The sequence below is a fragment of the Lemur catta genome, chromosome 9 (assembly GCF_020740605.2).
Source record: "Lemur catta isolate mLemCat1 chromosome 9, mLemCat1.pri, whole genome shotgun sequence".
Taxonomy (NCBI): Eukaryota; Metazoa; Chordata; class Mammalia; order Primates; family Lemuridae; genus Lemur; species Lemur catta.
In genome coordinates, this window is record NC_059136.1 from 91664299 (window position 1) to 92147018 (window position 482720).

The following is a 482720-nucleotide window of genomic DNA, read 5'->3' on the forward strand; positions in this document are numbered from 1 at the left end:
CCCCAGGCCGTGGACTGGTACCGGTCTGTGGCCTGTTAGGAACCGGGCTACACAGCAGGAGGTGAGCAGCTGGCCAGGGAGCAAAGCTTCATCTGTATTTGCAGCCGCTCCCCATGACTCCCATCACCACCAGAGCTCTGCCTCCTCTCAGATCAGTCATTGTCTCCCATCACCCCCAGATGGTACCGTCCAGTTGCAGGAAAACAAGTTCAGGGCTCCCACTGATTCTGCACTATGGTGAGTTGTATAATTATTTCTTTATATATTACAATGTAATAACAATAGAAATAAAGTGCACAATAAATGTACTGTGCTGAAACCACCACCAGCACCCCCCAGTCTGCCGAAAAATTGTTTTCCATGAAACCGGTCCCTGGTGCCAAAAAGGTTGGGAACCACTGATAGATAGCAAAGATTTGGGATTGCTATGAAGGGAGAACCGAGACAGATGAAAAGTGAGAACAAAGGAGGTTATTCATGAGAAAAACATGAGACAAATTCCAAAAGAAGGGCATTCTACAAAACCTGCTCAGGACACATCTATACCGTCAAGGTCATCAAAAGCAAGGAGTCTGAGAAACTCTCACAGCCAAGAAGAGACTAAGGGGACACAGTGACTCAGTATCATGTGGGATCCTGTGTGTTGGAATAGAAAAAGGACAGTAAGTAAAGACTGAGTAAATCTGTATGAATGATGGATTTTGATTATTAACATTGGCTTATTAACAGTAACAAATGTGCCATATCAGGGTAATATGAAAAAATGGGTGAAGGGTATGTGGTAACTCTTGGCACTATCTTCTCAATGCCAGGCGCACTGTCTGGAGAACGGACATGCTCTGACTGAGGCTCTGACTCAGGGGGATGGGCAGGACACGGACAATGTATATAACCTGAGCTTTTGTATCCCCATGAAGAGCTGAAATAAAAAAATAAATAAATAAATAAATAAATAAATAAATAAAATAAATAAAATAAAAAAGCACACCAATTTGGGAAAAAAATGCTTTTATATATATATATATATATATCAGAAACTTTCTATTTGTTATGTTAAATATTTAAATTGTTTAAGAGATTTCATCTTTTTTAAATTCAAAATGTTAAGGGGGTACAAATATTTTAGGATACATGGATCATTTTTGTAATGCTTGAGTCCTGGCTGTAGGTGTGCCTGTTGTATAAATATTGTTCATAGGAAAAAAAATAAATAAATAAAAATAAAATTGAAGAGAATTTAAAAAAAAAAAGATTAAAGTTTATTTTTTTAGAGATTATTGGTACTGAACTTTTATACTGAGGTGAGATCAAAAGCATGGAAATTCTTCCATAAATCCAAAAATTAGATGATTGTTAAAATTAATTTGTTTAGGAATATTAAAAATCAGGTAAGAAAAAGATACCTAGAGATATCAGGAAAAGATGCTTTGGTTTACCCATAGACCCGAAGATGATAATTTGATTGAGAGTTACTCCTAAAAATCATAACTAATTGAAGAGTAAAATACAGACTTGTTGAGGAAAAAGAGTTATTTACTATTTAGGACTGTATTTGCACCATTACTCTATTCCATTTATAGGAAAATCAGAAGTATTAAAAACAAAGCCCTTTTCCACCAGTCAATTGCTTTCTAAATTACATGAGTTATTATTTAAAACAGACTTAATCTTTTATCATCCATTTGAGATATTACCATTCATTTGAGACTGCAGGAGTTATCACATATCTAAAGTGACATTTTTATCTTCAATAAATTCTAATTCAGTTCATACATTAACTGGGGAAACACAATTTTAGTGTGCTTAATCAAAATGCTTTATGGATTCTTCATTCCATACCAGTAATAGCATGATCCTTTAACAAAAATAATAATTAAAGTATTCATTTGAATAACCATAAGGAGGCTTTCTCTTCAGTCCATTTAAGGGGAATGTGTCAAATGGACCAAGCTTGTGTGGCAATTCATACTCCCCACAGGTGCCATCATAATTCAATGATTTAATTATTTTCCTAATTTCCTATTTACTTCAGGATTTCTGTACAGATATCATTTGGCAATTTGACTTTAAATGACTCATAAAGAACTCAGTCTTTTAACTCATAAGCATACTTTTATTGTCACCCCCATAAAAATAATTTTTCTAACCTAATGTTCATTTGGTTTTAACATAACTGATAAACTTGTGAGTAATTCTAGTTAGTGTGTTATTTTATACCATGAAATGTTGAAAAGGAGAGGGTACACCTTTCCATAATTATAATGCCATTTGCACAATGGCATATTCTAAACTTTTTGTGAAATAAAATACCACATTTGATTTATTCATATAAGCCTTTATATGCTGCATTGGTGCATAAGATTTATTTCCATATTATGCTGTATTTTTGGCTTAAAGTCTTATAAGTGATATTCCTGAATCCAAGATGTATAGCCTTCCTAATGTCATTGACAGTGAGTTTAATGGACTTAACATTGCTGGGTATATTTTTAATCTAATCTTCTGTCTAATATTTTAATATTTTTCCTCCAAGACCATATGGTCATTAAGAGGTTTTTTGGTCTCTAAATTATTAATAACATGCCCCTTTGATCAAATTTTTAAAGATTTATTTCAAGGCAAACCTTTGTCTACAGTGGTATGCTTACATTTCTCTCAAAATTCCATACGCACACGCACACACACATGCACACGCACACGCACACACAGAGTTTACCTAAACCTCTTCAAAAGTTTGTTTTACTATTTCTACATTCTTTGCTTGAAAACAGTTTTACTGAGTGAATGGAAACCACATGTTGAACTCTTATTCTAGCTCCAATAGAGAAGAGGATGACTATCATGTTCTCTCCTTCAACAACCCAAGTCCTTGAAGTAATTTTTGAGCCATCTCTTAGCCAGAATAAATCATTACAATACTGAGCTTATAAAAACATTCTTTAATTTTTCTCAATTTAGTCTTTTGGCATCAACCAAAGTTGATTTTCACGTTAGTATAATACATGAACATACTGCTAGCTTTGTTTTTTATGACATTACTGATGTACTTCCATTTTTGACTATTAATATCATCGAGGGGTACAAATTAGACTTCAAAAGGAATAAGGCTTAAATAATTTAGTCATACCTTAAGGCAATTCTTTCTAGAGTTTTCACAGAGGATTTTATGTTACACAGATGGAATATTTACTTTTAAAACACATTTTGAATGTCCCTGTCCAGAGCTATGAGCTTGATTTTGACAAATTCTAGTTCTTAAGTAATTTCAGTGTTCCTGTCTAGCCACTTTCCTTCAAATTTTTAATACTCTCAGGATGTCTGGGTCCAATAATCTTTTAAACCTTAAATACAGGTTTTAGCTACTCTCCATTGCATTAATCAATCATTTGAAGTATTTTAACAAGTAAGAAGAAAATCAGCATAAGATGGGATAAGCTAAAATCATGCCACAGTCAATAGAAAGCTGAATGCAGTTTGGGGAAAATCTATACAGAACCAAATTTGTTAATTATAGGAGAAATTGTAACATAGATTAAAAGCACATTAGTAAGGGAGGGAAAAGACTATACAATCAAAATATGTTTTTAAATTTCTTTTCCACTTAGTTTTATAACATTTTATGAAACACTAATTGAGCTAAATGTGATATTCTAACAAAGACCGTACTATACCCCATCTATCTCAAGCAACAATGTTATTTTTGTATGAGATATAATGTAAGTGGTATAATGGTATATTTACCTACATGTAGTTAGAATGGAAGCCATCTATTCCTTGTGAGTTTGACCATAATAATCATTGTGACTACTGTTGTGCTATTAGCATTTCTATCGTTCTATGACCTTGAGAGGAACTAAAAATACAACAAACCAATTTCAATCTTAAAAAAGATTTGTTACATTTTAGAATGAGCATCCTTTCCCTCAGCACTCAGTACATAACAATACTGTAATAAATTCTATTCTCATTAAAGAGGGTTTGGAGATGAAATTCACATTTTTATACTGATGAGAAATCATAGTAGAATGTTAATGGAATTATCTCTAAATCTGCATCTGATTTGGAGTGATGATTTATAAGCTAAATAAATTTTTCTGGCTCAATTACTTTTGTATGCAGTAAAAATAAAATTCTAGCCAATGACAAAAGTTGAAACTAAGGAATGAGAAAAAGCAAGAAACTCTATGTATGATTAGTTGCCTACTTGGGGATTTCTGAAAGAACAAATTTATGGAGTTAATGTAATGAGCTAGTCTGAGATCTCTTCCAAGAACATCAGCTTGTCTAATTAGGTTTTTGGACAATTTGCCAACCATAAATAAGTTACAGGAAAAGTTCATAGTTTCTATGAGTAATATATTTTCCTAATCACTCCATTTCACTATATTTGGCCTTTTCTCAAATCCCTCATTTATTCTGGAATATTTGTAACTGGTGGATACTTTATATTGATGATAGAATTATCCTCTTATTTTTGAAATAAATTGCCAGTTGACTGACACCTTCAGTGGAATTGTCTCCTTTAAATGGCTCTGGGTTCAGCATATATTTTCCTTTTTAGCTTTCTAATAGCCTGTAAAATCTAATCATGTGGGTCATTTTAATGACTCAAATTTTCATAAACCCTAAGAACCTGTGTTTGCATTAATGGTCCACAATTAATCAAAAATGTAGCAGAAAATGAGTGAATATTATGTAATGCACCTTATTTAACTCAGCTTATAACATTCTTACGGTTTAATTATACACTGTATAGTTCCAATATGCTTCCCAAATGGCCAAGAAGCAGTAAGCATATGGTGAACTACAAACCCAAATTTGTCACTTTATTTTGACGTTAAGGATATAAAATATGTCATGACGGAAATGAGCGCTGAGTATTCATGCTGAGTAGCCTTGGTAGAGATTTGGCTTTTATAGCCCTGCTTGTGTTTCTGTGGTCATTTTAGTCTGCCCACATTTGGGGAAAAAAAGAGTCTTTTAATTTATCTTAATCATAACTGATGTGTGGCATCCAGCTCAATGCTGCTCAGAAGGGCTGCTGGTCTTGTATATCCAGATAATAGACAAAACCGTTGTGAAGCAATGTTACTTTTGACTTCATGAGGTGATACAAGGGTGGTGGTATAGTCTTTGTTACGTGGCAGTTAACCAACACCACAGCCTTTTCCACCTGCCACACACGGCCCAGCAGATGTGGGCGCAGGACAGGCAAGTGTGGGGCTTCCCACACTAATCCTACCGATGGAGAAGGCGAGAACCGCCGCGCCACCGCACACTCCGGGATGCCCAGCTCAGCTCCAGCCAGCTCCAGAGAAAACTGGGACTACTCACCTAATATCGCTATGTGTTGTTTTTAGAAATAACCTTCATGCCAGGGCTGTGCAGATTACAATCGACAAGTGGCAGCTCCTGCTTGACTGTTGGTCATCACCATACGAGACAAGGACACTTCCAGGGTAGAAGCGTAGAAGGTAATAAAGTCTTGTTTTGTTTAGTTCTTTTTTTAATAATGTGGAAGATGGGGTAGCTTGTGCAAATACCAAAATTCATTCTCTCTCTCTCTCATTTTTTTCTCCCTCACCTATTTATCTGTTTTCTTTGAATTAGGCTTCTGCTGATAAATATAAGTGGACAATGTACTTATTTTGCAGAAAGAAAACTAAAAGAAGAGGCTGATTTGCTGGACCTAAAACCCTGTTTCTCAAGCACCCACCCTGAAGGCCTTCCCATGTGTGGCTTTGTTGTCTTCTCAGTGTTGTTAAATGGTACAAGTCAAAGCTGCTCATCAATTCACCCACTTCCCTAACCCGGCCTCTCGCTCACTCTCTTGCCACATTAATAGTTCCCCTCAAATCCTATCACTTTGCTGGAGGATTGATGTAAGTCTCCAGCAATTAACATAATTACAAGCCTGATTATCTTCTAATTGCATTATGAGTATTTGGTTATTCACTACACAAATTAGAGAAAATTAAAGAGGAGCAAGATCCTGCAGTGTGGGCGTCAAGCTTTCTAAAACAGTTATGAGCATTTGAATGCAAAGTGATAACCGGAAGGAGAAGACCATTTTAGATCTCCCTTGGCTAACAGCTGATACGTTCCATTTGGAGAAAGGTACTTCTTTTTTACTTTTTTTTTTTTCTTTTTGGTTAATGGCACACAAAATTCTCTCTGAATGGTTTATAAATTGTCTCTAAAATACCCAGAGCATAAAATCAGCTGTAGCAATTCCATGTGGGTCTGTGTCGGTTTATGTGAGAAGATCTATGGTTAAAAATAAATAAATAAAAATTAAATGGCAGGAGAAAATATTCTAAGTCAGACATAGAAGTTGGAACCAAAAACATCAATAATTTGTAAAATAATAATTCCAGGTTAAAATTCACTGTAGTTAAAAAAATGAGCCATTAAACTCTGAAGTGTGGGGTCTTTACAGACTATGCTGCAATATCAGATCCAAGTGGTTCCATTTCTTTTTAAATACAAGGCAGAATTATCTCAGATGGACATAATTAGCATCAACACTTCTATTCCCATCCCACGGTGCCATGGAGCCTCTCACTTTAATCCCTGTGACCAGCCCTACGCCGCACCCTCGAGGGGCCACACACCCCTCCGAATATCATAACTGCACTTGATAACACACCAAAAAACACAAACAAACAAAACAAAAGACAAAAAAACGTTTCCCTGAGTCTTCATTGCACATTTGGGACCAGTTGACATTTTCAAAGGGAACTTCATTAAATGCTCAGGGAGAGCAAAATGAAAATAATTAGGGAAAAAACAAACAACATAAAAATAGCCAAGTTTCCAAAAAGGACAGGTTCCCAATTCTATAGGAAGTCCCCAAGCACTGTTCGGGGTTTCCTTCACCCGTGGCCCCTTGCCAACACCTACAAGGTGCGTGCCAGGTTATTTCTCGCCTCAGGAGCACATTACTTGAGGTACCTCAGTCTTTTTCACGTCAAAAATCACATTGAGTTTTCCAAACCCTACTCAGACTCCACTGGTGAGAAAGACAAGCTGCCTCCACAGCCATTCTGCAGCACGGGGTAACTGACACAATGGCCTCCATCGGCACATGCAGGAAAATCTTTGCTACCTTCCTTGGTCCAAATGGCATGTGACGCCATGTGATCAGAAATGGTATCACCAAACACTCCGTCTTTAAGTAGCCTTTACTCAGGAGTCCCCAGCTTTTTCTAACACCCAGCCGGGAAGGGTGGTGACAGGGCTGTCCTGGAAAGGATGTTTGCTGTGGCAGGTCCTTGCTGACAGCTACAATCTCGTTGCCAACAGTAACTCTGGCCAGTGGCAGAAAGCAGGGCACGGCAGAAGTCAACTCAGGGTGGGAACGCACAGTGATGGCTGGAGTGGGAGAAAGCAAACGCTGGTAATTCTAAATGTGGTTTTGACTTTCTCCTGGTGAAGTAAGGCATCTTAACTACTGCATAACTTGTTCCTCATTTGTAAAATAATAACATTCCTCTACTCTGAATTCCTGTAACACTTTGATCAAGAATATTTACTGAGCACTTATTATGTGTTTGGCACAATGACCAAGCCGGATACAGGCCTGCCCTCCCCGGAGCACGTGGGCAAGTAAGAGGCACTCACAGGCTTCAGTGCTAAGCCAGGAAGTACACGGTGCTACGGGAATCCACAGGTTGGGGCAAGACTGTGAAGATTTTCAATAGGCAAAGTTGGGCAGGGGTGGGGCAAGGTCAAGAAAGGAGACAGGTGTGCCTGTAGAGGGAAGACAAGGGACAGCACATGCAAAGACCAAAAGATAAGTGACTATGGTGCCCTTAGGAACTAAAATAATTTGCTCTGGCTGGCTGGAGCAAAGGAGTGCAAAGGAGATGGTGTTTTTATAATTTATGTAACACTTGGTTCATCAATATTTCCAGTGTTGTTTAAAGCCTGCCTGAGACTCTAAGCTCCGTAAGTGTAAGCACTGTGTCTCACATTGGTCGTCACGAAATCCTCAGCACAAAGCACCACCTGGCACATACTAGGCACCCAGTAAATGCTGGCACAATGACACTGAATTGAGAGGAGGTCAGGGACAGAACAGGAGCCAGAGCGTGAGGTGAATTACAAGCCACATAAGGGGCTTGAACATTATCCTAAGCACAACAAAAAGCTTTTTAAAGGAGTTAAATATGAGAAGAATGTGATCCCATTTGAATTTTGGGAATGCCATTTATTTATACTGTTAGTAGCTAGTGGTTGAATTCCAGGTGATGTGGTAATGTCCAGACCTCAGCTTTTGCGTGGCTTAGAGCCTACTGGGAGAATAAATACGATCAACACTGTGAAGAAACGGATAATGTCTTCTCAGATCATAGAGCAAAGGAACCTGACCTAGACTGCTGGGTCAAGAGGGCTTTTTGAGGGAATGACATTTGAGATGTGGAGTGCAATCAGAATGCGTGGGCAAGGTTGGTGGGGGAGCGTGTGGAGAAGAACATTTCAGACTGAGGGAGTGTGGCTGCAAGAACGTGGAGCACGAGGGGAACAGAAGGAAGGTTGGGAGGGTGGGAGTGCAGAGTAAGGAAGAGAGGGTGAGAATGTAGGAAGGGCGAGAGTAGAGCCAGACCATTCATGGCCTCGAAGCCATGATAAGGATTTTGTTTTGTAACCTTAGAGCAACGGGGCAACATAATCAGAATTTTTGAAAACAGCATGAACTGCAGTGTGAATACCAAGATTGGGGTGGAGGAACAGGAGTGGGTGTGGAGAGGCTAGTTACAGATTTCTAGAGTTTCCAGGTCAATTAGGGTTATACTCTGGACTAGGATGGTGGCAACAGAGATAGAGGGACGTGAACATTCAAGTGCTATTTAGCAGGTGGCATCTGCAGGGCTTGGTGGTGGACTCAACATAGAGAAGAAAATCAGGGGGTAAGAAGTGACAGAGATGATTCCCAAGTTCCTGGTTGGTAACTTGAAAAGCGGGGGAAATAAGAGCTCGTGGTCCAGCCTCCCATATGCTGACCATGGGAAGCTCTGAGACGGAGATAGCCAAGCAGAAATATTTAGAAAGTGGGGAAATAGATGGGTCTGGATCATAAAGGAGAAGATTACAGGATCACACAGGAGAAGGAAGTGGTTGAATAGATGGGTCTGATTCACATAGTCTAGATCACAGATAAAAATCTGAGAATGATTGGCTTATAAATCCTGAACTAAAGAAAGGGCATGAATGTGATTCACTTGGAAGAGAATGAAGTGAGAATGGAATTAAAGAACTCCAATATTTAATGGTCAGTGGAGGAAGAAGAGCATGCGAAAGGGACAAAGGAGAGTGGCCAGAAGAAATGGCCGATGGATTAGAGTAGAGGAAATTCTGTGGATGGAGCGGGGAGAAGTGACAGCAGGAGCAGGCGAGGTCTCAGTTCAGGGAACCAGGCGAGGTACAAGGATGGCTTGAACTAAGCTGAGGAACACGGGGATGAAGGAAAGTGCATGGTGCCAGGTTTCTCAGTAAGTAGAGGTGTCCAGGTTTGGTGAGGGAGATGACAGAAAGGTGAGAGTTAAGATCTACTGAAATCTGTGCCTGGGTACCTGGGTACATTCATCAAAATAGGGAAGAGGAATAGGAGGGGGGGGTGGTGGCAGGGAAGCAAAATATGAATTCACTTTAGAATTCAGCAAAAAAAGTTCCTCAAAATTCTGTCAAGAATTGTTTCATTGAGGTGGTAGAATTATTATTCAGAGTAAAGAGGGTTAATGCTTTAACTTACATTACAGTTATCTGAGTACATTCCCTTATTGTTCCTATTAGATTTTAAGGCATACAAAGCAGGAAACATATGGGGCCAGATAGCAGAATGGAAAGAGGAAGGAAGAGAACATGAGCTAGTAATTCACACCCCAGGGGAAATAATTAATAATAATGAAAATGAAATCTAATAGCAAAGAGATGCAAGTTCAACCAGTGATGTACACATTGTTAGCAGAAATTTAAAACAAAAGCAAAGCTACTGAAGCTTGTACACTCATAGTCTATGTTACAGTTTCTATTTCAAACTCTACTTTTCATGCAATAATACAGAATAAAGATGTTCACAGCATCAATATGTATGATATAAATTATAAAATATAAATTAGATGTCTCCTAAGTGCCCAGAAATAGTAAAATGCACAACAATGCCTTCTATAATATGGTGCAGTCATTTGAAATAATAATTGTAAAATTATTCACAACTTTAAATCTAGTTATTATCTAAAGTGAAGCAAAATAAAAGCAAAGAAAACTGACTTTTATTCTATGGTTCTAAAAATTATGCACACAGTTGAGTCCTTCTACTTAGAGTTTCTACTTTTGAGTTCTACGTTGGGCACTGTGGGCAGGCCTAACTTTCCTGGCTGCTAGTAAGGAACAAGAAGATCCACATAATAAACAGACTTTTATAGTTTCTCCAATACCAGTCGCCAACATTTCCTGTTCCAAGTTTCTTCCCAGACAGCCATGCTGGCAGAATAGGGGAGACATCATAGATGTGCAACCCATGACTTGAAAGCAACAGTGACTGCCAACAAAATCAGTGGAAGAAACAACTTCTAAGTCCTCAGAAGTTTTTTATACCCTTACCTCGAAGCCCATTCTTCATCAGTAGTATCAGCTCTGCTCACAGCTTTCTTCTGACTTCTTCCAAGACAAAACTAAGTAGACACGAGCTACTCCTCCTCCTTTTCCTATTTATGTCTTTTGTAAGGTAGAGTTTACAACGGGGGACCTTAATAAGGGGAAAGGACTTCTATCCAGGACCGCCAAAGTGGGGCACCCAGAGTCCAACCTTTCAAAGCCTGTAACTCTCCCTGGTTATTTCGACAACTGTGTTCTCAACTCCCCTTATTCTTGCATCAAAAAAATAAAATAACATCTCTCAGTTCTGCCAGGTCCGTTCCTGTGGTCTGTCTGTTACTTGATGGGGTCTTACTGATCCTACATCTTTTCCTGAATTTACTAGTAGCATGTTTTCCTCTGACTACCTAACTTTGCTAACTTTTTCTACCTCTATAAATGAATAACTTCTCTGAATAAACCCTCTGACCCAACAGTCATTAGTATTCAAAGATGAACAATTAAAAAGCTTTAAAAATTTTTAAATTAAATTTATTTTTTAAGATTGTTGGGTAAAAGGTGATTTTTAAAAATTCTTATTTGTTTTAATTGTATTGTTGTACAAAAATATAATTTTTTGATTAACAAAAATATCTCAATTGGGAGTTTTGAGACTTTCCCTGCCAACTGCCCAGAGTTGTGAGAAACAATGAAAAACTTTATGTGTAAATGCTCTGAAAATGGCAAGTCACCTCATAAATTAAGCAGATTACTATTTTTAAAAATCTCTACATTTGTTAGAATACTTGACATGGTACCTTGGGCAATCTAGACTCTAAGTTATTGTTTATGGGAAAAACTAATTGTATAATTACTAGCTGGATTTATGCAACCAAAAAGTCCTATACTTTCATGCACCATTTTATGCATTTATTATAAAATGAAACATAATTTCTGGGAAAACAAAAGTAACAGATTTTTCCATTGTAGTCGAAATGACTAAGCCCCGAAACCAAGGATGCAAAGCAAAAAATACCTTGTTTATTAATTTTCCAGAGGAAGTGGTTTTATTTTATAATGTTTAGTGGAAGACCTATCATGAGGTTACCATTTAGCCTGTTTTATGATAGACTTTACTTTTTACAGCAGTTTTAAGTTCACAGCAAAATTTTGTAAAAGGTATAAAGATTTTCCATGTGTCCCCTGCCCCCACTCAGGCACAACCTCCCCCCGTATCCACATCCCAAACTACAGTGGTACATTTGTTAACCACAGTGGTACGTTAGTTACAATTCATGAACCTACACTGACACATCGTTATCACCTGAAGTTCCCAGTTACATTAGCATTCCCTCTTGGTGTTGTACATTCTCTGGGTTTTGACAAATGTATAATGACATGTACCCGCAATCATAGCATCCTACAGAGTAGTTTCATGGCCCCCAAAATCCTCTGTACTCTACCTATTCATCCCTCCCTGCCTGCTAACCTTTGGCAACCACTGCCATCCAGCCCAACATTTATGATCGTAACACAAGTTCTTCAGATCTTTTAACCCCCTTTTTATACTTTCTCTATTGGTTACACAGACTTCTTTTTGGCTACCTCTCTCACACCATCACGCCCCCTCCTCCCCACATTTTTTTTTTAACATTATTTGTTGCACAGTGCTGTTGTCTGAAATGAAAACCTACAGCATTAGAGCAGGAAAGTTCATTCACAATTAAAATTTAAACACTGGTGATGTGACCATTCATTGGAAATAAATGAATTAAAGATCTACTATGGAGGAACCTTTAGGAATCCAGTAATGAATAAAACAAATAAAGTCTGCTGTGCTGCTCTTATGTTGCTTGTGTTCTCCCAACAATATCTCATACACCAAGGTTCTGGATGTTGAGTGGGCTGGTGCCTATTTCTGGCTTTTGATCCTGTTTCTTTACCTATTGAGAACATAGCAAGATAGGGTGATAAATATAAGATCCAAAAACATTACCTTGGAACTGGTGTCCCAAACAGATTAGGGCTAATCTTGAATTATTTATCTATAGGTCCCAAGTAGAAATTTCAAAGTTAGATGACTGTTAACGGAGAGATAAGAGCACTTTTTCTGTTTCAGTCACCATGGCAGCAGTTGTAATAAAAATAACAGTTATGATATGTAGAATATAGGCTAACTGCTTCATATACATATATATACACACACATACAGAACAGCTTATCACAGCCTTATAAAATATGTATTATTGCCCAAATTTCACCCAAAAATAATTGCCATGCTCAAAGGATAGTTAGCATCAACATTGGCTAGAAATGTGGTAAATTCTGTAAGAGATATCAAAAAATTATGAGATGCTGCAATTTTCAAATCTAACAATGATCGAGATGTCAGCAGTAGATATACAAACACAAAATAAAAGCAAATTTAGTAGTCCCTCCCTCACTTCTTTATTCTATTCTTTCAGCAAAGACATATCCAATGCCCACTATACACCAAGCCCACTGCTAATCTTAAAAGATGTCATGGTTAGTAAGACATAATCCTTGCCTTCCAAGAGTACTGTCTAGTGCTCAAAGGCAGCAAGTAAACATGCAAGTAAAATAATATTTACTAATTGCTAAGCTATGGGTATTTACAGGGTGGCCAGAGAGCGATATATATACTAAGTGGGTGTTTTTTATATATTCCCCTCCAATCTCCATACAAATTGTTAAACAAATTGTCCCTCTGAATATAATGTTGGAAGTCATTATGACAATCTGATAGCAATTTTTAATACTTCCACTATTGCTGTCTGGATCTAAAGCAAACATACATTATCAACGTTATTGATTTAGTAACTGCAAGTCTCAACATGAAAGATGTGTAAAACAGTATGGGGAAAGTCAAGTTTTGGGTGGAGAATGAAACAGAACACAAGACTACTTTTAATAGGCACTTTGTGGCCACATTCATGGTTTTCAAACAAATGTCTGCCAAATACCCAAGTTTGAAAAAATAATTTATCCATCAGTTGTTATTTCAAGCAAAAATTGGTGTTACATGCAAAGAGTGCTTAGTTCCACTTGGAACTAAAATAATCACTAAAGTGCTTTTTCCTGGAGGCAACCATGAATACCTCAGTATGCCTCAGAAGGGCTTTATGTCTACTTGCCATTTTATCATACAGAATATAAAAAGGTGTGTACTCAACGACTGAGATTTAATAAAAATAATTATTTAATCAAGAATATTCTTAAGTGAAACTGGCTTTTTTTTCTTCTGCAAGTGGCTGGTGGTAAAGAATATAATGACATCTAATACAGTGTGGGGCCGCTGTTTTGATTCATACTAAAGTTCCAGCAATTTTAACCACAACTGATTTTGCACCAGCTACTGCTATTACACCCACTACTGGTGCAAATGTCAAGGAAGTGCAAAACGCAAATGACACCTTGAGCCTCCCAGGAGTCCACAGGCTTTGCTTTACAAACGGCTGCATTAGGGCATTTTACCCCATTCCTCTCCTACTCGTTCTTGTTCCTTCACATTCTCCACTTTTTCTAACTCTTCTTTATTCTCTAGTTCCTGCCCCGCCAACACAGTAAGCATTCTCTCATATGCTCCTATATCATGTTGTACAATGTGAGAGACATCAAAAAATTAACAGACCCTAGTATTTTCAGTTCTAACAATGATCAAGATATCAACAGTAGATACCACAAAATTAGAAGTAAATTTACTAGTTTCTTTATCACTTATTTCATTCTATTCTTTTAGCAAAGAAATATCAACTGCCCAGTATGTGCCAAGTCCAGTGCTAATTTTAGGAGATATCATGGATAGTTGGACTTCATTTTAAAAACTAATACATTTTATTCTATAAAGGACCCTGTAAAGAAACTGAAAAAAATTAGCCATAGACTGGGAAAAAATATTTGCAAATCACATATATAAAAAAGGACTAGTATCTAGAATATGCAAAGAATTTTCAAAATTCAATAGTTAAAAACAAACAAAAAAGGAATATAAATCAAAATGAGCCAAAAATATGAACAGACATTTCACCAAAGAATATGTACAGCTGGCAAATCAGCACATGAAAAGATGTCAATTTCATTAGCCGTAAAAAATGCAAATTAAAACCACAATGAAATATCACTATACCCTTATTAGAATGACTAAAATAAAAAGTAGTGAAGATACCAAATGATAGTGAGGATACAAAGAAACTGAATCATTCACACATTGCTGGTAATAATGTAAAATTGTGCAATTATACTAGAACCAAGTTTGGCAGTTTCTTACAAATCCAAAGACGCAAATACCCTATAATCCACAGAAATTAAAATTTATGTTCACAGAAAAGGTTTACATAAAGGTCCATAGAAACTTATTCATAATAGCCTAAAACTTATTCATTATAATAACCAATGGGTGGATGGTTAAACAAACTTTAGTGCATCCATATCATGGAATATTGCTCAGCAATAAAAAAGAATGAACTGTTAATATACATAAGAACTTGAATAAATCTCTAAGGGATTATGCTAATTTTAAAAAGTCCATCTCAAAAGGTTACATCTGTGAGTCCAGTTACACAACATTATTGAAATGACAAAATTACAAAGATGGAGGACACATGGGTGGTTGCCAAGAGTTAGGAGAGGAGGAAGGAGATGAGTATGGTTATAGAAGGAAAATACAAGGAATCCTTATACTGAAGGAACGTTTCTTTACTATCATGGTGAATACATGATCCTATGTGTGTGACAAAACTGCATAAATCAAACAAACACACGTGCAGAACAGATGAAATCTGAATAAGGATTTTATCAAAGTCAATTTTCTGGTTGTGATATTGTACTCTGGTTTCACAAGTTGCTACTACTGGGTAAATGGTACATGAGATCTCTATTACTAATATTTCTTATAACAACATGTGAATGCACAACTATCTCAAAAAGTTCAATTAAATACAAGTTAAGCAAAGTTTTAAGATATAAAATTAACATGAAAAATCAGTTTTATTTCTATACACTAACAACAAATAATCCAAAAAGGAAATGAAGAAAACAATTTCCTTCACAACAATGTTAAAAAGAATAAAACACTTAGGAATAAACTTAACAAAGAAGTAAAAAACTTATACACCATAAACTATAAAACACTGCTGAAACAAAGTAAGATTGGAAGACTTAATATTGCTTCAAATGTCAATTCTAACCAAAGCAATTTAGAACTTTGATGTAATCTCTATCAAAATCCCAATGCCATTTTTTGCATAAATAGAAAAACTTATTCTAAAATTCATATGAAATCTCAAGGGATCCCAAATAGCCAAAACAATCTGGACAAAAAAAAAAAGAGACAAAGTTGGAGCATTCACACTCTCTGATTTCAAAACTGACTACAAAGGTGCACTAATCAAAACAGTGTGGTACTGGCCTAAAGACAGACATATAAAGCAATGGAATAAAATAGACAGCCAAGAAATAAACCATCATATGTATAGTCAAATGATTTTTGACAAGGATGCCAAAACCATTTAAAGGGGAAAAGACAGTTTTTCAACAAATGGTACTGGAAAAGTAGATATCCACATGCAGAAGAATAAAGTTGGACTCTTACCTTAGACTAGATACAAAAATTAACTCAAATTGGACCGAAAAATCAAAACGTAAAAGCTAAAACTATAAAATCTTACAGAAGAAAACATAGAGGAAAAGCTTCATGACATTGGATCTGGCAATGATTTCTTGAATGTGACATAGAAAGTACAGGCAACAAAAGAAAAACATAGATAAATTGAACTTTATCAAAATTAAAAACATTTGTGCATGTGTAAAAAAGTTTTGGAACACTTTTACATTGCTGATGGGAATATAAAATGGTGCAGTTGTTGTAGAAAACGGAATGGCAATTCTTCCAAAATTTAAACATAGAATTACCATATGATCTAGCAATTCCACTTCTGGGTATATACCCAAAAGTATTGAAAGCAGGGACTCAAACAGGTATTTGTACACCCATGTTCACAGTATCATTGTTCATGTGGCTGGAAGCAACCCAAGTATCATCAATAAAGGAAGGAATAAACAAAATGTGGTGTGTATAAGCAATAGAATATTACATAGTCTTAAAAAGAAAAGAAATGCTGACACGTGCTACAACACGCATGCAACTTGACATTACGCTAAGTGAAATAAGCCAGTCACAAAAAAAAATATTATATGATTCCACTTACATAAGGTACCTAGCACTGTCAGATTCACAGAGACAGACAGAAGAATGAAGGTTTCCAGGGAGTAGGGGCGGGAGAGAATGGGGATTTGTTGTTGAATGTACAGAGTTTCAGTTTGAGAAGATGAAAAAGTTCTGAAGAAGGATGGTGATGACAGCTACACAACAATATGAATATATACTTAATGCTACTAAACTGTACCTTAAAAATAGTTTTCATGGTAAATTTTATTTATGTATATTTTACCACAATAGAAAATATACTTTAAAAAAACATATTAAATAACAACAAAAAACCACAAGGAGGTGTAATAATGTGGAAAAAAATAAAGGAAAAAATTTTTAAACTGTGCCTTTGGTTAGCCTTGCACAGACATGCATAAGGTGAATGTTTTGTGGCTTTAAAAAGTAACTTATGTTTATATTCTTACAATATGATATAAAGCCTTATAATTCTGTCCTAATGCATCTTTCAAGATTTAGAACATTTCAGTAGGAACTAAAGAAATAATTGTGAAGTGAATAGATGAATTAAAACACAGGCAACAATATTGCTATGTTTTCTGAAGTTCTGGAGTTGAAGCCGCCTTCCCTGGAGATGTGATCCTTCCATACCAAAGGTGAAAAGCAAATAAAGTATTGCTCTGTTGCTCCATTACCTTATTAAAGAAGGTTGACTCTGTGCTTAGCTAGCAGGAAAAATAATTTATTTCACTGTCACTTTATTTATTCACCTGCATCAAGGTAAATATAAGGTGTTACTTGTTATTTATTTAGCTTTTATAGGACACCTACCCTATCACTGGAAACATATCCTATTAGGAAAGCAATTCTCTTCTCTTGTTTGGGTAGTAAGTATATCCGAATTATTTATAATAAAAGTTTTCATCAAATAAAATGGTAACGATTCTAAGGAAATGTATGAAAAACTTTAAAGAAAATCAATCAATTTGCAGTATTACATCATTTTAGTCAGCTAAGTACAATAAAATCAAAATCAAAAGTCTTCTTGATACTTATAATAACATTTGGCTGTGTATCTCAATTCCACACAGTTTTATTTATGTTTTTAGAAGGAAGGAAGAAAGGAAGAGGAAGGAAAAGGAAGGAAAAGGAAGGAAGGAAGAATCTTCCTAAAAATTAGGTCTGCCCTCCACACAGTTTTAAAAGTGACATTAATTATGGTGAGTCAAACAGACTCTTACATGGATAAATAACAGAATCTTTCAAAGACTGTTAATTTTAACAATTAAGTTGTAGTTATAACCAAAATAGAATGACATTTAGAGCAGGAAAAAAAAAAAGAAAACAGTGCATATTTTTACAACTGATAGGGTGTCTGTAAACTCAGGCAACCTGGAAGCTAGCAGGTACCTAATCCTAACAACCCTGCGAAGGAGTCTTCCAAATCCTAGAAAACTTCTTTGTCTCATGGGAAGGAAGGCTCCACCACATGTGCCTTTGGTCCTACTTATTATAGAATCAGACAAAAGTGAAAAGCGTTCCCGAAATTAATTGTCAGGCCTCCTTTGAACTTTCTCTTGAGAAATCATGATTGTCTAAATGTCCCCATAATATAAACTGAAAATGTTGCAGTTGGGGACTGTTTTGGGGCAAGACACCTCCCACCAGCTTCATCCTCCTGTTTCACTTCAGTCTCTTCACAGAGTTTGATTGTGGTCAGTTTCAGGTAACAGAGGCCAAGAATTCCAAATAATGTATATTTTTCCATGAAGGAAATGGCTATGTCCATACACAAATACAATATTCTTCTATTGCTCAAACTGAACTGGACTTGCTATGACCTTGGAGAGTGGAAGGAGCATTTTTCTCTGTGGCTTTTCTGAATTAGATGCCCAGTGGTCCTGTGAGCCTTCACTACATGGCTGTTTTCAAAATATTTAAGTTTGTCTAAAACATATGTAAGACTCACAGCATTCTGGAATGGAGAGAAAAACAGAAATATTAATAACCTAAGAAGAGGCCAAATTTAGAGTGATTAACTCAGTTGTTCAGCAGGCTCCCCCCAAATTTAACCAGTAACAAAAGCACAATGGCCAAAGAAGCATGGCTATACTCAAACATATTAATTATAAAAGGTCTGACCCATAAGGGGTGGGAGTCAGCTGTTCATGGTAAAACTGCCAGTCTGAAGACTGTTGAAGTAACTGTGCTGAGAGGCTCTGCCAACTTAGAACTGGGAGGACAAAGACACACATCAGACCTCAAGGAGAAGTTAGCAAGAAAAAAAGCAGGTGACTGTGGTCATAGCCAAGTAGTCTGGGATACGGCATTAAGGCCAGTTCTACAGATAAACAGAAACATATATTTCAAGAACTGGAGTGGAAGCCAAGCCCTAGATATTCAGCATACAGGAAGGCTACAAGGTGATGCCAAACTTTCAGAGGTGCACAGCTTCCTAAGTCCAACTCAGGTTATAGATACAATTCGCTCTGTATGTCTGATAGAACTCTTAACATGTTTCCCAGCCCATAAATACACAGGCCTGAGCAAAAAGAATAGGAACTGAAGTTACCCTTGAAGGAAGACTTACAACTTTTCTTGGTTAGGAAAAATAATATCTCTCATTAGGGTGGTTATGTCTGATATTTATTTATTCTATGTGTAGAAGTAGAGTTAATAGCTAATTAAAATATTTTTGAAAATCAAGAAATATAACAGAAAATCATATGATTGCATCATTAGTTGTATAAAGAGCATTTGAATAAATTTAATACTCAATTCATTATTTTAAAAGAAAACCCTGTCAACAACTAGAAAGTGAAAACTATAATATGGCAAAGAATTATCTAAAAAAAATAGCCCACAGCAAGCATTATATTCAATGATACGATCTTGAAAGCTTTCTCTGAGATTGGGATGAAAACAATGACCACTATAAATACTACTGTTTGACAAATTACCAGAGATCTTAGTGTAATGAGGAAAATAAAATAAATACAAGGTATCATGAAACTATCATTAAGACAACATGGTTTTGTATGTAGAAAATATACATGAATCTACAGACACACTATTAGAATTAATAAATTTAGCAAGATTTCTGGATACAAAGTCAATAAAAAATAATCAATTGTATTTCTGTATATCATCAAAAAAGAGAAAATGAAATTTTAAAAACAATGTTATTTACAATAGCATCAAAATCAAACACTTTAGAGCGAAGGTAAGTAAAGAGGTACAAGATGTCTACACTAATAAGTATAAAATATCATTGAAAGGAATTATAGATTTTTAAAAACTTCAGGCTGTACCACTTTCACAGATTAGAAAACCCAATATTGTAAAGATGACATATCTCCCTAAATTAACATATGGAGTCAAAGAAATCCTAATTAAATATCAGCTGGTTTTCTGTGTTGTGGGAAATAGTGACAAAATTATTAACATTCATATGGAAATGATAAGAGCCAAAAATAGCCGAGGCAATCTTGAAGAAGACGAACAAAACTGGTAGATTACACCACAAAATATTGAAAACTATTATAAATTTGTAGTAATTAAGACAGTATAACATTGGCTCAAGTGTAGACACACTGGTCAATAGAATGAAATAGAATGCAGAAGCCGACCCACACATACACAATCAGCTAATTAATGACCAAGGTGATTATATTATAGGGAGAGGAGATACTAGGTGAATTAGTTAATATATAAGGACAAACACAACATATAGATACTCTGACACCTACATAACACCGTAACTGAAAGTTCATTCCAAATAGATTCAAGATCTAAATGTTAAAGGTAAAGAATAATAAAATAAAACAAATTAAATTTTTAGAAGAAAATCTAATCAAACATCTTTAAAATCTTGGAGTATCAAAGATGTCTTTTAAAAGACATGAAAAGGGTGATATAGACATTTTAACAATATTGATCTTGCCAATCCATGAGCATGGTATGGTTTTCCATCTGATTATATCCTCTGCTATTTCCTTCCTCAGTGTTTCATAGTTCTCCTTGAAAAGGCCAACAGTCATATGAAAAAGTGCTCACCATAGTCAATCATCGAAGAAATGCAAATTACAACAATGAAATATTACCTCATACCCATTAGAATGCTACTGTCCAAAACAAAAAACACCATAGAAAATAACAAAAACAAATGGTGAGGATGTGGAGAAATTGTAACTCTTGGACACTGTTGGTGGGACTGTAAAATAGAGTAACCCCTATGACAACAATATGGAGGCTCCTCAAAAAATTAAAAATAGAACTACCTTATAATCCAGCAATCCCACTTCTGGATATATGTCCAAAATTATTGAAAGCAGAGTCTTGAAGAGATATTTGCAAACCCATGTTCATAGCAGCAGTATTCGCAATAGCCAGGAGGTGGAAGCAACACAAATGTCCATCTGTGGATGAATGGGCAAATTGTAACATACACACAATGGAATATTTTTCAGCCTTAAAAAAGGGAAAGAAATCCTGTCACATACTACAACATGGATGAACCTTGAGGACATTATGTTGAGTGAAATAAGGCAGCCACAAAAAGACAAATACTATATGATGTCATTTATATTAGGTATCTAAAGGAGTCAAATTCATAGGAACAAAGAATGGTGGTTATCAGGATTGGGGTGGGGGGAGGGGAGTTGTTTAATGAGTATAGACAGTTTCAGATTTGTGAGATTAAAAAGTTCTGGAGATCTGTTTCACAACAATGTGAATGTACTTAACAGTAGTGAACTGTACATTTAAAAGTGGTTAAGACGGTGTGTATATATATATGTGTGTGTGTATTTATATATATAAATATATAAAGACATGAAAGTACTAAGTCAGACTATATTAAAGATTTTTATCGTGTCACTTAAGAAACTGGAAGGCAATCAATAGAACAAGAGGAAACATTCACAATACATGTACTAGCAAAGGCATATATAACTGAAATGTACTTTTATTATTAGAGATGGTCTCTCTGTGCACTGCAGCCTCAAACACCTAAGCCCCAAGGATCCTCCCACCCCATCCTTCTGAGTAGGTGAGAATACAGGTGCCACCATGCTCAGCAAATTTTTTAAATTTTTTTGTAGAGATGAGGTCTTGCTATGTTGCCCAGGTTGGTCTCAAACTCCCAGCCTCCCGCAATCCTCCTGCCTGGGCCTCCCAAAGTGCTGGGATTACAGGCATCAGCCACCATGCCCAACCTAGAATGTATTTTTTAAATTGTAGGAATCAATAAGAAAAAGACATATAACTTAGTAGAAAAATGGATAAAAGTTTCAACAGACACTTGAAATAGAAGATATTCAATTAGCAAATAAGTGAACATCATTAGTCTCAGGGAAATACTAAAACATAAAACAGCAATTAAAATAAAATACCTACAAGAATGTCTAGATGAAAAAGATAGATAATACCAAGAGTTAGTGAGGGTGTGTAGCAACTAGGAACTCTCCACACTCCTGGTAAGAGAGTAAATTGGTACAGCTACATTGGAAAACTCTGTCAGTATCTACTAAAGCTCAATACATAAATTTCCTGTGATCCAGCAATTCAACTCCAAGGAATATACCCAGTATGAATATCTACATTTGTTCATCAACAGACTACTAGAAATTCATAACAGATGTACTAGACCACTACTAGCAGTACTACTTGAAATTAACCAAATGACCAGGAGAAGTAGAATGATAAATACATTGTGATTCATTCGTAGCACATGGAAGACAATTCCTCAGGAAGAACCAATGGTATTCAACATTAAATATCAATGAATACAACTGCTCCATAAAAGAGGTTTCATTTATATAATTGATTCCATTAATATAGCTAATCTGTACTTCATTTTTATTTATTTATTTATTTTTTAGAGACAAGGTCTCCCTCTGTCACCCAGGCCGAAGTGCAATGGTGAAATGACAGTCCACTGGTAACCTCAAACTCCTGGGCTCAAGGGATCCTCCCACCTCAGCCTCCCGAGTAGCTAGGACTGTAGGTACACACCACCATATCTGGCTAATTTTCTTATTTTCTGTACAAATGAGATCTTGAAATATTGCCTAGGCCCATCTGGAACTCCTGGCCTCAAGCAAACTTCCTTCCTGGGCCTCCCAAAGTGCTGGGATTACAGGCATGAGCCACCACACCCAGCCAGTCTCAACTTTAGAAGTGAGTTGATTAGACGTCATCTATTCCTGATCTGAGTGTTGGTTACATGGCCGTCTTCAGTTTGTGAAAATCTGTCTTAATGTATACTCACATATGTACTTTTCTGTATGTCAATTATATTTAATTTAATAAGTTGAATAAATCAATAGATGCATAACTAATCATAAAGAAGGTGTTCAGAGTTTTCCTCTGTACCTCCCTTTTCCTTACTTTCTTCAGCCAACTGGTAAAAGTGTCCATGAATATTACCTTCTAAACATTTTCGTATTTTCCCCAACATCTCTGTCCCCACTTTCTGCCTTGCCATTCCATTGCTCTTTATGCATTCATTCAGTAACATGCACGAAACATACATAATGTGTGCTTGGCACTGTCCTTGAACTGGGGATACATGGTGAGCAAGGGTGACCTGGTGGATGTTAGTCCCCCAGACACCATCTGGCACAGTCACAGGTTCCCGATGCTAGCCTGACCCAAGTCAAGCCAACTGGGATAGTCCGTAGGATTTTGATGGTGAAGGTGTGAGTTGTTGCAAACTTTTGGGGAAGCATTTGTTGAAATAAACTACACCTGTGCTCTTCGACCCTTCCATCCACTTTTATGAATCCGTTCTGCAGAAACAGTGGCACAAATAAATGTGCCTATGTTTATTGCAGCAATTTTTTGTAGGGGCAAACTTTACATGTGAGAATAGGAAACCTGAAAAATCCCCATAAAGTTCACTAATGCAATAATCTGTCTTTCCATTTACATTTTTCCTCCCTCTTCTCTGGGCTGTTTGCCTTCTTTTCCTCCTTTTGATAACGCTCCTTTCCCAGAATCCCCCTCTTCCCGATTGACACATCCCCTCATCTAGAAAGTTCCTAGTCCCTGAAGCACTATGGAACATGCTGCTCCCTTGTTTCAATTATATATATACTCTCTATGATGCTTACTTTGTGTCCCCTAGAAATACTAGAAAGGACAAATTACGACCTACACAGTTCAGTTCCAAAGTGGTACAGTAGTTAAAAGAACACGTGCACACAACACCCACCCCACCCCCAGAAAAATTCAAAATAAATCAACATTTTTGTTTCCTCAAACACCTTGAGGGGACTCATAGTTCCCCAGCAACATTTATAAAAATCTTCTTTCTCCCTATCCCTAATGTATTGCCCTCATAAACCATAGGTATTTTCCTCAAAATTCCCCCCCGCAAACCACACCCTTGGTCCCTCTCCCTGTGTTTTCTCGTCCTCCTCCCTCTTCTTTTCCTCACAATATTTCATCTCAAAAACCCAAGAGCTCATTGGGCAAGCAGCCTCCTCCTCAGAGAGGGGAGAGAGATGGAGGCTGGAACAGGGCAGAATCCACATAAGCACACAGGGACTGGGAACCGCTGGGGCTATTCGTGCATTGATCGCCATTGGCCCAACACCCATCTGTTCTGACCATCAGGACTACCCTGTACAATTGGTATTTATTAACCAGAATGTAAGCTCCTCGAGGACAGGGATTTTTCTCTTATTTACCATTCTTTAGAAGACTAGTACACTTAACAAATGTGTTGAGTGACTCATAGACTGAGTTCTTTAAAGATACTGTGAATCTAACTTCATATTTTAAAAATACTTTATCAATGCCATGGTATTTTTAGACTGAATAACGGTCTTTGGATTTTTAGATTTCTGAGACTGGATAACATATACTTTGATCAAAATACACTATTTCATTCAGAGCGTATATATGGAGAAAATGTCTGTGAGGCTCTTTTTATTTATTGAAAGTATAATATCTCGGACTGTGCTTATTTTCTTGAGCAGTCAAGAGTGTTATAAAATTCACTCTTTATCCAGAGAGCACAAACCATGACTCAACAAACCAGAGAGCTTATGTACAAGGGAGTGCATTGCTTTGATCTTAGGACCCAGCACGATGCTGTGTGATACTAACTCTGTGTTCCAAATTAGGAATTCTAGGAAAGAAAAATTCTATATGTCAATGAGTTCAGCAGGGGCGTGGGACATTTCCTCAGGGCTTGGCTAAGATGCTGGGTAACAGATGCTCTACTGAGCAATCTTTCAGCTTTGTGATCCACTGCAGATCGCTTCCAGAGGAATCTCAGAATAGGAACATGAACTGAAAAATATAAACATCAAATCATATTTCTACAGCTGAAGTAATCTTTAATGAAATACTTAAGAGGAAATAATTTCTGAACATACAGAACTTTCATGATTTATTCTCTTTGTTCCCAACCATCCTCAATACTTTTGTTAACCACTGTCTTACTATTTGAATAGTGTGGGGTTTTTGTTTGTTAGTTTTGATTAGTTTCATTTGGTTTCTGGAAAAAATTTAAGGATCACATACTAATGTAGCTTAATTATCTCAACAGCTTCAATTGCTTTCCTGGAATTGTGCTCAATTACTTTTTTGAGTTTGTTTACTCTGATTTTAGACCATCACAGACTTTAAGCAAAAAAGGTTGTTCAGTTTGATGGTGTATTTAGTGTTACTAATTATTAGTTTCTTCTTAATGATAAAAATTTTTAGAAAAGAAAATAACTAGTATTTTATCACGCTGTTCTGCCTCATAATTCTAGCATCCCCATTTTAAACTAGTGTAAAATGGGGTTTAAAAGATTATGGCAATTTCTAGCTGGGAGTGGTGGTGTGCACCTGTAGTCCCAGCTACTCAGGAGGCTGAGGCAAGAGGATGGCTTTGAGCCAATGAGTTTGAGGCTGCCATGAACTATGATCACACCAGTGAACTCCAGCCTAGGCAACAGAGTGAGACCCTGTCTCTAAAATAAAATAATAATATTAATAACAATAAAAGATTATGTCAATTTCTGAGTTTACGCAAGGATGTCTAGACTGAAACTCAGGTTACCAAATGCCTAACAAAATCATAAACACTACTGCTGGAAGGAATCGAGAATATCTATTCACGACTTTGAGTGTGACCTTGGATGAGGCATTTAATTTCTCTACTTCAGTGTCCCCATGTGAAAAATACAGATGCTAACAAAAGAACCATAAGGTTAGATAACTTTGTCTCCTGTTTTAGGTAATATAGGTTTAGAACAGCCCACAGGAAAAAAGATTAAAGAAGCAAACAAACTTGTGGAGTTTGCTTGAAACTTTGAGCCTACCAGAAAGTTACAAAAATATCTGAACTATAGAAATTCAGAGGAAAATATACTATCCCACAGAGACCCTCTAAAACATGGCTTTGGAGGGATCTGGAATCCAAGGGGAAACATACACATATAGTAAAGTAGGAAATGATTTGACTTTACTGAGAAAAAATGCAAGAGTTAGACAAGGCAAAAGTGTTAACAGTCCATCTCAAACACTGCAATTATTATGTAGAATTGTATTATCTGTGTCCTTTGCAATGCTCTAAATATATATATACATATATACCCAATCTCTTTTGGCATCACCTCTGAGGACGCAACATTTTGTGGAATGCTTCCTTTGCAAAAGATTTTGCTCTTGTCAATTCACTGGATTTTGTCATTCTCTAAATCTGGTGTATATTGAGTCTAAGTAGCTAAGCCCAGCACATTAAATAAATTTTTTTTGCTTTGTCCCTCATGCTGCCAACATCATGAACCCAACAATAAAGACTTTGTGTATGAATCCAGCAGCCATTTGTAAAGGAGACATCACCAACAGATTTAAGAGCTTGAGTGGATCTTATTTTATTAAACAGTAAAACTTCAGTCAAAGTGAAAAGGCCCTCTTTATTATTTTAATTTTCAGAATTTATTAACTTTAATGAGATTTAGAAATGCAGAATGGCCATAGGATTGGGCCATTAATTCTTCTGAAATACGAATTTTCAAAATTAACATTTGAGTCGGAAACAATCAATATCACACCAAAACCCTTATTGTGAGCTCTTTATGGTGCTGAAGCAAAATCTGACTTATTTTTACAGTATTGTAAAGAGCTATGGGAAAGTTATCCCTATAAGGATTCATGGCTAATTAAAATTTTCAAATTGTGTAATCTGAAAATTAGTGCTTGCAACAAAATCAGCCACTCAACCTTGAACATGGCATTCTGTGTGCTCAGCTATAATGAGCTGCTTTTGTGCAGTACGTGGTCCTTGACATTTGTCATAATCCTCAGACCACCCAAATATAGCAATCTGCTATTTGGAAAAGACACCCTACAAGTTTCTGTCTCTTCTTAAGGCCATATTTTTAAAGAGCCATCAGTTATCCATAGAATTCACTCATCATGCTAATGGCTTCTATATATACCCTGACAGATCATCCTTCTCAAAATTGTCTAGCAAAGAAAGGATAAGAAATGTGTCCTCACAGGCTGTGGCTAGGGCCGTGGTCCAACTTTCCGCCTCTGGTGAACGTCATGAGCAAGCCATTGAAGGCCCCACCTCCCAGAGTATTCTGTGTGGCACAAGGCACACAGGGAGGCCCAGGTAAAATGTGTGTTGAAATACGAGACCACAATAATTCTATGGAATATTTTTTAACTTCTCACATCTTAATGTTTAAAGGGTAGGTTACATTTTACTTATCTTAAGGTTTTTGTCAAGAACTCTGTATGGGGAAGCAAGGTATCTATTGAATCATGCCGTCTTAGCTCAGATTGCTACACCAAGATACCATAGACAAGGCACCTTAAAAAATAGACATTTATTTCTCACAGCCTCTTAGCTCTGAAGGCTAGAAGGTGCCAGCATGATCAGTTTCACTCACTGGCAAGGGTCCTCTTCCTGGCTTGTAGACAGCCACCTTCTTGCTATGTGTTCACATGGCCTTTTCTCTCTTCCTCTTCTTATAAGGCCACTAATCCCATCATGAAGGTGCCACTCAAACAACCTCATCTAAATCTAATTACCTCCCAAAGGCCCCATCTCCAAATACCATCACATTAGGGATTAGGGCTTCAACATGTGAACTTGAGAGGGCACAGATGTTCAATTCATAACATCCCCTTGAATAAAGCCAACTCCTGGAGTGGATTAATCAATTTACACTTCCATCATTGGACAGATTTCAACCCCTATGCTCATTTTGATTCACCATAAAACCAGGAGTTGCAGTCACCAACTGAAGTTCACAGGACAGAGGTGGCACTACTGAGTTCCGCGTTACGGAAATCTTCTCAACCATGAGCAACAAGAAAGTGGAGAATGCAAACTAATATTTGATGATGATTAGAGTAAACATGTAATTTGTCATCCACGCTTCTGAGATTGAAAAGAAGTGCAATTAATAATTAGTGTAATCACTAATATAGTTATAAGCACTAATTAGTCTAATTATGAATAATTATTCCAAGATAACAAGAACAAACCAGGACTGTTCCTCTTAATGACCAGCCAGTCACTAACTGAGTCTATGACATGCTTTGCCTTATTGAATTATTTCACACTCAAACACAGATGGATTGCTCAGGTATCATTATTCCTATTTGACAGATGAGAAAACTAAGCCTCAGAAAAATTAAGTAATTTAGTAAAGCGAGGAACTGGGATTTGAACACATTTGCCTATCTGGCTCAAAGCCTGGGCTTTTTCTGCCATGTTGCTGCTGCTATGAATTAGAGAAATAATGGCAATCTTTCTCTTAAAAATTGATTAAAAGAGAGCATACTCACTTATTTCTCTCTCTCTCTCTCTCTCTCTCTCTCTCTCTGTCTCTCTCTCTCTCTCTCTCTCACTCTCTCTGTATGTGAGTATAATTACAGATGGCAAAATATGTTGGTTAGAAGTCAAAGAGATGGAACACAATTCTGCATTCGGGAAAGAAAATAAATTTGGAATTTCATAAATCCTTCTAAATCAGATGGTAGTGTTGACTTTCAGTTCAATAGAATCATTGTTGTATACCCTGGGGAAGCATTCCTCTTTGGAACTAAGACCTCTAGTTCCTCTGTTACTTAAGCAGAGCCTTAAGTGGCAAGCACGCAAAGCAAAACTTTTGCTAGTGGATACCAAGGGTTACAGTGAGTGAAGTCACTGTCATTCCCACCCCTTAATTCCTCAACCCATGAATCTTGGCTATGGGAGAAACAGCACCATATATTGGGTGCTTATTTAGAGTACATGTAGTCTTCTGGATGACACTGCCTTAGCCCCTCAAGGCATTGCTAGCTAACTGATGTCATAACGGGGTCTTCAAAAGGCCACTCCATCATTCATTCAAGCCAGGGGCTTCAGGATGGTGAGGAATATGGTAAGACCAATGAATTCCATGAGCACAGGCCCATGGCCACACTTCATTTGCTATGAATAAATTTCTTTCAGGAAAAGCAAATCCACATCCATAGTAGAATCTATTCCACTAAAAACAAAATGCCTCCCCTTCCATAATGAAAGTAGTCCAGTGTAATCAACCTGCCACCAGGTAGCTGGCTGATCACCCCAGGGAATGATGCCATATCAGAGGCTCAGTGTTGGTGTCTGCTGCTGGCAGATGGGTCACTCAGCAGTGGCTGTGGCCAGGTTGGCCTTGATGAGTGGACGTCTATATCACTGAGCCTGTGCACAACCTCCATTCTTGCCACCATGGTCACTTTGTTCATGAGCCCATAGGGGTGGCTGGGGAAAGAGGCTGACTGGTATCAACAAAACAAGTCATCATACTATCCTTCTCATTTTAAATTCCTCCTTTGCTGAGGACATCCATTAGTGACCATTCACATGGGCCACAGATCTCTTCACATTCTGCAGCCATTTGGAGAGACACAGCCACATACCTCTTTCCCAGACCTCCATGTCACCAATTTTCCCAACATGTTTCTTCCAAATCCCTAGTTCTGAGCGAGGGCAAGGGGGCCAGGCCCTTATACACAGACATCGATCAGGCATCAGAAGGCGGTATGTTCTCCGGGGAGGCAATTGCCTTCATTGAACACAACCCCAAAGAGGAGCTACAGCTGAGAGCTCCCTTCCAGCAGCCCTCCCAGCAGCCAAGGGATAAATCCTTAATTGATAAGGAGGTTCTGGGCAGCGCATAACAGGTCACCCCAAGACCTACCGTGTAGGTCCTTAACTTCTGTTCTCCACTTGCTAAGCAATTTGACATCAAAATTTGAATCAGAATAAATAGTTTTAAAGGAAACTTGAAGTATTAGGTTACTACCGATATCAGCAATGTTGACATTAGTGATTTGAATTACAATAAATGTTAAAAACATCAAGTATGAATTTATTACTGAGTCCTTAGTATTTGATTATTCTCAGTTTCAGGGAGGCAGTTCCCTAACGCAGATCATCCTTGCATTGCTGGACAAAGGTTCTCATTGTCCTATCTGCTCTCGGGCAATTTCTGCTGAATGAAAAGACCTGCATGCTCCATTCTCCATAACCTGGGTTCCTCTAGATATCAGTGATGTGTTTTCATTATGAAAACCACTCCTCAGTTTCTTAAAAAGTCTACAAATTTCCCAACTCCCTTGATATTTTAAAAAATATTGCATATAATAAATTGTTCTGCAGTTTCTCTGCAGCATGTACTAAATCTGTATGGTAGAATGATTTGTAATGCTATTCTCATCTTGAAATGATATACACATCCAAAAGATGCCTTTATTAACTAGATTAAATCTTAGTATGAAATTGAAGGCTTCTGAGATTCTCTGCCGGCTCAGTCGTACTCTCCTGCGCTCTGTGACCAAGAGCAATTTGCTTCCTGTTCTCAATTCTTCACTGGAAAAAAGGTAGGACTGTCCTTGTGCACAATGCAATGGAGCATCCACCTGCCTGAGCTTGTTTTGAGGTAAACTTAGCGTGACTGACTGCTACCAAGTCAATCCAATGTAGCTTACTTAAATGCTTTCTAAGACATAATTTTGAAAATTAATTGGGCTTTACAATATTTGTTATTTTACAAAGCAATTTCTAAATGGTTGTACAAAAAGAAATCAATTATTTAAAGTCATTGTTTTTATAGAGTGGAGTTTACAAAATCAGCTGAAATGTCACTGTGACAGTATTTCCTTCTATTCAAATTTAATTATTGACTCTCTACAAATCATTAAACAATGACTATCCTGGGCATTTATATGGCTGTACCTGCGATTTATTTGTTTTTTCAAACATTATTTTATTTGGTTTTGATTCTTAAACCAGGAAGGAAATGTAGACGTGTAATATCAACAGTAGGTACATTAGGTGACAGAGAAAACCCAGGTCACTGTCTCAGTCCCAGCATTTTCTCAGGCAGAGGCACAATTTCCACAGGGTCACTGGGTCTCTACAAGCAGCATTCTTTCTGCCAGGCACTTTGTAATGTGCAATGAACGGTGTCATTTATTTTCATTTCCTCACACTTAATTGCATGCTTCTTGCTTCCAACATTAAGCCAGAAGGCAGGTGGCAGAAGCAATGAACTAAGCTGAGACTGTCGTGTCATAGGCTATGCTCCCTCTCTTAAATACAAGCTGACTTTTTACAACCCAGCAGAAGCCACTGGGCTGGAAAAACGTTCCTTCCCATTGCAAGTTCTGACGCTGCAGAAGCTCATACGAAAACTAGCACCCAATGAGGAAAAGGCACCCAATTGACTATACTCTTGAGTAATATTGACCTAAAAGTGCTGAAGATACTAATTCAGTAATAGATATCAAGACTGAGTATGCTGACAAACTATACAAATTAACTGCCACATGATATCATGAGAGAAACGATTGGCCAGAGTAAAGCTCTTGTTCAAACTATAGGCCTATAAATTTCAAGCAAGCCTATTTAAAATTGTGCATCCAAAGGAACAAGATAGATTTGTTGAACAAATAAATATCAAATGTGTGTATATATAATTTTTATATACCTATATAATTATTTATAGGCCACTTAATGGCATATTCACAGATAAATGATCATTTTTATACTCTCAGAAATATCTCAACATAATGCAGTTTTTGGCCCAAAATAAAATTATTTACTGCTGAGACAAAACAAAATTAGTAAAAGTTTGCCCTTTTTTCCTCCAATCAATGCAACTAATAACTGATTGAGATTTGTTGGCTCCTTTCCCTCAAATGACAAACCCTCTTTTTCCTATTACTGTCATTAGGAAACATTTCATAACACATAAATTAGGCTTACGCAGTTATGTTACACGTGTTGCTAATTGGACGTCCTTTGGAATTGTAGAATAAACACTACTGTATAGCAATGGCAAAGAGGAACAAATGTCCAAACAACCTAATTTCCTGAGGCGATTTGTTCTTTTCTTAGGAAAAAAAAATCATAATGTATGAAATGTGTATTCTACTTACTCTTGATAATTTTAATACAATTGTAGCTTGAAGAATTGGAAGTGAGGGATAAAACAGGAGCCCCTCTCTTTTTCACGTTCAACACAACATAAGCTCTGAGGCATCCCCAAGATTTTCTTCTTTTGCCCAAATCTGGATTCTGGCTGCATATTAGGTGTTAACAGAATTAATTATGTCATTGCTCAACCCTTTCTCCATCCTTTCTGCAGCCTCTCTCTCTTTGCTGCTTACCATTTTCCCTTCGAATTTCAGCTCTTGTATGACCCAGACCCTCTACATTAGTGCAATATAAATGTTTATCATCCACATAGTTTTTGTATGTCTTCTACCCAGGCATCTGCAAACCTTCCAACTCAAATATCTGATGTCCTACAAAAAGCTATTACTGAGTAGTCATTTGTGAAGAAGTGAATAATACAATCATAAATCTGACCACAAATCTGATACTGGATCATAATTTCACTGGTGCACAGTATCGTTTCCCCAAATTTAAAATGGATCTTGATTAAAAGGTCCTGTGATCAAAATAAATTTGGGAAATGTTGTCCACCATATTTCTTTGATGGAAATTCAAATCCATATGCAGTTCTGCAGTGGAGAAATCTGTGTAACTTGATGTTTTCTAAATTTACCTGAGCTTGAACCCCCCTTGTTCATAAAATTCTGGTTAACATTTCTTAAAACACATTTTGAGGAACATTGGCTTAGAAGCTACATGGATACAAAGTGTTCAGATAATTTGAAAGCAATCAATAGTTACATTTATGAAATCACAGGGCTAATAAAGCAAATCAAGAATACATTCCCAAGTATGATTTGTGATATTAGTATGAATAATGTATTTTAATAACAGTTTAATAACAAAGACTTGATTCATTCATATTCTGCATTGTAAAATCTAATTAGGCTGGAGTGTTGGCTTCCATTCATGCCCCAGAATCAAAGACCTGCTGTTGGTGGTAAAGTTCCTATGATGCTGGTTGCAAAAATCATGCTGTTTGCTAATTTATTGTCAGTCTACATGTTTCGATGTTTTTGTGAATCCTTCCATGATCTGTTGGATGATCTTTTTAATACAAACAAACCAAAGTCACTAATTTGTAGCAATTAGAAATTATCATTTCTTGTATCTTTGCTGATGATTTTGACTTTCTTGGGTGAAAGATTTATTCACTCATTCAATAAATATATATTGATCATGTGTTATGTGCTAGGCATTGTCCTTGGGTCTTGAATTCATCAGTGAACAGAAAGACTAAGATTTCTTTCCCTGTGGAACTTATATTTTAGTAGGGATAGAAGTGGTCCCTGTCAATAAATACTAACATAATAAATGGGTTGGATATATAATGTATTATAAATTATAAGTGTGAGGCAAAAAAAAAATGTAGAGCAAGGTAAGGAATTAGGAGAGCTAGAACAGGGTAAGGCGTGGCTTAATTTTAAATAGGGTGGTCAGCATAGGCCTCTTTGGAAAGTTGACATTTAAATTGAAACTTGAGGTTAAGGAAATTTGAAATGGGGAGAAGTGTTCTTCTCTCACAGGGAGCAGGTAGGGCCCAGGTTAGGAGAGTACCTGGCATGGCCAAGCAGAAGCAAGGAAGGCAAAGTTGCTGGAACAGAGGATGCAAGAGAAAGAAACATGGGAAATAAGGCCAGATAAGTAGGCAGGGACTTGAAAATATAAGGCCTCATAGGTCATTATAAGGACTTTGGTCTCTCATAAAACGAGCAGCCGCTTTCAAGATTTTAAGAGAGAAGTGACAAGATTAACTCACATTTTATAAAAAATAATTTGTCTAGTATTGATAAGACACTACAGAGACACAAGCATAGAATTAGAGAGGCCAGTTAAGTGATATAGAAGGAAAATCTAAACAGGTCTATGTCCTCAAAGCCACATGAAGAAAGTGTACCGGTAAGAAGGGTGAAATCAAAGGAAATAGAACTGACCATTGAATTTAGCAACATAGAGGCCTTTGATACTGTTGACAAGAGTGGCTCAGTGGGGTGCCTAGCGCACAATGCATAAGACTTTCCTAAAGGATTCAAAATGTCACGTGAACATTGGTTTTCAGTTATTTCTTTCAGGTGCTAAAAGACCCAAAATAACCAATACAATATTGAAGGAGAAGAACAAAGTTGGAGGACTTCTTACGGTGCTACAGTAATCAGGACTGTGTGGTATTGGCAAAAGAATAGACAAATAGATGAATGGGACAGAATAGAAAGCCCAGAAATAGACCCACATACATATAGTCAATTGATCGTGACAAGAAGCAAGAGCAATACAAGGGAGAAAAGATAGTCTTTCAACGAATGGTGCTGGCACAATTTATCCACGTGTAAAAAAATGAATCTAGACTGGCACAGTAGCTCATGCCTGTAATCCTAGCATTTTTGAAAGGCTGACGCAGGAGGATCACTTGAGCCCAGGAGTTCAAGGTTGCTGTGAGCCATGATGATGCCACCGCACTCCAGCTAGGGCAACAAAGTAAGACCCTGTCTCAAAAAAAAAAAAAGAATCTAGACACAGATCTTACACCCTTCACAAAAATTAACTTAAAATAGATCACAGATCTAAAGTTTAAATGCAAAACTAATAAAACTCCTAAAAGATAACAAAGGAGAAGATCTAAATGACCTTGGGTTGGTGATGACTTTTTAGATACAACACTAAAGGCACAACCCATGAAAGAAAGAATTGATACATTGGACTTCGTTAAAAATCTATGCTGGTTGGAAAAAATCAGCATAGACTTGATGAAGTTTTCTGCTCTGCAAAAGACACTGTCAAGAGAATAAAAAGACAAGCCACAAACTGGGAAAATGCATTTGCAAAAGGCATATCTGATAAAAGACTATTATCCAAAATAAACAAAGAACGTTGAAAATTCAAACATAGGAAAACAAACAACCCAATCAAAAAATGGGCACAGACCTTAACAGACATCTCACCAAAGAAGAAGTACAGATGGCAAATAAGCATAAAAAGATGCTCCACATCATATGTCATCAGAGAAATGCGAATTAAAACAACGACAAGATACCATTCACTACACATTTATTAAAATGCCCAAAATCCAGAACACTGACAACACCAAATGCTGGTGAGGATGCGGAGCAACAGGAACTCTCATTCATTGCTGGTGGGAATGCAAAATGGTACAGCCACATTGGAAGACACACTCTTACCATACAATCCAGCAATTGTGCTCCTTGGTATTTACTCGAAGGAGCTGAAACTTATGTCCACACAAAAACCTGCACATGAATGTTTATGGTGGCTGTATTCATAAATGTCCAGACTTGGGAGAAAACAAGATATCCTTCAGTGGGCAAATAGATAAATAAACTGTGGTACATTCAAGTAATGGAATATTATTCAGCACCAAAAAGTGAGCTATCAAGACAGGAAAAGACATGGAGGAACCATACATGCATATTAATAAGTGAAAGAAGCCAATCTGAAAAAGCTATAAACTGCGTGATTCCAACTATATGACACTCTGAAAAAGGCAGAACTATAAAAAGACCATTGATTTTCAGAGGTAGAGAGAAGAGAGGGATGAATAGACGAAGCATAGAAAATTTTCAGGGCAGTGAAAACTTTGTTTGTATAATACTATCATGGGAGATACATATTATTTTTTCAAACCCATAGCATGTACAACACCAAGAGTGACCCCTAATATAAACTATGGATTTTGGGTAATGACGTGTCAATATAGTATCCTTAATGTTAACAAATGTGCTTCTCTGGTGGGAGTGTTGTGAATGGCGGGGGCTATGCATGTGTCGTGATGGGGTCTATGGAAAATCTCTGTACTTTCCTCTCAATTTTCTTATAAACCCAAAAGTGCTCTTAAAAAATAAACAACATCAAAGAAAGAAAGAAAGACAGAAATTGAGTCAGTTGCACAAAACTTTCCTAAAAGATTCAAAATGTCCTGTGAACATTGGTTTCCAGGCATCTTTTGACATCTACAAAGAAGTCAGTGTAAAATTAATGAACACAAACAGATTTTTATGACTATTTAGAAGATAAGTACCACTTAAGAAATGCATCTCTCCTGTATGGAATTTGGGAGTTAATCCCACATAGGATTAAGAATAAATAAATATTTATGAATTTAATTCATGTAGACTTTATAGAAAGTATGAGAGAACTGAAGGTCATTCAACATTCCTCAAGAACATAGATTATATGACCAGAGAGATAATAATTATGGGAATATTTGGGTAAATAATAAAACATGTATTTGTCAGTCCACTAATGGCTGAAAATAGGCTCAGTGTATTCAATGTGGGTCTGTGACAGGCGGAGGCCAGGTGCCCCAGTCCACTCTAATTTGTGCCATGCTGTCTCCACCACCTTCACCACAGTTTAAAGATGGCTCTCTTGGTCAGCTAGAAGGTAGCTAGTGGGGAGGAGGCATGTGGCATGTAGAAAAGACACAAGTGCTTTTATCTGTCTAAAAGTGACATTATTCTGCTCAAACTCCATCGGTTAAAACTATTCACATGGCACCACCTAAATGCTAGGAGGCTAGGAAATGTAGTTTAACAGTTTAACTATGCCCTCAAAAAGAAGTAATGGATTTGGTGAGCATGTCTTCTGTCTATCACAAAACATGTATAATTTTATGCCGTCATATAAATTACTAGACCTAAATATCTCCATTTAATTCATACACTGGAATTCAGAGAACTAACCATTCACGATTATACCAGTATTTGATAGTTTGCTTTGGCCATTGCCCAAAGATGACTCCATAGCATAATATAATGTCCTAGTATTAATTAAATTGGTGATTCAGATTCTAAAAGTCATCCAAGAAAAACCTTCACTGAAAACATTTTGAATTTTTATAGTCATGTAGTGATTATTAAGGAAATTAAATAAAAAGTTATGAGGATCTTTTTGGAGACTGACTAAAGGTGTAGGGATGGATATTTCAGAGAAATCAAGTAGGATGTAAGAAAATTTCAGGCCAAAGAAGAATGTGGGAAATACAAATAGTTACTGAAAGTAAGTTAGTTGTGTATGAGGAAGTGGAAGCAGAGTCTGGAGAGAGATGGTCAAGCTACATTACAAAAGGCTTTCTATACTATTCTAAGGAATAAATGATCTATCTTTTACTGGAACATCACTTTCAAAACAAAGCATAAGACCAAGGTAGCCCACAATGTCTACTTTGAAAACAATGCTGATCCTCAGGTAAGACAAAGCAAAAATAATGTTTTTATATGCAGAGCATCCCCATCTCATTCTTCTCAGTCAAATCACTTCAAAATTTCAGCTAATGAATTCTCTAAATAGCTTTCTTTCTTGGAATCAATACACTGACTGGGAAAGTGTGAGATGCTGGCAGTTATAACTGGGATATCCGAGAAGAGCTGCAACAGTTAGTAAACCCTAACCCTTACTCTAAAGTGCTGGTCACTGTTTTCCCTTTCTCCCTCTCCTGACAAAGCAATGATTGATGACACTTCCCTTTATAAAAGAAATTTAACTGGAGTGAAAATTAGAGATGAGAGGCTCCCTGATGACTCCGCACAATCCCCATTTATGACCTGAGATAAAGCCCATTAAGCAGAAGGTGAATGGAATGGATTGAGTCCCAAAGAATGCTGCTAAGACAGAGAAACCACAACGACCCAGCCCAGGCTGCTCGAGTGGGAAAACTCAAAGACTGAATGGGCTACTCTGGATCACTTTAAAAGTACTTATTAGGTAGAACTTCCTGTCTGGACAAGATGGAATTGCACTAGCAGGTTTTCCTTTGCTCCTCCCTCCTAAACACAGCTTTAAACCTTTGAAATGGTACCAAAGGCAACCAAAGGAGAACTCCAAAAGGCAGTAAGAAAAAGACTTGCTAACTCCACAGTCATGAAGGTTTACCCTATGTTTTCTTCTAAGAGTTTTCTAGCTTTAGCTCTTACATTAGACCTTTGATCCATTTTAAGTGGCATAGTGTCAAGTAGCATGCCCAAGTGTATTTTTTATAAGTAGATATTCATTTTACCTCAGCACTAAAATCACAAGCAACAAAAGACAAAAGTAGATAAACTCGACTTGATAAAAACAAAAAGTTTGTGTTTCAATGGACACTATCAAGAAAGTGAAAAGATAAACCACTTAATGGGAGAAAATATTTGCAAATTATATATCTGATAAGGGATTTGTATCTAGAAGACACAAAGAACACTTACAACTCAATGACAGAGAGACAAATAACCCAATATAAAAAGGAGAAAAGGGTTGCAATAGACAATTCTGCAAAATATAAAAATGGTCAATAAACACATGATAAAAATTATCAAAATCATTAGACATAAGGGAAATAAAAATCAAAACCACAGTGAGATATCACTTTATACTCACTAGAATGGCTAGAATCAAAAAGTCAGACAACAGCAAGTGTTGGTGAGGATGTGAAGAAATCAGAACCTGTACACAATGCTCATTTGAATGTAAAATGTTGCAAGTACTTTGAAAAATATTCTGCAAGTTCCTCAAAGCATTAAACATAGCATTACCCTTTGACACAGCAATCCTGGTCCTAGATATATACCCAATAAAAACATGTTCACACAAAATCTTGTGCATGAACACTCATAGGTACATTACTCCTAATAGTCAAATGGTGGAAACCACCCAATGTCTATCAACTGATGAATGGATTAAACAAAGTATGGTATATCCACACAATGGAATATTATTCAGCTATAAAAGTGAATGAAGTACTGATAACATGCTACAATGTGAATAAACTTAGAAAACATTATGCTAAGTGAAGGAAATTAGTCACAAAAGACAATATAGCCTATTATTCCATTTATATGAAATGTCCAGAAGGCAAATCCATAGAGACAGAAAATAGATTAATGGTTGGCCTGGACTGAGGTGAACTGGGGAGGGAAATGAAGGGATTGGGGGAACATAGCTATTAATAAAAGGCATGAGATTTCTTTTGGCAGCAATAAGAATGTTCTGAAATTGTGATGATGGTCGCACAACACTATGAATGTACTAAAAACTATTGAATTGTCATTTTAAGTGAGTGAATTGTATGGCATATGAATTATATCTCAATGAGACTGTTACCAAAAAAAAGCAAAAATGACTATATTAATATCTAATAAAGTGGACTTCAGAGCAAAGGAAATTATCAGAAATAGAGGAACATTACCCAATGATAAAAGTATCAGCCTACCAGGAAAACATAATGTGTACACACCAAACAATAGAACCTCAAAATACATGAAGTAAAAACAGATAAAGCTGAAAAGAGAAATAAACAAATCCACAATTATACCTGGGGACTGCTTATCTCACTGAGCTACTGGTAGAACTATTAGACAGAAAATCAGCATGGATATAGAAAACATGAACAACACAATCAACTAGCAGCATATAATTGAAATATATGGAAAATAAAATATATAAAAATGCATACAATATATAGAACACTCCAGCTAACAACAGCAGAATATACATTTTTTTTCCAAGAGCCCATGGAACATTCACCAAAGTAATATATCCTGGGCCATACAATGAACCTAAATAAATCTAAGTTAAATTGAAATTACACAGAGTATGTACTCTGATCATGGCAGGATGATATTAGAAATCAGTAACTACAAAGAGAACAGGAAGACTTCTAAACACATAGAAATTAAAGACACACTTGCAAGTATTCCATGCCTAAAAAAGAATTTTAAAAAGAAATTTAAAATGAACAGAATGGAATGAAAATGAGAACAAAATTTATCAAAATATGTGGGATGCAACTTAGGCAGTGCTGAGAGGCAAATGTATAGCAGCAAATGTTTATGTCAGAAAAGAAGAAAAGTGCCTAAGTTCCTATTGAGAAACTGGAAACATGGAGCAAAATAAATGCAAAGCAAGCAGAAGGAAATATGGATCACAGAGATAAGAGCAGAAATCAACAAAATTGAAAAGAGGAACATGATAGAGAAAGTCAATGAAACAATAAGCTGGACTTCAGAAAAAAATCAATCAAAATCAAAATATCTAGCAAGATGAACAAATCTAGAAATGGAGAAGACACAAATACCAGTGTCAGGAATGAAGTAGAGGATATCACTACAGATGCTGCAGCCATCTAAAGATCAGTAAGGAATACTGTGTCTCTGTACTGATGCACGTGTATCACACAGTAAACAAGAAAACAAGTTAGTGGAAATAAATCAGTTAGCAATAAGGCTATAATGGAAATATCTCAGGGTGGGGTGGTACAATGGTGGTCAGAGAGAACCTCTGCAGTGTTGGTATTTAAACTGAGAATAAAGATGAGACAGAAGCAGCCCTGAGATCTAGGTAGGGAACTGTGTGGGCGGCGATGACAGCCAGTGCAAAGGCCCTGAGGCGTGGAAAAGTTTGGTTTGTTTGAGGATTAGAAGAAGGTAAATGTGACTGCAGTCTAATGAGCAGGAAAGACAGTGGCAAGAAATAAAAAAGGACACCAAGAGCCAGATCAGGTGAAGCCAGGGGCAGAGATTTGGGTTTGTCTTTCCTGTAAAAGGGATATTCTGGGGAGTTTTAAGCAGGAGCATGATTTGTTCTGAACGATGGTTTTAAGAGATTGCTATGGTTGCCCTTCGAGAAAGGATGGTAGAGAGACAGGGGTGGGGAAGAGACGAGTTGAAGGCTGTTTCCATACATGTAGTAGTGGCTTGGTGAGGCTTTTAACCTTGGAAATAGAATTAGACAGATTCAAATACATTTTGACAGGTGATAAACTTTTCCCCCCAGCATTAAAATTTAGAATAAGGAATTCCACCACTAAAATTTTTCTCAGTATAGACTTGCTAACAATGTAGTGAGTGCTTTCATTTTTTTCCCATCTGCAATTATTATGCATTTTCCTGACTTCATCGTGATTCATATTGGTACCATGATTCATGTGGGTGCCAAAAGAAAAACCATGTAATAGGTACCACATTTATTATTAGAAAAGAAAAAATGCTAAAACACTTGAAAGAACATTTCACTTCTATGCCAATTTCAGCACCCAATCTAACTTAACATTTTTGTTTTTACTAAGTTTATACATTTTTCAAAACATCTGCTTTTTCACAATTGGTTTGATTTTCATTTTATTTCTCAGCCAGCCCTTTATATAATAAGATTGGCATCACAATCATGAAAGTGTTTTTCATGTCTAAGAGTTTGTTTTACTATTACCATTTTCAGCTAAGATTTATTTGATGTTCACTTATATGACATGGCCATCAGTATATATTAAAAGAATAAATAAAAGTCACTTGAAATGTACCAAAAGTATATGGTTTTCTGAGCAGATTCACAGTTAATATTAGTTGTGCTGAAAATAACACTACAAACTTTTTGAATGGCACTTATTAATTTAATGGAATATTTTTGGTTTTGACAGCATATGATTTTGTAAGTGATCTGGCTGAAGACAGAAATGCTAAGAATGTACAAGTATTATCTTCCTGAGCAATAATGTAAGTGTTTCTCGGTGGTTCAGACATGTAACTCTCCTGTCATTTAGATCAAGAGTGGAGGTCTTACTTATCCTTATCGTGACTTCCTTTGATGTCACATGCAGGCATATACTAAGACAACCAGAGGGCTCAGTATTTATAGCTACTCTTAAAAACGATCATCTCCTACCTCCTAAAGATACTAGAAATTGGATTCAGTTACTGGCCTTCCCCAAAGCATGACACAGACTTTTTCATGCATCACGAATTCTGTCAGTTTCAGTCCATGAAGACAGAGAATGTCTTCTCTGGGCTGCATATCAGTGCTAAAAGCTTAATAAACTACCAAATGACATTCTTATTACGTTTTAAGTGCTTTCCTTACATTTCCTAATTCAATCATGCTTAGCAGGGGAAAAATTACTTCCTCAGTTGGAAGTTTTAATTAATAATTACACTGAGCCAAAACTTAGACTATGATACATTTAAACATACACATGCACAGGTCTTGAGGTTGAAAAAATTCCTTTTTTTTCAGATTTTCACTATCACTAAAAGAAATTCTCTTGAAAAATATTTCAACAATGAGGCTTTGTGTTCAACTGACGCTGGTAAGATACGACTGGATAGAAAGAAACATTTGGCTATGTTTTATATACATATTGGCAATCTGGAACCACGTAGCTAAATTAAAGAAGGATCTCCATTTCAAAAATGATATTAACTCTTGTATTCCCAGTGCACATTAGTAATACAAATAATCAGAGATCCTTGCTATTATCATTCTTTTATTCATTAACTTGTAGCAGATTTATTGGTATTTATTTATCAAAATATCACGTCAGGTACTATTCTAGCCACTGAGCACACAGCTATGAATGAAGCAAAGTCCTACCTTAAAAGGTGTGTATTCTGGAGTGGGAAGTCCACCAATACACAAGAGAAAAATCATACTCTGTATTAGGTGATGAAGCTCACAGAAGACTTTCACTCCAATCTGACCCTGGCTGGGCTCTCCTGAGATTCTGCTTGGAGCTCCTCTTTCCTGGCACACATACACACTCAGGAGGGTGGAAGCTGCTGGTGTCCCCTTCCCCATGTGTACCTGATGACTGTATGCTGCCATTCCCTTGTCTCAGTTGCCACTGTAGCTACCCTCAGAGCTGCCCTCAGACCCATTTGCCTGGGCCACTGCAGACACCTGCTCCACGCCCAGTTGCTGCTGATGGAGCAGCGCCCATGTTGCTGTAGCCAGATCTGCTCCTTGCCATGGAAGACAAAGTTCTAGGAGTTTCAGCCCCTGCTCATCTAACCAACCTAACCTCCCAATGCTCTCTCACCTGCACAGCCAGCTCCAGGGCACGGCTTCCTTGCTTTCCTTTAAACTTCCTTAGCTCATTCTCAAAGCACACTCCCTCTCTCTCATCCTCACCTGGCTGGCTCCTTTTCATTACCCAAATCTCAGCTCTAACACCACCTCTTCATAGAGGGCTTCTTTGACCATGTGTGTGTCCCCTTGCACATCACATTATCAAGTTCTGTTTTCTTTACTTATCATGATCTAGAACCACTGTGCACCACCATTACTTGATTACTGTATGCCTCCCTGTCTATAATGCAGGTGCTGTAGCAGAAGGGATCCTGTCTGTCTTGCTCACTGTTGCATCCCTGGCATCTGGAGCAGGTCTGGACATAGTAGGCCCTCAGCACCTGTTTGCTAAATGAGTGAAATGAATAGTACTGCTCTTGCACATTTTTTCCTCTTTCTAGGCTGGCCCCTAAGACCACTCATTCTCATTCAAGTTGAGTATGAATCTTGTATCATTCCAGAAGAATAAGGTTGGAAAGAATCATACACATTGAAGAGGAAAAGCTTCCATAGCTTGGAACAAGTCTGCACTCAAATAAGATAAAGACTTTCTCCAACTCTCCTTACAAACTTTTTCTGCACTGCCAAATATTTTTTACCTTAAAATTTTAATTCAATTATTATGCTACATGGAAGTCTTCATTTTTCTAGGCAGAATAATGCGTTTCCTCTTTGATACCACATAGAACATTGTATATATGTCTGCAGATTAAAGCATATGTGATATTGACAATGAAGGGAGAAAAGAATAATTTTTAACTAACTGCTTCCAGGGGAGTGCATAATATGTTAACTAGAAAGAGTAATTCAACTGTACAGTGGAACATCTGTTTTCAGGTTTGTCACCAAAAGGAAGTGACTGTTTCCATCAAAGGGAATCAGAAATTCCATTACCTTTAACTCAATATACAGATAGCTTATCCCAAATAAAAGGTACTGCCACTAGAGTATTTTAAGTTCAAAAGACAGAGTAATAGCATCATTCATAGGGTTTAAAAATGAGTTTATCTAGAAATGACACAAGCACAGCAAAAAAAAAAAAAAGAAAGAAAGAATAGAAAAAGAAAGTGGATTTCATTAAAATTTAAAACTATTGCATGTCAAAGGATCTCATCAAGAAGGTGAAAAGTCACCCTATAGAATAAGGGAAAATATTTGTAAATTTTATGTCTGACAAGGGTCTATTATCCAGAATATATAAAGAACTCTTACAACTCAACAACAAATAAGAAAACAATCCAATTTAAAAATTGAGCAATAGACTCAGATACACACTTCTCCAAAGAAGATATACAAATTGCTAATAAGCACATGAAAACATACTCATCATTAGTCTTTAGGGAAATGCAAATCAAAGCCACGATGAGGTACCACTTCACACTCACTAAGTTTTTTTTTTTTTAAATGGAAAATAACAAGTGTTGATAAGGAGGTAGAGAAATTGGAACCCTTGCTGCTGAAAATGTAAAATGGGTCTGCCACTGTGGAAAACATTTTGGCAGTTCCTCAAAAAGTTAAACATAGACTTGCCATATGACTCCCAATTTCACTCCTAAGTATAGACCCAAAAGAATTGAAAACAAGGTCTCAAACTAGTACATGTACACACATGTTCATAGCAGCACTAGTCACGATAGCCAACAAGTGGAAACAGCCCAGTTTCCATCAATGGATGAATGAATAAACAAATGTTGATATATACCTAACATGGAATATTATTAATCTGTAAAATAAATGAAGTTCTGATACATGCTAAAATACGAATGAACCTCCAAAACCGTGAAAGAAGCCAGGCACAAAAGGTCACATCTTGTATGATTATGGTTCCATGTATGTGAAATATCCAAACTATTAATGAATAAATACATAGAGAGAGAATGCAGATTGGTGGTTGCCACATCTCTGAGCCTGTTTGTGTGGCTGTGAAGGAATACCTGAGGCTGGGAAATTTATAAAGAAAAGAAGTTTATTTGGCTCACAGTTCTGAAGGCTATACAAGAAGCATGGCACCATCACCTGCTCAGCTTCTGGTGAGGGCCCCCCACTGCTCCCACTGTGGCAGATGGTGAAAGGGAGCCGGCTTGTGCAGAGATCACATGGCAAGAGAGAAAGCAAGAGAGAGAGAAAGAGGGGAGGTGCCAGGCTCTTTTAAGAATCAACTTTCATGGGGACTAATAGAGAGCTCACTCTCTACCATAAGGACAGCACCAGGCCATTCATGACGGATCCACTCCCATAACCCAGACCTCCCATTACACCCCACCTCCAACATTGGGGATCAAATTTCAACATGAGATTTGTAGGGGTCAAGTATCCAAACTATAGCACTGGGAGATTGGAGAAAGGAAGGATAAGAAAATTGCTTAGTAGGTAAAGTGTTTTGCTTTGGAATGATGCAAATATTTTGAAATTTTATTATATTATATTGTATTATATTATTTTTATGTGAATATACTAAATGCTACTGAATTGCTCACTTTAAAGTGGTTAATTTTATGTTGTATGAATCTCGTGTTAATTTTTCTTTTTCAAAAATGAGACAGAAAACCAGAAATGACTAGGTGGAAAGCAGTTGGCTCAAGCTCATTATTTAAGACCTGTACATTAAACCCTCGTGTTGAAATGATTCCTCTCTGGCTGGTCAGAGACCAGTATCTGAATCAAACCCCAGTTGGGCAAAGAGAGTATTGTTCTTACATTCCTTACCAGGATTACCACTCCCCCCATACCAGCTTTCTGATTAACTCAGAGACCACAGGGAAGAGGAAGCATTTCAGAAACATTGAGGCAGGGAGAACCTGGACTGAAGGTATTGCTCCACCCCACAGTGGGTACCTTCTCAAGAGAAGAGCTACGGGCAGAGTCAGGGGAAGAAAGAGCCCTGGGGTTGAGCATCTCATTCTTCACAAGGTCAGTAGGTCAGGAGCCAGACAGGGAGGGACCGAGGAGGAGTTTCTTTTACGGTGTGTACATATAAAGCTTATATATGGTATACAGAAAACTTTCTTTATAGAATAGGTAGCTGAGAATCAGGCTTGAAGCTGTTCATACCACCCAAGTGAGTACAAATCCTGGAGCTGCCTCTGTAGTCTTGTTAGTCACCTTTCTCAGTGTGGGCAGGTGAACTTTTGAATCTTTCCAAGAATCCAGGTCAGGGAGTAGGGGAGATGAGAAGAAGTGACAATGAAGAAAATGAAAGTGACAACATAAAATATATATAGTTGTATTTTAAAAATAAATTAAAATAGCAAAAAGTAAATTCTAACAGCAGATATAGAAGCTATAATCAAAGATCCAATTGACGTAAATATTCTAAACAAAAATATGGAGACTACACTGGCAAATTTTCAAGCAAATTTTATTTAAGACTCTCTTCATGTGCCCCCAAGCACGTTACTTTTTTTATTTCCAAGGATTAAAAAAAGATAATTTAGCATTCATTTAAAAAATAAAGATTTAAAAAGGGAGAACAAAATCATCCTTATATTTTTTAGTGCAAGTGTCATGAGAACATAGAACAGTGCTCACAGAATTTTCAGCAAACAGGTTAGCAACTAATAATTTTAAATAACCAATTAATTTTTTATGAATTAAGCAAAAAAATTTCAGACAAGCAAAAACTCAAAATATGTGCCATCTACAGGACATTTTTGAAAAAAAAACCTTGAATACAGATACTATATGTTAATCAGAATGAAAATCTCAAGGCAGAAGTTTTGGTATAATAGACTAGTAGTGAACATCAGAATATGTTAAACAAAATTAAATCTAAATACTTTTATATAAGTGGCTATAAAATCAAAAGTAAATATCTAAACTATTTTCAGAAGAAAATCTATGTACTGGAAAACAACCAAATTGAATAACAATTATATGGTCCTAAATCCCCTGAGGCAAAATGATAAAAGATCCCATAATGGTTATAATTTTTGTTAAAAGACAAAAAAAATAGTTTACAATGCTTATCAGAGACACCTTAGACAAATGATGTAAAGAAGATAAGACATTTGTAAACATAAAAGAGAGGTAATGACATTAGTAGTTTCAGACACATTGTAATTAATTCCCAGCTAAAAGTATTAAGGCAAAGAGAGGTGTATAAACATCAAAGGACGTATAACAGTCATCCAAAAGATATGCTATCATAATATCACAGTATCTAAGACTCTTGTCTTGGAAAAACAAACTGAAAACCAAATTCTGTGAGGGACTTTAATATGCTTCTCTTGTCCTGCGTCAAATGAAAAAGGCAAACAGTACAGATATAGAATTTCATCTTGTAATATATGTCTGTATTGAATTTTGTACCGTGCACACATTATACAGTCATATAACACTTAACGACAAGGATACATTCTGAGAAATGCATCATTAGGCCATTTCATCATCGTGTGAGCATCAGAGTGCACTCACACAAACCTAGATGGCACAGCCTGCTACACACTTAGGCTATATGGTGCGGCCTGTTGCTCCTTGACTGCAGACCTGTATACCTGTTACTATACCAAATACTTTAGGCAATTGCAACACAATGGTAAGTATTTGCATATCTAAACATAGAAAAGATGCAGTAAAAATACAGTATTATAATCTTATGGGACCACCATTCTACATGTTATCTGTTGTTGACCAAAATCATTATGGAGCACATCATTGTGTTTTGTTTTCAAAGGTCCCTGGAACATTTACAAAAATTTAGGTAACAAACAAAATTTTAAAATTTCAATTTATTCCAAAATGATGTAAATGAACAGTGTTAATTTTATGTGTCGACTAGACTGGGCTAAGAGAGCTGGTAAAACATTATTTCTGGGAGGGTTTCTGAGGATGTCTCCAGAAAAGATTAGCATTTGAATTGGTAGACTCAGTACAGAAGATACATACACCCTCACCAACATTGGCAGTCATCAGCCAATCCATTGAGAGCCAGAATAGAACAAAAAGGTGGAAGTAGGTCAATTCTTTCTCTCTTCTTGAACTGGAACACCCATTGTCTCCTGCCCTGGAACATCAAAGGTCCTTTTTCTCAGACCTTTAGATCCTGGGACTTAAACCTGTGGCCCATCACCACCCCTCCAAACAATCTCAGGCCTTCAGCCTCCAAATGAATTACACCATGGACTTCCCTGTTTCTCCAGTTTACAGAAGGCTTGATGATGGGACTTCTTGGCCTCCATAATCCAATTCCCATGAGCCAATTCCCATAATAATCTATGTGACAAACAGCAGAGCAGGGAAAAAAGTGAGGAACGTATCTGAGAGCAGACAAGCAATTTCCTGGCATTCTTAGATATCCCTGCTGTCTATTTTTCCATCCATTCATCTTTCTGTGTCCTTATATTTTGGATGCTGCAATTTATCACAGTTTACGTTAGTTATCACCTATCATTTTGCTTTTGTTTAAAGTCTGATAACTTACGGAGGAATATTTGTATTTTTAAAAAATATTTTCATAGGGTTATTTTGGATTTATTGAGTATTTTGTAGCTTCTTCCCTCATCCCGTATTTTTGCTCTGCTAATTCAGAACAATACCTCCCTATATCTCATCGTCCATCTGAGATCATTTTCCTGTTATCTGAAGTATGTGATTTTTCTTTTGGTGTATTCTTCTTAGCAATAAGCCCTTTTTATTTTTATTGGCCTGAAATATATTTTTTAATCATCATCTGGAAAGATAATTCAGGATTGACAGTTACTCTTACCAAGTACTTTTATTCTGGTTTCTGTTGCAGCTGAGAAGCCAGCTGTCTAATTGCCTGTCCTTTATAGGTGATCTGTCTTTTTCTCTCTGGCTACTTTTAAGATCTCATTGCCTTTGGTGTTTCACCATTTCATTAAGATGTGCCTACATATCTTTAGCCTGTCTTCTAAAGCCAGTATTATAAGCAGTTAAGAGCATGAACTCTGGAGCCAGAATACGCCTATAATTTCCTAGCTGGGAACCTTGGGCATATTATTTAAGTTTTCTGTTTCTCAATGAACCTCACATGTGAGGATTAAAAGAGTTAATATACACAAATTGCTCCCAAGTCGGTCTGGCTTGCGTTAAACACTTCCTGTTTATTTTTTTAAACCTTTACTTTTCATCTTTTTTTGCTTGCTTGTATAGTAATTCATTGGGCTTCCCAAATCTAAGGTTTATTGTCTAGCAACATTTATATATTTAAATATTTCTTCTCCCTCATTCTTTCTGTTTTATCCTAAAACACTAATTAAACATTTATTGGAGAGTCTCATTCTAGCAAACAAGTCTCTTAATCACTCATGTTTTCAGATAGCTCTTCTAGTTTGCTGATTCTTTTTACAACTGCTTAACCAGTCCATTCAGTCTCTGATTTAATTTCTAGGATCTCTATGTTTTTAATCAAAAATCTCACTGATCAGTCTTGGTCGTCTCATTTTCTTTTGCCAAACTTTTAATACTATCTTTTTTAAAAGTTATGTTAAACATATCATTTGATATTTTTATCAGATAATTCTAACAACCAGTTATTAAAGATCTGATTCTATATATTTTTTTGCTTAGTGTGACCCTCAGGTAGCTTGGTAGCTAATATGTCCAGAGATGTGTCTTAGCATGTCAACTGTGAGAATTCCTTGAGGCTAGTTTTTAAATGCATTTCTTCAGAGAGGATTTGCTTTTGCTTCTTCTGGATATTGATATAAGGCCTGAAATTAAGATTCAATATTATGTGCTGCCTTGATATCTGAAAGTTGGAGGATGCAAATGGCCAAACTGTAATCCTCCTTCCCAACTCTACTCCCTTGGGTAAGGTCCCCTAGCCAAAAAGCTCTACTTATCCTAGAGTCCAAGTACAGTGCCTGCCTACCCCCGGGTGGGCTTTAGTTTCCTGCCACTCTGCAGAATTATTCAAACAAACCAACTATAACCTCTTACAGGAACCAGGATTCACCTCACCCTTTCAATGTTACAGGGACTGCCTCCTACAGTCCCTGCTTATTCACTCTGTTTGCAAACACAACCTCCATGTGACCCTGTGTGGCACAATACTCTCCTTCCCCAGGCCGTGAGTGTACGCGATTAACAAACCGCTGTCGATCTCCTGTGTCCAGGGCTGAGTGTGGTATGTTCAGCCATCTTCATATCCCAAGGCGAGGAGGCTCTCCCTCATCACCAGAGTGAAGAGAATGAAATAAAACTATAAGCTTTGAGGACATTACCATCCTATAACACTTCAACTAAATTTCTATCTTGGGAGTTTTGGAGACTCGTTTACATGTAACATCAAGACAAGCCTCAGCTCCAGGTAAGCGTAAGCAAAGTTTATGCCTTCACTCAGGTATAGAGTTTTTTTCTTCTTTTTTCTCAGAGTCAAAAATATACATCCCACCATCTCTCTAGGGAGCGTTTCCCCTATCTGCTACTGAGGGTGAGTGTCGCCCTGTAGCAGTTCACCTTGTAAGTGAGGGTCTACGATCTGACTTTTAGCCTTGTCAGCACCATGGTTTATTTCCTATCCCCTACACACAGGACTCACTAAACCCACTCAAGGTAACCCCCAAGTAAAATACTAACTCCTATACTTACTTGTGCCATAATTTCTCCAATCTTTCCTTTTCTTGCCCTTTCTAACTTTTAAGGAATTCTTTTTCCTTGGCAGAAGCTTTGTCGTGCATTAAAAATATTTCTGTTTATATATTTTATAAAACTGCTTTTTTTTTTTGCTATGCAAGGAGAGATTTTCTAAACATTTCTCTCTCTCTCTCTTACACACACACACACACACACACACACACACAACCAGAATACATAACTTAACTTGAAACTTTCTGCATGTGATTAAGTGTTCTCCAAGCCTGTGATTATAATTGGTTTCACAGCATTTAATCATAGAAATGCAACAATTCTATTTTCAGACAATATTTCAAAAATCTTAATACTTTTATAATTATAAATAATGCTACAACTACAAGAAGGTATACAAAAATCTTTGTATCTCTGATTATTTCTGTAGAATGGATTCTTGGATGTGTTATTACCTTGACAAAAGGTATGAACTCTTTTGAGCTCTTGATACATTTTGCCAAATTGCTTTCTAGAAAGGTTGTAGCAATTTACAATTCACTGCAGTGTGTGATAGGTGAAAAGTGATGTATCATAGATGATTTAATGTGCATTTCCTGATTACTCGTGAGGTTGAACATTAACTGAGTGTACTCTATGTTTAACCAATTCCGTTGTAAGAATATCAGGTGATTTTAATCAGCCAGTTTGGCTCTTTGTTCATTTCTTCACTCAAAATATTTGTGAATGTTACTCTAAGCATAGAACTATGTTAAAAGGTAGAATTAGCTCACCAGCTCGGCATACTTCAATACCTATGGAATAACTGGCATACAAGGGAACAATTATGTAATGATACAAGGAAATGCAGCAGCAAATGAAGGCTTCTCAGCCAACACTCTCCTCTACAAAAGAAAAGATCCTTATTTCCCTGTTTTGAGTAATCAGAAGAAGCCTTAATGAAATTTCATGCTTTCTATTGGAAAGGAAAATACCATATCGAAATCTGACTTTAAGTGATCTTTAATTTGGCTATTTTACAGTTAATATTGTTCTTCTACCCCAGGGCTTTTTTGGAACTGTTCGGCATTTATTATTTGCTGTCCCAACATCTTGCTTAACTTCGTTGCTTATTTCCATTGTCTTTGAAAGAGAATCTGCTAATTGTCACCTAAAGGAATTTGGAGATATAATTTGATCAACTATTAACAATTTAATACACTAATAGAATCATCAGCTTTTCTCCTGGTTTTATTCATCACATTCACATAAATCAATCTTTTCCTCCTAAAAAAAAATTATTTCCATATGAGGCATCCCTTGAAACATCCATTCGTCTTCCTGTTGTGCTGTCATAACTATTCATAATACTTTCTCATCGTGGCGAAGGCCACTCATGTGAAAATGTGGCCATCGCAATGAAACTGTGTGATATCTCCACCACGACGCTCCTTTAAACCCCCGATAAACAGCTTTATGCCTCCTCACTCCCTTTATATCCAGAGACAGAGGGCCGGTTGAGCCTGTATGCTGCAGGCAAGGACAGAAGCAGATGCACACATCTCATTGGTCTGAGTGACCAGCTCCAGAGGACTAATGGGGAAAAAATATATACAAATATAATATGTATTACATATTTATATTTTATATTATACATTATATATATCATTATATATTGTCCAAGTATATATGCCTATATTTTAATATTATGTACATATACTATTATTAGTTTTATATTATATATACTACATATTAGTACATATATAACGTAAAAATATAAATATCTATACACTTCCACTTAAAAAATAAAAGCAGGTAAGATCTAATGCAAGAAAAAAGTAGACTATCTGTTAAGAAACAGTTCACCTAGCGAATAATTTTGTTTTGTGATGATAATTTTTACACCACTTCCCCCCCACACCCCCCAACCCCGCCCCGCACTGTTTAGTGAAGGGTCTGTTTACTTTGTAACTTGCCAGAACTAAGAAGTGTCTTTCCCAATTTCAATCACTACAGGCCCAGTCCTGAGACTGGGCTATCAGAGTACCCTACACATTTATGGCAATTTTAACACATCGACTGCCACACTAGAAAAAAAATTTTTTCTTTGGGACTATGGCGTTTTATTACAAAGATAGAATAAAAACTTCAAAAACAAAATTATCCTTTCTAATTTAATGAAAAATTTGTTACTTTTTATTGTTTTTGTGCATGTTATATGCAATTAAATTGTCAATATTAATTGTAACAATAAGAACATCAACAAGATTTTCACAAACCAACTGCAGGGTTTTCCGGGGGGGGTGGCCACCCATCACTTGACATGTATGTTATAGCATGGTAGCCCAAGTTGCCTGCATACCACCGGCTCCCAAGATAAAGAGACATGTGAGTTACCATATAAAGAGACATGTGAGTTACCTATGCTTCACAAAGCCTCTGGCTCAAAACTAGGGTGAGTTAAATGCAATTCACAAGGCAGTTAATGTGTTAAAGAAAATTTTATATTTACTGAAAGAGAGAGAGAGAGAGGAAAAAAAAAAAAACAAGCAGGGGAGTGAGACAAGGATGGAGGGTAGCTGGGAAGGGTCCACAGGGCAGCAAGACAGCTCTCCTGGTCTCAGACTGGGTTGTCTGTACGTCTGTGGCCAGCTTTGCTAATCTGAGCTGGTCTCTTCCACCATGCTAGCCTATGCTTGCTCCCACAGTGGTAGCACAGCTAAAAAAAACAAAACAAAAGAATGAATGTGTTCTAGGCCTAGGCTTGAAATTAGCCCACCATAGTTTTCATCATTTTCTATTGTCCAAAGCAAATTCCAGTGTCAATCCAGACTCAAAGAATGGGGAAATGACTTCACCTTCTGATGGAAGAAACTGCAAAATTATATTGCAAGAGACATGGATAAAAAGAGGTGAAGACTTAGAGCTATTTTTAAAATTTATCTACCTAACATAATTATTTAAAATGAAATTATATAAATTATTTTTCCTAATTTTTCTTAAGTGTATTTACATTTATACGTGTAACTTTAATAAAAACAAATCATGCTATAGATATTTACCTACCAGTTTATTATGTAAATAACATTACATAATCAGCATCTTTCCAGATCAGTACATATAGTTAGATCATTCTTTTTTATGGCCATATAGGATTTAATAAATCATATGCCATAATCTGTTTAGTCATTTTCCTATGAATGGAAAATATAGTTGGCTGTTCTCCTATTGCAAGCATATCTTTACAAGCACATCTTTATATACTCATGGTTTTAACTGTAAATGTTTGTTTCTTAGAAGAATAATTTCTGGTTCAAAGGTTGTGTACATTTTTCATCTTAATGGACTCTATTTTCTTTACAGAAAGGAGCTAGTATTGGTGATATATTTGTCATAGTAATTAATGATTGTTTCTGGAACAAATAACACTAAAACACAGTGACTTAATACAAAGGAAGTCAGATATAGATCATGCTGTCTTGAATGCCTCTCCTCCACGTGGTGACTCAGGAATCCCAGCTCCTTCCACCGTGGGCCTCTGGCACCTCATGGAATGCCCTTGGCCTTCCTTCGCTAGATCCTCTGCATTCAATAAGCTGCCGAGGAGAGAGGAAGATAGAGTGTAAGGAAGATAATGGGAGATGTTTTAAGGCCAAAGCTTGAAGTGGCTTATTTTCTGTCTTTGGCCAAAACTCAGTCAAAAAGCTTCAATCTAACTACAAGGAAGGCTGGTTAATATAGATTCCTTGTGTGCCCAACAATGGGAATAGTATTGATGAGCATGAGCATCTGGTCAGTTCATGCCTCTGATGGTATGTTTTCTGTCTATGACATTTCTAATCTCTTTTTTGTTGTTATTATTTTAATTTAATTACTTGAAAAACTTGTTATTACCTGAAAACCTTGCAAAACTAAAAGGGAACAAATAATAATTCCAGACCTTTTATAATAGTAAAACAAAGCAAATATTTTCTATCCATTCCAGCCCAACCCTAGAGGTAAACATGACTAACAATTTGGAGTTTATCCTACTTGGTTTGTTTCTGAAACATACATTTATCTATTTATTAGGGATATATTTGTTTATTTATCTATATCTATATATATCTATACATTATGAACTGAATTGTGTCTTCTCAAAATTTACCTGTTGAAGTCTTAACCCTTAGTACCTTAGAATGCAACTGTACATAGTTAGAGACAGGGTCTTTAAAGGTATACAGTAATTAAGTTAAAATGAGGTCTTTAGAGTGGGCCCTAATCCAATATGACTGGTGTCCTCATAAGAAGAGGACATTAGGACACAGTCACAGACAGAGGGAAGACCACGTGGAAACACAGAGAGGAGGTGGTCATATCCAAGCCAAGGAGAGAGGACTCAGAAGAAACCAACCCTGCAGATGCCTTGGTATCGGACTTACAGTCTTCAGAGCTGTGAGAAAATATATCTCTGTTGTTTGAGCCACCAAGTCATTGGTACTTTGTTATGGGGCCCCTAACAGACTAAAACCCTATGCATAATTACACATAAAATATATGATTTCAATCTCTTTCACTCCTTCGCACTACCCCTTGTATGTAAACCTTCCCCCTCTCCTTTTTTTTGGTGGGGGGACTTGAAGTAAATCTTTTAAAGTTTTTGTTTGTATGTTTAAAAAAATCGAGGGGGAGTGATTTCAGTCACATTTTTCTCAATATCTAGTGAGTATTAGAATTTTTTCATGTTATTGGCTATTTGCTTATTTGCATTTCCCCTCAGTAAAATGACTGTGTCATTTATCTATTTTTTAAGTATTTTTAAAATTTTTAATTTAAAGAACTTTTGTATATTATGAATCACAAACATAAATTGCAAAGATTTCCTCACAGTCTGTCATTTGTATTTCAAGATGGTTTGATTTATGGAAGCTTTACATTTTTCTATTTTGTAATGAGCTTCTAGTTGTTAGATGCTAGATGCTGTAGGAGATACCATGATGGGCAAGTCAGAATCCCTGTCCTCAAGAAGATTATGGTCTTTTGGTTGGTTGAGAAGGGTACACGAGCATGCCTAGTCCACAGCAGCGTATGGAAGACATCATGAAGAAAAGCAAACATTCAAGCTGGGCAAGGAGGTGAGGAAAGACTCCACAGAGAGAGCAGTATTTATGGAGCATCTGGAAACATGAGATGAGCCCCCCCAAAAAAATCATGTCTAGTACACCAGACATGTTTATTAGGCCTCCCAGCCCACAGGGTCTTGAATAGCAGCCTCGGGAGTATTCATTTATTTATCGGCTGGTGATGTTTATGGATAGTATGGTGTGGGGTGAGGTGCAAATATTAGGCAAGAAAAGAAGGGAAAGAAAAATTGATCTACCCCTCAGGCTTCCAGGAAAAGCTCAGAGCATAGCAGGAGCCCTAGAGTGGCCTCTGAGCCACCCCTTCTTCCAAATGCCCCAACCCAGGACCTGCACAGGCCAGCGACAAACCTCTGCCCTCGACAATCCTTCGTGACTCCCTCGGGCCATGCCGCACAGCTCATGAATGCACACGTGTCCGTGTGTTCTGCAGGTACCCTGAGCCACTTTGGCACTGCCTGCAAAAAAATCAGCTTTGGGGAAGCAGCCTGGGCTAGAATCCTGTACTTCCCTGCTGCGGAGCTGGACCGCTTTACCTCTGTGCCCCACCCTCCTCTCCAAGGGACAGGGTTACTAATAGAGCCTACTTCATGGGGTGAGAAATTAAATGGGATAATACATATAAGGAGCTTAAATCAGTGCCTGCTATTAGCGCTCAGTAAATATCAGAATGACTGGCCTTCATGGGCCTTCCTTTAATAAGGTATGCAATGAACATTTTTTTTCTGTTTTCTGTTTTCTTTTCTTTTTTATTTTTATTTATTTTTTGACACAGGTCTCCCTCTGTCCCCCAGGGCTAGAGTGCAGTGGCACAATCTACCTCACAGCAACCTCCGTCTTCTGGGCTCAAGCGATCCTCCTGCCTCAGCCTCTTGACTAGCTGGGACTACAGGTGAGCGCCACCACGCCCAGGTAAATTTTTCTATTTTTGGTAGAGACGGGGTCTTGCTGTTGCTCAGGCTGGTCTTGAACTCCTGATCTCAAGCAATCCTCCCACCTCGGCCTCCCAGAGTGCTAGGATTACTGGCATGAGCCACCGCCCAGCTGCACTGCACTCTTAATAGCACCCTTGACTTATAGATGAGGAAACTGAGGTTTGGAAAGACGATTCACTCCCCAAAGTCTGGCCAATAGCAAAACTTGTATTTAGACCCAGGTTGGGTGGATCTCAGAGCCTGGGTCCTCAATCCCACACCGTCCTCTCCCACCCAGACAGCGCACACAATCGCCAAGAGTGTAGAAGCAGTTTTTCTACTCCCTTGGCAGAAATTATTGCTTGTGTTGGGGTAGTTTCAAGCTAAGGCGAGAAAAGCTAAACAGTGCCATCTAAAAAAAAAAAAAAAAAAAAGTTTTCCTCAGTATATTCTTACAAGTTTACTTAATGATCCAGATAAATGAAACCTTAGACCTACCTTTACTAGCAAACACTCATGAGCTTTCTTGCAGAAGCTGTCTTGGTGGGACAGGGTTGGAGCGCTTTTCCAGGCTGGAGCAGGAGGCCAACATTCTTCCAGCCAGGGGCGCAACTGTCGCTCACCGACTTTGGGGGGAGCCCTCAGAGGGGAGCTGACAAAGCGCCACAGAGCAGCGGCCAATGTGGTCGGTATTTTAGTTTCTGTACAATTATTTTTCTGTCTGATCACTTGGCAATGTGTATTACTTGATCTAATTTGTCGTCTCTGTCTCCTGCCAGAACCTCAAATACTCAAAATAATTTGGAAAAGAAACTGTACCTGGTTTGTAAAGTAAAAAAATAAAATAAAATAAAAACCTATTTAAGATATTCTTACCAGAGGCCTGCGGAGCTGAAAGGAGGTGCTCTGTCTGGAAGGTGGTGAACTGCCCGTTGACTCGAAACACCGAATGGTAATAACGGAGTAAACTCACCTGCAAGTAAGGAAAAGGCACACCTAAAAATCAGGAGAGTTTTGTCCCTGCTGTGAAAGGACTTTGTAAAAGAGACTTTCTGCTCTTTCTTTCCCCCAGAAAAAGCCAGGCCACTAATGAAAAATAGGTTCAGATCTGTTCCATGATGCAGAAGGGACATTCAACGCTACCTCATTGCTTCAGTCAGTTCCTTCTCATATTCTAAAAACGAATAAAAATAATTCTTTCAATTAGAATAAGCAGTTACTTGATGCAAGGACAAATGAAGTTGACATTAATTTTTAGACTCCCTTATTGGATTTTGGAGTGCTTGCATGACGGATGTTCTGCGGTGAACTTTCTTCTTCCTGCCTGTTGAAGCCCAAAGGCCCAGAATACGCCTTGAGCTCCAAGCCAGGCTCATTGGGGACCCCACGTCCTTGGGTGGAAATACAGTGCACCTATGCCACCTCTGAGCCTCTGTGCATTGATCAGTAGTCCAGGTCCTCAAATTGGGGACACTCAATGCGACAGTGGATAGTAAGTATGATCATATCTATATGTCTGCAGATCTCTACCTGTAGAAAGAATTAAGCTGGACAATAGATGATAAATTATTAAAATGTGTTCCTACTCCTTAAAACTAATTTCATAGAATAAAAACATTTTTTTTCCACATGCTTTCAGGGAGAAAATGTTCAGTCTCTCTAGGACAATTTTTATGTTTCTGCAGTTAGAACTGAGTTATGTAGCTGGACCAATAACTTTGTAATACATATTCTATTAGGTTATTAAATATGAAATATCTGGTGTCCTTAAGTACTAATTATGACAGTTGATATCTCTGACATTTCCCTTTGACACCTCTTGTTTTATTTTTATTGTGAAGGCACATCCTCATTCTTTCAAACATGCAATTTGGATTGTGATTATCTTTCTAAGTTTTTTATAGAGCAATTTTTGTGAAACCATGGATAAGTCAAAAATTCGTGTTATTTTCAAATATGAGTTCCATTGTGGAAGCAATGCAGCACAGACAGCTGAAAATATCAACGAAGTGTTCGAGAAGGGTGTGGCTAATGAACACATGGTATGTCGATGGTTTGAGAAGTTCCATTCTGGTGATTTTAATCTTGAAAATGAGCCACGTGGGTGACCTGAGACCAAGGTGGGTAATGATGAGCTGAAGGCTGTAGTGGAAGCAAATCCATCTCAACCTACGCCTGAGTTAGCAGCAAGGTTTGACATTACTATTGCAATAATATTGGACCATTTGAAACAAATGGGCAAGGTAAAGAAGTTGGATAGATGGGTTCTGCATGAATTAAATGAGCATCAGAAGAGAAATTGTCTCAAAGCTTGCCTTTCTTTGCTGTCACGACATAAAGGTGAATCATTTCTACACCATATTGTTATGTGTGATGAAAAATGGATTCTCTTTGACAGAGTGTTTGGCACAATGGTTGGATACAGATGAAGTGCTGAAACACAGTCCAAATCTGAATATTCATCAAAAAAAGCTAATGGTGTCTGTTTGGTGGTCCAGTGCTGCTATTATCCACTACAGCTTCATGAAACCTGGTCAATCAATTACAGCAGATGTCTACTGCACCCAGTGGGACGAAATAACGAGATGCTTGAGATTAAGCAGCTGAGATTGGTCCACAGAGACAGGCCAATCCTCTTTCAAGACAATGCTCAACCACATGTCTCACAAACAACACTACTCAAACTACAGAAGCTGGCCTTGGAAACTCTCTGTCATCCACCATATTTACTACACCTTGCACCAACTAACTACCACTTCTTTCAGGCTTTGGACCCCTTCCTGCAACGAAAAACATTCAACTCTCAACAAGCTGTGGAAAATGCCTTTTGTAAGATTTCATCACCACTTGCTCTCCAGGCTTCTTTGCTGCTGGCATAAACAAGCCACCTTTAAGATGGCAAACTGTATTGATAGTTTAGGCACATAATTTGATTAATTGTACTGATTCTTGTTTGAGATATAATAAACTACACTTTGATTCAAAATCGGACATTTCTTATTTAATGACCTATATCTGTCATTGAGGCAACAAAGTTCAGGCAGGGCTTTTTTTTTTTTTTTTCAGAGAGTTACACTTTATTAAAATGCCACAATACATATTCTAATTGTAAGCCTCAGCTTAGCAATTAATTAAAAATACAAACACTTTAGCAAAATTAAGTACTTTCCTATCTTAAACTACTATATTAATTAATTACTGATAACTTCACTTTGATTTTTCTTTTCTTTTTGCTTCCTATAACTTGTAGTCATTTGGCCTGGTTGCATCTTCTGACTCTCTTCTGATGTGGAATAAACTGGACTAATTTTATCTCTAATTACCCTACTAAGAAAACATTTGGACTGAGCTTTTTCAGCTTCAAGAAATACCTTGGATCCCTGAGGCTACCTTGTGTAACAAGTACCTACAACATCAAGGTACAAGAAAAATCTGGCTCTGAGCATCCATTCATCAGTATTGGCAAGAATTCTAATATTCTAGGATTTCCAGCTCTCTCCACTGGGTTATACGGAATTCCCAGAATCACGATGTTACCAGAGAAAGAAGAGATTTCCATTCTATCCTGGATACGTGTGGTGTGGCTCCCTCCCTTAACTCACATGGGCAGCTTGAACAGAGATGACCCCATTGTTGGGACCCACTTGCCCAGTGCCAAACTCCATCATGAGGACCCTTCAGTATGGCAATAAAAGCCTTGGTCCTCAGTATTTTATGATGCTGCCCCCTTATCTGTGACCCTGCTAGCTCATCAGTTCTTTATTTAAGAGAATTTCCAGTCTTGGCTATTCTTAGAAACGAGCAAACTGCAATCTTCATTTCCAGATAACCAACAACCTTCTAGGTGAAACTAAAACTCTAGAAAGTCACGTCGGTACCTATGGATTTAGATGCTCCTGAACTAGACACACCACAACATCTGGTATAGTTTCAAAGACTATGGATTCGTGTAAAATACTTTTCCTTTCAATTTTTTACTCAATCAGCCAGGCAGGGCTTTAAAGTGTAGTGAACTGCCAGTGTTCAGGTCCTGGCTCTACTGCTTACTGTGATTATGTATTATAATTATTTTGTCAACATATAGGGAAGAGAAAGCTGCTTGAATTTATTTTAACTTAATTCAATTAAACAAATAATTTTTGAGTATTTGTTATGTTCTAGAAATTGTGTTGGGCATTGCAGGAGCCTCAGAGATGAACTCGGCATGGTAACACTTCCCTGAAAACTTTTTGTCTAGTTGAAAAAGGAGATAAGATAAAATACATATACCTGTAGCACAAGCTGAAATAGGAGAAGTCCCATCAAAGGATCACCAACAAGTGCTGTGGGGAATGAATGGGGAGAGCTCAGGTGCCACTGTTTGGAACAGGAGAGGTTTCAGGAAGGCCTTGACAGGTAGGATGAGAACAGAGACAAGAGGGTAACATCAGGAAGCAGAAGTCAGGGCAGGGCACTGCCCATGAACAAGCACGTGGAAGTCAGACAAATTCAGAGAGTGTTAAAAGAATGAGCAGTGATCTGCTTTTGTGTTTCTACACAAAAAAATTGCAAGTAATAAGCCTAGAAATCTATGTTGGGGTCTGGAACACTGGGTGCGGAGTCCTTACCTAATTCTAAAGGAAGTAAAAATGGGCAATGTTCACTGATAAGTACCAAGTGCTCTGGAAGCTTTGAGAAAGAGATTAAATACTAGCTTAAACTATAGATGCAAAGATACTAAATCAATAGGAAGCAACTTTATGAATTTTCATATGTGAAAATAGCAGATTAAACTTTGAATGGAAATTTGTAAATTAATTTACAATTTTTAAGAATGGGTTGGACTTTATCACATTTTACCAAGCGGCAGCCTCTCTAAAAGAACTTTTTGCAGGAATTGAAATAATTAAATTGGAGATTCGGTATACCTTTTCAATCATTTTATTAAAAAACTCATTCTGGTTTTCTCTGAGGGAGAGATAAACCACTGCTAAGGAAGTGGCTAAATCTTTTTCAAAGTACTGCATTCACCATAAAGTACATGACACAATTCCCAAATAACACCTAATAGAAGCTGGTCACAAGTATTCAGAGAATACTTGCCTTTTCAGAACTAGCTTTTTGTACTTGTTTCTGTTCCAGATGTTAGGGATACAACAATGATTGAGATATAATCTAGAATGCAAGAAGTGCTTATAAACAAATCATTACAATACAGCGATGAAGGAATACACAGTGTATGCAGGAGGAGGGGAGTTAACAAGACTCTATTGAAGGAATATTTGATTGGGTATTGAAAATAATAAAAGTTGTCATATGAATATGGGGTGGTGAGGATGTTCTTTCACGGAGGGAACAGTAGGTGCAAATGCTTGAAAAGATGTCAAATACGTGTGGCTATTGTAGGACAACAAATGGTTTGGTGTGTATGGGTATCAGAAAGCTGTTGGAGGTGTTTAAACAGGGCAGTGTTGTGCTTAAATCATCTTTTAGTTGCACAGTCCTGGTGGATGCATACCTGCTGAATTGTATTCAAGAAGACCCAATAGGAGGCTATAGCAATAGTCCAGATAAGGTTTGAGAAAGGACGAGAACCATGATTAATTGTCACAGCAGAGTGTCGAGTATTACTATTAAATGAGATATGTATTCCAGGAGAAAATATGTGCTCGATTTATGAAAACTGTATGTGTCTATGCTGAGTTTGAGTGCCTTCAGAAATACAGCCAGATACAGCTGGTAGACAGTTGGAAACAGGTCCCTGGGACTCAGAAAATAGGAAAGCGACATAGAATTGAGAGGAATTGGAAACTGAGTTGCAGCTGGAGCTCTGGAAGCAGATGAGCATACAAGGGAGGGTGTAGAAAAGCTTTTGTAGACTTGGGGCCCAACCCCGTGTCTGGCGTAAAAGTAATATTCACATTGTGTTTGTTGAATGGGTGGTCAACTGAGTGAGGGAGTGGGCATATGTCTTACATTCCCTACTGGAACACGCTCCTTCTTTATGATCTATGACTCCACGTTCCCTTGATTTCTCTCATTTCTGTTTCTTGTCATGCTGCTTTCTCCACCTGTTTGTTCTCTTCATGTGGGTGCTCCTGGCTGTCTGTGCACCAAGACAAAATAGTATGATTCGATAGCTCAAAGCCTTCACAGTCTAATGGGGAATCATTTTTTAAAGCTCCAAGAAATGTCAAGTAAGGTGATGAACAGAGTGCCTGATGAAACTGACAGTTATAAATTCAACGGAAATCTTAGAACAGTTACAATAGAAAACAATTCAGGAGTAGAAGTAGACTGCTGTGTCTTGAAGAATAAAAGAGTGGGCTGAAGAAGAAGAGATAGGGCATTATTTCCAGAAGTTTAGTACTAATAGGAAGGAAGGATATAGAGCTATATCTGGAAGGGTTGTTTTGTTGAGGGAAGAGGAGTTGGGGGCGTATGGAAAAAGTGAGTGTTCTTCCGACCAAGAACCCAGGATAGCAGAAAGAGCATTGTCTACCCTCAATGAGCTAATTACTTACTATAGAAAACAGACATGCAAATTGACCAGAAATGTACAATCTAACTGAAGCTATGGACAGCCTGGAACATGAGAGTTGGAGAGTCTGGGAAGTCTTCCTTAACAAAATGGTGACCTAATTAATGTCCTAGCTGAGTTTCCAAGAGAAATAGCAGCTCTGTATGCAAAGACCTCTCTACCTTGTCAGGTAGAGGAAATAGCAGAAATAAACAGAGAAGCATTAAAAACATGAGCATCACAAGTCATTTGTCAGATGTTTTCTCTCAGCCTATGGAATGCATTTTCATTTCACTAACAGTGTATTCTGAAAGCAAGTTCTTAATTTTCCTAAAATCCAATTTAATAAATTGCATTTTGTGTACTAAGGAAAGTTTGTCTAACCCATCACAATGATTTGATCCTATGTTTTCTTGTATTAGTTTTATAGTTTTAGCTCATATGCAGATCTGTGCTCTGTTAATCTTCGTATGTGGTATGAAGCAAGGGGTTTTTCTGAAAATGAATATCCAACAGTTCCAACAGAATTTATTGAAAAAACTAACATTTTCTCATTGAATTACCTTGGTACCTTTGTTGAAAATCAGTTGACCATGTATGTGTGGGTCTAGTTCCAGATTTCTATTCTGTTTGATTGGTCTATATGTCTATCCTTATGCCACTACCATGTCATATCCATTATTGTAGCTTTAGAGTAACTCTTAAAATCAAGTAGTGCAATTCCTCCAACTTTATTCTTTTTCAAATGAATAACATTTTGGCCCTTTGTATTTCTATAAAAATTTTAAAATAAACTTCTTATTTTCAAAAATAAAGGCTGGGATTTTGATTGAGATTTCATTGACTCCACAGATCATTTTGGGCAGAATGACATATTAATTATATTGAGGCCCCCATACTATGAACATGGTATATCTCTCCTTTTATCTTGGTATTTGTTAATTTCTCTCTGCATTGTTTTGTCTTTTTTGAGTGCACACATTTTGTATATATTTTGTGGAATTTATGCCTATTTCCTATTTTGATGCTATTATAAATGGTGCTTTTTTCAATATCCAATTGTTTGTTGCCAGTATATAGAAATGTAATTATTTTTGCATACTGACCTTGTATCCTATAGTGTCTCTAAACTAACTTATTACTTCTAGTAGCCTTTTTTGAGTAGACTCTGATAAAGGTCTTACATCCAGAATATATAAAGAACTCATACAAGTCAATAATAAGTGGAAAAACATCAAAATTTTTAAAAGGCAAACACTTAATAGACACTTAATCAAGGAAGATTTACTAATGACAAACATATGAAGACATGCTCAACATCATTAGTCATGAGGGAAAAGTAAATTAATAAAAATTATAACAAATCTACTAAAATGGCTAATATTAAATGAATTGTTACTACACACCTACTAGAATGACTAACTTGAAAAAACTGGTAATGCCGAGAACTGGCAAAGATTTAGACAACCAAAATTCTCATAAATTCCTGGTAGGAATGAAAAATAATCTAGCAGTTACATTTCTAAATGTTTATCTCCCTAAAATGAAAAATATATTCACACAAGCATTTGGATTTGGATTTGGATTTTCATAGCAGCCTTATTCCCAATAGTTAAAACAGGAAAGAACCTATGTGCCCATCAACCAGTGAATGGATAAACAAAATTGTGTTATATTCATAATGGAATATTACTCAGTAATAAAAAGGAGCAAACTACTGATAGATACTATCATGACATGGATGAATTTCAAACACATTATACTAAGGGAAAGAAACCAGGCATAAAAGACCACATACTGTATGGGTCTGTATATGGGTCACACTATATATAGATTTATATGACATCTTGGGAAAAACAAAACTAGAGTGACAAAAATTGTGAGTAATTTCTGGGGACTGAGGGTTAGGAGAGAGGACTGACTGCAAAGGGCTCAGAGAAACTTTGTGAACTGTAGACTTTTTGTATTGTGATTGTGCCAGTGCTTTACAATGTAAACATTTCTCAAAACCTATGGAATTTGTACATTTAGTATCAGTGGATATTATTGTAGACAAATTATTCCTCTGCTTCAAAATAAGTCATGGTGAGTTTAGGTTACTACAACTACAGGTCCATAATCCCTTATTTGACACCCTATAGGCCAGATGTGTTTTGAAATTCATATAGATATTTTTTAATTTTGGAATGTTTTACAGTATATTACATAAACTCCATTTAATGTGAGATTTAATTAGTACCCCATAATCAAACACAGTAATATTTCTGTAGCAACACATATGAATATTCATTGAGCAGGATCAATAAATTCTATACAGAGCCTCTTGTCAGTTCAGATTAGATGAAGCCTCTAGGTTTTGCTGCCAATGTGTCACAAAGCAGCTTTAAGTTTTCAGAGCTTTTTGAATTTCAGAATTGCAATTAAGGGGCTATGATCCTGTCCAAGTAGTTTTCAATAATTGAAGATGCTGAGGTTGGGACTGAGAGGAGGGAGATTCTGAGGTTGCAAAATATGAGGTAGATCACAGAGGTTCACAATGTGCAATTAAATATTTTTCTAAGTATATTTATACTATAGTTACTATAGTAGATTAACAGATTAACAAAACCTCAGAAAAAGGTATATCTGGTCTCTCCTTCTATAATAAATACCTCCTGTAATTGCTTATGGAATCCTTACTGCAACAGAAATAGTGTGTGAAAATTCCATTTTCCATAAAATATTATAATACAAACATATCAAAGTCAGTTCCTATATTAAAGCCCTTCAATACTTCTCAGCCCCATTACAGTAAAGTTCAGCTCTTCAGTTAAGACACACAAAGTTTCAATGATCTGAACAAGCTCTTACATCTCCTCTCACTGCTGCTGTGAGACATCCATCCTTCCCCCACCTGCATCTTGGTGCATTAAAAACTACAACAAATATCCAATTATTTTGGTTGTTCCCAAACTTTTCTTTGTCTTTAAAGCCTGACTCTGTTCATGCTCTTCCCTTGGCTTACAGACTGTTTTGTCTGTTCATTCTCTGGCTAATTTCTGTTGCAGAGATTACAAGTCCACACGGAAAACATAAATGGGCAAGCTGGGCATGGTGGTACACCTGTAGTCCCAGCTATTTGGAAGGCTGAGGCGGGAGGATCACTTGAGCCTAGGGGTTTGAGACTAGCCTGGGCAACATAGCAAGACTGTCTCCAAAGGAAAAAAAAAGGAAAAGAGAGAAAACATAAATGAGTAAAACAGCCAAGAAGGAGTGGGAAGGGAAGGAAGAGGTGGAGGAACACCACCAACTAACAAGTATTGTTGTATTGTTAATTACACCACTAGACATACTTTATGATTACTTTAACTAGAAGTGATGTTAGACTACAACAACACAGATGTGGCAGCATAGAGAATATAAGATTACTGTAACTATTTCCAAGATGCCTTAAATATGTGGATGTGTTTACATATTATGACACCTTGCAAATGCTTATAAGTAGCTTCCTAAATTAACTCTTTCTGAGACCAAGGATAAATTTGCTAAGTTAAGTTGTTGTCTTAGTCAGCTTGGGCTCTTATAACAAAATACCATAGACTGGGTGGTTTAAACAATAGGAATTTATTTTTTTACAGTTCTGGATGGAGGCTGGAAGTCCAAGATCAAGATGCCAGCATAATGTGTTCCTGGTGAGGGTTCTCTTCCTGGCTTGTAGAAGGCCACCTTCTCACTGTGCCCTCACATGTCAGGGAGAGAAAGACTAAGGGCAATAATCCCATCATGGTGGCCCCATCCTCGTGACCTCATCTGTACCTAATTATCTCTCAAAGGCCCTATCTCCAAATATCATCATATCAGAGGCTGGGGCTTCAACATATGAATTGAAATGGGGCAAGGGAGGAAGGACACAATTCAGAGCAGTTGTCTTCTTGCAAAGAGTAATTTTTGAGAAACTGATGATATATGGGGGCCAGAACTCCTACTCAAAGAGATTCTGTCCCTTCCCTCTAGGAACTTAAAATCAGTGTCAGACACATTAATACAGAAAGGTATATTTAAAAGTCATTAGGAAGAAAATGGAAATGTTAAAGCAATACGTTGGTAGACAGATAATCACATTATGATTATAAGGTCAAGCATAAATGACTTTTTAGTGGAAGGAAACAGTGAGTACCTACTCTTGGGGGAGATCAGGTAGGGGAATGCAAAGTCATATTTACCTAATCAACCCTGGAAGACTGCATGGGAGGAGTGGGACTTCAGCAGCAGCTATCAACCTGAGTGGGAAGCTGGGGAATCGTTGTCTTAAAATTGTGTGAATTTCAAATTAGTGAAGGCTTCACATCAAAATATATTATATAGTAAGGCAGGAGGATGCATTTTGTTTCATCTTTGGCTCTGAGATCATCCGAAACGGCTATTATTATCATGTGAGCCTATCCTTTTACAAAAGTAAATTCTAAAAATGTATTAAATTACCTTAATTGCTAGTTTTAGGTCATATCTTAAATTTTACCTGCAAAATCAGATGTTTGCTATTTTTTATGTGTAATCAAAGTCCTTGAAAATATTCAGGAATAAGACCTAATGCAAAAGAAAGCATTTTTAGGCCTCAAAGGACTACAACAGATTCTTTGGCTCATTGTTTAGATGAACTGCATTGTATGTTATCCAAAATTTATGAGCACCGAAGTCCTTTAGATAATTTGGACTAAGTTCCAACCCTCTGCCCACTCAGTCTTATATAAAGAAGACGTATTTCAAGAAGGGTGTCAGTGGGTGCACAGGTGACTTGCCAAGCCTTCTTTGGTTGCAGAGATTTTAAAATCAGTCCTGTGGAGAGCCCACAACTCTCCTTTGGCAACACGTTCAAGATCACACTGGGGAAAATTATTTGCATGTGTGACTACAGCCTCCAGTTCCTCCTGTTGATCTTTGATGGAGGTGTTCTTCCCCTGTCGCTTGTGGAAGAACTCCGGATGTACATGATTTGAAGACATTACCTTGCCTCTCAGTATTCCCTCCCTAGACAGGTGCTTTAATCTTTCTTACAGGTATTATTTCCGATCCTTTAACCATCTCTGTAATAAGAAACTAAGTTCCCATCCTTCTTTGTCTCACTCTGGACATAGGCACTGACTAGTCTAAGTTCTATGAGTTATCTTTTGTTTTTCCACCCGAGTATTACCTTTCCTTTCTAAATTGAAATGTTGCTGTTGACTCATCGTACCCTTTCAGAAAACAATAGCAAAACATAGCTATGAATACATTTAAAAATAAGTTATAGAGTGTTCAGAGAAACCAGAATTATCTTTCCTTTGTATTACTCCCGTTCCCTTTTGGGCCCCACTTCTTGGGGAAAATATGAGCCTTGATTATCTATTTTCACCAAAATAGCATTTACTAAGGCAGGATATTAACTCAGGTAAGCAAAATGATTGTTCCTTTCATCTCAGCAATTCCACACCTACTCCCCTTCCAATTGACTTTTTATAGAGTATTAGTTTGCATTAAAAAATCCATTTAATTGCATTGGAAAAACACTTCACTGCCACGCTCCAGGCCGATACCATGTTGCAGCTGCTCCTATTTAAGGGATAATTGTAGCCTCACTCTTCTACAAGGAACTAATTCTGATTTTGAAAGGATTTGTCCTCACAGTTTATCCTGATGAGAGAGGACTGGATTATTGCCGTGTAAAATAGCTGAATAGTCCTATTACAGCTATTATGCCACAAATGTTGTGTATTGTTAAAGATCAAAGTACTGTACCACATTCAATGGTGAGATGTACAAGCATGGCACACTTCCCAAATTATGTAAAAAATACTGCATTTTATGAGTCATTTAGTACTATGTGAGCTATGTGTGGACCCTGTATCATTTCCTTCAAACTTTCCTCATCATTCTGAAATCCTTTATTTTCTGGTTCAAAGACTTACAATCTAGTCATTTCTCACTAGTCTCTCCAGGAAATAAACTTCAGTACTCTGTGTTCTTCCATTGCAGGATATTACTTATTGCATATCATTCTATTTTACATTTAAATTACTTTAGAAACATGGTAAGTAACCCTGGACAACAGTAAATTCTAACTGGTAAATTGAGAAAATGAAAACATTTCCCATCAAAACTATTAATGATGCTTTTTGAATTTTTAAAATATGTAGGACTCAGCATTGGTTAGGTTCTAAGGAAATAAGTATAGCTACTTCACCCTACAACCTCGTTGGGAAGGTAAACCTGTATACACATGCATGACAAGATGCCTTATAAGACAAGGTGGCCCATATGAGGTGCCAAATGAATGGTATTTTTAAAGAATGAGGCTTTCTTAACACTCAAAAAATTATGGCATTGGCTATCTCTGAAAAATTCACCCTTAAATAAGAAGCCAGCTAAGGACTGAATATTAATTCATTTTTACAGTATGGCATTCTTTGATTTTAGTTTTTATATTTGGCATTTCTAAAATCAATCGCTCTATATGTTGTTTCATTCTCATATTCGATCTATAGAGGGCTTCCACCCTTGAAGAAAACTAACTTCAAAATCTAACAAAAAATGCCTGTCTGGAAGTGCCATTTTTTGTTGAATGATTTTTATAAGACTCTCATAAATCACAGGTAGGATTAACTGTCTAGAGGCTGTTTTCCCAAAGTAACACATTCTGTATGTGATTTGGAGACATTATTACAAGATTTAGGACTTACCTACATAATATGAAGAATCAGTAAACATAAAATGTGATCAGTGAAAACAACTGCAAATTTGAAAACACAACAATTTGTGAAACTATAATTAAAATGAAGACGGGCCATGTTGAGGCAACAAAGTCAAATGTTCAGTGTGGTTTGTAATTACTGATTAGGCTTTCCCATGTCATCTGTAAAATTAAATGAGACAGTTAAACTAAATGTAAAGAAATCAGGACCAGGTCTAGGACATAGTAGGCATTTCATAAGTTGAAGGTATTGATGGTTTTATAACAGTACTAGCAAGGAGATGTTTTCTTTGCGGGCATACATTTTCTGATAATTACAATATAAACAGTTCCTAGTTCAGAGGAGTAAGTTGTAACCTGGACCTATACAGTTAATTCATACATGTTTACTAGGAGTAACTGGGTAGATTGCCAAACTCCTTCTCTAAAAGGGCATTGCAGAAGATGGGGTGCTGGGAATGGTGATCCTTAATGTTCTCTTGTAAGTGTCAACACAAAACAACAATCCAGCCTATTTGCTAAGATTTCATGCTTTTAACATTTTCTTTGTGCCTACCTCATCTTTTCCTCTAGACCAGTAGTTCTCAATCTTCCCTGAAAGTTAAAACCACAGGGGAGTTTATAAAAATTCCTATGCCCAGGCCCTACCCAAAATGAATTTAATCAGAATCTATGCAGGTGAGGCCCTGGCATAAGTACTTTTAAAAACTGCTAACAGACTCCACTGACCAGACAAGGTTGGAAAAGACTACTCTAGAAGACTATACACTCATCTAGAGCAGAAACTATTATCAGCAATTTGTTTTTATATTTCATACCTATATATGGTAGATAGTATTAGTGCTTTTCACTAATCTAGCTGGTGAATAATATACAAATGAATGAATGAATGGACAAATAAATGAGTATTTTATTTAGCCAGGATATGGAGCTGAATGTCCTAGAAACTGAAAAGTAATACAAGTACTGCTCTATTTTCTAAATTAATAAGATTCACTCAGAGGTTTAGATATTCAACTTTCCCAAGTTTTTTTTTTTTTTTTTGGTAGAAATGTATCCATTGAGTTTCTGACGGGCCTTGGATAGAGAGTTATAAAGAAAGTATTTTTTCAGATTACACCGAGATGACCTTCATGGTCTACTTTCTATGTACAAGTGACTGGAGTTAGGAGATTTTTTTTTCAACAGCTCATATTCCTACTCATCACACCACACCACACACAGACATGCTGCTTTGACTGCACCTACTCCACATGGGAGAAACCAGGCCCTGATTAAGCACAGGAATTGCAGGTCCCATGCATTTGGGTTTTCCCTCAGGGTAGAGAAAAGTAGTAGTCCTTGAGAGCAAATGGGGAGAAGTCATCATCTCCCAGGTGTCAAGATGCTGATAATGATACTGTTCCAGCCCTGAACCCTTTCATTTCATCTTCCTGATGTTCACAGGACCAGCACACAAATCAATTATGGATTCTAATACAATTTTTAAAAACCAAGTTTTGAAATGATGTAATATATTGGTAATAAATGTTAGATTGATGACAGAAATTTAAGTTTAGGAATATTTAATTTGAATCTAAAAGGCTTGTGATTATTATTATTGTGGAAGGAAATACATGTAGGCATATTTTAGCATCTACAATTGAATTTTGAAAGCTGATGTTATAAATCACAAAACTTCATTTAAATTTTATTATAAAGACCTTTATTAGGAGGAATAACACATTTTCTTACTTATTTTGTCCCTTGAAGGACTCCTGAATGTGGAGAGGGATTCTTTTTTCTTCATTTGCTCCTTCTTCTCACCCCCACCTCCACCATGTCATCTGGAAGGTGGGATGAGAGCTACATTTTTGCTGTGTATAAAAGTGATAACGGGAAGAAAGAAAGACAATGGCTGGAGAGAAAGAGGAAGAGCTGTAAGGAGTACAAAGCAATGCTTAACACAAGGTTCCTGACGGAAACTTGCATAGACAAGGCGCTTAGCAATGTTAATGTTACCATTTCCTATACAGTCTTAGATTCCCCCCAGGTCTCTGTTTCTTTTTGGTGCTCTCAATTGCAGGGGAAGGGACATAGCTATGGGAAGTTGCACAGACCAGTTGGCAAACAACGTGTACTAGAGGGGGTGTGGAGTAGCACTAGGTTCTCAGTATCCTCCTTGATTCCAGAAGGGTCTTGGCCCCATGGTGCCAGGCTGCTCTCTCCTGACAAGGTAAATATTGCCCACTCCTACTTGGACTTCCCACCAAGGTCACCGGTCCCAGGAATAAATGTTGGACCACAGCCAAGAGATCCTAAACTGTCCCAGCCACCAGGAGACACCAAGTTTCGAGTTTGGGGGATGAGGAGGCAAAGCGGGGAAAACACGGCTGGCGATTTCCTCATCCCACTTACGGACGGCAGAAAGGGGAGGCGGACTCCAGGTCTTCCCGGGCCCGCCAAGCGCATTATTGAGCGTCCAGCTATAAAAAGAGAAGAATCCCATGAAGGTCAACTAGCAAACCCATATGTTTTCCTCTAGCCTGATCATGTGCTGATAACTGTTTCCTTATTTATCCTTCGAATCCCCCCTACGGCTTTTTGTGAGTGCGCAAGGCAGCCTCAGCCCTCGCAAACCCTCCAGTGGGGTGCGGGTCACGGAGAGGTGCGGGCTGGAGCCGTGCGAGAGAAACAGAGCCGGGGCGACTCTCACAGCCCGCGCAGCCCCGGCGGGCGGCGCGGGTCCCTAGGACAGTGGCCCACTCACAGCGCGCGGACGGCCGCGCTCCCTGCGGGTTCTCGGCCCCCAGGAGCAGCGCTGCGCAGAAAAGTCACCTCCACTAGCGGCCGGGAGTATGGGGCGGGGGCGCAGTGACAGGGGTGGGGACGGCCGCGGAGAGGGTGCGAGGGGGCTCAGAGACAGGCGTGGGGACGGCCGCGGAGCGGGGTGGGGCCGGGGCGGCCCCGGGGGCGGGGCTGCGGGTGGGTGCGCCACAGCGCCCCCTCGCCGCGCGCTCCCCACTGTGCCCCGAGGCCGCCGGTGACTCGGGCTCGCCAGCCCCTTTGTGTGCGCCGCACTGGCCCCGAGGAGCGCGGCTTGGGCTCGGCGGAGACTCCCCGGGGTCCCGCCGCCACCACCCCGGCCGGGCCGCGCTCTCCTCCTTCTCCTCCTCCTCCGCTCCTCCCTCCTCGGGGCCCGGCCGCGAGCGGCAGCCATTGGGCCGCCAGCAGCCCGAGTCCCGCCGCGCTGCCCTCCCCGCCCGGCCCGGGGCGCTCGCCCCCCTCCTGCCCTGTCCCCTCTTGATTCCTGCCCCCACCCCCATCCCGAGCCTCCAAGGTGGAAAAAATAAACTACCATCAGAGTAACTCAGAGTCTTCAATAAAACGCCCAGTACCCAGAGCCCGAGCGCGTGTGCCGGGCGGCGAGGGGCGCGGGAGGCGGGGATGGGGGGGCGGGCGGGGGGACAATGAGCGCATGAAGTTACCTGCCCGGCGGCGGCGGCGGCGGCGGGCCCGAGAGGCGGCGGCGGAGCAGGCTGCGCGCTCGGCGCCGACGGGTGCGCGCCGCGGCTTGGGGGAGAGTTGAGCGCTTTTCCCCCCTCTTTTTTTTTTCTTTTTTTTTTTTTCTCCTCTTCTTCTTAAACAAACCACAAACGGATGTGAGGGAAGGAAGGTGTTTCTTTTACTCCTGAGCCCAGACACCTCTCTCTGTTCCGTCTAAGCTTGTTTTGCTGAACACTTTTTTAAAAAGGAAAAGAAAAGGAGTTGCTTGATGTGAGAGTGAAATGGACGTAAGATTTTATCCACCTCCAGCCCAGCCCGCCGCTGCGCCCGACGCTCCCTGTCTGGGACCTTCTCCCTGCCTGGACCCCTACTATTGCAACAAGGTGAACGCTCTGCTTTTGTTTCCACCGTGTTCTCGCTGCTTGATCCCGGGAGGGGGGCGGCGGCGGCCGGGCCGCGGCGGGGCCGCTCGGTGGACGGGGCCGGCTCGGCGGAGGCCGGTCCCGGGCGCGCTCGGCTCGTAGCCGGCGGCAGCCCTGCGTGCGCTCGGGTAGTAAATATTGTGGAGTAGCTCCGGGGGTTTGCCAAACACCGCGATTGTGCGGAAAGTGACACGATTTGCTCGGATTCTTTCCTTCCTGCTGTTTGTGACTAAGGATCCCTGCCTAGGTTTGCCGGGGGGCGTTTAAAAAAATAATAAGAGAAAACCACGGAATACTTTGGGGGTGTGTCTGGGGTCCAGGAACGGAGGCAGAGGAAGAGAATTCAGTTTATTTCCCAGTTCCCTCTTCTCCCTCCCTCCCTCTCCCGGGCAGTGGAGGCTCGTGGCACTGCTTCCCTGCCCGGGATTAGTTGCCAGGGGAGCAGCCGGGAGTTGGGGTGCAGGGACCCGGGAGGCGCCCCTACCCCGCCTCCTGGAAAACTGCTCCACAACTCTTTTGTTTTCCCAAACCGGTTCGGGCAGCCGAGCCTCGGGTCCGGAAACTGGTCCGCGGGCTAGGGGACTGTGCAGTAGCCGGGTCACCGTTTGGGGACTAGCTCCAGTTTTGGGGGTGCGTGCGGAGATTGCAAGTTTGTTGGGAGCCGAGCGAGCACGTCGCGTTCAAGTCCAAAGCGCTCTCTGTCGGCACAGGGTTGGGGCAGGGTCCGGTACCGGGTCCCGTACTACAGCGGGTCCACAGCCCGCTGACCCCGGGTGCCTGGGCCGCGGGAGACTGGGACGAGGCGGACTGTGCTGGTGACCCGGAGGTGAGGCGCCAGCTGGGGCTGCGGCAGAGTTCTGCCGGGTCCGCGGACAGGGCAGTCAGAGGATACCTAGGGAAGGGGTGACTCTCCTGGCTTCTCGAATTCTTATCTGCGAGAGGGAGGCCAGACGGGAACTGGTCCTTCAGAGAAGCTGCAGGGCTACGACTGTTCCTGCCTCGGGCTTGTTGGACGTGTCTAAGCAGTCCCGCTGGCTGAACGTTGGCGGGGAGAATTGAGTTCTCTGAAACGCTGGGCGGACCTTTTAGATGCCCGGCTCTCGCTTGGTGATAAATCCGCCTGAGAGTCACAGCCCCTGCAGGCACTTCCATGTCGACCCCAGGGTGTATTCCACGGGAAAAATCCTGGGACTCCCAGCGTTTGCCTGGTGGCCAGTCATCACCAAACAGCTTTTTTACGTGCTACAGAGGTATTTAGCGTGCTGCATTCCCAGCCCCTGCGCTGCCCACTATGAGACCGACCCGCAGCTTTGAGTCTTGGACAATCCACACACACACACACACACACACACACACACACACACACACACACACACACACACACACACTCTTCCCTGTGGAGAAGCTGCTCGACGCTGTCTGCAGTGTGAGACCTACTCACAGGGCTGTGGTGTGTGCCGGTGGTGTTTAGGCAAGTTAGAAAAGAGGGAAAGCTTGTCATGGGCAAGGCGGAAAGGCTTGCATCATACGGGGAGCCCTGTACCTAGGGGCGAGTTGAATGGTGCGGGGCAACTTCGGCAGAAGCAGAGGAGTTTGTGTGATGAAGTTTTGTTATTTCCTGGGAACGTCGTTCGTTTAGTCTAAAATCTGCTTTGCCTTTACACTCAAGTATTGTGTTACGTTTTATTTTGCTTATGACACCAATACTATTACTAAAAAAAACCAATAAAATCAAATAAAGTAGCAGTCCTTTCTTGGAGAGTGGACACATCCTGCAGTAGTCACCGGAACCAAAAGCTCAGAACCATTTGGGCAATGAAACTGGCCAAATCTTATTAAATTTATCAGTGATTTTAGGCTCCAAAAAGAAGGTAATGACTTGGATACACATTTCACTCGTCATTCTTGTGATAGTAAGGTCAGATTTAATTTAAAAGTTAAATGCTTTGGAAAATCAGGAATTACTTCAATATATTAAATCATTTTCCAATTAAGTGCTTTAAATAATTTTAGTGGGTTGTGCTGTGAATTGAATAAATTAATTTAGAAAGTCTTCAGAATTTCTTTACTAGCTCATTGAAGTTCCTTTTAAGTCACCCCATGTATAAGAAGCAAACTGTTCTTTTTAAATGCAAATTAGCCACCCTTTCTATAGACTAGTTGCAAGTCTTCTATTTAACTTATCCAGGGAATAATAGATTTTTAAAAATGCAAAGTCATAAGACATGTTTCTAGTAGGAGAAGACTTCATGGAAGTGTTTCTCCATGTACACCTTCCCTGACCCATCTCGATGAAGCAGTCCATCGAATATATTTGTCACTGATCTCTGATTATATTAAATGTACTGGGTAGTTTTCCAGGCCCCACAAAGCCCGGGCACTTGAGTTTTCTACTCCACCATGATTAGCATTGGTACACAATTTCTGTCTAGCTCCATGATTTTAGCTGCTTAGAATGTAGTCAGCTAGCATTCATTTTTGCAGTGACTCAAGTGGATTTGCAGGGAGATGGAAGAAGGACAGAAGTTTGGAAGAGGTGAAGTAAGAAATCTGTACGTACATTTAGTAAAAACAAGTTGGATCAGACATCCTCAAAAGAAACAGGACTGCAAAGTAAACCTTGTCTCCTTCCGAGGTGTAATGAATGTGTAGTTTATTACAAATAACAGTCACTTTGTCAGGTGATTTGTTTTTAATAGGGTGATAAGATCATAAATTACTAATTATCTTTATTTTAAACCTGTCAACACTTTGCTATTTAAAGTTGGTGTGCTAAATCCCAGCGGAACCAGTATCTTTGTGTGTTTTAGTGTCCTGATACTGTAACCATAGTTTCCCACTGACATTTTTTTCAAATGTCAGAAGAGATCCTAATGGAGAAAATGAATATCCTCTTCCTGAAGCTTTTCTAAACTAAAATATGATTGTTTTACTCTGCTGACACTTTCCAGCACTGCTGCTCTATAGATTGCCAAAACACTACTTACATTTTTCAGTTAATAAACTCTGTAGGAGGCATTTTTTGAAACAGTTTATCTAGCATTGCTCTATTGTAGGAGCACATTACATTATGAACATATCACTGTGCAAACTGGCCTCCATTTGTACATAGCCCATTGCAGAAACAATGCGAATGATGGTTATGGCAAGTGTGCGAGGCATCTCTTATACAAACAGCCAGAACGGATGGCATGTCGCTGTATATAGGTCAGCCTTTGAAATAGCAGTGTAGCTCATAGACTGGACAGACACATGTAAGCTAGAGGTAACAGTGTTCCCCTTTTGAAACTTACAGCATGGTTATATTTCAGACATTGAAAGATGGATACCATAGTGGAGTTTCATCTAATTAGACTATTTTAAGTAACAGTGTATCCCTTAATTGAACTGAATGCTACCAAAAGAAATTAGGTTAAATGAGCTTACAATTGGAGTTCAGTAGTAAAATATAGTCCTATTTTTTGTTCCAGTTGAAGATGTCAGATCATCAGTTTAAATCTATACCTACACAGTAATAACAGTTCCTTTCAGTTTCTTAGTGCAATGTCATTTCCAAAGATTGTTTTCACTGATTTTATGCTAAAATAGGACAAAGAAGTGGCTCTTTTTCATTTTTACAATGATATGATGTGTTCAGTTATTGCTCAGTGTCTGCCCACATAAGGAGTAGTAATACAATTATGTTATGACATGGCTAATGACAGGGATGGTGACCTCGGCCGGCAGTGGGAGGGGAAATAATGGGCTTTACTATGCTCAGTGGTTGCCTTTGCGGAATTATGTCCTGAATCTTTCTTTGGTTGATTTAGAAACAGGGAAGTCCAAAACACAGACTCATGCCTGATACTCGTGATATATGGAGTAAAGAATAATGGACATTTGGAATATTTGACTTTTATCATTGAAATGAAAGGGACAGTGTATACTTTTTCCATATAAACACCAGGGGAAGGACCCATTTGTGATGAATTCTGCTTGAAAATATCAGGGCAAACATTAGAGGTTTGATAACTTTTGAGAATAATGAGACTAATTATAGTCTCTGTAAAATCTTTCTTGAGCTTATTTTCCTATTTAGAGTGTATTATGTATTGTACTTCAATGTGGCAGTACTCATCACATCTAAAATACAGAATTTGCAAGCCCCATTAAGATGGAGTCATTATTCCTATTTTGATTAATAAATGTAAGGAAAGGGAAGAGGATGGAAGGAGGAGGGGGAGAAAGAGGTGGAGGGGGGAGGAGGCAGAGGAGGAGGGGGAGGATAATAAGCAATTTAGAGCATCATGCTTGATTAGTTCTCTATCCACCTCCATAACTTCTACTTTGGGAAATTCATAGTTGATACTTCATACATTTATTTGTATAATTAAAACTCCCCTAGGAATTTTATTGGCTGGCACCTTCTACAAGTTTTGAGGTCTTTAAATAGGTTTAAATAAATGCATAGGCAAGAAAGATCATAAACTAAACAATCATGGTTTTGGCCACTAAATCAGATATCGTACAAAAACCTCAAATGTAGTTATCTTGACTTTATGGGGTATTGCAGTATTACAAATTCCAATTTTAAATGTCTATGCCAAAAAAATTATAGTTATGAGCTCTGGAGAGATCTGATGTTATTTTTAACATAAAAAATGTGGTTTAGTATTCTCACAGTTTATCATATATTTTAAAAGTTACTAAGTGATGTATTAAGGAGAATATTGACATGTTGCTTAGTTACAAAAATGGAACTAATATTTGGATATTTAATTTTATGCTTATTGTAGATTTGTTTTTAAATGATGTGATTGCAAGGAGATTAAGAACAGCGGAAGGAAGTAAAGCACTTAAAACTGGAAAAAGTAGGGAAATTTCCAAGTTTAATGGTTTCCTGGGTACCAAGCCTAAGTTGAATGTTGATTTTGGTGTGTGGGACTATTTCTAGTGGTTATATGTTTTGTGTGATGGGCTCAATTCAAACGGGATAGCCTAAAAAACGGGGGCGGGGGCAGGGAATTTTATTTAGCTGGGAAAGAGGATTTATTCTAATGATCTCCAACCTTTTGCTAAGACACTAGAAAGTTGAAAAGACTGTGGGGATATTCCTCAAATCCTGGTGATCCTTCCTTTCTCGACTGAAGCCAGCCTTCAGCAGCAGGTCCCTCTGTGTACCCAGCGCCTCTCATCTCCCACCTGCCTGCCCCTCTGCAGCCATCCCCACTCCCAGGATGACCCTCTTCCTTGTTACTCTCCTCTCCAATCTTAGTCTGATCCTAGGAGGTCTGAACTTCTAATCTGAACTCCCCTACCTCCTCAGGCACTTAACTCATTGTTGTGGTTGCCTTGACCTTCTACTCACCATCGTCATTGTCATAATCATGTTAACATATCCATATTGCAGTAACCTAGACTCTATTTTCTGGATTGGAATCTATCAGCCCATATCCCCTTTTTAAAATCCCAAATCATGCTCTTATTTCCCCATCCCTCCCATCCAAATGAATGACTTAGAGTCATATAATAATAGACTTAGAAAACTTAAATATGATGCTGAGAGGAAAAAACCATGGGCGATATTTCTAAGCTGCCATAGACCCCCAGCAACACTCCCCCATTTTAGGCAGTGTATTTAGAGCTCAAAGATAAGCCACTTGAACATCCTTCCTCAGTGAGGAGGCTTTGTTTACACTCCAAAATGTTGTGAAGATGGGACTGTGATCTGTTAGCAGATAGTAGGTTAGGTGGGCTACACTTGCAGTAAGTACAGGGGTTAGCTAGCATGTTTATGTATTCTCATCTGAATATACATAGATAACTAAAACGGGAATAGTTGGCCATGCAGAACTTACTGAATTAATCAAATTTAGATCAGTTATCACCCTACATTTTAGTTATCTAAATGTGAATCTCAAAATTTCTGAGAAGTCATAAGGTAGGATGTTTATCTTATGTCTCAAAAATGAAATATAATTATCATGAGTTGAGTAAATGCTATTAGCAATTACACTTTAAAAATATTATTAGTTGTTTAGAATAAAACTTATATTGTATGTACCCACATCCATGAATCTAAAATTTATACTTTTAGCAGAAAATAAGATTGTAGCTCACTATAAACTATTAGATACTGTGACTGCAAGAAACTTCCATCTGAGGAATCTAGATGCTCCAATGCTCCCTTGTTTGTTTAAATTGAGTGTTTATAAAAGGTGTTAATTTTACCAATTTTAAAAATGCTTTTTTCCCTTTCATTTACTTCCACTTTGGAGTTATTGATATATTTTCAATTCATCTTACTCCTTGAATGTGCACTTTTCAGAACCAGATAGCCTGTGGTCCCCCTTGGTTGATGGTGAATTGTGTTAAATGGACTGTCCACTAGGAAACTGGAGTGCCAAGATGATGCTGCCTACATCTGCCCTAATGAATTTGAGAATTTTTTGTTTTAAACCATGCATGCCAAGTTTCTTCCCAAAGAGCAATTTCTCATTAAAAACAGTTGAGTTATAAACTGCTTAGAAATGTGGTTTATAACGGAAGTGCCAACAGACTGTTAATTATAGCAGTTCTTCCATAATACTTTGAGACATGGAATTCACATTAACCTGAATGAGCTTTTCCTAGTTATAACATGTTTCTCCCTACAGCATTCATTTTGAAAATGGGAACATTATATTGCTGTGTGCTTGGATGTTGATGGTGCAGCAGAAAAGAAGAGAAGGGAGGGTAGAGCTAGAAAGAAACACCCTGCTCTTTCCTAACAGGAGGTATCAGTATTTTCCCAGACCTCTTTAGTTTGATATATGGCACGTTTTTGCCTTACTTGATGAAAAATTATAAAGTTAACTTTTAAAAGTTATCTTCATATTTCCATTTTACTCATGAACAATTGTCACCGATCTATATTTATGGTACCAAAAATCATGAAACCAGGGTCACTATTAATGCTTTTTTCTGTTTGTCCATTTTTCACTTGGGAAATTTAAATGGTTCTGCTTTAGCCGAGTATATATTGTGCTTCATTCCTGAGTTAATGTGCTTTTATGAAACTGTCTTGAAAGGACTCCTAATTAAATGAGGGCCATGGTTGGTTGATAAGAAGCTTTTGCCAGTGGCCAAGAAAATAGAATGTATTTTGGGTTACTGTGTAGTCTTACAAGTTATTTGTATCTGATCCACAGTAGCGATGATGCCAGCTTTTGCCTGAAATGCCTTTTGATTGATGTCTTTGAGGCCACTATGAAAGGGTTGCCTAGCCAGAGAAATTGGTGTGTGTATGTGTATGGGCGTGGATTTGTGTGTATGTATGTATTTGGGTGTGAGTGTGTGTTTCCGTGTTTCTCATGGTTCTAGACATATTTCTGGCCATAAATACATGAGAATTTATCCTAAATGGCAGACTCCATCAATGTGGACAACAACAACAAAGAAAATCATGGCTACTAGGAATGCCTAATTACCACTCCCTTGTAAGAAACTTAGCCATATTTCACAGGAAAAGATGCTGTTCAGAATGTTAGGGCTTTAATTGGACATGTCATAACCTAATGAGACTAAAGAACCATGTCTTCCTGAGGAAAACCGTAGGCTTTTCTTAAGAAAAGACTCCTTTTTGTTGAAGATTTGAGATTTAAAAAAAAAAATAAAAAACAAACCCCAAACCCTGAGTGCCCTTAAATCTGTGTTGACTTATTCCCTAGGCAAAATAAATCTAACCCTGAGAGGATATGATTCCTACCCGTCTATTTTCCATTCTCTTGAGAAGGCTGACTTTGTTCTATGTCTGGTGAAAGTTCTGACACTAAAACCTTTAATTCTTCTGTGTCCCTATCTTCCATGTATCCAGTAGAGAAAATAATTTATATTTGTATCAAGGAAGCCTTATGAGAATTTAAGGAGGCAACAGAGGTAGATTATTTTGAAATCCTGTGGTGAAGGATGTTCAGAAATTCAAAGAATGGTAGACTTTAGCAAAATACTATATTCTCAGCCCATTTCTTCTATTTCTGCTACCCTAGTGGAATAAAAGTGTTTTCAAAAGTTGCAGACTAGTGATTCTTTCAGGAAGGGAGTTAAAGAGATAACCTTTCTGGAGGGTCAAAGGTGAATTTGGGAAAATGGGGTATGTGTAGGTACAGTCTGTAATCTCCCTCCCTCAGATATTGAGAAGCCCCCCAGGGGGCCCCTTTTTCCCTCTCCGCATTAAGAGTCAATGCATCTAAGGAGAGATGCAATTGATGAGGGCTGTTGCCTGTTTTGCACTGTAAGAAGATAAGATAAAAGTGGAGCGTAACTCGAAAGAGGGAAATGCCCTCTTGTAGTTCCTGACTTCAGGGAAGCAAGCTTTGCCTCTCTGTGCCTTCCTCTGATATATGGGTCAGAGATGCGAAATATAATGTGCAAGATTAATTAACGAATGAGCCAACTGGGTCTAAAGATAGTCCAATTACATTGAAAGAGTATCTGTGTGCTGCCTGATTTCCTTAAGTCTTTTAACTCAATTAAATGGTTGATTTAAAAAATGATGGGTAAAGTTTTATATGCATTGGCGTCTTCATACCATTGTAAAAACCAGTTCTTCTTTTCTATACCAATATGCCTCAGCCTAAAATGCCAGTAACAATTGTATAAAGAGAAATGTTAATAATAAAGAGACTGGATAACCTTTCAACAAAAAGTATATTTTATCATTTGGCAGATGCAGTCATGAACATTAATCATAGAAACCTGCAGATACTAGAAGCTTAATATCAAAGCTAATGATTTATTTTATGTTAATGACTTCCTGCCAGGGCATAAAAGACTATTCATAATGGACTCTCAGAGCTATGTTCAGTTACTAAGGCTAATGGGATAATCTTTCCTCTCCCAAAATTAAGCTTTTTGAAATAAATTATGCTGTTATTTTTCAAGGTAACTCTCAAAAATTTACTGCAAAACTAATCTTTTAAGAACTACTTAAAGAAATGAAAAGGAAGAAAAATCCCAAAGCAGCTTTTCTAGTTCATGAACAGTTTTACTTAATTAGGGAGAGAAAGTTTGCATGTATGCTAATATCCCTGAACTTGTAATGCTAAATAATTTTCAAGGCAGCCTTCTGTGACACAATCTGCCTTTTGAGATTCAACTCCTGTAAGTATGTCCCACAATAGACCATGTTTTTGTCGGCCATTATCAGCCAATAATGAGCTGAACCGTAGTAAAACATGTGAGTTTTTCACTGGGAAGTTTTAAAAATCATGTTTACAATTAGTTATAACCAACATTATATTTCAATAAGAGATAATTTGCCTACTAAAGTTCACATAATGTGCTAATCATGTCTAGTGGTTAATAAACCTCACTCCCCTGATGGCTATAAAAGGCTATTATATTCATGGCAGCAGTTCAGGTACAGCTGCTGTGTGTTAATAATGCATCATTGTCCCACTAATCAACATAGCAAAGGTCAGCACCCCTAAGCACCTAAACCACCTATTCTCTTTCCAAAATATTTATTAACACCTTAAAAGCATATCTGTTCATTTTCCTTAGCCTCCAGTCAGTTAATTCCACTCCAAGCTACTTGTGTGATAAAGGTTTTGTACCCTAAGCTAGGCCGTAGAAGAAATTAATATATATTCATAGTAATCTTCTCCCATAAACATGTTTCCATTTCCACCGTCATTGACTGAATTAGTGTCGGGTGGTTGTAGCCATGAGCTCCTTTATAGTTAAATAGGTGTGTACCAAAACTAGAATATTTTCAGATTTTACCTGTTATTTAAGGAGATGTTTAAAAGAAAAACAACTTTTCAATAACCAGAATCATTTGAAGTAAACAGAGCAAATCGGGAAGTGGGAAGGGATATTTAGAATCTAAACAGAAATAATCGGTGTTAGTTTATAGACCTGATGCAGTAGTGAAATATTATTTTCTTAATTGTTCTTTTGGCATAGGAAAGCAATAATAGTAAAAGCTTCTTAAGCCATATTTTCTGCACACAAAGAACATATTCATGTGGGATTTCCATTTTGCTGGAAAATCGTGCAAATCAATAAGCCAGCACTTATCTGCATTAAAATTAGGTAGACAACAATTTATAGGCACAGTGATAGTGTAGTTCTCTTCATACCCTCGGTTTGTGTTTAAGGTAATCCTTGCTTTTGTGTCCTCAGAGAGAAGCCAAAATGTTAAGTGAACAAGATCTCATTTTCTCATCTTGTATTATTGTCTTCTGTTTTCTGTTACTCATTTTGATAACCTAGTGTGTGTGTGTGTTTTTCCCATTATGATTTGGGAACCTTAAATGTTTTAAGAGAAGAGAAAGAAATGAAACTCAACTATGTTTCCATCATCAAGAGAAATGCAAAAGGCAAACGAGTGGGAGGAGCTTCTATTTGTGCAGCACATAATGTACAATGGTACATTTGTCATGCTTTAAATATATAATGCCTACAATAAAATATGTACAGGCGCAGTTGTGATCTATGAAGTCCCTGGCTCCAGTGCCATTGTTTGTAGTCTCTACGGTTGTCATACATTGTTCTTTGCACATCATACCCTTACAGCAGAATTTGACACAATTTCTAGCTTTCAGCCCTGCACCATTTTCATTGCACAATATACATGAGTTTGACAGGGTGTGTTGAGGACAACTCTGGCAAGCAATTGATATTTTGAAGTGGCAAGCGTTTCAGCAGCTGCCTGCTTGTGAAAAAGGAATGATAAGATATACTGTATTGTTAGTTTCAGGGAAAGCATTAAGGTTTAAGCTCTGTAAAAATGTACACATTATTCGTCAGTGGTGAAGCAAGTCTTTTATGTTTTTTAGAGCTTAGCTCTCTGGCTGATGTGAACTAGAATGACATTGGTCAGTAAATGAATAGGAGTACTTTGAATTTGAACTGCTGCCAATTTTGCACCAACAAAAGAACTGACAAAAGAAAGATTTTATGTGAAATGCAAAGCACACGCAATGTTTTGGGGGCGGGGAAAGGGAAGGAGAGAGAGAGAAACCCGCACCAGAGAATATTCTTTAACACATACTTGCAAGGATACCAAATAGTTAAACACATCTATTTTTCATGGTTCATCAGCTACAACCTAAGCTGTTTTATCTAATGTGCTTTAAAAACCTGTTGTATACACATAGGCTTTCAGAATATGTTCATATGGAATTTAGAGTGTTTTTCTAAACATCGCACTGTGCCCTGAAGGCCTGTTGGCAGAATATCAGAGTCACCCACTGCTGGAGTCCCCAACTCTCTCTCTATCTGGTAGTGGGAAATTGTAGTTTAATCAGTTATGGCACTTTCAGTGTGTAACGTTCATTAGCAAGGCAATTTGTCATGACTGTTAATGGTCAGGATGCATCTGCTCTCTCAGTTACAGAGCATGATAAGTAAGAAGACAAATATTTCAATATCTGATAGTATTAACTTGTTTCAAATTTGTAATCCAAGGTTAGTTGCTCAAAACAGACACAGCAGCAGATTAACAAGCATCCTGTATTCAATTTTACTGAGCCCTGTTTTTATGGATTTATGGCTTTAAAGCACACTAATACGCTATTATGAAGGGCACAGTCTTTGATTAGATGTTCAGCAGAAACTAAGTTATGAGCGGAGTACTTTCTGGGTTCATCTGGAAAGAATTTATGTGCATAATATTTTCTGTAGACCTCCATAAATTGAAAGGTTTGATGCATGCAGTATTTCTAACATGTTATATATTCTCCTCATGATTAAAAAAGTCACTTTCCCATTGGTGTATAAACTGGTCGGAGACTTTTTGAGTTGAGTTCAGAGTGCTGTTCTATTTTAAAAGTTTTAAAATTCTACTGAAAAATTTTAGAATGAATTGGAAATGTCATGTTCCTCCCCAGCAAACTGCTTTATAAGATCATTGTTCATTGTTCTAAATGGGGGGAAAAAGTTGAAAAAGATTCCCCCAGATGAAAAGGTTAGGATTTTTTACATACCTCATATTTTCTAGGTATGACATCATATAGCTTGCCATACAAAATCTTTTTGACACATTTTCATTTTTAATGAAAAGCCCGAAAATTCAGAGCATAATGATTTCTTAGAAATTGAACCCAATCTTGGTAAAAAATTCGTTCTTGCTAGTAACAAAAGCTGTTACTGTTTAAGCTCCTGTTGAGCGGTTAGTTGGTACGCTTCGCTGAATGTTGTCAAAAAGGCTTTCCTCATGATTGACAAGCCGGCAGGAATGTGAATGGAGATTTTAATTGCGTATCATGTGTGCATATCAGAGTGAGTGAATTCATGACTCTGCTTAGCTCCATATCTCTGCAGGTCAGCCGTGCCAAAAAATGCTCTTTTATGTGCAGTTTTTCCAAAAGGAGAAAGGTGTATGTGTACTGAAGTCATTGGTTACTCATTTCTGAAGTGAAACACTTGTGTTCCCTGGGCCTCGGAGTTTGAAAGTGGAACAAAAATCTATTTTCAGATTTCTTTCTTTTACTCTCTGCACTTATAATATACTTGGATGATGTAAATTCTCTTCAGTTACAAGTTGGGAAAAGTCTGCCAGAACATATTTTTCTTATGGCACTTGCTGTACGAAGTGTGTTTATCTTTTCTTTCTTTTTTTTTTCCGCCCTAAAGAGTACTTTGAAAAGAAAGAAAAAATGTAAGCCAGTGGAAAAATTTACTGAGGCCAGTTGCCTTTCTGTAACTTTTAATCTTTAGAAAAGACCTGGCCTGGGATGGGGGAGGGAAGAAAGAATGTACTTCTGAGAGGTGGAAGGTTCATAACATTGTTTCTGAATTTTGATAAAAATAGCAAGAATACAATGCTTACTGTAAAATGACGTTAATAAATATATGAATGTTCATTTCATAGAAAATGGCTTCTTGGTTTTTTGATAACTTAAAGGTCAAAGATTCATGCAATGGTGGTGATTTGCCATTTATCTTACTGAGATGTCTAAAACCCAGTACATGTGAGATTTTAAAGCGGAGTAAAACTTTTTTTTTTTGTAAGGCAACTTTGGCTATAATAACCCCAGACTTATCAAGAACTTACTTAAGTAAAAACAGAAAAAAAAAATCGTAATGAATATGCCATATATAATTTTTCATTTGATGTGAATATTTGGCACTTGGGTTGTAAATTTAGCACATAGCTACTTTTCTATGTCATTTTGAATAGGTGAGAAAAAGATTAGTGCCAGGGTCATTTTAAATATAACCATCGTAATAAGTAGGGTAATGTTGAAAGGATGGTGACTTTATAGCCTTAGGAGATCCCATAGGGACTTAACTTTGTTCTGGGCTATAATATGTTATCTCAACACATTTTAGAACATATCAAATTGCAGGCTGATGCTTCATTCAGCCTTAATGTGGTATGTAGTACAGGGTGATGGCTGTATGAAGGCACTACTGTACCTTTAAAATGCTAAAGAAGAAAATCTATTTTATTTTAAAAATTTAGCTCTATGTATGGGGTGACATTTTCTAATGTTATGGAAGACTATTTTGTACTTTATACTGAGAGCTCAGGCAAGAAAAATTCTATTTACAAAATGAAAAAAGTGCTCAGCTGAATGCATTTCACTTTTAAAGATGATATTCTAGTAATGAACTTTATCAAGCAGAGAACATTTCAGTAAAAGTATTAAAGTAGTTCCTATTTTGGTTGCCTCACTTAAGGCAGTGTCACTGTTTCCATTATAACTTCTTATTTTCAGGTAGCTCTAATGCAGTCCCCATACAAATATTTGCACAGGGATGAAATGAGAATATTTTAGCCTAAGAAGTAGACTTTGTTATTTGGAATGTGCCTGTTAAGAAGCTCTGGGCTTTGTTAATAAGGGACACAATTCATTTTTAGAAATTGAAAAGTATTTAGTGAACACCAACTGAGTGTTAAGAGGAGAGGGGGAGACACAGAGATGAGTAAGTCCTGGACCCTGCCTCCAGGCTAATCAGAGAGGCACAGGCATAACTGTAACACGGCTTAGCATAGTTGATGAGGTATGAAGTCTGTGGTCAGTGTGCTGGTGGTGGGGAATGAAAAGTAATGAATTGCAGTTGGAGGAATCCTGGTTGCTTCCTGGAGGAGATGGCATTTCAGTTGGCCTTAAAAATTCAGCAACGAGGAAGAGAAAAGTTACTCCTAATTTTTTGAATTATTTTTTGGAGTTCCCACCTCTTTTCAAAATGATGGGCGTCATTTTCAAATAAGAACCACATATGCAATAGGGCTATTAGTATTTGCTTTCATGAAATTTCTTGCTCAGTGATAAATGCACATATTATTAGTAAATTTTGGGAACATATTAATAAAGTGTGCAAACATATTCAGAAATCTTTATCAGCACTTTTGATGGTATCTCACAATATTTCAGTATCCACATAACAAGATTCTCAAATTTTTCTGCCGAATTTATACCCTGAGGGGCTGGCGGAAGACCCTGAAGTGCCTCTGTAACCTGCACAGGTCTTAGAAGGCTAAGGTTTCATCTTTAAGCCATATATGGATTTTATATTATTTTCTGTAACACACTCGTGTTTATTTTAATGTAAATATGATACTTTAAAGCACTTAGAATTGCGTCAACTCTGTGTTCTAGAAGATAGTCCATCCTATTCTATGTTCTACTGCCTTGACATATAGTTCTTTGCTCTTAGGGGTATGAGTTTGAGAAGCATGAAACAACATAATGCTCTCTTGTCCTTATTATTAAAAAGTAAATTGGCGACCTTGAAAGAGTTCCTTTTATTAGGCCATCTCTCCCACAGAGAATGGAACATTTTGTTTCCCCTCATTCTTTCCCTGACTTTCACTAATTCTCTACTTTTGATAAGAAAGCTTAACAGAGTACTTGATCTTAGTCTAAACTGGAAGACTGTTTAGCTAAGGCTCAACAATTGCTGGCGCCTTAGGTAGTGCGACGTTATGCTTTAAAGGGAGATGGTGACAAAGAGAGTGGAAGTCAAATATCCTATGTGTAGGTGGAAGAGAAAAAATGCTAATTACTGGCATAAACTGATGATGTTTAGTGATGGCAGAAGGTAGGCAGGTGTGATATTATATCATTAGGTGTTAGTAGAGGATTTAACGTGAAAATATTTGGAAAATCCAGGAAAATAAAAAGGATCACGAAGAAATTGAACAATTATGGTGATGGCTTGGGGGTGGGGCGGGGGCAGGTAGAGGACAGAGCAAGGCCTGTAATGTAACAAGTGGCCAAGACATGGATTTCTTCCTCTCTCTTTCCCGTTCCTCCCTCCCTCCCTCCCTTCCACCATAGACGGCATAGTTTGTAAGATGGTTGACATTATTTTCAAGATTCCTTTCAATTATTTTCTTAGATGACCTTTCACTAGCACTCTCCCACTTGCATCCTTGCCTAGAGCAGGCTTCTGTTTCTGGGCCGCCTTCCTGTCCTATCTTCTCCTTCATCCTTGGGACACGCCACAGTAGACCCAACTGTACCGGGACAACAGTAGCTCTCGTTAGGCTGGGTGGCGTGCATGGATTTTAGGTGTGTACATGGAGGACTTCTCAAAAAATGCGTATCTACTTGATGTCCATAACACACTGACTCAGGGGTATTTTGCTTTTTGGAGTTTCCCCCTCTTTACTTCATTTAATCCTTAATCTGTTTTGAAACAAGTTCTTTGTAAACAGGCATATGTAAATAGCGGATATTCCCCTTGTAGTGACAAGAATATGTTTCTTCTTCTAGAGACTCAGTTTAGGCAGATGAGCATTTTAGATTTTGCCTTTACCAAAATCAAGGTAATTCCTTACGTGTAACACATCATGAAGTTTCATCTGCAGTGGCAGGCTGGGGAAGGAGCACTGTGTATGTCTGCGGTTTAGGCACATTTATTCACAAGCTTCCATAAAAATGGAACAAAAAATTAATGACAAAGAGAAGCAGATTCCTTATATATGATTCCATAGCCTATTTTTCTATGGGCTTTGAGGTGTGTGTCACAGGGTTGTTACAGGCTCCGCTTCCAGGCGCATGACGTTTGTAGATATTGGTTAATTTATTCATTAGATATTTTCTGAGTGGTTCCTATGTGCCGGGAACTGTGCTAAAGTGGTGGGGATAGAGAAAGAAAAAAAAATTGTGCACTTACAGACGTAATAATGTTAGATGTGATATAAATAACCCAATTAATAGATGATGAGTCAACTGAGAATTAAATGGACAACTTTAATATTTGACCTAAACACTATTACTATTGAGCTCTACATATCCCTGTGTTCTTTCACAATTTATCTTCTCTGCTGCTTTTCCTTTCCTTGAGTCTGGATGACACGGCTGAGAGTAAAACCAGCTATTCCTTGCCCTGTCTCAAGTCCTGCTGTGAGAGCAACTGATAGCCCGTAGGATGCATAACTTGGTAACTTCAGCCAGTAGTGATTGTTTATGAAGTAGCCAAAGGAATGAATTTTTAAAAATTGAAATTCTAATCATGCAAATATTTAAATCTTTGGAAATTTGAACTAGGTATCATTCAGAAATAAACAATAGAGTTCATGCTCAACCCATTTAAAAAATGCTTTAATGGGCTGAAATCAGTTGTTTAACATCATTCAATACCATTTTTATATTTGAAGTTGTTCATAAGTTCAGGATATTTTTAGAATGGCAAAACAATCAGTGTTCATTTTGTTCAGTTTCATCATAATGGATTTAAAATGGTAAACACCATTGGGCATTTTAAAATTATTTTTCTGATGAATTCTACATATTCTGGGAGACAGTCATTGTAGAAATTACTTACAAAATAATTCTGAATCTCATATTTTGTTACCATTTCATTTTTTACCCTAATATGGTATGGAATCAGACTGCAATTACACTTTCACAATTACTTTGTTATATGGGCTGAAATATACTCCTGAAGCTCTTATTACCTTTTCCATACACCATTTGCACAGACCTGCTGATGTCTGTCAGCGGTGCTTCCTTAGGACAATCAGCCATTCTTAGCAGGCTGTGTTTAAATTCAGAACACCACAAATAGAGAGCACCTCTCTCTCCTTGCTGATGAATTTTTAATGCTCAAGCATTTATAATAATTCAAAGGACTTCATTATAATAGCTTGCAGAATTAGGCCGTGTGTTTTTAGCATGTTGGATATTTATTTGAGCTCTTTGTCAAAGAGAAAAAAATGAAAACAACACAATATTAGTCTAGTGTGTTTGTGTCTGTAGCAACCTGAGAATTATGGTGTTGACCAGTGTTAGAGCTCCTTTTCCCTGAAACAGGTTAAGATTTTCTACTTCAAATAATTCTCTCAAAAGCTCTTCTTTTCTCCATAATCACATTTTATGGGGAAAAAAGACACAACTTCACTCCATGTCTTTAAATGCAAACTGGAATGCCATATATTCAAATATGGAATACATTTACATTTAATAACAAAATCAAGAACCTTTCTTTTACATTACAAAGAGAAATATTCTTTTAAAATAGCCAGTTCTTAGGGTCTTTGAGAGTCTTCCAAAAAGAGATTTGGTTGACTTTGAGAGCCATATGGTACAGTCTGCTACCCTTTTTAATGAATTTTTTTCTTTGGGAGTGAATTTTATCTCACTCCCAAACTGTAGTTACATTAGAACAACAACATACTAAGCCATATCCTGTAAAGTAATGACATTTAAAATATAAATAATAGGAAATAGTTGAAATATAATCACCTTATGTGTTTCTTGCTGTCAAATGCCAACACAGAGTGATTGTTTCCCCTTTGAAAGATTGGAGATTTGAGTCAAGTGCTAATACCCTGAGGGTACTGTATTCCTATAAGTCTATAATGTCAAATGTTCAGAAATATTCAGATAATTGATTGCATACCTCAATTTTTTTCAGTATACTTTTTGAAACAACATGGTTACTAATTTATTTGCCATTAAACTATTTGGGGTCTGGTTTCTAGGTAATTTCTTATCTATTTCTGATGACTAGTGATGGTAGTGAAATCAATTCATTAAACGGTCTTGTTTGTAGCTCAGTGTGGTAGAAAGAAGTTGGAGATGGAATCCCAGGCCCTGGGGTTAATTATAGAACTAACCACATGATGTGGGGCAAGTTACTTTTAATTCTCATTTTTCTCTCTCTCTAAAACTAGAAGCTTAATCACCTCTAAGATTCTCTCCTGTCCAAGAAGTCGGGGGTATCCACTGTTTTGTTAAACAGTAAACTCCATAATATCAAGAGGTTCTGAGACCGACAATAACCAGAGTGTCATCTTCATCACAGACAACAAATTTAAAAATCTAATGCTGTTGTTATTTGTTACATATCAAGAGAAAAGGCACCATGGCATCCATCATAACAACTAAATAGCACAGCAAGGTAGGTTTCAGAAAAGCAAAACTTAGAGCAGACAATGAACATGGTTTTAACTAGTTTCAGCATAACATTTTATCATAAAACTTCACTCTTTTTAACTGAGGTATGCCTGAACCATTTTTGGCTTAAAGGGCAACTTGGGCTTATTATGGTGGCAATGGATAAAATGTTTCTCCTAGGTATGTATCACTGTACTAGTAGGGCAAGTCATGGATCGTACCTTAGAAAAGGAACTTGGGAATCAGATGTCAGGAAGGACAGTGCAGGAGGACAGGTGGCCAGAGGTCCTGGAGTGCTGGGAAGAGGCCAGGGATTTAGCAGGGCCTGAAACAAGCCACACAGCCACATCTAGGCGTCTTGATTAAAACAATGTCCTGCCCCACTCCCAGATTTATTATCATCACTAGTAGGATTCTTACAGCACTGTAACAAGTCCTAGCCTTTCTGACTCAGGCAACTTGAAAGGCCTATTTTAAGTGGAGAGTGTGCAGGCTTTCAAAACGGACCTGCCTTATATCACCCGGCTCTATCTTTCACAAATACAGTATCAGCAGGGTTCAAGGAGGCAGAGTTCCTGACTTTAAGAAGTTTTTGGTTTGGGTGGGGGGAGTTTATACTTGAAAAATAAAAAAATGCAGGGAGAATAGCATGAAAGAGAAAATATATTCTTAGCACTAGATTTTTCAGTCAGTTGTTCTTAACGTTTTTGGTTCACACATGGAAGCAAATATTCTAGAATTTCTGTCACTGTACTTGAAAGGAATTAATAGGTCAGTGCCTTAAAAACAAAGTTTCAGAAAATTGTAAAAAGGAATCTTGCTCAGCTCTCTTGCTGCTCCCTAGCTCACTCTCGCTGCCGTTGAGCCTGGTGCTGGCACTCCGTGGGCACCCACGGGGCCATGCTTTTGGATGTGCCAGTAGCTGCCCTTTTCCTGGACTTTGGCTCATTATGACTCTTACGTCTTTACATCTCTTACCTTAGCTGCACCAAGATCGTATTTGTGCTGGCTGCTCCACGTGATGTATTCCTTGCAATGTGCCCCCTGACCAGATAGGGCCATATGTAATTCATCTCAGTTAGGACAAAGACAAAACCTGGCTTTGATCCAAATTTAGAGGCCCACCTCAAAGAATTGAAAAACAACGATATGCTTTGACCAACTGGTTGGACAACCACTTGTTGAAGTAGTCCCAAAGATAACCTTTATATTTACAAAATCCATGGAAACAAAATATTAAAATCATGTTTGTGAAACGTAACATTTACATATTTGAAAACTTTTAAATTATTTTCAGTTCCTCAAGAGAACACTGGAGACTTTCTATACCATCCTGTACAGTTATTCAAGGTCATAGCAGAAATTTTACAATTGCTAACTGTTGATTTATTTGAGTTATACAGATAGATTTTTCCAGCAGCTCTGGTGTAGAATGTGCCATAAATAAGAAAGAATTCTAGGCCTGAAGGAAGCAGAAGAAACATGGGGTGAGTTTCTTTACTTCTCTGTGCCTTGGTTTCCCCATCTGCAAAATGGAAATAATGATAGTATTTCATTTATAGGATTTATAGTGAAGATTAAGTGATACAAATTGTATAAAGCACCCACCCAGACTGCCTGGGACAGGAGTGTTCAGTAAACATTAGCTGCTGTTACCATTGCTGCTGCTGCTTCTGCAAAACTCACTCTGGTTGCATAAACACTGCCAGAGGGACTCCTGCTGTCTGTAACCTCCAACACTTCTGAAACTCATTGGCTAATATTCCCTGGCCTCCTCAGAATGGTATGGAAGCCGGTGGCGTTGTTTGTAATATCCGACCAGTGTAGTCATGAGCTTGGTAAAGTTACTGTCTGAGACCTGTGGTCAGAACCTTCCCAGACATGGCGTCACCTCAGGGACATCCCACCTGAAAGTGCCAGCTGACTTCCGGGTTAAGTGCTTGCTCCCCCACTTATGCCTATGGGTCCTGTGGGTCCCTTCAGTCACTGATAAGTCCCAAAACAAAAGCTGGAGCACTGTCTGCAGTTGGCCCTAGTAGGATACGCATCTCATCTGGGATAGCGCTGTAGCTTTGTCCCATCAATACACTAACTCAGATTAATTCATCACATTAATAAACTGACACCTTAGACCCCAAGAGATGTCAGATACAGAAGTCTCAACCCAAGATGCCTTTAGACTTTTGTGTGTAGGACACACCCTTTGGGGCACCGGGTCAGAAAGAGCAGGAGGCCTTTCACTGAAAGATGGTGTGAGTACACAGCAGCACACTCCACCTGGGTCTTAGCTGGGTCTACCCTGCACTTGCTCCTGGAGGTACGCACGTGTCTACAAGATTCAGCAGTGAGTCTCCCCTCCTGTGAAACTGTATCTCCAGCTATCTCTAAAATTCATGGAAATGATATTACGACCATTGTCTGTGAAGCAGGAGCCAGATTAACTTTGTTGTGAATTTCTGGGTTGAGTTTTAATCTTTTAACTAAATTGTAGACTCATAATTTTTGTGTGTGTCACCAAGTTTTAAGAATTGCTTTTAAGATATTTCAGGACAATCTGGATTTCATTGAACACAGTTTTATTACCATCTAGTCTGTAGAAGAGGGGAGGAATTCACTTTCAAATTGGAGAGATGCTTTGTCTGTATTGGTTATCACTTTTAGCTTTGGTTTGAGGTTAGTAAAAAGTAAATTGCCACCGTGCAAAGACGTTAAGATGGGTTAGAGAGTCTCTGCATGATAGGGATTGAGCAAAAGCTCCTCAAATGGCCATTACTATTATTAGGAGTGCTAATGGGTGCTAGAAAATTAAACTAATTAAAGTCACTTTTGAAAGCATGTTAGTCTATTTCAGCAGGTGATAATAAGAGTGTAAAAGAGACATTATCATTCCATTTATTCTTTTATTAGTAATTTGATAAGGAGCAATTATCCTTTAACTGGTATTGCCCCTCATAGTTTCAGGCATTTGTACATATATTTGAAATGCATAACAGTGCTGTGGGGGTGAGGGGGCCAGTGGGATGTTTGGATCTCCATTTTACAGCAAAGGAAACTGAGGTCCAGCGTGTTTAAGTGAATTATTTAAAATCATGTGACTGGTAAATGTGATGGAATGGAGATGTGCTAAATGAGTGAGCTGATACAAATACATCTCCACACATCAATTATTTAGTCAGTCAGTTCTGCTGAATTCTGGAAGCCATAAGGTGACCAGCGTGCTTACCTAAACTTTCGAGTCACTGGCTCAATGAGAACATCTGTGAAAATGCTAATTTGCTTCACCTATAGGAAGTCTTATTTTTAAAGAATGTGCAAGAATCTGCTTTTTAAAAATTATTTTTAATGTGATTTTTCTTGCAGAGTATTTGTGAGAGAACTAAATGCACATAAAGTCAACACTGACAATGCAAGAAAGTTTCTGGAAGGGAATGTTTGAAATCTTAGGTGTAATTTTTTTAATGTGTTAGAATGTGGGCTGAAAGTATCTCTGAAATTTCTATGGAAAACCAAAAAAAAAAGAAGCTTTTAAAGTAAATATTATCTTTATGTATGTAGTTATAAGGTCAAATTATATCCTAAAACAAGTGACCTCAATTACTTAATTCAACAAACATTAACAACAAAATCATGGAAGATACAAATATGATCATAGTTCCTGCCCTGGGGTGCTTAGAACACAATGGGGTGCATAAGGCATTTGTATAATGAACATGTAACATAGAGATAGTGCTGTAAAAGAAATGCAAATGTTCGTGAACTTCGAATAATAGTATCCAATACTAGTCTTCTTTTTGTATCATTATTTTGAGATCCAGTGTAGCTGTAGGCTTTTTGTGCCACTACCAAGTGTAGTGACATCAGACCAAAAGGCTCTTTGAATGTCTTTTCTTTAGGAACCAGAATGGAAGGTGACTAAAATATGTGTTTCTCTTATAGAGTTGTCTGTAGAAATGTAAACCTCCTTGGGGGCTTAGATAACTTTAAAGAATCCTGCTCATTCTTCAGAAATGTCAAACCCGTTTAAAAGTACAGTCTGCGGATTTGCTTCTACACTCTACACCACTTCAGAAGTCCTTCAGCACTGTGACTCATGCCAATTATTGGTTTGCATTTTAAAAATATTTTAATTACAAAGTCTTTCAAACCCAATTGTTATCATTACTTACAATTATAATAATTAAATAAAATAATTAGCCCTCCAATTTTTATAATAAATCTTTCAAACCCAATAATTATGTAATAATTATAATAGTATAATATTATTTCAATATTATACTAGTAAGCTATACTAGTATAATAGTATATTATAATAGCATATAGTATAGTATATAGTATAATAGTATACTTTATTATTTATAATATTAAAAATATATTTCCATATGTAATATATCATGCTATTATAATATACTATATAATTAATAGTATAATTATGTAATACTTATAATTCTTAATATTATATTTATTACATTTCAAATTGTATAGAAATAAACAAAAGTTAAAACATTCCCACTCTGCCCTCTCATTCGCTTCCAGAAATAATATCTGCTAATAGTTTAGTGTGTATGTTTCCATTCTCTTTACTATTTTCATTGAAGCATATTTATGCTATTAAAGATATACTTAATATATATTGAGTATTACAAATCTGTAAAACATGTAATTTTTAAACAAATTGGAATCATGTTTTATGTCATATTCTTTTTATTTTGCTTTTCATAATTGTTCAGTAAATAATGATTGAAAATCCCCAGTTTGCCTGCTTACATTAATACTGCCATCACTCCTTTTGATATTTCAGTGTTATAAGCAAATTATTTGTCTTGTTTAGTGTGGCAGGCTGGTAGATAAATGCAAATGATGCGACAGTCTCTGCAGGAAACTTTGTTATTGGCACTTACCAAGATGTCAGGATAAGCTGATCAAGTCTTTAAGTGAGTCCTCCTGGGTCTTTTTTAAAAGGATGAATTATTAAGGAAAAAAAATAGGATTTATAGCTAAACACTAACGTTATCAAGTCACTTTACTATTTAATTAAAATCATATATGCAGAAGCAAGAATGTATTTCAAGCAAACAGGTTCTAGTTGCAGGTGAATCTGAGCAGAAAAGTTTATGCTTTACAGGAGAAAGAAAAGACTTCAGGAACATTTTCTAGACAGGTATTCCATCATTATGAAGGTACAGCAATAGCTGTAAATATTTAGTTATTTTACTGGGCTTAAGGAAAACATTTATTGAAGTAACAACATTCATAGGACTTAGTTCAGAAGCTTTGCTAGCAACTGAAATATTTCCAATAAAAGTAATGTACTCAGCACTTAGGCTACGTCTAGATATAACAAAGTACATGGTAATTATTCAGTGGTTGTTAACTAAGCACATACCACCGGTGCTTGGTTCTATTGGGAATTAAAACAAGAATAACACATAGTTTGCTCAAGGACTTCACAGTTCTGTAGATGTGTTCACCTGCATTATTTCTCCACAGCTCTTATGAGAGTGGACAGTGTAATGGAGAGATGAATCTCAGGCATAATATACAACTCACAACCAGTAAGTGATGAAGTCAAAATTGGAAGGAGGCTCTCACTACTACATAGGAAGGATGGATAGGTCTGAGCTGCAGAAGTTCTACCCTGACCTTATCCTGCGCCCATGGAGGAAGTGCTTGTAGATCTTGTGACTTTTTCTCACTGAGTTCAGATATAGCCTTAAGATTCTACTTCTAGATGATGCTTATTTGTTGGTTTTGGGATCCAAGCTGCCACCTGTTTGCCAATCCTGCCCAATCATGGGAAGTGATAAGATGGAACAATGCATAGGAAGCACAAAAAGAGGCTCTAACCCAGCCTGGATTTCAAAGACTTCCTGGATGGGGGTGGGCAGACGATGGAAATTGAAGAATCAGCCAGGATAAGGGCAGGAAGTGTTTCCCAGATCGAGAGTTCAGGATGAGCGAAGGTGTGGGGCATCAGTCTACATGAGCCTTTGGGGAGCGGCCTGCAGGTTGATTTTGCTAGAACAAGAGGGAGGAGGGTGGGGGTGGGGCAAGACTCTTCTCATGAGTTATGGTTAAAGAGCTTGGCATTTGTTTGTTGATGTTTGTAAGTTATTTAAAGGTTTTCTAGAGGAAGTGAAGTATCAGATGCAGATTTTAGAACAATTACTCTGGCTTCAGTATGATGAGTGGATTTATGATGACAGGTTGGAAAGCTGGAATACCAATTAGGAATCTGTCAGACTGATAGTTTTCCAACTTTTTTTCTTTTAAAGCAGCCCGCAAAAGCCTGTTTTTTTTAAAAAAAAAAACCCAGTTCTTATCCTGAAATTTAATAAATACAGGAGATAGAAAAAAGGGGAATCCTAGAATTTCTTAGAAGAAATTTGGAAACCATTGGATCTAGATTAAGCTGAAAGAAGAATGGAGTGGCAGTACTGATCTATCAGGGTGGAGATCGGCGGAAAGATTTGGGATGCATGTGGGAGGGAAAATAAGAGGTGGATGCTTGGTTGGTTGCTAGTCACTGTGAAACAAAATCATTTCCAATATGATAACAATGTTCATAGGCACCACGTACCAGGCATGCATGAAGTCCTGTGCCGAATAATCTATGATACCTCATTTAATTTTTATAATAACTTTATGAGAGATGTGCTGTTATGAACCCCATTTTATAGGTGAGAAAACAGTTTTGTGCTTAGGGTGTTAAGCACAAAACTGAGCTAAGACTGACACCTAGATTTCTCTGCTTGTGTATTGTGTAAGAACAGCCCATTGGGAATGAAGGAAAAGAATCACGGGATAGCCCACGTTTGGGGGGTGGTAACCAGAGGAAGAGACCTCCCAAAAGAAATAAGAAGCAGTGGTCAGAGAGCATCAGGGTACAGTGAGGAAGCCAAGAGAATAGAGAGTCCCAGGAAGTGTGTCATCAACATTGACTATTATAATAAGATAGAGGCTGAAAAAACGACCACAGACCTTTTCAATAGGGCATCCTTGGCAACTTGATGGAATTAGTTTGAACAGAGTACTGAGGTTGGAAGTCAGGCAATTGTGGACCAAGGAATGAGAGGGAATTGAGGCTGTTGAGGCTGGCAGTACAGATAGCTCTTTCAGTATTTACCTGAGATGGTGAGGGGAGAGAGAGAGCAATTGTTGGGGAAGACAGAGCCTGGATGGTTATTTTTGGACAGGAGAGACTTGAGTGTATTTGTATGTGAAGGGACAACATGGCTAGAGAAGGAGCAAGTGGGGAAATATGATGGTGTCAAAGCTGGTGGAGAGAGCTCAGGACCCACTGGGGCAGAAGTGGGGTTGCCTGCAGTAGAAGGCAGGACACCTGTGCTTTGCACCTGGCTGGAAGAAAGTAAGGACAAAGGCAGAAGGCGGTTGATTTCTATTATGGGCTTTGAAGAAGTTCTCCAAGTTAAGTCCCTGGTTACTCTGTGAACTAGGGGATGAAATCATATGCTCAGAATGAGTTATATCTCTAACTTTGCAGCATCCTGGGTCCCTCCTTCCTTTGGAGATGGTTCTGTTAATATCAGGTGCTAACAAACAGGTGGCATTCTCTGGTTTGCTTTTTCCTTCCAAATTTAATTATAAATATACAAAGGATACATGATATCCACAATGCCCACCTCTTGACATCAGATGATGTCTGGTCATGTCCTGCATTGGAAACACCTGATGAGTTCTACCAAGGAGCTCTTAGATTTAAGCAAAATTTAAAGAATCATGGACAGATAATTGTATTAGGTTCTTTAGCATGAAATATCTGATTCCTTAAGTACTAAGTTAGACGGCTGATATTTCTGACATTTCACTGTGACACCTCTTGGGTTTTTCTTTTTTTTTTTTTTTTTTGTGAAGGTACATCATCAGTCTTTCAAATGCATGGTTTGGCTTGTGATTATCTCTCAAAACTTTTTTTAGAGCAATTGTTGTTAAGCCATGGATAAGTCAAAAATTCGTGTTGCTGTGTTGCTTTCAAATATGAGTTCCATCATGGAAGCAATGCAGCACAGACAGCTCAAAATATCAATGAAGTGTTTGGGAAGGATGTGGCTAATGAACTCACAGTATGTTGATGGTTTGAGAAGTTCCATTCTGGTGATTTTAATCTTGAAAATTAGCCATGTGGGTGACCTGAGACCAAGGTGGATAATGATGCGCTGAAAGCTATAGTGGAAGCACATGCATCTCAACCTACATGTGAATTAGCAGCAAGGTTTGATGTTACTATTCCAACAATATTAGACCATTTGAAAAAAATGGGAAGGTAAAAAAGAAGCTGGATAGATGAGTTCCACATGAATTAAATGAGCGTCAGAAGAGAAATCGTCTCAAAGTTTGCCTTTCTTTGATGTCACAATATGAAGGCTAACCATTTCTACTCTGTATTGTTACATGTGATGAGAAATAAATTGTTTTTGACAATTGCAAACATTTGGCACAGTGGTTGGATAAAGATGAAGTGCTGAAACACAGTCCAAAACCAAAATATTCATCCAAAAAAGCTAACGAACGATGTCCTTTTGGTGGTCCAATGCTGATATTATCCACTACAGCTTCATGAAACTTGGTCAATCAATTACAGCAGATGTCTACTGCACGCAGTTGGATGAAATGATGAGGATGCTTGCCATTAAGCAGCCAACATTGGTCAACAGAGACAGGCCAATCCTCTTGAAAGACAACGCTCGACCACATGTCGCACAAACAACGCTGCTCAAACTACAGAGGCTGGACTTGGAAACTCTCTGTCATTCGCCGTATTCAGCAGACCTTGCACCAACTGACTACCACTTCTTCCAGGCTTTCGTCCCCTTCTTGCAAGGAAAAATATTCAATTCTCCACAAGCTGTGGAAAACACCTTTTGTGATTTCATCAGGCCTGGCTCTCCAGGCTTCTTTGCTGCTGACATAAACAAGCTACCGTTAAGATGGCAAAACTGTGTCAATGGTTTAGGCACATACTTTGATTAATTGTACTGCTTCTTGTTTGAGATATAATAAACTATATTTTTGATTCAAAATCGGACATTTCATATTTAATGACCTATTCTGTTACCTATGGCAGGATTTTTCACACTGTGTGCAGAAAATATTTATGTCTTATGGATTTTTTAATAAGTGCTCATTGAGAGAAGTGTCCAAATGAATTAAAACATAACTGCACTCAATATTCTCCTCTTAGAGACTCGTTACATCTTAGCTAATGAAAGGCTCTGAGAAGCCCTTCAGTATTGTCACTTCTTTAATTTTGTGTAATCCAGTAGAACATGTTTAAGAAAAAATGTTTTTTTTATCTTGCCATAGTACATCAAAAGCATGCGATCACATCGATAGCCAGTGTGTTGAGTCTGGTGGGGACCTCATTCTGATGGACCATCACTGGAGAATGCTGGTCATAAAGTCTTAAGTTCCCAGAGTGGTTGGCAGTATTAGCACACACAACTTCTGGCTTAATGAGTTTGGATAGAATCAGGCTGGTCTTGCCTCTCTGAGGCTCTTACATGCCACCAAAGAGTGAGTGGAATCCCATGGTGGTCACTGAATCTGAGAAGTCACTTCCAACAGGCCCTGCTATTAACCAAAATAGTGGCTATCTGAGGGACTTGCAGGAACTCTAACTGAATGTACCTTCCAGATTACTGGAGAGCCGAAAGAGATCTCTGTGGTGGTCCCACAGCCAAGTGAGCTTGAGACATGACCCTAAAGTGAGAAAATATACAACAGTACGTGACTGAAAGATAAGGCTATTTCATACAGCCCTAAAGGTATATGCTAGGTCATAAACCCTTATGCTTTGGCCTAAGTTCATCCTAGGTCATAATCATGTATGCTACGCCATAAACACATTTTCTACATCATAAGCTTGTATGCTATGTCATACACATGTATGCTACGCTCTAAAACACATATGCTAAGTGCACCATCAGCATGAAGCTTTGTTAGCAGACTTTTTGCAAAGTGAATTCAAGGGATTAGGCTTTATTAAGATCTTGATTTCCATTTTGCCATGGAATATGATTATTAATTCTTTCTAGGTCTATACTTATTTTATGTTAAATAAACTTGGATGCTGGCATGGTTTACAGTCCATTTAGGTTTGTTTAAGTATTACATTTCATTAACTGTTAATAATACTAAGATCTCAGTACTGTTTTCAGTTAAGAGAAGGCTATTAGTGTGATCTGTAACTTGTGGCTAATAAGTACCTGCTAAAAAATGTGTAGTCATGTCACTGTGCAAGGGTACCCAAATGTCATCAGTTTGTTTTGATTTGCAAGCGGTGATGCATTGTCTGTGAATGCTCCAGCTTTTCTTACACCACAGCTACCTCATTTGCCAAATATGGGAATGATCCTTTGTTCGTGTTAATTGAAAATGACATCCTTATTCATCATATGCAATTTTTTTAGTCATTAAAATTCTGTCCAAAGCCTTTCCAACTAAGGCTGAGTAATACCCGGGGCTTGTTAATCTATTGTTATCAGCCTTCTGTTTTATCCTCCTGACATGAACAGAAACAAGAACTATGATGTCCAAACTTTGCCTTGGATTCTGTACCCAGAATGAAATGCTGTACAAATTGTACCCATGATCTAGAAACATATTTTTTGGCCTAACTCATCCAGAGAATGTTTAGAGTCTTTCATTTTACTTGGAAGTTCAAGAACTGAGGTGTGATTCTATTCCCATTGGAATATAAATTCCTATGATAAATTTTCCTTCACATTGTTACCTATCCTTGCAGAAGTATACAAAGCATAATGGTGCAATTGATTAAGATAGCGAGCTGAAATGGACTTCTGAAAGAAAAAAAAAAACACCTTTGAAAATAAATCTGGGTCTAAATTATACTGCTAATCATCACTTGAATTAAGATACAGCCATAGGCTGTATCTGTTTAATGTCTTATTCTTTCTTTGTGACCTTCTGAAAAGTAGTAAAAAAAAGGCATTAAAATAATTTATATTAGCTGTCAAAAATGTGTTTATTTTTTTATAATAAAGGTTTCCATCCCTTTGATTAAATTTATGTTTATATTTGACACTTTCTTGAGGTACATAAATTCGCATGACAGTGAAAGTCCACACACTCACAGGACCCAGGGCCAGGTTGAGTTGAATTTGGACGCATGACATAAATAAAAGTGGTTTTATGTTTCACCTTCATCTGGTAGGTGAGCACTCCACCTTTTCTTGTGAAACATAATCGGTTGTGACATGGCAAAATTAGATCCTGGCTATTTATTATCTTCTGAAATCAAACCCCATAACTGGGAAGGCATGTGGTAGGTCTGCTGGGGCAGCTTGCGTGCAGAGAGGAAGGGGGGGCTTTCCAGTTTTATAAGCTCAAGGTGATTTTCTCCAACATCTCGAGCATTTTAATTAATTACCCTGAAAGATTGAGTAAATTATTATTTGAATACTTTATGGCATCACATGTTAACATTTCAAGGACAAAGTGCTGTACTTTGCTTTTCAACAATGCTTCATCTGTCAGAATATATCTTTGAAATTTATGTAGTTTGCTGCAGAGTAAAGGGGGGACAGACGTGGAGTCCTATGAATTATTAGGAGACAGCAGAGTCAAATGTGATCTATTCCACAATCAAAGGAATATTTATCGATATCTGATTTCAAGTTAGAAATTAACAGAATTAACAGCGAAATTGATTAGCTATGTTTTCTCTGAACATGTGAAACAAAATTGGCTTTCTTTGATGAAGTTCTTCTGATTTTTTTTTAACCCTTGGCAAAGCTGAAAGGCTAAGGAAATGCCTTCAAATCAGAGCAAAACACAATTCATGGTTGGGCACGCATGCCAGCTTCACCATGCTTCACAAAGTGTGTTGTGAGATGTGTACTCTTCTGTTTATGCTTACAGAGAAAAGATGTTTCAGTTTAGATATAGAAAGCTTTAAAAATATATATTTCATTTTAAAGCACTCTTTCAGCCTGCAGAAAGCCTGGCACACTGAGTTTGACAAAGTCTGTTTAAATGTAGAAAGTGCATAATATGTCATAGACTGTTTAGTTGATCTTTGTAACCAATAACAAGCTTCTCTCTGCAGATATAATCTTTCTTTCTCCATAAGGGCACTCAACCTTTTACTAACTTCATCCTACCATCAGTAGATTAGATTAAATCCCCATTTACTGCATCATATTAATATTTTCAATGGCACACTAATCCAAGAAATAAATGTGTCAGTTTCTATGGCTACATTGTAATGGGCATACCCATCAGAGAGTGCCTTAAGGCCACATAAAAGACTTAATGTACAGATTGAATAGAAACACATTATTTATTACGAAGCTATCAAGCCGCGAAATTTAGCAATCTCATTTTTTAGATTTGCTCATTTGACCCGGGCCAATTTGCCTGACTGATAATATTGAATATTTAGTATCACAATGTTGTTGCAGTTTTAAGGATAAAGTGTTTCAGACTAATTTGATTCAGAGCAGTTTGTTGAATTGAGTGATTTTATGTCCTTGAAATCTTTATTGATAACTTCTTTTTTAGTCTTAGTGACTTAAAATTTAAGTGAGGCTAAGGTATAAGCTGCTTTATAACACTGATGATGAGATTCTATTTAGCAAAAATAAATAAATAAAGAAAGAATAAAAATGACAGAAATGATAACAAACCTATTTGGCCTGATTAGACGTGGACTACAGGAGAGAAGATAAGAATGAGGGTAGGAGAATGATGTGCTCCCTACACCCCAAGAATCAAACAAGGTTTTATACTCTGTGGGCTTTGGTGGAACGGTTTGATTCACCCTGAAAATTAGTAACAGGAGACTCAGGGGAACAAAGGTTTGTAAAAAAAAACCTCTCTCATTCTCTTTCTCCTGAGCCTCACACCCTCCCTTTCCTTTTTGCAATAATAAGAAAAATGCTAGGACCATTTGGTTAAATAAAAGAGTCCCTCTATCAATACTAAGGCTACTGACTTCCTCCAGTATATTTACATTTGAACCAAAAATGAAGTTGCTAGTGACAATTTCAAATTGGTGATTTGGTATTATATAATTTTTTAAAATCAATCAAATATGTTTGACTAGATTCAACTTTTCTTAAAAGTGAATGTAGGACAGAATAGAGAACCCAGGATAAAACCATCTACCTGCAACCAACTGATCTTTGGCAAAGCAGATGACAACATACACTGGGGAAAGGCAACCCTATTCAATAAATGGTGCTGGGAACACTGGATAGCCACATGCAGAACAATGAAACAGGACCCCTGTCCCTCGCCATGTACAAAAATTAATTCAAGATGGATAAAAGACTTAAATATAAGGCATGAAACCATAAAAATTTTAGAAGAAAATATAAGAAAAACTCTTCTAGACATCAGTCTAGATGAACTAATTTAAATATTGAATGTAGCCTTTAATTGCTGGTAGCTAAAAATTGTGGTATTAGAATATGACTAATTGTTGTCCATTCATTATTGAGCTGCACGTGAGAATGGAAAGGGTTCCTTTCTTTAAAGTTTGGTGGTAGAATGCCTCTCAGATCAAAGGCTTTTTGTTCAGTGCTATAATTAGTATTCGGAGGATAATGAAAATTTCTGAGCAGATATGTGGGGCCCACTTCTATCTATTTTTTATATTTCTTTGTTTGGTTTGTTCCCTTATTATTTGGCATGATTTATCATTTAAGCAGATGTAGGTTCCGGAGTTACTACTACAGAGTATCTATTGCTATATCCAATTCCTTTATACTTAGCATTACATTGGAAAATTGTATTTTAGTTTGGGATTTGGGTAAAGCATGTTTGAAATTTGTGGCTATTTTACTGTATTCTGGAAATCTGTTGAAAGACAAAATTATTTTTCTGACATTCCTTTACAGTTTTGAAGAGAGCTACTAATAACAATGTAAACTGCACCCTTTCCATAAGCTGACATTTCTAGAATTTCACATGTCAGTAAGACAGTGTAAAGCCCTGGCAGGGGTGGGTGGGAAGACAAGGGAGACTTAGCGGAGCATTTTAGTGACTTTAAAGGAGCCCTCCCAAACTATTGAAGTCTTAAACTTTATGTTCTGGAAAAGTCTTTTTCCAGTAAGTAAAAGTAACTCTCAAGACAACATTTCATCAGCATTAATGCTAAGCAAAAGTAAAAGGTATTAATAGTAGGTAGCTTAAAGTTGAGAATGGACAGAAAGTTGCTACCTAAGAATTAGTTAGAAATAACATGATATTTGCATGAATTGGTATATTTTTATTTTACCGGAGAGTGCTACCTGTCACTCAGTTCAAAAATGACTAATTTAGACTGTGGCTATTTTCTGTACAATAGTAACACAATTGTTCCCTCATTTTTCTAAGTGAGTGAGGGACCTCTGTTCTTAAAGAGAGCTATCTCTCTTTTTCTTTATCTCTGTAGTATTTGGTTTATAGGTTGATAATAAAACAATATTTTAAGACTTCTTTCATAATTCAAGTATAAAATACCTGAAAAGCTTATTTTAAAATAAATATGCATTTTAGAAACTCAGTGAATGAAATAAGTATTTTAGTAAGAATATTCTGTGGTGTAGTCATATGGAACGTTATTTAAGCTTGTGGTAAAGACATTTAATGTTTCCTGCCATAAAATGTCTTTATAACCTGAGAAGTAAAAGGATTATGTGTATTGTGATTCGTAAAACATTGAGTATAGTATTGTGATAAAAATTAACACTCATACAGCAACAAGTGTCTTTTGTACTAACATTATTTTTAAATTAAAGTTAAATCTGTGAGAGTTTTTTTATTCTGCTTCTGAGGCTTATTCCTGAATTTAGAAAGGATAAATGCAAATATTCTTTGAGCAAAAAACGTGAAAGGAAATTTCTACGGCATTTTAGCCTCTTGGTTCCTAAAAGAGTGAGTTATCGTTTCTCTCTCCCATGGTCATTAATAATGACAGATGTACATGGTGCAGAGTTCACCTACATTATTGTCAGTAGCAGGGCTGGCAAGAGAATATTTATTACAGGAGAAGGAGGGACAGAGAGACATGATGTTGAAACAGAAGACAAGAGCAGAGTTCAATTGTTTTTTTCTATTGAAATAAAATATAATCATTCGCTAAGCTTTCTCAATAGCGTTTATTTCAAAGCACTCTTATTGCAAATGTATTTCATCTCCATAAACGTTCCTTGTAGTGTTGATTTAAAAACTGAGATGATGAGGCACTCATTTTTATTTTATTTTTCCAGTAAACCTGTCTAATAACCAAATATATTTGAATAACTCTTAAAATATTATTTGAATTGTTGATAGGAGGACAGTTTGACTGTTAAGGTCCCTTCCTACCATGATATAAGGAACTGAAGTGTATTTAGAATAGAGCAAGCTAGGATTTAGTGATCTGAAATTTTGCTTAAATAAATATTATAATAATATGTAGATTCCAAGAGGAAGAGCCCACACTGTACCTTATGCAGCCTCTCAGCTCTCTCCCTCCGTTCCTTTCCTGCTTTCCTCTGCCCTTCCCCCTTTCTAATTTTAGCTTATTGAGACAACTCGGCTTAGAATTCCTTTCCTGGGTTGGTCTGTTGATTGTCCCTGGAGGTACAAAGGAAAACCTGTGCTTGGAGTGAGGTTTTCTGCCTAGTCACACTACCCCCCTCCTCCCCGCAGACGTCCAGAAACAGAAACAGCCTCTTCAGTGGAAATACCTGACTGACCGTGAATCCTTAAAAATAAATAATTAGTGGTGGAGGGGTTGAGATGGGGAAAAATGAGACTGGATAAATGTGAGGGTCTTTTCCTCTCTAATTTCAGTATTAAAGAAAGGGAGGGAATATGTAGATGACCTCTCCCATTAATTTACAGAGAAATCACACAAATTCACAAGTGTGGAGATACACAAACGAAGATATGTTAAAAGAAAACTTAAAAGCCATTTTATCACTTAGGTGACAGAAACCACAAGAGTTTTCAACCTTATTCTTGAGCACCATTGTAACTGCAACACAGATACAATCTAGGGTATGTGATAGGGTAGGTGCCCCACTAAATATTAGCTTCCTTTTTCCTTAAGGGCAAGATTCATACATCTTCTTCCTTTTCCTATCCCCTCAACAATGAGCATCGTGTCCACATCTAGATGGCATTTAATAAATAGTTTTTATAGTGTATGCATAAAGGGTAGAGATGTAAAGGACATATGGGCATTAATTAATTAAAATTAATGCCCATATATATATGTTAAGGTAGTTACAGCTGCACAATGATACTGTTTGCAAACAAACCACCAGTTTTGGTCCTCAGTCAGTTTCATGGTGCCATTAGAGTTGAGCAAATCACTCCCCTGGTGGCCTCAAGGTCAAGGCCTCACGGACACTTTGGCCTTTGGTATCCAGACTGACCCACTGAAGAGTGACGCTTTCAATTCCCCAGTGCTCTGCGGAAGAGTCTCTTCAAAAGCAGACTTTCCCTTTAAGGCATTCGTGGGTCTCTAATTTGAGAAAAAAAAGTGAGAGAATATAAGCCGTTTCCAAATTAAAATCAAGGCAGACAAATCAAATTAAAATTATTAGGAAATAAAATTGAGCTAATATCCAAAAATCACTACTTATAGACCTACCAAATGGTATTAACAAGAGTTGGGCAAGATCAGCACTGAACTAAAATGTCACTGTTTCAGAAAGCTCTTCTCAGACAGTCAAAATAAATTAAAGCACCGCTTTAGTTGACTGGAAATACTCAGATCGGAGAACCAAATTACAACAGATCTCTTTGATTATTATGGCTCAAGGTAATGCAATTTTATCTTTTCTCTCTTTTATAAATATTTAATAATTCAATTTAAGTTGTGGGAAAATGGAGAAATATATATACATACACACATACAATTTTTGGTAAAGATATAGTATTGCAATGGCCAGGGAAGCCTGCCATGCAGTATTTGCTTTTATCCACTAAGTCCCATTGTCAGTTATCTATGGCTTTTTAAAACAGGATGGAGTTACCTGTTATTCCTTTGCCTCAATTTTATCCACTGCCTCCCTGTTGCTTTGAACATGATGCCAAAGGAAGCCAGTGCTTCATCCTGCCTGACAAGTCACAGTTATTAGAGCTTTCCCAAGTAACATGATCAATACCTTCAGAGTGTTTTATTCTGCTTTTCTTGGATGTCATGTAAAGATGCTTTTTCAAGCACTGCTTTTCAGAGATGCTGAATGATGCTCTGAGTATGCAATCAAAATGTGAAACTTAAAGCTACCATGGACACATCGAGTCCCTCTTCTGTCGCAAGGTAACAGAAATGTGAAAAACCTTAAGCAAATCAGGGCGTATTCCTTAGGGAGTTGCAAAAATCTTGTGTAGGAGCCACACCTACATTTTTACTGTCTCTCCAATTATGTGTGCTGTGATCCTGAATTAACTTGAAGTTCTCTTTCTACACTGAATCAAAGTCCTCCCATTTAAAAACCTTCCATGTGCACCGTCAGAGACAGCGTGTAAGATTTCTAGTTTCCACCAACTCACAGGTGGACTCTAACCAGTAGGAAGAGTGGTGACTGGCAGACATTTCCATTGGCCTGCAGAGATGGTGACTGCTCAGGCCACTTACTTGCCATGCCTGCTTTGTCACAGTGTTCATAAACTGGCCCCTGAGACCACCCCAAGCTCGGGATGTAGCACAAATAGAATTAAGTTTTATGACTTTTAGTGACATTACTAATAGTTTTCATAATTTAGCTCTCTGTGTAGATAATACTTTTTGCTCCATATCTTTTTTCTCTTCATATTTTTTCCCCAAAGTCGATTCATCTTGCCCCTGCAGCAGTGCATGCATTCCCTAGTGCAGCCAAGGCCTGCGCAGGAAGCAGGGAGTTGCCACTTACTGCATCCAGCATTTGTCTTACCATGATTAAGGGGCAAAAAGGATTATTCCATATATAGAGTTGCCAGGCTTTCAATTGCCTCTATTCTTTATAGTCCAATAAATAAATTTTCCTTTTTTAATAGCACATTTTCTACATCGTAGCCCTTAGCAAACAAGCATGAATCAATAAGTATTGAACTTCATTCAGTATCAGCCATGTAAATAAAATGTCAGATTGTTCAGGCTCTTAGTCTGGAAAAGTCTTCATTTTTCATCAATGTTATCTGGAACCTTCAGACTCCCACCAGGAGGGAAGTGGTGCAGGAGCTCATCTCTGTGCCTGAAGAATAGAAAGTGTCTGCGCGTATATAGCCTTTATTGTTCAGGGATCTCTATGAGAGGCATCTCAGAGGCCCAGGGATCAGAGCAGGGAGACACCTGTTCTTGGTCACCGAGCACCATGCCTCTCCCGGGCACGTCCCATTTTAGAAGTGAATGGTCTCACTCCTGCAGAGACTCTATGGTGAAAAGGAACTGAAGCAAACACTCTAAACTTACACGTGCTCTCAAGAACAGGTGAAATATTTCCCCACGTACTTAGAGGGGAAAGAGAAAGCTGGAGTCACACCATAGACATCGGGTGTCTGAAACAGGGCTAGGAAACAGTGCGAGTTCATTGGCAGAACAAAGAGCAGGTACTCCCAGGGTTAGGGACCTTAAGTTACAGGGGAAATATTTATAATGTAGAGAGAAGTGGTCATCTGTGACTGCAGCAGACTTTCTCAGAGATGTTAACTCCAGAGCAGAGCGCGGGTGCAGTCAGTGGGGGCCCGTGAGCCAGAACCCTGTCCTAACCCCAGCACAGGGAGTATGGTGCTGTGGGACCCCAGCCTGGTCTCACTCTCTCTGCCTTGAATATTCTTGGTAAAATGAGAAAATACTATTGGATCTTTGGGTTGTTGTGAGAAGCAAATTATAGTATGAGGTAAGGTCTGTGAAATTGCTTTGTAAAGTGCTATACAGATGATATTCTAGTATTGCTACTGATGGGATCATCATAGTTGTAGCTGTTAGACTAGGTTTTCCCTGAATTGAAGAGAGCTCATAGGTGATAAAACTAGAGAACATTCTAAGGCAAAATATAATCAAATAGGGGGATGGCATTTTGGATTTTACCTATGATGTCTAATGGAGAGTGTATCTTTTTGAATAGTAATATTCTTTTCACTTAAAGCACACATGAGAGGCTATTTATTTATAAACAATTAGCCACCTTATTAGCAAAAAATCACCAGCACAAAAAGTAACCATTATATTAATCCCACTGTATATATTTGTCCCTCTAAGGAATAGAGATTTCCAAGTAGGAAGAGGCCAAAAGTATGTTGAGTTGAAAATATCAAAGTTTTCTTTTCGGCATTATTGTGAATGCTTTTTAAAAAACTAAGTAATTATGTTTGATTTTTTAAAAAAAATTTTATAACAGAGTTTAATTGAGCAAAGAAAAATTCTCGAATCTAGCAGCCTCCTGAACCAGAATGGGGCCAGGGACTCCAGTTGTGTTTGATTTGACTCTAGTTTCACCATTGTGAAAAGTCATGCCCAGCATTACAGGAAAAGCCAGAGTTTAGGAAGCGTCATACAGACAAAGCCCCTCTCACATCTCTTCCTTGTGTGCGTGGTTTCTCCCAGCAGTGAGAAGCTCCCTGTGTCACTCTCTGGGTGGTTCACTTTAGTCTGCGTTGCTGGAGGACCGCTATTTTCACTTCTTCACCAGGATTTTCTAATCAACCTCTCGCAATGTGACTTTCATTTCAACCCTCCTACTCCTGTGCTTTCTCGGAGACATCTGTTGAATTCTTCCAGCTGACTCGTTTTTATTCTCACTGGCTTCTCTTTGATGTGTATTGTACAGTGGAGGTCCCTCTCCCTGAAAGATCCTTCTCACTTGGTGTGTAGCACCTTACTCTCTCGTGGCCCCCTGAATGCTACAGACTCCTCTTCCTCCCCATCGCATGGACCCTTTCTGACCTTGAGGATGGGAAAGCCCTTTGGCTGGACCCTCCGTTGCTGCCTCTCTCTCCTTACCCTCACTACTCTGTGGGCACATCTCTTGTCAAGGTCTTAGCTATGATGCTGTGCTGCTGACTGCAAACCCAGCGTCTTCAGTTTTATATCTACAGGTGTAGGGGAGGAAAAATACCTTTTTCTTCTACCCTTCTAGGTTCTTGGCTGAGGCCCTTGTAACAAAAGACAGATTAACAAGAGAAAAGCACACACATGTGTTTAATGCCATTTTTAAGTGCTATGGGAGCCTTCCTAAGGAAATGGAGACCCACAGCAACAGTTGAATCTGAGAGTCTTCATCCTAGGTTTGATGAAACAGAGTCGTGGGAAAATGTGGTAGCACAAAAGGGTATGTGCTAAGTGTAGTAAACTGGAGGGAACTAGCAAGGCCTGGTTGTTTTGTTGTTTTCCGATCCCTCTCAACGTGCCTCTGTCTTCAGATAAGGCTGCTCCTTTCCTCCTGGTACAGGGAGGGCACCTCTAACATGAGGCTCTTAAGACCTGCTCAGGGGAAGGTCAGAGAGTCCTTCCTGCACCTGCCATTTTTCAGATTCCTCCAGCTTAAAACAGACACTATGCCAAGGCGCCATATTTTGGGGGTAGCATGTTTTGATCCCCCCATCATGGTCATTTTTAGGCTGACATATTCATAGCCAAATTTATCAGCTTTCACTGTTTTTGTCATCAGCATCTTTGTTCTTCTGGTCCTTTTGGGTAAAAATCTTGGAATCTCCTTTGATGGCACCTTTTCTTCATCATGTTAGTACATCTTGTCAATTTGTCTTACTAGATTCTATCCTCTTTCCTGTTTTCACTGGTCCCATCTCATGGCTGTGTCGCCACAAGAGCCTTGCTCTGCAGTCCCTGCCTTCAGTTCTGTGAACAAGGAGCAGACTAACAGGTGGTCCGACCGTCCTTGGTTACAATTTAATTTTCCCATTCCTCTAGGGACTGCTTATTTTCTCTTGGGCAGCCTTCGGGTACTGCCTGTTTCCAGAAGCCTGGAATCTCACGCTGTCTCTGAGCCTCTCTGTCTTTGCCATGCTGCTGTCTTACCTCAAATGCTCAAACTTGACTCAGATTCTTTGCTTCCTTTGAGACACTGAATCAAGAGCCATATCTTCCTTCTAAACTTACCCTGAAATTCCAGTTCACTTTGATTTTTTCTCTAAGTTCAATTTCTATCTATAACATCCAGAATGAGTCCACTATATCTTTGTACTTAATGTTACACTATTTTACACTGTATTTCACTGTCATTTCATCATTTTTGTGAATAAATTATATCTTAACAATCAAGTTCATCCCTCAGGGGCCAGACATTCTTCATCTAGATCCATCTGGGTATCTTACAAGGTGTGTGCTAGATAAAGGTTCATTCAGTACTTACTGCTTGGCCAGTGATCAGTTTTCTTACCAGGAAGATGCTTCACTCTTCGTCTGTTTCTTTTTCTCTGTTCTACAAATAGTCAACATTTTACTGAGAAATGCAAATTTATTTCTCTTATGTAGAAAGTACATTTGCTAGTTAGCTATCAATATATTCCTTAAGCATCCATCACGTAAGTACTTGAGCAGCAATATTAGCAAGGAACACAAGTTCTTTGCCCCTCTTCAATTGAAGTTTAATTGATATTTGTTCAGAGAATGGATAGATGGCATGTTTGCAGACAAATGTGTTGTTGGAGAAATTAAAAATTGAGAGGTTAAGTGACTTGCTCAAGGTTGCTTATTCTGTGATGGTGTTTACTGCCATGGATTGAAGTGGAGGATTGAAATTATTATTTGGACAATGTAAGGTTTAAAAAAAAGCAAAATATATACTAATAAATATCAAGGACAACAGAAGAATAGAAGAATGTTTTGTGAACTTTGAAAATCAATGGTTTCTTTTTGCATAATATCTATAAGGCACACTGGGAACCAGGCTATTTTGGTGAAGGGTCTTACAAGGAGTCATAACTCCAGAGCATATTTTGGGGTCTTTTAGAGGACAGCGGGGTGAACTGAGCATATTCTGTTATGTCACTTCTAGATAGAACACTTGACATTGTTTAAGTCAGGCCTTCCAAGGCTGTCTAAGAGAAGACTCTTGATTTCCATTAGATAGATTTATGGAGACCATGAACATTCCTCTCTAGCTCAGGGATTTGTTTAATTTTCTGGGAGACTATCCAGTGATAATGTCTGAAACACTCAAATTCTGTGATAGAAAAACTAAGATAAAAAAATCTCCTACTATACCCGCTGGCCTGAAAATAAACTGGAGTCTAAATAAAATAAGCATGATCCCTACACCCCCACCAGCCCCAATAGCTGTTTGGTTTCCAGTAATGCATTTTGTGTGGTTTTGTTCAACAAAGTTTTGGGTATTTGTTGTTGCTGTTGTTGTTTTTATTCCTTTTTTTTTTTTTTTGAGGTTTTCCTGATGGTTTCTATGGCAAAAGGATATTTAATAAAATGCAGAGGTTATAATGGTTACAGAATCTTAATAAAGTTCATATAATGCTGATGCCTGAGATGTTTCTAATTCCTTCTGAGATGACAGATAGAAGGAAAGAGGTTTACTTGGTCCCAGGTATCAGTTAAATGGATTGTTTGGTAGTAGTTGGAGCCTCAATTTGGAAATTAAACTCTAATTTGTCGTCCTTTAAGTATAAAAGACCCATTACAAAGTGTGCATTTGTGGGGGCGGCGATTGGCTTTAGCTCTTCGTTTAAACTTAAATTGTTCAGCTATTCAGAAGAGAGCCAAAATGTGGGAGAATGATTTATTTAAGTGGCTGCCGTGTCACATATTTGGTGTAAATTAGCTTCATTACTTTTAGTCAGTATTAAAAATACAAGTAGTTGAATTCAACAACAATTTTAAATAATGCCAAGCAAAATAAAAAACATTTTGGAAGTTTTAATGAAAAGTGAAAAGAAAGTGAAATTACTACCATCTCTTAGGGGTTTTCAAGAATAGATTTTGCTCTATTTAAAAATATCATTAAACTTATGACACTTGAAATAGCTGCGACATAATAATGGAGAAATTAGAAATAATATAAGTGATAAGTGGCAGGTGTGCTTTGTCATGTTTCCAAATGTAAGACATTATAGCTGGAAAAGATAGTATCATGGTCCGCGAAGATCTCAGTAGTTTCAAATTTCTGTGATATGCAGCTACAGACTACGTTCAGAGCAAGATACTAAACAACCAATTCCTTAATTCATTTTTATGTAATTTGCTGATTATTAGCATAATTTGTGTATTTCCCTTAAAATATTAATTTTAATATTCCTCAGCTCTTAAGCAGGAACCCTCCCTGCATCTTTTGGTTACGACAGTATCATTGATCTATTGCTGTCTAGCAGTTGCAAAACACCAGTGCTGAGAAGAGAAAAAGAAATTCAGCACTGCTTCTACTTACAGGGCAACATATTTAGGGGTGTTATTGCAAAAGGATTTTTTCTTTATGTGTATGTCACAACGCCTTGATGATCAAGGAAGGATACAATCTAAGCTGGTATTCTTGCATTGATCAGAAATGCAAAAATCTTATTTCCTTTCTGGTTAGCATGTTGATCTATTTGTGTGTATAGTCACAAACTTAAAAAAACTATACCTTGACTACAATGGATTTCAGCTCGGTAAACGTTTACCTGAACATCTTTCATGTGTAATCTGCTGGTCCCTGGGAGATTATGGAAAAGGGGGAATGTGAGAAAATTAGAGAAAGCCCAGGCCTTTAAAGAATTTAAAAGATAATTTCATTATAATTTTAACTTTATATGTGTCCTTTATGTTGATTTTTTGATCAATTAATAAAATTATTCAAGTATTCTGTAATAATCTGTCCAAAGGGAAAACATGAGGGCTTAAGAAAATGGAAGATTTAAAACAGTTGGAATTTCTTTTAAATTTAATTTATCTAGGTTTGTCTTCTTTGGCCATAGCTCTAAGTACTTGGATCACAGCATGACAGAGCCAATAGTTTGAGCCACTCAGTGGGTGGATATAGATCGATGTCTAACTGATACCTATGCCATAAATCCCAATAGCCGCGTTCGGTCAAAACCTGCTTACTTGGATGAAGTTCACAGGTGAATTGTTTAGGCTACCTTTCAATTTTGTCTTTCTGGATAGCACCCTAATACACTAGGACATTATGGTGACCAAAAAAGGTGTATGAAAGTTTGGCTATCTCATAATTCTAAAATTAATGAGTTTTAATCTTTACACAATTGCTTCCCTAGAAATTCTATATACCTCTTATTTTCAAATGTGCTACTTTTTGAAATTAAGACTTAACTAAAGCAAGCTCCCATTGGAACTTGATAATTGAGCAATTAATTAAGAAAGGAGCACCTTTGTTTCTGAGGATTGGTATCCAAGGGGGAAAATGTATACTGAGTCGGGGTGGGGGGAGCATTCCATATGCAGCTTAATAACTTGTTCACTCCCTAAGACCCCCTTACAGGAGCAGGTGCTCTGTGGTGTGTGTGAAGGGTGGAGAGTGTGTCCACCAAGACTGTCCTGCTCCAAAGCTCTCCATCCCACTCTTTCTCATTCCCTCCCTCCTTTAAGTGGAATATCAGTGCATCAGACCCTAAACTTCCCTTACCTTTGATTCCCTCCCAGTGTCTTTGGGATTTTCACAATTATTATAGAAGAAGAAACAAAAGGGAAAAAAACATTCCCACCAAATTGCAATTTATAATGTAGCTTGCAATCATTCCCTTGTGTAGGTGTAATCTCCATCTAAAAAATAAGAAACACTGTGTTTTCTCGTTTTGAAAGATATTTCTAGCTTTATCTGTGATTCATTTCTCTATCCTACAGAATTTTTTTTAATTACTTTTGTTTAAGATACAATTATGTGATAGCACCAGCCACCTCTCCCATTCCCCTCAGAGGTAATTGCACATTTTTACCTCTTTCTCAAACGTACTATCCCACTCTCCCCATCATTTTCTGAAGATGACCTTGAAACATACTTCAGAAGAAATGGGGGTCATTAAGTGAACAAATGCTTCCTTCTAGCCACAACATTGAAAAGATCTGTCTATACCCACTATTCTTCCTTTCTTGATGCTCTTGGATCTTAGTAGAGGGGCATCCCTTCCTCCTTGGGGACAAGACTGAGACCTCAGCCTGTGTCCTCTTCTTAGTCCTCCAGGGACTTCAGTCCCTCTACCATCTTCTCCCTCCTGTGTCTTCAATCTTGTGTTTCCCTGTGTTTTTTTTCCCTTACCATAGGAGCATGTGTTTGTCTTTTCCATCTTGAAAGTGCAAGTGCTTCAACCCAAATTGCTCTTGAGCTTTCTACAGCCCTACAGAAATCTCTCCTCTCAGTATCTGACTCACTGTACAGTATATCCCAGGTTTCTCTTGTACCTTTCTGGCTGTTTCTTCCCAGGTTTCTCTTCTTTGGACCTCTTAGATCAATGAGCCAATGCTTTTTAATTCACTGAAAATCATGGTTTATTTTGGAGCTATCTCAGGTTGAATTGTGCCGAGCTTGTGAATGGCGTGGTTAAGAGCTGTTGTCACAAGTGCTGGCATCCTCCAGGGCTGACCTTTGGACCTCCTTTCTGTAATCATGTTGTTTTCCAGGGTGATTGATCCCAAACAAATGGCTTCAACCACTACCTACATACTGATGTCCCCAAAATGATATCATCAATGGACATTTCTCTTCTCATTTCAAAACCTTTACATTCAGCTGCCACTTAGACATCTGTAATTAAATATCCTGCATCTCAACATCAAGAGCTTCAAACATAACAATTTATCTCACAATCCTGCTTGTTTCCTTACTGTAATCTCTAATGGGGAGAATTGCACCATTACCTGGTAGCCCAAGCCAACATCTGAGGAGGGATCCTCATTGCTCTCTTTTCATCGCTTTCTACAGCCAATGGACTAACATTCCTCTGTTCGTGAACTACATTTCTCTCTTATTTGCCTTTGTTTTCCTTCGCTGCTTCCTCTCGCTTAGGTCAGCCCTGATCACTTCTCACTGAATCGCTTGAATATCCAGCCCTCTTGCTGCCAGCTCCTTTGCAAGGCACACAGGCCCTCCTGTCCAGACACCTGGCTTCTCAGGAGCCCCCCTGGCATGGGCCGTGCCCTTGAATCTGCATGAGCCTTGCTGTTTCCAGCCACCATGAATGCACACAGGTGACTCTTCCTGACTCCAATGCCCTCTACCTGCTTCACCTGGCTGACTCCTGCAAACTATTCCCGCAACACTCCTTCCAGAAAGCCTTTCCTGTCTCACCAGACCCGGCATCCGCTCCGTATGCTTTCCCTAGGCCCATAGCTGCCACTGTGTTCCTTACCTTACCTTAGGATGGTAGATAATCCTGTAATGCTTAGTGAAGTGGTTACACACCTAGGCTCCACGGTCAGCCTGGCTGGGTGTTTGGCTAGACACCAACATTCACATCATGGTGGTAGCAAGTTACCTCAGCTATCTGTGCCTCAGTTTCCCAATCTTTAAAATGGGGGTATTACCAAGAGTAGAGGCCAAGGGACAACTTCACCTTTGTCCTCTGAAGGTTCGCTGAAAGTCGCTGACAAGAGGCAGATTTTAAGAGAAAAGACATACAAATTTGTTAATGTCTATGCAGGAGCCTTCAGATTGAAAACCCAGAGATACAGGGGAAATTGTCCATTTTTATGCTTAGGTTCAACAAAGTTTAGACAGCCCTGTAGAAATATTAATGGACAAAAAGAATATGATCAAATTCTAATAGGCTGAGCAGGAAACCCAGCAAGGCCTGTCTGTCTAGATTCTCCTTAGTCTTTCTGAGCATGTGTTCCTTCCTTCTGGGCGTGGGGCGGGACTCTGTGGAATGGGGGTCTTAGGACCTGCAGTCAAACAAGGTAGGTCAGATAATTGCTCTATGGCCAGTTTTTACACAGAAAGGTAGAGGGCAAGTTAGAGTAATATAATATTTTTAAGTTTTATGGCTGGCTTTGGGGAAAAGAGTTTCTGGTTTCTACAGCCCACCTTGGAGAAGAGGGATTCTAGTTTCCTTGGCTAGCCTGGGGGAGAATGGGACTGAGAGATGGGAGGGCAGGGAGAGGGCAGAGCAAAGCTCTTGCTTCTGAGATCTTTGTTTTGAGGTGTTGTTTTCTGAGTCAACACAAGCATATGAAGTTGTTTTAAATATTAAATTAACAAAAACCACGACACGCTTAGAATGCCTCTTACACAGGAGTAAGTCTCAGTAAAAGTTAGTTTTCTTTTTACTCTTTTCTTATTTTTCTTCCTTTTTCTTCTGTTTCTTCTTTCTCCTTTTCTCCTCTTTTTCCTCCTTTTTTCCCCTCTCCACCCCGCTCCTCGCTCCTCATTCTCTTCTTCATCCTCCCCCTCCTCCTCGTTTGTCACCGGCTCTGCCACCAGGCCTCTGCAAAGCTCTGTGGGCGCTGACACTATGTTACATTCAACTCTCTGCCCCAGAACCGGTCATGGAGAATATTATTTCTTACTGCACATTGGGAAAAATACCATGATTTTTTTCTGCTTTTAAAAAATTATTTTCACCATTCAGAGCTAATAAGCATGTTTCATTAAATTAACGATAAAATACAGTGAATGTCAGGAAGCCTATGTGAATGTTAAACATGCAAGAATGAGGCCTTCTGTAAACATGTGATAGGCATAATAATAATGTCAGATTTTTATATAACATGATGTGTCAGGCATGGTTAAAAGAGCTTTATATAGACAAACTCCATTATTGTCCCCATTGATAAGGTCTAATATTCACAAGTTATTTGATTAATTCACATAGATTATTTATTTTTACATATAGTGATTTTGTATTTAAGATTTATTATGATTACATCTTTTCATACCAAAAATGGAATGGCAGGTATGATTTTAAATCTTGGAAAGTCAAGGAAAGGTATGCCATTTTGAACAGAGAAATAGGTATGAAAAATCTTCAGTGTGTCGAATATACAAATTAAATAGGTAAAATGAAGTCTTCCTTTTTTAAACTTGTGCCACAGTTCTCATGGAGGGTGGAGTTTTTAACAGGAGATAAGCCTGTCCATTTTTTGTAGTGGAAGGAGCTTGATCCTTGGAGTGATCTCCTCTCTCTCCATTAATGAAGAACAGCTTTGGGCCAGCCAAGTTTACCAAAGCAGTTTTCCACGATGCGTTTGGAAGGACGGAATGTGTTTGGAAACAATAACCTGCTATGTTTATTATCACTGTAGTTTGCCTTTGAAACATTTGTTAAGCTATACCTTTAAGATAGATTTTTTCCCTTTTTTTTTTCTTTTCTTTTCTGTAAATGGAGAGGGATTCTAGGAAATTTGTTTTTCTATGTTTTTAACTTATTTAAAACTTAGAAAATGATAGCATACCAGCGCTCTCCCCCTTCTAGATTTGGGATGGGATTAAGAGACACTAAAAGCAGAAGAGGCACTTTGCAACTTGGTATAAAACTCAGCATTTCTCCAAACCTTCCCCTCCTCCACCCCAATATCTATTAATATCTCCAGGCACATTAGTGTTCTGTGGAACACACTTTGCATAATATTTACGTGTTTACCAGTTTGGGTTCAATCGTATGAAATGTGGTGCATTATTTTTAACATGTTTTGTTGCATTTTAGTCATAATGAGCTTTTGGTCATAATGAGTATGACCCTCAAGCTTGTAAGTTGAGAGTAACTGACAGTGAACAAGGAAATTAATTTGCAAATTAGACTCTTGGGGAGAATTTTTGTTTGCTTCTTTCTTAACAGTAACTGGGGCCTCTGCGTTTAAATGGCCTTCATACTGTGGTCCAATTTAACATTACACAGGGCAGCAAAAGTAATAGGTTGTTACTGAAAGAATCTTGGGGATGTTTTGCAATGCAAAGAATTTACGAGATCTATTTAATTGTGCTGTAAGACATATAATTTGGGTGAGGAAGGCAATCCATAATTAATAAAGAACAGGGGCTCTTTATGGTAGTCATTATCACAGATATTCAATATTGTTGAATTTAACTTGTATTTGTTATTTGATTTTTTTTGTAAGAACAGTTAATACATTATTAATCTGTTCTGAAATAGCAACAGTTGTGTGGTTTCACTCATTTGTACTTTAATTTGACCTAATAATGGAGAAGGAAGCTAATGAAAGCTCACTGGTGTTCCTTTTGTACAAAGGCAGCAGACTTCCTACTTGTCTAAGCTTTAACCGTGGCATATTTGTTCATTAAATTATCCAGCAGCACATGTATGAAACTATTGTAAGCCCTTTCCTGAATGGCGGAAACCTTATTTGGCACAACTATGCCATATAGTGCTCTTTGCTCTCCACAAGACCGGCATTCAGCAGTATCCAAGAAGGAAGAGGGTGGTTCTGTTTTCCCTGTGGTTTGGTATACTTTCCCCCCTCATTTGAATGTTTCTCCTTTTTTTCCTGTGTACCTTCCATAATTGAGATTTGATCATTTGACCGATTTGGCAATTTTTTGTCTGTTTGGAGGAATTCTGCATTCAGAATTGTTTTGTTTTGTTTTTTTTTCCCATGGAAAATTTTGCTCTCACTCTAACTGTCATGGTAAATCATGGAAACAAGTTCTTCGTTCATTGGTTTTGTCAATATGTGAGACTTAAACTGATTATTTGACAAGTTTTGTTCCCTTCAGAACATGAACTTTGGTTCTCATGTGAGCTTTTAGGAGGTGGGAACCAGGAGTGAAAGAAACTGAACCATAGGTAGCTTGGAACAGAATTTTGTTTCTAACATAATCCACATGTATGGTGTCCTATTTTCTTTGATTTTTCTTCTGTCGTCTATGAAGTCTAGGTGTTTCCGCTCTGTGACAGAGCTGTGCAGTAGAAAGCCTCTGAGTTCCAGACCTAGTCCTCCCAGCTGAGTTAAATGATTAAGAACAAGTCATTTAACTTTTTGGGTCTCAGTTTCTTCATTTGTAAAGGGAAGGGATCTAATCTGATGATCTTGGATTCTAATATGCAAGTAATGAAATGGAAGATATGAAACTTGTCCTGTTACTTCCTCTAAAAAAGCATTAATAACAAAATTTGCTATCTACTTTATATTAACTTTACATAGCAAGGGAGGATAATAATGGCTTCTGAATCACTGAAAACCATTGAACTAATGTGCAATTGTAACCCAAATTAGTCACATTTATTTTAACCATCGTCTTACTCCTTTGCCCATTTTAAGTTACTGTGATCATTTTTTTGCTAGCTCTTTGGGAGAAATGTTTTTTTTGTTGTTGTTTAATTATGAAAATGTTATTTCAGTAAATGTAATTTAATTAAAATGAGAATTTCTGCCAACTGTTTTAAATAAATACAGTATTCTTTTACTAGTATGAAAGGAGTTACTATTTGCTGTCTCATTTCCTCACTAATATGCTGGCGTGTTTAGCTTGAACCTGAGCTTGTGGAAGTTTATTCTTAACCAAAGCAGTTCCTTTTTCATGTAAGTAGGTTAAATGTGAATTGGGCAGCCTCAGGGCGCTTTTATGTTCACTTTTAAAAAGCCCCCTCAAGTGGGCCCCTTTTAGAAATCTAGAATCATATGTTTGGAAGATCGATACAAATTAACATTAGAATGGCCCTCTTTCGTTTTTAAAAATTATACAGACTATTTAAAATATGCTAAATTGACATAGGTTAAAATAAAACTGAATAAGGAAGTAATATTTCTTCTTTTATTCAGCTTTCATGATGAAAGCCTTGAAATCAAAGAAAAAAATGTAGGGGATGTTAAGGTACAATTTTTGCCCCCCAAATACAGAAGGAAATGTATTAGTACAAAAGGTACAAATTAGTGTCATTCATTTTCTTGTGACTTTATATGCCCTAGTATGGTATAAGCAGATCAAGAGTTTATATATGTTTTGACTTCTGAGAAGCTTGTTTATTTTTAAAGAAATATTACATTCATAGATTTCTAGAATTACATGCTAAATCATTTTGTTCATAGACATGCTGGCACTTGATGAAGTATGTTAATGTGCTTTCTCATTTGCAAGTTATATAGCAATTTTGTCCAGAATTAAGACAATGCAAACATTTTAATTTGTTGAAAAGGGCTGAGCCGTTAAATACGGGTAAAATTGCTTAAAGTGATTTTTTAAAAATATGCTGGAAAACTAGAGGACTACAGTTTATGCTTTGGCTATAATTCAGGACTATACAATAACCCAGGTCCCTAAAGGTCTCCAAAGAATGACAGAGAAGCCATGATTTTCAGACATGTGCATTATATATGCTAATAGCTTTGCAGTGAGAAAGGTCTATATCCCCGTAATAGAGGAAACATTCATTTTTAGCATTTCAGACCATAGGGAACGTAGTAATTACAACAGGCACTAATATCTGGCTCCTTTCTATCGTTGCTTTCACCTCCCCCCAGCCCAAGCACTCCAATAATCCCAGTGGAATTAGTCAAAGGACTTTAAATCTATGTCATTTCCAAAGTCTTTTATTCTCTCTATAGTACATTTCGCACAACATTGGGCCTCAAGGAATGCATAGCATAGCTTATGTATATGTATATCATCACAGCGAGAAGAATTAAGAATGTTTCTCTTTACTTAGATATATCTAGAGACATTTCCATTTTTGTGATTTACAGTGATGATTTTTAGAAACAAAACTGGGATTCTCTTTTATAGTTGAGATTAAGTCCAAAGCTGTGCTCTCAGTAAAAGTCTGTATCCTTAGTCAAGTAATCCGATCGTTACCTACATATCTCTGGCCAATCTTTACTCTTTTGGAACAAAATAATCTTCCAAATTTTATTGCTGGATGAGAAATATAAAAATGAGCAGTTATTAGCACTTAACCTTTGGTAGGTTTTAGGTAGTTCTATTGAGGAATGTGTAGGGTTTCAGTAGCTAGAGCCCTGTAACTAATATCAGCTATAAGTGTACAGTTTAAGGCCAAAAAATGCCTTTTCTGGAGAATTTTTATAAGCTCATTTTGACTCAAAATGTAGGCAAAAATAAAAATATAGAATAAATTCATAAACTTTTCTTCTTTACTGTGAAGGATTTGTAGTTTTACCTCCCTGTTACAGGTGTTAAATCATTTAGAGAAGTTAATCTGTATTATCAGGAAAAAAGGTGGCTTAAAGCTTGACGATAAATGTGATTGTTTTCCTTTTATTCCATAATTTAAACTCTCTTTCTGTCTTTCTCAAACATGCATACATACACCCGTTCTCTCTTGCAAATAATTGTCATTGATCTTATGATTGTTGAGGACACAAGAAAGTGTACAGGTGGCCTTGACTTCACTAGTAAAGAGTAAAGGATTGAGGAATTTTACAGTGTTTTCAACCTCTGTCACCGGGAACAACTGTAAAACAACAACAGCTGTTCTTGAATTGTTTTTAAGAGAGGAAGATGACCCGTCTGCAATAACCCTCTAAGCTGCCTGCTTAAAACACGTAATAGTCATCAGACAGAACCATTCTGGCAAAACACACTTAGATAAAAGCTTTAAGTAAGAACTGCCTCCTCCCTTCCCCCCATGCAGCCTGCAGACTCAATTCACATTTCATTATCTGGTTAAATTTTCCATATTTATAAAATTATTATGTTTCATGAGTAATCCTCTCTCAGCCACCTCCCCCCTGCACCGCCTCTTGTTGATATTTGCTCTAAAGCTCCTTTATTTAGATGTGTTCTGCCCCGGCTACCTGGCAGGGTTAGATTCATTCTTCCCTGTCTCATTTAAGGGATTACCTCCCAAGAGGGCCTTCTCCAGTCTCTGGGGGAGGTAAGACCCCCTTTTCTACTCCTGGCTCCTCTCCTCCTCACCCCACCCCCACCCCAGCCTTCCTTAGAGCATTTACCACACTGCTTTGTAACTTTTTGTCAGTTTGCAAATTTCATCTTCTTGACTTTAATTGTTAAGGCAGAACATCTTTTTCCTATCCATTCTAAGTTCCCTGGTGCTGCCCAGGGGCTGTGTGAGTGATAATTACTCAATGAATATGGTAGCACAAAGAAAGGATTTGTGTGAGGAGAGAAAGAGAGAGAGAGAAAGAGAATGGGCCAGGAGGAGGAAGAGGCAGATTCAGAGGAAGGTGATGGGTATTAATTATATAGAAATATTTCTTAGCTCCTTTCTGCTTGACTGTTAGGTTTGGGTTTCAACAAAAAATCTGTTAAAGAAGGATCACATGGGTGCTGGGGCAGATTTTTCTGGGGTTGGAGACACATTGGAGATCCCAAAATGCTGTATTGGGGTTGGGGGGGGGTCTCTTCTTGGAGTGTTTAGTTTAGGAAAAGTAAATACTCTTAACAACATGATATTGCATTTGTAAAATTTGAATGAAAATAAATAAATAAAATAAAATCGGAGTCTGAAGAAGAGCCCAGGAGAACTGGGGACTGACATTACTTGGCTCTGCCGCTGCCTCCCTCCCACCCTGGCACAGAGGATGGACAGACGCACAATCTGCTTTTCTCTATTTCTGTCTTCCTCGTCCATGGTGGTGTCCAAGAAGCCGTAATTCCACAGCTTCTGAGTTTCTTGTCACCTAGATTTATGGAGGAAAGTGTTAAATGGTGGAATGACCAAAAGTAAAGAAACAAGCTTTATTCAAGGGGTTGCTTTCGTGTTATCAGACCACTTGGCCGCCAACCATGAGAACTGGTTATGGCTCTTAAAGGCCAGGTGGGGGTTTTGCTAGGAGTGAGGGACTATGGCGGGAGGGAGGGATTTTTACCAGATAAATGTTTTTAAAAATTTATTTAAAAACTGTGGTTGAGAGGAAATTACAGAAAAGGAGACCATCAAAGAGAGGAAATGCCCAGTAGTTACTAAACCTTGACTGAACATTGCCTTTTAGAGATGCGGATTGTTTCTCCATGTACAGGTGTGCACTGGTTCCTGGTATCGCTTTCCATCAGATCTTTTCATCCAGTGCCTTTTATCAATGGAGTCAGTACCAATTGGTTGCATTTATTGTCAGTGATCTACATTGATTATTTAGAAGCTGAAGCATTGCCAATCATAATACCTTGATTCAGTCATTTAATAACATGGTTTTATGCACAGATATACATATATACACTCAAACACAGATTTGGTTTGCAATTTAGAAAACAAATTGCTTTCATCTTTTATTTTACATTGTTTATGATCTAACATTTTTGTGGGGCAATCTCTTGGTAATCTGTAAGCTTTGCTGACTCATTTCTCAGTAAATCCAAAAGAAAAAAAGCATCTTTATGGAAGATTTTGGGTAGCGAGTGACACAAGGGAAGGACATTCAGCATGAAAAATCCTATTGCAGTTTTCAAATAGGTTTTTCCCTCAACAGTAGAGTTGTTCTCCAGCTAGCCTTGGTTGGTTATGAGTGATTTAATTTCTCATCCTTAATATAAAATATGAAAGGTGCTAAACAACAAGATACAGTTGGCAAGTTGAAGTAAATCTCCCTGAGCCTTGGTTTCCTCATTTGTAACATGGGATAATGGTATTATCTAATTTATGATGTTGCTAAGAGAATTGAATGGCCTGGCATGCAAAGATTGCTTCAAAAAAGTCGCTGGCACTCAACAAACATCTTCTATCATTTATTATGTTATTATCATCATATACCATGATAATACCAGGAACAGTAGTAGTATTGGGAGCCAGCAGGGGGGTGAAGAAGGGAAGAGTTGTAATAAGTAAGTGTGTTGAGATAGATTTGAGTAATTCATAGGCAAAGACATAGAGATCCACAGGGATACCAGATGCTACCTTGACAAAATTAAACACTGTTATCAATTATTATAAAAATAGTGGTAATGCCACCTGAGACAAAGTCAAGTGATAAGGTAATAACACCCTAATAAAATGGGAAACTGTTACACAGTTTTACAGTTTTGTCAAAGACTACACATTCATTTTTGTCTCTGTGGGAAAAAAAAAAGAACTACAGTCGATCAAGGGAAAATTATAAAAAGATAAGCATACATTGAGCCAGTGCCTATTTACTACCAAAATCTAGATGATTTCCCTTCTACAAGATTTTTTGCTACATAATATAAAGGGTGAAAACAAAAATTCAATCACTTCCTAACACTAATGTGAACTATTTTCTAGGTGTTTGCTACTCATTTCTGGCCACGATAACAAGAGATCTTTTGAAACAGTGCCACAAAGCAGCACCGAATGTGTGCCCTCCCACAAGTGCATGGAAGGGAAATCAAGTAGGGAACAATTTCACTGTTTGCCAAGGTCAACTTTTCTATTTTTCAAAGAGTAATGTGTTTTCCTTGACAAATAATGTAATCCTTTCTGCATTGAAATATGGGCCTCCTGATATGGAATTCTTTCTTGAATAATACTATAAATCCATGTTATCTAATTTGACAGTAGACCACTGTTTGGACATTTAAGAAACAACATTAGTATTAATGTTGTTCACAGGCGATATACTTATTACTAGTTTTTTCTTCCTTTTCCCCAGCCTGTATTTTTGCTAGCTAGGTGATATTTCTCAGTACAATACTTTGTAAAACAGTAAAAGTTTTCTTCTTTTTACCTTCCAATGAAATTGTTTTCTTCCTGTACCTGGAATGGGGAGTCTGTAGGAGTTCATCTGATCTGGGGTGGAACATCAAAGATAGCCCCACTTTTTCCGGCTCTTAGAAAGGAGTTAAGTTTTGTGTTATTTTTTGATATGGAGGAAGGGGAATGAGAAAATATCATGCTCTGGAAGTTCTCCTATAGTATAAATTCCCTAGGAAACAATGCCTTCCAGCAAACTGGCTGGCATGCCCCTAGTTCAGCCTATTCATCACCTATTTAAAATACCTCTACCTCCTCCCCTCTTTAAACTAATAGAAAAGCTGCCAGTGTACCTGAATTGAAATCCTCTCTGGCCAGGGTCCTCCTACTACCATGAAGAGGGCTTTACCGTTTGCCTCCTGTGCTCAAGAAAGGCCCAGCCGTCTCTGCTTGCTCAGAAGGTGGCGGTCAGTGTGCCTGACCAGCACGGCTAAACACCAGAGCTGGCCACCTCCCTGCACACCCTGAGATTGCTGTTAAATTTCTTGAGAGAAACTCTGACCTTTTTAATAGATATTTTTTTAAATGGCTTTTCTTGTTGTTGTTAATTGCAAACAGACAAAAGGCTCCTTGTTCCAGGCGGCTCTTGCTAGATAGTGGCTACTAGGGAAGGAGTTACAGGTGGGGAATCACCGTGGGGCAGGCTGAGCTGCTGCAGCCCGGGGAGTCAGGTTTCGTGACGCGGAGCCAGGGCCCACGGCGCCCGGCAAGGTGGTTGCTAACATGCGATTTAAGAACGAACAGCCACAGATTGTGCTTCGTTAGCTGGGGCCTACACACGTGATTATGAGAACGGCGCTCGTTTTCTATCCAAATTTAGTGTCTCCAAAAAGAAAAAGAGAGAAGTGAAATTATCAAGGTGTCTCCTTCCAGCAGCTGAGCATGTGGCTCCCACTCACCGTGTCCACCAGTTACAGCTGCTCCTGCTCAGTTTGAAGGTCTCACCTCGTTTCCTTCTCTCCTCCTGGGGCCCCACTTGCTTTTTCTGGGCCCTCAAAGGAACAGGCTTATGCTATTGTCACTCCCACCTCTAGGTTGTCTTGAAAATATAGTCCTGAAACCTATACCTCGTTCTTTCCCCCAAAAGCAAAGCTCTCCCCCAAACTCTGCTCTCCCAGAAAAGCACCAGAGATGGATCTAGGGAGATGAAGCTGCTCCAGCTTCCAAATGCCAGTGGTGCGTTGAGCAGCTCCGGAAAATTCTGCTCCTTCTTAGCAAGTTCTCCCGAGTAGGACTTGGCTGAAATGAGATGATAACGCTTCGTTGCTTAATCATTGTTTTCTCTTTAAGCTTCCAACTAATAAATAAACCAGTGTCTGAACAAAGAACTTTTAAAACAGGATAGGAATGTTTATCTTACATTTTAAAATATGATTTTCCCCCCTAGACCTGTGGTCCACATTCTAGAGTGTTCTCTGGATCTTCCCAAATAATATTAAAAATAATCATTCTACTGTTGACTTGTGTGGAATTAGGAGCATTTGGAGGATGCAACATGAACTCTTTGTATCCAGTACGGTGCCTGTTAGCACTTAGAAGAGTAATTTACTATAATAATTGTTGTTACTAAAAAAGAAACTTCGCTTATATTGACAGTAAATAAGAGGCACTTAAAACTTCTAAAAGTTTTCATGATTTAAGTTTTCTGAAGATCTTTATGAAACACACTATTACTAAAGGAATACATAGAAATGTAAAACACGGTAGAAAATATAGAAAATGAAGCTATAAAAATGTGTAAGCATGCATTTGGTTTCAGCATTTACATATAATATATAAATATATGACATTCATGAGCACACTGTTTTGTTTCTGCAGACTCGGTGGTGAAAGAGAGAGAGGAGAAAATGGGTTGCTTATTTATATTCACGCAGAGTGCAGTTACAAGCGTAGGCTCTAGAGTCATACAATGTCACTTTCTGCGAGTTATTTAATATCTCTAAGCCTCAGGTGTTTGTTCTGAGGATTAAATGAGATACTAGGAACCACTATTTATTGTTTCCAGTATCCCAGACATTGTTCTAAACAGTTTTTTCACATCATAACTCTTTTTAATTCTCACAACCTATGAAGTGTGTATCATGATACTTTGTCACCCTTGTATGTACATAATATTTGTAAAGGGCTTGATGTAGTGTCAGAGGCATGGTAAATGCTAGCTATTTTTATGTGATTATTTTCCCACAAGATGTGACCAGTTAGTAATAGGAAATTTTACAGCATACTTTTCATTCTATGTTGAAATATTTTCCCCAAATCATATTTTTATTTAAATTTACTAGTTAATGTCTTCATGTGTAAATCAAAGGATATCTTTCATACTCTTTTTTCTGGAAATAAAATTTAGATTCTTACATTAGTAAAGGCTAGGGCCAGCTTTTTGTATATTATCTGTTCAAATCAGTTTACAGGGTTTCTAGGCAAGTCTTGGCCTTATCAACTCTTCCCAAGTGTGGTTAGTTAAAATGGAGAGGTTTAACTTGTTGCCAACAAAGACCCACTGCTTTTGCCTTTCTGTTGTTGCTCCTCAAAAGGGACTACAGAATCACATGCAGAGTTGGTTCCTTTACCAAATACTTCCAAAATAGGTGGAATATGGCTTTCAGTTAATACAACAGGGTGGGCATTTCTGCATTGATGTGCATACTTTTCATATAATGAATGACATGGCCCACCAAATATTTTTTTCTTGGGTCTCCATGAGATCAAATTCAATCCTTCAAGCAGGAAAGAAGATAGTGTTCCCAAATTTTGTTTGTCACATCAGAGACTGGGGTGGAGGATCACAAGAACTATATGGTCCTAGCAATTTTAGTCTCAAACATTTTACTAAGGCATCCTCTTAGCAGTTGCATGGTAGTGGTATCAGTACAATTCTTGGGGTCCTTGATTTGAAAGGACTTCCAAGAAGCTTTTAAAATTATTAATTTTACTAATTTTTATAGGATGTTTAGCAAATTGTTTTGATCTCTTTGGCAAGAGAAATGTTTATGAATAATCTTTTATATCATGGTGTCGCTTTGCAGTTACTTTAAGCAAAGTTATTTTAGGACTTCTAAAGGGTAACAAAATTTTGTTTTTTGTTGCCAGTGTCTTCTTGTATCCTGAGATGTAGCTCTGTGTAGTCCGGTTAAAGTTGACAGACAGGGGATTTGATGTTCATTATAAAGGGAGCAAGTTCTAGGAGTACTGACCCAGTGGCTGGTTTGGGAAAGAAATTTAGGCGTTTAGAGAGAGTTCTGTATTATACTTAAAAAGGCTTTTTCCACTTTGAAATTAAAGTGCTTTCTACTTTGATGGTTTCGTTTTTTTCTTTAAAATATTTGACTCCTCTAATGATTTAGTTTTGGCTAAGACATGAGACAGGAATCTAACGTTTTTCCCCAGTGGCTGCCCAATGGCACCTTTATCATGTATTAAGTTTCCCATATGTAATGGCATCTGCCTCTAGCCTTTTTCTTCGGTTCAGTCCATTTAGGCTCCAGTGTATGTTCCTCCATGGTGGCTGCAGTGGAATTCTCACTTCCAAGCCAGGGCCCCCTGGCTGCAGCCTTTCTTGTTTGCTGGAACTCTGTAGTAGGCAAATGCTAACAGGCTAAACAGAAGGGACAGCATGCATGTGGGCCCTTGTTCTTTATTCACAAGCTCAAGCATGAGAAAATGTTGCCTTTGAGGGGAGCAGTAGAGAAAAGCCCTCCTCAGGTCTGCCTCATCGGGTACCTGCTTGCTAATGTTGATCCAAGGGTAGGGCTCCTATTGGTTTACAACAGTGCTTGTCCCCTGGGGCCTGTTTGCAACTGATCCTACCACAGCTCCCCCTTTGATATCACAGCAAGCTTAGCTTTGAATCAACTCAAGGAGTATACAAAGATAATACAGCAAACTGGTTGTCACATCAGCTCAGTGGCACATGGCACAGTCCTAGAAATGTCCCTGGAAAACTGTGAGCTGTTACAATGAAGCCAGTTAGATTTTCTTTCTTTCTTTCTCTTTTTCTTTCTTCTTTTTTCTCTCTCTCTCTTTCTTCTCTTTTCTCTCACTCTCTCTCCTTCCTTCCTTCCTTCCTTTCTTCCTTCCTTCCTTCCTTCCTTCCTTCCTTCCTTCCTTCCTTCCTTCCTTCCTTCCTTCCTTCCTTCCTTCCTTCCTTTCTCTCTCTCTCTCTCTCTCTCTGTGTATCTATGAGCTTGTGGTGGCTACTGGTACATGGTGGAGAACATTTCTCTAATTTATGAGAAAGTGTACATTTAGAGGAATGTATTTGGTTTGTGGCGAGGAAACTTCCGTTTTCAAAGTTGTAACGGGCTAGACTTTAATATAATTCTCAGAACTGTGTTTTTTCATTGTTGTTGTTGTTCCTGGAAATGTTGCTAAACATATTTCTGAAACAATATTTTTCTCTCAAAGTTTTAATAGCAAACACCAAACTTTTCTTCTCTTTTAATTAGTGAACTCACAACTGTAAAGACAGACTGGCAGAATAAAAGAACAACAGTGTCTGATCTCTGATATCTGGGAATACTGGACGGGGCTTGGAAATTGTAATGTAGTTTAAAAATGTTTTCTTGTTTTCTTTCTGCCAGAGGAAGGAGAGAGTACACACAGATCAGAATGATCTCTATATGCTAATGACTTTGGTACTCATGCCTATTCATTAACTGTTTTTAATAGAGCTAATTATATTGTAAATTATTTATTGGTATTATAATGTAAGCATTTAATAATTAAAATAAATTGCTATTAAGCACATATAGCTTTAAAATGCCGTAGAATTTTATTAGATCATTTTAACCACTTATTTTGACGCATTGAGCCATGAACGCTGACTAGGAGATTAACTTTCGAGTTAGTTTAAGTGGTTGAACCAACCACTCTTCCACCATTCTTTGGTATGTTTTTTGTCATATGGTTAAAATTAATTCTAGACACCAGATGCAAAGTTGGGAAACAATGTTTAATAAATGTGCACATGATTTTCTTTTTGAAAACTAGATACACTTTTTTGACTTAAGTGTTTTTACTTTATATAAATTAGGGTATTGCTTGGTCTTGAATTACTTCAATTCTAAGAAAAGTGACATTAAAACATCATTAGAGAATCCTCCTCTTATTTTCCTTTTAAATGGAAATAGATTAGGCGTTCGAATATCTCAAGGCCAACGGTAAGTCCCAAATCCTTAAACTGCACACATGTGTCCTCAATACCACTTACAGATTGATCCAAATTCCCTGGATTCCATAAGGGAAGCAGTGACTCTTGGGCAATAATTCTTACTGTAAAGCCGTTTGAAATACATGACACTTAAAGAAAAATGGTATAAAAATGTCAGTACAGAACAGAACATGTTATAAAGACTACGTTTCTGGGTATAAGACAACTGAATTATTGGTCTTATAAAAGGAATGAAACAACAGTCAAGATTATGTTTTATGTTCTTGCTAGTTGAGGCAGACCAATATATTTCCCAGACAAACCTGCTGAGATTCTCGAGGCAGTGCCGGAGAGTGAGGCTGCGGCAGAATGTGGGCAAACACAAACCATGTGTTCCGCTGGGCTTTGCACGGGGCTTGGGGGTCCTGACTGTTTTATGGGAGATAACATTTTTCTCATTGTAGCGTATTAAAAGGTAGAAAAGGAGAGGGGATTTCTGTAATTTTGGGAGTCAAAATAGTGAGTATTATGGTGTTTTTATTTTAATACTGAATGGCTTAGTCAAAGAGAGTATACGTTTGTACATTAAGCAAAACACTTTTGAACAAAATTTTTATCACTGACCTAGACAGTGGTTGGTTTGATAGTACGTATGATTTCTCTTCATCCAAGAAATGTCGAGGGCGTCCTCTGAAAGTAATAATCATCCTTCGTTTTACTGCCGTATGGATTCTAAAGAAATATTTTGACATCTAAGTCTTGAACCATTGAGAACTATTTTTTCATTATTCATCCTCTTTCATTTCTTCATTATTCATTTTTCATTATTTGGTTCTATGTAAGTGATATGAAAGTAGGGCACATTTAAATTTTTTTATTTTAAAGCTTTTATATGTCAGATGTTTTCCCAGATCTTTGCAAATATTAACAGCTTTAATCTTCATAGTGCCCCTGTGCAGTGTGCTGTTAATATGCTGAGGTATGGCATGTCAGTCCTTTGAGGCTTATACTAATATTCAATATTATCAGAAGAAACTAAGGAACAGAGATGTTACGTAACTTGCCCGGAGTCACTGAGCTGGTGAATGGCAGAACTGGGGTTGGGTCCCAGTGTACTGTGTTGCCTCTCCCAAAAACATAACAGCATGTATGGAAATTCAAGTTGAGTAAGACCATTGCTGGGGGAGAGAACCTCACAGTCTTCTGGTAAATGTAGAAATTGGGATTTTTACTTCAGGAATAGTCAACTAGCCTGGCCTGGTCACATACACCTGTAGTCCTAGCTACTTGGGAGGCTGAGGCAAGAGGATCACTTGGGCCCAGGAGTTCGAGGCTGCAGTGAGCTATGATCGTGCCACTGCACTTCAGCCTGGGCAACAGAGGGAAAGAACGAGACCCTGTCTCAAAAGGAAGAGAAAAGAAAAAGAATAGTCAACTAAAATCTACACTTGAATTCATTCACTGGTTATCATAAAATTCAGTAGAGAAGGTAAATGCTTATTCTTTAAAATAAATAAGCATAAATAATGTGATTTACCTCCACATGACATGTGACATTTGATTTCATTAAAATGATCTATATTCTAGAATCTCACTGCATGCTTTGTAAATGCACTAAATATTGATTGAAAGATGACTTTAGTAAATTGCAAGTCAATATGAAGATACACTCTTGGCATGATTGTAAGTTTGTAGGAAAACATTTATGCATATAAAGTAATTTTATAATGATACTTTGATGTGTTCCCATTACATATTTAAAATAAAGCATCCTCTTGTCTGTATGAAAGTATGTAAGAGGAAAAAAGTATTATGAGATGATTCCTTACACATTCAGATCTCCTCCAAAACAAAGTTTTCTTCGTAGGTTTAGCCTTATGTAGGTTCATATCCCTTAGCTTTACTTTTCCATCATATATAAATCGTTAGCAGGGATTTGATTCTAAAGGGAAAACAAAGTAGAGAATCAAAACTTTTGGCAAACACTCATGCTGGTTAGGAAGATGGGTTTAGGATCATTTAGATGTACTCTTTATATTGACTCACTAAATAGAACTGATCAACTTCTCCATTTAATTATGGAATAGAGACAAACCCGGAGTCAATGCTATGTTGAGAATGTAAGTATTAGTTCAACTTCTTCTATCATCTGCATCACTGTATTATTTCAATGAGAAATCAAAACATTCAGTTTCATCTAACAGGTATTTTGAAGCACATACTGGATGCCCAGATTGTTTACAAAAGTTTTTAAAATTCTAAATAGATGTTCTTTCTTTATTTGTTTTCTCAGATTTAGGTTGCATAGAGACACAATGTTTACAAGGCAATGTGGTTCAATTTTAAACTAAAATGCAAATTGCGTTTTTAAAGGTATCTGTTCTATTTGTATCCTGAAGATACTGCAACCTCTATAACTCTTTGGGGTATCTGACATAGTCTCGAAATTTTTATGGATTGTTTTAGACTTATTCATTGTCCTTTGTATTTTCTTAAACCCATCTACTGCTTTCTTACATGTTAACTAAAGGAAATTACATCCTTATCAGATAGTGGGGAATCTGTTCCTTCACAAAAGGAACTAAACCTGTCCCATTCTCTTCAGTTTAATGTCCCAGTAAATAGTATGAAGTGTTATTTTCTAGATTATAATTGCCATCTATATGCTGCTGTCAAATGTTCAGGGTATACCATTAACAGCCTTTCTTCTTGTGTTTTGGAAGTCATCTAAAATCATCCTAGTTCAATTTGGCTGATTATTTCATGCCATATACCATATGAGAATATATATATTTGTCTTAATCTTCATATGACCAGCTTCTAGTACCATGCCTCTCCTATAATAGATGCCCACAAATGTTTGATGATAAATACTGATCTTTTAAAGCAAAGAATGATTTTTCAGAATTAATGTAAGGATTTTTGTATTGGTGAAATACTACAGAATGCAATGGAAGCTTTTTCAGTTTTGTTCTTAACAGATATTTCACATCAAAAACAAAAACAATTCAACTCTGTGAAAATGAAGTTATAAAGGATGAAAAATATTTTCCATACACCAAATGTTAGGTGATGCAAATGTAGGATCCAGAAGGTCGACTTGAGCTTCTCTTAATGTTTATAGAACATATTCAGGTTTTTATATTAGTATAGGAAATTAAGATGAAGTGAAAGTATTCTTTTCATGTTAGTGCTACAAACTTTATACTGGATCTCAAACTAGTTTTGATGCTATGTTAGGGACAAGAATCCCAACTAAAGATTACATAATTTTGATTTTGCTTAAATTCATTAATCTGATGACTCCTTAAGTACTGGATCAAAGACATAAACAGGGTTGAGTATTGAGATGATGGCATATGTAGGTGTCTCACCCTCTGGTTTGTCATTTCTGATATTTGACTGGTCTTGTGTGGTTTATGCAACACTTTCACAAACGTTACCCTAACAACAATCCTGGCAGGTAGAATGAAAGTTTGCCTGGGATTCCAACTCAAGTCTAATTCCCTTGTCAACTCTGAGCTGTGGCTTCATTATATCTGCTTTCCTCATGTGCTGGCGTTAATTCTTACTGTATAATAAACTTTACAATAGGATATAAGTTACAAAAAATTGTCACAAAACATGAAATTCCAAGCTCTCCTATATTTAGTACAAGGCTTCGTTGAGTACAGTGATAGAAATGCACAAGGGGACAGGTTACTGCAAAGCAGCCTCACTTGAAAAGAATCTGGGATCGATACCAGGCTTATGAAATTGTTCATGTCAGGCATCCCCTGGATATGTTTGATTGCTTTTATTAGTGTGACTATATAATACAAGAACATATACTTCTGTGCTTTTAATTTTCAAAGCCTGCCTAGTATAGAAACCCCCACCACTCCACTCTTCTCTCTTCTTTGACTGCATTCGAAAAGAGAGGCGAACTTTCTAAATACTCATATTTCAAACAGATTCACTTTCTTTTGGGAAACTATAAAGCACTCTGTGATCCATAGAAGTGGTTTAACTCAGGAGTTCATAAAGGTATCAGTAGCCAGCAGAAATGCTCTTCTACCTGAGTGTTTGAAAACCATTGTTTAAAAATCCCATTGAAATCTTTTTACAAGGGATTTAAAATAATTTATAGATTAGAAAAACGGAGAGCTAGGCAGGTTCACCACACTGCTGTTTTCGGCTGGCTGAATAATTACTTAGCTGTTGGTCCGCTTTGGTTATCTTATTCAGTGAAGGAATTTTTTAATCTAGTTTTTAATGCTTAATACTTTGATGTATTGTAGATATGATCATTAGCAAAATGGATTTAATCTATATTAAAAAATAGAACAATTGGAGTTCTAAGTCTTTTCAGCCCAGTATGCTGATAAAAATGTATGTATTCTCTAGTTTATTTAAAAGAACAGGAGATAAAACTTCAGGGTCTTTGTTATCCATTGAAGAGGAGAGTTTATTGATCAGTTACTTAATTGCCATTGATTCTCTGGGTGACCACATAATTGCCAAGTGAAGTCTAAGTAACATTTGTTAGCAGTTGAGTGATTAATTAAGTGTTCTTTTGGTCCCTAAGTTGAAAGAGCAAACTGACTTATATTATGGATTTAAATATTGTAAAGATGCTTTAAGCATGCATGTTCTCTTACGTTACTAGCTGTTTCTTTTTAATTACCTGATCAACTAATAATGGATAGATAAATTGATTAGCTTATACTGTCATTGAAAGTGAGTCAATGGAACAGATTCCAAACTAGCTTATGACTAATTTTGCATATGCCCTTGAGTAAATTAAAACACTTTTGAAAATAAATTTTTATTTCTTTGCAATAACTCTGTTCCATATATCAATATCTCTGTTGTGCTTGCACATATTTACATAAAAGAAATGGTAGTATGTTACATGATATAAATACAAATTGCTTTTAAGAGAGGATAGCACTTAATTGTTTAACTGTCATCTCTGGGGAAAATCAGTAGTTGGTTCCCTTTTATTCTTTTTTGGCTCAGTTAATTCCTAGTTTTATAAAAAATGAACACTTCCAAGAAAAATTCTTCTGTTGCCTGCTCTTTGGGGATGGTATATTCACTTGAAATCAGAAGACCAGAAATTTTGCTCTGCTGTTTATATGTTCTATATTTTGTGGTGAATTAGCTAAGTTCCTGATGTTTTAAGGAGTTATGTCTGTAGACAGTAGAACAGGGTGGTTAGTTTAGCTGCTTCCTGGTTATTGCTACAGATAATGGTCAAGAACAGAATTTGCCAGTTACTTTTAGAACCGAAACCTGCCAGCATATGATGATGTTTTCATTGGGCTTAAACAGAAGACTTTTTACTGCAGGCTGATTTTGAGAATTTTTCCTATTTTGAGGAGTTGAGTAGCTAGGACTGAAGCCTTTAAGATCGTGATCATTTTGATCTTGAAAACAGGAGAGAATGTAACTCGTTTACTTTCAGGAAAATAGTGATTATTTTCTGTGAAGTAATTATTCTACTTCATATGATATTCTGAAGTTATATTACTCTAATAATAATTAATGGCTGTTAACAATTATACTCTAATGAATTGATTTTTATTCTGAGTATCATTCCAAATTGGGGCTGGATTTTTAAACTCCACGTAAAACTGTATGCAAGAACACAATTGTATTGCAAGCACTTTCTATGAGACATACTCTTTTTATTCATAATGCAAAGACAGAAAATTTGAGGGAAACTTTATTGGGAAATCACCACAGTTACTTTTCTGATAATTTCATTAACATTGTGATCACATTTTATGAGGTGTTGAAATTGGTTTAGATGGTGTTTTTAGGTCCCTTCTATTTTTAAAATTCTCTGAACTGACTCTAGGGGTTCTATTTGCAACATAATTCTTGGTTTTATACTGGTTGATTGTGGAATTATTCAATAAAAACTAACCTGTCGTTAAAAGACTACATGTAATTAATTTGCACAGTGAGTGCAGGTAGGTGTTGCTGCTGGCAGTGACCAGACATACATGAGACTTGGAGCTCTTGCTGCCTCTCTTTCTCCATGGACGCATTCTCCTCTAGCCTGGCCAATGCCACGGTGCAGGGCATTATTACCAATGAACAGGTAATATTTGGAATATGTGCTGCATCATATGCAGTTTTAAAAGCATGTCATTGAGTGATGGATGGTGATCCAGTTTACTTAGACCTCAGACTTAGAGTGTTATTATCCAACAGGAAGATGGTGTTTGTTCTTTCAGCGCCTCAATTGCTCCCTGTTTGTAAATTATGAACCCTTGGCAATCCTGAGTTTCATTAACACCTAGATTATTATTTAGTTCTCTGAAATTGCAGCTTGCCCAATAAGACCCCCAGGACTGAAAGTGTTGATGCAGCTTAAGCACTAGGAGAATTTGGTTGTCTTGAAATAAATAATGAATAGCAGGGTAAAAAAATCCCCATTAAATATTTAATTTATGAAAATCTTCTGCAATACCATTATTAATTCTTAGTTGAATGTTTAAAATTTTTCATATTGTATGTATATTGAATGTAAAATGGTCTGGCACATGGTAAGCTCTCCAGAAATATGGGATTTATGTTATTATAATTTGTGTTGTTATTGTCCAATGAATGATTGAATGAAATCATGCAACATAGAGGGTAAATATCATCAACTGGCAGCAGGTTTCTGTAACTGCTACAGTTTCCTAAAAGTCATTATACACAGAGGCCCTCAAGCCCAGGTGCTGGCAGTCACTGTTGGGTGCACACACAGGCGTGAGTTGTGATTGCCAGAGAAGGGCAAGATGAACCAACCTAGCCCAGGACACACTGAGTGACTTTGTTGGTACCACAGCTGGAGTCCTGTTTTACTTCTAACTTTCTGGTAAAATCACTCTGAAACCAAGGGCAAAGAAGCCCTTTAAATATTTTGGCCTCATTCCATGATAACCACACGTACTCTGCTAGTAGATTTTTTTTTTTGAATCTTATAAAAGTCAGCTTCTACTAAATTATTACTTAATTCTTTCCTAAGTTAGAAGAGATCACTAGTTTTTTTCCAGGCAGGAGGAAGGTAGAATGGAACATAAGCCCCAGAATTTTGCTTATCTGGTTTGGATGTTTTTCAAGCACTCGGGTTTTGCCTCCCAATGAATTGGGACTCATTTTAACCTGAGTGACTGATTTTGGCCCATGGAGGGACCAAAAGTGCTCTAGAATTCATGGTGACCTTGCTATATTCTACAGACTTAACTACTGTGCATCTAGACTGTGCCATTATTCAAATAACAACCATGAGCAGGAAATAGAATCCTGGATATTAAACATCAAACATGGTTCCTTTGCATCTCAATAGCAGAGTTATTTTTGCACCAGTTACAAGGCTTGCCTATGAATTATTTAAAAAATAAAATCTTGAGCTCTGAGGCATTTTTGAAAAATCTTTTATTACCACCATCACATAAACATGGAAAAGAACAGATGTGTACTATCAAAGGTGAAACTATCTTTCATATTTGAAAAGGAACAGTGCATTTGCTTCTAACTATGGCTCGTTTAAATAATAAGAAAAATATGATGTGTCTGCAGGTAATTAAGGAATTAAAAATTAAGAAAGGAGAATTGTGTGAAAGTAGCAAGGAACAGATAAAAGAGTTGAGAAAAGAATGAAATTGTGTAGGAAAAAATGAGCCTAATTTTCACCCAAAGAAGGCTGGAAAATAATGAAAACCACATCATTTTATTTAATATTACTTTAAGGCAATTCTGTACAAAAGTGAGTGTGTAGCTTAGAGAACTGATATCTATAGGGTTAAATGGACCAGTGGCCTCAGTTTCCTAGACCATTCCACAACTAATACTTCAATTTAAAATGAATTTTTGGAAGCAGCAACATATGGGGCTACCTAATTATTCATTTAAACTATTAATCTATTGGTTTTTCATTTTATGCTTTCTTGTGTTTCCTAAGGAGTTGGTGTATAATATTTTTTCCCCAAACAGGACATTTATGTAAGTGACTTCATTCATCCCTAAAATACATTGGCCAACTTTTGTCCAATCTTTACACATGTATGGGGAGGGAATGGGTTGTATTTCGAAAGTGTGCAGGAGTAGAATTTTAAAATTCTCTATTATAACAAAATAAAAAAAGAAATTTAGATTCCTTTTATCATCTATTCTAGGTGAAGGAAGAATGTATTTCTAGAGAAATAAGCTAATTTATTTTAAATCTTAAAAAATTCTTTTACGGAAAACTATCTGAAATGCTTTGAAACTATCTGAAAATATTATAAATATCCTGTTATGCTTTGAAACTATCTGAAAATATTATAAATATCCTGTTATCTCCAGGAGTTCGGAGGCTCCATCATAGCCTGAAGAAATACGGACAGGGAACCACTGTCTGCAGTCAGAGAAGGACAGGTGGGAAATCATGTTTTTGAAGAAGAGTGCACTTGTAGTAGCAAGTTACCACAGTCAACTTTCACCTCTGCCAAATGTGTGATTGGCTTAAGCTACTTATATTTTCAAATCTGTTAATTATTCACAGTTTTGGCAGAGCTGTTGCTTCACACAGTGTTGGTGGCTGTCGTCCACCTTTTTTTTTTTTTTTTTTTATGAGCGCCATGAAGGAAAAATGGATTTTTTTTTCCTTTGAACCTTTTAAAGATACTACCATTGCTTTTCTAAAATTTAACAGTTTTATTATGGAATGGGTGCTAACCTAGCATAATTCTGTGGTTTTTAAGTATTACACCAGAACTGGCTCAGGGAAATAGCTATATACAGAGAATTTGATGAGTTCCAAAAGAGAAAAGGGAACAGAAAAAAGGAAGAGTAGATTCTGTGGTTGCAAGACTTATGGTTTAGGGCACCCCTTGGGGGTCAGTGCCACTCAAAGACAGGAAGTATCCATTCATAAGTCTTGGTCCCACTCTACTGTATTTGGTATCATAATTTAAATGAATTCAGGGCTGAATGCCAGCATCAGTCAGTTCCACATGTTTGATCAAATCTCCATTCTTGCCTGCATAGTCCTTTCAAAAAGCACACAGTGCTAGAGAGACGGTAGCACTACTTAGGGACACACTTCGGTCTAGATTTCTGGCTAGTGGAGGAATTTGTAAAGTTGCCTTCATGCTCTGTAAGGAATATAATTGCAGGAATTTATAGATCCAAATAAATGATATCCCCTTTAACACTACACATTTAACCCAACGGTATTGCCATTGTTTGCAACACGTTGGGAACACCTATTCTATAATTGTCTATAGAAAAAGGATTTATGAGTCATGATATATATAAAAATTAGTTATTTACTTTACCTTATTTTATAGGGTCATCTTTCTATCCAAGAAAGTGCCTATTTTATTCATTAAAATTAGCTCTGATTATTTTCCTACAGTTTATTTTGAAAATACTCAAACATAGCAAAGTTGGAAGATTTTAAAATAAAGCTGGATTCTACCATAACATTTTCGTATACTTTAAAACATATCTAGTTGACTTTTTGGTAGTTTCTCCAGTTTAATTTATCTGAAAAATAAAGTTTAATTGTGCACACTTAATGTAATATGAAATATATAATGTATATTTCAAAATTGCTAAGAGGATACAAAATAATAAATATGTAAGGTGATGGATATGTTAATTAGCTTGATTTTATCATTCCATAATGTGATATTATTCTATATATATACAATGTAGATTATACATTATGAAATATACAATACATTATTGTTAACTATAGTCACCATGTTGTGAAATAGATCTCAAAAACCTTATTTCTCTCGTCTAGCTGAAACTTTACACCCTTGGACCAGTAATTTGTTAATTTACACTGAAAATAGAATATTCTCGGTGGGCACAGTGGCTCACACCTGTAATCCTAGCACTCTGTGAGGCTGAGGCAGGAGGATCGCTTGAGGTCAGGAGTTCAAGACCAGGCTGAGCAAGAGCCAGACCCCGTCTCTACCAAAAATAGAAAAAATTAGCCGGGCATGGTGGTGCCTGTAGTCCCAGCTACTCAAGAGGCTGAGGCAGGAGGATCCCTTGAGCCCAGGAATCTGAGATTGCAGTGAGCTATGATGATACCACTGCACTCTACCTGGGGTGACAAAGTGAGACTCTGTTTCAAAATAAATAAATAAATAAAAATAAAAACAGAATACTCTCAAGGTAACTTTAGTACTTTAGAAAGGACAAGTTTATACGTATGGTCACATTCTGGTATACAGTATTTGATTAAAAATTAGCCATATTACTTATAGTCACACCTCATTTATGGCTTCAGCCATATGATGACTTTACAAATAAGATTAGATGTGGACATCTACAAACACATGGAACTAAGTTTAAAGCTATGTAATTAGAATTAGATGTATGGACTTGACAATCAGCAAAGGTGAGTACCTGTGGGGTGATACTTTGATCCCCCATGCTTTCCCATAATAATAAAAATGCAAGTAATTCCTATAGAGATATAAATTATTCTCAGTTGTTCTTCGCTTGTTAACATTATGGATTAATATATAAAGGTGGTATCTGACAGAAACAGAAAATATTTATCTTAAAAATGCTAAAGTTTCCTCTGGCTTTAAAATTCTTTGATTCAGTAAGGTCTGAAAAGGCTTTCTGACTTTATTATCAAGTATTCATAGTTGAAGGATATAGCATGGATGAGAATGATAGGAAATATTTGGTTGACCAAATTCTGATCCTTGCCAGGTAATACTTAGGGGTCCTTGACATCTAATACAAACACCCATAAATATCAAATTCCTATAATCTTGGATTTGTTAGGCTCCTAAACCTTTACTATTTAGCTATCAGAATCCTTTAATACTTGGACACGATTTGGGTTTTATCGGAAATCCCTTTGGCTGTGGTACAAATGTTCCCAATTAAAGAAAGCACACTATGCAGAAAAGAAAACTAGGGAGAATTTTCTTTTCAGTTGCATTTGATCTGGGAATATGTTAAGGAACTCGGTGGGGCCATTAATGCAAGAAAAACTTACATAAATAACTCAAGGATTAGAAATAAACTGATTAAGAGAAAATTTTAGAATTTTAGATGTAGAAGAGACCTCAGAGACACTCTTCATTTCATTCCCCCTCAGTTTACATATAATGTAATGGTGGACCACTTAGTAAGACAGACAGTTAACGCTGATTTCATCGACTTGCCTACATTCACTCATGTAATAATGGGCAGGACCAAGACAAGAATCCAAGACTCTTAACTTCCACCCCATTACTTTCCTACAATCTGTCAAATATTCCTAACATAGTGTTTTTAACTGTAATTTATAGCTAAAGCCACTGGGCCACAAAGATTAAATAACTTACTGGAGTTGACACAGCTAGTAGTGGCCGAGCTGGGCTTTGGTTTATGCTGGCTGGTTCTAGAGTTCATGCTTCCAGTCGCAAAGTAGAATTGCTATGTGGGAATGAATGAATGAATGAATGAATGTGCTGTGAGGGAAGAAAGGAGCTGTGACTCGCTGGGTTTGGGAAGGACATAAGGGGTTGAGATTAAATAATGAGTACACGTGTTCAAAGGGAGAAATGGTAAAGGCATCCTAGGTACGGGGCGTAGACTCCTGCAGTGCCTGGTGAGTCTGGGAGCACTGATGCTTCTGAAGTGGGGCTGGGGCTGGAGCTGGGGGAGTGAAAGAAGGTACCGGAGCAGCATAATTTGGTTCAGATGGTAAGAGCTGGGTATGCCATAGCAAGAAATTTGACCTCAGTCCACCAATTGGAAAAAGGGAGGAAAACAGCGTACATTTAACACCTTTTATTAAGTGAAAATGAAAATATTTATGCAATGAAAATAAAGCACCTGGTGTCAGGTGCTTTAATACTTACACATACACACACACACACACACACACACACACACACACACACACAGGGTCCCTCTTATCAGGTGCCCTTTGCTGAGGGCTGAAGTCTCACTGCCAGTGAGTGATGGGAGCACAGGGTAGTGACAGGTTCCATCTGGTGCTAAAGCTTGTTTTGGCCTCACTTGGTTGCAAAGGGTCAATGGAGGGTTTGAAACCGGGGTGTGTCCTGCTCAGTTTCTTTGGTTTTCAGCAATCGCAGAGGAGCTAGGGGGAGTGGACGGGGAGGGGCCGGGCAAAAGCTTTTCCTAACGCAGTAGGTAGCATGGGGGCTCCAAAGGCAGTTCTGATTTGCACTCCTTTCCAAAGTACCCTTAGACTTTATAGGCAAGGTATGCTTTGTCTGTGCTGTGTAACATGGCCTTGGTGACTCAGCAGTGGTGTATAATTGGGTCTATCGCACTTCAGTAGTTGGCTGGGCATGAAGTTGATCCCTCTGTGAGCAGATTTTGGTCATGTTGACAGTTATACACTCAAATGGTTTGTTTATTTAACTAATGATTAGTGCCTTTAGCACAGAATATTAGCACTCAAATTAGTGTTTGTTGAGCTTGACAAAATGCCCATCTTTGGCAGGGCGGGAGGTTACTGCTGTATCTAACCGAGAGGCCTCACACTTCAGTTGCTGCTGATGATCTAAGGTGATGTAGCATCTCCAGATTTTCTGAGATGGAAGGAAGTTGATGTTTCTCTGAGTCCACTTTTGACTAAATTACTTTTTTTTTTTTTGAGACAGAGTCTCGCTCTGTTGCCCAGCTAGAGTGCCACGGCATCAGCCTAGCTCACAGCAACCTCAAACTCCTGGGCTCAAGCGATCCTCCTGCCTTAGCCTCCCGAGTAGCTGGGACCGCAGGCATGTGCCACCATGCCTGGCTAATTTTTTGTACATATTTTCAGTTGTCCAGATAATTTCTTTCTATTTTTAGTAGAGAGATAGGGTCTCACTCTTTCTCAGGATGGTCTCTAACTCCTGAGTTCAAACGATCCTCCCGCCTCAGCCTCCCAGAGAGCTAGGATTACAGGTGTGAGCCACCGCGCCCAGCCTAAATTACTTTTTATATTTGAAATTCTCTGTGAATTTCTGTTAAGCCAGAAAGATTATTATACTTTTATGAGCTATTTTTCATTTTCCCTTTAATGAGTCTAAAACTTTGTGCATAAATCACAATTAATTGTTAATTATAAAGTGCTAATTCAGTAAACCAATGTGTTGATTCTACTTTTGAAGACATACTTAAAAAATATATATATTTAAATTAGCTCTCCTCTGCACAAAACCAGAAGGTAACTACATAAAGTCTTTCTAAGTTTCTCTGGCCATTTTTTCCGAAGGAAAAAAACAAACCCTTTTCAGCAATTTACAGAAATGTTTTAGATTCTTTAATGTTTAGCCTAAAGGGGGAATTAGTGAGATGCCAGAATGAAGTAGTTAGAGTAATGATAAGAGAGAAAGGAGAAAAAATGGACAATGGAAAGGACATTATCCTGTTGAGAGGATAATGTGAGGGAACAAGAGATAAATAAAGAAGGGAGCATTAATGAAAATGAGCAAGGAAATGCGTTGTATATAGAGAAATAATGAGGATATAAACAAAATCCTAAAGTCCTCAGGCTTTCAGCTGCACGCTCGTTCTTGGCTGTGCTGGGAAGTCCAGCACTACTGAGTGGTCAGCAATGCCGAGCAACTGGCTGCAGAAAAAGGAAGGAAAGAAAGTAGAATGAGAGTTCTTTCGACAACATAAACAGGTTTTTAGATTCATTAGAAGACAGTTTGGAAAACATTTGATAATTGTTGCTCTCAGTCGTAACAGGTATGTGAGCAATACACTGGCGATTCACATCAAATCCATTCGATTAAGGTTGGTTGAGTTTGACATCCTTTGCTTAATCAAGCTTGCTCATACTTTTTCAGATAAGTCTGCTAATGAATGATTGATGCGAATTGACATAATGTAGGATTACCACAGTGCAGTTCTGAAGTGACCTCAGTGTATTTGGGGAATATTGTTTTAATTCTAGAGCGGGGAAGGGATGTCAGAGGTTGTGTAGCCCAACTGTCAATTCACAGATGAAGAAAACAAAATCCTAGAGATAGGCCGAAGCTGGGCTGAGCACTAGTGGCATTTCCCGCAGCCCAGTGAGAGCTCAGGGGTCCCAGGGCAGGCAGCAGGAGAAAGGCCCTTCCCTTTTTGCTGCCATTTTACCAGTCAGCTTGTTATTGGTTGCAAAATGGAACCAACCCAAGGGAAAATAAGTCAAAACACTTTTTGAAAAAAGAACAAGCCAGAACTGCCCATGAGGGCAGAGGAGGCTGGAGGGGCTGGTATCCAGGGTCCTGCTCATTAGTGAGCTTGGGGAGACAGCAAACAGCTTCCCCTTTGGGGGGAAGAGTTTCTTCAGGTTATAACAGGCATAGGCTGAATCTGCTCAAGTGAAAGATTTCTGCCAGCTTTAAAATTCTAACATCATATCATGGGTACCAATCATAACTTTAACTTTTAAGGACACTTGTGGTTTATGCCTTATCAAAATGAGGAAAAAATAAGTAGTGTAATCTCCCTGAAATGGCTACTGTTGTTGTTGAAAAAATGATACTGTTGGCTAAAAACCTCTGATGAAATGTGAGAAAAATGTTGATGACTCAGCTCTACATGAGGGAGGAGATAGCACAAGCAAGGAACAAATTTTTGATTGTAAAAAACAAAACAAAACAAAACAAAACCTAAGCTGCTTGTGGCTATTAATCGTCATATGCCTTATTGGTCTTGCGTAGATATTTGTTTGAGTCATATGAAAGTTTAGAAAACTCCCACCTCTACTTTGTGTTCAGACAGTCATAGATTGTGAAAGGAACTTAAATAGTTCTCTTTCTTTAGAGAAAAACATGTTAACTGTTATGACAGAATGAAATTTAATATTTTAAAGGCTTAAGCTAAAATAAATTGGCTGAGTTACCATTCTAACCGTGGTATATGCTTCACGGAGATACATGTAAAATTCATATTAGATGCCTGAGTCAGGATTTAATTAATGTTACCGTCAGGAAATTCTTCCACAGAGAAGTTTCAGAAGTCATGGAGACACTAGATGCTCTCCACAACTGTCCTGGAGCCCTCAGATTTTGTGATTGTCCTGTGTAATCCTACTCTTTCATGATACTTTTCAACATTAAGGCAGAATAGATGAACACACAAATTTGTTTATTCAGGATCTTAAGAAAAGTGGCAAGTTAGGATAATAGTCAAAGAAGGAATAAATTTAACAAAATTCTTAACAAAGAGCATGAAGAAATTTGTAGAGCCAAAGAGGGGAAAACAGTCTTATTTTATTTTTATTGTTTGAAGCACAGAATTATGAGAACCACAGCACAGCTATAATAATTCCTAGGAGGAAAGTGAGAGGAAGTAGACTGGCCATGAACTCTACTTTGAACCTTACCTGGACCTTAAGAAAGGGAGAAGAAGAGAATTTTGTTTTTTGAGACAAAATTTAATAAGAGATTTAAAAAATACGACACATTCGTGTCAGATAGAAAAAGGAACATGTGGATATTCGATAATTCATGAAAAACCACACAATGATGTCATTAAACAGAGACGGCCAAGATATAAAAGTCAATGGAGAGAGAATGAAAACATTGGAGCTTCTGATAGTTAGTTGGGTTTTAACATTTCAATATCAAGGTGGTCTGTGATCCCAAAACCACACGGTGGGATGATTCTGACAGGTGAGAAAATGGCTGGACAATATCTCAAAAGGCAAAGGTGCAGCCTGACTATCTGTGGGCACCTCTTGACATGCATCTCAGGTGATACGAGGAATTGCCAGGTATTATTCTTGAACGACCGTTGTTTTTAAGGCCTCATGATGAGGAGGAAAAACATATGAAGACTCAACAGGAATGCACACACAGAGACTATGCTTTGGAGAAGGGTAGAAAGGTGATCCAGGCAAAAATAAAGCAATTAGTGTAGCACAGACCTTATCAAGACAGATAACATCAAATGTCTTCAGTCACACACACACACACACACACACACACACACACACACACACACACATACAGGATTTATGAAGAATAAATTATACCAATGTTAAGACCAGTAACGAATAAAACAATCTCATCCCATAAATACTGATACCTACCATAGAAAACGAAGGGTGAATTTCCTAGTTCATTGAGATGAGACTTAGTTTTATTTATTGGTTGACTGATAGATAGTATTTTCATCCATAAATTAGGAAAGGGTCTCACTGTGACACATAGGTCAACTGTTGGGTAGAGGGTCTGGACATAGGTATGTTTAGGATTTCTAAAAGTTGTGCTCCCCGATGGGACCAACAAGGTCCTGAAATTGTTAAAAGTTCAAATAACAATTTTCTACAAAACGCAGGATGAGACACAGTAGAGATAACAAAGTCTCCCCGAAATGAGCAAGACCAGGGCCTGTGCACAGGTGAGAAGCCTCCCTCTCAGGGGCTCTCCCTCTGCTCCTCGAAACGTAACCTGCAGTCCCTCTCGTTCCCAAGGGATCAGCTGGTCTCCGTGCTTTTCAATAGTGTTATTCCCTTTCCAGGAGTGAAGAATGCGCGCCCCACCCATCCCTTTCACCTAATTGCTCTTGTTCATACTTAAAAATTCAACTCAAAGAGCACCTCCTCCTGGAAGCTTCGCTAGTACCCTCCTCCCACCAGGGCAAGTCTGAGCTGCCTTTCTTTTTCCTGAGCAGCTGGAACACCGTGAGTACGACTGCTGGGGCCACCTCACATGATGGCGAGAGGCAAACGGTGGGGTTATGCCTGGGGCAGTGTGAGCTCTTGCTAGCTGTGTGGCCACGGGGAGCTACGTGACTGGAGTTTCCCCCTCTCTGGGCCGTTTCCTCCTCTGTAAAGCGAGTATGATGTTACAGTAACTGCCTGTATCACAGTGTTGTTACAAAGTTTAAATGAGCTCACGTATGCCCAGCAACCAGAACAGTGCCCACCCATCGGCTGCCACGCCGTTAAAGTGTGCGCTGTCATCAGCACCCTCGTTTGCGTCGTCACTGTTTTGTCATCATTATTATTGTGATTACTTGTCATTCCCAGGCTGTTAGGATCTCTGATCTCAAAAGAAAAATGAGATTTCTGTCGTCAGACCAGGTTAGGCTTTGCAGCCTAAGGATCTATCACCTTTGGCACACAGTATCTCCACTGAATGTTTTGTTGAGTAAATGAATAAATGATAGAAAAGGGAATGCCTATTTATAGGCTCTGGGAGATTATAGGTCAGTGAAGTGCATGGTTTTTCTTCACTTAAGCAAACATAAAAACTAGGAGTGGAAGTTAGGCATAATTTGGGAATTACTGTTTTACTGTAGTCATCATAACTCGAATTAAGTTATTGGTTCTAATTTTCATCACACACATTTATGTTGCCTAGGAATAGAAATCTATTGTTTTATTGGATTAAGTATGTGGGCTCATATTTTTATAGATAGCATTGACCTGTTAGTTCCTACAGAGGACAGAATAAGAGGAAATGGACTGAGAGAGCAACAGGTAGAGGACATTCCAGAACATTCATTCACTCAGCAAAGCTGTAGGTTTAATGAATGTTCAGAACTGTGGCTACAGGATACATGAGAAAGTGCCCACAGTGGGTGCCTTTCCGGGGGGCTGGGGTGGGAAGAATGTGATTTTTACTGTGTATCACTCAGTACTATTTGACAGGTTTAACATACTCATTTATTATTTTTTCAACTGAAATCTAGTTGGACAAATATTGAATTGTTCAGTGCTAGAGTAGGCCAGTGAAGAGTACTGTAGCATCCTATGAAAGTGCTATGCATAGTAAGCTGGAGTCAGGGTGCTGCTGGGAGGGAAGGTGTCCTTGGCCTGCCTCTGCCCCACACGTGGGAGGATCAGAGCAGGACTCCCCCAGGCCCCTCCAGGCCTTCCTCCTTTCCCTCTTGCTTTCCGCTTCCTAACCCTGAGACTTTGAACTGGTTCTTAACTTCCATGGGTCTAAATGTGCTCATCCGTAAAATGGGGATTATAATCATTCCTACCTCGCAGAGCTGCCATGCGGATAAAATGAGCTCATGTTTGGAAGCCCTTTGAATAGTATCTGGCACACAGTGCAAGCTGTGTGGATATTTGTTCTGATTATTATTGGCTTTTCTTTCTCTAACTTGCTAAAAGTCCAAATGCAAAATGGGGTGATGATGAGCTGCTGGGGTGAAGACGGGAGCGGGGTAGGAAGGCGTCTTTGCGTTGGCTTAGGTGGAGGGTGCAGGGAGATGGCAGCCTTCCCCGCCCAACAGTGGGGCTGTGCTCTTAGACCACAGAGTCAAACAGAAAGAACCAAGCCATTCTGTTTCGTTTTTAAGGAGATAGGAGGTTGTGTAAGGTGTTGCTTTCATTGGTGATCTATTTTAAGCCCTCTATCTATACTGGTGGGGGTGGAGGGGTAGCAGGGTGGAGACTGGAGGGTCACACGCACGAGGCCACACTCCGGTTCAGTTGGATGTGGACGCCCACCCTCACCTCCTTGCTCCTGCGTCAGAGTTTGCGTTGTGGCAGCAGTTTGTGTAGTAATTATAGTAGAGATTACTTTAAAATAGGACTGGCATAGATTTCAATCTTATCTGGTAACAGTTAACTTATTAATGATCGTTTTGGCCTGTTGGCAGCCGTTCTGTCTTTAAACTGTGAGACAGATACAATGTCTCAAGCTGCGACGGGTAGGTAATTGGATGAGAGACCGGGAAGAGCGCCTGGGCACTGCGGGAAGGGTTTTCCAGAATCCGGCCTCTGTCAGTCAGACAGGAATGCAGTTGCAGCAGACGCCTGGAAGGTCCCTTTAGAGGTGGTACACGTGCGAACCAAAACCTTGGCTGCTAGCAGATTTTTATTTTGGGTGCATTTTCTTTCCGTGTGCTTCCCTGAGGATTCCAAGGACTTCAGGCTGAAAGGGCAGGAGCAGCTGAAAAATTACTCTAGGAACCTGTGTTGAAGCAGCCTAATCTGCTGAGGTCACAGCGGCAGCACCGCCTGCTCTTCTTGCTACCAGAAAATGCATCTATAGCACAGACCATTCAAGAGCTTAGACAGTGTGCTTTGAACACAATTGTTACATACATTGAAGTGCACATAGTTTTCTTCCACGGTCATGGTACAGAGATTGGATATGTAATTATGACTTGCCCCCACCTGATAAGACCACTTCTCTCTGGAATGGAGTCTCCTAACTCATAGCTTAGCTGACGTTGACCTTCCTGTCTGGAATCAATTCCAGCCAATATCCCTCTGTTCTGGCAAAAGTGGTGACTGGGCACTGATCTTTTTATTATTATTGTGGAAAATTCATGTAATAGAAAATTTATGATTTGAACCATTTTTAAGTGTACAGATTCAGTGGCATTAAGTGATTTTACATTATTGTGCAACCATCTACCACCATCCATCTCTGGAAAGTTTTCGTTATCCCAAACTGAAACTCTGTATCCCTTAAACAATAACTCCCTATTCTTCCCTCTGCCCACTGCCTTGTAACCACTGTAGGTAGTTTACTGTTGGTAAGTGATTTTTTTGTTTTGTTTTTTGTTTTTGAGTGCCTACTCTGTGCTAGGGACACCAGCCTGGTGACAGGGGAACCTGAGTTGGAATGTGATTTCTGCCTTCAAAGATCTCTGAGGAGGAGTGTCAAAGAATTTGGGGCCATGTCTTAAACCCTCTCTCACTCCTAACGGAGAGACATGCCCAGAGAACTTAGAGAGGAAGGGCCTTGCTAGGCCTTGGCCATCGAAAGTGTCTTCTTAGGAGGGACATCCAAACTGAATCTCAACTTCTTTTAGCCTTGGTTTTTTATTATATAAACTTGGGATAATATTGACCTCATAGGGTTTCCATAGAGCTTTACATGAAATAATGTCATTTAAGCAGCTGACACAGTACCTGGCACTCACAAAGCAATCACGAGTATTTGCTTCATTAGTATTAAAGAAAGCATAGACAGGAGCTAGACTAGCGGGACAGACACAGGAGAGGCACGTAGTCAGAGGTGACAGCAGGAGCCAGGGTTCCCAGGCATCGGACTGTGTGGGGTGCTGGTGGCCCTACAAGGAAGCAGCTATCGCAAAAACTGCGAAGAATATTCGTTGGTGGAGTCACTCATAATAGTAAACATGGAATAAATTGTTACATTTATGGTAAATATAATAGTTCATATGAAAACCTTAAGTAATATTGAATATTATTTTCATGATTTCATTTTACTGTGTCACAGTTCCCTTTGCAAACTTAAAGCAGCCATGAGAGAATTTTAGATCTTTCTCATCCACTGTTTCTTCCCCAGGGTTTCCGTCTCAGGAAGAGGCACTTCATTGCTTAAGGCAACACCCTTGAAGTCCCTGGGGGCCCCACACTTGCTCTCTTCGCTCCCGTCTTTGATCCGTCTCTTTCTGTCCATCCCTGGCGTCCCTGCTCTAACCAGACCATGGGCATAGCTCACTGGGATCGCTGCCCAAGCTTCGTAACCTGACTCCTTGATTTTGCTCTCACTCCCGACCATCCCTTTTCTACCTACAAAATGGAGAGAGAATACAACAGTCAGATGAAGTCACTGATTCACACATTCCTGTTGCACTTAGGGGGAAAAATCCAATTTCTTTTCATATACATAAGGCCATGCATTTTCCAGCCATGTCCATCTCTCCAACCTCATTTGATGTTCTTCTCTGGTTTATGTACTGATTTATTTTGAATGTTCCTCATGCTAGCCAAGCTTATTACTGCCTTGAGCTGCAGCCCGACCTGCTCACTCAGTCTGGCTTGGTCTTCCTCAAAGCTGGCTTGTTGTCATTCAACTCTCAGTCTAAATGTCACCTCCTGGGATAGGTCTTCCTTGACTGCCAGTCAAAAACGTCTCTACCATTCAATCTCTATCTGTACACTTTGCTTTGCATTCTTCATTGACTTGTGTGGTTGGAAGTGATTCCATTTGTTGGTTTACCTTTTGAATTATCTGTCTTTCTCCACTAGAATTTAAGCTTCTTGAGAACAGGGACATGCCTCATCTTTTTTTTTTTTTTTTTTTGCACTAATTTATAACTGTGATTAGAACAGTGCCTGGAATATGGCATCTGCTCAGTTAGGTATTTGCTGAATGAGAACATGAATCTTATTAAACTCCATAAATAGACCAGGCATGGTAGCTCACGCCTATAATCCCAGCACTTTGGCAGGCCAAGGTGGGAGGAGGCAGGAGGATTGCTTGAGGCTAGGAGCTCCAGACCACCCTGGGCAACATGGGAAGACCCCATCTCTACAAAAAATTTTAAAGAGTAGGCAGGCATGATGGTGCATGCCTGTAGTCCCAGCTACTTGGGAGGCTCAGGCAGAAGGATTGCTTGAGAGCCCAGGAGTTAGAGACTGCAGTGAGCTATGATAATGCCACTGCACTCCAGCCCGGGCAACAAAGGGAGACGGAAGGAAAGAAGGAAGGAAGGAAGGGAGGGAGGGAGGAAGGAAGGAAGGAAGGAAGGAAGGAAGGAAGGAAGGAAGGAAGGAAGGAAGGAAGGATCAATAAATGGTTGATGTATGCCCAGTCTACATGAAACACAGGCACTGCAGTGGGTTCTGGAATGAGAAACTTACAGATCTTGTCCTAGACATTTTCAAACTCAGTGAAGTAACAAACATAAATAATTTCAATGTACTACTAGTTGAGACTGATGAAATACCAGAACTTCAGCGATGGGTTTTTATTTTCCATGATGCCTCAACCTAATCCCCTTTCTCCAATCTCTTTGCTGTTCTTTTTGCGCTCCTAGTGCCTCTTTTGCTCATTTGCATACCTGTTTCCCACCCTTGGGGAGCCCAGATTGGAGAATTGCCTGTACTTCTTTGTACTCCCAATAATTTCTTCTCTGCATTTGATAAATACATCTTAGACACTTAGTTGATACTTTTATTGATTGATAATTAGTATGAATGTGATATTTTCTATCAAATACTTGGATTTGTTTTTACAATGAAATTCTGATGTGTGATGTTTCTGACATAATGACCCAGCGTGTGGAGTAGCTTTATAAAGACAATGAGGGAAGATTCTGATTCGTATTTAAAACATACACCTGTAATGCCTACTTCTTTCAAAAGATAACAGAGGAAATCCTTGTGGCTACAGTGTAAACATTGTAAATAAGCAATCTGTTATCAATCATGTTTTATTACCATTGGAACATGGTGAGTGCTTTGATAATGACCTTGGGAGCCAATAGCCTCAGTAACCTAGATGTTACCAAGGAACTCTCCAACAGCTCAAAGCCTAAAACATTGACCTTCAACCTGCCTGGAAGCAGATGGAACACTTTGTGAACAACTGGCTATGTGTAAATGTTAACCTGTTTACTTAGTGACGTTAGAATCAGCAAACGAACAGCGTATGCTTATGTTTTTCCATTTCATAGAGCTTTGGTGGCTTTTGTTAAGAAAAGTTCTTCAAATATTAAACAAAAGGCTGGGAAATATTAGATTCATTAGAAATGTACGATTTATTACTGTTGCTTTTTAGCGGCAACTGTGCAGCATGCTTAAGAAAAGTAACATTAACAAACATTACTTATTTCTGTGGTTGTCAACATTTAATTAAACAGGGCCCCTACATCTTAAGATGTCACTGTTTTGTATATGTGCAATAAAAGGTTCAAATTAAAATACTGTACAATTAGTTTGCATAGAAAAATGACTTTTGCAGACCTCTACAATAGACAGTTTAGAGAAATAAGCATTTTGTGTTTAAATTGTGCTCCTTAGTATTTTAAACAGATGGCAATGGCTTTCCTCTTGATTATAACTTTGAGGCATGCTTTACTGAATGGAATCAGCGGGGTTCATTAAGGTCCCATTTGATGTATCAGTATTATAAAAATACCATGTTAATTATCCTCAAACGTTGCAAGTTACCTCCATTTTCCTGCAATCAGAAGATGAGAGAAACCCTGTGAAGCAAATTAGTCCTAATTGAAAGAGGACTGATTAATATTTAAATAAGGCATTGTGTGAGGGATTCTGCCATGAGAAAAATAGGCTGAACATCTGAATTAATTGCATAGCAGGTTAAATTAAATTTCATATAATGGGTTGGAAGATGAGTTGGCACAGTGCTTTAGCAGTGAGCACAATGGCTGAAATTCCAGTCTTTTCTTTCACTCTTGGCTGGATTCCATCGAGGTCCTTGTAGCCATTACCTCTTTGTTGTCTCTCTTTCAATGCAAACAAAGGTACTAACAGAAAATTGCTACCACATTTTAAAAAATGTTAATCCTTTTTGGGAGACAGCACCTGTCTACATTTTCTCCATTTCTCTTCCACCTTGGCTGTAAAATTGGGAAACATTAGTATCTTTTTCCTTGCCAGGTTTAATGAGGATTGATGTCATAAAATGCTAATGGCTGGAATATAGTTAGAATTGTGCTATTAGTGGGTTATCACTGTCTGACATTTTCACTGCACAGGAGCATGCATGTGGAGCCTGTTTAAAGTGATTGGGTTACTTAAGGGTCCCTGTTAGGGATATTTAATCCAACATAAATTACTTATGCACTTTGTTAGTGTTCAAAGGAAGAGTGTCACGTTGTACATGCTGGCAGTTTTCCAGTCAAGAGCTGTTAATTACTGTACAGCAACTGAATACATTTTGCGGCACTAGAAGTCATGGTGGGAGGGGGCACTATATCTATATTCCATCTAACTAAAAATGAATAGATGAGAGTGTGTGGGAAAAGAAATAGACTGAAGTCATTTTTGCCCTTAGGAATTATAGTGCCATTTGTTTTCATTTTGAAAATAAAAACAAATGACAGTACGATTCCCTCCAGGGGGAAAAGTACTTTAGTTATAAAGCATTCCTGCCCCAAAATGAGCGATTATCTATTTGTATGCTGAAGAAAACCAAATAAATTTTCTAAAGCCTCAATTCAGAATTTTACAACTTTGAGAACCTCCAGATTTGCTAAAATATTGGTTAATCAAGCCAAGAACTACAGCAATGATAAAAACAATTTTTTAAAAAAATTTATGGCTACCATAATGTTTCTACAGTTATTTTTTTACAAGCTTTGGCAGATCAGGAACTATCTTTTCAATGTAACTTTGAAGGATCAAGCAGTCTTTGTTTATAGTAGTATTATGAAACCTGCTATTGTTTGAAACCCTAAGTGTGAAAAAGAAAAGTTCTTTCGAAAGGTCTATTTTTTTGCTTTGACTAACATTGCAGCCAAGTGAAGGAGCTGACCTAATCTACGTTCCTAGGTTGGTGTAATAATACTCTAGTGTTATTTAGAAAAGTGTTCATAGGTAGTATCTATCTATCCAGATAGATTTGTCTATATGTATATCTCTATCTCTATATATATAGTATCTCCTCAATCTATCCATTTGTCAAAATAGCCTGGAGCATATATCATGAATTCTTTTGCAAACAATTCATTTTCTCTGTCTAAGAAGATACAAAATATATAGTTTCCAAGCCTTTGTAAAATAACTCCTTTTCTGAATTATGGCTCTGAACAAAGAACATTTCATTTTTGTAGCTCTTATTACAGCCATCAGTTTTAAATTAAGAGTTGGAAATATGTGCCTAGCATATTTATAAACTTCCTTTTAAAAAGAAAAAAACTACTTATTTTCATATTGAGGAATGATAAGTTAGGCATAACTGGGTCAAACATGTGCTGCTGTTTTAATAACAGAATTAAAAATGTTTTGATTAGCAGTATTAAAAGGAATTTCTTATTAAGGGGAGCTCACTGCTATTTTATACAAATTCGTGGTAACAGATACAAATCCATACAGTTAATTCTAATGCTTAAGTATGTCATCTGTTAATGAAGTCATGCTTCGAGAGATTTCAAAGATGTTTCTGCTTTGAACACAGAGTTGTAAGACTTGATGTTAGGGAGTTGATGCCTAATAATTCACGTGGGATGGCAGTGAAACATGAAGCCCAGCTAAATTTAACTGGCTCACAACCACATGAACGAAGAGCAGCAGGTCACAGTTACGCAAGAAAGGACCTATTACCATGTTCAAATATATAGAAGTCTATATTCATCTCTTGATAAAGATCATATGTATGTAACTCCTCATAAGGCTAATGGGGGTTTGCCAGAAATATCCTTTGTGCACTTCTGGGCAATGGACCAATCTCATGAGTGTATTGTGAGTGATGAGCCTATTTCAATGAAGTCCATAAAGAATCAGATTGAGTAAAGGTAATAATTCCTTCATAATTGGCTTAATGATGAGAGGAGACATGAAAAGATATAAATCTGTGCAACAAATCAAGAATGTTTTAGAAAGGTACTTAGACTCAAACCAGTTGGTGCTGTCATACAGAAAGCCTGGGTTTTAAACGGAAAACGTTTCCATATTTTAAATCATCTTTAAGTCACTGAAAAATTAAAACAAACTTGTTCCTATTACACACAGACGCATTTCATGTGACTAGCACAAAACCAAAGATAATAAATTGGAAAAATGCCTCAAATCTCAAGTTGAAGGATGATTTCATGGTCTGTAATTCTAGCATCTCTTAGGTAGATAGTTGTTTCTGCCTACTGGAGATTGTATGTGTATATATAAATTTGGAGTCTTCTCTGTAGCCCAGTATTTTACTAACCAGGAACTGGTTAGTAACACCACTAACCAGTAGTGTCCCGCAGCCTAGAACCAGACAATCTGAACACAACTTTAACATTGGACCATAAACCAGAAGTGTTTCCTTTGTGGATTGCATCCGGTCTGTTCCTTTAGCAGGATGTAGTTTTCATGGTGGGATCACAAATACAGGGGTGCAAAGATGCACACAGGGAACTGGCCAGTGGAATTCTGTGATCATGAAAGCCTTCAGCAGTCACCTCCTACCTCCAGAGGCCCTGGGGGACCTCAGTTCTTTTTCCACTCCAGGCCTAATCACAGGAACACTGGTTTGGTGGTGGTTTGTTCTTTGGTTTTTGTTTTTTTCACGAATCTTGTAGCTGTGTTAAATTGTCTCATATCCTCATGGAAATTTCCCGTGCAAATATTTGATGCCCTTGGGAGCAAGGGAGTCAGAAAACTAACATGTATTAAATACTGGGCCTTATGTGAAGCATATTTCTTTCTGTCTGCTTGAAACTTTGAGAAGTTAACTGATAGAATCACTCTATCCGGTACATGGTACCTGAATGTCACTCAAATGGCAAGTGCTGTTAATCACATTTCTCAGTGTCCAAGGGTTACAGGCTCACGGCAGTGACAGTATTAGTGGATCTAGGTCTTGTAAGCTTTCTTATCCAAACCCAGATTGCTAAAGGAAAATAGCTCCTGTAGCAGATTGAAAAATCCTTGCAGAATCTACAGCATGATGATATGAAGTACATGCACATAGAGTGCAGAAAAGGTTCCATTTGAATCCCTCTCTCCCTTTTATGATTATTGTTTTAAAAAGTGAGATAGTTGTATTCATGGCCTGCTACATTTCCTTCTTCTATTGCTTTTCTTATGCATTCCTCTTGGGCCTTCTTATTGGTTCATGACTTTGCTGTCACTAAAACCTGCTCTGTAGGATGCCAGCAGCACTCTGAAGTAAGTCATCACAATGGCACGGCACCATGGACTGGCTTAGGAAGAGGACACATCAGAAGTATACACAGATATTGTGAAATTTCAATACGGACTCCAGGGGGGCTCATTTGGCTTGTTGAATGAATGACTGAATGAATAAATAAAATTAAGTGAAACAGATCTGGCACTCATCAGCGTCTTTGAATGAGTGAGGATAGTGTGTATGATCATTTCTTTCATTTTGTTTTCACTCTTGAAACCTACACCTTGATGACACTGTCATCCCGAGTGTCTGCAGTCCTGTGGTACATCTCCGCCAACCGATTCAGTTCTGGTCAGTCAACCTGTTTGAGTGCCCCCTCTGTGGCTGCACCTCCACGAGTCCCAGAGGTAAAACTGGAGCATCCCTGGGACTCCATCCCTGAAGAGTCCCCCCAGTGGGGACGGTAGGGCTATGAACACACAATGTTCTTCAGTGTGAGAAGTGCAGTGAGATGAGGGTGAAGTGGGGAGGGAGTGCAGAGAGGGAACAGTCCTGCCTGGGGAGAGCGAGCTGGGGAGCCACGGGGAGGATTCCGTGGGAGTCGGGCCTTGTAGGAAGGAGGTCACCAGGCCGACTGTGAGACTAGGGGAGAGGGCAGAGGGACCGCGGGGGCAGGGCAGAGACACACGGGAAGGGTACTGGACGTGCACTGGCAGGGATAATCAACTGGTGGGTTTAAAGTGTAGCATTTATAGGGTTAGAGTGGCTGTAGGGGAGGCTAAATGTAGTTTGGGACTGTACTGTATGATGAAGGTCATTCTATCAGGCCGGTCTTCACATCAGATATATTTTAGTTAGGAAATATATTATCTCATTTCCTTTTGTTGACATTCATTATGCTGAAGGCCTTGTGTGCCTGGCTGAGAGTGTACACCTTGCTGCTTTGTTTGTGTGTGGTGCTCCCTGCCCTGCCTGGCTAATGGTGAGCCTCTGGGCCTGGGCCTCGCCTCGTCCTGGGTGTGCAGCAGGTGCTTGGGGAAAGCCCGGAGAGTTAAATTAAATAAATAGCTGGTGGACTTATTGAATGAATAAACTTACCAGTTCTTCCTTTCTTTTTGTATAAACACGCCCGCACACACACACCCGTGTTATACTGCAGTCCCACTTCAGCAATAGCGTAGAGTCAGGCACTTTCATCCTGCGAGGGACCTTTGAGATCCTCTGGTGCAGAATGTAAGTCTTACACACACTGAGTGACAGGCCCAAAGCGGCCGTCCCTGGCGGGCAGTGCTGGGACCTGGGTCTTCAGACACCAAGTCAGGTGGATTTTCCTCTCTGTCACGTACCTATTACAGTTTTCTGAAATATCCCTGAAAATCATGTTGCTAAACTTTTTTCCCACAGAGTATATTTTTATATCAAAGAATATGAACATAAAATATGGTCCACTTGTTTTGCAGTTTCAGAATGGGTGAAGGACTTGATGGTGGAGATCTGATGCTAGAACTTTCTTAACCCATAAAGGGATTTCAGTGGCTACTATCGTTTTCTGCTAATAGTTGATATTTAAAGACACTTACTATTATCCTTAATAGTCTAGTTAATTAAAAACTTTGCCAAATTTGACTGACTTTGAAATTTGCATGCACTTTAGTATTTTTACTTTTAAAACAAAATGTACCTTTGGATATGCTGTTGTCACTCTAAATTGCATGGCATAATCACACTGCCACTGTTCTGGAGCTCAGACATTCCCTTTTTTGGGGGTGGGGATGGAGGGGTAAAAATCAAGCACACAGAAGTTAGTGTTTTAAAAAGTAGCAGCCAGAAGAGGGATAATCCCAGTTATCTAAAACTCATGTCCTGTATACAGTGTAGCTGGGTTGGTGAGAAGGTCTCCTAGACCGCTGCAGTTAGAAGCAGCAGATTATACTATAAAGGGAGCTGCTGGCTACTGGTGTCAGGCCTTTAGCTGACCACAAAAACGTGACCACCTGGCAGGTATGCAGGATCCTGACAAACTGTTTTTAAAATACCTACTGCTAAGAATTTAAGAAGCATGAAGGCCTGGGGCCATTCACTGCAACACCACCAAGCATATACTCAGTAGGCCTGAGAATATCAGCCTTTTATGGCAAATTAAAGTAATTAATATTCAAATGAAAAACTTTGGGTTTATGAAGAAAAGAAACTATAAGTAAGCTTTTAAATAAAATGATGATTACGTAATTCACTGTAGAAGTATTTCCATCTGAAATGGTTCAAATGCTTTAAAATTTCAGTTCTTTCTGAGCTGTAAGTGAAAGATAGCTATCCAGACCCTTTATCTCTTAATACCAACAAGCACATACTGAATGCCTCTTGGATGTCAGCTCTGTAATTTCTCTACAGGAAATTACACAGATAGAGAGGCATGAGTGTTGCCTTCAGGGAGTTCATAGTCCCATGGAAGAGACCTAATGGTCAGGTCAGCACAATCGCAGGGAGAAAGGCCTCTGCCCAGAGATGCAGAGAGGACTTTCCCCAGCAGGTTCCATACAGCTATTTCTTTTCTTTTTCGTTTCATTATATTGCTTATTCTTGTCGTTACTTCTAATGATCTCAAGTAGAGCCTTGATTATAGTGAAAACTCTAAACTCTTTTCTTCCATGTGCCCAACTTGGAATGTTTTTCGATTTTCCCGTAACTTGACTAAAGTTGGAACTTCGATGAGTTTAAGCACTGTTTCACTTATTTTTTTCAAGCTCAAGATCTGTGACCAACAGATGGCTATAATCATTTTGGGATGTGACACTTTATTGGAAGGACAGCGACCCACTTATTTGGAGCAACAAGGCTCCACACTGGAGTCAACATTATGATTCCCGTTTCGTAGATGAGAAAAGCAAGATTCAGAGAGAAATGAAATAACTGACTTGATTTCACAGAGCTAATAAGTTGGGCTGGTACTTAGCAATAGTCTCTAAGCCAAGAAAATAAATCTTAGTGACCTTCTGTGGCATTTTAACAGTCAGAACTTCTTGACTATGGAAAAATAATAGGGTCCTTTATTTGGAATATAGTGGAGAGAGCCACCGACCAAGGCTCCTAGGATGAGTTCTGTTACTAAGTGGCAGTGGAACTTTGAGCACATCACTTAACTTCCCTGAGTGGGTTTCTCCAACTGTAAAATTAAGGGATTGACTAGATGAATTATAGATTTTTTTATCTGTTACATGATTCTCAAATGTTGAAAGCTAGAATCATAGGATACCTTCAGAATGGGTTTTAATAAAAGTAGTCTGTTCAGGTATTATATTTTTGCAGTTCATGCAAGTAGGGAAGGTTCCTGCAGCACTGTTATTAAGACTATGGGCCATAGATAGAACACTGACTATGTACTAAACTGGATTCATAAATATTTTCAAAATGGTATAAAATGCATTGAACACACATAAGCTAAGCCATGGACTCAAAAATCTTCTCAAAGACCTCCGGTTTCTCAGCAGGATGGGAGCTCAAAGCAGGTTTGCCAAACATCATTAGTATGAGCTTCAAAAGTTGCATGGTGGAAGTCATACACCACTGAGATTTTCATAATTTCAATATAACTGTCAGTGAAAGGAGTTTGAGCTCATAATAGCAACTGGTTTCCAGCCATTTGAGAATAGTGTGCATGCTTTTCATAGATGCTTTTCTCCTTTCACCTCTGACTGGAGTAGTCAAGGTCCCAATTCCAAACCTCACCACAAGCTGGGCTTTGCTGTCATCCCTCAAGAGGGTGTTGGTCCAGCGGTCAAGGCCACTGTGTGTACTGTTCTCCTAGCCTTTCACACCTATCTCCTGATTGCTCACCTGTCTATTACTATTTGGTGAATCATCCTTCTTCCTCCTTGTTTGAGATCTGCTTCCACCCAGGCATCTTAGATGACCCCTTTCTTCACCATGGATTTACCAGTTGCTGTGTTTCAAGAAGCAGAAATAATTTAAGAAAAAGCAAGTCGATCACTATGCACTCTAAAAAATAAGATTATACATTTTGGAGGCAGGTATAATTGTGCATATGTTGAGGCACCATGATGTAAGGGGAAAAGCCAGAACTGTGGAGCTGGATGTGGGTGGGTTGAATCCCACTGGCTGTGCGGAATTGGAGGAGATGCACACCCTCCCTCATTGCTTCATTTGTAAATGGGGTGTAGAAAGCCAACGTCATAGAGTTGTGTGGATTAAATGACAGCGTATATAAAGCGCTAGCGCAGTGCGTGTCAGAGTGTTTGGTTGGATTTTTTACACTGACCCTCCCCCTCCATTACTGAGATACTTGTGAGTGACCAAAAGGAAAAGGAATGAGTTTAAAGGCTGGGAACATGCCAGTGAGATTTTCAAAACTCACTAAACTCATTTAACTCTATTTCACTGTATGATTAGAGTTTCTAAGTCATGGTAAAAATATCCAGTCTAATTTAGAGACTCTAAATTGATATAATGATGTCTCATAAACACCTTCTCCATTTAAACCAGGGTGCAACTTAAATTTCCTAATTAAAAATGGTGAAACTGCAAAGGGTGGTAAGTGACACATGACTTCAGTAATGATCCCTTCATAGGAAATGTGAATTATTTTGTAACAAGAAAAGAAAAAAGCGAAAACATGTTACTATTATAGACTTTTAAAATCCCTCACAATACATCCCTGAGTAGATGATGATTTGGGTGATTTTTCTCTTTTCTGTTATGTTATAGATCCACAAGGGAATACGGTGGCTTTTATCACCTAATAAAATTTAATGGAAAGTTTTAGGAAAAGTTAATAAAAAGATAGTATTAATCCATGTGTGATGGTTGGAATTTCAATCATGATATTGACTCTCTGTGCATATTTGAAGGAAAATGAAAATAGTATATACCAGCTTATGTTAATTTTTAAGCAATGCCTACAACAGAGTCACCTCATTTTAGAGAACTGTTTAACCCCTTGAGAAAACCAATCTGTTTTTGTATCTTGGATATCTTCCAAAGGTAGGCCACATAGAGACATTTCTTCCCTGGAAGATGACCTGGTCAGTTAAGAAACAGTGCCAGATATTTTTTTCTTCGCTTGTAGAAAACCTGTTGCCTGGCAAAATTTAACAAGTGACCTTTTTTTTCTGACAACAGATGGCAGTATTTCCAGGGACAATAGCCTTGTATTTATTAGCTACCAAAGAATCTTATACTACATTTCTCTCTTCAACATCCCCCTGCCACTCCCCAAAGCCCCAACCCGGAGCTGGTACACAGAGGAGAGTTTGATTAGTGTTTGGACTTTATAGCATGTTTTTTTAACAGGGTAAAAAAAAAAAAAAAAAAAAAGAAGTGGTTGGAAAGGTCCCTTTGTTAGAAAGTTTTAGATACATTTTCTGCTGTTACATTTGTTTAGGGAAATTAAATTTTACAACTCTTTTAATAAAAGGAAAAGCTTCCTTTGTATATAGAAATGATTAATATTACCTAAATTATAGTCTATAAGAAACTTTTAGTAAAATTGATAATTATCAAAATGCATGTTTATTTATTGGTGGGAGCTTTACTATATTAATAATACATTACAAAGGGTATGGTTAGCACTCTGAAATGAAACTTAAAAGAAATCTGAAGATGTCTGATGATAGAACTAGTTGATGCCTTTTCATATAGGTACTTAGCATTTTAGGACTTCGACAGGAGCTATATTTTAAATACTCCATTGTGTTCATTTAACACATGTTTATGCATTGTGGCCGTGGACATGGAGAAGCACTCACTTTGAGGTAGGCCTAGAAAGTAGAGGAAGTTCTGGACATGCAGAGAGGATGAAAAAAAGCATTCTCAGCAAGAAGGAGCCGAACAACTCCCACCAGGGAGACAGGAAGTCCTGGAAATGACAAATAGTTGAGCTTATCCCAAGCGGAATGATTGGAAAATGGGGTTGTACCAAATTGTGAAGATCCTTGAATGACTCCATGGCCCAGCATTTTCACTTTAAAAAAAAACAAAAAACAAAAAACAGAGTGTCCTTTTCTATAAATAAAATCTCGGAGTGGCTCAGGATAGTTTATGGAACAAATAAAGTAGTGCTTTTGAAGGCTGGTCATCAAAGCACTTCCACAAAATTCTTACTGCTGTACCATCTTGGGGGAAACTACCATTGTGGAAACGACTCATAAGGCAGATAAGCATTTGTTCATTTATTTGTTCATTCATTTTGCAAACTGAGTACCTACTATGTGCCACAAGTATATGTTGTTTCACATTTAAACTTGAAGAGTGAAATATGATTCATTTTAGACATACTGCCAAGTTTCATCAGGAGAAAAGCATTTTGCAGAGGGAGTCAACTTCTAAGTGTTACATAGCCAAATACACTGCCCATTGAGTAAAATAGTAATCTGTAATCCAAACCAGAAACACACATTATGCACACTCATTCCATTTTACGTAGTCAAATATTAATACAAATGTCATACATATGGCTACACACACACACACACACACACACACACACAGAGGAATATTCATCTGTTGTTCTAACTGATTATGTATCTATATGAAAAGACAAGAGTAAACCCTATGAAATTACAATTTATTTTTATTTTACTTAGAAATGTTTTCTTAATATTTTGTGAATTGAGACACAAATTGAAATTTCATTTTAGGCTAGGCAGTCATTTTTGTGTTCTCATACTCTCTTCAACTTTAGACAGTGTAAAAAGTGGAATGACTGTCCTATTTCTGTCTGTTTCCATTACGCCACTCTTTCTGTGCTACATTCTCTTTCTCTCTGTGCCTAGTGGGACATTAAAGGTTCTGTAATTATTTCGATAAGATCAGGGCTGTGGATTTTTTTTTTTTGGTTCCACTTAGTTATTTGCTAATAATCCGGCTTTAGGGCTAAAGGCTAACAAACTTCTTATTTAACGATGCATGTTTAAAACAGGATACCCTGAAGAATTCTGTGGTTATTAATCTATAGTATATCAATTTTCTAGATTATGTAATTATCTCTCAACATATAATGTTTAAATTTTGAACATTAAAGCAAATGATTGTTGAATATTAACTAAAGTAAGTGATGTTATTCTGGTGAGAAAATGAATCAGGACCTACCTAAGAAAAATTTTTACAAAATAGGGATTATCAAACAATACAAGGTCTCATATTAAGAAACTAAAACAAGATAACAGTAGTGATTAAGCAGACTACAAGGTTTAACAATGTAGGCAGAACTCTGGGAAGTCTACGAAACTGTCTTGGCAAGTTAAATCATTTATAATCAACCATGAGCCAGGCCAACCATAACAATCTGTATTTTTTTTTTTAAATATAATTATTCCATTCTCAGTTCTTGGTAGTCATAGTGGGATTGTTGTTGGCTGTGCCCTGAAATACAGTATTTTTAGTATTTTTTCCCAGCAAGCATGGCATGAATATACTATTCAAACTTTTTTGAAAAGTCAGAGCTTTCAGGTCCACAGTTGCTGAACTCATCCTGGAGGGTTCACAGTAACCTGGTTTCACTCGAGGTTCTGGGGTCCCTCAGCAGGAGTGAAGCAATTCAGGGGCACCTCAGAGAGGAAAGAGGTGGGAAAAGCACATGGAATACGTGGCTTTAGAAGTCTTCCATGTCCTCAGAACCCTTGGGAAATCTTGCAGTAAAGGCACTCATTGGCTTTTGTTTACCTGACATCTGACATGTCCCAACTTATTTAACCTATTTGAGCATAACCTACTATCATACTGTGGGACTCACTTTGGGAAATGTTATCCTACAATCTTCCTGATCCTGAAATAAAACATGAGGGCTCCTCTGTATCGCTAAGCCCAACTGCCAGGGCAAAGGGTGAGAGGCGGACAGGAGAGTAATTCCCTAGGGCCTTCCCAATTCCCCATTCCCACTGACACCAACTTCAGATATTTCCTTTCTCACCTGAGCCCGTGTCTGCAATAAGATGAAGTCTGGTCCTCTGAGAAGATGCTGTGAAATTATCACACTGTGACATCAGATGTAAAATAATGATTTCCCTAAAACTTTACCATTTTAGGTTTTTCTAGATATTAGATCATATCTGCAGCCAACAGGGATAAGCTGACTGCCTCTTTTCCCATTTGGATGCCTTTTCTTTCTTTCTCTTGCCTGATTGCTCTGGCTGGGATTTCCAGTACTGTGTTGAATGTGAGTGGTGGAAGTGGACATCCTAAGACTTCACCATTTTAATGGCTGAAAATATTTTGTTAAACAGTGTGACCTTATGAATCCATGTAGTCTTTGCTTGAAGCATATGGCCCTAAATAAAATTAAATATTAGATTACTCATAACATTTTAAAAAGTAAAGACTTTATGCCAACAGGGGGTACAAAACAGTGCTTTGTATTTATCGTCTGCCATTGTGGTTGTTGGTATAATGGAGAACGTACACTCTCTCTTTCTCTTTTTGACTTGAACACATCAAGGTAAGCAGTTGAGGGAGACGGAAACCAACTGTTTTTCCATTCACCTTATTATTGAGCTGTGGTTATAGAACTTCCGTTTTTGTTATCAAAAGATCTTAACTAAAGCTTCAGTTATGTAGGGAGAAAGAGTTAACATTTAAAAATGTAGAAAATAGCTCTAGACACCTGTTCCGAGTCTGTAATATAATATTCAGAATACTGTTACCTGGAAAATTACAGTTTAAAACTGGTATAAGAAACATGGCTATGTATTGTCTATCATGTATTTGGTGTCATTGTTTTTGTTCATTGCTTTTACTTAAGTTTTAAAGAACATGTTTCTTTCTTCTGAGAGATCTAGCACCTAACAGGTGTCTAATAACAGAATGTCTCTATAAAAATTATCTCAAAGGTATCCTCAGCAAAGGAGAAACAAGTCATTAAATAGTAGTTTAAAGCAGACCTCAAAGCTTTACAATTAACCAGCGAGGCACACTAGTTAAGCCGTTTCCCTCTGGGGGTGGTACAGTGCCTCAGGTAGTATTTTGAAGAAGACTGGAGAAAGCTGAAGAAGTTAGTGAAAATTTCTCTGACGCACAATGTCATTTAGAATGAGAGAGAGAGAAAGAAAGAAATCAAGGCAAAATTTACATAGACATTTCCTCTCTAAATTTCATTTAAATATGGAATTTCTAAACAATATGATAATACGAATGTCTAAACAGTGTGACAATATGATAAGTAGCATATGTTTATTACAGCTGACTAAGGGTTTGTTGGCAGAATGTAATAATACCAGCCTCATAATTGTTGAGTATAAGCTAGACACGCTGTTCGTGGCAGCCGGTGGAGGCATCATGCTTCCCAGAGGTGAAACATGGACTCTTCAAGGAGGAAGGACGCCTTCCATCCCTGTGGAAGTGTTCATGGCAGTGAACAGTAAAGGAGCAATATGGACATCTTCAGCCAGGAGTTATTAACCTTCATGCCGGAGGAGGTGATAGATAATACTTGGATTGAGAGAGTGACCCAAAAGCTCTACCAGACTTACACTCTACCAAGCTATGAAAGTCATAAGTGGAAATATTTTATTGAAAACTCAGTACCCCAGACAGGTAAAGCAAATGGAAAGGAAACATACAGTAAAAAATAATTTATTCATTTATACGTAAGCTTATTTTGTTACACAAGCTTAATTTGCCTTTTCCTCTGCAGCTAGTTTGGATCCAGTTGAATATAATACATGTCTTGTGACAGTGCTTGCATTTTTGCTTTGTGATTTTGAGTAAAAGCAGAAAGAGAACTGATGCATTCCTAGTATAGAAATATGATCTCCATTGATTGAGTTGACATGATAAATAGTAGTTTTACATGTTAATATTTATTTAAAGATGGTATTGCATCTATTAAGAGCATAAGTGCTTATAGAACCATTTATTGACATTCATTGTTAGTTGAGCCATAGTTATCATAAGTGGTCTTTCTGTACATAGGCATTTGACACTTGAATATGTTTAATACAATATATACTAATTGCATTTGGCCAGATTCATGAGTCACAATTTTAAGCAGGGAAAATTAGATTGATATCTTTAAGAAATGAGTCACTCCAATTTTGGGGGAAAAGTAAGTTATGTAAATAAAGATACTTCATAAAGTGAATGATTTATTTTGCCCTAGTTATTAAAAAATACCTGCCTTTATTATTTTTAACCAGCCATAATTGAACCCAGTGGTGCTTGTTTTCAAATTCTTATGTAAACCCTAGCATCAAATACTATTCTTTGCACACAGTAGGCACTGAAATATTGATTATAAAAAGCAATATATTTTAAGAAGAGAAGACTAATTTAGGGACTAAATTTCACTAAAAATTGAAGTCTTATAAATATGGATTTCTTTAAACTAATTTGTTATTTAGGTCATCAATATTAAACAGTCTGGAAATGGCCTGCTGGAGATTATCATTTAAGAGCATAAAACTGAAAGCTGGGGGGAAAAAAGATTAGTGGTACCCAAGTATTTTCTGTATTATCTTTAATGCCAACATTTAAAGAGTGGCAGCAATAGAAACATCTCAAATGACGAACTATTAAAGCTTAGCCTCACCATGACAAAATTTGCATGTTCTGGTACTTCTCTAAGCCCATAATCACTGTATGTGTTACATTAAAAGAGTTGATTTTTTATTGTCTTCCTAGCTTTCATTTCACATTTTTGCAATCATCTTTATACTGTTTGTTTTTATTTCAGGGTTAGTCAGCTATTTATTTCATTAGTATTGAGCAAAGCAAACCAATAGATAAAAAACTGTCTTTTTTATCTATGCCTTTTATAATCATTTCTTTTTTAAGTAATAAATTTACATTTTATAATCGTAATCATGAAATTGCAAATGAAATCAGTTCTAGAAAGATTAATTCAGTCGTGCTCACAGCTGTGAAGATTGTGGAAATAAATATCATTTTGCAATAATGTATTCTTGACAAAGGGCATAACAAAAGAATGATTTCTATTCAGAGATAGTGGGTATATTTATTTTGCATGTTGGGGGAGGGGAATTCAGCTCTAGCTTTTCGACCCTGACCTAGTTTTGTAGCTGCTTATTATTCAGCTATATGTTTGAGAAATCTCTGTAATTTAATTTGGCATCCTCTTCTGCATGTCTGCACCTAGCAGTAGGGGCCATGATATTAGCAGTGTCCCATGCTGAATCGTATTTATTTTAAAATATCCTAACGCACTCATAACTCAGAAAGAAAGTGTTAATTGTTACCAGGGAACTGCCTGATTACAGACTGGCTGTCCCGTCCAGGGCCCTGCCATAATTAGTAACCACTGTTGACATTTAGATTTAAATTGAATTTCCTTCTAATTAAACCCAGAGGGGGTTGATCCTCTCAGATGTACAGGTTAATAAAATTAGTCAGAAACTGTTAAACAGTAAGCTGAATTCTCCAAGAGAGCTGTCCCAATGTATTGTTAAGATTTCTGTAATTAATATTAAAGGCATTCATTAAATTTGAATTGTCTTTTTCTGCTTTGAGTTACATATGGTTTTGTAGCAGTTATTTCTTTAATTAGGCCTGTTTCCTTTGATAAGTGTAGTATTACTAATTTCTCTCATGTTTGTAAATTTAGCATTATAAATACCATTCCCCCCTTGCATTCTGCTATGCATAATTCACACCACCATTATTCTAGGAGTACCCAATGAATAATAATAAATGCTAAAAATAAATACAGTCGTGGAATGAATTTTGGTACTCCAGATGACTCTTAACTGCTCTCTATTTGTCACTGTCCTTGCAACAAAGATATTTAAGCTTTACAGCAGGTCATCAGCATTTCCCTTGGTATATTTTTCTATCTACTCCTCACAAGTTTTGACATAACAGTAGCTTGAATTTGGATTGCTTTGTCTGCCGATAGGAAGCTTTCCAGTTCTAGCTACTTTGTAGATTCTGCATATCAAGATAGGCTTTGATTCCTCCTCCCTTACAGGGGCTTGGGGAAAATAAAAAAGCTCAACACTCTGTATGAAAATAGATGACAGGAAAATTTTAAATGATCAGTCTTGAGAGATAAAGGGAATTTGGTAATTTTCCAAGGAGGTGTCCAATATGAACCTATTGATAGCATCTGGATTTCAAGGAACTTTTGTCAGGCATGGCTTTAGCTACTGTTATCGGTGCTTTACTTCTGAACTCATTTATTAATTTCTTACGTACCCCACAGAGTAACAGCATATTGTCAATTTCACCGTTGTACAAAAGTCTTGTTTTCAATATACCGGTAATAGTTTTCTATGTTAATTCTTAATAAATAGCACTCTCTAAATAGGCTGGATGGTTATACTTTCTTTTAAACTTTATTAATTCCTAAAACAATGACTGTTCCCCCCTCCCCATAATAAAAACCTCTAGTCCACAGAACCAATCACTTGAGATAATGGATTTTAGAAATAGATTCATACAGGATTTGGCGAGGTGCTTTAATATTATACTTACTCCTCAAAAGAGAGACATGATGATTCTGTAAAATGCTTCTTAATTTTCTAATCAAAATAAACAGAAGGAAACAACATGACTTCATTTTTCTTGTTAAGCCTACTTAACTAAATTGAATTAAATAAAAATGTTTCTAGTCACAATTAAGTTCAGATGGGGGAAATTTGGGGCAGAATATGCTTAGCATATGAATAGTTATGCCTCATAAGAGCCTATCTGATAGAACTTAAAGCCTACAGAGTTTTAAATTATGGGATGATTTCTTTAACACAATGTGAAACCTCATACTCTATGCCTTTATGGCTGGAGTGTATTATATTACTGATGATAGTCTGGTGCAGCCAAATCCAAAATAGGATGTCACTTAACAGTTGTATTAGATGCTAAAATCCAGGATGAGAGCAATGTCCAGGAGCAGAGTGTGTAACATCCAGATAAACAATAACAGTTTGGCTGGGTGGGATGCCTCATACCTGTACTCCTAGCACTTTGGGAGGCTGAGGCAGAAGGATTGTTTGAGACCAGGAGTTTAAGACCAGCCTGTGTAAGAGCAAACCCCTGCCTACAAAAAAAAAAAAAAAGAAAGAAAAAGAAAAATTAGCTGGGCGTGGTGGTGCTTGCCTGTAGTCCCAGTTACTCGGGAGGCTAAGACAGGAGGATCGCTTGAACCCAGGAGTTTGAGGTTGCAGTGAGCTATGATGATGCCACTGCTTCATTGCCAAGGTGACAGAGCAAGACCCTGTCTCAAAAAAACAAAACAGAACAAAAACAAAAGCAATAGCAATTCTATGGTATAGAATGGTCTTACCTAATAGCCCACTGGAAATCCTACAACTGAGAAAATATTGCCCTGCCAATAGTTATGTGAAGGAATATGTAAAAATGTGCTGATAGTCATAAGCTACAAGCACCAACAATTGTAGAATTGCTGAGTATTACCAAGAACTGTACATCGTGGCATTAACCACAGGCTTGATCTATTTGTCACCAGTGTTTCTTGACTCAGTTTATTGTAGGGTATGTTTTTTACCTATAGGAACAGATGTGGGTGGGGAAAGAGTACACTGCCTGGGAACGGGAGGTATCTGCCAGCCAGCCGAGCAAACCAGCGAGAGCATCACCGTGTCTCGGTCTCCTTCTTGGTAAAGCTGAGAGATGGTGAGTTCCCTTCTTACTGCACTGTGGGCCTCTCATTTCTGAGGTTGAAGAGAAAGTAAGGTATTTGCAAAAAGATGAGTCTTTGAAAAATGTGCTGTGATCACGATCACTATTTTATTAATGAAAGATAAAATTAGGAGGATTAATAGGAATTAATTTTCTAGCTTTTATGCTATCATATTGGTTATAAATCCAGGAACCTTTTCTAGAGAGAAAACAATATCCTGATTCTGCCTTTAAGATTAACTATTTTCTTTTTCCAAGGAAAAAATGTGATTTCTTGTGGGGTCTGGGGTTGAGGCCCAAGGCTTCTGCCAGCGTGGGTGGAGCAGGGGAGCAGGTCAGGTTCTCTGTGGCCATTCTTGTGGGGCAGCGTCTCAGATCGCGTTCCCCAGACGCCCTGCCGCCATGGGCTGCTTGCGGTCAGCTGCTCCCTCCAGCACCCAGTCCCCAGTGATCCCAGCGTGCCCCAAACTTATTGCTGAAATGTTCATCTCTGGAGTCCCCCAGCCGTTCTGCGAGGATGCCATCCCTCGTTGGTTCTACACTAATAATCAAAGATCCTCCAATTGCCTTTAGCTCCAAATATCAGGCCTTCACTATTAAATTCCTAATCCTTACAGTAGGGTTCTATGTCATTTATGCATTTTTACTAATAGTCACATCAAAGATACAAAAGGTTGGTCACTTTGTTCTGAGAAGAGGCAAGGGCGGGTGACGGGAGGTGAGGATGCCGTGACGCCAGGGTGGCCTTGCCTAATTCTATTTCAATACAAAATACCAGATCAGGCCGTGTTGGAATTGAACTTCTTTCCCCTTGAATTTGTGTGTCAAGACTCACCTAGACCTTTAATAAATTCATCTGTGCAGCATTTCTGTCCTGATGGTGTGCAGAACAGGTTCCTTTAGGGAGTCTCACTGAGCTCTCTTGTTGAGTCTTGGTTGTTTGCAGGAGGAAGCAGGTGATGGCGGCCCTTGGGAAGAGGTCGCCAGGGAGAAGCTCAGATGTGTTGGGTATCATTGTGCACCAGGCAAGAGGATAAGCACTTCTGCATCTAATCTCACCTAATCTTCAAGTAAACCTAAAAGAAAGGTGGTATTATTATGATTATTATTGCTGTTATCCTCATCTTACCAATTAGGAAACTAATGGAAAGAAACGGGAGAGGTCAAATACCTTGATCAAGGTTACAGAAAATAAGTGATAGAGATCTTTACCTTGCGACCCAAAGCTAACCCGTTGAAGAAGAGATGTGAAGAACAAATACAGATATTAGTAAGGAGATTTCATGACACTGGAAAAAGAATTTGCTGAGTTTTGTCAACCCTGACTGCCATGTGCAGAAAGCTTCGGCTCCCTTAAAAAACATGCAAGCAGAAATGCTTCCCTTCTCCCTTCCAGAGCTTTCCAGTGAGAGAGAACAAGCTGGGGTGGTAGTTTCTGCGGGGTAAAGCCAGGCTGTTTGCACCGACTTTCCTGGGTAAGGCTGCGTCTTGGGGGTCAGGGATTCTTCTACAAGGAAAAGCTGCTCATTGTGCTTAGGAGATAGAGTAGAAATAAATAGGATTTTCCTTCAAGAAAAAGAGTTTTTGATGGATTGAAATCACATTGGTGGCAGGCTAATCCCTGGGCTCTTTGTTACCTTGGCTTTTGTTAAACAATGTCCAGTTACCACCTGTATCTTTATGTTCTTTAGATAAATTATGTGTAATTGTCAGTTCTGACATGTTCCATGAGCCAAGTGAAAAGGCATCTAAAAATACAATGTATCTGAAATTAACTTCATGGTTTTTCCATGAGTTCTTCCTTTGTCCAGGCAAACTTCTTTTCCCAGAGGTGCTGGCTTTATCTCATTTCCCAAAGCAATGATGAGAAACAGCCTTTCTTACTGCCATGACTGTTACGGTTGCGATTCAGCTATGCAAATGGGCACACACACTGGGCAATCTGAACTGTATCAGAGAGGCTAATGGAGGTGACATGTACGATGATCCTTTGTCAAAAACCCTGCAGGTCCTTTCAATTAACTTCAATTTGTTTTTAATAAGAGTTGCGACTATAGGAGAAATATATTTGTGTTCTCTTGGTGCAGAGAAAGTGGATAATAGCACTTGACTCATTATAAAGCATTGTCAAATACATTATTATAGTGATCCTCACAGTAACACTATGTGGTAAGTATTATCATCCCAGTTTTGTTGAAAAGGGCTGTAAGGACTGAGACTCAGAAAGGTTAAATGGCTTTCGTAAGCTCATAGAGCGATCAGGTGAGGCAGCTGGGCAGAATCCTGTCCAAACCCCTTGCACTGGGATGGAATCCAGTATCGTTATGGTGGGCAAAAAGGTAACTGAAGAAAACTTGTGCAAATTGTACATTTCAATTTTGATTGGTCTCTTCTCTCTTAAAATTATGTGCAATATTTTAATATTATCTTGTCAGTGACTCACCACCTAAAATGCTTCAGCTATCTTCCAATTTTCAAATTCTTTCATGGAGATCTTTCTGAAATATAGTAAAAATAATAACAGTCATCATCATTTGCAAATGTTTATGGACTGCTTCCTGTTAGGTAACTTACGAAGCATTTCACTCACATTGTATCATTTAATATTTGCAATAATCTTTTGATTAAGTTCTGTTTGTAGTCTCATTTTATTCACGAGAAAGCTCAGACTTCCAGATGTTAAGTAACTGGCCCAAGATTCACATCGGTTAGGTGAGGGAACTAGGAACTGACATTCATAAATTCTACACTATATGGTATCTTAGACATAAATTTTGAAGATCATTTTAAAGTCAAGAGTGTAATTCTGGTAGAAATTCTATCCTCAATCTTCCAAATCAAACAAAAACTCCACATTTAAACAAGACATTCTATTCTCCTCCTACGTTTATTCCAAAACTAGATTATAAGTTATTTACAGCTGGTCAGATTTTTAAAAGCTCATTTTTTACTTGTATATTTCTTGCTTGTTTCACATGACTCTTGCCGGTGCAGGGCTGCGGTGAGATTAAGTGGCAGTACAAGGTGCAGAACTGGGAGTTACTAACTTTTTATTTGATTGCTTTGAGATAGTGGCCCAAGCTTGTGGTGAAAATGGAAGGGGCCTGAAAGAGAATCCGATGCTTCATAAAACAGTTAAAACAAACAAACAAATAAACAACAACAAAAAAGAACCCATAGAATGTGGAAAGGAGAAAAGGCATGGAAAGGAGAAGAGGAGATTGAAGAGCCAGGGAGATATAAGATGGAAGATGAGAGATGCCTCGCCGGGGAGGCTTGTTTGTACTCATTAAGAAAGAAAGGTTGAAAAAGAGAAAAGAAGGAAGGAAAAAATGAATAAAGAAAGGAGAAAGGAAGGAAGAAAGGAAAGAAAAATGGTAGGAAGGAAGGGAGAGAGAGGAAGGGAGGGAGGAAAGAAAAAGTGAGGGAAGGAAGAAAGGGAGGAAAAGCGCAGAGAGGAAAGAAAAGAATGAAGGAAAGGATAGAGAAAGGGCTTGATGGAGGAAGGGAAGAAAAACTAAACAAAATTTAAACCAAAAGAGAGATGTGGAGTGTAAGATCTACTGAAATCTTCTTGGACCCACAGCTCCCTTCACGCTCCCTAAGAAGAAAACATCATGTATAGCTTTAAACCAGGGTAACTGCTCATCTGTAATGTGCCAAATTCTGTTGAGAAATTAACTTATCGACGGCCATGCTGGAGGCCATCCTTATAGCCTGGCAGGGGGATTTGCCAGTGAGTTTTTTGGGTGGAAAATGTCACCAGACAGCCACCATGAGAAATTTTACACCATTGAGGAGGCCACAGTGAGAGGCTTCTCTGGGAACGTGTCACCCCCATTGAACACTGCAGGACTTATGACTGATCATTAAATCTCATGTGATTTCTGGAGCAATGAGTCAGTCAGGGAAGAAGTGAGTTTTTGTGCAGAAGGATCTTCCTTCTGGTGAAGGAGTGGCAGGCTAGGCGTGGCCTGCCACGGGGACCACCTATCCTTTCCAGGCTTGAGCTGCAGATAAGAGCAAAAAGCATCTCGACAGCCCCTCCCACAGGGCATGGTTTGAGTGAGCGCAGATTGTCCCCTTTATTGAAAGGTAAGTACATCCAGTGGAACTCCCACTGTTTCTTACCTATCCTTTGGCCATTAATAATCTTGTCACACAGACAGCAATCTAAACCTGTACAATTTCTTCAAGATATATTTCATCCTACCACCAGATTAGCCTCAATGTGACTAATTAAGATACCTTGTAAATCTAGATACAGCTTAGTCCTCTCATCCAAGCAAACACACAGATAATTCATCCAGTCTTTTACCAATTGACCTGAGGAAAATAGAAATCACTCCAATTAAAGCTGTTTTTATTTGATGAAAGAAACTGATAAGAGTAAAAAAATTATAAAAATGAAAAAGTGTGTAGCGACTTGATTTTGAGTGTCAAAACGATCATGAGCTAAAATTTAGGTTCAACAGAAGTGCAACATGTAAAAGATAAATGCACGGAAAAATGGTCATGCTGAATTTGAAGATAATTTTCTTTCTCAAGAAAGAAACTTTTTCCTCAATTAGGTTATCAGTGCCATAGCTGATAACCTTCTGACTTCTTAGACAAACTTCCCCAAAGTATATTATCCCGTGTTGACAGAAGATGTCAGAATTGTTATTACACATGTACTTTAATTTCTTTAGATAATATTTAAATAACGTTAGCATATCACATAATGTCATGGACAGAATGATTATTAAAGTTTACCAAAAAATGCCAAACATTACTCTTGTTTATTTCCTTATTTTTTGTGTGTGATATTGCCCCACCCCTACATTACTCCAGAAAGGATGGGTGGAGGTTCCATCATTCATTCAACGATGGATTTCCTTCCTACTGAAATTGGGATTTGTCAGTAAATGAGTTACTCACACATCACTATTCAAAACTTCTTTATTGATTTCTATCCCCAACATGTTGTGGGTCCCTTCATATATTTTCTGAAAATCCTTAGTTTACGCTGTTGGATGTACTGTTCTTAAACTCTAGTGCTATTGAACAGCCCCCATGTACTATATAAAAACTTAAGACACATTGTTTACCACTGAACATTTCAAAGTCCACAAAGTGCTATTTGTAACTGCCATTTCTCTTTTTTTCCTACCAATTTTAGACTTATTCCCAGTAGGTTAAATTAATTTTTCAAGAAAAAAGAATTTCATTAAACTATGTCAAATGACAGAGTATAATTTTAAAAGGTTGCATAATTTTAAAAAAATGATGGCCCCGTTATTAATATTTAATAAATGTTACTACTGTGTGAGGTATATATTAGGCCTTTTATGAGAAATATGAAGACTAGAAAAGATGAGGCACCTGTCCGTGACAGGCTTGTAGTCCAGGAGTTGGTGACCATGGTGGTAGAATTAGGGGACTTAAATGGATCAAAAACATAATAGCATATACCTAATTACAACTTTCTCTCTCCTCCCCTCCTCCTCCTCTTCCTTCTTCCAATGAAAACATCCATCACAGTAGGACAGCAGCTATTTTTCCAAAAGAGGAATTAAATCCATCAGGGCATGGAATTCCTATAAAAGCCAGTGATGGAACCTAGTGAGTTAGTCAAACAGCATCTCAGTTTTTCCGGAACTCTATTTTTGTTCTTTCTGAGGAACCTCGCAGTGTATGACCCTTGCATATGTGTGCACAGACCAGAGGCTTAGGAGTTATATGTAAAATGTTTGCTTTTACTAAATAGAAGAAGCACAGACACAATGAATCTAAAACATAGATGTTCAGAGAATATTTGTTTTCTTACAAATGAAAGTGAAATGCATTGCCACGCTTATGTGAACATTAGAAGACCTGGAACCCATACAAAATGCCTCCTTAAGCAAGAGCATATGACAGGAGTGCTTCACACAATAACTGTGTGCACATCTGGCCAACTGAGGCAGGGAGGGCTGCCAAAGGTTGTACGTATAATGGTCTGACAAGTACAGACCCTGGAGTGTGCTGCTTTACTAATAAAAAGACTTGAGGGAGAAAATGCATCAGAACTGTTAAACTAATGGCTTTCAGTCCACCCAGGACAGCAGTTCTCTTTCAGCATCAGCCAAGGGGCTGGTGGATACTGGGAGATTGGGCTTTGAGCTTCACTGCAGTAGGGTGGAGAAAAATAAAAGACCCTGTGTTTCAATTCCAAGAAGGTTTCTATCATTCCAGAAACCAACTTGATTAGCAGTTCTTTCCTCATTGTTTCATGCTCATTAAAAAAAAAAAAAAAGTTTAAAATTTGGTGATTAATGGCTATATAGTGAATTCTACTGGAAAACCATGTAGTTAATTTTTATTGTGATAATTCTTTTCCAAATTGTTAATATATTATTATTATTTTCATAAATGCAACATTGTGATAAGGAAAATCCCTGTTTGTGTGTATAGGATTCCATTTGCCAGCAATTGTTATTAATTTATAAAAAGTAAATAGACCTTCCTTTTAGATCTATATAGTAAGTTTAAACAAATGGTACCTAGGTTATAATACTTGGTGTAATCACTTTCATTGAAGAATTTTCAAAAGCACTTATGATAATGATATTTTCATGTTAAGATTACATGAAATACATTTCTCAAATATTTAAATATTGGCATTATTTGCAAAAAAATAAATCCAAATGTAATCCCACATATTCTAGGTGTAGGCTACTATGTTGCATTTCTTTCAATGCTGAAATAAGTGAACAGACATTGTTATTTACTATGGCCACAAAAGATGTTATATTTTATTATAGTAACCATGATAGTATTACTAATAGTCACTATTTAATATGTATCTGGAGCATATGTGTGCCAAGTACTGTATTAGGTAATTATATTGTCTCATTTAATTTTTATAATTGCCCCTGAGTGATAGGGATTTTTAATCTCAGTTTTCAGATGTGTTACCTGACTCTCATAGAAGTTAAATTATTTGCTGGAATTTTCATAGTTAATAAATAAGTGGTGAAACCAGGAATCTTCTACAAAGGCCATGCTCTTTCTAGTCTTATTTTAAATCTAATAAAACTTGTTTCCCAGTAGAATATAGATCTTTAATTAATGTAATGCATCATTTATTAATGTCTCTATTTTAGTAAATGTAAATTTTGTGTATGGATTAGTGCTGTATATTAGCCCTTAGAATAATAGCTAAAAGCTTGACATACTTAAGCAACCACAAAAATTGAGGTAGTGTGTTGTTACTAAAAGTCGCCTCAGTGGGGGAAAAGATAAAGCTATAGAAAATTGCAGTTGACTGGAGTCAAACTACACTAGTTGCTTACAATTGATTGTGTGTTGTTCGACCACAAAGATAAATTAGAACATGGAATACTGCAATAGAAAAGTGGTTTAGATGTCATAGAGACAATATGACTATTTTTATCTCTCAGTTGTAAACCATAGCTTACAGTGGCTGAAATGACATTGAACTGTTTTTCTCTTTGATGATTTACAGCCTGTATAGTGCATTTGTAAGAGCAGATGTCACATTTTATGTATTTGAAAGTGTCAACAGTGCTGACTTATGTCTGAAGATTCTGTTCTTGAATCAATAGAATGTAGTGATTTCCATTTCTTAAAAGTGATTTCCCCAACATCATAAAAAACACATAGTGAATATTGGTCATTATAATGCTGCAGTTAAACTCTTATTTTTGGTCTTGTATTTTACATACATCATACCATGGATCATTATTTTGTGAAATCTGGCTTGAATAAACAAGGAAGCTTCTAGAGAGCTGACCATGTTTGCACTGAAACAAATTAAAAAATGTTTGCATTTCATCCCAGACATAGCTGTCCAAAGTCTGAGATGGATTGAGCAAAGGAAAATACATCAGGGTTTTCATAATAAAAAATTATTCCCAGAAAGTCCACATATACTTTATTCATCCCATATTTCAAATTGATTTTCATTTTACCATTTAGGGTGCAGTTACTGGTAGTCCCATCTTTTAAAAAGTCAAATTTGCATTTAAATAGAAACTGTTTCAATCATTTAACATCCGAAAATCCGAACATTTTATTCATTTCTTTTTTTTTCTGCCTTTCACTGTTGAAAAAAATCTTGTGTTGTACTTTTCCATAATTGTCATGAATTTTGAACTTCCGTAAAGACTGTAGTGCCCTCTTCCTTATATCACTCATTAAAATCCCAGTGCTAATAGATCTATAGGTATAGGCCATGCTCAGGTGAAAGTGGAGGAAGTAGGGTATAATAAATCGTCACAGCTGACAAGTCATGGTAACACAATATTTTATTCCATCAGTTATGAAAAAGAAAACATTTCAGTGAATATAATGTATAAATAAATAACCAAATAGGAAAAAAAGCATGGAAAATAATAACATACAAGTTGTTATTTTTTAAAATATTGAAATAATAGAATAATCTTTTGTTACCCAGTAACTAACAGTATAATTATTTTAATGAAAAAGGGTAAATATGTAAAAATATTTTGAAGTTTGTTCTGACTTTTGTTTATTTAAAAGGAAACAAAGCCATTTATTTTTTGAAGAAGATGAAACCAAAGATCAGTTTTATCAAAATGTAATGAGCTCAGAGGCTTCAAGTTAAACATATGAAAACACAGGTTTCAATGTAAAGAAATGGAATTTTCCTCTCCAGCATAAACACCTACATAACCCTTTTCATTCATCTGAGGCACCATTTCCAACAATTTAAAAGCATCAAGAAATGGTCCTAGTAGACTTGAACTGTAGTGCATTCATTCTGCAACTAAATGGCTCAATGTTAATGACTTAATTTATTCCTGGTAAGAAAGATTTTTTTATGATATTTATGTTATTGACCATTCACTGCCTCTTTAGTTATAAAACAAAAGAAAGTCATTATAATTTTCATTTACCTGGTAATATATACATATTAAATGGTTAGAAGATATTTTAAAATGCTGGCGTTTCATTTTATTCTGGGCCTGCATTTTTAAAGAAAGTATTTCTTTCTTTTAAATTGTTCCATTGTCAAGGTGATCCTTGACAATGGAGTGACAATTTCATTGATAAAGGGAAGGTTGCCACAGCCCAATTATTTATAAAACAGGTTTCTCCTATGAGTATTTTATCACTTATTTTTCCTGATCTCTTTGGATTCAGTTGTTTGTTTTTGTTTTGCAACTAAGAGTGCAAATATATCATTTTGTCATCTGACTGATGTTAGTTATAGCTTCTATTTTCTTGAATATGATAAAAACTTTGAAAAAAGCAGACCAAAGTTAACCAAAAGAATAGTACTTTTTAATCTTTTTGTAAAAAAAAGTTTGGTTTCATTAATGAATCCTTATCATTAGAGATCGTTATTTTTATCTTCAAACTCAGGACTGTCTTTAAAACTTACAAGTGCCCCTTACTATCAACCCTTTGTGCTCATATAACTGAGTGAGGCACAAAATACCATGGCCTCAATTAAGCTCAGTCCTGTCACTTCCAGTCCCATTCACACTGATGACTGATTGCAGTGGGTTGCTGGAATCACTTTGCCCATCATTGGATATTTGTTTCTGAGTGCAGTTTTTTAGGGTGTGATTGGGAGGTAGGTGGTAGGTAAAGTAAGGGAGATTGAACCACAAATATTTCACATCACTTAAGTCAATAAAACAATGAGTGTAAAATTAGAAGAGGAAAGACAACAACAGTTGTTGGGTGGCTCTTGTTGCTTCTTTGATGTGTCAGCATCGTAGTCAACATCTGAAAGACTGTAACCTTGATAACTGGGTCTAACCCCAGGTAAGCTAGGAAAGGCCTTTTATGCCACATTGGAGGTGAATACATTGAGGCAGATAAAGAGTAATCTTAGTTCTTGCAGACTCACTTCTGCCTGAAAGACAATTATAGAGATTTCTATTGTGCAGAAGCTACTATAATTACCAATTGTACTAAGCTTGCTATCATAATTCTATTATGAGTCCATATTCTCTTTCTAGTTTAGAGACTCTACATAGATTAGTGGGAGGATGGATAATAAGGCAGAGACACAAATGAGATAAGAAAGCACCTTTAAATTTCATAACTGAATTGCCTGGTTTGAATTCAATTTCTTGAATTATTTCAGTATTTTCCTAGTGTGCTAGATTTTTACTGTGAAAGTTGTGATACGTGACAAAAGAGAATTTCCTTTGCTCTGTGTGTGTGTGTGTATTTCTGATTGCTGGTGTAGTATTGCTATACAAATATCAAACATTACAAAAATTTTCAACTCTCAGTTTCTGTGTAAGGCTGTGCTAAAGGATTCAAGGCAGTACTGACCTGGAGCAAATTATTTACTAAGTAACAATAAGGCTAAATGCTGTGTGTCAAGTTAATTATACATATTAGTAGTGGAATTAAAAGATTCTCAAGCCAAACTGAGTCTGTCTAAACAAGAAAATTCTAGTATTGGGGTGATATAAAAGATGTTTACAATGAAAATTTTAGAGTCAATTATAAATTCATCAGATGGGACAATATCTATCTGCATTTATCTGTAGCATCCGGCTCATTCTTTCCAATGAACTTTAAATAATATTTGTCTAGCCTCTGGCACCTCCTTTCTATATGCTGGGTATTCCCATTGTGTCTTCACTATAATTACTGTATTATTTCTAGAGTGTATAACCATAGACACAATTTTCCTTTCTTATCACTTTCTCTTCAATATCACTTCTCCCTTGCTGCCAATCAATTTGATTTAGCTTTATTTTATAACCCCCTCAGCTGTTATCTGTAAGAACTGAATATACACATCCATTCTTTCCATTTCCTCTGAAGGATTTCCTATTCTTTTACCCTGTACATAGTAGATCTCTTTAGATCAAATTCTTCTCCCTATAAAGACATGACATGCTTTTAAAGGGTATCTAGTTGTGTTTTTCTTCTTTTAAAGAAAACCATATTTCTACTAGCATTTTTACTAAATAGCCAGATTCCTAATTTACCTTGGTTTTCCTGTCTTGATTTCCATGTTTGCAGAATTTCAAACTTTTACATTATTTTAAATTTTAGATCTGAATTTTAAAACTAAATCCAGCCCCTCTTTTGTCCGCTGTGTAAGTTCCTCTACGGATCGTGCAAAATGGCCTGGCTGTCTCTTCTTCCACTTATGATGTGATAGAAACTCATTCCAGTTAATAAATCTAATTTTCTCTAGAAATCCCCCAGAGTCACAGGGTGAATGTGACTTGATAGCTCCCGATACCTCTTTCTAAAAAATAGATATCCACATGCCACTACATCCAGGGTACGTTTGCCTCCACTGATCTGCTCACGCACAGAGATAATCCTGCCGTAGACACCCACAGAAGGATGTGGCCTCTGTCCCAGCATACTACCTCAAAGTACTCAGAACTCTGTGTGTTTAACTCACATTTCATTCCAAAATATGCCCCAGGTATTTACTGACTCCAGCAATTCCATATCCAACTCCCCCCAACCCCTCTTTAGGGTCTACAGTATTTCCACAATGGTCTTGACAACCCTTTCAACTTCTGTTTTTCAGTTTCCAGAAACTTTGTCCACTTCACCTCTTAGTTTCTCTTCTTTTCGCTTTTGACTTGCCATGCCTTACAGGGATTTAACCTCCTTTCTTAGGCAGTAGTGCTTTAATTTCTTATTCTTTCCTGAAATTATTTACTGATGTTCCAAAGACCAAAAAATTCAGCTTTCATTGGCTTCTGGACTTCTTTCATCAGGTTCATTTTTTAAATAAACTGGCCATTTGTATTGTTTAAATCAGTTATTTTTCAATTATATCCATACTCTCAGAAGCAAAAATGTTTTGTTCTCCTTTTATGTTAGTCTGGTTACCAATGAGAAGTGCCAGAAACTCTATATAACAATTTGAATTTAGCTTCTTTTCAGTTATTGGGAAAATATTCAGCTGCTCTTGGAAACTCATGTCACGAAAACAAATGTTTTAATTTTAAAGCAAACATTTTGATTATAAATGTGATGCCAAAGAAAACATTTGGTAGCTCTAGGAAGCAACAGATTGAATTGAATTAATAAAATGAGTAACTGGTGATTTTGGAGTGTGTTCTGTTGGCAAAATTCAGAAGGTTTAGGAAACTCACCTAATACTTTACACTCATCTTATATCTATCTTATTAAGACCAGGTTCAGTCTTTGGACTTTCATATTGAAATAGGAAGACCATTTGAATTAATTATTCAGTTAACAAAATCTTTGTAGGCAGTGAATTTTTATCATACGTTCCTAATTGCTGCTAGGGGACCAGATACACCTTTTAGGCTGCTACTGGTTAATAACTAAAATGTTTTTCAAAACTTACCATATATTTTTATTGAGCCAAGGCTAATCGCTTTCTCAAATTAAATGTTTTGCACAGATTTGCCATTTATCTGATATTAACCTGGCAAAAATATTACATCTGATATTGTAGTCTGAGCATTTATGTAATTATTAATGGCCTAAGAAAAAGCAGAGTCCAGATTTATAATCTCACTATAAATAATATGTATACTTTAAATGTATTCTTTATGCAGGGTCAAAAATAAGAAGTTACTAGTAAAATATTGGTTTGATTATCTCTGTTGTTCTGACTCTGAACCTTTATTTCTAAGATACGCTACCTGCCCAGCAAGATTTAGTCACACAGTGATCTGCAAGCACGATACGTAAGTGGGACAGAGGGATAACTAACTTACTGACCTTGACATCCGTACGCGCTTGGCAGACTGATGAGTATAGTCACTCCATTGGACAGGGTAGAAATCTATGACTCTGAAGCCTAGGGGCCTAGGAAAGGCTTCAGAAGTCAAAGACTCATAAAAGTTTTAGGGCCGCAGACCCAAAATGTGCAGTCCGCAGATACAAGTGCACTTAAATTGGGTCCAGAGGTTGTTCTACTGAACTCTTGGCTTAATCCACTGGTGTCCAGCCTGGCTTTCCTCTGCTCTCTAAGCTCTCATCCTGACAGTAGCCTTCACAGCACCCTCCACTTGTTCCAGTTGTCTTCAAATCTGCTTGTGAATACCCACCTTTGTGGACTCCTACAACTTTCAGATTTCTACCTGTGCGTATTTGGAGGAAAAGGCAATGTTGCCTTTAGGTGTGTTTTGCATCGGAGATAGTCTCACCTTGGTTTTTTTGTAAGGCCTTTTTCAGAGTGTGCTGCCAGAGAAGTTAGTCAGTCTGGTCTGGTGACTAGTTTGAAGATGTGAGTTTCATATAGTTGTGCATTTCTGAGAATACTTAGGTAGGAAGTCAGCCACCACAGCTATGTGAGTCTGAAAGAAAGCTCTGAAGACAGGTTTCCATAGAGGAGGCTGAAGTGGGGGCCATGGTGGCAGTCATTGCATAAGTGGCTACACCTCCGGCTAATTCCAGACACCCCATGACCTCATCAGTGGAAACTGGAGGATAATGATCTTTTCAGAGGCAATTGGTGTGACCATTGTTGTTTTGATTAAAGGAAGAATAGTTTTCTAACGGGATAGATATGGCTGTAATTTGCCTATAAATATTTTTCATTTCATATTTTTCTGCAAGGTAGGGCTCACTGATATAATTTAGTGCAAAAAGTAACAAAACTATAAAAAAAAGGTACAGGAAAAGGTACTACTTCATTAAAGAACACAAAGAAATGGGATAGAGTAATAGGAACAGGGCATTGTCCTAATTTATTTTTACATTCATTATTAAATTACCTGATGACTTATTATATGCTTGCTCCCTTATAACCTGCCTTTTTCCAGAAAGGACTTAAAAGATAGGCAAATGTTATAATCTAATCTGTGTGCAGGATTGGAACCTTGGTGATTCTGAGACAGGGGCCTGATGCTCCTTTGAAATGTGACTGAGAGGGAAGACCCTTAAAATTGGACTTAGAAATTGTGTTTGGACCCAGCCGGACCCGGCCCAGTTACTCCACGATCTCAATCTCAACTTAGCTTCCTGGTGTGGGGAGAGCACTGTGAGGCTAATTTGTTGTAAAGACTAATTAAACAATATATATATAGAAAATTTGAACCCTGAAATACGTGTTACACATGCAAAGCATTTTCAGGGAAGAGTGCACTTCTTCACATTCTCCAGGACTAAAAGGAAGGTGGAAATATGCTTGTCAGAAAGAGTAAAACTGCTATAAAAATTACAATGTTCAAACTGGACGAGGAATAGATTTCCATATTTATTGAGTAAGGGGAGAGCAAGCCCAGTAAGGGAGGGAATACCAACTAGATGAAATGTGGCACCTGGGACAAGTAAATTAAAATGATTCCCAGCCCCAGGAAAAACCCACTAAAAACAACTGCTTTTTACTCTATCTCATTACTGAGTGAGTCACCTCGGTTTGAAATGGCACAAAGTAATCGAAATGATATTTTACCTGTTGGTAAGGATTCATTCAAGCAAGTACATCAGTCACTGAGGTACAAAGTGCTAAGGTATATTTTTCATGATTGAAAAGATGCCCAGCATAGGAAGGGATGGGCCTGATTTCTCTCCTCCAATTCACCATATTTTTACAACATAAAATGAACACATTTATTTTTCCATTTCAGAGGTAATCACTTTTGTGTGTATTTCTAGCTTTATTGTCCAAGTCATGCATTTTCAGGCATCTGTGTTATCCGAGGGGTGGGGAGATCTTGATAAACTGCATCCGTGTGCTCTGTGCATTAGCTTAATTTGATACAAATAATAAGTAACAGTCCTGGTGACATTAAACTGAAACAAGATGATTGTCATTTTGCAATCTTGATTTTGCTTTTTAGGGCATTGTAGTTCATTGAGTGTTTGCAATTTGCTCTTTTAAGAATAAAATCAGAAGAACTTTGGGATTCATAAGCAGAAATTCAGAAAACTCATTTTTGCCTTTGGGAAATTGAAACAGATTTTGTCTTTGGGAAAGAAATCTCTAACCTCTATACTATGAAGGAGCTACTTGTTGGTATTTAGCTTATGAAATATAAAAAAATCACATTAGGGGCTAAATTGGGATTTGTGATAAATGCTATACTCTTAGGCCTTTATCTCCATTATCATAGCAGTTATTCCTCAAGGTTTAAATACAGTTAGTGGCAGAGGATATTGGTGGTGATGATATTGGTGAAGAAAGATTAAAAAATTTAAGTGAGCTTTATTTATTAAGTATATAGAAATAAAGACATGTTTACTGCTATTGAGGATCTCATAGTCTACTAGGATAGACCATTGTGTAAATATTTGATGGCCTGTACTGCACTGTATACAATAATGTAAGGATATACGATTCATGTAAGGAACAGTGATTTGGAAAAGGGTAGAACATGAGAAAGAAGTTGACTGAAGTGACCAGAAAGTACTAAGGAGCCATCAACTCTTCCAGCTTCAGGGCAGGAGGTCACAGCCCACCCCTGGACAGGCTTCCTAATGTGACATCCAGAGTGCTTAGTCACCCGTGTGGGAATAGGCATGAGATGAGCAGAGGAGAGAAGCTAATAGCTCCTTCTGGAACAACTGAGTGTCAGGCTCTCTGAATATTTCAGAATCTCTGAAATTCAGAAAAATTATATTAATACAAGTTCTGTTTGATCTGTTTGATTTAATATATATTTAAAATGTTATAGCCTTACTTTACATATATACTTACATTTGTGACACAATTCTACGATAGATTAATGCCATTGGGTCTACTTAGGAGTAAGCAACAGGGGATTGCTAGTCACGCAGGACAGAAGTTCAGCATTCCAGACATAGGACCTTTCTACCACAGGGACATGGAGTTCCCAACGGGTCTGAAGAGACTGCATTCTTTTTTTTAAAATACAAACACACACACACACACACACATGAACATATGCACTTGGTATTTTGAAAGCTACTGTCTAAATATAGATATGTGGCTTTACTGATTTTTTCCCTTAATAGAAATGTGTGTGTGTTATATTCATTTGTTCATTAGGTAAGTTCAAATGGATCCATCGGTATTTCCCTCCTTACAACACTTAGTCATTATTTCTCTGAGTCCATCTCGTCTCTAGTGTTGTCATACTGCTCCTTTGAGCCTCTTCAAGAAATGCAGACATTTCTAGATTAAGTCTATACATTACTGAAAAGTGATCATTTCCTCTGAGTCCCCATGGAAAGACTGACTGACAAAGACAGAGGCTACTCCCAGTTACCCACTCTAGCGCTTTCTGGCTGTTCTAGACTTTTCTCAGGCTCCGGAAGGTCCTGATAAATACAGGTAAGAACATGCTGTGGATCTAAGCTACGGCAGGCGTGTTCTATTTTTGAAAACTTTTTCCATAGGTAGAACAATTCGCAAAGGCAGTACTTAGACCGCACTTTATGCTACCACGGCAACTGGTCGCCCAGCCACCCAGAATGCACATGTCTGTATTCTGTGCAAGGTGTGGTAAGATGCTGTTTCCCCTCAGGTCATCATAGAAGATGCTGGAATTGCCAGACGTACTGTATCACTAATAAACTGATGGTGCCGGCTATATCAAAAGACAAAACTAATGACTCAAGAGTAAAGGTCTGTGATTTTAGATTTAAAGGAATATACGGGTTATCCCTCCCTTCCTGCCCCTCACCCCTTTCAGAAGCCAGAAAGCTGGATGACACAACTGACAGTCACCGGCCCCAGAGCCCCGTCTTGGTCCTACCTCTGGGTGTTTTCACTATTTTCATTCTCTCTCAGAAGAAACTCTGGTCCTAACTTGTCTTAAATGCTTTCATTATTTTTTCATGGAAAGCTCTGTGGTTCCTGCACCTTGTAGATGAGAAGGACATTTTCCCAGCCCGGGCTTGGAGACAGCCTGTGCTTACTCGACAGGTTCCTCCTTCTGCTGTTCCTGGTGGAAATTTACATCAGCTCTATTAATATCTGTCAAAGTCAGTGAGCCTCTTGAAGGGGGTCTAGCCATAAATATTGCTTGACCACACACCCTCATCCTTCCCAAATGAAATCCAGCCCCAATTAAAGCAGTATATTTGCGATGAAGGTGTAGCTTCAAGACGACTCTGGACCTCTCTTATAATTCTGGAGTCCTCCTGGATAAGAAGTCGTTGACTATTCTGTCAATCTCAAGACCAGGACAGGTAACATCCCAGCTCAGGTTCCAGTCTGTTGGCTTAGTTCTTGTTCTGTGTCTTGGTGGCACCCCAGTTTTCAGGCCATCTATAGGACAAAGATGCCAGGCCTTCCTTGAGCTCAGTGGCTCACCGAGTCTCTCCTGGACAAGGATTCCACGTTCTCTCACTCTCCCTCTTCTCTTTTTTCTTTACTTGGGTGTCCAGGGAGAGCCCATCCTAACCTCTATTACTGGAATTTTACCAAATGAGAATATCCTAAATAGGCAACAGTAAAGTTAGTAAATAAATAGTCACAGAGAAAAGTCACTTTAAGTGGTTTCTATCTTCAAACTTTAATTTGTAAGTAAAGAAGAGAATTGAGGTGAAAAATGTTTCAGTGAAAAGAATTCTATTTAGTTAACTTTAAAAAACGTTGATCAATGCTTAATGCTAAATATGCAATTTTTGCTTAGCAAAAAGTCCTTTGTAACTTTATGATTGATTGGGATGCGGTGCATTTTCTTTCATGAGAGGAGTCGGCCACTATTTTCTATGGAAGGTTAATGCCAAACATCCTTAAAGTTCAGAAGTTTACAGAGAGTAGTTAAGCATGAATACATCCCGGAGAAAGAAGGAGTTTGCTGCTCAAGGGAAAAAATAATGCCAGGGATCTAAAATGTACACGCAATTTTAAGAGAAAAATTCATTGAGAAATATCTGGATAGGAATATTTTGTGTACTGCTGAAGCAGACATTCTGTGCCAAGCAATATAAGGAAGGAAAAAAATCTGTACAATATTATAATACTTCCATTTTTGAAAACACTGCTATATTTCTACCTGTAGCAACCATTAGCGTGCATTGACTGACCAAGACATTAAGGGGAAAATCCTGTGGCTGCCTCGCAGCTGTCAGTCAACCTCTAAGTAACTCAGCCGGCAGAATTCTTGCAGACATATGCCTGGGTGTTTTAAGTTCTTTCTCAGTTGCAGCCTCTCCTTGCCCCGCTTGTCTTGCTTTCATTTCATTTCAGAAAACAACTATTTTTACATAAACTATAAAGTCACAGCCAGCAGCATGTGTACCAGAGACAGATAGCCTGAGGTTGCCCAGGGACTTTTCATTTTATCTTTGCACAGACCCAGCACGGCCTGCCAGGTACAACTAGTGTAACGAGGGCTCCAGCGTCTCTACCGTCAGCCGGATGCCCGATCCGCACACCGATGCCTGACAGCCGGGGGAGATGCTGTAAATCATGCCTTTCCCATTGATTACGAGGAGCGTTAACCCTCCTCATGCCCTGTCATCCACTGTCTCCACGAAAATCTGTTTGTAACATCAACATGTTGCTGGAGCTTTTGGAAGACGAATTCATTGCTAGCAAAAAAACCCCTTCACAACATAAAGGAATGTGGAACAAGTCTGAGTATCATCTAGCATGTGTATTTGAAACAATTTTTAAAGTCACAAATCTCATTTATGTTTCCTATTACCAGGGCAGAGCGCTGCTTTGAAATACATTGATTTCAGCCTGAGTCCTGCCGAACATTTTTAAAAAGCCTATTGGAGAAGGTACAGTTTTTAAAGGAGAAAGTAGGCTTTTTAACCAGGCTTTTGCCGTTCAGAAAAAGTTCTGAAGACCGAAGTGATCCGGCCGATTGTTCTGGGTAACAGTCCCCCCGGAGGTTGCTATAGTTTTCCCTTTCAATTAATATGCTATACATTTGGGATCTCCATTGGCACTGTTGAGTTTTCTTAAGTAATACTGTCACTTGGGATAATCAGACTTCCTCTAGTGCATGAGGAAGAAAGTGAGTCACTGTCTTTTCTAGCTTGAAGACCAACACTTAATTTTCTTGTTAATTGTGTCCTAAATGAGCAGTTCCCTTCAGATTCGCTAATAGGATAATTTGGATTGCACAATTATGAACCATTTTTATCCCCACCGCAGTTTGTGTTTGTCGGCATGTTTCCCTGGTTGTGTTTCCCACCGTGGGCTGGGGCCACAGGATAGTGGCGGTGCCATCCGTCTGGGACCTGAGTTTGAGCCCAGTGGCGCACTTCCTTTCTGCCTCAGTGCTCTTCCTCTGTAAAATTTCACATCATTCTTATGGGGCTCACTGGGATTAATTCAGGTAAAGCACTTACTTAGAAAAATGCTCAATTTTGTAAATGCTCAATAAATATGAGGTTAAAAACCAAACGAAAGCCTGTGCACAAAGCAACTGTCTTTGAGGAGCTTTGGGGAAAATAAGTTCCCTTTTTCTCTAAAGGAACTTGCTAAGGGACACATTGAGCTTAACTGTGGTCCACACTGAGCGGGGAGGAGCAGAAGGTGGGAGGATTCCGCCATCGCCCAGGGGAGTGAGCGCCTGCCTCAGCTCTGCTCAGTCCAGACCAAGCTGCTGGACAGCAGGGATGTGCTTACAAGGAAGCTGTGAAGGGCAGAGCTGTAAGATTGGCGGCGAGTGCATGCAAGCTTGCAGTGTGTGGGAGCGTGCCGCAGGGCCCCCCCATCCCTGCCCTCTCCTTCCTCTGCTGCTCCACCGTGCTTCTGCGTTGTGGACTCAGGGCACTGACGATGGATATTGATAGTGACTTCCGCATCCTTCAAATACGGTTGATAGAGGAAATCTTTGGCAGGAAAATACAAGCGTGCTTTCCCCTCTTTTAAGTTTCTTTGGATTGTGAGTAACAGAAACCAACTCTGGCTAGCTTAAGCAAAATAGAAGATTTGGTAGAAGGATCCTGGATTATTTCATAGAATCTAAGAACTGAAAAATCAAATCACACAAGGACAGCTAAACCTTGAGGCCACCATACGCTGGTTGAAAGCACTGATCCTAGAGCTGAGCCCTGTGTGAGTTCATATCTGAGCTCTTTATCTCGCAAGCTGTGTGATCATAGGCCTGTTCTTTAGCTACTCTGTGCCTCAATTTCCCCATCTGAAAAATGGTGTTAACAATACCCACTTCATAGTGTGGTTATGTGAATTAAAAGAGGCAGTATCTGAAGTGGCTTGGGACAATGGGACAAAAAGTAAACTTTGCCTGACGGCTGCTTAAGTTTAAGAGCCTGGGCACTCTGGCGCCCTCCCAGTGGAGCACAGCCATTGCTGGGATGCAGCTCTGAGGACTTTGGGTCTCTGGCGTGAATCCGATTGGCCCAGCCTGTATCCAGCTCAATTCTGGATCGAGCTGATGTGGCTGTCATGAGGTGTGCATAGGCCTCCTGCTGGCCAGTCGGTCCTCTGGGGTTGTGTCAAAGGGGACGACGGTGTCCAGAGTGGGGGCTTTGGTTATAAGCCTGGGGGTCATAATGTGCTTTCATTCTTCTGAGTTCAAAAGGAAGAGCGGTCATAGGACATTTCATTTGAAAATAGTTTATATTAATAAATAACACATTGTCAAATACAACTCGTGGGAATGTGCTTAATTTTTTTTATAGGAATACCAAATCTCCTAGAACTCTAATATTTGAAGAGCTTAATGAGATGCAAGAGAAATAGCCTAAGTTCTTTTGTTAACACTGAAGAGAAAACAATTACTCAGGCAGACGTTTAGCACATAGTTAATGGTTACAGAACAAGGCGAAATGTGTAATGTGGCTAAATTAAAACATGCAGTGGACGCTGGGCACATCATTGCATAGAGGGCTGCTTCCTTCTCTCCGTCCTCTGCCTCTCAGCGCCCATTTGTTCTCTTGGGAGACACAGGTTCATGGTGAGAAGGGCGCTCTATAATACCATGCACAGAACATAGCCAAAAGAATGCACATTTTCTAAAGTTTTGCAATAGGGAGTGGATCCCTGCTAGTTTCTTGGAGGAGAAAAGTTTGATTATTTCTATGGTACATACAAAGAATCTACTGAGGCCAGGCATGGTGGCTCACGCCTGTGATCCCAGCACTCTGGGAGGCCGAGGCAGGAGGATCGCTTGAGCACAGGTGTTCGAGACCAGCCTGCGCAAGAGCGAGACCCCGTCTCTACTAAAAATAGAAAAAATTAGCTGGGCGTGCTGACGTGTGCCTGTAGTCCCAGCTACTTAGGAGCCTGAGGCAGGAGGATCGCTTGAGCCCAGGAGTTTGAGGTTGCTTTGAGCTAGGCTGATGCCACAGTGCTTTAGCCTAGACAACAGACTGAGACTCTGTCTCAAAAGAAAAAAAAAAAAAAGAGAATCTAGTGAGCAAGCGAGGAAATTAATGGCTTTTTCCAGCAATAGGAGTTTCACCCTCCCTGGCGTCTTTTTCCAGGTCTCATAGTTGTAGCAAAGGAGCAACCTGCCGACCACTGCGAGACCACTGGCCTGGCTCTCGGTGTGGGACATCATGGGTCTAGTGAGTTTGGGAAGTACTGCATGAAATAACGCCTCCCCCTTCGCCTTGGAGCTTGCCAGAGCATATTGGCGTATTGGAGACTGAGAAGTCCTGTAATAAGCTTTTAAAAATTTATTTCGAATTAATTTCCCACCCTTTCTAAATCTTGCTGGTCCATTGAGCCCACTTATTCAGAATAACTCCTAATATCCGAAATACCTAGTTTTGTCAGTCACAGTATGAGAATTGCCCATCTTGATTAACAAACGAGACTTGTTAATAACACCTTTAATCTGTCATCATGACTTAGCTCAGGAGTTAGCATACTTTTCCTGTAAAAGACCAGATAGTAGATGTTTTTGGCTTTGCAGGCCAGATAGTCTCTGTGGCAACTACTTCACTCTGCCACCGTAGCAGGAAACAGCCGTAGACAGAACAGAACTGGAAGGACGTGGCTGTGTTCCCATAAAACTTTATTTATAAAAACAGGCAGCAGGCCATATTTGGCCTGGGGCCATAGTTTATGAGCCCCTAACTTAGATGAGTAAATGCATCATTAAAACCTACTTTTCTTTGCAAAAACGTATATTTCTTTGGTAGCCTTGACTCACTCTTGTGAGTTTTTATGGTGGCTTCATTTCAGTCTCTCTCTGCAGTGGTGAAATTGTTATTGTAGTTCATCCTTTAAAGCTCCAGATGACTGTTCAGCCACTGTGTGCTTCCCAGACAGCGTCTCTCCATGTAAACTCTGCATTGACTTCCTGTTACCAGTCAAACTGCATGACAGCCCTGGAGTCACCTGGACCCTGGGGGTTCAGGATTCCTTCCAAATAATTGTGTGATTTGGGCCAGTTTTTTCTCAGAGCCTTAACTTCCATGTCTTTCAAAGGAGAGACTTCAGTTATGAAGCAGACGTCTAACACTTAGAGGTGGGGAAGCTGTAGAGTGTGCGTGAGGTGGGAGGTGTGAATCTGCCCATCTCACTGCCACCAAGCTCACTTCCGGTGCCTCAGGTAATGTGAGCCTGGTGCTGAGCTGAGCGAGATATTGCTAGTTAAAGAAACTCACCAAGTACTCCACAGTTGCTAAGCACAGCCACTAACCTGGAGGCTTAGCTGTCAAGGATAATTCTGATTCTTCATGATATTTGACTTAAAACTGATTTAGAACAGAAACCAATGCCCACCTCCACCCCAGATTTTCAAGGACCCTTCTAGTTCCAATCAGAATTATTAGTACATCACTTAATTTTACATTCTACTTTTTCATATTTCATTAGTTTATAACGCATCTTCAAAATTGGTACTTGTGTCAACTCTGTGTCTTGACCAAAACCAAAAAAATGTGAAAAGAGTTCATTTCCCAGTGCACCATTCCTCTGAGGGAGTAGCATCTGTTTTCCCTGTGTTTGTCTGCCTGTCCTTTGCAACCTTGGTCTTCACAGTGCTGGGAGGAAGGTGGGTGTGTAACGATTGGGATCTTGCTACTCCATAGCCCTGCAGTGCAAGTGCCCTGCTTGGGTTAGTCCTCAGATGCATCTGGAACTCGGGGGGGGGGGGGGGGGGGGGGGAAGGGCCATGTTGCCTCATTATGCATCACAATCTTGAGGGTCACTTTAGGGATTTTGTAGGGTCATTTGACTCTCCCCTATTTCTGCCTTAGGCACCAACTCGAGAACCTAACCTGACCCACAGAAAATGAAACTCTTCTGTCCGCATCTTCTCCAAACATGTGCTTAAAGAAAGCAATGAAATTCAGAGCAGAGGCTTCTAATTTAGGCTTCATTCACCTCTGCATGTTAACACCTAGGCCTTGCTTCTTCACAGCAGGGTGAGACAGGGTGAGGCAGGATGAAGCCCCAAGGCTGCAGGAAGTAAGGCAGGACTGGGCTGCCCCTCTCTCTTTATTCAGCCCTTTTTCTCTTTTAACGTCTCCTCTCTGTACTCAAGGCAACCAGTGAGTGTATCATTTATCGGCTAATAAGTTGTCTGACAAGATAGCCACTTTGTACCTAATTGTTCAGTTTATTTATGTATTATTGATGAGCCCAGACTTGAACTCTGATTCCCTCGGAGGCTGCTTGATAAATCTCTCGGCTAATCCTAAAACGCTGAATTACCTGCTGGCGCACAATATGTGACATTGCTTTTACTTTGTCTTCCTAAGAGGCCCTGGATGTACATTTCCATGTCTGCGTTTAACAGTAAGAAATATAATCGGATACATAATTCAAATTGCTCTTTGAGCTTAAATAATAAAAAAAAAAAAGATATAAAACACGTCCCTCAAATCACTTCCTGACTCTAGAGGCTTATTCGATCCATGTTGCTGGAAGTTATTTTGAACTGAGCACCCAGCTAGAATCTCACTTGCTTTTCCGTGGCGTCAGGTACAGCCGATGGACTTGCATACCAGTGCTGAGTTTGATAGCACTGAGAATGCATATTCTTTTTCTGAATCCTGCGGTAGTTTTCAGTAGACGTTATGGTTGAGACACCAGCACGCAGCTCTTAATACCACGAAGGTTTTCCCTCTTTTTTGCGGTGCCTCCTCTGATTAGCAGAACCCTGAGTACTTCCCTAAGTGCCCTCTCTCTGCTGTTTCTCTCATCAGTAACTTTAAGTGATGCCCCTTAAGTACTATGTTTAAAAAGAGTAGTGAGGATTTCCAAATGAGCTTATTGAAGTGCACTGAGATTAGAACATGCCATTTATTATTATAAAGATTAATATTTGAACAATAATCAGAGCACGTAAGTTATAGATCAACAGTGAGAATTTTTTGTCCCTTATTTTATTACTATTGATGAATCATTAGAGGGCCCTCTGTGCTCTCGCCAGATGAAGAAATGCAGGTTTTAAGCATGGGAGGGTTTCTTGCAAACTTCAAACATGTCTGTACTTGGTAAAGCCCCAAGAGTAGGGAATCACTGCCGAAGACACTAGAACACCATTCACCAGTTCACCGGAAAACATGAAAAGAGACCTGTGTGTTCAGCTGATCTCGTACCGTTAAACTAGGCAGTTTGTCCAAAAATTTGTGTCAGGCCTGTTGCTAATATTTTGATATTTTGCTCATCATGGATTTTTTAAAGCTATTTTTAAAAATTGTGGTAAAATACACAAACTTGAAATTTACCATCTTAACCATTTTAAAGTGTACATTTCGCTAGTGTTACATACATTAACATTATTGTGCAACCAATGTCCAGAACTTGTTTCATCTTGAAAAACTGAAATTCTGTACCTATTACACAATAACTCCATCTCCCCTCCTCCCCTAAACTGCCCTTATACTTTCTGTCTGTATAAATTTGACTATTCTAGGTGCCTCGTAGAAGTGGAAACGTACAGTATTGGTCTTTGTCTTTTGGTAACTTGCTTATTTCACTTAGCATAACATCTTCAAGGTTCATCCAAATTGTAGCATGTGTCAGAATTTCCTTCCTTTTTAAGGCTGAATAATATTCCTTTGTATGTGTATGCCACATTTTGTTTATCCATTATCACTTAAATTTACTGATGGACACTTGAGTTGCCACCGAGTTTTGGCTCTTGTGAATGCTGTGCTGGGGACATGGGTATGTATGTATCTCCTCGAGACTCTGCTTTCCATTTTTTGGGTACCTGTTATGTATCCAGAAGTGTAATTGCTGGATCACATAGTAACTGTGTGTTTACTTTTTGAGGAGTTGCCATACTGTTTTCCACGGCAGCTGCACCATTTTACATTCCCACCAGTAATGCACGAGGGTTCCAATTTCTCCACACCCTTGGCAACACTTACTTTCTGGTTTTTTTCATTTTCATTTTTTAAATTTTTTTAATAGTCATCCTAATGTGTGTGAAGTGGTATCTCATTGTGGTTTTGATTTGCATTTCCCTAGTGATTAGTGATGTTGAAATCTTTTCATGTGTTAGTTGCCATATATATATTTTTTCTTTGGAAAAGTGTCTATTCAAGTCTTTATCCATTTTTTGATCAGATTTTTGTTGTTATTGTTGAGTTGCTGGACTTCTTTATGCTTGGTTGTTAGCCCCTTATCAGATACATCATTTACAAATATTTTCTCCCATTCTGGGGGTTGTGTTTTACTCTGTTGATTCTGCCCTTTAATGCATAGAAGTTTTTAATTTTGATGTAGTCCAATTTATATATGTTTTCTTTTATTCCCTGTGCTTGGTGTCATACCTAAGAAATCATTGCTGACTACAATGTCATGAAGCTTTTCTCCATAATGATGGATTTTTTGCATTAATTTTAATCTAAAAAAATATATAAAATGTCATTTATTTTGACTGCTCAGTTCTCTAGTACTCATTTAAGTTTTTCTCCCAAGGCAAATTAGCCTCACCCTGGTACCTCCCTGGATTTCAGGGACAAATAATGGAATGAAGCAAGTCATTCATTTGCAGTGAAGGAAGCTTTTCAACTGATGGGCCAGATTACTTCCATGTGCACCTTGCAAACCCAAGTGAGGAATTTCTAAAATATATTGCCTGCCTCTGATCTCTAATGTGGCTTTGGGCTTATCCAACACTTTTTACAGATGAGCCTCCACAGGGAAAAAGGGAGGTGATTATTTCACTGGAGAATAAACCCCAAAGCATACACTGGAGCAAGAACAAAGAGGCATTGAGGAATATATCACCAAAATGGATTTGACATTCCAAGGTGGACAGTATAATTACTTTTATTCGTTTGACATTTATTTATATGGAGTTCTACAGATTTTCAGTGATTGATTTTAATGACTATCCTGGATGTGTGTAGGTTTGGCAGTATCATGATTTGACTTTTACATATGAAGAACTTAGAACTCAAAAAGTTTGTCTTCTTATTTAAGGTTTCATGGCATTTAAAAGGCAGAACGTGGATTTGAGCCTAGAAGCTTCAACTCTATGCCAGTGGTTCTCAAACTGTGATGTTTGGACCAGCAGCATCAGCATGACCTGAGAACTTGATAGGCGTGCACATTCTCAGACCCCTTCCCTGACTACTGACTCCGACACTTGGGGAGTGGTCCAGTAGTCTGTGTTTTAACAAGCCCCTAGGGAATTCTGCTGCTTGTCATGTGTGGGAACCACCATTCTGCACAGTGGTGCGTGCATAGGCACCAAACTAGACTGTAGTCCACAGTCTCTGCTCTCAGCGAGCTTACAAGCTAGTGGATAAAGTGAGACACACGCACAAATGTTCCAGGCAGATAGTAACACAAATGCAAGAGAAACAGTAATGGAAGGAGTGTTTTCGGATTCAGAAGAGGGATAAATCTCACTCTGGTTGAGACTGAAGAAGAAGGATGGTTGACTGTGGACATTTGGTGATATAGTGATGACATTCCAACCGGAGGAACCACATGAATAAGTGCAGAGAGGAGGGAAACGGAGATGTCAGAGGGCATGTGGAGCAGCCGGTTTGGCAGTGGTTCCAGCTTCACTGAGCTAAGAGCAGGTAGCAGAAAGCTTGGATATCCAAATAAGAAGGCTTTATTTTATTCAATTGACAGTAAGAAGCCAGGGCATATTTTTGAGCAGGGGAGAACCATAATCAAAGCTACAATTTAAGCACATTATTCCCAGAATTATATTGAATGCATTGCATGGAAGAGAACAGTTAGATGATGATGCCAACAGGCTGGACAAGGGTGAGAGGGAACAGATTGGGAATGAAGTGGTGGGAATGAATATTTGAGGTCTATAATCTGCAGGACATGGTATGCAAAGGAAAGAGAAGGATTCATGGAATATTTAAATTATGAGCTTCAGTGGCAAAGGAGCATGAATTGTGCCATCCATAAAAATAGAGGACCAGTTGTAGAGAGGAAAAGAGTTGAGCCGTGAACACAGTCAACTTGGGATTCTGACAGGTTTCTTTGATGAAGATGTCCACAGGGAGTAAAAGTGGAAAGACAGAGTGAGGCACAGGGATCGGGATCCTGCCTGAAGGGATTTCTCTGTGGAAGGGAGCTCCTCCCTGACAAGAGCATGTGGTCAGCATTTCCTTTGGGGAGGATTTGGGGATGAGTGGAGGGGGCTGGGGGCATAGCAGAGTCTGTTGGAGAGATCAGCATGATAATCAAAGGCTGAGAGAGCCAAGAGGGAAGGTCTGGTTGTCCGTTCTGAAGGAGGGAGAGAGAATGTAAGGAGTGGAGATGCCAGCCCAGCACTTAGGTCAAGAGGCATCGAGTGGTTAGCAGTGCATGCAGAAGCATGCCAAGTGTTAATACTTGGAGCAGTTTTGTGATCATGGAAAGGAGTGAGACAAATTAGTAACTTCACAGGATAGTTGAGGATAGAGAAGAGCTATTGGTTGCTTGTCTGGGTTTTGTTTTGTTTGTAAGAATAAAGAAGAATCTGAGCCTTTTTATAGGATGGGGGGATGATAAAAGATGAGAAGTAACTAGTGGGACAAGTTACCAGAGCAGGTACAGTTGAGAGTACACAGAGGAAATATTCTTGGGAAGGGAGAAAAATGTATCTCTGAAGCCAAAAGGAAAGAAGAAGGAAAGAGTTTGGGTTCAAACAAAAATGTGAAGGTGAAGAGGAGGAGAATTAAAGGCAGCTCATTTGGGTAGACTTTTCTATACAAAAGAGACAAAGTTAATCATCATAGAAGGAAGATACGAAAAAAGTTTGCAATAGGCAAGATGATAAATGTGATGGAAACTTAGTGGAAAAGTTGAACAGTAAAATCAGGGCCTAGATAAGATTGGAAAACATGATTGCATAGTGGAATTAATCAACACACTTCATGATTATTTCTAGCAATGTTTTGTGACTTTGAAGCAGGGACTAAGAAAGCAGGAGAGTGGGATTTCCTCAGGATTGGGGAAAGGTCAGAGGCCCTTTAGCTCCTGTGACAGCAAACAGTTGGTACGAGGGGAGAGAGGGGAGGGCAGGCTGTGCTGCCATGGCATCGCCTCCCTCCCTCCCTGTGCTTTTTTGATTTTACTCTCGGGCTTCACAGCTCAGGAGTCTAATGCTATTAACTTAATGAGGCTGGTCAATCTTTTTTTTTTTAATAACAGCTTTATTGAGGTATCATTTAATTACCATGAAATTCCCCTGTGTTAAATGGACAATTAAATGATTTTTTATTAAGTTTACATAGGTATGGAACCATCCCCAAAATCCAGTTTTGGAACATTTTCATCATCCAGAAAAGATCTTCATGGTTTTGGCTAATCTTAATGATGAATTTAATATAAAGATCATAGCTATATTTATTGAATGCTTACTAAGATCTGAGCTCTGTTTTAAACAGTTTGTATGTACTGACTGACTCATTTAATCCTCAGAATGACCTGAGAGAGATAGGTACTATCTCCCCATTTTATAGAAAGAAAAAGTGAGGCATAGGTCACATACACAGTTAAGAGGCAGAGCCAGGATTTGAACTAAGCATGCTGGCTCCAAAGCTGCTGATCTTAGCCACCACACTCCATTGTTTTTAATATATACTGGCCATTTGAGAAGCAGGACAAAAATCACCATAATTGTGTATATTTTTCCTCTGTTTCACTTTATGTCATCAATATGGAGTGAGAAATATACCTTTAATGCAAAAATATCCATGTATTTACATATATTTCCCTTAATTAGCTGATAACTGGCAATTCTGAAAAATTGTGAAGAACTTTATACGGAACAGTATGAAGTTGGAGTCTTGGCAGTTATCTGGTTCAAAAATTAGATCATTGAGACCAAAAAAAATCTGTTTGGTGCTTTGAAATATCTGGTATGGTTGTCCACATTCATCAAATTAATAGAATAATTGCCAATTCTCTACTCTGTTTTGTTCCATATCAACATAGCCTGAAACACAAATGGAATTTTTGTCCAAATAATATAAATTTAGTCACTTGTAAACATTCCTGGTCGCTAACCTAGAAAGACTGTTGGGGATAGTTGGAAATGTTCCCAGAAATTCAGTTTGAGTAGGGAACAGCACAAGAAGTATAATTGTGCTATTGCCTCTTTATGAAATCAACTACTGACATTTTAATCCATGTAAAATCCTGTATCTGCTTACAGATATTTCTGGAAAGGTATCATGTCAAATGAGCAGAGCATTAAATAGGCATATCATTTTCTATAGCTCTTCTCTAATGTTAATTTAAGAAAAATCCAATTAATACTCAGTGTGGTAAGGACTACGAGTAGGATTTTAGGCTAGAGGCTTTATTTTCAGCAATGGCACTTTTCTGGAGGTGGATATAGGCAATATTGGGTGAAAAGAATCCTCTTAATGTTAATTGTGTAGACAAAAAAATACTTTAAAAAATTTTAAAAAGAGCATAGCTCTTTTTCTGTATGATACTACAATGGTGGATACATTTGTCAGAGTACACAGACTGTACAACACGGAGCCTGAACCCCAATGTAAACTACAGACTGTAGCTGATAATGATGTGTCGATGTAGGTTCATCAGTTGTAACAGAGCACTCTGGTGGCGGGTATCCGTGGTGGGGCAGGTTGTGTGCGTGCATAGATAGGAGATATGTGAGAACTCATTGTACATTCTGCTCCATTTTGCCGTGAACCTAAAACTACTCTTAAAGATAAGGTTTATTAATTTAAAAAAAGCTAAGCAATATGCTATTTTAAAAATGAAACCCATTAACGTATAGTTTTTCATCTAGGAATGTGTTTAAATACTTACAAACATTAGGTAGCTTATGTTGTCTAAAATCATCAGAATACTCTGCACGCACATGCCTTACATTTTTCACGAAAATAACTTGCCCAGTTTGAAAGGTAGGTCCCAGCAGCCTAGAGAGTGTCTGTCATGTCAAGGCTTGGAAGGGAACCCAGAGGCACTCCTCCCAGATTTCTGCCTTTTATAGATTTTTTTTCTCTGACCACTTCTAATTTGCTGGCATTGTCTTCCAATTCCACTCAAACTGAAGCAGTCCTAGACTCCCCTTTCTCACTTGTAGTTATCCACATGTCAGGTCATACACTTTGTGCATTGCCTGGGGCCATCTAAAATCCCAGGCAGACTGCCCTGGCCTTTCCATACATTCCCGAGACAGCTCCTCCATGCCGAACCTGCTGAGAAAAAAAACAACCTCATAATGTTAGTAAATCACAACTGGGGAGACAAATACAGACATACTCCATTTTATCACACTTTATTGTACTTCACAGGTATTGGGTTTTTTACAAATTGAAGATTTGTGCCCACCATGTATCTACTTGTGCCATTTTTTCAACATCATGTACTCACTCGCTGCCTCTGTGTCACATTTTGGTAATTCTTGCAATATTTCAAACTTTTAAATTATTATATCAGTTATGGTGATCTGTAATCAGTGATCTTTGCTGTTACTATTGTAATTGTTTTGGGGTGCCACGAACCACATCCGTGTATGGCAGCGAATTTGATCAATATTGTTTGATGTTGAACAGCACTGTTGTTCTGTTTCACTGACTAGCTGTTACCCCACCTCCCTCCCTCTCCTTGGCCTTCCTATTCACTGAGGCACAACAATATTGAAATTAGGTCAGTTAATAACTCTGTGATGGTCTCTCAGAGTCCAAGTAAAAAGAAGTGTGATATGTCTCTCATTTAAAATTGAAAGCTAGAAATGATTAAGCCTAGTGAGGAAGGCATGTTGAAAACTGAGATGCACTGAAAGTGAGGCCTCTTGTGCCAAACAGCCAAATTGTGAATCCAAAGGAAAAGTTCTTGAAGGAAATTAAAAGTGCTACTCCAGTAAATACATGAATGATAAGAAAGCAAAATAGTCTTATTCCTGATACAAAGAAAGTTTTAGTGGTCTTGATAGAAGATCAAACCAGCCATAACATTCCCTTAAACCAAAGCCTGATCCAGAGCAGAGCCCTAACTCTCTTCAATTCTGTGAAGGCTGAGAGAGATGAGAAAGCTGCAGAAGAAAAGTCAGAAGCCAGCAGAGGTTGGTTCATGAGGTTTAAGGAAAGAAGTTGTCTCTGTAACATAAAAGTGCAAGGTGAAGCAGCAAGTGCTGATGTAGAAGCTGCAGCAAGTTACCGAGAAGATCATTGATGAAAGTGGCTACAGTAAACGACATATTTTCAACGTAGATGAAACAGCCTTGTATTGGAAGAAAATGCCATCTAAGACTTTCCTAGCTAGAAAGGAGAAGTTAATGCCTGGCTTCAAAGCCTCAAAGGACAGACTGACTCTCTTGTTAGGGACTAATGCAGCTGTTGACTTTTGGTTGAAGCCTTTACCATTCTGAAAGTTTTAGAGCCCTTAAGAATGATGCTAAATCTACTCTGCTTGTGCTCTATTAATAGAACAACAAAGTCTGGATGAAAGTACAGACAATTCTGCTTATAGCATAGTTTCCTAAATATTTTAAGCCCACTCTTGAGACCTACTGCTCAGAAAAAAAGATTCTTTTCGAAATATGACTCTTCACTGAAAATGCACCTAATCACCCAAGAACTCTGGCAGAGAGATGGACAAGGGATTAGTATTATTTTCCTGCCTGCTAACACAATATCCATTTTGCAGTCCATGGATTAAGGGGTAAATTTGACTTTGAAGTCATATTATTTAAGAAATATATTATGTAAGTCTATAGCCACCATAGATAGTAATCCCTCTGATGGATCTGAGCCAAGTAGTTAAAAGCCTTCTGGAAAGGACTCACCATTCTAGATGCCATGAAGAACATTGGTGACTCATGAGAGGAGGTCAAAACATCCACATTGACAGGAGTTTGAGAAAAGTTGGCTCTCGCCCTCATGAATGACTTTGAGGGGTTCAGGATTTCATGGGAGAAGTCTGCAGATGTGGTAGATATAGTAAGAGAACAAGAATTAGCAGTGGAGTCCGAAGATGTGACTAAATTGCTGCAATCTCATGATCAAACATGAATGGATGAAGAGTTTCTTTGTATGGATGAGCAAACAAAGTGGTTCCTTGAGATGGAATCTACTCCTGGTGAAGATTCTGTGAACATCTGAACATCGTTGAAATAACAACAAAGGATTAAATTAACATAGTTAATAAAGCAGCAGCAGGGTTTGAGAGAATTGACTCCAATTTTGAAGACATCCTACTATGAGTAAAATGCTATCAAACAGCACTGCATTCTACAGAGAAATCTTTTACGAAAGCAAGAGCCAATCGATGTAACAAATATTATTGTTATTTTAAGAAATTGCCACAACCATCTCAGATTTCAGCAACCACCACTCTGATCAGTCAGCAGCCACCAACATCGTGGCAAGACACTCCATCAGCAAAAAAATTATAACTTGCTGAAGGCTTAGATGATTGTTAGCATTTTTTAGCAATAAAGTATGTTTTAATTAAGGTATTTACATTGTTTTTAGACATAATTTTATTGCACACTTAATAAACTTACACTGTAAACATAACTTTTATAGGCGCTAAGAAACTGAGATTTCCATGTGACTTGCTTTGTTTCAATATTTGCTTTATTGCTGTGGTCTAGAACTGAACTTACAATATCTCCTAGATAGAACTGTATGCTGCCTAAAAAGTGTGGAATACATTCCAATTGAGGTGTTAATTAATGTTAGATTGCTTGCTCTTCTAGAAGATAACCTGGTCATAGACTCCTCTTCTTCAGAAAAATTAAAGAGATGACTTTATGTTGCTTAAAAATAGTGTTCACGCCCTCAAGATATATTAATACATATATGTACACACATTTATAAATACAAAAATAAAATATAAATTGCATACATGTGTATACATAATTTTATACATATTTATATATGAACAATATATAATGCCTGCCCAGTAAGACTACTTGAAAAATAATGCATAGTGTGGATTAGATATAATGCCTTTTGTTACTATAAAGAATTGCCCTTTCTAAACAGATAACATCTCTTGGAAATACTCACTTATCCTAAGAACTTCTTGAAACAGTAGTGAAATTCCAGGTCCATTTATAAAATTAATACTGCCATCTAAGCAGAATATTAATGGTTTTAATGAAGATGTAGCATCTTACAAACAAATAATTAGTTTTGCACATGAAAGGATAAATAGAATCCTGATTAACAAATCTCTAATTTTTCTAGGAGCTTTTAGGTTTTAACCATGACAAGTGACAGTTTCGTGTCTAGTTTGAAAATTTTCTTTTGTTATCCTGTAGTTACTCAAAGTACTTGTACACAATGTATGTGTAATACAGTGTATGTTTTATTTTGAATTAATGGAGTTGTAAGCCTGAGATGATCAAAGCTCTTAAGTTATTTTTTTGAACACCACACCCAAAACATCTGGAATAGTACTATAGACCCGTAGAGTTGGGTAATTATATTGCATTGTACAAACTAGTTAGGCCATATCTAAGTGATTTTTAAAAGTAGACTTACTACATGATTTAGAATTTGGGCTACCTGTATTACCTAAGTGAATGAATCATTTCATAGTTGACTTCATCTCTCATCTCAGAGCTTTTCATGAAAATGACCAAAACCACAAACTCAACCCATGTCGTAGACCCAGGTTTCTCAACAGCAGCACTGTCGACATGGGACTGGGTCATTCTTTTCCATGCGGGCTGTCCTGGGCAGTAGAGAATGAATAGAAGCATCTCTGGCCTCTACCCTTAGATGCCAGAAGCATCCATCAGTTACAACAATCAGAAATGTCTGCAGACATTGTCAAATGTCAAATGCTCTCCCCAGGGTGGGGCAAAACCACCCTTAGTTGAGAACCACTTCCACAGATGATGTGGGTTGTATTTTATATCCATTGTGATATTTAATATTATTAAATAAGAATGAGCAAAGCAATTGAAAAAACAAAATCAAACAAAACTTTGAATTCATAAAAGAACCAAGGAAATGCTAATAACCATCTGAATAATGGAATTACTTAAACCATATGGTTAGTGCAGTTGGCATTACAGAAACCTTTCATTAAGTGAGCCTCACACCTTAAACAACACTGGACTGAAAAACGAGTTTTCAGTGGCTGCTGTTGGATAAAATATAAAGGTAGTTACAGAGAAAACAGCAGATGCATGGAGCCTTATAGGCTTTACTAAGAATGCATATCCACCAGCCCTTCCCTTTTCAATAATCTGACGGTGTGAAAGTGCACTGTTTTTAAAAGTACCATGTACAATCTACATAAATGTTGGAAAGTATGTGTTTTAAGAAACTGCATTAGCTTTTGGAACCACTAATACAAATGGATTGTTACAAATGCAGGTTCACTGCCTGAAAATGGAATGTAATGAGGTCTTGTAAAATATGGATTTTAAATATTAGATGTGGGATATTTCCTGTCATGTGTTGAAAGAGCTTTGTTGCCTAAATTATGTAGAATGGGAATAGGCACTATAATATCACTTTCTGAAGAAAGTCGTATTAGCTCTGAAGAAAAGGCAGCATTGTTCTGCTTTTAAAAGAAAAATCCATTTTAGATAATTTAATCTTGTTCTAATGTTTAGTTTCCATCCTATTCTTTCTTCAATACATGTTTAAGTTATTTGTTGCAAGTTTAATGTCTCAAGTAACATTGAAGGATTTCTTGGAGACAAGACTCATTAGATACATATAAAATATGTATATTCTGCTCAGAACTATTCAGAAGGTGTTTGAGGCAAAAAAACATTCAACCACTTAATCTAACATTAATATTAATTTACTTAATGGTTATAAAAATATGCCACAATTCTTCATAGCATATACAGAGTGCATAAAAGGTATTAACAACAGTGTTTTTTACAGAAGGTAAGAATGCAAGAGTAGAAGAGATTACATCTTTTTTTGATGTGAGCATTTATAAGGAACACTGATTACTGAAATGCTTAAGCATCTAGCTAGGTTATGTAATTATTGAACTAGAACAAAAATTGTTATGCAGTTCAATTAAATACAATGGGTGTTTATTATCTTATGGATACTTTAATGCATAAAACTAATAAGCTATGGAAAATAAGATGCAATAGGAGATCTATATCACCCTATATCATACTATTATCTTTAAGTATAACCTTATATTTTTATGTCAATCTGTATGATATGTTTATTTTATGACAATAAATTAGGCTGAAGCAATATTAGTGAATATGATATTATGTAGTATTTTATGACTGGGTGATATTTTCTGTATGAATTGAGAATAGTTCACTAGCAGTTTGCATTTTTAGAAAACTCCTCCTGCAGTTTTGTGTGGTAGATTTTAATACTGTCCTATTATAGCTGCTCCACTAAGTAATCTGAAAGAACTTCAACATTAGCCAAATAGAATATTGCAAGAGAAAAATATTTTGTACACACACAGTAAATAAATATGCACATTGCTAAAAAAAATGTTTGTACATATATCCTTACATACACATGCATACTCATGTGATGATCTACAAAGTTTTCATTTTTTCGGTGATTTCATTATTGTTTTCTTTCATCTCTTTTCTATCATCTCATATTTAAGGTATGGCTGCATTTACATATATAGAGATAAAAACTAATGTCTATGTGTAATTTTCCATATTAAAGACCTTTTCACAGGTCTTTGAGGGCACATTGAGTCTGATTCTTTGTACTACTTTCCAACTATTGATCTTTCCAATTAATGATGGAAACAGTCAAATCAACTTGCCATGAGGGGGAAGTACCATAGTTTCCAGCATGTAGCACGGGGTGTATATATATATATATATATATATATGGTGCTTTGCAATTTACAAATGCTTTTGCACATTTCATTTGAAACTGACATAACTGTCTACAGAGTGTACAATTTTTGCTCTCGTTCCCAAGACCAGTGTGCTAGGAAGTGTCAGAACCAGAAGTCCTATCTGGGTCTTTTTATTTCAAACCCACTCCATGATAGAATCTCTCTGCACTTCTGTCCTGTTCTGCCTCACCTGTAAGGGAGTAAGAAGCCTGAATTTTCCACAAACAACATGGTTGAAAGGGAAAGAACGAACTGCACTCTGTCTGCCAGTCCAGTTGGCTTTTCCTCAGCATGCCGGTACAGATTCAAAGCAAAGTGTTCACCAGCAGCTGGGTGTTGGCGTGAAAGAACAAACCAGCGTGATCTGGAACAGTGTGAGCACAAGCTGCCTTCTGGAACAGACTACCAGAATCAATGAGGAGATCGAGGACTTGACTGCCTGGTGCCATGAAGCTTTTAGCTATTATCTAAGCTTTCATAAAATGAACTGCTTTTCAAATTATTCAAACTAGAGTGACTAAAGAAAATTTAGTCCCCGTTGAACAGTAAGAAATAGAAAATGGAAGTGTGGTCTGGTTTATAGAAGCTTTTGCCCAGTACCCCTGGAGGATCAGGTTATTTTCATGGACAGAAATTGATTTGGAAGTGAAAGCACACGGAATAAATGTTACTGCTGCATAATGGAGTAGCAAGATAGCTGAAATACTTTGCGTTCTCATGATATTGCGCTGAATTTATTCAATCATTCATTTAATGTCACTGAGTAAATAAAATGTGCAAGGCACATACAAAATGCTGGGGATAGAAAGATAAATAGGACACTCCTGCCCTCAAAATGCTCATAGTCCAGTGTAGGAAAGAGGTAGTGAACTAATGACAGTACAAAGAGATACAGGCTGTGATAAACCCAGATGCCGTGGAGAACTTGTGCAAGTGCAGAGAAGGGACCGAAATCATCCATGATGTCGCTGCAGGCTTACCGTCTGGTGGGCAGATTCTCCTTGGCTGGGAGAATCCAAGTTTATGCCTGTTGTTCAATCATAATTAGTAATATTACTTCCTTGCACTCTCAGAAGAAGATAAATTCTATGATCATGTTCTTAAGAATGAACAGGGAGATACATAACAGGAAGTGGGAAATGGAGAGGTATTCTGGGCCGATGAGCTGATGGGAAGGCATAGAGGCAGGGATTACCTGGCCATATGAAAATCGCTAAGCAAGGATGAATTGTAGAGTGACAAGGGAAAGTAGAGAGGTAGACACAGACAGCAGTGGTGTTAGAAGTATGTAACACTTCTCTGGGACTCAGTTTCCTTATTGGTAAGAGGAAATGCATATTGCTTCCCTCACAGGGTGGTTGTGAGGATTAAATGAGTCAATGTATGTGTGTGCCTGGCACCTAACGAGGTGCAAAATGAGCGTTTGTTGAATGAATGAATGAATGAAGAATGAATGAATGAATCATTACATTTTTATCTAGGAGTGGGGTGATTATCATTTCATTTTAATGTGCCAGCAAGATCATACTAGGTGGTTCATGCCTGTTAGTATCATGCAACGATACATTCTTCTCCCAGTTTTTCAGCAAAAGAGCATCATATGGTGCCATTCTAGAAAGTAAGACAAAAGAAACCAAGGCTTTGAGTAGAAGCAGGCGAGCTGTTTTCAGCAATAAGTCTTCTAGTTTCAGCTCCAACATGTTTCTGACAACGTATCATGTTATAAAATGGACGCTGTCAAAGAGGAGGATGAATTATTTGGGAAAATGCTACCAGAAAAAATAAAATAATCAAGTGGGAGTGGGAGAATGATCTAGGGGGATTAGATAGAACTAGTGTAAACAAAAGAAACTTTGAAACTGAAACTCTAAAATACATGGAATAAATATGTCTTGAGAAGGGAACAACTTATGCATGAAGGTTTAAGTTAAAACAAGGAAAATCATGCCATAATATTCATAAAAATGTGGATAAATCAGCAGGAAAAGTCCATGATATCATGGGTTAAATATCAAAGGAGACTAGGCAAGAATGGATATAACTATATAGTATTTGAAGATGTTAAAGAAAAATAAAACATTATATTGCTTTGGATGTAACAATGGATTAAATGACTTCTCAAAATCTTCAAAATGAAAAATATATGCTAACACAGCTTTGCTCCCTTTCACAATGGACAAATCCACACTCATACTCAATGACTTGAAGGATTTTTTTTCCTGCTATTTAATCCAGCTTTTTAAAATGGCATCATGTTTTCATTTAGGAAATAGAAACTCCGGAATATGAAAAAAGTAAATGTCAAATATCTCTAAGAGAAAACTGAGTAACTGTAGATCTAGGCTGACCGTCTTATGTTTCTAATTGGTCAGGTTGGCCCTAAATATACGGAAATACCTTTAAACACCTGTCTTACTGCTGGGAGATTTTAATTACCAAAAGTCTATTTCTGTAACACAATTGCTATACTTAGTCACAATGTAATTTGTCTGAGTAATAATAATAGGGAAGTGAGAATCTCCATCTTAATAACCCTGTACCTTCTTATTTGTATTTTTATTTGGTACCACCATTTTTAATGTCAAAATTATTCAAGAATTGTTAGTTCTCAGTCTTTTTTAAAAGTTATAACTCTTTTCAGCCCACTCAATGGTTACCTAAATATAGCTTCTCTGTTACTCTTTTTCATACATCCGTCATTCAATTCCCATAACCTTTTCAATGCCCTGAACTTCTTCTAAACTTACATTTTTCTTGTTTTGAAGTTCCCAGAACTGAGCATACTCTTTCAAGCCAGACACGTGTAGAAAAATATTCTCACCTTTTCTCCACATGTCTGTCAGATACTGAAAAACGTTCACTGGGCTTAAAAAGAAATACCAGCAGTAAAAGGGCCAACCCCCCGAAGTAATTACTTTTCACAATTTTCATTCCACATCTAGGTAGAATTTAGGTGCTGTGGTAAATGAGGTGAGAGCTGATACGATATGGAAATAAGTGAGTTTAGGCAGCAAGTTTGAATGTACTTCTCAAATTGTTCCCTTCACACTGGATTCAGAAAAATTTGTCTAAAGCATGACAAGTCAGAGAAATATTCTGAACCAACCATTTGAAACTGCACTGAGTTTCAACTATAACAGCTTTCAGTTTTATAAAATTTCAGAAATTACTTGAGAATTCTTTAAAAAAAAATAAGGCCCCCACATGGAATTAGAAGTCTTTGCTCCTCATTTTCTGATATCAGACACCTTGTGGTCTGTGTCTTTACTAAAAGTAAAAACCATATTTTGATTCCATTAAACTTATTGCCATTAAATTCCACCAGAATGTTTTTTAGTTGAGCTCTCATCCACACATTCTTTTTTTTCTTAAATAATACATACTGAAAATGGATTGCTTGGTGTTGAAAGCTGGGGGGTTAATGAAGTTTCCTAGAAACTTGCATTGTTTTTCTTCCAAATGGAGTATTGCTTTCATGATATAGGAAATTCTTGTTTCTTCTGTTTCATAAGTTTCCTTCTGTCTTTGCATAGGAATTTAAAATAGAATTCGTGGCTTAAAAAGAATGCAATGAAAGCAGAACAAAGGTGGGATGAGATTAGTGTAGCATTGCAGGTAAGAGTGTTGTCACTTTGTAACAGGTGCCATTGGCACTATCTTAGTCCACGTTCCCCAGAAAGCAGGGTCTGCAGTGAAAGCTTGCATGTCAACGCTGGGAGTGCAAGCCCAGGGAGACTAGAGTGAGGGGGGAGAAAAAAGATGGGGAGGCAGGGAGAACAAAACAGAAAGAGCGTGTTTCCAAGAGGCTTTGCAATAAGTCACCTCTGGTTGGTGGACACAAGGAACATCTCCAGAATTGCCACAGGGAAAACCCTGGACCAGTCCTCTCCATGGGACAGTAAATGATGGCCCCATACTCTCAGAGTATGTTGTCTAGCCCTTCTGCACAGATGCTGAGGAAGGCAGAACTTGCTCAGCTGTGGCTCAGGTGCAGAGCTTCTTTACGTAATTGGTGTTGTGCTTGAGACACCTTGATCTGTAGCTGTGGTGGCAACAGAAGGGGTTCCCCTGGGGGCTGCATGACCATAGCAATGGTGTCAGCTGTGCAAGCCAAGGAAGGGTCAGCGGCCAAGGCCCGACGGTCAGGTAGGCTGAGCAGATCTGGGGAGCATGTCATCGGATCCATCACAGACAAGTTATTTGACTGCTTTGTGTCTCAGTTTTGTCATATTTAAGAGTAATAATAGTCGTCGTATTACAAGGCTGTTACAAAAATTAAATGGCTTAATATATTTAATGGAGTTAGAAGGTGCATCCAAAGGAAGAAGTTCAAACCGGTTTGGACCATTATGGCATCATGATCTCACTTGTGAAACTTATTAAGTGACTACTTAAAAGAATGCAATATTAATTTGAATTAATAAGTTTAGTGCATTTGTTGAAAAACCAGAAAAATAAAAAACCCAAAACAAAAATAGAACAATGGAAGACACTGCATTGTAGCCTTACCCTTAGCAGCAGAGGGAAACTGCTGTGTTTCTCTCCTTGAGATGTATGCCACTGAGCCACCCTGTAGGACAGCATTTACGAGGACAGATTTAGGATAAAATGCATCGCAGCATTATTATTGAAAAGTTCAGTTCTCACAGGTAACAAAGGGAACGTGATAAGCAGTTCTTCCTCAAACCAATGTATCACTAGGACAAAAATGAGAATATAAATTCAGTCCCAGAGCGAAGTCCAGGTTCTAAGCTGTGGGTCTAGTATTTTCTCCTTCTCTTCCCTGCCCACGGCCAAGTCTTCCAAGCAGCCGTGCTATGCCTCGGGCCGTTCTTCCTCTCCATAGGGTTCAGCCCTGCAGTGAGCGTGTACCACTCAAGTTCAAGTGACAGGAGCCCCATCAAGAGGGATTGCTCTTCCCTAGGTCAGCTCCGTGTCCTCCTGCGTCGGAACACACACCTATGCAAGGCACTAGCAGAATAACTCTGCTTTCTTTTCTTTTTGGGGTTGATATCCTCGGCTTTCCTGATCGCTTCCTTTCAGCTCGAGCCACTTTTCCAGGGCCCACTGTGCTCAGAACCAGCTTCATTCAGCAGGGCCCAGCGTGGAGGCCGGAGGACTTAAGACTGTCTTGCATCCACAGGTTCAGCCTTGACACTGGGAGATAAATAGCCATGTAGTCCCTCTCCGGTGCCTCCTGACCTCCTCTTGAGGATGCTGAGGATGTGGAGTAAGTGGGGCGTGTCAGCCTTGCTCAGTCATTACTGCGCATGGGAACAGTGTTACAATTGTGCTCATGTGCACATTTCACCCTTCGGGTCGTGCTTAACTTTCAAATGCTTTGCTCTATATGAAGCAGCAAAGTTCTTTGACTTCATTAAGTTATTTCTTCCATTAAAAAAATAGATGACTTGAAATCTTATATTGGGCCAAGCAATACAAAAATGGAAATTTTATTTTAAGGGTATTGCCCTCTCTTACAATGATTTATTAGAATGCATCTTCTAAGAAATGTCAAATTAACTCCCTGTTATAAACATTTCCATTTTTAGCTCTTTTTCTAAAAAAATCAAAGTATCAAATATTCCTTCAGAAAACACTCAGAAATGTAAGGTTTTTCCCTTTATAGGCAATACAGTGTGGTACTGTTTCATGAATTCCATGAGGCTTTTTCTTCCCCCCCTCTCAGCAGCAGTTTTCTGGTTTTCTTTTAATGGTTTCCCTAAAAAGATCCCATTTTGTATACCAGAGCCAATGATTGATTTATACTGGAATTCTATCTTTGATTTTTCTTGTTTCAGTGGTTTTGGTAGGCTAATGTCACCCAGTCTTGCTCGTCATTCACTATGTTCAGATGGTGCTAGGTTTTTGCTTCCAGTTTTTAAATAGAAGAAATAATAACTACCTAGTCTGAAAGCTCTTTGGGATTATGGGTTTGGTTAATATCCTCTAAAAACAATTTCAAAAAACTGTACTAGAAGATTATAAATGACTTTTTATATGATTGCATCCCCTGGTGCTTTGAAATAAAAACACAATAAAGAGTCTAAAAGCACTTGGTCAGAAAGGCTAATCCTGGGTTGATGCCATTTACATTTAGATTTAAATAAGTCAGTCTATTTATTCTTCCAAACTTTACTTCAGGTTTTAAATTGAGAATACATGGAAATTAAAGTCCTAGGAAGCTTAGATATATTTTGAAAATTTTTGATGCCTAAATTCAGTTGACTTCTCCACATAGTAACTGTGATGAACATAAGAAGGAAGGAAATGCAGTTAGTTATGTTTCATGCAACAATTCTATTGCAACAATTATTAATAATGGTCATCAGTCATCTCATATGGTGTTCCCGTAGGGCGAGGTGGGGTCCTTAGAGCGTAATCATGCAAATGCTGTACCTTCAGATGTGTGGGTCATGCAAACACCTCATATGCAAAGAGTCATAAAACCCAATCCTGCCTTTTACGGAGGTGAAGTTCAGCACAATGGCCGTATGTAGGGTCTGATCCCCCACTCTGCATGCATCAGGCAGCACAAGGCAGTATGTCATGGTGGAAAACCCTTCTAACGGGAATCCAGACCTTGGTTCTGTTCCCAGATGGGCCTCACCACCAATAAAAAATCTATTTCTTCAATCATGACGTAGGGATTCAGATATGATGACTTCATGGATCTTTCCAAAACCAAGATTCTAGGACTGTGAGCTATAATTCTACTTCAAATGACAAATGGCTATAGGCCCGTGACATGGGGTGCATTCTAAGATTTCAAGATCAGCAGGAGGCCCCTTGAGACCCCTGCACCCAGCTCTTGGTGTGGTTGGACGGAGCTGTGAAAGTACGACGACAGTATGAACCCAGTGTAGGTCAGGAGGGCGACCCATGCTGGGGTCTTGGTTTACTCTTCTCTGGGCCCAGGAGTTTGTCCAGCCACAATCCTTTGCCACAAGGGGAACGACTAGGCCTGTTCTGATACGCATGTATTTTTATTTGGCAACTCAGAATTCTTCAGAAAGAGGGCATACATTTATTGATAGTCAGGTCTCTTGATTCCTGGCCGATATATATGTTTTATATTAAATGAAATCTTATTAAATAAAAACCTTGCGGAAGAACTGAATCTGGCATTTGAGTCATGGTGTCCTGGCCATTTCTGTCCTTTCTGTTCCTTTTTTCCTTTCCCTTTAAGGGCCCCTGCTCCTGTATCCACCAGTTGAATCCACTGTACAAACTTTGAGTCAACCTCCTTCAGAAGCCATCAAACCATTCTCTAAAAGCTGAATCTTCTTCCTCTTCTCAAGTCACCACCTTTTCTAGGAAGATAATCAAGCAAGGATATGTTATTTAATCTAGCAAATATATGTTAATTTTTGTTAATTAGACAAAATACATTCCCTGAAGACTTATTATGTGCTGGCCCTGTGCTGTAGAGACACTAAAAATAAGCAACTGCTCTCTGGTAGGTGACAGCCCAGCCGAGTTAGTCACCTGATAAGAAAACCTGCCCAGAAGCAGAGGCTGCTCCGGGGAGCCAGAGCCTGGAGAGAGCCCAGCTCCAGGGGGGAGCTGAGGAGTTTAAGAAACAAAGCAAGAAGCAGAAGGGAAGGAAGGATTCTGGACAAAGGGCTGTGATTTTGTGTGTGGGACACATTGGAGCACAGGAAGTGGGTGTGACAGGAAATGAGACCAGAGACTCTCACAGCAAAATCACTGTGGCTCTCCTCCTCTAAAAGCAAGTGATAGTGCGAAATAAATGTGTTTCTCCATTCTAGGCCCTCCAGAAATATGCTTTCAGAGGAGTTCTGAATATCCTGGTAGTAATAAAAGAAGTTAGCAGGGGATCATGGCTCATGCCTATAATCCCAGCACTTTGAGAGGCCAAGGTGGGAGGATCACTTGAGGCCAGGAGTTCAAAACAAGTCTAAGAAACATAGCCAAACTCCAACTTCACAAAAATTTTTAAAAATTAGGCATGGTGGCATGTGCCTGTAGTCCCAACTACTCAGGAGGCTGAGGCAGGAGGATTACTTGAGTTTAGGAGTTTGCAGTTGCGGTGAGCTGTGATCCCACCACTGCACTCTAACCTGGGCAATAGTGCAAGACCCTGTCTCAAAAAAAAAAAAAAAAAGTCACCCGCATTAGGGTTCTCTGGAGAAACAAAACCAACAGGATGTATCTATATCTCTATATATAGATATACAAAAATAGGTTTATTATAAGGAATTGGCTCACATGGTTACAGAGGCTGAGAGGTCCCAAGATCTGCAGTTGGCAAGCTGGAGACCAGGAGAACTGATGGTGTAGTTCCAGACTGAAAGCCGGCAGGCTTGAGACCTAAGAAGAGCCAGTGTTTCAGTTCATGTCCAAAGGCAGAGAAAGGCCGATGTCCTAGCTCAACAGTCAGGCAGGAGGAATTCCTGTATTTAGGTCAGCCTTCTTGTTCTATTCAGGCTTTAACTGATTGGATGAGACCCACCCTTGTTGGGGAGCACCATCTGCTTGACCCAGTCTATCAATTCAAATATTAATCTCACCCAGAAGCACCCGCACAGACACACCCAGAATACTGTCTGACCAAATATCTGGGTATCCTGTGCCTCAGTCAAGTTGACACACAAAATTAACCATCATACTCCTGTTCAGTCTTCCAAGCATCCAGAGATATTCTGCCAGGCTGATTATTAATTGACAGCTCATCGTGACACTTTCTTTTTGAAATCCTCACAATACTACAGGCAGTGTGGACAATATGCCAGTGTCATTGAGATATTGTTATCAATCTGCTTTGATAATTTTTTGATATGATCTTCAGCATTGATAGCCAACTCATCATTGTGATTCAGGATATATTTATGTGTTCTGAAAGTGCATAGGCTAAAAAGCCAGGTTGCATGGATTTGAATCCCAGCCCTGCCTCCTATAAGCTATGTAACTTTAAGTATCTAGCTTAACTTCTCTTTGCCTTTGTAGCTTCATTTGTAAAATATGGGTAATAATAATAGCTAACTCTTGGTTGTTGTGAAGATTAAATCAGTTAATGCATATCACTTAATATTTGTCAAGATACAGGTGGCAGGGACATAGAATGTACTCCTATAACCACATGTCTTTTATTGTAAAATGTTGTTTCAGCCTTGGCTCAGTATTGCTTAAGCATTGGTGCTTTTTGAGGAAAGAGTCCTTATCAAGAGCAGTAACACTGACTATACTCAATTAGCGTACACTTTGGAAAGACTGAAACCAAAACTTTAAAGCCTTAGTTGGCTTGCGAACAACGCCAGATTTAGAAAACGAGTTAGAGAAGATGAAATAGAAAGTAACACATTTATAGAATATGCATAGGCAGTGGAGTATTTGGTTCACTTCACTACTTCAGTTTAGTTTATTATAGTCAGAGAAACTGTCCATATTTCAAATGGTTATTTGGCATCTTAACAGGAAAAACATTTGCAAACAAACCAATGTACTCCAACAGTGGGTGGTTATGGAGAATGCTCAGTAAGGCTTATTGTCAGGTCTTGGATTGTTGGGAGTGGCGGGGAGACGGTTGGGGCTAGATTGTTTGGGGTTGAAGGAGTGCACCTGTCCAACGGAAAAGCGACCTTGGGTAAGCCACTCGGACTCAGGGATCCTAAGCTCGTTGACAAAGCAACCAAAATACCCAGCGCTTCTTTTCTCTTTATTTCTGATTTGTGGTAACAACCACATCATTCAATAAGTAATTTCATGTCTGTTTAGCTAGGTTGTTCACATAATGTGAAATATATTTACAGGGTGATGTGTGAGGAAATCCTTTGATTCTCTGAGTTTAATCTCATGAATGCTTCAGTGTCTTTAGGGAGGTCTTTACTTTTACAGCTTATGTTTATGTGAATCTTCAAGGCACCACGACTGCTGATTACAATTTAGAAACTTTAGTGCATCCCTAATGTTTGTATAACCCTCTTATACTAGCAGCTCATAGGTGGTGGAATGCAATGTCTGTAATACAATATTTTTCTGTTTTGGTATAACACCTTTTTTTGATGGTATATAAGGTATGTCCTTAAGACTGTGCATTTGCACCTCTATCCATAACACTGTTAGTTTAAAAAAGTAATTTTTCAGATTTCAAGTTCCCATATCTGAAATTCAATGAAAGTGTGTTCAGACCCAGATCTTTGAAGTTGATTGTTTTTGTCCATTTTGATTGTTACCTTGGGAAAATTCTTCCTCTAACTAAAAGAGGAATGCTTTGCCCATTTATCAAGTGACTAAAGATAGCTGAGGATTAAGTCTGAATGGAGTGATTACTGCTTTCCAAAACCCAAATAATGAAAAGCATTTTGTTGTTGGTATTGTTGTTGTTGCTTGAACTACTTGATAGTTTTCCAATTGTGCTGCTCTTGTGAATTTCTTCTTTCCATCTTGTTCCTAACTGGAACATTTGTGTATGAATTTCTATGCATTTCTAATACATTTATTCTATGTCTTTGAAAAATTTCAGAGGAAATTTCATTGTGCCTGTCTATTTTTATTGTTATTATCATTCTTAGCCATGGTTACAGGGGCCCATGCTCTTTTCAAATATTATTGTAAAGTTAAAATTTTTTAATCATAAGGCTATTATTGTGATGCCAGTTTTAGTCTATTATGAAAACTCTGCACTTTTTGAGAGCTAAACTCAGAATGCACTGAGCTGTGCTCTCATGTATTTTCCATTATTCCTTTCTTTCAGAAATCGTGCCATTCATTTAATACTTCATTACAACCGAACTGCAATATGTATACATGGCGTGCAAAATGAGCCATTTTGTTTTAAAACAGATTGCAGATGAAAGGAAACCATTCATTTCTTGCTTGCTTGCTGTAATTACTACAGCACTAATTACTCCAAATCACTGACATCCAGGGTCAGTAAGGATGACAACAGAAACATCAAAGAAAAGATGTGGCTCACTTGCTATGACAGATTTTTCATAGCCCCAGCCGCAGTATTTTTTTATGGCTACTGTTTTCCAGTTTGATGGTGAAAAAAAAAAAAAAAAAAAAACAAGCACAAAAAAACAAAAACATACCCACAGTGAAGATTGCTGAATGTTTACTATTATTTCGTTCGCAGTTTGACGGTGAGAACATGTATATGAGCATGACAGAGCCGAGCCAGGACTATGTGCCAGCCAGCCAGGTGGGTTAATTAATCTTCTCTGCCTTGTTTCAAATTGTAATTAAACAAATTCAAAGAGTTGCATTGCAAATGAGTAGCACTATCAGTAACTGCCGCAATCAGGAATAATCATAATTTATAAACAAAGCATTTAAGCCTTGTTTCCAGTTAATGAGATAGAGCTGATAAAACACGGAGTTGGCATTTGTTGAAAGATACTACCTTGTTTCCTCTCCAGAACGGCAAGCAGCTGTTTTGCCAGCATGATCTTTCCTAAACAGTTGTTTTACCTTTAGGAAATAAAGTCTTTACAGGTGCAGGTTATTTGTGCTTCTGACTGTAGACGAGTTAATCATTATAAGCTACACATGTCACAAATAGCTTTAATTATCAACTGTTGGGGCCATTTTCAACAAAATGTTACATGCATAACCAAAATCACATGGCCGGTGGGCGCTATGAGGCTGCTCTCAGGATCTACTGGGAGGTAAGAGGTGGGGCTGGGGGTGGGGGAGTAGCTTTCAGGCCCCAAAGCAGGACATGATTGAAACTTTCAAGGGCACCTTTGTATCTATTTCACTGAGAATGCTTGACAAGGTATTTAATCATGAGAAGTGACAACAAAAGTCCAATGAGAATGCAAATGGTTACATTTATAAAAGTAAATGCTTGACTATTTATTTTTAGATACTTAAGACCAGGCCCTTTAATCCAGTGAGGGCATTTAAAGCAAAATTATAACTGCCCTTGGGTGCCAGTGTAACATAAAATATAAGAACATGGTACACAAAAGTAAATAAATGAAAGTGAGGGAGTCCGCAGGAGCATTTTGTTGACCACCAGCATCTTTTTTTCCAGAACAGTAAAACCATGGTAGTTTGGAGTTTCATGTATTAGTAACCATGGTGTAAACCCTAACATAGTAGTTTTCAATGCCTAAATATCTGCTTAAATTGATTTGATAATCAGGAGGGGTGGGGGAATGGGCTTCTATTTTTCTTCAGAGTGGATGTCAGTGAATTAAATCTAATGTATATGTTAGGGATGCAATCTGAAGAAAACGTCTCGTGCTTTACTCAGAACAGAGGCAGGCCGGCATCTCTGTGAACTTTACATTTAGAGGTCACTGTGATCACTGCCTTCTCTGGCACACGTTCTGGAAACTACACTGTATCACTCAGCCGGAAAGGTCATTGTGAAGTTCAAAGATCCTGACTACATTTCCTTCCATTCAACGAAATTGGTCGCTCTAAGAATACCTTTGCAAGGCTGAGCTTTGCATTTAGAATTCTTACTTAACTGAATTCATTCGGCTAAGTAGCCTCCAAGATCCATAGGTAGTTCTGAATAGGACTGTTTGATTAAAAAATGAAAAATGTTACTATTAATTTTCTTCTAACCATCAATCCCAAAACTGTACTGACAAGTTTAGTATTACTATTAGATTAAAGCAACCCGGTATCATCTCTTTGGTGCCTTTAGGGTTTTGAAGTGTAAGGACTAATTGAATTTGCTTGAAACAGTAGAAACACAAACTCATAAATGATTGCTCTTATAAAGCAGCTGCTCCCTCTCAGAGAATCATTATGTTCCTCTTAAAGAGTTTTGGATAAAGGATTGGAAGTTCAGAGCACATACATCATAATGGCTCGACTCCTTAGATTTTTAAATTCAAGTTCAATGCATAATATGAAGCTTTTACTGAAATCAAACAACTACCATGATCTTTCTTAGTATATCAGTCAGTAGTTACTAAGAATGTTTTAAATGCCAGTGATAATTTATAAAGGAGTAAAGAAAGCTCCAAATACTTTTTGTGCTTTCCAAAGATATGGCAGGTTTGTGAGCCAGAAGCAAACTATTCCTTTAATAGTGTAGTATATATGAAAATGTTTTTAGAATGTGCTATTTTAAAGATTAGACTAATGTAACATAATACATACTCTGGGGGAAGATAAACTTCACAAATTACATAAGTTGAATGGCCTTAGCTAAATTTTACACTTAACATTCCTTTTGTTTACTGTAATATAGTGTGTTCAAGAATTCATTACCTGGTATTCTTTTAGGGAATTTTAATCAATTTACCCCTTTAGGCGACCATAAATAAGATTTTAGTCATCCTGCAGAAAAAAAATAGTTTTGTTCTTTTTCCTACATAACATCAAACATCTGCATAGTTTAGTAATCCAAGACAACTTGCCTCATAGCATCACTCAACAATTATAATTCCTGTTCAATTTTCAAATCAGTACATGCTTTGGGACTTATAGACTAAGTTGCTAAGTAGCAACATATGGTGCACTACTGCTCCTGTGATGTTGCTGCAAGCAAATAGCATAATTCTAAACTTGAAATGATTTTTATAGAAAGCCAATGCTGGAACTGCTCCAAAAATGGAAGTACACCGTAAAAATTAATGATATTCTTTTAGACAGTCCCAAAGGGCTCTTTGGCACTATCTACTACTGCATGCATTCTATACCTCTTAAGCTAGAGTATACAAATCCTTAAAACTTTTTGCATATAGTTTTGTAATTGATAGGCAGCTTTTAAATGGAATATATTGCCCCATAATAAACCTGACAAGTATGTAATAAAAACCCGTAAGACTTCCACTTCACTCTGGCGCCATTCTTGGAATATTGACTATTTTCTCCTATAATAGCTATTAATGTGCTGGTCACTCAGTACTTTAATTTAAACATCATTTAATTTTTCTTACTCTGGGTAGGATTTGAACTATACAATGCCAAAATTTCTTTGTGTGCTTCCAAGCCCTGGCTAAAGAGACGATGTCGCTTCCTACCTCATGGACTTAAAGGGTCCTTCCTGTAGTTTGTGGGAGAATGCGACTAGCTAATGACAGGAAGGCCAGACAAGCAGCTCGTCAGAAACCTGCTCCTCATTCTGAACTTGTCATGCTTAGTGGAGGTGACAGTATCTAGACCAAAAGGATACAAAGTAGCAGATACATAAGATGAACATGTCTAGAGATGTAACCTACAACATGAGGATGTTATCCCAAATACTGTATTTGGGATTTTTGCTAAATCAGTAGGTTTTAGCTGTTTTTGCCACCCCCCGTCCCAAAAAAAGTAACTTTGTGAAATGATGGGATATATTAATTTCCTTCACTATAGTAACCATTTTGCTGTCTGTATGTATCTTGCCACATTTTATACTTTAAATATATACCATAGAATTTACTTAAAAAGCCACCTACAATAGACCAATATGCCACTGAACACAAAAACATGGCAGAAGGGACTGGGCTTCCCACTCAGGCTCTGGCTTTGACACGTGCTGTGAGCTCCTCCTCTTTCTCTTAAACTCTAGACCAGTCTCCAGCCCCTAGAATAATGGTAGTACCTTCTGTAGTTCATTACATGTCACTGTTCTTAAGATAACAAATGCTGGTCTGAATTAAATACATCCAAGGAAGAAGAGGAGTCTAGTTCTCTTCATCAGAACTTTCCATGACACCAGGTTGTTTTAGTTCAATTTAGTTTTGAACATATGCCATTGCTTTTCCTCATTCTTTCTTCTTTGATGGCAGTTTCAAGAATGTCCTTTCCCACGGCTACCTGTTCATTTTGTGCTTTCCACCCACATTGGCAGCATTTTCCCCTGTTCTCTGGACACAGGGACTCTGCTCTTCTCATGCCAGCCTCAGTCGGGGTGCTGTGTGAAAAGATTGAGAAGGACTGACCTTTTTAATTCAAGAAATAATCTGTTAACAGAGGGAATCAGAAGATTTTTCTGGTGTCAGGGAATGGAGATGTTCAGGTTACTTGACTGAACCAGATTTTTCAATACATCAGTTCCTCCATGACCTTGGCCTTTGCTCTCCTGAACCTTTTCCTTGTGTTTGGTTTCCCTCCATCCTGCCTTGCTTCCTTCATTCCCTCCCTCTTCCTTCTGGTTTTCATTCCTTCCTTCCTCCTTCTTTCCATGAATATTATCCTTTGAGCTTGAACTAATTTTTGTTGTTAATTTTTAGCATCATAGTAAACCCTAAATATTAAAAATGTCCTGACCCCGAATCATACATTAGATGATTCTTATGTTGTGATCAGTTTTATCTCTGTCCCTGCTCCAGCTCCCACAACCCCCACTGGAATTCTGTCTCTTACCTGGTCCCTCAAATCTCTAGGTTAAAAATAAGAGCCCAGGAGTTGGAGCTTGCAGTGAGCTATGATGATGCCACTGCCTTCTACCCAGGGCAACAGAGTGAGACTCAAAAAAAAAAAAAAAAAGAAAAAGAAAAAAAGAACAATGGTAAAATATAGCAATATTATGTTTTCCTGGAATCTTACAACTAAGCATTTGACATACATTTCATACAGTACATTTTGAGTATAAAATTTGAAGATTATGTGCGTATCTAGGGCGGTTCTCATGTGAGTTGCTGGTTTAATGTCTAACTCCACTGGGCACCTGTCTCTGACAGCGGTGCGGATTCAACGTATTAATCCATCAGAACACAACTCATCACCTTCAACCTGCTTCCTCACCCCCCACGTGTCTCTTCTCCCTATGCTGCCTATAGTTGTAAGTGTCAGTACCACCTACCCGAACACCCAAGTCAGGGCCTGGGAAGTCTTCCTCATCACTCAGCCTTTAGTTAATTTCAGATGTTGTTGCTTCTACTTTTTTGCCTAACTTTTGAATCTGTCTCCTTTTCTCCAACTACACAATTCTTATCTTAGCTCTGGGCCTTACAGTTTCTCATGAACTCATCTCACCTTCTCTCACTTCCACTTTTCCATCTCTCTTTAGCAGCACCATCTGCTAAATGGTGCACACCTCTGTGCCTTGCCAGTGTCTGTAAGTCTCAGCTATCGAGGCACGTGTTTGCCCCTCTAGTGTGTCGTGTGGCACACTAGAGTCACCAGGGATGCCCTTGTCTTGCCCACTTGATTGTGAGCTCTTGAAGGTGGGACTTGCTCTTGTTTCTGTCCGGATCTCCTAAAATAATGTCTGACGTAACAGAGGTATGCAGCATTATTTGTTGAAAGATGAGTAAATTAATTAAGATAATTTGTTTACAGTTTTTTTTTTTTAAATCACATTCATTCTTTGAGTCTTCTATTGCAATGATTCTCAGCCCCGTATTGTAGACATTTAGCAAATCCAACTCTGCCTGGTCTATTGCAGTAGCACCTGTCATCTGTGTGCCAATGCCATTATATATTAACAGAATGTTCCAGCACTCCTGTCTTATTGGAGAATCATTTCGAGTGCAAGACTCAAAGAGTTAACATGATAATAAACTAGACAATAATAGGCAATTATTTTTACAATGATATCATGTTGTTTTTTATCATCAGCAATACAATGGCAGTGGAACCAGTAGGATTCTCCAAGTTCCTTTTTGTACTATGTTCTCTCCAATCTACTGGTAGAATGATGTTTTAAAGTTTGCAAACATATTGATGAGTCCATATTTTTTTAATTACATGTTTCCCTAATAAGAAATTCTTCAGGTTAGAGTGTAAATGAGGTATGACAAAAAGGGCCTGGAAAGTATAATATTTTTAAGATTATTTTGGGGGAAAAAAAATCTCTTTACTATGGGCCATAAAATTTCCATGATTGTGACATAAATTTGAAATATAAATTAGACCAATTACTTTTAGATTGGTTCCTTTTGGCAGAAATTTCAGAAGTAAAATCAACTTGACTTTTTGACCATTGACCCAATAAAATGATAAAGCTGCCACACTTGGAGTAATCTAGTTAGTCCAACAAAGTCTGGCATCTTAACAAGCCCAGACTAGTTCCTCAGACCAGTCTTCAGTGTAACATTCAAATGATTACTCTGTGCAGTCCCGGAGGTATTCATTACAGACCAAATTGCTCTTGTTGCCTTGCATACAAGCTGAGTTTTCAATGGGAAATGAAAGGATGCCTGGAAAAATAGGCCACCTAATTAAGTTAAACTACTCTAGCATTTGGCTTGACATCTTCATTACTCAAAATTAAAAAGATGCTTCACTTGAGCACACAAGTTACTATTGTTTATGTTGTTTTCTTCCTAAATTGGCTTCTTACATGGAAGTCTGTTTTTCAGCATTATATCTTGAAATAGCTCACATATTTCTTGTAGTTTATAAAAATGTCTTAATAGCTATATGGATGCTGAGTACAGGCACCATACAAATATATATATATCTTAGGGCCTGTGATAGCCAAACACACATCAGTCTTTCTGAATATTTTTTTTGACCAACCACATTGGTGTGGTTGAACTTTAGGTAATTCTTTACCCACCCCAGCCTTTATTATTATTTATTATTATTATTATTTTAGTTGAGTATTGACTCTGTTAGCTATAAATGGTCATCTATGTGAATATATGGATTTCTAAAAAAATGTAAATAGACCATAAAATTTAAACTGAAATTCATTTGTCCAGTAAAAGTGTTTTATATCAACCTCACCAGCAGAGCTATTTTAGGAACATTTTATTTTATTTTATTTTATTTTTTTTTATTTATTTTTTTTTTTTGAGACAGAGTGTCACTTTGTTGCCCGGGCTAGAGTGAGTGCCGTGGCATCAGCCTAGCTCACAGCAACCTCAAACTCCTGGGCTTAAGCGATCCTACTGCCTCAGCCTCCCTAGTAGCTGGGACTACAGGCATGAGCCACCATGCCCGGCTAATTTTTTTTGTATATATATTTTTTTTAGTTGGCCAGATAATTTCTTTCTATTTTTAGTAGAGACGGGGTCTCACTCTTGCTCAGGCTGGTCTCGAACTCCTGACCTCGAGCGATCCACCCGCCTCGGCCTCCCAGAGCTAGGATTACAGGCGTGAGCCACCGCGCCCGGCCTATTTTAGGAACATTTTAAAACATAAAACACATGTAGAGCACACCGTCTACTGATTGCCAGTTTCTACTCATTGACACTAATGAGGCTGCTGACAGGTTAAATGTTGTGTATCATACACATTTCCAAGCTGTGTGATTTGTGAATATAAGACTCATTTTTTATTTCAGAAAAGGAATGTTTGTTGCTGGGTATGCATGAGAATTTTATTATAATTGTCTAATAGTGTGTTTTTTCAAGCACTAGGGAAATGTATTTCAGTGATAAAAATTATGAAGGTATCTGATTGAAATAGCATTAGTGGTAAAAACAGATTCTCAAAATGCTGAGCTCCATGTGGCTCGTGGTTTACTCCGTGGACATTCAGGCATTGGGAGGAGACGTTCTGGCTCCACTAGACACCTGAGGAGTTAGGCCTTGGCATTTGATACATTTTGAAAACAGCCCTTTGGCTTCTTCACAGTTGTGTTTTGAAGACTTTTTTTCTTCAGCACGTGGACAATTATGAAAGACTAAATGACCCTTCCTGTTAAATCTTGAAATTATAACACGCCGTATTTTTTTCTGCCACTTATAGTAAACCTGTCACTAATGAATGCCCCCCCAAAATAAGTATAGTATTTCAAATTAAGAATAATAGCATGTTGAATAATGTCACCTGTTTATGCCAACTCCATTTCCAAGGTGCTCAAAGACTGTTCTAAACAAACACTAAATTTTTAAAATGTCAGTATGTCAAGTAGAAGCAATTATGCCCATTTTTAGTATAAGAACACTGAGGCTGAGAAAAGCTGAGGTATTTTCCACCCACCCCTTCTGCATATCCTCACCTGCCACCCCAAACACCTTCTAAAAAGGGTCAAGTTTCTCTTTGCAGTTTCAGTTCCTCGGTTTGGGAGCAGACCTAGCTAGACTTCCCAGAAACAAAAAGAGGGTTTCGGTTTAATCTTTATCTATATCCGTATTATTTTTCTTTCTCCTGTGTCCTCTGTGATTATTTCACTGTTTGGACATAGAAAATTTTTAAGTATAACCCTTAATGATTTGAAATTAATTGGTGGCTATCTTGGAAAATGTTCTCCACACATCCCTTGCTGTTCATAAATTATGGTAATTGATCCTGTTGGTAGCAAAGCCAAACAAGTGACTTCTGAGGCCCAGCATCACATTGTTCAAATGGTCTGAAACTCACAAGGGCTCTGATGGTTGTGGTTTGAGCCCAGTAACGAAGGCTTCCTGTACACAGCTGGGCCTCCTGGCATTTCAGGAGAAGGCTCTTCTTCAAGAAGAGCTAAGCCTACTGTGAGTCATTATTTTCTAAAATCACAAAGCAGAGTGGCCTTGGAGGAAATGGGAGTGGGGGACAATAGGATTGCAGGGTGGGGTGGGGCCAGCAGCTCTGTACAGGCTTGGTCAGGGAGGCTTAATTTTATTTTAGAACTGTAAGGTCACAATGTTGACGTACTGGCTTCACTCCCTTTTAGTATTGAGATGACAGCAGTGTGTTACGCAGGTGGGAATACTCTGAGAGATATTAAGTTGGGCCAAAGGAGACCATGGATATTTGACCATTTTTTAGTTACAGTAGCAGTAATTTCTTATTTATTCACATATAAAAGCTGTACAAATATGGTAGTTCTTTGCTGTCCCTGGATTTGTTGATCCAGAGTGGCGATTCCTCCACGCCTGTACCGCCACCGGCTCCCTCTGCACTCCGTACTCTGCGCCTCTTCTTGTCCACCCTGGATGCTAACAAAGCACAGGACGTCTTTCCATAGAAGACGTCTCACCCTGCCCACCACTCCTCCCCAAGGATCCCACCTTCTGGGAAACCGAATGTGGAGGGGTCTTATCTTCATTAAACTGGGGAAATTCTCTCCACTTGTTCAACTGTTTTTTCTTCTACATCCCTACCTTCAGCACAAGCCTTCTTTGTAGCAAAGATTTAGGAAGTGAGATGACCTCCAATAGTTAAAGATACTTTCCTGGTACAAAGATCCAAAGAGTAGGAATTGCCTGTCAGCGTGTGATGAGTAGAAACAGGGGCTTCTTTTCCTGTCTTCTAGACCCTTTGATTGAAGAGCCAAACCAAGAACACAGGCCATCTGTTAGCTCCCATCCTTTGCTAATTTGGCTTCTTTATGCAAAATGTGAGTTTATACACCCACTATTTATTGATTTCTACTGAAGAGACAAAAATGAAAACAATTGCCATGAGCACATACAGCATGTATTTGGAAATTGATATACAAAATAGATACCTATAAAAATAGGCTGACACTGAGTACACAACCCCATGCTGGCTGCTTGCATCTGATTAAGCAAATAGAGCCTGACCCTGACCATGAGCAAAAATCAATTTAACACAAGTTTTTTTAAACAATGAAAATTTATTGAAACTCAAAGACTGTACATGTTTAAAAATAGTACATTAAAATCCAATTCATTTTATTCAATTATTAAATGTAAAAAAAATCTATGTAATGATACCATGGGTTTCCCCTCTACCCAACTTATTCTATAAATAATAAGGAAATAATTTAACCTCTTCGGACCTCATTTTCTTTATCTGCAAAGTGGGGGATGATTCCTTAGGTTTCTTCTTGAGCAAGCATTCTGTGATTCCATTTAAGTATAAACATAGAGCTCTAGGACATTATCCTCAGGAAATAATGAATAAAGGTACTCAGTGTGATTGGTAACAAGAAAATCAGAATCATCCTAAATGTTCAAAACAGAGAACTAGTAGAATAAATTATAGAACATGAAGATAATATGCAGCCATTTAAACAGTAATATAGATAATATTTATTGGCATGGAAAATTACAATCCATTTTAAGTGATCAGATTAAATTATATAATGGTATGATAACAGTGTAGCTAAGATTTATTGATTGCTTCTTTATCTCATTTATCTTGTTTATTCCTGATATATACTTAATGAGCTAAATACCGTAGCCCTATATTATAGCTTTGGAAACTGAGTCTTAGAGAAAATAAATAACTGCATCTACTAAGAGAAGGGCTGAGATTTGCATTTAGCATTTCTGGCTTCAAAATCAGACTTCTACAATCTGACTTTTGTTATTAAAAACAAAAACCAAAAGCCCAAACCAAGCTAGTAAATATGCAGTAAAAAGAATCTTGAAAGATACACATTTTAATAATGTTTCATTTTGTCCTAGTGGTTGGATTAAAGGTGATTTTTTAAATATATATTTTCTATTTTTTAAAAACTGGTTAAATGGGTTATTTATAAAATAAAGCCAAAAACTGTGGAACTGGATCTCAGAATGTTTGAACTCAATGTGAGAATTGAAAAAAAATGTAGAAGACTAAAAAAAGTATAGAATGCATTTTACATAAAATTATACACCAAACAATGAAACTACTTACTTCAATTATTCCCTTTAAGCACTGAATATGGAATGCTGACCTATCCCTGAAAAACGTGGTTGGGCCCCGACTAACTTTCAAAAGTAGCTTCTCGACTTCCGTCTGCTCTCTCTAATTGTTCATGTGTGGATTGTGGGGGAAGTACATTATTTGTTTTCTGGAAGCTTGGGGGTTTTTTTAGCCAAAGGGGAGACCCTTATTTATGACAATTGCACACAACGCCTGATTTTAAAGTGTCCCCTAAAAATACTGCCTGGAGACTTATGTAGACCCCCAAGTGATACTGAGAAGAAACATATCTCTGCCCTACTCCACTATCATTAATGAATTTTGGCCTGAGAAATCCCTGCATGAAAATGCTAAGGGCTTTTTTTGGAAGTACGTGGAGAGGGGAATCTGGCACCAGTCATGATAGATGGAAGAGTGTGAAGCTATCCTTCCCCACCCTCACCTGATCCAACTAAAGTGGTTGGCTCCCTGGCCCCAGGACCCCCTGAATCCTCAAAGCTTCAGCCTGCGAGTCCTGACATCAAGGCTCAGAGCGCCCCCAGCCCTGGCCCCAGGAAGAGCCAATGTCAGACATACTTTGGGGTAGGCTCACGTTGACCCTGTTTTCTGGTCACATTCAGGCTTTGCACACTGGTTTTACAGAACTGAAATTTTACTGCACCCCAGTCCCAGTGGAGGCCTGCATTGAGCCCAGGACCCCAAAGTTTGTTTTGATTGATGGGTCCAATCTTGCCCTTGAAATTATCTTAGAGGTTGAAGACCTGACCTTGATGTTGAACCTCCTTGCTGCCGCCTGTAAATCTGCCTGGACTTGCTCATTTGTCGGTTTTGTGGTCCTTGCCTGATCACTTATCTTATCTCAGCAGAAGTGTCTGATCTTCAAGCCCTGAAATCAGTGTAAATCTGCTTATAGCAGCCCCTTGATCACCCCAGCTTCAAGGAATTCCTCTTTTGTTTACACTCTGATATCCCGTAGTTTGACACTTTAAACATACTGCTCTTTATTGGGAGCCTAAGTTCTATTTCTCTCTTCTGATTCACTGCCTTCATAACAAACTGTGTCTTCTGGTTCTTTGTATCTCAGATCCCACTTTGCAGGTGTCTTACACATAGTAGGTACACAAAAAATGCAGCTCTAACAAATGAGGCACTCAGTGCCTTTTACTTCACACGGGTTACAGAAATTAATGAGTACAAATGAAATAAATGTTATACTTTCTACCAAAAAATTCATTTTGGTAACTGTTGCTTGAAAAATTAGTACATTGTGTGTTTTTAAATGAAGATGATTTATTGCTATTGTCTAACATGTGAAGAAAGACAAAAAAATTGTTTGCAGGATCATTGGCTTGAGCACATCAATGGCACTGTTGGACAATTCTTGCTGAGTGTTAAGATGATTTATGTAACAGACCAAAGCTTTCCACAGTAATACATTATAGTCTCGAGCTATCAACCCTTGTTCATGCAGAGACAAAGGAATCTGAAAAATACCTACTTCTGAAGGTCTTCTCAAAAGAAATCAGAGATTATGTTGATGCTATTTAAACTCTTTCAGGAAAAATCACCATTACATGCAATATCTTAACTTATGAAAATGTACAGAGGAAGTTTATTATTTTTCTAATAAACTTCTCAGTTTACTTTGCTTTTCATTCAGTTATCTGAACCACATAACAAGATTTGTTCAATAACAGAAGACAAAACATATTTAAACATTGGTATTCTTCTGTCCTTAACTTTTATGTTACAGATTAAAAATAAAGGCATTCTGTATATGTTTGATGGCAGGGCTATTTATTTATCTTTCAAATTAAGTTCTATATGAGAAACATATTTTACAAAGTTATAACCATAGCCATATTTTTAGCGTATGCATGATTGCATGAATCCATCACATAATTTAAAGATACATACAAGATGATATCTTTTGAATTCTTTTGAGTTATGGGACTTGTTGTCACCAAAGATTGAATGCTCTGTGTAATGATTGCAATATGTGGACAGAGACCCACAAATACAATGCCTCTGGTAGAGAAACTAGATTTTAAAAAGAGAAGAAAGGCAAAGTCCAGAAGAGATTTCCCATTATTTGTTCCTGGTTAGCATATATTAACACCCTATTTAGACAGTATGAAAACATGAATTCTCTGTCATCCAAAAAAAAGTTAGCATAATTAACATTCCACTTTGAGATACAATAGTGTATAATAAGCATATAAGAACAGGCTGTAGCAAAAGGATATGTGGACTGCGAAAGGAGAAAATAATGTAAACAGGATACCCAGATCATGGAATGTGTAAAGCAATATGATGAGAAAGGAATGTATGTAACTAAACAGACAGGGGGAATGAGATCTTCCAGAAATCAGGTGAGAAGTTTCCTTTCCTTTTCCACTGAAATGAGAGGCTGGGAAGGTTGGACACCGGGGAAGGACTTTGGCTTTAGTCACATGTCTGGAAAGGCATCTAAGCGGATCAAACCGAAGCAGAACCAAGGGATCCTGTTACTCTCCTAACCCCAGTCTCTGGATTCTAGTCTCAAAAGTGATCCCTCTGATTAGCAGTTTAACCTCCTATCCAGGAATCACTCAGGGAAGATTGCCTTTCTAGGGACACAGCCACTAGGCTGTGCAAACCCAGACAGTGACATTCATTGGCCTTTTACCTGGTGGGTGGGAGTGGGCTGTCAGAACCTGCTTGGCCAGTGCTGCAGGTCTGCCAGCGCCAGCAGGGCGACATCTGCCCTCTTCGTGTTAAGTCATCCTGATCACCTTCCCCTGCTGAGCACCTTCCTCTGTTCCTCACCATCTTTTTATTCCTTAATTTAAAAAATGCAATTTAATCCCATTAAAGTAAAGATGAAGCCTTATCTTAGCTATTTATGGGGAGCAATTAAATAAATACATTAAGTATGAATGGGGCTGTACTTTTCTCCACCATGAGGTCTAATCAGTGGCAAATATTCTGAAATTCTTTTATGATGAGGTTTTGGGGAACATGTCTAAATCCTCTGCCATCCTGTCTATAGTTGTGTGTTTTCTTGGGCATGACTCAATCCATGATATGTCTAAATCCACTTAGCAATAACTGTAGCTAGGTAGAACTTCAGTTTATCAAGATCTTTCTATCTGGCAAACACACATTGTGAGTTTTTTACCTATGTTTTTGTTGTTAATGCTCATAACAACACCACTGGGCAGATTTTGAAACTGAGGCTCACAAGGAATAAGAAGCTTGCCTCAGAACCCAAAGGAATAAATGCTTTGGAGAACCCAGATGTAAACTCTACTGGATTCCAAAGCCTTGATTCTTTTCGGCATGTTCTGTGGTCCTTCTCGTCAATCCTTGGAGGACTCATTATCTTATTCTCTGCCAGTCCAGAATCTATCTCCCTCTCATCAGAGGAAGATGTAGCATTGTATAAGCTAAATGTGCAACTACCACATTTAAGATTTTAAGAAAATGACCTGAAGTTGTCATTGAGTCTATTATTTAGAACTATAAAAATACTCTCTTGAGGTTGGTAATATAATATTTTGAAATTACTGCTTTAATCCTCCCAACAGTCTCCTTGTGGCCTTGAAAAGTTCACCCATTTTCCAGAATTAGCCAAGCCTGCTGAGAGCACACTCCACTCTCATTCGGTGCCACTTGGAACCTGCTCCCTAAACACAGGGCAGTGGCCCGTCCCTCCCACTGAGAGTCCAGGAGCCCAGCATGTGGCCCGGCGCCGGCACGGTGGCCCTCTCCTGTGTCTGTAACCGGTGAGCAGCTGAAGATAAGGAGAAGCTGGTTAAGTCACAATATCATTTTGAGTTCTGTGAACCATTTGGATCATGTAGACCAGTTCTGGTTTGGTTTAGACCAAATCACTCTCTAGGCTTGTTTCCAATTTACCTTTAGTTAATATGGTGAAGGTCCAAGATAAAATTAAAAGTATTGGCCTGAATTTCACCTCACTGTCCCTAACTGCTTTCTCTCCATTTGTGTAGATAGTCAGCATTGATTCGCTGCATTTGGGGGAAGAGGGAGCCCGTGTGGTTCACGCTGCTGTGATGATTCTCGTCTCTGAACTGGGATGGGTGAAATGCACTGTGAAGGGTGGTGAGGAACATGCCACCACCTCTGAAAGTCCACACTTAGCCTCCCCTAGCCTCTGTCCCGGAACCCGGCCTCCTACGGCTTCCAGGGACATGGCATTCACTCCTTGGTGGCCTCTAACTCAGGCTGAAAAAATGTAGTCCTGTTGTCTCATGGGGACTTAGGGGTCCTCTTGGAAAGGATCAAATGATCTTTGTTCTCACGAGGGTTGGAGAATGGATGATTCTTCAAACTCCAGGCCTCATGGGATCTCAAGGGAGGGAAATAAGCCCAAGGCAGAAAATGAGCCTGAGGAAGTGGGCAAGGGCAGAGGTCCCCTGGAGCACCCAGGCTGGCCTTCACGTAAGTCACTCTGACTGTTCAGCCCCTGACTCGTCAATGTTCCTCTTTCTGTGATCAAAGTAGCCTCCAATGCCCACTCGTCTAATCAGGCCCTCCTGCTGGTCAGCATGGGGATCCAAACTGCTGCTGTGACCTTCCTTGGTGTGCCCCAGTGGTCACCGAGGGCTCCTGTTGTCCTGCGTGCAGTGGTTTTAGGCTCTAACAGCTTCGGGAACCGGAGCCCACAAACTCTCCTCTATGACTCCTCTGGGATCTCTGTGTCACAATGAGAATGGGAGGAGCCAGCCACTTTAGGAGTCCAGAGCAGGAGCCAGAGAGGGACACGAGCTACCTACCCTTCCTAGCCTTCCTCAAGCTGCTCAAGCGTTTACTTCTCTAACAGGATATTTTTGGCCTCCTAACACACTGTGAGATTAATGTTACATACCGTGTTGTCAGCTGGCCAGTGCAAAGTCTTGGGAATACAAGCTATTTACTCAAACGCCTGAATAACAGTGGTATAGTCACAAACTTCATGCCTTTAGCATTCATGTATCCATTTATTCCTGCATGCATGCATTCATTCAGTGATCCATTTGTTTATTCATTCAACAAACGTTGAGCACTAATTCCAACTAGGCAGCTTCATGGGGAATAAGGGAAAATACTGAATCATATCCTCTCGTATTACATCCCCCAAAACTGCAGATTGTCTGTACTATAAAACTTACATGTATTCCCATTAAGGTTTTAAAAATCAAAGTAAAGCTGTCATGTCATAGAAACCAATGTTGAGGAATTAGCTAATTCATTTCCACATAAAAAGTAATTAGTAATTAGTCTGACATTGAACTTTTTGTAAGTTCAATGACATTTTGACATTTGTACAATTACCACTATACTTTTATATGGCATCAATTACACTGTAATAAGCTTATGGCAAATAACCATATTACGACTTCTAATGTAAAGAACAGAAACTACTAAGTAACCTTATGTTGTTAAAATTCTTGATCCACATAACTACCCATTACCAGTGAAGTTGTGGAATCTGTGGTTTTGGTATATAATTGCATGGATTAAATAATGTTAATGTGTAATTACGTGAAAATAAACCATGTAGCTTAGCTAAATTGGAGTACAATTGTTATCACTGAATGTAAAATGATACCAATTAAACCTTCCTTTAAAACACCATAAATTAAGATTTAACTACTGAAGAAACTCTAGGATGTAAAGTCATAGTGTACCAAAAGTGGACTATTCCTTAGTATTTTCAGAGGTATAATGGCATTTCTAAAATTAAAAATATCTTTCTCCTTTATAATTGGCATTAATTGTGCCTTATTCAAGAAAATTTCAAACAGGCACCAATTAACTTCTTAAAAGATAAGTATCAACAACTTAGTATTTGCAATGTGGGCAAAGGGACAAATTATGAAATCTTGTGCTTATATAGGGGAAATATTCAACTTCAGTGAGTGGACAATGGGTGGAATTTAGGAAAAGAAAGACCTGACACTAATTCTCAAATTATGAAATTTTGTTTATCAAAAACAGTTGGGTGTTGGCAATTTTGTATCATTCAGCCTAATAAAATAATAGCAAACTTCTTATGTAAATATCATAGCAATAAAAATGCCTTCTTCCTTCATATATACGTTCCTCAGATGTATTGACTTGATCTTTTACCAGCCAAGTTAAATTGGAGAAGTTATTTGATTTCTGAACCTCAAATTTCTCTTTAGGAAACTTGGGAGTAATAATAGCTACCATAGGATTATTGTAAAGATTAATCAAAGACAACACGGTCAAAGGACTTGATATAGTGCATTATATGAATGAAACAGGCATTAATAAACACATTTCCCCTCTCTCACTGTCCTGTTAGGCATCTTTTATGCTGCTTCTTTTGTGAATACTTGTGCAAAGAACTGATGGCTTAGATCTGTAAGGTCTAAAATATATCCCACATATGAGAATTTAATAAAACTTGTAATGTTGACACTGAACACTAATATATTTTTCAGACAAGAGATATATACTGTTAGCAGGAGAATTTGATAACAGGTGATTGAACTTTTAGAGGTGGTGATTTATTTTTTAGCAGAACTTTAGTTATTTAAGAAAAATTATCTGCAGGGATGAGTCAAATCTTCCCTTCATATACCCTCTGTCTCTAACCTACACATGCCTCTCTGTGACCACATCTAAATTCCAGATGTTCCAAGTAGCTCTTCATTTAAACTTGTCTTCTGACAGCACCTAAACAAATATATCAAAACTTATACAACGTTTAGCAAGTGGAACTTGAAGATTTTCTTTCTGTTAGACAAATAGACGCCATCTGGAAAAAATAACCCCGGGCACTTGGACGCAGGAGCATGAAGCTTATTGGCTGAACACCCAATGAATACCTTACACTACTTTCTTTGGCGCCTACCCTCTGCCTGCTCATTTCAAATCTTGCACACTTGAGCAGGCGCTGGGCTGTTAGACAAGGGAATCCTTGTTAGCCGTGCACCCAAACATGATGAAGGCTCTCTTAATTTGAAAGATAAGCTTGCGAGAGAATTATCTGGACCAAAATGTTTCTTTTCATATTATGACACCTGTTCTATAAAAGACTGCTGGATATCACTGTGTATTTGATATTAATTGGTAACAATGTTCCATTTTTCAGTTCTTCCTTATATTTTTCAACACTTCAACCACATTCCATCTTAAACAGGCATGTCCTCATATAATCTTTCCTTCCTTCTTTCCCCTCTTCCTTCGGATTTTATCTGAAGCTAGTCTGTAAAAGAAAATGCCCCAGATATGTTAATGCTATTTATTTTACTGATTGATTTTTATTCCATAATTAGTATTATAATGATATTAGTAGTATTTTGCCTTTCAAAATGCAATGAACTTCATTTAAATGATTGTAATATTATTTACCAGCTTTTAGGGAAAATCAAATAAATGTTAATAGAAATCATGAAGGTAATCTTCACTTTTATTTTGATGATAAAATCCTCGTGATAAAAATAGCTTTTAACGTTATTTTTTTAATAGATCAGACTTTCAGTGCAACCACACTTAAGTAGCATGCTTAAGTTACTTCCTCACTAAGAACTTTTCTTTCGTCAATTGTGAGTGGGTAGCTTTTCAAAACTCAAAAGCAATTGCCCCAGAACTTCTGGAATTCATTTTTATTACATCCATGATCTGAGCAGTAGGGAGTCCTGTGAAACATGTTTGATCAAACATTAATTTTATAAATTGCCTTCCTTCTCTACAATTCCCATGAAAAAGGTATTCAGCTAGATTAAAACTCTGGAAAATTTTAATGGGACTTCTGAAATCCATTTGAGTTCACCTTTTCGGAAAAATACAACTGCCTAATGGATGCAGTCTTTATAACAGAAGTGGATCTGCCTTTGAGGCAATCTGAGGGTTTGAAACGTCTTTGCCAAATCCATAATGCTGCCTGTAATAATATCTGAAGGGTCATGTGTGTTTGATAGGATGATGAAGAACAAGAGGGTGATAATTTGCCACAATGTCACTCTTGTCTTTGCACAGTCCTACCCTGGTCCAAGCCTGGAAAGTGAAGACTTTAACATTCCACCAATCACTCCTCCGTCCCTCCCTGACCACTCGCTGGTGCATCTGAATGAAGTCGAATCCGGTTACCATTCTCTGTGTCACCCGATGAACCATAATGGCCTGCTACCATTTCATCCACAAAACATGGACCTCCCCGAAATCACCGTCTCCAATATGCTGGCCCAGGACGGAACACTGCTCTCCAACTCCATTTCTGTGGTAAGAATCTGCCTTCCTGTTTGTGCCGGGGAGTGAGGGACACAGGAGGGCAGGGACTCATTTAATTCGAGGACCCTTGGGTTGTGGTAACAGCATTCTGCAACTGGGTTTAGCTATGGAAACTGTGTTGTCCATAAATCCTATACATTTCTCTTTTTTTTTTTTGTCTTTTTTTTTAATTCAGGATATTATGGGGGTACAAACATTTTGGTTACATGAAATGCATTTGCCTCGCTCAAACCAGGACTGCAAGTGTCTCCTTCCCCCATACAGTGTGCCCCGTCTCCATTAGCTGTGGGTTTACCCCTCTCACCCCCTCTACCCCCACCCCCCGACCTGACCGGCACCCAGTGAGTATTACTACCATGTGAGCACCTGAGTGTTGATCCGTTAGTACCAGCCATCAAACGCACCATCCATCCTATACATTTCTAAAGCAACTTTCCATTCTATATTTAAGTAAAGGCAAAATCAGTTAATGATTTGTGTGATCACTCGTATTCATAACCCAAAGTACTAAATACCGGCTGACACTGAATGTGCTGTCTGCCACAGAGTGAAATTGGCTCACCAGCTTCAGATAAAAAGGAATCATAGCAGCTGCCACCTCTCGTCTAATGTAAGATTCCTCCCAACAAGTGAGATCCCCACATCTTCGGAACCGGAACTGCTATTAACTTTGATTTTCCCCCATATTTTCCACTCTAACATTCCACAAATTTACGTCATAGGAAAGCAAGAAAATAATTTTCTTTTTTGTTTTGGAGATATAATTCTGGTCATCCAAATTTATCTCCATTAAAGTATTTTAGTCTATAGGGCCTGTTATCACTCTGAATTGTCTAATGGTCTAAATTTCTCAAATTAAATGGGGATGTGGATCAACAAGAAAACTAGCAAAAAATCTAATTCTCAAGCCCTGCCTTGGGGAGTCCAGGGGTCTGTGTTTTTAACAAGTACCCCATACTTGAGGAACACTGCTAATTGTAAAAGCGTTCCTTCTGATTTTTATGTCATCTAAAAACTTTTTTTTTTTTTTTGAGACAGCCTCAACGCTGTTGCCCAGGCTAGAGTGCTGTGGCATCAGCCTAGCTCACAGCAACCTCAAACTCCTGGGCTCAAGCTATCCAACTGCCTCAGCCTCCTGAGTAGCTGGGACTACAGGCATGTGCCACCATGCCCGGCTAATTTTTTCTATATATTTTTGAGATGTCCAGCTAATTTTCTTTCTATTTTTAGTAGAGATGGGGTCTCGCTCTTGCTCGGGCTGGTCTCAAACTTCTGAGCTCAAACGATCGGCCCACCTCTGCCTCCCAGATTTGCTAGGATTACAGGCGTGAGCCACCATATTCGGCCCATCTAAAAACTTAGTAATTTCTCTGTCTATATCCCAGTAGTGAAAAAATATTTCAGTAGTATGCAGCCAAGGGCAGAGCTTTTGACCATGTCATAAAACTCTCCTCCCGGGTTAACAGTGACTTTCGGTTTTCATTGTTCCATCAATTAACAGTCCAACTAACTCTCTTGTCATTTTTGTAAGTCACCGAACAGTGCTGTCATGTTCACAATGAATAAATTGATTAACTCGCTCATATTACATTGTTTCTGATAAAAGAAATTTAGTATTATCGCTTATTTAAATCATTTGAGGCTATATCTCTAACGAGTGATTTAATAGGGAGGCGTTTCTGTTAATCATGAACATAAGGGGGTGATAAAGGAGACCCCAGGTTAGGCTCAGGGGACGCCTGTAGTCCTAGTGCTTTGAGAGGCTGAGTGGGGAGGATCACCTGAGGCCAGGAGCTCGAGACCAGCCAGAGCAACACCGTGAGACCTCGTCTCTGCTGTGGTGGCGCATGCCTGTAGTCCCAGCTACTCGGGAGGCTGAGGCAGCAGGGGGATCACTTGAGCACAGGAGTTCGGGGTTGCAGTGAGCTATGATGACGCCACTGTACTCTAGCCTGGGCAGCAGAGTGAGACCCTGTCTCAATAAAAAAAAAAAAAAAAAAAGAAACCCAATGTAGTTTCTCTGGGAAATGAAGCCCAGAACCTAATGCCACAATAGTATATAGAATTTTCCTAAAAACTGGCAGCCATCTGGGTGACCAAGAGGGGAGAACTTGTTTGCAGCACTAGCAATGGCAGAAATCTCAGTAGTGTCGCCCAGTTTTTAGATTATATTCCACCTGTATAGATTTACCCTATGAGTATTAACTTTAACTCCATAAAAGAATAAATGGATTTTTTTTAACAAATATGCTAAATGTGTAAACCTGAAAAGTGTTGCGCTTCACCGTAGTCATCTTGAAAGATCACATGGCTCTTCCTCCTTGTGACTAAGCCTTCAGGTCATGAGCCCAATAAGGTGTCCAGGTCATGCCTTCTAGGGACCCCTGTTGCCTATGAGGGAGAGGAAGGATTTATTCAGTGTACATAAGAAAGACCAGTTTCATCCTCCATGTTCCTTCCTTGTAGTGGGAATGAGAGTTGGGCCACAGGAGGGATGATGAGATATTCACTTACACAGATCAAGTCTGAGAGTGCTTTTACCTTTATAAAATTTACCTTTTTTCTAGTCACATTTGACTTTCCTTAGCATGTCTAGGACCCTCCCACATACCTTTAGGAGACCTCACTCTTTAAAGATGCTTGTGCAACGTCAGTAACTAGGGCTCAGGGATGTTTCCAGCTTTGCTGCCCATGGCATTGGCACACTTGGGACTGGCCTCAGTCATAGCCAAGAGATGAGTCACTTTCAGGCCCTCTGCCCGCTGGGCCTTCCTCTTTCCCTATCAGGAGCTTCTGCTCTTAAAATGTCTTTATGCTCTCCCCACTCAACCTGCTGTCAAAAACTGGACTTAGGCATTTTTGCATCAACATGATGTTTCCCCTGGAACTTTTAACCTTTACAAGGTAGAGTAGAGAGGAGACAAAGTCCCCCTATTTGGCCTAAGCTTGAGGCATGACGCTCTAATGTGCCATTCTAGTTCGTGGAAATGAGTCATACCTACTGGGTTTTTCTTTCATAGGATGTTGCTCCTTCCCAACACCTCTCAAAGCACATTCTGGGGCTACTTTGCCTGCTCGTAGTACTGGTCTTAGCATTTAATGCTGTAAGCAAAAAGCAACTGCAAATGCTGGTGTTGGTGAAGCTTTGGACAATCTTCAGCACTGCCCAGTAAGAACTTTGTGTGATGACGAATTCTTCTGTAATCTGTGCTGTCCAGTAACAATAGTTCTGGCTATCAAATGTGGCTAGTGTGACTCAGGGACCAATTTTTTATTTTATTTAATTTTAATTACTTTACATGTGAGTAACCACATGCACCTAGTGTCTCCTATATTGGATAGTATAGGTCTAGTTAATGATGTTGATTCTAGCATTAAATCTATATTAAATTCATTTTTTTTTCAAGCCAGTGTGGTCTTAGAGAAAGTAGACTGGGAGATTAAATTTGTTGTTCCTATTTCAAGGCTTGAATCTCTGGCTGGATTCCAGGAGCCAGAGTTTGATACACTGTAAAGTTGCAATAGAAATCTAATAAAGTTGGAAGAATCTGGGGCTATCCTTTGTCTACTAATTCCTTCAAGAAACAAAGAGCCTCTTCAGTTCTTGTTTTGTGCTCTCACGTGACTAGAATGCCGTTTTTCAGTATGTACATTTTGAATGCTTACCATGGTCTAAATGTTAGAAAGGGTTCAAATGATTCATAAGGCATGGCACTGTCCTTCTGGAGAGTGAAACGTAAATAGTTATGAAACACTGACAGAGAGCACAATTAGAGACCAAGAGAAGGGCTACACTCATTTGTGCTGGCCATGAACTCAGTAGGAATTCATAATTGGAAGAGATTACAGTACTCTGGGTATAAAATTTGGTGGAAAAGATAGGATTGCAGGCAGGCCTTGAAGGACGGTTTTCATCTGGATAAATAGGAAAGAAAAGGCATGTTGGAAAGTGTTCAAAAATCAGGTTGGGCATTTTGAAATAGGAGATTTGACCCAAAACTTCAAAAAACAATTAAAGGACTCTGGGCTTGATAGGATAGATTATAAGAAACTGTTGGCAGTTTTTACTCAAGGGGAAAATATTTTGAAAGCTGCGTTGTAGGAAAATCCTCCTGGCAGCAGGGTGCAGCATGGACAGCAGCGGTAAGAAACTGCCGCTGGGGAAAGCCTCGGGTAAGAGGTGTTGCGGAACATACCAGTATGGTGACAGTGAGGACAGAGGGGGTGGGCTCTTAAGCCATTTTTGCATCATCCTCAAAGACATGTGGGTCTAAAGATGAACAACCCTTCATGTTTCCATATTTGAAATTTAAAAAGCACTAAGGGATTATTTTCTTTGAAAGAAACTTTGAATATGACATTTTCTCGTCACACTTCCTTATAAAAACTTACTAAAACTCTTTCCTAGCAACTTTGCTCATGCCTACTATGATCACAAAATTTAGCAACTGAACCATGGACTGGTTTGCCAATTGTCAAAATATATACGAACAGGGACAGTTTAGGTCATCAGTGCTCATACAGACAGAAAAATAACAGCTACAGAAATCAGGATGTAAATGCTGCCCACCTGGAAATTACAGTGTTCCTTCCAAGGTCTTCTTTCCAGGTCACTGACAATATGAGAACAACTATAAGCAAAGCTAATAGTGGTAGAGTCTAAATAATGAATTTTCTGTGAATTTTAAAATCCTGAGTATAAACCACCCTGGGCAGATATACATATATATGTATATGTAGGATCAGCTATCTCCAATTATACTTTCCAAAAGCTCTTCAATGTTATGAAAGCTGAGCCTTTTGTTGTTAGTATTGTGATTATATCTTTGTGTTAGTATTTTCACTGGGTGGAATTTTAGTATTTGAATGGATCAAAGAGGTGAAAATATTTTAGTTCTTATTTAGATACTATATATATTTTAGATGTTACCGTGATATTTAATATGTATACATTGTTAGATGTTACATATCTGTTACTGTTTTGTATACCAATTATTATATATAATATATAATCTTTAATGAGATTTTATTTTAAAGATAAATTTTCTTTTATCTATCTTTGTTATTTATCCCCACTGGCAACATAAGTGATATACCAATTATAAGTGTTTCCTACAAATGTCTAATATATTAGACATAAAAAATTTAGTCCATAATTAAAAACCAGAATCTTAGTAAGTATTAGTATCCCAGTTTTACAAATGGAAAATGGAGGTTCAGAGTGGTTATGACTTGCTTAGTGGCTCAGCCTGTAAGTACTCCAGCTTCCTTGTCTGAAAAACAAGAATTATAACAGTCCTTACCTTATGGTGAAAGGCACATTTAAGAATTACAGACTGGGCACAGTGGCTCACACCTGTAATCCTAGCACTTTGGGAGGCCAAGGTGGGAGGATCACTTGAGCTCAGGAGTTTGAGACCAGCCTGAGCAGGAGTGAGACCCCATCTCTACTAAAAATAGAGTTATTTACACTTTAATCCTTAATCTTCTTCACGTCTATCAAAAAAGACTGCAATAAGTCTACTATTAACCAAAGGAATATTTACCTTTTACCAAGTGTCCTTACTTATCATTGTGATTAAAATTGATGTCTTTTGGCCAGACTGCCTCAGTTCAAATCTTGGTGCTGTCACTTACGAGCCTTGTAACGTTGAGCAACTTACGTAGTAACCCTTTTGTGCCTCAGTCTCTTTACCTATAAAATAGGTGTAATAAGATATTTAATTCCATAATGTTGTAAGCATTAAAGTAGTTAGTATCTGTAAAGTAGTGCCTGGCACACAATAGGTGCTAGATATGTTCGATGAGAACCTCTTTCTGACAAAAGGTCACCAGGGTAGGACATCTATATTGCCTTCTGAAATTTACCCTAGACATATATAGGGTCCAGCATACTTAGGGTGAAAGTTCTTCCTTCCCAAATTTCCCACCACTTTTTTGCATATTCTTGCCCGTGCCATTTTATCTTCAGTTGGGACTCCTGCAACAACTTAGATTTCTGGCACTTTGAAAGAGATTTCATTTTTTTTTAAAGTCCCTCTTTTCCAAGGACAGACTATAAAACAGGGTAGAATTTCTGTAAGTACATAGTTGTTGAGTAAGTGTCAATTAGTTCTGATTCTCTAGGTCCAAGTTAAACAGCCATTCATGACTCAGTATGCAAGAGTTCCATTTTTCTCAAAGTTTCCCCGAGTTATTTTGCTAGTTCATAATTGATTTGCTGGCGCTTCTCAGAGAGTGGAGTCTGGTTAAAAAAGCACCGGAATGCAAGCCTCAGGTAAGGTCGCTAAGCATGGCCAAATCACTGAGGTGGGAGGGAGTAGATCGGTGGGTCCACACTGCACTTGTTGTGGGAAAGGGGTGGGAAATGAATCAGCCAGAGCAGCATTGCTCTTGGGTGTCATTTATTCACATTTCTTATAAAACCTCCCTTGAACAAAGCATTCTGCCCCCAAGAAGATAGAAAACCACAAGCCTAGTTATCTCTGTGATCCTGTCCAGGGCGAGCATTTTCCTGTGGTTTTCTTTCTACCAACCACACAACTCTGATCCAGACTTCAGGGCTCACGTGACTTGTCACATTTGTTACTTAGTAATTTTTCTTGCCAGCCCTTTGGTTTTCCCAGTGTTTCAACTGTCCCCCCTCAAAGTTTAACCAGTTATTAAGATTTTTGAACCTATTAAACAGATAGTTTCTTTAGAGTTGAAAATGTTATTCTGCCATTAAAAAGAAAGTGATGCTGCTCTGTATGGATGGATGGCGTTTTCACGTTGTTAAAAAGAAACTACAAAACTATTTTGGGAGGAAGGTAGAATAAGAAAATGCCCATGTTAAGTATTCATGGCTGAAGGAAAATCCTTTGACTCCTACAAACTGAAATCGAGAGCCTCTCTTCTGTTTCTCCCCACTCTGGTACATTCACTGCTGGGTTTAATCATGGATTGGTGGCCGGGAAAATGCAACCTTGTATAAAGTCATCCAAGCCTCTCTGCCTGGCCTATATGCGGCGATTGCTTGTTCTTTGTGCAGTCAACAGAAGCTCTTTCATACAAAGAAAAACCGTGCAAAGTTTTAGAATGGCCTCGAAGAAAGGATTCATTTAGAACCTGGGCTTTTTGTAGAGTGTGGTTCCTAATGACACATTATAGAAAATTTACAATGAAAAAAGCAACAAAGGCTATTTCAATTTCTTTGAATGCTTCAAATTTCCAGTTCTGGAGTTTAAAATGGAAAAAAAGATGTTAAAAAGCAATAAAATTGGGGGGTTTATTTCCCAAATGCCTTCTTTTTCCAGGCAACAAAAGCAAGCATAATGTATATACTCAGATTTATTGTCATTTTTAGCATTCAGTCATGGCACACTTTGCATTCAAAGGCCACTGTACAACTGTTTTGACAACCATCACTTTCATAGGTACTATACGGGACTCACGACACCGAAGCAGGAGTGTTCCTTTGGGCATACAGGGAGTGCCGCACATCAAGGAATTCAGATGTATTAGAGCAGCATGAATTTCCAATATGTTGCCATTATGGAAAGGACCACTGGCATATTGAATAATGCAGCTTTCAAAGCCAAGCAGAAAATGTGATTACAGACAATTTGATTGCTGTTTTTAAAATAAATATTTTCCAAATCTTGAGGTATTTTATTTCACGTAATGCGTAAAGTATGTAACAGTGGGCTAGAGCTAACCATCTTTCAGGACGTGAAGGAGCTGATGATGTCAGCCCATTTAGTTATGGAATAACAGAAGCATTAGTTTAAAATGGAATGGATGTCATAGTGGCCTGTTTCTTTCTTTAAAAGAAAAAGGGAAAATTGGCAATAAAAAAATACTTTTGCCACTTTGACAGAAGAAGAAAGATGAAGATCAATTATTTAGCATTATGCCACAATTCGTCAAATGTGTAGCAATTACAGCCTGGTTTGTTTTTGTCCACAAATTATCCTTTTTTGAATATTGCAGAACAGGAGAGCAATGTATCAAACTACTTTAATACTGGGAAGAAATAGGCTGTATTTTTCTTCTTATTTTTGACCATATATAATAAATGTGTGGGGTTTTCTTTGACAAATCCTTAATAAGGCAAAAATAAGTGCTGTTTGTGTTTAGTTGTTAAGCTCTACTTAAGCCTTTTCTTTGCTCAAAACAGATTATTTTGAATGTGCTATTGATAAGTAATTCAACAGACTCAGTATGTTAATGATTTGGGGCTATCTTTTTGAGCTATAATAAAATATTATTTCAAACTAAAGTTCTCCTTAAGAATGTTCAGGAAAGGAGCCAATTTAAAAATAACTTTTCCTTTACTATGCCAAGTAGTCAAACTCAAGATTCACTTGGTATACAGGACTTACTATATTTTTTCTTTAACCTTAGAGTTCATATGAATCTGTGCCACACCCATGCACGACAGAAGTCAAAAAGCTATAAAATCAGTTATACAATATGCTGTAAGCAAAACTCTGGGAGTTATTGAATCCTGTTTCTTAAGTCTAGGCAGAAGTAAACCTAAACCATTTAAGATATGTGGTTTTCTAGCTAAGAGCCAAGATTCCACAACTTTCTTTGGTAGCCTGTTTGTGTTTAATTAACCTTGTAACATTAAGTTAAATTGCAGTAAGAGATTTAGATTCCTTCCAGGAAGTTCCTTATTAAAGTTAAACCGAAATCTTTTACTGCAGTTGCAGCCTACTTTGTCTGCTTCAGCCATCTGAATGCCTGGAGAACAGTTGATTTTAAGTATTTGACATTTATTAAGTCAGTCCTGTAGTTGTATTTTACCTGGCCCAAATAACCCCAATTCCTTTAGCCTTTCCTCAAAGGTCATTATTTTTCAACTTTTAAATCAAGTTAGTTTTTTTTCTTTTCTTTCTTTTTTTTTTTTTTTTGACATTTATGATCTCAAGGAATGTCAACCACAATGGAAGGCAGAGCTCCAGAGCCTGAGATTGCAGATTCATTCCTGAATTTTTCAAATTAATCTCTGCCCCTACATGGGCATTTTAGGGTAGGGTCCTTAATAGCATCATTGATTGCTGATATATTTAATTTTTGACTATTGATCGCTCCTAAAGTGTGTCTCTTGCTGTGTTGGTATCTAGCCAGTAGTTCCCCATCTCATATTTGTGTAACTCATTTCACATCCTAAAGGCAACCGTCTGGGAAGGCCATCATGGCGTTGCTCTTCAAGATATATTTTTTTCTGGCTGGGTATCCATTATTTAAGTAGCCCTTAGCAAAAAGAGAGGAAAGAGAACTATATAGTCGTTATATACACATAACTGTCTTTGGACAAACAGATTCTAAGTAGGCCCCTAAGTGAGAATTCCCAGGTCCTAGCCATGAACTTTCAGGGACTAGCTGTAACCTCAACGTTGCTAGTGGAGTGTTTCCTAAAGTGTTAAGCGGGGAGTGTGGGAAAAGCAGCACAGAACCTGGAGAAAAAAGAGGTGGGACTGGAAAGAAGAAATAAACAGTAAATAAAAACAGCACCTTGTTCAGGACAGCGGTGGTGACCGTGGAGGCTCTGTGCAGGCATGGGTGGGGACAGAGAGGGCTCCTGTGTGGTCCCGCTCCAGGCCGCCTTCTAGAACTGAGCTCTGTGCTCATGGTTTGTTTATCCTCCTCACTTCAGGTCCAATGAGTGCTCCATCCTCACCCCCGCACCCTAAATCCTAGTGATGGTGCTTGATACGTCAAGCACTGCTTCCTCTTTCCTTCCTCCACCTCTCAGCGCTCACACTCAGGACCTGCCCTCCTGTGGAGACGAACCTTTCTGGCTCTCCCTCTGCCTCATAAACTCATCACAGGGAGGGGGACCTAGAAGCTCTGAGAGCTTACTGATTTCATTGGCCAGACTTTCATGCAACGACACTCTAAGTAGTGCACAGTCCACAGTAGGAGCTCAACAACTGTGTCTGTTCGAATGAATGAACCCGTTTGTTCCCACTGGGAACCTTAATATTTTCCCCAGACAGGTACAGCATCATTGTTGCTTTTTGTGCTGACACTTCTAAGCAGCTTTTTAGTCTTCTAAAGTGATATGAATATTCCAATTTTAAAAAAAAGTATAGTGTCATGTATCAGGGGCTCTAAAGGCATTTACCCTGCTGTAATAACAACTCCAATATAGCTAAATGAATTTGAGTCTTAATCACACATCTAATCTTTGTAATCTTAATACTTAATCAGTTTACTACTATTAATAATTATTCCTAACCTGCCCCTCTATTAAATTGATACATTTGACAAGTAATTACAATGTATTGTGGATCCTCCTTTTTAGCTGAAGAGATTTATTTTCTGAGTAGAGCTATTTTTATGGAGGAAAACTATCAGTAAAGTTCCACGACTTCTAAAGGAACATATTTTTGGTTAGTCCCCCAAAGTCTTGGGGAGCGGGAAGTAGTGTGGAGGATTAATGTTTATTAAACATTTGTCCATGTGACTAGTGATATTTCTTTAATTACAAAATGATTCTATCTTGACTTGCCATATCTTTGCCGTTTGCTTGATTTGTGCAAGTAGATTATTAACATTAAAATGTTGCATTATAAGCCCATCTCGTCATGGAGTCATAGGAGAATTAGTCTACAGTGCTTTTCAGGAGAACAATGAACCAGTCTCATTTCAAGACACAACTTCCTTCATTATTCATTAACTATTCTTATCTAGAGCATGGGAATGTTTTAAGAGCAGGTTTTGGTTCTGTATTGCTTTTTTTTCCATTTCACTTTTTTTCTAGTTTGAAAGTTCCATGTTCTCTTCTGTGGACAAGCATTACCTACAGGAATACAATATTATTTGTCTTTTTATGTTAACCATTTATATACTTATCTCTGCTAGCAGCAATATACACTGCATGAGAGAAAAGGTAGGAAATACTTCAGGGTCTTTGACGATTTGTTACAGTCATTAAAATATTAGATTTGACTTTCCTTTTGGGAAAGGATCATTTAAAATATCATAAATACCATAATCATCCAGAAAACAGATTTTTTCACCTAATAAATATATTTAACATTTTGATAAATATATAATCACAAAATTGATAGTTGAACTTCTTTGAATTTAATGGACTGTATAAATTTCCCAGAGAAATATAAGTACTATTTGACAGAGAAAGGATTAAATCCTTTTTTATAATTCAAGGAAGCATTTCTATTTTTGATAGGTGAGAAACTTTCTCAAAATGTGTTACATTTGAAAAACATTATTTTTTCAACATTTAGGGAGTGTTGTTTTCTTTAATCATGATCTTGATTATCTTTAATAAAAAATGATCCAACCCCTAAAACATATTACACTATTAAAATTTTTCATGTTTTTTTATATCCATTGTATATTTAATCACATTCTCTACTAACCAGCAAACATAACTAATGGCTTACCAAATTGAGATAGGATCATACTTCATACGGTGTGAAGTTTGCAAACGCTATGGATGAAAAACAATTCTCTCTGCAATTCTTAAGATGGTGGATTCATAAAGGTCATTGCTAAAAACACTATGTTATTAAGACTATCAAAAGGCAAACAAAATTATTAGCATTTGGAAGCATTTTCTTTCTGTTGTAATGTGTACAATAGTGCTTGAAAATTTAACAGGAAAATAAGAATAGTCAAGCTATGACTACGTAACTGCTATTCACATAGAATGAAAGTGTGCTATTTGCATCTGTATTATGTGTCTTTCTGTCTCTTGGCAAAAATATATGCAGTCACAGGTTCATACATTGATTATGTTTGTATATCTGGGACTCATATCCCACTGTCTTTAGTATTAAAATGTGACCACACCAAGGCATGGCCGAGGATCTCAGCAGCCCCCAGCAGCGGTTTCCCCACTGGGCAGGTGTAGGGTAAGATGTCTGTTAATAGCTACTGTGTTACATGGGGTGTGTTCTCATGCGGATGGTTGTTTTTGCTTTCCCCAAAGCAGCCTCCTTTCTGATTTCAGTAGTGCACAAGGCTAGCTGTGTTTCCCAGCACATAGAAGACGCTCAGCCTTCTCTGGGGCTGTACTTTACTGCAGCGTCTCCCCCACTCATCAGGCATTTTGGGGTGTCTTCATTGTGCCCCAGATCTGCTAGGTGATATGTATAATGAATATGAGACTCGAGGAGCTGACAGTTCACTTGGGAAGATGAGTGTTGTGTATATGAAACATGGAGAAAGTTGAGACTATGGGAGATCAGGTTCTTAAATAAGGAACACTCCATAAATTGTCCAGGCAGTGTTGTAGCCACCTGCACAAACCTACCGATGGCATTGGGCCTTGAGAAGCAGTATCAGTGGTGAGTTTTCCAGCTGGTCTGGGTGAGACGGCCTGCACTTGAACGCTGGCTGGCCCCTCATTATCTGAGTATGCCCATGGGCAAGCGACTTCACCTCTCTCTGCCTCAATTTCCCCATCAGTGGTGAGGCCTGCACGTGTCTGTGCATCTGAAGCCCTCGAGCAGTCCCCGGCAGGCAGTGGGCTCCATGTCACTGCCTTAGAAGTCACCTCTTCTGAACCCCTGTGGCTGGTTGTCTGGGTTTTCCTTACACCGTCTGTCATTCCTCTTCTTGTTACTGATGTCTGTGTTCCATGGGACATTCTGCCAACTACTGCACTGACATTTATGGGGCACCTACTCTTGGTAAGTCCTGGGCTAGGTGTTTTACCCGTAGTTTCCATCTTAATTCCCACGGTCACACCAGGAGTGGCAGTGTGATTCCTTCTTTCTCGGGAGGGGTATGAGGACACAAAGGCAGAGCACACGCAGGGACAGGTGGTACGTGGTGAACCCGGCAGGCTGGGTTGTCACCCCTGCCTGTCTGACGAGTCAGGGGCTGTGCTCTAGACTTGGTAGGGGCTTGGGAAATTTACATTGAAAGCCTCAATTGAGCCTTCTGTCCTCTCCCCTCAACCCCTGTGAACTTGGCACCATCATGGCTGAAGCTGACAATGCCAACCCAGGCAACATTCACGGTTCTGCCCTTTAAAAATAACCATAACAATAATAATCTCACATAATTTTTACATTGCTGAAATAATAATAAGAGAATGGTTAGAGGAAAATGAGAGATCCAGTATTTCAGGAAAAGAAGGAATTCTGGCTGGACGACTTTAATGAATCACTCAATCTCTCTGAGCTCCATTTCCTTAGCTGTAAAAGAAGAAGAAAAAAAAAAGATGCGACAACAGCAACATTTACATCACCTTGTGGCTGTGTGATTAAGTGAGATATAAGATTAGCATTTTTAGTACCTAAGAGTATAGGTACATTCTCTAAGCATGTGTTGAACACAGTAGCATTCCAGCTAACGAAGATGTCAGCTCTTCGCCAAAAACCCAATAGTTTAAATTATGTCCCTCTTCTGCAAGGAAGACAGCGTCAGCTCCTCAGGTAGCAACAGGCTGTACTAACAGGCAAGGACTAGTGCAGCTCTGACTTGGACCTGGTCTGAGATGGATCTCCCAGGGTGGCGAAGGGGACCAGGAAGCTCTTGCGGGTAGCACAGCTCGTCCCCACAGCAAGGGGAAGGAGCGCGTCGTCGTGGCATATTCAGTATGGTGCATGCATGGCAAAATGGCGGTGCAGCGTTAGGTGGCATAAAGCTATGGAAAGATAGTCCCTTAACATATTGACTGCCACACTAGAAAAAAAAATTTTTTTCCTTGGGGCCACGGTGTTTTATTAGGAAAATAGAATAAAGACTTCAAGAATAAAATGATCCTTTCTAATATAATGAAAATCTATTACTTTTTATTGTTCTCTGTGCGTGGGTTATATGCAACTTGAAAAAATAGTTCAAGCAGCTCCCAAAGTGAAGACACATGTGAGTTATATATGCTTCACGAGGCCCCGGGCTCAAAACTAGTGTGAGTTAAATACAACTCACATGGTAATTAATGTGTTAAAAATGGTATGACAGAGAGCTATTTCTCAGAGCGCAAGATGATCCAAGAGATGTAATTAAAATGCAAACATGTTGAAAATTCAAGGATATTTTATTGGTATAAATGGAAAGAATATTGAAATCAGGGATGTCCAAGGGCAGAGAATCCCAAATTTGGTGTCCAAATTCCTAATTAGGCAGGAATTAGAAAGATGGGCCCTTCCTGGGGGCAGGAGCTGGCGCAGGCACTGCAGCCCCTCTCCCATTTGTGAAGGGGAGAAAATGCTTGTTGTCTTGTTCCTCTTGCAGGGAGGCTTCAGTGGGACAGTCCAAGCAAGGCAATCAGTCGTCATAGGTTCTTGTGAATAGTGAGTTATAAGTAGGTGATAAATGCCTATTTCTCTTGAATACACTCTAGTCTTGTAATTTCTTTATTCTCATGTGAGGTTTTATAAAAACAATGAAATTTTTTATACTGTATGTTACTGATATAATTTGCAAAGTAATGCTTTGTTATCCGTATTCATTTCAAATGTCGGCCTTTGTAAATTACAAAGATAGGGGCCAGGCACAGTGGGTGGCTCACACCTATCATCCCAGTGCTTTGGGAGGCTGAGGTGGGAGGGTCGCTTGAGCCCAGGAGTTCAAGGTTACAGTGAGCTATGATCGTGCCACTGCACTTCAGCCTAGGCAACAGAGCGAGGCCCTGTCTCTAAAAGAAAAAGAAAAAAATAAGAAGAAAATAGATGCAAATTTTCTAAGGTTTGAAAACCAAGATTACTAAGAGTAGGGTTTGGGTTAAGCACAAGTTCTCCTCTAACTCACTATTGGAAGCTTTGCTGTAAATGGTGTGTGTGTGGGGAGGGGGGTCCAGGTGGGCCGAGGGACTTGGGCTGAGGCCATGGATGGAGCACATTTGGGTGTGAAAAGGGATGATCTTCTTGAAAGTGGAAAGCACTACAGCAAGGAAGGAGAGGAGCTTAACTGTGCCTCACATTTTTCTCACACCATTCTCTAATGGTCATATGAAAAAAAAAGTGAAACCATTCCAAAAAAACATAGGCAAAGTAAACAGAAAAGAAATAACTGTATTGCACTTATTCCTGGAGAGGCCAGGAAAAGACAAAATTAGGAATTAAATCTTCCTGGACAATCTATCAAAATGTTGAGACAAATACATTAGTAATGAGAAAATATCAAACACCTATTGGGAGACAAATGCACGTAACTCTGAATCGTGGATCACAAAAGAGTTTCCTCAGGCACCTCAATGATAACTTTATGATGCATAAAATAGTGGATCCTCCCTACTCCGGTTTATTGGATAAGCACCTCCATGAACACAGGGCTGCAGGTGTACAGGGGAAGTGAGAATCTTGCCCAAAGGGCTCTTGGTTTACGTGGTGAAGAAGATGCCACTCTGGCATAAAATGCCTGAGATGAGAAAGTGATTAGAGTTGTGTCCACGAGAGAGCAAAGAAATGTTTTGACAAAGCATAAACAGGTTATGGTTCCTTTGCTCTGAGAATCTTTTGAGTGTTTGTGACAATAACCCTGCAGACGGTTATCAGGGAGTTTCCTTTCAAAACCTCCCTACTTGTGCTTAGCGTGTGTGTGTGTGTGTGTGTGTGTGTGTGTGTGTGTGTGTGCGCGTGCGCGCGTGTGCAGAGAGAGGTAAGAACGACTCTAGGATATACTGTACAATTTGGAAATTTCTCTTTACATCTTCTGCACTTTCACATGACAGTGGAAAATGGCAGAGTTTACCTGAATACCAAAAATGCATATTTTCCTGTGATAGCAAGATGTTTGAGGCACAGAGGTCCTTGAATATCTGCAACTCATTGTTCTGCATTCCATTTCCTACTTGTAGACAGAGCTTGAATGTCTGCAGTGCAAGAGTCTTTTTGGTTGATTTCTTCATCAGAAGAGTCTTACTTTAGAGCCTCATGGAGTCTGGAAAATTCAAAAATTGATTCCCAAACTGAACCCCAGGTTTTTTGTGTGCGTTGTATTCATATGCATTCTTATGCACAGGCCTGAGTCTTAAGATAGGCAGTTGAGCATCTACTATATGTAGCAGTGTGTATTTTAACCAGCAGGTAACTAGTAATAATTAGGTCTAAAACTGAGACTGTCCTGAGGGTCCCAGGAACTATATGTGAGATACTGTGTATGTTGATTGGTAGGGATACAAAAATTAATATGGGAATAGTCCTGCCCTCAAGCGTCGAGTAAAACAAATGAGGTATATATTCAGAAAGTCACGCAACAGTTTAAAGCATAATGCTTACTATAGCAAAGTTATAAAATGACTTGAGGAATCAGGAAAAGGTACCTAATTAATGGAGGTAGCATTTGAGCAGGATCATAAAATATGGTTTGATTAATGACAGGGAGGAGCAGGGAAGATGTTTGGGGGTTTCACTGAGCAAGTACTATGTGCAGTGAACCACTATCCACCCCAGAACCTTGGTTCATCTTTCTCTCTCACTTCAACCTCCAGTTTATGAACATGTCTCGACCAATATGCCTCCAAAATATATTTGTTTCCTCCTTCACTGCTCCCACCCAGTCTGAAGCACCATCTTCTTTTTGGGTTATAGCCATGGCCCCTTTCCTAACTCTTGTTCCTCCGCAATGCATTCTTCACACAAGAGTCAGTGTGATCTTTTTAGAATACATTAGATTGGCCACCCTTCAGGGACTCCCCATTGCACCCAGGATAAAAAAGGGGAAAAAAATCCATGTTTCTTAAGATGATCTTTAGGCTCTTCTGAGATCTCTGATGTTGTTTCACACTCTTTTGCCCCTCAGTGAACGACAGTCAAACTGTTTTTCTGTCTCCCACCTCCCACCCGCTGACCTTTGGGCTTACTCTTCCCTCAGTTGGGAACACTCTTCCCCCAGCTCTTCACATTCAGTTCTCAGATCAAATGTCACATCTCGGAAACACTGGTCTAAGTGGCACGTTGCTCCTGGCCTGCCACTCACACCTCATCACATCGCCCTGTTTTATGAAATGAGTTGGCACTAAAACGCATGTATTAAGGAAGAAATGAATAAATATTAGCCACACGGAGCACTGTTACTCTCAGAAATGATCTGGCTTCCTTGCTTCTCCGCCTCCCACTGCTAGACTGGAAGATCCGTGAGAGGTGGGGGTCTTGGCTGTCTAAGCCTGCTGTGACTCACGCATCTATGACAGAAGAGATGTCCTAGAGGCACGCACTTGGTATTTGTTGAATGACACGTATATATTCAGTGTTGTATCTATGATAGATTAAAGGAGTCCTTAAACATTTTAAGACAGTAGGAAAGTTCACACTTCCTATTAATATCTTACCATAACAAAGATTCCATAAAGGCAGGTGGAGGAATTTGGTATGTGTATGTGTGTGTATACACACACATGCACATTTGACACATACACTCTTAACTGTGCAAATATGCTAACTTATCATGGTTAAAATATGCTTTATATCTTTTCTTTGCCTTCTTCTCCTGACTCATACTCCTGGAGATGTATAACTGGTAAAGCCCACAGTGAGAACAATCTCAAGAAAGCATACAGATAGGATTGAGGCATCAGGGAGATTGGCTTATCAGCCATATGGATTATGACATTGTTAATTTACATTTATATAGCACCTTCATTTAGGAAGATTCTAAACTAAGAACAGCTATTGTTCTCAGCTCAAATGCCTTAGGTGGTGCCAGGCCATAATTCAGTAGAGAGGAAAATTAAGGACCAAGACCATACAATTCTTCTTCCCACCCCAAGATACTTGATTATAGTCCCTCAAAATGATAAAATCTGGGAGTGTGTAGATAATATAACATCATCATAATAACAGCTATGTAGTTGATTGGACTTACAATATACTTTTGAAGTATAAACATTAAGATGAAAATATATCTAGTAAAATGGCTTTGAAACTGAAAACATAACTTCTTTCAGAGATTTTAAGAGTCCAAGAGGTATTTAGAAAGTACCTTAATGACCTAGTTTTTAAAAAACAAGTATAAAAATTTCAGTTTTTATGAGATCTGGTTGATTGGCAAATAGTTTGCATAAGTATTTACAAAATGTATACAGAAGGTCAGAAAAGAGTTTGAGATCTTTTCCTTTTCTTTTGCTTTTCTTCTTCTAGGAATCTAGTAAGGGAATGAATGCTTGTTGTATGGTAAAATTAGCATCTCACTGTGGAGTTATTAGAGATATTGAGAGTGTAGCCAAAAAGTCCTGGTAAGTTACTTAACTTATCTGGGCCTAACACCAAATATGTTCTAATTTTGTTGTTGTTGTTTTTATCACATCCTATAATTATAGGTAAAAATGTGGGCTTTGGGAAACTATCATATAGATTTTATAGGTTTTTATGTCTTAAAGAAATATTTTTGAAATTTGAACCGCATCCGTTCGTATTTATGTTGGGATATGAATTGGATATTTCTTTGCAGTTATTTATTGACTTTTATGTGACTTGATTTCTTGTTTCATTCTTAGTGTCAGTAGATTAGTAATGAAGTTTCAAAAACAACCATTGTGTCTTGCTTAAAGTATAAACAATTTTTAATTAATTAAATATAGCTTACAGATCTTCAAGAGATGGTGTGCAAGCTTCAGCTTCCAGGCTGAATTTTCCCTTTGACATTCTGCATGATGTGAGCCTCTAATAAATGACATCTCATGGTATATGTTTCCTTTCTTGACTCCGTGTCTCCACATAAGGCAGGATGTGTCCTAATAAATGATTGGACAAAATGTAATCAGTCAGCCCATCTGTCACCCATCCATGAGTGGGTTGACACGCATTTTTAGAGGGATCTGCACAATAACTCAAAGGAAAGACTAATGAGCTGTGAATATCAGATACTTAAAAATATATACTTTTTTTTTAGTTCTAACAAGCATATATTAAGCTGTTACTCTGTTCCCAGAACTATTATAGATGCTAAGGAAGTAACTTCTCACAGAGAAATTGTTGTCTGGCTTATGATCTGGATCAGGGGTTCTTAACTTTGGCATTAGTGACAGTTTGGACCTAATAACTTTTGTTGGGGAGGGGGATACAATTTTTTGCCCCTTAAGGGTGTTAGCAGCAGACCTGGCCTCTACCCACTAGATGCCAGGAGTTACCCTCTTCCCCCTAGTTGTGATAATCATAAAATCTCCAGACATTGCCAAATGTCTTCTGGAGGAAAAAATACTCCTGAATGAGGACCACTGCTCTAGACAGATAATTCCAGTCAATGTGGAATGGACAGTGATTAGAGGTTTGCATAGACCTTCTCTTAAAAGCATACTGCAAGAGCAAATGGGGATTCTACCTATTTGCAGAGTTAGTCTTGCAGGAACAATCATAGAATCAGAGATTTGAGCTGAAAATTACATGGCTCACTAGGCAAAACCCTTCATTATACAGCTCAATAAAGTCAAGTCTCAGAGATACTCAGAATTGCCTGAGTTTATACAGCTACTAGAGGCAGAACTAGACCAACCTCTCCCGACTCTCATTGGGTTCTTCCTATCATACTTCATTGCTTCTGGATAAAGGAGGCATTGATGTTGACAGCACAGTATTCAGAACTATGACCTTCACCGTTTTCCTTGGGTAACCGTTCTGACAAATGCCACTTAAGCCAGTTTCCATGATTTAGTCAACTGCCAAATGAGGCCAGGTAGACCTCCTGCCACTACAATTCTCTCCACTTCATTGAGCACACTTTCAGCTCTCTCTCTCCATTTCTTGTCATTCCAATAACCAGGACAAGATTCATATTTTTCCTTGAAAATTGCTAAGTGAAAGCTAACTTTCAGCAAAACTCAGTGATTCCTCAATTCTAGCATAAGTAAATCCAAATTTTTCTCTTACTTTGCAAGCATCTAAAAATCCGGCAATAAATATTTTTTCACACTTTTTAATAGAACTTTGTAAAAGATTCTCAGACTTCCAAGTATTGGTAATAAAAACAGTAACACCTAGCGTTTTTATTAAGCATCTACTAGCTTCAAGGCATAATGTTACCCCTTAAAAAATTATGAAATTCTGTGAAACACATACTAAGGAAGAGATGTATAAATAAATCAAACAAAAGCAATCGTTAGAAGATGCCTTTATCATGACACTATAGGTAGAGCACTAAGAAAATGAAGAAAAAGAAGAAAGAAAATGGAAAACAAGGTCTCATCAAGAGCACACTATGCCAGGCAGCAGGCTAAGTGCTGTACAAACATTATCTTGCAGTCTTATGATTTGAAATGGTTCTTACTTCCCACATTTGCAAAAAATTGTCATGAAAACAGTTCAAGAGAAGGCTCATAGAAAGGAAAGCCAAGGAAACAAACAAACATTTCAATTTCATTGAATCATAAAGTGGGTGAAGGGGAGAAGTGGCATGTAAAATGGGAGCAGAGAGCCAAATCTCCCCAAACGTTGATTCAGTAGATGTGAACGGAAGGATGAAGGTTAGATCAGGGCCAGTTCATAGAGGCCCTTGAATGTGAAACCAACACATTTGAACTTCAGCTGTTAGTGAGGACGATGGAGGATTTGTCATCAAAGGAGACATCATTGGGGTTGTACCATTTACCATTCTTATCCTGAGTCACTCTGTTGGTGTCATATGGTGAGAGAGCCCTACCATGAGTCTAAAGCATGACTGAAGTATGTTGGGAAGGCCTGAAGGTTAGCATTATCATCATGCTCCTGGGGAGAAAGGAGAGCATGTGTTTATTTGGTATAAATAAGATCTTGGTGATGTAGAAAAGAGAAGCAGTCTATTCCCATGCACCACTGGATCTAGAAAGGTAAGTTCCCTCGTAAGCCGTGGGCTGTCTCCAAGTGCAGCCGGCAGATGGGCAGCACCAACATCACCTGGGAACTTGTTAAAAAGACCTGTTGAATCAGACTCTTGGTTGTTGGGACCTCCAGTTGATTCTGTGCACACTCAAGTTTGAGAGCCATTGTTCTAGAATAATTTAATGTGAAACAAAGAAATATCTGCTCTTTCTTCCTAGATAGAAAAAAGAAAATCTAATCAGCCTGCCCTTAAAAGAAATAAGAAGGAAAGTATAACCATTGCTCTAAAAAACACAAAGAACCATAGGCCAGCATTTGGGCTAGTCTTAGTTTAAGATAAAACCTAATCATAACTAGTAAAATGAATTAAATACAGTCTTCAAGCACCTTAGTATATTTCCTTATGCCTGTGAAAGGCCAAAGCAGTCTATTTGAAAACCTGATTTAAATTCATAAAAGGAATAAATTAAAGTAGATTATACTTCTTTGATTTCAAAATGTGAATTCATTAAATTTAAGAAAAATTATTATAGGATTTGTGGAGATAAACAATTAGGATAAAGTTCTATAACCAGCAGGAATTATGATAAAACCAAAGTCCATTTCAGTGATACTTTCTGGAACACCAAAACTCCATTTTCATTTTAGCTGAAGCCTGGAGGGGTAGCAGAGGGAGTTACATTAAAAAGTAATTGAACTTGAGTACTGTATAATCTTCTTTTTTCGTGCTCAGAGATGACTTGATCATCTTCTACTGCAGTTCGAAATGATCAACTTCAGTTCAACCATGTCAGCATTTAATCAATTCTGAACAATGTACAACTATCAAGGAAGACTTATCTATGATATAATACTTTATGAAATTGTGCATTCTTGAAATTTAACATTTACATTATTATAGTAAATTTAGTGGGAAAAACACACATACTGTATATATAGTGTATGTATATAATATACATACACACATACATATCTATAATAAGTAAGAGAAATATTAAATAGTATAGAATTGAAATTTAGATAAAACTAGATATTTCTAATTTCATTTAGATATTCTTATTCTTCTTCAAATATTGCCATTGAAGTGTCTAGACAGTTCTAATGATTTCTCCAGCTACAGGTCCAAGATATTAAATTAAATAGCTACCCTCATACCAAACTGAGAGTGACTTATTTAAAACAGCTCCTGTTCAACACTTTCAAAGGGAGCTGCTTAAAATGGGTCATCCTGTATTAAACCATGAAATAAACTCCCAAGGGAATTTGGAAGACATCCAAGAGGTTGTGTAATTTGACAGTGAAAAGGAAAAAGACTACAAAATACTTTATAGGGAGGAATGCTTCTCTGGAAAAAAAATGATAATAAGTGGGAAATATTTTACTAAGCAATTAAATATAGAAATATTTTGGGGAAAGGAGGAATCTTTGGTTGTCCAAGATGCATGTCCTACTCATCCTGAGATCTCTAGCATCATTTGACCATGCCTGTTTTGCAACTGTTCTTCAAATCTCCTCAATAAACACCAGCAATAGCTCCAGCGAGGGCCCAGGGTAGGGGACTTAGGCAGCTGAAGTAGAGGAATACAAATGAGTCTACTATGAGGCCTATTTCTTTGTACCTTGGACAGAATTTACAGGGCTACATCACACACACACACACACACACACGTGCACACACACAAAGGCCCTTTAAAAGTGCTTATAAAATATAACATTTAAAACATTTTGGTAAATCAAATCATGCTCTTCAATTAACTGACTTTATACTTTCAAAGTTGTATTCCAGGGAAAAGGAATAAGTTCCCAAGTAATATAATTCATACTGTCACAACATCCTCCAACAAAATGTGAGCCACCTACTAGCCGTGAGAATACATCCACTGCATAAAGAGCCAGCTGGACATCGAAACCTCATGTTTTTTCTATTCTCACAGGGTCCAGTAACCATCTACCCACTCTTTGACAGGTTGCCATTAAAATGTTTAGGTCCGAGAGTTCTAACTTATTACATTCTAATTTCAAAAAGTTATCAAATTTTTCCAGCGTGATAATAGTTGAACTTTCAAGATTCATTGATTTAAAAAAATATATACGTAACATCCAAAGTATGCTATTAAATTGATTTCTATTTTTTGAATCTCAATAGTGTCTGGATAGACTTGAAAAACATTTCAAATACGTCTGTGTATTTATATAGTTTGCATATGGATTTCTAGACTATTGTAATAACTTCAAAACATCCTAATTCAAATTTGGATATTACTGCACCAATGTATGGGACAATTAGGCAATTTAAGATGATTCTGAATGGTTTCTGAGGCTGGCGTCAATTTTTCCCACTACTTTAAAAATATTGTCTCCTAGAAGCATAGTCTGTTCCCTGATGAGCATTTTGGAAACTCGAGATTCAAAAGAGACTGAGAAACATATTCAGTGCTTCTCAAACTTTAATGTTCACGTAAGTCATTGGGATCTTATTAAAATGTAGATTCTGATTCAGCAAGTCTGCACTGGGACCTGAGAGGTCAGGCCTGTACAGTCCAGGTCCGTATGTTGAGTAGCAAGAAGAGTTGTGTTGTCAAGCCCGAGTGCACCAGGAGACAAAATTCACTGGGCTCCTCCTCAAAGCCATTTGGTCTAATTGTTTTAGGGTGGGGTCCAAAGATTAGTATGTTTTCAGAATTCCCCGGGTGATCTTAATGTTGAATTAGAAGGATTGAAAACCATGAAGCTACAGTTTTCTATATTCCCTGGAAACTCACTAATCCCCAAACCTGCTAGTTCTTAAAAAGGGAAGATCACCGATATCATCCTGTTAGTGAGAAACTGTAGAAAACAAAAAGATGAAAAAGGAGAGAAAGCTGTAGGCAGTTTTCAACTTTGTATGAGAAAACACTTTGTATAAAAAGAAGCTGCCTGGGCCTTAAGCAGGCTTCGTTAAGCTGAAGTCATTGTTGCCCCTGGAGGCAGGTTGAGGCCAGAGAAATCCTCATCAGAAATAGACAAGATGCTTGGATTAATTCATAAAATGAATGTTGTCTTCTGTGTTCCAGGTGCTCAGCTAGACATTGGCCTTGCAGTGATACAGTGGCCCTTGCCTTTAATATCATATAAGAAAACAGAAAGATTTATAACATGTTATGATCACTGCTTTGGAGGAGGTATTGCATAAGGAACATAGGAGAAGTTGCTTGTGAATTGGCCAGCAGTATTCAGGAATGGCTTTCAGGAGACATTCAAAGCCAAGGTTTGCAGTATTCGGAGGAGTAAAACCCAGAGGAATGAGAAGGGCAGGCTTTCAGGGCAGGAGAAACAGCATGAGCAGAGAAAGGCATGTGTTTGGGAAGAGGGAGGTAGGTGCTAAAGCCTAAGGTGCCCAAGAGGAAGGGAGCTTGACCGGGTGGGCAGGCGTCCCGTCCCCAAGGCCTGTGCCCCACGTTCAGATTGCACAGGCTGGGTTATGTGCAAAGGGCAGGCAATGCCGACCTCTAGATTCCCCATCCATGCTGTCACTGTGCAGTTCTATGATGAGGGATTTTAGATCATAAAATCATCTCATTTTAAACACATCATGATTGCTCTTCCCTATATAGACATCCAGATCTTTCCATAAATTTGAAGACACCTAGCATAAAACCCAATGAACTGAATTCAGACTACTTGCCTCATAGAAGCTTCCTATAGAAGAAGCTGAGCATCTAGTTTGTGCCCTCCAGGAATTGCCACTGGTTTTATTCTAAGTTGGCATTGATTATACCAAGTTGAAACAGTCTAATGGTCACCAATACTGGACTAGGTGGTAGGACGTGAGAAGGGTCCAGTTCAGCCCCTAGTCCTAAACTATTGTATGTGCTGCCTTTCTGCCTGAAATCCACATTCCTGGTGCACTGACTTTTTTTTTTTTAACTAGAGTCCTATAATTATAACTCCCAAATGGGCAGAATATTAGGCATTATCACCCATAAACATCCCAACACAACTATGTGTAGACCGTAGACCGGATTAGCAAGTCCTTAACCTAAATGGACCCTCAAAGGCCAGGGAACAAGGCACGTATGACTTGATGTATATTCAGTGTTTGGGACATTTATAGGGGACCTATGGCAAGGTGGACAACCCCAAGAAGAACGGAGCCACAGAGTGCCTTGGAAGTAGGTGGCGAGGGAAATACAAGAGGGTTTAAGAAGAAGTTGGAGGGCGGGTGGACCTCAGAGAAATTAACTGACCAATCTTTTCCCTCCTGGCTTCCAGCATCTCGATACTACTTGTATTAGTAGAGGATTCCTAGGCCTTGAATGTCAGAATATAAATATGAAAAAATACTTAGATTTTCATTGCTATAGACTGAAGGAATTTGATGATATCCAAGACAATCAGCAACAGTGTTGCCAGAAGAGCCAAAAACTGTTGGTTTTATTCAAAATCTCATGCCAGGAGAGAGAGGGACATAAGCAAATATTTTTATATTTTGAAAAGGATGTTTTATTTTATAACATCTTGAAGGAAAGAAAGCAAACAAGCCTGGCTAATGCCTTTTTAAAAGAGAGAATATGTTTTTCCTAGTTAACGACAAAGATTTCACTGAGATGGAGAAAAAAAATGTAGCGTTTATAAAAATGTTGATGTAGATATAATTAGATCCATTTTAGGACCAAAAGTTTTATGCAGAAACTGACAGAAGGATACACAATAATTATAGTTTCCTGACAAGCTGAATAGAGTTTTCTTTTTTTATCTTATGGTTTTAGAAAACCAAACTGTAAATAAATATGCAGTTTGACAGATTGTAATTGCGATCAGCAAGGCGTCTTTTCATTTAATCAGATGGTGTTATTAAAATGGGGTTACAATTAAACATTTTATAATGTGACGTAGAACTCCATTAAAATTCTCCAGCAAACAGCAATTTACATCTGATGCTTCAGCATCACTTTTCTATTTGCAGAAATGTTATTGGCTGTGACCTTCCACTGTATGGGTCTTTGTTTTTATTTTTTAGTTTTTCCTCGTACTTTGATAAATGATACTGAGTGGCTACTTTCTTTTCCTTCTTGCACGACTAAGATATTAGTTTTGCATGCTCTTCTTGAGTTCTTGTGGCGCTCACACTAGGCATGCCGGACCAAACAGAAGGTTTCAAAAAGCATGTTTACTTGACAGAAAATTCATTTTCTCTGTTTATATTGTAGTCATCCCCATCAACTTCGAATTAATATTCAACTTACAGTTAAATTTGTTTCAGGGAAAGATTAATAGGAAGCTTTTGCAAAGTGTAAATATCAGTTAATATTTTATATTCCTAGAAAAGTACATCCTTAAACAAAGAATGAAAAGGTGTGAAATTGAATTTGACAGTAATTAAAAGGAAAATGGTCTAAAAATGCTGGCAGGGTGAAATTATGAGACGCTTTACTGTTCTTGCTCAGAGTCTTTGGCATAATTGTGACAATACATCACCTGATCTCCAATAAAGAACATTCAGAAATGTGACTAAACATTGCCATAGGATCAAAATCCGATGATTGGATAATGGAACGTAATGGAAAAGGGAATCCAAATTGTAACTCTACACTTTTGTCAGTACAAAGGAATAATGCAAGCACGGTACACATTGTGAACTTGCACTATGCAATCACTGGAAATCTCTCCCCACACAAAACATAGGGAGAACTTGGATTGATTCATGGAGCAAGAAGTAAATTCAGCAAAGCCTATGGGAGGACTTCTCAGCCTTGTGTCCACCAAAACATTCCTACCTGTACATCTAATCCAGTTGAGAAGACAGTTTACTGATAATGACCATGGTCACTCTCTGACAGTGTAAGTGTTGGAAATATTCCCCATTTTCAAAACAAAGTAAAACTTCTCTAGTAAACTGTCACTAAAGATGATTTTTGCAAAGGATGCCTTTCAAATTAGAAAATGTTCAAATAGTAAATGTTGCTTAAGTAAGTGAGATCTTTCAAAATAGTACTGTTTAGGAAAAGTATCCATTTGGTTAATAAATATAACTGTTCCCCTGTGGGAGTTAAATAAAATAATTTCAAATTATTCAATGGCCAGTTATCTATTTTTGTGTAATAGAGACATTTTATTTCTCATTCACCTGCTGTCTGACTTCATTGTCTTACCGCTTCTCACTAGGCACCACCAGGGCAAAAAGGACTTGAAAGTCCAACCTTTCAGTTCTTTGAGACCTAGGAAATGCCTTGATAATTGTGTAGTCAACTCCCTCCCCATTTCACAGATGGAGAAGAAGCCCCAGTACTGGGAAGTTAAATGGTTATACAGCTAATTCATGGACGGGCAAGAATGAGGACCAGATGGATTCTTATTCTGAGCCTTGTTCTCCCTCCACAGTGTGCTCTCCCCATTCATTCATATTTGGTTATTTTATTTACATTCAATCATTTAATAAATATATACTGAGCTCCTACTATGTAGCAGGCACGTGGAAGTCACAGTGTGCTTGGTGAGACGTTGAGTGTAATTCATTACCAGCCAATGCCATGTGGGTAAAGAAAAAGTAGGCAATTGGGTCATTGCCATGGTTAGGCCCCTGCTGCTGCCGCTGCTTGAGTTTAAGAAAAAAGTGTGTGTTGGAGTATAGCTATCATCTCTGAGCCTGCCAGGAATACAGTAGTAGAGCTTGTCATTTCTTGTCAGTAGAACACCAGTGAATGCTGTTTTCCAGAGACTACCAGAGCTCAACCACAGGTGGAAATGGTTCTCCAATCCCCATAGGCTGTGAAAGTAGAGTGAAATAATAAATGTGCAAGTGCTTCCTTTGTTCCCTGGAAAATCCCTGAATACTCTAAGAGCAAATATTTATTGTACCCCCTACTGGGAACTAGATTCTCTGCTCTAGCAACATGTAGAGCTGTAAACAAAAAATATATATTGTCCTTACAATCATGGTGTTTGCAGTCAAGCAAGAAAGACAGTTATTAAACAAATATAACCCCCAAATCACACAGTTAATGATGTAAAAGCATTTTGTAAATTTTTATTCCATTGTGCAGCATTCTGTAGGTCCAGGATTTTAATATCTTTCTTAGCAAAGCCATTCAAACCAGTGTATTTGAATATTTTTCTCGTTGGGAAATACCATGCATCTTTTTATAAAACATGATCTAAGGCCTATTTTCTAAACATATCATCTTTATTAATTGCCAAAATAAGGTTTGGGTATTATTGTATAGTTCATTTTTATACTGTTTGCTCATCTAACTTCTAACCAGAAATAAGAGAATCCATTTTATTGGAAATATGTGTAGAATACAATAGCGTAGTGAGAAGAGCCCTGGGAGATCAAGCTGGCTTCCAGGGTTAAGAGTTCTGGATCTGATATTACATATTTCTGTAACTTTAGGCCATTCATTAATTAAATATCTCTTAAGTCCACATAATAAGCCCTAGATTTATGTTAACTCATTAGCAATTCGGTTTTCTCCCTTGAAGGAAGGATGCAAGACTAGATGATCCCTGAGGTCACTTCTTGTTCAAAAATTCTATATTTCCCATGTACCCTCAATTCAGTGAGACTTTTAGTAATGTAAATATTAGCCAATATTCTGAAAGATCCCTTATTAAACTTGGAAAGCAAAGATGAATATTCCTGGAATTGATGGAAAACCCAACTGAGTCCAATTCTAAATACCACTGGGGGTAAAAAATGCAGCAGCTGTTTAGCAGTGCAGAGAAAAACTCTATCTGAATTTTGGATTAGAAGTGAAAAATACCTTATCCACTTGAAACTACACAGGGAATTTAGATAGGATATAATTACATAGTTGGAATTTGCCCAAAAGCTTTTGAGTAACCCACCTCCTTCTGCAAGAAGTATATTTATCATGGGATCTTTAATGATGGTGTATTATCAAGACCCTCAATTTTAACACCCAATCTAAAACAACAGAGTCCACTACACAGTTGTAATGTAGTAAATTCCCTTAATACCCATCTTGGAACATTTGTTCAACTATGTTTTAGCATCCTCAATTCTTACAAAATTAAGTCTCCCTCTCAGGGTCTCTAGTCTCCCTCTGACTTAATCCTGAAGTTCTTGATTTCTGTGGTCAGTGCCTGGAATGTACCATATGAATCCTATTTTCCCAGTTAATGTTTTCCACAAAAGGTTAAGCTCCATTCAAAGACATATATTCTTAAAAATGGTAAACAGTATTATTTTTATTTAGGACTACTACTTTCATGTTCATGATTCGGGCTGGGCTGCCAGCCAGCATTTAGTGAGAGAGCAGAGAGTAGTACAAAGTCATTTTAAAGCTTTGTAATAGGGGTGACACCAAGAACTGGTAGAGCTGACATTATTCTAAGCAAATGGATACTGAATAAGGTGCATAGGAGTTCATGAAAAAGAATGCTGGATTTTCAAACACTCCCGAAGAATATTCAGCATTTTTTTTTTAAGGCATAAGGATAGAATGAGGAAAAAACGAAGAACCAGATTTCACTGTGAAGCGGTAGGTGTAATTCAATCAGCTCTTGGGGAAAAAAATGAATTTAAATAATCCAAGTGACAGAGGACAGAAAGATTTATATCCTATTTTTGACAAAATGACATGATCAACTAACTCATATTTCCAGAAAACATGTAAGATGCATCTTTGTAATAAAAGTTCCCTGACACAAAATGGAAACTAAGGCAGTACCCAAATTCTACATTTGAAGAAGCCTCCAGAAGTGACATCATTTGCTGAGCCTGGGTTTGAGCCCCAAACTAGGTGCTTTCCCCACCAACACCCAGTTTCCAGAGATCTTGATTCAGTGGGTCTGGGTGACCCAAATGATGCTCTTACGGGGTCCCTCTGCAACTGGCACCAATTAAGAGCTGCTGATTTGGATCACCATGTCAGTGATGGATTGAATTGGTAATTTTTCATTTATGCACAAAGATAGAGGTGTAGTTATTCTTTTCAGTCCAGAAATTAATGGTGACCAGTAAGTAAATGCAACAAGGAAGAATTAAATGTGGCTTCTATCAGATAAAAACATTGAAAGAAATACATATGCCAACTTAAGGAGAAAAGGGGAAGAAAAGCACATTCATTCTAATGATGGTTGCCCTGTGTTGAAACCCTTGATTTATTTTTTAATGCAATGGGATGCATCTATGTATTACAATACAGAGATATGTTACCAGTATCAAGAAACTGAAAATAATTCTTAGAATTAAACCAGAAATAGTATGCTATACAATAAATAATATTGTTAATATACAATTCCTTTCCCATTTGACAACAATATGGGAGGTATACCTGGTGTGTGCCCAATCCTATTCTATATGACTTGGACACACAAACGTCACTAGTGTATGGATACCTTTTTGTAAAGTCTGTCCAGGTTATTTTAAAGCTTGCAGTGTAACCTCTCTATTGTTATATTTTTACATTTCAACTTATATGTACCACATATTTATAAACCATCGCGATCGAGCTTGAATCAGCTTGATTACTTTTGATTTGTGCTGTAAGATTTCTTCATTCTTACTGGAAATTTCCAGACATTTTACTCTAAACCTATTCTTTCTTTCTTTAGATTTATTTACTACCTTTAGAAGTAGAAAAGTCCAATTTCAATCATGTTTGAAATAACTCATTTTAGACAAGTACGTGCTGCTCTGCTTACAAAACATATATGAGTGGAATATGCAATTACTACAACTCAGTTTCCTGCCACAGAAACATTTCAGCAATATAGCATTACAGAAATAGAATGACATGCATAATGAAAGATTTCAAGATTCACCCAAGGCATTTATTCTCTTCACCTTAATGTTCTCAGCAGTAGCAGAGTACCCATTAAAAGGTACTATGAATTATGGTTGCCTAGCAACTGGAAGGAGCTTGTAACAGCACCAAAGAATGAAATGGCTGGTTGATAAAATGAATTTTCTCTGAGCATTAGCCTGTTGAAACTGCCTTTTCTTGTGGAACATAAAGTGCATTTATTTGTCTCATGCATTTTTTATTAGAAAATTATTTGAGTTCCAGGGACTTGAATCGTTTTGCTACAGGAGATATTTGATTTTAATGTGTTGTACTAAAATAAGTAATAAAAGACACTTTCTTCAAAGCAAAGTCACCAAACAATGCTATGTGGATTTTTGAAGGAAGAAATAAAATATTTGATAAGCTATTCCATTACCGGCTTCTAATTAAGAATGGCCTTAGATAGAATTCAGAATTCTACTGATGTTTTCCACTGTATAGGGTTAAAATTATGGATTCTTTTTAGTTATATGAACTACTGAAACATTCTGTTGACAATGAAATGCAAGAGAAGAATGGATTATTTAAATCTTACCTATCTGTAAAAATTAATTTCAACCAAGATCTAAATATTTACCAGAAACTCTATTAATTATATATTATCTTTATTTTATCTTATTTAATTTTACTCTTATACACATTTTCATCTTATTATGCTGCCCACTTGGAGAAATACAGATATTTCACTGTCATTCCTAGACTTTCCTTATTTGTGGTAATTAAATTATGGTCTATATAGTATTGCCTTGCAGGTCTCTTGCCCCAAGAAATACACTCAGCTGACATGAATAGATGGTGTCAGCAGCTACCTAAAGTACATTTTTGAAATTGTTATAGTGTATGAGCATTTTTTAAATTTAAAGTAAATCAGATCTTCTGCTTAGGTTCATAGAAACTGTAAACATCCAAAAATCGGAAAAAAAAAACAACTTAAAAGTAGAAACGATTGACATGGGAGTTGATATGCTCAGTTATGATTTTCTTTTGGCTACTCATTTTCTACATTTCTATATTATCATTAGATGGACATCTAGAATGTTTCATATATTGTTTTTATCTTGCTGTGCAAAATATGAGGTATATATTCATCTACTTGTGTGTATGGGAATTATTTAAATGCCAAGCATTACATTTTTAATAGCATATGTCATATGCTATTAATATATACTATATGTTATATAGCATTTATGTAACATTGATTCTGAATGTTTAGCACATGACTCATTTTTATGATAACGTAATTTCTGGTTGAAAAAACAGTTATGTTGGGCCAATGTTTATTCTACTGGGGGAATAGTAGATACTTCTTTGTCCAAAAGTAAATATTCAGTTCAAACCTGGGCTACCGCAAGTTAGTTCAAAGAGGAAGGGTCAAATGGGAATGTTATTAATCACTGTAAATGGAAGGGATTTTGTACAGAATAATTAGCCATATAGATAGCAACAAAAGGACTATCTCTTGAAATGACGATCTTGGCCCTATCCTTAGAGTACAGCTAAAAAAGGGCATTGAAAATATATTTGTTGAAACAGGTCATTGTAGGCAAACAAATTTCTAATTTCAACCAATAATACTCATTGATGGTGTTTTGTTTTTTTTTTTCTGGAGTGTGAATTTTCCAACTGATAGCCTCAGATCTTCACTTTAGTATAGGTGTTTAGCTTTCCTTATATTATTCTTTTAACTAAAATTAGGATAGTGGTTCAGGTTGAGTATCCCTAATCCAGAAATCTGAAATCTGAAATGCTCCATCAGTATTTCCTTGAGCATCAAAAAGTTTCAGATTTTGGAGCATTTTGGATTTTGGATTTTCAGATTAGGGATGCCAAACCATGTAAATATAATGCAAATATTCCAAAATCCTCCTCCCTAAAAATATAAATTCTGAAACACTTCTAGTCCCAAGCATTTTGGATAAGGAATATTTAACCTGTATTTCCTTTTTCATGAATTCCATCATTGACCCGGCTTTCTCATTTTCAAGGTGGAGAAGTTCTCATTTGAGCACTCTATCATAATAGTGTGTGAGGCTCAGATATAGTTTTGCTTGAGCAAGTCTCAAAGCACTTATCAAAAGAGAGAGAATTTATATCTTTTTAAAAAGACTGGTGTCTAAAGCCCAGATTCTGGCCAAAAATTGAAAAATGAGAGTGTCTACCTATATTGATTATTAGCGATTTTTGTAAAATGATTGTCTGCAAGGGCTGGTTTTCCTGGTAAAGAATAAGAAGCTTATACTGTTGTTGGCCAGTTAGTGTAAAGTAGGAAAGTAAAGATGAAAAATGATTGTGTTAGCCTGTACCCTACAGCTCTTTACAGCATACTACAAACTTTCATGTATGTGATTGCATTAGATTTTTACAACCACTCTGTCATATAGGTAGGACAGGAGCTATCATTAAAGAAGGCAGAGAGTTTCCTGGAAAGAGCACTGGATTTGGAGTGACAAGACCAGGTCAGGGATGCAGCCTGAACTGACTTCTCAAGGTCAAGCAGCTACAAAGACACAGATGGGATTAAACACCTCTAACTCCTACACGATGTGCTAGTGGGATTCCACCCCTACAGTTTCCGTTGCAAGGGAATCATGCAACTCTCTTAATCTAAGAAGAAAATAGATTGGGAAGTGAAAAAATGACATGGACTCAAGCAAAAATATGTGAGCAGAAACTACTTGGGCATTCACTGGTGTGGGCCCAAATGCTGCCTTTATCCCTCTTACCAGAAACCTTGCCCTTGGGCCCACTGCTTACAGCTCCTGAAACTTTTTGGCGTGATGCTCTGCTACCAGATCACAACTACTTCAAACTAGAAACAGCATGAGTTGCTTCCCCAAACTGGAAGTTTCCTAGAACAAATTTTGCTTTGATCTTTAACGCATTGGCAGTACCTTACTAAAGTTCATTATAACCTATTGGGACTAAAAGGTATAGTTTTTCAGAATAACTAAAGATAAAAGAAGACAGCTTAGAGTGGTGAGAATCTTTTTTTTAAAGCTGTATATGAATAATCAAACATATGAATAAATCAAACATTAATTGCTGTTAATATTTTGCAAAGGTGTAAATTGAAATTCCAGAGAGAGCTTGCCTGATTTGATTAACAGTGAGTTTAATGCTGCAGAATCGCACTTGAACATAAAACTATTACAGTCATAATAATCCTGTGTGGCTATTGAGGGAGACAAATTGAAAACTCTTTCTGATATTTACATAGAATTACGAGATACATCCTGTATATATTTACCATGTGCTTACAAGATAAAGGATTTTTAATGGAGGAAGTTGCCTGAAAATATTTTTATGTTTGCATCAAATTTATTCTCAAAATGTTATGATAGTGCTGTAGTTTATAACCCTATTATTATTAATAGTTTATCTTGTGATTGTGGGAAATCAGTATTAAATTCAGAATAAATGTTTTAACATGAAAATCTTTAATTTAAAAATGTTTTCTTCATAGGTGAAATCAGGAGCTAGGCAATCTTTTGACAGATTGCCAAGCCACTAGTAGAAAAAAAAATTTTTTTGCAGAAATATCCAAGGTAAGAGGGCAAAGAGGATTTATCATTCATGAAAATTACATTCATGGTTCAACCACAATTGTTACTGACTCATGTATGTAGGAGGTGTTAAAAAAAAAAAAAGACTTCTATTTAAATGAAATCCCACTTCTACAGCCATCTATGAAAAAGTAGCAGAATCTAACATTTTAGTCTTGGAATGACTATAGCCTCATGAATATTCCATCACTGACGGTTGCCAGGATCTTCAAATAAGCAACAACAGAAGGTCAAAAAGAACCAGAGAACACATTCCTGAGTTTTAGTTGATGTTGCAGTTTGATTTTGAGTGATAAATGTCTCCATACGATGGGTTTCTATCACGCCTGTAGTTGACATGGACTTATACATGGCTTATGCCCTCATGAATATGTCCTAAAGACACTGTCTTCACAGGGTATTATTTTTCTCACGTTAATTTTTTCTGTAGTATGCAGGAATTCTACACACAAATTCCTAAATTTGCCATCTAGAAGAAAAGTTGCAGGAAGAGTAAGTTGAAAATCAATTTAAAATAAAATATACATGTTTGTAGAGTAAGATGTGAGTGATAACCAGTGAAAAAGATGATCATCATCTAGGAAAGGCAGGGCAATCTATATAGGTGAATTTGCTTCTAGAACTTTCTATGTCTAGAAAAGTATTCTATAATCCATGGTATAAATACCCTGATTTTTCAAACCATCAGTAGTGATACTAGAAGGCCAATACAATTAAGAGGAATACGTTTTATTATTATCTCCAGGGTTAACATTCTAAGAATTACAAACATTCAGAGCTATAGTCTGGAAAAGAAATGTAACAATATGACAAAAGACTAAACAAAAGTCTTCTATGCTGTTATGCTACTAGAGGCATAGTACATATGTCTCACTCATCCCTGATTCAGGGACATGTTGGTGTAATAAATCTCAGCATTTCTTTGGGGATGATGCAGAAGAGTAAGTAAATCATGAGTGTTTTGTCTGTTCTGAGGCCAGTTGTCGTGTGGCCCATGCAGGGTGATAGTACCAACCCAGCACATCAGATAGACTAAAGTACTGAAATGGCATTTCCTGGCTCAAGGTAAAAAGTGGTTTTTAAAAAGATGTTGGGATAGTATGGTATTTTGAAGGCTGGCTCAGGGAGTGTCACATGCATTACCTATTACCAGAGGCTCGACAGCAGAGCCACCTTCCCCCTAAGTTGGGTGGGTTGTCCCCTCTAGCCATACAGTTGCGTCCTAACGCAGCCGGGCCTCTGTCACCGGAGCCTCCGTTGCACGAGCCATGGCCTGTCTCGTCTGTCTGTGTCAAGGTTGCAAGGCTCTACCCCACGTTTTGACACAGCCAAATGTAGGAAGCAATGAAATCTAGCGAATCAAAGTTATGTGAACACTAGAATCTTACAAATATTGAAAAATAAGAATTAGAAAGACAACTGAGAGTCTAGCATTTATTAACTGCTTCTTCACATCACATTTTGAAATAATCTAGATGTAAAACCAATCGCTCTTTAATTACTTATATAATAAGTCACCTACTATGGGTGGGGCTCTGTGCTGGCAGCTTTGTGGCTGCAGTGTGGTATTTAATCTTCACGGCGTCCTCCCAGGTGGTGTGCACTGTAACCTCCACTTTTATAGATAGAGAAACGAAGGCTCAGACAAATTAAATAAAACAAAAATTAAAACCCAGTCTGCCTCTCTGGTGGTCTTCCCAGAGCAGTTCCAACCAAAACAAATTGCCATGTTATGCAGAAAAAATGGAATTGTAGCATCTTCCTGCATAGGACAATTGCTGGAAGAAGCCTATGACTGTGACACATAGAATGAAGCAGGTTCACATAATTTTCAAGTCAGACAAAATTCTGTCAGGTCAGACTTTGGTTTAACAAAGTCTTTGTGTGTTTAGACACAAAGTCTTTGTGTGTTTAGACACACAAAGAACCAAAAGCTTTAACTGCTGGGCTCCATGGCCAGTGTTATGAAGAACTGAGTGGTGAGAACTAATTCACCAAATCTCTAACATGCTATAGAACTTGTACCTCTCCAAAGTTTGTTCCTCTTCTTTTGTACAACTTTGTTTGTATTTTATTTTTATATTCTTTTCATGTAATATTTATATAAAATAGTATAGTAAATCTTTTCTATCATATATTTTACATTTACTTATGTATAAGTAATCTTATGCATGAAGAACTACTGTATGATTTTTTTGTTTATACAGGTACACTTTCTGAGTCTTTTTTTTAAGTTTTCCAAAGACTAACCATACTTTGAAAATAGAAGAAAGTCTGCTCAACTAGAATCTAATAAGATTCCAAGTAATCCAAGCCCTAAAATAACCAAAATTGTTATTGATGCACATATTAGGAAATATAAATGATTAGCAAACAAGCAAATACCAATTATTTTTTAAGACTATATCAGTATATCAAAACTAATATTGACTTAGCTCTTTCTTCTATTCTTTTTAAATCAATATCAACATAAAGGGGACAAGTCCAGGACAGGAAGCCAGAACATCCATATTTAAAGCTCAGCTCAACTTATTACTAACCCTGGATGACAGTCACTTGCCTTTATTATATTAATAATAGAGTTTTTCTCCCACTGAGCTGTTTTGAGAACTAAATGGCACGATGTTTGTGAAGTACCTGCACAGATTGTTGTAGCAGGGTAGGCAATCAACAAAGATTTCCCGAATCCCAATCAGACCCAGGGTCTCATGGCATGGCAACATTTTCAGCTTTCAAAGACACATTGAATTATGGCTTTTGCACCATTATTTCAAAGCACATTAGTGGAATTTACTAAGATTTTCAACACAATTGAAAACAAAGGAGGCATTCTCAAGAATCAAGTTCCCAATAAGCTAAAGAGCAACCCATTTTAGTCTAGTAAACGGGCTTTTTATTCAGTTAAAAAGCGATCCTTATTTTTAAATTAGATAAAAATAGTGCATCTAGGCCAGGTGCAGTGGTTCACATCTGTCGTCCTAGCACTTTGGGAACCTGAGGTGAGAGGATCACTTGATCAGTTCCAGACCAGCCTGAGCAACAGCAAGACCTTGTTTCTACAAAAAAATATAAAAATTAGCCAGGCATTGTGTCACACGCCTGTAGTCCCAGCTACTTTGGAGGCTGAAGTAGGAGGATCACTTGAGCCCAATAGTTTGAGGTTACAGTGAGCTATCATGATGCCACTACGCTCTAGCTGAGGTGACAGAATGAGACCTTGTATCAAAAACAAAAACAAACAAACAAAAAAACCAAAGATGCATTTAGTTCATAGATGGAAAGTTGAATTCCTTCTAATCTGCTGCTGAGGTTACCTGCTCACTAAGAAGCAAACAGACCTTGAGTTTGCCACTTCATGCATTTACTCTGCAATCTTTTTTTATTCTCATACTTTTGCATTTCCACCTTAAACAGTTTTAAAGTTGAAGCTCATGTTAGTTGTATGTTGAGGGTGAAGTTTTGAAAGGTTTTGTTACTTCCTTCTAATGTAAAACCAACTTCGTCCTACGAAGCACTTTGTTGGTATTTTTAAGGGAACAAAAACTCATCAAAGGCAACTAAAGCAATGATGAACTCCACAAGTTAGAAGTGGTGCTGATTTGTTTTCTTAGAGAGCCATTAAGTTATCTCAACCAAAAAAGATAACACTTACACTGAACTTGTACCAAATTAACCAAATAAGTTATATAAACATGTACTAAAAGGAGTTATGTGCTGTAGCTGTTAAAATTATGTTGTCCGTTTTGAAAACACTATTGCTAGGCAATATGATGCATGTTCCGTAGGTACCACTGCAGTAATGAATATCCTCTGGAAATGGGTAATATTTGGCATGGGCAATAATTTCAAGTTATTATATAAAAATAAACAATGCTTTTGAAGAAAAGAAAAAATATTCTTTTAACTAGCCAAAGATGAGAATGAAATCGTTGAGAACTCGATTTTTCCCCAAGATTACAGCAGTGTGTGCATGTATGTGTTTCTGTGTGTGTTTATGTGTATAATTTGGGACAATTTGAAGGGTAAATCATGATTCCCATGCAAAATTATAACTTTACAAAATTACTGTAGACACAAAGCAGTTAGAGATTGCTGAAATAAATGGCAATTGGAGCAAAATAAATAAACCAATATATAATAGTGGAGTAATATAAAGACAATTTATTTGCACTTACACTTTTATTTGACCTGAAGCATGTGGTGTTGGACCAACAAATTCATCTGCTTCTAGTTATTTCTAAGGCTTGGTAATTACATAGTTCTGTAACGTTTTATATTTTTGTTGCTTACATCTTTGTTATCCTAATGTTTAGTCCCCACAGTTACTTCTCCAACTCTCTTGAGCAATAGGGAGCTTCATTATAGAGTTAAGTAAATTGGGGAGCAGGAAGATTAAGTGACTTGCCCAAGGTCATCCAGAATTAATGCAGAAATGAAGCTAAAATCAAGGAGATGCTGATTCCCAATGTAGTACATCTCCAAAGACCACCTCCAGGGAGCAAAACAATCCATACATTTAGCCAAGAAACTGACATGCACAGGCTGCATCTGAATCAAATGTAACCAGAGTGTGTAATTTTACATATCTCTCAGCTAACTCAGTACTTGAAATGCTGCACAGGCAGAGTTCTTGTGGCCATCTGACACTTCCATGGGAGCCCAAAGTCATGCATTCTTCCTTCATCTGTTTTGGATACAAAATAAGTAACATCTTTTGTACAACTGTAATCCAAATGGATTTCAATCTAGTATCAGGGCAGTTCAAGTTTGTGTTTGTTCGGTTTAACTACTACAGTACTCACTAGAAAAATGCAACAGACTGAAATCCACTAGGAAAAGCAGTTTTACTGTAAGTAGAGGAAAAGATGTCCATAAATGATTTGGTTTCTCTCTCTTTCTTTCTTTCTCTCTGCCCCCTCGCCTCAGAGCTGTCTCCTTTAGAACTTTGTGCCTTCTGGAATTGAATTCATCATTGTTTTTGCACTAAGGCATGCCATAAAATTAAGAAACGCTGAGAACCAAAATGTTAGACTATAATGGCTTTAAGCATAGTGTGTCTCTGATATGCAGAAAGTGGAGCAAAGCAATTATAACAACAGTAAATTGTTGAAATTGCTGAAAAGCTTGATGATTAAGCTCTTTAGAAATGGTTTCCACCCAGGAATGGTAACTTTCCTCCCCCCCCTTCTCACACCCTATCAGTCTCATTGTCTAATTTCATCTATGGCATGTTATGAATACGAATGGTTGAGAAAATGCACTAGGTAGTAGAAACTGGCTGATACCAGTTGCCGCCCAACATGTGTAAATAAAAAAAAAATAGATAGCTGTAGCTCTCTGTGAAACACTGTTTGCCAGAAACAGACCCTTCCCATTGCAAAGTCTTCTAAGGCAGAAACTGTAATACCGAATATGGGGTAAATCTCACATGAAAAAGAGTTGCTTCCTGTATTTAAAATCATATTCAAATTAAAGCCCTCCAGTCTCCCTAAGCTCCCAGCTTAGTTCAACGGGGAGCTTAGCTTCCATTTCATGAAGAAATTGTAGTCATCTAACGAAATTCTATCAACTTTCCTCCTTCCCATCCTGGAGGGGTGCTGTTTTCACCTCTTCCCCTCCCAGTCGCAGGCACTCCAGTGCAGTGACTGGCAGGAAAGTGGCAAACTGCTTGGGTGGAAAGCCCGTCCCCACACTGACACCACTCACCCTGCACTAGTCAGGCGAGTTCAAGTTTCCACAACTCTCCTTGCCTCGGTTTTCTCAAAATTGTATATCACGCAGGGCTGAACGTCTAAAGCACACAGCACGACATCATGGTCCCCTGACTGGTCCTTCTCTTTGGCTTCTGAGGAAGAAAACTCTCCTCCACCTTTTTTTTCTTTCCTTTTTTGTTTTTTATTCCCCTTTTTTAAATTTTTCTTTTTTCAGATTAGCATGTCTAAATGCATGCTTGACCTTCAAATCCTTCTCTTTATTTTAAATATTGGCTCTCACTTTGGGCTGGCTGATTTTTACCTACAAATGCATTTAGGTCTCTTGTTTTCTTAAAAGGCAACTAACAACTGTTCCTAAAGATTGCCATTTTCTCAACTTTTTGCCCCATCTTCCTTTCTCTTCTTTACTGCTCCAAACCTCAAAGGTGGCCTTTCCTTCTTCTTCTTCTGTGACTCCCTGGAGACCATCAATTTGCTCACCTATAAAATGCCAGGAGGAGGGAAGAGGAGGGAGGAGCTCAGAGGTCAGTGTGCTTAAGCGAATGCCCACACCAGTGTTTAACATCATTTCCTGCTCGTGTGTGATTCTGGCTCCATGACTTCTCACTGGCCCCACCTCACCTGCCAATCTTAAGTGTGAACACCAGCCCAGGTTCTGCATCCCCAAGATCTCAACCAGTCCCACAGTTTCCATCACGCCACTTACGGGACCGACACATCTGTGTCTCCCACACTACTCTCATTTTCAACCTTCAATTCCGTGACTTCAGATGGCTGGAGAGCAACCCCCCTCCAGGGCTCTCTGCTGGCCCTCAAATCTAACAGTTTCCTTGATACAACCTAGTTCCTCCTCCTAACTTTATCAATCCTTGTATTATACTATTCTCCTGCTTGCCAACATCTGAAACTTTACTATCATAGCTTCCTGGAGTTATGTGACGTGGTGACCCTGTACTCCCTCCAGGATGTCCAGTATCACTGGACATTGCCCCCTCATATTACAGGCTTATTTCTCTTTATTTCTCAATATGTTCCCTAAATATCCAATAAATTAAATACTTTGCCATTTAATGAACACCTCCTATGCTTTCCGGCCTACCTGAAATTAATTCAACTTGGAATTTTCTATTTTCCTGACTTTTGCTTACTGAATAAAATTCTACCCACCCTTCATAATTCAGTTCAAAGTGCTCTCAAGTGAACTGTCTCTCAAGTGGTCTGTCTCCTGCCTCTGTGCTCTCATGGCACTGTATATCCCTCCCACGGCGCTTTCCCACGTTCTGCTCTTAATTGTTGGTGAGCGGCGTAAGTCCTCTGTTCTGCTGTGAGCACTCTGAATGTGAGAGCTGCACTGCATTCCTCTCTGAATTCCCCTAGTGTAGAATCCCAACCATATTTTGTATACATAATAGCTCTCATTTACTGAATAAATTAATGTATTATCAAATATATCTTGCTGTTGAGAGCAAAAAAAAGATAATTATCAAAATTATGGACATAAAATATTTTGTAAAATGTGAGATAATTACACCTTCCTTCTTTGGTTTCCCACCAACAAAATTTTTTAAAAATATTTTTCTATTTTTACACCCAACCTTTATGAATAATACATATCCATCTGGGAAAGTGTGAGTCATATGTCATAACATATATAGCCTCTAAGGTTTTTAAATTGGAAACTTTGTTTTTATAATGTTAAGAGATCACTTTAGTCATAGTTTGAATTTTGCACTCTTGGCAACTAATAATGTACCTTTTGTTGATTTTGAAACACAAACTTACCAACATTAAAGTGATTACAAGACAGGTGAGCATTGAAATTTTGCTACGACAAGTCTTTTGGACACAGAAATTCACCACTTAAATCATGACTTCCATTAGATAAGCTCCCTCCTAAGAGGCAAAATCTTATTTGAAGACACCTATGGGAGATCATCTATTGCTGATAGTATAAATGTCATTTTTAAAATTGCTGTTTTCTTTGTGAAATTGCTGTCTTGTACATGAAAAAAATAAAACAGAAATAAAATTGCTGTTAACCTTTCCTTTTACATTTAAGTATGTGAATTAGCAAATAATTAAATTCACATTCACATTCATGTGGTTCTAAACCAAAAGGCGTCCCCTTCTTATCCCCTGACTTCCCATTTCCGTCCCCATCACCAAAAGAGGTAACGTGTTTCTTCTCTTTCCAGAGCTTATAGATTCTATTTTGTCTCCCAGCCCCTACTTTTTCTTTTACAAAAGATGACATGCTGCTCCACTCCTTTCTTTTTTCACCTGAACTCTTTCACATTATAGCTGCTTTATTCTCTCTCTCTCTCTTTTTGTCATTGCATAGTGTTCCATTGTGTGTATTCTTCATAATTCAGTTAACCAGTCTCCTGTTGAAAGATATTTTGTTTTCAGTTTTTTGCTGTTGTAAACAATGCTGCAGTAAAGAGCCTTGTACAGATATTCTATATGAAAGCAAGTGAAGTTGTAGAATTCTAGGTTAAAAATGCATATGCATTTGTTATTTTAATGGATATGCCAAATTGCACTTTATATGTGTTGTACCAATTTATGTTGTCCTTCTCTAGATATGGGAGTGGCTGCTTATCTTAGCCTTATCAAACTTTTGGATTTTGACTAATCTGATAGATTAAAAAAATCTAGATGTATTTTTCCATATAAAGAGCCATTCATATTTTCTTTTTGTGTGTATGAAATGTCTATAGGAAATTATCCTGGTGTTAGGTAGGAGATGTGGATGCAATTTAATTTTTTTCAGGTGACTCGCCAGTTAACTCAATGGCAGACATTGAGCAATCCCTCCTTGATCCCCCCAGTTTGGATCCAGTGGATTACAGAGTTCATTTCTATTATATAGTAAATTGAAATGTACGCTCGAGTCTATTTCCAGATTTTCTATTCTGTAGTCTTTCCATTCCTGTACTAATACTCTACTGTTGTTATTTTTTTCAAGTGTTGTGGAAATATTTTGATATCTATTAGTGCTAATCCTTCTTCATTGCTCTTCCTGGCTATTTCTGTTAATTTTTCTATTTGTACTTTAGGACAACTTGCCCAACCCCATAAAACAAAACAAAAACAAAAAAATCCTGATAGTCTCCTATTGGTATCACACTATATTTATAAACTAACCTATAGAAGACTGACATCTTAATGTTATTGAGTTCTTTTCTTCAAGTGCATGGTATATATTTCCATTTCTTCAAGTCTTCTTTTGGGACCTTCAGCAGTGTTTTCATTAAGTTTTCTTATGTATCTTACACATTTATTATTAAACTTATTACTGGCTATTTATTACTAGGTATATTTCATTTTGCTATTATAAATGGGATATTTTCTTCTATTATATTTTCCATCTGGTTGGAACCTCTAAAAAATAGGAAAATGAAATATGGCATATCAGAATGTGTAAAATACAGTCATGCAATGCATAAGGATGATTCAGTCAATGATGGAACACATATATGATGGTGGTCCCCTAAGATTATAATAGTGTATTTTTACTGTAACTTTTCTATGTTTAGATATGTTTAGATACACAAATATTTACCATTTTGTTACAGTTGCCTACAGTATTCAGCACAGTAACATGCTGTGTAGGTTTGTGGCTTAGGAGCAATAGGCTATACCATATAGCCTGGGCACGTAGTAGGCTATACCATGTAGGTTCCTGTAAATACACTCTGTGATGTTCACACAATGATGAAATTGCCTAATAACACACTTCTCAGAAAGTATCCCCATCATTAAGCAAGTGACATCTAACTGTACAGCTAATGTGTTTATAGGAAAAGTTATACAAAAGTATTATGTCAGTAACTATATAAAGTATATAAAAATGAAATGAAAAAGTAAAATTTAAGAGTTAGGTAAATAAAAAAATAACAGAATAAACTTAAGGAAAGCAAAGTATTAAACAGCAGAAAATAACAAATCAAGAAACAGAAAAATAATAGAACTAAGAAATAAAATCCAGTTTTTTGAAAATGTAATGAAAGAGATTGGCTGAAGAAAAGAATAAAGCACAAAATATATAAAATAAACACAGACTCACAGAGAGGATTAAGAGAATCATAAAAGACTACTTTGCTAATTTTTTGGTAAATAAGTTTCAAAAATCTGTAAAAAAATATGATTTATAAAAAACTGAAAAGATAGAAAATTTTTAAACCTGACATCAAAGAAAGAAAATGAGAGAGTTGTCAAAAGTTCTCCCCTCTCCCAATAAAAACAGCAGCATGTTTAAATGACATTAGAGGAGAATTCTAGCAAGTATTTAAAGCTGTCAAAAACTGTTCCAAAGCATCAGGGCAAAAAGGAAAACTGCAATGTTTCTTTGTATGATGTAAGTATAATATTGACAGTAAAAATTGACAAACACTATACAAAAAAAACACTAGAAACCAAACTCACTAATGAAAATCAACACAAAATCATAAATAAAATATTAACAAAAAAATAGGAGTAAGAATACATTCTGAAAAAGGAAAGTTTATTCCAAACATGGCCCAATATTAGGAAATGCATTTATTTCACATAAATTACATGATAACTATATTGTAGTATCTGACAAAATTCAACACCCATTTTTTATTTTTAAAATTTAGTGAACTAGGATTAAATGGATACTTCCTTAATGTCATGGAATACATTTATCTGAGCATAAAAATCATCCTTATGTTTACAGGAGAAATATTAGAATAATTGTCATAGTCAAAAATGAGACGAGGACGCCCCTATAACACCTTCTTTTAACACATTGAAAGTACTGGCCAATAAAATTAAACAAAAGAAATAAATTAAAAATTGAATGGAAAAAAAAACAAGGTAAAACTTCTTACTTGCAGATGATGTTATTATATACTTGGAAAACCCAAAAAAATCAATTGTAAACCTCCTGCAAACAATAGGGTAATTCAGATACAAATTCATTTTAAAGAAATTCATACTTTTCATACGTAATTATCACTCCTAACATTTGTTCAAAGAATGTGTTTTCATTATCTTGTCATTTAAGCATCCAAAGTAATTTTTTTTTTTTGAGACAGAGTGTCACTTTGTTGCCCTGGCTAGAGTGAGTGCTGTGGCGTCAGCCTAGCTCACAGCAACCTCAAACTCCTGGGCTTAAGTGATCCTCCTGCCTCAGCCTCCCAAGTAGCTGGGACTACAGGCATGCGCCACCATGCCCGGCTAATTTTTTCTATATATATTTTAGTTGACCAGCTAATTTCTTTCTATTTTTAGTAGAGACGGGGTCTCACTCAGGCTGGTCTCGAACTCCTGACCTTGAGCGATCTACCCACCTCAGCCTCCCAGAGTGCTAGGATTACAGGCGTGAGCCACCACGCCCAGCCCCAAAGTAATTATTTTTAACTGCCAAATATGTGAATTTCTATCTGACCACCAGTGGAATCTGTGAACTCTTTGCCATTGATCTGGATTTCCTATTTTTCATTTAGGAAGAAATCCACTTCAGACACATACATGCACAGTCCGCATGTAGCGCTGGTTGATTCTCAGCAAGGAAGGCATGCAGGTCTTCTTCTGATGTGGCTGTGGTGTCAACACTTTGAACTACTATCATTTACAGAAGAAATTAACAAATTTAGGGGACAATTGGATAAAATAACTAGGGTTAACTGCACTTTGAAATTAAACTTTATGGCACTCATATCTATGGTAGCTTTCCTTAACTTCTGGTACTTGTGTAAGTGAGAGTGTTAGGAATTTAGCATGAGGGTGGCAGGCTGGGGATTCCAGCATTCTGCTCCATGAAGGCTGAGAGTTTGTTTGAGAATATCTAGATGGAAGCACACGCATGTAAGAAGGTTGCTCTCACCTGAAACCTCTCAGAGCCTGGCCCCTTTTAGACTCTGCAATAGCGATCCATTAGTAGAATGCACTTTAAGACAACCATCAGGAATAAATCATGACAGGTGTACAATTGTGTGAAACCACTGAAACTCCAACAAAATTATCTTTAAGATCCCAAGGACAAGAGTATGCCATGGACAGAGTCGTGGGTTAATGTCCCAACAAGCCCCATGTTGTTGCAGATTCCCTACGCTAGGAAATCACTTTAATTGAAGTTTCAGGATATATTATATGGACTTTAGTGGGGTAACAGCCAAATTGTACAGAGTCAATGTTATATAAGTCCTCACTGAAGCACAAACATCAGGGATTGAAGTATAGCAGTGGTCCCCAAACTTTGTGGCACCTGGGACTGGTTTCATGGAAGACAATTTTTCCATGGACCAGGGTGGGGCAGGGGGAGATGGCTTCAGGATGATTCAAGCACATTACATTTATTGTGCAGTCAAACCTCTCTGCTAATGACAATCTGTATTTGCAGCTGCTCCCCAGCACTAGCATCACCACTTCAGCTCCACCTCAGATCATCAGGCATTAGGTTCTCTTAAGGAGCTGCAACCTAGATCCCTCGCTTGTGCAGTTTACAGTAGGGTTCAAGCTCCTATGAGAATCTAATGCTGCCGCTGATCTGACAGGCGGCGATGCGAACGAGTGATGGGAGCGGCTGTAAATACAGATGAAGCTTTGCTCACCCTGCCACACACCTCCTGCTAAGTGGCCTGGGGACTGGGGACTGCAGAAATACAGCAACGAACCTCTGAAAATCAATACAGCAAACACTCCAGACTAACCTGTAGCACGTCAGGGCAGGATGGCTCTTGTTAACCACGGGCTTGTGCAGTCTTCGTCATGAAGCCACAATAAGTCACAGAAACATTAGCCAAGGACGGGCAATAAGTAAATCTGAATTGAAAACTGTTTTTTGGTGATACTAGGCATTGGCAGGGCATATTGGCTTTTCTTTTCACTACCATAGTAGAACTCTTTATATATCCAAATAAATTATTATTCCCATCAGAACAGGCTCATTTGGTGAGAATAAGCCAGTGTGACTAGAGAAAGGTGAGTGATACAGCAAGAGGTGGGATTTAACAGAGAGTTTAAAGCTATCCAGAAAACAGACTCTTTAGAAGTAAGTGCAACTGTATCAGTTTTGCAGCCAGAATTAGCAATAGATAGGTTCCAATCTGACTACTGGAATCAAAGAAAATTATCTGTTAAGGTGATTTATTTAAAATATGGTACTAATAGCCATGAAATGACTTCTGTTGCCATGTTTCCCAATATGAAATAGGAATGATGGAGAATGTAAATTTTTATTCATTGCCTGAACCCAAATTAAACAAATACACGTCATCTATAACCCATTTCTCTGTTGTAATGTTGAATTACTCTTAACTACCAGAAAGGACTTTTATTTTCTGGAAAAGGTTAATACTGTTTTAACCTTTGAGGTTATTCCTCCTCCTTTTCTGAAATACAAATAGTACCTGCAAATACAGGTAACTCTTTTGAAAACATTATAAAAATATTAAAGACATTGTTACACATGTTTGGAAATAAACATTTCAACCCATGTTCAGCTTTGAATCACTTCAATACCAGTGTTAGCTTAGAATGGTAAATACTTGGGAATGTATTTGCTGTGTACATTATTATGCATGCAAATAATCTTAAGGGAGTAATTGCAACTGGAAAAGCTCTCAGCATTATTTAGTAAAGCTTAAAGAAATTTAAGCAAGGGTCACAGTGAACCTTTAGAGAATAAACAAAAAAAAAAGAAAAAGAAACTTTAAAGCCTTTATAAGACAGTAGTAATTTAAGACAGGACCAAGACTATGCTGAATTAAAACTCGGTTTGTAAGCAAACTAGAGACAACCATAGTTGTAGGTTTTGTTTTGTTGGTGCTGGTGTTTAATTATTCTAAGCCATCACAATTTGGGTAGAAGCACCAGAGAGAGTTTTCTTATGCCTGCAAAGCTCTTTGACAGTCTATTGTAATGCATTTCAACCAACTTATAAATCATTTTGCAGAGACTAATGATTTATTACTGCTGTAATGAACTTCACAGGCATCAATACATTAGTATCCACTTTGAAAAGAAACTTGTCAGGTCCCATTGGAATGATGATCAGTTTACTATTGTTATTAATGACCCTGATCAGCTCTTTGGATCTATGAATAACCTTTTTAGATGGCAGAGGTCTTCCATTTGGGGGGGAAATCAATGCATATGTAAAATAAAAGTATATGCTGTTCTTCATCCCTTTATCAATGCCAGGGATTGCTGTCAGCTTTCATAGCTCAAAACTTCAAAGTTATTTTAAAATCTACCTAATTCGAACCTATTAAAATGCTGGTGAATACATCCTAAAAGGATATTGTCATTCCAATTGCTTGTCTCTGTGTTACAAAATTATGGTGTTTTCTTTCTTTCTACTTGAAGCCTCAGCTGGACCCTGGTGGTTTGACTAAAATAGAAATTACCATGTTAGGGCTTTTTTCTTTTTTAATGTTCAGTGTCAGACATTTGACCTATGAGGCTTTTAAAACTGACCTTGTTGCTTCTTTCCATTCATTAAACTACAACCTTTGCTCTCTTGTCATAAAAGATAAATGAAGATTCACACAATCTTTGTTTAGGGGAAGATTTATTGTTTACATTAATGTAGATTAAGTGGAAAGATACCAATTATTTTTCAAGTCAATCAGATGTCTTCTTTGAGGTTTCAATTTGCAGACTGCTTCTCATTTTTATAATTTCTGTATGTTCAGTAGAACTTTTATCAAAAATATACAAATGAACAATTTCACAGAAATCCTACATTCCATACTTTGTCTACTTAATCCAGATAAAGAAGTTCTCAGATATGATGGTTTTTGATAAGTGAGTAAAATTGGGTTTGAAAATGGCAGTTTTTATTCTATAAGGCTGTCACACTGATTAATTTCAATATAGGATTAAAGCTTTGGAGGAAAATTTTGAAAGCAGTGTGATCATTTGTGAATATAGAAAATGGTTTTAAGAATAGAAGCAGTGTGAAGTTTCATTACAATATAAAATTCCCTAAACTAACCATTTTGATCACTGGCCACACAAAAAAATAAAGTAGTGAAATAAGTCATTTTGAATGTATATTTTTTTAAGATTTTAATGGGCCATATAATGGAATAATAAAACAGATGTTTTTAAATGTGTGATCTATAAGAAACCAAATAAATCCTACAGTCAAAGTCCTTTATTTTACTGGTAAGAAAAGTGAGGCCAGAGAGTTTAAGGCATGACATCATATCCCAGCCTCATGGCCTGCTGGTGACAGTGAGCCTGAGTGCCGAAGGAATAGTGTTGAACAGACAATGGGGATTTCAGATGGGAACTTCAAACTCTAATCATAACCCCAGAACCTAGCACTGTGCCTGGCTATCCATATAGGTACCTAATGACTTCGCTGAGAAAATGATTAGGACACAGATTACTGGGAAGATGGATTAAAAAAAAGAAAAACACAAAGCACGTGGGTTCTGGGGTGTGTGTGTGTGTGTGTGTGTGTGTGTGTGTGTGTGTGAGTGACCTCAGAATCTTTTCTGCTTCTTTGTCTCTCATTTAAGCTCTTTTACTTTAATCTAATGGTTTACCTTTATCTACTAGTTCTACTCCAAAAAGTTTTTCATGGCATAATATGTGTTTTAAATTAAGGTGGATTAAAATTAATTTTGCCTTCACTTTGCATTTTGCAACCTCTATTGAGATTTTTAGACATTCTTCTTTGGGAATTGAGTCCAATACAAATAGACTTTCCTTTTTCAAGAATAAATAGTGCATGATTCTCGTCCTTGGCTCTGATTTTCTCATCTTGGCTCAGAAATGCTTTAAGTAGACATTGTTTTTCTGTACCTTAAAGAGTGAATCTTCAATTTGGGTGGGTCTGTGTCTCATGAATTCTTGATCCTATCAGTAAATAAAGCATGCATGACAGAGTTTAAAGAATCCTTAGAGTTGAGAGTGACATCATCCAGTTAACCCTCTCTGCAATGCACTGATACATCATACGGCATCTCCCTCATGTATTTGTCCAGCCTGTGCATAAATTCTTTCAGTGATGGGAGTTGACTTCGTTGCATGGCAGACCATCCCACTTCCTTACAGTCTATTGTTAAAAGGTCTTCTTTATGTTGATCTTGAACTTGACTTTCTAAAATTTTTTCAAAAATATAATGACATTGGCTGAGTGATCTCAGAGGAAATGGCCCAATTTCTGGTGAAATCAGTCCGACTGCCTGGACACAGACACCCTCAAAAGCTTAGACAATTGCAGAGCGGAGCAGGGCCCAGCCTCAGTGGAACTCATTTTGTCAAGTTCTTTTAAGTAAGCCCGAAGTACTATGAAATCATAGTCATAGCTAAGAATTTTTAACCAAATTTGGACCACTAAGAAATGCTTCTCCAACATCATTTTGTAATTGTTTATTTTCCTATTGTCCAGTATGACAGTAGGTGCATGTCCAGTGAAAGACAAAGGCATTGTGAAGCGAGGCATAGAATGCATCAGCAAGTTCAGGAAACTAAGAGTTCAAAAAAGAAGTGTATGTTCGGGTGATCTCATTCCATTCTTATGCCATCATAATGGCATTGTAAAATGCCATTAGGGTGGGCATAACAGCTGGAAAATGAAAGTAGTTATGTTCTCTATGAGCCCTGGTCTAGCAGGCATGCACTGTGGTTTCCTAAAATGGCTACTGGAGTGGAAGAGCTAGATTTTAGTCACAGTTGCACAATTACATGAATCTCAGGCCAGTGGCCGCACCTCTCTGAATACTGGTTTCCTCCCGTGAGAAAAAGTGAGTATTATGTCTTCCCTATGCACTGCACAGGGTAGTTTAAAAATTGATGTGATGTATAATCAAATTTCATGATAATGACAACAGGGTTTTTAGTATACTTCTGATGCTGTGGCTTGGTATATGCATCATTTTTCCCGAACTGGGCTGTAAACTCTCAGCCTCCAAGTCAGTGGTTCCCATGTGTCCATGCAAGGAGGAGGCTGGTCAATCCTAAAATTCTTACTGCGCCTTGCAAGAATAAGGAAAATGTATGAAATTCCTTCATAAAGCAAAATTTATTATCTTTAGAGGACAATTTTTTTATTCAGAAATTGTCTTCTAATTTCAATAGTGTTAAAATGTCCTTGCCTTTATGAAATGGTGATAATGAGATAGTAATCGTATTTGCAGTGTACTCATTTAATGACATTTAAAGTTGGTACACCTTTGCCATTTCCATCACTTTGAAAACACTTTGTTGGTGGTGAAATCCTAAAGGTTGAGTATCCGTGTTTTCAATCTTTACAGCTCAATTCCCCTGCCTCCACCCACGTAGCATATTCCTGGCCCACCTCCAGCACAATGCTGCCTATATTATATATGAGGCCTGCAATAATTATTTGTTGAATAAATCAATCAATTGGTGATGTGTTTCCTTTAGAGGGTAACTGGTATATTATTCGCATTTTGGTGCAACTACTTACTCATGTATACCTTCAATATATGCAACTGAATTGATAAAAAGCAAGACTCCTTTTAGTAGGCCCAGTAAATCCATTGCTTCTTCTCAAGTAATGCTATGTTAAAACATAAATAACTTAAATGGATGGCGTAGAAATATTGTTTATAATAAGCTTCAAAGATAATCTTAGGTCAACAGAAGTCCTCTTGCAGCTCACTGTTACGCTGTGAGCGACTTCACCATTCCAGGCACATTCACAGTCCTATCCTTCTCATCTTGCTTTGACATGTTTAGCTTTTAAAGTCTTATTCTAGCTGAAAAGGAGAGAATGCTTGCATTTCCTATTATTTAATAGCCCATCCAGTATCTGCTAAGAGGATACTCACTCAGCTGCCCGCCATTGTGGTCTGTTCTCATGATTATGCCCTCCAGATACAAAATAAAGTCTTAAGTTCATTAAAACTCTCTCCAGCTAATGGCAATAATGGCTATAATAATGGTGGTCACCATTTGTTAGGATCTTAATATATGCCAGATATTGTGCATGTGCAATTTGACTCTCACAATTCTGTGGGGTTGGGTTTTGTTATGCCCCCATCTTATATTTTAGGAACTTGAGCTCAGCGATGTTAAATAACCTGCCCATACCTTTCCCCTTGGTCCTTGCTTCTCTCTAGGCACCATTGTCCCTGCCCCTGGAACTTTGACGTCCATGCCGGTAGACCCACAGTGCACTCAGCTCACTTTCCTCTCTCCGCAAGGCTTCCGTATCTGCTTATGAGTCGCCCATACCCCCGGAATCTTCTCTAGTTCTAGATCAGTAGCTGTGTAAACTGATCTAGGTTTCTTCAGAAATGAATTTCCTGAGGACCAGCCTTTCTTTCTGAATGTTCCAAAATTAGATCTGATCTAATTAAATTAGATCTGATCTAAGCAAAAGACAGTGAAGATAATAAAACGTAATAATCATTTATTCAGTGCCATTTCTTACAAAGAGGAGAGTAAAAGGAGAAGTGTCAGAAACGGGTTGCCCCAGTGGCCTTGATGACATGCCATGTGTGGGTAGCCCTATAAAAAATATTTTTTTAATTCTTAGGGATCAAATAACTAAAATGTTATCCTGAGATTTGTCATAGACAATGCATCCAAGAGAGCCTCATTTGTTTTGCAATTTGGTCAACTACAAACTGAAAGTTTGGTTTTATTTCATTTAGTTTTATTTTTAAGAAATTATTTGTTTATTACAAGCCACTTTCTTGATTTCTTTTCAGGAACATAATGTGGCATTTCCCAAAAGACTAGTCAACCACAGTAAGGAACTTATTAGATGTCTAGATTACATGGTTGAACACTCTTGAGGCTAATTTTTTTTCATTTATAATAAAGCATACTTGTTTAATATAATAACTACAACTAAACATTTGTTGCTTCAAAATCTCTAAGTCACAAAATTAGGTGATTCCTTTTGGTCTTTAAATAAGAATTAGGGAGGTTTTCTTGAAATGTAGCAGTGCTCCTTTGGAGAAAATTATTTTTTATTTTGTTGGGAAAACATCTGACTTTTACTTAAAATTCTGGAAGGCTTGAGTATAATTTCTAAATTGTATGCAGTAATTGACATTTCCTTTTAGCCATCATGGTAAAACTATCTAAGATAAATTACCATAGAAACATAGAAATTCTTAGCTGTCCTGCCAGTAGTCTAGTATGGTTTCTGTAGCAAATATCAAAGTGTCATCAGTTCCACAGAACTCTAATTGGAGGCCTTAGCACATGAATATAGCTCTTAATGGAAATGAGATTTTATTCATTTTCCTTCTATTGCATTTACCCAAATACAGTTCTTATGTGAAGATATGTCTACTGGCAAAGGATATAATATTCTCAAAAAAATGGCTTTACAAAGGTTTATTCCCTTTTCATCCATAAGAGAGCTGGAAGCTACAGAAAGGCCCTGGAATGTTACAGGACTCGAAAAAGGCCCAGAAAAATAGAATTCTTATCAAAGACAAACCAAGCTGACTGTGTTAGGCCAAGAATACATTGCCCTGGTGCCGTTGTTGTGAAACAGAACTTGATTGATGATATTTCTGTTTTCGCATGGCATGGTTTATCCCCGCATTCACCCAAGTATTAAGGAATTCTTTCAGAGCAAATTAAAAAAGAAAAATGGGTAAACCTCCCTGGTATTAAGCATGGTTGAGAAGAAAGATGATAAACCAAAACTCTAAGGTTTCTTTGGCAACAAAAGGTTTTGTGTGGAATTTTAAGAAAGCGTATTACAGAAGCATATTCTCTAAAGACCATCGCTTGGACTTGGCCGTCTGTGTTACTCCTTATTCTTCTGGTGTTGGTTGAACCTGGGGAGGGCAAAGGGGTTTTTAGATTCTCTCCTTTCCTCTACGAGCTACCTACCTTTGAGTCACTGCCTCCTTCCACCTTCTTATGAAGTAGGAGGAAGAACTGTTAGTCGAAATGGGATAAACCGAAAGCTGATTGTACTTCTCATAGTGAGCTTGAGATCTGAATTCTGAAATCTTAGAGGGAGTCTGTGTCCACCATGGTTGCTGGCAACCTCTGGGTACCTGACACATCAGTGTTCCATGTGGGGTAACCTAAAGCAACCCCTCCGTCAGCCTCATCACCCTGAACAATCAGAGCAAAATATTGAGAGCAGGCAAAATCAATTGGAGAGTTTTCCTGAGGCTTTAAAAAAAAAAGTGTAGCCTTTCTCCAAATATTCATCTACGTCTGCAGTGAAACAGAGGCTGTTCCTGGGATTAAAAAGTGTTTGAAAGGCCTGCACATTTTAGTACCCTGCACGACGGCATGTTTGCTTTAGATGACAGACATATATTTTCTTTCTGCCTGAAGAGACTGTTTGTTTTGTGAAGTACAAGTTAAAAGAGACTGAATATAACCTAGAGGATCTTCTTCCAGATCCTTGATTACATATATCTTTAGTGGTGTGAGCTTTATTGGATTATGTGCAGTGCTGTGATTCCACTAACTGTGTGTGTAAATAGCAGGCAAGGTTGGAAGGTTATTAAAAGAACTTGTTGAGTCTCCATTTCACGAGATCGAGAAGGTGAATACATTTGTTATAAGCAGAGTGTGCCAATGCAGAACTAAGAAAGTTGAGGGAAAGTTATGCTGGACTATATGTGTTCCCTCTGGCATTACTATAACTAGCAACATTTGTGCCTTTATTTTCTTGTTTGATGTATTTCTTACGGTAAAGTGCATGTCACTGTTCCATTGCTGTTTTTAATGTACAAACAGATGGCATGAAGACCTTCAGGTTTATAGAGGAATTATTTGAAAATCATATGTAATGCTTCCATGGACCATCTAGATGCATCGCTGTAATAATTAATAGAAAGGAAGACGTATGGAACATCTTTTCATAATGAAAAGCACAGTTGTGAAATTTGGTTCCAGCTCTGTCTTCTTTTGTAAACTGAGATCTCAGGAACTAGGACATAAATCATTCTGTAAGTGCAATCCTTTAGTCAAAATACGGTCTCCATAAATAATTTAGCAGCATTTGTGATGCTTTTAATTCTACATCATTTCACTTTAGTTCATTTCAAAGCTAAATTATTAATGTGCCTCTTCCTAAAAGTTCAAAATATAATATACTGAAGGGACTTTACTCATTGGAATTCAGAACATCCTCTGAAATGTCTGAAAGTGTATTGTTCATGTTTATTTGCATTTCAAGGAAAAAATAGAACTGGCTCGGCAAAATTGTAACTATTTTCTTCCCGCCAGCAGAGTGCCTGGCATGTAATAGGCGCTGCGTGGCTAGTTGTGGAGCAAAGGTTCTCAAACACAAGTTTTTCCTCCAGCCTTTGAAGGGTCCTCCTTTTCTGCTCCCTTGGTGCTACCTGCTGGCTGCACCTAGCCGGGCATCGTGTCTTCTCTGTCTCCCTAGGGCAGTGCCCCACGTCCTCATCTGCTCTCCTCCAAAACCACATCTGCTCAGTGAAACTGATCACATAAACTTTCAGAGGAAAGCAATCAAATTGAAGTCATTTAAATAAAGATAGGAATGATGGTGACTGGCTTCATGCTTCATATAGTTACCGTTGCCCCTCCCCCCCCATTTTAAAAGAGAAGTATGTTGATCCAAATTAATGAAATGCCTAAAATAGTGCATTCGACCCAAGGAACTTGGAATTTTGAAGAGCTTGTCTCGGCCACCTTGAATCCTGACACTTTCTATTCTGTCCACCAGTACCCAACATTGGCCTAGCTTAACCCGATTCTCGTGAGAAAATTCAAGTTGATAAAAAAAAAAAAAGATGTATACAATTTCTGTCATATGTTGTTAAATAAATGCTTGTATTTCTATTTGAAGGTACATAGCTCCCCCTTAATACATCATCTAGCAGAATCTTCTCTAAAAAAAAAGATTGTATACTACTAACATGCATATTTTGTAGAAATGTTTATGTTTCTGAAATAAGTATCTCTATACCTAGTTTATTAATCAAATAATAACACCTGGTAGAAAAATGAGGCATTCTTGGAAGCTTTATTAAATGTTTTGCGTTAAGTATACAAAGAAAAATAATCTACAATTTAAGAGCCAGGTCTGCCTTTCTTAAACAACAATTATAACCTCTATTATACTGACTTAATGCTGTTTATTCATTCTTTTGTAATTCATGCAATATCCATATGCTAAAAATGCAAACCCAGAGCAGTAAGACCTCAGGAATCATCTGGTCACATATTTTAAAGAACAAAAACTGAGACTTAGAGACTATTTATGACTGCCAATTGTGGCTAACCTAGAGTTGAGTCCATCTCTCCTAACCCTTCCAGAACTTTTGCCAGGATGGGAGACATACCCTCTGCTTACTCCTTTTTCTTTCACTGTACACAAAACCAAGTACCAAGAAACATCACCGAAAATATCAAAGATATTGAACCAGAAGAATTTTCGTTTAAATTATTCTAATGCACAGCCATGAGACTGTAAATCATAGTCTTTTAAATTTATTATGCTCTACTTTTTAGATTGTTTCACTATTCTAAGAGGAAATCACTTTTCCAAGACTAAGCTGTCATGGAACCTGCGCTAAAAAAAAAAAAAAAAATCCCTGAACTCAGAAGATCATCTTTGAGAAACTTAATGACAGAGAGATAATGCAGAAAGTTAATGAGTTACTATAAACTAGTACCTTCCTCTTGTGATAGACAATACATGTAATACCTTCATCCTTGAGGTCTTGGAGTGACTTAAAAAAGAATTTCTAAGGAAGATAAATTCTTGACTCAACAGAATCTATAAAGTGCATGCTTTCTCACTGAGTTAGAAACCAATACCTCTATTTTTACAAAAAAATAAAAGAAATGCCTTGAAAAAAATCTCCTTAGCTGACCGCCCATGTGTGAAGCAGAAGCAGTGACAGACTCACCACCAGAAAGGTCTTGGACTTGTTCCCAAACACTAAAACATACTATTGAAAGACACTGTGAACCGTGGGCTGTGCTCAAAGGCCTTCTAATGTGCTCAGTGACTCCTAGAACAAATAAAATGCAGGAATCCGCCTCCTGAGTGTTTAGATATAGTCTTTAGGATGGAAAAGAGAAAGATACAGTCTACAGAGGTCTCGGCCACGACACGCATTCCCAGCCTTTTAGTGTTAGATACCCTACATGGTTTTGCGTCCTTTGCAACAGTGTCTTCTACTCCCAAAACTTTTTCATGGCATAATATCTGTGTTTTAAATTAAGGTGAATTAAACTTAATTTTGCCTTTCTTTTTGCATTCTGCAACCGCTATTGGGATTTTTAGACATCCTTCTTTGGGAATTGAGTCCAATACAAATAGACTTTCTTTCTCAAGAATAAACAGTGCATGATTCTCGTCTTTGGCTCTGATTTTCCAATCTTGGCTCAGAAATGCTTCAAGTAGGCGAATCCAGAAGCCAGCATTACCTTAGTGCTCACAAAAGTCTTAGGAAGCCAAAGTGTTCTTGGGAACACATATTCCTACCACTGTCTACCCACACATACTCAAAACATCCCTCACTCTTTTCCTTCCTTAGAACAAAATAAAAATTCCATCACTCTGAAAAGGTAATCCTGTATTACTAAACTAAAAAACTTCCCTTACTGAAGTTTCAATACCAAAGTATTTTTTTAAAAATCCCTGAGGGGGATTGGGGAGGGGGTACAAAACCATGGATGGGCCAGCTAACATACTTCCAGCACTTAGAAGTCTGGTAGAATGGATGTCAGGCACAGACGGATGAAGTCCCTTACACTGGACTCACTAGGTAAAAGGAATACTCTGGAAGTTTGTTTGCCTTCAGTATGATTAATGACAGGACCCAGCTCCCTGTCATGCTTGGCCAACAATAGACCCTCATCTATCATGGTAAAAGGAAAAAAAAAAAAACTCCTGGCATTCAGGGTGTGTATTTCTTTCAAGAAGGGATAAGTCACTCAGGAAATCTCTGGTCTCTGCCCTTAAATAGATGATGGAGGAGAAATATCCAATATTCATGGAACCTCTGATAGCTAAACATCTAAATGGAGCCTCCCCCGTGAGCAAAGACTGAAAGTCGTGAGATATTCTACTAAACATCCCCGAGAGATGTTTAGTAGAAGTTTAGTGCTTTCTTTTTGAGAGATTCCATCAAATGCCAGCACAGTGAGCACGTGGGGAGTGACACGGACTCAGTGCTAACACTCTCAGCTGCACTTTGATTGACACATGTGAAATTGTAGTGTGCAGAGAACTTCTTTTTACAAGCAATTAAAATTTTTAGATGCAGTAGAAAGATCAGGACATAGTAGTTACTAGGTTAAAAAGACAGATGGCATATAAATGTCTAGACATTTGGGGTAGGACCAAGACACTGTCTCACCAATTGGGTCCAGGATTGCAGCTCTATGTGGTCTTTGTAGTATGAACAACAGCCATAGACTTTGTCTATGAAAATCTTCTCTGTATATTTCTTTAAAATGGTGCAAGAAGTTAAAGAGTCTTATGAGGCAATCTGAAAGAATATTCTTTGTGGATTTTTACAATATTTTAATAATCTTTTACAGTATCATCATGTTGTAATTAAGTGGTAAATTTTTAAGTGGCATATCTTTATTCAGTTTTTCCAAGGCATTAGACTTAAATTTTATAGAAAGAATTGTCTTTGCATGCATGCAGGTTAAATCAGTTTATGTACTATTTGAATGAATGTTGTAATCACATTAACATGAACAATGGGCATAAACAGTTTTGGGAACCAATATATCTGATTCTTGATTAGCTTACAGCTCAACAACTGGGAGTAAAACTGGGCCCGTTTGTTTTTTTTTTTAATAAGCTTTTCATTTTACAAAAGTTTTAGATTTACAAAATTACTATGAAGATACCCACAGAGAATCCCCATATACCTCATACCTAGTTTTCCCTAATTTTAACATCTTACATTAGTATGGTGCACGTGTCAGAATGAAATACTGATGCACTGTTATTTTCTAAAGCCATACCTTATTTGGATATGCTTAGCTTTTCCCTAATGTCTGTTTCCCAGGATCCCACCCACATTACATTTAGTCATCATGTCTCACTAGACTATTCTCAGTTGTGACAGTTTCTCAGACTTTCCTTGTTTTTTGATGACCTTGGCAGTTAGGAGGAGAACTAGTCAGGTATTTCGTAGTTTGTTCCTTGATTGGGATTTGTCCGATGTTTTTCTGATGATTAGACCGAGGTGATGTGTTTTGGGGAGGAAGACTACAGAGATAAAGTGCCGTGCTCATCACATCCTACCAAGGGTTCCTGTTATCACAGCTGAGGTTGACTGTGGTCACCTGTCTGAGGCAGTGTTTGTCAGGGTTCTCCACTGTTAAGTTATTCTTTCGTTTCTCCCTTTCCATGTTCTTTGGAAGAAAGTCGTTATGTGCATCCCACATGTAAGGAGTGGGGATTTATGTTCCTCCTCTTTGAAGGTGAGTATCTACATAAATTATTTGAAATTCTTCTGCATTGGAGACTTGTATATTCTCCCCCATATTATTTATTCAGTCATTCATATTTATCACTATGTACTCATGGTACTACCGTACTCATGTACTATTTATTTTTATACTTTGGGTTATGATTCAATACTGTTTTATACTTTTTATTGCTCAAATTGTTTCAGCTTTGGCCAATGGAAGCTCTTTCAGTTTGCTCTTCTCTCCATCTGGGAAATGCTCATCACTGTCTGTATGCGCTGTTAGTTTCTCTACAGTATTTTGAACACTTTCTTACCGCCTGCCACTACAAAATTCTCTGGGCTTATTTTGTATATTTTCTGCCCCTGTGCTAGAAACGAGCCATTTCTCCAAGTCCTGGTTCCTTTTCTTGGAGAATGGTATCAGAAACTAATATCTTAGTGCTACAGGTGCTCATTGCAACTGGAGTTTTATTGCTTCAAGGACCTCTTAGCTGACAGCATAGGGAGATATATATAGGGATACTGACCTGTATATATAACAGATATCGATAAATATTTCTATCTGTAAACATGTGTATCTGTATTAAGCTAAACTGAGTTCATACTGATCTCTCCAGTGCTAATCCATTGCCACACAGCCTCCTTCCCTTGCTTCCCTTGCTGTAACCTCCCACCACAGTCATGAGAAACCTGGCCTCACCATCTGCTGTCCATTTGCTTCACTATTCCATTCCATGGCACATGCATACTGGTATCAGAATTGTGAACCCATACGTACATGGGAAAGAACTTTATCAACTAGAGTACAGGGCTTCTGGACAGTTCTTTTGCCTTTAGTCTTATAGACTCTATTCATTTCCAGAGTTACTTAGGTCAGCATCTTATCCCACTCCCTTCAGTGAGGTTGTTTCATATATCTGCACTACATTAACATTCTTTTGTCACATGATACATTCCACCCTGGGATCCCCCAACCACCTAAATAATATTTTAAATTTGCATACATTAAGATTTACTTTTTGTGCAGTTAAATCCTATGGGTTTTGACAAATGCGTATTGTCTTTCATTCACCATTACAGTACAATACAGAATTGTTTCACCACACTAAAAACATCCCCTTTGCTTTACCTATTCAACCCTCTCCCCTTCCTGAATGCCTGGCAACCAGTGTTTACTGGTTCTCTAGCTTTGCCTTGTCCAGAATGTCATATGATTAAAAGGATTATGGAACCAGTCAGGTATTTTGTAGATTGTCCCTCAATTGGGATTTGAAGGACAAAGCTACCTACTACAGTACTAGGTAGCTTTTTCTGACTGGCTTCTTTCACTTACCAATATGCATTTAATGTTCATCCATGTCTTTTCATGGCTTGATAGCTCATTTTCTTTTATCACTAAGTAATGTTTCATTGTATGGATATACCACAGTTTGTTCCTCTGTTCACCTACTGAAGAACTTTTTTGGTGATTTTGACTAAATCTGCTATAAACACTTGTGTGCAGGTTGTGGTGTAGACATAAGTTTTCAAGTCAGTTGGGTAAATCTCTGGAAGCATGGTTGCTAACTGTATGGTCATTGTATGGCAAGACTATGTTCAATTTTGTAAGAAACTGCCGAACTGTCTTCCACATTAGCTGTACCATTTTGTATTCCCACCAATATTGAATAAAAGATTCTGTTTAACTTTTTTTTTTTTTTTTGCATATGGATATCCAATTTTCCAGTACCATTTGTTGAAAAGACTATCTTTATCCATTGAATTGCCTTTGCTTCTTTTCCAAAGATCAGTGACTGTATCTGTGCAGGTCTATTTCTGGGCTCTCTATTCTGTTCCATTGATCTGTATGTCTATTCATTTGCCAATACCATGCTGTCTTCATTATTGTAGCCTTATAGTGAGTCTTGAAGTCTGTCAGTATGTGTCCTCTACCTTTGTTCTTCTTCAGTATTGTGTTGGCTATTCTAGGTCGTTTGCCTTTCCATATAAATTTCAGAACTATTTTGTCAATATCTATGAAGTAGCTTGCTGAGATTTCATTGGGATTTCATTGAATCTATAGATTGAGTTGAGAAGAATGGACCTCTTAATGATATTGACTCTTCCGATGCATGGACACCGAATATGTCTACATTTATTTAGATCTCCCTTGATTTTTTTTTCCATCAGTTTTGTAGTTTCCTATATATAAGGCATGTCCATGTTCTGTTAAATTTATACCTAAGTATATCATTTTTGGAGTGCTATTGTAAGTGGCATTTCTAAAATTTTCAAATTCCAATTTTTCTCTGTTGTTATATATTAATAGAAAAGCATTATGTCCCATATACTTGCTATATTCACTTCTTATTTCCGGGAGACTTTTTCTTAATGCTTTGAGATTTTCTACATAGATAATCACGTCACCTGTGAATAAAGTCTGTCTTATTTCTTCCTTTTCAATCTGTTTAACCTTTTATTTTCTTGTATTGTCTTACTGCGTCAGGTAAGAGTTCCAGTACAATGTTGAATAAGAGTAGTGAAAGGAGACATCCTTGCTTTGTTCCTGATCTTAGGGGGAAAGCACTCACTTTCCCAATATTAAGTATGATATCAACTGTAGGGTTTTTCTAGATTTTTAAAAAATCAAGCTGAGGAAGTTCCTTCTTATTCCTAGTATGCTAAGGTTTTTCATCATGAATGGCTGTTAGATTTTTTCACATGTTTTTTCTGTATCTACTGATATGATCATACGATTTTTGTCCTTTAGCCTGTGATGTGTTGGAATACATTGATAGAATTTCTAATGTTAAGCTGACTTTGCATATCTAGTATAAATCCCGCTTGACTGTAGTGTCTAATTGTTTTATACATTGTTAGATTTGATTTATAAATATTTTATTGAGGATTTTTGCATTTATGTTCATGAGAGTTACTGATCTGTAGTTTTCCTTTCTTGTATTTTTGTCTGCTTTTAGTGTTAGAGTAATGCTGGCCTCATAGCATGGGTTATGAAGTCTTTTATCTGGTTCTAATGTCTGGAAGATATTGTAGAGAGCTGATATAATTTTTTCCTTAAATGTTTGGTAGTAACTATCTGGGCCTACTGATTTCTTTTTAGAAGATTGTTAGTTATTGATTCAATTTATTTAGTATATGTAGGATTATTTGGAATCTCTGTTTCTCTTTCTGTGAGTTTTGATAGTTTTTTAATTTCAAGGAATTACTCCACTTCATCTAAATTGTCAAATTTGTAAGCACAAATTTAATCATATTATTCCTTCTTTAGTTTTTATGTCCTTGGGATCAGTAGTAATGATCCCTCTTTCATTTATGATGTTGGTGAATTCTGTCATCTTTTTTGTTGATTAACATGTTCAAAGGTCCATCAATTTTATTAATTTCTCAAAGAATCAGCTTTTGGCTTTCTTGATTTTTTTTTTCCCCATTCTTTTTTGTTTATTTCATTGATTCCTCTTCTAGTTTTTATTATTTCTTTTGTTCTGCCTGGTTTAGGCTTAAATATCTCCTATTATTTCTCTAGTTTCCTATGGTAGAAGCTTTGTATCAATGTTAGATCTTCTTTTCTAATATATTTAATGGTGTAAATTTTCCTCTAAACACTGTTTTTGTCACATCCCACAAATTTTATTAAGTTGTACTTTTATTCTCATTTAGTTCTTTCTTAAGTTATTAATATGTCAGGAAATTTTAAATAACTAAATTTTAAGTACTTTAGGAAGATTTTACCCTAGATTTTTAAAACTTTGAAAGACCAGGAGTCATGGTTTAATGCCCACGTTAGCCAATGAACTCTATCATGCTTAATGGATGGAAGCCCCTGTATTTCTTATTCTCTATTAATTAATAATAACCCAAGACCTGCAAGAGATAACTTTCTCATCAGTCCATCCCACAGAAAAGCCATGCCAAAGTGCCACATTGACAGCTGTTCATTCTGTATCCTGTGGACTAGCAAAAGAATCTGCAAACAATAGATGAAACTCCCTTGGAGATCATGAAGCTTTGCCTCGTGGCTTGCAATTCAGTGGCTACAGCCTAATTCTGCCCTCCGAGCCCAGTTATTCAGTGTGCCTGAATTTGGCACTGAGAACAGAGCAGTAAGCAAGGCAGGCAAAGGAACCTGCCCTCAGAATTTAGATCCTGGTCAGGAGAGTCAAACAATCAAGAAATACACGAATTAGTGCCCTGCTCCTCAAACTTGGGTTCACGTTCCAGCAACACAGACACCACCTTGGAACTTGCTAGAAATGCACAGTCTCAGGCCCCTTCCTAGACTCTCTGAATCAGAATCATATTTTAAGAAGATCCCTAGGAGATTCATGTGCATGTTAAAGTGTGCAGAGTCTTGCCCTAGATAATTGTAGGTTATGATCATGCTGTGGAAAAGATGCTTGGGATGGGAAGGACAGATTCAGCTCTGATGGGCTTGTCAGGGAAAGTGTCTCTGAGGAGGTTGCCCTTGAGTGAGACTGAAAGGTAGAGAGCCTGTTCATCTTGACCTTCCCCTTTAGTTCCTCCAACCCCTGCCCTGAATCGGGGCCAGCACCTGCATGTGTGCTACACATGGTGAGCAGCCCCGAAAGTTTGGGGAGGAATGCAAGGAGCAGAAGCCAAATAAAAGCTATCTGCCTGTTTCATTAAAAAAGAAAAACATTAAAATATAAGTGTTTATAGTCTTTAACTAAAATACCCCTGGCCTATGAAAGGGGAAATAAAATATAATGCACTTCTTCCAAAAGGTTCTGACTTCTGTCTTTGCCAAGAATACTTCTTTCCTTGAGAAAATAAATTGTTCCTGGAAAATTCTATTAGCCTTTGTAAATGTAGATTCAGAAAAATAATCAGATGGTTTTAAATTTTAAAACTGCTGGGTAGATATTCTCTCTTGTTCCCTTATAATAGGCTCTAAACTTTAATAACATGAGTTCCTCTTTCCTTCAGTTGATCAATGTAATTGAGACTTTTCCCATTTATTGGAGTTGTCGTCTTGTGGTCATATAATTATGCTAGAGATATTAAATATGTTTTAGACACAAAATTGTAAATACAATGTAGAGGAACTGTGAACTTATTTCCATACCATTAAACCACATTTTACCCGTGAGCAAAGTGCATTTTTCATAACTTGCAAGAAATATCTTGCCTTGCAGTAACACACATATTTAACATTATTTTAAAAGCCACTCAGTTTGACATTGGTATTTGGACTATTGTGTCACCAGGAAATAAGAGGACAGCAGTTTCAAGTGTCAAGATATAAATGGTCAATTAGTAAAATTGTAATTCCATTCTAAATGGCCATTCTGCCAATTAACATTTTTTCAAGAGGCAGGGCATCATTTTGCAAAGTTACCTAAGTTAAGATTGCCTTATGGCGTTGTTTAAGAAAAGGATAGAAAGATTAAAAGTTTGTGTCCAGTAGTTAAGTTCTAATAACAGCTGTTCCTATCAGTTACTATGTTGCAATTAAGTTTTAGTAATAAATAATGCTTCTATTTTTATTCCCATAGCAATGAAATGTTTGAGTTTTATCCGTCTAGTGATTATGCAAATCCTGAAATAATTTATCCTTTTCAGTGTCCAGAGCTCTGCCCTTGTTGGACTTTACTGTTGAACCAATGCTTGGTGACTTTGTCAGTCATTGTACCTTCTCATACAACAATGTAGCTAAATGCAAGTAAAGTCTTCTACAACACAGGTTTTTATTAAGTAGTTCTGTTAGTATCTGCATTTATCCTCAAATAGGCTTTAGGCTTTATCTAAGATCATAGTAGTTCTTTTTTGTTGTTAAAACATGTCATTGCTATTACTATAATTTAGAAAAAAGATAATGAAAGAATATACTTCTAATTAAGAAAAATTCCCCTGGTAAATTAGAATCATTATTCGCAAGACTCCAACTAAACAAAGTTGTCAATTGGCTGGCTATTACTTTATTTTTCTTTTCTTTTCATTTATTACCACTTAAAGACCAAAAATATATTTAATAAGAGCATGCCCACAGACCAACATATAATTAGTCCAGTCTGTTCCACATTCCACAGCCATAAAACTGCAAAATGATTATTGAGAGGAAAATTCATGCTTTTGAAATCTTTCGAGATTCTTGATAAAATATATATTACATTTCATTTAGAATCAGATGTTTAACCAGGACAGAAAAGTGAGAGAAAGCATTCTAGAACAGTTTTCAACAAGAATTAAAACAAACAGAAAAAAATTACTAGGATACCAAATTAAATTTATATTAAATTTGAAAAGACACTCTCTTTCCTGAGAATATTTGGACATTTTACTGAAATTATGTTATCCAAATTTCTGGCATGAATATTCAGAGTTAACCACTAACCTAATTGAATTTTTATTCTGAGACGGCCTCCCTGTAATGGCTGGGACCACACCAGAATCATTATAATCAACAAATGTATTCACCGCCCTCCTGTGGTTGAACCCCTTGTGGACAATTTTAAAAGTTTACAATGGCCTAGAAATGATTCTGCAAGCTTTGCTATGTCTTTAAAGTCAACAGCTCCCTAATGTCTCACCTATCCACCACCTTCCTCAGTGAGATCAGGTGAGAAAGACTTAATGATTAAGTAAATGAAAACAGTTGTCTGCATCAAAAATTGAACGAAATGAGTAGAGAAAGGTCTTCTTTTCTGTTAAAATTTCCTGAAACCGGCTCTCCTAAACCCATCAAGCATCCGTTTAGTCTTTTACTATTAAAGGGAAAGAAATGCTCATTCCTCACAGCAAATCTGTTTCAAACTCCTTTTCCTTTTTCTTTCTGTCTCAGAGAGTTATTAAGCTTTCATATAATTAATCCATGAGCCCAATCCAGACCACAGTAAGGCTCGTGTACTCTCTGCTTTCTCTTGCAGAGTGTTTTGTTTTCCTTCTTTCCTCCTGGATAACATGCCTCACTAGGGAGTGAATGGCACTGATTGACAAGTGGGGCAATATAAAGGAAGGTTTTGATCAAAATGTTTGAGTCAGTCATTCTGTGAAAGCATAATTTATGTGGCAACATTTTTAGCTAATGAAATGAATGTTGTCAAGATCCAGATAAAAATGGCTACTGTTGCTGTGCCCATAAATGTTTTTTAGGACCCAATGAAAAAAGCCCAAGTTATTTTTGAAACATTAGGCCCATATTTGGGGATTGGTGAAATGATCTCTCTGCTAACATGGCATCAAATGTCAGTATTTTTTTTTTTATTTTTCGGCTTCTTTCAGTTAGAACAACTTCATACTTCACCATCTTTTCTGACATATAGTCTGGAGACTACAGGCTACATCTCTAGCCATCCTAAGACTTACAAAGTAAAACACTTAACAATCACATTACTGACTCCCAAATGGTAATCAAACTGTCACATTGCTCATAGTCACATTTTTTAAAAATATGATTTTATTGTATACCGAATTTTTAAGGTTTAAAATCATCCTTAACTTTAGATGAAAAGCCACATAATTATTTTATGTTTGTTCATTTTATTTCACATTATCTTAGACAAATCATTATTCTTATGAAAATATAGCAGATATACTGACTGTCAAACAATCAGATGATGTGTCTGGTGTCAATTAGGTTGCCTCCAGAGTTACATTCTACTCATTTCCATTTTTCATATGTCTTCCTATGTTAAAACATTCTTAACTTTAAGTGAGGCTCACTGCAGTTTCAATGCAGTGCAGACAGACTCCTTCTTGTGGCATTGTTCCCTACAATTCTAGAGCAGCGTAATTTTGGTCATAGCAACTAGTCCCCTCTGACTTGTGTTATAGTAGGTCTTACTGCATGTGAGGTCTTTGAGCGCAGGGCCAGCCTTATCCGTCTTTATTTCCCCTAGGACTTCTCCGAGTGCCAGACATAGAGTAAGTGTTCAGTAAAAAATTTTTAACTGAATTTCTTACCCAAGGAATCATGGCATTAAATTCAGTCATCTTGGATTCTAGCTGCATCTTCCCCATCAATCCCTTCCAACCATCATTTGTTAAAAGAACAGCTCAAAACATCAGATCATACACTGTGTCACTAGTATAGGTGTCATGATTATGATACAGGCTTAGAGGTCAGGAAGCCTGTGATGAATTCCAGCGGATCCACTTACTGAATAACTGAAGAATCCCCTTGTTGAGACTTTGGGCATCTCGTGGGTCCAATGGCAGTGATGGCCAGTCCCACCTGATTACAGTGAGAGCTCACGCAGCCAATCCATGAAAACCTCTTAGAACTGTGCATGGCATATTAGGTGGGGCCAGTGTCTTAGTCCATTTGTGTTGCTATAAAGGAATATCTAAGGCTGGCTAAATTTATAAACAAAAGAGGTTTATTTGACTCATGGTTCTGCAGTTTGTACAAGAAGCATGGTGTCAGCATCTGCATCTGGTGAGGACCTCAGGCTCCTTCAACTCATGGCGGAAGGCAAAGGGGAGACAGTGTGTGCAGAGATCACATGGCAAGAATGGAAGCAAGGAGTGGGGGAAGTGCTCAGCTCTTTTTAACAAGTAGCTCTTGGGGGGAGCTGCAGCAGAAACCAGTAGAGTGAGAACTCACTCACCCCGGGGAAGGGCATTAATCTATTCATGAGGGATCCACTCCCATGACCCAAATACCCTCCCATTGGAACCCACCTCCAACACTGGGGATCAGACTTCAACATGGGGTTGGGAGGGCCAAATATCCAAACCATAGCAACCAATAAGTATTCGATATTATTAATAAGAGAACTTAAAGCCACTGTTATCAAAGGCTAGGACTGAGCAGTTGAGGAGAGTTCCCTGCTTGTCCTGCAGAAACCAGATCAAATCAGTGGTGCTAAGCGTGGTTTCCTGGAGAAACAGATTTAAAGTGTGAAAGATATATTTTCTATTTTTTAATAATTGCTACCCAAGTTTATTTTATGCCATCTGTCATACAGGGTTATAATCATTCAGGATTATGATAGTTTTTTTTTAACTCTTTAGATCATAATTATCTAATTTTGATGTTTATTTGGTAAGTATTAAACTTGTAAATGATAGATAATTCAAATTCTTAACATTAGTGCTTTAAAATTTGTCACTATTAGAACCTAATTATTGGTTGAGAAGGTCTATGTTAGTGGACATGGAAACATCCCCCCAAAATTAAAGATATTTGTCCAAATTAAAATTAGAACATGTAGCTCATATATTCTAAATGAACATGTGTGCTTCTGTAATAAAAATTTTATTATCGCCAAGTTACAGGATAGAGTTTTAATTATGATCTTTATATCAGTAGAAGCCATGTATTTGGGATTAAAAACCTACTGCTTTAACTAGTCTAGTTAAAGACTATGGCTTGATACATTCTGGGCTCCAAGTTTTATAAAAACCAGAGAATACTTCTAATAACACTTTTCTAATTTCATGGTTCAGTGCACAGTCAGTAAAGATTTAAATAATTCAGAAAGAAAGCCTATTCTCTTTCTTTATTAGAAGTTTGAGTCAGGCAAATTCCTTGACATTTAATAGGTTTTTAACCCTTTTAATAACTTTTTATAATGAAATTTATTGGCAGTTGTTTTAAAGAAAGGGTTATTATATTAGCATGAATAGCAGTCAGTAGTTTTTATGATTAGTTTTGAGACCTTGACCTTCTATGACTCAAAGTATATAAAAACATAAGTGAGTGAGTAATGTTAATATTAACTAAATTAGGTATACCCAGAAATATAAAGACTGTATATAACTACGTTCATCCCATTATCTAACATGCTATAAAATTTTGGCAGACAAATATTTGAATCTTTTAATTGTTTTAAAGGAGCTTAAGGTCACTTACAGAGTCAGACACTTTAAAGGAACTGAAAGACATTGTAATTTTCCTGGACTGATTTTCTGAAGTTATTAATATCATGCTCAAAAGGAGAGGATTTCCAGTCTTTTCCTATCTTGGTTTCATGCTATTTTAATGTTTTATAATATACTATTAAAAGGATTATTGGATGATTTCCATAATAAAATACTAATTTAAAATTGTGCTTTTCTTCAAGTCCCCAATAACTTGGGGACATACAAATATTCTGCATGGAGAAGCTATCTGACTCAAGCAGAATATAAGGTTTTAATTTTCCTTCTTGTGATGTACTTTTAAGCTGAATGTCATGTGTATCTAATGATTTAAGAGCCTCTAAATGAACTCAAATATCACTATTCTGAACTGATGTTAAGAAGTCAATATTCCACTTGACATCTCCATCTTTGCTAGCATCCCATTAACATTCCAGTGGAAAGTATGAGAAAGCAAGTTAAATTCTCAGGTTTAAATATAGTATAAAGAACCATTCTAGCTAACTTGTGCTGCTATAAATATACAGAGTAGTTCTGGTAGGTAAACCACAACTCCCGGAGGGCATGTCTTGTAGCACTTCCCAATTTTCTTTTTGCCACCCTTCCAACCCTTTCTTTTTGTTTCAATGCACACAAGTCTTTGAAAGTATTCTGGAAATAAGGCACATTATTCAGTCCCTTCTCTGAGCACATCAAAACAAATGAGATGTGAACAGACATTAGCATGTTCAAATACACTTTTAATATAAGATCATAGCCCCCATGACCAAAACACTGCCTGCACTTGGCAGTGCAGATGCCAAAGGCATGATCTATACAAATAAAGGGCTTTATCAACTCTAATCATCATAGACTCCTATTACCAGAAGTGTAAAATTTTGTAGGAACTGCTAATTCAGATGTTTTGGGAACTGGGGGTGTACCACATGGTCCCCAAAACCCTTTTAGACAAGACAGAGCTTATAGTCGACGAGGCCCTCATGTCTTGTCATTAACTGGAATTATGAGAGATGCTCCCTGTTGATTAAAAGTAAACTTTGCCTGTTGCCAATTTGCACGTTTCCTTTATTTGTGCTGGGCAAGGAAGCCCTTTTAAGGGCTCACTGAAGCACAGTGTGTCAAGCTTGGTAATATTGACGTTGATAGTTTAAAAATCACAGCAGGAGACAAATGGCATTGCCATGAAGCAATCAGAAATGAGGTGGCTCAATCTGAGTAGAAAACATCTTTCCAACTGTGCAGTTAAAAGGCATCACTCTACCCCGTAACCTCCTGGCCCTAGTTGTGATCCAAAGGACAGATTATATGTACATAGTTTATGGAAGGAAATGCCGTGCTAGGAACTGGAATACCTTTTTATACATTAAAATTTTTTTGAACTTTGTATCTACTAGTTAGCCTATTACTCTGGATCAGGGAGCTATTAAAACTCAGGTTATAAGTTCACCCTTTATCTAGGCCGGTGACTTTCTTGCAGTGAAACCCTGTGCTCTCTGACTACGAGCTTGCCCAGCCCATCCCGGGGGAGGTCCCCACAGATGCAAGTGTTCGGCTACCAGAATGCTTGGCCACAACTATGTCAGTGACTCACTGCAGACTAATCAATCAACACTCACGTGCACACATGGAAATAACATTCATCGGAAATCAAGCAGGTGGGAGGGGGAAGAGGGCATGGGTAAATTCACACCTAACGGGTACAGTGCACACTATCTGGGGGATGGGCACGCTTATAACTTCGACTCAAATGGTACAAAAGTAATTTACATAACCAAAACATTTGTACACCCATAATATTCGAAATAAATAAAATTAAATAATATATATAAAAAAGAATGGTAACCAAAGATAAACATTGGCATGAGCAACAACCACAGAAATGAGTTTATTTTTCACAAAACACCTTCATAATCCTTACCTTAGTTAATCCTCACAGCAGTACCCTAAGGCAAGCATTTAAAGTCAGCACACTTCTCTCTGACTTGGCTCCTTAAACCTTTCACTAACCAGCAAAGGACAGATAATACTTTATTGTCTTGTCTCTTTCTGCCCCTGGGCAACTGCATCAGGGCTGTGATTCATTCAGTCTGCGAGGTCACCGTGGTTTGCCAGGTACCATGAACAGCTCTAGCACATAGTAGGCACTCAGTAAATATTTGTTGTTGACAGACTATCTCCATTTTGCAAAGGTGAAATATGAGAGACAAAGAAATTAAAAGGAAGACAACTCGTTAGAAACAGTGCTAGCCTGGTGCCGTGAGCAGGGTTCCCTCCGCTATAGCACGTGACCTCCCACCTAGAAAAAGGAAGAAAAATAAATCAAATAAAATGAAGTAAAATTGCTTTTTCCGTTGTTTATAAAAATGAATCCAGATGTATACAGTAAGGCAACTAAGATTCTTCTCTCGGGATCTGCTGGGTTCAACACAAGCAGAAGTGTCATTCAGAGGAGCACCAGGGCCAGGCAAGGGTCCTCCCCTCCCTCTGTGTGATCTAGGGTTCATCCCTGGGAGAGGACTGCAAGAAAAAATTGGTGACATGGGTTTTAGCCAATGTGATTTTCACCCGTCACTTTTTTCAGCCGTCACTTTTAAAACGCTTCAGTGGTGTTTCTCTCCTAACACACCAGATCCCTTGAGTATTAGGGTCCCATTCATGGAGGAGACCAGATTATGAAGGATAGTGGGCAGACACATGGAATTGCATGAGCATTTGTTTTGGGGGGCAGTTTTAATCTTCCCCAGTGGTGGTGGTTCTAGAGAGTGCTATGGCTGTCCAGTTAGCAAGTACCTAATGAGTTGTGCTCCAGAGTTCTTGCTTTCCCGTGATTAATAGTTTCATAATGACTATTTACTCTAATTACTCTAATATTCCATTTTACCATACTGTAAAGAAATCTGAACCTTCCTTGTTTCTATGGTCCATTGGAAGAAAATCGAAGATTCCAAATGTTAAATTCAAAAACAATTTTGCTTTTGGAAATTTAGAGTTGAAATCAAGTTATTCTGACATAAGATATTGAGGATAAAAATAGGTTTTTATAAAAATGTCCAACCTTTCTTTTGAACCTCATTTTTCTTAGTCTTTGAAAATGTAACATATGTATTTTCCAGACTTTCCCTCTTTCGATGTCAATTACCAGTGTTCAGTGTCAGAAGTCTAATGGCAAAAATGTTAAGATAAAATTTATTTAAAGTACACATTTCTAAACAACAAATACATTGCACAAGGAGATCACGTAAAAATGATTTATTTAATTTGTTTGGACAACAAATAATTAAGCTCTGTCTTGGAAATGCATTTAGGAAAATAATAAATAAAATTTGATTATTAAATTTACCCACACATTTGTCCTGGTGTATACATTTACATATTAATTGAATCCCTGGCAAAAATATGTAATCAAATTGAGACTTAAATAATATCAACATTTACATTCCTCTCATAGACTCTTGGAGTGCATTATTCCTAAGAAAAATGAAACCGCTTCGCTTTCCTGCCCCAATTAATCATGCAAGCCTGTGTGGACAACCAAGAGCAAGGCTCAGAAGTTTTTCCTTAGATGCTAAGGATGGTGTGTGTTTGATAGTGTGTATAAAAGGGACCGAGAGTAAGCGCTTGTCACAGCCAAAGCCAGCAGGGTCTCCTCATCACCCTGGGGAAAGCACTCCACAGCGCAGGGTGTCAAATGCTGACAGACAGAGGTAAATGGACGGACTTCAGAGATTCCTCACGTTCTCTTGCTCCTGCTGCAACTGGCAAGCTTCCAGGCTTTGCCTGTAAAGACCACAGAAAGCAGCAGCTGGTGAGCAACATTAGCAAATAAGGCCTCGGGGCTACCCCTGTTCCAGCGCTCTGTGTACCAACTGTTAGGCACTCAAACAGCTGGATCAGAGCAGAGCCAGCCAAGGCGGCGGTGGAGTTTTATGTGTACAACTGTTTTGATATAGATTGTCTGCTAGAGGCAGAGATAATGATAGCTTTCAAGGCTGGCATGTTGGACAGGGAAGGGTGCTGATGTTTCAAGGAAGCACATAGACTCTGGAAGGATTGTGAAACACACGCAGTTTTAAACACTGAAAGGCAGGCCTGCAGTCATTCTGGTGCCATCCAAGTATGCAATTTTAACACCATTGAGTCACTAATATAACTAATGTTATTCCAAGGATATTTTTATTTTTTTAGTATTCTAGTTACACCAAAATCTTACTCATTTTTTAAAAAATAACTTGAGATGAGCAATGTAGGTTTTTTTTCCTTTTCAAAGAAAATCCAAGGAAAATACAGTGAAAACACGTGCTGAAATAGTTATCAAATATTGTGCTTAAAGTTTCACACCTGAGCTCTGTCCTCAGCCAGCTGCTCTAAAGCTGCAGGTAACCAGGCAAGGGGAGAAGCACCAAGCCGTGGGTGACAAGGCCTGGCATGAGGGACAATACGTGAGAGCTGTTTTGGTTTCCTAATTAATTCTAATGGCACTTTTGCTTTCCATTAATTGGAAAAATTAAAATCTCTTCATCATCATTATCCCCCTCCATTATTTTAATTGACATTGTTCCTCAACAGCAATCTGTAAAACTTTGGGGAACAGATCTGGTTTTCAAAAAGGTGAAATCCAGCATCCATTTGCAAATGGACTGAGTTTCCCAAATGAGGTGATAAATATTAAGAGCCACTCAAAACTAAAGTGCCAATGACAGGTGGACTTTTAGCCAAGGAAATATGAGTTCACTGGGCTTGAAAATAAACAAAATGAGAAATACACACATTAGAAATTAGCTTTGAGACATTTGAGCCCTAGAAATTAAGCAAATAAAGTTCCCAAGATATCAAGGATTTATAACACTATTTCTGTGAAGGCAGCATCAATCCTAATTGTACCTGGCCTAAATCTATCAGTGTAACTAAAGAACTATGAGTTGAGTATCTATTATGTACCAAGATCTGTTCTCAGTACTAGAGCTACAATGGTGAACAAAATAGATTCTCTTCCTGCTTTTTTGAGTTTGTAATCTATTAGGGCATATCAGTTAAGATCATGTTCAGCTGCATGTAACAGAAAACCCCAAATGGCAGTGACTCTGCAACCATAGATGTTTACTTCCCTTTCACATTCAAGACTCCCACAATAAGTAGCCAGAGCAGAACTACCATTTGATCCAGCAATCCCACTACTGGGTATTTACCCAAAGGAAAAAAAAGACATTCTATAAAAAAGACATCTGCACTCAAATGTTTACAGCAGCACAATTCACAGTTGCAAAGAAGTAGAAACAATCCAGGTTCCCATCAATACATGAGTGGATTAATAAAATGTAGTATAGGTATACCATGGAGTGTTATTCAGCCATAAGAAAAAAAACTGGTGAACTAATACCTCTTGTATTATCCTCGATGGAACTGGAGACCATTCTTCTGAGCGAAGCATGACAAGTATGGAAAAATAAACACCATGTGTATTCACCATTAAATTGGAACTAAGTAATCAACACTTAGGTGCACATATGGAAGTAACTTTCACTGGAAATCCAGCAGGTGGAAGGGGGTAAATTCACACCTAACGGGTATAGTGCACACTACCTGGGTGATGGACACACTTACAATTTTGACTCAAATGGTACAAAAGCAATTTATGTAACCAAAACGTTTGTACACCCATAATATTCTGAAATAAAATATACATATATATACATATATATATATATAAAATGTAAGACGATAACAATAGGGGAAGGTGAGTGTGGAATGCACTAGAACTCTCTGTACTAGCTTTGCAACTTTTCTATACATCTAAAACTATTCTGTAATAAAATATTATTTAACAACAACAGCAGCAAATAAGTAGCTTGTTCAGGCTCCAGGATAGTCACACCCCCAGACTCCTTTCTTGTGCCTCCAACATCCTTAAGGTGCTAGACTTTGGTCCAAGACACTTTCCCTAGCTCTTACCATCATCCCCACATGTTTGCCAGCAGGAAGTAGAAAGGAACAAAGAAAGGTGAGCTCTCCCCTTTAAGGAGCCTTCTTGGAAGTACCACACAGTGCTTTCACTTGCGTGTCATGGTCACAGGACCACACATGGCTGCCAGGGAAGCTCCAGATGCCCTCCTTTAGCAGGCTGGTGATCAGACAGCCAAATGCTGGAGGCCTGTTCCTGAGAACAAAAGGAAAATGGATGTCAAAGGGTACAACTTGAGGTTTCTGCCACAAAGGGAAACAGACATTAATCAAATCTTTTCATCTTGTGACTAAGAAGTTCACAGAAAAAAAGGAAAATCATCGAAACCATTAAAGTCAGTTTATACTGACAGTATTCATTTCTTTAACACACTGACACAGCAAAAATTTTTTGAATACCTGGAATACTATAAAACTAAAAGAGCTCTCATGAGGGACTGAAAAATGTATTAGTCCTGGAGAGTAATCAAGGAGATTACTATCTGGATGGTACATATGCATTAGACTAAGAAATTTTAAAGTGGTGTCCCATGAAGAAAGTACACACCAAATGCTTTGGCAGTTCAGAATAAGAAGGTTCTTGGAGCTTTGTAGAAGAGCCAACTTTTGAATGTGAGGTTAAAGTATATTCAGGGTTTGGATATGTGAAGATGCTAATGGCAGCATGGAATTGTGGGAAAGCACAAGTATACAAAATAAGCGTATTTCATTTTTATTTCAATCTTTGTTGGTAGAAAGGTCTGAGATCATTTAACCTCTCCCAACTTGAACAGGCTTGTGCAAAATAGCCATTTCTACGTGGCTTCCTGAAAGGGGCATTCAAAGTCTCCACAGGTCAAAGTCCTAGGAAAGCTACAAATCACTGAGCAAAATATGGGGTTTATTCCCCTCTTTTTAAAAATTTCAGACAGAAAATTCTCAGAAAATGGTTACTGAATGATGAAAGAGTAGCATAAACACAGACACATGATCAAGGGAGAGAGACATGGGCAAAGAATAGCAATTCACTGGGTTCAGCTGGACAATAGAGTATGTGAAGGACAGTTCTAGGGAATAAGGATTATTTGGAACCTTTAATGTCATGCGGAAGAGTTTGGATTTAATTCTGTGGCCAGATGTCATCGGAAAGTTTTTGAGCCCATGGCTCATGAAGATTGATTTCACAACAGTCTTCAGGGTAGATGTGAAGAGGTTAGTTTTTGGTTAAGTAGCTACTACAAGTGCAGGGGTAGTAAAGGCCTGAGATAGATGAGTGCGTGTGGAAATGGATGGAAGGGCCAGTGGAAAAAATTGATATTGGCGTAGACTCAACAGAACTCAAAAGAGTTGGGTAGAAAAGGAAAAAGTCAAAAATGACTGGGACATTTTGAGTAGACCTGACAAGGAGAATGAAGGTGTCAGTAACAAAAACTGGTCACATAGAAAAAAACAGGTTTGGGAAAGGAAATTTTGTTCACCTTTCTAGAATAATAGCATGAGTGATGTCCAAGGAGCAATGTCTAGCAAGCAGTTGCAGAATTAGGCCTGGAATTCGGGTCAGAACTGTACATTTTAATTTAGAACATTTCTGATTAATAAAACCGTGGTGAATCTCAGCTGAGTGGAAGAAACATGACTTGGAACAGAATGTTAGGGGAAGCTGTAGAGAAAAGAAAAGTCAGCAAAGGAGTCAAGAAGAATCAGAGAGAACAACTGTTGCTATTAAGCATGATTTATGTGACTTATTCACAATAAATTTAAAATATTAGGGATTAACAGGAAATATTTTGCTAGTTCAGGTTTTGTATTTGACATGAAGGAGCTGTAATTGATCAATGTCTTTCTAGAAGGAAACCAGTAATCAAAACATTTGCTTACCAGCATGAGGTACTAATTATTCTTATTTTCAGTAATCAGTGGAACTCCATCCAGTTTAATTTTCCCTATAGTATGCATTAGGCAGTGATTAATACTGAACTGCCCGTTATGAAAGCAAGGTAAAATGAAATACTCCTCCTAATTTAGAAATGTGACTGTGGGTGTTAAGATCTGACTGTACAGGCATCTGAGGGCTGAAGAGGTAGATATGCTTGCTACTCTCCACGCAGGAAAATCGTTCTTTGATTCGGTGTTAAAGCTACCTGCCTGACCTAACACCATTGGTGACACAGTATTTTGAACTAATGAGGCTGTCACGCCTCCATAGCCACGCCCACTTCCTTTACCTCCCAGGAAGGACTAGGGTGGGAAGGCAGATTATGGTGCTCGGAGATTGACCTACCCACTACACAAAACAACAGGAGAAAACCATTCAAAGAACTGCAAATAACATGAGATTGTTTTAAGCATTGGGAACACTTTTCGTTGTGGTCATAAATCTGGAAACCATATGAAAATTGATTTAGAAATCATCCCCTCTAATATCATGTTAAAACCTGGAGATTTCTGAAAGGGTGAGAAGAATTGGGCTCAGAATAGATACGTTACAGACTGTACGTGTTTTGTAACTTGGAATTTATGCGAAGAAGAAATAAAGATAGCAATTAGTTACGCACTTTGGGAAAAATAATTTAGTTTAAGTATGATTTTGTACTGAATATTAATACTTTTAATATATAGGGCTATAAAAGTGTATTCTACAAACATAAGTTTGAATGTGCACGTGAGTGCCTTATTTGGTGCAGGGCTGGGAGAGAAAGCTGCCCTGGGGTTAGATAGTGAGCATTTGCGGGCATGTATCTGTTATTCTATGCCCATAATGAGAGCAATTCTGCGTGCTAAGGGCATAAAAAAATTAGAACTTTAGGACATTTGAGCGTAGGCCTGAAAAAAAACCTTAGCATTAATATATACTGTCTCTTCTGTGTATTTTCAAAACCCGGTCCTGATTTTTATGGTCCCCTCTGTCAATGGCACGACTTTAAGGATATCTGTGAAAGCTAGCTTTCTTTCCTAAGGAAGAACAGATTGTATTACATAGATGTTACATGACCAACTAAGAAGAGGCAAAACCATTTTCATAAATGTGAGTAGGGGGGATAGGAACGGCCTAGATAAAGCAGTTGTTGATTTGGGTAAACAACATTTGAAAAGGTGTTTTAATTATCTTTAATTAGCTACAACCTTTATGGGATATGTAAAATGATGAATCAGCTGCTTAATACAGTGGGAAGTGTCAAAGACTGGAATTAGAAGATGCGGATTTTAACTCCAACTCTTTGGTTTGGGGCAAGTCATTTAACCTCTCTGGGCTTTACTCATTCATTTATTCTTTTATATTTATTCATAAATTTATTCCACAAACATTCAACAAGCTTGCACTTTGGGCTTCCGTCCCCCATTTTCCTCTTCCACAGACTGTCACTGAGTCACTAAGAGCCTTTGCCGCTCTTACATGTATCACTGAAGAGTAAGAACAGCTTAATGAGGGACTTCATGAAAAGAAGAATTATGAGCTACTTCTGTAGGGTTGGAGAAATACAGTTTGATTATGGAAAAATTGTTGGTTTGGACTGGGAAAATGGCAGGTGCAAAATCATGGGCCCAGCCTAAGCCTTCACCAAGAAATACCAGGAGTCTAGGATGCCTGAAACTGAGTCTGAGGACGGAGCAGTAATGAGAGTTGGAAAAGATCTAAAGGGGTGAAATTGACTACTAGGAGGGCTCGTGGTGGAGGCAGTAAACCTATTACAGAGGGGAACACAGGCACGCAGGGGCGCCCTAAACAGCTGCAATTTCAGTTTTAGATAGATTGAACTAGATTGGTAAAAATAACTAGAGAGAAATGATTCTATTATTATAAGACAAAAACAAAAACTATGACTAATTTACTTAATTGGTCTTCAAAGTATTTCCACGTCACAAGAACATTTGTAGACAGGTAATTTACTAAACATCTGACATTGTGTGGGATTCTCTTTTATAATGAAAGAGTAAGAAAACATTATTAATTTGATTTTACAGTTCCAACATGTAACTTCAGCCATATATCCTTTTTCCCCCAGTTTTCTTTTTTTTCCTCTCTTGTTTTTCACACCCTCTACCTGCCCAAATTCCCCAAGCTCCCTGAAAATGGAAAAACTGAGCTGCTTCTGTAAGCACCGCAAAATATTCCCCATTACTTTAAGTTTGAAAATGCCAGAGAAATGTTAAGTGAAATCTACCATTCTCCTTTTACACAGCACATTTGACCTCTAGATACGTTAAGAGCTTCATCCTCCAATGCTTTTAATTCTAATCCTTACAAAGACAAAATTCATTGCTTGAATTACAAGAGTGAGTCTCATTAAGGCTAAAAAAAACAGTGACCCAGATAGCATAAAGGATTAATATGGTGACCTTGCAACTTTAGAGCTTTACTTTCAAATCTGACTGTGCAGTCAAGTCATTTCAATAGTCAGTTAATCAAATAGTGAATGCCGGCCTGTAAGTGTTTTGAGTTTGGTAGTTAGAAGATCATTTTGGTCAATACTACTTTATAAAGATTTAAACTAAGAACAAGAGTATACTTATTAACTCCCAAAACCTTTCTTAAATAATCAGGATAAATTTAAAAAGGGTTTAATGAATTGCTGTGAATACTGTAATCACTAATAATTACATAATTTTGACAGACACTCTAATGAGCATCAACATTTTGAAACTTACATCATATAAATATATTATGATTATGACATAATGTATAATTATATATTAATGATCTATGTCTACATTTCATTAGTACAGAAAGACTGTAAATACAATTAATCAGATCTTGAGTAATGAAATATGACGTTGAGTGAATCCACAAATTTTATTCTCTTCATATTCTTCTGGTATCCTTTAGGGTGACATATACTGTCAGGATTATTTTACCCCAGAGAAAATTAATGTGTGTGTGGCTCAGCAAGACATCCTGCAGTCTAAAGAATTAAAAAAAAAATTTTGCCAGAAACATGTTTGTGAAAAATTATTTCTTTCCTATTCATTCATTCATTCATTCATCCATTGTAGATGCAAGATATACGGAACCCGGAAGGAGCTCAGTACAGCTCCCACCCTCAGATGGCAGCCATGAGACCGAGGGACCGGCCCGCAGACATCAGGCCGCAGCCGGGAATGATGCCGCACGGCCAGCTGACCACCATCAACCAGACACAGCTGAGTGCTCAGCTCGGTTTGAATATGGGAGGAAGCAACGTTCCCCACAACTCCCCTTCCCCACCTGGAAGCAAGTCTGCAACTCCCTCACCGTCCAGTTCAGTGCATGAAGATGAAGGCGATGAGACCTCTAAGGTAGGAATAGGGGTTTTTTTAGAACCGATGGGAAAATATTCTTTGGCACCTTTCTTGGCCTGTGATGGGTGCAAGTTCATATATCCAAATGAGAAACATTGGTAGGGAACGTACACTTTGTCAAGGAAGCATGAGATTACAAACTGAACAGACTAAACCACTTGCTTGTCCAACTATACTTTTAAGTTCCTACCGAACCCTTTACATACAGATGTATTAAGCATAAAAGTTGTTTGCACCCACAAAAGATAGGATCTGTGTAGTGAGTAAGGCACTCAACATCCAGAATGAAGCCTAATTCACCACTCCTTCAAAAACGTCTATTCAGCGTAACCATTTTATTTTAAGAAGGCAATCTCCCACGGGTAAGATGAAGGCACTGCATGTTATAAGGTCATGGTTAGATGAAACCTTTGTGATCACCTGACCTAACCATTTCATACTGAGAATGAGGATGGTAAGTGCCAGGGATAGAAGATGACTCCCTTCCTAAAGCAGAAGCCGTGGTGTTTCGTTGCATACTTTTTGATAACCCAATGCCAGTATGGTTGTCTCTCTATCTGTCCCAGCTGTGTCATTCTTTGAAGTTACCTGGACGGGGAGATGAGTCTTAAATGCCCTTAGACTAGAAACTTAGCTGCAGAAGGTAGTTTGTTCTCCTAAAGGTTAGAGACAACTTTTAAAAATGCACCAAAACTGAGTACACTCTCATTCTGACACCAAAGTTATCTTTGTATTGCCTTGATTATCAGTTAAGCATCTTCCACATTCATCCCAGTGAGGAGGACTCTTGTGCCTAGTTACTGTGAAAAACACTTGCTATTACATTAGTACTAGATATTCCTCCTTTAAAAAAAATCTTATTAATGAATACTCACTTGAGCAGACACTTTGTTTTCTTTTCACCTTTGTGAAAATTTTGTTTTTGAGAAATTAAACTGTCAAGATGCTACCAAAGGCAACACTGTGAGGTCTTAATATATATACTTAACTTTCCTATAACTCCACTGATTTTTTAAAGGTCCAGATAAATAGTGATTCACATATTTATTTAGCCTGATGACAAAGACAAGACTGCTATATTAACTATATTTTCTTATTTTTTTGATCTTTTGGCATTTGAGGCCTCGACCATGGAGAGATGACTCCTTTCAGGGCTAGCTAGTTCCTAGAAATAGTGAACGACTTGCCTGCTAGTTCCCCTTTGACGTACAAACCAATCGATTCAGAGCTGCACCCCAGCCATCTCGTTTGTCAAACTCTCACACACCAAGCCAACATTCCCCCTGCCCTATGTCACCCCCAGGCAAGGTATTGAACAACTGGGGATGACTCCCTATAGCCCAGAGCCTGCCAAAATTATTCAAACTATCCAACCCAAGCAGGCCTACCCTGCCTCACCCATCCCTTCCCGCAAAATCCCCAATAAAAGCTCTGGGCATGCCTTACCCTTGCCCTCTTTCTGCCACCTGGCCAAGCTGGGTGCTCCCCCACGTGGCCCTGTGTGGAGCACCGTGCCTCCTCTCTAGGGATCTGGTATAAACTTGGTAACAATCATTCCCGTGCCTGCTGTCTTTCTATACATGATTAAAACAAATCCCAGGCATGCTTTAGAACAGCTGCACGGCAGAAATCACTGCCCCGCCAATCCCTCCACCGCCGCTGTCTCTCCCTGTTGTCAGTGAGACAGTCTCTCACAAGTTAGGTAAAAAGGCAAGAGGAGAATAATTGATATCACATAAATAATTTACTGGGCTAGTGAAAGCCTGTCCTTTAATTGACCATTTAGAGGGCAAAATAATTTTCTTTAGAAAATATGGATTATTCAAATGGTACCTAACAGCCAGTGAGTACCTGGACCTAAATGTGAACACCAAGAATTTGTTTGCGGCCAGTGATCTAGATTTTGGATTATGCTGGATAATTCACGTCAATTTCCTAAACAGAGATGATACATACTATATTGCGCGGGGAAAAATTAATCTGTTCATAGTAAAGATCCATTTGTGCATCTGGATTATATCTTTATCAGTGTTCATTGCCAACATTTCAGGAAATTAAATGCAAAATTAGTAGCATCTTCTGACAGTAAATTTTATACAGGATAATTTTTAATTACAACAGCATTTTCAACAATCTTCAACTTATACAGTAGAAGAGTGGGTAGAAATCTGAAATTCATAGAAATAACATTTCACAGATTCCGACATTTGCTATTAACCCCTTAAGTCCATATTTTATAATTTTGCCAAGGCATGAATTTACGTGTTATAAGCTTCCAGGTATGAAATTTGCCAGTGAGTGATCCAATCACTCAGTGTCCACATCTCAAATAATTTATGGTTCTTTATTAGTGATTATGTAAGCATTGTATAGTAGAATGCATATTCTATAGTGATATATTCCCGAATTAGTGATGTGTGAAGGTTTAGGGGTGGATTTCTCACGAATGCACCCATTAAAATGACTTGAACATTTCACAAAGTCATGTTAAGTTTAAGTGTATTTTTCATCTCAAGAAAATTCACCCTTCCATTCCAATTCTACACACTGTTTTTCACCTTCTCTCCGATTCAAAATCCTCCTACTCATTTATTGAACTTATATTTATTAAATGGCTAGAAAAATCCTCTGATGAAAATGCTCAAGCATTCTTCATCACAGTAAAAGATTAAACTGGAATTTTTCCTTTATATGTGAGTAGGATTTATGTGGAATGTTGTAGTGCAACAGCTGCAGTTAAATGGGAAATAGCATTAAGTCAAAAAGATCATTTAAATCATTTCTAACAAGCAAACTAAAAAGGAATACTTGGTTTCACGTCAGAAAAAGCAGCTTTTAAAGCTTCCTTCTTAACACTTTGTGCTCTCTTTAAGCAATTATATATTGATTCTAATTATCTAATTGAATGATTAAATGAAATAAGTCTGTTTTGACAGAGAGAAATATTGTAAATATTACATCAGTAAAATAAATTATCCCCTTATAAGCACTACCCGTGATTTTGGTTGCTGTGAAGCTGTGTTGTCATAAATGAGATGTACAGTAAAGCATCAAAGAAATATAAACTTAGGCAGCTTGTAGTTCTAAGCCGGTAATCCAGTATTTGTAATATATAAGATAGTTTAAGACACTTAAAGCATCTGGCATTACATTTTTGGCACAGTTTTCCCTTTACAGAAATTATGGGCTAACAATCACAGTATATATTTTTCCATCCTTTTACTTTTTGCTTTTCTGTTGAAAGTATTCTTATGTTTTATGTGTATCTCTTATAAATGGCATATGGTTAGATGATCTTTTACTTTTAAATGGAACATTTACTGCATTTATATGAATATAAATTCCAAAATACTTGGGTTTATTTCTATATCTAAGTATGTTGATTTCTATTTATCCCACAAATATTCTATGTTTGCTTTTCTTTCTTGCCTTATTTAAGGTTGCTCTTATTTTTCTCATTCTAATATTTCTTTCCCATTTTAAGATTAGGAATTTTATATTTCTTCTCTACTTTCAGAAGCTACCCTGGTACACAGTTGCATAAAAGTCTAAAATTGACCGATATCTTTACCTTCTTTCTTAGATTACTTTAACTCTATACGCCTGCCTCCCAGTTTATATTAGGGACTGTTATTGCTGTTGTTCATTTTAATTATAATTTAATTGAATTCTGTAATTTAAAAAGCCTCATGAAATGCTATTTTTATTATTTATACAGTCTTTTTTTTTCCTTTAGATGTATTCACATGTGTATTTCCTTCACCTGACATCACTTTTTTTATACCTTTAAAATGTTCTTTCACGAGGGTTTGTTGGAAACATGCTTACCCTAAAAAATATCTTTGCTGAGTACGGAATTCTAGTTTGACAGTTATTCTCTTTCAGCATTCTGAAGACATTATATTATTCCATTGAATCCTTGTTCCATTATTGCTTTTGAGAATTCTACTGCCTCACAGTCTAATCTGCCTTTCCTCTCTGACTGGTTTTCAGATCTTCTCTTGTCTTTGGTGTCTTGCAGCTTCATTGTGATGTGCATGGGTTTCTTGACATTTGTCCTGAATTGAATCATTTCTGTCTTTCATCAGTTCTGAGAAGTTTTCATCCTCTGTTTTTTTCAGATATTGCCTCTACCCCATGCTTGCTCCATTTTAATCCTATAATTCTGAGAGGATGAATGTTAGATTTTTCTTTCCTTTCCTCCACAACTCTTGTTTTTCACCTTTTCTACTTCCTTGCCTCTCTGGATTACATTCTGATTAATTTATATGTGTCAGTTTTCCAGTTCATAATTCTCATTTCAGCTATATCTAATTTGAAATTCAAAATGATCTATTGAGGTTTTAAGCTCAATTTTTTTTTCTACTTTTATCTGGTTCTTTCTCAAATCTTTTTGGACTCTTTTTAGTTGCTTGCTCTTTACCCATCTATTTAATCTCTTTTATTCCTTTAAGCATGTTAAACATATTTGTTTTATACCTTTGCTTTGCTGATTTAATACATGAAGTCTTTTGGGGTCTGATTCTGTTGGTTTTAATAGCTTGTTTCATTTTGTTTTTTGTGATTTTTGAATGAGAGCTGATATTTGTTAGAACTTTATAAGAATTCTTTTAGACCTGGTTTGAAAGTGGAATCCTCCAGTGATAATTTGTATTTGCTTCTACCATATTTCTTGGACCATTACAATCTAGAACCACACGACCTAAATTTTTTCAGACCACCCCTGTATGTATTCAGGCTACAAATTCTTGCAAATGCTGGCTTTTGTTTGTGAATGAACAGAAGAGATTGTGTGCCACTCTTCATTTCGTATCAAGTTTCCAGAGCAATCATCCTTGCAGGTCCTGGGAGGGCACGTATAAAGGAAATTATTTTACTTCACCCTTGCACTGAGAGTCTAGTTATTTTACATTCTGACTTTACTAGGACCCCCTCCTATTAAACGTCTTGCTTTTGGTGAGCCATGGGCGTTGTCTTCTGTCTACTACACCCTTTACCTCAATTTTACACCAGGTTCAACAGTATCTTCAGTATGAACGCTGACTTTAGTACTCTGCTTTTCCTGAGTTCCTGCTTTCACTTAGTTTTTGCCTTTAACGGTTTGTTACTAATCTGGTAGTTCATCGATGCATGTGCTCTGCCATACTAGACAGAAGCAGAAGGTTTTTTCATCAAAGCAAATAGGATAAGTCACTAGAGCAGCAATTAAATAAACCTTTAGAGAAGTAGTTTGTATTTGCCACTTTTCTAAAGGCAACAAGACTCCTGGAATAAAGTAAAAATGACAAACAGACAGGTTTCTATAAATATTAAGTGAAATCAAGCAGTGTTAGAACCAAGTGTCATTTATCTAGCAATGGGATAAAATATTAAAATTGGGACTTGGAAGTCTGATATTTTTGACATTGAACTATATTATGCAACTGTTCATCACATTATAGATATAATATGTATGATACTTTTAAAGAATTTCTTAAGCCACAGCAATTAAATTAATATATGCCCCCTCATTTATTTTTTTAAAAAGTATTCCATTTATTAAGGCTGAGCCTAACAAACTAGTTTAGGAGGAAAGGATAAAATTCAAACAGCCAGTTAGTACCTGATTCCAAATGATTGTTCCTAAAATCCATTCAAGTAATCAAATTATGCCAGGATATAGTATTTTCAAAGAGTTGTATGTTCTTAGACATACCCTAGATGACTGAGCATACTCAGTTAATTCATGGAATAAAAATAAAGTGAGACTTAACATAACCACCTGCCATTTTATTCAATGGGACCCTCCTTCAACAGCTTGCGTTCTTTATAAGGCAGTAGAAGCCCTCAATCCTAGAGGATAAGAAATAAACATATTGCCCTACACGGCAAATTTAGAAAAGATCAAGTGGATCCAACAAAATTGATCAATTTAACTAGTAGGTGTAATATAATTAGAACTAATCTTTTTTCTTACTTTAAAGTAATTTTTCTGGACAGTAGCCCAAACTTCCTATTTCATATAAATCCGCTAAGTGCCTTTGCTAAACTCACACAAAAATAATACTCAGTTATGTTTGGCAGAATCAAGGATCCTTAAAAATGAAATTGCTTTACAAACCGTGACACTGATACAATACCCCACACTTGTGAATCATTTCAAAAGTATAGCACTTCATATGCATTTTTCTATAATTGATGTTTTGAGTCATTGAATGTACTGTTATTATTAATGATAATAATAAACCCAATTGTAAAATGAAAAAAATATTACAGCCTTGCTGATTTCACAGTAACTAGATGACTTACTTTCCATGCTTATTTGAATTTATTCTCATAAGGGGATTTCAGATGGCATAGTTTAGAAAGAAAAGAGAGAATGAATTTAAGTAGCAAAATTTTCACTTACAGAAACAGTACCATCACAAAAAGTGCTGTTATATGCCTTGTTTCTATGGTGAAGATTTTATAATATTTACTTTATATGATAAGAGTTATAAGTGGAGTTCTATGTTGTTTGTTCAGCCTATTATGCAGATGGTGCTTGATTAAAATCTATTTTAAACTACAGCGATTACCGCAAGATAGTATGCATTAAACAGCTCTCCCGGCTCCATTAAAGGCTTTGGGACCACGGCAGTTTATTTTAAATATGCTTATAGACGTTTCTAACTTCTCCAGGGACATTTCAATATCAGTGATTCTCTTTCCTTGATAGTCTTAGCTCCTGTACTCCGGCTTCTTAAGAAGTATTATCTAAGCAACACCGTTAGCACATGCTTTTTTAAAGTGAAAGATTATTGTTTTCTTGTGATAAATAAGTTAAATACATCACTATAATTAAGCAATAAGACATGACAGGAGGTGAATTACCAAAAGCCTAAGGGCACATCCAGATTTATTGAGAAATAAATCTGTCTATGAGTAAAGTTACATGAAGCACATGCATCTATGTAAAGCTTATAAGTAATATTTATTTGTGTATTTGTGTATGTATTTATTCATTAGTGCCTTAATTGATTGCAAAATAAGTCTGTGGGTAATCAAGGCTATATTTAGGGCCTCAGCTCAGCTATGTTCTTAGTTGCTATGATTTTCACACAAATTTGGTATGTGCTTCAAATTTTCTTTGCCTTGTAATTCTAAGCCTTTGCCCAGTGCTGTAGAATAGAAGAGTGGAAAAGTATAATGACTCGCTTCATGTAAGACACTGTACCAATGCTGTGAGGGAGGTAAAGATTAGTGGGACCTGCTCCTTTCTTTCAATGTGCTTGTCATCCTAGGGAATTTATATTTTTACGTTATATGGGTTCTTCCATATTCTAAAGATTATAATGTTGGAATAAAATTTAACTCTCTAGTCATAGAACCCTAGTTGTTAGAACTACTGTATTCTACAACAGTGATCAGTACACAATACTATACTGTCTAATACAGTAGCCACTAGTCATGTATGATGGATTACATTTAAATTTAACTAATTAAAATTAAATTTTAAAAATTCAATCCCTCAGTCACACTAGCCACATTACAAGTGGTCTACAGCCACATGTGGCTAGTGGCTACCCTTTCAGACAGTGCAGAGAACATTTCTGCCATTCCAGAAAATCTATGAAGCAGTACTGCTCTAGACCTTAGAAGTCAGGGCCTCTTAAAAAGTAAGGATGTAAAATTCTGAGCATTCTTCCGCCTATGTAAGACTTCAGGATCCAGACGCTACCCCCAATTAAGGTCAAGGGACAGATTATAAATCCATTTAGCTATAATATTTTTCCACCACAATTATATTTGTCTTCATTGTGTTCTTTCCAAATAGTTAGTTTGTGGTCAAAAGAGCCAAGTATCTCTTAAAGTGCAATCCATTATTGGCATGGAGGTGGATCCAAATTATAGCAACATTTCTTTCTTCAAGGAGGTTTTGCATATGAGCAATGGCCATGTGTTTTTCACATATGTGATGAAGCTACCTCCAGGAAGGAAGCCTTACAAATTCCCAGTTCTTTACAGAGTCTAACATAGCAGCTCATTGCTGCCTCCTTCTCACATGAGAAAAGTGAAAACTAATAAGACTCACACAGATCAGTGAGTATTGCCCTGTGTTCATGAAACAAACAGCCTTATACTGCAGAGAGCACTGCCCAAGTACTCGGATACATTAGACATCAAACCAAACAGGGACTTTTCATTCCATTGTATTGCATCCTAAAAAGCAAACATACTATGCATACCCAATAATCCGTTATAAAAGAACATTGAGCAATATAATAAAAAATTCCCTCCAAAGCACATTGTATTTAATAAAAAATAGATACAAGAACATTGAGCAATATAATAAAAAAATTCCATCCAAAGCACATTGTATTCAATAAAAAATAGATGTCTTTCATACATAGGTTTTTTTTTCCACCTTATGTAAGTCTTCGGTGAAAGTCAGGGCATTCTCTTTGATCATAGTTCAGTTCTATGAGGGCGACTCTGTGAATGATCAGAATGTTATGTTCCAAGAATATAGCTTTAATGACATAGTTTAATTATGGAAGAAAAGGCAGTGAATCTTGAATAATGAATATTTTATGTGTATCCTTTAGATTGGTCTTCTTAGATGCCAGTTTAATTGCATGGCAGATAATTCAAACCAAGTTTAACATAGTATTAATTAATTTATTTATTTAAGACAGGGTCTCGCTCTGTTGCCTAAGCTAGAGAGCAGTGGCATCATCATAGCTCACTGCAACCTCAAACTCCTGGGCTCAAGTGATCCTCTTTCCTCAGCTTCCTAAGTAGCTGGGACTACAAGCACACTCCAACATGCCTAACCAATTTTTCTATTTTTTGTAGAAACACAGTCTTGCTGTGTTGCTCAGGCTAGTCTCAAATTCCTGGCCTTGAGCGATCCTCCCACCTTGGCCTCCCAAAGTGCTAGGATTGCAGGCATGAGCTACCACACCCAGCCATCATGAGTGTTTAAAGGGAAGGCATAGTATGTGGTTGACTGAAAGCAAATCAATATGCTCTTGCTTTTAGGGATGGCAAAGGCAAAGATGATGTAATATTGTCAGACTGGCTGGTGGTCTGGCTTTAATGTAAGCAACACTTCAGCTTTATAATTTAGTGCCTCTCAGGTACTCAATCTGATACACAATGATAACCCAGAGTTACATTCCATAATGGTCTCTTCTGAACCTTGCAAATGTGGAGGCAGAAGTTGTGAAATGCTTACTCCTACTAAATGAAACTCTATAACTGAGCAAGACCAGCTAACCCCAAGGGACATGCCAGGAAAATAGCGAAAGCCTCTAGACAACTAACCGAACAGTTTCGTTACATGGAATTATTTAGGGTTTTCTATAGGTTGCCATATATTGCCTCAAAATGGTAATTGATGGTTTTGATACACTTGAGCTTCTCACTGGTAGTAAGCAGGTTCTCCTGCTTCATCAGGTCGTCCCTAGGAAGTAGGGCCTTGTTGTCAATGCAAGAGGATAACATCCTCATTTCCATTACGGCAGGGAGTCACACGCCCAGCAGGTCTGAAGCTTGCACCAGACTGTACAAATACCAATTTAGAAAGGAAATAAGCATGAAGATCAGTGGTTCAAACACAATTTTGGACAACAGAGGGGAAAGTTCCCTAGTCCAGTTTGTGCCACTGTAGCAGAATATCTGAGACTGGGTGATTCATAAAGAATTTAGATTTATTTCTTAGAGTTCTAAAGGCTGGGAAGTCCATCGTCAAGGGGCTCACATCTGGTGAGGGCTTTCTTGCCACGTCACCCCATGGTGGGAAGCAGAGGAGCAAGAGAGCGCATGCAGAGAGACAGAGAGAGGAAATTGCCCCTTCTCTGTTGTGTTTGTTTTATCCAGGCCCCAGCTAATTGTATGTGCCCGTCCACATTGAGGGTGGATCTTCCCCACTCAGACCAGCGACTCACATGCCAGTCTCCTCTGGAAACACCCTTACAGACACCCCCAGAAATAATGCTTTGCCAGCTATCTAGGTATCCCTTAATCCAGTCAAGTTGACACCTGCAATTAACATCACAGAAACCGTTTAAATAATTTGGGGAAATCTCTTAATAAGAACACTTACATTGGATGATAGGAAATTTATCTCCATGATTGACATTTGATCATTTTTTAAAAAGATCGATATAATCTGCAATTGTGAAGATTTCAGTGTGTCAGATCATTAATTTTTTAATTAAAATTTAAAATGAATCTAGGTAATATTCCATATGGATAAGCATTCATTTATCTCATTTATCTTTGTTCCCTACTTCTGAATATTCCCAATATTTGATGAAATATGCCCACTAACATCAGGATCACTTCACTTTTTTCCACCTTTATTAAGGTATAATTGACAAATAAAACTGTATAAAGTATACAACATGATTTTATATACATGTCCACTGTGACATCATTGCCACAATCAAGTTAATTAACACATCTACCACCTCATCTAGTTGCTTTTTTTAATGAGAACATTTAACATCTACTCTCTTAACAAATTTCAAGTATATAGTACAGTATTATTAACTATAGTCACCATGCTGTACGTTAAATTCTCAGAACTTATTCATCTTCTGACTGAAAGTTTATACCCGTTGACTACTCTATTTTTAATATTCTTCATTGTGGACCTTATTGACATTATTTTTTTAATAATTATTTTATGATTATGAATGTAAAAATGGCCATGTTTACAAACTATTATTTTGTTATTTTGTATTACTATTATAACAGAGTTAAGCAGTTACTATGTATCAGGAACTGTGATAGTGGACCCTGCTTTGACAGTGCTTACGCTCGGAGACAGGAGAAGATTTAACAACCACATACATTATTGTATAATTACAAGTTTGATAGATGCTATGAATGGAAATATAGAGAGCTAAACGAGTGAATAAGGAGCTTGACTTGAGTTTGAGATGTATTTGAGGCTTGCAAATAGAGACATCAAATAGAAGTTGTTTCTATGTGTGCAAAACTCAGGGGAAATGAGAACTTGGCAATCATCCACCCACAAATGGTAATGGAAGCCCTGTGTACTTATGAGATTACCTGAGTGCGGATGAACAAGAGAAGGGGGTTTAAAAAAAAAAAATCAAAAATGCTACCTTTTAGTAGCCAAGTGGAAGAGGAGGAGAAGGACCCTAAAAATGATTCTAGAAACACCCAGGCCAGCAAGGTAGGAGTAAAACCCAGAGCAGGTGACACTATGGAGCCAGTGGAAAAGAGGGCCCTCTCAGTGAGAAATCGAGCAAGGGGAAGGCTAAAAAGTGCATTGCATTTAGCAACGTGGCCATGGGTGACCTTATCCAGAGCTAAGTGAGGGGAAGGTTCACTGAAGTGAGCTGCGGAGGCTGCACAGGGCCAGCAAACAACCACTTGGAAGAGTTTGGTTGTGAAAAGAGGAAAGATATGGCCATACATAGCCTTGGGGCACAGAGGAAGTTTGCTCGTTTGCTTGTTTTATCTCTCAAGGTATTTAAATGCCAGTTGGAAGAGTAGAGTTGAGAGGGATGACTAGGGACAGTCTCCCACCTGAAAGTATGTGATTTAATCTGTGTAGCATAAGGCCTGAGCATCAGAGTATCAAAAGCTTTCCAGGAAATTCTACCATGCATGCAAATTTGAAAACCACCCTTCTAGGTCACAGTTGCCTGTGTGTTAAGTTTAGAGCTATCACATCAGTTTGTCCACTATCAGCTCAGTCCCTGCGTGCTAGTCCTCCGACAGATTCGCACGGGGGCCAGTAATTTTACATGACCACCTTTCAGATCCATCCTGGGAAAGTTATCATCTCGTCTTAATCTACATTGGCTTGTCAACTCAGTTCAGAGCATCCTGTCCCCATGGGTTTCTTTGATCTGCTTCAGTAGACAATTTCAGAATGATAACCTTTTTAAAATCTTCCTCAATAAAGACAAAGAGAAAGAATTCACTTAGCTTTTTTCCTGTCTCTTTTTGGTGTTTGGGCTTATCTTTCAAACGGACCATTAGTTATCACCTATTAATATTAAGGTCTTTCTATTCATTCAATTAATTGTTTTGAAAGTTTCTACCATGTCATAATTAATAGTTGAATACTCCTTTAAAGTTTTAAAAAATATATAAGTATATACCATCTTAGTAATCGTAAAATGGTACTATAACCTCTGCTGTTCACAGTAGAGGAAACAGCGGCCCAGGGAAATTAATTTGACCAAGATAATGCAGCTAAAAATAGTCAAAGGAGGGCATGAAGCTAGACCCTCTGAGAACACATCCACAGGTCTCCTGAATATCATGGTTCCTCTCAATGGTGGCAGTTTTTTTACACAAATATCCCACCTAGCAATTTATCTGAATAAGATATATATTACATTACATCTGCAGAGAAGAAAAAGCAACCACCACCACCACAATAGACGGTGAGGGTACAGGAGCTGCCTTGGCAGTGACGACTGTCTCGGGAGATGGTGCACGTAAGGCTGTATGCTGGGGGGTAACACATGTGGAAAGGAGTTTTCACACAGCACCACTTTATACTCATGTAGATTCACATAATATTAGAGTTGGAAAGAAATCTTAGCCAAAATCCTTTATTTTATAGAGGTGGATGAAGTGGCATCACATCTAGTTAGTAACAAAGATGATATTCAAATGCAGGTCTCTTAAATGTCTTCAGTGTACTTTTCCCCAATTATATCAGAATAACAATTACAATTATCCAAATATTTATGCTTGAGAACAATGGGAGAAAATAGAATCTACTTTTAAACTAAGTAAAAAGCTGTTCTAGAAATCTCTAGAATCTAGTTTCTAGAGGTGCTTTCTCCTATAAGGTAGCCAATCAGTCATATGTAGCTGTTTAAATTTGAATAAAGTTAAAATTTAGATTCTTAGTCACTCTAGCCACATTCCAAGTGCTCACTAGCTTCACGTGGCTAGTGGCTACCGTGTAGGATTGTGCAAGTTATAGAACGTTTCCGTCTTTGCAGAAAGTGCCCTTGGACAGCACTGATCTAGGGTCTAGATCGTGCCCTTCTCTAAACCCATAAGTATTGCTAGATTTTCCCAGCAGCATTCCATAGACCTAAATGTACAGTAAAAAACCATTTGCCTTTATTTACTGGAAATGCTGCACCCGTGGTTTTAAAATGATGATGAGGAAGACAAGGATAAACTCCTCAGAAGAAAGCAAGTTAGATTGTTCCTGCAATAGAGTTACTACAAGAGAAATCTGCTGCTGCCACGGTTACAGTGAAAGAGAAAAAAAAGTTAGGAGACTAAAGGGATAATATTTAATAGTGTAATAATATTGTAAAAAGAATCAACAAATTTTTTAAAGCTGTTTAAATTAAGCTGGGAGAAGGATGAATATGAAGACTACATGAACTATGAAGTTTTATCTGAAAAACGACAACAAAAAAATCAAGTGTCTCCCAGGAAAGTCTGTGTGTGTGTGATATGTGTGGGTGAGTGTATGTGTTTAAGTCTCACAGGAAAACAACAATATGCCTTGGCCCCAGATCTTCCGAGTTTCTCTGTAATTCCATTTTCATTTCTATTTCAGATCAACGGTGGAGAGAAGCGGCCTGCCTCTGATATGGGGAAAAAACCAAAAACTCCCAAAAAGAAGAAGAAGAAGGACCCCAACGAGCCCCAGAAGCCTGTGTCTGCCTACGCGTTATTCTTTCGTGATACCCAGGCCGCCATCAAGGGCCAAAATCCAAACGCTACCTTCGGTGAAGTCTCTAAAATTGTGGCTTCAATGTGGGACGGTTTAGGAGAAGAGCAAAAACAGGTAAAAAGGGATTCAGAATGGAGTGGGAATCTGGAGGAATGGAGACAGGGTCTGCACTCTAAGGAAAGGGCTTCTGAGGGCTTCGGGTGAATTCTTCAGATTCCAGCGCTGGGGCTGAGACTTGCCCCTCGGAACCAGACTCTAGGAGACAGTCACATGATGTTATGCTTTTTTATTGCTCCTCCACAAATAGCATGTTAGTTCCTTTGTTCCAAAGTTTATATAGTGTAGTTACTTTTGGAAGGACTTTTACATATCCCAGCCAGGATTACATCATTCCTTAAGTTGCCAATGTGATCATAAAGACTAAAAAAAAAAAAATCCAAAAAGTATTTTGAAAACTGTCCACACCTCACTACAGCACTTAGTATTTACCCTTTTGTCATCAAAACCCTCTTTCCTCTTTGCTAAATGAACCTCAAATTCAAGGCCCTTAGCCCTTCCCTAAAGACCACCAGGGTATGTTATTCAATCCTCCATATATATTTATACTATAATTCTAGGCTGTGATAAATGGGACCAGATGCCTGTTTTTTTCTTTCTCTTGCGGATTGCCGTAGTGTGGCTAAGGACCATGCTTAGGGAGAACCATGTGAGACATCACAGCCATGGCACAGGTAGCCCAGAAGGTCTTACAGAAGACAAGAATCATGGTGAGGGAGTGAGGGTTCCCACCTAAACAAAGAAGCAATATTAATGTTATGTTTCTAAACCAGGGACTAGATGGCCATTGCCACCATCTAAAATTTCATTGTCCCAAATTAAAAAGTACTATCATTAAAATAAGTCATTGAAATAATTATGTGGATGCAGCTTCAGCCATTGCAGAATACTGAATTGCATTAATGATATATTAGTCTCATAGTTGATTCTTAATAGAGACATAACCTTTCCTCATCACGTCCTGGAAAGTATGTAGAATTCAGAAAACCTCAAACTTATTTATGCATCTACAAGGACCTCTATATTCGGACTACATATCAATATCTATAATGTATGTAGTGTTTCATACTTTTGAAAGCACTGTTGCATCCTTTATATCATTTGTTCTACTCAATACTTAGGTAGACAGGGAAATTATTACTTTGCATATTACAAAGTGAGCCAGACAAATTAAATACATACATTTAGTTATTCAACAAATATCTGTTGAGCATTTATGTGCCAGGCACTGTTCTAGGCACTGGGGATGGAGCAGAGAACAAGACAGACTCCTGTTGTGTTGAATGATGTGTAAGGTTACATGGCTGGCACACAGGATTACTGTGATTAGAACTCTTCACTCAACTTACAGTTCTTTTCCTAACAAACCCTAGGAGATCAATGACAGTGGTAATGATAAAACCAGTTGCTAAGGAAACAGAACCTGCTCCCCTAGTTCTCTCCAACCCCTTTTTTCTGTAAGTCAAAGCTGTCTTCTAGAATCTGAAATCTCTGCATATTTTCTTACGTCCTTTTCAAGACTGAGGGAGTGCCATCACCGGAAAGCACAGGCCGACTGGGTGGAGCTCTGTGTGGCAAGAGTGGTCTTTGAGGGGGGAAACACCACTGAAACCACCTCCCTTTTAAGAGGGTAGTTGACATCGTGTTATGTGATTCTAATGGAAACCTAATACAGTCTCAGGTTTTAGAGCTGGTTTCTATCCTAACTCGGATCAGTTTGTGCTCATACTCCTAAATCCGAGCGAGGTGTGGTTCCCAGTTGATGTTGGACAGTCATGGTGGAATTTTAGGGACTTCATTCCTCTACACAGCAGAGCATCGCTGATTGAGAAACTCAGTGCACATCAACCAGGACTCCCACACCCTCCCTGCTCTCTGGGTTACGTCACCCATGATGCCACCTGTGAGGACATAGTGCTCTCTCTGTGCCAGTAAGCCCTCTGTGTGTTCTTGAAAATACACCTGGCTTCAAAACCATACACTCTCGTGCTTTGTGAGATAAAATTTCCTGGAGGAAGCACCCAGAAAGCGATTCCCTTCCCTGGGGGTTGTGTGCAGCGACTCTTGTTCATCTGAACAGGATTCCCTGTGAAACTCAGCCCCTCTCCCCTGCCCAGCCCCAAAGACTGGACTGGAAGCATTGTTCCAAGGCTCATCCGTGGGCTTTAGCTTCTCCTTTGTCCAAAGCTGTATTTCAAGAAACATTGGTTGCCACTGCCGTACGTCTTACTTCTCTCATCCACCTCCCTGACCCCAGTTGCTTTTCTTAACTATTTCTCACTTCAGAACCAGTGGTTTTAAAGGAGAGAGGTTGCAAAGGCCTTCCCTAGCCCACAATTGGTCCTTTACGTGATCAATATTTAAAAAATAAGTGCCTGTACTTGTGTTTCTGGTGGAAAAGAATAATGTTCCCATGATGAAAATCAGTTCTTTCCTCAAGGCAGTAAATATAAAGCAGCAGGTTTCTTCCCACTAATTCTAATAAGGTTTTTTTTTAATTTTTTCCTCTATATTTTATTTTGGCTTTGACACACCTAACAAAAAGGAAGGAGATTAGAAACATCTCATATTCACTTTTGAAATGAAGATACATAAAATTAAACTGACTGCTTTCAATTTTGCCTTTTTGTTTTTAATGTAGCAAGAGAGGAATATTAAGATAACATTCCACATTCTTTTTGTCTGACCATATAAAGTATTTACAGACCCCAAAAATATGAGATTCACTGCTCTCATTTGTCATGTTAAAAAGGGAAATTACCCCCATTCTCCCATTCCAGCTTTTAAAATTGAGGCTGAGCCGCCCTAATGAAGATATGATTACAGTTATGATGTAATATTCAAGGCTTTTTAATCGCATACTACATATGATGACAAAATATTTTCTTCTTTCTGTTTTGCATCTTATTTCTCATTTAATAAGTAACTTATAATGAGTCCACTTTGAGTTCTCTCTTAATGAAAATAGTTGGGTTTCGATGGGGGAGAATTCATTTTATAAATGATGCACTTATGTAATAGTTGACCTGTATAACTCACTAGATATTATAAATCAATTTCCTAATCAAAATCCAGTTGCTAAAAAATTTGTGCCAATGTTGTTTAGGACAATACCTTGAGAGAAATAACTCTATCACTTTTTCTTATAAAAATAAAAGTATTTTGAAACTCGGGCACCTGTTTCAGAGTTACCAAAACGAGGTATTGGGAGCAGTTTGGGTCACTCTAAAATGGTTTGTCCCTATGCCCCTTTGAGTTCCAGCAGTTCTATGTAGGCCATCCCTTCCTCATAACAGGTGGTTTTGTTTAATAGAGAGTGAGACTGCAGGTTATGCTGAAAGGTGTGGTGTAAGACACGCATAGGATGCAGGGCCATCCCAGGGACACAGGGAGGGTCGAATGAATGAAATTCAGACGCTGCTGACCAAAGGGAGCACCTGGCACTGTCTGGGCCACCCCTCTGCTGCTCCATGACAGCCCTTCTCTAACACTTCGCAAGAGTTACCAGCAAAGCAAACGTGCCTGCCTAGAATGCACATTTGGGCATCCAGAAAATTCCCGCGAAATATCCCAAAGTGTTATGATGGTGGATCACCACCTGTTCTCTCCCTTTATGTTGACTCATTGTGCCAACACACTATAACGGCTCTGTTTCAAACTTAAATTAATTGTGTTTTATTCTCATTTAATAGTCAAATTGGGGAGCACACATACTGCTATGTATTTTTGAAGGAATGTTCCTGGAGCAGATTCGAGGCAGGCGATTAAACTTCAGAATTCTGGACAAATGTGCACGTTACAGAACAGACCCACGTGATGCTGTTGGCATTGTGTAGGCAGCTGGTCCGGGTACAGGGCTAAGATTTCATGTGCCACAATTGTTCGAAAATCCTGTTGTCATAATAGCCCACAATTATGAACAGCTACAAATATAAACACAAACTGGGAAAAACGGACAAAATTATTGATGACTTATTGGGGGCTCAGAAAATTACAATATTTCAGGAAAAACAGCTATTAGCGAGATTGCAATTGAATGTTTTCTTGACAGCCAGAGGGAACATGACTAATAGCGCTGCCGTGTGTTTATATCACATGCTTCCTCACTGGAGTAGAGGCGGGAATGCGAAGCCTCTGCAGAAGGGCAGATCTTTATTTTCAGAATCCATGGTGAGTGAGAAACTATATGTACTTTGGTTTCTGTGAAGAATCTTTCAAAGAAGAAAAATCAAAAGGAAGCTGAAAGAAGCGATAAAAATCCTCAAGGAGCACAAAACCTCCCTTATGAATCATCCCTACCAAAGCCACTGAACAAACTCCACTTATCAGAGATCTCTCCATTTTAATACTTTGGAAGATGGTGCTGAATCTGGAATGGGAACAGAATTGTGTTTGGGATTCCAACCGGGGGTTTTAAATGCTAATGACTCGTAAGACAATGGAGAGCCCATTTCAGAAGCATACTAAGTTGCTTAAAAGGCACCAGATGGAGAAAGGGAAATAAAACATAAGTATTGCTGTGATGTTGGTCTCTGCTACTTATCTTTCCCTGACTGGAACCTACAGAGAAAGAAAAATAATAAGTTAACAATATCACGCCCTTTGTATTAGGCTCCTTGGAGTTTCAGCAACCCTCAGCATCTTTTTTTATGAGGTTCCAGCTAAATTTCCTGTCTACCTCCATTATTTCTGAACTCTCTGATTCTGGTCATTGTAGTGTGGGATCTGGGTTCACAGTGACAATATAGATAGAACAAATCAAACCCTACAAAATAAAAGCACCTGTCCCACTTTGAAGCAGACAGGGTTGGTCCGAAGAGCTATAAAGGGTTCTTGGGTCCTTTTTAGCCATGGAGAGTCAGCTCTTAAGTGGAAAAGGAAAGTCACCTTAAATCAGAACCAGATGTAAATTACTAAATGAACCTTCAGTTCCTAATTGGAGACACAGTCGGGCTGTAAGACATTTAGCAAATTACAAACAAAATGTTCTTGTTTACATTACATTAAATGGCTTTAAAGCTGCAGCCAAAGAGCTAAATAAACATGCTGTTATGCTAAAAACGGAGTGGAAAGCCCGTTCAGAGTTCGGTGTGGGCAGGAGAAACCGCAGCCCACGGTGCCCAGAGCATGTGTTTTTGTAAATGCTAGCCCTGTCGTGGACGAGGGGAGTGGATTTACCTCGGGATCCGGAGAGTAATGAGCAGATATCACTTGCAGGGAACGTGTTTGAATACTGTAACATATGCCTTCTTTCAGGATGCATAATTCATATCCAGGGATATTAGCCATAGCAGTTCAGCTCAATAGCAACACCTCATTATTTTATCCCTCAGTATTTATTCCTATGTTTGACGCCTCATGAAATTACTGTTAATGTGTTTATATAAGGGCAGATCTGACACAAGTGGGAAGAATGTAATTTCCTACTCATTCTTTCCTGCTGCTGTGTCCTCTTCCCTGGTAGAAGTGGCAAGTGTAAATAGTTAATTTGCTTCAATTATGAGCCTGTCCTGCTAAATTAGAAGCAGCAGGGATATGAAGAGCCAGAATTATACTTATGAGGCAGCTGACAAATCCTCTGAGCCCACAGAATCTAATCATTTCCTCCTCATTGGTGCTCAGACACCCACTCCATAAATGCTGCCGGGTTTTTTTTTTTTCCTCTTATCTTATGATAAAATTTGGATTTTATGTCAACAATACTTAAGGTTGACTAAAATCCTGTTGCACTGTGTCATTCACACATTGTTTATCTTGGCCGTTTTCTTAGAAACATTATTCATATCCCCCATTTTTTAAAAAAAACTAGGAGTAAGGGAGACATAAGACAATTGTTCATTTAAAAACCATAGTGGAAGCAAAGTTTATAGTCATAGGAATTTGAAACTGAGCAATTAAAATTATTACCTGAAATGGTGAGCATATTTTACTTCGAAAGTCCAGGTATTTGTGTGTATACATATAATTATTGGCACATAAATGTGATTGTTGCATGGCTTCATGGGCATAAGCGTATGTAGCACACATGCAAATATTCATATGCTCGTGCTCAGTGGGAACAGACATTTCATTTGAAAGTTGGTATAGAGATAATTCGAACAGAGTACTCATTAAAGTCTGTTGTGCTTTATGTATTATTTGAAAAAATGTTTGGGATGGGTTGCATATCTGTATATCAATCCACTACTTCCATTGATGTACATTTAGTTTAGAACATGCAATTCAGTCATTCATCCTTAGCAATCATGCTTAATGGTGACCCATACATAGAAGGAGAAACCGGAGCCCAGGGATTCTACACTCAATAAATATGTACTGAGCACCTACTATGTACCAAGCACTGCCCTCCATGCCGGGGCTTCAGCAGTGAACAAGAGACCAGGCTCTGCAGCTGTGTGTCTGAGAAAAGCACCAAAAGAAGTTTTCACAGCTAAAAGGACCCATTGAGCAAAGATGGATCGCTGGACACCAGATTGACTTGATTCAAACCATGGTTTTGCCATATACTTGTTGTAAGATACTGAGTGACATAATTACCCATTCTAGTCTGTGTTTTCTTATCTGTGAAACGAAGATAACATCAATGCAATATTCTTATTTATATATGCATATATATATAAACTCTTTAATTCTCCCTCTATGTAAAATCTTATATATATAAAATCTTACACATATCTAATCTTTAATTCTTATAATATACGTAGCCTGACACAAAAATGCACACAAATGAGGCATAAGTTTTAATACCTTTTTTGAGTTTGATTCCATAGCTTTAGTGTCTCACACCACAGTGGTCACCCAACACTCAGTATGTTGATAAGTGTGATTGAACACCATGCTTTCCCTAGTCATCCTCATTTAATGATCAGCAGATATATTTTGTAGCCATTTTATCAGGCGAGGAGCTTGCTTCTGGGTCTCACCCCCCAGAAACAGCCGTACCAATATTGCTGAGACCATTTAGATGGATCAGATGGTTCTCAAAAGGAATTGATAGAAAGATTTTTGTCACATTGTATAATGTTTTAAATCCTCTAAATATCATTTTATAAAGGTCTTTGAGTTTGGGAACGCTTAAGAAAATGCTGAGCAAGTTACACGAGATGGAAATGTAACCACATTTAAGGACTTAGTTCTATATAAAATACAGATACACTTGCTCTAACTGACCTCAATAGCAACAGCCTTGAAAGAAGCTGCAAATTTTAAATTTCTAAAGGATATGGCAGGGAATCGTGGTTAAATTCTTATTCCTTAGACATAACTATATTTCTAAGCATTTTCTATAAATATAAAATAGTAGTGGAAAAAAGCCTACATTTGAAGTTAACCAGAAAGAAAAATGCCTTTTAGTTTTTGAATAGAATCTGGAATTGGAAGAATTTTATATTTTTTCTTCTTATTATTGTAAAGACTATTAAAATAAACTATGACTAGAGATTAACTGAAGGCCAGAGCAGAAAAGAAGGTAGGAAGAAGGAATTAAATGGTATTTGTAAGATTTTGCTTTTCTGTATGAGTTAAATGGATTGTTTGTTTAGGGAAGGAGCAGAAAATAAAAGAGTGAAATGACAGATTATATGAGAATATTTTTCTGTTTAACTTTGCCATAGGCATTGATATGGAGCTACTGATTTCAGTTAGGGATTATTAGCCTATAAAAACATATGTACATGCTGGTATTTAGAACATTTCAAAAATGATTCCGTGAATTGCTAGATCATGTGACAGGGTTGGATTCTCTAGAATCGCTATTTGATGACTATCTATGTATGTTTTAGTTTAGCCATTATATATGTTTTAGTTTAACCACTGAGATGCAATCCTTAGATAGGGTCTGGTAGCTTTCTTGGAATAACAAACCATAGCGTATAACTAAGTTAGGACAGGATGAATTCAACAGTGTTTGGATGAGCTGGGGAAAATGATAAATGATGTATTATGATTTTTTAAATCCTCATCTGGCCAACTCTGCACTTTATTTCAAACAGCTGTGGCCCATTTGGAAGCCATTTTGTAACTCAACTAAATACTAATATTTACTGTATGAATCACATACCTTTAAAATATTTGTCTTTCCCTGAGAGCAAGGGACCGTTTCTTTTCCAAACTTAACTTTGACATAAATCAGACCCATCTTCATGGGTTGCAAGATTTGTGCAGTTGATCTCTGCAGTGGTTGTTCATTGCCAGATGCAGTCCTGGGACATCTTTGATTTCTGCCAGCAGAGGACTTTCTCATTCCATAATTAGAGGCTTTAAAACATTTTTGAGCAACTTTTTACTGATAATTTTTCAGTATCTATTTTAAAGTAAGAATTTTCCCACTTCACCTGCACATGGAATTTTTACATATTGTTACCATTCTCTCATATTTGAGGTCTGTCTTTCAGACATTTCCATTAACTATAAAATTGAAACAGCATCCTTGTCCTATTTTAGAAAGTAGCATTAGAAGACATACAGAGTGTATAAAATTGGAGCCATCGAGTAGTTCTCAAAGGTGAAGGTTCTAATTATTGTTGAGGAGACCCCCTCAGACTTTCATTCTCGTCTGGGCTGCTCCCCTTTAAACACAATTACAGAAATCTACCTCCTGAAATTACCCCCCTTTGAATTCTCCCTCAGAACATCTGCAGCTATTCAGGAAAGAGTGGATCCATCAATCCATGTAATGTGACATGATGAGTTTACTCTTTTCTAAAGTGGTGTTTAGGCACTTTCACGATGATCCCACATTGCCGATCATCAATAGCCAATAGGGAGCCATTTGTAGAAAACAGGGGACTCTGAATGCTAGTCAGGTAGCCCCTAACAGCATCGATTCTGCAGTGAAACCAGGGCCACACATCAGCCTGACATGCACGCAGTTGGCCACCTTTCTCCCCTGGTTATTAAGCAACAAATTTCAGGAAAGTTAACACTTTGTGTGATGTTAATTGCCAGTAGCCCAACAAACGGACAGCATCATAGTAACACTGTTGCTGTTGCAGTAGAAAGCAAGGAAAGAAAGATGATAGATACTACAGGGAGGCCAGCTGGCAGTGCCGTGGTATCTGCTGCTGCTGAGAAAATGCCGCTCTGGGCAATGCCGCGGACAAAGTGTGTTACATTTGCCTTTGGAAGCAAAACGAACCCTTGTCAGCTGAATGGGGTCACTTGGAGTAGCATATTAATAAAAACTGGATAGAGATGCTTCGGATATACAAATGTGTATTACCAGCAATGGTATATTTACTAAGTATTTGCTTCAGAGTCCTGAATAGGTTTTCCATCTGTGTGGGAGAAAAACCCTCTCGAAACAGTTTTTAGGGTATTAAAAGCAAATGTAAACATTGTCAGTTTAAAGTCATTAATTATAAATTATGTCTTGGAGAGGAGGATTAAGGAAAACTATAAACAGAAATCTGTCTCTCAAGAAAAACGTAAATCAATAAAAAGCAGGAGAGCTCTATGTTTCTGCTCGTGGCCGCACTGAGGCACGCAATATACACGGATCCTACTGCTCAAAGGCGCTTACTGGGGCATTTATTTGTTTTCATGTGTGAGTTTTGAAAATCTAGATTTGACTTCCAATAATTAGCTCAGTAGATTTAGAACCCTTCTGTACTTGAACCAAAGTATTTATTGGCTTTTTTTACTTAAAAAAAATAAAAATAAAAAACAAAAAAAAAAAAAACAAAAAAAACTCCTAAATAAAATTTTTAAAGTTCCTTTAGTTTCACACATAGTAAAGATAGCACAATGATTATATGATAAAATTGTACTAATTTTTAATGCCTTACTTTTAACTGGCTTTTATTATACCTAAATGCCATATATAAAAGTCAAGGCTGAAGACCTCCCTTAAGGAGAATAATTAGCACATTCATTTCATAGGGTCCTGTTGCAATTCTGTTGACCAGGTTAGTCATTTATTTAACTTAAGTAAAATGTTCTGCTTTAATTAAAATGTTCATGAGCAATAATATTTCTCACATCTTGAATTTCATAGTTGGTGTTGGGCTCAGCAAACCACAGTCAGCATTTGAAACCATAAATTGACTTCGGCCGCCGACTGGCAGATATTTGGTCTTTAGATATAATTTATATTTAACTACTTTGACTAATTCTAAAGCCGCTTTTCTATACTGATCTGTGTGTCTGTTTTTGAGCTCAGCATTACAACATATTAGGCAGGCCTTATTCCCTGCTGTGAAATTCAAGATGTGGGGAATTCAAAACACTTGTATCAGTGAAAATGCATTTCCATTTACACAGTCAATGATGAAAAATATTTTGTTCTCTCTGGCTAATTTCAAAAGATTGCCAAAAATATACTCTAAAGCCCTAAAAGAATCAACTTAGTGGTAGCAGACGACCACGTGTGTTCACTTTGCTAATCTTTCATTTTTGACTCTAATGACTGCTCTCTGTTTAACTTAGCGAGGTGACCTTTAGCACACAAGCAAGTCATTTTGCAGTACTTGTGCTCAATTTAGGATGATTTTACTTTTATTTTCAAGATGATTCCCTCTCAGAAATGAAAAGCTCCTGTAAACTGAAATGCATTTCAGAACATTTTTACCTGTTCAAAATGAGGCGTCCACGGATCCGTGTGACCCAGTGTTTTCCCTGGAAAGGGCCAGCCCGGAGCAGGCTGCAGGGCGGGGCACGCGTGCGGTCCTCAGCCACGCAGGTCCCTTTCCACTCCCGGATGCGGCCTTGACTGCCATCCCCGTTTCCTGAGTCTTTGAAAACAGGACTTCACGACTCAAAATGTTAAAATAGTTATGAAATCCATTACAATAGTGCAAATTCCACTGCATTTCCTTTGATTTGCTTGTTAAATATGATTCGTCATCTTAGAAGTCTTTGTTGTTGTAGTTAGCATGGAACAACATATGCTAGGATATGAACGCACAGTGGAATTATCTGCCCTTTATATAAACACGGATGCCTTATTTACTCGTGTGTGGTTTCCCTGGGAACCTTCATCAGTAGTATCTTTCTAAGCCAACTACCTCCATGCTCAAAGTAACCCATATAAATCCTTTCATATGCTTTATGCAAAATGTAAAATTTTACTGTTGTTAATCTTCTTATCTTGTCTATTGCCATACATCTTAAAAGCCTATTTTAGTAAGAAAACACAATCTTTGGAGAGATATATATTATTATATAACTATAGGTGTGTGTATGTGTGTGCAATTATCATTCTGTATTGTACTTCTCTGAAAACAAAAGCAGATGCACTTTCTAATTTAAGACTTATTGTTGTTGTTGCAGGTCTATAAAAAGAAAACCGAGGCTGCAAAGAAGGAGTACCTGAAGCAACTAGCAGCATACAGAGCCAGCCTCGTATCCAAGGTAACGTGCGATTGTGTGGTGTTGTGACGGATGTGGCCATCTCGGTGCAGATTTTGATAGTCATTTAAAGGCATAAAAGATCACTTTAGCATTTTTGCACAATCTTCTTTGTTGAAAGAAAAAAGTAAATCCTAAAGAAAGCTATATGTTATGGAAATATTTGTTCATCCCCAAAAGACCAGAGCAGCATCCTCTGGGCCTTTTATAAAATATTGTCCACCTGTGGATTATTGGCTCTGTGAATTAGTCACAGCACATTCTTAATCCTGTGCCAACTTTCTATCTCTCCATATCCCACTCTTTTTTTTTTTTTTTTTTTTTTGAGACAGAGTCTTGCTCTGTTGCCCAGCTGGAGTGCCATGGCATCAGCCTAGCTCACAGCAACCTCAAACTCCTGGGCTCAAGCAATCCTTCTGTCTCAGCCTCCCGAGCAGCTGGGATTACAGGCATGTGCCACCATGCCTGGCTAATTTTTTCTCTATATATATTTTTTTAGTTGTCCAGTTAATTTCTTTCTGTTTTTTAGTAGAGACGGGGTCTCACTCTTGCTCAGGCTGGTCTCGAACTCCTGACCTTGAGCGATCCTCCAGCCTCGGCTTCCCAGAGTGCTAGGATTACAGGCGTGAGCCACCGTGCCCGGCCCATATCCCACTCTTAAATGGCCTCCCCCAGCCCCATCCCTTTGGCCTTTACTGAGGAGATGCCAACTGTTTGAAGTTCTAGACTTATTACAGCATCAGTAAGAGGTAAGCTGGTCAGGAGGGAAAAAATCACATCATTTTGTTTGAAAATAAAAACACCACTTAAAAATATGTTGTGCTTTAGAATATCTTAAACATTTGTCCTTCCTATTATAAATACTCAAGAGTTGACTCTGTTTGGTCTCATGTTACTAAAGATACAATTTGCCTTTAGAATTCTCAGGAAGGTAACCTGAGGCTACAGGCACTAGACACTGTGTCATCTTATGTACAAACGTGGCTGTTAGTTTACTAACTGTGGCCCAGGGCTCTGGACTTCCTCTCGTTCACTCACAAAAAATACTTTGTTTTTTCATTCACAAATATCTAATCCTATCCTAACAACTCTAAAATAATTATATAGTTTTTTATTGAGGAAAATATGTACTAAATGTACTGACACAGAGAAGAAAAAAGCTCAAAAAACAAAGGTATAAGGCATTTCAGTATGCCAGGAGTCTAACACAACTTCATGTTCCACTTCTGAGGTATGACATTGTGGGAAAACTTATTATATATGATTTGCCTTAAAATTTCTAGCTCTTTTGTATTATCTCACTGTGGATCTCACACTTTCTAATTTATCTAACTCCTTTTGAAGCTATTTATGTTCTGTGCTCATACCCTCTCACATTTCTGTATATGTATAGAATTCACAGAATGTAAAATTATAACAAAAAAATAATGTACAAAATGTCAGATTCATCTAGCCGTTGGATTAGGCATATTGATATTGTCACAGATTGCCAGAAATATAAGGGAGACTTTTTTTTTTTTTTTTTGAGACAGAGTCTCACTCTGTTGCCAAGGGAGACTTTTAAAAAGTGAATTCTCCTTATTTGATCCAAGATGAAATCCTTTTTGAACATTTTAAATAGAGTTTTAATAGGAGCATGTTACATACAAGAAAACCAATACATGAGGTCTCAATCCTAATACAAGGCACTCTGGCTAATGGTATGCTGATTGCCAGAATGCTATAATACTGACTAAGCCTTCACTTTCAAAACAAGTGTCCTCAGATTTGCTCTTAGCTGCAACTTTTTTTACTATTCAGTCTCAGAGTTGCAACCCGCAGTATACGGCAATTTGTATAAATGCTGCGAATTGCCATTTCTACATTTAAAAAACCAAGCACTTTTTTTACAGCTTACTCTGACATTTTTCTTTTCTTTGGCAGTAGGAATTTTGCTGGAGCTGTTGAATATCTATTTATGTACAGCTATCTATTGTGTGTATACAAATTGAAGGAAAGTTACAAACACCCTCTCCAGGTTAGAAAAATGACCCTCTGGTGTTGTATGTGAGTGGATATTTGCAGTATAACTTTCTAGGCACCTACAGAAAATTTTCCAGCCTACCTTCCCATAGCATATGGTAACATATATAAAAATCTCATTGTTTTCCATTTTAATTATGACAAGTCAAATAATAACCATCCATATTTAAATATGTTTTTCTACATTATAATTTTTTACTATATTATAAATTATTTCCTTATTCTGAAAAAGCTAAAGGAGCAAACAGAAAATGGTACACAATATAATTCATAGTTACAATTCCAGGGAACTACCTACCATGTACCAGCAAAGCTCTATATTTTTCCTGTTCATTCTTTCATGTATTCATTCCACCAGTTTTCCTGGGCATGTGCTCTGTGCCATGCACTGTGCCTGGCTCAGAGCATGCAGTGGGGAACAGGCAATCCCATCTCCTAGACTCAAAGAACTTTCTCTTTAGCCAAGAGAACCAACAGTGAAAACATAAACTAATAAATGACCGATATCCTTGAGAATCCAAGCATACGAAGGAAATAAGGACTCTGCTAAGGTGCTCTGCAAAGACCTCTTTGAAGAGGTGACATTGGAACTGGGGGTCCAAGGAGGAGGGGAGCTTGTGGACCCAGAGAGCCAAAGGAGAGTGCCAGCCAGGCAGTGCCACAGCAAGGGCAATGACACGGAAAATGTCCCCTTGAATTGAGAGGAGGTCAGTGTGGCCAGAGCTGAGTGAACAGAGGGAGTGTGGTTGGACTGAAGCTGGGAAGAGGGGCAGGAGGAAAATTCTGAGGTTTTTGCAGGATGTCAAAAGGAGCTAGGGTTATTCTCAGGACAAAGGGGAGCCACTGGATGGGTTTCAGTAGGGGGTGGCCTGGTGGCATTTCTATTTTTGAAATATTTTACGTACATCAATTCCCTTAGTGCCTTATCCCTTGAAGTAGGCTTGATTATCCACGTTTCACTGAACAGGAAAGAGGTCACACGGGTAGCCAGTGCAGATGCTGACCTGCACTGTTCTCGGGCTTTCTGCAGGGCCATGCTGCTCACGGGTCCTACCAGCGTGCTCTCCTGAATCCCTAAAACGCCCACTGCCCCGGCGTCCCGGCAGAGCATTGTCATTCTCTCTTGTAAGGTCATTTTTGTTCATGAAAAACTGTGTTAGCCAGAGTCCGTTTTCCTAATTTCTTGCCAGCAACTTGGACTTACTCCTCCAGAGCTACACATTTTAGTACCAATTTTCTTTGCAAGGCATTCGTTTCGCCCAACGAGGCTTTGAACTCCTAGGCCAATGGGTCTTGCTAATTCGCGGCCACACTCCGCATCCCGGGCAGGCCCACAGGATGCCTGTTCCACGCTGGGCCCAGGGCTAGGTGCTGACAGATCCAAGTGGAATGTTCCGTAACACTCAAAAGGTTCAAAACAGGACTCTAAAACTTAGCTGCTTCTTACAGAACATAATCAAAAATGGAAGCAGCCGGGGACCATTGACTACCTGTGAAACCGAGTCATAGGATTAATGATGCTCTTCCCCTTTCAGTGACTACTTCTGCAGTTTCAAGGTACTATAAGCATCTAATCCAGCATGTTACTTAACATAACTCCACACCTGAGTCAAATTGAAACTTACCAAAAAATAAAAAAGCTCAGTCCTAGCAAATGAATATTCTAACCTTTGGACTTCAAAATGACAATGCTGGCACGCTCTCAGCAGGATTCTGGATTTTTCCCAATAGTAACAGGAATACAAATGACACCCTGCTGTGGAGTATCTTCTATGCACCATAGACTGTGCTGGGCATTTTACATCTCTTCCTACTCATCCTCCCAACAGCCCTGCACAGTAGGATTTGGCCCCATTTTCTAGGCAGTCTCCAGGAAGAGAGATTAACTGGCTTGCCCACGGTGGGGAGAGGCTGGTGGTAGCAGAGTGAGAACTCAAACTCCTCCCCGTCTTGTTCTAGAGCTTGTAGGCTTTTCTCCACGTGAGTGCTTGTCAAATATTTTTTATCTTTGAAACTGGGACCTCTTATTGTTTCCACTTAAATTCCATGCCAACTTTTATACATTAAACAGTTAAGAGTACTGCCCTGGCTAAAATGAGGCTGAGGTCCAGAACTCCGCCCACTCTCAGCCACCCTTACCCCCACCAGGTGCTACCTAGAGACCTTCAGAGGAATCTGGGTCTGTAGAAGTTGGACACCATGCTCTGAACCACGCCATTGCTGCTGGGTGGGTGCTTCACCCAGTCATATGGAGCCAGTGACAGAACTGCCCAGCACTGGCCACTCCCCGCACATCAGAATTGCACGGCCCATCAGTGGGAGCACAGAGGGTGGCCAACAGCACTGGTCGGAACCCAGAATACTTTATTCAATTTTAGGCTCTTTCATTTAAAGGAGAAAGTTGGAAAAAGTCATAAAAGCGGCTGAAAGGTCACAAGTTAAAATAGTAGCAGAGAAGAGAGGATGCGGTATTACTAAACCGAGAAAACAAAGACTTAGAGATGTTCAGGTCCACAGTGGCATTAAACATGGCATAGTGATTACTCACGCTCCATTTTCTCTGATTATAAAACAAGAAAATAGATGTCATTTCAACCTAGAGGAATTTCATCTGTACAGGGAGCATTGCTAAACTCTTGAATTATAGGAATAAACAATTTTTTCCGTAGAGAAGTTTAAAAACAGAAGCAAAAGTTATAAGTAAGGATTGGAGAAGGTCTCTAAAGTATTTTCAACCTCATAAGGAATCAAGGGAAGCCTGTTTGAGGACCTCTAAAAGTGCCACCACTGTCATACTGGAAGAGTCCTCAGAGAGCTGAAAAGTCTGCAGTCACTGGAGGTAGATGGATCTGGGTTCAAATCAAGGTTTCCCACTTCCCAACCTCATGTCTTCATGCGGTTACTTAGATAGTCTAAGTCCTAGTTTATTCAAGTGTTAAACAGAGAAGACAATAGGAGCTACATCATAGGGTTTCCATGAGGATAAAATAAGAAAATCTATATAAATTACATGGTTCACTTAAGGACATTATGCTAAATGAAATAAGTCAGTCACAGAAAGACAAGTACTGCCTGATTCCGCTTATAGGAGTATCTAAAATAGTGAAACACACAGAATCAAAGAGGAGAATGGTGGTTGCCAGAGGCTGGAGGAGGGGGAATGAGGAGTTGCTGGTCAACAGGCATGAAGTTTTAATCAAGCAAGATGAATTAGCTCTAGAGATCTACTGTACAACATTGGACCTTGATTTGACAATACTGTATTGTACATTTAAATTTGTTAAGAGGATAGATCTTAAGTGTTCTTACCACAATAAAATAAAACTTTTAAAATAAAAATTTTTAAAAAGAACCTGCATGGTTTAGAATCCTGAACATAGGAAGCACTTAATAAATACAAGCTATTATATTATTAATTTCAGTTTTAGTGTGATTGTAGGTGTGCAAAGGAGTAAGACAAGATTTGTGTATCACTGAAAATTTAGCAGGATCATATTTTTGATTTGTCTGCAAAGCTACTTTAATACAAAGAAATGTTAGAAGTGACAATGAAAATAAGCAAAATTTGTTTCATAGCTATGTCCCTTTATAAAAATAAGAAATGATCTAGATATAAACAAAAGTGCATTCATCTCAAGCTTTCTTAAGTGAAATGGTCTTTATGAACCCTGCAAAGAGGGCCAAGAATATAAGCTATCATGAAGGCTGGGGCTTCCTGGCTTAAGCAGTTTTACACATTATTGAAGGTCATACAGGGTTGAGCTATTAAATAAAGCTTAAGGAAATATGGTTTTTCCATAGACTCAGGAATTTCTAGACATGGATCTAAATTATTATGCTGAAAACAATGTATAACTTTAGAGCAATGGAACTAGTTTCATCTTACCACATAGACCAAAATTTATATTCCCAAAATGAGTGTTGCATTCAAAGTAGTTACCTTGGGAGGCTACAAACTTATTTTATTATTGCTCCCAGAGTTCAAAAAATTTTTGAAACTCCTCTTTTAGAACTGCAGCCAGGAAGAGTTTATGAGCCACATTAGAAAATCAATCTTGTTACATTGTTTTCACACCTCATTCTTTTCCCCTAACATCACCCAGATATAACCCACAGACTTGGCTTCAAGTGACTATTAGCTGTTTCCAAAAATCAAATTCGCCATCAAAAGACAAAGAGTTGTCTGAGGATATGTAAAACAGTGTCCCACTGGCTCTAAAGAGAATTCCAGTAGGGAATTTCCCAAATATCCCAAGTCAAAGCAGCATTATTGAAATAAGTATACAGCTTTCCAGAAGTGCCAACCTGGAAGGAGATGGCATTTGGTTGGCTTGTTAAAGCAATCATATTCATGACTTTAAAGTCACACATCAAATATCACATTTTGTTTCTACCTTGAGTAGTTCATTAAGTACCAAAACTTATAAAGGACAATGAAAACATTTTTTTTAATGTACAGAACAGGACAATATTGAATCAAATTAAGCAAATTTTCTTTTGCCATGATCAGTAATAAAGAAACACAATGCTAAATTCAATTAAAGGAGAGTGAATTCAAAACAAATAAAAGAAATGATTTTTTTTTTTTTACGGGATGAGGTAAACTTATAGAATTTATGCCATGAGAGCTATCGAGACAAATACTGAGGCTGAATTTGCAAATAGGATGGATCATTTTATGACTGTTAACATAAAATTTGCAGCTCTGTAAACCCAGATTGTGATTTAAAGATAATAAAATCTCATGCTTCAGGGTATAAGTTAATCACCTGCATGGACCAGGAAGAATTTTCCTTCCAGAAGTAACAATGCACAATTGAGTAGGTGCATAAATTTTGTTTAATTTCCAATGCATCAAGTATCGGTCAGTGCTGAAAACCAGAATCAAATTAGATGGACTATTAATTTGATTTGGTTCAGCAACTCCTATATTGTTGCTTCCACTGAGTTTTATGTCTTGTGTTTATACTTTGCTATTTTAAATAACAATTGCTTTGTCGATCTTTCATTTTTATAGCACATATCATCCCAGAGTGGGGGAATTAATACACTGTGCAGTATCATCTTCATTATACAAAGTAAATGGGATTGCAGCCATCTTGGATAACCAACAGCTTGGTTAATAAGAAGTATCTTAAGTCTTATAGAGTTGTATCCTTTGTACATTTTGCATATGTCAGAGGAAGCCTCTACAGATAAGACCCAAAAGGTCTCTAAGGCCAGTAATGCCCTTTTGTGCTTGTAGCAAACATCTTTCAGAAGCTATGGTCCAAAAGCAAGTAGGAAAGAGAATATACTCAGAAACTAACAGCAAGAAACCAACATGTTCCCCTGAACATGTCAGATTCAAAGGTTGATTTTCAGTTGTATATGCACTAGTAAAATCACATTTGTCAGGTGACCAACACAAGACATTCATCACTAAATAAAAGCAGTTAATATGTTTGAAAGTAGAAACAAATGTGAATTATTTAATATGCATGAGAAACTAGTTCTACTTTCTGGATGGTAGGCATAGAGATCTTCATATACAGTATAACTGATCAGCAAAATTATAGCCTTGTTTTCACAGATAAATTGGAAGAAAATTACCGTGAGAGTATATTAATTTACGTTTTCTTCATATTTCCATTTAATCAGATTATGAATTCATGGTAGCTTGCTATTGAAAATGAACTTATTCTACCTGTCTTCCAGAACAATAAAATAGCTCCATAACTAATAGATGGTCTATTGTATTAGTCTTATTAATAATTAATCAGAAGTGAAACTAGTAGCGGTTTTTCCCCAGCTAAATGTATGGACCTTTACATAAAGGTACAAATTCTCTAAAGCTGGGTGGAACAGAGCCAGCTCCCCTGCTGCCGCCATCCCCCCAAGAGCAGTGAGCCATCAGGGACAGTGTACCCGACCGAAGGACGGAATGAAGGCCTGTAATTTCTCAGCACTTCAGGAAGGGTATGGTCCATGCTGAGAGCAGAGAAGAGAGTAAGGAAGGTCAATCTGATACTCTGTGGATTTTCCAAGCCTCCAGATACTTCCTCACACCTTTGGAAGAGGATTGGTGTGTCTTGTCAAGAGGTCTCAGCAGGGACAACAGTGATGGCACGGAGCAATGCTCAGGAATAGTCACTCACTCTTTCAACAAGCATGTTTGTGTTCTCTGTGTACTTTGCACTGTGCTAGATGCATGGGCTATAGAAATTAAAGTCCCTCTCATAAAAAAGATCCTCTCTTTGAGAATTTAGGACATCTTTGTGAAAAGGACATTGGGGGATAACTCACTGGAGTGCCTGCTGTATGTAGGCACGTGGCTAGACACACTACTTATCTTGTCACATTCAACAATTTAGAACGTAAAGAGAAAAAAATGTAACTTCCCAAAATTCTTCCTCCCTCTTTGTTAAAAATCATGTTTCAAGTGTTGTCTGAATCATTATGTTTGGAAATCTATTTAATCTGAGTTTGCCAATAATCTTTCTATGATTGAAAGTTACTACTCTTTCAAAATAGATTTAAGCAGACTGGTCTTTGCCTGCTTTGGTATGGAGGAGATAAATAACAAATAAATGGCTGGATAAAAATAATGTTTTGTGTGTGATTATCCATGAGAACAGAGAGCTTTAGCAGGTTGGCAATAAAGTATCTGAAATTAGGCTGCTTTCTACTGATTTCTATAAATCTGTATGTCTCTATCTCCATCTCTGCGTGCATCTGTCTTTCTATCATCTCTCTAGATGGTGAACCACATGCTATTATTTAAAAGGTAGAATTCAGGAGAATTGGATTCATTGTTTATTTTGAATTTGACATTTTTATTTCTGTGGCCCAGAATCACCTCATTAGTAATAAGATATACTTATTACTAATAGAGAAATAAAAAATGAAACATTTTCACAAGTACATGTATTTCATAGTTTTGATCACATGAGAAATGTGAGTGACTTTTATTCTTTTTAAATTAAAAACAACTATAAAGCAAAAAATAAAGGTGTACCAACATGTATTAATTTCTATAGATATAATTCTTTCCAGTATGAAGTTGACACAGTCTGTGACTAATATGAAACTAGCCCTTCTGCAATAGGCTTAAAAAAGAGGGAATTTAAACAAAACAAAAATACTTTTCCAGATTACTTAAACTCACAGGCTTAACACATTATCTTCTTGCCATATATGGAATAATTTTTGAGGCGTATCATTTGCAGTACATGTTTTTCTGATATAGAAGTAGTCAGTGTTTACACAGCCTGTATTAACCCGTTTGACCTTTTCCTTGAATTGTTAACTAATTTGCACATCGACAATAAGAATTTTAAAATGAAAGCCAAAAGAAAACAAAAAACAAAAACTACTTAAAACTTGTTTTGTTTTTTTCATTGAAAGCACCTTTTAGGAACTATATTTAATAAAACTTCTTTGGTCTACAGCCTCCCTTTAAAATCTTTTTGGGGAACAATTTTTGACACTTTTAATGTTGATACACAAGGCAGGGAGTCTAAACACCCATGCCCATTTCAGAAGGCTGCATCAACATTGACACAGAGACAAATATCTGAATGAGAAGACTCTTTGAAGAGGCTTGGATTCTTTGGGTACACCTTACTGTATACTCTGTATGCAGCAGTCAGGGTCTCCCGGACCCCACATTTCCAGAGGTTGGCATATTTTTATGGGTGTCAGATGTGTCCTTTATGTACAGACAGAATGTGGAGCTAATAGCCCTCCCACCGCCTGTCCCCCCCCCAAGTCAGCAAAGATGTGTAGCATCATTCTCATTGTGATTTTCGTTAAAATTTCCTACATTACTGGGGACAAATTCGTTGTATGATTAACAGTATTGTAGGCTCACTTTGATAATGAAGCTGCCTGGCTTGAGTCCCGTGCCCTTGTGTGTGATAAACCCCTTTCCCCAAGTGCCCTGCCTGGCGGTCCACGGGGACAACCAGGGACAACCAGGAGGGGCCTCGGGGCGCCCCACTCCGTGGTGCAGAGTAGCAAGAAACTCACTTTGACTTGAGAATTGTAGAAGCATGACATTGAGGTCACAGCATAATAGCATATATGTGCCCTCAATACCTCGTTCTGACAAAGTGACTTTTTTCTCCATACGGCCATTTTGGCATTTTTCTTTTCTCTCCAGTTGGTTCCACTTTCCACCATTTGCTGTATCAGTCTCTTCCTCTCAGCAAAAGTAGGGGGTAGATTCCTGCCCAAGAGGAAATGCCTCAGGGTGAACGCTTGATTCTTTTCCATTTCCACTGAAGTGTCTAGTTTTTAAGTAACTAAAAGATTATTAGGAAATGACCACATGAAGGTGTGGAAAAAATTAGGGCAAAATTATATTAATTCACGATGGACTCTAACATTTCTAAGAGAGATTATTTTTATCCACTTCATTATGGGGGACAATTCATCACCAACTTCATTTAAAAAATCAAGATAAGTTCTGTGGTTACTTTGAAGAACACATTAATATAGTTTTATATGAGTTCTGAAAGGTATTTTAGAATTCTTTTCTTCCATATCCATTTCCATCAACCAGCTTTATTTTCTTTGTGAAAATATCTAGGCCTAGGCTCTTTGAGAATATAAAAAGGAAAAATAAAAAAATAAACATAATCATTCCTTTGAAGAACTCCAGAGCTGAGTTACTTTCCAAGTGAGCTACACGTGTATTTCCCATTACGGCATCCACGGCCTCTGTCCTTCCCCACCCCCATCTTGGTTTGGATGATGAGAAAAGTCACCAAGTTAGAATTTAACATTTAGGCAAAGGAACAAGACATCATTGTAGATTGCTTTAGAGTTAATAAAGGAGATAGAAGAAGCTCAGTCTTGTATAAGTCATGTTACAAATAATGGTGGAGGAATTTTTAGATAAGAGAGTCAAGAATAGTAATGGCGGCCAGGCATGGTGGCTCATGCCTGTCATCCCAGCACTTTGGGAGGCTGAAGTGGGAGGATCACTTGAGGCCAAGAGTTTGAGACCAGTCTGGGCAACATAGCAAAATCCCCATTTCTACAAAATAGATAAATAAATAAATTAGCCAAGCGTGGTGGTGCACATCTGTAGTCCCAGCTACTTGGGAGGCTGAGGTGGAAGGATTGCTCCCAGGAGTTTGAGGTTACAGTGAGCTATGATTGGGACACTGCACTCCAGCCTGGGTGACAGAGGGAGACCCTGTCTCTAAAAACAAACAGAAAGAACAGTAATGGGTGTTGACTCAAGTCAAAGTTTATGAGTAAACTCACAAAGCATCCAATACTTCACATATCAGGCTCTTAACTCTGCCCTTGTTTGTTTCCTCAACAGAGCTACAGTGAACCTGTGGATGTTAAGACATCTCAACCTCCTCAGCTGATCAATTCAAAGCCGTCCGTGTTCCATGGGCCCAGCCAGGCCCACTCGGCTCTGTACCTAAGTTCCCACTATCACCAACAACCGGGAATGAATCCTCACCTAACCGCCATGCATCCTAGCCTCCCCAGGAACATAGCCCCCAAGCCGAATAACCAAATGCCAGTGACTGTCTCTATAGCCAACATGGCCGTGTCCCCCCCACCCCCGCTCCAGATCAGCCCACCTCTTCACCAGCATCTCAACATGCAGCAGCACCAGCCTCTCGCCATGCAGCAGCCCCTCGGGAACCAGCTCCCCATGCAGGTCCAGGCGGCCTTGCACTCTCCCACCATGCAGCAAGTAAGTCCTGCGGCTCGGATGGGTGCACAGGTAGCCCCGTCTTCTGAAGGGCTGGGGTCAGGGAGTCTGTTCGGCAAAGGATGCGCAGTATGTGTTTTCTATTCTTCTACTTAAGTGGAGACAGAGAGGGAATTGAGGACACTCAACACATACCAGCTTTCTAAAAACTGTAACTTACAGGTGGTGAGTTTGTGCGGCCTGACACCATCACAGCAACTGATGGCTGCTGCTTTTCGTAATCACTAGTTTCTTTTTCATCGTATCCATTTTGCCTCACATTTCTAATCACCCTTCTTGTTTTCTGTTTCTTGAGTAAAGTACATTTGTTATTTTAAGATGCCAACTGCTGCCAAAGATCTCTTTGGAATAGAGAATTCTACAATTTTTTTTTAAAAAATATTGTTTGGGAATGAGAAAGTCTTGACTGGTATGCACATCGAGGCCAATAAACGCTGCCAAATGAAATCAGGTCTGATACCAAATTTGGTGGAACCCTGAAAGTCCTAAGAACTGAACATTTTAACCAGAATTTTATTTTAAAATGGATATCTGGCTTCGGCTTAAATTGGAAAACACAGGAGGTGTGGAAGCCTCCCTGCCCACTCCCTGATTATTGAAACCATTTGTGTGCAATCCTAGCTTAACTTTTCTTTGAAATCAATTTTCCTTTTGGGTTTTGGTGTTATTTTAAAGTCTGAAAATTAGGAGAAAATTATATAAGTGAAATTGAACTTAAAGCCTCCAAAAATCCTAAAAACCTGTTATAAAAAAATAAAGGTCAAAACTACAAACCATATTAAAGTCAGCTATCATTTTTATAATCCAATTACTCTAGTGTCCTCAGAACTATAAGTAAATAAGGCAAACATAGGCTTCCTATAGAATTGATATCTAGCTCTCTGTGGAATTTGAGTCTGTAGTTGGACCATGGGAAGGGGAGAGGAAGGCTGAAAGAGAAATTATATGTAGTCCCAAATTCATTATTATTATTATTATTATTATTATTATTATTGTAGACAGGATTTCCGAGAACTGACAATAATAAACCCAATGCTTTAATATATTACCTCATCATTAATTCTCAGAAAATGTACAGTGCAGGTACTAGCATTATCTTCATTTTACAAATGGGGAAACCGAGGCTTGGCAGAGTTCAGTAATATGCTCATAAGGTCGGAGCTAGAATTCCCACCCAGAGCTGTTCAGAAACCAGAGGCTGGATTCTTAAATGCTAGGCTTGCTGCCTCTCACTCTCAATCACTCTTGACTGTAGACTGTTTCATATTAGAAACCCTGTTTCTCCCAAGAATTTGGAAAATCTTTAAATCCTGGTCAGTTCTAAAATCAAAGTATTTCAGAGAGCAAAGGGATGCCTCTCCTTACTGAAGAGGTCCCTAAGCCAAGGATATTGATAAAGCTATGACAACTTTCTCACCTGGATTCAACAGAGCAATTGTGGACTCACTGGGGAAGAAGACTGCAGTGAGAGCCATTATCCCACCTCGTCTAGAGAGGCGTGTGACAAGGTCATATTCGGGGGTCAGATTTCCACTCTTCCTATCAGACAGCACTGGTAATAAAAGGGGCATTCTTAGGTGTCCTTACATTTTAATGTACCAATAGTGTTTGCATGAAGAATTAACAGTCTGAGAGACACCGCCTTTGGTCGGGTGGGTTGACTGCTGCTTAAGGGGCTGCCCAGCTAAGAACCCATGTTTTGCTCGCAGAGCTGTAGCTGGGGGCTGTTTGTTCCTGGAGGGAATAATGCCAAGAGTTCAGTCCCCTCACCAAGCTGAGAGCTAGAGCTCTATTCAAAGGGGAGATCTTTCTTATGCATCCACTCCGAGACGGTTCCTTTTTCTATTGATTCTAACAGTAATACCTCGGATGAGCTGGCTGTGATCCTGAATAGTTTTCAGATATTTCAGAATTACATAAGGCCACATGTACAAGTTCAAGAGATTTGTCTCTTCATAGAGAGTCTTAACTGAATAGGAAAAAAGAGAATATATTGCATTGGACAAGTTATTCATCAGTCTTTAAGTCGGTTCTATTAGTTTATGTCAAAAGTGTTCTCACTGCGACGGTAGGACCTGATTTCAATTTACATTACTAACAGAAGACAAAATGGCATGATCCCCAAATGGAGACAGTTTTAACTAAAATCACTTTAACAATGCTTTGATCATGGTAAGTAGTTAAAATAATCATTGAGTATTTAAACAAATAAAGACACGAGTAATGAAAGTGTTTAACTCTAGGAAGGAATTATGGATTAGGTTACAGAATCTCAATTCCCTGGAAATTTTTAAAAATTTAATTGAGTCACAAAACATTAATGGAGCCCCTAACATGTGCCAGGCACTGTCTAGACTCTGGAAATTGAGTGATAAATGAGAACAGGTAATGAGACCCCTGCCCCATGGAGTTGAGGGCAGGGGTAGTCGTGGTAAGAAGAGGAACAAATAATGAGGAGCCCATGAGCAAAATAAAACTGGAAGACTGACTGCAGAGCGCATGGAGGAAGGGCAGAGCCTTCAGCTGAGATGAACAAGGAAGGCCCCTCTCCAGGGCTGGCACAAAGGCCTCCAGGATGAGAAGAGGAGGTACCCTTTAGAGATTGGAAGTGGGAAGGGCATGGGGGCTCATTTCTGCAGAGACCAGCAGCCAGGAAAGGGGTTCTGGGCTTGTCCAGGAGTTGGGAAGGAGGCCAGCTGGAAGCAGGTGTATAGAAACTGAGTTGGGGTAAGTTCAGCATCATGGGCATGTAATTGGAGTGGGATCCTGCAGGTGAAGGGGAACGGCAGCCCCAGTAAATTGATAATCCTAAAATCAGGATCAAAAGGGGAGTCCATCACTCCTTGAGTCACTTCATTTACTGCAGTCCCAACAGACTGCTGGGGCCAAGGTCCAAGTCATCAGTTAGTCTTTAGCCCTTAGCAGTGGACTCAAGCTGTGGGTGAAAGTTGACCTGTCTGATTCATCATCCAAACTACCTGTCTCCTAAAGATGTTTGCTGTCTCCCATGGGGGCCATGTTCACATATTCAAACACCAAAAAAAAAAAAAAAAAAGGAAAAGAGAAAGAAAAAAAGAGAAAGAAGTTAACAGCTACTGTATTTTTAAAATAATGTCTCGTATTTCAGCATTATTTTAGCTATTTTATTATCCTGTTGAAAATGAATGTATCCTACAAAAATGATTATATAATCCACCAGAAATAATGGTTTCATTTTTTTCTGGAATAATATTTTATACATTGAACCCACAGACCTGTTATTTTATTTTATTTTTTGTCCAGTTTTCTTCCATTTTTTCTGCTCACTATATTGTTGAATGAGGTCAAGAGAAAAAAATCATTAATATCTGTCAACTTCCTTTATAACCTTAAGAAAAAAATCTTTGTATGATATCACACAGACAGATTTTCAATTTCCTTGTGTAATAAACAGCTGCTTTAGGATTTGGGTGTAATTTAAAGGTTTAAAAAAATCACATTGAGATTGATGAATAAATCAGTTGTGAAGACAAAAACATTGATGCCTGTTGAAAATACCTCTCCAGACAGGCAGGAAATGAAATTAGTTCCCAGTAAAGTGTGGATATGAGGATCACTGTTTGAATGTGCTGCAGGCTTTTTCGGACTTGCTATGGTGGCACAAGAAAACTGCTAGGGCTACAGAAATCTAATTAAAGAGCAAATGTCCCTTCTGACATCAAATTAATCTTTATCATGTTTCCTATTTTTATTTCAATCTGGCACCAGAAAATGAAATTTAAAATTCCAGGCATGCTACAAAACAGTTGGTGATTTTTCTCCTGAGCATTAAAATGCAAAATATTCAGTCTTGTTTAATTAGACTGCTAAGCAAACATTTTTCAAAAAAATTTATATCATCATTGTTGTTTCATGTTTACATCAGTGATAAATATGTACTTAGCTCCAAGTTTGACCTCAGCATCTCTTTGTAGAGTGTTCAGAAGAATATTTCATTTTCTAAATTGAAAGAAAGTAAAATAATATTAAATAATGTGTTACTTCAGGCTTAGCTTGTATTTTTCTTGGTCCTTGGGTGTTTTCGATATTAGTGATCTTAAATTTAGACATTGAAGTTAGCTGAATTCTAAATCTTTGAACTTTGTACATAACACATAATTTTGGTTTTATAAACTGAAGTCACCCATTTAATCTTAAACTAATAACTGAAAACATAATTTTTTCTAATGATTCTCTAACCCACCTGAGGAACTATTTTCATTGGATAGGAAAAAAAGCAATGGTGGTTTCTTTTGTTTGTGTGGGGAAGGCGGGGAAGGGGAGATGGGCTTTTTTGGGTGGTGGTTGGGTTTTTTGTTTGCTTGTGTTTGTGTTTTTGGTTTTGTTTTGCTTTTTCATATGATTCCGTACCTTCAACTAAGTCAAGATATTTTCAACTACTCTTTTTTTGAGACTTGTTTACTTCTAGGTTACATTTTATCAATCGTGTAAAAATCCAATGTGGAGAACTTTACATTAAGAAGATAGGAAAGCCCTGGCATTTACACATTTATACATGCCCATGACTTCCAATAGCAGCATTGAACAATCGGTACTAAACTTTACTTACTGAAAAACATGATTTATTGGCCACTGCTATGGGCTAGGCCCTGAGAATATTCAGTAAGCACTTGAAACACTCTGACCCCAGGGTCCTTCCAGCAGCCTTTGTGATGTGGTCAAAGGAGTCCAGACAAGGCTTCTCCCAGACCTTTCTCCTGCTGTTTGCCCAGAGTCACACTCTCTAGGGAAAGAAACTGAGAACGCTGAACAGTAAGCCCCGTAAAAACATTTCATTGAAGCCAGTGAGACTCTACATGTTGGAGATGTGGGATGGTCTGGAGAGAGAAGAATTAGCCTGGAAAGAAGTGGAGACCCAAACAGCCAGCTGTGTCTCTTACTGTGACCCTTTCATTCTGGAAGATGCTTCCAGCTTCAGCTATGGGTGATGTCTACAGAGACAAACCTATTTCCCACAAGTCAGTTGTTAATTTAGGAAACATTCTATTTCTTGTAGTCTGTGTGAGGTCAAATAACCAGTCTGGCTGAGTTCTCCATTTGTCAATGATTTGTTTCCAATCATTCAGAGATTGGGTGGGAGTCGGTGGGGACATTGGCTTAAAGTCTTTATCATTTGAATGGAAAATAAATTAATATCTTAAAGCCAATATTGAGAATTAGGAACATTTGATAATAGGCATCTTTGAGTCTTTACACAAGGGACACCCAAATATGCATAAATGTCTAAGGAAATCAATCCTCTGATCATCTTGCTGAGTTTTTAAAAGTAAAAATTCAACAATATTATGCCTTCAAAAGCTTTCTGCAAGTAAACAGAGAATGGTTCATTTTAAAATCTCTTGATTTCTTAGTGGTTACAAACCATGGATAGACTCCGCTGCAAAGACAACCACGAGGTTAATTAAGTTGCTTTTTTGGTCATTTCCAGCAAAGCTTGCTTATGCTGCTCTTGAATTCACCAGAGAAGCTAAAAATAAATCTTAGTGTATAATGCTTTTTGTTTACCAGATATAGCTATATACTTCAGAGATTCTGTCCTTGAATTTTTAATAGCTTTGCTAGGATTAAAAGTCAACACTTCACCATGCTAGTGTATTAAAAGAATCTTCCTGAAGTCTGATTATTGTTTGCTAGTTAATAGATTTTTCAATTAAAAAATATTTGCTTTGTCTTTCACTTTTCTCTCTCTGTGTCTTCCAATGGCAAGTTGTTTTGAATCTCTTTCCCAGTATTAGTCCAACAACTGTTAAAAAGCTTTGGTTGAAATTTTTTAGCTGAGAGAGAAGTACAAATAAAAGAAGAAGCAGATGGTCCCTTTGTGATTGAATGAAGAAAAAGGGTTTTGAGAACAATATGTGAATAGGTGTAGTCTAATAAAACACTCAGCCACCTGCTGCCTGAATCCTTCAAAAAAGATTCTGTTGCATATTCTGCGGATTAACTATTAATGTATCCTTAGGTTTGATAGAAAACATAAACTCTGAGGGGTTTAGGCCCTTTTCTCCCTTTGTTTTGATTGAGTTGGCATCTCTATATTTTAAATTGTTTCTCAATTCAATTTATCTGCTCAAGAGTATAATTAAAGGTTTTCTGACACATGGTTAAATGAAGGGGAGGGGTAAGAAGAATGGGGTTGTGGGCAATTCTTTTCTACCTTTGTTTCAAGTTTTCTGGGCCCTTCCCATAGGCTTGCCCTTGCAGAGACAGAAGCAAGAGGCCTACTGTGTTTGCAAAGAATGAATAAATATTTAGATGCTTTTCTTCTTAAAAAGGCACTTTGATCCTTATTTGCGGACTTGCTTTCCCTTTCAGGGATTTACTCTTCAACCTGACTATCAGACTATTATCAATCCTACATCTACAGCTGCACAAGTTGTCACCCAAGCAATGGAGTATGTGCGTTCGGGGTGCAGAAATCCTCCCCCTCAGCCGGTGGACTGGAATAACGACTACTGCAGTAGTGGGTAAGCGGCCGGTCGTCGCCACCTGGTGGTGGACCGCGCTCATAGCATGCATGCCGTGCCCTGTCCGTCCGTCGTTTCTTCCTGCTTTCAAAAACACGATGGGTGGGGATGATTCCTGGTTCATGCAGGCGGAAGACACCGCTCCAGACATTTTTAAGCAGTCCTCTAGCCCCTCCAAAAGTAAATGCCTTTAGATCACTGCTCGCTTTAGATGTAGGTTAATTAACTGTGCACTTTTGCAGGGCACAAGTCCATCCCTCAGGCTACAAGTAATTGAAAACCATACCTCCCCCGTCGTCACCTGTAGCACAGGCCATCTTGTAACAAGGAATTTTGTGTGTTTTCTCTCCATACAGGGGCATGCAGAGGGACAAAGCACTGTACCTTACCTGAAAATCTGAACACCTTTTCTTTCCACTGAGGAATTCAGGGAAGTCTTTTCACCGTGGATTGCTTTGTGCAGTCAAGGCAGTTCCCCATTTTATTAGAAAATACAAGTTGCTAAGCACTTAGGACCATTTGAGCTTGTGGGTCACCCACTCTGGAAGAAATAGTCATGCTTCTTTATTATTTTTTTAATCCTTTATGGACATTGTTTTTCTTCTTCCCTGAAGGAAACTTGGACCATTCAGATTTTATGTTGGTTTTTTGCTGTGAAGTGCTGCGCTCTAGTAACTGCCTTAGCAACTGTAGATGTCTTGGATAAAAGTCCTGGATTTTCCATTGGTTTTCATAATGGGTGTTTATATGAAACTACTAAAGACTTTTTAAATGGCTTGATGTAGCAGTCATAGCAAGTTTGTAAATAGCATCTATGTTACACTCTCCTAGAGTATAAAATGTGAATGTTTTTGTAGCTAAATTGTAATTTGAAACTGGCTCATTCCAGTTTATTGATTTCACAATAAGGGATAAATTGGCAAACATTCATATTTTTACTTCATTTTTAAAACAACTAATAGTTCTATATTTTCAAAATATTTGAAAATAAAAAATATTCCCAAATGATTTTAATTTAAAAACAAATTGGCTTTGTCTCATTGATCAGACAAAAAAAAAATAAAACTAGTGTTAAGGGAAGCGCAAACACATTTATTTTGTACTGCAGAAAAAATTGCTTTTTTGTATCACTTTTTGTGTAATGGTTAGTAAATGTCATTTAAGTCCTTTTATGTATAAAACTGCCAAATGCTTACCTGGTATTTTATTAGATGCAGAAACAGATTGGAAACAGCTAAATTATAACCTTTACATATGGCTCTGTATTATTGTTTCTTCATACTGTGTCTGTATTTAATCTTTTTTTATGGAACCTGTTGCGCCTATTTATGAAATAATAAATATAGGTGTTTGTAAGTAAATTTGTTAGTATTTGAAAGAGGTTTCTTTGATGTTTTAACTTTTGCTGGCAAAAAAAAAATATTCACGCTTGGTGTGAATACTTTATTATTTAGTTTTTACAGTGACATGAATAAAGCCAAACCTGCTTTTCATTTAGCAGCAAATTAAAGTAACCAATCCTTATTTCCGCATTTCTTTAGCTGATGCAAACAAAAAAACTATTATATTTAAGAACTCTCATTCTTTGTACAATATACCAGAATTGCCCCAAAAGTCACCCAAGCTCCAAGACTAAACAAACACACGGGTCCTCTATTTCAAAAGGGTTGCTTCTTGCTTCTCAGCTGGTTCTAGTCAATTCTGAAACCTTCCCCCACCACCAAAAAAAAAAAAAAAAAAAAGTCGAATCAACCAAAATTCCTCAAGATGCATGCTTTTCACAAAATCCAGAAAACATTTAAGATGTGAACTAGGGGTGGGAAGACATAAATGGAAGTGTACTGTCAAGAATACATCAAAAAATGAAAGGTGAGTAACCAGACAGCAAAAGAAAAAGGGCAAGCCATCCGAATTTGAAAACTGGTGATAGAAAATAATTGAGATTCTTGCTGTCTTTTGTGCCTCTACAAGCCACTTCCCTTTCCAGAATTCCTGGGTCTTCCAAGAGAATTCTGAGGGTACTAGAGATTTGCTTGGGAACAAAAGGCACTGAGAATCTGGCCGAGGGCTTGCAGAGCTTTTACATCAAAAAAAAGCTAACAAACTGCTCCCTTATCGTGGAATGTATCAAGAAAGTTAGTCTGGTTGGAAATCAAGAGAATGTCTCTTTCATGGAATATGTGAAATAATTTTAGCAATTTAACTAAATACAAATATATTCATTGTGTAATCCAGTCAGAATTAAAAAGACAAAAGGTATGCTTGCTTTGGAATGATTTTAGGTATTGTACAACCTTGAATCACTTGAGCATGTAATAACTAATAAATAATGCAGATCCGATGTGATTATTAAAATGACTGTAGCTGAGAGCTCTAATTTTCCTGTCTTGAAACTGTATAAGAACTCATGTGATTAAGTTCACAGTTTATTGTTTGTCTGTTTAGTATTTTAGAAATATACCAGCACTACTAATTAACTAATGTCTTTTATTTATTATATTACGATAAAGTAAAATTTTCACTTGCATTCAGTCTAAACTGAGAAGGTAATTACTGGGATGAGAATAAGCAGCTTTGACTTTGACAGGCAGTTTGTACAGGAAAGTACAGTGCTATGTTGTTTACAGCTTTTCTAGAGCAGCTGCAACCAGGGTAGAGAGTGTTGAAATTCAATACCAAATACAGTAAAAACAAATGTAAATAAAAGAAAATACATCGTCAATAAAAACTCTTACTATGCGTGACCGTATTCTATTTGGTGATCGATTAGTCTCCAAAGAACAGGCCCAGTCAGATGAGAAATCCCAAATAAATTTCATGGCAGAAGTGATCGGGTGCAGTGGAGATTAACAGCTGTCATGGCCACACATGTTCTTTCCTTAAACTCTGGGAATGCCCTCTCACCAACCTGGGGCTCTAGGATCCAGCCTGGACCCAGTGGCCCGCCAGTGGCTTGGAGCTTATGACACAGAGGAACAGTGAGGGTAGACACCGTGTTCCTTGGGAACACTCCAAAGGATGCTAAGAATCTCCAGTACAGTCATTGTGAGAGATTCAGTATTAATACTGAACATAAAATATCTTCACCAACACATCAAAATTATATTTGATTAGAAAATGGGGGGAAAGTGTGACAGTGTGTAGGAGCAAGATGAGTTGTGTCTCTAACACAATCAAGAGAGAATAACCCAAAAACCCAATTCCCATCCAAATGTGAATGAGTTGACAAGGCGAACTGAGTCAAATAATGATGTCCAATTAATCAAAGTAGTGAACATACATAGCTAAGGATGGAGTTGGTCTCTGTGATTATTCTTATTAGTTGTCTTCAAAGCAAAGAGCTCCATGTTCATGGGACATAAGCAGTCTATAGGAAGCAGTAAGTTGACACTTGAACAACACAGGGTCAGGGCACCAAGACTCTCCCCTTGCACAGCTAAAAATCCACACACACACACACACACACACACACACACATATACACATATATATATACATATATATATGTGTATATATATATATATATATTTTTTTTTTTTTTTGAGACAGAGTCTCACTCTGTTCCCTGGGCTAGAGTGCTGTGGTGTCAGCCTAGCTCACTCCAACCTCGAAGTCCTGGGCTCAAGCCATCCTCCTGCCTCAGCCTCCCAAGTAGCTGGAACCACCTACAAGTGTGTGCCACCACTCCCAGCTAATTTTTTCTATTTTTGGTAGAGACGGGGTCTCACTCTTGCTCAGGTTGCTCTCGAACTCCTGACCTCAAGCAATCCTCCTGCCTCAGCCTCCCAGAGTGCTAGGATTACAGGTGTGAGCCACTGCGCCTGGCCCCACACACAGCTTTTGACTCCCCAAAAACTAGCCTACTGTTGGCCTTACCAATAACAAACAGTAAATTAACACATATTTTGTATGTTATATGTGTTATATACTGTGTTCTTACAATCAAGTAAGCTAGAAAGAAAGCGTTATTAAGAAAATCATAAGAAAGAGAAAATATGTATACTGTTCATTAAGTGGAAGTGGATCATCATAAATATCATCCTCATTGTCTTCACCTTGAGTAGGGTGAGGAGGAGGAGGAAGAGGAGGGGTTTGTCTTGCTGCCTCCGGTGGCAAAGGCAAAAGCAGAAGAAAATTTGCATGAGTAGACTCTCCCAGTTCAAGCCTTTGTTTAAGGGTCAAGTGTATGTCCTGGCTCAGATTCATTACTAAGGAATTTTAAAAACTTATAAATGCAAATTTTAAAATTAGCACATCAATAGTCTATTTCCTTTTTCTTTTTTATATTTATTTATTTTTTTATTTCAGCTTATTATGGGGGTACAAAAGTTTAGGTTATGTATATTGCCCATCCCCCCCCAGTCAGAGCTTCAATCGTGTCCATTTCCCAGACAGTGCGCATCACACTCATTATGTAGGTATACACCCATCCCCTCCCCCCACCCCCGACATCTGTCCTACATCCAACTGGTGTTATTCCCAAATGTGCATTTAGGTGATGATCAGGGAAACCATTTTGCTGGTGAGTACATGTGGTGCTTATTTTTCCATTCTTGGGATACTTCACTTAGTAGAATGGGTTCCAACTCTTTCCAGGAGAACATAAGAGATTCTATATCACCGTTATTTCTATGGACCTCTTGCCCTTTGCAAAATAATTGTCCCACTCATTCAAAAGGTAATTAGGTTGAACCATATGAAATTGCCAATATTTAGCTCTTTTACCTACAAAAATGGTAACTTTGTATGATTCTACTGAAAGGTATGAGAATTAGAAACAATGGGGTTTGGGCTACAACTTTAGATATAATGTCAAATGGAGTTAAAAATGCTTTACAAAGTCCTAAGAGAAAATACTCAAAGAAATAATCAGTTATATTTGTTAACAAGGTACCTCACTTAGTATCAGTCCTAGACAGTTACATTATGTTAAACAAATATTTTAAATTACCAGACTCCAATAAATCCCAGTAACCATCCTTATTTCTTTGTTATAGTAAAAAGTTTTATGTGGATATTTGTAATAAATAAGTTACCTGCTGGAACGTGAAATTTTGTTACACATAGATGTTCTCATAATGTTTGTTTGTTAAGCAGGGATGTGATCTTACTCCCCTCATAACTTATTTTAAAGTAAGGATAGAAACACAGTAAAATAAACATTCATATCTTTTGCTGATGATTAACATTGAAATAGTGACAAGGCAAGGCACAAAATTCAAGTTCGTATCATGAGTTTAACTCCTAAATGTTTATTACATTGAGTCCCCTTTCCCCTTAATGGCTGGATTCATGGGAGTCACCCCCACAGTACAAATCTTTGTCTTCCTGAAAGCGAATAATTCCCTTATCTCCAAAACAACTTAGAATGTCATACCACATAGTAGGTGCACAATAAATACAACGATATAAAGAAAGATCAGTGAAGCTTCACAAATGATTCTCAACAGGAATTGTATGATGTTTCCTGATGACTTAAAAGCCCTTCAAATATAGAAGAGAATTAAATATTACAGGCAAGCATTTGGAGGTGAAGAAAATGGGAATGTTTCATTACAGAAACCTAAGATTGAAGGAAAGAATTTCAAAGTGAGTTGTACCATATTTTTTGGCCTACATGATTGAACAAGAGTTTTTCTGGTTCTGACAAAAGTAAAATATATAATACACACTAGTCTCATCGAGAAAATAAGAAGCAAGGGAGAAAAAAGGTGCTAGACAAGTAGGAGTGTTGAGCACAAGAGAAAAAACTCAGGAGACAAGCTTTATGGAATGTTAAATTAAAACATTCATGAACAGGATACTGAGGGGTTTTTTCCTAATTACCAGGTGCTAATATGACTTGGGAAGCAAGGAAGAGATTATATTTGCTGGACTCTACTTAAATTAAGGTAAGAAAAAAAATGGTCCAATTTTTAAGATTCTCAAAGGAGATTCCCCACTTTTATTCAGAACCATTTCCCAACATGGAAGAACCTTTCCTAACAAAGAAGTCTCCAAATTTTTACACAAGCCCATTTCGTGGGGAAAGTGGGTGGGGAAGCTCCTAATCTCACCAACCACAAAGGAGGAAACGGGGGAGCAGCAAGTGGAAGAGGCAACTTCAGAACCAAGGTGTATGCACTTGGCAATCTATGTGTACACAGAGAGATGAGACTTTGCCTTCTCGTTTCACACTTAGCCAAACATCTCGTCATTTGTATCCAACACCAGACTGCATTGTAGTCGGTGAGAAGAAGTGAACATGAAGACCTTGTCCTCGGCTGGGAGATGACTAAGAACAATGACCTGTTCTATTTCAGAGTTGTGCCTAATTAATGAAGCCCACCAGCAGGAATCATTTCACATTTTATTAACAGCTTGCTAGCAAAGACATTTGAAAGTGAAATGTTATTCACACTGCCATGAGGCCAGAAGAAAAAAATAGTGACCAGAAAATAAAATGGAAAGGCTTAACAATTCTACAGAGAAAACAAAAATACCATTCAAAAGAAAGACTATGGACCAAACTACAGTATTTTAAAGTCTGGAGCATCCCTGTTTGACAATTGTGTGTTTACAATAAGCCCAAACATAATTGCTCTGATGGGCTGTCAGGGAAAAGATTAATTTGGCAAAGATTAGTATTGACTTGCTGTTTATTAAGGCTTTTAAACAGCTGTATCTGGCAGCATTCCTGTAAGTGGCTGTCATATCTGAAAATCAGCCTCACACCCTGGTGCTTGCCAGCTGTTACTAAACAATCTTCTACCACTTTGAATGCCTTTCTCCAGGCCAAACAGCAAGAGCAAACTATTGCCAAATGAGCCTTTTCTCCTGTCACTTTTTTTTTTTTTTTGGTGGGGGGTGAGGAGCTTCTAAATGCTGAAATGTCAGCTCAGGGCTGATGGCTTAGCTGATAAGAGGTGCCGGAAGCCAGTAGGTGGTTTGGGCGCTAGATGAATACATTCCCCACACAGAAAGCGGTAGCGGTAGCGCTGTTAGTCACCTCACACAGACAAAAAAACCACAGCTTGCAACTGTTGTAGGCAAAAGGTTTTCAAGACAGTTAGAAAGTGGTGATCAAAGGTTTAAAGCCATCGGAATTCCAAAATTAGTGTTTTGTTTCTTCAGGACTGACACATGCCCTGTCTGCCATATTGCTGGGAAAAGACCCCACAGTGGAAGTTGAGGGAAGGTGCAGTGGTGGTCATCAGTCTCTAGCACGGGCGCTGAGATTCCTCCCCAGAACTCTGACAGAGGATAAGCCACTTGGTGAAATATGCACCTTGCTTTTTAATTCCATGGAAACCTGTAGAATAAAACAGGTTTGGATGTTTTGAAGTCTGTGAAAGAAAGGGCAGATTGAGTTTTGTACAGGAATAGGAGCCAGTAGTTTCAAATCCAAGTACAGTTGGAAAGGCAGTGGAAAGAATAACATTCCAATGTAGTTAAACATCAGACTACAAAGGGCATAGTGTTGTAGTGAAAGCCACATTAGCCTTTCCAGTATGACTGCTTTTGGGGGGGGATTAATCCCAATCTTTCCGAGTTGCACCAAGCTGGACTAAGTTGTCAGAGCAGAGGCAAAAGGACATTGTCATCTCTTAACCCGTTCTCTGCTGGTTCTTTCCATGACACTGCAGTGGGAGGAGTGAGTTGGGAGCTAAGCTTTCTACAAGGACATTTCAAGCAGGTGTTTGCCAAAGTTTAGCTTCCAAATAACTTTATTTTGAAGTCTTTGCTGCTGATGCTTGACATTTGAATCAGGATCAAGTCCAGCCAGATTCCAAGGTATAGACAGATGAACACGCCCCTGAGTGTGTGACTTTCTACTGTGGACATCCAAGAGCTCTATCTCCTAGTCCTTTCCACAAACCATGATGGAGGGTGATAGTAAGATGAGAAATAATACTAATTCCATACTTACAGTTAGAGAAATGAAGTGACTAGACATTCATAAGGCAAGGCAAGATGTGTGTTTGCCTAAGACCCTCTGAGCCTGGCCCTGCTGAAGCCCAGGCTATAGAAAAAGGAAAACTGAGAGTACAGAATTTACTAAAATATTAATTTATGATCATAAGTTACTGAGTGTTCTACATTCTAAAATAGCTCTGGACTTAACGGGCACTGTGGTCATTTTCTACGGCAAGAGCTATCTCTTCACCATGCTCAGGGCCTGCTCACCCTGAGAAGTATGCCAAGTGCCAACTGTGCAGAAATGAACCTTCTTACTTGGTCCAAGGGTCCCTTAGACCTTATTCCACAGCAACAGTTCCATTGCTGGATTCAAAGCACATTGTTGCTAACCAGATTAAGAGACTACAGCATCAACCTTTTGTTTCAAAAAAATTAACATTACTTTTAACAGAATCAAAGAAAGGCTGGGATAAGGGCAGGGGAAAATCACTTACATGTCTTTTTATCATGCTTTGTTGGACATTAGACAAACTTTCTTGTCATAGCTCCTTTATAAATATGGTCGCCTCCCATTGACCTGTAATTCTTTGATTCGTCAGATGAATTAGCTGAGTGTGGGAGGTGAAGGGTATGTCAATTTCAAGACTGAATCTGATAAAGCCAATGAACTAAGTGAGGGGTCCCAACAGTCTGTAGGACCCCACTATGATGACACAAAAACCAAGGAAGCTCTCCCCATTATTTGTGGTCCATGGATAAAGTCCCTTCAGAAATCTAACATCTTGGTATAATGTTCAAACATGTAGAAATTGTCCCATATAAAAATAGCCTGCAATTTCCTCAAGTTAGATTTATCTTTGGGAAGACTATCCAGCTTCCCCAGCCTGAGGAAAATCCTCAGAATTCATCTCCCCAGAAATTATAACCATTTCTGGAGTATTTTATATTTTGCTTTGTTTTTGTTTTTGTTTTAACCAAAGTAGACCCACAGAAACCTAAATCTGGTCTTGGCATGAGTTTCATATAAGAAGAAAGGAAGAACAGTGTATCTAAATGAAACTGCAATTTCCGGGTAATATTACAAAATACGCATATCTACAAAGCCATGCTAGCTGTTGAGGTGGGTCATTTTTAACACCTGGTATCATGATGTGGTTTCAGCAGACCACCATAACAGAAGTGACAGTCCTTTATAGCACAAAGTCCCTGTGAGTTTAGATTGGTTTTTTCCTCTCCTTTCTTTCTCTCTCCCTCTCTTTTTTTCCTCCCTTCCTTCTTTCCTTACAGGGGAAACAATCTCCTACTTTATATTACTTATCAGTTTACTGAAATGATTCTAGTCTGGCATTCTTAGAACATTTACCTTCAACTCATGGACAGCTAAAAAAGCCAGATTGCCTGCAGCCCGAGCAAGCTGGCCTGCAGCTTCACTTTGCTGATCACTTTGTTAATTCCCAGATAAATGGAGAGAGACCCCGTCTCCTCTCCTCCCCCTCTCCTTTCTAATATACAGCGATCAGAAGTCTCTAAGGACTTTTCCATATGACTTCCCATTTCACACCACAGATGGTTTAGATAAAAACTATTAGTTTCATTTATTCAAACAGCTTCATTTCACCAAAATGAGGCTATTTTTAGCATTTTGCCTAAAGGTTTGTTTTCACAATTTTGTAGATGTGAAGGAGTTTTGCTGATGTCTCAGGCTTTAATCGTCATCATTCCTGCCACCCAACAAGCTTTTGGACTAAAGTGGAGCTGATGAGTCCTCTAAGAGGGAATTTACTTAAAAAAAAAAATGGTATTAGAATTGCCTTACAAGTTTTATTTATGTTTATTTTCATATAACCGTTGAGTGTTTGCATTTTTTCATGAGGTTAGTTTTGATCATTTCAATTTCAGCATAAGTACTGTATACGTTCTGTCAAACACAATGATGCCAGCTCTTTATCTTGGTTTTATCTTGATGTCATTACTTGGGAGAATATTTCCATTTGGACAACTTCCCACACTAAGAAAAAACAACTCTTCAGAGATACATGTTCAAAGAGAGAAACTGCAAATAAACAAGTCAAACTTTAACCCACTTTTGGTTGTGCAGAGTCAGTCGATGTAAACTGCTAGCTAAATGTTACCTAATGTTCAGGTCCTGTGTTAACACAAGAAGAAAAAACATCTAAGTTATTTAAAAATTAAAATGGCAGGTGGAAATATATAACAATCAACTCTAGTGAGAACTAAATAAGGGTGTAAAACCTTGACTGATTTCTCAAAACACAGATGATATAAACTGTCCGACCTGGCTTCCAACTCCAACTCTCCCTGCCTTATTTCTATGGAAATATTTCTGACTGCTTTCCCAGAGGTACCACATGTGCCTGTGGGCTCAATGGTAAGGGAGATAAAAAGGTTTCGCAACCCAATTATTTCCCCTTTAGTGACTCAGTAGCCTTCAAGATCTCCCATTCTTTCAAACATTTTAAAGGCACTGACTATTGATATATATAGAATCAACCTAGAGCACGTCAACATCCAAGCCTGACTTTCCTAACCAATAAGTTTTCAATTAGTTCTTTAATCATTTCTTTAACCCATCTAGATATAAGCATAACCACCCATCCCCGATGGAATAGACACAAGCTCACTTTCACTGGTTGCCCACAGTTGCAGCCTACATGCCTACACGCATGAATCTGATCATGGCATAGAGAAATCAAACTAATGCTGTATTTCTCAAACCTCAATATATTAAAAGTAGATATCCAGGCTCCTTTCCAAGATAATCTGATATAGTTAGTCTGGAGTATGCTCTGGCATCTGCATTTTTATGGCTACTTCAACAGATTTTGATGTAGGTGTCCACAGACTAATTAGATAAAGGGAAGTCAGAGTGATCTCGCCATCAACTTTAAAGACTCAGAGCCTCTTTGTTGCCAATGCCGAGGGTTGATACCAGCTTGAGGATTTAGCTTCTGATCATGAAAACACAGCCAGCTAATGTATTTCTAGATCATCTGATTAAAGTTCTTAAACAGTTTGTTTTGCACAATAATTCTAGAGGCAGATAGGTCAGGACTAGTTCAGTGTTCAACGCCGCCATCTTTCTCATGTTCATCCCTGTTGCCTTATATAGTACTCTAGGAGGGAAGAAGGAGGAAGAGCAAAGAGGAAAAATGAAAAGGAGCAATGCCTGTCAGAACCCACAAACTTTCCCAGAAACCCCCAGCAGACTTCCACTTATGTCTCATTGGCCAGAGTGTTTCACATGATCATCGCTAGCTGCCCACGGGCCCCTTGAATAAAACCAAGAATCTATTGGCAAGAAAGACTGGGAGAACAAGTATTTGCAATAAAGTTAGCAGTGTCCACCATACTAACTCCCAGTCATTCAACCAAGGTTTTCCACAGTACCACTACTGGCTTTGCTCTTGAAAAATATCCACAATGATCCTTGAGTGCCAATTCCATACAGTGTGTATTCTGCATTCATCTTCCTCAATTTCTCTGCTGCTTTTGACAATATTGAAATGCTCCCCCAAATCTCTCTCTTCAGTCTTATCTCCCCTATATACTAAACCATAGTTCCACAGGCAACTCTATCCTGTGCCTCATAAGCACTTGACATTAAAAGTTGCCTAAGCCAAATTCATAACTTTTAATAAAAATTTGTTCCTGTTTCCAAACTCTCTTTCTTGGAGAATGGCATTGGACCTTCTTAGCCTCCCAAGCTAGTATTCTTCATGTCCTCTACTCCTTCCTCCTTTCATCACTCACAGAGACAGGACTATGTGCTGGACAGTGCTAAATCCTCATTAGTTCTCAACTTCCCCAAATTACTTTCCATCCATTCCTCCCTTACAACCTTAGTTCAATTTCTCTACATTTTCCCCTGGAACATCACAACAGTAACCTGAGTGGTCTCCAAGCTTACAGATACCTGTTAGTCTTTTGGGTTTTTTTAATCCAGATTTAATATTATAATGCCTTCATTTTTAAAACTCCTGTGGTTTCTGCATTGCTTACAGATTAAAATTCAAACAGCTGAGCCTGGTGTATGCAACCACATAAAATTTGGCACCAGTCTACCTTACTTGCTACTGCTTCTCCATTTTCCTTCCAAGATTCTAAAATTTGGCTACCAAATTCCTTGCCAATCCCAAACACACTAGACTATCAGGCTCTACACCTTGCAATTATTCTTTCCTCTGCCACCTTCTTTTCTTCTTTCTGAAGACTTCCCACCTTCTCGGTAAATTTAACATTCCTTTTTCAATATTTCCACAGTACTCTGTTCTACTCTTGTAGGAAATTTTTTAAAAAATACCTTAAGTATTCCCTTATGTGTTTATTTCCTTGAGTAGATTAAGAGATCCTTAGATCCTATGCAGCTTTGTAATCATTCCAGCATCTGTAAGCACAGTGCCAGGTAAACATGTGTAATAAATAAGTGTTGAATGAATAAATAGTGTTTTTTATTCTTCCAGACAAAATCTCACAAGCACATAAGTGTCCCTTAAGCCAAGAGATATAGAAAATCATCATCCTATGGAGTCCTTTCCCCACAATAATGAAGATATCAAATTCCTTGTACAATCACAACTGCTTTCTAAAGGGGCTGGGTCCTATACAAAGGAGATTTGTTTTGTTTTGTCTTTTGTCCTACAGAACACCATGATGGAATTTCATATGAAAAGATGAACCGGGAATTCAGGTTAGGGGTAAGAACCAGAAAGAGCTGACTTGTTCACTCAAGAAATAAACTTTCCTCTCAGGACTGCTTTAGCTGTGTCCCACAGATTTTGATAACTTGTGTCTCCTTTGTCATTTAGTTCAAAGAATCTTTTGATTTCCATCTTGATTTCCTCATTTATGAAATGATCATTCAGGAGAAGGTTGTTTAGCTTCCACGACTTTGAGTAGAAATGAGAATTTTTGTTAGGGTTGACTTCTACTTTTATTCCACTGTGATCTATCCAAAAGAACAAAAGACATTCTGTAACAAAGATATCTGCACCCAAATGTTTATAGCAGCACAATTCACAATTGCAAAGATGTGGAAACAACCCAAGTGCCCATCAATACATGAGTGGATTAATAAAATGTGGTATATGTATACCATAGAGTACTACTCAGCTATAAGAAACAATGGTGATATAGCACCTCTTGTATTTTCCTGGAAAGAGCTGGAACCCATTCTACTAAGTGAAGTGTTCCAAGAATGGAAAAATAAGTACCACATGTACTCACCATCAAACTGGTTTCACTGATCATCACCTAAGAGCACATTTAGGAATAACATTGATTGGGTGTCAGGCAGATGTGGGTGGGGGGAGGGGATGGGTGTATACATACATAATGAGTGCGATGCTCACCGTCTAGGGGATGGACATGTTTGAAGCTCTGACTCGGGGGCAGGGGCCAAGGGCAATATATGTAACCTAAACTTTTGTACTCCCACGATATGCTGAAATAAGAATAAAAAAAAGATTTTAAATGACAGGGGATATTTTTCATAGATAGGAAGGAGGAAGAGAGATAAAAAAGGAAGAAATGCTAGAATCAGCAAGTAGCACACCTCTAAGGGGTCTGGACGAGATGAAGCAGCCAATGGTGGCTTTTAGTACATCCCCTCAGGACACTATCAGACAGGTGTTCCAGGGAAAACAAAAGAATGCTCACTGCCGTACTGTGTGTGACAGCTAAGATCGAAAACAACCTAAATGTTCATTAGCAGGAAAATGTATGAATTGTGGAATATTCATACAATGGAATACTAGATAGCCGTTAAGAAATAAACTAGAGCTACACGTGTCAATGTTGAATTTTAAAAAGAGCAAGTTAAAGATTGTTACTCATAATATGATATCAATTATATAAAATTAAAAACATGATACAACAATATGTATTGATTATGACTATGTATGTATGTAAAAAAAAAAAAAAATGCCAAGGCAGGCATGAGAATGATACAGGCTCAATTCATGAGAGCAGCTCCCTCTACAGGAAGACGGAAAAGAACAAGATCAGGGAGCGTCGTGCAGGAACCTCAGCTAGATCTACAGGGTTTTATTTCTTTAAAAAGATGTATACAAAAAGCTATGGCATAATATTAAGATTCGATAAGTCTAGGTGGTGGGTACACTGGTCTTCATTATATTATTAGCTATTTTTGTCCATATATTCTAAATATTCCAAAATTTGCATTTTCTCAATTTTAATCTCAAATACCAGAGAACTTAAGAACATTTACATTCAGGAACATTAAGTCTGAAATAGTTTGTATTTTTGAGATTAAATACTTTGCTCTCTTTCAATCCCTACCCCCACTACTGTTCCCCTACAATTCCACAGAAATCTCCTCTTCACATAAGAATGGATATGTGTAATTTGGGGGGCTATTGTGGGATGGAGCTAAGTTCCACATCTGGGTCAGCACAATGAGAAAGAGTGACAACTTGCATAAAGTGACAAGATAATTAAAAGCCTACACAAATTCAGCAGATGTAAGGGCTGGAGCTAGGAGGAGCCCTGGGCGTAAGCGCCGTTGCCCCACCCACTGGCCAGGAGTCCACAGGGCACGGACAGGGGCTTATCGGGTCTTCAGGAACAAGTAAGATTTCAGTTGACACGTACATATGCTGTCAGTAATATTGTAATTACTACTAAAGAGAGCTCCAAAATCTTTGAGCAAACATCAGAGTATTGCTTTGATAATCAGAGCTTTCTTCTGTTTCCTTCTGTTTATTCCATGACAACATTACATTTTTCCCTCTTATATATTGTGGTTGGACCAAAGAAGAAAATGACAGGAAATTATCCGATTATTGTTTTCCGTCCCAAGAAAAGTCATGTTCAGGCTCCAGCAGTCCTTGCTGTGCGCTTCACAGCACCCTAGATAGGATAAAGGCTCATCCTCACAATAGCATAGGAGAAAGATGCCAAAAAAGAAATCCATAGCAAGAGGTGGCGTGGCCTCTGGCACCATGATTTCCTGGGCATACTATTCTGTTTTCTCTAAACTGACTTGTTCCAAAGCCAGGCATTTGGGGAAAGATGATTTGAAGCCATAATATCAAAACATGTGAGTGACGATGTAAAGACAAATCTTTGTCACCGGTTAAGGTCCACTATAGACATACTGTATCCCCAAATCTTTCCCAAAACCTAAGGTTGGGGCCAGAGAATGGGGTGGCTGGAAAATGAAGTGAAATATGTAAATAAGGTGAAAATGTCTATTTCACATGTTATCTGGTAATTTTAAGAGTTGGAGGATTTATGGTTTGTTTTTAAACCAAAAGGCCACGTAGGAATTCATCCAAAAGGCCAAGTAGGAACAGCGCAAACCCACACGTTCCGGCTGCCTGGAGGGATAGTGAGGAAAGAGAAAAGTAAGTCCTGAAGGTGCCACTGAAGACAGAACATTCTTCATCCTGGGATGGGGAGACGGTGGTGACTGAAATATGTTAGATCCTCACAGCCCTGAGTAATTCAGATAAGAAATGTCCCAGTGACACTTCTCCGTATCTGTGTCAAGCTTCACCTGACACTTCACTCTCTCCTGAAGCTGCCGGCAAGGAATTCAGGGACGGAATGGCAACGGTTAATGGAGGCCTTTTTTTTTTTTTTTTTTTGCCTTTTCCAATGCTTTCAATTCTTAAGTGAGTCACTTATTTAACTGAGAATTCTATCTGATGCAGCTGTACAGGAAAATGTTACTTGGAAACCAAAATGATACCAATTGTTTTTACAGAAGCATGGCATTTTCTGTGCGTTTCTGAAGCTCAGCCGGCAGGGCTACTGGCTAGCATGTCGGGAGGGGGTTCCTGGCCTTTGGTTTTTGCTTTTGTTGGTGTATTTGTTAGTTTTAAAACCGGGAGCTTTCTAAGTTGGTAATTTAGCTGTGTATTTTAATGAAAAGTGAAAGCACAAAAGAGACTGTTATTTTCACACATTTAAGAGATGCCTCCAGTTTCTCTCTCTCTCTCTCTTCCTCTCTCCCCTTCCCCACCTTCCCTTCTTCCCTCCCACCCTCCTCCCTCTCCCTCTTATGCCAGGAGGTAAAAACATCACTTAGAAAAATAAATTTCTCTTTCCTTTTTCAACCATGCGATGGAGAAACTATGGAATGGCATGATTTTAAGGTTGTTTTTGAAAATTAATGTCACTTTAAGACTACTCAGACTATTCTAAACTAAATTCTAAACACAAAGCTTCTTTGTTTATACCATTAACAGGGAAAGCAGGGAAGGCCATTTTTATCAAAAATAGAAATTAATGCTAGGATGAGCCTGATGTCTTTACAGAGAGGGTGTCATAATTCCTACTATGAAGAGACTTTCTGAAGACATATTCCATCATTGCTTTTATAACTATCAAATCAAAGAGGCTTGATAACATTTAGGGTTATTTGGTGGGGGGAGAACTTTTGAGACATTGATGGCTTTGAGTGTTATGATCTATCACACACGGTAGCCGGGTGCAGCAGGCACCTGATGCTAATGCATTTCTCACTATTCAGATACTCTCCAAGTGCCAGCCTCACACCCAGTGCTGTCGTCAAGAGGTGCCAACAGCCCCACACCAGAAGAGCAATGTGGGTTCTTGTCATTGGGAGGTGTCTTCACACTGTCATTTCCTGGGAAAAGACCAAGTATCTCATTAGGCATTGAAGATGAGTTGCAGAAGCCAAAACTGCTAATCCACCCACCAGAAAGTATAGCTCAGCTATAAAAGTCAGCACAGGCCCAACTGCCCCGAGTCTAAAAACAATGTGAGAGGGCCTCTTAACCTATGAACACTTGCTTTTCTCTGCATTACATCAGGGGTCCATTGGGGCCAGATTTTTGTGATCATACGTGTTTGAGGGACAATGCTTAGTGAAGAGTGCCGCAGATGCTGGTTCCTCCCGGCCAGTCCTGTGGAGACGGATAGAAAACCACAGGGAGAACCCTGGGCAGAGCCACTGACACTGCTTGATGGAGAAGTGACTGTTCCAGGTTGTATAGGCCACACGTATTTGACAAGCTCTGACTTTCCTTTTTTTTTAATTTATAACATTTTATTATAAAAAATTACATTTGTGACAAATATATATGATACACATTATGTGATATTTAGAGAAAAAATTTTTTTTTACTATTTTTTTATTCTTATTTCAGCATATTGTGGGGGTACAAAAGTTTAGGTTACGTATATTGCCTTGCCCCCCACCCCCCCTAGTCAGAGCTTCAAACATGTCCATCCCCTAGACAGTGTGCATCGCACTCATTATGTATGTATGCACCCATCCCCTCCCCCACCCACATCTGCCCGACACCCGATCAATGTTATTCCTAAATGTCCTCTTAGGTGATGATCAGTGAAACCAATTTGACGGTGAGTACATGTGGTGCTTATGTTTCCATTCTTGGGATACTTCACTTAGTAGAATGGGTTCCAACTCTTTCCAGGAAAATACAAGAGGTGCCATATCACCATTGTGTCTTATAGCTGAGTAGTACTCCATGGTATACATATACCACATTTTATTAATCCACTCATGTATTGATGGGCACTTGGGTTGTTTCTCTAAGCATCAGGGAAATGCAAATCAAAACCACAATGAGATATCACTTAACTCCAGTGAGAATGGCCTTTATCAAAAAGTCCCATAACAACAAATGTTAGCATGGATGCAGAGAGACAGGAACACTCATACACTGCTGGTGGGACTGCAAACTAGTGCAACCCCTATGGAAAGCAATATGGAGATACCTTAAACAGATACAAGTAGACCTACCATTTGATCCAGCAATCCCATTATTGGGCATCTACCCAAAAGAACAAAAGACATTCTATAACAAAGATATCTGCACCCAAATGTTTATAGCAGCACAATTCACAATTGCAAAGATGTGGAAGCTCTGACTTTCTAAGACTGTTTGCCAGGCATCAGAGAAAGCCTGTGAGACAGATTCAGCATCAAGAGGTAAGGCCTGAGCTCAAAACCAGATTATGTATCATCCAAATCATGAACCTTGTGCAAATGAAAAGGGGGTGCTACCAACAATTACACTGAAACAACAGAGTGCACAGGGAGCATCTGGAACAGCTGAGATGCACGAGCACTTGATGTCTCAGCCACGCAGACTGTGGGGACATCTAAGCCACACAGACCCTGGGCAACTAGCTTAACCTCGTAAAGCCTCTATTTCCTCAACCATAAAATCATATTTAAAGAATTCCAACACCTCAAGGGTTGATCACAAGCCCAAAGAGGATAACGTAATGTCAGCTCAGGCACTACACAAATTTAGGGCACTGTACACGTGGATTAATTCAGAATGTGTCCCTCAATAGCAGGATCTAGTCAACCTGGAACAGCCTGCGGGCCTTCAGCTCCCACAGGACAAGCTCTAGGACTTAGCAGGTCTCCGCAGCCAGGGTCTCAGAGCCAACCCCCTTGGTAAGGTGTGTGCTTCTCTGGTCTAAGAACACATTTCACTGTCCCAGCTCCACAGAGAGATCAAAAACTACTCTCACAGGGAAAATGCTTTTTCCGTCATCAGGTGACTACAGACACTCAGGAAACCAGAGCTGAGTACTCTGTGGTCCTTCAGGTCACACCTAGACCTGGCAGATGATTTTTAAATCAGACACATTTTTAAAAAACTTATTTCAAAAGTGCCTCCTCTCTGCAGCCTTCTGTCTGCCTCCAGACACCTGTAAAGACCCATAAAATCCTGAACATACCAGCATAGTGCCCATGGGTAGATCCAGATCCCAATCATGTAGATACAGTAATAGACATATATGATAGATACATGATAGATAAGACATCATATATGATGTATATATCATATAATATATATGATGTATGGCATGTATACACACACACACACACACACACACACATACTGTACATAGAAGAACTTTAACCCCCAAATCAACCAAACAAATGTGTCGGTAGGAAACAGAGTCCCGTGGGGAAGAGCTGCATCAGGTTTTGCACACATTAAGAGCTAAGCCGCATACGGCGTGTATAGCAGCTGCTGTGGGGTGCTACCCAGATGTCTCCCTTTAGGACTGAGGCGTTCATTCCCCCAGCTGTTGGGCGTGTTAGCTACCAGGCTCTCAGCTGAGACCCTCTCTGGAGTTGCTCTCAACCCAAGAAAGCTGCCTTGCCCAGGTTGGCGTGCACTCCCGGGGGATGCACACACCCAGTGGTTGGCACACGTGGTGGAAGAAGGCCCAGTCTCCTAGTCTCAAGCCGGGCTGCTGTGGAGGGCTGTCCCTGCCCCAGAGCTCTCCATGGGACCGGGTGACTGCATCGCAGTTCTCCTTGGTCCTTCCCTCCTTTCTGTCCACCTTAGCTGTGCATCCCCGGAGCACTCGCAGCCATATTTCTTTGCTCTTTGCTCCATTCCTCAATCCATTTCCTAGGGAACCCAACCTAGAACAATGCACCATTTCTCTTTTTGGTTTCTTGGAGGAAAGAGGAAGTACTATAAGTAAAACGAAAATGTGTTAAAGATGTTCCCTGAAATGAGCAAGGCAGGTCTCAGGAGTGAACTGGTGAGGGACACTCAACAGCGACTTTCAGCCATGCAAGACTCCAAGAAGACACAGCACAACCAGCCAATAGGATAGGGCTTTCTCCTGCCAACAAGCGTGGAATCACTTAACTGTTATTTTAATAAAGACATTTTTTTAAAACCTTTTGTACATATAAAGCCCTATTTTTTAATTGCCTACTTTTCTAAATTTCTGACATGGCATTAATCATCTCTGAGAAAAACCTATCCAGTCATTATCATCCACCTGCTCTTTTGGGGAAATCTACCTGAACTGCAGATGGTTCCCAGGAGGAAAGGTTCCCCTATGGAGGTCTGGAAAGAACATAAGGAAATCTCATTGCATTTTGGTGAAGCAAACATGGCAGGACTAGTTCTGTGTTCCTAGAACCTGATGCCTAATACATTTCTCTATGGAAGAGTTTGCCCCTAGCTCAGTTCTTTGGCTGAGTACTGCTGAAAAGGGAAATCCCTCTCAAATTGGGACTTTTGTCTTTTGGTATACATACGTATAAAGAATATTGCTAGAGAGTTTTCCTAAGGCTTCTGATTGGACAAAAGTTTCACAGTTTGACAAAAAACAAGAAAATTCTCTGAAGCTGATCAGTCAGAAAGGTAGCCCTCTGGACGCGTCGAAAAATCTCCTTCAAGATCCAGTTTCTTATCATCTACGAAGTCCTGTGAGCTCAAGAGCAGAAAGACACTATAGAATAATAGATACTGAGCCCCCTTTTGAAATTACCATACCCACATAAATCCTCGCTTTTAAATTATGAGCCAAAGTACATTAGTAGTAAAATTGAGAGGAGGTGAATGAAATTCAAGGAACCAGAAATTATTACTCAGCATTTGCTACACAGGACCCTGGTCTATCCTGAAGGCCTAACGGGAATGTGAACAAGAGTTGAAGAGGCGAGATGTTAGCGTGGCCCCGGGAGCTTATCTCTGCAGATGCCAAACCTTCCCTCACACCCATAGGCCAGTGCCATAGAACCCGACGGTGAACTGCAAAACCACGTGCCTTTGAAAGGTGACTTTTGCCCCACTCCCTAGCTCTTTAGGGTGGCTCAGGACTTCTGGAGCTACCTTCCAAGAGTGGTATAGGAATGGGACTCATTTGCTCCTGTGGTATATAATCTTTGTAGTCTATTAATGGCATGAGTACAAACTAACCGCTAAGAGAAGCAAAATAGAGGCCTCTGCCCTGCATGGTACAGCATACCCCCAAATCCAAGGATTTCATGCACCTAATGGAATCTATAATTCAGGAATATGTTCAGGAACAGCTCTTAGAAACGATGCTCCAGAGAAACCTGAAATGCCAGAAATGAAGAAATCAAAGAGGTCACTGGCAGCAAACCTTCGACTCCGTGTCTGACCTTGTCTTTCTGTGTACACATGTTGCTCCCTGAATTTCCCCACCCACAATGGAGACCTTGAGGCCCAAACTGTCAGAAAGGCTGTCGAAGGGATGGTGCCTTCGGAGAAACAGATCCAAGGAAATAGCCCAGCAGATCCTGAATGGTCTCAGCCAACATCCGATTTGCTAAAACATCCCTCCTCTCCACACAAGCCCCTGGGGACACATCCCCAGGCAGCATGCTGTTGTCAGAAGTCAGGCGGATTCCTGGGGTGCACACCAAGAATTGAAGACTATGACCATGTTCCATCTGGCCTAACAAGCCAATAGAAACCAGGGGCATGTTCCCTATGGAAGGTCACTGCAGTGGGAATTGGGTGCACCACGCAGGCCTGTCATGGGGTGGTAAGCCAGTTCCTAGAACACCAACCAGCAGAAACTGAGAGCTCCGTTTTTATCAGCCTTCATTCATTTACATGAAAAGTTTTTATTTCTCTAACAACTTGAACTTTGTCAAAGTATTCCCATCTATGATTTCATTTCACTATAAAACAAACAGCACCAAAAATGCACCATGAAAATGGACATAAATCAAATATCTGTATGTGCAGACTGCTGAGGAAGGACCGCTGGTGACTGCTAGATGCTCACAGACACTGAACACCCGGAACACGGTGCCCGACCCTGGTGTCAGCCGACAAATCAAGACTACTCAGCAATGTACAGGTGCAGGCAGCTCATTTTCAGGTGCCTGTATGGTGATATGAGGCCAGTTATTACCCCTATTGTAATATTTTGATGGATTGTGAAGATTCTGGCTTAAAGTCTCTAGGGTTTTTTGTTGGTCATTGTTTTTTGCTGTTTGGCTTTTACCTGAATAAGTCTTAAAGACAGTCTCAAATATAAACTGAATGCAGGGAGGGTGGGGAAGTCATGAACCTAAAATTTTTAAAAAGTAATGTGAGTTTCTCCTGTCCACTCTGCTGGCATTGGGCAGACTCTAGGGGCATCCCTTTGCAAACAGAACTACTGTTTTTTCATTCAGTCGACAGACACCATTTTGTAAATCACAAAAAGGAAATGCTTAAAGATTGTTTACATTTGCTCTTCATTCAAGTCAGAGTTCTCAATCCATTGTGCCATATAGCCAAGATGGTAGCTCATAAAAGATTGGCTATGACTTTGTGTTGTAACCAGTGCTAATCTCATTGAAGAGGTAGAGTGCAAAAGCTTGCCACCATTAAGGAAAATGGAGTCAAAGGAGGAGTGATTTGAGAAGCAGGAAAGCTCTGCTTTGGAGAGTGGTCTTTGCCCAACACAATGACCTTCCCCAGCAGGATTTTCAACCATGCTGTGTTAGCATCACATTAGGACTCCATCCCACATTCTGAAAAGGACTGTTTTTGCAATCTCTGATCAACATAAATTCTGTGGCTCACAAGTAATTTCTAATTTATGTTTTATTTTATCCTATGACTTAGAGTTAAGGTGATATCTTGGTCCCAATACACTCACAATTTTAGCTTTGCAAAGAGAAAGGAAGAGAGGAAAAAAGAAATGAGAACAAGGGGAGACAATTTCTGTCTGAGTAGTAAATTTACCATGCCAGGTAGGAGCTCTATGCCCCATAGCTCTGATTCCCATTGCAGAGCCTGGGTGGATGAAGATAGGGTGTGGGAAGGAGCCTCTTCTAAGTCATCATCCTGTCATCACTGGGGGAGCCAGCAAGGAGAGTTTACACACTCCTTGGGGAACCTGAGCATGTAATTTCAGGAACAAGGAAAATCCAAAGCTTCCCTGTCTTTCTTTCTCCTTCATAAATCAGGGGGAACGAACGATAGGTGTCCAAAGCGGGGAGGGGGGGTCAGTTTATATGGCTCTCAACCAGTTGAGTGTAACAAAATTCTGGTTGCTCTGGGAACCACCACTGTGTCAGAACTGCCTAAAATTTATGCCCGGAAATTAGAGGTGGAATAAGGAAAATGCCAGCAGGAGGTAGTTGTGTGTTCTAATAATGAAAGCTCAAGTGCATGCACACACAAAATGTATATATCCTAAACTGTGCCAGGGCGATGGGAGACCTACAGATCCCTGGACTGGTCGAGGGAGGCGATGCCAGGAGCCACAGGGAAACATGGTGAAGTAGAAAGATTACACTAGAGGAGCTTCAGCTGCTTCAACCATTTTTTTTTATCACACATAAATAAGGGGAATAATTTGTTCTTACATGAGTAAGAACAAAAGGAATGGTCCACTATATACCTGATTCAGGCAGGCAAAGAAGGACTGGCAAGGATGCGAGTTAGAAGGAAGAGGAGTCTGTTGGCATCTTTCCTTCAGGGCTTCCAACAAGTGCTTATGAGGGGGTCCATTTAGAATGACTCAGTGACAAAAAAATGAGGATTCCCACAGCAGCAGACTGAGCCACCAAAGGAAAGGCAAGAAGATGCCAGAGGAGACTCCTGTCAATGGAGGTAGGTCACGTGTGGCCGTGTGCTCCAAGGTGCTACCAAGGTGATGCGGTCTGCGCCTGGATACAGTGAGGTCCAAGTACCATTCTGGAAAAGAGCAGCTGCCTGTGGGAAACATCTGTTCCTGATCACTCATGGGCTTAATTGCAAGGTTCTTGTCACCCAGAAGTGTTTATCTACACACCACATGCCCTTCCTTCTGTCCAACAGCAGCAGACACCCACACAGTCCACGACAACCAGTCAGCTGATGACTTATTCCACTCATTGCCTGGGACTTTCAAGGAAATCCATTAGCTTCTTTGATAAGGAGGACAAACACAGAAAGGTGGACTTTGGAATTTGAAAGAATTGCCTTGAATTAAAAAAAAAAAAAAGGCAGTGTGAATCATCCAGGAGTTTGCAAAAAGAGAATTAAACCAATTTTCTTGTTTCTATTCCCTCACGTTTTCTCCCTGACAAATCTACAAGTCCCCACTGCAGAATGGGCACTTGACAGGGGCATCCACTCAGTCGTCCCAATAATATCCAAGTGTTTTACCCAAACCACGCTGAGGCGGAAGGAAACTGTGACCCACTTGCCCCTTCAGTGACTTCCTCTCCCCTTGGTAGCTGCTCTCACCCCTGCTGCACTGGGGACAGGGCATTCAAATTGAAGGCATCTTTCCTGCCCTCCCTGGGCTTACAGTCTTACTGGAGACACTCAAAGAAAACAGCACAGGCTTCTCTTTAGTTTTCCCTGCTATCCTGCCCATTCAGCAGGAATCCCTTGGCCAAGAGACACACAGCAAATCCCTTAGACGCCCAAACCTGCTTCCTGTTGTTTCTGCTATTTGCACCCAGGTAGCCCTGCCTCTAATGCTTGACTCTACAGCTTGCAAACTGTGCACCACATTTCAAATATCTACCTGGAAACTCTGTCGTTAACCCAACATAAGGAAATAAAACATTCACTGAATCCATTTACTTGCCTGTGAAAGAATGAAGTAGCGATGTCTTTCTGGGGTTGGATCTGGTGGGATGAAAAGAAGCAGAATAATCCCAGGGAGCCCTATGGAAATTTCCTTCAAAGAAAGTCTGTTAACTCCACCAAAGCAGGTGATATTTTATATGCCTACCTTCTCTAGGGTTTCTGTAATGTACATATAACTTGTTTGGTATGGGTACTTCTGGGTTTGGGGCCCTGATGTTCATATTACTGTGTCCCGCATTAATTCTATCCCTTAGATAAAGCCACTGCTATGGAGGATAAGAAGTGTTGTAGAAATACAAAAATCTTTCATTAAGAATATTTGCTCCTCATAAATGGTTTTTAAAATCCTAGAAATTATTCTAAGAACAAGGAGGACTGAGAGTGAAGAACTGAGTTATTTCTACACTCAAATGAAGACCAACTTCTGAGCATATCAGTTCCAAGACAAAGTTGTTCACAAGAGTGGCCCTTGTGGGCTTCCAGGCAATGAATCTGTATCAACTTTTCACTTATTAAAAACAACAACAAAGTTATTTGCTGTGTTTTTTAACACTAACATTGGGCTAAGAAAATGGCCAGATGTTCACTATTTTATATCTTCAAATTGCATTTATGTGATCTTATTTCCTTAGAGTAACATTTAAAGGATTATATCGTAGTGACCCTGTGAGTTTCTTTAAGCTGCATGAAATTTTGGGCAAGTATTTCTCGTAGGATTGAGCCTACTTCCTAATTGAGTTTTAAAATTGCCACTCTATTAAACCTTTCCTCTTTCTCAATTCAATTTAAGATTTATTGGATAGTTACAATGAGGAAGGAACAATCTTAAGCAATTGGAAATATGAAATAAACCAGAGAAAGACTGTCCTCTCCCCCCACCCCCAGAGTTTCTTGTTCTTTCTCTCCGTTTCTCTTCTCTGAGTGCCTTTCTGCACCTCTCAGACTTTCTTTCTGTCTCCATCTCTGTCTCTCTCTCATCACTAATGGATTTCTCAATCAGCAAACCCAATGATAACATTCTGTTACATACACAAAACTGAACTCTTCATGTCCACCCTCCCTGAACCTGCTGATATTCTCATAGCTCCCAACTCAGTTACTCACACTGCCATTATCCTTTTCTCTCTTCTCTTTGATCCCAAACCAAAACATGGAAGTCACCCTCAACTCCCCTTACCTCTTTCATCTCCTACAATGAAATGATCACTAGAATTCACTGTTGTAACCTTTGGAGGACATTCTTGATCTATCTTTTCTCTCCATTCCCTGGCCATTCATTGCCTTAGTTTTTGTTCTAATTCTTTTTCACTCAGACCTTTGCAGTAGGCAAGTGGAATTCACGCTAGCTATCCCTGCACTCATATCCAACCTCTTTTGTCATTTAAGAGATCTTTCTAAAATAGGAAATCGACCATTCAAACTCTGGCTTAAAAATCTTTCAATGGTGCCTTGCTTCCTGCAGGTGAAATTCAAACTCTTTCATGTACCATATACACAAAGCCCCTTGTGATGGGGATTCAGCTCTGTTGGATATTACAGTTCTGTGCATGCACATTCTTGAGCCGTACCTAACTATCCTCACCCAAGCACCACACGCTCATGGCTCCATTCCTTTAAACATGTTCTCCATCAACGTGTAACGCCCATACCTCCCTTTTCTGAGTGGAAGTTGCTCATCAAGGCACAGCTCAATATTACCTTCTCCCTAAAGCCTTTCCTTATCCCTGCCCTTCCTGCCCCACCCTCACTTCTACCACAGCACGTAACCTTAATAGGCCATTTATCTCGTGTGATTTTGCACATTTCTCTCCCACATCATATTGTCATGTGAACATAAGCTATCTTTTTTTTTTTTTCTTTTTGGGACAGAATCTAGCTCTGTCACTCCAGGTTAGAGTGCAGTGGTGTCATCATAGCTCACAGCAACTCAAACTCCTGGGCTCAAGTGATCCTCCCACCTCAGCCTCCCCAGTAGCTGGGACTACAGGCATGCACCACCACGCCTGGCTAATTTTTTCTATTTTTATTAGAGACGGGGTCTTACTCTTGCTCAGGCTGATCTTCAACTCCTAAACTCAGCAATCCTTCTGCCTGGGCCTCCCAGAGTGCTAGGATTACAGACATGAGCCACCGTGCCCAGCAAGATAAGCTATCTTTGACATTTTCTTTGTGCTCCTAGCATCCAGCACCGCGCCCCACATATAAGATGCTCTCATGAAACAACAGCTAAGTGAGTGCCGATCTTCACCTTTATGGCTCTGCAGCATTCAGCCTCGGACTGCCAGTCCTATTAGAACTCTCCAAGCATTTGTTTTCCAAATCATCTCTCTCCTCTTGTTTCCCCTACCTCTCTAGATGATCCTTTTTCCAGATCATCTGATCATTTCTATTCTTTCTGTTATTCCTTTAATATTTGACATTCAGTGATATCTATTTCTGTTTCTTCCTTCTTGCCCCTGCATCCTTCCTTTCCGAGTGGCATATTGAGACTTCTGTCTGTAGACGTAGTCTGTGGTGTAACCAGCATTACCAACAGCCAGAGGCGACCATCCCTGAAATGATGCTTAGCTGAGGTTGCCTCCTAGTCTCTGTGGTGTTTCTCCACCAATGAGGTATGTCTTCAGCTTTCATGGTGCAATGAATATTTATATTTTTATACCTAGTTTAGATTGAATCAAATGATGATCTTTATGTCATTGATGAGGAATCAATGAATCAAAGATCTAAAGGGATTTCCAGGCTATGATAACCATGAAAACAAATAATAGCCTGCATATATCAGAACCAAAAAAAAAATCAGTGTAGGGCTAAGAGAATTCAGATAGAAATTAAATATAGTCACCTCTATTTTCTGTTTCTACACAGGAAGCCACCCATGACAATTCACCTTGACCACACAACTCTTAGAATGATAACTTCACTCTAAAATGTAAATCCCACAGCCCCAGCCTCAGCTAACTGATGTCCAGAGTCTAAATGTGAGAAAACTGCTTAATTCTGTGGAGATGAAACTTGCATACTGCTGCCCTTTGGAAACGCCCTGCTGGGAAGGTAGAAGCAGGTGGGAATTCTCCTTCTCCTGAAAGGACAGGCTTGACTGCCGCGGTGACTGCATATTTTTGTTTATAGCTGATCCTTCCCCAGCGTCCTTATTTGTCTTCATGGGATTAGAGAAGGCAGGAATCATGTTCACTCATCACTCTGTTCATAGCCTTATCATCAGCCGTTTATTTGGCTTTGGCATTGAGTTTAGGCTTTGGCCATAAAAAGGAGAATTTTGTGATCTAAAAGGGTAGGGATTATCTGACAGTTCTGTTTATTTCCCCTGATGGAGAAAACACAACTTACCAAAAGTCCTAATATTTTAGTGTGTGTGTTTGCATATGTTTTAAAGCAAAATGCTTCCCCATAACTACACATCTTGAAGATTAAAGAAAATCACTGGTCCTGTCTTTGACTCACCATAAATTGTGCCTGGCCCCAGCCATAGAGCTATCAGAGAGCTGATTTAGTACAATGATGAGGTTCCTTAATGTTCACTTCAAATGACCACTCTTCTCTTCTTGGGTGTCCAGTGTCCTCAACTTTGCCCCAGAGCATTATCCTCAAATGTTGATATTATAATTCACGTTCTACAGAGCTGTGAAAAAATAATTCCCCACAATAACTCTCTCTCACTCGTATCCTAATTCTCTGTCTCTCGGAGCTGTCCAGTCAGAGGGTCACAGACATTGTGGGTTGCCTAGACAACATTCACCCCCCAACTTCCTCCTTTGCCTTAGAACCCCAACTGGGGGGAAATTTCTGCTGCTTCACGTGGGCATCTCATGGGGTCAATCTTCCCTTCCTCCCACTGGTGACTGGGTTAGAAACAAACATATGATCCCATCCTGGCAAAGGAAAGTCTGCTGGGGGTGAGAGTGGTTTCTCAGGAAGGTTCTTCACTGATAAAAAGACACATACATAGATGTCTCCTTATTTCTCTGAGTGCTGCACATGAGCTGACATTTATTTTGAGATGTACTAACAAGATAACAGACATCAGTATACATAAACCTTATAACCTTTTTACAATAGTAATTTAAACAGACAAGACTTCATATGAAAGGTACCTACCTATTTAATATTACATTATTAATGTCTTTGATTTGAACTAGCTACTATGAAGGTAGGAAACTAATGCAAATGAAAGATTTCATTTCAATGTAGAGAATAACAATGGCTCTAGTTGTGTCTTCAGGGTTGAGGGGAGAAGCCCTGACAAGGAACACTGAGAGACCCTCCAATCTTAACATCCAAATGCATGATGCTGGGTGTGGGGAGGAACCAGGTCCAATTTCTCAACCTCAAAACAAATCCACTCCTCTAGCTCTGCCATGTAGGTAAAAATCACCTAATGGGGTAGATCCCCAGCATGTAACCAGGAAATCAAGACTCAAAGCCTCATAGCTGTGGTGGACCAGCTATTACCACAGAGCTCGGTTTTTCTCCCTGTTGGGCAAACAGTTGAACTCATTGATCTGGAAGTTGCTTAAGTTTGGATGCCTTTTATTTCTTTCTCTTGTCTGATTGCTCTGATGAGGATTTCCAGTACTATGTCAAAAAACAGTGGTGAATGTGGACATCCTTGTCTTGTTCTAGTTCTTAGAGGGATGGCTTTCAGCTTTTCCCTATTCTGTATGACGCTAGCTGGGAGTTTGCCATATATGGCCTTTATTATGTTGAGGGATGTTTCTTCTTTGCCTAATTTATCATGAAGGGATGTTGAATTTTATCAAATGGTTTTTTTGGAAAATAGGAAGTCAAATTGTCCCTGTTTGCAGATGACATGATTTTACATAGAGAAAAACCTAGAGACTCCACCAAAAAACTCTTAGTACTTATAAATGAATTCAGTAAAGTTGCAGGATATAAGATCAACATACAAAAATCAGTAGCATTTCTATACACCAATAATGAACTAGCTCAAAAACAAATCAAGAAAGCAATCCCAAATATAATACCTACAAAAAAAAAAACCTAGGAATAAATTTGACCAAGGACATAATTTAACCAAGGAGGTGAAAGAGCTCTACAAGGAAAACTACAAAACACTGATGAAAGAAATTGAAGAAGACACAAATAAATTGAAAGACATCTCATGCTCATAGATCAAGAGAATTAATATTGTTAAAATGACCATACTACCCAAAGCAAGCTACAGATTCAATGCATTCCCTATCAAAATACCATTACTATTCTTCACAGAACTGGAAAAAACAATCCTAAAATGTGTATGGAACCACAAAAGACCCCAAATAGCCAAAACAATCCCAAGTAAAAAGAACAAAACTGGAGACACTACCTTACTTGACTTCAAAGTATACTAGAAAGGTATAGCAACCAAAACAGCATGATATTTGTATAAAAATAGACACATATTCCAGTGGAATAGAATAGAGAACTAAGACATAAATCTACATATAGCCAACTGATTTTCTATATAGGTGCTGAGAACATACATGGGTGAAAGGGCCCCTCTTCAATAAACTAGATCCCTATCTCCCACAATATATAAAAATCAATTCAAAATGGATTAAAGATTTAAATGTAAGGCCTGAAACCAAAAAACTACTAGAAGGAAACATAAGAGAAATGCTTCAGGATTTTGGTCTTGGCAAAGATTTTATGACTAAGACCTCAAAAGCACAGGCACCAAAAACAAAAATAAACAAATTAGACTATATAAAACTAAAAACTTCTGCACAGCAAAGGAAATAATCAACAGAGTGAAGAGAAAATATGTAGAATATTACTTTGATAAGAGAGTAATCAGAATATACAAGGAACTCAAACAACTTAACAACAAAAAAACCAAACAATCTCAGTAAAAAGTGGGTAAAGGATCTGAATAGACATTTCTCAAAAGAAGACATACAAATGGCCAACAAGTATATGAAAAATGCTCAGTGTCACCAATCATCAGGGAATGTAAATCATAACCACCATGAATATCATCTTAACCCCATGTAATGACTATTATAAAAAAGACAAAAAATAACAAGTGCTGGTGAGAACGCAAAGACAAAGAAATTGTTTCTTAATACACTGTTGGTGGGAATGTAAATAAGTACAGCATTATAGTAAACAATATGGAGATTTCTCAAAAAAAAAAACAACTAAAAATAAAACTACTCAAATAATCCACCAATCTCATTACTGGACATTTATCCAAAGTAAAGGAAATTAGCATATCAAAGGGATACCTGGACTCCCATGTTTATTACAGCAATATTCACAATAGCCTAGGTATGGAATCAACCTAAGTGTCCATCAGTGGATTAATGGATAAAGAAAATGTGATACACAAACACAGACACACACACACACACACACATAATGGAATACTTCTCAGTCATTAAAAAAATGAAATCCTGTCATTTGCAGCAATGTGAATGGAAGTGGAGGTCATGACACTAAGTGAAATAACCCAGCCACAGAAAGATAAACATCGCATGTTCTCACTCATAGGCAGGAGCTAAAAAAGTTGATCTCATGGAGGTAGAGAGTGGAATGACAGTTACCAGAGGCTGGGAATAGTAGGGGGAGGGGTTGAAGAGAGACCGGCTAATGGGTACAAACATACAGTTAGATAGGAGGAAGAAGTTCTAGTGTTCAATAGCACAGCAGGGTGACCATAGTTAACAACAATATATTGTATATTTTGAAATAGCTAGAAAAAAAGATTTGAAATGTTCCCAGCTAAAACAAATGATAAATGTTCAAGGTGATAGATACCCTAAATACCCTAATTTGATCATTACACAATGTATGTATGCATCAAAACCCTTCAACTCTATGGTGTGTTGATGGGTGCTCCACATTCCAGAAAAGAATGTCCTGACCTAAGACATCACAGGCACAGGAAGTATGAGGAAGAGATTTCCGAATTGTTGCCACAACTTTAGGGCATCTCATTCTTTTACTTCTGTGTGGGTAAAAAACTCAACGAAATGTGCATCTCCTCATGCCCTGCCCTCCTCTCAACATCTATCTTCCTTCTTAGCCAGGCTTGTCCTCTCTGCTCCCCACAGTGTCCAACAGGAGGACAGAGATCAGACCTATGCCAGGCTCAGAACAGGGGGCAGCCTGGCCGTTCCCACTGCCCAAATCCTTCTCAAAATTGCTGATTCTCCTGCACAGCAGAGAGGTGGATTCTGTACTCCCTGCAGAGGTTAACTCTGAAAGCACCAGGGCCTTTCTCTGTTCACTTGGTGACTGTCCTTCTTGAAGGAAAATTATATCCCTTGTGATGGTTAATTTTATGTGTCAGCTTGGCTACTTCATGATACCCAATGTTTGGTCAAATACCAGTCTGGTTGTTGCTGTGAAGGTATTTGTTTGATGTGATTAACATTGAAATCAGTAGACTTTGAATAAAACAGACTATTCTCCATAAGGTGGGTGGGCCTCATCCAATCAGTGGAAGACTTTAAGAAAAAAGACTGAGGTATCCTGAGGAAGGAGAAACCTGGCCCTCAGGCTGCCTTGAACTCAAGACTGCAACATCAGCTCTTCCCTGTGGCTCCAGCCTGACACCTGCCATGCAGATTTGGATTTGGATTTGCTAGCCTCCATGATCACACAAGCCAATTCCTTAAAATAAATCCCCTGCTGTCTACACACACACATGCGCGCACACATACATACACACACACATATACACATACCCCTAAAGACACAAATTCAAGGCCTCCTGAAACCACATGACAAAATATATAGAACCAACAGATTTTCAGGCTCATTAGTAACTCACCTGGTTTATGTATTGCACCCATTACCCTGAGCAATTTGTGAGTGATTATTCAGAGGAATTCTAAGCTATCCCCAGAGTAACCACATGATTACAATGGGACTAAAGTAGGTAATTTGATTTTATGTCTAAATTAATTTTTCAGGTATGTTGACATACTGAAGCTGCTTCCCCTTTTTGTACTGTTTCTTTGGTGGTTTTGTCTAAAACATACATTTTGTTTCTCTGTTGTGTTGCAAGGAACAATTCTTCTTTGTTTTCTATAAAATCCTCCTGGTTGGTCTTAATGTTTTGCATTCCTTTTTATTTTTTAAGTTGGTATAATATTAATGGATCTGTATGTAAAATGAATATATGGAATCTAAGAATCTAGTACAAAACTTATTCTATTATTTGGAACACCATCAAAAGTAATAAGTGAAATAACTTCTTTAATTCTTTTCTGGATTGAAGTGGAAAATTAATAAATTAAATACATAGAATGTTCTATATTCCAAGAGAATCTAGAAAGAGAAGCTCTAGGAAAGTAAGATTTATGAAATGTTGTCACATACCTGCTAGTTAGCATTCATGTAATTTTTTAAAACTTTTTTGCAAAATGCTATAGAAATGAGAGGTCTGAGTAAGGAAATGACAATAAATTTGAATGAAAGCATCTAAGTTAAGTCAACACTAAGATAGCTGGAAGTGGTTGACTAGTCTATTTGGCTGAACTAATTTTTCAGAATATAACAAAATGAGTCAACATGAATAGATAAGCCCAAATGATCTATTAGATGGATACATTCATATTGGTAGCATCTGTGCTCATGTAAGAGGACTCTGTATTTTGGTCTTTAAAATACATTCTCCAAATCTTTTATCCAGTGTTAAAAGCAAACAAACAAAATGTGGTTAATAAAGTATAACTTCCCAACGCTCACTTCTGTACAAAAATGTTCCAAAGAGGAAATTACAGTTTTGAGCCCTTTGGGTCCTTGGGTTCATTCTTTCATCTATAGAGGTGTTGGACTGGAGCAGAAGTTCCTCAGTTAAGCTACTTATCAGGAAACCCTGAGGTGGCTCTGTGGAGCAATGGATAACACACCGGACTTCTAGAGGCTGGAGGCATTCAAAGCAAACCCTGCAGATAATAACTACACATTCTCAAGCTCCTTCCCAGATTGACTAAGTTAGAATCCTCAGAAATAGAGCTCTGGAACTTGGGTTTCAAAAAACTTTCCTGGTAATTCTGAGGTCACTCAGATTTGAGAACCATTAATCTAATGATTGCTCCATCTTAATACATTGTTTTAATTCTTCCCATGATAACTGGAGACTTTTAGGAACTCAAACAACTGAAAATAAATATTAGGAACAGATTTTATTTCATGCTCCATGTTTAATAGGGTTTAGACTATCTTCACTGCTGCAGACTCAGACTCACCCACTGAATCAGGGGATAGGGAATACTGCAGGGACACCTGCCCATCCCCAGGAGACCTCCATGGGCTCCTCCTGTCTGTGAGCACCAGGCCCTTTAGGACAGAGTGCAGAGAGTCGAGAGATTTAGATGATCAAGTGCTCTCCCTCAGCTCGAGGGCCTCTGTAGATCATTACCCAAAACCATCCAGGCAGCCCTCTCCACTCGTGGAAATGCGTCACTGTTAGACAGTTCCTCCAGATACAGACCTAAATCTAACTGCCTGAACCTCCATCCAGCGTCCTTCCTCTGCCTCTTTGCCTTTCTCTTTGTTTCCATTTAAAAATGTTTTCCCTGGATATATATGTAACGTTTTTGTCCATTAGAGCACATTTGGAAAGAGCAAGGGGCCAATAAAATGCAATGGCCAAGAGCGTGGGCCTCACAGAACTGGGCTCAAAACTTGGTGTCTTCACCTACTGGCTACGCGACATTGAAAAAGCCACTTACCTCCCCAGTCCTCAGTTTCCCTATCAGTAATATGGGGAAAGGCTATTTTCTTACAAGATTGTTCTAAGGAATAAGAGAGGTAACATTTGTGAAGTGCCTGACACAGTGCCTAGCGGCATTGGACACAGTCTAAATGGGTAGGTATTTTTTAATTAAATAAAAAGAAGAAACAAGAAAACAAAACTATCATAAAATCCCATCACCCAGATACAACCAAAGGCATTTCATCACAACTTTTCTTACAGTTGAAGACAGTTTCTTATTCCCCCCAAGACTTCATACCTCCCTGTTAACTGTCCAGCCCCCTGAGGGAGCCCCACAAAACAGCAGCTGAGTTGAACTAGATACGGGCCATCTTGGCCAACCCTCTGGGTCCTCCCCACTTCATCAACAGCCTTCCTCTTTGAACATGTCTCCCAGATCTGTACACAACGTGGACTGATCTGTGCAAACTGTCCTGGGACTATCACCTTGACCTTGACACCAGACTTCTGAGAACACAGCCTGGAATGCAGGGACTCATTTCACCAAATTCCTTCCCAACCCCCATCCTCTCTTGCATAATTTCTTTATCCTCAGTAAAGTATTGTACATGTATCCTGCAGGATGACATTTCATTAGTTGAGCCCATAAATCTAACCCCTTGAGATCATTTTGAATCTTGATTTTATCATCCAGCATGTGAGTTGTACACTTGACAAGCACATTTTCTGTTTATAACTATGTGCTTAATAAAAATGTTAACTTAGGGCATGCTACCAGTGACCTTTCTCAAGTTTGACAAGTATTCATAAATCTATATATTTTGACTTCATAAAAATCTGCATCCATCTAAATTTACCATTTTCTAGGATATGTCTTCAATTGGTAGGTAATGATATTATAAAAATATCTTTGTCAAATACTTCGTTAAAATCAAGATTCACTATTACTGCGGACTGAATTGTGTCCCCTCACCTCAAATTCATAGGTTGAAGCCCTAACCCCAATGTGACTGTGTTTGGAGATAGGACCTTTAGGGAAATAATTAAGGTTAAATGAGGTCATAAGTGTGGAGTCAATAGGATTGGTGGCATTATTAAAAGAAGAAAAACAAATATCTTTCACTTGCTCATTCACTCACTCTCACTGTGTGTGTGTGTATGTGTGTTTGTGTCTCCCTCTCTCCACACGCATGAACCAAGGGAAGCCCCTGTGGGTGCACAGTGATTAGGCAACCATCTGCTAGCCAGGCAGAGGACACTTGCCAGAACCCAACATACTGGCACCGCGATCTCAGACTTCCAGCCTCCAGAACTATGAGAAATAAATGTCTATTGTTTAAGCCACCAAGTCTTCACTTTGTTATGGCAGAACAACCACGTTAGGACAGCCATCTTTGCAGCATTTTCCATAGCTTTCAGAATAATAACCCTCCCCAAAAAGGGGATAAATTCAGTTCTGTTCTCTTAGTGAATCAATCCTGACTTCCAGGAATGATCCCCCCCTTTGCCAGTGGTCATAGAACTTTTGTTCGATAATGGTTTCTAGACTTCTTGTTGGCATCAATATTATATATATATTGGTTTCTAATTTCAAGAAGCCACTTTCTTCTCCTTGTGAAAATCCAAACTTTTGACCTTGTTTTATCTTTTGGCATTATTCCAGATGACCACTATTTCTCAGAGATTACTCTTAGTAGATACACAATCACACCTGTCCTTTCTCTCAGCAGCCTGTGACTCGGCAAATGTGTGCTAATAGAAGCCAAACATTTCTATGTTTCAGGTTCCCCGTGTCTCATCTTTGTGCCTCCTGGGCCCAGCACAGTACCTGGTCTGTGGCTCAATAACTGTTGACTCAAATGAAACTGAACTTACTGAAGAATAAATGGTCATATCCAGTTTGCCAAGAACTCAGCACTGTTAAAAGGTTCCAGGGATAATGAATGTGGGTATTCCTAGGAAACTATAAAGTGCCACATAAAAAAACCTCAAATTCTAATCATACCTAAGAGAGCCTAGCAGGAAACATAAATGGTGACACAGCAGGGGTGTAAGAGACAGCAGGGAATGGATTATGCTATACTAGAGGTTGCATGATCCTCATTACAGAGCATATTAGCATCTGCTAGCTGTTATGTCAGATGGACCCCACAAACATAGTGGCTCAAACATAACAGAAGTTTACTTCCTACTCAAGTAATCTTTTTTTTTTTTTTTCCAGCTCTTCATGGGGGTACAAAAGCTCAGGTTATATACATTGTCCGTGTCCTGCCCATCCCCCTGAGTCAGAGCCTCAGGCGTGTCCATTCTCCAGACAGTGCGCCTGGCATTCACCATGTAGTCATACCTCCATTCCCTCCCCCCGCACCTCCCCGAGTCAGCACCTTGAAGCATGACCAATCCCCAGATGGTGCGCAATGCACTCATCATGTAGGCATACACCCATCCCCTCCCCCCACCCCCCGTCTCAGTCTGATATCCAATTGGTATCCTCCCCCGATGTGCATTTAGGTGATGATCAGGGAAACCAGTTTTCTGGTGAGTACATGTGATGCTTGTTTTTCCATTCTTTGGATACTTCACTTAACATAATGGGTTCCAACTCTCTCCAGGAGAACCAAAGAGATGTTGTATCATCGTTATTTCTTGTAGCTGAGTAATACTCCATGGTATACATGTACCACAGTTTACTAATCCATTCGTGGATTGATGGGCACTTGGGTTGTACCTACTCAAGTAATCTTGTTTTGGGTTGGGGCAGGGGGAGGGGAGGGAAGAGTGAGTGAGTAAGGAGGCTCTGTTCCACTCTGTCATTCAGGAAAACGGAAGAGCAAAGAGCGGGGAGGCTGCTCATGGGCGTGTTCATGGGCCGGCCCTGGAGGAGGCGCCATGATGTTCATCACGTTTCATTGGCTAAAACTCGGTCCCATGGACGCGCACTAAGGGAGGCTGAGAAAGGCGGTCCAGCTGTGTGCCCAGGAAAATGGGAAGTAGTTTGGTGAATAGTCAGCCTGTTTCTAATTTTAAATGTGGGTAACTACTAAAAATTTTTACAAACTCTATCTGGCCAATGCTGTGTGAGCCAAGCAAAACATATTTGGAGGCTGAATGCAGCCCAGGGGCCAGTTTGCAACTCTGCACTGTGTAAATGTTACGCATCGTGTTATTACCCAGGATGTAATTCTGTAAGGTATTGAGATCCAAACTCATTTAGAGTGGTATATGATTGCTTTAGAATGCAGTGGGTTTTTTTTTTAATTGTTCATTCTCATATAGAAATATCTCTAGTTCTTTTATTATTTTATATGCTGTTTTTTTTTCTATTTCTATCATTTAAAAGCCGCATGTGAGAAAGTATTTGTACCTGTACCTCATTTCCCTTCAAACCTTTCAATAGTAATCACGAGCGGCCTTCTCGTACTTTTGCTCCAGATGATTTTCTTCTTGAAACCACCTACAGCCACCCTTTCCAAAGTCTTTCTTAGCAGTGACTGGGCAGAGGTTCCACGTCTGGCTGATGGGGACAGTGGGATGAAACGGAAAGAGGTGTGGTTTCACAGGACACCGGAGGTCCCCTGTGCCTTCCTGGCAGCCTCACAGACCCTCCTCCTCCTCATCCCTTTCCTATCTGTCCGCTCTTTAGCTAGGGTGCAGTGCTCGGATTCTCTAAATCTATTGTACTCTGGAAACAGCAACCGGGGGGAAAAGGACCTGCATTTGAAATAAAAGGAAAGTCTAAATGCAAATTTTAATTTCCAATCACTTGAAACCATCTCCCTCCCCAACCACTCTTTAACAAATAAATAAGTGACTTTGCTTAAGGCCTTGGTCTGCTTTAAAGCTGCAAAGAAATGCTGAGGAAAGAAGCGTGTTTGCTCCAGATTCCAGTGAAATATGTCTCTGATTAGTGGAAACTACCAAAATGAATGAAGGTTGTTTTTCTCGAGAAGCTCATAGTCTTGAGGAAATAAAAAGGCATGCATAAAAACACTTCTGTGTTACTAGGACTATATTGGTAGGCTTAAAAAGGATAGATGAAGAACATAAATCTTGACAACGATGTAAAGAATTGGCCTAAGCCACATGTTGGCAATGGTGTCTAAATAGGGGTGGTCCCATTGGTGGGCATCCTAGTCCATTCGGGCCACTATAACAAAATACCATAAACTAAGTGGCTCATAAACAACGGAAATTTATTTCTCAGAGTTCTGGAGGCTGGAAAACCCAAGATCAAGGCACTGGCAGATTTGGTGTTTGGTGGGGGTCTGTTTCCCAGCTCATACATGGCACCTTCTCACTGTGTCTTCACATCATGGAGGGGGCACATGTACCCTACCTCCAACCTATTTCAGAAGGGCACTAATCCCATTCATGAGGGTTCCACCTTTACGCTATAATCACCTGCCAAGACCCCACCTCCTAATACCATCCCATTGGTCATTAGCTTCCAACATATGAAGTTTAGTGGGATACAAACATTCTTACCATAGCAATCAGAGCAATAATAGGTAAAACCAGCCAGGAGAGCAATTTATCAGCATGCATAAAAATCTTTAAGCATATTTCCTTTGTCCAAGCAATTTTACTTCTAACCATTTCTCTTAAAAAAAAAATAAGATATGCTATGTAGATGTATATGTGTATGTATATGTAATTGATTTGATTATAGTGTGATATATAATGGGAAACATTTGAAACACTCATTTATTTTGAATATTCATTTATAAGTAACTGATTAAATAAATTATGGTGCACATATATAAAGAAGCAACATGTAATCATTTTAAAAGATGCGACAAACCTTTAAATGGGGTTGAAACATAAAGACATCTGCTGTTTACAGTAAATGATAAAAGGAGATTAATTAAACATGATATAATTCTAATTAGGAAAAACTGTGTTTGTAATGGCATTAGAATGTCCACAAGGATACTTACTAAATTATGTTCCATAGTAAGTAGAGGGGATTCTAGGAATTGTCAGTTACAATTTTATCATCATCATTATCATCATTATCATCCCCATAATCATTGTGGGGGAACATACTATGTATCAGACACTAAACTAGGCAATTTACAAATATGACCTCATTAAGTCCCTCTGAGAACTCTGAGTTAGGTATTATTATGCAAAATTTAAATATGAAAAAAGTAAAGTACAGAAAGGTAACTTGGCCAGGGTCTCACACTTAATGAGTTGCTGAGCTGGACTGAAACAGCCCTGCCTGACTTAAAAATCTCACACTTATTCCAAAACACCGTGACTGTGTGAAATATATTACCCAGCCTCAAAAAAGCAAGTTTATAATCTAATGGGGAAGGAATATGCAACTAAGAATGATGATGGTAATAATAATTACTAATGCCTAATTAGTGCTTACTGTTTACCAAACTCTAAGTGTTTTATATTTAATACCATATTTAAATTTCCCAGAAATTACATGATAAGTATTATTATTAATAGTAACCCACTTTACAGAAAAGAAAACTGATGTCCAAAGAAGGTCAGAAGCTTTTTTAAGGTCACACAGTTTCAGGATCTTAATGTTTAGCTACTCTACTTACACTACCTCTAAAAGTAGCATAAGAAAGGAACCAGTGAGTTTCCATGAGAGATCAAGAGACAAGATTACTTCAAAATAGAGACTTATAAGCTTTCTGAGGGTGAAGATCTTGTCTGCCTCTTCCCCCATATGTTTCCAGGGCCTGCAACAGAGCCTGACAAATAAGCCCTGCGGTAAATGTTTGTTGCATGAACAAGTGAGCATCCTGGAGGAGGCATTTCAGCAGGACCTTGCAGAACTGTTAGATTTGGGCCATGGGTGCGTGTGTCAGGCAAACAAGTACATTTCAGACAGAAGAAATGATGTGAGTTTATGCACTAAGGCTGTGAAGGGTAGACCCTAGAGAGGGAACATAAAGAAGGAGTATTTGGCTGAACGCTGAAATCATGCAAGGGACTATGAAAGATAAGTTAGGAAAGTTAGGTGGGAATGAGGTGAAAAGAACATTGAATGGCAGGCAAAGCAGTCTGGGTTTTAGTTAGTATGCGAAGAGGGATTGGTTTTGAATTTTTCTTTGCAAAAGCTTAACAGACTCAGAGCTGGACATTCACTAACCACCAGTAAGACAAAATGAAGAAGAGCAAAACTAGAACAAGAGATCGATTAAGAATATTATCTAATAATGCAGATGAGAGATTGTGAGAACCCAAGCTAATGACATTCCACTAAGGATGGAGAGGAGAAGGATACAAAAGATATTGAGAGCACAGACTTGGTAAAAATGTCTCCCTGAAACTGGCCCAAGTAGGGCATTGTGGTTTTTAAAAAAACACAGGGGAGTTTTTTTGATAGTCCTCCCACAAAGAAATGAGATTTATGTCCTCTCCTCTTGAACTTGAGCAGCCTCTGGCTGCTTTAGCAAATAGAGTGAGGCAGAAGAGACACTAGGTGACTTCCAAGGCTCAGTCATTAAAAGTGCATGCAGCCAGCCACCCTGGCCAGCCACCTCCTTAGAGGGCCATCCATCTACCCGAGACCTCCATTCTGGAGAGGCCAAGTGGAGGCACTCCAGTTAACAGTCCCCAGCTGAACCCCGCCTCCCAGCACCCCCACCAGAACACCAGAGTCCTGAGTGGATCATCTTCAGCCCTCCAGACCAGCCATCTGCCAGTCGAGTGCCACTGAGTGACTGTGTTCAAGACCAGTAGAGCTAGAAGAATTGCCCAGCTGAGCCCTGTGTGAATTCCTGATCCATAGTACCATAAGCTATGTTAAAAGCGTGGTTGTTACCCACTAAGCTGTAGGGTGGTTTGTTACATAGCAATAGATATCTGGAACATAGAGCAATCGTATAATTTATCACCAAAACCAGGGAGGTTCGAGGGATGCAAGTGGGTGTGATTATACCAAAACAAGGACTTAATCAGGATGTGGTTTCCTCACCTTTAAGCTTCTTGAAATCTTGTTCATTATTACATCACCAACATCCAGCACTGTGCATCAGCAAACCTTTATTGATTAAATGAATCAGTTTCTGTTTTTTCTTAATTCAAACTTTGCATACAGTTGACAAATCTTAAGTTGGCAGCTAGATGAAGTTGTAAATACAGAGTGACCCATGAAACCACTACCTAGATCAAAATATAGAACATTCATTTCCATCTCTTTTGAGGTCTTCCTTGTGCTCCCTGCCTGTAACACACTCCAAAATAACCATTATACCGTTATTTTAATCTCTAACACCATAAATCAGTCTTGTTTATTGATGAACTTCTTAAAAATGCAATCATAACGTACGGACTTGCTGAAATTGCATCCGTGACAGTCATCCATGTTGTTGTATGTACTAACAGTTTAATCTTTTTCATTGCTATGCAAGATTCCTGTGTATGAATACACCATCTACTCTTGATGGAGATTTTGGCTAATAACTCTTTGGAGCTATTATGAATAATGCTGCTATAAACATTTTTGTATGTCTTTTGATCTATCAGCTGACAACTCCATACTCAATAGTCTTTTTAAATGAAGTTTTAGAAATCTCTAGCTCATTAGATTCAGTTTATCAATTTCTAGGAAAAATACTTTAAAAACGTTACCAACATTCAGCGAGTGAGTATCAATTTACCTTCTACTCCTTCACTTAGAGCCACCTTTTTTAACCCAATATTCTCAGAAGGAAGGAGGGGAATGGAAATAGTTTTATCTTTAATACTTTTTTGTTAATTTATTGTCCCAAGTTAATTAATAATAGAGACTTTCACTCTCAAGAGTACCCCTGCTTGGATAGTAGGTTTCATGGTCACCTGAGTGTCTGCACTCCAAGCAACACAGCGTAATGACAACCAGGCTGAGTGCAAAACAGGCCTTTCTTTTGTAAAATGTGAGAAACATGATGATGACAGTGGAAGTGGTTTGCCTGTGTGTTCTCAGGCAAGTAAATTTTAGGAAAGAGTACACGGGGAAATTGAAGATCTGAACTTTGATTCCCTTTAAGTGTTTTTGTCTGTGGACCACCTGAAAAATCTTTCTTCTTTTCTGGGAGTACTTGGATCCCAGTTTGAAGATAGCTGACTTACTTCACCTGAAGTGGAGCTCCCATGGAGATCAGATAATTGAATTTACTAACTAAAAAAAACACTAAACTGACTGGCTGTTCAGGAACTTTAATTAATTACGAAAAAGGAGTCCTAACACAAGAGCTTTTGTTCAGTTGTAATATTTTTCAAAAACTCATTTATTCATTTATTTAACAATTATTTCTTGAGCTCTATGTATGGACTAGGCATAGCACTAGGCACTGAAAGACATTGGTGAGAAGGGTAGACATGTCCCCACGTTCCAGGATTTTACAGTCTATGGAAAATGACAGTGACATAATAAAGGAGGGTTGATGGAGCCAAAGAGTCCTACAGAAGGAACCATGGAAAGACACCTTGTGATAAATCTCAAGGGACATTTTCATTGCTTTTGGTTTACAATTTAAAGAAAAGATGTGTGTCATATTCAAGCATATCTATGAACATATGTTTAAATGTACTTATGTTAATTAAAGCCATCAGCCCTGTAACAGACTGAGCACAACTGACCAATGTGAACCCCAGGTCCTGCAATGCTATTGTCTGGAGGCCTGGTGGGCATTTCTGTTGGAGTCTCTAATTGTGTATTGCCTGTCAGTGAACTTAATAGAATTTTACATGTCTACTTTTTCAGTTAGGAACAGACTAAGTCAATATTTCACGTATTAACACTTTAAACGAAAGCCGTGGTGTTTTATTTAAATTTATACATTATGATCCTTCACAGAGCTATAAACAGAATCTGGTTCATTAAATTGGTAATGAGTCTTCCCTGCTGAGCACATTTATTTCTATTTAGTTGTGAGCCACAGGTTCATTCCTACTCATAAGCAAAGGGACCTCAGATGAGTTGTTATCTGAGGTTTGCCAAAAGGTTTGTCCCAAAATAACTGCCCCGTTTAGCTCATAGAGGTCTAGGAAGTAACCAGCATTGCAATTAGTGTGTTTACAAGAGACAAGGATTCTAAAATTACCCAACACATGTCTGTCACATAAATGTTTACACAATCTGAATGGAGGGAAAAAAGATCCTTTAATATTACAAATGTACTAGTGAGAAGACCAACATATTAAGCTCTTATCAATCAAAATGAGCTTGTATTATCATTTTAAGTATTCAGTTACCTAATAAGTACCCAAGAAAAGGAGAGAGAATAGCTCTTTTCCTAAAACCTCTCTTCCTTAATGCTGCAACCCTGATTAGAAAATTTGAGAGGACATTGGGGCTGTTCATGATGTTGAAAAAAATCACCCATTGCAAATGTTCTATAGACACAGAGCTGCACCTTGAACTCCCCTCCTCCAGCCCCCCCCCCCCCCAAGTGCTAGAGGACTTCAAAAATTTTTGCTGTCACAGAGGGTTTTCCTCCAGTCATTTGGTGATGGTTGACTCCTGGGCTATGCTGAAATGGCTTCCTGACCACATCTGGGCTGGGCGGGTGCTGTGATCTGTGAATGCCGTCTGCCACAGTCATCATATCAGGAAAGGCAAGACAGAGATGTATTTGCCACTTCTGTGCTCCACAAGGACAATGACGTGTCTGGCAATGAAACTTTGAGTTGAGCTCCGTCTCCTGTCAGATCAGTCCCTGTCTGCCATCACCCCCAGATGGGACCATCTAGTTGCAGGAAAACAAGCTCAGGGTCCCACTGATTCTGCATTATGGTAAGTTGTATAATTACTTCATTATATATTACAATGTAATAATAATAGAAATAAAGTGCAGAATAAATGTAATGCACTTGAATCATCCTGAAACCATTCCCCTACCCCCACCCCAGTCCATGGAAAAATTGTCTTCCATGATACCTGTCCCTGGTGCCAAAAAGGTTGGGGACTGCTGCTCTAAGCTATGTCATTCCCTATTGTAAAACTGGTATTATATTATAATATTTGATTTTCAGGTTGTTTTGAGGAAAAACTGAGAAAAATCCTGGTAAAGCACATATGGCATGTTGTAGGTGCTCATTAAAAATTAGCTGTCATTATCACTGTACAGAAAATCCTCATTCAAAAGCCAAATGGAAACATAATTAATTTGGCTTTACAAATTGTTTCAGATTTCTAACATCTCTCTTCCATGATCACAAACAACTGGTTTCTGACTGTGTTTTGGAGGTTTTAAACACATGTATGTTTAAGAATGTTCTACATATAGAGGGTCTCATAATGTCCAAATAATTAAAGGCATAATGAGGTAGGAATTAAGTTATATTGTAATTTCTTTAATTCTTTTTTGGGTGCAAACACAACCTCCAAATTCACAGAGGCTAATTTTTTCTTCGCATTAGCAGGGACTATAATGTTGCAAAGATTCCTCACGTGTCCAGAATTTCTCTTAGAAATTCTAAGATTCCAGGGGCAATCACAGAGGCATGCAGAAGAAACAGAGATATGACTATATAATTTCTCAAAATTGTATACTGTAGCTATATTTAACTCATAACTACTCAGTCAGTTACCTGATAGCTCCCACTTTGGCCTTACAGGGCCATTATATCTTTCCCTCCCTACAACTGTGAACTGGTTGGATGATAGATTAATCTATTTATCCTTATTTTTTCAGGCCCATTGGTCACTGTCTACATTTACTATACGGTAGAATTCTCCTGAAAAAGCATACAGATATCAATGTCTGATTATACCTGATTTATACAAACTAGGTTTACCCGAATTACAAATACTACAACTTTTACAGAGCAGAAGCTTCTGTTCGTTTTGCAGCATATTTTTTTTTAATGTTACTTTGGTTCTTATGTGCATGTGTGTGTATCTCTTATTTCCTCTTTTTAAAAAACTGCGGTAAAATACACATTATATAAAATATATCCTCTTAACACTTAATCCCAGTTGAGTAGTAATTGGTACATTCACATTGTTGCACAACCATGGCCACAACTCTTTTCATCTTGCAAAACTGAAACTCTGTGCCCAGGAAACAATCCTCATTTCCCCCTCTCCCCAGCCCTTGACAACTGTCATTCTTTCTGTCTCTATGAATTTGACTACTTTAGGTACCTCAAACAAGTGGAATCATACTTGTCTTTTTGTGACTGTCCTAGTTCAATTAGCATAATGTCCTCCAGGTTCCCCCATGTTGTAGAATATGTCAGAATTTCTTTCCTTTTTAAGGCTGAATAATAATATCACATTCTATGTATTAATATGTACCACATTTTCTTTATCCCTTTGTCTTAGTCTGTTTGTGCTGCTAAAACAAAATACCTGAGACTAGGTAATTTGTAAGGAACAGAAATTTATTCCTCACTGTTCTGGAGGCTGGAAGTCACTGTGGGTTTGGTGTCTGGTGAGGGTCTGGTTTTTGCTTCCAAGATGGCGCCTTGTTGCTATGTCGCCCAGAGATGAACACTCTTCCCTCACATGGCAGAAGAGATGGGAGGAACAGGCAAACTCACTCCTCAAGCCCTTCTGTAAGAGTACTAATCCCAACTCTTAATCACCTCCCAAGGGCCCCATCTCTTAATACTGTCTCTTTGGGGGCTAAGTTGCAACTTAAGAATTTTTAAGGCACATGAACCTTCAAACCGCAGACCAACTCATCTGCCAATGGGTGCTTGAGCTGTTTCCACCTTTTGGCTATTGTGAATAACACTGCTATGGACATGCGTGTACAGATATCTCTTCAGGACCCTGCTTTCAATTTTTTTGGATACAGACCTAGAAGTGAAATTGCTAGATACTATGGTCATTCTATTTTTAAATTTTTGAGGACCTCTATACTTTTTCCCATAGCAGCTATATCATTTCATATTCCCACCATCAGTGCATAAGGGTTCCAATTTCTCCACATCCTCACCAACATTTGTTATTTTCCACTTTTTCTTTTCTTTTCTTTTCTTTTTATAGTAGCCATCCTAATGGATATGAGGTTATAGTTCATTGTGGTTACTTCATCTTTTTAACATTTGCCTGTGGTATATAATACACACACTCTATTTCTATAGTGACAGGTGTAGGAATTCATTTACTCAGCAAGGAGGTCAGAGCAGAAGCAGGACAAGGGCACATTCGGCCTTGTGGGCTCTGGGAAATGTCTCTAAGCCAGTGTGGAAACCATGAGGTGACAAGTCTGTAAATGTACATTGGGGTAGGGCTTAGATATTTTATAAATAAAGTTATCAAATCACACTTAGAGACAACTATTTTAAGGAGAGTACTTTGGGGTTCCAGAAGACAGAATCTAGAATCCTTAGACAGTGTCTGTTTCCTAGTTCTCAAGGAAAAGCCCATATAAAACTGCTATCATTTGGCTTGCACAGAAAAACACACATTCAAACCTAAAAATAAAATGTGCAAAACTCATTTTGCAAAAGGAGTAAAAGTTGAAATAAGTGGTAATAAAACCAAATAGAATCTAAAGATGTTTAAATTAACATTTAGGAATAAAACAAAATAAAACCTATAGACAAGAAGAAAGGCATCTTTCCTTAATTCTCTTTCTAGTCGTCCTCAAAGGCAAAAACCCAAATTAGTACATGGAAAATGTCAGTGTTTAGGTGTCTGGGGCAAACTTGAAATGATCGGCACAGGATTACCCTGTTTTATGGAGACTGGTGACTTAAATAACTGTGTGCCAAAACAGCACTGCAAGATGATAACAAAAAATAAATAGAATCAGACAGTCCTATTAGACACGGCTCTCTTCTGTGTAAGTTCACCTACTGAGTGAGTGTCAAAATACACAAGTGCACAAGTGAACTTTCCAAAGGCTCTCTAGTGGTTTTTGTACCAAAAGCCAAGTCATCTTTTTCCTTCCAACTCCTTCCAAACAATAGAGCTCATGGATAAGATTAAAAAGCAGATAGAGATTTCTAAGAGACACTTAGAAAACATAAATGTTAGATATCATAATTATGAACTACTTATAAAAACATGAAAACCTAATTTATATTAATCAATTTATACACTAAGTTCTACAGAGGAATCACATTAATCCCACCAGAAATCAAGAAGATGACTTGAGGCTAATAGAACGTGAGCCAGTGATGTGTTCCAAAGGGCAGACTTGGATTTCATGGTAACCATCACCAGCTCCCAAGATTTGAACGACCATTTAAAAAAGCAACAACAAGAAATAAAGCGCTAACAAATTGGGTGTCTAAGATTTTACTTGTATTTATTTCCCACATGCTTTTAGAAACCCAGCTAGACCAAATGATCTCTAACTTCAAAAAGCTGTAGGAATAAAATGTGACCAGTGAGGTTTGAACTATTCATGAATATCCAGGTGTCTGAAAAGTGCCTGGCGTTATTGAAATCATTGTAATAATAAAGTAATCTGATGTCTCCTAGGGTGCAGAGCTGGATTTGTTATTCTCCACACTACCAGATGCAAAGCCAAATGTTCCATGTTCATAAAAAATGCATCCAGAGTTGCCCATATTCATAAACAATATTTGCATGCATGAATTTTCCATTTCTTGTGATATTAGAGCTGTGATAAAGTAGTCTCCTAGACCATGGTTAATAGAAGATAAACCTTTACAATTAGCATCTGCCAATTCCCTGAGATAAGGGAGGGTTTAGGTTTTTTGTGTGTTTTTTGTTGTTGTTTGTTTTTGTTTTCATGATTAAGTTGACAGAGTGTGGGAAAAGCAAATGTAAGCTCAATATTTGGTCAGTTCAGTTCCCCAAGGGTGAGCATATCTATCATATATAAAAAGACAGATTATTTACACTGAGGATTTTAGTATAACCAAATTGCTCCAATCTGTTCTAAAATAGTAGATGAAGTTACTTAATAGAAGTAAAGTCACAGATTGTCACAAAATAAGACTTTAAAACTAGCCTAAGAGCATCTGTATATGAATGCCAAAAAGGATGGCCTAGACTTGTCATATAAAATTCAGCTAACTCATGTGCTTTGGGCCCCAGCCAAGGGATAGTAGCTACCAGAAGAATCATGAAGGGCACAGTCTCTCACAGCTGAGTCTCCAAGCCTGGGTCTTAAAGGCAAAGGGGACCGACCCCAGGGTACAGTTACTCTAGGTTTAGAGAAGGGATTTTGTTTTCCAAAGGGATCAAGATACCTTACATCCATTTTTAATGGTCACACTTAATATTATTATAATATTGTTAATACCAATAACTTCATTTGTTATGTATTTTTTACTATGTACTAAGCAAGAAGGCAACGTGCTAACCACCTTTACATGGAATTTTTTATTTAATTCTTAAAAAAATGACATGTGAAGCAAGTACTATTATTATTTCCATCTTACAGATGAACAAACTGATGCTTAGAAAGAGTAAGTAATTAGGAGGTGATATTTGTTATTTCTTTGATCTTTTTGGATTTCTATTGTGTAACTAGAAAAGAGAGACACCAGAATATAAACACTGGGAGACTGACTGTCAGAGCTCCAATTCTCCAAATGCCCCTTAGGGCATGGAAGTGTGTGTACATTAGAAAACAAAAAGAGAAATGAAAACACCTTGGCATAAGTAAAAGTTCCCTTTAGAAAAAAACTGCTAGAGCATTCCAAGTCAATCTGAGTAATCTTTCTATTTTGAAGTCCTAATGACTACCCCAATTTGCTCTTTCCTTTTGCTGTCTATCTCTCCAGTATCCCAGGTCCAAGAAGTCCTAAACGCTTTCTCCATTATATCAAAAGACATTTGGTCATATTAAACACAAAACAACTTCCAGGAGCTCCGACTTTGCAGAGCTCTGTGCCAGCCTTGCAGAAGGCCCTGGAAATCAGGCCGTCAGCCAGGAGGGCTGCATCCTTCCCTCACAACCAAGCCTTAATCGCAGGAATTGAGATGCTCTTTCTGTTCGTCCCGTTTGTCTGCAGGCCACATCTTGAAATGAGCTTTACTTAGATCCGGTGGAAAAGTCCAGCAGATGAGAAGGTGAAGCTTTGTCTCAAGAAAAAGAAGACCTAGGTTTGCTTTCTCCACCCTTGAGTAAGCTGTCGATGCTCTGGTACGATTGCAGGAATATGAGGGGAATATTGAAAAGCCTAATGCAATCTGCCAGATACTACAACCGCACACCGCTACAGTCTTCCCTTACTGCCCTGGAACACTCGGATCTGCACAGCAGGATACTGGAAGGAAACTGAATCCGAGAGTCTCAGAGTTGACCCAGAGGGGAACTTCCTGTCACTGTGAATCACACTAGCCTACATTTGGAACTAAGCCAAAAGTGGTTGCTAAGTGCACGAGGTAATGAATCCAAAAATCTGCATTCAAGTCTGTGCTCTGTCATCACTAAGGTTGATTTGGAGAAGATAATCTTTCAAAACCTCAGTTTTCTCATCTGTAAAATAGGAACACAAACATCCTTCTTATAGAATTTTTGGGACTGATAAAATAGTGCATGAAAAATTAATAGAAATCCTGGCACATGGGAAGTACTTTATACATGTTACTTTTCTTTTTGTTGTTGTTTTATTGTATTCTGATACTGTAAGCTTTGGCCTATTTTCCCCTCAGTAAATCAAATTGATTGAAGACTTTGAAATCATCATGACATGGACTTTATCTTGCTTTTGCACAACTGTTAAGTGTCTCTTAGTTATGTCTAAAATAAAAAAGAAATTGAGTTTAAATGCATTTTTAATCATGTACAATCCCAATAGTAGCAATTGCTTTGGTTCTTGATGGTTGAGAAGCTTCATACAGATCAAGGGAGATAAAAAAAATTGAGTATATTATAGACAGCAATTATTTTTAGAAAAACCAAATATTTAGAATTTTTAATAGTCCTACCAGTTTTTGAAAATTCTGCAGAAAAGATACCCTTTTTTAAAATTGATAAGGCCCTGTAGGTTACTTTTAGCTTTTCAGAAATAGTACTGCATGAATAAAAGATGTTAGTCTGAAACATTTTTTGTCCTCAAGGGCAAAAAACAGAAACTATCTCCTGGCTCTCCCTGCACCCTGCTCCGGGCCCAGTGCCTGCTGAAGCAGTGGCGTTAGAGGAAGCTGGGCTCCCACACACGCCACGCACTCCTATTCCCTGGTCACCATCCCCTTGAATTTCAGTCTCTCAAATGCGGCTCATTTTCCAAGACAGACACATTCTCCAATAAGCCTTCCCTACTACTGAACTTCATCTACTATTTTAGAACAGATTGGAGCATTTGGTTATAGTAAATCCACCTCTACGGCTTTGATAGTGTGTAGCACAACATCACCTGCTCTGTCACGCACTGTTGCTCTCAGCAATTTAGCTTTCTTGTCCAGAAGCAGATTCTAAATTCCTCAGTGGTAGAGACTATACTCTTCTTTTACTTGCCACTGATAGGACAAAGCACCTGTATTTGGAAACGAGAGTGCCTGGGTTCAAACCCCAGCTTCCGACTTAGCAGCTGTGACCATGAGCAAATTTCTTAACCCCTTGTAACTCAGAAGTAATAAAAGTCCCTACCTCACTGAGTTATTGTGATTTAGTAACATAAAATGTCAAGAAAGGGCCCAGCATATAATAAGTGCTATGAAATTGTCAGCCTTCATTATGGTTCTGGGCAAGCCTCTGCATCAATGAACACGAGAGGTGGGCAAGGTGTGGAATCCATTCAGCACCCAGCTTGTGGGTACAGAGGAAGAAACGGCCCTGACCACCAGCAGTTCACAGTCATCTGCGGCTGCGGAGTAAACGAAGAGCACATCACAGGCAGGGGCTGTGTAAAACCCAGGTTTGTTTTCTGGGGCCTGGTAAAGTCCACGGCACACGACGTGTATTCAACAAATGCCTGTCTTTTTAATGCTGTTTATGTTTTTATTGTTTTATTATTTTTGTATATCATTATAATTGTTTTATAATTTTCTTGTTTTATTATGGTTTTTAAATTATTCTTGGTTTTAAAATCCTAATTAAATTATTCTTGTTTTATTAGGGTTACTTTACTGTTTTATGTTTTGTAATGATCAGGCGAATCGTCAGACCGCAGAGGGAAGTCTACGCAGTGCACTCCTGTGAGGACACGTCACAGCTATCTGATGGGCCGGAAACAGCTGTAAAATGAAAACTTTCATGGACCTGAAAACCACGGTGGCATTTAAAGGGAACCATTAAATTCTGCATCTCACCAGCTCTTGCTTGGCTCCATTTGTGTCCTTGGATTGGTTTCTGCCCAGCTGATTGGCATGAATTCGGCAAAGGCTGCCCCATGGCGGCGGCAAAGGTCACAGAGACACACAACAGGATCACAACGTTACCCTCTCGTCTCCCCGCCCCTGGCTTACCAGGTCCCCCACCCATGAGACCTGGTGTTGGAGACAGAGCTTGGAGAGGCCCTTCTAATTAAACCAACCACAGCTGGGGATCCAGCAGGGGCAGTTTCGGAGTTGAGTCTAAGTTGCCTCTCACCTCTCACCCCACCTGTTTCGAGAAGGTGTCTCTTATTCTTGACTTTTAAGGTCAAATTCCCACATCTCTCTACCCCGAGTACCCCTTGTCCCCCATTTTCACACAATGACACAGTGACCTACCTTTCTCTCCCCCGCTCCTCACAATTTCTTCCTTGTTCTTAAACCGCAGCCCATCCTTGGGCCCCGCAACCAACTGACAGACCTCTAGTCCTACCTCTTTCCTGACACCTCAGTGTGTCGCTGCCCGTCACTGTCTATACTCTGCCCCCCGAGAAGACATACCTGGATCCTTTGGGGCTGGCTCTCAGAAGAAACTGACTTAATGCTGAACTCTTTTCTTTTCTTGATCCCTGGTGTCTCATAATTAAGGCTGAACTCTTTGGATGCCATGCTGCGCCTACCCGGGTCTGTGCTTGTACCCAGGCCACTCCCGAGCACTGATGGTGGCCTGGTAAGTGACGTCATGCCGGGCGCTGGTCCCTTTCCCTTTTCCCTGCCTCAGAACTGAATCTCAAGATACAACTGGAGCAGGGGCCCATCTTGATGGATCCTTTGGTAGCGCACAGATGTGGAAAACTTGTAAAATCCCAGACCCAAAGCTTTAGTCAGAGGCACTGACTGGATGTGAATTTCACTTCCCAAAAACTTATTGTCCAGGATTGTTTGACTATTATCTTTGATCATACCATTTAATAAAAAGGAAATGTTGCTGAGGCTGACATAGACAATCTTTTGTTTTGTCAAGCCTGTGAATATACTATCATATATTTATATACTAATTATCTATGAATGAAATTTTTTGTTGCTTTCAAAATTTTGTTATTATAAACACCTTTGTACGTACATATTTGCATAGATGTCCATTTATTTCCTCAAGATATATTTCTGAAAGTGAAATTACTGAGTCAAAATATATGATCAGAGTCTTTGATATATTTGATATATATGGTCCTTCAGAAAGGTTGTACCAGTTAAAAATTCCATCATCGTATGTATGAGTCCTAGAACTCTAAGGCTGATAGGAATTTTGGGAATCACCTACCTAAACTTTTACTTTGAAGGTGAGGATGCTAAAACCAAAGATGTCAAGTTACTTACCTAAAGATGGGGCTCAAAGTATAATTTTTGAGCTATGCATTTTTCCTTTTGTTCTTTTCCTCATGTTCTGGTATGCTGCTATCATTGGAGACAAAGAAATCTGAATTGTAAATTTAAAGACAAATGTGGGCAACAAATTCTGTGCTCCCACCATCATTCCTGTTTCTAAATTTTAATATTCCACATCACATTATAAACTCGTGGAGTTTCAATATTCAGGAAATATCTCAAGCTTCAAATTACCAACAAGGAAATTCTAGTTGGAAAAATGCCTATAACTTAATCCATGTCCCGCCTTCTGGGCTCTTTCAAACTCTTCTGGTTTATTGATGGACATGGCTGGTCTCAGAAACCAGATGTGTTTTCCAAAGAATTTGCTGTTCTTGTAGAGGACAGAATGTCTGACACATGACAAAAGGCAGGAATTTGCTTGTTTATATTAATTGTTAAATGTGGAACAAATTAACAATATGTCTCTTCTTAAAAATACTTTGGCAGGCTGTAGCTTTTTTTTTTTTTCTATTTACAAATCTTTGCTAACATAATTACAGGATTGCTTTCCTTAAATATCTCACCCTGAAGTTAGCCAGCCTGTAGCTTCCACAGCAGAGCCCAGAATCCTATGTGCTCTTGTGGAAATTTCACAAATACAGCACTAATAGCAAACAAATGTGGCTTCTCATTTTTGCTCTCAAATAATAGGGCTCGAGGCCAGAAAGAATGACTGGATGTAGCAATTATCTGATAGTCACGTAAACATTTTGGAATGTCAGGCATCAGAAGAAAGGTAAGCAGGTTGATTGTTGTACACATTCATGCAATAAACATTTGTTGAGTCCTAACTGTATGTAAGCACTGTGCCACACAATGTGACTACAGTACAATGGCGAGCCAAACAGATGTGAACAGAATTTACAGTTGATGCAGTTTTCTTGTTTTGGGGTTTCTCAATTACTTTGTTTAAGTCAAATTTATGAAAAATTTTATCAATTTAGCTTTGGTTTCCTTGTGGTGCTAAATATAACATCCTGAACCTTGAATAAATCCTCAGCAAGGTCTGTGGTGGATGCCTCTCTCTTTTGCAGCCTAAAAGCTTAAAGATATTATGCATGTCCTACTCTTTCAGGTGCAAAATACACAGGGCTTTAAAAATCTCCAGGACAGATGCATAAGTTCTATTTTCCTCTAATCTGTGGTCCCTAACCCTTGGGGAGCTCCATGGTGCCCCCATCTTCCAGTCCTTGGAAAATTTGTCTTCCATGAAACTTAGGAAGGGCCCCGCCCACACAGCAGGAGGTGAGCAGGGGGCAGGGGAGCATATTAGGGTATTTACAGCTGCTCCCCATCAGTGACTGAGCTCCGCCTCCCCCTCAACCTCCTACCCACCTCCACCCCCCTGCCCTGACTGTGGAAAAATTTTCTTTCATTTCTTCCACAAAACTCATCCCTGGTGCCAAAAAGGTTGGGGAACCACTGCAGTCTCTTCCATTAAGTCCAATAAGATCCCATTCATTGATGCCAGCCTTGAGTTGCATAGAATGGAGAATCTCACTGAGCTAAGAAGGAATCTACATGTGTAAAGATTTGGCTTATTATATACCACCAGAAATCTGTAATTTTAAAATATATTCAGTAGGTCTTGGCTGATTCATGCTTTATTAAGTCCTAGAATTTCTTTTTGTAAATTATACATATTTATGAGATACATGTGATATTTTGATACACATATACAAGGTGTAAGGATAAGTCCTTAAATTTCCTGGAAGAGCTCTCTTTTTATCACTGCAATAAGCTGGTTTTTCTATTTTGTTTTATGAGACACAGTCTCACTCTGTCACCCAGGCTAGAGTGCTATGGCATCATCACAGCTCATTGCAACCTCAAATGCCAGGGCTCAAGCCATCCTCTTTTCTCAGCCTCCTGAGTAGCTGGGACTACGGCCATGTGCCACGACACCCAGCTAATTTTTCTATGTTTTGTAGAGACAGGGTCTTGCTCTTGCTCAGGCTGGTCTGGAACTTCTGACCTCAGGCGACCCTCCTCCCTCTGCCTCCCAGAGTGCTAGGATTGAAGGCATGAGCCACCCTACCAGGCTTACACCTGTAAGCTCTTTTGTTTGACGTAATGTCCCTTTAAAGGTGATTTAGCAAATGTTCAACAGGCTCAAGCTTAAGTATTGTACAATCAGATCAAATCATTCCTTGACTTAAATTCAGGCAATTTAATTTTGATTTATCTTTTTAAAAAAATCCATACAAGATCTTGCAACAGGTAGATTTCTAGGTCTGAAGAATTCTAGGAGCCTCCAGTCATCCTCGTCTCTCCCTTTCAGCCAATTATGATGCCTGGAAATCCTTTATTAAAGAGTCACCCTTTGGTGTTTGGCTTCTTTTGCTGTCTTCTGGTGACTTGCAAATGACGATAGGAAGAATAACTCCATTCATTCACTCATTCATTTGTCAGTTTACTCTCTTGTTTTTTATCCATTTAACAAATATTTGGGGGGGAATATTTTTATATACCAAGCACTGTATTTCCTTTGTGGAGTTCAGAGTAATTTAAGAATGGAATCATGCACTCACCTTGCTACCTGCCATAGCACACAGGCTCAGATTGTCCATAAAGACACCAGAGAACCAGAGATCTCACCAGCGTCAAGCTTCACTAATAATTTCAGGACACAGGTCATTGTGAGCCACAGGGGAAGCAGGGAGAGGTCTGTAACCCTCGGTGCAGCTCTCTGGGGCCTTTCCTGCCATAGTTCCTGTGGACACGTTCTGGCCACATTAGCATGTGTGATCTGTAAGATATGTAAGCACTTGACATCACTTGCACAGAAAAGAGCTAACTTAGGCATGAAGTTTTTCCATCTTATACTCAGAGAATTGCACAGCACACATATGTGATACATTCTAGGAGATCACGCCCCATATATCAGTAAGCAGTCCTGCACAACTGGGTGCATCCTAAACACCATTCAGCTGTTTACCAGATCCTGCATTAACCTGTTCATAGAAAGATTACAAGGTCCCATAGGAATAGAATGAATTGCAAACCCGCTGCTTTATCAATTAACTTCCCATTACCCGCTGAGACAGGCTCTAAGAAAGAGAGATAGGAGGTCACCAGAGAGCTATAGGGTGGGACTTGATGATTTTTTGTCCTGCATTGGCTTTGAGAAATCAAATTGAATCTGCAGTGTACTTGCCCAGAAGTCAAGAAATCGTGTACTGTCACACTTCCTGGTTATTTTGCTAAACATTTTCCACAGCCAAACTCCCCAAATGTCAGGCATTTCCTTACGTAGCTTAGAATGACCACTAGTCCCACGGATACTGCTGCTGCCATGACTTGCTGCTACTTGAGCCCTTACTCTGTGTCAGCTGCAGTGCCGAGCATTTACATGTGAAGTCTCATTTCATTCTCATAGCCCTGTGAGATGGGTGCTATTAATCTGATTACACTCATGCGAGGCTGAGACGTAGAGAAGTTACATACACCGGTTAAACGGGGAGCCAGCATTCCAGCCAGCCAGTCGGAATCAAAGTCCAGGATCCCCACCCCCATCCTCTCTCAGTCAGGGTGCAGGACCATCAGTGGGGTAGCTCACAAGTTCAGGGGTTATCTCCTGGGGACCCAGAAGCTGCAGGAGAGAATCCTCCCCGAGGAGCAAGTTCCCTTTCTAGACCATTCTCTGTGTGGAGCAGTACCCCACTTCCAGTCCACCGTTCTGGAGGGAAAACCCAGGTTAAGGAGGCCCAGACTGGAGATGGCAAATAAAGGTCTGAGAGCAATAGTATTATGGTCAATGACAATCAGGAACCCCAGAAATCTTGCATAACGTCCTTTGTTCAGGTGTCTCCTGAACTATGAGCTCATCAAGTGGCACCACAATCCCTACAAACAGCATTTGAGGGAACCGAGGTCCTGGGGTGGCACCTAGCTGTATTCTCTTCTGAAAAATATTCAAGGTGTGTTTTTGGCCTCTAGTAGACACAAAGTGTTGTGATGGCCTCTTTGTACAGATGAACAAAAATAGAAGCTCCTCTGTTTCTATTCCTAAAGCGAGTGCTGTTTCAGAGCATTTCCTTGAATTCAGAACTCGAGATACTAAATAAACCCATATTACATTACAAAAGGCCCTTCTGCAATTGTTCGCAAATTTTAAATAAATGGTATAACTGTTGTGAATGATAATACCTTTCCAGGGTTAATAAGAAAAGAAAGATTTAATTGTATAAATTTTGTAATTGTATTTGGGTACTTTTTTTCTCCTGTGGTAATAAAGGTAATTTTTAAAACCACCTTCAGAAAGAAATTGGATGTATGCAACCAAGACAAAGAACATTTTGAGGCAACACACATCTGTGGCTACTGAGTGCCTGTTTTGAATTACATTTAAATTGCCTGAAGAGCATTTGGCAAATGGAAAATTTTAAGTTGGTTTAAGCTTTTCCATGGACAATTTAGGTTTTGTACTGTTATTGCTATATCTATGCTTTTGCATTCAAATCTTTTCAACCAGCATGGAAAAGAGAAAAACATTGTGTTAAAGGCTTTTTAATGACATAGTAACTCCTCTTGACAAACAGTGGATCTGTTCCATTATCTTATCTGCCAAAAAAGAAATATCTTCCAGGAGAATAATATGTGCTTAATCATGAAAGCCTTCAGCTTTGAAAGCTTCAAATGATAGAATCAGCAACAGAAACAAGTACTCCACATCCCCAAATTAGATGTGTTCTTTTGATTATCTGGCAGTAACATCTGTGGTAATAATACTTTCTGGAAACCACTGCTGATGCACTCAAATAGCTTTACCAAGTTAGCCTGGTTTGTCATGTCAAAATTCAGTGACTTGACTAAACGGGGATTGTCCCTCCCCTGACTGTCCTTTGGCTTTGCTGCCCCACCAAAAACTCGGGAGGCCTCCCAAGAGCTGTGACTTTAGAACACAGCAGTCCTCTAATTCCTGCATTCTCCTTGGAAGCAACCATCATCCCAGTACAAGGAAGTCAGTGAGCTTTAGGAAGTCATCATTGCTTCTGTCACTTTGAAAACTGCATAATTACAATCAAAAGATAACAGATTTACAGAAGGCACCCACGTAGAATAGATGTATTGCCCCGTTCCAGACAATTCTCAGTAGGACTTTTCTTATCCCCGAGGCAAGACGACCCTGCAGGTGAGCACTCTCCTGAAAGGTTCCAAGCTTGTCTTACCTATGTGGGCCCAGATCAGGGGCGGCACAAATAAATGCTACTCTGGCAATCGCTGATCATGAACAGGAAATTCTATGGCTTGACCTCATTAGGAAACAAAGCCTATTCTTTCTTCACATTTGTGGGGTTGTGTGCTACATGCTTGTGCATTTATTAAAACAACGTTAATGGTAGAAGGGTAGAAACGTAGACGCCACTTAGATCAGTATCAGGGCTGGTATGTTTGCGGGGGGTGATTTGCTTATTTAGGGAGCAGTGAGTTGAGAATCTCATGAGAAGAATATTAAAATATCAAAGGTTTGGGAGTCAAATATGTTCTTAGTTATCAAAATACTGACAGATATTAAATTTTTGAGATATGTTGAGCTTGTGAGATACTAAAGAGAACACTAAGAATTTTCCATGTCACTGCTTTAATACTTTTTATTCTTTACTAACTATTTCACCTCTTCACAAGGTAGAGAACCTATATTACATAGCAGAACTAGAAAGAAGCACTTATCCTCCCGGAACCATTAAGTAGTTTATTATTTAATGTATGGTTTCTATTGTCCTGAAGAGACAGAAAAACCTGTCCTATATCTCAAATAAAATATTATTAGTGCTGGAACACAAGCAGACAATTTGGTTCTTACAATGTTATTCTGTACTTTATAGGAAAAGTGTAGAAATAGAAATAGAAAAATAAACCCTGAATAAATGATATAATCTGAAAATACAATTTCATATACCCTCTCTCCTCCAAAAAAAAAAAAAAAAAAAGAAGGAAAGAAAAGAAAAACCACAATCTTAATATGAACAAGCTCAGTATTATACATGAGAAGACTGCAGTATTCTCACGCATGCCTCATTGGTAAGATTAACCACAGGCAGTTTTGCAGAAAGGCAGAACTTTACTATGAACTCATTCTAATAGTATATTAGGTTTTTAAATAGCATACAAAATTTAGGATTTAAGTATGCTCATATGTGTTAAAAAATTTGTTCACTTTACTGGGAAATTTTTTATTCCTGTGTAGTGCATGGTAAACGGTTTGATTATGTGACAGTGGTGATGTTTTGCACAGCTGTGGAAGTCTATTCATACACTGGTCTTATTGGGCCTATGTTACAGCCCATTACAGGATTCCACTCAAATTTGGGGGGGTGGGAATGAATGGTCATTCAAAATGAACTGAAATACATTTTTTGAAAAGGATATTGATGCAAGTGTATTTTATATCTGAATTTTGAAAAGCTGAATAAAAATGGAACCCATTAGAGAACATTTGTGGGAAATTTAGATGTTGAAAACCTGCCTTAATTGATTGAAAAACAAAGAAATACAGCTAATGTGACTATGACTTGAGTAAGCGTTTATTTAATGAAGAAAGAGCTAGCAGTTCCAATGATTTTGAAGGAAGCTATGTAAATGTCTGCACTTGAGAAGGGTTAATATAGACAACTGCCAACATTTGTCCTTTTAGTCAAATGGGAATTTTTTAGCAGCAGATCACCACAATATTTACAAGACCCCACCGAAACTGTCACAGCTTGGTTGTATTTTTCTTGTTGCCATAAAAGCTGATCACAGAGTCCTCAAGTCACTAGTTAATGGTCAATTTAATATAAATGCTAAAATTATCTAGGTGAACCATATTGTAGCCCAATTACTTTAGTAATTGGGATTAGATGAATGTGTTAATATAAACAACTCTGCTCGACACAGTTGTGTGTAAACCCCCAAAACGGCTGAGCTCAGAAGCCGTGCAGACACGGATGTTGTCATGCTGCAATCACACTAAGGAATAAGGTGGAGCTTGTCAGCTTCAAGGTTCTGACTAATACTAATAGTCTTTCGCTTCAGATTCTCAATTTTTAGTAGCAAAATCGACAAAATATATTTCTTAGGTCATTTTTCTGATTAAATTTAACTCTTCTCAGTGAAACTAGTTTCCTGCTTACAAAGGAGCTACCTCAAAAAAAAAAAAAAGCCTCAGAGCTGATCGTGACATTGCTCCCCGTCTTTCTAGCGTTCCCCAGTACCGACAGAGAGACTGGATTGTTTTAAGGTCATGTCAAAATGCCCCACATGGATTTACCACCATCACTGGGGGTGCAGCAGAAGAATGAGAGAACTCACCCAAACACAGAAATGCACCACGAATCACAATGTCCCTGCAGCAAACTGGGCTGGCACAGCAAAGTCACAGTCATCTGCAGAAGGCAAGTGAAAACATGAAATAAAAGGTAAAATGCCAATGCCAGCAACTCTTCTTTCCTTGGCCCAGAAGGATTTTTAGATAACCACTCAATGAATTCTTCCATCACTGCTATTTAATTTTGTCATTCACAATAAACTAAGCCAACTGCAGACACAGAGCGAGACCTGGGTTTTCCTCCTCGTTACATTACACCCACTCAGAGAAGCCATCAGAGTTGAAAGTGACATTCTACTCTTGCTCCAGAAGTCATAGTAAAAAGTGAACCTTGGAATTTGTGATAAAGCAGGAGCACATCTTCAGAGTGAAATCTAATAGCATCTTCCCTCCACAGGACAGGTAGTCAATCAAATAGTATCTAAACCCCGTGCGCAGAGAGAGTAAGGAGGCACACTCTAAACTCACTCAGGTGATTGAGTTCCATGGCCTAGCCCATTGTGTTAGATGAGGTATTGAGAAAAAAACAAGCCTCAAGACAGTTGCTCTACATTATATGTTTTATTTTTTGCACTTTCTTAGTATATGCATATAATACTATGAATTATATATTTATATAGGCATTACAAACATTTCATATATACTAAGAGAGAATATATATAACATATGTATGCTCTTTCATCTTCTGTTCTATTTTACCCTTGTGAATGTGTAGTTGAGATAAAATTAAATGTACAAATTGGATAAGTTGGCTATCTTTTATTCTCCATTAATTATGTTATGATTAATTGATATGAAGGAGGATCAGGAAGTCTCTTTTCAGTGTTGAATAACCACAAAATTAAACAGAGTGAGAGGTGACTGTCTAATCTGGTATAATAACCCTCCTAGGAACCGCCTTACTACAGAGAGCCTCCGGGATTGTTCTCAGGAAAATGTCTGACACGTGAAGAATGCAGAAGGGGGAGGAACCCATAACAAGGGAAGCTTCCTCCAAGCCTGCTCCCTGCGTGAGAGGGGAGTAACCAGTATTCAACCCCGAGGTATAGAAGCTCCTCTGAGTACTGAGATCTACTCAACAATCAGCCAAAGATTGAAGGTGCCCTGATGTCCTGATTTCAAATTCTTATTCCCTACGAGCAATAGTGAAAAATAACTGGAACGGATAAGGGGACATAAAAAGCGCTGTAAAGGGGTTTTTCCCCATTTCTGAGAAGACAGTTTTAATGGCCGTAACTGAGTCTGGTCCTACCCCTTGCCCTGGCCACACACAAGGTAAAAATCCTGGCTGTTTGACCCAAGCACAGGGGAAATAAATCAGAATTTATCTCTGAGAAAGAAAGTTGGTTCCGTGGAAGGAATATTAATATTTGCACATATAGGATCAGTCTGGTTATGGAAATATGAGGCTAATCAATTTATCTCAACTGAGCATTTGGAAATTAACCATTACTTTCTTTGGGAACTAAGCAAGGTCTTACCATGGACAAGTAGGCTCTCTGATTGTATATTTATTCATATATTGCATATTTTAGTTACGGATCTCTTTCCTACCCTGCCTTTGAACATGCTTCATGGAGAAAGTTACCCTGTAGACTGTGTCACTGAGGCTCCTCTGCCCCCTCTAATGGATTTAGACAACAGGGGCATCAGCCGGAGATCAGGGGCCAGGAGAAAAGAGATGGGGACATTTCTCTCCCTTCTCCCTTCTCTGTTTTGGTGCTTCACCCAGGCAGGGGCTGTCCCCTTTCTAACTACATGTCCTGCCAGACCACCCCTCCATGGCTCCAGCTCTCATAAGCTGTGCTGAAACTATTTCTTCATGTATAAATTAATAGTGATAATAATAGCAACTATCTCAGAAGCTATTGTGAAGTTTAATGAGAAAATGCATACTTAGCATAGCACCTGGTACATGGTGAGCCTTAATATACATTAGCTCTTTCTACCTTTCCTTTTACAACCCCACCATTGCTAAAAATATTCCTTGTAACAAAGGTCAGAAGACAGAGACCCATAGTCATGCAGTTAACTCATGCAGCCAAATCGTATTACCTTGATTTCTGATATTTTCGTATGTATGTAACTATTAGAATGTCAGCAGTACTCCTAACCTACCCTGAGCGAGAGTCCTGCCTCGTCCATCTGGCATGAAACTGATACATGGGAAGGAAAACAAAACGCAAAACAAGCAGAGAAGCAGATAGCATAAAAGAGAAGGGAAAATCAGTTGCCAGTCCTCCTAATCAGCTCTTTAAACAGGAAAGGCTCAGTCAAGTAAATAACTTTTTACCTTGCAGCTTAAAGGCATCTCTGCCCTTCCTACTGTCAGAACAGGTAAATGTGGTTAGTCAGTAGAGCACCTGCTTGGCCCACTGAAATCAGATTGTCCAGGCCTGTATACTCTCATTTTATGTAACTCACATCCTTTTCCAATTGTCAACATTTATTAGAGCTATCTTTAGCACCTCTAGCAATTGTAGGAAAAGCATTTAATATCTCCTTTCCTTGTCAAAGAAGCAAAGCACAATATGAAAAAGGGAACCTTTTTTGTCTTGAAAATTTGCATTATGAAAGTGTACAATTAGTGTACAACTTTCTTACCACAGCTTTTGTATATCCTTTCCAAACATACATCAAGAATTTGAGCTTGTGGAGCAATTTTCCATTTTTCTTTGTCAATATAAATGTTTCCATTACATTTATGGAGCCACATAATGATCTTTAGGAAGGTAGTGAAGGAAGTTATAGTCACGTTTGACATTCAGCTGATGGGTTTCCATTAAACATGGCATTTGAGGGGGACAAGATGGCCCAAGGGAGGAGTAGTGGCCACAAAGCTTCACACCTGGGTCAGTGGGGCCTCCCTCTCAGCTGGGAAGGCCCTGAGCATAGGACCGTGGTCCAGTAATGCAAAGGCATAATTCTAGCAGGACTTGCCATGGGAGAGACCATTCTCCAGATGGTCACTAAGAGGATAGAGCCCTAGTTTAAGAGTTATAAGACTTGAATTCTAGTCTCAGTGATCACTCTTTTCTTTCCATCTCATTTAACTTCTTTCCTCCTCTGTCAAAATAACAAACAACAAAAAAAAAAACTTCCATATTTTGACAGGCTTTATACTTTTGTGTAGATCCAGATTTTTAGCAGGTATTCTTTTTGTTCTGCTCAAAGGGCTTCCTTTCATATTTCTTATTGTGGGTCCCAGAAGACCTAGACACCTCACAAAAGCAAAGTGCTTTAAAAAAATGCTTTGAAAAGTATTCATTGCTATACAAATTGTAAGCCTGTAATCCCAGAGCAAAGCGATTCTGATCTGCTCCACTAGTTCTCATGGTCTTTGAGCACCTGAGCCGTGTCTCCCAGGTTGCGTCAGCCAGGGTTCCTAAATGCATCCCCAGAACCCACTGTAGCCAGGTTCCACACAGAGAATTGAGTGTGAAGAGTATACATGGCTCAAAAAATCGTTGGAAGGGCCAAAAAACAGAGTCCAGGCTGAGCTTCTGGGAATAATTCCCAATACAATACAACCTACCTGGGCCACCGAGATAACTGCTGCCTCTCCTGCAATCCAGGAGAGACGGGAGCACGCACGTCCCTCTGCCACGTTCACACGCACGATGCGGATGCTTCACATTCTGCTTCTCCTCACTGGGACCCCTCCTCTTTTCTTTTTTATTTTATTTTTAATTGATGACCAATAATTGTATATATTTATGGGGTACCATTTGATATTATTGTATATGTAGAAAATGTGGAGTGATTAAATCAATCTAATTAACATACCCATCACCTCATATACTTATCATTTCTTTGTGGTAAGAACATTTAAAATACATCCTTTTAGCAATTTTAAATATACAATACATTATTATTAACTAGAGTCACCTGGATGTGCAATAGATCTATAACTGACTCCTCATGTCTAACTGAAACTTTGCGTCTTTTGACCAACTTCTCCCCAACTCTCCCACACCCCAGCCCCTGGTAACCACCCTCTACTCTCTACTTCTGAGTTCAACTTTTTTAGATTCCGCACTTAAGTGAGATCATGCAGTCTTTGTACATAAAGATATCTCTTTGATGTACCAAATTCAATTCCTTTGGATATAGACCTAAATGTGAGATTGTTAGATTGTATGGTGGTTCTATTCTTAGTTTTTTGAGGAATCTCTACACTGTTTTCCATAATGGCTGTACTAATTTACATTCTGACCAAGAATGTACAGGGTTCCCTTTTCTCCACGTCCTTGCAAACACTTGCTATCTTTCATCTTTTTAATAATAGTCACCCTAACAGATGTAAGCTGGTATCTCATCATGGTTTTAATTTGCATTTCCCTAATGATTAGTAATATTGAGCATTTTTAAATATATCTCTTGGCCATTTGTATACCTTCTTTTGAGAAATGTCTATTCAGGTTCTTTGTCCATTTTTAAATCGGGTTTACATGTTTTCTTGCTATTGAGTTGTTTGAGTTCCTTATATATTTTAGATATTAGTCCCTTATCAAATATATGGTTTGCAAAGATTTTCCCTGTATTTTGCGATTTCAGGTCTTACACAAATCAATAAACATGAATTACCATATTAAGAGAAGAAAGGACAAAAAACCATATGATCATCTCAATAAATGCAGAAAAAGCATTTGACAAAATTTAACATCCATTCATGATAAAAACTCAATAAATTAGGTTTAGAAGGAATGTTCCTCAACATAATAGAGGCCATATATGACAAGTTCACAGCTAACATCATACATAATGGTGAAAAGTTGGTAGCTTTTTTTCTATGACCAGGAACAAGACAAGGATGCTCACTCTCAGCACTTCTGTCCAACACAGCACTGGAAGTTGTAGCCAAAGAAATTATGTAAGGAAAAGAAATAAAAGGCATCCAAATATGAAAGGAAAAAGTGAAATTATCTCTATTTGCTGACAACATGGTCTTATATATAAAAAAGCCTAAGGATTCCAGGGTTAGAACTGTAAGAAACAGAAAAATGAATTCAGCAAAGTTGTAGGATACACAATCAACACAAAAATCAATAGCATTTCTATACAAGAAAAATGAACTATCTAAACAAGAAATTAAGAAAAAAAAGAAAAGAATTCCATTTACAATAGCACCAAAAAAAAAGAGAAAATACTTAGGAATAAATTTAACCAACAAGGTGAAACATATCCTGAAAACTACAAAAATACTGGTGAAAGAAACTGAAGACAATACAAATAAATGGAAAGATATTTGTTGTTCATGGGTTGCAAGAATTAATATTGTTAAAATATCCATATTACCTAAAATGATCTATAGATTCAATGCTTTCCCTATCAAAATTCCATTGTCATTCTTCACAGAAATAGAAGACTTCTTATGGAACTACAAAATTCTTATGGAACTGCCAAAGGCCCCCAATAGCCAAAGCAATCTTGAGCAAAAAGAACAAAGCTGGAGACATCACGCTTCCTGTTTGCAAAATATATTGCAAAGCTATAGTAATCAAAACAGCATGGTACTGGCATACCAATGGAACAAGATAGAGAACCTAGAAATAAGCCCACACATTTGCAGTCAATTGATTTTTTGACAAAGATACCAAGAGCACACAAACAGACAGGACAGTGTCTTCAATAAATGGTGATGGGAAAACTGGATATCCACACGCAGAAGAATAAAATTGGATCCTTATCTCACCCCAAATACAAAAAATAACTCACTTTTCAAGTCAAAGTCCTATGTATTATATCTAATTGTTGGAAAATAAATCATAACCCTTGTCTTAGTTCAGGCTGCTATACTAGCAATATCATAGACTGGGTGACTTAAACAACAAATCTTATTTCTTACAGTTCTGGAGGCTGGAGGTCTGAGATCAGGGTGCCAGCATGGTCAGGTTCTGGTAAGGACTCTCTTCTAGAGTTCCTCAAATGGCAGTGGGAGCGGGGGTGGGGAGGGGATATCTCATGTCTCTTCTTTTAAGGGTACTAATCTCTTCATGGTGACCCTACCCTCATGACATAATTACCTACCCAATGCCTTATCTTCAAATACCATCACATTGGGAATTAGGGTTTCAGCATATGAATTTTGAGGGGACACAAGCATGCAGTCTATAGCAACAGCTCTTAAGAGAGTCTTGGAAACATAGTTTTAATTTTTAGCCCTTTAAGGGAGTCGAGGTTGTGATGGATATTGACACAGATTCTGCCATATGTGCCTGTAAAAGCCCTGGCATATCATAGACACTCAACAGATAATGCTTGGATTGAATTTAATATAATTAAAGAAAACATGAAAGCAAACAGGCAATTAATAGTGACTGATATCTATTATGTGCTTAGGACAGACTACCCATGTGAGAAAACCTCAATTACTGGAACAACACTACAGTACAAAAAGGCTTGCCCTTTCTCAAACACTGCATATGGTTTTGTGTATCTAAGCTTTTGCACAAGCTCTTCCTTCTGCCTGGGGTGGCCTTCTCCCACTCTCCTCCACCCATCTGACTCCCAAAGATGAATATGCTTGGTCCTTTAGGGCACAAACTAAGCTTCACTTCTTTGGGAAGACTTCTGTATCTATTAGTATCTTTTGACTGACTATAATAGAGAAACTGACAGTGGCTTAAACAATAAAGGTTTATTATGTCACCTAACAACAACAACAAAAGAGAGGGAGTTAACAAAGAAGATCCTAGTTTTGTAATTCAGTAACACTATGATGTCAACAAGGATCCAACAGCTTGCCCTGTTTCTGCTTTTCCATCCTCAACATGTTAGAGTTCATCCTCAGGCTTGTCCTTTCATGATCATAGCATGGACGCCACAGCTCAGATATTGTGTTGTGACACAATTGTAATCAAAGCCAGGAAAGAGTCTCCTTGCATGTCTTCTATCAGGAGAAAGACCCGTACTGAGACCCATTTGTGGAATTACTTTTAGATCTCCTTTCCCAGGGTTGGGAGTGTTATAGGCCCACACCTATACCACTCATTGGCCAGGAGAATGGAAGTACAATAACTGGCTTAGACTTAGGAACATTCACTTTCTGACCCCAGGGGAGGAGGAGAGTGAATACCATCCCTAAATCAGGGCTCTTCCAGCAAGGAAGAAGGAGAGAGGATTACCACAACCATAGCACTATCCTGAGCTGTGTGAGGTGGCCCACCCCAGTGCTTTCACAGCAACCCATAATTAGGGTAATTGCAGCATTTAGCACATTGTCAACTCACTTCTCAGCTCTGCCTCTCTGTGAGCTCCTCTAGGGCAGAGGCTCTTCATTATTCATCCGCATCTCCAGGTTTATCTCAGTGTTTGCCACACTGAATGTATCCAGCAAATGTTGGTTAAACTCAAACAAATTGAATTACATGGGTCATGATTCTATCCATGTAAATAGATGTTAGTCATTCAGAAGAATTATTATTTTATTATCTACCTATATCACACTTAGAAAGATTATGTGAAATATTTTTGCACAATTAATTGTAGTTATTTCAAAGTGCCACTGAAATAACTGGTAGACGTGAAAAAACAAACCTAGAACTATCTTGCTTATCTTGATCTTGTTGAGTAGCTAATCTTTGTAGTTAATTGTTTCATTTTCACTCCTTTCATTTATGTCATGACTTTATAAATATAAACACAAGTGAGGTAATTTGACTAAATGAAAACAATTTTGAATTAAGTTCAGAAACATGTAAACAGTCACACTAAACTTGTGTGACAATGTGTGGGGCAACATGAAAGGTGGAACAAACATTTGGTGGTCATCTACTCAATACATTTCGGATTTACTGCTAAAATAGAGGAACAGGGACTGGACTTATCCTCCACCTGAAACAACTAAAGAATGACAACAACAAAAAAATGACATAATGTCTCACAGAACACTAGATGGGCAACAAAGGACACGAGTATTCAGCTGAGTGTAGATCATGGCATGCAAATAAAAAAACTATCAGAGGCTGGAGAAAGAACCACACAAAACATTAGAGGTAATGATGTCCAGTGCTTCCGCTGGGTCAGGAGTAATACGTGTTTCCACCAGGCAGAATGGAAAACCTCATGATTCATGGGACGCTAAGTAGAGGACTCAGAAGAGTCTTACCTTGGACTGGGGAAAAAATATCTCTAAACTGAGCACAGCTCCTCTTTAAGGATATTTTTCCCTACTGTCTTATCCAATAAACATTAAAATCAAGATCTGAAAGGATCAAACTATTTTCAAGTAACTTAACTGTGTCCCAGAAAGAAAAGCTCAAGAATATTTATAGGAATAGAAAAGGACCCAGCACCCAACAAGGTAAGATTCACAATGTCATGCATCTAATCAAAAATTACCAGTCACGCAAAGAATCAGGAAAATATGACCGATAGTAGGAAGAGAAATTAATCAATTGAAATCAACCCAGAATAGACATAAATATTATAATTTGCCATCAAGATGTTAAAGAATCATTATAACTGCATTCTATTTGCTCAAAAAGTCAAGTAAAGACATGGTACATATTTTTTGAAAGACCCAAATCAAATGTCTAGAGACAAAAAGTATAATGTCTGAGATGAAAATTACACTGGATTTGATTAACAGATCAGACATTGCAGAAAAAATTATTGTGAACTTGAACACAGCAATAAAAACTATCCAAAATAAAACACAGAGAGAAAAGAGAATTTATAAAACTAAAAAGAGCATCAGTGAGCTGTGTGACTACTCCAAGTGGCCTAACATAAATGTAGTTGGAATCTCTAAAGGGTGGGAGGTAAGGAAGCAAAAAATATTTAAAGAAATGATGGCTAAATTTTTTTCCATGTTTGATGAACTATGAACCCTCAGATTCAAGAACCTCAAAGATCCCCAAGCACAAGAACCACAAGAAAAACTAAGCAAGGCACATAATAATCAACTTGTCCCAAAACAATGACAAAGAGAAAATTTTAAAAGCAGCCATAAGATACATACAAAGATATGTTACGTAACTAGCAAGAAGGATGACAGCAGATTTCTCATCAGAAACAATGCAAATGACAAAACTGTAGAGCAAATGCTTTAAAATACTGAAAGAAAAAAAATGCCAACCTATAGCTCTATTTCTTTCAATTTTATGTTCTTTCAAAAATGAAATAAGAAATAAAGACACTTCAGATACACAAAAGCTGAGAGAATCATCACCAGTAGAGCCACACTGTAAGAATGATAAAGAAAATTTTTTAGGCAGAACATAAAGAATACCAGTTGGAAATCTCGGTCTTCACAAAACGCTGAAGAGCATGGAAAAAATATAAGACTTTTTTAAAATTTAAATCTCTTTTAAGAATAATTGATTGTTTAAACAAAAGAATTAATGATATAGCATGAGGTTTATGACACATGTGGAAAAGGAAAATGTATGACTAATTAGCACAAAAGTTGGGAGGGGAGAAATGAAAATATACTATTATGAAGGTCTTATAGTAGCTGTACAGTGACCAACTGTCCCAGTTTACCTGGGACTGAGGGGTTTCCTATGACACTAGACTTTCAGTATTAAATTAAGACAATTCCAGGAAAACTGAGCTCATTAGTCACCCTAACACATCAAGTAGCATGCTGTCAGTCGAGGATACATAGTAATAGCAAAGCTAACATTGGCAAGCCACTTAACTTCTCTGTGCCTTGGTTTACCCATCTCTAAACACAGGCACAACAGTGCTTTCTTATTAGTGTTATTGTAAGAATTTAACCATATGATGCATGTAAATTGCACAGTATAGTAATATTAATGCATAGTAGGGATTAATAAATACTAGGTATTATTGTGATCTAATTTCACTTTGGGGGAAAAAAATCAAAGTTATATGGTAGAGAATGACAAAGAGAAAACAGGACAGAAAGTAGACAGATAATTTAGTTGGCAAGTACAGTGCACCAGAGATGATGGGGACCAGAACTAAAGAAGTGACAATGAGGATGGAGGAAAATGGAAGAACTCAAGAGAAGGCAGAATCCCGTGTTCAGTGGCTGGTCTCTCCTCCCAGTCGATGTCCACCGAGCACCGCGATGTTCCAGGCCCTGAGGGCACAATCCCGATCAGGACACTTTTGTCTACACTAAATCGGGTTTAGAAGTTATCCCACATTTCAACTTTGACCCAGAAATTCAAATATTTCTTAGTTTATAGACTCAGCCAACAAGCAGCTTCTCCCCTTTGTGTCTTAAAATTTAAAATAATTGTACAAAGAAAGAACATTTTGAGTTAAAACATAAAAATATTTTCTCTTTAGACCTACTCGGAAAGACCCACATGAACTATTAAGTCTTAGCAATTCTTCTCTTTTCTTATCTAATAAAATTGTTTTAGATTTTAGATATTCATAAGAGCATATGAGGGAAATATTTGATTTTGCCTATGAAGACAGTTTTCTGTATCAGGAGAGACTATCATTAAAGATGGAAGGTTTTTGATTCATAGCTTTTAAATTATATTTTGTTAAATTTTAAGAAATACACACTGCGATGCTTTCCTATTGTTCTGATAGTTCATAAAATTTGTGTGGGCTGCATGAAATACAAATTTGGCTCACAGAGCTCTTCTTGGCTGAATTAAGGTTAAAATGAATATCCCTTCTGTATAGAATATTGCTTTTGGCATTTTGACAAATGGCTGATAATTCAAGAAACATAAAGACAAGTCCCACATTATAAAAAGGATCAGAATTTATGTGGGTGGGTTTTTTTTAGCCTACATGGGTTTTGTTTGGTTTTGTTTTTTATATTTTTTAAAAGTCCAAAAGATCTGTCTACTTATTAATATTTTTAAATTCCTATTACTGTAATGTAATTGTTTTTTGTTTCTTATGGGTAGCATTTAACAATTAAGAGACAACTAAAACTGCTTAAGGTTGTCAAATAATGCCGAAGAAGTGCTCACTTGAACCTTTTTGATACTTGTAGGAAATAAATGTTATCTGAAGTATTTTGGACAAAACTGCTGGTCCTTTACAGCAAAAGAGGAAGGAAGTGGTAAGGAAAGCACAGAGTGGTGCTTTGTTTGAAAAAGTATAGCATTTAGATTTAAAGCCATGCACATAGTTTATTTCATTTTCTATCACATTTTCTACTTAAAGATGTGATGACCTTAATTCATTTAGGGACATATGAGACAATCAAATCTTCACAGAAAGGAAGAAAATATAAAATCAGGTCTTAGATGGAACAGCATGACAATTCAGTCATATTCATGTTTATTGGGTATTCACCTTGCTAAGCCATTGGGTTCTCTGCTATAGAGGATACGGGTGAAAATAACACACAGTCCTGCCCTCAGAGAGCTTCTTCTCCCTCCGAGGAAGCAGAGCGTGCCACATGGAAAAGCCACTGACAGGCAAACAAGACCCTGACAGTCTTCACACAGAAGAAAGCCCTTGCAAGATGTTTTTTGTTTGTTTGTTTTAAGAATTTAGGTGAAATATCTTACCTTACTGCAAATAAAGAAAGGTTCCTGTTAAACTAAGAAGGGAGAGTCATGTAGCTTTCATCTTTCATGATCATTATTGGTAGTGCATGTAGCACTAACATGTTTGTCTACAGTTTTGCAATTCCAAATAAATTCTGACACACCTACAGAAAGATTATTTCACACAAAGAATGTATGGGCCGATTTCTTTCTTGTATAGGTATATATAACGTGAAACCAGAAGTCAAGACTTTATCTAATGCACCCTGTTTTCAGTAAATGCATCCAAAGGGACCAGTAGCCTCTCACATTTCTTCTGTCTACCATTTCTCTTCACCAGCCAAGAATCATTTGCCATTGCTTACAGCTGAAGAATCATAGCAAAGAAGCCTCATTCTGCTTTAAGATCTGAGCAAAGATGCTCCTCCAAGAAGGAAAGCAGCACCCTTCCTCAAACTGTGGAACCCTAGCCTACTTAGCTGCATCCTCACTGCCAGTGTACAAAGGCTGTCTTTCTTCCTGGACCGGTTATGAAGTGCACAAACCACGGCAAAACCTTCCCCAGCCCATTGTCCCCACAAAAGAATTCAATTTAAAATTTTGTGATTCACATATATCTATCAAACCTCTAATATCCTGAAGTCAAAATTATTTATTTCCCTAGGGTTTGTAATTCGGAGATGTGGAAGAAGCAAGAGGCAAGGAGACGTGAAAAGCTGTTTGTCCTGAAGAGTTTTAATGTATCTTTTTAAAAATTCTTATAAATAGCTTCAATTCTTTAAGAATTTTTAATCCTTTTTTCCCCTGCTGAATATATCCAAAGCTCAAAGCCAAAAGAGACCTTTAGAATTCACAAGGTCTAAGATTATGAAAACACATTAATGCATCAAACTTCCAGAGGATTAGCTCATATTATATGTTAGTTTAGTGCCATCAAGTGGACCAGTTGAAGAAGTAGCATTTCTGCATTTCTGAATGTTTTTATTACTGTCGAACTTGCAGACATTTCAGTCCCCTATTATGCCTGGAGGCATTTACTGAAAATAGAGTAAATTAAGGAAAATCTTGACTTTTAGTTTCATATTCCATATGGTTATAATAAATGAAATTGGCCCACATTTTCTGCAAAATTTGATAAAACAGATTGTCGTTGTCAACAAATTTTAAGACTCTATCTACACTTATGATAAAAAAGACTCTATCAAAGTCCAGAAAAGTTTAAATATTCATGATTATAAAAAGTAAGGACTTAAACACATTACATCTTTTATTAAATATTTTGCAGAGCTAGAATACTATGGTTTACAAAAAAAAGACTGAATGGATATCATATTCTTTCTTCTTTGTATAAATAATTTTACAATTTAGTGAATTATTATAAAATAGTTATATTACTGGTACCTAAAATAGGGACTAGCACATTCTCAGTACTTGAAAAGACCCGCAGTTCCTGCTTTCCTCTTGTTTATGATTTAGCCTCAAATTAAGTAGCCCTAAATAAAATGTTTTAGTTTTGTCTAAATGGAATCACAGAATATGTGGGTGTGTGTGGGGGTGTGTGTGTGTGTGTGTTCGCACGGCACACATGGGTACACCTCCCCCTGTCTTCTTCCACTGAACCACAGACTTTCAAGATTCAGCTATGTTGATGAATGTACCTTTGATGAGCTCATTCTTTGTTGCTATGTAATATGCCACTGCAAGAATTATTTATTCATTCCATTGTAGGTAATCATCTGAGTGCTTCCAATTTGAAGATATTATGAATAATGCTGCTACGAACATGTTCATACAAATGTTTGGGTGCTTCTCAGCATACAGTTCTGAAGGGTAGCTATGTTAAGAGTAGAAATGCTGGGTCTCAGGTGAGGCATATATTCAATTTTACTAGCTAATGCCTATAGGTTTTCTAGAGTGGTTGTATAAACTTCCATTTCCACCAGCAATACGAGAATTTCTGGTAGTTCATATCCCAATCAACACTGTTATCATTAAATTCCTTCATAATTTATTTTAAACAATCTGTTAGTAGTGGTATTTACTTTTGGTTTCAGTTGGCATTTCCCTAGTTATCAATGGGGTTAAGCATATTTTCATACCCTTGATGGCCGTTTTTATTTCTCTATTGTGAAAAGCAAGCCTGTTCAAGTCTTTTAGATCTTTTTCAATAGGTTGTCTTTTCAAATTGGTTTTAGGACAGCTTTATATAGTCTGCATGTAAACTTTGTCATTTACAGATGACGCAATACCTTCTACTGTGTGCCCTACCTTTTCACTCTCTAAGGTATCTTCATGAATACAATGTCTTCATTTTATTGCAGTCAAATTTATCACTCTTTGTTTTATGATTTGTGTTTCATATTTTAAGAAATCCCCAAAGTCATGAAGATATTCTCTCGTATTATCTTTTAAACTTTTTAATGTTATAATTATTATTAATTTTTGCCTTTCACATTTAGGACTGTAACCTACTTGAAACTCATTCTAGTGTTTAGTGTGAAGTAATGAGTCCAGCTCCATGTTCCCCTTTGTGCATTCAATTCAACCATAAGGCTTCCCTTTCCCCACTGCCATTCAGTGCCATTATTACAAAGTGCCATATGTAGAAGATGTGTTCTACGGTATTTGTTTTGCTCCATTAATCCATGTACCTGCACCTGCACCAACACCATACTGTCTCTGTGCTGGTGGCTTTAGAGTATTGACATCTGGCAAAGCAAAGCCACTCATCTTGTTCTTTACCAAGAGGGTCTTGGCAAACCTTGGTTCTTTGCATTTCCAAATAAATATTATAATCAGCTTGTCTAGTTTCCTAAGAAAAAGTTGAGATTTTGATTGGGATTACATTGAAACAATAGATCATTTTGGGAAGAATTTTCACCTTTACAATAGTATTTCCCAATTCATTCACATGGTGTATCTCTTCATTTAATTAAATCTATGTAAATTAAGTCTATGTAAATATCTCCTACTGTAGTTTTGTGGCTTTCTCTAATGAGGTCGAACACATCTTGTTTTTTTGTTTTTTACCTTTTTGTAAATGGTAACTTTTTTTGTGCATTTCTTACTGGTTATAGATGGGATATAGAAATATAGTTGATTTTTATATATTGATAGTATGTCCAAATGTCTTATTCATTAATTAATTTTAGCAATTTTTCCAGTAATCATTTTTCTAGTAATCATTAATTCTAGTAATTTATCTTTATTTTCTTTCTAAGTACACTGTCATATTACTGGCAAATTGTGACAGATCAATTTCTACCTTTTTATTCTTTATAGTTTTTATTTCTTTTTCTTGCTTTGATAAAGTAGCTAGAACCTCCAAAACAATGTGCTATGTATGTCCTATGAATAAAAGCGGTGATAATGGGCATCCTTCTGTTGTTCATGAACTTAATGAGAATATTATATTTTATGTAATCATTAGATATGATGTTTGTTTATTTTATGAGATACCCTTCATCAGATTAAGGAATTTCCTTATATTTCTAGTTTCTTAGGAGTTTTTTTTTTACCTATGAATAAATGTTGAATTTTATCAAACATTTTTCTTTTGTCATCTACTATGTTGTTTGTGTTTTTTCTCCTTTATTCTATCCAAGTGGTTAAAAAAAATTGAAAAAAATAGATATTCTAACATTGAACAAATTTTGCATTCCCAGAAGGAACCCAAACTGGCTATAATGTATTATATAATCATTTTTATACATGGGTATATTTGGATTTCATTCCCTAACTTTTTTTTCAAAATTTTTGCAGATATGAGTATATCTATAAGTAAGATATGCGCATATATCTATGTGTAAGATTGGCATATGATTTTCCTTCCTTATACTGTTCTTATAAAATTTTGGCATCAAAGTTATGGCAGTCTCCTGAGTTGGAGAGTGTTATCTCCTTTCTCCATTCTCTGGATGAGTTTGCTAGAGACTAGAAATATTTCTTACATAAATGTTTGCTAGAACTCACTGTTGAAGTCATCTCAGTCTGTAGTTTTCTTTGTGAAAACATTTAATTCAAATTTAAAGTAGTTATAAGACCGTTTTCTGTTCCATCTTTTGAAAATTTTAGTAAGTTGTATTTTCTCAGGACATGGCAATTTCCTCTAAAATTTTCAAATTTATAGGTTTACAGTTATTCACAATAACCTCTACTTATCTTTTCATGTTTGAACAATCTATTGAGATCCTCTCTTTTGTTCTGAATAATAGCTATTTGTTTATTCTCTTTTTTCTTTATCAGTAGTGTAGAAATTTATCAATTTTATTCATCTTTTTAAAGAACTAATTACCAGCTTGTTGATGCGCTTCCTATTGTATTTATTTTCTATGTCATTAATTTCTGTTTTTATCTGTATTAGTTCCTTACTTCTATGTTCTTTGGATATATTGTGCTATTCTTTTACTAATTTCTTAATATGAATATTTAGCTTGTTCTTTTGTTCCTGTAAGGAAAAGTACTGCAAGTTATTGATTTTACTATGTAAGTTTTGACATGTAGTACTTTTATTATTTAGTTTAAAATATTTTCTAGTTTATAATCTGAATTGTTCTTTTATTCATGGGTTTTTTGCAAGTATATTTTAAATGTATAAACCTCTGAGGGTTTTTTGATCTTTCATTATTTATTTCTAGCATAACTGCATTGTAGTAAAAGAATACACTTTGTATTACTTCAATCTTTTGATATTTTTGAAGTTTGCCTGACAGCCTAGTCTATAGTCAACATTTGTAAAGGCTCCTTATGCTCTAAAGGGGTGTGTGTGTGTGTGTGTGTGTGTGTGCCCGTGTGTATTCTGCAGTTGTTGGGTGCAGTGTCCTGTAGTTGTTAACTATGTAGTTCAAGTAGTTCTATACTCTTACTGAGTTTTTTGGTTTTGTTTTTAATTAATCTAGCAGCTACTGAGAGACATGTGTTAAAATCTTTTATTGTGACTCTGAATTTAACTATTCCTCTTTACAGTTGTTATTTTTCCCTTATATATTTTGAAGGCATAAAAATTTTTAATTATTCTATCTTCCTGGTGAGATGAACTTTTAGCATCATGAAATAACTTCATGTACCCTAGTAATGTTTCTAACCCTAAACATCTATTGACACACCATTCTAGCATTCTTTTCATTACTATTTGAGTTGTATATAGTTTTCTATTCTTTTGCTCTCAAACTTTCTATATCTTTAGGTTTTAGATGTGGTTTTTGTAAAAAATACATAGCTGGATTTTTTTATTATCCTGTATAAAATTTTAAATCTGTATTTTGAACTAATTTTACAATTATAGAAAAGTTGCCAAAAAATGGCAGAGTTTCTTACACCCCTTATTCTACTTCTAATGTTTACATCTTACATAACCATGGTGTACTATCAAGAAGAGGAATCTAACTTTGGCACAATGTTACTAACTAAGTCACAGACCTTATCTGAATTTCACCAATTTTTCCATTGTCATTTTTCTGTTCCAGGATCCTACCCAAGATCCCACTTGGCATTTGCTTTTCACTTGTCCTTGGTCTCCTCTATCCTGTGACAGTTCCTCTGACTTTCCTTGTCTGTCAGGAGCTTGAACACTTTTGAAGAGTACAGATCAGTTATTTTGCAGAATGGCCCTCGACTGGGGTTTGTCTTATATTTTCTCATCCTTAGAAGGTTAGGAATCTTCGGCCAGAATATCACAAAAAACAATGCTGTCTCCTTCTCAGTATATTATATCAAGGGTGTCATGATACCAATATATGTAATTACCAGTTAACGTTTGCCTCGATCGCTTGGTTCAGTTGGTGTCTGCTGACTTTTCTACTGTGAAATTACTCTCTTTCTCTCTGAAGTGGATAAATGTCTTGGAGGAGATAACTTGAAAACAGGAAAAGCCTGCTTCTCCTCAAACTTTTGCCCACCAAATTTAGCATCTTTAAGTAGCTATTATCTGCAACATTTATTACTATGATATTTGCCTAATGGTAAATTCTCTATTTACCACTTTTCTTTTAAACTTATTAGTTGGAATTCTATTATGAAGATCTGCCTCTTCTCCCTGATTCATTTATTCAATTATTTATTCATACCAAAAAAAAAAAAAAAACTCTGCTGTATTCTATTTGTTAGAAGTAAGTCACTAGGACCAGCCCATACTCAAGAAGATGGAATTTCAGAATGGCATGAATACCAAAAGGTGTGGTCAGTGGGGACCATCTTAAAGCTGCCTACCATCCCTGATATTCCTAAATAAAGTCTTCTACTATTTTACATTTAATATTATCATTAATTCCACCTGAGATGATCATTTTAAAGATATCTACTACAGTTAATTCTCTGTATAACCCCATAATAAAGGATCCTTTTTATAAAGGAGGCACCAAATAAATTAGCTTTTTTCAAACAACACAACCAAAGTATACACAACTAGGTTAGGAACATCAGTCATTTAATCTTGTACAGTGGTCTAGAGTCTGGTCTCTGGAGTCAAACATAAGTAGATTAAAGTTGAGTTCTACCACTCAGTAGTTGTGTGATCATGTACAAATTAGGTAACCTCTCGACACCTCAGTTTCATCATAAGTCCAATGGAGATAATATTAGTATCTTCCTCAAGGGTTGTAACATTGGACAATTATCTTTGGGGTTATGTCCAATGTTGAACCTATTCCTATTTGAAAGAATCCAATTGTTTTGAGTCCTGTATTTATCCTAGAGAATTATTATTCCTAACATCTTAAGCCATTTTTTGCCTCATTCTAATACTTACACACTGTGGTTTAATACATTTGTATCTATTTCCCCCGTTACATATGTATCTTCCATGGTGCAAAGATCAGCTTGATGTCCCCTGTACTTACCACAATCCCTGGTTGTGCAGGGATTCATGGCCCATATAGATTTGTTGAAGAAATGAATGAATGAATGAACAGAATGGAATAGACTTCATAGATTCACTTCACCATTATCTGTGTTAGTATCATGAACAACTTTTGGGTAGAAAACCCAACCTTGCATATTTGGCTACCAGTTTCAATAAATCTCACATATATGTACAAAAGAATTTTGTACATGTAACAATTGGAACTATTAAACCACTATTTTTGATTTCCAATAATTTTATTTAAAATATTTTAATGTTAAAATTTATTTTCTTTGGCCGAGCACGATGGCTCACACCTGTAATCCTAGCACTCTGGGAGGCTGAGGCAGGAGAATCGCTTGAGCTCAGGAGTTTGAGACCAGCCTGAGCAAGAGTGAGACCTCGTCTCTACTAAAAATAGAAAAAATTAGCCAGATATGGTGGCAGGTGCTTGTAGTCCCAGCTACTCGGGAGGCTGAGGCAGGAGGATCACTTGAGCCCAGGAGTTTGAGGCTGCTGTGAGCTAGGCTGACGCCAGGGCATTTGCCTATCTCAAAAAATATATATATTTTAGTAGATATTTGGAAGTGGAGAAGGGATATTTTGTTACCCATCCTGTCATGTTCAACTGTGCTCAAAACCAGCTTGTATGGGTATTGATAAAAAAAAAATCCACATAGTACCAAATTTTCATAATCACTAAGTATGTGGGGAAACCTACAGATTTCCTCTATGGTGAGCAATAAAGGGAAAATCTATGAATGTGGGGAAGAGCAACTGGGAACATTCCCAACAATAATTTCTGATTCACCTGTCCTGTGACTTTTTGCTGACTTTACCCTGTTACCACCACATTTGCTCTCACCTTTTCTCACTCCAGCCTCAGAATGAACACAGACGCTTCCCTTACCGTCCCACAGCAGAGCTGAGACTAGACTGAAACAGGGGACCAGTTTTATTAAGGCCCTGATGATAACGGAAGGCAATTATAACTTCTAGTGTACCTGGTGATGGCCTGCTGGCTCTGACTGCTCTCTGAACCTGCCAACACCAGACCTCAGGTCCTTGGGGTCCCCAGCATGACTGCCTCTGTGCTGCTATAGGTTTTCCTCATTGCTTAGGACACAGCTTGCTTCGATGAGGCAGAAGCCATTGTTTCTACACCAAACAAGAATGCCATTAGTGACACCCAGATGCCTAGAGTCTAAGACTGAGAGAGATGACCACAGAGAAGAATGTGACTTTCCCCAGTCTCAGGTCTACCTCTAAGGCCTCACTTTCTGTCCAGCATATTCTAATTCCCAGGGTAGTCATCAATTACTACTTTTTCCCTCTCAAGAGACACCACAGCATGACCATAGGGTCATGACCTTATTTTACAGATTCTATGGGACAATTTTCTTATCAACATAATAAGACCTAACAATTATTTAGCAGTGCTAAGACTTTATATATAGTAATTACATTTACATTTACTCTCCACAATAATCTTATGAGGTCAATAGTATTGTTACCCTGTTCACAGGGAACAAACACCTAAGTGACTTGCCGAAAATTACACATCGTAAGTACCACAAACTCAGATCTGACGTTAGAATCCAAGTTCATAACCAAATGTCCAACATTAGTGCAAGGGCCATACCTATAAATTTGCCAGGGCCACAAGGTTATCCAAGAGGTAGCATTTCATTCTCGTAGCTATTATGGAAAAACCCTAGGTTTGGGAATTGGATGCTTCTGGTTCAGACCTGACTCTGTCACTTACTAGATGTTTGGTGACATTAAACAGCATATGCAAACTCTCTGAGCCTTAGTTTCCTACTTCATTAGCTTATTGTAGGATTGAAAGAGATAGTGCATGCAGTGTACCTAGGACTACCTGGTACTTGGTAGGTGTTTGGTAAATGCTAACTGAAATACTATGACTGAATTACTTCCTGATTTCTACTTCCTCTATGCCCAATACCATTTCTACTTGTTTGAAAAGTCCAAATTCAGTATATTTACAGGTAAATGTCTAAAATAACTTAAAATCCATAAAAAAATCTTATATTTCATATTGTGATGCTAAATATTATCTTTATAGGTAGCATGACTATCTTAGTTTGTTTGGGCTGCTATAACAAAATGCCATAAACTAGGTAGCTTATAAACAAAAAGAATTATTTTTCTCACAGTTCAGGAGTCTAGGAAGTGCAAGCTCAAATGCCAGGAGATTCAGTGTCTGGTGAGGGCTCACTTTCTGCTTCCTAGATGGTGCCTTCTTGCTATGTCCCCACATGGTAGAAGGAGAAGGGCAGCTCTCTGGGGCCTTCCTCATAAGGGCACTAATCCCATCCATGAGTGTTCCACCCTCATGACCTGAACACCTCCCAAGTTTCCCACTTCCAAATGCCATTATATTGATGATTAGGTTTCAACATATGAATTTACAGGAGGACACAAACATTCAAACCATAACAAGACCATATAAGTTATCTTGCAAACTCAGGCACTTAAAGTGTAAGGCAGCAATATTACACTTATATGATAAAAAACACTTTCTGTTACAGACTCTAAATATTTTCCTGTGATTGGAATAGGCAGTAAAAAGAAAAAAAAAATGATGATATATGAGTGATAATTTTAGGAAGCCATACTCTAATACATCTGGATGAAACAATGTTTAAGAGATCTGCAAATAAATCTATCATATACATATCTATATTTGTACTATAGACTCCCACAGATATTTTTCATTTTTATACATAATAATAGGGTATTTTTTATTTGGTTGTTTGTTTGTTTATTGTTTGTTTTGCTCATTTGAATGTCCTTAGAAGATTTAATGACATTTTTTGATGAATTAATGTATGCCTTCCTCCACACTTCTACCCAACACTTTCACTTAGAAAACAGAAAAGATAAGTACCTATACACAAATACACAATAGCAAAAATGTTTTCTTGGTCCAACCAAAGAGTGGCCTTTTTAAAAAAAAATCTAATTCTTATTAAAAACAAAGGTTTCAGATAAACTATTTCAAAGTCAATATTGTGCTTTTCGTAAATATTGCTTAACATTTAATGAGCTTTAAGCTTATTGCCCTGTTCAGTAAACTACGCCGTCCGTTTGCCAGGGTATACATTTCCCAGCCAGTTAATCTTGGAGGGTATGCTAGACAAGGATCCTGTGAGTCTTTTACTGAAACTGTTTCTTTATGAAAGGGTAGATGCTAGCTTAAAACTGCTTTGAGAACTTTTACAGATAAAGTGCTGCAGCCACATTCTTTGGGATTTTGATTGTTTTATAGAAGATGCTAAAAATTTTTATATATTTCTCACAATATAAAGTAGATAGATCAATGGATGGATTCACTATAGACAGTGTGGATATGCAGAAAGAGAAAAATTAAAATCCCATAATTCAATCAGGAAGGATAACCACTTTTAACATCTATCCCTATATACATTTTTTATATACAGATGGTCCCCTATTTACAATGGTTTGACTTAAGACTTTTCAACTTTTCAATAGTGTGAAAGCAATATGCATTCAGTAGAAACTGTACTTCAAGTACCCACACACCATTCTTTTTTTCACTTTCAACACAGTATTTAATAAATCACATGAGATATTCAATACTTTATTATTAAATATGCTCTGTTAGATGATTTTGCCCAACTGTAGGCTAATTTAAATGTTCTGAGCACATTTAAGGCAGGCTAAGCTAAGCTATGATGTTTAGTAGGTTAGGTGTATTAAATTCATTTTTGACTTAGGATATTTTCAACTTATGATGGGTTTATCAGGGTATGACCCTGTCATAAGTTGAGGAAATCTGTACATAAAAACAGGAACATACATATTGTTTTATAGGCCAATGTGTCTATATTTTCTATTCAAAAAGATATCATAAACATCATCCAGTATAAATAAATATTCATTTACAAAAACAATTTTTATTAACTAAAGAGCAATTCACACTGTCCTAATGGATCACTTCTGGTTTCAGTTCCTGCATATGAGGGGCTTGGATGTCATCACATTCTTTCCTTAACAGCTTTATTGAGATACACTTCACATACTTTACAATTAATCCATTAAAAGTGTACAATTTAATAATTTTTGTATATTGACCAAATATGTGCAAGCATCATCCCAGTCAATTTTAGAACATTTTTATCACATCAAAAAGAAACCCCGTACCTTTAGCTATCATACACCAGACCCCCATGCCCCTCCATTCCACCAGGCGTACAAAACCACTAATATACCTTCTGTCCTACAGATTTCCCTATTCTGAACATTTCATACTAATGGAAGCATATAATATGTGGTCTTTTGTAAGGGATTCCTTTCCATTTTCAAGGTCCATTTATGTTGTAGCATATACTAGTACTTCATTGATTCTTATGGCCAAGCAACATCCCATTGCATGGACATGCCACATTGTATTTATCCATCCATCAGTTGATGGACATTTGGATTATTTCCACTTTGGCTATTATGAATAATGCTGCCATGAACGTTTGTGTACAAGCTTCAGTGTGAACATATATTTTCATTTCTCTTCGATATACACCTAGGAATGGAATTGCTATGTTGTATGATAACTCTATGTTTAATCATTTCAGGAACTGCCAGACTGTCTTCCAAAATGACCACACCGTTGTATATTCCCACCAGCAGTGTATGGAAGCTTCCAATTTCTCCACATCCTCACCAATACTTGTTATTAGCTGGCTTTTTAATTCTAGCTATCCTGGTAACTATATTGTGCATTTGATTTGCATTTCTATGATTATTAATGATAGTGAGCATCTTTTCATGTGCTTATTGGCTATTTGTATATCTTCATTACAGAACTGTTTATTAATTTCTTTTGTCCATTTGTTTTTTTGGATTATTTATCTTATTGAGGTGCAAGAGTTCTTTATATGCCCTGGATGCCAGACCCTTATCAGATATATAATTCACAAATATTTTTTCCCATCTTGTGTGTTGTATTTTCACTTATTTTATGGTATCCTTTGAAGCATAAAAATTTTCAATTTTGATGAAGTGAATTTTTTCTTTTGTTGCTCATGTTTTTTTCATCATATCAAAAATTTTTTTGCCAAATTCAAGGTCATTAAAGTTTACGTTTGTAATTTCTTCTAAGGATTTTGTAGTTTTAGCTCTTACTAAATTTTAGAATTATAGAATCAGCCTGTTAATTTCTACAAAGAAGTCAGCTGGGATTCTGATAGAGACTGTGCTAAATCTTTCAGTCACTTTGGGGACTATTGCCATCTTAACCATGCTCAATCTTCCAATCCATAACTATGAGATTTTTTTTCTATTATTTAGATCTTCTTTAATTTCTTTCAACAATATTTTGTAGTTTTCAGAGTATAAGTTTTGCACTCTTTTGTTAAATTTATTCCTAAGTGTGTTATTCTGTTTGATGTTATTGTAAATAGAATTATTCCCTTAATTTCATTTTATTGTTCATTGTAAGTCTATAGAAATACACTTGATTTTCACATATTGATGCTGGATCCTGCAACCTTGGTGAGCTTGCTTCCAAGTTCCAATAGTTTTTTACCACTAAAAGTTGCTAAGGATTTTCACATATGACATCATGTTATTTGTGAATAGAGAAAGGCCAAAGACAGGAAGCAAGTACAAAACTGAGATTATACCATGCTACCCATCTCCCCACATCTTGCCACCACACCAACAAGGCTCCAATATAATATCAGTGAATTACATCTGAAAGTGCTGCAAGAAAGAGTCTCTGAGGAGGAGCACATAGGGAAGCCCGAAGTCAAGACAGAAGATAAAAATTAAGACGTTAGTGGAATTTGATACCTCTAGCACTTATAACTACCACAAATGTTAAGCACCTCCCATCTTCTTAGCTAGATTAACCTAAATCCAACCACTGAAGGCTTCTTTACCTCAGTTTCTTTTATCCCACATATCATGTCTAGCATTCAACAAAAAATTATAAGTCATGATACTTGGGAAAAAAAAAGCATGATCTGGAGAGACAAAAAAAATCATTAGAACAAGGTTCAAATGTGACAGAGGTTTTTCAATGATCAGACTGGGAATTTTAAATAACTATGATTAATATGCTAAGGGTTCTAATTGAAAAAAGGTAGATAACATGTAAGAACAGATTTGAGTAATGTTAAGTAGAGACATGGAAACTCTAAGAAAAAACAAAAGGAAGTACTAAAAAAACAGAACAATGTTAACAGAAATGCAAAATGCCTTTGATGGACTCATTAGTAGATACAACATGCCTGAAGAAAGAATTGGTGAGCTTAAAGGCACGTCTCTAGAAACTTCTCAAACTGAAATTCAAAAAGAAAAAAAAATTTAAAAAAACGTAACAGAACATCCAAGAACTGTGGGAAAATTTAAAGAGTTGTAACATATACACAATGGAAATAATAGAAAATAAAGAAAGAGGGAAAGGAACAGAAGAAACATTTGAAGTAATAAGGGCTCAGAGTTTTCCAAAATTATTGACAGATATAAAACCATACATCCAGAAAGCCTAGAGAATACTAAGCAGGATAAATACCAAACCAAAAACCAAAACCAAAACCAAAACCAAAAGCACCTACTAGGCATATCATATTCAAACTATAAAGAATCAAATAAATAGAGCAAATCTTGAAAGAAATCAGCTTATCTATAGAGGAATAAGAATAAGAATTACATCAGGCTTTTTGTCAGAGACCAGGTAAGCAAGAAGAGATTGGAGTGAAATATTGAAAATGTTGAAAGAAAAAAAAAAAGCCAACCTAGAATTCCATATTCAGAGCAATTATTTTTCAAAAGACTTTCTCAGACAAACAAAGCAGGGAATTCATGGCCAGCAGATCTGCCTTGAAAGAAATATTAAAAGAAATTCATCAGGCACAAGGGGAATGATATAGGTCAGAAACTTGCATCCACACAAAGAAGAGTGGGGGAGGGGCTTCAAGATGGCTGACTGGAGGCATCTGGTTCTCACCTCCCTCCCCCAGCAAAGGAGAACCAGAATAGTCAGCAGGTAATCACACTTAGAATAGATCCTCTAAGAGAGAACACTGGTATTCAACAGAGAAATAATAGGAAACACCCAAATCAATGAAGTGAGGCAGCCTACTCAGCCAGATGGGCTGGGAGCTGGGAGAGGCTCGCCAATGCAAGGAACAGGTAATGAGAAACTCCCGATGGTGCACATTCTCACTGGGGATTCCTGCCATCCCAGCCACAGAAGAGCCCCTAGATCCTCACAGCCCCAAGACTAACACAGGGAGCTGCCTGGAGACTGGATGAAGGCATTGCTCCAGAGAAGAAGCGTACACTGGGTCCCACACAACCCCTGGATCTTAATAAGCTACATCAAGGTGCCATATTAATATCCCAGCCATCAGACTGCATCCTGCCCTGGGGCCCAATAGCCCCAGGATCTCCACATCCATGGAGCCCACTGACATTCCCCACCTGCAGCCACCACCTCAGCTGGCTGTTGCCACCAGGGCTGAGGCACAAGCCATTGGCAATGACCCTGATGCCCCCAGCAGCAAAGCCAGCAAGCATTTTCACATGCCCTGAGGACAAACTCCCCTGCCCACAGCTACTGCTGCTGTGGGCTGCACACCAGGCCCAAAGCGTAGGTGACACCGCTCCACAGCTGCCTGCCTATGTCTGCTGCAACTGAAAGCAACCCCACGCTCCCCCATAGCAGCGCTGCTGTGCAGCCACTGCTGCCCAACCAAGCGTTCCAGCAAGGACCAGGGGATCACCCACCCCTGCCTGCCATGGCAACACCTGCATGCAATACCGGGGGAACTGAGCACAGGTCTGCCCAGCCCAGCTCCACCCCCTCAATGCCTGAACATACCCTCTGGGGGCCTAGGAACCAGCCAACCTAGTCCACCACCTGTTGACATCTGAGCACTCCTCCTGGGGGCCTGAGGTCAACCCACTCAACCTGTTGCTACCAGCACAGCTGGCACCCACCTGCATGTCACCTGAAGTCCTGAAAGCTGGCTCATCCTGCCCATCACAGCCACCACCACCCCAGCACAGATTGCATGGGAGCCAGACAGTTGTCCCACCACTGCTACTGCCATAGCCCACACCATACTCATTGCTCAGGGGCCCAAGAACACACTCACCCACCTAGCCCACTGATGCCACTACCAGCACCCAAGAAAACCTCCTGAAGGCCCAAATATTGGCCTGCCTGGGCCTGCTAACACCAGTCCCGGTGTACCCACCCTGCTGCTGCCAACAATGGGGCCTAAGGATAGGCCCACCTGAGGTCCCCATTCCCAGCAAAATTCACCACAGTCTTCACTAACAACCACACCCTTAGCCACTGAGGAAAGTCACAGACACCACTGACATTATTTACAGCCAAAGAAATCATGCAGAAACTACACTATTGCACACATCCAGAGCCAAAGCCAAACTGTCCTACCCAACCAACACCCCAGATACATCTTCAGAAAACGTCATCTCCTACCAAAGCAAATTCAAAAAATTAGAAGAAGCAACTATTACACCAGATGTGCAGATATTGACATAAGCGCACAAGAAACATGAAAAAGCAAGGAAATATGACAGTTGCAAAGGAACACAATAATTTTCCAGCAACAGATGCCAACCAAAAAGAAATTTATAAATTCCTGGGAAAAGAATCCAAAATAATATTAAAGATCAGTGAGATACAAGAAAATACATAAAACCTATACAAAGAAATCATAAAAATAATTCAGGAGATGAATGAGAAATTTACCGAAGAGATAGATACCATGAAAAAAAGAGCGAAGAAGTCAAGAAGTCGTCAAGGTGGCTGACTACAGACACTGGATGCCAGTTCTCCTAAGAAAGAAGAATCACTGTTACAAGTGACAGTCATAACTCAAATAGACTATCAAGGAGAGAGCGCTAGGGCATAGCGAAGAACTGACAGGAAGAAGCTGGGGCACAGGAAAAGGAGGAAGCAAGAGGCTGGCAGAGATTGGCTAGGAACCCTGAAGGACTTGGTATTGCCTGGAAAAGGCAGGTGGGAGGTGCTTTCACTTCCTGGCCCCTGAAGTGAACTGACAGCATCCGGTCTGTGGGAAAGCTCCTCTGTCCTGGTGAAACCAAACACTAGTTGGGGACTTCTCAAGGGCATTGTACTAAACTGCAAACGCGCGCTGGGATGCTCACCTTCCTCCTAGACTCTAGCGAGGCAGCAGGGCACCAAGCCGGGGATGCAGACATCAGGGGACTGTGCCCTGCCCAGGGAACTCCAGCCTTTGTGTCTCTACATTGCAGGAGCCCCCACTGACACTCTCGGGTGCCCACTCAGAGGACAGGAGCCACACAGGGCTGGCTGGACCCAGGGGAGCTGCAGGGTTCCAGTGGTCTAGCCCTCAGGGAGTGCTGCCCCTCAGGGAAGGGAGCGTGCAGCCCACCAAGGGAGCCAGCCCTTGGGACAAGGGAAATCAGAGCAAGTATTTTCCTAAGTCCAGGAGTGTCCCCTCTCGTGGGCGGGGAGCAGGGGCACCACGTCGGGCAGACATAAAGAGACTGAGTTGGCTCTTCAGGGAACGAGCGTAATTCCAGCCCGCTCAGGGCTCGCATTCAGGTGTAGGGAGGGGAGATTCCCCCCGCCCCCGCGCCCACCTCTGCAGACGCAGCCGTGGTACTCCCGCTGGAAGCCGGCACAGGCGCGCCGGAGGACCACCTTTCTAGGGCTGTAGGAGTGGCTGAGTCCCCACCGGCCGTGTAGCCACCAGGCTCGGCTTGCGGAAAGGCTGGATCTCTCCGCACTTCGTCACCAGCGGAGAGCAGGAGGGCTGGGGGCAGTGTTTTGGGCTGGGGGAGGAGGCTTTGTACCATGGCCATTCCCGCGGTGAGCTGCAGGGCAGGTGTATTTTATGACTCTCAGCTACACTTCCACCTGGAAATAGATAGCAGTGTCTACTGAATTCAGCTACCTAGGCACCAGGACGGGGACATGACAGGGAAACGAATCACATTCCTACTGAGGCTGTGGCTGGGGCAACCCCCTAAGCCCCATCCACGGAGACCTCAGCACATTCCACCAGGAACTCCGCCACCAACCCGTCAGGGCCTGCTGCCCGGCTCACCCCTGGGGACCCAAGTGGACCCACTGGTCTGCCCAGTACAGCTCCACCCAGTTTCCTCCCTCCTTCCGGGGCTGAGCAGGAAGCTCAGCCCAACGTGCATTTCTATGGTAACTAAGAGCTTCTCCTGGTAAACAAAAACCAAGCATATACCTGATTGCTAATGCCGCAGCCAGGAATTACCTGCAAACGCCACCTACTGGAATGGAAGTCAAACTGCACAATCCACACACAATCTGCTGAAATAAGGGCACAACACTTCAGAATGGGGTCAGATTCTTGAGACCTTCCATAGCCTCTAAGGAGGCTGTGAGCCTGCTCACATGCCTAATACAAATACTTTACTACTACAACAAACATTTGAGAAAGCCACCACACTAAGGCTAACTATAACCAATGGATTTATAAAGCCTTTACCACTGAAAGCACCCTGAAGCAAAGCCAAATGACCATATGTGACATACATTATGGTCACATATTCAAGGAGGAAAAATTCCTATCCAAATGAAAGTAAATTAAAAAATAAGAATAGTTTCTCCAGGTGAGAAGGAACCAGTGTTAAAAATACTGGCAATATGTAAAAGCAGGGTGTTATGCACTCCCCTCCCAAAGGATCACACTAGCAATGTATGCTAACCAAAATGAAAATTCTGAAATGCCTGATAAAGATTCAAAACATGGATGTAAAGAAATTCAGTGAGATCCAAGAGAAATCTGAAAATCCATACAAAGAAATCAGAAAATCAATTTAGGATATGAATGAGAATTTTACCAAAGAGAGAGATGTTTTAAAGAAAAACCAAACAGAACTTCTAAAAATGAAAAATTCATTTAAGGAATTGCAAAGTACAATTGAAACCTGCAACAATGGACTAGATGAAGCAGAAGAAAGAATCTCAGAACTTGAATAAAAATCTTTTGAATTAATTCAGTCAGAAAAAAATAAAGAAAAAAGAATTTTAAAAAGTGAACAAAGCCTTGCAGAACTATGGGATTACATAAAACATCTGAGCATATGAATCATAGGTATTCTCAAGGGAGAAGAAAAAGCAAAAAAGTTGGAAAACCTACTTGAGGAAATAATTGAGGAAAACTTCCTTAGTGTTGCTAGAGATTTAGTGATCTAGATACATGAGGCTCAGAGAACTCCAGGGAAATATGCCACAAGAAGGATTTCATCAATACATATAATCATCAGACTATCTAAAGTCAACATGAAGGAAAAAATCCTAAAATCGGCAAGAGAAAAATGTCTAGTCACCTATAAAGGAAATCACATCAAACTAACAGTGTGCTTCTCAGAAGAAACTTTACAAGCCAGAGTGGGTCTCATTTTCAGAATTCTTAAACAAAAAAAAAATTGTCAACCACAAATTTTGTATCCTGCTAGAATAAGCTTCATAAGTGAAGAAGAAATAATCTTTCGCAGACTAGCAAAGGGTGAGAGAATTCATCACCACTAGACTGACTCTATAAGAAACACACAATGGAGTTCTAAACATGGAAAAGAAGGATCGATAACTTGCCATTGTAAAAACACATGAAAGTATAAAACTCACAAATCTTGTAGGACAATTACACAAATGAGGCTATAAAGCAACTAGATAAAAATTAACATTACAGCAGGAGCAAAACCTCACACATCAGTATTAACCTTGAATGTAAATGGATTATATACCCTGCTTAAAAGATTGATATAGATTGATGGAATGGTTAAAAAAAAATACCCAACAATATGCTGCTAACTAGAAACCCCACCTTACTATTAAAGACACTGACAGACTGAAGTAAAGGGGTAGAAAAAGGTATTTCATGCAAACAGAAACAAAAAGTAAGCAGAAGTTACTATACTTAAATCAGATAATGTAGGCTTTAACCCAACAATTAAAAAAGGCAAAGAATGTCACCGTCATACAGGGATCAATTCAACAAGAAGATATAGCAATCCTAAATATATATTCATCCAACATCAGAGCACCAAGATTCACAAAACAAATATTACTAGACTTATAAAAAGAAATAGATAACAATACAGAAATAGTGGGGGACTTCAAAACCCACCGAGAGGACTAGACAAAATCAATGAAGAAACACTGAATTTAAATTGGAGCTTGGACCAAATGGATCTAGCAGACATTTATAGAGCATTCTACCAAACAATTGCAAAATGTACTTTTCTCATCAGTACATGGAACATTCTCCAAGGTAGACCATATGTTAGGCCACAAAATAGTCTTAACAAATTTTTAAAAATTGAAATCCTGTCAAGTATTTTCTCAGCACACAATGAAATAAAACTAGAAATCAATACCAAGAGGCACTTCAGAAACTATACAAATACATGGAACAAATACAAAACAACTGCTCCTGACTAATCGCTAGCAACAGAGCAAGACCCTCTCTCAAAAAAATAAAAAAATAATAAGACATACTGGTATGTGAAAAAATATTCAACATTACTAATCATCAGGGAAATGCAAATCAAAACCACAAGGAGATATCATCTTATTTTAATTAGAATGGCTATTGTTAAAAAGAAAACACAACAATTGCTGGCAAGATGTTGGTGGGAATGTAAATTAGTACAGCTACTATGATAAATAGTATAAAGAGTTTTCAAAAAAAAAATAAAACAACTAAAAATAGAACTACTATTGATCCAGCAATTCCTGCACTGGATATTTATCCAAAGGAAAAGAAATAAGTATATCAAAGGGGTACCTGCACTTGCACATTTGTTGCAGTGCTATTCATAATAGCCAAGATATAGAATCAATCTAAGTGTTCATCAGTGGATGACAGGATAAAGAAAATGTGATATATCTACTCAATGGAATACTATTTGGTCATAAAAAAGAATAAAATCATGTCATTTGCAGCAACACAGATAGAACTGGATATCATTATGTTAAGTGAAATAAGCCAGCCACAGAAAGACAAATATCACATGTTCTCACTCATATGTGTGAGCTAAAATAGTTGCTCTCATCATTGTAGAGCATATAAGAATAGATACCAGAGGCTGGGAAGGGTGTGTGGGTGAGGAGGGGATAAAGAGAGCTTGATTAATGAATACAAACATATAATTAGATAGAAGGAATAACTTCTAAAGTTCAATGACAGAGTAGGTGACTATAGTTAATAGTAGTGTATTGTATATGTCAAAAAATCTAGAAGAAAGGACTTGAAATGTTCCCAAAACATGGAAATGATAAATACTCAAGGTAATGGACATCTAAAATACCCTGACTTGATCATTACAAAGTCTATGCATGTTACAAAATATCACATGTACCCCATAAATATGTACAAATGCTTTGTATCAATTTAAAAAAGACAAAAAAGAAGAGTGCTAGACAAAGAATAAAGGTAAAATAATATTTTTCTTATTCTGAAATCACCTAAAAGATAATTGTTTATTCACAGTAATGATAAACAATGATTGGGTGAGGATATTGTATGGATAAGTGAAATAAATGTTAGCAATGTTGAAATGGGTGGAAGAGGAACTGGAAATACTCTTTCATAAGATACCTATTCTACACATGAAGTAGGATAGTTTTATTTGAAAGTAGATTTAGATTAGTTTAAAATGTATATTTCAAACTCTAGGACAACCACTAAAAATTTTTTTAAAGAAATGTAATTGATACACTAAGAGAGAAGATAAAATGGGATTGTATAAAATACTCAAATAAAACTTGAAAAGGCAGAGAAAGAAAAGGAATAATGAAACAAAGAACAAATGTAAATTTCAGAACAAGGAGAATTATCATGAATTTAAAGGGGTATTACATAATGCTACAGGGATAAATACTTCAAGATGACATCATCTCCTAAACATGTATGCACCTAACAACAGAGCATCAAAATGCAAAAGTCAAAAACTGATAAAAATGAAAGGAGAAATAGAAAAAGCTATTGCTATAGTTAGAGACTTCAATACTCCACAGTAATTGATAAATCAAACAGGCAGGAAATCAATAATGATATAGATGAACCAAATAGCCCTATCAATTAAAATGATATGATTGACATTTATAGAATACTCTATCCAATAACTGCAAAATACACATTCTCCTCAAATTCACATGGGAGATTCATCAAGATAGACCACAACAAAACACACCTTAACAAATTTAAAATAACAAAAATCATACAAATTATGCTCTCAGACCACAATAGAATTAAGCTAGACATCCATAACAGAAAGATAGCTAGAAAAATCCTCAAATAAACAGCACATTTCTAAATAATGTGCTTGGACATACAGAAAATGTCTCACTAGAAGTATTTAAATATTTTAGACTAAATAAAAATGAAAATATGATTAATCAAAATTTGTGTATGCAGTGAAAGTAGCACTTACAAAGAAATTTATAGTATTAAATATAATATGTCACAATGTATTTAATCAAGCCCTCATGCTTGGATATTTAGATAATTTTTATTTTTTTAATTATTTCAGTTCTGAGAGCTTCTATAAATTTTTCTACCCTGTGTTAACAAAGAAAAAAGAAATATTGAATGTTCAGGAGAGGGGCAAGATGGTGGGTGAGAAAAACCGCCAGCCAGACACTCTTGCAGAGTGTCTCTGCAAGAAAGATAGATTTTAAAAGAAAGTGAAAAAAAATAAACAGGCAGACAAACACAGATTGGATGAGGGTTGGAAGTAAGGGTGCCTGAAACTATAGGAGACTCCACAGGAAGAAGCTGCCAAGGAGAACTGGAAGGAGAAAGGCCCCTGAGAGGCTAGGAGACCAGCGACAAGGGTAGGTAGAGCAGTTAAATTTCCCCTCCCTTGCATCTCAGACTGCTGGTGGGCTCCTGAGAGGTTGGAGAGACCTGCCAACATCAGCCCAGAGACGGCCACTGCCAGTGAGCGGTGAGCCTCTTGTGGACAGGGCACCAGGCTCCCAGCTCCCTAGGGGCACTTCCTGGTCCACAGACCTGAGTCGATCAGCAGGTGCCATATTGCCTCATTCTCCCCTTTCCTTTCCCTACCCGCAGCCACCGAGAGAGATAATTTAGCCACAACCCAGAGGCATCTGAAGGGAATGAGACCTTTCCTTTTGGGGCCCTACAGTGGACTGAGGGGCACTCAGACTGTGAGTTCCCTACCCACCACCCCTCCCAGGTTCTCCTTGCGTGGTGACTCCAGCAGAGTGGGGCAAATCCCAAGGTGGAAAGACATCGATCCAGCTTGGGCACCCCCTGGGTGACCTGAGACCAACAGGGTCAGGGATTGATCTCTCGGGCCCAGGGGAAAGGCCTGCAGACCAGATCCCTTACACCCAGGTCTCGATCGCATTGCCTGGTGGCACAGAAGGGATATTTGTACACAGAGCCTACTGAGGTGAGTGTGCCTTCAGGGGTGGATCAGCATGCTTGAGGGGCAACTCTCCTCCCATGGGAGGGCCACGCTCCTAGCACGGGCTGCAGTCCTGGGCAGGGAACCTCCCGGCTGGCATCACAGCCAGGGGATATCCGCTGGCTTCAGGTCACGCCTGCTGCCAGAGGCCCAGGACAAACTGCAGAATAAGGGAGGGTGGAAAGGAGCGAGGCCTGCTCCAGACTGCAGGTCTCAGACAGCCCCTCCCCCCCACACAGATTTTTCGGCTGAGTGGAGCCATTTCAGCCCCTCCCTGGCAGCTTTGCCCAGAAGCAGAGAACAGACCTTTGACCTCTGCTAAGAGCATTTGTGGAGCTTGAGGGAAAGGCTCACCCAACCCAGCTCTGCCCAGCCTCACTCCCCTACCTGCCCCTACTGAGGTGGAGAATAAGGAAACACCTGGAATTCCCAGGGCCCCACCCACCACCTGAGGCACTAGAGTGCTTTTCCAGAGGAACCAGAGCTGGTTATAGGACCCAAAAACAACACTGCAGCTTGCTCCTCCCAGCAAGCACCAACTACTGACAGGGAGGTCATTCTGCACACTCTTTTACTGCATCTACTGACTCATCATACAAGGTGTGGTCGAATCTCACCTACAAACACCACCTACTGGCTCAGAGACTAAACAGGGTGAGTCTTCAAATCAACAAAAGTAATGAAAGACAAAGATGGTCACTATATAATGGTGAAGGGTAAATTCAACAAGAAGACATAACAATTCTAAATATTTATGTACCTAACTCAGGTGTACCCAGATTCATAAAGCAAATCCTACTTGATCTAAACAAAATGATAAACAGCAACACCATAAAAGCTGGAGACTTCAACATCTCTCTGACAGAACAGGAAAGATCTTCCAAACAGAAAATAAACAAAGAAACAATGGGCTTAAACAGAACTCTAGAATAAATGGGGCTGACTGACATTTACAGAACATTCTACCCAAAAACCACTGAATATACATTTTTCTCATCAGCTCCTGGGACATTCTCTAAGATTGACCATATACTGGGCCACAAAGCATGTCTCAACAAATTTAAAAAAATAGAAATTATACCATGCATCTTCTCAGTGGAATAAAATTAGAAATCAACTCCAACAAAAACTCTCATCTCTATACAAAGTCATGGAGACTAAACAACCTTCTGCTGAATGATTATTGCATTGAGGAAATCAAAAGATTCTTTGAACTAAATGATATAGTAGACACAAGCTGTCAAAATCTGTGGGACACAGCTAAAGCAGTCCTGAGAGGAATATTTATGTCTGTAAATACCTACCTCCAAAAGTCAGAAAGATCACAAATAAACAATCTAATGAATCATCTCAAAGAACTGAAAAAGGAGGAGCAAACTGACTCCAAATCCAGCAGAAGAAAAGAAATAACAAAGATCAGAGCAGAACTAAATGAGATTGACAGCAAAAAACTATACAGAAGATTAATAAAACAAAAAGTTGGTTCTTTGAAAAAATAAGCAAAATTGGCATGCCTCTTTCTAGATTAATGAGAAGCAGAAAAGAAAGGACTCTAATAAGCCCCGTCAGGAATGAAAAAGGAAAAATTATAACTGATGCCACAGAAATATAAAATATCATCTATGAATACTATAAAAACCTCTATATGCATAAACTTGAAAATGTGGAGGACATGGACAAATTCTTAGAAACACACAGTCTCCCTAGGCTCAATCAGGAAGAAATAGAATTCCTGAACAGATCAATATCAAGTACCGAAATTGAAGCAGCAATAAAAAGTCTTCCTAAAAAGAAAAGTCCTGGAACAGATGGTTTCACACCCGAATTTTACTAGACATACAAGGAAGAACTGGTGCCTATCCTGCAGAAATTATTTCACAACATCAAGAAGGAAGGAATCTTCCTGAACATGTTTTATGAAACCAACATCACCCTGATACCAAAACCAGAAAAGGAAGCAAAAAAAAAAAAAAAAACAAAAAACAACCTACTGACCAATAACCCTTATGAATATAGATGCAAAAATTCTCAACAAAATCCTAGCAAACCGAATTCAGGTGCTTATCAAAACAATAATCCATCATGACCAAGTGGGCTTCATTCCCAGAGATGCAGGGATAGTTCAACATATACAAATCTATAAATGTAATTCACCACATAAATAGAAGCAAAAACAAAGACCATATGATTCAATAGACACAGAAAGCATTTGACAAAATTCAAGACCATTCTATGATAAGAATACTTAACAAAATAGGCATACATAGGAATTACCTAAAAATGATACAAACCATATATGACAAACCCACAGCCAACATCATAATGAATGGGGAAAAATTGAAAGCATTCCCACTTAGAACTGGAACCAGACAAGGTTGCCCTCTATCACCATTTCTATTCAACATAGTGCTGGAAGCCCTAGCCAGAGCAATCAGACAAGAGAAGGAAATCAAGGGCATCCAAATTGAGGCAGTAGAGGTCAAACTATTGCTCTTTGCTGATATATGATTTTATGTCTAGAAAACCCCAAGGATTCTGCCAGGAGACTACGAGAATTGATAAACAAATTCAGCAAAGTCTGAGGTTACAAAATCAATGTACAGAAATCAGTAGCATTCCTATATGCCAACAATAGTCAAACTGAGAACCAAATCAAAGACTGAGTACCCTTCACAATAGCAACAAAGAAAATAAAATACCTAGGATTATATTTAACTAAGCAGGTAAAAGACCTCTACAGGGAAAACTACAGAACACTGAGGAAGGAAATGGCAGAGGACGTAAACAGGTGGAAAACCATACCATGCTTGTGGGTCAGCAGAATCAACATTGTTAAAATGTCTATACTACCCAATGTGATCTACAGATTCAATGCAATCCTTATTAAAATACCAACATCATTTTTCACAGGTATGTAAAAGATAATTTTATGCTTCATATGAAACCAGAGAAGACCCCATATAGCAAAAGCAATCCCGTGCAAAAAGAACAAAATGGGAGGCATCAATTTACCAGACTTCAAACTATACTTCAAGGCTATAGAAACTAAAACTGCACGGTACTGGCACAAGAACAGAGACACAGCCCAATGGAACAAACTGAGAAACCAGATATAAAACCATCCTCATATAGCCATCTAATCTTTGACAAAGCAGACAAAAACATACACTGGGGAAAAGAATCCTTAGTCAATAAATGGTGCTGGGAAAATGGGATAGCCACGTGTAGAAGACTGAAACAGGATCCACACCTTTCACCTCTCAGAAAAATCAACTCACAGTGGATAACAGACTTAAACCTAAGGCATGAAACTATAAGAATTCTAGAAGAAACTGTTGGGAAAACTCTTATAAACATTGGTCTAGGGAAAGAATTTATGAAGAAGATCCCAAAAACATTCGCAGCAGCAACAAAAATAAATAAATGGGACCTGATCAAACTAAAAAGCTTTTGCACAGCCAAGGAAACTATCACAAGAGCAAACAGACAACCTACAGAATGCAAGAAAATATTCACATGCTACATATCCAATAAAGGGCTGATAACTAGAATCTATATAGAACTCAGGAAAATCAGCAAGAAAAAAATCAAACAACCTCATTAAAAAGTGGGCAAAGGACATGAACAGAAACTTTTCAAAAGAACACAGACCAAGACAGGTCGAGAAACATATGAAAAATTGCTCAACATCTCTAATCACCAGGGAAATGCAAATCAAAACCACAATGAGATATCACTTAACTCCAGTGAGAATGGCTTTTATCAAAAAGTTCCAAAACAATAAATGTTGGCATGGATGTGGAGAGATAGGGACACTCATACACTGCTGGTGGGACTGCAAACTAGTACAATCACTGTGGAAAGGAATATGGAGATACCTCAAAGAGATACAAGTAGAGCTACCATTTGATCCAGCAATCCCATTACTGGGCATCTACCCAAAAGAACAAAAGACAGTCTGTAAAAAAAGACATCTGCACTAGAATGTTTATAGCAGTACAATTCACAATTGCAGAGATGTGGAAACCACCCAAGTGTCCATCAATACATGAATGAATTAATAAAATGTGGGTATGTATACCATGTAGTTCTACTCAGCCACAAAAAGCAATGGTGATCTAGCACATCTTGTATTATCCTGGATAGAGCTGGAACCCATTCTACTAAGTGAACTATCCCAAGAATGGAAAAACAAGCACCACATGTACTCATCATCAAACTGGTATTAACTGATCAACACTTAAGTGCACATATAGTAATAACATTCATCGAGTGTCGGGCAGATGCGAGGGGGGAGGAAGGGATGGGTATATTCACACCTAATGGGTGTGGTGTGCACCATCTGAGGGATGGACATGCTTGAAGACCTGACTCAGGTGGGGCAAAGACAATATATGTAACCTAAACATTTGTACCCCCATAATACACTTAAAAAAAAAAAAGAAGAAGGAAATATTCTACCTGAAAGTTGCCAGAATTGGTTTTAAAATTAAATTTACTTACTTATGAAGTAAAAATAAATGAATAAATAAAATTATTTCAGTCATGAAAATAATACTACATTAAACAAGCTGTTTCCTAATTAATTGTTGAGGTTTTTAAGAAAAATGTCTAAAAGTGTAGTTGCTGGTTAAGCATATTTTTAAGCTTTTAAAACATAATACTGAATTGCCCCAAAGAGATAATATACCAGTTTGCACTCGTAATAGAAATGCATCCTATTGAGATCAAGTATTAATTTGTTTTCACCTTTTCATTAAAATTTGCATTTTGTAGATTACATGTGCCCCATACAAGGGATGCCTTCCAAAAATAGGAGCAAGAATTTAATTTAGACAATACAAAGTCATTACAGCATAGTCACTACAGCAATGTAGTCCCAGCATTATATATTAGCAATTGTTCTTTTACTTGTTTAAAATCCCCTGTTATCATGACAAGTTCTCTGCTATAACTCTTTTAGCTACCTTCATACAATTTTTGGACAATAATAGAGTGCACTGATGTTTATGAGACCCATCACAATATTAATGGACTCCAACAGTTCCTCCCTGCACACTAATCTTTTCCTTCTGTATTACTAATCTATTGATGCGTGAAAAATTGTCCTCAAAATTTTGTGGCTTAAAACAACATTTATTATCTCATGGCTTCTTAGGGTCAGGAATGTGGAAAAAGCTTTACTGTACGTTCCTAGCTCAGGGTCTCTCAGGAAACTGCAGTCAAGCTGTCAGCTTGGGACGCAGTGGTGTTTTTGTTTAAAGTGGCTTTGTTTAAAGCCTTAACTGGGGCTGGAGGGTCTGTTTCCAAAAAGGGTCATTCACATGGCCATTGTCTAGAGTCATCAGTTTCTCTTTGGCTGGAAGTCTCATTTCCTCATTACATGGTCCTCTTCATGAGGCTGCCTAATTGTCCTCAAGACGTAGCAATTAGATTTCTCCAGAAAGAGTGAGAGGGGAGGGGGGGAGGGGGTAAGGAAGGTGGCTGTTGGTTACATAAATCAACTCTAGTTTTAATATAACAGGGAACTACATAAGGCTGTGAACACTAGGAGACAGGGATTCCTGGGGCCATTGTGGCAGGCAGAATCATGCTCCTCCCACCTAGAGCTCATGGCCTAATCCCTGGAGCCCATAAATATTATCTTATATGGCAAAGTCTTTGCAGATGTGATTAAGTAAAGGGTCTTGAGATAAGGAAGTTATCCTGGACATTCTGAGTGGATAATAGTCCTAAATGCCATCAGAGTCCTTATAAGAGAGTGGCAGAGGAATATTTTAGAGACACACAGAGGATAAGGTGATGTGAATATGGAGAAGAGAGAGTTTGAAGATGCGGCCACAAGCCAAGGAATGCTAGCAAACACCAGAAACTGGAAGAGACAAGGAATGATTTCTTCTCTAGAGCTTCCAAAGGAAGTCTGGCCTTACCAACACCTTGATTTTTGCCCAATGTTACTGATTTCAGGCTTCTGGCCTCCAGAACCAGGAGCAAATACATTTCTGTTCATCTAAGCCATCAAATTTGTGGGTTTTGTTACAGCAGCTTCATGAAACTGATACAGCCACCCTAGAAGTTGGCTACTACATGTTCTATATCCTCAAACATTTCCTAAAAGATACTTTAAGTAACTGCTGTGCAATTAGCTTTTTTAACATCCAAAGGAATGCTCTATGTTTAATTCTTTGCCACTAGTTCAGCACTATAACTTCACATGATTTTCAGCCGTTAGAGGCAAAAACTATTTGTCAAACATGAAATGAATACCCTAGAGGCCAAGCAATAAATATCACAGCTAGTGGAATATGTTTAATTTGGCATAACACTCATTAATTTAGTGTGCAGCATAGCGTGCCAAAGCACATGACCCAGAGTGCATGACCCGTTCTGCGTCTGGCTTTCCTTAGTAAGAAGTACGCCACTGAGAATGATTGCTTTATATACACAAATAGCTAGTGAAGAGTCATTTCAAGATAAGTAGTATTATGATCAGGGCTGTTCCAGGTGGTATTATTTGGGGTATAGGAGTATAAGTAATTTTTAAATTTGAAAGATTTTTGGAGGTTTGTATTTCTTCTTTTGCAAGTTGCTTTTTCCTATCTTTTGCCCAGTTTTGTATTATGATATTTACTTTTTCATTGTTTTTAAAATATTTAAGTACTAAATATTAAGCCATGTCTCTTGCATGTATTGCCCAAATATTTCTCTCACATTTTCATTTACCTTTTAAGCATGCTTCAGCAGTTTTTCTCTGCATAGAACTTACCTTTTTATGTGACCACCCATGTTAATCACCTTCTCCATCAAGGATTCTGCCTTCAGTATAATTGTTAGAAAAGCCTTCCAATTACACACACACACACACACACACACACACACACACACACGCACACACACATATCCTGTAGTCCAAACTTTCTTAAGAAATGTCTGGAGCCAGCCTTGGGAATTCCCTTAGTCCACCTCCATGTAGAGATATAGTGGCCTTCTCTTTCATAAAACACCTTGTTATACTCTTCACTTTCATGAAAATGTGTCAGCTAATATATAAGGCTAATGGCCCAGTACTTACTTGGTAATATAGACTATATGTACTATGGGTTCTTTTCTTGGAGCATGTATTTATCAGTTCAGGCTGCCATAAAAAAATATGACAAGAAGGGTAGCTTAAACAACAGAAATTTATTTCTCTGTCTTGGAGGTCAGAAGTCCAAGTTAAGGCATTGTCAGGGTTGGTTTCTCCTGAGGCCTGTGTTCTTGGCTTGCAGATGGCCATCGTCTCAGTGTGCCCTCATGTGGCCTTTCCTCTATCTGTGCATCTCCAGTGTCTCTTCCTCTTCTTATAAGGACACAAGTCCTGTTGGAATAGGGCCCCATCCTTATGACCTCATTCCATTTTAATTATCTCCTTAAAAGTTCTATCTCCAAATAAAGTCCCACTGGGGGTTAGGGGCTCAACCTATTAATTTTGAGAGGGTACAATCCAGTCTGTAACAAACAGATCATAACCTGAAACTGACTTCCATTGAGCACTTGTGAAAAGAAACTGAGCACAAATCCCTCTGTTCCTCTTGGAATACAATGAAGTGAAATCAGAGAAATATAAAAAGGAATGTGCTGTCAATGAGTATGAGGGGTGCTACATCACACGAGAGTTGCCACACACGGGTGGGCCATGCAAAGTAGACGGAATGTGTTGTTAGATGAAACCCAGCAGAGAAAGCCACCACCAGGAATGTGAGCCAAGGATACCACAGGGAAGGCGAGAACCTATCTGCCGTTGGGGACACGGGTGATTCTCCCGGATCAGAGTCAGAAGGTCTGACAGAGGGCAGGAGAAGAGGGCCTGAAAAATAGGGGATTTATGAAAAGTCTGGGTACATAACAGATATACACTTCAGTGCCCCAATCGGTCTCACCACTCAAAAAATTTAGAAAACCTGGCATTTAGCTCCAGGAAAAAATCCAGAGGTCTATTTACTAAAGGTATGAATGCTCTTTGGAGAGTTCTAATGTTTTAGTGTGGGTTTCACCTGCCCAGTGTAAATACCTGACCTCAGTTTGGCATTTGGGGATCCTTAAGCCTTCCTTTAAGTAGGAACGTCAGTCGTGAATCACAAGAAATAGGAGAAAATCTAGCAACATAAAAGCCAAATTTCAAGACAGAGAAAACAGAAAATTCAGAAAAAATAAAGATTAAAAATATATTTTTAGTATACTCAGGAAGACCTGAGATATTTCAACCACAAGACAGAAGAGTATTCCATAAAAGAGAATGATCAGAAAGCAGTGACAAATTCCCTAATGGATACTACACACTAATCGGGTGAGGGTTACACAAAAAGCCCAGACTTCATCACTGTGCAATATATCCATTTAATAAATATACATATGTACCCCATAAATCTATAAAAAGAATTTAAAATCATTTTTTTAAAGTGTATCATGAGCTATCCAAAAAAAAAAAGCCAAAAAAGAGCTATTGGGAAAGAAAATCAGGAATGTTAAAAATAAAAGCAGAGCTTGTAAAACACAACAGAGAGTCAAAGAAATCTTCTAAAAATCAGAATGAAGGGGAGACGTAAAAACCTATCTATCAGGTACACTGAACACTATTTGGGTGATGGGCACACAAAAAGCCCCAATTTAAGCCTTGTACAAGGTATCCATGTAACAAAAACATTTGTATTCTCTTAATATTTTGAAATTAGAAACAAATGAGAGAGAAGAGGCACAAAAAACCAATCCAATATATAGAAAGTTGGAAGATAAAGCTAAGAAAATATCCCAGATAGCAGAACAAAGAAGGCTAGCAAACAGGAGAAGAGATACAAGACAAATAAAGGATCCTTTCTCAAGGCCTAACATCTGAATAAGTCCAGAAACACATCTACCAATACAGAGCAACAATGCAGTGAGTGGGAAAACATTTGCAGGCATCTCTGTAAAGTTTAGATCATCAAGGATAAGGAGAAATTCCTAAAAGCTGCCAAAGAGAATAAATGAGTTACCTACTAAAACACCAGAATCGGACTGACACCATACTTCTCACCAACAGCGCTGATGTGAGAGGACAATGAAGGTAGGCCTTCAATATTTTGATTAAAAAAAAAGATTTTTAACCTAAAATTCTGTAACCAGCCAAATTATCAATGAAGTGTGGGGACAGAATACAGACACATTAAGACACATGAGAACTTAGAAAATTTAACCTCTTTATACCCTTTCTTAGGAAGTTACTTGAAGATTAAAGAAAGTACAAGAAAGAAAAAGACACAGGGTGTAGTTAACCATTGAGAGGGTGAGCAGTGAAGACAAATCCAGAGTGACACAGGATGGTCTCTCTAGAGAACACATGTCCAGATGGGAGCAAAGGACAAAGAATATGAGGCCTCTCTGTTAAGAAATAGGACCCCCAGCAAAAGAACCTCAAGCACAACTACAAGGATGTAAAAATGTCTAATACTGTTATTTTGCAAACAAGAAACCAAAGTTCATTAGAAACCAAAGGCAAAATTAAAAGATGTAGAATAAAATCATGGTCCACTTTAGCAAATTCAGATGTAATATGATTTTAAGTGCTTGGAAGAATGAAATTCAGGCAACCTTGACGTTAAGAACATTTTCCTTCAAATGGCTCATCGACTGTGACCTGCTGAGAAAGAAATATAATCCTAGCCTATCACTTTGTCTGAAAGTGAACAATAATTTAATAACCATAATAAGGTGACTGCTTATTGATATTCAAGTAAGTCGCCATATGAAGAAAGCAAGGTTACTGAATACAACACAATGGTAGCAATATTTACAATGTAAAAATAAAAGTATAATTTACAAAAAGGGGAGGCAAAAGGGGAGTTCTAAGGTTTAAATGAGTCTCCCCCAAAAGCATGTGCTGGAAACTTAATCACCATGTACCAATGCAACATCAGGCCATGAGGATAGAGGGAGTGGATTCACGCCACTATTGTGAGAGTGAGTTCACTATGGTGGGAGTGGGTTTCTTGCAGAGGGATGTGTTTGTCTCTCTCTCTCTCACTCTCTCACCCTTTGCCATGGAATGATGCAGCAGGAAGGCCCTTGCCCTATGCTGGGCCTTGATCTTGGATTTATCAGTCTCCAGAATCATGAGTCAATAAATTTCTGTTCTTTGTAAATTACCCAGTCTCGGGTATTCTGTTATAACAGCACAAAACAGATTAAGACAGGGAAGAAATTTAGAGGTGCTATTATCTTCAACTTAGAGGGGGATTACATACAGAAGGAATAAGAAATAGAATTTTATCGGTATAAGTAGTACTATAAATTTTTAGAACTGAAAATAGTTATCTCTCATAGAGGTGAGCAGTGTAACTTAGTTATATCTAAAATTAAAATTTAGATATTATTTAAAATTTGTAAATCAAGAAATAGAATTTCACTTAGTATTATGAATTAACTACAAGGAAAACCAAGCACAGTGTAATTATTGCCTCTGATGAGTGAGTCTAGAGTGGGGAGGACTAGGGAAAATCATTAGCTGTATCAAAGCTGCTATCACTATTTGATACTATTTGATATGCATGTATTATTCTGATTGAACTTTGAAAAATTATTTATCAAAAGTTATTTAGAAAGCTATATGCATGAAAATTGCCTAAAGGACAGGCAATCTAACTGTTTTTCTCTATGAATTCTGGGACTAAAGCCATCCTAGTGCTGTGCACGTGGGCCATATGCTTAGCTTCTCCTCCCAGAAGTTGCTTTTGCAGAACTGTGTTTCCGCATTCTAGTGTGGGTCTCCACTGAGCAATGGCATAGGCAGCAGCCCTGAGGATCTCATTGTTGTCTTTCCTGCATGGGTATTTCTAAAGACATTGTTTAGTCCACTGTTGAGAACCTGCAGGAGTCCATTTTCTCTGGACTTAATGCCAGAAATAAATGTGCTTCTTCTAAGAACTGATGAGCTCTGAAGATCACTGACTCAGCTAATAAATCACATTTCCTTCTCTGTGTTGGCTTAGAGGCCTACAGGTGGTCCACTTCTAGACCCCCAAAGCATACGTTGTTCATTTCATTTTCCCTACCCTTAGTCTCTCTTTGCCCACATTTACTCACTTAATTATCTTTATTTTTGCCTTGTTTTATCTAACATGCTTCAGTAAACTACCCTTAAACTGTTTTAGGAAAGAGATGGAAGGAAAAGAGTCAGGGAAGGGAAAAGGGGGGAAATTTAGTACATAAATTGAAAAAGCATCTTAAGAATACTTTAGCATATTCAGGAAATTATGTACAAAGAAATAATTTTTTAAAAACTCCTTTTAATGCTAATCTAGATTTTTCTGTTTATAGAAAAGCCTTATTAATTTAACTCCACCAATTATGATGTTTTTATAATTCTAATACATGAAAACACAAACTTTATACTTGAGAAAACAAAGTCTCAGGGAAAAAAAAACAGGAATTGATAATTTAGGGCCTATGGATGGCATTCAGAAGACTCTGAAACTACAGGCAAAATTTTGAAAGCACATACATTTTCTTGGTGAGAGAATTCACAATCTTTATTAAAATTTCAAAAGAGTTTTAAAAAATAGATTGAAGATCACTGAAAAAGTTCAGCCCCACTATGTATGTGGGTTTTTATTCAGTAAAAACTTAAGAATAATTTCTTCCTATATATATTTTCAGGAACTCATCCATCACCAAAAAACTTCTAACTATAGCTCTTCAAGTCAAAAGCTCAATTCTAATATTCTAAAAATTTCTTTAAAGAAACTTCAAATTGTAAACTCAGCACTTAATTCTTTTAAAAAGCATTTTACAAACACTTTTTTCCATATTAATAAATATATGTTCATTTTTTAAAGAAGAAAACAAAATCATGTTGCCATTTGACTATTAAAATTTTTGCAGAAATATTTTTCTAGTTTTCTTCACATCCGTCAGTTAATTTTTGAATGTTACAAGATTTATAGGTTTATGATAGGAAGTATCTGATTTTTTACAAAAAAAAAAACAACGTTGAGGTCAGATGTGGTAACTCATGTCTGTAATCCCAGCACTTTGGGAGGCCAAAGTGGGAGGATCACTTGAGGCCAGGAGTTTGAGCCCAGCCTGGACAACATAGCAAGACCCCCATCTCTACCAAAAACAAAAAAATTAGCCAGGCATGGTGGCACATGCCTATAGTCCTAGCTACTTGGGAGGCTGAGATAGGAGGATTGCTTGAGGCCAGGAGTTTGAGGCTGCAGCAAGCTATGATGCCCCCACTGCATTCCAGCCTGGGCGACGGAGCAAGACTGTCTCTAAAAGGAAAAAAAAAACAACTTTGAAATAAATCATATCTTATAGAATGTCCCTGGAACAGCTATTCATTTAAGGGTTGTGGTGGAGCTGGAATAACATGGAATTTGCTGTCTCATGCCCCGATTTAATCATTTTCACATCCAACAGCTACAGCATTTTGAACAAGTCGCTTTACTTTCCCAAGTCTCTATTTTCTCATCTGCATGTTGGAGACAATTATAACTATTAAAATTATGCATTTCATCTACTCTTCTGGTTTATTGCAAAAATCAGATGAGAAAATATAAGTTTAAATGCTTTGTAACCTCTAAATAGATTGCAGATTTTCCCCCATCATTCCAAAAATGTTGCTGTTTCTTTTTTTTTTTTTTGAAACCAATAAAATAACCCTTTATTTAATAGCTTGAATCTCATCATAAACAGTACACTGACTTTTAGAGCAATATGTTCGATATCTGGAGATCACTAAACAGTTTTAGTTTTAAAAAGAAACCAAAAGAAGATCAAGGTAATCAGGGGACTCAAAAAGACAACCAACTGCTTTTCTAGAACCCTTTATTTATTATCTTTTATTTAAATAAAAAACTTGACCTGCAAGTTTGCTGTATTCTAAGATGTACCTGTATGTGACACCCTCCACCGGAGGATTAAAATATGATTATAAGACTTTTATGACTTTAATGGGGCATTACATTAAGCCACCTGCCATGACACGGATGTAAGTTAGGAGAGTTTGGCAGTGAAGTGCCTCGAATGAAAAATATGAAAGTATCTTTTTAAACCAGAAAACCATGTTTGAATCTTTAGTACCGAAGTCCTTTAGGTTTAGATGTAGTTAGCTTAAATATATTAGAGAAAGTTAACTTAATTATATTAGAGAAAGTCAGGGTATACTGGATGTTAATCACAGAATAGTAGTAATATAATAATATTAATAAATATTTATTGCATACTAAATTATTGATATAAAGTCCAGGTTTTCTTCAAATATTTAGTGAACTAATTTTATTCTTTTTCCTCAATTTTTAAGCCTGACTATACATAAACCATCTTGGACATATGAAAATAGATTTTAATTTTAAAGAACTCTTTCAAAAAATGGCTTTAAGACCTTCTTCACTAATGCAATTTTCGATGTTCACTGATTGTCAAAAAGAAATTGTCTTGTATCTATCCTATGTTCCTAAGCAGGGAGAAGTATAGCTGGCTGTCATCTTCAATACGAAAATATGGAAATAAGAGGACATTTTACTTTCTATCATTATAATCCAATTAAATTACACATCACACTGGAGAACCTATAGTTAATTTCATGTTGCTGACCATGAGCATTCTAGAGGCTTTTCTTTTGTATTGAAGGATCATAACTGTTTGTTTTTTTATGCATGTCTATTTTGGTTTTTTTAATTGGTAGGATTTTTTTTCCAAAATATTATGGGGCTACAAGTGTTTTTGTTACATGTATCTATTTTGTTATGCTTGAGTCAGTGTTATAAGTGTGCCCATCACCCAGATAGTGTTCATTGGACCTGTTAGGTAGGTTTTCGCCCATCCCTTCCACCTCCCCAAGCCTCTCTTGATTTCCACTGAGTTTTACTTCCCTTTGTGCACACGTGTGAAAAATATGGAATGCTTCACGAAGTTTCATGTCAACCTTGCACAAGGGCCATGCTAATTTTCGTATTGTTCCAATTTTAGTATATGTGCTGCTGAAGAGAGCATGAATGCTGCTATTTTTCAAGTTATTTTTATATTTTCTCTTTTGGAATTACCTGCAAAATCCACTTATATGTTATATAGGAAAAGACATCTCATTAATTAATAGTGTAGCTTTATTTTTCACCTAAGTGTATTTTATTCACGTAGCTATTTTATTAACCATATTTCCTGTGTCTCAAAAATCAAATATAACTAACATTCTATATCCTCTGAAGGCAAAGCCAATAGTTTAGATAAAATCTTTCTAAAGGTTTAACTTGCCAATGTTGTGACTTTGAAAAGGAAAACACTCATTTTGATATATGTCTAGGCTTGTTATTGTTGTAGTTGTTTCTAAGTTATTCGCACGGTTTTCTGGTCATATTTCCTAATGTAGGCCAATTTATCATTGTAATCCTTAACATGTTTTATTTCATTTCAATATCTGTATTGTTTTAATCTGTTCAGGCTGCTATAAAAAAAATACCAGAGACTGGGTGGCTTATAAACAATAGACATTTATTCCTCACAGTTCTGGAGGCTGGGAAGTCCCAGATCAAGGTGTGAGGGGATCCAGTGTCTGGTGAGGCCCCCCTCCTGGTTCATAGATGCCGCCTTCTCTGTCCTGTGGTGGAAGGGGCAAGGCAGCTGTCTGGGGTCTTTCTTGTAAGTGCACAGGTCCCATTCATGAGTGCTCATGACATAATCACCTCCCAAAGGCTCGACATCCTAATACCCTCACTTTTGGGGTTAGGATTTCAACATATGCATTTTGGAAAGACACGAATGTTTAGACCATAGCAAGTATGTAAGTTATTTACATTTTACTTTATAGTACGTATGAAGTACAAAGAGAAGGGCATAACAGGACAGATATAAAAAGGTGCAAGGCCAGAAAGGCACACATAACTGAACTGTACACTTCAGAATGGTCAAGATGGTAAATTTTATGTTATGTGCTTTTTACCACCGTATTTATTAATAGTAAGGCACAGAGAACTAGACTGTAAGATGAATGGTGACTGTGAACTCAAGCACTAAGCTCTTTCCACTAATCTTTCATCAACAACCAATAAAAAGTCTTGAAAGGAGCTAATAATTAGTCATATTGCCCCCAGTTTAATATTCTTGTTCTCAAATATTATATTAATATCAGCAAAAATATAACACAAAACCAAAGCCCCTTCTCCACCTTCACCCCATACCAACCTTAGCTAAATTCAGCCAACAATAGGAGTATAAAATGCATCCTTTATAATATGTTACAAGCAGAATGGCCATTTACCACAGTGGCTGTAACCTGCCTCCCAAAACCTCTCCTGTCCTTTTTCTGGCAGTCACAAGTTGAGCAATTATTCTAAATTTGTAAAGCTGAACATCATTCTGTTGCATTGTATTGCAAACATAACTGCTATTATTTTGGTTTGATGAACAGGTCTTAGCAATTACTGTGAGATTGAATAGTGCAGATGCTACAGATGGATGTGTCGTAATAGCTTTAAACCACCAGAAGGAGCTCTAAAGCAGACTACAGGGAAATATTGGGCCTGCTGGCAAAGAGGGAAAAATAATATATTGCCTACAGATGGAGAGTTTAAACCACATTAAAACTTAATAAAGAATTACGGAGTGGCTGAGGGAGTTATAACACTAAAAAGTCTTCAGAAGACAAAATACAAGTGCCTAAAGGCATTATGTTAGTACTGTGTTTTGGGGCTTTTGTTAAGGGGAAAAAATACACAAGAAATATTGATTCAATTAGTGAAGCCGAACAAGGCATGAGATTGTAAATGAGAATGAATTTACACAGAGCTTCTCAACCCCTCCATCTGCCAAAATATTCCTTTCACTGTAGTCAGCCTTGTGCATGAGCATTGAAAGATGATTCGAAAGATGACAAAAGTTTCCCTTAGTCATAAACCTTTCCTCTGATGAAACCTGAAATTCTTAAGACTTGCATTTACCTTAAGCACTTTAATTATGTCTTAACACTCTTAATGCCCGTAATTGAGTGAAGGCTTTACCTTAACTTGGTTGCGTAACATTATTAGCAGGATTTAGCTTAAACGGCTTAATCTTTTACGATACATCATCACATACTAGGAAGGCAAGGCTCCGAGGACTGAAATGATAATAATTTTTAATTGTGGGCAGGAGGCCAGGTCAATAGCCCGTGAAACACTGCATCGGGGGACCTGCCAGGGCCACGTGCATCTGTGGAAGGGGAACAATATCAGCCACAAAGTGACAACAAAGAAGTGCAAAAAACAAAACGGACTCCCCTCTTAGTCTGCTCCGGCTGATGTCCCAAAGTGCCGCACACTGGGTGGCTTAAACAACAGGAATTTATTTTCCCACAGCTTTGGAGGCTTGAAGTCCAAAACCAAGGTGTCTGTCGGCAGGGCTGGTTCCTTCTGCAGCCTCTCTCCTCGGCCTGCGGGCGATCGTCCTCTCCCTGTGTCCCCACGAGATCTTCCCTCTGTGCCCGTGCGTCTGTGTCTCCATTTCCTCTTCTTACGCCAGTCATGGGGATTAGGGTCCGCCCTAACAGCCTAATTTTACCTTAATCGCCCCTGTAAAGGTCCTGTTTCCAAATACAGTCACATTCTGAGGTACTGGGGGTTATGGCTTCAACATACGAATTTTCGGGGACAGAATTCAGCCCATACAGTCCCCTCCTTCCCGGAGCTGCTCAGACGTCTGCAGGGCAGCGAGGTGGCCATGACGCCATGGACAGGGCCTGAGTATTGCACCGTCTCCTGCCAGTGTGACCTGGGGAAATTAGTAGCCTCTTGGCCTTGGTTTCCCTGTTTGTACAATAAAGCTATAAAAAAATTTTCCGCACCAGGGAGTGATGAGAGTCAAAGGTGATTAATGGGGACAGACGGGCACAGTGTTTCCCAGTTACAGACGGAAGCCCCCCTAAGGCTCCTACCGCCCTGCAGAGATGAACCCACACCCCTCACATAGCCAGCACGACCCTGTGTGACCTGCCCCCCGCCCTTCACCAGCACAGCCCTTCTGAGGGGAGAGGGGCCTGGGCCGCACAGAATTTCTGATGCCTCTGACAGAAAAAAAGAAAAAAATGCCAAAACAGGGAATCAAAAACTATTGTATGTTTTAAAATATTTATTTAATAAATTAATGCTTCAAACATTCGCATATGCGGTTTAATGACCATATGTACAACCTCAATTGCAGAGCGGCCAAGAGGCCAAGTTTGAGGTGGGGTGTGATGAACTTGACGCCGGGGCCTCCTGCCACACACCTAAGCACCTCGCTGGAGTCTGGGCTCTGAGGCAGACTCCACGGCATTGCTCCAGGCTCCTCCCTGCCTCAGGCTCTTCTGTCACCACACAGGACAAGTCACTAATCTTGCAGGTCTCAATTCCAACAGTATTTCCTTAGGGAAGGATTCCTCCACCACTCCACCATGTGCCCGGTGAGGGAGTATCTGAGTGTGTCACAGACACCCAGACTATCTTAGCCACGTCACAGGATCTCACAGAGCTCTGTACTTCATCTTTATAGCAGTGACCACAAGTGTAATTAAACAATGCACTGCATAACCTAGTGTTTCATCTCTGCCCCTTCTCTAGAAGGCGGACTGCCTGCTAATAAGAACTGTGTCTGTCTTGCTCAACCCTCTGTCCCCAGAGCCTGGCAAGGGACTTCACCCTCGGCGTGCACTCAGTAACTCTACTTGAGCCAATCTGTAAGTGAATTTAAGGTGAATATTGCTGTTTAGGACTCAGTCCTCCATACATAGACTTCTGATGTTCTCTTTTGTCAATGTCAAGATATATCTACTTTGTTTACTAAAAAATAATCCTGCCAAACCACGATGTTTGAAATATCCATATTATGTATGTTTATCCACATATATAATTTACTGTAAGAGCAGGTATCTACGATGAATGGAGTGAAAGATACAATATCACCACCAATACAGATGGTGTGACTTTTTAGTCACTAATGATAAAACCTTCTGGAAATTATACCATTTAGGCAAAGTCATCTTCCAGCATCTGTTGGATGATTTGCAAACAAGAGAACATTTTCCTGACACTGTACTCTTTTGATGGTTTAATTTTTACAGTGGCAAGCTGGAACAACAGAAATGTGTATCTTATTTGTCCATTTTTCATGAAAAATCTATTTATGAATAGAGAAACAGAGACCAAGCTGCTGGGGACACTATTGCCTCCAAACAGCTTTTTATTCTGGCTTCTGGCACTCACTGTGCAATCTGTGGACAGAATGTATTCTCTACATTATTATTACTTTTCTTAAGGCAGATAGCTCACCCGGATGAACTGGGAGCCCAGTTAACTGCCCACTCTATTCTGCACCAGTAGTTGTGTTAACGAGTACCAATTAAAAATCACAATGGAAGCAAAATGAAGTCCATCACATAATTCTCAATGGCTCAACTTTAACTCTACTAAAATTTTAAAATAAAGAACCTGGGACATAACCAACATAAGAAAAACAGACAATCTACCTCCTGACGCTCAGGCAAATTAGAATTATCTGCAGCTAGCCTAAGGAAAGAGGGAAAAATTCAAGACCTGGGAAACTCTTTCATTCAGCAAATGTCTGCTCAGTGCCTATTATACACTGAGCACTGTCTTAGGTGTGGCAGTGAAGATACAGCCCTACTGCTGCAGGCCACACACCACTTTGGAGATGGGCAGGTGTGATCCCAGAGCAGTCTCAGGGCCCTCTCTCTCCTAGCTGCCCCCCAGGAGAACTGGGGCAGGCTGACCTGCTCTTCTCCTCTGCTTGCACTCCAGGCAGCTCAGAAGTTTTCTGTGGCTAGTAATATTTTCCTATGCTAATGAGAATCATGTCCATTATCCCATGTCCCTTGCCTTGTTTAGTGGCATCACCAAGCAAGTATCCACTTGAGCATCCCAAGCTAGACACGCACTGGTGGTTTTGTCTCCTTTCTTTCTAGCCTTCGTTTCTAAAATATGGGATTGATCATACACTTGACTCTCTTTTTCAATCCAAAACTGTGTCCAAGCTTGTATTTAAATTATTCCTGCACAATTTAATTTATGAAAGTGACTGAGTGCTGACACATAGGGGTCGGTCCTATTGAAAGAAGAATTTATTTTTGAACATTTCCCAAGAGAAGGGGACACACCACACCACACAGGGCCACAGGGGAAGCCCCAGTTTGGGTCAGGAGGCTAAAGCAGGGGTGAGGGGGATGCCAAGGCTTTGCTGGGGTTCCTGTGGGAAAGGCAAGGCAAGGCAAAGCAGAGTGAATAGTTCAGAACTGGCCGGTTTGAATAACTCTGGCGGGCTGTGGGGCACAGTGGGGCACAGTGTCTAGTACCTGGGCTGGGTTGGTTTAGGGCAGGGATAATGTTGGCCTGATGCATGAGTTAGATAAGGAGGTGGGTGAGGGCATGGCCTTGGATCGGCCACTCTGCCCATGAAAGGCGAGCTCCAGGCACGCTGCCCGCCACCCCCAGGAATCAGCCAACCCTGGGAGGGGCCACCTCTGCCAGATCTGTAAGGCCCCTGAGAAAGGTCAACATACCATGAGATACAGAAAATTTTAAAACTATAATTAATACAAGGCTGTCCTTGGCCAATTGCACAAACTGTAACCCCATAATCACTCCTGCATCAACACCGACAAATGTCCCCGTAACTCTGCCACCTCATGTATTCTGTATCAAACCACTATGAACTTCCTGCTCTTCCCCAAATGGCCCACCGTCTTTCACAGATCTTTGTATTTCCTCTACCAGAGATACCTTCTGCCTCTCTAGCGGAAATCCAACTCATTTTAAGGCGTAACTCCTTGAACTCGGAGGAAGGAAACTGCGGCTACTTCTGGGCTTCCATAGTCCTTTGCTCATATTTCTATCATAGTACTTATTACATTGGTTACATTTAATTATGTACATGCCATGTCTACGTGCTCTGCTAGATTATAAATTCTTTGAAGACAAGCAAACTATTTTACCCTTATCTCCATATTTCCAATGTCTGATAGAAATCTTAGCACAATGTAGGGTACAGAGTGAGATTCTTCCTATGATTCTAGAGTTAATTCCTTTGTCCCACTGTATATTTGAGGTGTTGAATTGAAGGAGCTTTGGGGTATTTATGCAACCACTCTCTTGCACACAGCTAAGGCAAAAGCTCTTTAGTAGCATGCAATTATAAATTATTTTAGCACATTTAAACATAATAACACATATATAGATACTTGTTTACATTGGGGTTCTTTGGTTGCAATCCCCAAACTGGATATGCGGGCTCTGGCTCATTTAAGCAAAAAGGAAGTTATCCGGAAAGATATCAGAAGTCCACAGAATCAATGAGCAGGCTGGAGAATTGGGGTTTGAATGGGCAGGAAGCCAGGTAGCGCCAGCGACTAGTGAACAAGGACAATGGGAATGGTATGGTAGCAAGAACAGTTTTTCCTGGGCAGTGCCACTAGAATAAATCAACTCAGCCATTGTCAGTGTCTGTCATTCCACTCAAGATTTAAATTTCGTGGGAGGCACATCAGTTGGCCTAGCTTGGGTCATGTGCCCAGCCATCAGCTTGCTGGAACAAGGACGTTTGGCTAACAAGCAGTTCCGCCAGACTAAATCCAGTGAGAAATAAGATAGTCCTCAAAAGGGAATCAGTGTTCTATGAGAAAGAGGCACCTGATGCCGGCTGCCAAAAGCCACGAGCGTCTTCTCCACCTGTGTCTTAAAATCAGCTTTAACTCCACTGTGTAACAATTGTTACAATTCAATCATTATTAAGTCGTATTATTTATAATCTATAGCCTCTCACTCCGAGAGAATAGACCCTTAATCCAATAAAAGAGCAATTTTGTTTTTCTAAACTACTAACTTATGAGACACTAGATGTAGCACGACAGGACTTAGGGAAGGAGCAGTAAAACGAATGGCCAGCGGTGCAGCGGCGTCAGGAAGCCAGAGCCATAGCCACCCGCCTGCATCGCCACCCGCCTGCATCGCCACCAGACCGTCCCGCGGCGTCGCGGCCCATTTGGCTCCTGCACGCAGCCTGGGTGTTGAGAGAGTCACGGGCTCAATTAACGAGCGTTAAAATACTGTTCCTCTGCAATCATAGCCGGGAACACGATCGTGTCCTTGGGAAAATATCTGAAACGTTTTCCCTGCTGGGTAGAGAGGCAAAATGAAATTATATAAAATAAATTCCCAGCTCTCCGTATGGGAACTATCTGCGTTACAGATTGTCCACTCAAGAGCGGTAATTTGTCTCCACGGCCATGACCATGACCCAGCTGGTCTGGACACGGCAGGTGAAAATTTATATGGATGAAAAATATGTTTCTCTGGTTATTTACGTTGTATACTTTATAAAAACTGCAGGAATAATGTTGCTTAAACTTAATGCTCAATTTTAGCCAGCATATTACTTTTTTTGTTTCAAATATCCCTTCAGGCAAATTAGAAATTTCAGTTTTTCGTGGTCTATAATCTTGTTCATCATTAAGTTTCTTAGTGGCTATTTTCTCTAAAATGGCCCCAAAACTCTTCTCATAACAATCTCCAGTTATTTTTCTTTTCTCTTCTTTTAATAAGTTATCATTTTCTGTTGTAACAAAGAGTCAAAATGTTTTTTGTACTTCTGCATCATTTGTTAGTTACAATAAACAAAATCTCTTTTATATTAAAATAATATATTTACGATTCAGGTTCTCATAAGAATCAGAAAATCTGACCAATCATGTGGATAACTGGAATTGTTTTTAGGACTGTGATATTTTTAACCCTTCCTGAAATGACAAGTGTGTCAAAAAAGACACAAAGACTAATATTTTTTGAAATCCCTTTGTGAAAAGCTGCTGGATTCTAGAACTTCCTCATGCTTTTGTTTATTTAGCTGTTCTCAAATGCTTTGCTCTCTCAAACCTATCACACTACCAAAGTTTATTGAGAACTTTTGTTTAGGTAGGTTACATCTATTGACATTTATCATATTAGAAACAGTGAAAAGTTTTCAAAATATTTGAAGTTGCCTCATTTTATTTTATTTTATTTTTTAGAGACAGGGTCTCACTCTGTCACCCAGGCTAAAGTACAATGGTGGCATCACAGCTCACTGTAACCTCAAACTCCTGGGCTCAAGCCATCCTCCCACCTCAGCCTCCTGCGTAACTAGGACTACAGGCCCGCACAACCATACATGGCTCATTTTTTTTAATTATTTTTTTGTAGAGGCAGGGTCTTGCTATGTGGCCCAGGCTGGTCTTGAACTCATGGCCTCAAGTGATCCTCCCTCCTCAGCCCCCCAAAGTGCTGGGATTGCAGGTGTGAGCCACCACACCCAGACTAATGTCTTTTTAAAATGACAATAATGAACTCATTACTTTTTAAAATAAATAATATAGTCACATTAAAAAACATATTTCTAAAATGAAATGAATTAGGAGAGTAGATTGCATTGTGGTATATTTTGGTGTTGTTTTTTTTTTTTAGTGTCTGGTTTAATAGAAGAAAATTAGATTCTCATAATCTGCTTCTGATGTTATGTCATTTTGGTTGAAGTATATGAAAAAAATCCATCCTCACATGGATATGTAGTTAGAAAAGGAAGGAGTATGGAGTAGCCTTCTCAGATAATTGGATATTCTTCTTTGATACAACACTGGAATTCAACTAGTGCTCACTTCTTAAAGAATGGCTGCAGTAGGAAAACTGAAACTGTGTCAGTGAATTTTCCTTCCTCTGTTACATTAAAGCCCATCAATTCACCTCCCATTTAATTTGATCTTTTACTTATGTGTGATTTGTAATTTCCAAACGTTGACAAATTTCATTATATCAATGTCAAAAAAATCTCACTGACTAATATCCCCATTGATCTCATCAACAACATTCTTTTAAGTATTGGGAAACTGTCAAGCTCATGGTGATAAATACAGATTTTTGAAAATTCTAATTTTTGCTGAAAGCTGCATGTGTGTGTGTGTCTATGTGAGGGTGTGTATGTTCAGAGGTTACTACCTCAGAATGCTTAGAAAGAGAATTTCTTACTAATTGGAAAACATGATCATAAGTCATGATTCCTGGTATAAATGACCTTTGAACCAGGCCTTTCTGCAGATAAATCATTTCTCCTTTTGCTCATTCCTACTTTTTTGCTAAATATTTTGTTATCATGAAAATGTTATATGTTCACTGTAGAAAAATCATAAAAATAAAAAATAAACAAAGAAACCATAATCCTACTAACAAAGGTAACATTGTTAACATTTTGGGATATACAGTGGTCTTTTTCTCTATTTTGTATTAAGTAGTCATTAGACTTATCTAGGAAGAGAATAATCAAAGATAATGCATGCCCTGAAGTAATTTTCACATTTCCTATCTCAATTACAACTCTTAGCCAGGTTTTCATTTTTTCTTTCTGGAAAACAATTCCATTACTTCTTCTATACTGTCCTGTAATAGTTTCCTATGCTTGTTTTATCAAATTACCATAAATTTAGTGACTTAACCCAGTAAAATTTATTATTTTGCCATTATGTATAGTCTTAATGAGCTCAACACAAGGTGTTGGCAGAGCTATGCTCTTTTCTAGAAGTTCCAGGAGAGAATCTATTTCTCTGCCTTTTCCAAGTAGAGGCTGCCATCGTTCCTTGGCTCACAGCCTCTTTGCTCAGTCTTCAAAGGCAGCAAGGGTGTGTCGAGTCCTTTCCACACTGCCCCCTGTCTGCTTCTCTCTCTATGGTCAAGTCTCCTGCTAACCACAGCCGGGAAAGGACTTGTGTGATTCCTGTTGAGCATACCCAGATATTGTAGAATAATCTCCCCATCTCAAACTCCTTAATTGAATCACATTTTCACAGTCTCTTTTTCCATTGTGAACAAAAGTTCTCTAAAAAGGAATTTAGAGGAAAGAGACTTTATTTCAGTGAACAATTTGCAAACCAAGGAGACACAGCCTTCAGTATAAAATGAAGATGTGTTTCAAAAGAGGGTTCAAACTTTATTATAAAGTTCCTACCCAGGTTCCCACTCAGGTGTGCTCATGCTAAGGGAGAATTCAAACTTGTTTAGTTGTAATTTGTTGACACTTACTGAGTTCTGATTGGTCAATGCAGGTCACAGTCTATTGATTGGTCCAGGCAGTGTAAACAGGAAGAGGCTGCTATGAAAGTCCCAAAGTTAAGCAGATGTGCGGGTTTTCTGGGGATTCAAAGCAAGTGTGTGATCTCTAGTCAGCAAATGGTTGCTTGGCTCTAATTTGAATGTAGGCCCAATTAGCCGCTCAGGATTCATCTTGAGGGATTGGCTCTTTGAGGGATCACACCTCAAAGGTAAGGTAAGGTAAATATTCACAAGTTTTAAGAATTCAGGTGTGGACATCTTTGGGGAGCTACTATTCTGCCTTCTGCCATTATTGGCAACATTCTGGGGGCTGTTTTGTTATTCTCAAAAGCAATTTATATGATTTAATGAGTAAAATGCTATATCTGCATAGTCTTCAGTATATCTGATTCATGAATCAGTGCTAAAGTAAATTTGTATGTCTTGTCTTAAACATGATTATTTTAAGGCTTGTGTTCTAATTTCCACACTCTTTCTGCATCTAGAGGCAGGTAATACATCTGTTATCTTCATCTTGCACCTCTCATTTGCCAATACCCTTCAGATAAATGAATACATTAACTGTGACAATCTTCAGGGATCAAAAAAGAAAAAACATTCTAGTTTATTTTGCAACTAAAATATCTTGGACTTTGAGGCTATCTGTGGGGTATTTTCCATCTTATTCACACAGTGACAACCATGCCTGTTTGCGGTCAGCTTTCCTAGTCGATCTTAAGCCTTAGTGAAGAGATCAAGAAATAAAGATAGAGTGATATAAGCACCACTTTCTCCCCCACCCCAAGTTTTTAAATTGTGACAAAATATACATGACATAAAGTTTACCATCGTAACCATTTTTTTAAGAGACAGGTCTTGCCATGTTGCCTAGGCTGGAGTGCAGTGGCTATTCACAGGTGCAATTAGAGTTCATGGCTCACAGCAGCCTCAAACTCCTGGGCTCAAGCAGTCCTTCTGCCTTAGCCTCCCAAGTAGCTGGGACTACAGGCATGTGCCACTGCGTTTGGCAATTTTAACCTTTCTTAAGTGTACAGTTCAGTGGTGTTAGGTACATTAACATTGTTGTGCAATCATCACCACTATCCATCTCCAGAACTCTTTGCATCTGGTGAAATTAAAACTCTATATCCATTTAACAATAACTCTCCATTACTCCTCCCCTCAGCCCCTGGAACCACCATTCTACTTTCTGTCTCTATGATTTTGACTACTCTAAGGACCTTATACAAGTAGAATTATACAGTATTTGTCTTTTTGTGACATGCTTATTTCATTCAGCATAATGTCCTCAAGTTTCACCCATCTTATAATATATATCAGAATTTCCTTCCTTTTCAAATCTGAATAATAATCCACTGTATGTATATACTGTACCACACTTTGCTTATCCATTTATTCCTCAATGGATACTTGGATTGCTTCCATGTTTTAGATGTTGTGAATAATACCACTGTAATCATGGATGTACAAATACCTCTTCAAGACTCTGCTTTCAATTTTTTTGGTATATATCTAGAAGTGGAATTGCTTAATCATATGGTAACTCCATTTTTAGTTTTTTGAGGAACTGTCATACTGGTTTCCACTGTAGCTGTACCATTTTACATTTCCAACAAGAGTGCACAAGTGTTCCAATTTCCCTGCCTCCTTGCCAACGTTTATTTTCTGTTTTTTTTTTATTTAATAATACCTATCCTAATAGGTGTGAGGTGGTATCTCATCATACTTTTAATTTGTGTTTCCCTAGTGATTAGTGATGTTGAGCATCTTTTCATGTGCTTATTGGCCATTTGTATATCTTCTCTGGGGAAATGTCTATTCCAGTCCTTTACATATTTTTAAGTGAGGTTGTTTGGGGTTTTCTTGTTGTTGACTTTTAGGAGTTCTCTATATGTTCTAGATACTAATCTTTTATTAGACATATGATTGCAAACATTTTCTTCAAATCTGTGGCTTATCTTTTTACTCTGTTGATAGTGTCTTTGATACATAAAATTTAAACATTTTTATGAAGTCTAATTTGTCTATGTTTTCTTTTGCTGCCTGTGCCTTTCTTATCATTTCCAAGAAATCATTGCCAAATTCAATGTCACAAGTTTTTGTCCTATGTTTTCTTCCATGAGATTTATGGTGTTAGGTCTTGCATTGAGGTCTTTAATCCATTTGAGTGATTTTTGTACATGGTGTTAGGTAAGGGTCCAGCTTTATTCCTTTGCATGTGGATATCCAATTTTTTCAGCACTATTTGTTGAAAAGACTATCCTTTCCCCCATTAAATGGTTTTCACACCCTTGTCAAAAATCATTTGACCATATACATGAGAGATTATTTCTGGGCTCTGTTTTATTATTCCATTGGTCTCCATGTCTGCCTTTATGCCAGTACCACACTGTTTTAATTACTATAGATTTGTATCAAGTTTTGAAGTTAGGAAGTGTGAGTCTTTCAGTTTTGTTCTTTTTCAAGATTGCTTTGGCTATTTGATGTCCCTTGATATTTTATATGAATTTTAGGATGCGATTTTCTATTTCTGCAAAATCATTGGGATTTTGATAGGGATTGCATTAAATCTGTAGAACATTTTGGGTAGTATTGACATCTTAATGTTAAGTCTGCAAATCCATGAACTTGAGACATCTTTACACTATTTATGTCTTCTTTAATTTCTTTCAGCAATGCTTTCAGGTTTTCATTGTATAAGTCTTTCATCTCCTTGGTTAAGTTAATTCTTAAGTATCTTATTCTTTGTGATGTTAATATAAATGGAATTGTTTTCCCAATTTCTCTTCCTGAATGTTAATTGTTAGACAAGCATCACCTTTTAAGCAATGAAACAAAGAAAGTCTATATTGTCTGCAGAAGAGCAACTGAAATGACTGAAACACTGGAAGAGGAAAACTGTACTGAGAGAACAAAGCACAAAGCGTGGACTCTTCAGTTTGTCAGGGTGTAGACTGGAAAATCATGTACAAACACAGCACACATAATTCTAAACCACTTGGAAAGGATAAAATGGATTTGTTGGCCAACCTCAAAATACTAATTTAAGGAACATTCTCTAAAAGTTGAACAAGGTAAGTACAATAAATAGAGGAAGTCCAACCTTACCAAGCAGGTAGTAGACTAATGGAATTGGATCTTTCATTCTTTCAACCAACATTTACTGATGTAATACACACAGGACAGA

At 38.2% G+C, this 482720-nt stretch overlaps 1 protein-coding gene and 1 non-coding gene across 2 annotated transcripts; one reads left to right on the forward strand and one right to left on the reverse strand.

The window, feature by feature from the left end:
* Positions 1–73340: 73340 nt before the first annotated feature.
* On the forward strand, positions 73341–364319 carry TOX (thymocyte selection associated high mobility group box). The gene is made up of 9 exons (XM_045560889.1): positions 73341–73675; positions 219846–219911; positions 238127–238369; positions 318252–318533; positions 332077–332307; positions 343519–343599; positions 354935–355321; positions 361691–361842; positions 362199–364319. Exons 1-9 carry the CDS (start codon positions 73574–73576, stop codon positions 362233–362235), a joined length of 1581 nt encoding a protein of 526 aa, XP_045416845.1. The 5' UTR covers positions 73341–73573; the 3' UTR covers positions 362236–364319.
* A 105010-nt stretch (positions 364320–469329) lies between these two features.
* On the reverse strand, positions 469330–469433 carry LOC123645323. The gene has a single exon (XR_006737514.1). It is a non-coding gene; the product is annotated as a U6 spliceosomal RNA (small nuclear RNA).
* Positions 469434–482720: the final 13287 nt, after the last annotated feature.

Coding starts and splice junctions, on each gene's coding strand:
- TOX (XM_045560889.1), top strand. CDS start 73,574: ATGGACGTAAGATTTTATCCACCTCCAGCCCAGCCCGCCGCTGCGCCC. Junction 318,534..332,076: donor AAGGCGATGAGACCTCTAAG/GTAGGAATAGGG, acceptor TTTCTATTTCAG/ATCAACGGTGGAGAGAAGCG. Junction 361,843..362,198: donor AACGACTACTGCAGTAGTGG/GTAAGCGGCCGG, acceptor CTCTCCATACAG/GGGCATGCAGAGGGACAAAG.